This window comes from Elgaria multicarinata, chromosome 3, assembly GCF_023053635.1.
Source record: "Elgaria multicarinata webbii isolate HBS135686 ecotype San Diego chromosome 3, rElgMul1.1.pri, whole genome shotgun sequence".
Classification (NCBI taxonomy): domain Eukaryota; kingdom Metazoa; phylum Chordata; class Lepidosauria; order Squamata; family Anguidae; genus Elgaria; species Elgaria multicarinata.
Window position 1 is genome coordinate 102365369 of NC_086173.1, and position 511548 is coordinate 102876916.

Genomic DNA, 511548 nt, shown 5'->3' on the forward strand with positions numbered 1-511548 from the left:
TCGTGGAGCGGAAGCACTGCGACGAGAAATTGCAAATCAGACTGAGGAAGATGCAAGGCTCTTAAATTTAACGGAGAAACAAAAGGAATGTGTTGCGCTGCTGGAAAAATTAAACTGCCTCAACTTGGAGAACCACCAGAGCCATTACAAACTTTGCTTGCCGGATATACCGCAGAATCAAAGCAAATCAGACTGAGGAAGAACGGGCTTAAGCAAACGAGAAAAAAAGAAAAAGAATGCCTCAAATACGTGCCAAGGAACCAGCCAAGCAACGTTCAGCCAGACTTGAGGATGCATGGTTGCGAGCACAGCAATCGCATTCTACAGCTTCAGATCTGCTTTGTTCTCAACAGAATGAACGCGACAGGCTGAGAGTGGCTGAAAGACGTCAACGAGAAACAGCAGCACATCAGCGTCAAACATGACTCCGTGGTAAACAATCACATGATTACAATCGCCTTGCATTCCGGTACAACCCAGCTGATGATTATAGTTTGAGGTGGCACTATGACTGAAGTGTGTCCTTATTGCAAGGCTCTTAAATTTAATGGAGAAACAAAAGGAATATGTTGCGCTGCTGGAAAAATTAAACTGCCTCAACTTGGAGAACCACCAGAGCCATTACAAACTTTGCTTGCCGGATATACCGCAGAATCAAAGCATTTCCTATCTAACATCAGGAAATACAACTCATGCTTCCAAATGACGTCGTTTGGCGCAGAAATCATCACAGCTCCATTTATGCCAACTTTCAAAGTCAAAGGACAAATTTATCATAAAGCCAGCTCCTTCCTTCCGTTTCAAGATAGTCAACATAAATTCCTACAAATGTATTTCATTGGTGATGGCAATGATGAATTGAATGCACACTGCAGAATTTATACCGGCATAAAAAGGTCCATCGTTTCAAAATTGCAACAGCTACTTCACGAAAAAAACAATTTAGTACATTTGTTCAAAACAGCAATTGACATGATGCCATCTGATACACACAAGATTGTTATTCATGCTGACAAAACGCCTGCTGGAGAACATGTGCGAAGATTCAATGCTCCAACTATAGACGAAGTGGCAATTGTTATAGTCGGAGATCAATCTTGACAGGACCTTTCAAAGGTGAAGATGTCCTCATTCCTCGCATTCCTATGATTCCAACAGATATGCCATTTCAATTTAAGAGATTGCAATTCCCAATTCGATTGGCGTTTGCAATCACCATCAACAAAGCTCAGGGCCAATCTTTAGAATTGTGCGGTTTAGATCTAGACATGGATTGCTTCTCCCATGGACAATTATATATTGCGTGTTCTAGAGTCGGCAAACCAGACAATCTCTATATCTACACAGACAATGGAACAACTAAAAATATTGTATATCCACAAGCATTGTGAAATTAAACATATTAGAAACATCCGCTTTGTCTTTTCTTTCTTTTCAATTTAACCAGACTGAGCCACAGCAACGCGTGGCAGGGTACAGCTATATATATGGATGGGTCTTGGGTCAACGTGTCTGTTCAGCTGCTATAAGTGTTTCTAACAATATTGGAGGATCTGAAGCTGGGAAAACAGCTAGACCAAACCTAGATACCAGTAAGTGTTGCAATTGCAAGTATTGCCATTCAACTGTAGTAAGTAAATTATATTTAACACGTAAATCAGTAAATGACAAAAACTCGTTGTCTGGGCCTATTAATTGATCCAAAGTAAAAATATTCTTATCCATCTATGTCCTCCACAAGAACGCTTTCTTTCCATTTCTTAAGTCTGGATTTCCCCATAAAGTCAATTTTACACAAATCTGTGAATACTACTATTCTGTCTAATTGCGCAAAATGCAGGTTGCTTACCTGTAACTGTAGTTCTTCGAGTGGTCATCTATGCATTCACACATATGGGCTTTGCGCCTGCGCAGAGACCAGACCGGAACCTTCTCTAGCTAAGTGGAACGTTTTTGGCGGGAACCCCTCCCCCACGCTACCGCGCATGTCCATGGGGTTCCCGCCCTTACCTCAGTTTACAGGAGTCCGACGTTGTGCCCCCATAAACATGAGAGTAAATAAAATAAGGTACATTCCACAATAAAACAGTGTCATTTGTAAGTCTCACACCACCAAGTGGGGATGGTGGGTGGGTTGTGTGAATGCATAGATGACCACTCGAAGAACTACAGTTACAGGTAAGCAACCTGCATTTCTTCTTCGTGGTCTCTATGCATCACACATATGGGCGAGTAGCAAGCTGACATACCTTTGGAGGTGGGTTGGTGCATCATCTGAAGATCTCTGAAAGCACTGTCCTCCCAAATGAGCAGTCCTGCCTCGCACGGGTGTCCAAACTGTAGTGCTTGACAAACGTGGATGGAGTGGACCACGTTGCGGCTCTACAGACTTCAGTCAGTGGAACACCTCTGGTGAAAGCCACCGACGTTGAAACAGCTCTGGTAGAATGAGCTGTTACAGGTTTCACTAACTCTAATTTAGCAATAGAGTAGGCCAATTCTATTGTCTCCACTATCCAGCGTGAAAGTCGTTGGCAGGAGACAGGGAGTCCCTTAGAAGGCTCACCATAACAAATAAACAGTTGCTTTGTTTTTCTAAATGTCTCTGTCCTGTCTTTATAAAAAGCAAGAGCCCTTCTTACATCGAGAGTATGCAAGGAAGACTCAAGAGGTGTAGATGGATTGGGAAAGAAAGCAGGCAAAGTAATGTGCTGGGACAGATGAAAAGGTGACACTACCTTAGGTAGGAAGGCTGGGTCCGTGCGTAGCACAACCTTGTCCTTATGAAAAATAGTATACGGGACATCTATCCTAAGAGCTTTAAGCTCACTTGCACGTCTTGCCGATGTAATGGCTACTAAAAAGACAGTCTTTAAAGTAAGCAGCCTAAGGTCTGTCGACACCATGGGCTCGAAGGGCTTGCGTGTCAATGCTTGCAGCACAACTGACAGGCTCCAAGGCGGCACGATAGTCTTCACAGTCGGTATCGTGTTCTTCAGACCTTTCAGAAATTTCTTGGTTGTTGGATGGGTAAAAGGTGTAAAACCATCCACACCCCGGTGAAAAGATGTAATCGCAGCAAGGTGAACCCTGATGGATGCGAGCTTAAGTCCCTGCTGGAAAAGTGTCAATAAATAATTAAGGATGAAGGGTAAGTGGCAAGATTCTGGTGTTTGATCTTGTACTGAAGCAAAGTTCCGAAATCTTTGCCACTTTGCTGCATAAGTTTTCCTAGTGGAAGGCTTTAGTGCTGCCAATATAATGTGATCCACAGTCAAAGTTTTAGTTGCAGAGGAGGAGTGGTTGTTATCCTCCATGCAGTCATCTTGAGGGTCGACAGATCTGCGTGTCGAACCCTGCCCTGGTGTCGAGACAGTAGCTTCGGTGTCGACGGGAGCCTGATGTAATCCCCTCTCGATAACCGAAGAGCGTGTGAGAACCACGTCTGTCGAGGCCACCACGGCGTGATCAGGATGCAATCGGAGTTGTCCATCTGGATCTTGGCTATCACTCTTGTCAAAAGTGGAAAGGGAGGAAACATGTACAGGAGATTCCCTCTCCAAGTCCTGGTGAAAGCGTCTCCTAGAGAGCGCCTTCCTTTTCCTGCCCTGCTGCAAAACTTGGCGCAGACTGCGTTGTCCTCGGTAGCGAAGACATCGACAACAGGGCGGCCCCAGTACCGAAAAAGGCTTTCCCGCACTTCGACGTCGAGCTCCCACTCGTGGTCGACATGGAAGGATCTGCTGAGAGAGTCCGCAGTGACGTTTTCCTTGCCGGCTACATGGATCGCAGTCAGGTAAGTCCTTCTCTTTATGCACCAGTTCCATATCCTGAGTGCAGAACGGTTCAGGGGGTGTGATCTTGTTCCACCCTGCCTGTTGATGTATGCCACTACAGTAGTATTGTCTGTCGCGATCAAGACATTCTTGCCCTCGATCATCTGTGCAAATGCTTTTACTGCATTTTCTACTGCCAGGAGTTCGAGATGGTTGATGTGATGCTCCCTCTGTGATCGAGGCCAACGACCCTGAGAGGTTAAAGAGCTGCAATGGGCTCCCCATCCTTCTAAAGATGCATCCGTCGTGATCGTTACCGAAGGCGCGTCTTGTTGGAATGGAACGCCTTCGAGAAGAGTCGACATCGAGAACCACCATCTCAGGGATGCCCTCACCTGCTTCGGTATCGAAAGGTAAGTTCGTCGAGCATTGTGTCTGAGGTCGAAAGTCCTCAAAAACCAGGCCTGCAAGATCCTCATTCTGAGCCTTGCAAATCTGATGACCGCCGTAGTAGCTGCCATCAATCCTAACAGTCTCTGAATTGTCCATGCCGAAACCTTCCGGCGGCTCTCGGTATCGATGGCTAACTGCTGTAAGGTGTTCGCCCTGGTTGACGGTAAGTATGCCCTCCCGTCTCGAGAGGATAGGGTTACCCCTATGAAGTCCAATCTCTGCTGCGGAGTCAAAATGGACTTTTCGTGGTTGACCCACAGCCCCAACGAGTCCAACAGGTTGAGGGTGGTTAGTATATCCGACTGGAGCGCCTCGCTGCTGTCCGCTACGAGAAGCCAATCGTCCAGGTACGGATACACGTAAATGCCTTTCTGCCTTAGGTGAGCACATACCACCGCCATAACCTTCGTGAAGACCCTCGGCGCCGTGGCCAATCCGAACGGAAGAACGGTGAACTGGTACTGGGACGCTCCGATCGAAAACCGAAGGTAAGCTTGATGCGACTTCCTGATGGAAATGTGGAAGTACGCATCCTTCAGATCCACCACTGCAAACCAAACTCCTTTCTGTAGAAGCTGCAGAATTGAAGTAACCGTTGTCATACGGAACTTCCTCGGGGTGATGAACTTGTTCAGCTGTCTTAAGTCCATGATCGGTCGAAGACCTCCATCTTTCTTCGGGACCGTGAAGTAACGAGAGAAAAATCCCTGATTGAGTTCCTCTGCAGGTACGGGAGAGATGGCTCCCTTCGATAGTAAGGTCTGTACCTCGAGCAGCAGAGGAGGGGATGGAGTCGTTGCTTTCACGCCGGAAAAAGGAGGGAGGGCATCGAGCTCGATGGCATAGCCCGAGTTGATGATAGTGAGCACCCAGGAGTCTGTTGTTATTAACTCCCATTGATGGTAATGGGGTGCTAGGCGGTTCGCAAAAGGGGGTGGATCTGGAGCCGAGGAGTCAAACCCGCTGCTTCTTAGAGAAGTCGGGCTGACGCTTTTCCTGTTGGAAACGGCTCTGATAAGGCCGCTTCCTTTGAAGTTGTTGCTGCTGCTGCCTTGGTTGCTGGTATTGGGGCCGTTGTTGTTGTGGAGGAGGTCTTATCCATCTCTTCTGTCGGTATTGAGTCTGTGGAGGAGGAGCAGTAAACCCCATCTTTTTGGCTGTTGTTCTCGCCTTGTAGATAGAGTCCAGCGTCTCGTCGGTCTTTGTATTAAATAGACCTTCGCCATCGAATGGCATGCTCTCTATCCTCCCTTTCGTTTCTTGAGTAAGATTGGCTGATCTGAGCCAAGCGTGCCTCCTCAAAGAAATGGCCCCCATCATCGACTTTGAGTGGCAATCCACCTGATGTCGAGCGGTAGACAATTGCTGCCTTGCTATGGCTGTCGCTTCATTCTGGAATACTCTTGCGAGCTCCTTCTTATCCTCCGGAAGATGTTCGCATAGAGAACCCATCTTTTCCCAAAGGAAAATCTGATATCTCGCCATAGTTGCCTCGTACACCGATGCTCTGATGCCCAAAGATGAGGACGAGTAAACTCTCCTGCCAGTTTGGTCCAATTTCCTCCCCTCTCTATCGACAGGTGCAGAATGAGTCTCTTGTGACTGTCCCTGTGCCGATTCCACTACAATGGAATTCGGCTTAGGATGTTGAAGCAAAAATTGTGCATCCTCTTCCTTAACTTTATAGAGTGTCTCCAATCTCTTTGATGTTGCCTGTGTCACTGCAGGGGTTTTCCATGACAGTTGAGCCGTTTGTTTCAAGGCTTGAGGAACAGGAATGGCCAAACGTTGGTTCGTTGTCGACTGAAAGACATCATAAATTGGGTCGACTACCGATTCATCTGTTTCCTGTATGTCAAGTCCCAATGCTCTGGACATCCTAAGCATATGGTCCGAAAAACGAACCATATCGTCCGAAGGAGAGGACGGGTCTGTATCATCGATTGCATCGTCAGGTGAAGGGGCAGCTGGAGCAACTGAATGTTCAGATTCAGAATCGGAAGGATAGTTATCCTCTGGTGAGGATAACGTCACCACTTGCAGACCATGTTGTTCATCTTGCGGTAGCACAGTAGCAGATGCAGCAGATGGTATTGCTTGCTGTGCACGGTGTCGAGGCGTCGATACCGTCGACATTAACTGAGCGGATGGAGAAGGCAGAGGCAACTGGCAGACTCTTGTTGTTGGAGGAGGTTGTGCATAATAACCTTCCTGCTGGTAGTAACCTTGATCCCCTTGAAAATATTGTTGAGGACGGTATCTTTCCCAGTCATAATATCTAGGCTGGGAATCAGAGTACTGCGATGCTCTGTCCCAATCTGTTCTTGAGGTCCGTCTTGGGGAAGGCTGTACGAGTTCTTGCGGCCTCATAGGTTGCCGAGCGGACGTTACCGACACTGAATCCCGAATTTCACCCTCTGATAAACTTGGAGGACATGTCGGTATCATGGCCGTCGGTACTGACATAGATCTCGGTACCGAAGGTGACCTCGGTATCGAAGTGGTCGGTACGGCAGGAGGCGTGGAATGGCTCTTGGCCGATTCCCGATGTCGAGGTGACGGTACGGTGGATTTCTCCACATCCCTCTTTTTCTTCTTCTTCTTTTTCTTCTCCGGCTCAGAAGAAGATATCAGAGTTCTGGCTGTTTTAGGGATTGTCTTAGCCATAGAACTCGATAAAGACCGACCAGGCGTGAGGGGTATCTCAGCCCTATTTGCTCTGGTCTGCACTTCAGTGCTATGGTCTGACGGTTTCTCCGCAACAGTCTTTGTAACTGCCGTTTTACGGGCAACAGACTTATGAACCGCCGTTCTTTCCATTGAAGGGGCCTCTGTGGCCTTGAGAGCCTTCTCCCAAAGTACGGAGCGGAGTCGGTCTGCTCGGTGTTTTCTGGTTTGTTTGGTAAAAGACATACAATGGTGGCAGGTCTCTACCACATGTCCCTCTCCCAAACAGATAATGCACAAAGAATGGCCGTCAGACGGAGGGAGCTTAGCTCCACATTTGACGCACTTTCTAAATGGTGCTTTGATTGCCATAAAGGCCTCACACGACCGAAGTCGCTGAGGAGAAATCTAACTACAAAAAACTTTTTTTTTTTTTTTTTTATATAGATAAAGAGAGAAAAAAGGGACGAAAAAGAAGAAAGCTGAAGAAAAGGTAAGCTAGAAAAGTATTTTAAACAGATCTACAGAGAAAACGCTAGAGGTAAAGTTATTCGGTCTAGGCACAACGGCGGACGACGAAGAACTGAGGTAAGGGCGGGAACCCCATGGACATGCGCGGTAGCGTGGGGGAGGGGTTCCCGCCAAAAACGTTCCACTTAGCTAGAGAAGGTTCCGGTCTGGTCTCTGCGCAGGCGCAAAGCCCATATGTGTGATGCATAGAGACCACGAAGAAGAACCACAGGTTCCAAACATAGATCAAATATCAATGGGGAAAGTGAACATCCTTGCCTAGTACCTTGCCCAAGCACAAATAAAGCTGACAACCAACCATTTGACATAACTCCTGCTCTTCAGGTCAAATATAAAATTCTAACCCACTTCAGAAATACCATTAGAAACCCAGAATTATTTAATGTGGCAAGCATAAACTTCCAATGAATTTTGTCAAAGGCCTTCTCAGCGTACAAAGAGACAATGGGCACCTGGTCAGTTGTTTCACTATTTAAAGTTATCAAATCCACAACTAATCTCAAGTTATCGCCTCCCTGACTGTTTTTAATAAATCCCACTTGAGCGCGATTGGTTAGTAATTAGCACAGTTAGTATGATCCTTACCAGGTTTAGGGATGACAATAATATAAACATCATTTAATGATGAAGAAAGTGAACCCGCTTCAAATATATATTTGTAAAGTTGATAAACTTTTGGAGCTAGAAAAGTAGAAAAGGTTTTATACCACTCAATTGGGAACCCAGCTGGACTGGGGATTTCCCACTGTTCATATTCATAATTGCTTTTGTAATATCTTCAAGTCTTATAGGAGCCATAAGATGTTGCATTTGCAGAGAATCTAAGCAAGGGAGCTTAATCTGAGCAAAAAAAGTATTCATATCCTGCTCCGATATCTTGCTACCCTTACTATACAACTCCATATAAAATCTTAAAAATTGTAAATTTATATCCATAGGAGAACTATGTATTGTGTTATTTTCATCTTTAATGGTGGAAATAACATTTCAATGTTTTTGATGTTTAAGATAGTGTGCCAAAATTTTACCGTGATGTTCCCCATTTTCCCAGTATGTCTGTTGCAAGCAAGTTAAGGCAAATTCCGCCTGCTGAGAAAGAATATTGTTTAGCTCACAATTAACTTTTTTTTAACTTTTGATACAGTTGTACTGATGGGGAACTAGCAAACTGGGTTATAAGAGATTTCAACTTTGTATTTAAAAGCACCTGTTGTCCTATTCTAAGCTTTTTCTTATGTAAAGCATAGGCAATGATTTGGCCCCTAATAAAGGCTTTGATGGCCTCCCATTCCATGGCACAGGAACCTGCAGTACCATCGTTGATATTAAAATATTCAGACAATTCAGCGAAGATCTGAGATTTCAACATCTCATCCTTTTATAGAGAAACATTAAAACGCCAAAGACCCAAAGGCCTTGGCAATCATAGTTACTTGTGTTCCATTCTAATGCTACTTACTGCCATTTAAACAGGGTATTTTGTAAAAGTACTACAATAAGAACAAAAGAAGAACATGCTGGATCAGGCCTACATAACCCAAAAACATAGTGGTCAGCCAGATGCTTATGGGAAGCCCACAAGTAGGACATGAGTGCAACAGCTCTCTTCTGCTGTTGTTCCCCAGGAACTGATATTGAGAGGCATACTTATTCTGATACTGGAAGTATCATATAGCCATCATTTTTTCTCTTTTTTAAATTGTGAATATTAACAAAACAGAAAAAAAATTGTGAAAAAGAAAATAAAACATTACATATACAGAAACATCACAATTTTTTCCATACAGTTCTTTTTTTTTAAAAAAAAAGGGAAAGAATTATGCATATGTTTCAAGAAAAGCAGACCATATATCCATGTATTTATCCACTTGCAAGTTGCACCTATATAACACGTGTTCAAACGTTGATGGCAGGTGAGCATTTGTCCTTCCAACATGTTAGTATAAGTCTTTTAGCTGTCATAAGGGGATTTTAATGAGGTCTTACATCCCTCATTGTATAGACATACACCCACCCCTAAGACCCGAACAGTGGTGAGACATACGCTTCAGGCCTATATGGTTGATGTTTGGAGAATACTGCACCCTGATGATAGAGAGTACACCTTTACTTCACCAGTACATCATAACTGTTTTTGATTAGATTATTTCTTGGTTTCTACTTTTTTACTGCAGCAAATAAAGGCTTGCCAGATTGATACATTGGTAATTTCAGACCATGACCTAGTATACTTGGAGTTACAGTTCTCATACATCTTCTGAAATGCAAACTTCTTTGCATTTACAGAAACCTGAAATCAACTCAAAAAGTTGCTTCAAAGTAAACAAACAAAAAACTGCAACCATTCAGAAGAGTGATAATATGTGGTGAGTTAGGCAAAACAAATACTTCATCTTCACTTCTGAACCTTGCTACTTAAATGAAGGAAGGACCCAAACACTAGAAGTTGGACAAACTGTGAAGGCCCTTTATAAAATGGCAGAAAGCCATCCATATCACAAATTGGGTAATAACAAAATATAATTTAAAATATCAGGTTCTTGGAAATGTGGGTTTGATTACAGGAGGAACATATTTAAATAAAGGGGAAATCTACACAAATATAGGACCTTGCATTTTTCTGTAGATCTCTACTAGACTCTATTCCAAATCAAAATATATTAGGGCATCATACAGTCTGGAACTTCAGTAGCACAAAGATTCAGAATAGGTTTCCACAGCAACCTCCCTGAGCTCTGCACTCTTCATTCTGCTTCATTACATAAATACAGAACATATATGCTGTGAAAATAAAAGGCTACATTTATACATCTAACTTTGTCTTATGAAACAACTACTGTGCAAATGTTACTGTATTCAGAATGAAAAAAATAATTACAGAATTCAATAAGAGTAGAAATATAGTTCATATGCAATAAATTAGGGAATGTACTTGTTGAATAATAATGTTATTTAGGTAGCACATTAGATTACTGAAATGCAAATAATATACGATTTCTTATATGTTATAAAGAATTCAAATAGACTGAGGTCAGAGGTTAAATTGAAGTCAGCATTAAAAACTAACATTGGACTTTTCTGTAATTAGCAACTGTTAAACATAGCAGGGGTGCAGAACCTCATGCCCAAGGGCAAAATCTGGCCCTCTGTGGATCCCTGTCTAGTGCTCCAAGGTTCCCAGATGGCCACATCTTCTTCCCTTGACCCCACACTCTTTCCCCCCAATCATCAATCATTTGATTGTTTCCCAGCTTTTGTGCATTTCCCACTGTTCTAAAAGGTTGAAAGGCTTCTCTTAAGGCTTAGTTACTAGCAGTAAGAGCTTTGAAGAGCTGGAATTTTGGCCCCACCCCTTTTAACTTTAGCCCCGCCCACCACTGGAATGTGGCCCTTAAGAACTTCCGAAAATGGAATTCAGTCATCAGGGTGAAAGGGATTCAACACCTCTGGTGTATAGGATTGCAGCTTTCAGATTTAAAGTCCAACATTACAAAACCTTTTCTGTGCACAACCTCAATTAAATGAATGAATGTATCTGCAAACACCTTTGGAATTAGTGCTTTAGGGCAGAGGTCAGAATAGCAAATTAAGAGGATTACATAATTTTCATCCCTGTGTCATATTGCTTAATGATCACTATAGGGAAAAGCCTAATCAAAATTAATGTTTACCTTTTATATGTTTGAAATAATGGGTTGAATCCATAGAGTAGATCCTCAGAACAACAGGACTAGTTAGTTATGACTAATTTAAAACGCATTGATTTCAATGAGTCTACTCTAAGCATAAAAAGGCTTATTGTTATATAACAAGGCTAAAGCTCAGAATGTGCTGAGATTAGCAAGGGATGCTAAAAGCAATAAAAAGGCTTTCTTCAGATAAGTGAGTAGTAAAAGACAGAGGAAAGAAATGGTGGTTCAACTGCTTAATGAGGATGGCAAATTGATAACAGATGACAAAGAAAAGGCTGAAGTGCTCAATTCCTACTTTGCCTCAGTCTTCTCCCAAAAGCGGGTCTATAACCCCCCTGGAAAATGTGAAGCAGAAGTTGAGGGGGCAGAATTGCAGTCTGAGATTGATAAACAAATGGTCAAAGAACACCTAATTTCCTTGAATGAGTTCAAATCTCCAGGGCCCGATGAACTGCATCCTAGAATAATGAAGGAGCTAGCAGAATTCTCAGAACCTTTATCTATTATCTTTGCAAAATCATGGAAGACGGGTGAAGTGCCGGACAACTGGAGGAGGGCTAACGTTGTCCCTATCTTCAAAAAGGGCAAAAAGGAGGAACCTGGGAACTACAGACCAGTCAGTCTGACATCCATCCCTGGGAAAATTCTGGAGCAGATTATAAAGAAGTCAATCTGTAAACACCTTGAAATCAATGCAGTATTACTAGAAGCCAACATGGATTTGTCAGGAACAAGTCCTGTCAGACTAATTTGAACTCATTTTTTGATTGCGTAACCTCCATTGTGGACTGTGGGAATGCTGTGGACGTCATATATCTTGACTTCAGCAAAGCTTTTGACGAAGTGCCCCATGATATTCTGATTAACAAACTAGCTAAAAGTGGGCTAGATGGAACAACTATTAGGTGGATTCACAGTTGGCTACAGAATTGGACTCAAAGAGTACTTATCAATGGAACCTTCTCAAACTGGGGAGAGGCAACGAGTGGGGTACCGCAGGGCTCAGTCCTGGGCCCAGTGCTCTTCAACATTTTTATTAATGATTTGGACGAGGAGGTGCAGGGAACGCTTATCAAATTTGCAGATGACACAGTGATCTTGATAGGCTGGAGTGCTGGGCTGAAAACAACAGAATGAAATTTAACAGGGATAAATGCCAAGTTCTACATTTAGGAAATAGAAACCAAAGGCACAGTTACAAGATGGGGGATACTTGGATCAGCAATACTACAAACGAGAAGGATCTTGGAATTGTTGTAGACTGCAAGCTGAATATGAGCCAACAGTGCGATATGGCTGCAAGAAAGGCAAATGCTATTTTGGGCTGTATTAATAGAAGTATAGCTTCCAAATCACGTGAGGTACTGGTTCCTCTCTATTTGGCCCTGGTTAGGCCTCATCTAGAGTATTGTGTCCAGTTCTGGGCTCCACAATTCAAGAAGGACGCAGACAAGCTGGAGCATGTTCAGAGGAGGGCAACCAGGATGATCAGGGGTCTGGAAACAAAGCCCTATGAAGAGAGACTGAAAGAACTGGGCATGTTGAGCCTGGAGAAGAGAAGTTTGAGGGGAGACATGATAGCACTCTTCAAATACTTAAAAGGTTGTCACACAGAGGAGGGCCAGGATCTCTTCTCGATCCTCCCAGAGTGCAGGACATGGAATAACAGGCTGTTATAAGAAACATTTGTTTCCAATTAGCTGTCAAGGTCTCTTTTCCCTCCCTATAAATCTCACCTCCTTTAGTATGTCAGTCTAGCAGCGTTCTGCAGACAACTTAACGAACTCTGTAAGTAAACTCTGATGTTTGCATTTGTAACGTAGATATTTACTCCTGGTTGGTAGATTTTTGTATATATACTTTAATTAACTGTATGATGATGTATTACACATTTGATTACAATTTGTATGTCTGGATATACATAAGTTTTTTAAAGTATTTTTAAGGTACATAAACTTGTAAAACGCCTCTAATTGTAAATATTATGATTCAAAGGACTTTTTTATTTACTTATTTTTTAGATAACAGCCCTGAGGAAGAGCGCAGTTTGCGTTCGAAACACGTAGGCAGCACCTTGGCACTGTAAATAAACTTTTGCAAATATTCTGTTTTGAAGATTGCCTGGTTCTACCTTTACCTTTGGCTTCTTTTTACTCCCTCAAGTTAAAGGAAGCCAGATTCCAGCTGGACATCAGGAAAAACTTCCTGACTGTTAGAGCAGTACGACAATGGAATCAGTTACCTAGGGAGGTTGTGGGCTCTCCCACGCTAGAGGCTTTCAAGAGGCAGCTGGACAACCATCTGTCAGGGATGCTTTAGGGTGGATTCCTGCATTGAGCAGGGGGTTGGACTCGATGGCCTTGTAGGCCCCTTCCAACTCTGCTATTCTATGATTCTATGAAGCAGAGCACAATGGGTAGACAAAAGATGAGGTAGCATTTCCCCCCTTTTTTCCTATAGAGCTTTAGATACTAATCCTTTTCAGCCCTCAACAATGAGGTGTTTGAAAGTATATTTTCAAACATAATGCTGCCATAAGGCCTTTACATATATATCAGAAAATACAAACATTACAGAAAAATAATACTTTTTAATACAAGTTTTGCAATGCAATTCAAATGTGGGCTTGTTTCATGTCAGTTATTAGCTGCAAATGGAAGAAAACTGAAAGCAAGACTGGCCAAAACATTGTTTGTAAATGGGTCTATCTATATGAATATCTTTATGTGCATAAGCCTGTCAATTCACTATTCTGGATGTTACTGGAGTACAGTTGGAGTATTTTGCAATAGTAGATTTAACTCCATGGATGCAAATAACAACCCTGACAAGGATACATAGAAGGAAGATGTCAAGCTTTTGTTTGAGGTCAAGTTGATCTACCAAGCCTGTGGTATGATTCATTAAATGCTGAAGGAATCTAGGAAAACAGAAGTAGCAGTAAAAAGGCACAGGGAATAATGGTGTCTAGCTGCAATTAGTGATTTCTATACGTAGGATAAGCTCCCAATTCTTTGCCCTCCTTTTTCCAGGAACGGGCACCAAACAAATGCATGCCCGATAACATCCTACCTTGGATTTCACCTGGGACAGGGAGACGACTGGGTGATCGTAAAATCTGAGACAAATCAAAGACAGCTATGCACCTTAGGCAATCCTAAGGCAATCCTCTCCTAACATTTATAAGGAAGTAAATCTCAGTAAACTGTGCTTTTTATATTGTATTTTATATTTGTGCTTTTAACCTGTTGGTTGTCTTACTGTAGTTTAATTTTTGTGAACCACCCAGAGAGCTTCGGCTATTGGGCGGTATAGAAATGTAATAAATAAATAAATAAACAAACAAACTGGCTTGAATCACATGTCTCCAATTTTCTTCATTCCACCAGTAGTACTTAATGGCTGTGGGGTTGTTGTTGTTTTTCTGCTGAGTTAGGACTACAACCTAGCACTACAAAATTAAGACCAAACATGACCACTCTCACTCGCAGAGAAAAAAGAAAAATGGGCACAAAAAGCACTCCATGGGAAGCACTACAACATAATACAGAACCACAAATAAAAAAAGAACAATCATACGATGGCTTAGGAAGGGTGAACTATTTCCAGAAACAGAAGGATTCCTAATAGCTATACAGGAACAAGTTATAGAAACCAAGAACTGCCAAAAATACATCATAAAAGATAACAAAGTAACAACAGACCTATGCAGGAAATGCCATCAATTTCAAGAAACAATAAACCATGTAACAGCAGGATGTAAAATTCTGGCAGGAATGGACTATACAGACAGACACAATACAGCTGCAAAAATAATTCACCAACAACTGTCCATCAAATTCAACCTTACCAAACAACCTACACCATACTATACATACTCACCTGAAACAATATTGGAAAATGCAGATCATAAAATATACTGGGACAGTTTGTTCATACTGTCAAAACAATACCTTGCAACCAACCAGATATAATGGTCATAGACAAAAAAGAAAAAAACACATACCTCATTGACATAGCAATACCGAATGACAAAAACGTTGTTCAAAAGGAAGAGAAAGAGAGAGAGAAATATACACCACTGGCCATGGAAGTCAAAGAACTATGGCAACAGGAAAAGGTCACAATTATTCCATTAGTCACATCAGTCACCGGCATCACATCAAAAAATATACAGAAAACCTTCAGAAACTGGGCCTACCAAAATATATCCACACCAACATCCAGAAAACAGTCATACTTAAAATGTGCTCAATTGTCAGGAAATTCCTGAATCTGTAAAAGAGAGCACAACTTGGCAATGCCCATCATGTCCGTCTAGAAAAACCTCCATGAGTGAAAAAAACATAATAATAATGGCAAAAGGGCTTACTTTTGAGTAATTTCTAGGATCATACTGTGAATCAATTTATATGCTGCTTACCAAATCTAAAGGTATTTCAAAAAGGTTTATAATTTAAAGTTTAAAATACATCATAATAAATACAAAACCCCATTAATTAAAATATTTAAAATCAAAGTTAAAAGCATAATAATTAATAAATAAACTATTATTTAAACAAATTATTATTTAATACAAGTAATAAAATAATTTAATAAATACATAAATAATTACACATTTCCATCCCTGCTATGCCAGGGACACAGGTGAGAGGCAGATCCCATGTCTACCCTTGTATGGGGGTGAGAACCATCCTCAGGAACAATGCTTTTTCCCTTGAACCAGCAGCATGCCATTATGCCTAATGCTCTCATGAAGCTGTGTATGCAGCCTGTGAAAGAATAAAATGAGGCAATATTGTCTCCCCCTCACTTTTGATTTTTCAGTCCCATAATTTAGGCATTAGCATCCTTTATATGTCTTCTTCAGTACACAACATTTCAATTTTTGTTGCTGTTGAAAGATAGCAAAGAAACAGGCAGAAATATTGCTGCTGACCTAGTAAAAATGCACTGCAATTATGAAAGTGAGCTGCCCCAAGATGAGAGCAAACAGATAATAACAGTGATGGTGGTGATTTGATGCCAAACTCTGAGAGCTACTCTGGATCAATTATCAGCACTGTCAGCTCAGACAGTGTTGATAATCTGTAATGGGATGGGAAAACTGAATCTAGGACCCCCTCCCAACAATTGATAAATGCTAGAGGATCTTTGGATTAGGGCCATTATTTCTAAGGCAGAGGATAAGACCAAACTGAATATTAATCTAAGCCAGTGGTGGAGAACCCACAGTCTTCCAGACATTGTTGGACTACAACTCCCAACATCTGTGACCACTGGCTATGCTGGCTGGGGCTTACAGGAGATGGAATCCAATTATTTGGAGGGCAACACATCTCCTTATCCTGATCTAAGCACTGCTTGAATTACAAGGGAATCAGAGGGGGTACAGCTTTTTGTGATGGTTCCCTTAGTTACTGTTTTTAGAAGGCTACAGGTTGGATGAAGGTCATGACTTCAATAGATCCATTTCAATTGGGCTTGGGACCAAGTTTTGGAACAGAAACTGACTTGGTTGCCCTGTGGGATGGACTTTGCCAGGAGAGGGACAGGGAGAGTGCCATCCTGTTGATTCTCTTGGACCTCTCAGCATTTTTCGATAATATCAACCAAAGTATCCTTCTTGATAGGCTGTCTAGGCTGGGAGTTGGAGGTACTGCACTGCAAAGGTTCTGCTCTGATTTCGGAAGGTGCTGATGGGGGTTTATTGCCCTGGTCCTTAGCAGTAATGCTCTGGGGTGCCACAAGGTTCTATTTTATTCCCCATGCTGTTCAGCATTTACATGAAACCACTGGGGGAGATTATCTGGAGATATGGACTGAGGTGTCACCAATATGCAGATGACACCCAGCTCTATCTCTCCTTTTCATCCAATGCAGGTGAGGCAGTGGGAGTTCTGAACCAATGCCTAGGTGTAATAATGGACTGGAGTATGGCCAATAAATAGACTCAATCCAGACAAGATAGGAGTGTTGTTGGTGGATGGCTCATCTGTCTGGCTAAGTGATGTTGAATCTGTTCTGGAAGGGGCTGCATTCCCTCTAAAGTCTAAAGGAACAGGTTTGTAGTTTGTGGGTGCTCTTGGTCTATCACTCGAGGCACAGGTAGACTCGGTGGCATGGCACACTTTTTGTCAGCTTAGGCTGATATATTAACTATGACCTTATCTGGACAAAGATAGCCTAGCTACAGTTATCCATGCTCTAATAAGCTCTTGTTTGAATTACTGTGATGCATTATACATGGGGCTGGCTTTGAAAATGGTTCAGAAACTTCAGCTTGCCCAAAATAGGGCAGCAAGACTGTTAACTAGGACTGGCCAATGTGATCATATTAAGTTAGTACTTCTCCATCGGCGCAGTCCATTCAAAGTGCTGGTACTAACATTCAAAGCCCTAAAAGGATTGGGGTCAGGCTATCTGAAGGATCATTTCCTCCCATATATACCTGCTCGAACCTTAAGATCAGCTTCAGCAGTTCTTCTCTGGGAGCCACCACCAAAGGAAGTGAGGAAGTGGTGTGTACATTGTGCTCATTTCAGAATCAGGTGAATTATTCTTACTATCCCAGACATTTTAGTTTTTCAGTTTTTTAATATATGGTATTTATTTAATTTTTTGCAATACTGCTAGCTTCAGTTTGGTGTTTATTTATTTTTATATTATAGTTTTGAACTTTTAAATTGTTTATTATTGCCTGCATTTTATTGTCTTGTATTTTGTGCTTTTAATTGTTGTGAATTTATGTTTAATCATAATGGCTATGAGGACTGCAGGGCAGGATAGGTTACAAAAAGATGGCATTTCAGCCAAGCTATCTTGGGACATTGTTAACTATAGGAAAGAAGACAGGAGGGAAAGGGGTATCATTGTTATCCATTGTGTTACCATTACTTTATTTTTCATTATGAAATAAAAGTAATCTGTGAAAACCCAGATTACGGATTCCCTGAAACAGAATGCTTAAAGACTACAAGAATAGGGGCCTGTTCAGATGTCATGCTAAGCCACCATGCATCGTTCAAAAATGCTATCCACAGCGGCTTAGTGCACCATGTGGTAGGAATTCCCCCCACGATGGTCCAACTATCCACACCAACTACCCACCTTCTGCAGTGGAGTTAGTGGACGTGCACAGTGGTTCCTGTGTTGTCTGATGGATCCCTATGGTTAGATTGCTCTGTTTTGTGCAAAAAAAGATGGACCACAGAGTCTGCCAGTTTTGATGATGTTGTTCCTGCTGCGTACTTTTTCTGTTTTTTGACACTATGCGACAGATGGAGCGGCTGCTAAGAGCCAAGGCCACAGGGATGTGTGGATAAACTGTGCAGAGAATCACCAGATAACTACAAAGTGGGTGGGTACAGGGACCACATGGCATGGCGTGGTTCCTTGTTACATGACAGGCCCATTTGCAGTAGTTTCCCTCCCCTCAATTGCCATAACCCCCCTCCTCTCTCATGTGAATAGGGCTTATATCTTTAGGTGCCATAATGCTTGTAATTTCACTTATGGATGCAGCTATTATTCCACTGCCAGCCAATTTTGAACCATAGAACTCTACTCTTGATGCCAATGTTTCACAGACATTCCACAGCTGACATTCCACTGTCACACTACACTGGAAATTATCATTCTAATGTTATTCCATTATTTACCCTTTCATTTTGTTAGGATCCCACTTCCGAACTCCTTGATACCGTTATTCCAATGGCACCACTCCAAATCTTATGATTCATCTATAAACTGTCATTCCACCATGTTTTTCCGGACTGCACAGATGCTCCCCTCCAGATTCTACTCAGGCAATCAACATCAATTCCCATAATTCTATTCTAGATTATTCATTCTACTGACGTTTCACTTGACCTTGTCATTTCATTCAAGGTTCATTCCACCCACTTTTGTGCACTCTCTCTTGCATCTGTTATTGCTCTATCAATTCCAGATGCTGTTATTACCATCCACGCTCTATTCATTGTGATACTGCCTAATGCCTTATTCTATACTAGCCACTGATATTCTGTTCAAGTGTCATTCCACTCTAAATACCTTATTTCGCTCTATACTAGTTGGCTAATCAGTAATCAGTTTTCCACCTACTGTTTTTCCACCTAATGTGAAAGAAGAGCTCTGCTGGATCAGACAAAAGGCCATTTAGGATGTAAAGTAATATATCCAAATATTCAATTTTGTTTATCAATAACCTGATTGTTATTTATACAGTTTAAGGATTTATTAAAAGAACATCGTTTATTGGTAATTTTAAATTAGGCACAAGAAGCATATAATGCATATGTAAGTGATCGTGAAAATGTACAATTATTCAAATGTATATTGTATTGTAACAGGCATTGTATTGTATGGTAGGAAAGAAGTTAAGAATTATTGTTCTAGCAGAAGAAAAACATATTTAAAAAACAAAGGCCTATTTAGTCCAGCATTCTGTTCTCACAGTGGCCAACTAGTTCCCTAAAGGGGAACCCTACAAGCAGGATATAAGGACAATGGCACCCTCCCAGATCATGTTCAGAGGCATGATTTTCTGGTCAATAGGATTATCTCATTCCTCTCTTCTGAAGCTACCCTCTCCATTTGATTTTGCAGTCTTGGGGCCAGCTTGGGGATTGAAGTATCAGGTATTATGATGTGTGGTATTTGTTTTAAAATGCATTGGTGTCACGTAGAAAGGCCATTTGACCAACTGCGAGTCTTCCCATCCTCCACCCACCCGAAAATCCCACCAACTTTCTACAGGCGGTTAATTTCTCATGACATTTTACGCTCTGAATTCTTTGAAGCTATTTCTTACGCAAGCCTATGTTTTATCGGCTGATGTTGTCTGAGGAGGAGGAGGAGGAGGAGGAGATGTATTTTGTGTGAAAAACAGATTTTAACGGACCGTCGGGCCCGGCCACTGACTTACCTGGGGCGGGGGATAAAAATACCCTGAAGAACGTTACTAGAAGAAAGGCCCCTGCTGGGGGAAGGCCTCGCGCCTCATTCCCCTCAACCGCCTCGGCACGACGCGTTCCACAACTGGTGGAGGCCGCGCGGGAAGGTTGGCAGAGGAGGCTTCCGCGCATGCGCCTGATTGGCAAGTGGGTGGGCGCGCGAGTCCTTCAGCGGCGACAACAACAGCAGCAGCAGCAGCAGCAGCAGCCGTCGTCGTTGCCGCCGCTGCTGAGGAGGAGGCGGCGGTTGAGGGCTGTCGGTACCCCTTTCTGTTACCAGGAGGGAGGTCCCTTGTGTCTGCTGGATTAAGGCGAAGAACCTGCGGAGCCGTTTTGCCTCGGAGGGTTGAGTCGGGGTGGGGGAGCGCTGGCTGCGCTGCTTCTTGTCGAGCGCTGAGGAATCCGTCGCTGCTCTCCAGGGAAAGCCTCGTCGCTCCTTCGTCTTGCTGCTCCTGCTGCCGTTGCTGCCGCCCAGCGCACCTGCCCGGCCTGTGGAAAAGGAGAAGACGTCGCCGCCGCCACAGCCGCGGTGCCCGGGGGGCTGTACGGAGCAGCGGCCCCGGGCTCATCAGGAGAAGCCGCCTCCGCTCGTCCATGAGCATCGCGGCTCGGCAGCTCCGCTCTGGCAGGGGGGAGCCGGCTGCAGGAGCAGCGGTGGCGGCGGTGGCAGCATGTGGACCCCAACGGAGGAGGAAAAATACGGCGTGGGTAGGTGCCGAGTCTCTTCTCCTTCGGCTCCCCTTGCGCGCTGGGAATGGGATGGCGGAGGGGAGCGGAGCGGAGGTGGTTTTCTTAGGTGGGGAGGGGGGCTGGCGGCGGCGGCGCTGATTCCCTGTTGCGCGCGCGTTGCCTCTGCCTCGTACTTTTCTGGCTCTCCCGGTGAGCCCAACTTGGTTCTTTGTCAGAAAATGGCGTTTTGGGGACGTTGCTTTTCGTGGGAGGGGGGGAGTTGAGGTCGGAGGGATGCGGGGGTTGCTTCTGTTGGATGGTAACTGCGAGCCGCCTCTCTTTCTTTTCGGAAACCGTGGCGTGTGCAACGTTATTCGTATTTCTGCTGCAGCCCAGACTTCCCCCGCCCTCCTCCTTGTTAGGCTTCTTTACTCTCTCCCATCACAAGATGGAAAGAGGCGGAGGAGAAAGGCCCACTTAATTTATGTACTGACTGAACAGGTTGTGTTCCAGCAATGAAAAAGTGGTCATCGTGCGCTTTGTATGGTTCGCTTTTGAAGGGATTCGGTTAGCTTTTCTGATCCAGTGCTCAAGCGCTAGTATGGATTTGAAAACTTGCCGTCTGGTGAGCGCGTGTATTTATGGGGTGAAAAATCCAGCCGTCCGAACTCCATGTGCAGGACCAGCCTACTGAAATAAACAAAAATCCGATCTCACCATTTTAACCTACTTATTTGTACAATGCCTTCCTTGTTATCAGCTGTCTATGATTATCTTGTTATGGTTCGAGATAAGGAATTGTGACTCTGCCGTCGTTAGGGGGCGCCAATTACGCACCTGCTCTGTGTTAATATTCTTTTCAGAAGGATAACCAAAACGCAACTTGGTTAACTGTAGAGAATCGGTACACGTATGGTATACAAATACAGGAATTCAACAGATGCAATTCTAATGGCTTTTCTCATCAGCTAGTTTTCCTTTCCATCTATAACATCATGTAGCTGATTTGTATTAATGTGTATAAATTTTAGGCTTGGGATGTTATTTATTCATAGTTTTGGGGCTCTATATTATACTCCTGTTCCAGGTGAAAGTTTGAAACAAACAAAAAATGGCATTGCTGCTGTGATAGAGGGTGACAAAAGAACCATAATGATGAGATTGCATGCTCCGGTTTCTTTGTACAATCTTGACATTTCCTTTTAAAAAATAATACATTTTGGTTTTGTATTGTTAAATATTGTTTAGATAGGCTATATTTTAGATTATGGTAAAATTGCCATATTATTTCAACTAAATTTTAAAGCATCAGAGCTGTTGGCTCACATATAATGCAGCCTTTTATATTTCAATATCTTATCATTATACTAATAGAAAAATCCAGGATGTAGGTGTTTTATGCAACAGTTCAACTTTGAAAACAGGCATCTGACGATATTCAGAAAGCATAACTCTATCACAAACAATTGCACAGTGTGATAGTCAGCACTGCAATAACTCACTGGGAAAAACTGTTATTGCAGACTTAAAGGCGAAAAATAAAGGGAATACAAATTTACCAATAACTACCAGTAACGGTCATGATAGCTTTAACTTTGCACTGTAAAATAAGGTAGTAAATGATGATGATGATAATAATAATAGACTAAATTTCTTTATATAGCCAGTCCATGTATTATACAGTTAATAAGTTGAACCTTACAACTGAGAATAACAAATGATTAAAGTCATTATTTAAACATACAACTTATTTTCAACCTTCCCTAATAAATATGAATAATTATTTTTGGATATACCAACAGTTTTCTCATGGTTGATGAATAGGTGTTGAGTTTTGGTGAGGTACTCATTCTTTTCACTGTCTCATGTTGCAATGCAGTGTTAAAGCTTTGCTGCTGGCCTTGGAGGCCCAAATACTCATTTTGGTGCTTCTTTCTGATTTTTTAAACAGTTTATAAGAAATAATACCAAGCAATATCCCAAATGAATCCTCACTTCACTTAAATTACCCCTCCTCCTTCCTCAGTAGTAACCCTATCTATTCCCCTTCCTGAACACTAACCCTTCCTTTGTTTCTTACTCTGTTTATAATATAGTAACACCAGCATCCTCTAGTTATCTAAATATCCCTCACAGAAAACTACTGTTGTCTACTTGAGAGTACATGCTTTGAGATAGTGCTTGTGAAAAACAATTTCAATTTTTGAATTGGTACCATGTGCTAGGGAGAATCTAGCAAAGCCATAAAAGTTTCTAGTTTTCTGCTACCTCCTTTTTAGGCTGTAATAAAAGATTAAAAAGATGCTAGGAATATGAATTTTCAGACTATAAGAAAAATGCTCTGGCCTTTATAATTTGGTTGCTGCTGAACAGAATCTTGTTCTTATCATAAAGCCAATGGTGCTGATGTTTATTAGAATCTCATGTCATCTCAGTTTATCAAATTGTTAGTGATGGTTACTGGCTTGGGAATTTAGGGTGTTGCTTTTTTTAAAAAAAACCCCAATAACTTGGATACTATGTTGCTCTTCCATTCACTTAAAGGGTGGAGAAGCAATTTCTGCCCATCCATATCCAGTCCCCTGCACCATAGCCCACAACATTTTCAGTGGTCCCCCAACCCTCAGGAGCAGATTTTCAGGGAGTGCAGGAGGCTGTATTCAGTAAATGTGAACGTTCATGGAAAGGAAGTTAGGATTCAAATTAATAAACTTTTAGCTAAGAAGAGTCTGACTTCAGAAACATAATAGTTTTGACTTTTTCCCTCCTTCCTCCCAATCCCCTTTCCTTTTGTGTCATGTTTTTTAGATTGTAAGCCTGTGGGCAGGGACTGTCAAGAAATATTTTTGTAAGCCACAGTGAGACCCTTTTTTTGCTGAATGGCGGGATAAAAATGCTTAAATGAATAAATAAAGGAAACAAATTTCATCTGCTAAGATCTGAAGTACATAATCAACCAAGTCATATTGTGCAACTCTTGCTGGCATGTTATCACTTAAGACCAGGGCCAGAATAAGCTCTCCCACCACTTGAGGCAGGAGACCATATGCATGTCTCTGCCGCCTCAGCTGGGCCTCCCCCCAACCATATTTTGTCAGCCCTACTTTGGAATCCAACAATAGGAATATTTGAGGTATATTGACCCATTTAGAGTCTGTTCACACAGTTCATAATTATTTAATTCACTGGCACATGATGTGGTGATGACCACTGGTGCAAGGTTTTATTTATTTATATTTATTTGCTTGTTTAATGAATTTTTAGTCACCTTTGTCTTAAAGTTCCAAGGTGACTGACAACAAAATTATTAAAACATAAATAATATAAAATAGCTAAAATCAATTTCCATTAAAATACCAAAACATAATGAAACCACTAAAACATAAATACAAAAGGTGATCTTAAAAGATGATCAAACCAATTCATGAAGTATAGGTCTATTGGTGATTATTAGCCATGCTAGCCAAATGGAACTTCCATGTTTAGAGGCAATATACTATAAGTTGGGAGGGAGGTAAATAGCAAGAGAAGGCTGTTACCTTCTTCATGCCATGCCTCTGGGCTTCCTGGAAACAAATGGCTGGGCACTGTTAGAAACAGATTCAGATTCATTTTATTGTATTTTTTTTTAGCAACCAGCCATCATCCAATTCCAATTCATACAGAACAGTGTTGGAAACAGAATGCTGGACTAGATTAACACTTGGTCTGACCCAATGGGAGTTGTGTGTAAAATCCCATGATTTTCAAGGACTTTGGATATGTTTCACACTATTTTTAAAAAAGTAAAAGACAAAATTGTTGTCTTGTTTGGCTCAAGTTTAATTCTTCTATATGAAGGTGGTAGGCACTCAGGTTTAAGTCTTCTATACGATAACTGGTAAGGGCATGTCATGTGTAGTACTAGTCTATTTGCTGGATGCTCAAATGAACTTAGGCTTTATGTGTTTGCATGTCAGTACACATGCTTAGAACTCTACATTATTGTCATTATACCAGTTTTGACATTTTACTATGGTTTTGTCATGGACCAACACCCTGAATCCTCATTTTCATAGGATCCTGACCTATTGTTCTCTAAGGAGCCTCCAGAGTTATTGGTTTAGGGAGATGACTTGACCACAAAAAAGCATCATAAGGCTTCCACTTCCCTGGCACCCAGTTCACCAGAACAATCCCAGGCGTATACTTGCCTGTGTCAAGAGGAGGTCCCTTTACTGTCCTCAGACTTGGGTCATGAGGATACTAGCGTACGCTAGCCACTCCCATGTAATCACCACGTGAGATTGCTAAAACAGGCCAGGCGCCTTTAAAACTTCAAGCTTCAGCTGGTATGGAGGCAAGGCCAGCCTGCCTAAAGGGCTACATTTGTATTTAAGTTTCAGTCTTGCTCTGATCCTTGTTGGACCAACATATAGGCTGGGTTCAGATGATCATGATGGGGAATGCATGCAGCTACTATTTGCATAATCCCCTATGATGCAGTGTGACTTGTTGAGTCATCTGAACCGGGCATGCTAGCTTCATGCCTACCCTAAAACCCACAATGTGCAGTAGAGGTTGTAGGGTGGTTATGAAGTTGTCATGCTGCATACCCGGTTTGGATGACAGCCAACCTGTGCTGCACTGCAGAGGATCATGCAAATAGCGGTCACATGTGGGGTGGGGGAAGCCACGATAGCTTCTTCCCCTGTTGAGATCATTCAGACACAGCGATAGACAACCCAGTCTGATTCCAGCCCCACTTGGAGCTTTCCATGGTGCTGATCTCTTTTCATCTTGCTTCCTGAGAAACCTGATCTCTGCTCAACGTCTGCTCCATAGCTGAGCCCTGCTACCCAACCTAATCACAGAATTTATTTATTTATTGCATTTCTATACTGCCCAGTAGCCAAAGTTCTCTGGGCGGTTCACAAAAAAGATAATCAGAACTAAATGGTATGAAATGGTACTAGTTCACGTAAGATTAAACTAGAATACCTTATAAAATTGCAAACGTTTTTGATTAAAACAGTGAAATACAAAATCATTCATTAAAACTAAAGTTGCAATCCCATGTACTTTGGGTAAACTCCATTGAATGCAGTGAGACTTTCTTCTTAATAAACTTGTATACTGTGGTGAGAAAAGTTTGTATACCCCTTAGGATTGTCACATATTTCCAGCCTAAAATGTTATTAAATCTCAGTCTAACCCATAATCCTAAATGCAGAACAATAGATAACATAGTTAAACAAATGTTTATTTATCTACAACTTATTCAGTATTCAATATCCATGTGTGGAAAAGTATGTGAACCTTTAGATTCAGTACTTGATTCAGTACCCCTTGAGCAGCAATGACTTCAAGTAAGCATTTCCTGTAACTTTTGGGCCAGTCTCTCACATTGGTTTTGAGGAATTTTGGCCTGTTTCTCCTTCAGAACTGCTTCAATTCAGTGACATTTGAGGACTTCCTTGTATGAAGAACTTGCTTCAGGTCCTGCCACAACATTTTGATAGGATTTAGGTCTGGACTTTGACGCTATTCTAAAACACAGAATTTCTTCTTCTGCAGCCATTCTTTTGTAGATCTGCTTGTATGTTTAGGATCATTGCCTTGACTGCTTCATGACCCACTTTTGGTTCAGCTTCAGCTCTTGGACAGATAGATGGCTTGACATTCTCCTCTAGAATCTTCTGATACATTGCAGAATTCATGGCTGTGTCAATGATGGGAAGCTGTCTAGGTCCTGAGGCAGCAAAGCAGGCCCAAACCATCAGATCCCTACCACCATGCTTGATTGCTGGAATGAGATTATTCTGTTCAAACTCAGTGTTTATTTTTCCAAACGTAACATTTTTGGAAAAATAATTGAGACCCAAAAGTTCTACCTTTGACTCATCTGTCCAGAGAACGTTATTCCACACATCTTGGGGATCATCTATGTTATCTTTGAGCAAACTTCAGACAGGCAACAATTTTCTTTTTAGAGAGCAATGGCTTCTTCCCATGAATGCCATTCTGGTTCAGTCTTTTTTGGATCGTTGTGTCATGAACACTCATATTAGCCAAGGTGAAAGTGGGCTGCAGATCCTTAGAAATTGTTTTGTAACCCTTTCTAGACTGATAACCAACAATAATTGCTTTTCTGAGGCCTTCAGAGATGGGTTTTAATCATGGTATGACATGTTTCCACACAATCTTATGGTGAAGACCAGACTCACAAAATTTCTGAATCTTTTGTGGGGTGGGGCCTTCCAAACTCACCCCTGAAGATCTACTTAATTATTAAGCAACTGATTCTAATTATTCCCTTTAATTGAGCTGATTCAGCCAGGGGTTCACTTACTTTTGCACATACCCTGACAATTAAGTACTCATTGTTAGCCTAATTTATACATCATTTTATTTCACAAAACATGGAATTGGTTAATATAAACCCTATTCAATATTTAGAAAAGGACTGGTTTTGAGTCACAAAGGCTATCATGGTAAAACTATGGAGTTTCCATAATTATCATTAGGATTCATAGACCTTATATCTCACTACTGTTGGATTGCACTATGAAGTTATATACATTAGTATTAATTAATGTTAACTTTTTGTATGGTCAGATTAATATTGTAATTTTAATTTAAGGCCTTGGATAATTAACTCAAATTTAAACTTTTCAATCTGCTGCAATTTGTTGAATTTTAAAGTGATCTAAAAGGTTAATGTTTTGGGGATTGGTTTTCCTGGAATGGTTAAAATATCTATTTAAAGTTAAGAATAACACATCTTTCTTAATACAATGCTAAACCTGAAGCATATGGCTGAAGCTTTTGCAAAGAGGTGGTACCTATAATAAATTCTGTTAAATTTACTGTTAGAACTTCCCAAAAATTGGGTGGTGCTTGTTACATAGAATGATGCCTTTATGAGAGCAAGGCCAGTACTCTATTTCGACTATGTGTTTTACAGTTATTGGATATAGAAGGTCTTGGTCCGAATAATACTCATTCCTTGATAAAGGGAAAACTGCTACTCTCTCAGCCATTGATTCTTCATAAATAAAAATATTACTGTGTGCCCCCCCCCCCTTCTTGAAGACTTGAAGATTTCATGGCAGGATTTTACAAGATTGGCTTCCTTTTGGTAGGTTAGTGGGCAGTTTATCTAGATGAACAATTAAACAGGTTTTATATGGATGTGGAAGGAGGTAGAAGTAATCACAACATTGGCAACCCAAAATTGCTTCTGCCATTCACCTGTAAACTCAAACAACTCCTGCCTTTTCTAACTCTGCCTAGTAATTCTATTAGAACATGCTTAAAAATGATAGTTTGCACAACATAACAACCCGTAGCACGGGTTAGCTTTATGTGCGAACCCAACCACTGTGAGCTTCATTACAGGAGTTTGAAGTATCCAATTCAAGCTTGCAAATAAAGTGTAAACAACTCTCCTTGACTTTATAACATGCCCCACCACCACCGGGTGAGAAGATTTTGGTCCTCAGATTTGCAGCATACTCCTTAAAGAGTAGGTATGCTGGGCTCAGTCAGTTTTCTACCCCTTAGAGAATAGGTATGCTGGCCTCAGACAGTTTTCAAGCTCAGGTGAGTAAATTATGTGCCAATACTTTCTACCAGAATTGAAAGCTTCCTGCCAGAGCACACACACACACACACCACTTTGTTTGTAAGCAATGTATGTTTAATCTTTCCCAACTGAAATCCAGTTAATTGCAACAACATTGGAATAAGCTCTTATCAGATTCCTGCTTGCCCTGAGGCTCAGTCATTAGCAAAGGTTAGTAATGAGTTGTTAATGCATGGAGAATGTCCATCTTCAACTGCAAAGTTCTTTGAGTAGTTCCTAGTAAAATATGAAGAGATTTTAGGGGCAAATAGTGGAAGATTTTATTGTATTTATTATTATTATTATTATTATTATTATTATTATTATTATTATTTATAACCACTTGGTTAATGTGAAGAGGTAGCAGAAATGCAAGCTTTTTACTCAAGTATGTCTAAGATTTTCTGTTGGTGTTTTATCTTTAGTATTTAGAGGTCTGATATTCTTATATGCTCAAAGGCCCTCTAGTTTATTACTTGGGATGTTCTGTGATTGAGCACTGGCAGGAAAAATAACTTTTAGAGGGAAAGTTGTATTAATCCCTTATTCAAATTGTAGATTGGGAAATTATAGATTGGTGTCTGTGTACACTAAAAAATAGTTTTGTCCTTGGTCCATTTGATCATGTGGAAGGATACTACCTTCTTGGATTTCTGTCTTCTTGGCACGCAAAGATCAGAAATATACTATTACTGGTCAAGAAGAAGAGCAGTACAAAAGCAGGGTATGAGGCAGATACCTCAAGTACAGACAAGCAGTCCAAATCAAGCACAGTTCAAGGAACAGGGTCTTATCAGGAGTGTGCAGCATGAGAGATCAATTCAAAGAAGCATGGGTAGGAAAGCTACCTTACTTGGAGTTAAAATAAAATTATCCCTTTATTGAAATAAAGGAGTCTCAACTGAGAGTTTATATAATCACATCTCCCAACTCACACACAGGTACAGCTGCAAGCCATTAATTCTGACTTCAGAGGAGAGCCTTGCTCTTGAGTAGACATTTACTCTCGAGGAGCCTAGGTGCTGCAAGTCTTGAGATGTACACATCGTCTATTACTTGCCCTTTAGATCTTGTCCATCATGGCTTGTGAAATCTGCCAGAGCACCTGGGCACCTGAACCTCCAACATGGTCAGCGATATCCCTGCAGCTTTGAAAGAAGCAGTGGTGAGGCCCTTTATGAATAAAATAAATCTAGGCCACCCGGTATCTAATAATTACTACCTGGTATCAAATTTGCCACTCTTGGGCAACGTGCTGGAGTGTGTGGTGATGATACTGATTATTTAGTACAACCCTCTTGGTTCTTCTGGACCTCTCTGCAGCTTTCAGTACTATCAGCCATGTTATTCTTCTGGATTGGGCTTGGGAGGCACAGTTTGAAAGTGGTTCCAGTCTTTCCTGGAGGAGCGGTCTCAGAAGATGGTGCTGGGGGACTTATTAAAGAGGTACCATTACAAACGTACTGTGGCTTGGGAAACCAAATACTCTGGATGGAGGTTTACAACCTCCAACCAAAGTAGCAGTTCCCCTAAAGATCAAGTAGTCTGGGAGCTCCTGGATTCTGCACTAACTGGGGAAGCCCAGGTGTCCAAGGGTCTGGTATGCCAGCTGCAGCCCTATCTGGAGAGAATGGACCTTCCCTCAGTTATCTAGGCTGGACTACTGTAATGTGCTGTACGTGAGGCTGCCTTTGAAGATGGTTCAGAAACGTCATCTAGTGCAGAATGCTGCCAGCCAAGTAGCAATTGGCAAAGCAATTTGATCATATAATGCTTATACTGTGCCAGCTGCACTGGTTACCAGTGTGTTTCCGAGCCTGATTTAAAGTGCTGGTTTTGACTTTTAAAGCCTTAAATAGTTTGGGACCAACTTACTTGAAAAACCACCTTCACCCATATCAGCCTGCCTGCACTTTCAGCAAGAGAGGTCCTTCTCATTTGCCCACTTGTAAGAGCAATTAGGTGGGTGACCACATGTGAGAGAGGCTTCTCTGCAGTGGCCCCACACCTCTGGAATAAGTTGCCATCGAAGGTTTGCAATGTTCCAACATTGTAGACTTTTAGGAAAGCTTTGAATATTCTCCTAATATTATTGTTTTGTTTGCTGTTTCTATTGTATTGTCTTCTTATTGTTTTTAATACATTTTTATTCTTAATATCATACTGGTTTTATGTGGTTTATTGCTGTATGCTGCCTTAGGATGGTTTCTGCCCTGAAAGGTGGCAGAAAATATTTTAAATAAATATATAATGGTGTCCTGTGCCTCCACCCTCAGGGGTTGGTGTGCTCTAGGGCTGAGCAGATACTTATCTGATGGTTTATCAATGTCCACCATCGCTGAAGAACCCAGTATAGTTTTTCCAAACCTACAGATGGAGTTTGGGAAAGTGGTTCTCCTAGAGTCAGGTGGTCCCACAGGCTCTGCAATGTCAGGTTTTCTTCTAAAGACTCATCCTGGTCTGGGTCAGGCATGACAACTTTGTATCTCAGAATAACATTGCTATTAGAAAATATATGCTCAAGCAGTACTTTTATTAGGACCAACCAAATATGCACAACACTGTAAGCAAGATTTTGAGATCTCTAGGTCTCCATTGGGCAAGATGTTACAAAAAGCAAGGACAAAGAGAGTAGAGAAAAAAAGGTTGACTTGATGTTGAAGTCATGACATTTCTATGACCAGAATCTTAAGATGGAGTGGAAGAGGAGACACAGACTTGTACTATCTTGCCTGATAACGAGATTTGAAGCTGTTGAAAGCTTGCCCATAAAGTTTTGAACCTCCCAGAGAGCTTCAGCTATTGGTTGATAATAGAAATCACTAAATCAATTTTATGTACATTTGGTTGGTCCCAATAAAGTTATTGCCTGACCAGGGATTTTGGAGTTTTATGGACCAGCATGGTTTACTCTTTTTTTATGGCTATAGCATTTTTATTTTATTTTTATTTTTTAGTGTTGAGATCGAAACAAGTAATCTAGAAGGAATATAGAAAGTGTTTATCTGCATAAATGTCTGAGTTGGCCTAGTAAATTTGTGAGGTGGTCTAGTAATGTTTTTAGTGTTCTTGCAGAATGCTTGTTTTTAGCCTCTGAGGTGCAATCTTATATACATATTGAATTCATTGAATTAAGTGGGAATTGCTTCTGAGTAGACAGACATAGAATTTACATGGTAAATAACTCCACACTGACTGCAAGGAGCAGGGGCGGGGAGCTCAAACTCCTCAGTCTGAGGTTAGAATGGTCTCTCTTACCTCAGTTCCTGGAGTTCAAAGTATCCCCAGACTCTGTCTAGGGATTACACCATTGCTGATTTATTGATCTACAAGCAAGATACATAATAAAATCAACATAATACCCTAACACACTAAAATCAAAAGTTGTGATTTCAGTATATCAACTTTGGTGTGAATAATTTAATAAGCATCTAACTATCAAACATATAACTTATAATAGAAACTGATGCCATGAAATATTGAAATAATCAACAAACCTAAATGTGCACATCACCATGGCTCTAAGCCATGGAAACTGCTATAGGGCTTTGTGCCTGAACCCCTAATTACCTGAGCTCCCAGTTCCTTTCATCCACGCATGCTAGTAGCTTTTCTGGGTTTGGGGATTAGTTGTCCATATGGACCCTCAACACCATGTGTTGTTAGAAATATTGCTGACAATTGCAGTTTGAGGATGACTGTGAGTACTTGGTGATGATAAAAATTAGAATTCTTCACCCAGACAAAAGGCTAGCCCTAAGATAAATAGCACTCTGTGTGAGGCCTGTCTTCATTTTCCCACCTCCAGTCAGTTTTATTTTTTGTAATCCTACACTGTGCCTGCATTTTATGTGCAAGAATACTTGTGAGTAAAGCTGTTTTCTTTCTTTGCTACAAAAAAGGTGTGGACTCTTTATTTGTAACCTTTATATACCGCTGAATATAATATCAATCAATCAATCTTTATTATATGGTCACAGACCATTTTAAACACAGGATAATCAACAAAGCAGAATACATACCAACAAACAAAACAAAAGACCAACTAAAGATTCAGCAACCATTTAAAATATTTAGAACCTAAAACTCATCAGCCAATTATTACTTACAAGTCTGAAGAATGGAAAATAAAAAAAATTGCAACAACCTCTGTTACATATTTATTAGTACTGGCCAGTAACTAAGTCACATACCAATTGGAGGACCTTCCAGGGAATTTATTTAAGATAGGTGCAATATGTCTTATTCTCTCATCTCTAGAAAAGTTACTAAAAAGCAATATTTGAGATAGAGACTCTATCGCTTCATCTCCACATGGGCAGAGAAGATTTGCATAATGAATTCTCTGGAAGTGACCATCCTTTACAGCAGAAGCTATTGCATTAAACCTGGCTTTAGAAAAAGTTATCCGATTTTTAGGTATAGTCAAGTTTTCAAGGTATTTTGCACAGCTCTTCATATCAAATGTCAAACCTAATAAGTTGGGGAACAGGTAGTATGGGCAGCAGATAATGAATATTGAATATCAATATCTTTGTTCCAGAGTGCAAGATTAGATTTTACTTGAGAAGTATCTTATGTGCGAATGAAGTTGTCAGAGAAACCCAACATCTCTGTTTATCTCTTATTGCTTTAGACCACTGACTAGTGTAGTAGTCTTCCTGAAGGAGGGACACATATCCTGATTAAGAGTTTGCATAAACAAGTTTTAGCCAATTTCTGAATGCCCAACATCAAGCCATACATTCCATCGATGAAAGCTCAGCCTCCATCCATAGAACTGCTAATTGCACACAATTAGGTGCATGAAAGAGTTGGCACAAAAAAGATGAAAGCATTTGTTCTAAAACAGAAGAAAAACTTAAAATCCACACTGGAATTCCATACAATAATTGTGGCAACACCTTGGCCTTAAAAACTCGGAGTGCAGCAGGGATGCACTCTAGTCTAAAAAAAACAGAACAAAAAACAAAAAAAAGGTCAGCAGCTTTGGCACTATTAGATGCTGATTGTATAGCAGAAGTCTGATGAGTCACTCAAGAACCCGAAGATTGAAAAACAATCCCCAAATACTTGAGCTGTCTAAATTGCTCCATGATCTGACCACCTATAACGCATTTACTCAAAGTAAGTCTCTTGCTGAAAACCATAATCTTGGTTTTACTAAAATTGTAAGTTAGCACATTTTCTTTGCAATAACGTATGATTGCTTTCAACATTTGTTTCAAGCCAACTTTAGTGGAAGAGAGGAGAAGAGCATCATCTGCATGATTAGTACAAGGATGCTAACTAGCCAATTTGGGGGCATGAAAATCTGGTGAAGAATAAATCTTAGATAGGTCATTAAGGTACAGATTAAATAGGCTGGATGCAAGTATACAAACCTGATGTACTCCCTTAGTAGCAGGGATAGGATTAGTTAGGATGCCCTCCATGCCACTTCTCACTTATACAGTAGTATTCTGATTGTTGTTGTTTATTCGTTCAGTCGTTTCCGACTCTTCGTGACTTCATGGACCAGCCCACGCCAGAGCTTTCTGTCACCTGTCGCCACCCTCAGCTTCCCCAAGGTCAAGTCCATCACCTCCAGAATATCATCCATCCATCTTGCCCTTGGTCGGCCCCTCTTCCTTTTGCCTTCCACTTTCCCTAGCATCAGCCTCTTCTCCAGGGTATCCTGTCTTCTCATTATGTGGCCAAAGTACTTCAGTTTTGCCTTTAATACCATTCCCTCAAGTGAGCAGTCTGGCTTTATTTCCTGGAGTATGGACTGGTTTGATCTTCTTGCAGTCCACGGCACTCTCAGAATTTTCCTCCAACACCACAGTTCAAAAGCATCTATCTTCCTTCGCTCAGCCTTCCTTATGGTCCAGCTCTCGCAGCCATAGGTTACTACGGGGAATACCATTGCTTTAACTATGCGACCTTTGTTGTCAGTGTGGTGTCTCTGCTCTTAACTATTTTATCAAGATTTGTCATTGCTCTTCTCCCAAGAACTAAACGTCTTCTGATTTCCTGGCTGCAGTCAGCGTCTGCAGTAATCTTTGCACCCAGAAATACAAAGTCTGTCACTGCCTCCACGTTTTCTCCCTCTATTTGCCAGTTATCAATCAAGCTAGTTGCCATAATCTTGGTTTTTTTGAGGTTTAACTGCAACCCGGCTTTTGCACTTTCTTCTTTCACCTTTGTCATAAGGCTCCTCAGCTCCTCCTCGCTTTCAGCCATCAAAGTGGTGTCATCTGCATATCTGAGGTTGTTAATGTTTCTTCCTGCAATTTTAACTCCAGCCTTGGATTCGTCAAGCCCAGCACGTCGCATGATGTGTTCTGTATACAAGTTAAATAGAAAAGGTGAGAGTATACAACCCTGCCGTACTCCTTTCCCAATCTTAAACCAGTCCGTTGTTCCGTGGTCTGTTCTTACCGTTGCTACTTGTTCGTTATACAGATTCCTCAGGAGGCAGACAAGATGACTTGGTATCCCCATACCACCAAGAACTTGCCACAGTTTGTTATGATCCACACAGTCAAAGGCTTTAGAATAGTCGATAAAACAGAAATAGATGTTTTTCTGGAACTCCCTGGCTTTCTCCATTATCCAGCGGATATTGGCAATTTGGTCTCTAGTTCCTCTGCCTTTTCTAAACCCAGCTTGTACATCTGGCAATTCTCGCTCCATGAATTGCTGGAGTCTACCTTGCAGGATCTTGAGCATTACCTTGCTGGCATGTGAAATAAGTGCCACTGTACGATAGTTGGAACATTCTTTAGTGTTTCCCTTTTTTGGTATGGGGATATAAGTTGATTTTTTCCAGTCTGATGGCCATTCTTGTGTTTTCCAGATTTGCTGGCATATGGCATGCATCACCTTGACAGCATCATCTTGCAATATTTTAAACAGTTCAGCTGGGATACCGTCGTCTCCTGCTGCCTTGTTATTAGCAATGCTTCTTAAGGCCCATTCAACCTCACTCTTCAGGATGTCTGGCTCTAACTCACTGACCACACCGTCTGAGCTATCCCCGATATTATTATCCTTCCTATACAGATCTTCCGTATATTCTTGCCACCTTTTCTTGATCTCTTCTGTTTCTGTTAGGTCCTTGCCATCTTTGTTTTTGATCATACCCATTTTTGCCTGGAATTTACCTCCGATGTTTCTAATTTTCTGGAAGAGGTCTCTTGTCCTTCCTATTCTATTGATAATTAAGTAAAATAATATTTTATCAGTGGAAGAGCAGTAGAGCCTAGCCCATAAATTATCTCTTGGGATTGAATCTAAAACAGATTTTAGATCTATAAAAGCAGCATATAGACCCTTACTGGGAAATCTTGTATATTTTTTCGATAAATGTCTTAAAACCAGGCAGTGGTCAAATGTTCTACTTCTAAAGTCAGTCTACTCATCTCCTAGGATATTTTCATCATCAATCCAGGTAACCAGTTTATTATTAAGGTAGCAGGCATACCATTTACACACTACTGAAAGTAGACTGATTGTCTGATAATTAGAGAGATCATTTCTATCTCCTTTCTTATATATATAGGAATTATAATAGCCTGAGACCAGCTATCAGGCAGTTGAGCAGTCCTATTGATTTGTATAAATAGGGATGCTAATAAAGGTGCCTACCATGTAACATTAACTTTTAAGAGTTTGGGCATAACTAAATCTGGTCCTGGAGCCTTTCCAGTCAGTTTTATAATGTTGCCAAGTTGTGTGACTTTTGCAGAACTGAAAAACATAGCAAAGTAAAAGCTGCTTTACTGATATTGATTTAGAACAAATGTCATTACATTGGAAATGGAAAAAGAAATATACTTTAAAGCTAATTGACAGTTGGTACCAAAAAAACTGTGGAACTTATAGATTCATATTATTTTTACCTGCCAAGCCCCATTATTTGAATTCTCCACCTAATACCACACTGCGATTCTATGGAATTGTGACCTTGTGTGTAAAGGAGGTAGTATAGCCAGTATCAAGTTCACATCACTGGTGTGGGGAACACTTTGACCATTGTTGTTCTCCTTCTCCCTATGCCCATCTTTGTACTCAGAATGTTTTGGGGAAAAGTTGTCGGATGGTGCACATTTGAGTGATGGTAATCTATTGTTCCACCTCCCTTCCTTGTTATCTGTGTTGAGATTCTTGAGATACTTGTTTGGTGTATTGTGTCCAGAAGAATATCCTTTGAGGAAGTCTGAGACCGTGAGGATGCTCTACTTTCTTTTCTATGGGACTATGCCTTTGCCTGTAGGTTGTGCAGAAGAGTTCTTTATCACTATGATGTCCTGGAATTCTCTCCTCTGAAATATCTGCAAATATCTCCCTCTTTAAAATATGTGGTAAAAATCTTTTTGTTCAGTCAGACATTTTGTCATTGATTTCTATGGTTTTATTCTGTCTCCCTTTGGATGCTTTCTCTAATGCTATTGTGGTTTTGTTCTGTTTCTCTTTTTATTTTTATTTTGTAGTCTGCGTTGATTATTTTTTTAAAGTGGAGTATACATTGTTAAATAAAATTTCCCTCTTCTGTATGTCTATTCCATAAGCTTGAGTGCAGAGTGATCTAGCCTGTTGTCACTTGATATAAGAACTGTGTTCCCCTGCTGTGCTATCTAATCCTGCTATTGTGCTGTGATTGTAAGATAGGATTTCAGCTAGTTCACTAACCAACTTGCCAGGCCTGAGGGGAGAGGAATTGATGCCTGAGGAAGTCTTTTGAGTATATTAGATGTCTGTCTGCATTTTTGTGTGTGGATTCTAGTCTGGACAATAGATAGGATTCCAGCTACATTACATGAAGGTGACACAACACAAGAGGACTTTGTAGCACTTAATATTAGCCCCTTGTCATTGATCAAATACAAAAAAATTGCACACAACCGTAGTAATGGGTAGGAATGCAAAACTAACTTCGATTAAAATATTTAGAGGTTTATGCTGCAAGGTAATCCTTTGGAAAAACCATGCTGTAGAGTGAAGGAAGAAGGACACATTGAAGACACAGGTGAAGAAAGCAGCTAATAAAACACATAAGATGGCACATTATTGTTTAAAGTTTTTATTTGAAAATCATGTGTTGGCTAGTTCCAGCTTGCAAGGGGCAGGGGAGGGATTGAGAAACTTTCTGCTGGGAGCTAGCAGAGATAAGCACACCCCAAACACAGAGCAATAGGGGAAAAGCTGCTAAGGGAGCAAGGGATTGTGGGAGGCTGATTTTGCTGTAAATGCCCCTGGGAAACGTGAGTGGATGGAAGGACAAAGACTGAAGCAAGCTATGACAAGGAGAGAGGCTGATCATGGGTGAGCGAGTGAACAACCAACGCACTGAGGGTTATTTGCAGGGGTGGCTTAGTGTGACATGCAAACCCAGCCAATGAATAGAAAAGAGCAGGGAACCACAGTTTAGGAAAGTATGATCTACATGGAGGTCAAGAAGATATAGAAGAGGGTGGGTGTGGTCCAGCTAACATAATGTGGGAGGACAGTATGCAGCAGAGAACAGTAATCACTGTGTGGTACTGATAGCAAACTTAATTCTCTTTAGTGCCAGTCCTTATGTAGCAAAAAAGGAACTGTCCTTGCACAAGAAGGAGGTATCTGCAAGACTGGGAAAACTCCAAAGTTTGCAGAGGTATTCCCCCACCCGCCCAAGAAAGAAAAAAACCTAAGGGAAGGACCAACAACAGCTCAATGAGGATCAGGGTTGATTGGATTTAAATCACGATTTAAATTGCTTTTTTGAAGGACTCAATTTTAATGATTTAAAGCACAGTTTAAATCACTAGTGAAGAAGATTCTATTTAATCATCATTTTTAATAGGAGTACATTGTTTAATATAACCTTAATACATATTGAGAGAAGTAGGGTTCATTAGAAGTTAGGTACACACTAAGCAATTATTCTGAATTGTTTTCAGATTAGTTTTCATAAAAAAAAGTGGGATGATAATTTGGTCATTTTAATACTAAAGCAGAATGAACTTGTGAAGTCATTCAGGAGTTGAACAGCTGTTCAACAAATCATGTTATTTTTGTCACGATGTGCCAGAATCACTGCCACCAAACAGGCTTTAAAATTGTACTGATTGTTTTTTTCTCTTCTGGTTTGTTTTCCTCTTCAGCAAATAAATATATTAACAAAACGCACACATGGATTTTTGAATGGTTAACTATTTCAGTTTTTAGGTAAATGTAAAGTTCTTTTAAAAAAATAAAATTTACGCACTTTCAACCACAGCAGGAACAGAAACAAAATATTCTCAAATTGAGTCTCTTTTATGGCCTGCTGCTGCCATACTATGTGTTTCCCTCTACAGTGGAGGATACATGCAGTAAAAGTTTTCTCAGGAGTCAAGACTGCATGAATATGTTCTGTTCACATTTGGTTTCACTTCCTATTCCCCTCCCCTATCCCCTGCATTTATATCCTGGCTGCCAGTCCAGGTCCGGGCCCGATTCAAAGTGCTGGTATTAACATTTAAAGCCCTAAATGGCTTGGGGCCAGGCTATCTGAAGGAACGCCTCCTCCCATATGTACCTGCCCGGACCCTAAGGTCATCCCCAGGGGTCCTTCTCCGTGAGCCCCTGCCAAAGGAGGTGAGGCAGGTGGCTACCAGGACGAGGGCCTTCTCTGCTGTGGCACCTGGCTGTGGAATGAGCTCCCTAAGGAGGTTCACTTGGCACGTACATTATATGCTTTTAGACGCCAGGTGAAGACCTTTTTATTCCAGCATTTTAACAGTCTATAAATAAATTTTAACTTGGTGTTTTAAATTCGTAATTTTGCATTGCTGCTGTTTTTATCTGATTGAGCTTTTATATTGTATTTTATATTATGGTTTTATACTGTTGTTTTATACTTTGAATGTTTTTAATTTTTGTGAACTGCCCAGAGAGCTCCGGCTATTGGGCGGTATAGAAATCTAATAAATAAATAAATCCAGACTCCTCCTTGTTCAAATCTGCTCCATCTACCCAAATTCTCTATTCATTGACCTTCTCTATATTTGGAGCGGATCTACACAGATATATGAAATGTCATTTTTTGAGTCATTAAACGTATTATTTTATTACGATTTTATACGTCCCTGGGCACATGTATTTATTAATACGTTTCTTACCATTGTGTTGTCCGTAGATATCCGCTGATCTGGGCCACACAATGTATTTTTATCGTTGTTTTCTCAAGTCTCCATCTGCTTATTGTTCCTCCCACTTCCTCTTTTCTTCCATTATCCCTCCTCCAGGCAGGGTTAGGGGATTTACTTTACTCAAAAGTAAATCCCACTGGTTTCAACTGCTAACGTGACCTGCTGCCCCTTGGTCTGTGCTTGGAGGAGAGAGAAATGGAGAGAAGGGGGGCTGGAAAGATTCCCCCTCTTTCTGTGCCCTTTTCCTAAGCACAGACCAAGGGGCAGCATATCATGTTAGCAGTTGAAATCAATGGGATTTACTTTTGAGTAAAGTAAATCCACTAACCCTGCCTGGAGTCTCCCTCCCTGCTTGCTTGCATCTTCAAGTTTATGAACTACAGGTGTGCTGGTTCCCTTACTCAAAAGTAAATCCCATTGATTTCAACTGCTAACATCACTTGCTGGCTTACCTTTGAGGAAAGCCCATTGAACAGAGAGAGTCTTACTTCTGAGTAAACACATATAGAACAATGCCCATACATGGAAAGGGGGAGGTAGGTTGTGGTTCTTCTTCGTGGTCTCTATGCATCACACATATGGGCTCTGCGCCCGCGTGGAAACCGGAACCGGAACCTCAAATAGCTAAATATAACGTTTTAAGCGGGAACCATCCCCAGCGCTACTGCGCATGTGCACGCGGTTCCCGCCTATACCTCAGTTCTTTGTCGTCCACCATTGTGGCTAGACCTAGAAAACCAACCTCTTAGCATTTTTCCTTATAATCCTCTCATACTTACCTTAAATTTACTACTTTCTCTCAGTATCCTTCTTCTTACTTCTCTCTTACTTCTATCTAAAAACAAACAAAAAAACTTTATATATATATATAACATTTCTTACTTTCGTTTTCGCAGCGATCCGCTGGTCGCTGGGGCCTACTGGGCCTATGGCAGTAAAAGCTCCTTTTAGGAAATGTGTTAGCTGCCGGGCAAAACTCCCCCCAACTGACGGTCACTCGCTTTGAATAATCTGTCTGGGCGAGGGCCATAAGGTCGAAACGTGCCACCATTGCATGTCTTTTACAAAGCAGACACGCAAAAACCGGGCTGATCGGCTGAGAGCCATTTTGTGGGAAAAAGCCCTCAAGGCAACTGACGCTCCCAAACAAAGAGTAATGGAGAAGCCTTCGATCCCAAAAAAGACCATAACTCTTACTCAACAGAGTATCAACGATGACCAGAGCTCTGGCGTACAAACGTTCGTCATATCGGAAACGACCATGGCAGAAAAGAGGATGGATATATCCCTCATGCCTGGTCGCTCTTTGGTGAGCTCTGTGGCTAGAAAGATTTCTAAAAAAGCCCGGACCCCAAAGTCTGCTGAATTGCAGAAAAGGAAGAAAAAGAGAAAGGACTCTAACAAATCTTCCTCGCCGCGCAGCTCTACGATACCGACCGCTACGGTATCGAGCCGACCACCATCGGTACCGACCTCGATACCAAGGCCGTTGGAATCAATCTCGGAAGGTGAAATTAGAGACTCGACACCGACACAATCAGTACAGCACACCTCAATGCGAGTAAGCGGCTGTAAATCCCGAAAGGCAACTGCAACAAAGTATGCCTCCGATCTCCTCAGCCAGATCTAGATCGCCTAGACCAACAGCTTATAGAGAGCGATCATACTCTCCCTGTTCTGATTGGGACAGACAATCAGCTTACGTGGACCCCTATAGACGTCTCAAATGGGGTGACTGGGAATACTATCGCCCGCATGCCTATTTACCGGCAGATGACTATTACTATCGATACCGACAACCCGTAGAGAGTCAGTTTGCTCAGCCTCCACCGGTATCGAGAGCCCTCCCGGGCCCCATGGCACCTCCACCACCTACACCGACACCCCATCGGTACCGTGAACAGTCAGCGCCACCAACTCCGGCATCCCGTCGATACCATGAACAATCAGCCACGATACCGAACACGGCAATCGTGCCCGTACTGCCGCCGCAGTCAGATCAAGAAGTTCAACCCTTGCCATCATCACCGCAAGGACAACAGCACTCTATGTCACCTGACGATGATTATCAGTCAGATTCAATTTCCTCTGTATCACCAACGCCATCTATTCCATCACCCGATGATGCGGTTAACTCTAAAGACCCTGCTTCTCCATCCGAGGATATGGGACATTTTTCTGAGCACATTCTAAGAATGACTCAATCATTACGGCTCATCACCCATCAGCCCCTAGAGAGGCTAGACGACCCCATCTACGACATGCTCCACACCGACACCAATGCACCAGTCGTTATACTATTCCCACCTACCTTGCTGCAGACCGCACAAATGTCCTGAAAAGCACCTTCCTCCACGGCACCAACTTCAAAATGGCTTGAGCCGATGTATCACATCCAAGAAAAGGGGGCTGAATTTCTATTTCAGCACCCAAAACCGAATTCAATCATCGTCGAATCCTCACAGGGGAAATCCCAAAAGATTCACTCTGCACCTGTCGATAAAGAAGGAAGGAAATTAGACTTCCTGGGCAGAAAAAATTATGCATCTACTTCTTTAGGGTTGCGGGCTGCCACCTACCAAGTGACCATGGTGCGTTACCAGGTTTTCCTGTGGGAGAAAATCCAATCACTCTGTGACTACCTACCCGACGATAAAAGGGAGTTAGCCAGAGTCTTCCAAGCGGAGGCATCGGCCATTTCAAAACAATAACTCAGTACTGCTAGACACCAAACAGACCGTGACTCTAAAGCCATGATGGGCTCTATAGCTCTGCGTAGACATGCGTGGTTCAGGTCTACTGGTTTAAGCCATGAGACTAGGACACACATCGAGAATTTACCCTTCGATGGCGAAGGACTATTCAACGCCAAAACAGACGAGGCAATGGATTCCATCCATAAAGCTCACACTACAGCAAAAAGGATGGGTTTCTCCACACCAACTGTTCAGTATAGGCCTAGAAGATGGTCCAGACAACCATTTCCCCAACAACAGCGCTTTCAGTATGATAAGCAGCCTAGACAGCAGCAGCAACAGCAACTGCAGAGAAAGCGAAGCTACCCACCCCAGTATCAACAGCCATGCCGCCAACCTGACTTTGGCAAGAAACAGCACCTTTGACTGCCTTTACCCGTACCCACCACCTTTCGGACACCGACTTCAGCAATTCATCCAACAATGGGAGACTATAACCACGGACTCTTGGGTCCTCACCATCATCCACAAGGGATACAGCATCGAGTTCGACACCACCCCTCCTTTTTCGGGAATAAAGATAACGCCACCATCGACTCCGCTCCTCCAAGAGATACAGACTCTCCTCAACAAGGGAGCTATCTCGCATGTACCCATTCCCCAGATCAATCAGGGGTTTTATTCCTCCTACTTTACGGTTCCGAAAAAGGACGGGGGTCTTCGACCGATTTTAGACCTAAGACAACTCGACACCTTCATCACTCCCCCAAAATTCCGTATTTTTACGGTTACATCTGTTCTTCAACTGCTACAGAAGGGCGTCTGGTTTGCAGTAATAGATCTGAAGGACGCGTACTTCCATATCTGCATCAGGGAGTCAAGCCAACCCTTCCTCCGCTTTTTAGTTGGGGACCAGCCCTTCCAATTCACCGTCCTCCCGTTTGGACTCGCAACAGCCCCTCGAGTCTTCACGAAGGTCATGTTGGTGGTCTGCGCATACCTCAGACAACGGGCCATCTCTGTATACCCTTACATCGACAACTGGCTACTGGTAGCAGAAGACAGCGCTACCCTACAAGAGAACGTTGCTATTACCTTGCAGCTCCTCGACAGTCTGGGGCTATGGGTAAACACAGAAAAATCTACCCTAACACCCCGAATGAAGATAGACTTCATAGGTGTCACCCTGTCGTCGATGGAGGGGAGAGCTTACCTCCCGAAATCGAGGGCTGTAAACTTGCGCAAACTGATACTCGTTATCAGGGATCGACGCTTCACTACCGCATGGACGATACAGAGACTACTTGGATTGATGTCTGCAACCACTGCAGTCATCAGGTTTGCGAGACTATGTATGAGGATCCTCCAAAATTGGTTCCTCAGAACCTCCGATCTCCGTGCCAATGCACGACGGACTCGGCTGTCGTTACCACCCTTGGTACGATCATCCCTCCTGTGGTGGGTACTAGACAGGAACCTCCTTGAGGGAGTACCTTTTCAAAGCCCAAGCCCATCAAGGACGGTCGTTACCAACGCCTCTCTAATAGGATGGGGCGCCCACTGTGAATCCCTCCAGGTCCAAGGCCGGTGGTCTGGACCACAGAAGAGCGAGCACATCAACCATCTCGAGCTGCTAGCAGTGGAGAGAGCATTAAAAGCCTTTGCATTGACCCTAGAGGGACGCAGTGTACTTGTCGCTACCGACAATACCACTGTTGTTTGCTACCTCAACAGGCAGGGTGGCACGAGATCTCATCCCCTAACAAGGTCAACCCTATGCATCTGGAACTGGTGCATAAGGAGAAACATCTTCTTTACTGCCATCCATGTTGCAGGGAAGAAAAACACTGTGGCAGACTTCTTAAGCAGATCCTTCCATACCGAACACGAGTGGGAGCTCGATCTCGAGACAAGGCAGGATCTTTTTCAATACCGGGGTTTCCCCATGATCGATGTCTTCGCTTCAGAAACCAATACCGTATGCCCCAAGTTCTGCAGCAGAGCAGGCAGAGGAAGACATTCTTTAGGAGATGCATTCACCAGGACGTGGAGAGGAACACTACTCTACTTGTTTCCACCCTTTCCACTCCTAACGCGCGTTCTGGCCAAGATCCAAACGGACAAATCGGACTGCATCTTAATAGCCCCGTGGTGGCCTCAACAACCGTGGTTCTCCCATGTATTACGACTGTCGAACTGCAATTACATACAGCTCCCATCGATACCGACACTGCTGACTCGGGATCGAGGCTTGATCCGACATCCAGAATTGTCAACACTGAAAATGACGGCATGGAGGATAACTCCCCACAGTCTAGACACAACAACTCACTAACCATCGATGAGATATTGCTAGCGTCTCGTAAACCATCGACCAGAAAATCAGATGGAGGAGATTCTCTATTTTTTCCAGAAACAGGAATTCTCAACCTGACTCTTGCTCTATTAGGCATATCTTGGAGTACCTACTCTCCTTGCACCAACAGGGTTTAAAGCTGTCATCGATAAGGGTCCATCTAGCAGCTATTGCGGTGTCGCATAAGGGCGTTGACAACTGCTCACCCTTCACTCACCCGGTAACGAAAAAGTTTTTACGGGGACTAAAGAACTCGATACCGACAACCAGACACATACTTCCGGCTTGGAGCCTGTCAGTAGTACTGCATGCTTTAACAAAGAAATCCTTCGAGCCATTGGCCACGGTCGACCTAAGACTATTATAATTTAAAGTAGCATTCCTTACAGCAATAACTTCTGCACAGTGTGCAAGCGAAATTAGGGCTTTAAGAGTCGACTCACCTTATTTAACCTTTCACAGAGATAAGGTGATACTCCGTACCGACATAGCCTTCTTACCGAAGGTAGTATCGGCTTTTCATATGATGCAGGACATTGTACTGCCTGCATTCTTCCCTAATCCTACAACCCCAGTGGACCGTACCTTACACCTGTTAGACGTTAGAAGAGCCCTTGCTTTCTATAAGGCAAGGACAGAAAACTTCAGAAAGACAAAACAATTGCTTGTGTGCTATGGGGAACCCCGTAAAGGTCTCCCTATATCCTCCCAACGTCTTTCCCACTGGATAACACAAGCAATCGAGATGGCTTACGCCTTATCTAAACTGCAACTGTCTGACACTGTGACAGCCCATTCCACCAGGTCAATGGCAACTTCAGTGGCTTTTCGTAGGGGTATCCCTCTACAGGATGTATGCAAGGCAGCAACGTGGTCAACTCCATCCACGTTCATTAAGCATTATAACCTTGACGTTCGGGCACGACAGGATTGTTCATTTGGAAGAGCGGTCCTGTCTGAGATATTAAGATGACACACCAACCCGCCTCCAGGTACGTCAGCTTGTTAATCGCCCATATGTGTGATGCATAGAGACCACGAAGAAGAAATGCAGGTTGCTTACCTGTAAATGTAGTTCTTCAACATGAGGCAAGACTGAAAAAACATCTGCAACTTTGGGCGCGGAAAGAAAAGGAACACACCCCTAGGAAGCTGAATGGCTTTAAAAAAAAATAGAAAAAGAAAGAACGCTTAGAAATGATTCAATTGGGCACATAACAGGTCATACAACGACTTATGTATAAGAATAACATCACAAAATAATATAACAGGAAGGGTAAGTGATAAAACGATAAAAGCCAAGTGTCATATGGCGAAATAAGATGGAAACACCATTAAAAACGTTTATAAGTGGTTTATCCACTTACGTGTAGATCCGCTCTTGCACTCAGAGAGAAGTAAGGCCTAGAGAGAGAGAGAGCATGTACACCATGTGCAGTGTAGAATAGGAGTGATCAGGTTATCTCCCATCTACATATACTGCTGTTGACATATTCATAGAATATAGTTAGAAGTTGTATAATTAGTATTCATTATGATATATTTAATCTAGCCTCTTGTTTTTTTTTAATAATTGATTTAAGAAAATTTCAAAAATTAATTTAAATCAAAGAAATCCTATTTAAAGAACACTTTATTTTTTTTAAAAAAAGATTTTTATCAGCTCTGATGAAGACTACTAAGCAAGCTCGGTGGCCATGTCAGCATGCTGGCTGATTGTTGAAACAGGGTGGAAATAAGAACTAGAAAGGAGAGGGACTGGAATTGAGTTGCTGTCTGTCTCTGTCCAGGACCTTTTAAAAGCAGGAAAGAATTTAAGAGCAGGTTACCTTAGGGGAAGAGTAGGCAACCTGTGGCCCTCCTGATGTTTTGGCTTACAACTCCCATCATCCCTCACTATTGATTCTGCTGGCTAGGGCTGAAGGGAATTGTAGTCTAAAACATTTAGAGGGCCACAAGTTGCCCATCTCTGCCTTATGAACTGCTTGCTGTCATGCAGGCGTGTCCAGGAAGATTAGATGGTGTCTTCTCAGGACATTTGGTGAGTAAGCTTGAGAGAGAGGGTCTTTTTTTGAAATTCATCAGGCTTCCCTTTTGTGGGCCTTTTGCCACTAATTAAAGATATATTTATTATAATGGGCTTTTAATGTGTAAAATCTAGTTTTATTGCTATTTGTTTTAATGTATAACATCTTTTACTCCATGTTGATTATATTTTGTTTATAGAAATTATTGTATTTGCATTTTTATCATTTAGGTTATATGTTCTTATGGTTTGTTTGCTCTGGATACTTTTAGGAGAAGAGCAGGATATAAATTATAATAATAAAAATTATTTCTGAATTACTTTGAGGGGGAAGTGAGGGAAGGCACTTCTAACGTAGTTCTTTAGGGAAGTATTGTCTACGGAAAAAGTTACAATTGCTCAATTTTGGGTCCCTCAGTGTTCAGTGACTAAGTTTTTCTTTTCTATAATTTTCTTATTTTTAGCAAATTGTTATATTTCAGGGCTTAACCTCCTAGTAGCTTGGTATAAGAGGGTTAGGCATGAGATAGGCACCAATACTAGAAACCGGATGAACTATTAAACAAGTTAAATTATTAAAGGGATATTTTACGTATAAGGAAATACTAAAATTTACTTCACATTTTTCAAGACTTCCTAGACAGCTTCCTAGCGATTTACTTGGATGATATCCCTGTATATTCCCACAATGCCCATGAACACAAACAACACGTATGAGCTATGTTGCAGTGCCTGCAAGAACACCACCTGTTCACCCAGATAGAGAAGTTCGAATTTTACTTGGTCACCGTCAACTTCCTGGGTCATCGCATCTCCCCCTCCAGATGGACCCAGTGAAGATTGAAACTATCTTAGAGTGGAAGGCGCCCCACTGCATCAAGGACGTGCAGCGTCTTTTGGGCTTTGTTAATTATTATAAATAGTTCATTCTCCACTTCTCTGAGTTGACTGTGCCCATCTCAGACCTCCTCTGAGACAAGGAGAACTTCTGCTGAACCGAGATGGTTTAACAGGTGTTCCAAAGTCTCAAGAAGGCCTTCGCCTCATATCTGATCCTGCAGCAGCCTGACCCGGCAAAGTCTTTCATCATGTAAACCGATGCATCTGACAAGGCCGTGACAGCTGTCTTGTTACAGCCAGTCAGGAAGGGGCCTATCATGTTCCCATGTGCATTCCACTCCAGGAAACTGAACTCCTCAGAGCAGAACTACATTATCTGAGAAAAGGAGTTGTTGGCCATTAAGGAGGCATTCAAGACATGGTGCCATCTATTGGAAGGTGTGTGACATCCAGTGCAAGTGCAAACTGATCATCGGAACTTAGAATACTTATAGCACCAGATCTGGTGGTCCCTTTTCTTTTCCCAGTTTGATTTCAAGGTCACCTACCTCCTTAGTCACCAGAACAAGCTTGTAGATGTCCTCTCCTATAAGCCTGAATGCCAGATCCTCCTCTTCAGCCCATTTCTTCATCCAGAAACTTTGTGGACACCCAGCACCCACAGCACTTGGTGGACCAGATACGTGGATAGCAGCAAGGCAACCCATATGCACAATTGCATCTGCAAACACTCCAGTCAGGAAACCCTGCCACAGACAGCCATTTCTCCATAAATAACGGTACTTTGTATCATCAGCGTCGGTTGTACATTCCCCCAGGTGACCTGCAGGGAGAGGTGCTTCAATTGTGACATGACAGTTGGCCAGCAGGCCACTTCATACATACAAGACACTCCATCTGGTTCTGAGGGAGTTCTGGTGGCCTCAGGTTCATGCAGACATTAAGAGCTATGTGGCAGCTTGTGATACTTGTCAGCAGGCCAAGACTGCCCCAGGGTGACCACCAGGGCTCCTGCTCCCTCTCCCGACTCCCCCGGGCCCATGGCAATCCATCTCCTTGGACTTCATCACTGACCTACCCGAGCGCCCCAGTTCGCAACCCGGTTCTAGCAAACCCTGTTTAACACCCTTGTTGTCTAAATCCATCGGTCCTCAGCCCACCACCCTCAGTTGGACAGCCAGACGGAGTGCGCAAATGCTACACTGGTGCAGTACTTGTGTTGCTATATTCGATATTCTCTAATAAATGGCTGATGTAGACACAGCCATAGTGGATCACAAGCTGAACATGAGCCTGCATTGCAGTGCTGTTAGATCAATGTTCTTTTCACCCAAGGACGAGATCCAAACAGCCCTTAAGCACGACTCCACCATTCCAACGACAGAGGGTTCAAAAGCGCTTTATTGATTAGTAATCAAGGCCTGGTCTCTTCAAAGGGAGCAATCAGACAAAAGACATAGGGAATATGGTACAGTATTAAAGCTTTCAAGGGGCAGGGCCCAGTAGCAGCATTAACCAATCAGAACATAACACTGAGGCATAGCTAATTATGCTAAACAGTCCTGTAAACAATACCTTTGGCCTGACAGTAAGTTACAGAGAGTTAACTTCAACACAGACAGCTGGAGCCAGGACTCTTGTTTATATTAGTAATCAAGGATGCAAGGATGCACACAAGGAGACATTCTCATACAGGGCATTTTGACATTTTGCTTGGAGTGCAATGGAGATTTTACAGTTTCCTGTTAAAAATGGAGGTGGTTCTGCTAACATTTTCCCCCCTTTAAAGCAATTTAAAAATCAAGCTTGCTAACTTCTTTTAGATCATCTGTGGCTAAGGCTTCACAATACAAATACATTTGCTGGTGGATTACAGACTTTGCAAGATTTTTCATAAAAGACAAAATACAGGGAAGGCAAAAAGCAAGGATAAACAAAAATCATTACAATGGAACAAAATACAATGCAAGAAATCCCTCTTTTAACTACTCTATATTGGATAACTAGTGAGCCATCTAAATAGATCATCAGTGGGTGGTTCAACTGCTTAATGAGGAAGGCAAATTGATAACAGACAACAAAGAAAAGGCTGAAGTGCTTAATTCCTATTTTGCCTCGGTCTTCTCCTAAAAGCGGGTCTATGACTCCTTCCTGGAAAAAGTGAAGTTGAGGAGGCAGGATTGCAGTTTGAGATTGATAAAGAAATGGTCAAAGAACACCTAATTTCCCTGAATGAGTTTAAATCTCCAGGGCCCGATGAACTGTATCTAAGAGTAATGAAGGAGCTAGCAGAAGAACTCTCAGAACTCTTGTCTATTATCTTTGTAAAATCATGGAAGATGGGTGAGGTGCCGGACGACTGGAGGAGGGCTAACGTTGTCCTTATCTTCAAAAAGGGCAAAAAGGAACCTGGGAACCTGGGAACTACAGACCAGTCATCTCTGAGAAAATTCTGGAACAGATTATAAAGAAGTCAATCTGTAAACACCTTGAAATCAATGCAGTGATTACTAGAAGCCGAAATGGATTTGTCAGGAGGTGTAGGGAACGCTGATCAAATTTGCAGATGACACAAAATTGGGTAGGATAGCTAATACTCTGGAAGACAGAAACAAACTTCAAAGTGATCTTGATAGACTGGAGTGCTGGGCTGAAAACAACAGAATGAAACTTAATAGGAATAAATGCCAAGTTCTACATTTAGGGAATAGAAACTAAATGCACAGTTACAAGATGGGGGACACTTGGCTCAGCAATACTACAAACGAGAATTGTTTTGGATCACAAGCTGAATATGAGCCAATAGCACAATATGGCTGCAAGAAAGGCAAATGCTATTTTGGGCTGCATTAAGAGAAGTATAGCTTCCAAATCACGTGAGGTACTGGTTCTTCTCTATTCAGTCCTGGTTAGGCCTCACCTAGAGTATTGTGTCTAGTTCTGGGCTCCACAATTCAAGAAGGACGCAAACAAGCTGGAGCGTGTTCAGAAGAGGGCAACCAGGATGATCAGAGGTCTAGAAACAAAGTCCTATGAAGAGAGACTGAAAGAACTGGGCATGTTTAGCCTGGAGAAGAGAAGATTGAGGGGAGACATGATAGCACTCTTCAAATACTTAAAAGGTTGTCACACAGAGGAGGGCCAAGATCTCTTCTCAGAATGCAAGACACGGAATAACAGGCTCAAATTAAAAGAAGCCAGATTCCAGCTGGACATCAGGAAAAACTTCCTAACTGTTAGAGCAGTGCAACAGTGGAATCAGTTACCTAGGGAGGTTGTGGGGTCTCCCACACTAGAGGCATTCAAGAGGCAGCTGGACAAGCATCTGTCAGGGATGCTTTAGGGTGGATTCCTGCATTGAGCAGGGGGTTGGACTTGATGGTCTTGTAGGCCCCTTCCAACTCTGCTATTCTTTGTTAACTTTCATTTACAACTACCGTAGGGCTCTAAAAGTCCTTGGGTAGAATCATAATATGTGTACACAATTCTGATATTTTGGCTTGTGTGGTGATCACAAGCTTTTGCAGGGCAGGAAGATAAGCTTTTGCAAAGAACATTTGGCAGTTGTGGAACGAAGCCAAGTCACTTATGAGTGGTAAAAGGCACAAATCCTTTCTTAAAAACATTTGCTATGACAATTAAAGAAACACTTGGAACCTACTAAAGTAAGAATTATCAAAATTACAACTACACAATCTTCACACACATGTAAGATAACTTTAGTGTCTTTTAAATGTTGGGTTGAGTACCTAGGTTGCTCCGTGCTGGTTTTTTCGCCTATGTTGCTGGTGGCTTCCGGTGCACCAGAAGGCAGATGAACTTTGCTTTGCCTGTGTCTTCTGGCACAGGGGAGGCTTTATTTTAGAACAATGTGTCCATTTATCTGTCTATAATAATTTCACTTACAACTTACAAGTACAAAGCAGCAAGGGCTTTCTCAATCCTGGGGTCCTACTTTAAGCAGGTAGGCTGGAATAGGCAGGGTTCTTCTAACGACAATCTCTGGAAAGGTGCAGGTAACGATGGAGCTGGAAAAGAGAAAACTGCAGGGCAATTACATATTCTTGGAATAAAACATTTCCCAATTCCTATTTAATTCTTTCTTGTTCCCCCACTAAAAACTGAGAGGAAAAGCCAAACATTAGCTCAAAATGAAACAATTTAAGACTTTTTCTGACTTTAATAATGCAATTGGAAATACATCCACCCATTTCAAGGAAATTTCTAATTTAATTTTTGCTAGGGTCTCTTTTCAGGGTCCTATTAACTCTATCTGCCTACCAGACTGGAATCTTCATGAGATGCCAGCCTATTTTTAGGACAAAAGTGCCATGTTCTACACTACCTAAGAAGTAAAATAGCTTTCTAGATCTGATTCTATGGTTTCAGGCCTGAACAAAACAGTAGGTGTTCAAAAAACTTTTACATTTCAACAAAGTCAATCTGGATTCTTAAAAAAAGATAACAAGTCCATGTCTGCAGGGGCTTTTCTTTTGATGCATTTACAAATGAAGCCAGTAAAAACAATTCACTGTGCATTTATATTCTTTGGCTGATTCAGGGAGGTCATGACAGGGAGGTCATGATGATTCTTGGCACATCAGGGGTAACAAATCCCATCTTTCTGGGTTCTCGAAAACTTTGAGTTATTGTGCTAATTCCAAGTCTTCTTTTTCATAAGGTGGATTCAAATATTGAGAAATGGGCTAGCTCCAATTATGGCAGCTCGCTTGTAGACAAATTAGCCAATTCTTTTGGCAACATCAGGGCTTTTAACAGATCAACTGTTAATTCTCCATGGGTCACTGCTCCATGGGCAGTCACAAATCTTCTTTCTTTCCAAATCTGTCCATGTGATATTTTGAATCAGTAAATATAGTCTTTTGCCTGAAACAAGCATCAGGGCTTCTGTGCATACTACGAGTTCAGCTGCTTGTTGTACAATTGTAGCTGGATCCATCAGTAAACAACTCGAGGTCATCTTATAGGTCTGGGCGAGGTTTGGTGCCAAGTTGCAAGACTTCAAGGCATTCATGCTCTGGAACTTCTTTTCTTTGTAGTTCAGGTATCAACGTGGCAGGATTCAATGAGGCAAGCCTTGGGTCCACGAGGAGGTTGATCTCATATCTGGACTGGCAGGCAGGGTTCAGGTGTTAGCTTCTGCCACTGTACTCCACTGGTCTGTGCCACGTTTTTGGCACAGCACACTTGAGGCTGGTAGGGCAAACACAGTGATGCAAGCTGGAGTTTTTAATTGCTTTAATCATTTCACAAATCCATTTTTAAAAAGCAATAGCTGTATTCTTCTTCTGGCTTCTAATTTCAAAGGATACTGATGCAAGAACACAGGGGTGCTTTTAGACTTCAATTGTAGTTGCATTTACGGCTCAGGCTCAGGGCTCAAAGCATTTCAAAAGTTCTATTAGGCCAAAGTTAGAATATCTCTGCCCCCCAAAAAAGGAGCCACTGGGCAATTTTCAGAACACAACGTTCAAAACACACACAAAAATATAGCAATTCAGTATTTCCAATCTTCATCAGCAGAGGATGCAAGATTGTCCATTCACTAACTTTTTCAAGGCAGGGCTTCTTCACCCCCCTTTTCCTTCTGGTCAAAAACCATGCCACGTACACTGACCTTCAAACACTTTCCTTTTTCTTCTTTTTCTACATTTCAACTTCTCATCTTCTTCTATTCACATACACTTTCAAATCAACTTCTTTTCAAAACAACCAAAACAACCTTTTTTCAAACTATCTCTTCTGCACAGCCTTCTCTCTCTCTCTCTTTTTTCAGACATTTCTCTCATCCACTTTTAACAACATACTTTTTCTTTCTCTCATATTGGCAAAACGGTTGGCAAAACTATTTGTACAAGGACTTGAGCTTTTCAACTCAGGCAGTGAATCTTCAAAGCTATGGAAGACTATATCTTCCGTGAAAATGGGGTTCTAATTATCTGAGGTTTGTGAAAGAGAAAATACACAAAGTCTTCAAAATCTAAAACAAAAACTTTTCACTGAAAATAAAACTGCTTATCTCTAGCTGCTAAGCATAGGAGAAGCAAAAAAAACACTAGGGAGGAGAAGGAAAACAAAAACTTCAAATTTCTTTCACTTGGGCCGGGTGGAAAACACAAACTGACAATTTTTTCCTTTCACTTTAACACAACACCAACTTTTCTGTAATTCACATTCCAACACTAAAGGGCGATCCTTTGAGAGGTACATTTACTCAATTACATTTCTATGTTTGCAAATTGATTCCAATGACACAGCTGAAATTAACTTTGGATCAAGTTCAAAAAATCCACAATCTAACATAAAAAAGACATTCATTCACAGTCACAAACATTTTTAACTCATTGTTACACTGTTACAGTTTCAAAATCTCAATTTCAATTTCAATGAAAGCTTTCCCAAAGACAACAACCCCAATGGGCTCGGGGACTCTTTTCCAATACTGACGATAAGCTTCCCATTTCTGAGGTCAATTGTGAACACCCACTCCCTCCATTTCCCGTCAGGGTCCATGGGATTAAAGGTTTCACTCACCAAATAGCCGTCTCCCGTCTTCGCCCTTTCTAATCACGTCTGATTGCAAATTGTTGTTGCCTGTTCCCTTCCATCTGTCGGGTGGAGTCGATTTTGTAACCTTGGCTCGAATGGTCCCGTCAATTCGGTCTCCATGTCTGCACAGTGCATGTTAACCTACTTGAGGCAAGAGAAATCTCTCTTGGCGATCGCTTCTCAATCTAGGCTCCACTGGCAGGCATGAATCCGTCTTGGGGTAGATCCGAGTCAGGCGCCATTTGTTAGATCAATGTTCTTTTCACCCAAGGACGAGATCCAAACAGCCCTTAAGCACGACTCCACCATTCCAACGACAGAGGGTTCAAAAGCGCTTTATTGATTAGTAATCAAGGCCTGGTCTCTTTAAAGGGAGCAATCAGACAAAAGACATAGGGAATATGGTACAGTATTAAAGCTTTCAAGGGGCAGGGCCCAGTAGCAGCATTAACCAATCAGAACATAACACTGAGGCATAGCTAATTATGCTAAACAGTCCTGTAAACAATACCTTTGGCCTGACAGTAAGTTACAGAGAGTTAACTTCAACACAGACAGCTGGAGCCAGGACTCTTGTTTATATTAGTAATCAAGGATGCAAGGACGCACACAAGGCGACATTCTCATACAGGGCATTTTGACATTTTGCTTGGAGTGCAATGGAGATTTTACAGTTTCCTGTTAAAAATGGAGGTGGTTCTGCTAACAGTGCAGCTGCTAAAATGCTGATGCAGTCTTGGCCTGCATTAAAAGAAACATAGTACCCAGGACATAGGAAGTAATAGGTCTACCCTTTTATGCATTAATCAGATTGTATTGGGAGTACTGCGTCTTCTTCTGGATACCACATTTTAAGAAGGATAATGACAAACTGGAGTTATCTAAATAGGCTTAGCCTGGAGAAGAGAGGATTTAGGGAAACATGATAGTGCTCTTTAAATACCTGAAAGGCTGACATGCAAAACTTGGGTCCTAAAAATGCCTATGCATGTCTACTGAAACAGGTAAAAGTGGCTTTCATATAGGATTTCACCTTAATGACAAATAACTTTATCTGAAATGGGGTCAATGTAATATCTGGAATTAGGTCAATATCTTTGTTAAATTACTGTGAGTGAAATTATCACTATGGATTTACTTTAAAGCTGGGGTAGGCAACTTGGTGCCCTCCAGATGTTTTGAACTCTCATTAGCACCAGCCAGCATGGCAAATGTTAAGGAATTATGGGAATTGTAGTCCCAATCATCTGGAAGAAAGCAGGTTCCATACCCTGTCTTGAAGCAAAGCATGATCACAGTCTGGGATTTGACAAAAAATATAATATTCCTTAATTATCCGGAATGGCCAGGGAATGTTTCTTTTTATGGGAACTAAAAGTTAGAAAACAGTTTATTGATACAGAGAATTCTCTGGAATATTTTGAATGGGAAAGCCATCAGTGCTTGGAATGTGGCAAACTTTTTCTCACTCTAGCTGGAGGTGGGGGCACAGTACATATAGAGTGCTTCTAGATAGCAAGGTCCCAGCACTAGCACTCAAAAGGAATTGTGCAAGTACTCCTTCTATTCCTTTTTGATGGATTTTCCATGGGTTTTTTTTTTCTTAAGATAGAGGTGATGAGAGAACATGGGAGGGTGAGAAGTGCCTTGTCTGGAGCTATGTTAGTGAAGAAATAGCAATTTGAGATAGGGAGCAGAGGGAGACAGCTATAAGTTAAATGCTGAAAGCATATTCATTACAGAGTGGCTCTCCCTCTCTATGGGGATCTGATATAGGTAGTAGATATGCTGCCTGGTAGGTGTGCTGCTTATTTGCATTTATGCTCTATTCATAAATTTGTAAATAAACCAAATACTATAAAAATGCAGTGACTCTAGTGCACCCGCCTCCAAATAAAGCCAAACCCTGGTTAACACTGTCCCTGATACCACTTGGATTTCCTAATGATAAATTTGTTAATCATGTTCTTATTCATGCTGACTCTCATGTTTGATAGAGCTTCATAGATTCAGTTGTACGTAAGTCTAATTTAAGTCTTTTGTTTTAACACATTTGCTTTAGATTCAGATTCAGCAAGGCTATTAAAAAAAACCTATAATTTATTTATTTATTTATTGCATTTATATACCGCCCCATAGCCGAAGCTCTCTGGGCGGTTTACAAAGATTAAAAGACTGGACATTAAAAAACAATATACAAAATTTAAAACCATAAAAGTATAGTTGACATTTTAAAAGGAAATAAACATTAAACGAAACTGTTTAATTTAAAAACAATTTCATCCACTCTTACTTTAAACTCTATGAAATGCCTTTTACAGCCTACTTCTGTATCTGTTTACACAGAAATAAATCATTGAATTCAGTGGGTCTTTTCAATTTATTTATTATTTATTTATTTATTTATTTTCAAGTAAATATGCATAGGAAATATGCATATTTCTTTTCAAGTAAATATGCATGGGATTGCCGCTTTAATTTCTTGCTTATGGCATTACAGAATATAGCAATGATATGGATCTAAGTCAACTTCATAGTAGCTTTTGGGTGTGACAGGGAGCTATGCAGAGGAATACAAGTACTGTCTTCAGACTGTTGGGAGATGTATTGTTTTCATGGATTTACAGTGTCTTATTGTGATATTACAGGTTTTGTTTATTTTTATTTAAAGTGCCTAAAGTTTTATCCTTTTACTGGTCAGTCACAACCAGGTCAGACCCCATCTATTCTTTAACTAGCTACCTATCCATTACAGTACCTCTCCTCTTAATCTATGACTACTTCATCCAAGTAAACAATGTTTACTGGATCATTCCTATCCACATGCTTGTTGACATTCTCAAACTGTAAAAGTTTAGTGAGACAAGAGTAGGATCTACACTACTACTTTATAGTGGTATTGAAGTGAACTGACAACTGTTGGGGCCATAGGCCTTAGCTAGACCTAAGGTTTATCCCGGGATCGTCCCAGGGTCGTCCCTGCCTGCTCCTGGGATCCCCTGTGTGTCATTTACATGAACAGGGATGACCCCCAGGATAAACCTTAGGTCTAGCTAAGGCCATAGTCTGCTTTTATACCACTTTCATAGTGCTATATCCTGCTTGGTGTAGATCTGGCCAAGACTTACCTTTGCAGATGCCATGTTCATTTTTTTCAGCATTCATAGGGTGACCATAATGAAAAGGAGGACAGGGCTCCTGTATCTTTAACAGCTGTATTGAAAAGGGAATTTCAGCAGCTGTCATTTGTATATATGAAGAACCTGGTGAAATTCCATCTCCATCATCACAGTTAAAAGCTGCAGGAGCTATACTAGAGTGACCAGATTTAAAAGAGGGCAGGGCACCTGCAGCTTTAACTGTTGTGATGAAGAGGAAATTTCACCAGGTTCTTCATATATGCAAATGACACCTGCTGAAATTCCCTTTTCTATGCAGCTGTTAAAGATACAGGAGCCCTCGTCCTCCTTTTCATATGGTCACCTTAAGCATTCAGCAATTCTTCAATACAGTAAGGCAGCAAAAAACCACCAATTTGTTCCATAACATGTACCAAGTGGAGTGTAACTGTCTAGGCACCTTCAGAAGCAGGATTAGTCTTTGTAGCTGCAGTCTGTCAGAACCTCACCACCCCAGGCGTGATAGCAATGAGCATGTCTTACAGGACTTGCAGCTAAATGGTATCTTGATGTATACATGTATAGAAAATACAGTCCTTTTTTTTTACAAAGTTATCTTCTATGTATGCTTTTTGTTATGATGTACTTTCTTAATTTGTAAATAGGTGAAGCACCCATCTCTCCCCTAAGAAAAGAGATATAGGTTTGGTACAACAACTTGAATACAACAGAATAGGGCTACTGGACAATTTAGAAATGTGGTGGCAGTACTCCTAATTCAGAGTAGTTTTGGGAGATCAAAGCATATTTGTAACTTTAGTTTTATGTTGTGTTTGTAGTAGAGACAAAATATTTATAGAGTTTCTTTTAAAATAAGATTCTGTCAGTTAATGTAATAAAATAAAATCCTGATGCTAATAGTGATGGGTATAATTATAGTGAGATACATGCAGTCATGCATGATTTGGTCTTTTGGATGGTTGCATCTGTTAAGGGATTCTAATGCAGCTGATTGGAGTCTTTGCCTTGGAGCATAGCACTATGTTTTATGGCTGAATAAACCTATCATTATTTCCCTTTCTGTGGGCTCTAGGTATTTTATACCAAGAATTCCTTATAGAGAGATGTTGTATGAACAAAAACAAAAAAAACACAAAAAGTAGGACACCAAACATCTAAGTATGTAACTGCTTTCAATTATTTAGATATGAAGTAGTACAAATTTTCATATTTTATTGAATGTATGTCAATTTTATAGTACATGGCAAAAGATGAATACAGTATGATTCCACCCCATCCCTCCAAATACTTAATTGGGATTTAACCAAAGCAATAAACTTGACGATTGGACTGAAGTAACAAATCATGTATGTTTATTTATTTATTTATTATTTATTTATCATACTTATACCCCGCTCCTCAGCCAAAAAAGGCTCTCGGAGCGGCTTACACTTAGCAAAAAAGACAGTCCCTGCCCTCAGGCTTACAATCTAATAAAGACATGACACACAAGGAAAAGGAGTCAAGGAGGGAGGGAGGGAGGAGAGAGAAAGAGAGAGAGAGAGAGAGAGAGAGAGAGAGAGAGAGAGAGAGAGAGAGAGAGAAAGTCCAGCAGGAGCAGGCCCCGATGTTACTTCTGCCTGCTCCTGTCCCCTCGGTCCTTCTTCTTCCCCACAGGGCCAAGATGGCAGTTTGCCCTGTGAGGGGGGGGGGAAGAGTCCAGCAGGAGCAGGCCCCGATGTTACTTCTGCCTGCTCCTGTCCCCTCGGTCCTTCTTCTTCCCCACAGGGCCAAGATGGCAGTTTGCCCTGTGGGGGGGGGGGAAGAGTCCAGCAGGAGCAGGCTCCGATGTTACTTCTGCCTGCTCCTGTCCCCTCGGTCCTTCTTCTTCCCCACAGGGTCAAGATGGCAGTTTGCCCTGTGGGGGGGGGAAGAGTTCAGCAGGAGCAGGCCCCGATGTTACTTCTGCCTGCTCCTGTCCCCTCGGTCCTTCTTCTTCCCCACAGGGTCAAGATGGCAGTTTGCCGTGTGTGGGGGGGGGAAGAGTCCAGCAGGAGCAGGCCCCGATGTTACTTCTGCCTGCTCCTGTCCCCTCGGTCCTTCTTCTATGTTATTACAACTTTAATAGGATATAACCTCTTACTATGTAGTGTATTTAGAGGTATTTGTCAATTTGTTCTCCTTCCTTTTCTGGATGCTGGGATCTCTTGGAAAATAGGGAATGATTATGAATTGTAGAAATGAGGTTTTTTAATCTTCTAAATTTTAAGTTTCTGTCAGCTTTGGCTGGAAATAGAGCAGTTCTTTAAGCATCAAGCTATTTAAGACAAATCTGTAATTAGCCACTTGGTTGCTTGTATGGAGTAAAAATGTCTCTAGTCCCTATTCTCCCTACTAGCCCTATATAGGCATTGTCACTGAGGTTAGAGTGAGGGCAAAATCACTCGTGGAGCCTGCATAATTCAGCCCTGTCTAATACAAAGTACTATGATGGAGAATGTCTCTCCCAGCCTTACATCTTAACAGTCTGGAAGGAAGACAGAGAACAGTCACTGCTAGTACTGTTCTATAAAATAATAATGTAACACTATTATTTGGTGGAATGCAAGTGAAGCAGGATGGCAGATGCAAAGAAGCCCACAGTGGGGTTTAGTTAGATGGAACCAGAAGCAACAATATCTGGAACCTTTGTTTACAAAATCATTCTAACAGTGCACACTACTTTTCAATAAATGGCTATATTTGGATGTAACACTAACCCATAGTTCAGTGCTCCTCCCAGCTCTCTACCTACAGCATGGCTACAAGGAGAAGATCAGAATAACAACACTTGTATGCTGCCGCATGACATAAAACATTGTTTGATCTTGTCTTGTTTCAACAAACTGTAGTTTAAATGACAAACTGCAGGGTTTTTTAAATGGAGACAGTTGCTTCCAATCTTCTCCTTGCAGTCATGTACAAGAAGGGGTGGGGGGAGAGTGCCTGAACCTGAGAGTTATTCACATACCACTAAATTACATCTGAACACAGTCGTTTTCTTATTTTGCTTCATAGTAATCTTATGAATATGGTACTGTTCCTGGAGAAATGGAAAAACTAAGTTTTGAATTTAGAAACTGAAAGTCAATTATTGTATTCAGTAGATTGATTCTACAGTAAGTTGGACTCGATGGCCTTATAGGCCCCTTCCAACTCTACTATTCTATGATTCATATTCAAATGATCTTCCAAATCGTTGATTTCAAATTCTGGTTAGGAGGATAAGTGCAAAGCATAGTTTGCCAGCATGGATGCCTCAGTGAACTCTGTTAGCACTAAATAGGAAACAGAAAATAAAGCAATGCGATTGGAGAAGAGAAGGAGCCCATAAAGTTCAGCTCATTTCTAATCCTCCAAACCACAGCTTGGAGTATTGTCTCGATAGGGTCTAAAGCAGGGGTAGGCAAACTTTTTAGGCGCATTTGGCAATTTGAGAAACTGTCTTGGGCGTCGCCACAAAGTAGGCATGCTACTGCTGAAAGCATCAGTCTGCAGCCACCTGCCATCTTATTTCCTAAAAATGTTTCTGAACCCCATCAAGAAAGAAGTCCAAGGGCACACTTGTGTCCAAGGGCACCACATTGCCTAACCCTGACCTAAAGAATCCCATGAATTGGGGTTTACTGTTAGTTCTTAATTTAGTAATGCAAAGCAATAGGAAAATTTCAGTTATATATTTTTGTTTGCTTAATTTAAAACTATCAGAAATTTTAAAAAAGTAACTTGAAAACTGTTGACTCTGCATAGAGAGTACCATGAAAGTGAAGCACATTTGTACTTTAACAGTCATCTATTAACACAATTGCCAAATACATTGTTATTGATAAGTTTCAATGGCTTATTTCTCAAAAATCTTCAGTATCATTAACATGCAATATTTTCAGTCTTCTGTCAGGACAGTTGTACAGTTTTCAGTATGAAGAGCTGAAAGTTGAATTCCTCCCAATATTGCTCATATATAATCTAAATAAATTTGTAACATATTTTTAAACTTATGAAGTTTTTGGACTGTGTCCTTTTTCGAAAGGGACATAAACAATAAAATGCCGAGTTGCATCCAACTCTAACAATTTCCAAAAATTACTACTTTTTATAAATAGTTGTTGATAATATTGTTGCTAATTATTCTTCAGGCTTCCTTTCAGATTGCATGCCTATATTTCTGGATTGGGTTACTTATTTGTTTGGAGATCTTTTTCATCTTAAATTAGTGATACCGACTGTGGATTTCTCTCTGCTTTCTTTTCTATACCTACACAACCTGACTCCCAACTTATCTTTGCTTTTTACCTACCCTCGTCTGCCCTCCCACAAAGTTATTGTGAATCACCTGCCTTGTTTTCCCAAATTCTTGAGAAAGATCTTGATAATGTCTCATTTCCTTGTGGCTCCTCTCTTATTCAGTATGAAGGAAGTTGTAATAAAGGTTGAATATTATGCAAAACTTGACAGGAAATAATGTAGCTGCTATATTTATGAAATGAGGGTAATATATTCTTTTAAAGGATTCAACCTCTAACTTTTTAATATATTATTTCCCCCTAGTTATATGCAGCTTCCGAGGGCCTCTGCAACAAGGCTTGGTTCTAGAATTAGGAGAAACTGTCCAAATCCTGGAAAAATGTGAAGGTGAGTTTGATGTATTGAAAATATGTCTGTGCTTGTTTCAATACAGTATTTCTCAAACTTTTTGAACTCACCCCTCTCCTTCACTTACTTCACTTTACCCACTCATCGAACCTAGTGGCATGTATCTTTGGACATTCTAGGATTGTGGGTGCATGTGTAGCAAGTGCTGTAGTAAAAACCTGTATATTCAAGTATGAAGTTTGTAATCCTATGCACACTTACTAGGGATAAACATGCATAGGGTAGATCTGTAAAGATTCTTTGACCAGCAATGCATCTCCCATACACGCAGTGGCTTGATCCAGTTTGCAGGGCCAAGAGAGGAAGGAAAACAAAAGCTGTTGCAACCAGAATTTAGCTGATGTTTTAAAAATCTTTTCCCTGCCCCCACTACTACATTCAGTTGGTAACATAGTAGTGGGGGTTCTTTACTGTTTCTGTACCTCATACATAACTCCCTTAATCCCCAACGTCTATAGAACTTTTCCTTTTCTGAAAACCATTTTGTGCTCCCCCAGTATCACCTTCTTGCTGAGTCTATTCTAATTGACTGAATGGGAAAAGCTGAGAGCTGAGCTGCAATGATGCTCATGAATTCAAAGGCTGACATAAAAGTTCCTGTTTCTCTTGTTTTCCATTCATCTCTCCCTTCTGCCATACAGCCAAATGAAGAAGAAAAAAAGATAAGAGAGGACTGGTTGTGTTTCTGCTTTTTTGCTAGTGGTTGAGCCAGAGGGGCAGGTGTCTCATTCTTGTTGCATGGTCAGATTCAGTAGAATCTTCTTTGCATTTAGCATTGTTCCTTTGCATCATTCTAATGCTGCTTACATGGAAGAAAGAAAATGCCAATCTCTGTAGTTCCTTGTTTTCCAGCAGGCAGAGAAAAGCCAACCATGTTGTGCTCTGCTGATGTCTATCCCTCCCCCAAGAGAGTGTACTCCACAGTTTGAGAACCTATGTTTTAATGAATTATTTGAGGCCCGTGATTATTCAAATGCTTAGTAAAACCTAGACTGACCCACTTTCTCTAAGATTGACTGGAGCATTATTGGTAGTAATCCAGTAAAAAAGGGGCCAGCCAGAAAGGGGGTCAGCATGTTTATTAACCATCTGTCTAGAAATATTTGAACCCTGACATTATTATCTTGTAGTATCAGTGTCTGGTAAAAAATTTTTACATATACCTAGACAAGTTCATGAATTTTGTTATATCAGATATTAATATGGACTCATTCCCAAAAATGAATTTCCATATGTTATGGAGAATATCCTAATGACGTATAATGTTTGCAATAACCAAATACGTTGATATTTACAGCACATTCCTATGCATGTCTGTTCAGAAGTAAATTTCATTGAGCAATAGGACTTAAGTGTATAGGATTGTAACCTAAAGTAGACAGCAAAGCATTCCCTAACCCAACTCCTGTTGCCCTTTTACATCCCTTCCCAATATGTCATTGGAACTCTTTTGATGCTGGACTACATGCATTGCATACTGCTTCCTCTAGGTGGCTACCGCTCAGACTGTTCACTCAAAGATATCCTTATTTTGCCTAATTAGAGATGTAGGTGTTTTTGTTTGTAGAATGTCTGTTTTTATAGAGAAGTATGGGTAAGTAATGAGTAATCTTGTATCTAGGTAGAAATAATGTAGGTTAGATACAAATGATTGTAGTTATTGAGGGCATATAAATTCTAGCCCTGGCACACTGACAGCTTTGGCAAAACATTGACTTCATCTTTTCAAACATACCTCTGCAACTCTGAGGATTAGAAATAGACTCCGAGGCAATAGTGGAAGGTGCTTATGATAGTAAACTCCCTTCAGGAGGAGTGGTTGCATTCTGTTTCCACGAAACCTTTAAACGGTCTTTAAGTTGAGTATAAAATAAAGTGATTCAGAAGTTCTGAAGTTTGCTTGTGTATGAACCAGCTTATCTCTTTCTGGAAGTAAATGGCAAGGAGGGTCAAGCTCTCTTGAGTTTTTACTTCCTTGTCCAAATAGGTTCTTGTAGTGTAGCGTACTTACCATGTTTCCACGTTTGCAATCTACACACAAAGAGCAGCACAATTATTACACATGAATAACGGCCATGCTGAGGTGCTTGTTGATATAGTCCTTGCAAGCAGATCTGCTTTGTGAGGTGGAGGAAGGAGCAGGCTACCCAGCTGTTTTAAGCAGATCCAGTTTTTATTTTATTTCATTTAAAATGATTTTCAGGTTGCCTTCAGGAGGAGTGCAACCCCATCTAAGATCAGATGTATTCCTCTATCCAGATTGGTTTACCTACCTGCAGTACCTCCATCTTGTCTGCATTAAGTCTCAGTCTGTTTGGCCTTATCCATCCCAAAAGAGCCTCCAGACACTGGTTCAGGCATTCAACAGTCTCCCTAGGATCATTAAACTGAAAGGAGAGGTAAAACATAGTGTCATCTGCATATCTATGAGACTTTAGCCCAAAGCTCTGAATGATTTTCCCAGTAGATTCATGTAGATGCTGAAGAGCATAGGGGACAAGATGGAACATTGTGACACACTGTAGGCCAAAGGCCATGGCGTGGAGCACAGGTCTTTCAGTACCACCTTTTGAGACCATTCATTCAGGAGGGACAAGAAACACCCAGACAAATTATCTAGAAGGATACAATTGCTGATGGTATCAAAAGTTACTGAGAGGTCTAGGAGAACCGTTGGTGTTGCATGGCCCGCATCCATTCCCCAGTGTAAGTCATCCACTAGGGTGAAGAAGGCTGTTTCTGTCCCAAAGCCAGGCCTGAACCCTAATTGGAGTGGATCCAAATAACCTGCATCATCCAACATTGCCTCGAAGCCACTGCACGGTACAGCACTTTGCCTAAAAATGATGAAGCACTGCAGTCCATAATGAAGCAGAATATGCCCCCGCTCCCATAGATCTGCTTGAGAGGACAAGGGCCCTAGCTGACTGCTTCATGCAGCAGAAGATAATTGGTTAGAAAGGAAGAGCTGCAGTCTGCTGCCCCTCCTGGTAACAAGACGCTAGTGTGCTGTGTGAAAAAATAGGTGAGGAAAGTTTCTATTCTGCAGATTTAAACATATTGAGTACCCTGCTACTTGATATGGCAAGTTGAAGTCCTCCTATTCACAAGTAGATCTATTTTTGGTTAATGGGTGTATGTTTGTGGATATCTATCCAAACTTCCTAAGAATCATTGGGTACTCACTTTCTTTCCCCTCAAAAGGCCTTAGAGCTCTAATTACAGACACTGCCAAGATACAATTTGAATCTTTTCTAGTGTTAAATAAGAGTAAGGGCTCTTCATTGATAACTATATTTTTATTAACTTTATGAAGAATATACATCTCTTCTTGTTATAATTTATTATGTTGTATTGCAGGATGGTACAGAGGAATTTCATTAAAGAAACCCAATGTAAAGGTGAGTCTGAATTCCCCCTCTTTTTTTTTACAATATCAATATTGAAATTGATACAATTTTGCAAATAAGTCTGTATTACTTATTAATTCACAAAAACATTTTTATACCCTGCCTACCCACACATACCTCTGTCACCTCAGTCTATTTTTTAAAAAGGTGGAGTGGGGGAGGAGCAAAAAAAGAAAGAAAAAGCTTTGTTGCATTTTTCTTCTGGATGTGATTCTTGCTAGCTACTAGCGTGGCAGTTACAGGCCTAGACTGATAGGATGGCTTTGCTATACTGTTAACAATTCTAATAGAATATTTGTCCATTTTCTCCCCATACTTCTGTAAACATTTTTTCTTATGAAGTTAGTTTTATTTTGAGCCTCGTGTGGCGCAGAGTGGTAAGTGGCAGTTACTGCAGCCGAAACTCTCCCCACGGCCTGAGTTCGATCCCAGCAGTAGCTGGTTCTCAGTCAGCCGGCTCAGGTCGACTCAGCTTTCCATCCTTCCAAGGTCGGTAAAATGAGTACCCAGCTAGCTGGGGGAAAGGAAACTGCGACTGGGGAAGGCAATGGCAAACCACCCCGCTACAAAGTCTGCCAAGTAAACGTCAGTGAAAGCAGGTGTCCCTCTAGGAGTCAGCAATGACTCAAGTGCTTGCACAAGAGGTTCCTTTCCTTGTTTTATTGGAAGTGAACACATTTAATCGTGTGAGTTGCAGTAATTGATATTTTTGAAAATCTTACATTTTCTGTTTCCTAGGGCTTTATAAATCCCTTCCATGTAACACAAAGTTGAAATATTCAAAATGTTACTTCAGTATTATAAAAATATTTTATAGTATATTACATATGCAGTGAACAGGATCTTCTAGTGATAGCATAAGTTGTTGCTATGAATGAGTTTTCTAAGCTGCTATTTGTATCATACCCAATCAATCAGTTTGAATGAATTCTCTTGTTACTATTAAATACTAAACCTCTGAAAAAAATCTATATCTTTTAAAAAATGTATTGCAGAAGACTTTAACTATGGAAATGTAGTGGAAAATAATTTGAAAGAAAGAAAATAATTTGAAAAAAATAGTGAAAAACAATTTTAGTGCTTTGATATCTGCCATTTAATTAATTAATTAAATTTCTACAAACAAATGACACTCAATGTGGCTAACAAAAGGCAACGTATAAAATAAAAAACATAAATAAACAATCATAGAACAAATATATTGAAAAAAATTAAAAAACAACAATAAGAATAAAAACAGCTACTAGTGCAACAGACCAGCTTTCACACCAAAGGCCTGCTTGAATAAAAACATCTTTACTTACTGGTGGAAGGGTGTCTGATCATTTAAAATTGATCTCAGGTTTTTCCACGAAACAAATGTATGATGCCAGGACGCCCCATCTGTGCCGAAAGGCAGGGTATAAATAGAATGAATTAATTATATATATGTTTTTGTTGTTTTTGACTTTAATATATTTATAGCCTGGTTTTCATGGTAATGCCCTCACAAAGCAGCATACACTGAAGAAAGATACATTAGGCACATCAGATTTGTATACATTAATGAGACAATCCTTTAAGTTTGTATATCTGAATGATACCATAAAGTAGCCTTCTTCAACTTCCTGCCCTCCAAATGTGGTGGGCTACAATTCCCAACATTCTTGATCATTGGTCTTGTGGGCTGGGAATTATGGACTTGAAGTTCAAAACATCTGGAGAGTACTAGGTTGGGAAAGGCTGCCATAACAATTCCAACAAATAAATTAAATAGCTCAGAATCGCATTAAGCCAGCTGCACAAAAACATTCTTGGGGAAAGCCAGCCTGGAAGAAAGAAGTTCAAATATCAATAAAATAAATGCAACCATCGTGTAAACTATTATTTAAACTTTTTTTTCTTTTGGAAAAATGGTATATAATCTTTTAAAATAAATAATCATAGAAATAAATTGGGATTATTCAAAAAGTTATTGATGCGATCCTTGACAGGTGTTTATACATAGGCTGGGGAATCTGAAACTGCATTTTCATCTTGGAGCTTCCACACAGAAAGAACGTTTTTGTTTGCTCTAGGTGCATTGCACTGGCATGACCAAGGGAAAGTTAAATATGATAAGACCCACTGAAATCTAGGAGACTTAAAACATCTGTGTACTTAGTGATTTCTTAATTGGGTTAATGTATCTAACCCTTTATGAAGAGTACCCAAAATGCCTGTGATCCACATATAGTTGCAATCAGTGATTTGTTCACAGTTGGAGACAGAGGCCTTTGCTAGACCACGGTTTATCCCGGGGTGAACCCCGGGCTCGCCCCTGTGCGTCCAGTTGACACACAGGGGATCCTGGGCTCAGGTAGGGGTAACCTGCAGAGGCCACCAGTGAGGGAGGAAGCAGCAGCCAGGCACCTCTCCACCGTGCCTGGGTCCAGCTCCAGCTGAGAGCCCCCTCCCTCTTGCTACCAACTGTCTCTGCAGAGGCCACCAGTGAGGGAGGAAGCAGCAGCCAGGCACCTCTCCACCGTGCCTGGGTCCAGCTCCAGCTGAGAGCCCCCTCCCTCCTGCTGTCAACTGTAACTGTTGAACTTTGCAACTAAGATTGTAGTGCCTGAATTTGCTTTCCTTTCCCCCCTCCTCCTCCTCCCTCCCAATCCCCTTTCCTTTTGTGTCATGTCTTTTAAATTGTAAGCCTATGGGCAGGGACTGTCAAGAAATACTTTTGTAAGCCGCCGTGAGAGCCTTTTTTGGCTGAATGGCGGCATAAAAATCCTTAAATAAAATAAATAAATAAATAAATAAATAAATAAACCCTCCCTTGGCCTGGGATAATGGGCACATCTTTTGGCCCGGTATTTCCCGTGGTCTCAGGCTGAGCCCGTTCCGCCACTTTTCCCGGCTACCGCAATTACTTGTGAGTAGCCTGGAGAAGCCGTGGACGGGGCGCAGCGCTCCATTGGAGCGTTGGGCCCATTGGGGCAGGGGGAGAGATCGGAACCAGGGTGGGGAGATCGGGGAAGAGAGATCGGGGCCGGGGGGAGAGATCAGGGCCAGGGAGGGGATCGGTAATTTTTTTTTAAAAAAACACACCTTACTTTTTGTGGCCACAGCGCTCCTGCGCTGTGGCCCCTTGAAACACCAAAACAAAATGGTGGGCGCAACAGCTCTCTACTAGGGTCACCTCGCCTGACGTCAAGACGAGGGCGGGATCTCACGTTAGTTACAATGCGAGATCACCCCTCCTCCCACACGGATTTGAAGGTAGGTCTAGCAAAGGCCAGAGATTCAGTTCTCATGACATGCCATCCTTATTATGGATTATTTAAACCCACAGTGAGCCATGTCATGTGTGGGGTGCCATTTTGAACCTGCAACCTGCAATTGGATTGCAACGTGTTGTCTGAAACCAGCTATAGGGGGGTTAAACAACCCTCACTTAACCCTACAACAAACTGAGGATTATGTGAGGATTATGTTAAATCTTGCACAACCCCTGATGACCGGGTTCAGAGAGCACACCACAACCCTATTGGTGGTTCATATTCAAAATGGCACCTGGTACCCACTGTGGCTCTTGTGGATTAAATAATCCACAATAAACCCAGCATGTCATGCAAATTGGGTCATTGGAAGCACAGATTCCCATTTGAATCGCAATGCAGATGGAACTATATTCCCTTATCCATATCCTATCCATATCTCTGCTGTGAAAATGGTACCCTATTAAATTCCTCATTTCTGCATTTCCACATACATAGAGAATCAATGTATCGAAACTGCTAACTTGCTGCATAGGAATATACATGCTTATGGGAAACATTTGCGAATAAGATGAAAATTGCTACCATTTAGTACTAGTGGTAATAAGTATAGCTAGTGTTTCCTCTGGCATGGGCAATTTTATATAAATGTACTTCATAGAATTTGTCTCATATTCTTTTTCTTTCCAATTTTTGTTCTTCAAAGAAACCGTATTAGAGAAAACTGCATATTGAATTAGCTGTTCGAAATGTTTGGACATTGAGCAAAACTGCTTTTGGCAGAGTAAACATATGCAATCATTTTGTAGCTATTTGAAAATACCTGATTGTATTGTGTATGGTTAATGTTTGCTTCAAAGTGATATTCTTTTATGAAAGTGCTTAACAATTGCACATTTTCTTTAGCAAAACTGATGTGTTGATTTCAGAACTTCTGGTCAGTTTCCAGTTAACAAATTATTTCATATGTGTTGTGCTATTTCATTTCTTGTTGAAATTAGTACAATTATTTTATCTTGCAGGGGATCTTTCCTGCTAGTTATATACACTTGAAAAAGGCAGTTGTCAGTAACAGAGGGTGAGTATATCCCTTGATTACCAAAAAATTGAGATATTTGTGTGGATAAAACAAAACACACAATTGCATACAATCCTGACAAATGGGGGTAGTTCCCTTAGCTTTATTAAATATGGTCTGCATTTTAAATAAATTTACTCTTTAATATCCCCATCTTGTCTTGAAATTCTAATATAACTCCAAAGAACAAAATATTGTACCAGCAAATGCTTCCCTGTAAGCATTTCATTTGATTTGCCTCACTACAAAGAATGAGTATTCCTCATTTATTTCTTTTGCTACATGATGACATAGGTCTAGGTAGTAGCAAAAACGTTTTTGAGGGATATTAGTTAATCCATATTCTCAAACGTTTTGCCTGGTAAGGGAGCTTGAAAGAGATGTTATTTTTCATTCTGCTATTTGATGCGGCTATGGAAGTAATTGTGGTGCATGTTGGGCAAACATTCTATATTAAAAGTATTGTAAGAAGAGGAGCTAATTGCCCATATTAATAAGGAGCATGGCTACTTGATTTTATTTAAAATATTATACCACCTTTCAAGGAAAAGTCTTCTCATGTGATTGCAAGATTTTTTAAAAATGTATAAAATACAGTTGGATAGTGATCCTATGGCCCTTCATCAGCATATGAGTGGCCATAGGATACTGCATATCTCCTTAGTTGTTCTATTGGGTTATAAAGATGGAATGTTAAATCAAAGGACAAGGAGATAGTATGGAATCTATTAACAGCAGCCAAGATGATGAAAGCAAGGAGATATGAGAAACTAGACTAGCTTCATTAAGGGAACGCCTAGTGAAAGTATGGAAAGTTCTAGAAATAGTTCTGAATTTGTCTGGTTGAGAAAGAATAGGCAAATGATAGCACTCTTTGAAATGCAATAGAAACCTTTTAAAACATTTATGTAAGTGAGGTATAATTTGGAGATGGATACATATAAGGTATTTCAAATGAATAAAAGTTCAGTAATGTTGAGTGAATGTATAAAACACATAAACATTTTCTCTTTTAAAGGTTTTCTTGATAAAACTGTAAAATTAAAGAGTGGAACTGTTAGATGAATGGATTCTTTGTAGAACTAGCATAAGTTTATTTTTTAAACTGTGGTAATTACTAAGATAGAAGTCATTATAGGGACTTTTGGAGCATTGTGCATTCTATCAATCAATGTATGTATTCAATACGTGTTACATTTCTCTTGCCTTTTCAGTATTTCATCTGTTGAACCAATTTTTTTTAAAGAAATAGATTAAATATTAAAAATAGATTTCACTAAAAGCAGCATAAAATATTTAAAATAACAGCAACAGTAAAAAAAAATCCAGTTAATAAAATAAAGATGAGCACTCATTCATTTAAAAGCGGATTGGAATATTCAGGTCTTTAAAGCTCATTTAAAAACAGGGAGGGAGCCATGTGCACTTCCCATGATAGGGCTTCCCATAAGAATGGGCCGCCACAGAAAAGGCCGTATATCTTGTGCTCACCAACCTAATATATCTTATTGGCAGATGCACAAGTCTATGGCTGATCTTAGGCCCAGGCAGGTTCATGTAGTTCTTTAAATAGCCTGGTCCTAAGTCATCCAGCAGCACTTTAAAGTGGGCCTAGAAACATATTAGTAACCAGATGTTAATTGTTGTTGTGAATTTCTGTAATGAAATACCAGGTTTTCCAAGTAATGGAAGAAAATCGTAATTATTGACAATTTACTCAGGACAGTTTTTTTGCACGCAAACCCATCTACATTGCTGTATATAAGATCGATTTGCATGCAGATTTTCTTGATTTAAATGATCAGATGATGTTGCTCAATATGGGCTAATAAAACAAGTGATTAAGATGGTGCTCATGTGTACCACCAGCTTATGAAAGGAAACTGGAATAACTCTAATGAACACAGCAGCAAGAGTTGAATTATCTTTTCTCCTGAAATATTTCTATAGATCTGATTTTGCTAAACGAGGGTGTGATAATTTTGCTTAAACTTAAATGTTCTACAGAAAAATTCCTTCATGAAATAGTTAAAGATGTTTTACCAAAATTGTATTTAAAGTATTTGTTTATTCCATCTGAGATGTAATATGTAATACCAGTTTGCAATAAATCTAGTTTAGGTAACTAGAGGGAAATTGTTTAGAAAAATTATCTGCCTACTATCTGCATATGTATATATCAGAATTATTACTGTTTATGTGGTAAAATGTTTTTTCATGAGTTTGAACTTTGCTGCAAATATGATTTATTAACTCAAGTCTGTCAGCTTTTTTAAAAAAAACTATGGGCAGTATCTAACACTGCCCCCACTCTAGCCAGAGCTACTGCTGGCACATCAGGAAGCTAAGCCATTCCTGTAGCAATTGGAAACAAGCAAAACACTCCCTTTCCCCTCATCCCTTTGAGGGGTGTAAATTTCTTCCACTGGGCCTAACCATTTAGGCTTAGTGATGTTGCTAAAATTTGGCTTGAAAAACAACTTTGGCTTGAAAAACAAACATTACTGACTCATAATGCTCAGCTTCAGTGATACAGTCGTTCCAGTTGTATCTGCAGAGTTGATTTCAGTAGGTAACATTAGGGATTTTTATTTGACTCAATGGCATTTCTGTCTTATACTTTTTAACAAGTATATGAAGCTTCTGGGAAAGGTCATCTTGGGGATTTGGAGTGCCATCAGCCTATGATGCTAATGATACCAGCTCTATTTCCATTTCTCATCTGAATCAGGTGAGGTTGTGGAGGTTCTGAACCATTGTTTGGACTTACCCTATTTCTTTGATTCTAAGACGCACTTTTTTCCCCATATAAACATCTCTAAAAATGGGGTGCGTCTTAGAATCGCGGGTGTGCCTTAGGTTTTTTTTTCCTGAAAAAAACCTAGTTGGTGGTACTGAAATTAGTGTGCGTCTTACAATCAATGGCGTCTTACAATCGAAGAAATACGGTAGTAATGGGCTGGATGAGGGCCAATAAACTGAACCTGAATCCTGACAACATGGAGACTTTGTGGGCAAGTAGTTTCCCTGTCTGGGACTTAGGTATGCAACCTATTTTGGATGGAGTTGCCCTACACTTTTCTTTCAGAAGTGTAGTTTGGGGGTGTTGCTTGATCCAACATTTTTACTAGAAACTGAAGTGACCTTGGTGGCTGAGAGAACGTTTTACTATTTTGGGTGGTCTACAGGCTGTGGCCTTTACTGGACAAGGATAGCCTGGCTCTGATCATGCATACTCTGGTAACCTCCAGGTTGGATTACTACAATGCATTATAGGTGGGCCTGCCCTTGAAGATAGTTCAGAAATTGCAACTAGTGCAGAATTCTGTTGCTAGAATTCGAACTGGTCTATATGGGTGGTGCCACAGTACAGCTATTATGAAGGGATTGCAGTTGCTGCCTTTTTGTTTCTGAGCCATTTTAAGGTGCTGGTGCTTACCTTTAAATCCCTAAATGGCTTGGTATCCAAATAGCTGATGGAGTGCCTCCTCTCATAAAAAACTGCTTATGTATTAAGATCCTCAGATGAGGTATGTCTCTGTGTTCCATCTGAAGTATAAGTACATTATGCATCTACCAAGAAGAGGGCCTTTTGCTGTTGGTACCCCAACTTTGGAATACCCTCCTAACTGAGGGTACCTACATTATATTATTTTCGGTGCCAGGTCAAAACATTTTTATTCACCCAGACACTTAAAATGTATTGTTTTAGCTGGTTGATTTGTTTTTGTCTATTTATTGTTTTTAGTTTTGTATTCATATTTGGATTTTTTAACGTAAAGTGCTCTGGGATCTATGTCTGGATGAAGGTAGAGTTTATAATTTTTTAAATAAAGAAATAAAGTGTTCTTAACCCTTTCATCTTTGTTGTTGGAGATGCAGATAGATTTTCTTTTGATTCCCTATGAGAACAAATGTTGGTTTCCAAAAGCAGCTTATTAAAGGAATTGGCTGTTGCCAGCATATTAAGAGACTCATCGTTTTAGGTACTCATTCTTGCACAGGACCATATCTTCCTTGGGCATTGTGGAAAAGAGAGGAGAAAGGTCACATTGGTGACTTCCATTATTGTTCCTTGTTGGACAGACTGTAGCATGGTGTAACCCAAATTGAATCATACAATTTGGCAGACTAGCAACTTGTCACTTGGACTTTCTGTGAACTAGAATTTGAAGCCATCAGCATGAGAGGCATATGTCCACTTGTTTATTTATGTGGAGAGAGTTAAGTAGCTACATTTATACTCGTTTGCTCTCAAGGAGCAGTACTGAGCTCAGTGTTCTAGGCCTGCTCCTGAACCTCTGCTCCGTTATAAAATATTAATCAAATAGAGAGGTGATAGCCGCATGATGTGGTCTGCTACATGCTCCAAGACAACATGCTGCATAGGCTTAGATGGGTCTACAGTCAAGAAAAATAAAAGCATATAGCACCGAGTTGTTCTCATTCCATACCTTAGAGCAAATTGAGGCAATAAGAACACAGATTCAAACTGAAAACAAGAACTAAAAGCTTGAATGTGAGTCTCTACCAAGGAAGGCCCCTTGAATGTGTCTATCCTTTGTAAATATAAATAAGAAAACTTGCCTGTTTCTCACTACACATAATTCTGAACCTAAGTGCTTCTAGCTCATTGCCTTTCTATCCTTGATTGGCCACTGTTCATTCACCCTTTGCTCAATATTACCTGTGGCCTTACTGCATGAAGTTCATTTCTTGCCGTTCAACTGAACATTCTTGGATGCCATTGACAGAGGCAGAGCAAAATAATGCTCTTCATAGAACTACAAGGCAAGTCAGCAAGAATGCTATGTTGTCTCACAAGGTGAGATTATCTTGTGATCACATGTTTGCTATTGGCTTCCGGTTGGCTTCTCATCTAGATAATGGCTAGAGATTCCATCCTAGGGTTTTTCTCTTGTTTTAATTTTTCGTCAGCCTTGAACACACTTTGTAATTCTCTCTCCTGCCTCCCCTGTATTAAGGCCCAGTGGTCAGAATCTGGCTGCAGTAATTTAGAATCTTAACAGTGCTCCATGCCATCTCTTATCTTTATATTATTGTTTATTTAATAATAGGTATTTATTGATGCAGTTCAAAAACAAGTAATTATGTGGCTGGAGGAGAGTCACTTCATGTCCTAGACTGGAGTGCACAATTCTCAGCCACTTCCACTGTGTTCCATGGAGCCATAGGGACCCAGAATTTTCATTTTTAGCACCAGAGCTAGCTAGGGAAACCTTGAGATTTCCTTAGCCAGAACTAGGGCCCTTGCCTTATTTCCAACTCTGAGATCAGAGTCCTAAAAATAAGACCTAATAACAAATTCACTGTGAAAAAAAGGAATAAAAACACACACAAGGCACTTCAAGCAGTCCACCCTCAAACAGCAGAAAGAGGCCCTTCTCTCACCAGGGTTCCATATCTTGCGTAAAGAAATGGCGCACTTATCTCTCCTCCTTGCTATCTCTTGGTGGCAGAACACCAGGAAAGGCAAGATGGAGGGTGTGTTGGACAACACTTTAGCCCACTCCTCGGATGGCTATTTCCGGGGTGCCTTTGGGCAACATTGAAGTGCTGTTCCGTGGAGTGGACTATTTCCACACCATGGAGTTGTTGCCTCCCCACCCTCTTCTCTTGGCTCTCCCCACCGAATGGCAGCGCTGGTTACTGCTTACCTTACCAAGGCGCCACCATTCTGTGGGGAGGAACGGAGGGGGGAAGGAGAGACAGACTGTGTGGAGATGTGGTGTGCCCATTGCTAAGCGGTGGCCACAGCAGCATAGGAATCCCACCTCCTGTCAAGAGGAGAGAGGGCTCCGCTGGGGCTTCTTTCTCTGGTGATGGTCACAGCATGACTTTTGAAATGGCCATCACCGGAGAAAGAAGCCTTGGCAGAGCCCTCTCTCTTCTTGACAGGAGGTGGGATTCCCCCCATTCCTTCTCCTTTCCAGGGTTTTGAGGAAGGTGAGAGCATTGAAAGTACAAGTTATTGTGGTGGCTCCTCAATAACTGGCCATGGTTTTCAGATCTCAGGGAGCATAAATCCTCCCAGGAAACTTCCAATGCATCCTGACCTCCTGACACAAGGTCCCCTGTTTCATCTGGGCCTGGAGTGGCTCCACTTCTGCACCTGAACATTGAGCGGCAGCAGGTCCTAGCACAAGGCATCTTGGAAGGCATGATTTCTACCATTCTAGCCTCCAGAAGGTCATCTACCAATAAGATTTAGCAAATGACTTGGAATGTGTTCCAGAGATGGTGTAGGAGAAGGAAAATCTCTCTATTTCAGGCTGAGCTCCCCCATCTTCTGGATTTCCTACAATCTGGACTTGAGCAAGGATTAATGACCAATACCTTAAAGCAGCTTTGGGAACTATTCTGGGGTCTGTTGCTCGCTACCTCCAAGTTAAGCGATTTCTAAAGGGGGCGACTGTTCTATCCCCACCCATACATAGATTCTCAACATGAGATCTCAATTTAGTTCTCACCAAATCACCATTTGAGTCTCTCCATTCCATTTCCCTCAAAGAATTAACTTGGAAGGTGGTGTTCCTTGTAGCAATCACCTCCACTAAGAGGGTTGGAGAAATACATGCCTTTTCTGTCCAAGAAGAGCTGTGTGTTTTTCACCCTGACAGGGTGATTCTCCATACCATTCCAATGTTTATTCCAAAAATTAACTCTGCCTTTTATCGGTCACAAGACATTGTCTTGCCTAATTTTTGTCCCAACCCTTCCCACCCTAGGAAACAGTTATGGCATAACTTGGATGTGTGGAGAGCACTTAAAATATAAATCAGGCGGACAAAGGATATCAGATGCCCTGACAGTCTTTTTGTCTCCTACAAACTGGGCGATCAGGACTGTCAGGTATGCAGGAGTACTATTAGCCGGTGGATCAGAGACTGCATAACTTTGGCAGAGCCTCTGTTTTCAGTGAATGAGTGAGCTCTTGCACAGTGCTGCTGACTGAGAAGTTTCTTAAAGTAATGCTCCTGCTGTATAGCATTTGGGGCCCCTCCTCCTGAGCTGAAGAGTTGGACTTTTGCCCCAAGGTCCAGTGGGAAATGTGTCATTGGCTAAAAGGGCTTTTTCAGTGAAGCCATGTCTATGGAATGCCCTCCTCAGAGAGGCATGCCTGGTGCCTACGTTATGGTCTTTCCAGCACCAGGCATTTTAATAACTGTTTTTAGTGCTTTAAGATCTTTGCTCTGCTTTAAATCTGCTGCTAGTATTACTATGTGCTGCTGTTTGTTTTTTTAAAAAATGCTTTTATCTGACTTTGTTTTATTGCTACTTTGTATTTTATATTTACACACTGCCCAGAAAACTTGTGTTAGCTGCCTTCACTGTCAGTTTTTGCAAAAGCGGAATATACATTTAATAAATAAAGTATTGGTGGTTTAAAAATGTAATAAATAAATATATCGGCTTTTCTACTCACAGTATCTAGGTTTTTTTTTGTCAGGGTTAACCTTCAGTTTCTTCACTCTCATCCATGTCAAAACTCCCACAGCCTCTCTGGTATTAATAGATGGACATGTGAGGTAGAATTGTGTGTCACTTGCCTATTGATGACACTGTAGCCCAAACCATGGATGACTTCCCCACTAGATTCATGTAGATGTTGAAAAGCATGGCTGTGCATAGTAAAAAGACAGAGTTAAAATTGCCATCAAAGTGGCCCTTGTGTAATTAACTACAAATACAAGGCAGGATGGTTATTTAGGAATGGCACACACACCAATTTATGTGTTCTGCATTCAGTGGCATGGCAAATAATTCCATATGAAGTAAAGATTTCTTTGTATAAACGAGTCTTGATTATTTCATTAAAGCCAGGGTAAGATTGAAGTAATGATTTTGTAATACTTCTTTTCAAAGTGTCTTAATAACCATTATAACATTTTCATGGAAGCTTTTGTAAAATTTACAGGCAGTATGAGACAGTGGTTCCTCTTGAAGATTCTGTTATCACTGAAGTTACAGCAACCCTACAGGAATGGTCTGTCCTCTGGAAGCAGTTATATGTGGTAGGTGCCTTGAAAATAAGAACTGCATTACATATAAGTAATAAGCAATGTAATAGTTATGCACAACTTTCTCACATGGGAGGGTTGAAAGTATTTTCAAAGACCAACTCCCAAACATTGAACTTTGTGTGAATGAAAAGCCATGTTATTACATTCAGTTTACTATTTGTTAACAACTTTTATAAAATGGTAATTTTAGTTTCTTCTAATAAATGAAATATCTTTAACATCCTTATGGTTAGTTTTAGCATCTCAGCTTGAGTTACAATTTTAAATACATGACCCCTTTAATATCAATCTCTTTATATTGAAAAGTTAGATATTAATTGAAGGGATTAGAAATAGAATATTTAAGGTAATCATAGATCAGGACTGCATTATAGCTTTCTGCAGTGCTCTCTTGTATAATTATAAAATGCCTGTTAAGATACAAGGTAACTACAGGTTTTACTTAAAGACAGGATCTATATACCACAACCATTAGTACCACAACCATATTCTATGTTCATCATCTGAGACCCTCCTCTAAGTGCCTCCTCCAAGAGAAGCTCGAAAAGTAGCAATAAAGGGAGAGAGCCTTCTCAGTAGTGGCCCCCAAATTGTGGAATGATCTCACCAATGAGATCCGAAGTGCGAGGTTAAAACCTTCCTCTGCTCTCACATATTTGGCAGCATATGATTTTAATCGGGTCCTGGGATTTCTTATTGTTACTTTTTTTAGATACATTTGTATGAATGTGTGTGTGTGTTGTATGTTTATATGTTTGTATGTCATTCGATGTTATATTACGTGTAATATAATATTTTGAAGGTTTAAAATATTTGTAAACTGCCCAGAAAGCTTTGACTATTTGGCAGTATAGAAATGTAATGCATGAACGAATGACTGATTTAAAAGGTTTTATTATCTTTATAGAGTGTAATATTTCACAACTAGAGTACAGGAACAAATAAAAGAGCACTGAAGTTGAGGTTCCCTAAGGTACAGAAGGCAAAATACCCTCAGAATTACCAGTGAAGCTGGCCTGGAGAAAAATCCTTTTCCTGCCCCAAATAGGAAGAGTCCATTGTGATCAATAACAAACATGAACTTGACAGCTTTCTATTCAATAAACAGACGTTATAATTTATTTGTTCGTTTGTCTGTTTGTTTTTAATTTACCCAATTACCAACATTCTGTAGGAGGATTACAAACAGTTAAAAATATAAAATACTATACAAATATGAATACAATACAATACAAACACCACAGGAAAGGATAAAATTGATATAAAAATGTACAACTAGGTTTCTGAAACCCCTAGGAGAAAAGAAAGGTCTTTGCCTGGTGGAAATATAACACTTCAAGAAGGATGCAGACAAGTTGGAGGGAGTTCAGAGGAGGGCAACGAGGATGATCAGGGGTCTGGAAACAAAGCCCTATGAAGAGAGACTGAAAGAATTGGGCATGTTTAGCCTGGAGAAGAGATGATTGAGGGGAGACATGATAGCACTCTTCAGATACTTGAAAGGTTGTCATACAGAGGAGGGCCAGGATCTCTTCTCGATCCTCCCAGAATGCAGGACACGGAAAAATGAGCTGAAGTTACAGGAAGCCAGATTCCGGCTGGAGCAGTACGACAATGGAACCAATGACCTGGGGAGGTCACGGGCTCTCCCACACTAGAGGCATTCAAGAGGCAGCTGGACAGCCATCTGTCAGGTGTACTATAAGGTGGATTCCTACATTGAGCAGGGGGTTGGACTCAGTGGCCTTATAGGCGCGTTCCAATTCTACTATTCTATGATCCTATGATTCTATGACTTTAACAGTTAACACCAACATTTTGAATTAGGCTCCAAAATGTGCTGGAAACCATTACAGCTGACAAAACACTGGTGTCACATGATCATATTGGCCAGGCCCACTTAGTAACGTAGCACTCTGTTTTGAACTAACTGAAGTTTCCAAACCATCTTTGAAGATAGCCCTACAAATCATAGGTTGCAGTAATCCAACTGGTAAGTTACCAGGGTGTGCATAACTGTTGTTGGACTATCACTATCCAAACAGGATTGCAGTAGGTATATCAACCTAAGCTGATGGCTATCTGGATCTCAAGTAACTATGATGGATCTAGGAGCACCCTCAAGCTGTGCACCTGAACACTATTCAACCTGCCAGATAAACCACCTGTTCACAGTACTTCTCTGTTGTCTGAGTTCAGCTTCAGTTTGTTGGTCCTCATCCAGTCCATTATCCTGCTTAGGCACCAATTCAGGACATAACTTATTTTTTGTGTGATGACTTTACAACAGATCTGCTATTTTGGATCACTGCTTTTTATTCATTGTATCATGTATTCATCTCTTTAAGTAGGGTAAGCATCAGTTTTCCATCATACAGAAATAGTACAGTGTAGCATCTAAACTGGTTACATGCACCAACATTTAGGCCAGGTGGTAGTGTACCTTAGACTTTCAAGCTAAATTGCTCTTTTTTTCCAGGCCATTTGCTGTTTCTCTTTATTCTGTCATTGGCCCAGTCATGTTTTTGGTTTGGTAGATTTCTCTGTGCTTTCAAGCAAGTGTGGGAACTCTGGCTTCTTGGGGAAAAGCTGGAACGTAATTGGAAACAGAATTTAGATCGAGAATGTATTTTCAGTACAAAGGCTCATACCTAGCTGTTTTTCTCTTAACATGAAATCAAATTTTAATGAGGGTGAAACGTGAAAAAGGACTGATTGAGATGTAACAGACTGGCCTCAGCTAGACAAGGGTGGTGGTGGAGGGTGATGATCTCACGATTTTATGATCGTGAGATCGTCGCCCTTGTTTACACGCGGCGTGCAACATTGTGGCAGCCATTTTGTTTTTTTCTTTTCAAGGAGACAGAGCATATGAGCGCTTCTGCGCAAAATGTTAGCATTTTTTAAAAATATATATTTTCCCACTCCTCCCACCCCAGATGGGCACAGATCTCCTACGGAGCTCTGTATCCCATGCCCGGCTCCTCATGCTTACTCGCGAGGAGCCGGGACAAACCGCGACGGCAGGTGGTCTCAAGATCATCCCGAGACTGCTGAAAAACCATGAAAAAAGAGTAGGTGATATTCTGGGGAAAGGGAGGGATCATCCCTCCTTGCTCCCAGGATCCCCTGTGCATCATGTGGACACACAGGGACAATCCTAGGACGATCCCTGGGATATCACCCCATCTAGCTATGCCCTTAGTTTTGTTAACTCTCAGGACACAGATGTGATTGGTTTTGTCTTTAGCTTCAAAACAGCTTCCTGGAGGGAAGATAGCATAACTTGAAATGTGAATAACTTGAAATTTTGCAGGTTTAAGAATAGAAAAAACAAAGTTATTGATAATTTGGGCTATGGTCATTCACTTAAGTAAAAAATTTTTTTTTGAAAAATATTGTGAGGTGTTTAAATTGTAGTGGTAACCTTATAAATTCAAGCCCTATATATTAGGGGGGAGTTATTCTTTAATCTTATAAATACTTACTAAAGTATAGAAGCTAAATATGTATAATTAATTATAGAAACTAAATTGCTTAACGGAAATAAAACAAGCTTCTTAAGTTACTGAAATCCAAAACCTTTGTCTGCTGTGATACATTTCACTGCCAACCACCTTCAGTTGACTGTTATTAACATTTTGTGCAACTAAATCTTCCTTTGCCAAACCATTTTTGGCAAGTCTACCCAGGTATATTAATAGTATCAAAACAAGAATTTAGAGCTCAAGGTCTCTTTTTAAAAAGACAAATGGAAATGGAAACTGACACCAAAGGGAAGTTGTATGCTTTGTAGGATTAAAGGACATTCTACGGATTATTTATTTGTATTGTGATGTACCACTGTACGTGTCATAAAGCAAAGCTGATTTTTTCAGCCTTGTTAGTGTTGAGTATCAGAAAATATATTATTGTTTGTCTCAAGAGCTGTAGTAAATTAGATTTATTTATTTTTTACATTTAAGAGACTGGTCATGTTAGCTATTGTGTAATATGTTATTACTTGCTTCATTATCTGCATACTAACTAATGGTGTTCATTTGGGATATTGGGCATAATAGTGTAGTAACAATTGAAGTCCATATGTCAGTTTTAAGGGCAACACATCAACAGAAAAGGGAAACCAAGGCAAATGAGTTCATAGTTAACTTAAATCCAAGGTGTGCAAAGCAGGGGGACGAGGTAGTATATCTGCTCTGAAGAACCAAAGCACTCCCTAGAGTTCTTGTTGCCCTGCTCCACCAGCAACCCATTGCACAAAAAGGAGAAAGCAAAGCATACCAGGCAATTCAACTTTAACACCAGAAGTGCAAAGCACTAAAGATCCAATACCAGTATGGGGGATTTTCTCTCTAGCACTACCACTGCTTATGGGGAAACTGTTCCTTCATTGGGTAATCCCACTTACAGAGTTTCTTATTTTTAGCAAATGCTTATAGATCAGCACCTAAGGATCTCTTTGCTGCTAAGAGTTCCACAAGAAGAGTTCCTTTTCTGCTTCCACCAGTTCTGTTAGAATATTTTAAAGCCTCCTAGTAGCTTGGTATAAGAGGCTTAAGCATTAGATGGGGATCAGCACTAGAGACAAAATGAACTATTAAACAAGATAATTTATAAAGGGATATTTTTCACATAAGGGAATACTAGTATTTAATTTGAGCTCAAGAATTGCTTGCTAACACTTCTTAAAGACTCAAGAAATACTGTTGCTACTACAAAACTGGCTTATTTTACTGTAGACCAAATCCCTAAATTTGCACCCCAGCCAAATATATCCTCAACCAGGTCCAGCTCTTGGTTACAGGCTTCTTCTGACTCCCAAAACTCCTCCTTTTGTATCTCTGGGTGCTTGAACAGTTCATCCGAGTTTTAGTACCTGCTTGTTTAATCTTCTGGCAATATTTTAGGGTAGCGTCCTGTTCCCTACTCCTGATCTTCACCAGCCATGTATGGTTAACCCACAGAGATGGAATAGGTTAGTATTCAAGTCTTAGTTACTCATTTTCTCCTAATCTTTCTTCTAGTCCTCCTATAACACTACCCACCTAACAGCAGACCTTCTCTTTCTCTCTACCCACAAACTCACTCGAATCCTGTCATTTCTCAATTGCTATTTTCCACCTACCTAGAACCCTTAGCCAATCAGAATTGAATTTACCTGATCTGGGCCCCTATCTGAAAATATTACCAGCAACTGCCGCTCTCTCCTTCAGAATGTCACCAAGCAGCTACTACTAACCAGGCCTCCAATGCAGCAACAACACTAGGCTATATAGCCGCTATATAGCCTCTCAGAGACCACACAAGAGTATTTACAGAACAGCAACAGTTATGTACATGGCATTTCTTTGAAACACTAAAGATCCAGCAGCAGCAATCCCATTGCATACACAAAAACCATGTCCACAGAATATCCTGAAAACTATCTCTTTGCATGTCTACTTAGAAGAAATCATGAAAAGTAGCACAGTATGAAAATCCAGTTTATGTACATCTACTCAAAAGAAAGGACTGTAGTATTCAGAAGTAAGTAGAGTAGCAAGTCCTGAGTAAGGATGGACAGACTCATCTATGTCCGGCTCTGTCAGGCACCTGCCAAGCTGGAACTGCCTAACCCTGCTTGCTCTGCTGCATGAGCTTCTTCGCAGCCCAGCAAACACCCAACAAAGATGCGGGGCTGCCTGCCCTTGCCCAGCCCTGTGGCTTCATCAGGTGCTCACGGGGCGGCAAAAATTCTTGTGCAGGGTGCTCAAAGAATGGGCTGGTGAATGTGCCACTGCTCAGTGAGCTGGGTCCAGGGGGCGGGGTGCCAGGGAATCTGCTGGACTCCAGGACCCATTCAGGCTCTCATGACATCTCTAGTTCTGAGAGCATCCAAAAACCACCCTTTGTATGTGGTCATATGATGATTATTTCCTCAGAGCAACAGAGAGCAGCTTTTGTATCTAGCAGCAACCTATTGCAAAAGGTGGCACTGTGACCTTTGCATGCCTGGAAAGCTGAGTGCATGGGATAATAGTGAAGTGTTTGAGGTGAATTCACCCAAAGGCAAAAAATAAAATCCTAAACAAGTTTACAAAGATTAAAAAACCCCGTGGGGGGAGGGGAGAATAACCAAAAATATTCATAAACCTACTTTCTTCCAGCACCTGTTCTAGATTGAATGAGCTATTGGCTTCTTCTTCTGTTTCACTCACTCACACACACCTCCCCAACTACCCCCACACTCTGTCTCTCTGAGCATCTTTACATTAAAGAAAAAAAAATCGCACCTTTACCATTTTTCTTTTTCTGGGGTCTTTCCACATTGATTATGGCTCCTTTAGATGGTGACCAAGGGCAACCATGTTATTTGTAATTGAAAACTTCCCCTCTTGGCAATGCTCCATAAAGTTGAATGAAACTGTGCCATCTAGTGGCCTAAAATATCCTGTGATAATTTTAAATAATGTATTATCTCTGATCATTTTTAAAGTGAGATTACTGGGGGGAAGGCATGGGAGATGTCCTGGAGGTTAATGGCGCTATGTAAAGGACCTGTAAACTTCTATGAGTGGCCAATCTTGTGTGTGCAATAAATCACTCATGTAGAGAAGTTCTCTTTTCACACACAATTAGCATACAGTTTAGGGATTATAGAGCCACTGTAGTGGCTTTATGCTGAATATGTCAGCTGAATCATATTCCGACATTATAGTCAGAATTCAGGCGGACAGTAGGTTCTATGGCTTATACTGAGAAAATAGATCAACTGACTGATCTGAAACTTGGCAGTGTATGAGAGATGAGTTCGAGGATAGTCTGTGCCAATTATGAGGTAGAAAGGGCAAATAATGGCTTAATTACAAGAGTTTAAAGACTTTGACAGGTATTGTCTACTTTTCCCTCATAGACTTACACTCTATTTACTTCGTAGTAAAAATTCTCTGTTTCTATAGCATCTTAGGGTCTGTGCAGGTATATATGGAAAGAGAATCCTTCAGGTAACCTCGTTCCAATGGCTAATGGATGGTATAGAAATGTAATCAATTAAGTAATGTAAGAAGCCAGATTTGAATGACTAAAACTGCTTATGTAAGGTTACAGGTTTTACATTTTATTCCTATAACACATAGCTATTTTTATATATTTCAAAATACATGCAAAAGATTATAAAATGCTGTGTTTGTAATAGGAAGCCTTCTTTAGAAATAGAACAAGCTTATGTAACTGCTAGCTTCTTTGTTTATTTCCCCCCATAGCTAAAGGAAAGCCTTGTGGCTAAAACGTTGCTTCAAATAAAATTATTAAAAACATTTTGTCATGTTTCTTTTATGAAATCTTTATATTTATATATTGAACTATATGTGGTGGAGTACAGTTGTTTTAATTTTTGTCACTGTACTTTGCTTTCATTTATTACTTGGTTCAAGAAAAAATAAATTCTAAAATAAAAAAGAGCTGTTTTGCTGCATGCTTGTTTCCCTGCTTACTGGCTAGACATACTTGGGTTGAGAGGGAGAGAGATAATTCTGTTCGCCTGAACCAGAATGATCAGGCATTTCAGGAGTCCCATTAGGCCCTCCATTGCCAAGCCATTGAATCTTAGGTTCCTGGGACCTAACATTATTAAAGTTGCTGTAGATCAAGATAGGCAACCTAGTGCCTTCCAGATGCTTTAGACTACAATTCGCATCATCACTTACCATTGGCCATCCTGGGCTGAAACATCTATCCGGAAGGCACCCGGTTGCCCAACCCTGGTTTAGAAATTCCTTTATGTTCTATGATACAGATTTTAATGCTCAATTTTTAAAAAATATTGTATTACAAATGGGACTTGCAAATCTTACATATCCCATGTTACCAGATTTATTTATTTATTTCATTTTTATACCACCCAATAGCCGAAGCTCTCTGGGCAGTTCACAAATGAGTGACAATCTGCATGGCTGCATTGCCATCCCTCCCTTTTCATCGCTGAAAGCATTCGCTGCAGTCTTTACCTACCTACTGTGGCAACCACAGAACAATGCATTATTTTGTCAGCATGTATTGTTGATGGGAGCTGTAAGGTGATAAGTGATGTTCTGTTACTTTCTCTTCTGGTTTTTTTGTCACATGGAGAGCTCAGCAAAATCTATTCCAGCATATCATCAGTGATCCACAGTCAGTTCTCGACAATGACTGTTGCCTCTCACCAGGCTTGTGTGGTAGACCTGTCTTTACTTTGAGATAGCCCCATAATCTAAAGCAGCCACAGAAACACAGAGGCTAGACTTTGCAACAAACAGAGATGCCAGCGCTGACCCTATTTCACTCCAGACAACACTACTATAGAAAATAACATAGCCATAACACCAGAGACTCATTCATTTGCTTCTTTCAATATAATACATGCTGCTACTTGTCAACAATGCCCTTTTGTGTTCTACATGGGGCAAACAAGTTAGTGTCAAAACAAAAGAATAAGTGGGCACAAATCTGACATCAGAAATTGCAACATTCAGAAAACAGCGGGGAACTTAGCAATTTCCCAGGACAATCTACTACTGACCTGAAGGTTAGCATTATCCAATAAAAGAATTTCAAGGAACTTCTCAAGAAGTTTGATTCTGTCTGTTTTAGGTCCCAATAAAGACAGTGCTCCCACGATAGCTGTTAATAGGATGATTGTGCCAATTGTTGCTGTTGCGAATGGTCACTTGCTTATCTTTATGTAGAATTGCCACAGAGTTTTTGCATTTCATTGCCATTTGGCTCCAGTTGTTTTCTAAACCTATGTGTGCATATGTACTACACCAAAGTTAATCATTTCCAGAGGAGTAGACGTATTAGTCTCTTATAGCAAACATATCAACAGATTGGATATGGAGATAGATGAGCAGAACTATGTTTGGAGAATGTGGTTTTCCTGACTTTATCCTGCAGTCCAGCCATAATAGCCACTCCTGAATGTTGTGACAGAGAAATTGGAAGAATTCAGTAAGGCTGCTTTGAGCAAGCAGAAGTACTTTTCCACTCACACAAGACATCCCTTGATCCAGTCCCAAGAGACTTGTAAACTATAAACATAAATGTGTACACACACACACACACACACACACCTGCCAACAGAGTGCATATGAGGAAGTGGTATCTTCCCCATTGTGTAAACCTATTGTGCAAGCAGAATTTCTCTCCATCTCTGGATGCAATCTTCTCTTGTGTTTGCTGCAAGAGGTTAATACAATTACTCCTCTGGAAATGGTTAACTGTGATGCAACATACATGCACTCAAAAGTTTTTTGGGTTTTGTTAAAGTAATATAGTAGTGTTTTGAACAGTGCAATTAAAGCTTTTATTTTCTTATCCTGTTTCTTCCCCATCTCCCCCAAAATCCCTTCACAGAAACATAAAATAGATCTCTTCTACAAACTGCGCCATGTAATGAATGAACTGATTGATCTTCGCAGACAACTACTGTCTGGTCATCTAACCCAGGACCAGGTACGAGAGGTCAAGAGGCACCTGACTGTACGATTAGACTGGGGTAATGAGTAAGTATGGATACCGTTTTGTTTTAACAGCATGTAACTCAATTTGAAAAAAATGGAATGTGCTTGCTTGCAATTGAATATAGATTCATTACCCTTGCCCTATTCTTTATAGGCATATGGAGGAAGAGACTATATAATTAAAACTGATGAAACTTCAGCCTCAGTAAAGAGCCACAGGTTGTGTAGCCCTGCTTTAGGGTCACATTTTGGCACAGTGCATCTAGATTTGGGGAAGAAGATGCATGGATTTAATTGCATCAATTCAAATGTTGTTGCTGTTGTTGTTATAGTCATTATTATTATTATTATTATTATTACTACTATTATGGTGGACAGCTCGATGAAAATGTCATAGAATCGTAGAGTTGGAAGGGACCTATAGGGCTGTCGAGTCCATCCCCCTGCTCAATGCAGGAATCCACCTTAGAGCATCCCTGACAGATGGTTGTCCAGCTGTCTCTTGAATTCCTGTAGCTTGAGAGAATCCAATACCTCTCTAGGTAATTGGTTCCATTGTCATACTGTTCTAACAGTCAGGAAGTTTTTCCTGATGTCCAGCTGGAACCTGGCTTCCTGTAACTTGAGCCCATTAGACCATGTCCTGCATTCTGGAATGATTGAGAAGAGATCCTAGCCCTCCTCTGTGTGACAACCTTTCAAGTATTTGAAGAGTGCTATCATGTCAACTACGTGTGCAGCCACTGTAAAGAAGGCAAAGTCAATGTTAGGCATTATTAGAAAAGGAGTTGATAATAGAACTGCCATTATCATACTGCCTTTATACAAATTTATGGTGCGACCACACTTGGAATACTGTGTATTGTTATGGTCACCACACCTAAAAAAAGGTATTGTAGCGCTGGAAAAAGTGCAGAAAAGGGCAACTAAAATGATCAAGGCACTGGAGCTTCTTCTCTATGAAGGAAGGTTACAAGAGCTGGGATTGTTTAGCTTGGAAAAAAGGAGGCTAAGGGGAGACATGATAGAGGTATACAAAATTATTCATGGTGTGGAGAATGCAGATAGGGAGACATTTTTCTCCCTCTCCCATATTACTAGAAACCGGGGTCATCCCACAAAGCAGATTGGTGGGAGATTCAGGACAAATAAAAGGAAGTCCTTCTTTACACAGCGCATAGTTAAACTATGGAATTCACTACTACAAGATGTGGTGATGGTCACCAATTTGGATGACTTTAAAAGGGGGTTGGATAAATTCCTGGAGGAGAAGGCTATTAATAGCTACTAGTCATGCTGGCTATGTGCTACCTCCATTATCAGAAGCAGCAAGCCTATATACACCAGTTGCTGGGGAACATCAGTGGGAGGGTGCTATTGCACTGTGTCCTGGTCGACAGTTGGTTGGCCACTGTGTGAACCAGAGTGCTGGACTAGATGGAATCTTGGTCTGATCCAGCACAGCTCTTCTTATATTCTTATTATAATATAGAAATTAATGTTATACTGAATAAAGTTCTAGAGCTTCTTATATATATTACAAAACAGGCCTAGAAGAGTAATAGTATCTCTCTTTTGAGACATGAACGGAAGTAGGCTGATAGTGTTCTGGGTAGACTTTTATTAGTATGTCTGCAGAAAAGAGAAACTGTTGTACCTCTATTCAAAACAACAACAGCAAATCAACAGTCTAGAGAATCAAGGCATTTACAACAAGGATTAAGACATACAAAAATGTAAATCAATTTAAAATGGCTAAAACAATTCACAATAAAATAAAATATCTGATTAAATAATCAAAAATTTTAAAGTCCCTTAATATCAAATGCATGGCAGTGGAAGAAAGTTTTAATGTGGTGCTGAAAATATGACAATTTTGGTACCAGTCGAATCTCACTGGAGAGAGCATTCCACAATTGGGGACCATCACAGCAAAGGCCCTCTCCCTAGTTGCCATCCTCTGAGTCAGGATTGAGCCCAGACTCCCTGTAGAGACCATGGAATCAAAGCCAGAGTTTTTTCAAGCAGCTGTGAAAACTCACCACTTCTGAAGCTTTCTGGAAAACTTGCCTGGAATTTGAATCAATCCATCTTGGAGACTATTAAAGATCTGTCAGGGATGCTTTAGGGAGGATTGTAGGCCCCTTCCAACTCTGCTGTTCTATGATTTTATGATTCTATGTTTTGGGGCAGAGGAACAATTTAAGAAAGCTGCGGAGAAACAGGTGCAAAATCCAGAGACCTGTAAAGCCAAATTTTGCTGTGTGCGTTTCTTTTCATTTCAGCATTTCATTACTAAATATATGCAACTGTTTCTGAATGTTTTCACTCTGTTACGAACATATGTAAATTGATGTTACATGTCCTGTTGCAATTTCTTTCATGCTAACATATTACATTAGTGTGTTTACCCCAGTGCTTTGATTGTTATTTATACTTCGTCACGGGACTCCTCCAATGCAAACCCAACCCTCTCCTGGCCTATACTTCGTCAGTTATATGCTGTTTAGCATTTGTCTCTGTTGGTTACTTACAATTGCTGCCTCCGTTTCTGTGCTTTCAGCCAGTTTGTCCCATCACTGGAGGTTTTTTTTGGAAGTACTGAGACAGCCTTTCAAGTTCTGTGTTGCAGAGTAATGTTAGATTTGCAGCAACTTTCTCTCCTACCATAGTGCATCTCTTCAGGGGATCTTTAAGTAGCTAGTTAGAGATGTGACGGCTCAGTCAAAGAACTTAGTTTCAGATTGTCTGGAAGCTAGTTGAGACTGAGATCTGAATTACTGAGAGACTGACTGGCCCTGTTCAGATGACACCCTAAGCCATGGTGGCTAAGCATTTTGAGCTGAACATTATGGCTTAGTGTGTTGTGGGAACCATTCCTAACCATGGTGGCTACATAACCATGGTTTAAAATGCTCACTAATCATTTACTTGCTCACTAATGTGGCCTAACCATGGCTTAGCGTGTTGTCTGAACATGCCAACTGTTTTGCATAATAAATCCTATTGACCTGGAGATAAAGTCTTTGTTTGGTGGCTAGAGGCTGACACTCTGAACCTTGCTTGGAGGAGACCCTCAGGTGTTGATTGTAACGATTTATAAAGGGAGAGGAGCTTTATAAGTCAAAGCCAGCACCTTAAATTGGGCTTCGAAACATGCAAATAGACATCGCAAGTGGTCCAGAATCAGTGCTATACGCTCAAACTGTCTTGTGCCCGTTATCAGACTAGTTGCTACATTATGTACAAACTGCAGTCCGAAACATTTTCAAAGGCAGCCCCAGTGCATTGCAGTAATCTAACCTGAAGGTTACCAAAGCATAGACTATTGAAGCCAGGTTATGACTGTCCAGTTAGGGACGTAGCTGGGCCACCAACGAAAGCTAGTAAAAGGCATTCTATGCTACTGAGACCAACTGACCCTGAAGTGACAAGGATTACTCAAGGAGAAACCCCAAGCAATGAACCTGTTCCTTGAGGGAGAGTGCAACCCCATCCAGTAGGCTGGATGCCCTCCATGTGGCCAGAAGAACCATGCATCAGTCTTTTCTGGATTGAGTTTCAGCTTATTAGCCTCATCCAGTCCATTGTCACAGCCAGGTACCAATCTAGCATGGCCTCAGCCTCCTCGATGAAGATAAAAAGGAGAAATAGAGCTGTATGTCATCAGCATTCTGATGGCAGTGCATTCAAAAACTCCAAATGACCCCACTCAGGGGTTTCATGTAGCTGTTAAATAGCATGACGAACAAAACTGACCTCTGTGGAAGCACATGTTGGAGAATCCATTGGGTAGAGCAATATCTCTTAAGTACCGCATTCTGGAGCTGACCACCCAAGTAGAAGCAAAGCCACTGCAATGTAGTACCCCCTACTTCCAACTCACTATCACCTCAGAATGATGCCATGCTCGATGATATTGAAAGCTACTAAAGATAGCAAGGAGAATCAACTAGGTCACATCCCTCATGTCTCTCCTGACATAGATAATCATACAGGGTGACTGAGGCTGTTTTCATCCCAAAGCCTAGCCTGAACCCCAACTGAAATGGATTTAAATAATTGGTCTCAATCAAGAGCTTCTGGAGCTAGTGACAACCACTTGCTCAAGAACTCTGTTTGCTATTTTAATACTTTTGTATTACACAACCATGGGATCCTTTCTGCATTGAGGGTGGTTTATAAATGTTAATTAAATTTAAAAAAATATGCAAGTTGGAACTTGTACCATGGAAACTGTAGTGCAGATAATTCCATTTAATCACTGCTCCTTCACATACTGTACCAAATTAAACAGATTCCTCATTTTGTTGATAATTATAGCCTACTGAAGAATTGAATGATGTGGTAGCATGCAGGGCTGTGGAGTCAGAAGCAATTCTTGGGTTACTGGAGTTGGAGTCAGAGTCGGTAAAAATGTACCGACTCCGACTCCTAATAAATTTAAATTGTATATAGAGTTGCGATATGTCCCTGAAAACCAAGATTGTCCTGGATTCCAACCAATTCCAAAATATTCTGGCTGGTTGGACAAAAATCCCGGATTCGCAGTCCAGCTGGCCAGAGAAATTCAGACCCCCTCAGCAGATTGGCAGCAGCAGAGAAAAAGACGGATCAATGTGCCGCCTTTTCCAGAGTGCTGCTGCTCCTTCACAGGCAGGCTCAGACGAGTCACCATGACTCAGGTGCTCCAAGCATGTGAGTTCCAAGCACAAGAAGGAGTTTGGTAATCTTGGCTGGTTGCGGAAAGTACTGGGCCCCACTGGGTTGTTTGTGATGGAAGAAAGAGTTTTTTGGGGTGTATGAGGGAGGGAGTGGGGGGAGGAAGGAAAGGAAGCACAAAACCAAACTTTAATTTTTAACTGAATAAAATACAGTTGTTACGAAGTAGCTCTCCTGTGAGTGAGCAGTACAGACTCCATTTTGAGGCAGCTAACAGTCAAGGTGTCTTCATCCCTCCATCTCTAACAGGGATGAGGGAAAAAAACACAGGAATGGGGCTGAGAGCAATCACAAGGCTAGGTTAAGCAATTCATTTAGATAAGAATCAGACGCTCTATGACCAATGTCTAAAGATTCCTTACAAGTGTGTGTGTGTGTGAGTCTCATTAGAACGTGTGCAAGTTCTACACAGGTCTAATGAGAGCATATCACGTAACACAGTAAAGGAGATTTTTATTTGGATTTTAGAAAATATAACCTCATTGTTTTCATTTTTGGGCTTCTTTAATAAATAAAATTAAAAAACCAGAATGTTTTAGCTATAACCTTTAGACCCGGGCTTTAACAGGTTAGGGTTCTAAAAAGATGTAGGAAATATATAGAAAATTTATTTCCTATATCGATATATAATTAAAGGAGTCGGATGTGCCATGAAAAAAAGGAGTCGGAGTCGGAGGTTTTATGTGCCGACAGAAAATAACTTCTTTAGATTTGGGATGCTTTACTCTTAGGTGATGCAGGTAGCAATCCAACAGACAATGGTGGTCCTGCATTGCCCTTATAAGCAATGCCTTCGAAACTCTTCTGGTCAGCTTTCTCTGTTGTTGTTGTTGTTGTTATTGTTGTTGTTGTTATTATTATTATTATTATTAGGCATCAGATGGGCAACAGTCCAACAAGGAACAGCACTCATCAGACAACCAGACCAATGGAGAGATTTGCCTAATCTAATCCATTTCTGTTTGATACATGCCCTCTGCTCTGCACCCATCTTTGTGTTGAACATGGATGCCCTCTTGTGTCATATCCTTGTGGTAGGCAGTTAGCTAGCAATCATCCACATCTTGGCGCATCTTCAGTCATACATGTGGTATCAAGCAAAACAACAATTCCAGGTGGGACTGTGATAATGTGCATGTGGCCCATTAGTGCTCATGCACATATATTATGGGCCAGGAGACTACTCTTAGAAAATAGGCTAGCTTTTTCAAGATACTTATAAATACTGAGCAGATTTTGAATTGAGGCTACAGAGACTCATTCATCACTATTTGGGTAATGCATAAGAAGTGATTTTTTTAAATTACTACATTCGATCTGTTTGTTGCACTCTTTGTTCCTCTAAATAATATTTGTAGTGGTTATAAACAATTCCCAGGTGTAACTGTGATAATGTGTATGTGTATAGGACCATTAATGCTCATGCACAGATATTACGGGCCAGGAGACTACACTTAGGAAATAGTCAGCTTTTTCTAGATATTTGTAAATGCTGAGCAAATATTCAATTGAGACTAGAGAGACTCACCCAAAACTATTTGGGTAATGTGTAAGAAGTCAGTCTGCCACATTCAGTTTGCTTGTTATATTCGTTATCCCTGTAAATAATACTTTTAGTGGTTATAAACATTGCCAGTCAATGAACTGAATGTGAAAAAAGAGATTAATAAAAGAAAGTAATTTTTTTCCTAGGGGAGGCCATAAAGAAGAGATGCGTGATCATATATCCTGAAATAAATAAAAAATGTCTCTCGTTCTACACACACACACACATTACAATAAGAAGAGAAGTATTCTGAATAAGAGGGAACTGATTAATTTATACAAGATTATATTTTAAGATGGAGATAATGGCTGATATTTTATTGAACTATTCATTTTCTGAAAATATTTCAATGAACATTCTGTTAGAGGAAAGAATTTCCTGTGAAATTGAGAGTTGAATTGCAGCAGCAATTTCAGAGTAACAGTTGTTCTTCATGGTCTCTGTCGTTCACACATTTGGGTTCTGTGCCTGCGTGGACCCTCATTCAGGAAAATTTCTATAGCCGAGGCCTTTGGGATGGGAACCCCTCCCCCATTGTGTACTGCGCATGCCTGACAGTGTTCCCACCCATTCCCCTCAGTTCTCTTTTGACCACCCTTGTGGCAGCATCGTTTGGTGACTTTTTGTCAAACCTTTCAAATTCTTGTTAGAGGCCAACTCCTCCTCCTCCTCCTTCTTTTTCTTCTTTTTTTAAAAAAGTGTTATTTTCTGTCTTTCTCTTTTACTTTACTAAATTGGAGCGGGACTTGCGTCAGTGGTCCTGGGATTGTCCAGGCAAGCATATGGCCCTCCGGGCCCCATTCAGAAAACGTTCTAATTGCGGCAGTAAATTGCCCCCTTTCGATGGGCAGTACTTCTGTTTGCTGTGCTTAGGAGAAGGGCACGTTGTGGAATCTTGTCATTTTTGTCAAGCGTTTTCAAAACAGACAAGGAGGCACAGGTCGGACAGGCTTAAGGCTATCCTGTGGAGCAAGGCCTTGCAATCGGTGGACACCCCGGCAAAAGTTCAGTCTTTAGGACAGATGTCTGTAATCAATTCTTCAGAGCATTCCCCTCCCTCGCCTTTGCTTGAGGAGGGCGATATATGCACTCAACCTTCCTCTCTGAGCTGTTCAGTTGCTGTGTCTCTTGCCAAGGAATTGTAAAAAAAAGAAAAAGCAAAGACATCTAAGCAGATCAGCAATATAACAGGAGAAGGGAAGAAAAGAAAAAAGAGGAGACCACAAGTGGGAAACAAGGCTCCTGTACCGAGTAGAGCTGTTTCTCAGTCTCCAGCGCTTGTACAGCCTGTTGAATCAGTTGATGTCAACGTTTCCGCTCCGCACTGTATCAGTTTCGACAACATCGATGTCGACTGGGTTGATGTCGATCCTATACCAGTGTCAATAGACGCTGTTCAGTTGCCACCCCCACTATTATTCTCGCTGATTCTGCTGGTGAGAAACATACCATCTCACTCAGTCTCTGAGGGGGAGATTCAGGTCCCTTCACCGCAGCCTGTGCGTGCAAGGGAGCCTCAGAGAGAGATCGCAGACACGATTCACCTGATTCAATGTTTTCTGCACCTTTGGACAGAGGATCTAGGGATCGATTCAGATCTCCACTGGAGTGGGATGGGCATTCTGATTGGGGTTGACCTGCCTACAGACCCAGATATTGCGAACGTGACCCCAGAGCCGATAATTACTATACCAATAGGCGCTATGTTTCCCCACCAGAGTATAGACATTGTTGACCATCTCCTTCGGTACAGAGAGACGATCAGGGACTCCAGTATGAGAGGTCACACCAACCACCTCAAACTACTCACTCTGAGGTCTGCACGCACTCAGTTCAGCAAGCGGCCCTTCCTCAGGCATTGGGGAAGCAGTCCATTGCCCACATTACTACTCTTAGTGACAGGGCACCTACAGCACAACAACCTAATTTAGACCCACAGGTGGGAACTTCTGCCATATCTGACCCGGAAGATTACTGTTCGGATTCATCTTCTCCAGCATCAGTTCAACCTTCTATCTCATCGCTAGATGCAGAGGTGTTTTTTCATCAACCTTTTGGAGCTCAGGGCAGTCGACAAAGCCCTTCAAGCCCAACGTGGTTGGCCATCTAATACAAGTGGCGTCAGACTTGAACAGACAAGGAGGAACCAAATCAACGCGACTACTCGAATTGACTCTAAAAGTTTTTGAATGGTGCACTTCATAATGGATACAGCTCTCAGCAATGCACATCGCAGGAGTGGACAACACTCTGGCAGGTTGGCTGAGCAGAATGTTGCAGGGTTGCACTAGTGGGAATTGAACAAGGAGACCTTGAGGACTCTCTTCCAGCATGGGGGCAGCCCAACGTTGACCTATTTGCCACCGACACGAACACGATTCTTCCGAATTTTTGCAGCAGGACAGGATGAGGAAAAGACTCAGCAACGCTTTCACCATTCAATGGACTAGGACCCTGTTTTACATGTTCCCTCCATTTCCACTAATCTCCCGAGTGCTAACCAATATCATAGTTGACAGGACCTCATGCATCCTGATAGTAGCGTGGTGGCCTCGACAGATATGGTTGTCATACCTCCTGAGCCTGTTGGCAGACAAATATTACAGATTGCAAAACAACTCCAGTCTTCTGCCCCAACAGCACGGTCTAGTCAGACATCTGGACCTTACGATGCTCAGGATGACGGCATAGAGGATTTACCCTCGCCCATAAAACTCATTCTTAATGCCTCAAAAAAGCCCTCAATGCGTAACTCCTATACAAGGAAGTGGTCTATTTTTTCTAATTTTGCAAAGTTGCATAGTTTCATGCCTAAATCGTCTTCATTACAGAATATTTTGTTATTTCTACATGGCCTAGTTCAAAGGGGACTAGGTCCATCGTCTATAAAAGTTTATCTTTCAGTTGTTTCATCAGTTCACCACCTCATTAAGGGGTTCACAGTTTTTTCACACCCTTTAACAATAGAAGTTTCTTAAAGGACTAAAGAACCTCACTCCACCAGTGCATTCACTTATACCAGCATGGAGTTTATTGGTGGTTTTGATTTATTGGCTCACAGCTCCGCTGTTCAAACCTTTAGCAAAAGTTGATTTCAGGTTATTTTCTTGGAAGACTACAGTTTTAGCCACAATGACTTCTGCACGTTGGTCAAACAAGCTATGCGCTCTTCGTATCGAACCCCACCCCTTATTTTGCTTTCCACAGGGATAAAGCTTTGCTTCGACCTGATGTGGCTTTCCTCCCGAAAGTTATTTCTGGTTTTCACTAAAATCAGGATATAGTACTGCCTGCCTTTTCCCCTAATCCTTCTTCCAAACTGGAAACCACTTTCCACAGTCTGGATGTGTGTAGGGCTTTAGTCTTTTACAAAGACAGAACAAGCTCCTTCCAAAAGTCTATGCATCTCTTTATATGTTATTCTGGACAGCATAAAGGCTTGGCACTCTCTTTGCAGTGCTTGTCGGTATGGATTGTGAGAACAATTACCTTGGCATACAAACTGGCATATCTCCTCCTTATTGGCCAGTTCATGCCCATTCAACCAGAACATTAGCCACCTTGATGGCTTTTGAGAGAGGGATCCATATCCCAGACTTGTGTAGAGTGGCGACCTGGTCGACTCCATCGACATTCATCAAACATTACTGCCTAGATCTACGGGCCCGAGCTGACTGTGCATTTGGGAAAGCACTGTTGTTATCCATTCTGGCATAGACACCATCCCTCCCCAAGCTAAGTCAGCTTGCTAATTGCCCAGTTGTGTGAATGAAAGAGACCACGAAGAAGAAATGCAGTTTGTTTATGTGTAACTGTAGTTCTTCGAATGGTCATCTGTGCATTCCTACAACCCATCTACCATTGGTGTCGATGTCAAGGGACTCTTGGTTCCAGGGCCATGATGTCGGTCTCTAGGAACTGAGGGGAATGGGCAGGAACCCTGTCAGGCATGTGCAGTACACAGCAGGGGAGGGGTTCCCACCCAAAACGCCTCAGTGAGGCTCCACGCAGGCACAGAGCCCAGATGTCTGAATGCACAGATGACCACTCGAAGAAGTGCATTTGCAAGGACTGGGGTAAAAAACGTTCTTGGCTTGTTCATAAGACTATGGATTGCAACATAGCTTCTGGCTGCACTTTTCATCACAGCTTGATAAAGTTCAGGTTGGTTGGCTAATTATCAGTGCATGGACATTGCAACTTAGATTGTGATACAAAAGTAAAGGAGATATAGGCTATTATCCTAGATTTATTGTGCTAACAAAAATTTATGAAAATCCTGATAAGTTGGTATGTCAAGGCTCATAGAAAGAACCTTATATAGAGGGATTTTAAACAGAAAATGCTATTTAATCTTCACCTATATTTCTCTGAAGGACCCCCGCCCCAGCAAGGAAGCTCTAAAATCATGCTTGCAAACATATATAGAAAATGCTTTCACCTGCTCATCGGCTTTGTTGTTACCATCTAATCATCTGTTTTGAAGATGAGTTGCCATCATGTATATTAAGCATCTTGTAGGCTAGTCCTAGAGTAAATAAAATTAATGTAATCAATGTTTATTCAGAGTTAGGACTTTGTTTTACAAGACAACTTCATATGATACAATATGCATCCAAAATTCTTGAATGGGGAGCGGTATATAAATATTGTAAATAAATAAATCTATATTACAATTAGATGGTTTATAAGAAGCTTTAGTAGTCTGATGTAAGGCAGGCTACTCTCTCCCGAAAACGTCTCCTACTTATGTGTGTCTAGCTTTTCCTTGAAAATGTTGAAAGGAGGTTCAGTCTGCTTTTATGGCTGCTGAACATTGAATCATTTGCTCTGACATTATACAGGTAGCTGTATGAACAAGCAGAATGAAGGATTAACATAGCATTAGTGAAAGAGAATCCGTTGAGCTGAAAATCCATGGTGTTAGGGGATTTTAACTAAATTTAGCATATCAGATAAGGTTCAAAGGTAACTGTGACAAAGAGTGTTCATCGTGATTGTGATAAATTATATTAAGCTATCATTTGCTTATTTAACAAACGATCTAGTCCTTGCTTATATTGGTAAACCCAAAAGTCTTTAAACATATGAGAAATGCAACATGATTTTTATAATGAGACTACAGTCATTTTCTCCTCTCCTCTTACTTTTTAGAAACAGAGCATTTGTTCTCTTTTTGTAAGCAGCCCATCCAAAAAAATTCTTAGATATCAAGCGACAAAGGCATGAAAAAACCCCACCTCACCGTTGTTATTCTTTTTGCTTTCTGTGCAAGCATACATGTGGGTATTAGGCTTTCTGTGCAAGCATAGAGCAGTATTAGGAATCTTCTAGAATGTAAGGCTATAAGCTTTTGGCAGCAGGGTTACACACCCTGAATTAAACATGCATGCCCAAGGGGTGGACCCCACATTTTCCCACTCAGTTCTTCTTTGACTGCCACCTCAATGGGATTAAAAGGAAATTTGTCTTGGTTTGTGAACCAAGTGTTTTAAGGCTGTGTGTTTTTCTTCCGTCTTTCAGTGTCTCAGTTTTGCATTTTGATTTCACCCCACATTCGTCATGTTTGTGACTGGGTACCTTCTGGCACAAGTGTACCTCCTTCAAGAAATGTAAAGGGTGTGGCAGTAGACTGCCAACTAAAGAAGTCCATGATTGCTGTATTTCCATATGAACAAATAATACTGTAATTTTCTCTTTTTTAAACAAAAAAGACAAAAAGAGTCCCTGGAGGAACCCCCCCCCCCCAATTTTTCAGTTTACCCCCAGTTTCTTTCCAATTTTTCCTAGCCCTTCACATCTCTAGCTGTGCCCTCCTGCATGATTTTTTCATTGAACTTGTTGCAGTACCCACCGCAGGCTAGAACTGCAAGCCACGCTTCTACAACCTCAGTTGTGGGAATTGTTTGGCTTTTGACCATTGTACATCTTTGAGAACCTTGCTATTGCCTTTTTCAACTCCACTTGTAGCATTGGCACCTCCACAGTCACTTCTGCAACAGCCTTCTGGCCTTCTATTTTATCCTTCAGTATAAAATTTGTACTTTCTGCACAAATTTGGCACTGGTGACCTGTGTTCTATTGGCAACTCTCTATTGGTTTCCTCTTCTAGTATGGCTACTGTTTCTCTATTGGTTTCCTCTTCTAGAATGGCTACAGATTTATCTACTGTGGAACTCTGTATCCTGCACTCCAATTGATTACACAGGGTGGCGTATGTAGTTAAAAACAACAACACACAACCCCAAGTGTTTAAAATACATAAAATAAAGATGCCATAAAATCACATGATGGAAATAATTTTAAAAAAACAAAAAACACTGTTTTGAAGCTTAAACAAATAAAAGACCTGGGAGAGTAAAATGGTTTTTACCTGATGTTGGAATGATATCAACATGGATGCTAGGTAGGCCTTTCTGGGGAGAGTGTTCCAAAGTTGTCACTGCTAAAAAAAGCCCTTTTCCTAGTAACCAGCCAATACACTTTATCTGATGGGGCACTTGGAGAAGACACTTTGGGCCCCCTGAAAATCAGTTTCACAGTTTTTAGCGCATGTGTTATTTTCAGTGCCAAAGTAATTATATGTCAATTTTAGGATGGACAAAGCAAAATATATTTTCTGTATGATTATTGCATTATTTTTTCTTTACAGGCATTTGGGCTTGGATCTTGTCCCACGGAAGGACTTTGAGGTGGTGGATTCAGATCAAATCAGTGTCTCCGATCTATACAAAATGGTAATATTTTATGGGGAAAGAAAGATGATAACAGTATTTGGGGGTAGGGAACTTCAGGTCCAGAAGCCAAATCCAGTTCTCCTGGGATCCCAATTTGGCATTCGAGGGTCCCTCAGAAGGCCATGTCCCCACCCCATTCCCCCACCCCCTTTCCTCCAACCATTAATTGGAGGCAACGAGTGGGGTACCGCAGGGCTTAGTCCTGGGCCCAGTGCTCTTCAACATTTTTATTAATGATTTGGACAAGGAGGTGCAGGGAACGCTTATCAAATTTGCAGATGACACAAAATTTGGTGGGATAGCTAATACCCTGGAAGACAGAAACAAACTTCAAAGTGATCTTGATAGGCTGGAGTGCTGGGCTGAAAAACAACAGAATGAAATTTAATAGGGATAAATGCCAAGTTCTACATTTAGGAAATAGAAACCAAAGGCACAGTTACAAGATGGGGGATACTTGGCTCAGCAATACTACAAACGAGAAGGATCTTGGAATTGTTGTAGATCGCAAGCTGAATATGAGCCAACAGTGTGATATGGCTGCAAGAAAGGCAAATGCTATTTTGGGCTGCATTAATAGAAGTATAGCTTCCAAATCACGTGAGGTACTGGTTCCTCTCTATTCGGCCCTGGTTAGGCCTCATCTAGAGTATTGCGTCCAGTTCTGGGCTCCACAATTCAAGAAGGACGCAGACAAGCTGGAGCGTGTTCATAGGAGGGCAACCAGGATGATCAGGGGTCTGGAAACAAAGCCCTATGAAGAGAGACTGAAAGAACTGGGCATGTTTAGCCTGGAGAAGAGAAAATTGAGGGGAGACATGATAGCACTCTTCAAATACTTGAAAGGTTGTCACACAGAGGAGGGCCAGGATCTCTTCTTGATCCTCCCAGAGTGCAGGACACGGAATAACAGGCTCAAGTTACAGGAAGCCATTTTGTGTGGCTTTGATAATGGGATATAGAAATGTATTCTTAATGTATTTCTAGTGTTGGCAGATTGATAATTTTCTGGATTTCTCTAAAATCTAATAAGAACCATAACAGTATCTAAAATGTAAGATAGACACATATAGGAAGATATGAAAATATGATTAAAGAACACCTTTTAAACCTTTTCCGTTTGGATTACTATTTAAATCTTCCATCTGGAGATTAAAAAGGCACAGTAGGAGACTTGCTGTCCATTATTTGATTGGTAACATTAACCTTTAACATGAAAAAACATTAAAAACAGGATCATCCTCTGATTCAGAATTTGTGGTGTTGCTCTTATTTTAAGAGAATATTTTATATTGTTTTGTTGACTGTAAATTCTTTGTTCAAGGTCATGTTCTGTGTGTAACAGGAATTGGTGTGTGCGGGTGTGTTTGTTAACATTATAGTAAATGCAGCTTAATATCAGAAGGTTACTTCATTATTATTATTATTATTATTATTATTAGAAAACTACTTTTCATTCCCCAGCTTTGTTGCACAGATGTGATTTTGATATTATTATTATTATTATTATTTATTTATTTATTTATTTATATAGCACCATCAATGTACATGGTGCTGTACAGAGTAAAACAATAAATAGCAAGACCCTGCCGCATAAGCTTACATTCTAATAAAATCCTAATAAAACAATAAGGAGGGGAAGAGAATGCACCAAACAGGCAGTATAAAAGTCAGAACAAGATCAAGTTTTAAAAACTTTAGGAAAAAGAAAAGTTATGGTACCTGTATAGCAGTAGATCATTATCCAGATTCAAAGGATCAAGGAAAAAGACAATTTTAACAAAGTTTTATCACATAAATACAATTCAACAACAGTATTAAACAATTAAAGTGCACTGGCATCTACTGTATACATCTGATTGCATTAATGTTATACAAGAATACCAAAAGAGAAATTAAAAAAGCAGGTCAAACGCATTTCGACACCAGGGTGTCTTCTTCAGTGACCCCAGGCTTCACAGAGCTCTTGTAAAATGTATTTGTACAGGCTGACTTAATAGAAAAGCCCTGAATTGGGTAGCCAATGTCACTCCCGTCTATCCAATAGAGCAAGCCGCTACCCAATTCAGGTAGCAAAACACTACCCAATTCAGGGCTTTTCTATTAAGTCAGCCCGTACAAATACATTTTACAAGAGCTCTGTGAAGCCTGGGGTCACTGAAGAAGACACCCTGGTCTTCAGAAAGGGCCTTCAGCGTGGTGGCGCCCCTCCTGTGGAATTCCCTGCCTCTGGAGGTCAGGCAGGCACCAACCTTGTACTCCTTTCAGCACCTCCTGAAAACATCTTTATTCCAAGAAGCCTTTCCTTAATCTTTATTCCAAGAAGCCTTTCCTTAAGAAGGCTTGGATCTCTGTTTTTGCTTCTTTTAAATTTTGTTTTAACTGTTTTATTCTGTTTTTATTTTCATTTTATCTTGTACACTGCTCTGAAATTTTTCAGTGAGGAGTGGTATATAAATATTCTAAATAATAATAATAATAATAATAATAATAATAATAATAATAATAATACACTGCGAAATCTGTTTGAAAAGTAGAGATTTAAAAATAATGAAATTTGCTTAGGTAGGTGGAAAAACAAAACAGTGTCCCTGAACACAACTATTTCTTTCTTTTATTTTCACAGCATTTATCTAGTAGGCATAGTGTACAACAGAGCACATCACAGGTAAGATAAGCTACAGAAGTCTAGTCTCTTTCCTTATTGTGAAGTAACTCATAAGGTATACTGAAAAAATGTATTTATTCATGTTTAGAACTATTTATTCAGCCTTACCAGTGTATGGATTTTGTTTTACTTTTTTCTGTAACGACTTTAATCAAGGGCTTTGAGTTATACCGATTGCTTTATTCTGATAGTGGCGTAGTGAGGAAGCTCGAATGTCTCGATTGTTCTCCGTGGATTTGCATGGAGACAGTGACACATCATGTTTAAAATATTTTAAAGAAATGTTTTATATGAAACAAGACCTGGACAATGTAGTAGGCACTCACCCAGGAGGGAACTATCACTTAATTGTAAATGATGGCCTTAAAGCCCCCCTCCAAATCTACTATTCTATTATTCTATGCCAGCAGAAGTGGGGAATCTTATGTAAGGTAGGAGCAGCTGCATGGCTTCTCAGGACCACACTCATTTCTTCCTTTCTGCATCTTAAGTGTATTAAGCCTTCCCACACAGGATTGTCTTTCCTGTTCTCCTGCCCTTCCTCCCCCCTCCCCCACTAGCATTCCTACAAGCTGCTCTTTCACATCAGGTGCTTGAAGACCAAAACATGCACACACATTTCAAGGACGGGGTGGGAATGCTTTTCCAATAGAATTGATGTAATTTATTTAGAGAAATTGTTCCTCTTTCTGTTTTTTATCTCTACCAAATAGAGGAAGCTAGGTACAGTAAAATCTGCTCCCACCACATACTGCACACCCAACAAAAATGTAAATTTCCCTAGTTTTTATGGAATAATCCTTTCCTGTATCTATCACGTAGTCAAGAATATGTAACGAGTAGTTACTTGCACCTTAAAAACACAGTAACCACACAATGAGTATAGTTATGAGTGGACCTTTCCTACTTTTTCCATGCATTTTTATATGTGCATGGAAAAGTGGTAGTGATAATTTCCATTAATGATTTTTAACATTAAATACAGGTGTTTTCCAATGGATCTGCGAAAGAATGTGGTTTTGTGAAGTTTGTTCATATTCACAGTAATTAGGCATTTTTTAAAGATACGTAATTAAGATAATTTTAATGAGGATTAATTAAAATTAACAATTAATTAATTGTTAACACTGTATGTAATGCTGGGATAAAAGAGTACATGTTGACAGAGCAGACCAGATATGTTGGGCTACAATTTACAGAATCCCCCAGCTGGCATTGGGGAAAGCAGTGATAGAAGTGGGAATTTATCTGCACTGGGGATATATTATATAAAACTAAGGAGTGTTAATTGTTCTAGATAAATCCATGTGGTGTACAAGGGTGTGATCTTGTGCAAATGGTGTTGTTGCTTTTTTTAAAATGTACTCTACTTGGATAATTACCTTCCACATATACAAGTTTTGTTGTTGTTATAATGATTACTAGGAGTTGAAGATAGTGATCCTGTTCAGACCACACTGTTAGCCATGGTGGTTAAGCATTTTGATCTAAACATTATGGCTTAGCATGTCGTGTGAACCATGACTTAGCATATTGTGTGAGCCATTCCTAACCATGGTGACTACATAAGCACAGGCCATGGCTAGACCAGGCCTATATCCTAGGATTGTCCCGGAATCATCCCTGTGCATCCAAATGACACACGGGATCCCGGGAGCAGGCAGGGACAACCCCTCCATTTGCCTGGGATAATCCTTAGGTCTAGCTAAGGCCACAGTTTAAATACACTCACTAACTATTTGCTTCAAAAGCATTAGCAAACTAATCTTGGCTTAGCATGTCATCTGAACAGGCCTAATTACTCCTTTTTCTTGCTTCTCTGGTCACAAAATAAGCTTCAAATAGACCTTGCTATGCATCAAAATATATTTTAACTGTTTCCTTAATCATAAAATTAAATGGGCAAAATGTACTTTGGTCTTGGGTCTCCTTCCACTTAGGTCTCCTTCATTGTAAGTGGCATTCACAAAGTTAATCCATCCATAACAGGGAGAAGATATCGAAATAGTCAGGACATTTTCAAAGCACATGTTGCAAGAGTAATTTAATGAAAACAAACATAACATTTCACTACCCTACACACTTGGGTCTGATTTCTAGCTACTTAAGCAGATACAGAATTTTTCCCTGCTCTTTAATTTTCACCAAGAATGCAAGAATGAAGCCAATCTAATCCTTCACCAACAAAGATGAGCTAGGTTTAAGGGAGCAATTGTCATACCTGTCCGTCTTGTCCACCTTCATATGGTTACTGATCGAATCAAACTTTGGATTAATTGTAGTGTCTATGTTCAATTGGATGCAAGTTACTTTATCAGCAAAATGTCTCCCAAACATATCTCAGTGGTCTGCAGGTGACATGTAGTTGTATCTATTGAGACTCATGTACCACATGGAAGAGTTTTGCTGAACACCAATCCACACACACACACACACACACACACACAGGACCGACCTATAGCATCTGTCACTGCCACCTCCGTAGGTCTTTATGGGATCTATATGATATTTTTCTAAGCTCATCTGCCCTTAGCCATATAGCTGTGGTCTCATTTTAGTTTCTAGTTTCATTCCACAGTTCAGAGCATGAAGAAGGCACTGACTCAGCTGCAATACTCTTCTAAGGAGTAAAGAAAATGGATATGTTCTGTAAGATGTTCCTAGTTATGAGAACCTAAATGTATTTCTAGAATGCAATCTAGAGCAGGCAATTAGAAATGGGCTTTTCATGAAGAAATACTCAACTATTAACAGAGTACCTGTAATAGGGAAAAATCTGCCAGGGTTTCATTGACAAGATATTGTCACAATATATATTGCACTATTCCCAGTGCAGCCTTTTATAAGCAAATACAATTCAATGTGTTGTCTTAAAATATGTGTTTTTTTAAAGTGAATTTTGTTCATCCTTAATTCTGTCCAATACAGAATTGCTGCAAAATAGCTTTAGCTTCTATACAATGGACATGACAGGATTTCCTGATAGTTGAGTGGATTTTGGTGGTATTGCTGAATTTTCAAAACACTCAAATTAAAAATCAGTACACATAATGAAAAATATTTCATTTATTTCTAGAAGAGAGTCTGATATTCTTTAAAGAAGAAAAAACAAACCATCATTTTTAACTGCATTATTGAATGTATTACTATGAAATATTCGATCCAAAAAAAACACCCCTCCTTTAATTTCTTCTTCCAAATTAGGTAGATACAATACGCCCACGTCATGGAGAAGCATGCCGTCTGCCAGTTCCTCACCACTTCTTTCTCAGTCTAAAGAGTTTCACTTATAATACAATTGGAGAAGATGCAGATGTTTTCTTTTTTCTGTATGATGTTCGAGAAGGCAAGCAGATCAGGTAAGTCAAAAGTGCCCCCTTATTCGTTTTTTCAGAATGCATAGAAGATTACCAGTCTTTTGTTCAGAAATCTTTTAACTGATAATGAGCGAGGTAGGCTTTAGAGGCATGGCTTGAATTCTGGGTGAGAAAAGAGAAATGAGTGCCCAGCTTCTCTGCTGAATCTACCCCCTATTTATACCTGCTGCTACTCATGCAGAATTATTTATCACCTCATACCAATTGGGGTTGTGGACTGACATGAAATTGCAATAATCTGTTCTACATTAAATATTTCCTCCCCCACCATCTTTGTTCTTATTAAAACTTTCCAGCTTCTTAACTGGAAGAAGGTAATCTGGGAGGTAATCTGCTAACTTAATTTACCAAGTACGAAGACTTTAATTATACAGAAAGACATAGATATAAACTAACACTATCATTATTGATGTTATCAAAGGCAGCTGAGAGGTCCAAGAGAATCAGTAAGGGTGCACTTCCCTGTCCCTAGCTGCCTTTGATAACAACAATAATTATATCCTTCTGGATAGGCTTTCTGGGCTGGTCTTGGAGAGTCGGTGTTGCAATGGTTGTGCTCCTACTCGGATGGCTGATTCAAAACTGTGGTTCTAAAGGATTATTGCTGTGTACTTTGGCAGTTATGCTGTTGGGTTCCACATGTCAATCTGGGTTTTGACCTGGTTATGGGACTGAATCAGCCTTGGTCGTCCTGATGGATGACCTTTATCAAGAGAGGGAGTGCAACCCTGTTAATTCTGCTCAATGTCTCATCGCCTTTTGATACCATTGACCATGGTATCCTCAATCGACACCATGGGATGGGCATTGGAGGCACTGTGTTATAGTGGTTCCAGTCCTACCTGCAGAGGCAATTTCAGAGGGTAACATTGGGTGATCATTCCTTGGCTCATACCACTGGGCACCATCCTGTCCCCAATGTTGTTTAACATGTATATGAAGCCTCTGGGAGCGGTCATTAGGGGATTTGGAGCAAAATGCCATCAGTATCTCCCTGTGACATCTGAATCAGGAGAGGCTGTGGAAGTCCTAAATCAGTGCCTAAACTCAGTAATGGGCTGGATGAGGGCCAGTAAACTGAAGCTGAATCCTGGCAAGATGGAAGCCCTGTGGGTAAGTGGTTCCCAAGTCCATCATTGTTGCTGGAGGCCCAAGTGGCCACAGCAACTCAGAGTGCCTTTAACCAGCTTTGGCTCACCAGCTATGGCCTCTTCTGGACAGGGGTAGCTTGGCCACAGTGGTACGGGCATTAGTAATCTCAAGACTGGATTACTGCAATGCGCTCTATGTGGGGCTGTCCTTAAGGCTGCTCTGGAAGCTGGAGCTAGTACAGAACGCAGCAGCTCAGCTGTTGTCAGGAGCTGCATCTTTTCAGCATATAACTCCTTTGCTGAGGGAATTGCACTGGCTGCCTATTGGCTGCTGGGCCAGGTTTAAGGTTTTTGTACCAGTAGACAAAGCTCTGAACAACTTGGGAACAGGATACCAGAGAGAGCACCTTCTCCCTTACCAACTTGCCCAGTCACTGAGGTCATTGGAGGGCATGCACCTGGTGGTTCCACATGGACCTATGGCCTGTTTGGAATTCACCAGGAGAAAAGCCTTTAGCCTCTTTAGGAACTTCCTGCCCCTGGAGGTCAGGCAGGCACCAACAGTAGGCTGCTCCCAGCACCTCCTGAAAACAACTCTATTTCAAGAAGCCTTCTTCAACTCACCTGACTAGCCATTATTTTTACTGGTCCTTTGTTTTAAACAATTTTAATTTGCTTTTTAAATCTTCTTTCTTTTTACTGTTTATACCTATGTGCAGCGCTCTGGAATCTATTTTAGATATGGAGCGGTATATAAAAATTGTAAAGCCAGTGTAGTGTAGTGGCTAAAGTGTTGGACTGGAAGTCTGGAGATCTGGGTTCTATTCCTCGCTTGGCCATGGAAACTCACTGGGTGACTTTGGGCCAGTCACAGGCTCTCAGTCCAACCTACCACACAGGGTTGTTGTTGTGAGGATAAAATGGAGAGGAGGAGGATTATGTATGCACCTTGGGTTCCTTGGATGAAAAAAAGTGGGATATAAATGCAATAAATAAATGAAATAAAAATAAATAAATAAAGCTACAGTCTAAGTAACAGTAAAACATGCTTCCTAATAATAGGAGTAGAATCTTCTTTGAAGATGTTAAGATGTTAAGTAAACTTCTGTGCTGAATCCTGATAACCTATGAGTTCCTTTTGATTTCTGATGTTTTGTAATAATAAATAGGTATTCTATCACATTCCTTTACTTTACTACATATTAATATAATATTTATTTAATTCATTGTTAGGATATCTATGGTTAAATCCAGTACTGGATAAATGTTGACCAATTTCTCTGAGAGATTATTTTTCTGATTATTAAATTCTACTTCTGATATAAACAAAACACGCTACAGTGTGTAATTTCAAATTAGAAATTATTCATACACTTTCATTAGATGCACCAAGTAATTCATTCATTTCTACCATACATAACAAGAAGGTATCTGAAAGTATTCTTCAAAATGACCTACCAATTTAGAATCTTTTTCAGATTAAGATGAATCTGGATCTCTGAATTGTTCCATAAATATTTAGGAATTCTGACCAAAGTATGTACAATAGGTAACTCAAAGTGTTCCTTATCTTTTGACTTTCAGTGAACGATTTCTGGTAAGATTAAACAAGAATGGGGGCCCCAAGAATCCAGAGAAGATTGATCGAATGTGTGCACTTTTCACAGTACGTTACATTTCTCAGTTTCTTTATCATCCACTGAGATTTTTTTTTGCAGGCTGTGGCAGGGTTCAGATGTTATACAAAACCATCGTTCGTGCTTATCATAGTTAAGAGCTCATACCATAGTTTGAGTTTCCAGAAATTCAGCAGGCAAAACATGATTTTTAGCTGGTTGTCTGCTTTTGTTTCCTATGTATTGCTCAGGACTCATATTACATTCCTCATACGCATACCAATATAATTTATAATCAGTCTTCTGTATCATCAATATTATATAGCATAAAGTCAAATACTCTAAATATTGTGCTAAGAAAAACAAATACTAAATGGGTATTCTGTCACATTCTTTTGCATTATACATATTCATATAATATTGATTTAATTCATTTTTTGGATATCTATGGTTGCTTACAGCTCTGGTCTATATTGATTCCAGTATTGGATCAGAATTGACCAATTTCTCTGAAGATCTCTATTGAATCGCTTCTCTGGTTTGTTGGTTCCCAATAAACTATGCATTCTGACCAGGCTCAGGTTCAGAGATTGAGACATTTATTTATTTATTTATTTATTTATTTATTTATTTATTTATTACATTTTTATACTGCCCAATAGCCGAAGGTCTCTGGGCAAAACCATGAAAAGCATAAAAACAACCAACAATTTAAAAACACGAATACAAAATATAATATAAAAAGCACAACCAGGATTAAAACCACACAGCAAATATAATTCATTCTATCCAGACAACACACTAAGCCATGGTTAGTGAGCATATTTAAACCATGGTTATGTAGCCACCATGGTTAGGAATGGTTCACAGGACACACTAAGTTGTGGTTTACATGGCATGCTAAGCCATAATGTTTATCTCAAAATGCTTAACCACTGTGGCTTAGCATGTCGTCTGAACAGGGTCATTGGCTGCATTGGCAAGTAATGCTAAGCCAAGATTAATTTGTGATTTGTTTGTACATCTGAACCTGCCCCAACCATGGTTTCATGTTACATATATTTCATGTTACACATTGAGAACCATAATTATATGCTATATTTGAATAAAATGCTAGCATGATTTTTTGAGATTACTTGTAGCATGTATTGTATTAAAGGAGCAATAGTAAATTTAAAATTAACTATAAAAGTACATGTGGAAACAGTCCTTTTAATGCCACATTTGTATTTCATTTGGCATTTGTTTAGCCCAGTGTTTCTCACTAAACATGCAATTAAAATTAGCCTATATTTACTGCAGCCAGTACTGAGAAGAGTTGCATAAATGTGCTTTGATTTAGGACTCCAATAAATGGAAGAGGATTTGCATTTGAATATTTTTATGAAGTTTTTCTCTCTGACATTTCTCTCTGATATTTCTTGCTTCTTCCTATATAAAGAAGTTACCATTATCAGTGTTTTGAGCTTTGGAGCCTTTTGATTACATACTCTGAGGTTGGAAATGTATTAGCATGTGTCCATTATGCTAATTGTTTGCTTGTAAAAGTTTGGGGAGAAGTATGGAAGGGAATTTTGTTTCAATGTGTTGTATATACTTAGGGGTAAATTTGTTATAAGTTCTGATGGAGAAAATTTAAATGATCTGGTTTCTGGTATTAGAATATCAAGACATTTGGTAGTTCTGCTGCTACCCCACCTACCTTGTAGCATGAACCATGGTAAAGGAAGGAGCAAGTGATTTGCCAGGTTGCTATGACAGAAGTTGTGGAGATATATAATGCCTGGAAATGTTAAAACCATATAAAAAGTTATTCCTGTTTTTTCCAGAAGAGATGGAAATTTGTAGGGAAACTAAAAATATTATTTACTGTTATGTTTTCTATGTGGGATTTCTTTTAAAGACATCTGTAAAATGTGCAGCTGGGCCTTTTACTGATGCATGGAAATTTGATCATATAACTCTAATCCTATACCATCTCTGTTGGTTACCTGTCTATTTTTGGGCTCAATTCAAAGTCTTGACATTACTTTTGAAAGACCTTAATGGCCTAGGTCCTGAATATCTAAGCAACCATGTTTCTTATGAGCCAACTTGTGCCTTAAAATGGGCTCTGTACCATGTCTAATAGAGATATGGCAGACAGGGATCAGAGTCAGGGCCTTTTCTATGATGAAATCAAAATTGAGGAGACCAGTTAGACCCCTCCTGTCCCAGCATTCAGGCAGGCACTTAACACATTTTTTAGACAGGCCTTTGATCAGGGGTCCACAAAATCTGCTTGCTTTGGCAAGTGTTTCATTACACTCTGGTGAACCTGACATGATTCATCTGTTTCTTTCTTGATTTCTGTTATGAGTTTTGTAATTTGTATTATTATGTTTTGATTGTGAATGTAGTGACATTGTTGTTCTATGATCTTTTAGTTATACTGTTTGTAAGCTGCTTTGAATATAATTTTCTATAGAAAAGAAGGATACAGATTCATTAAATAAATATGTCCAGTAGTTCTTTATCAAACCTAAACTTACTAATTTAAGAACATGAAATGTGTCATGTGTAACTAACTTGTCATGTAAGATTGTACATTTGACATGTAAAAGTATATAAATGTCTGTAAATTATTGTATTTAGAGTAATTCTTCACAAAGCCCTATGAAGAGAGACTGAAAGAACTGGGCATGTTTAGCCTGGAGAAGAGAAGATTGAGGGGAGACATGATAGCACTCTTCAAATACTTAAAAGGTTGTCACGCAGAGGAGGGCCAGGATCTCTTCTTGATCCTCCCAGAGTGCAGGACATGGAATAATGGGCTCAAGTTAAAGGAAGCCAGATTCCAGCTGGACATCAGGAAAAACTTCCTGACTGTTAGAGTAGTACGACAATGGAATCAGTTACCTAGGGAGGTTGTGGGCTCTCCCACACTAGAGGCCTTCAAGAGGCAGCTGGACAACCATCTGTCAGGGATGCTTTAGGGTGGATTCCTGCATTGAGCTGGGGGTTGGACTCGATGGCCTTGTAGGCCCCTTCCAACTCTGCTATTCTATGATTCTATAATTACAGGTATATTTTCACTCTTCATTCTGAAAGAAAAAAACATTGCATAAGATGCTTATTTTCGAGTTTCTGAAAATTCCCAGTTTTTCACTAGAAAAATAGGGTGTGTGTGGAATCATCATGTAAAAAGAAATCATGTTTACTTTCAATTTTTTCCCTATTGGTAGATTTCTATTTGAAAGTTGTATATACTCTAATATAAATATTGTTGACAATGATTTTACTTTTATATTTCATGAATCTGTTAGGATCTGAGCAGCAAGGATATGAAGAAAGATTTATACATAGTTGCCCATGTAATCCGTATAGGTATAGTATGCTTTATTGAATACATTTTAAGATATTTATTTAGAATCGACATAAAAATTAGCTCTAGTCACATGTTACTCATGTATAGCCCTGGTCCCTGACATAGGATCTCTGTTGTCTAATATCCACATTTTGAGCATAATTGGTTTGCATAGGAATGTCAATGCACAAATAGCTGCTCACATGTAGGGGCTCCAAATGATCAGAATACTGCAGCAATCAGGTATCCCAGTCACTCAGAGTCGCTACATGCGAGCAACAAAAAACCATGCTCTATACAGAGATATCCAACAATAGCGATGCAACGTTGCAGGTGGGGCTAATACTGCAGCCCCACTCCCGCTTTCAACACTGTAAGGCCCTATATATGAGTAAAACGTGAATAGAGGTGTTTTGCATCATATGTTGTGTATGCTGTGATCCTGTGTTTGTACATTAGGAGGCTTCGGTTAAAAGAAAAAAAGAGGTCACGTTGTTGCTTTACTAATTGTAATTGCTAAACGGTTATTTGGATTAGAAAGTGCAACCAAAACCTTTTACATGAAATGAGGCTTGGATATTGTAGAAGGTCTGAGAAATATTTACATTTGTGATGAAATTGTGAATTAAAAACTGATCTGCTGGAGAAGATAACAATATATATGGCTCTATATAATTTGCAGTCCTGAGATGGCCACCTGGCAACCCATGTGTCACATCTGGTCCGCCCTGACCTTTCTTAACCCCCACTATCCCACCGTGAAGCCAATTGGGAGCAGAAGTCATGGCATTGCTGGCATGAGCCCCTCTCATTTTCTTGGAGGGCTGCCTGCATGCAAGAGAGTTGTATACTGCTTTCAACTACGCTAATACTTCTTTATTTAGGAAATCAGGGCTTGCACTAGAGGCTCTGCATCATTACATAGGGAGGAGTCAAAGCTCAGTGCTACAGTATTTGCTTTACATGCATAAGGTTCCAGGTTCAGTCCCTAGCATCTCCTGTTAAAATATCTCAGGTAGCAGGAATGAGAAAGATCTCTGACTGAGACTTTGTAAAGGTACTGTCAATCAGTACAAACAGTACCAGGCACCTTTACCTTGCAAGTGTCCTCCCTGACAATATCTGAATATGAGGCTGGTGTGTGGGTATGGGTGTGCGCTGAAATTCCTCTCCAAGCTGCTGGGGAGAAGAGGTAGCAACATCTGTATGTGACAGTTTCTAGCCAGGGACAATCCACCCCCTACCCCTCAGGCTCAAGAAGTTGGCTGTTCCCACAGTTTGACAATGTAGTTCTAGCTCTATTTAGATCTAGCACTAGGGAACAAAAAGTTCTAAGTAAAATCTACTCATTAGGCAGTAAAATTACACAGGTTTCTATCCTGTTGTGGTTTTTTTATATATATATAAAATGGTCCTGTTATTAGGGGAAAGGAAAAATAGTGGGGGAGGGAAACATCCATCATTGGTTAGGGTTCAGTCTCCCCTAGTGGTTCACACTTGCAGTCTTAGGGAGGTCCTGGGTAAATTCCTGCACCTGGAATTGCAGGTGTTGGTGGCAGCAGCAGTAGCAGCAATATCAAAAAATGCCTTAGATTTAAATGCCATATAGATTATTTCTCCTGATCTAGAAAAACGTGTATAACCTGGACTTGGAAATGGATTTTCTGAAGGAATTACTCATGCCTTCTTCAAGGCTTGCCTCTTGGTTTGAAAACTGCATGTAATGGTTAATCTACTTTCTTATGAAATCTGCAGACTTTAAAAGCTGTAAGTCTTCTCCACAGCAAATATTCGCTGTTCTAGGACTTCAATACTATTTATTCAACACAGTGGGTTATACAATTAAGAATACTAGTTGCAATCATTTCTGTATTCTCCAAGGACTATTGGTAAAAATAAATTTATAGGGACAGTGATTTCTGTTTTGAAGGAAATATTATTTTAATGGATACTAATGGCTCTGTGACCACATAATACAGTAAAATGATGAAGATGATTTTAATGGATAAAATAATGGCATTTTATTCGTTTAGGGTTTTTGTTGTTGTTGTAAATATGTAGATTTTTTAAGGATCAACATCTGAACCTCTATAAAATAATCACTGGAAAATATTTCACAATTCCTCACCAAGGAGTTGGTGGTGTGTTTTTTAAAGAAACATTTCCCTTTATTCATAAAGTTATATTCTTGTATGTTAAAGAATGAAAAATATAAATGTCCCTTAACTTGTAAAATACAAGCTGTCTTGTAGCCATGATACTAAAAGTTGCTGTTTATGTAATATTGCTGCAGCACAGATATAAATCAATGTTTGTGATAGTTAAGTTGATGCAGCTTTTGATATAACTCATTTTAACCACTTATGTACCAGAACAGCAAGATCTGATTATATGATCCTTTCTCAGTTTTATGACCAATATATATGAGATGAAAGTGATAAAATTTATTCACATATTATATGAAAAACAGATGTGTTAGAGTTGAGAATGGAAGCTGAATTATAATGCCTGTAATTCTTTGATTTAGGACGTATGTTGCTAAATGACTCAAGAAAGGGTCCATCTCATCTGCATTACCGGCGCCCATATGGCTGTGCAGTATTGAGTATTATGGATGTAATTCCATCGATTTCTGAACTAAAAGAAGAAAAAGATTTTGTTCTCAAAGTTTACACGTAAGTTATTTATTCCAAAAATAAGTGAAAAAATGTGTTGTTCGTGCTAGGTCAGATATCTGGTATATAAAATATCTGTGCCATGGTCATGACCTAGGATGAGCTCTTTAAAAACATCATTCAAACAGTTAAAGTGTGTTCCTATCTCTGACAGGTTATGCCAACTGCTTTTATACTCAAGTAAGTAGATGAATCTCATTCAGGAGTGTGTATATGCATCCCTTTTACTAACTCTCCTACCTTCTAATTTGTTTGCTTTGGCTTGGCGATGCTAATACACAGTTCTTTAAATAACTATTGTGACTTGACACTTTTCCCATAGGAAAGCAAAGTGCAGAGTAGAAAAAACAACTGTCACTGAATTTTTTCAACAAGCCCTGTTTTGTAATCAGTTCCAATGCTGTGCTTTCCTGCTGATTGTCTGTGAGCCAAGCTATTTTTAAGCTTACTCATTGTAAGTCATCTCCGGTTAAGATTTATAGGCTTCCTTTTTATTACTGATGGCACTGACAGTGACTGCCAAGCTTAGATTTTTAAATGTGAATAAAATACTGTTCCCCGAGCTAGGGTGAGTTCCCTGACAGAGAAGACTTCAAGGCAAAGGAAAGCAGCAGTGGATGTAGAGAAAACTGAATGTCTGCACAAGCACTCTGATTCCAACTCAGTGGTGTAACTGTGGGTGAAACCACCACCTTCATCTATGCTTCTGTGGTTATTCTGTAACGCATTTAGCCATAGAAGCATGGTTGTACGCAGGGTTTAGGCAATACCTGACTGCTCTGAGATTTGTCTATAGTGCAAATTAGAGGTCATGGGTAAACATAAGCCATGAATAGGCCTCAACTAAATGAGTAGTTATATAGATTAAAATCATTGTGGTACAACTAGATGAGATGCCATTCATACAATTAGCAATTATGTGAATGGCGTTTTAAAAATAAATAGGCAGTGTGGGGACCCTGATCCACATTGGGATCTTGGGGTGCGTAGCAGGGGATCTTTAACCTTTTGCCCCCTGCTCTGGTCTACATCTAGATCAGGGTTCTGCACCTGCTATTTGCATTGAAAGAAAAGCTTCCTTGGCATGAAAATCTGAGCTTTTCTTTCAGTGTAAGTAGGAGGTGTGAGGCCCCCACAGCAGGTAGCCATCCCTGCCAGGGGCCTGATCCAGATCTATTTACCATTTTAAGATTCATTTGGCATCTCATCTAGGTTGGCTTGGGAGAACAATCAAGAGTAGAAATTGGTAAAAGACATTTGTATTTAAGCATAAAGAAAAGGGAAGAGAAAAGCATATTAATCCATAGTACAAGATAATGAAAGGCACATGGATGGGGCTCAGTGTAGTTCATACTCTCATGAATTATGTGTCTTCTGTATTGAGCTTTAACACATTAAATTGTATTAAATTCGAATTTTGTTTTAGATCAGGCTATTTAAAAAAAAGAAACAGTATTTTTTTATTAAAATGTAAACAAAAATCCATTAAAAGAGCCCCCCACTTTTACCCATCCCATCTGCTTTTTCCCCTGCAATATGTTCTGGCAACAGCTGGAACAGAGTACACCTCATCCTGGGAGTTATTCCCTGATTAGAACTCCACCTCCAAGTTTTGTTTTTTTAGTAAAATCAGTACCCCATTAAAAGGCATTAACTTTTCCTAGAGATTACAAGAAATGTTCTTTGCAGCAAGCTTGCAGTTTGAAGCAGCAAGTTGGAGCACATATGATTGGGGCACCTTGTCTATATGGATAGACAAGGTGCCACAATCATTCCAGTGATGACCTAGAACACCTATCTGAAAAGATATCTTTTTATGAGGAAGGTTTTTTGTTTCCACTTCATGTAGCACATTGAAGTGCTTACTTGCAAAGTAATTCCTGCATTCCTTGCAACAAGAGATTCTAGATTTCTGCTTGTACTCCAAACAGATTTGTGGTGGGATAGATAGCGTGTACATATTCTTATTTGATAAATGTATGCTTCACTTGAGTTCTCTTCTGTAACAGATCAAATTCTGTATTTATTCCTGCCTCCTGTACCTCTTTCTCCTAGAAGACCAATGATAAATATTGCTTGCATTTTCTTCAGTAAGAGGATTTTATTTCAGTATAATGTGTTTCTCAGAATGATACAAATCAAGAGTTTGTTGCAGCTCCAAGAGGGCAATTCAAATGCAGTGTGTTCAGCTTAGACGTTTGGCACTGCTTTATGGATTTGTTCAATCATAGTTTGAACTGAATATGGTTATGGCAACATTTATTTTATTTTTCTATTTCGGAAAATGCTTATTGTAGCATCTGTTTATGGACTTGTAGGTCAGATGTTCAAACATGGAACTCTGTTGTTAACAAATATTTTTGCAAGCAAATTAGGAAATAACTAACTTAGATGCCACGAGGGCATCTAAAATAGGTTAGAACTATTTTAGATGTTTTTGACAACAAATGCTTTGAGCCTCAGCCAGCATGGTCAGGAATTATAGAAGTTGTAGTCCAAAACATCTGAAGGGCACCACTCTGTGGCCTCTGTAATATTACTATCACTATATTTCCTAATATGAACCGATGCAATATAAGAAAATATTTTAATGCTGCTGCTTACATTCTTAAATAGCAGATTCTTTGAGTGTATATAGTTTCCAAATCTCAAAACATTGTTCTGAAATTTCTGGCAGCTAACCAAAATATGCAATAATTTTCTCAAGCCCATTGTACACATTTGGCTTGGATGTTTCAGAAAGTCTCAGAATTCTTTAATACCACATTGAATCTCATTCTATATTTTCTCAATATGCGCATTCTTGTAATATTAAACCTTTTTTCAATTAAACTATCTTGACCAATCTTTTCTAACTCTGCAATATCACCTCTTATACTAAGAACTGTGTAAAGTTTTATTTTTGCCCAGCATTTTTACCAATCATGAGTCTTAACGCTGCCATGCAATCTACATTAAAATGCCTATGCATTTCAGGTGTGCATGCACACCATCATCTATGGGCTACATGCAAGCATCACAGAGAAATATGTACCATATGTTATATAGATCTTGATGGTTCCAAATCTTCTAATGGAAATAATTTTTCTGGTATTGACAAACAGAATTGAAGGCAGAATTTTCATGAGGGTTGCAAACCAATCCTATTTCATATGCCTGACAGTAACATTTAGAAAATACTAGATAGTTGTTTGGTAAACTCTTTACCACGCTAATCTCCTCCACATATAAACCTATATAATCAAAGTAGAAATGTTTTGGACCTTTCTTTGATCACTATTTGTTGGCAGTTTGTTTAATTTGGTATAGCTTATCCTATTTTGGTGGTGGGTGCGTAACACAGTTGTTCAGCAATGTCACAGTTCTTTGTACTTAAAAGAATTCATAGACTTCTAACCCAGACAAGGTAAAGCAATAGTTGGTTGGCTTTAAAAATACTGAAGACATTTGCCAATAATCCTCTTTAACTCAGAAGCTGCTTTGTTTGAAAATTAAGATAGCTTTACAAAAATAGCCACTGCCTCAGCTAGATGACCAAGTGAGCTTCAGGGTCTAGCAGTTCATCTCCCTTATCATTATTCATAGGCCAGACTTCACTCTGGATGTCTTAAGAAATTGTGCCAGAATACTATTTGGAGCAGCACACAGCTAAATCAACTGGTTAATTCTCTCACTCCCTAGTGATTCAGGTAGGCAAACCATAGCTATGTGGAATATAGTGTTTGTTTAACTAGGCAACATGAGAAAGCACCATGGATTTCAGGAGGAGAAAAGGTTAAGGAAACACGAGAAATAATACTACCAAAATCTTAAAATTCCTTGATTTTGATTAATTGCTCATCCACACCCACAGAAAAAGAAAACAAACACTTGTGTTTCTTCCCCAAAAGTCTTAAGAATATAAGAATTAGCTGCAAGAATATAAGAATAAAGTCATGTACCTACCTTTAATGTATGAATGACCTAAGAGTCAAGTAACATTTTAAAGTGGTATTATGCAGTGATCTGAATCAGATTCCATTGGCATGTTACATTTTGTAGCTTTGCTAAAACTATTTTTAAAAGTACTCATGTGAGCAGAATGTCTATAGTTCCACCACAGAATGATTCTGCTTCCTCAACCCCTATCTCCAGAAAAAAACGTTGTATCTGCCCTTCTCTCCATATAAATGCTAATAAGGAAAATGACAGCTATCAATTCCAGAGAAAAGACCATTAGTGGAATATGCTTGCTCCATCCCAAACCTTGACAATAAAAGGCTGTGGGATAGTGGCTAGTCTGATTCTTCCCTTGATTGCAGATCTTCTCTCCTTCCATAAAATTCAAAGCAGTGAATACTGTTCATGTGTCTGTATATATGGGTATAGAGAAGACATTGCAAACAAAATAAACCAACTTCGTAAATTGTCATGGAGTTCTATATTGTCATGTGTTCTATTTAAAACTTTTTAAGGTAAATTGTACTTTTCAATGGCTATACATACAGTTAGCCTATGAAAGATTAATGTTAGCTGGAGAATAAAACAATCAGGTTCAAGGCTACCTGTATGTATTATTGTATTTTAAAGTAGGTTGATAATTTATCCAGCTTCTTTTTATGTAATTTAAACATTTAATTCCCAGTCTCATTGTAGCTTTGAAGAAGTGAATAGCTTCTGTGCATCTTTAAATGATTGCAGATCTATTTGTCTGAGAAATGTCAGGCTATGTCAGCAGAAACTGAAAGTAAAATTGGTCATTAATTTGCAAAGATTGGTACAGTTGGCAGCATGGTGCTACCATACTGTAATGAACCAGGTTTGGGGTTTGTGTTTGAAGGGAAGGAGATTGCTCGGAGTATAGATTGTTAAGGTAACTGGGAGGGGGGAGTTGGGGGAAGCATAGGATTACAGTTGGGGCAGTAGTAGGAATTTTGTCAGTGGACAGCTGGAAGAGAGAGAGGGAGGAATATGGAAGGCAGAGGGAATTAGGTTGATGGGAGTGGATTTAGGAGTTACTAGCTCTAAACATATTAATCTCAGACTACGGTTTACTGTGAATTTGTTTTCATTGTTCTAAACTACATTTAAAAGGTTTCAGCATGGCTGGCTAATGACAAAACATTTTTAATTTAGTTGCAAGTGAAGTCATTAGGAGATCATTATTCACCATTCACAATGATAAATTGTCACAGTCTTAAACCTGGTTTACATGAAATAACAACCCACAGTATGGGTTGAGTATAGATCAGTGGTTCCCAAAGTGGGCGGTATTGCCCCCTTGGGGGTGGTGGGATTGCATAGGGGGGCGTTAAGAGGCAAAGGGATGGCAGGGGGCGCTAACAGGCAAAGGGGCAGCAGGGGGGCACTCAAGGTGGTCTCTCCAGAAGGTCCTAAAACCCAGGGACCGAGCAGGAAAGAGCGGCAAATTCAGCTGCTCTGCCCACTCTTTTCCTGCCTAAGAGGGCCCAGGGCTTCTTTCCTGCTGGAGCCACAGCCACCCGCTCGCTCCCTCGGCCAGAGCTGCTCCCTCCTACAAGCTGCCCCGGCAGACCTCTCGCAATAGTTGCTGCACAAGGTGGGAGCAGCAGCCGTGTGGCGGAGAGGAAGGAGCATGTGGAGGACAGCGGGTGGCAGAGCAGCTGCCAAGAACAGCAGTCAGCCGGCAGGCTGGGTGGGGAGCAGGACTGCTTGTGCAGCTGCAAGGTATCACCAGGCTCCCTTCCCCTGTCAGGAGTTGCAGATTGGGGCCATCTGCCCTCTGAGCTGCTGCCCTCCTGTCGTAATCAGCCCGGCAGCTATTGTGAGGCTTGGGGGGAGGGGGGGTTGGAGAGAGAGAGAGTGAGGCTTGGGGGGAGGGGGGTTAGAGAGAGAGAGAGATGCTGTGTGCCTGTGTGTGTGCTCCCACCCCCGAAAAAATCTGGACTACAACAGGATTGGGAGAGAAAAGAAAAGTGGGAGGTAGAGAGAATTGCATTTCCCAAGGTCCTTCGTGGCTAAAGAAGATTCAGCAGCATCTTTTTTCAGGATGCTTGCTGAAACAATTCCTATCTGCCCTTGCTTATTTCAGGGTGTCCAACCCCCATTTTTCAAGCATTCTTTTGGTAAACATGGTATGTGTGTATCTTGTGTCACCATAAAAACAGAGCTGCAGCACAATCCTAAGTATGTCTTCTCAGAAGTAAGCCCCACTGAGATCAATAGAACTTACTCTGAGGTAAATGTGCATAGGATTCAGCCTGAAAATGAAGAGGATGAAGAAAAGACAGGAGAAAATTAATTGTAGAAATAGAATAGCAAGGTAACTGTGGGATATTTAACCATATTTAAAGACAATAAGTACAGTAAAATTAGTGCCCCTCTACTTCAGTCCCAGCCAGATTTTCCATAGGAAAACTCTGTACCAGGTGGCAGATAATTATTTTAAAATTTTAATTAAAATACATTATCCTTTCCTATAACAAAATGGTGCTAACTCCTAAGTAAGTGTGTTCCACTGAAGAAGGAAATCCTATTTGATTCCTATATTCATGCTAGTGTGACATGATAAGTTAAAGGCACAATTTTATGCATGTTTAGACAGAAAAAAGTCCTTCAACTCCTAGAATCCCCTCTAAATGGGAAGTACCCACCCCAGGCTTCCTGAGGGAGGGAGGGAAAAGAGAGTGAACGCCTCTGTTTGCAGCCAGTGTGGCAGGGCACACCAATTGGATTTTGAATAAAGTATTCAATTAATTGTTACTGTTTTGAATTTTATTGTTATTACTTTTGTGAACCGCCCAGAGAGCTTCGGCTATTGGGCGGTATAGAAATGTAATAAATAAATAAATAAATAAATAAATTATCTTCCTTGGTGGGTCATTCTGAATAATGATTTTTATAGTGTAGGGTAGGGGGGTGCTGGGCATGAGTTTGTGGAACCAAGGGGGCGGTTAACTGAAAAAGTTTGGGAACCACTGGTATAGATTACCATTGGATTGTTGGTTGTTATTGAATTGTGGGTTGTTGTTACACGTGAACCCTACACTATGGTATAACTGTGGATTGTTAACCACTAACAACCTGGGAAAGAACCCATGATTTGTTTTCAAGTTGTGAATTCTTGGGTTGCCATTACATGCGAACCAGGCCTAAGACTGTGACTATTTATTACTGTGACTTCACTCACAGCTAAATGAAACAAGGGTAGGGGGCCTATTAAAATGGTCCACCCCCAGAGGCTAATGGAATCCAATGGGTGGTCGATTCCAGAAGGTGGTGCTGGGAGGTTATTGCTCTGTGCTGTGGCACTTAGGCCATGGGTTCCACAGGGCTCTATTTTATCCCCTGTGCTGTTCAACATCTACATGACACCACTGGGAGAGGTTCTCCGAAGATGGACTGAGGTGTCATCAATATGTAGATGACACTCAGCTCTACATCTCCTTTTCACCAAACTCAGGTGAAGCAGTGGATGTTCTGAATCAGTGCCTGGGTATGGTAATAGACTGGATGAGGACCAACAAACTGAGACTCAATCCAGACAAGATGGAGGTACTGTTAGCGGATGGTTCATCTGTCCGGCTAGGAGATGTTCAACCTGTCCTGGAGGGGGTTTCACTCCCCCTAAAGGATTGGGTTTGTAGTTTGGGGGTGCTTTGGGATCCAGAACTATCACTTGAAGCACTAGTGGACTCAGTGGCAAGGAGCACCTTCTATCAGCTAAGGCTGATATACTAACTGTGCTCTTATCTGGACAGAGATAGCCTAGCTACAGTTATCCATGGTCTGATCATCTCTTATCTGGATTACTGCAATGCCTTTAGGCTGCCTTTGAAAATGGTCCAGAAACTTTAGCTGGTACAAAATAGGACAGCACGATTGTTAACAGGGACTGGCCAATAAGACCCCATTACGCCAGTCCTTTTCCAGCTGCCAGTCCAGGTCTGGACCCAATTCAGACTGTTGTATTAACATTCAAGGCCCTAAACAGCTTGGGGCCAGGTTATCTGAAGGAACGCCTCATATGTACCTGCCTAGACCCTAAGATCATCTTCAGGGGTCCGTCTCCGTGAGCCCCTGCCAAAGGAAGTCAGGTGGGTGGCTACCAGGAGGAGGGCCTTCTCTGCTGTGGCAGCCCAGCTGTGGAATGAGCTCCCTAGAGAGGTTCACATTGTAAGCCTATGCGGCAGGGTCTTGCTATTTACTGTGTAATCTGTACAGCACCATGTACATTGATGGTGCTATATAAATTAATAATAATAATAATAATAATAATAATAATAATAATAATAATAATAATAATATGCCTTTAGACTCCAGGTGAAGACCTTTTTATTTTCCCAGTATTTTAACATTTTACCATCTTAGTCTTTTAAATTTTGCTATTTTAAATCTGTATTTCAAATCTCTGCATTGCTGCTCTGTTATATCCTGGTTGTAATTTTATATTGTGGTTTAAGTTTTATACTTTAAATTGTACTTTATGGCATTTAAATCTCTGCATTGTGCTAGGTTTTCCTCTGGTTGCAATTTTATACTGCAGTTTTTTAAAGCCATTATATTTTATATTGTATTTCATACTGTATTTTGTGTTTTTTATTTTTGTGAACCACCTGGTTATTGGGCAGTATAGAAATGCAAAAATAAATAAATAAATGTTTTGTCATTAGCCATCAACTATATAAGATCAATAACATAGGACATATCTACACCTAAGGGTGTAGAGGGAGGGAGGGGGGAGGATCACGGACTTACCTGCTTCTGCGATCCTCCCCCAGCATCTTGACAGCCGCACGACATCCTGGAAGAGAAGACGGACGTCGTGGCTGCCATTTTTTTCTCCCCAGAACGGAGATGGATCACAATTGTGCTCCAGCACATGTAAGTTAAAAAAAACACCTTGCAACTGCTCCCCATCCCCGCAGACTGCCCCCACACAGCTCCATGCCCATTTCCAGAACCCCGCTACTTGCAGGGAAGAATGGATGACCCAGGAGCAGCAGCCACAACATCCTCACTTCTCGGGATGGTCCCGGGACCGTGGAAATATCGGGAAATCCACGGTCCCAGATATCCCGGGGAAAGTTCCTGGTTGTCCCAGGTTTCCCCCCGGATCCCCTGTGCATCATGTGGATGCACAGGGATGACCTGGAGACAACCTCGGGATATAGGCATGGTGTAGACATGCCCATATAGACAACCTGATCAGACATATTAGTCAAATATATGGTTATACTAAACAATCATATTTTAAATGTTTAGAACTAGAACTTTTGAATAATCTTTAAATGCAAATGAGTCACAAATGTTTTTGTATTGTTGTTGATCTGATTGACAGGTCATCTTTAAAAAGCTAGACAACACAGATATTTTGTTTTATTTATTTAAAAAACACCTTTTTATACTGCTTTTTGGCCCTAACAAGGACTTCCAAAGTGGATTATGTAGCAGAATAAACCCAAATGAAGGCAAATACCATCAGATAACAAAAATTAAAACAATGACTTAAAATCAAAGGAGCAAAGTTAAAACTTCCATCATATAGTAAAAACCCTGAAAAGCCAAATAGAGTATTTCACTGCCTGCCCTACATACCAGAAATAGATTGCTTCTGTAACCTTCTTTTAAAATCTTGTAGAGAACATATGATGCTACCTTAGGCAGAATCAGATCATTGGCCCATCTAGCATAGTATTGTGTCCTCTGATTGTCTGTGGGTCTCCAAGGTCACAGATAGAAATATTTCCCAGCTCTGCTGTGAAACACAGAAATGCTGGAATGGTATGCCTGCAAAGAATGTGCCATTGACCTATGAACCCTCTGCAGTAAAGGTGGGAGCCCTACATGAGTCATGAAAAGAGGGCACAATGAATGATTAATTATATTTAGTTACATTAAAAATATTAAAAGTAGTACTACAGATATAAATGCTCAACCTTTGGACATACAATGATTTACAACAACAAAAATGCCATCTATCCTTCCTATCTGGGGTCCATTGGCTTGGCTTACTGGGCTCATTTTGTGCTTGCCATTCACCTCCCTGCTATGAAGTACTATGGTGTACCAGAGGTTGGGTCTTCACTCATTTATACTGAGGTCTGGAGAAGATCTGAAGATTTATATTGAGATTTGGAGAAGATAAGAAATAGTGAGAGATTATCTTACTGTTTCTTACTGTCACTAATGGAATGCCTGCTGATGGACATCCTTGCCAGAGGTCATGGGGACATTACTTCTGGTGAGTGGATGAGTTCTTGTTCCCAATCATCTGTGTATATCCAGAGTTTCAGAAGTCAATGAAGCTTTAATTTTATTAGTTTAGATGATGCTGAACTCCAACTTCCATCAGCCCCAGTTAACATGGCTAATAGCCAAGGATACTAGAGTTGTAGTCCAAAACATCTGCAAGACACCAGGTTGGAGAAAACCTTTCCTTCCTTTGGCTGAATGAAATTTGTCAATTTAAAGATTTCCAGATTGCTCTGTCCATATCTTGTCAAGCCATTGATCCAATGTAGGGCTTTGAGCAAATTTCCAACAATGTGCAACCTCAGCTTTTGATGTAGGCAGCCGTGTAATCACACATATATGTGTTGAGATCTGACATTATCCCTTAAGTTCTTAAATAAGAAGACTAAAGTGTAACATTATGTTTAATCAACACAGCACCACCATAAGTTTAAGAAACGATTCACACTTGATGTTGCAGCACAAGTGTACCAGTGATAGCTATGAATGAAATCTTTATTGCTAAAAGCGATAAGCCATCACAATTCGACATAATAAAAACAAAATAAATAAGTTAAAAATGGATAATTGTGATGGCTTATCGCTTTTAGCAATAAAGATTTCATTCATTAAGATAGCTATGTAAAATGTCAAGAGGAGAAGCACAACTCCAAACATACAGTAGACGTGTCAAGGAGCTGCCTGTAATTTTCAGTACCGATACTACTTCAGTGGATTTAAAAGATATGGCTTGGAGGTTCGTAATGAAAAAAGGCCTGTAATATTTTATGTATCATTTTATATTTTACTTCTCTTAAGCAGACTTGCATGGGTTTCTGTTCTTCAACACATTATTGTTTAATAAAGTTATAAATGATTTCTTCACTGTGTAGATTATATCTACATGAAATAAAAGACTGTACTTTTTCAGGTGCAACAATGAAAATGAATGGTATCAGATCCATGAAAACATCATTCGCAAGTCCAGCACCAAATATACAGCACCTAGCTCAAACTATGGTAATTTTTAATTTTATCTCTATTAAACATACTTTGAGACATGAATTATTTAAAAAAAAATTTATGGGAGAGTGTATTTGTGAGTAATGATAAATTATCCATAGCCTTCATCACATGTTTTATAGTTTTACTTTCTGACTTTTCAGACCATTTCAGGTTAATGGCTTATAAATCCTTCTTTGGGTACTCAACAGTTTTTTCCTTTGCTTAATTGGTAGAGTATGTTTCTTTCCCAAGCAATGTCTGTTGAAGCATACAATTGCCCCAGGGTTACCTCCAAATGTAAATATAAGGCACCTCTGCAAAACAAATTCCTGCAGTTACTTTGTTAAAATACTCAGGGTTACTCAGAAGTTGAAGGAATCGTATTTAGCATTCTCCCATGGTGCATCCCCCCCTAAAAAAAAGCTTATGCCAGCAAGACCTAGTGCCCTGTACACTCTTTTGAAATAAAGCCAGAATTGTATTTATTGTGCCTGCTTAAAGTGGCTTTTAAGTGCTACAGCAGATCAGACCACAGGGCTAAGAAAGGAACTCTTTCCCCAACCAGAGAAATCGCTTCTTTAGGAGCAGTCCCAGGTCAGGCATCTACAGGGATGGGCAGGTACGGCAGATCCCACTTCCATCAATCCAGGAAATGCTGCAGCAGTAAACTCAGTAGGTCCTACCTGTCCCGGTCAGCTTCCTATCATAGTAGGCATCACTGTCACTCTCTGGATTAGAAGTGCTCTGAATACTTGGAGGGGAGGGTTCTTTATCTGGAGATTCCCAGTCCAGCTCCCCAACTAACAGGTGCAAGAGAACAAAGGATGATCAGGAAAGATCTCTGGCTAGTCCAACAGCAGAAGTAAATGGGCCTACACCTGAACAGTGTCTGGAATTTTTAAAAATATGTGGGGTTTTTTAAAAAATGATTTAAGTTTTTTGCTGTTTTTAATTTCTTGTCTTTGATGTTGTAATGTTTTATTGTTTTAAATTGTTAACAATTGTTGTAGAGCCACTAAAGGATTTTATTATATTATGCAGTATATAAATATTACTAATAAATGCATAATAAATAAATACACTGCACTGATGTCTTTTTAGCAGATATTAATAATAAATTGAAGAATAATCAGGGCCCCATAGTAAAGTTGGAGTGTTTCTACCTATTACCTCTTTCTTCCCTTCTTCCTTCCTCAAAATTTCTGGAAAAGGGTGGATGGTTGCAGGAAACAGTTTAAATGGACAGGGAATTTTCTTGATTTTTCATGCGACTTCTAAGGTTCTTTGGAAAGGTACTGGGCTAGAAATTGCACCTGTAATGTTGAGAGATGGAAATTGTATATGTGTGTGTTGGAGATGTCAACAACTGTGTGTGTCAGTATTTAGATACAGGGCAGGGATTGTGTAGTTGTTGGTTTTTTTGGTATCAGTTACTCTCTAAAGCAGCTCCCACCCAGTGCAGCATCCACAGTTGCCATAGCACCCACAGGCACTTCCAATGGCACACACAGGCATATCTAATGGCTCCCTCAAAAGGGCCCCCCAACATGGTGCCCATGAGCACCCAAAAATATATATTTTTAATTTATATCCGTGGATTTGCATCACAACAGTTAAAGCTGCAGGAGCCCTGCCCTCTTTTGTTGATTGACCAGATATCCCCGTGTATAAACAAAAGGCAAATGGGGAATCCTGTATGGGTTACTCAAGAGAAAGAACCGTAGTTGTTCTGTCTCTATGAACATAGAGTTCATGGACTCTATGTGCAGCCTATTCCATACCCTTTTAAAGAACAGTTAAGAGTTGCCTACCCTTGCATTCAATTAATCCATATTATGAGATGCCAGTATTCCCATTAAGCTGCAACTGCTTTATGGCGTAAGGACAACTACACAGTCATTCTCTGAAAGTCAAAATTGCCCATCCTTCAACATGAAATTTTCTGACTGCATGCCAATTTTTTAAAAAATTAACTGCTAAAATATTTTAACATTTCTAGTGATAGGTATTAAAGGGAGAAAGTTAATCTATATGCAGATGCACATAATAAATTTATATCACGCCTCCAGGAAACGTCTTTATGACTTTTAATAATTTTACTTTGGGCTTTTTGCAGTATCAGTCTTCAGAAACTGCAGGTGGACGATATGAAATAACTAGCAATTACAGGAGAAGTTAAAAATCCTTTCCCAACCCCCAAGCCCATTGGCACAAGAGCTAATAGTTAGATCCAAAAGATCAGTGAATTTATTGGAAAACCTTAGGAGAATTCAAAGTGGTTCTGTGGTTTGGATCACAGCTTCAATATGCTGAACTATCCGTGTCATTTTATGAGAGGGATATGAATTAATGCTATAGATCCTTCAAGATGCCATAAGGTGTGCCATTCTATGCTTTACAGCTGCTTAAACTAACTTAAATCATAATACCATAATGAATACATGAATAAAATGGACTAAGCACATTTACATGGGACTAAGCACATTTTTGTTGTAGAAAAGGTAATTTACCATGCAAAGTAACAAAGAAACAGTAGATTGATCCCTCACCCCCCAATTCACATTAAACTCTTTTGATCACCAGGCAGCTGGCAACCTTCCCATGTCCCATGCCGAGCACATAATTACAGGTGGCAAAGGCGTTGAGCTTCTCCAAGCAGTCCCTGCCAATAATGTGGACTGGTAAGCACAATTGTAGCTTCAAGGCCCCAAGGCACTACGGTGAACTCAAGGGGTGCACTCTCAAACCCCCCAAAATAGATTCCAGCGTTACTGGTATCATTCTGTAGGTTTTCCATCCCTCACAAGTTAATTAAGTGCTATGCTCTCCCACATCCACCTCCCCTTCCTCTCATTTTAAAAAATTATTATTTTTATTTTAAATTATTTTTAGACCAGGGAAATTATTTTCATTTCCATGAGTGTGTAGGACAGGGTGGGGAGAAATGGCCCAAATAGAAGTAAGCATAAGAACATAAGAAGTGCCCTGATGCTGGATCAGACCGAGGGTCCATCTAGTCCAGCACTCTTTTCGCACAGTGGCCAACCAGCTGTTGACCAGGAACCAATAAAGCAGGACATCGTGCAACAGCACCCTCCCACCTATGTTCCCCAGCAACTGTTGTATATAAGCTTTCTGCCTCTGGTACTGGAGGGAGCATAGAGCCATCATGGCTAGTAGCCATTGATAGCCTTCTCCTCCAGGAATTTATCAATAAGAATATGAAGAGAAAGTGAAAACGTTGAACACAAACTTACAACACAAGGGTTTGCTGTTAGGAGAATGAAGTTTCAACCCCCTCTTGAGAATAAGAGCAGAGTACAATGTTTTTTTGACAGTGCAGAATCTCCCCTAAATATTTAAAAAGAGATTATTGTTCTACCCTTAGAAGTCCCTTAAGAACTCTCTTAATCATGATTGTGCATCCTGTTCCTGATTTTGGTGGACCACATTCTTGTAAAGGTAGCTGGATTCTTTATGTATACTGAAACCAGCCATGTTTTGAACTACCAAAATCAGAAGTTACTTGCCCGACCTGATGCTTGACTAAGGCCATAGCTAGACAGGGCGAAATCCCAGGGCGATCCCCGGGATCGTCTCTGTGCGTCCACATGATGCACAGGGGATCCTAGGAGCAGGGAGGGATCTCGCCCTCCCCCTTGAGCATGCTTTTTCCATGGTCTCGGGCTGATTCCGATACAGCGGAATGTGTGTGCAGGAGTCGCAGTTCGTCCCAGTTCCTCACGGTTCCTTGCATGGAGCCAGGACCTGCGCACGGGAAGGAGTAGGATGGAGGGAGCCAGGAAATTAATTTAAAATAAAGAACCCTACGTTTTGCGCACGACCGTTCGTGTGCTCTTCTTTAAGAAAATAATTATCTAAATAATTGAAACTACATGTTCTGTGTATTTTAAATAAAAGCTTCTTAAAGTGTACCCTTTTTCCACTTCTGCTCTTACAGTAGATAAGCTTGAATTGCCTCTCCAAATCATTAATCTTCATAAGATCATATCTAGCTGAGCTGGAGTCTAGATATACATTGTATATTCTATATATTTCCTCAATTAATTCTCAAAAACCATGTCAAAGGTGCCAAAAGTAGTAAAGGAACAGTATCCAGTTGAAATAGCAGTTCAGGAAGTCAAAGTTTGGAAGTGATTTTGGTATCCAGCTCATTAACAGTCTGACACGGTTTTTGATAATTAATTGAGGAAATATATAGAATATACAATGTGGATCCAGTCTCCAGCTTAGCTAGGTAAGATCTTGTGAAGATTAATAAACTGAGGAGGAATATGACATTAAAAAATATATCTGAAAACTCTATGTATTTCAGCCTTCCCCAACCTGATCATCTCGAAAGGTTTTTGACTATGACCCCTATCTGGTCATGTTGACTGGGCGTTGGGAGTTGTATCCAACACATCTGGAGAGAACCAGCTTGGGGGAGGATACTGTATTTAACAAGAATCGTCTGTTTCTATACTAAAAGGATAAAACAATTGCCAGCATTAGTAAAAATCACATAAATGAGGTGAAAACACCATAGCCAGTAACAACCATCCTTCAATAGAGACAGATAATAAATGATGTTATCATGATGTTTAAAAGGCCCATCAAAATTACATCCATTTACTTTGCCTTTCACATGGCCATGAGCTACCTTCAAATGAGTGTCTATATGATACCAATGCACATTTTTATTTTATTTTTCTAAACTGCTTCAGGATTTGTTCAAATTAGAAGTGGTAAATAAACATTGCCAATAATTCATACATAAATGTATTACAATGTTCTCCTCCAACAAAACAATAAAAGAAAAGCAAATGGGTGAGGTAACAAGACAAAGGTACTGCTTTGAAGCCAGTTTTCTGTTCCAGCAAAACCCGTGTTTTCCAGAAATCATCTCTAAAGAAATTTTTAGAAAATTAATTCGCTCAAATTGATTTCCCATAAATAGGAATATCACCTCCAAATCATTCCCCCCCGACTCACACACACAAAACTACAGCCCACACACTGCCAACACGCACACAAACTACACATACACTCTCAGGATCATCCACCCCAAAACACACTCACTTACACCCATTCATAGATAAACAACCACGCACCCCATTCACCTATCACATAAATACACTCCTGCCCAAGACTACTGCTATGCTTGCTTTCACTGTCTCCCCCTTCCCATTTCTCTGGGCAAATGAAGGGGATTTTTACATTCACCTTGGAAATATTCTTAGCAGCAGCAAGGGGTTGCAGAGAGAGGGGTGGATTAGAAAAGTAATGGTACAGGAAAAGTCCTGGGGGAGGAGAGGTCCAGACAGGTGGTGGGCAATTTTATATTACCTTTGGAAAAATTCTCAGCTCTTTGTAACTGCCAGGATAAAACTGTCTCACCTGCTGTGCCCCTTCCTAATAAATTGATGCAGTTTTTACACCAGTTTATTTCTACAATTTTCCAGATGGCTATTAGATTTTTTGTAAAAAAAAAGAAAGAAACCATTATCAATTTGCTGATATAGCAAGTTAGTAATAGGATTTTTAAAGAAGATGCTGCTTAAGCTTAATGATGAATCTCATTACTACACCAGAACTTACCTTTGTTTATCTGTTATGTCTTCATTAAACACGCCTGTTCTGTATTCTGTACCAGAATTAAAAATCATTCTTCTTTGCTTTTATTGGCTTGTGCTTATGCGGGACCCTGATAAGTACAGCAACAGCAAGGCAATGGGAGGGGCTGGAAGGGCTCTTTCTGGAAACATGGAAAAGAGCCCTCTGAGCCCCTCCCATGCAGCCACCTGGGCCTTTTCTTGCCCAACGCCATTGCGCCAGCCAAGAAGAAGCCTGCATGAGCAGAAGGAGGAGCTCAGAGGGCTATTCCCAAAAGTGCAGAAAAGAGCCCTCCAAGCCCCTCCCACGCAGCAATCTGGGCCTTTTCTTGCCAGACGCCATTGCGCCAGCCAAGAAGAAGCCTAGATGGGCAGTGGGAGGGGCTTGGAGGATGCATTTCTGGAAATGCAGACACGCGCCCTCCAATCCCCTCCCGCGTGGCTATTCAGGCTTCTTCATGGCTATCGCTATTGCATCAGCCAAGAAAAGACCCAGATAACCGCACAGGAGGGGTGTGTGACTTTCCCGGACGTTACAATAAAGAATGAAATTTTCTCCAGGACCCTTGTTTTACCCCCCATTTTCTGGACCTGGCTGGGCAGAGATTAAGTAATTAGTTGCTTCTTATTGGCTAATGAATACAAGTAATAATATGAGAATCAGGCACATTGTTGGTATACTTTTACTTACTGTGTTCTTTTCAGTAATTGTAGTGGATTTTTGAACTGACACTTTGTAAATGTTGTTGCCACATTGATTCCTGAAAGTTTGTTGTTGTTGTTTTAAAAGACAGATACAGTTGTTCCTTTTAAATGGGAACCGTTTCTATTACCAAATGAATGCAAAATTTAGAATTATGAAAAATGTAGTTGAAATTGGTCTTTAGCATATCCAGTGCTACTGGAAATAAAATACATTGTGGAGAAAATGCCTAGCCAAACACTTCTTCCAATACGACTATTTACTCTGTATCTTAGAAATGGAATAACACATTTAAAAGGCATACTCAGCAATTGATACCTTACTGAATCTTTATAAAGGGTTTTGTGTTGTATACCAATCATGGGTTCCTAGGTGGTGCTTCTTTCCTCTACTTCTTTCCTTTTCTCACAACAAGAAAGTGAAAGTGAAAGAAGTATAGTTTTAAGCTCTTTTCCTTCTCTCTCTCTCTCTCTCTCCACTTCCTTTCTCTCCACCAGTGTGCACACATGTGCACACACACACAGCCCCTTGCAATCCCTAAGGAAAGGAGGACCTATAAAAGACCAATAAAAGAAAATGCCAGCATTTTCTGCTTTTGCTGAAGTTCTAGAATTACTTCAAAGGGAATCTCTAACGATTTCTTCTGCAAATTATTCAGACTTTTCTTGTTTCAAAGTTTGAATAGCTTTAGATTTTTCATCTGGACAGTTGCAGAAAGGGTTAGCTGAGTCGCAAGCTGCTTGAAAGAAATCCAGATAATGACAGTTTTACATTCTGTCTTCAGCATAAACCCATTTCCCCGCAGGTAGTTTGTATGTGAGTTGTATACTGGACTGAATTGTGAAGTTCTAGGGTTTGAGAAATTAGTTGTACTTCTTTTTTTCTTCTTTTTTTCTTTTTGCAGGACTTATAATTTCTCTTCAGCTTCTTCGTGGAGAAATGGAGCAGATTCGAAGGGAGTATCCTATGATCTTTAATAGAGGGATGGCTGCTACTAGAAAAATAGGTTTCCCAGATGTCATCATGCCTGGTGAGTGGATACAGTTATTTAGCACATATAATTATCGCTGAAGATAGGACAATAAGATGTTTTTTACATAGCCTGATAATGTTGGAGCAATTTAAATGTGACTTGTGAGAAAGTGCTCATTTTTAGTTATATACTGATACATGCATAGCAGAGCTATTTTAAGTTCAGAACTGTCTTTTTATATTTATTAAACATCCTCTATAGATGTCGTGCAGATTAATGATGCTTGTTGCCAAATTCCTTCCAAAGCAGGAGGAAAGGAGAGCAGGATAAGGAGGGGTAGCATAGTGTATGTGAAGCAAACTGCATGGTGGACTGGTTAGAGACCAACAGATGGTCTTAGGCTGGGGATAGTCTTATGCCACTCATATAGCTTTCGGCTACTATTCTGCTTCTAGTGCATCACTTTTTTCCTCTTTGCTGTTACTTGAAGTTTCCATGCACAAGCACTAGAAACAAGTCTAAAATTAGTAATTATTATGTTTCAATTAGTGAAAGGCTCTTCTGGCTGGTGTTATTGGAGCACATTTCCTCTGGGATCAATAGCAGGAGAGAGCTTATATTAGCTAGAGTTATATTAGTCACGAAAGCAGTTCTCTGCGCCCAAGGGGGCTTTAGACTTGGGGTTTTTTTTAACAGCAGCACCCCATGCTGCATGACAAAATGCTTTTGTAAATCAAGGGGGCAAAAACACTTTGAACAACTGACCCTCATGTCACAGCAAAGTGAAAGTAAAAACATTCTACCAAGCAAATACAAGCATGTTTGTTTAAACATTTTCCCCTTGGCTTTCCTCAGCATTCCAAGGCAGCTTACAAATTCAAATTCAATTAATAAAAAATCTCAAGTAAAAAGTACAACAGCTAACAAATTAAAAAAAATATCAGAATGTGTTATTTGACCCAAGCAGCTCTTTGCCCCCTCTGCCATTGTAGAATTTTTAATACAAATTTAATTTTTTTTCATAAGCAGAACCAAAAGACCTTCTTATTTGTCTAATTTGGGATCTACCATATCATTTTAATTATATTTTATTTATAACATTTCTGTACTGCCCAATTGTCAAAGCTCTATGGGTGGTTCACAAATATTAAAATTCTAAAATGCAACATGATAAAACATAATATAAAATGTTGAAAAGTTTAAAGCAGAATAAAATCAGCAACAGGGAAAGGTCTGAAAACATAACAACAAACATTTAAAAACAAAACTGAAGAACAAACAAGCCTGGGATTTGTTTGATGTTTTATTATATTTTTATTATCTTGTTTTTGTAAACTTCGTTGGTAATTTTAAAATGAAGGACTGTAAAGAATATGGTAACACTGGTGGTGCTCCAGTAACTGCTCAGAAAGTTGGTGAGATACATGAGATATTGCCAACTCTGTACAGCACCATGTACACTGATTGTGCTATATAAATATAATAATAATAATAATAATAATAATAATAATATTTAAGCAGTCCTATAATTAAGGGTGCAATTTTATGCATGTTTAGATTGAAAAAAGTCCCACAAATTGCATCATACCCTAGCCAGCATGGCTAGCTGGGGAATGCTGGGAGTTGTAATTGTAACACTTTTTTCTGTCCTAATATGCATAAGATTGAACCCTAAAATGCCTTAAATGAGGCCTGGACCTATTTATCATCTCTTAAATTTAGAATTGATAATTGAAAATGTGAAACTCTACCGAAATTGATAACCAAACATATGCTTGAGCCTTTAAGCAATTTGCTGCAGTGTGTCTTGCATGAAGTAACATTATTTCAAAATTGTAAGATTTATTTCCTAACGAGCCAATTTTAGTAGAAAGGATTGATATAATAAGCATCTTATTTTTCTGGAAATCATTCCTATTTTTGTGTCATGACAGGTCTAGGGCTGTAGTCCTGCACATAGTTGGGTGATTTAAATCCCATTGAGGTCAAAGGGCATTAAACCATGAAGAGAATTACAACTATTATTTTCATATACAGAGTGCTGCAGAGAAACATCTTAAAAGGAAAACCATAGTTGTCATCCTTAAAATCCTCACACATTGACTTTTTTAATAATGAAGACCAATAATGAGTGTAGTATTCAGTTATTGGGGGCGGACATTACGTATTAAGAATTTGTTTTCTTTTTAAATTCCAACAGCATGTCTATTGTTTTAAACAACAACAAAGAAAGAGCCATGGTGCACACAAGGGTCCCTTTTGACATTCGTTTCTTGAGCTCAAATCATGTTGAAAGCGAAGGGCAATTCAAAAGCTGTTTCTGATTTGGCATAGGAGTCTGCTGCTCGTAGAAAAGAAGCGGGGGAAATCCCACTGGAGTTATCCAAAGTACCTTTTGGTTTCTAATTTGTATCTGTCATATCTAGCCCTGCTCCCCTGGGTTGGAAGAAGGTGTTTCAAGTGATCAATCAGAATCAGACTCTGAAGTAGAAGAGTCTGCACCAGAAGCAGGCTGGCCTGTACAAGTGGGGGAGAAATCTCTCACAGGCTCTTCACAGCTGGCAGTGAACCCTCTCCAGAGCTTATCTCATCAAGGGCAAATAATACACAGTCAGTGAGAAGCCAACATTCTTCTGAGGGGGAGAGTACGGAGAGGTTAGCTGATCCTAGAGTACGCCACAGACTAAAACGGGCAGAGCTGAAGGAAGGTGAGAGAAAGTTGGCCCTGCTGTCGTCCCATGCGAAGCTGCCTCACAACTAGTCTCTCTAAAGTTAATGCATCTTGGGAAAGGGCTTTCCATTCTTCTTGAAAAGACAATTGTCTTGCTTAGTTTGCATAGTTTGCCTGGGGGAAAGTTCCTAGAGATTAGACTCTTCAGGTGGGAAGAGATGTTTATTGCTTGAATAAAACTTTGTAGATTACTTAGCAGCCCTTGTTATTGTCTCCCAAGAAGGCAGGAGGTTTTGAGAAACACTGCAGTATCATTTGTATAAGCACATATTCTGATCAGTCTACATTGCAAGCAAGGTGGTTTCTCCAAGTACATCTCTTCTCTTTACCACTTGTGAAGTATTCGGTCTTTTATTTTGAGTGTCTGATGAAAAGTGCATGCTTTCATCTTTTAACTATCAGTGGTATTTGGTTTTTATTTTTCTTGTCTAAATTTTCCTGGCTCTTTGTTTACTTTCCCTTCATTCTCTCCCCTTTCTTATGGCGCAGAGATGAAGATAGTTGGGTGTAAGTTTTTGCTTTACTGTGTTCTGTCCATTTATTGCTTGCTGTTTTCCCATTTCTACACCATATTTTCTCATTGGATGTTTGAACTTAATAAAGATAATAAATTAACAATTTTGCAGGGGGAGTATGTGTCACAAAATGCTTGCTTGAAAGGTTAGATCACCGCCTTGCACATTTTGACTGAAACTATTCCTCTGAGCTGTGCTCAGAGAGAAGTAGTTGCTCTCACCCATAGACTATTCTGCCCCCAAGTAGGGGGTATTTCTGAAAGGCGTTACCTAGGAAGATAGAATACAAGAGCAGGTTTGTGAATGGGCATCAAAATGGCAACACAGTGTAAGCAAGTGTAAAATGATGCACGTTGGGGCAAAAAAATCTGAACTTTAAGTATAAACTGATGGGATCTGAAATAGCGATAACTGACCAAGGAAGAGATCTTGAGTTTGTGGTGGACAGCTCAATGAAAGTTTCAACCCATTGTGCAGCTGCTGTGAAAAAGGCAAAATCACTATTAGGAATTATTAGGAAAAGAATAGAAAATAAAACTTCCAAGATCATACTCCTCATATACTGTACAAAATGATGGTGCAACCACGCTTAAAATATTGTGTACAGTTCTTGTGGTCACCGCACCTAATAAAAGAATATTGTAAAGTTGGGAAAAGTGCAGAAAAGGACATCTAAAATGATCAAGGGGTTTGAGCATCTCCCCTATGAGGAAAAGATACAGAAACAGCTGGGATTGTTTAAATTAGGGAAATGTCAAGTGAAGGGAGACATGATAGAGATGTACAAAATTATGCATATGCTATGTATACCAGTTGCTGGGGAATATTGGCAGGAGGGGTGCTGTTGCATCCATGTCCTACTTATCAGTTTTCCCTGGGCAGCTGATTGACCATTGTGTGAACAGAATGCTAGACTAGATGGACCTTTGTTTTAATCCAGCGTGGCTCTTCTTATGTTGTTATCCCTGGTCTCCTTGGTGTTAGATCTTTTCAATCTTCCACTCCTCCTAGTTCAGTAACATAGAGAGTATCTAGTATGTAGAGAATCTTTGAGCTTTCAATAAACAATCTAGACTATTTGAACCAGGACATATATTTTGTATTGATAAAACACAGATATAGGTATCCATCAAACAAGCAATTCAGAAAGGAAAATAAATGGGTTAAACATAACTTCTACTGCTCTGCTCTAGCTCTGCATTCATAGTATTGTGTTGAGCTTGTTCTAAATCTTTAAGTGACTAGGCTAGGATTCAGCTACTTGCATACTTATATTGGGTAATACGTCAGACAGCAAATCCCCAGGATGGGTGTTATCTGGCCTCTCCTTTATTTTCAAAGAAGATGCTAAAATAGTTTGGTTTTGGAACTTTTACCCGATTAGGCCCAGGAGGGCCAGGGCTCAAAATCACATACCAAGCTGGGATCTGCTAATGAGATACCTACTTGACTATGGGAAATCAGCAGGAATTTCTTCTTGAGCTTAATTTGTTGGGAACTTAATTTGTTGGGAACAAAGGTTACACAGAATCCCCCAACTTAATTTTCTAACACTTCAAAGAAATGGATAAGCCATCAAAATAGGTAGACGGTGATTGTTTTATACATTTAAAACACCTGTGAGTGTTTTCAACCAAAGTTCTCCCAGATGAAAAGAAGGGTGTTGGAAATCCACATTCCACAGGACTTGTCACTGTAAAGAGCACAGTTATGGGAAATGGCTCTTGTTCAGCTATTGGGCGGTATAAAAATGTAATAAATAAAATAAGTAAAAATAGGAGTTTTCAATAACAGTATGTTTATATGTTTACATAAAAGTATACATACCTCTAAGTTTCATGGTTATGTTTTTCAGAACATTAGGAACATTAGGTTGGAAGTAAAAGAACATAGCAATAGCAATACTTGAAAAAATTCATAGCTTCATAGCAAGAAAATATATTAGAAATTGAAGTTCCAGGGGACATTGTTCCCTAGTTGTAGGTGTGTTGTTTCAGGAATGTCTACAATGTTGAAAGAACACATAGTTTGTCCCTCTCCTGAAGATGTTTTGAGGGTGGTGATGGAAGAGGTAAATGACCTGAATTTGTTTTTAAACCAAGGGAGCTATGTTTTTGTTGACAATGAATAAATAAGAAGAGGCTTAACTTACTTATTAGTCCACATGTTTAAAATGCAAAGATACTTAAATATGAAACTGTTAACAAAATGGAAACTATTTTCAGTGAAGTCTATAGAATGAAAATATTCAGTTTCCATAGTCATGGCAATAATGTTTATTTATTTATTTACAACATTTATTTATTTATTTATTACATTTCTATACTGCCCAATAGCCGGAGCTCTCTGGGCGGTTCACAAAAATTAAAAACATTCAAAATATAAAACAACAGCATAAAACCATAATATAAAATACAATATAAAAGCTCAACATTTGTATCCCGCTCCACATCTAGACATATTCCAGAGCGGTAAACAACATGAGATAAAATGAACAAAAGAGAAAAAGAAGCATGACATTAAAATTATTCTTTAAAAAACAGAGTGCCAATAAAACCAAAGCTGGTCAACCAAGGAAAGCTTCCTGGAAAAGAGCTCTTTTCAGGAGGCACTGAACACAAGGCACTGTTGGCACCTGCCTGGCCTCCAGAGGCAGGGAGTTCCATGGAAAAGGAGCCACCACACTGAAGGCTCCTTTCCAGGTGGAGTCCAGTCGGTCCATGAGACCATGTGAAAGCACCAGGAGCATGATAATAATCTCAGTGATGGGTCAGTTTGGAAAAGGAGAAGGCACTCTCTTGGGTATTCTGGTCCCAAGTTGTTTAGGACTTTATGCACTAATACCAAAACCTTAAACCTGGCCCAGTTGTAAATAGGCAGCCAGTGCAGTTCCCTCAGCAAAGGAGTTGGATGTTGAAAAGGAGCAGCCTAGCTGCTGTGTTCTGCACTAACTTCAGTTTCAGGAGCAGCCTTAAAGGCAGCCCCACATAGAGTACATTGTAGTAATCCAGTCTTGAAGTTACTGGCACCTGTACCATTGAGGCCAAGCTATCCCTATCCAGGAGATGCCATAGCTGGCAAACCAAGCGAAGCTGGTAAAAGGCACTTCGAGCCGCCGTGGCCACTTGGGCCTGCAGCAACAGTGATGGATCTAGGAGTACCTCCAGACTACAAAGGGAGTGCAACCCCATCCAGAACAGGCAGTGAACCTATCTCCTGACCCCAGGAACCACTCACACACTTGGCTTCTGCCTTACCAAGATTCAGTTTCAATTTATTGGCCCTCATCCAGCCCATTCAATCTCAAAGTTGATTTCAGATTTTAAAATATATTGTGTTTATCAATGCAGAAAAAGTGGTTGCATCATCCACTAATCTATTTATTATTATTATTATTATTATTATTTATTTATATAGCACCATCAATGTACATGGTGCTGTACAGAGTAAAACAGTAAATAGCAAGACTCTGCCGCATAGGCTTACAATCTAATAAAATCATAGTAAAACAATAAGGAGGGGAAGAGAATGCCAACAGGTACAGGGAAGGGTAAGCAGGCACAGGGTAGGGAAAAACTAACAGTAGAAAGTAACAGTAGAAGTCTGCACAACATCAAGTTTTAAAAGCTTTAGGAAAAAGAAAAGTTTTTAGTTGAGCTTTAAAAGCTGTGGTTGAACTTGTAGTTCTCAAATGTTCTGGAAGAGCGTTCCAGGCGTAAGGGGCAGCAGACGAAAATGGACGAAGCCGAGCAAGGGAAGTAGAGGCCCTTGGGCAGGCGAGAAACATGGCATCAGAGGAGCGAAGAGCACGAGCGGGGCAATAGTGTGAGATGAGAGAGGAGAGATAGGAAGGAGCTAGACCGTGAAAAGCTTTGAAGGTTAACAGGAGAAGTTTATATTGGATTCTGAAGTGAATTGGAAGCCAATGAAGAGATTTCAGAAGCGGAGTAACATGGTCGGAGCGGCGTGCTAAGAAGATGATCTTTGCGGCAGAGTGGTGAACAGAAACCAACGGGCTGATGTGAGAAGAAGGAAGGCCAGAGAGAAGAAGGTTGCAGTAGTCCAACCGTGAAATAACCAGTGCATGAACAAGCGTCTTGGCAGAAGAGACAGACAAAAATGATCGAATCCTGGCAATATTATACAGGAAAAATCGACAAGATTTAGCTACTGCCTCAATATGAGGAATAAAGGAGAGCGAGGAGTCGAAGATAAAGCCAAGGCTACGAGCTTCCTTGACCGGAGTAAGCGTAACATCATTGACAGTAAGAGAGAATGAGAGATGAGGAGAAGGTTTAGGAGGAAAAACAAGCAATTCAGTCTTTGCCATGTTAAGCTTCAAGCGACGATGAAGCAGCCAAGCTGAGATATCTGAAAGACATGCCGAGATACGATCGTGAACATCAGGAGAAAGTTCCGGAGATGACAGATATAGTTGTGTATCATCGGCGTACAGATGATATTGGAGACCATGAGATTGAATAAGCTTGCCCAAGGGCAACATGTATAAGGAAAACAACAACGGGCCAAGCACCGAGCCTTGCGGAACCCCTACTGAAAGGGGAAAGGAGGAAGACGAGCTGCCATTAGTCAACACGCTGAAAGAGCGACCCGCTAGATAGGAGGCAAACCAGTTATAGACAGAGCCACAAAATCCAAGGTCATGAAGGGAATCTAAGAGAAGATCATGATCAACCGTGTCAAAGGCTGCAGTTAGATCAAGGAGAATAAGAACGGAATAATGGCCTTTAGACTTGGCAGTAAGGAGATCATTGGTGATCTTAGTAAGGGCTGTTTCGGTGGAATGCAGAGGACGGAATCCAGATTGAAATGGATCCAAAGCAGAGTTACTAGAAAGAAAGTCAAGACAGCGAGAGTAGACCGCACGCTCCAGGATCTTTGAAACAAACGGCAACAAAGAGACAGGTCGGTAGTTAGACAGAGATAGCCTATCAAGAGTAGGTTTCTTGAGAATGGGAGAGACTGTAGCATGTTTAAAAGCAGAAGGAAATGAACCAGAGGACAGAGAAAGATTAATAATATGTAGCAAGGAAGGGAGGATAGCAGGAATAAGATTAATAAAGACGCGAGAAGGAATCGGATCACGAGAACAAGTGGAAGGCTTCGAAGAGCGCAGTATTGTAGACAGTTCATCCGCAGAGACCGAAGGAAACGCAGAGAAATTTGCAGGAGGAGCTGACAGATGAGGAACAGGAACTGGAAGAGGAGCAGAGCTGGCCAGATCAGAGCGGATAGTTTGGATTTTAGCATTGAAAAAAGAGGCAAAGTTGTTAGCAGACAGAGAGGCGGGGAGAGATGGCGGATTAGGCTTCAGAAGAGAATTGAAGGACGCAAAGAGCCGCTGAGGATGCCTAGCATTTGACTGGATCAGCGTTGAGTAGTACTGCTGTTTGGCCAGTGAGATGGCAGAAGAGAAAGAGGAAAGTACAAATTTGTAATGGACAAAGTCTGCCCGGTCCCTGGTCTTACGCCAAAGGCGTTCAGCTGCCCGGGAACAAGAGCGAAGGTAGCGGAGGGAAGAGGTGAGCCACGGTTGGGGTTGAGAAGGGCGAACTATCCGAGTTGTAGATGGAGCAAGATTATCAAGAGTTGAAGATAAGGAGGAATTAAAGAAGGAGACAGCTGAGTCCAAGGAGACAGCCAAACAGACAGAAGGAAGGGAGGAGGCTAGGGACTGGGAAAAAGCCTATTTGGACGAGGAGGTGCAGGGAACGCTTATCAAATTTGCAGATGACACAAAATTGGGTGGGATAGCTAATACCCTGGAAGACAGAAACAAACTTCAAAGTGATCTTGATAGGCTGGAGTGCTGGGCTGAAAACAACAGGATGAAATTTAATAGGGATAAATGCCAAGTTCTACATTTAGGAAATAGAAACCAAAGGCACAGTTACAAGATGGGGGATACTTGGCTCAGCAATACTACAAACGGGAAGGATCTTGGAATTGTTGTAGATTGCAAGCTGAATATGAGCCAACAGTGCGATATGGCTGCAAGAAAGGCCAATGCTATTTTGGGCTGCATTAATAGAAGTATAGCTTCCAAATCACGTGAGGTACTGGTTCCTCTCTATTCGGCCCTGGTTAGGCCTCATCTAGAGTATTGCATCCAGTTCTGGGCTCCACAATTCAAGAAGGACGCAGACAAGCTGGAGCGTGTTCAGAGGAGGGCAACCAGGATGATCAGGGGTCTGGAAACAAAGCCCTATGAAGAGAGACTGAAAGAACTGGGCATGTTTAGCCTGGAGAAGAGAAGATTGAGGGGAGACATGATAGCACTCTTCAAATACTTAAAAGGTTGTCACACAGAGGAGGGCCAGGATCTCTTCTCGATCCTCCCAGAGTGCAGGACACGGAATAACGGGCTCAAGTTAAAGGAAGCCAGATTCCAGCTGGACATCAGGAAAAACGTCCTGACTGTTAGAGCAGTGCGACAATGGAATCAGTTCCCTAGGGAGGTTGTGGGCTCTCCCACACTAGAGGCCTTCAAGAGGCAGCTGGACAAGCATCTGTCAGGGATGCTTTAGGGTGGAGTCCTGCATTGAGCTGGGGGTTGGACTCGATGGCCTTGTAGGCCCCTTCCAACTCTGCTATTCTATGATTCTATGATTCTTTTTCCTATCATAAGAACTCTGTTATTCTATTGGCTTGACAAGGGCCTCTTGTTCAAGTGACAACAAGATGAAAGAATGAAATTTTCAAGAATTAAAATGTCAGCCTTCTTCCAGTTTGCATACAGAATTCTTATACTGTGAAACCTGATGCTCAAACAAATATATTCTGTCAGTTTTATAATGTATTTATTTGGTAATAGCACTGTATTACTCCCTTCATATCCATAGTAAACAACTAATTTTAGTAGAGGGCCACTTTGAGTGCTGAGAGGACGAAGTGGTGTCAGTACTCATACTAAAACCTAATATATCAAATAACCAGTTTCCTCTTTCCCGTTTGTGTTGTGTGCAAAAGAAAAGCAACGGGGCTTATGAAAGAAAATACATGAGGATAATACTTTTCCTTCAGCGTCCCACTGCCATTTTCTGTCCCCAATTCCTTTGTGTTTAGTAGCTGGAAAGTGAAACTGAGAAGGTTGGGCTGTGTGTGGGAGACACAAACGGATAACAGATTATTTTTTTTAATGGTAATCTGTGCCTAGAAAAGGAGGCTTCATTCCTTCTTGGGAAATGCTCAGGAGAATTCTTTGCCTTTTTAAAAGCCAGGTCTGTCACTCACAACAGACCTGTTTACATGAAACAAGGTCATGGCCCTTCTCTGGCATGCCCATTGTCCTCCAAACTTGACCACTTCCTTTCCCTGAATATGACTTGCAAAATTGCAATTATGTTCCAGACTCCACCCCTAGAAGGGTCACCAGGTAAATGCTTTCAGCAGCCGGTTAATTTTTACCTTCCTGCTTAAGTCAGAAGGAAGAGGAACTGTTAGTCCCGTTTCCTCCAAACTAACACCTTTGAAGTCATTCAACATCTTGGTTTTGTTGAGCCATTGGTATCAGTGTTCTTGTCATTGTTTGAGTTTTAATAATGAAACTCAGCTTTTGAGGGATAATAAGCATTCAGTGAGCCCAAGAGCTAGGACTCATTGACCCGAAGGAGCCTCATTCTCTCCCACAGGAGGAATCTTGTGGATCTTCTCCCCTGCTCCCTCTCTTTCTCTTTGTGTTGCTGAAGAGGTGCCCCATTGCCCCCACCTTCATCGGACTCAAAACTGCACAGTACAAGTAGGACAGGTATTATAATCCTCCTAATCTCTCCCTGACAAATCCATTAGCTTGCCCCCTCTTCCCTTTCTTGCCCCCACTTTTCTGGGGAACCTAGCCAGCTTTTTGCCGCTCCTTTTTCTATCTCTTCCCCGGGGTTGTGTGGCTCCAGGAAGGTTAGCAGCTTGATGGATGCCTCTCTTGGCACCTAAGTTCAGCTAGATCCATTATCAGTTTCCTTAGCCTCCCATGCTATTCTCCACATCCATCTCCCTTCTTCTCTTTGCTGCTAGCTCTTCTCATTCCTCTACTACATGCTAGTCAATTACATCAAACCATTGCTTTCAAGGTATCTATCTTGATAGTTAGTACTATTAGTTTGTATGTATGAATTTACCCCCATTAGTCTGATCTTTTGAACGCACGTTTTTAGTTCTTTGTCATAAAATAACTCTTGGTTAAGCAACTATGTCTTTAATCTCCAAATCCCATTAATCTTTAAGATGCCGTGCTTTGGGACACTCAGTGCTCAACATCTGACAACACTCAGTGCTAAGCCCTATATGGCTCGGGTCCAGGTTATTTGAAAGAACGTATTCTCCCTTATGAGCCTGCCCGTGCTTTAAGATCTTCTGGAGAAGGCCTTCTTTCATTCCCGCCATCTTCACAGGCGTGCTTGGTAGGAACATGTGAGAGGGCCTTCTCGGTGGCTGCTCCAGTGCTCTGGAACTCTTTTCCCGGGGAAGCTAGGCTGGCTCCCTCCTTGATGGGCTTTCAGAAGCAGGCTAAAACTTTTTTGTTCCAGCAGGCCTTTGGAGAATAATCTGGACCTCCATCTATGTTAATGTCTTATAATTTTGTTGTGTATTTTAAACGTTTATGGTTTTGTTTCCCCCCCCCCCAATGTATGTTTTAAACTTTGTAAGGCCGCCTTGAGGCCCAGCATTGGGCAAAAGGCGGGATACAAATAAATATAATATAAATATAATAATAATAATAATAATAATAATAACAACAACATTTAAAAGATCCCTCCAACAGTGTCAAGTGTGACACTTGGGCATACATCCATATGAAAAGGTCACTTGTACATTGCAATTATGTTCCAGACTCCACCCCTAGAAGGGTCACCAGGTAAATGCTTTCAGCAGCCGGTTAATTTTTACCTTCCTGCTTAAGTACCCCATGTACATTGATGGCGCTATATAAATAAATAAATAAATAAATAAATAAAATAATAATAATAATAATAATAATAATAATACTTGCTAACAGAGAAGAGAGATAGGTACATGATGATGATAATGATGGTGGTGATTTGTTTGTTTTATTACATTTCTATACCACCCAATAGCTGAAGCTCTCTGGGCAGTTCACAAAAATAAAAAACAAAGTACCATTTAAAGTATAAAACTTAAGGAAAGGAAAGGAACCTCTCATGCAAGCACTTGAGTCATTACTGACTCCTAGAGGGACGCATGCTTTCGGTGACGTTTTCTTGGCAGACTTTGTAGCGGGGTGGTTTTCCATTGCCTTCCCCAGTCATGGCTACCTTTCCCCCCAGATAACTGGGTACTCATTTTACCGACCTCAGAAGGATGGAAGGCTGAGTCGACCTGAGCCGGCTGCCTGAGAACCAGCTTCCGCTGGGATCGAACTCAGGCCGTGGGGAGAGTTTCGGCTGCAGTAACTGCTGCTTACCACTCTGCGCCACACAAGGCTTAAACCATAATGTAAAAACACAATATAAAAGTACAACCAGAGTGAAACAGAGCAGCAATACAGAGATTTAAAATACATTTAAAATGATGATTATGTTAACTCAACCTTCACATTTTCTTTTCCACACCCACCCATTGGCTTTTCTGAGCTACTTAAACAGAGTGAAACAGACAAGCATGTAAGCATTCTATCTCCTGGATTTGGAAAGACAAGTGGGAGAGAGTAGTGTTGGGGTGAAAATCCACCTTGACCCATGAGGGCAGCAGACACCTCCGCATCCAGCCCTCACGGGCCCAGACAGACACACCTGGTGGAACTGTTGCGCCCTGACGTGCACCCTTTATCCTTTTCCCCTGCTGTGTTAATGATGGCTGCCATTAACACAGTGTGGGGGTGGGGGTGGGGGTGGGGGAATATGCAATTTCTCCAAGACTGAGGAAATTTCCTATTTTCTCCTTTCACTCTAGTGGTTGAGGAAATTGCTTTTTTCTCTCTCCCCCTAACCCTAACCCTACCCCCACCCCCCGGCTGATAGGAGCTTTAAAGGCCTTTCCTGTGCTGATGGAGGCTTTAAAGGACCTTAAACATCTATGGTATAGATCTGGCCCACGAAATGTATAGTTAATGAGAAGCCTGAAAATGTTTATAATCCAAGAAGAATATGAAAAATGTCTGTGGCATTTTTTTAAAAATGAGTTATATCAGGTGTTCCACCTAGCGTTTGCTCAATGCCTGCTTTGTACACACTTCTGGGAATGAGCACTAGGAGCTATTGCTTGAAAACTGTAAGATGGGGAAAGGGCCAGCCAGGGTGGAAGAGTTAAGAATGGGTGGAGAATATCTGGGGGAACTGTAGATGGCCCTAGCTTCAGCTCAGGATGAGAGAAGTCCTTGAAATGTTACTGTGGTGTTCCTGTCCCTATCCTAGTGAGAATTTCCCTCCGCTAAGGCCTTTCTCACACCAAGCAGGAATCACTTTCTCTCACACTTACAGTACTGGATTTTGCTGCCATCAGGATGTTTAAAGCTCAGGTTCAACCCTTTACTCAGTTCTTGAGCTGTGAGGACACACAGCCTTTATGCTTTAACCTTATATTGTTTCCTTTATTACCTCCCCCTTACATAGTCACAAGCAGGAAGAGTAGGATTTATAAATAAAGCTTTATTACAATAATAAGTTGTTGAATAATAAACAAATAACTCTTAATATTTCTATCAAAATTTGATCTCTCCCACCAAATACTCTATATTACACACTCAAACAATCCTCTTACAACCACTACAGACTTTCACTGAATCCTTAACTCATTCTCTCTCTCCTTCCCTTCCCCCAACTCTACTAGACGATTTCCCTATTTCTGATCTAAACCATTTGTCATCTTGTCCCTGTCTGCCTCCCACAGGCCCAACACTCAGTTTTTATAGCACACACACACTTCACCTCCTCCTTCTCACTCTCTCAGCCAGTCAGCTCACACATGCAAATCCCCCATTCTCACCCTAGAGATATTACCAGCCCATATATCTATAACAAGAATACACAGTTATAAACATAATCTTAGTATGTACAGACAGACATGGGAAATCACAGTCACCCATCAGTAAAAGAGCCAAGAAGATATCTGATGATTCCTCAGATAAAGTCTAGGGGGCTTAGGATTCCTCCTTTCATGGGTATCTGGGTATCTGTTGTGAAAGTAAAACCTGCTATCCCTGTTCCTGGATGACTTGATCCTCACTGATTGGGATCCCACCGGATCATTCTTTAAACTCCTTGCACTTTACATGTGTTCCCTCCATCACCCATTATAATGATAAACTAGATTTTGTTAGAATGGCCATTCTGCCACGCCCGGCATAGCCTGGGCGTGGGGAGGTGTTTGTGGGCGGGGGAGAGAGGAGACGTGCCCAGCCAGCATTGGCTGGGGCTGGTATGGTGCCACATGGGAGGAGGAGTTAGAGGCCTGAAGTAAAGGGCTCTCCCTCCCTTCCCCCTCTTTGCTGCGTGCCTCCCTCCCTTCCTCCCTGTAGGCAGTGTGGGCTTGCTGGTTGCAGTTTGGAGCCGAGTAGGAATTTTTCACTCCTGTTCTGAATTGTGCAGGAGTCTTTTCACCTACTCCACACTGTGAGACAGTTTGGGTGTATTAATTAGGTTAATCTGTTGCTAATTTGGTCACATTTTGCTATTTGGTGCTAGGTATGGGCATCCAGAGTGGAAGTGGGAATGGTGAGCACATGGCACTGTTCACAGTGACTAGTAATACAAATTTTATTTATGGCTACCCTGAATGGGTTTTAGCCGAACACATATTATCACACATTGTTACATAAAAAATTAAAATGAGCCGAACTCTGTACAGCTCTGTACAGACTCCCAGCTTTGAGCCCCACGGCCTGCCTGGGAGATAAGACTTACTTTTGAGGCCGACCCTACTCACCCACTCAGAGCTGTACGGTATGAGATAGGGCGTGACAAAAGAAGGTCCCCAACCCCACAAGGGGCAGGCCCGGGGGAAGGCGAAAGACCCTTTGGGGTCTACCCTTGGGCCACGAATGGCTCGCCCAACTTCAGGGGCCTGGCAACAGGCCATGCTGGATGCCTGGTAGGATTCACCCACTCTTGCAGATCATTTAATAAAATGTGGCCCTGTTTAAATCCAGCTGTTGTTGTCTCATCTTATTTATCGACCTTCGCACCACAAATATATTGGACTCATCCAGAGAGGAGATTCTGGGAGCCAACAGCTTTCAGTCATGAAGTTCTACAATATCTATTTTTTAATTGTGCACTGCCCAGAGCACTTTGGCTGATGGGTAGTATAAAAATGTAATAAATAAATAAATAAAATATTCTGCCCTGTCCTTCATTACCTCAAGGGCATCTAAGCCATAGTAGTCTCACTACTGAAATAGAGAACTTGGTTTAATTCCAGTTTTTATGTTTTCTAGGATACTTCTAGCAAACAGATTTTTTACATTCTTGAATAGCTACATTTGTTTTAATTTCTTCTATGCGATAGCACTCATTTTCTAAATGGTCTATTGCATCTGTACTAGTATTAACGATATCATGACATTTTTGGAACTAATTTGTGCTGGACCCTAATGCTTTTCAGTTTTAATCATTTTGTCTGTTGGAAGCAGTTACACAAATGCTGTTGGTCCAGTATCTAGATATTGTTTCATCCTGTGGTGCACACACAAGCCAAAAGTGGTTGGAATGCACATTTAATCCACACAACACACTACGACATGGTTAGGCCTCAAAGATTTTTGCAGCAAATGGTTAGCAAGCATGTTTAAACTGTGGTTATATAGCCACCATGGTTAGGAATGGTTCACACAACATGCTAATGTTTAGCTCAAAATGCTTAACCACTGTGGCTTAGTGTGTCATATGAACAGGGTCACTGTTACTTGGAGTGGTTTCCATACCTTCTAATGTATATAGGAGCCATATAAAATGCCTATTATCTGAATGTACCTTGTTGTGCAGATGCAAGAGAATCTATGCATTGAGGTTGCTTACATTTGTGTATCTTCCTTGCTGGGTGTCCTTCACATTGGCCTGATTTGTATGTAACACCTAGCTATAGGTTAAACAACTCATAGTCGATGGGATTGTGCATCAGCAAACAGGTGCACTTTCTACTCACTCATCAGATTTCATAAACAACCCAGGAACGCCAGTTCCTGGATTATTTGATGCAATGTCCAAACCAGGAACTATGGGGTGTTGAGGGACAAACAACCCAGAGTTTGAACCTATGGTGTATTGTTGGGTTGCTTCTTCCTCAATGAACAGAGTTCCCAGTTAGCACAGGTGCTCCTGGTTGTTTATGAAAGCTGACGCAAAGCAGAAGTGGTAGTGTATGGGAGACAGTGTGCCCACTCTCTCTGGTGTGGCTCGGCCAGTTCATGGGTTAAACAACCCATGAATTTTAATTATGTGCAAACCAGATCAATATTGTCAAGCTATTTTCCCTTTGTAAAATCTGCTGGAATGTATGTGTGCCATATTGAATTAGAATACAATACAACACATATGTATTTTATGGTGTTTTTATTTGTGTTGTACCCCGCCTCGATCCAGAGGGAGAGGCTGGTAACAATTATTATTATTATTATTATTATTATTATTATTATTATTAGCTGTCTGTCATTGAAACTACATATTGGTTGAATTGACCTCCAAAAAGATAGAGCCATCTAGCAACAAGAAACTAATAGAGCAATCCTAAGTAGGGGTGTGGGGTGAAATGCAGCTGCTTCTGAAGCCCTCCCAGTTTACACCAGTCAGGACAGTAGGTGTGTGGGGGGGAGACTTTGCTGGGGTTTTCAGCCTGGTGGATTTTTTAAAAAAATCTTCCCCATTGAAAGCAACAGAGGAGGGAATTAACTACACCAGCTCCAGGCTGGACTGAAGTAATCTCAAGCCTTCTTGGGGAACAGGAATTTGGCTCCAGAGAGCTTTCAGTAGATGTAAAAGGGTTTCTGGAGAGGATACTGTCCTGGCTGACAGAGATGACACGTTTCCCATCCTAATTCCTTCCAAGGAGGTTAGGATTGCTTTGCCAATTGTTATAGGCAAAACATTGTTTCAGAAATTAGCACTTCATATGTGTAAGTAAATGCTACATACCTTCCTGATGGATCGGGTAAAGGGCGTGATGTAGGTATTTCCTTTGAACAGTTGAACTGATTACAAAGTATAATTATGTTTTTGTGGATTATTGAATATCTATAAATTATGACAAAGAAAGGTTAGATAAATGATCTAAAAGTACAAATCTGTGCATGTTACTTAGATGTTATATCAACAGTATTTAAGATCGCAGCCACTCTTTACCAATTCTTCTTGGGATTTAAAAAAAATCCATTTAACAAGCCTTAGCATTTGTAAGCTCCTACCTGTGACATGCTTTAGGCCAGAGACTTTAAAAGGTGGAATTGAGAGTAGTGGAGCAAAATTCTAATTCAGAATTAACATGTTTTAGCAAAATAAATATATTTATTAATGTATATTATAGAGGACAAAAGGAGTGTACTTATTTTTTAACAAAACAAAATAATTTTACAGCTAGTCAATACAGTCTAAAAACAAATACTGCTGCATGTTTCTAGACACTAAATATTTAAATTCTTAGTTGTTCCTAACATTGAAGTAGCAAAATTACTTCCAAGTAGGGCAAGTAAAAACCATCCTATTTTTTTGTGGTAAATTATTTTTTCAGTAGTATTTCAGTTGACAGGGAACTGACAGAATGCTAGATTCTGCACTTAGCTGATGTTTTTCTTGAATATAGTAATTTCTCTGAATGTCTTGAAAAATAGGTGAGAATTCCCACTTTCTTCTGGCCTGTACAAAAACTGCAAGCTACCCTGAAATCCAGCTTGAAGCTTGTTGATTTTATATTCATTTCTGAATTGACATTTGTATTTTAGACAGGTATATATATTAAGAAAACTTTTGCTTTTGATAAAGTAGTACTAAAACACTGTTTTTATGTTTGAGTAGAAGTTTGAACTCATCAGGTATCAGAACAGTCACCTATGCTCTAGAAGCTTTCTCCAACCTGGTGCCCAACAACCTGGTGTTGTGGACTTCCATTTCCATCACCCCCATCCAGCATGGTCAATGGTCAGGAATCCTGAGTTTTGTCCAAAACATCTGGAGAGCACCAGGTTGGGTAGGCTGCCATAGATCCTTCCTTGCTAGGCTGTTCAGGGGCTGGATCCCTGTTTGCCATGATACCCGCATTAACTATGCACCTGGGATGGGGATGTCCCACCTATCCAGGCTAAAGAATCCTCCCAGTAATAATGCAGATTCCATGTAAGGCATTCTGTGCTAAGAGAGATATTATCCAGGGTAGAAGCTTGGCACTGATCTCTAAGCACAATTCCTTGAGGAGGAGTACTGAGCAGGCGAGCTACTTTGTAGCCCGGACATATTTTATGGGGTGGATGGGGTTGGAGGCTGCTAAAAACCAGAGCATTGGATGTATATCTCCCATAGGTTGTTACTCAGCCATTGCCCTTCAAGTACAGTTGCCATGAGTGTTTTGACATTTATTTCTTAACCAGATAAACTTAGCAAAGCAATATGAAAATCTTACCCTCTCCTTCCTCTTTTTTTCATAAGTGATTCCTCAATTCAGACTTCATATAGCATTACTAACAGCCATCTGATTTAATGCATTGGTGTCAAAATGTTCATTTTTATTAACTGTTTATTTTATTCGTGGAATGAGTTGGATTCCCATCAAAATTGTGAACAAAAACATCACTAGCCTTCACAGAGGTAGCACATCTTCTATGTCTTTTTTAAAATTATTATTATTTTCTCTATGTGTAGGTGATATACGCAATGACTTGTACCTGACTTTAGAGAAAGGTGACTTTGAGAGAGGTGGGAAAAGTGTACAGAAGAACATTGAAGTGACTATGTATGTGCTTTATGCAGATGGAGAAATTCTGAAGGTAAATAGTTATACTTTCTATTAAACATAGCACAAAGTTAGTACTGTTAAAGTTTTTACTCTTTATTTTTTAAAAACAATTTACACATTAAGGAATTGAGTTACTTAATTATGTTTAGCTCTTTAGATTATATTATTACAGTGGTTGCTTTTTATGAATCTGTGAAGTGATAAATGCAAAGCCTAGTTTCTCAATCAGGAAAATCTCTCATTCCACTGACGGATTCTGATTAAAGGTTCTTTCACTGTTAACCAAGCCTGCTTCATTTGTTTTCTATCTAAGAACATCCAGCACTAGTATTTCTTCTAGAATGGGCTACTTAATTTATTATTACATCTTAGCCTCATCCTTCCTCCAAGGAGCGCAGGGCAACATACGTGGTTCTTACCACCACCACTCCCATTTTATCCTCAGGTCACTCAAGGGAGATTCATGGCTGAGTGGGGATTTGCTGATTGTTTTTATTGCTGGGAGATCCCCAATTGTTTTAATAGCAGGGTTGCTTTTTGTGCAGGTGTTCTGCTCTTAGTTTTAACTTACTATTTTTAACCACCATGACTTTTTTAAAGGAAAGGTGGCATATAAATAAAATGACTAAATACTTCACAAATCACCATTTATTGTCAGACCTTCTATTTTAGCTATGTTTTTCATAATATAAAGTATCTTTTGAGCAGCCTTTTTTCATTCTAGCACAGTCTGATGCTTTGGATCTGCTTGACTTCTGTTTTCTGCTAATTTTCTGCTATTCCTCATGGCGATTTCTTGATATGAGAAGTGTTTTGTATTACAGTTAGTACCATAGACCATTCTCCATTTTTGCTAGTGAAGGTTCTGAAATTTATCAAAACCTCTTTGGAAAAGAACATAATGTCAAAAGATTGTTCACTCTCTTCTCAAAAAAGCTTGTTTCTGGCAAAATATGTATCTAACAGAAAAAAATAATGTCGAATCAGAGTGAAGTCATCTCTGTCACATTTGTGCATTTATTTCACACCTTCGTGAAATGGCTAAAAAAAATTAAAACAAGGGGAAATATTACAATTAGACTAGTTAAAATTTTCGGTGAGTCAAAGTGTTTCTGACCTTTTGAAGCTTGTGAATTATTAACTGAGCAATATCTATCTTATTGCTTCCCCATACTGCCCCACTTAGTGGATGTAATGTTAGGATGTTTCCTGTGTTCTAGACAGATAAATGAGAGCATCAATTAATTTAGTAAGTAAATGTATTTGGTCATAAGCATAAGGATATTCAAATATCAATATAAAATAAAAACGAAGAAGAGTGTTTTTGAAGTTATATTATATATTTGTTTGGTTCATAGGATCTGTATGGATATATTTTTTTTGGACAAAAAGCATTATTTGATAATCAAAATTTCTACTGTTATTGTTTTAATGCTCAATCTACCACATGCTAAGCTTAGAGTCAGGAAACTGAACCATCCTATGTCCCCCCGCACACACACACACACACACACACACACACACACACACAACTCTGTCCAGGGGACATAGATTGCCCCCTCCATTTTCTACATATTTTTACTCATAAAAGTTATTCCTGGCTCTTAATTAATCATCTCCTATTAAAAATAAAAATGTATGAACCTTGTATGACAGTTACATATGGTTTCTCTTTGTCTGTAGTTCTTTCCCCCTTATACTTAAGCTAAATATTTGTTGAAAGTTCTGTTTTATAGTAATACAAAGAAGAAAGCTACATGACCTAGTTTGCGCACATTGTTTAAGCTGCGGTGTGTGCTGGACAACATTTGCCTAATTACCTACCTCAGCACAGCTTGTCGTGTTGTCCGAACCCAGGTACCATGGCTTGTTTGAGGGGGAAACAACCCTCAAATAACCTATGGCCTGTTGTTGGGTTATTTGAGGTTGTTTCCCCCTCAAACAAGCCATGCCTCTCTTTAAAGAGCTCACCTTATTCTGAAGTCAAAATACGGATCACATATTACATTCATCTCACCATTAGTTCTCACTCCTTACCTGCTTCACTTAGAAAAATATTTTCAAAATCTCTAGTTTTTGCCGTCAGAGTCTACAGACTTCTGTATTCCAAGGTTTGGATTCTATCCTTGAGTTTGTTTAGTAGTAGACAAGTATGAATTAGACTAATTAAAATATGCTACACTTTCTGCATCCTTAACATAAGACTTCCTTAGCAGTATTGTATCTCATCTGTAGTGCTATAGTCTTTTATTCTTACTTTGTCTTCTTTTTCTTTTTCTCCCTAGGACTGCATCAGCTTAGGCTCAGGAGAGCCAAGTAGGAGTGTATATCATTCCTTTGTCCTCTATCATAGTAACAGCCCTCGTTGGGGAGAAGTCATCAAACTCCCCATTCCTATAGACAGGTTCCGTGGCTCTCACCTCCGATTTGAGTTCAGGCATTGTTCCAGTGAGTGCAACATGCTTTTATCTGGAAGAAACCTAATTTTCATAGATTGGTTTTTTCCTGCAGATCAGTGCTTGCACTAATTTTGCAAAGAAGCAGGAAAACAACAACAAATTGAAAACACATGATAGGGCACATTATCACAACAGTTTCATCTGATAGTAGTTACAGCAGCAATAACAACAACAACAAATCTGCTTTTGCAGGTTTACAGCTGTAACAACCTCTAGCAAGGCAATTTTTTGCGGGGTAGTTTAGGCTATTGTGCCTAAACCAAAACTTGCATATGCAATTGGATAAACCCTCACCAAGGCCAGAGAGGACTGTAATATTTATCAATAAATAGGCAGAATTATTACTGATTACTCATTAAGCAAAAACTTGTACTCTAGGGGCACAAATTTACTGTGTTTTAATTCTTTTTCTGTGCCAGCTACTCATATAAATTTGTCTAGCTGCATCTTTTCCCCGAGATACATCCAGAATTTATGGTCGATTTTGTTTTTTGAATGTTTAAAACTTTGTTTTTGTTAATGTAATGTATCATCCATACTCTTCATTGATGAAAAGATTAAGCCTAACATCATACACTTTGAGTTTAAACTATGAAATTTGGCAGACTTATATACATTTACCCAATGTAAACATTTTTAAGCGATGTCCCCTAGGGAGTAGGAAAATGACAAGTGTGTTCTGTATTTTAGTCATAACCCAGGATAAAAATTCTTAATGGTTTTTAAATTCTTAAAAAACCATATGTGATGAGTAATGCTGAATGTGATTGTTGGCCAAGTCTACATTCCAAGAGATGGGAAATAAGTGATAGACAGTCACATGGTGTTGTGTGTAATTCTAATTAATATAAATCTTATTCAGGTCTGGCCCCTTTCTCAAGCATTCATGCATTTGTAAAGCATTGATGAGGAATTTAGATATTCTGAAAGATATGTATTTGTTAGCATTAGGCATTAGAAAGCAAACTCTTCCATGGGTTCGATAGAAAACACAATCTGAACTGGGACAATGCAAAACATGTATCATGGGAAGTGTTTTTGTACTGGTTATAAGTAACAGTCGAGCTAAGGGGTTTGTCTGCAAGTTTTTCAACAATTTATGCAAACATTTAATTTTCCTATTGCAGCAAAAGATAAAGGAGAAAAGAAGCTTTTTGGCTTTGCATTTACACCATTAATGAGAGACGATGGAACCACACTGTCTGATGATATTCATGAGCTTTATGTTTATAAGGTACTAATTTTAGCCCTGCCATCACTGCCTCATAGTTCACTGTAACTATATATGAGTAAATCTGTAATGGCACAAATTTAAGACATGCTGTGTCAGTAAAATAAGTGCCTGGATGGATCTTGGGTCATCTGCTTATTACAGTGCATCACAAATTGTAAAACACTGCAAGGAGATAGACCAGAAGTGCCTGGCATCATTATTTTAATTTTCTTACTCTTTCTTTAGAATATCCCCTCTTTCTTTTTTCTGATGTATTTAGACTGGTATCCTTCTTTATACTTTGGGTTCAACGTAGATGACTTCTAGATTTACAAGCTTACATTTAATGGGGGCACCTCTGTCCCACAATGGCACAAAATTTAGCTGTTTTATTTAATGTTTGGGGGATGTTTTTTAATATAATGTTAAATTTAATAATTAAACAAAACTCTCACTGGAATGTGTTGTACCCTCTCACCTGTATCACAGCATACTAGGACCATCCTAGCACATCATTGGCACTTAGACTGGAAAAAATAATATTTCCCCCATCTTAGGATGTTTTTTCTCCTTTATTGTGAATAGAGTCAAGTATCCCACTTGACTCTAAACAACATTGCCCTTCAGCAAAAGATTAATATTATGGTATAAATAGTGCTGATGTTTGAGAAGTAGTATTCTAATAAAAGCTCTTGTGCTTGGGGGGGCATATTTAAGCACAGAAGTGAACACTACAAGAGAGGGGGTTTTTTCTTACCAAATATACTTTAATTATTTAAAAGGAGGTTAATTTTAATGGAGGATGCGTGTTACTTGTTAATTATCACAAGAGTATCTAAAGTGATTTCTTGGTAGAAAACTGTTTTCTAAAGTGTACTGAATGAATGAGTACTATACATATTCTATATGCAGAATATCTGCATGCATAGGATCAATACAAAGTGTTATATATTCTGGTTATTTACCTAGGAATGTATGGAGTAAAGTAGCAAATCAATTGGTAAAAATAATTTCATTTTTTGTGTCTCCAGTGTGATGAAAACAGCACATTCAATAACCATGCACTGTATTTGGGTCTTCCATGCTGCAAAGAGGACTATAATGGTTGTCCTAACATCCCTTCAAGCCTGATTTTCCAGCGTAGCACCAAAGAGTCTTTTTCAATCTCTACCCAACTTTCTTCTACCAAACTCACACAGAACGGTACAGTAACTTTCACTTAAAGAATGCAAAAAGGAAGAGGGGTGCTTCAGAAATTCCATTTTAGTGAACAACATATACATGTTGATATGGATTCACATAGAAAGGGGTTCCTGATTTGTTGGGGCTGTCTGCAGCATATACCTGTACTGGAAAGACTTTGTTTCTTAGGAAGTAGCTGTAAAATGCAAGACTGAAGGCAATGTCAGACTAAAAAAAAATACTCTTTTGTTGTGGCTAGCTTCCTGGAGTGGATAAAGTCATGGTTGTAATAAAGCAGATATAAAACATAATTAACTACAAATCTAATTTAAAAAAATAATATCAGATTATTAGAAGAATCAAGTATGCTTAGAGCAAGGTTCATAAAAAGTTGTCTTGATATTTCAGCTGCCAATGCAAAAGAAGCTTCTTTTTGTGATCAGTCTGTTTTGATTTGCCAGTAAAAAAAAAAAAATGCTGTTTGTGAATTGGACCAATAGCAAAAGTTAATAGAAATGGAGGAGAAAAAGCTGAGGTCTGGCCTCTTAATGAGTACCACAATCAAATAGATAATGGTGAATGTTATTCACAAACACAAGTTCACAAATAAATAACCTTTATTATATAGAATGCTTTTATAATGGTCATCAAGAATTGTATATAATCTGTTTTTTTGTATATAATCTGTTTTTATGCTTTTTATGGTTTTAAATTTTGTGTATTTGTTTTTAATGTTCCGTGCTTTAATCTTTGTAAACTGCCCAGAAAGCTTTGGCTATGGGGCAGTATATAAATGTAATAAATAAGAATAAGAATGCCTAAGGGCATTTGCTGCAATTGCAGGTAAACAGAAACATGTCCTTTTGACAAATGGTTAAGATCAGAATTATGTTTCATAATCATTATTAAATTTGAGCATACCAAAACATGGAGCATATTTTCAGCAGAGGAAGAGCCTGCTGATTAGAATACTTTCTCAGATGATTTTTAAATTTGACACTCTTTTTTTCAATTAAGAAAATATTCTAAGGAAAAGCCAAAGGATTTCATCAAACAAGTTGTTTTCTATAGATGGCTTTTACTAGGAAGTAAAAGACGATTGCTACAGTAGATAGTTTAACAGCTTCCCTCCCCCTATATCAAATTTTAATCCAATAACTAAAACTATAAAAATGTAGTTTTATTTCATTTGGCAATTTACTGGAATCAGCTCACAGAAACGCTAGGTGTATAATTAGGAGTGTCCAAAACAATCGCCAGCATTAGATTTTCTACTGTTTTCAAATTAGAATAAGCACTATGACACCATCTTTTTGCACCATATAACAACTGTGAAATTATTTTAACATTCAAGATCTGCATCCCTCTCCTTCCTTCATGCCACCAGGTTTTAATAATACATTGCAGCACCATTAAAGTAAGTAATTGGAAGTTTTCAGACTGGGTAGAAAGACACATTTTTCCTTATAACAAATAAGTAACACTTAAACAACAAATTATAATGAAATTGTTCCTTTTATTGTATTTTTAATTAATCTTCTAATAGACATTTTTCATGATCAAGACTGAGTTTCACACATGCAAAGTGATGAATATATGAAGTGGATGATCACATCTCTTTTCTCCCAGCAAGCTTCTGGTTTATGCACTACAAACAAAGATAGAGAGGAATAAAAATGGACATATAAAGCTGCTGTCAAGGCTTAAAGTTTGCATAATTGTGTCCAGCACAATGTTTCAGAATGTCTCATCAGATAGGTTTTGGGGGGGTTGTGCCCTGTGTTTTGGGCCCAAAGAATTTCCCCCCAGATTGGAATGGTGTTTATACTTCTTTCCTTCAATTGGTAGCTTGGCTTGCTTACATTATTATTATTATTATTATTATTATTATTATTATTATTTATTGCATTTTTATGCCGCCCAATTGTCTTGAGCTATTGCTTGGCAAGCATGTTTAATATATATTTGCTGTCTAGTTCTGGAAGATTGTAATTGGGGTGGTGAATGGATAGTCTGGGCTTTGGGCAGGGAATTGGACTAGAGGACTTTCTGGTCTGAAGCTCTATGATTTGAAATGTGGGTGTTAGTTTTCAGCAACATCTATACATGCTAAAAGACATACACACAGAGAAACATTTTGCATCGCATTCAGTTCTTTAACAAATATTGTTAACCAGGATTTACGCGCTGACATTTTGTTTTGCTTATTGTAGAGAACTAAGCATAGGCAGAGAACAATATTAGCAAACTATTCAAAATGTATTTATTGTGGTAGTACTATTTCTATGTTTATTTATAGATTTGTACAACATAATCCATGCAGGTTTATTCATATGTCTCACTCTGTTGAATGGGATTTACTCCCAAGTAAGTATGCATAGGATTGTAGTCCTTGTTGCTCTTATCTTAACCTACACCTCTGTCTCTGTGAACACCTGACAATAGTTAAAAATATTTCCAGAGTTCTCATAATTCTATTTTATTTTAATCTTTTCCTATAATTGTATGTTTTAGTATATTGTCCATATGCCCATCTTTATTATTTTTTTAAATAATTTTCAGTGGATCTGCTTGCTCTCTTGAAATGGAAGGCTTATCCAGATCGTATAATGGATATCTTAGGAAGACTGAGGCATGTCAGTGGTGAAGAAATTGTTAAGGTACTGAGTCCAGTCTCAGTTGTTATTATTGTGACAATAACTCTCTTTGAGGAAAAAAACCCTGAAAGGATTACTTCCTCTGATTGTCTTCTGTTAGTAGGTAAAATCAGATGTGATTATCTTAAGCACAACCCTAAGAAGTACTGGGCTTACAGTGTATCATCAGTTCATGAGACTAAAGATGGAACTAGATGGGATGAAAGATTTGGGGCTGCCCGCACACCTAAATCTCTTGCTCCCCTTTCTTCTGGTAACATCTACTAATGCAAAATGTGTGGCATGAAAACACCATACTTTGAGTTTCCCTATGCCACTTCTTTGGTTGCAGCTTGCAGAAATAGGAAGCTCAGAACATGATGCATCATTAGGTATTTCCTCAGAAGAGAGGAGGAAGACATGCAATGGGTTGTAGTTTTTGGTGGTGATTAAGAGCTGTATGAAAATAATAAGATTATGTAATAAAATGATACAATATTTTGATTTTTAAATTCTTCTGTAACTTGTGAACTGAGCTGTTGTTGAAAGCAAAACATTTATTTGAGATGTTTATGTTTTAACAGGATATTATTGTACTTAGATTGTGTTGGGAAAATATGTGCTCAGTCATTCCCATTTTAGAATAGTTTACAGTTTTGAGAAAACCTAGAGAATTTTGAAAAGCCATTGTTTATTTTCATTATTTTGGGCACTTCCCAGCCTCCTGTGAATAAGATTTACTATTGAATAGTGGAAATGAGGGTGAAATGGTATCTTTCCTTGAAGGGACGTGGAAATTATGTAGGTTTTCTAATGAATTCTAGACATTTTTGTGTCATTTAACATTTACCTGTATGTGCCACAAAATGTGTGAATTCATATGGCTAAATGACAGAAATGGGGGGAAATGTGATCATTGGCCAAAGGCACTTAGCCATTCTTGACGTTTACTATTAAATGTCAAAGTTCTTTGATTCAAAAAAAAGAAGGCAGAAGGAAGGCAGCAAAAGAAAGGAACAATCTAATGTTTACAGAGTGCTCAAAGCAAACTACTACACGATATACAGGGATAGATAGTGATCATTAACCTTATTTATTCACAAATATACCTGATGCATCAACCTGCACGGTCATAAATGGCAAACTGCTAGTTGCCTAACAAAACTGTGCATGCAATTTACTCCTGAGACAATAATCTTTTTACAATAAATACTTTCTGATACATGATATACATATACCACAGTCACAGTTTTTAGACGCAATACAGTGCTGGTAATGACATCAGTGTAGTTCTTCATGCTGTGGCCAAACACATTCTTTCGCCCTTGTGAGGTGCAACCCATCCCTTGCCAGCAGTCCATCTTCCAAGTAACATAGTCCTTGGTCCCAGAATCCAAATCTCTCATGTCTGCACCACTTTTGTAGCCATTCGTTCACCCGGAGTATTCTTCTTTCTCTTTCTATACACTGGGAGAGGGGATTGAGTGGAAGGGGGTTACACTTCTCTCCTGTGTGAATGGGGATTGAATAGAAAGGGCTAAAAGTTTTCCTGGCAGCATGTGTAGAGCAGCCTCCATCCCATTGTTAAGCACTGATTCTTTGCAAGTTCAGAAGTCTTCAGAGGTCCACCTCCTCAACCCCATGTGCAAACCAGAATTGTTCCTGTAAAAGCAACAGTAACACTTTTCTTGTTTGAGTATACACTGGGAGAGGAGATTAAATAAAAATTGCTCGCATGTGCTTACGTCCGTTGCAACCACCATCTCCCTCCCCATTATCCATCTGCTTAGGCATTCCTGAAATACGGAATCCTCCCAACTGATCCTGACATCAACGCTGCACTGCCCAACACCCACCCACACAAAGCAGAACATAGTGCAATGGAAGGATTACACGGGGAGACGATGGTGGTTTCATCACATGACTGCAAAGATACCGCATTTTGCCCATAGCAATGAAAAAAAAAGAACGGGGGGAGACATGAGACAACAACTGCATGGTGACAGTATCATGTAAAGTGTGCGGGAAAACTCATGACCAAACCATGATGATTGCATAAAACAATGCCCATCTGAAGACTCTCAAAATGAGGACTAGGAACAATTACCATTTACTGAAAATCTCTGGCTTTGTGTTTATGTAGAACAGAGGAGGGCAACTTGTGGCCCTCCAGATATTGTTGGATTGCAGCATCCACCAGACTTAGCCAGGTAAGGATAATGAGGGCTGTAGTCCAAAGTCTGGAGGGCCACAAGTTACCTATACCTGAAAATATTTCAGTTTAGGATAGTAAATTTCCAGATACCGTATTTCTTCGATTGTAAGACGCCATCGATTGTAAGACGCACACTAATTTCAGTACCACCAACAGGAAAAAAAACCCTAAGAAACACCCGTGATTCTAAGACGCACCCCATTTTTAGAGATGTTTATATGGGGGGAAAATGTGTCTTAGAATCGAAGAAATAGGGCAATTAAAGTGAAACAATGCTACATATGGTAATATATGTCTAAATAATTTCCCTTTCCAGTACTAGGGGCAATCTTGAATAGTCTTACACATAACTTGAGAAAGGCTATAATCCTTTATACATTTACCTTTGAGTAAGTGCCATTGAACTCAGTGGCACTTGCTTCTGTCTAGACATCTGTTTTGATAGAATTGGCCTGTTTTGATAGAATTGTTTATAAGATGATATCATATGAATTTTCCAGTTTTTGCAGGATATTCTGGATACATTGTTTGTGATTTTGGATGACAACACAGAAAAATATGGACTACTGGTCTTTCAGTCTCTGGTAAGCACAACACACTTCTGATGGATCAACACTTGCATCTCCCTTGTATCCGTTATTTTCCATGGTATTTACGACTGTAGAGCCCTGGCCCATTCCTAATTTTTGCCATCAGGCCACACCTAATGCAGGGAGATGTAGGGGCAGCTCCCTCCACAGTGGCTTACTGGAATTCAAGTCAGCAATACTTTTCTTCATTGTTTGGTGAAACTTCTAGAGTGTGTATTTCTTCCCCAAGTCCTCCATAAAAATTTGTGAGTCCAGACAGTTGTCATGCTGGCTTGGATACAGGCTGCATTCAACAGCTGATGCCTTCTGCAACTCCCATCATAGGAACATAGTAAGCTGCCTTATACTAAGTCAGACCATTTGTCTATTTATTATTGACAATGTCCACAAAGGTACTGTCCTGCCCACTATATTTATTTATTTATTTATTTAAGTTCATTTCTACACTGCCCAATAGCCAAAGCTCTCTAGGTGATTCACCCACACTATTTATTTATTAGCATTTATCGGCTAAAAAGGCAGTGTAAACCATCAAGGCGGAGTCCAGCAATTTAAAACAGTAGAACCTTAAAACAAAACAAAAAACAGTAAAACTATTATATTATTAAAATTATATATTTTAAAAAGCAAAATTGAAAGTATGCATCTTCACACCCCTTTTAAAGGCCAAGAGAGATCTAACATGCAATTCTAAATATTTTATGGCCTTTTAAAAAACACTTTTTGCTAAGCTGCCCGGCCTTGTTATTTGGCAGAGATTCTTATTTGTCATAGATGATCAAGATTCTTTCAAGTCTGTTCTAAATGTAGTCTTGGCACCAAAAGTATTCACCATTCATGTCAATAGTGGTAGCTCACATGCACTGGAAGATACATGTGGTAGTGTATTTCACATTTTATCTGTGCGCTATGAGGAAGTACTTTTATGAATGCCTTTCCTCAATGGATGAGAAAGAAAAATTGGAGTTTCTGTGAATTCTCATCCTGTCCTAGTGATGGAAAAGCAATGATCCTCGCCCAATGGTTTGTTACTTGCGGACAGGTTTCAGTCTGCTTTCTGAAGCCTACAGGGTGCCCTAGGGTTGTTGTTTTGCTTCCTCCAGGCTGTTTAATTACTTCAAGTCATCCTTGGGATGCCTCTTTTATTCACTTTTTTTCTGTTATTAGTTCCTTCCCACCACCGCCACTTGCACTCATCTCTGGCTATGAGGGGCAAGTTGACAGTTTCTGAAAGAGTTCTACAGGCGTTTGTTTTTAAGTTCCACAGCTTCTAAGATGCTAAAGTTACATATCAATCTGCATTTCCTCCTGATATCTGAATATTTTAAGATCTTCCTTCTGACATAGAAACACAGTAGGTAATCCATTTCTCATTGCCTTTCCACCTCTAGAACACAATGGAAATCCAAAATTCCAGTTTTCTTTTCCAATTCAATTTCCCACTATTTAATGGGCATTTCACATGTATACAAATGTAAGGAACATAACTATAAACTGGAAATTGGAATAAAAACACAACTTCTATCAAGAACATGCACTGACTCAGAATGGAATGGTAAATTACAGTTGTAGATAAAGGCTAATTTAATTTTAATTCTTTCTTACCTTATATGTTTATTAATATATTGCTTTGGTGATCTGTGTCTTTAGGTGTGGTTTTCTCTCTCTCCTTCAGGTGTTCATCATAAATCTACTACGTGATAGCAAATATTTTCATTTTCGACCTGTAATGGACACTTATATTCAAAAGCACTTTGCAGGAGCACTGGCATACAAGTAGGTCCTCCTTTCCCACCATTTTATATAGGGTATCACTTTTGAACTTTATATGGAGTGCAAAAAAACCTAATTTATTGTTTAACAGAGAACATCCAGTAGTATAAATTAAGCTTACTGAATAAATGGTAATTCCACCCACATATAAAAAAATAAATAGTTTATACAGTTTCTTATTCATGTCAGAGAGCTATTCAGATTGTATTCCAAGTTTTACTCTGGGCTAGCAGGATTAAACACTGCTTGCCTGCAGTTATTCTGCTCCATAATGTTTCACACTTGCAGTAAAAAAAAAAAGTTCTCCCCTATTTTCCTAAGGTCATAGCCCTAAACAAGGATGCTTAAAAACAAAAGAGCCATCGTGAGTCAGACCAAATGCCTGTCTACTCCAGGATTTGGGTCTCACAGTGTTCAACCAGATGCCTTTGAGAAGGGCACAATCAAGGAATGAGCCTTCCCCTTTGTGATCCCCCATACCGCCTCTAATATTGAAGGTCATATATAGTTGTCATGACTAGTACACTGATAGTCTTATCCTTAAATTTCTCTAATCCCTTTTAAAGCTGTCCAAGTTGGTGGCCATCACTATATCTTGTGGTAATGAATTCCATGATTTAACTATGTGAAGTACTTCTCTCTGTAAGTCAGATTCAAGGCAAGATGATTATATGGCAAAATGACAATAAAAAGCCTGAGCTTGTTCAACAACCATGTCTAGCTATTACCGTACATACCTATATGGTTCAATCGCAAAGAATTGGTTCTTGTCAGGATAGCCTGATCATATTAATATACTTGTAAAAGCACTCAGTAGATGATAGTGGAGCCCTAGGAGAGGATGTCCCCAAAGAATTATGCAAACCTTCTTTCCTGGATGGAATATATCAAATTCTCTGTTGCACCTCTTTCAGCAGTATGAGAATCCCCTGCCTAAGTCATGGCAGACTTCGATTTGTGTAAAACATTCTTGTTCTGTCTGGAGCAAACACAGAAAATGAGCCATCCTCCCAGTGGTTTGTATAGAGCTTTAGTTTTATGGGCAATATCCTTTTCTAATCCTTCAACATGCACTAGACCAACACTATAGATGTATCCATAGTCTCAGACTGACACTATCTCCAAATGTGAGTGCCCAACTTCAGTTCTAGAACTGATACATGGCAACCAAATAGAGGCTATTTACTTACTCTGAGACCTCCTGCAGAATACCTCTTGTCTATTTCACAACTCTCCCAGATGAACATGCCCATAGGCACTATGACAGAGGAAATGGAAGGAAGCAGAGTGAAGTCAAGCAGGAACTTTTCCTCAGTAGACTATGTATTCTCTGTTGAAGTATCCTTTTTCTTTTCTGTGGTCCAAAAAGATTTTTTCCATGCAATGTCTCCTAGTTATCATTGCATAGCTGTACTCTGGAAGAACCTTACTTACAGGTAGCCAAGCTTTATTTTCTTATAAAGATTTGATTGTTGATTGGAGATTTCCTTCAAGTTTACAAAAACTCTAAAGAAATGTAAAGAATGTTTCATCCTTTCATATTTGTTTTAAATCAAAAATAGTTCTGTGAGTAATATATGTTATTTTAGAGTAATATCTATAATTTCCATAGTTAACTGTTTTGTTTGTCTCCACCAGTGTTAAATATGGAACAATAATTATTCTAAAAAACAGTATATTTCTAGACTCCATTTTATTATACATGCTAAAATTTCAATAAGTTGAATAAGTTCAGAAATGAAAAATAACGATAAACTTGATTTCTTCTTAGCAAAGGAATCTTGCTATTGAAACTATTTCACAAATCTGAAAGTGTGAGATTTTTTGGTGCTTGAACTGTCTATCAGTGCTGGGTTTGTTTTTTTACTCAGAGAACTGATCCGCTGTTTGAAGTGGTACATGGATCGATCAGCTGAACTTGTACGGCAGGACCATATTCAGGAGGCAATGAGGGTATGTCTTCTAGATAAATATTTGTTTAAAATGGCTCTTACATGGATGAGATTTTTATTGGGCAGAGCCCTATCTTGAATGATTTCCATTTCTATTTATCTAGAAAGAATTAAACTTTTTATCATGGAATCTCCAAACTATAATTTTACAGTAACACTTCTTTGCTTTGGACAAGCGTACTTTAGCCTTTTTTATTTTTATTTTTATTACATTTTTACAGTGCCCATCAGCTGAAGCTCTCTGAGCAGTGCACAATTAAAACCATAAAAGACAACAAGTATAGATAAATTTAAAACATTAAAAGTTAAAAAGGCAATATAAAACCAGCTAAGTTAAAATCCAGGGAAAGCCTGTGTGAAAATATATGTTTTCAGGAGGTGTTTAAAAGATGTTACATTTTTTAGCCTCCCAAACTGCACAAGGGAGGTTTTTCCAGAGGGTGGGTGCCTCTACACAGAAGGCTGGCTGCCGAGGTTCTTCATGGCAACATTCTGTTTATTTTGGAATGGCCAGTAGAACCTCCTCTGAGGATCAGAGTTGTCGTCCAGGTGCAGATAAGGGAAGGCGGTATGCTGGTCCCAAGTTGTTTAGAGCTTTGTAGGATAACAGCATAACCTTGTATGTGGCTTGGTAGCAAAAAGGCACCCCATGCAGTTCTTTTAACACCAGTTTTATATGAGCAGAGCTAGGTGTCCCCGTGAGCACCCTAGCTGCTGCGTTTTGCACTAGCTGCAGCTTCCTTCAGAACCGCACACATGGGTAGCCCCACACAGAGCACATTGCAGTAGTCTAATCGTGAGGTTACCAGTGCATGAATGACCGTGACTAGGCTATGGTCATTCCAGGAACAGGCATAGTTGGCGTATCAACCGAAGTTGATAATGGGCGCTCCGGGCCACTGAGGTCACCTGGGCCTCCAGTGACAAAGATGGATCCAGGAGCACCCACAAACTATAGACCTGCTCCTTCAGAGGGAGTGCAACCCCATCCAGAACAGGCAAACACCCCAATTCTTGGACCTTGTATGACTATACAAAGCTATTGCAAAAGAACATTTGAAAAATCAGTGTCTCAAAAATCTGTTGAAACATTTGTGGAAAATAAATACTGTGCATATTTTTATGAGTGCATAGAAGACCATTGTTCGTTCATCAAATTATATTTTCTTCAAATGGCTACTTGTGGTAATTATACTGATATTTATGAAATAACTGGCAAACATTTCTTTGTCCAAGAGGTCAAATATTACTTCATTTTGAAAGCTATTCTTAATGTTACAAAGTTAATATAATCACCAGATGTTGTTGGTCTTCTTATCCTGATCAGCTAACTTGAATCAGCGCAAAAAGAGGAGGAGCCAAAATTACTGGTCTTTCAGCTGAACAGGTGGAGTGCCTCGGCTTCCTATTTCTCCATTCTGATGGAGTGGCTGCTGGATGATAGTTGGGAGGGTTGAAGCCTGGTGAAGCTGGCTTTTCCAGAGTGCTGATGTTGGTCCTGCTTTCCTTCTCTGTCGCTGTTGCACTTTAGATCCCAAGCACTGTCAATCTTGTGTTATGGGACGATTGTGTTGAAGCCTAGGGTTGTGGACAAGGTGCTTGGAAGCATACATCCAATCATATTGTTGCTTGTTCCGTTGCCGTTCATGGATTATAATGTAGAGCAGGAGAGGATTGGCTGTCTGGGTCAAGGAGGTTAAAATATGATATATATTTTCTAAAGCTCCTTTACTTCTCTTTTTCTTTGTTACACTGATTCCTCTCCTACTCCTTAAGGCATTGGAATATCTTTTCAAGTTTATTGTTCAGTCTCGGATCCTTTACTCCAGAGCTACTTGTGGAATGGAGGAGGAGCAGTTTAGAGCCAGTATCCAAGAGCTTTTCCAGTCCATCAGATTTGTGCTCAGCCTGGACAGCAGGAGCTCAGAGACCCTCATCTTTACACAGGTTGGAAATATTCAGTAGTTCAGTTAAATTCTGCATGGAATGGGGCAAATAATTTTGTGTAAGTGAGTGCACAATAGCCTTGCTAATTATATTGAACCATTTATATGTGCATCAACTTACAGACAGAGCTACTAGCCGACAATGAAGGGGGGGCAACTTTGGTTAAAATTCTCTTTTTGCATTTGCTTTAATGTTTCTATTTAATGTCTTGTTCATGAGCATGTTTCAAAACTGGCATTAAGGAAGTGATGACAAAAATGATGAAGCAGGAGTAGTTTAGACTGATGCTCTACATTATAGTAACTGCAATTGGAAAGTTATACTATTACATAATAGTTTTAAACCCATAAAATCACCCTCCATGTAAGCATCACTGTTAAAGTTTGTTACAGACTATTGAGAGTCAGACTATTATAGCCTCACTTTTAAATGGTAGCACTATACACAGTCTGGTTACTTATGTTGTCAAGTACTGTTGAATAGCTGTGATCCAAGCCCATGCTTCTAAACTAAATAGAGTATAACAAGTATGTACATGCTACAGCCAATGTAAATTAAGGTGTTTCCAGAAAATGCTTTTTTTGTGCAATCACTGATGGAATTTTACTGGGAGTCCAGACATCATCATCATCTTCCATTTGTAGGCCTCTCATGTTTTCCCACCATTTATTCCATTTTTTCCTTACCAGAAAATAATCAGTTAAGAATGAAAAGACAGAATAGCTACATAATGCCTTTAGGTTGCTAGCAATAGGAACCTCCATCTGGAAGCATCCCTAGTATGGACCCATTATCAAGACATAGGCTCTTCCAACGGTGGGAGAACGTGTTTTCCACAGGCAGAGCAAGTTGAATAGATAATAGCCAGTGTTTGTAAAAATGCTTTTTTTAAAACAATACAACAAAAATAGTTACAGCAAACGATTGCATTGTTGGTATAATTTTTCATTTCATCGTTGCGTTTATACCTTATATAAACTATATGTGTGTTGTTTAAGCAAGATCTTTTCAGGTGATGACCTACAGAGGAATTAAGAGCTGAATCACATATTTGGTTGAGAGTTTGACAGTTGTTCTCTTAAAAAAAAGTATATATAAAGTTAAGAAATACCTACTTTTGTATTTAGTTTGAAATATTGTGACATCACTAAATTAAAAACTAACTACACTAATTAATGAAACACCTATATCAATACACATTGGCTTGGTTTGCACAATTAAAACCAAAACAGGCCATGGGTTATTTGATGATGTTTCCCCTTCAAACAGGCCATCCTACCGGGTTTGGATGACATAACAAGCCCGACCAGGTGGGTAATTGGGCAGCTGATGGCTGACATGTGCCACATCCAAACACTGTGGCTTCTTTAAGCTGTGTTGATTGTGCAAACCAGGTCATTTAGTACTATCAAATTCTAAGCATCTGGATGCTGGATGTAAACAAAAGGAATGGAGGGCTTTCTTAATAATGTTGAGTTTTCTCTATCTCTTCAACTGTTCACTGTTTGTATTATGTTTTCAGAGACGTACTAGTCGAGATAAACTCTACTACTGTTTGCCTAAAGTAAACATTTAACCATCAAATTGTGATAGTTGTCTCAGAAAAATGATTAAAATGGAAAAAGGCACTCAGGAAGAAAATGCCAAGAAGAATCTAATATTACTACGGATTTGTGCAGGAAATATTTCTGGCATATGTGATAGAACCAAAGGAAAAATAGTGTGTTCTGTAAATGCATTATTTTAAGGTTTTTAGCCCTAGAGAAGGGGAAAACCTTGATGACATTGTTCTCCGACCACTGACTCTGATTTTTTTTACCAGTGAGACTTTGTTACTTGAGGGGATTATATATTCATGAAACATGACCTGCTTTAATACTTCAAAAGTTTGCCTTTTTGTTTCCCACTTGCCACTATGTTGCCCCTTAACCCTAACTGCCCCATAGGCCCCTCAGCCTGGAGGACAGGTGAGCGGAGCTGGGACATGTGCCCCCACAAAATGTGGTGGTACTTCAAGGCCGTCGTTTAATTCTGTAAGTAATTATCCCCATATGCTGCACAACTTTTCATCATGGATGTACCCAGTGACTGTTCTTCCCTACCTAATCCATTTTTCTGCACATAGAATTGAAATACACTGCACCGTTCAATGTTTGCAACCACACGGCATTTTTCAAAGCACTGAAAATTTAAGTATAAGGGCTACTTTCAGTTGTCTGCATGTATCAGCTTGATTATGAGAATCAGTGATTAGAGAGAAGATATGAGATCAGTTATTACTGAGATTGGACATCATCCTGTAGTACAAAGAATGCAGAATAATGGTCACGACAAGCAGTAATTAAAAATGGTTAAATATTTAAAGACCAGAAAGGTTGGGTGTTGGTTATATATCTCACTCTCTGTGATAATTATTTAAATATATATGTAGCAACTCGACCAACAAAAGCCAATTGATTTTGAACTGGATTCCTTTTTTGAACTGGATTCCTTTTCCTTGATTTTGAACTGGATTCCTTTTTTCCTCTCTCTCTCTCTCTCCTTACATTTGGATTTTCCATGGTGATGACACCAAACAGCAATGTGTTCTCTCTAATTACAGATTTTCTGGTACTCCAGTTTCTAAATACATGTATCACTGGAAATAATGCCAATGTTTAGTATCATGAATATATCCGCCAGTATGGACTTAATTTAGTTTAAACAACTAAAAATGTTGAATAGTTAGTTGTTATCCTTTTTCATTATGGCAATTTAAAAAAAAATAGATCATTTTGAAAGTGTAAATGTAATTAGAAATATTCTATCAAGTTACAGAAATATCAACATCTCAGCAGAACTCTTCATTTCTTTCTCAGCTGAGCATCATAGGTCATTTGCCACCTTCAAAGCCCATAAAATAAAACAAAATTTAATTTAATTAATCATTTGATCAAAAAGGTCTCATTGGGGAGATATTTAGAAAGCTGCCGAGCTTTTATATTGTCCATCTTATTCTTAAGCTACTGGTCTCGTTCGGCCCCTCCATTTGCTAATCGTTATTGAGCTTTCCAATTCCTGGAGCAGGAGTGGGTCCAAATCTGACCCTCTCGGGGTCCAAATCCAGCCCTCTGGGGTTCCCCAAACAGCCACACACACTTTCCCCCAACCATTGATTGTTTGGTGATTTCCTATCTTTTGCACAGTCCCCCCCACCCCGATTTTAAAGTTTGAAACACCTTTCCTAAAGCTTAATGGCTGCCAATAAGAACTTTAAGCCAAAATATGGTACTGTTTCTTGTCTTCACGCCTTTTGCCCTGCCCACCTCTAGAATGGAGTCCCTGAGATCTTCTCTGGAATTGAATTCAGCCCTTCGGCTGAAGGGGATTCTACACCTTTGTCCTAGAGTGGCATAATAATAACCCAGGCTGCTAATGACCAGTTGTTAACCACTTACCTGTCATCTATGCAAATATATCATTGAGGTAACAAAAGAATACTGTGATTCACATAGACCTATTCAAATTATAGCATGAATGCACTGGATGTCATTAGGTCTTGTCTTCCTTTTCCCATCTGTAAAATGTGAATAATAGTAATTTACAAGCCTTTATTTTGAAAACAAATCATGATTACAAATCGTTTTAAACTTGCAAAGTTCTCCTTGCCACTCCCAATTTCATCATTGTTGGTACACATTTTAAAGATTTAGGTTTTCCTTGAGGCTCGCTATCTATTTTTTTATTTTTTTTTAGAAATTATTATGCAAAGTTGTATTCAAACAATAAAGAGCAATAATTATGAATACACACTTCCCCTGACATTGGACTTACACATTTATTGCCTCAAAATGTATCTACTTGTTGATTTATTTTAACAATATAATTTGTGGATGTATTGTGCCCTTGTGCATACCAAAGTCAAAAGATAATGGGTTAATGTGGTTATGGAGACAACATAGTGAAGGAGATGGAATGTAAGGTGGAAAAGAATTTTATATTTGAATTTAATTTGATTTAGAATAACTTTATACAATTTTGGGGGTATTGGCACCTGTTTTATTTCTTTGACATAATTACATTCCCATATGTGTAAAATTGAGAAATATCTTATAGATAAAGATGAACATTAAATGGGAATGGTTCACTAGGTGGCCTTGAACAAGTCACTGGGGAACCTTTGGCCCTCCAAATAATGTTAGACTCTCCCTCCCAGGTAGCATGGCCAACTATCTGGCAAGTTGAGAGTGGTACTCCAACAACATCTGGAGGACCATCAGTTCTTCATCCCTACTTTAAGAGAAGAGCTGGGTACACATTACACAAAATTAGGGCTTCCCACTCATTAAAGAACTATTCAGCTACAATCCTATGCCATTTACTCGGAACAAGCCTCTTGATCTCAGTGTGACTTAATTTTGTGTGACTCGCCAGCTCATATTGCACTCCAAATCCCATCAGTCCCAGCCAGCATGGCTAATGGCCTGTGAAGACGGGAATCATAGACCAGCATCATCTGGAGGACCACAATTTCCCTACCCCGGTCTATAGTGTATTCACTTTTTTCACTTTTTTTTCAAACAAGTATATTTGGAATTTTATGGGAAGTACAAAAATTGGCAAAATCTGCTAACAGAGACAATGATGAGATGAGTTAAAGTATCATCAGCAACTATCTTCTGTTGTGCTACTTTCAATTCTGGAAAACCTATGTTTTGACAAGGGAATCACTTTCCACGGATGAGTAGCTTAGTTAAAAAATTGGTCTAAAGAAGATCTAACACAATTCATTGTTATGTATGGCTGAGAAACAATAGGTGACAAAATATAGGTTGGGATGAGCTTGGAAGTACTAGGATAACTAGGATTTACACCATGTGCAATGCAATCCCATATGTGTCTACTCAGCAGTAAGTCCAATTTAATTGAGTGGGACTTACTCCTAGGTAAGTGCGCATAGAATTGCAGCCTTATTCAGCACCTGGGTCCTCAGTTCATTTAAAAGTTGAACCGAGTACAGTAGTTTAAATTAAGTATAGGTTTTTACAGTGGCTGTCTCCTCCTATGATAAGAGGCAGTGCTTAATTTCTACATGAGAAGTACTTGCTTTGGAATGGGTCCTGCAAACTATGCCTTCTGATGTAGAAGTCCTGTCTCAAAGATCCAGCTTCATGAGTATTGCCTATGATAGAAATGGTACATTACCAATGTTCATTCTCCCAGAGTTTCTCTTCTAGTGAAATGACACAAAGGCAAGCATACAGAGGGTGCAGGTGGTAAAACGAAGGCAATGATTTTATTAAATGCCAGATTTTGAACAACTGCAGAATTCTCTTTAGGCTCCTACTGGAAAATATCCTGACAATTTGGCCAATAACTTACAAATCAGAAGAGAAGCTAGAGCTAGTAAGTCATCTTGTAAAGGAGAATAGGATTAAAGAGATAGGCAGAGGGTGGTTTTTGTTTGCAAACAGGGTAAAATATGTATCATAGACATTTGGGGGGAAATACATAAACATTTATCTTGGTAAGTAAAACAGAAAAGGTAGTTACATTTTACTAACTACATTGGAGAATGAAATAGGGAGGATTTTTCAGGACATGTTATATGCAATATAATGGGTTAGATTCAGAGCTGCCCTTCTGCTAATTCGGACTTGTTCTAAGTTCAGTTGGTGTGGAGGTAGGACAAGGAGTGGTATTGCAACCGAGGAGGAGAAGGTTAACTCTCCCCTCTCAAGCTGCAATTTGCCTTGCCTAATGCCAGTGCTACTCACACTCACTTTGGGGCCTATACACTTTGGGTTTTGCTTCAAACCACTTCTAGAATACAACTCCTTACCAGTTCTCACCAAAGAAATGTGGTGCTCAGGCACATTACTTTTTCCCACCGCAACACTAATGAAAGGGTTCCTACCATTTATTGAGGGGATAGCAATCCAGTGGAAGCTCCTAGAAGAGGAAAAAGGGCCACGATTTTTGCAAATTTCCCCTTCACCGCCCCACCCCCCCACCACACACACACACACACACACAGTGGGAACATCCTTTGAGCCCTCACTCATGGAAACTCTGTATTCAAACTATTATTTTGGCTTATTCGGAGATCCCATATCTATTTCAGAGAGAAGAATAGAGTAACTCAGAGCTGTTAAAGAAACTGCATTGCCATAACAATATTTTCAAAGTGTATTATTTGCATGACCTGACACAAGTGTCACATAAACGTACTCTCTTCTCAAACTAAAGGAAAATGCCACATTATAATGTTGCAGCTAAGAGGCAGTCAGTATAAATTTCTATAAACATGTTTTTAGGAAGATAAAAGTTTTTCCCTTTCTGTATCAAGGCAGAAATCTAAGATACGATTAGCAATTCCACAGAATACTCTATCATAATTTGCATTCTAAAAGCAACCAGAACTTGGTGAGCAGTCTGGAAATCTTTTGATTCTATGCTCCAGTATCTGCAAATTGAAGCTACAATGTTTCCTTTATCTTTGTGGGGGATTCTGTAGCGGATCATGCATTACTGTGGCAAGGCTGCCAGAAAAGAGCTTGATTTCATGTGCCGGATATCTTTATGTCCTAGAGACAGCATGATAATATAAATGCAGAACCTTAGTTTGGATTTCAGGTTTTGCCCCTAGGCTTGTACCGCCATTTATTTGTGTTATTTCTGTACATCAATACAGATCTCAAAGGTCTCATATTTCTTCATTTTCTTTTTAGGCTGCTCTGTTGAACTCCTTCCCTGCAATTTTTGATGAGTTATTGCAGATGTTCACAGTACAGGAAGTAGCAGAGTTTGTGCGGGGAACTCTTGGGAGCATGCCCAGTACAGTGCATATTGGACAATCTATGGATGTAGTTAAATTGCAATCTATAGCTCGTACTGTAGACAGTCGCTTGTTTTCTTTCTCAGGTAAGATGGCATTATTCATTGTACTACTTCAGCATCGCATGGTCTGATGATCTAATGATCAGCCTATATCTAAATGCACCAAAATGTGGACAAACTTAGAATATGTTCACATCCTTTAGATGTAAAAAAAAAAAAAGCACTGTAGAAAAGATCACAACTGACATGTCAGTACTAACATACAAATATGCAGATAACAGGACAAACAGATATATCTTATTAATAAGATATATCTACTTATCCAACCTAATTGTGACAGAAGCACAGATATTCAGCTGCAGGAAAGAATTTTTTAAACAAATATTTAGTATACTCTTGCATCTTATTTATCATATTTATTTAATAGATGTATATCCCATGTTTTGTCTAAAGTCCTAAAAGTGATTTGCAGTATTTATAAAAAACATTGCATAAAATCATAGTTGCTAACAGTTGCTTCTCATTCAAATTAATGATCATGTCAGCATCAGCTATATAAGTTGTGCTACATCAGGTGTTCCCGAACTATTGACAGAGCCACAAGAAGGAATATTTTGTGATGCCAGTTGGTGAAGTAGAGAAGTCTACCCTGCAAGCAACAGCCTGAACCATTATCTTGTCCTGGTTGTCACAGACAAGAATTGAGGGATGTGAAGGGACAGGACTGTCCTCCGTTTTTGTTTTTGTTTTTAGTTTGCTTTTTCAATGCTCTGGAGTTAAATCTTTTGTGTTTATATGTGTGTTGCTCAGTATCTGCCAAAAGGTCAAAAGTTTCATTGGATTGGAGGAACCAGGTTGTCTAATTAGGAAGCCAAACGTTTGCAGGTAGCTCAAGTCAAACTTTAGTTAGATATGGAGCCAGGATATCTACAGAGGGAGGGAAAAAAGGGGTTTGCAGGAAGCTTATCTGAAGGTCAGGGGAATTGCTTGGAAAAAGCAATTTAGGGAAAAGGTGATTGGTTGGAGTTGTGCAAGAGGAAATTAACTAATTTTAAAAGGCCTAATACAGAAGCAGAGAAGAACAGAGAGAAAGAGAGAAAAGAAGTGAGAGAAAAGGAAAGAAGGCCAGAGAGAGGCAGAGCTGCTGAAACTGGAAAACTGCATGAGAGAGAGCTGGACTCAAAATATTGCTGAGGAGAGTAGTTCAAATGTGTTGAAGTATAGTCACCTGATGATGATGATGATGATATCAGAGTTAAAGAACTATGGCAACAAGAAAAAGGTCACAAATGTTCTTTTAGTCATGGCATACTTGCAGAAGACAGGTTGTGTGTTTGTGGGGATCCAGTTTTAGAGGACATGGCACATTTACGTATTTGACTGTCCATTATATACAGACATAAGAAAAGTTATTTAGAGCCTCTTTTAAAGAAAGTGAAATAAAGGAGGGTTAAGGGGAAATTGAGATATTTATTATATTCAGCCATCCTGTACATGATACAGAGGGTTGCACTATTTGCAGTGAAAGCTACTAGATGTAGAATAACGTTTTTGGATACTATTGGTGTTATAAAGATTCAGAGATATGAATGCAATGAGGTTGGTTATTAAATGTGTTTGCATAGATAATTAATCATACAATTACTCAGGAAGTTACATACATTAAAACCCTGCACACATGCTTTCCCCCTTGTGTCATGTGTATAAGAATCTGAAGATTGAGGCATTATACTATTGGAATTAGAAGCAGACTAGCACAGGACATCCTAAAGTAAGCTCTCCTAAAACAAGCTATCTAGGACAGGAACATGGGGAGCTGCTGTGGCCGGAAGATCCTATTTCTGTGCGTTTCTGCAGATTCCATTTATTAATTTATTTATTACATTTTTATACCACCCAATAGCTGAAGCTTTCTGGGCGGTTCACAAAAATTAAAACCATAATAAAACAACCAACAGGTTAAAAGCACAATTACAAAATACAGTATAAAAAGCACAACCAGGATAAAACCACGCAGCAAAATTGATATGAGATTAAAATACAGAGTAAGAACAGTAAAATGTAAATTTAAGTTAAAATTAAGTGTTAAAATACTGAGAGAATAAAAAGGTCTTCAGCTGGTGACGAAAGGAGTACAGTGTAGGCGCCAGGCGGACCTCTCTGGGGAGCTCATTCCACAACTGGGGTGCCACAGCGGAGAAAGCCCTCCTTCTAGTAGCCACCCGCCTCACTTCATTTGGCAATGGCTCACGGAGAAGGGCCCCTGTAGATGATCTTAAGGTCCGGGCAGGTACATATGGGAGGAGGCGTTCCTTCAAATAACCTGGCCCCAAACCGTTTAGGGCTTTAAATGTCAATACCAGCACTTTGAATCGGGCCAAGACCTGGACTAGCAGCCAATGAAGTTGTAAAAGGACTGGCGTAATGTGATCTCGCCGGCCAGTCCCTGTTAGTAAACGGGCTGCCCTGTTTTGTACCAGCTGAAGTTTCCGGACCGTTTTCAAAGGCAGCCCCACGTATAACAAATTGCAGTAATCCAAATGAGAGGTTATCAGAGCATGGATAACTGTAGCTAGGCTATCTCTGTCCAGATAAGGGCGTAGTTGGTATATCAACCTAAGCTGATAAAAGGTGATCTTTGCCACTGAGTTCACCTGTGCCTCAAATGACAGTTCTGGATCCAAGAGCACCCCCAAACTACGGACCCGATCCTTTAGGGAGAGTGCAACCCTGTCCAGGACAGGGCAAACATCACCTCGCCGGACAGATGAACCACTCGCTAACAGTACCTCCGTCTTGTCTGGATTGAGTCTCAGTTTGTTAGCCCTCATCCAGTCCATTACCGTGCCCAGGCACTGATTCAGAACAGTCACTGCCTCACCTGGGTTTGATGAAAAGGAAAGGTAGAGCTGGGTATCATCCGCATATTGGTGACACCTCAGTCCACATCTCCGGATAACCTCCCCCAGCGGCTTCATGTATATGTTAAACAGCATAGGGGATAAGATAGAGCCCTGTGGAACCCCATGGCTTAGGAGCCATGACACAGAGCAATAATCCCCCAGCACCACCTTCTGGAATCAGCCATCCAAGTAGGAGCGGAACCACTGCAACACAGTACCTCCAACTCCCAGCTCAGACAACCTATCCAGAAGGATACCATGGTCGATGGTATCGAAGGCCGCTAAGGGGTCCAGGAGAACCAACAGGGTTGCACTCCCCCTGTCTCTCTCCCGATGGAGGTCATCCTACAGGGCGACCAAGGCAGTTTCTGTTCCAAAACCAGGCCTGAAGCCCGATTGAAATGGATCTAGATAATCCGTTTCATTCAAGAGTGCCTGGAGTTGTCCTGCAACCACCCGCTCAAGCACCTTGCCCAGGAAAGGGTTATTAGCCACCAGCCTGTAGTTGTTAATGTCCTCCGGGTCCAGATTAGGCTTCTTCAGGAGTGGTCTAATTACCGCCTCTTTTAAAGAGGCCGGCACCACTCCCTCTCTGAAGGAGGCATTTACAACCTCCTGGACCCAGCTGGCGATCCCCTCCTTATTTTATGTAATGAGCCATGAAGGGCAAGCGTTATTCCATGGTTAGGAATAGTGGTTTTGGTGTGTTCAACAGTAAATCTCTGCTGCTTACAGGAAGGTTTCTGGCTCTGCCTGCTACTTGATATTTTCTCTTCCTGGAACTTTGCATACTCCCTCTCTCCTAAGTATCTTGTGTCCTCACCATCACAGCCACTATTGGGCTGCTACACAATATGAGAAGTATCATATGATACTTCAGAAGTAGAACTGCTCTGGGAAAATAAGGATTTATGAGAGTTAATTTCATTTTTTTTATTTGTAATGTTTCCATTGTTCCTCATGTGAGCCACCAGAGTTATTAGCATGTGCTGTCTTCAAAATATCACTACGAATACTGGATCATTTATATTAATGTGGGTATTACTAACCTGTATGAATTCTCATAGTACCCTTTGATTTCCTGTAGTCTAGTAGACAGTGGCCAGTACCATGATTTTTTATACTGACACATACTGACTCCGATTAGTAAGCTATGTTGAATGAGTATGGCCTTTGGCTTATGCAGCTGCAGCAGCAAGCAAAATTAATTAAACGAAAAGGCAAGCTTGTAAATTACAATTCACACATGTTTTTATTCACTATAATGAAAATTATGCATGCCTTTTCAGTGGACTTTTGGAACACAGTGTAAACCAATTCTTTGTTTAAGATTTGAATATGAATGAGTGAAAATGGATTCCACTCAAAGTTTGTTTCCTGGCAGCCCCTAATTAAGCTGGCATATTGTTTATTAAAGGGCCAATTAAGTGAATTTTATTGTATCTCTGCCTGTTGCTAGCTTTTCAACTTCTGCATGCATGCTTTTAAATAAGAATTAAGCTTCTAATAACAATAGTTTAAATTCTCTTGTAAAACAATACTGAACCTCTGATTTCCCACTCCTAGAATCCCGCCGTATTTTGTTACCTGTGGTTCTTCATCATATTCATCTTCACCTGAGACAGCAAAAAGAGTTACTTATCTGTTCTGGAATTCTCAGCAGTATCTTCTCTATCATCAAAACTAGCTCTGTGGTAATCTATATCTGCCTGTCTATTCCACTCCAAAGAACTTATTGAAACTATGAATTATGTACCTATTGACATATAACATAGCTGTTTGTGACCTAATTGTCATAGGTGAATTTTATGGGATGTGATTATTACATATGAGGGCTTATGCACATAGAACATAGGTAATAGCAGCAAAGTTGTAGATATGTGTGTATTACCACAGATTTATAGGTATCCCTCCTATATAGACGGCTATGTGACCTATGTATTAGTTATTATATTTACTAAGAAAATTTAATACAGTCAAATATTTTCTGAAGATGCAATCCTATGCACACTTACCTGGGAGTAAGGAGTGGGACTGTTGGGTAAATTGTGCTGTATCTTTAGCAGAACCATGAAAATGGCTAGAATTCTATATTCGTGATAACACATAGGCTGCATTCAGACAACATGATAGTCAATAGTCAGGTAATAATCAACTTGACAATTGTTTATCTAGCGGGTGCTCCATACACAACATGAGAATAATAAACTGGTGTGGATTAGGATCAGTGTTGAATTGACTGTTAGTCCATGCTGAGTTGACTCATCCCATGCCCTCTCTTCCCCCTCAGTCCTCCTGCTAGTATCCAATCAGTCATTGCTGCTGAAAATATATCCTGCCAGCTGGACTGGAGCAGCAGCCATTGCTTTGACCACTCTTGCCTTGTGACTCTGTGGCTGATGAAATAACCAATGGTGGCCAAGGAAATAACCAACGGTGCCCTCCACACAACATGATAACCAATGGTGGTTCAAATAGCCAACTCTGCACAGCGTTGGTTATTTGCTTTGGTTATTTTGACCAAATAACAAACTGTTGGTTAAAAAACACACTCCACACAACACGGTAACTCATGGTGGGTTAAATAACCAAGCGTTGGCTGTTTAAACCACCATTGGTTATTGTGTTGCATGAACCTGTCATGGCATTCAGGTTTCTGTATGTTTGTGACAACTCATACCATTCAGGTTACAGGATGTCATAGGCACTCATTCTTAATTAATTATCTGCATTTTTTTCAAAATCTTTCATGAAAAACCATCATGGGTACTCAATTATGCTGGAATAAGCAGATAAAATTTAATGGCAGCAATTAAAGTGAACATTCTAAAATTCTTAATTTAATGTAATTCCAGCTCTTATTAAAAAACAACTCTGCTTTGAGTTGCATATTGAAAATTAGCTAGAGCACAAACTCTTAAGAACTGAAGTATGTGTTTTAAGAAACTTCCACCAATTACCAAATGATCTTGAATAATATTTAAAAATACTGTTTGGCTTTAATAATAATCCAAAACTGAAAGATGTGATCTTAATTTAGGATGCATTGGTTCATATTTCCAGCCCCAAGTTTTGTAACTTAATTAGAGTTTAAATTATTATGATAAAATAACTATGTTAAATATTTAATAGATCATGATGGTGTTATGTTTAGATCCCAAAATATGTGTTTGTGTACATATGAAAGTGCATGTGTAGAGAAAACAATTGTGAGATACTTATATCCCTATTCCTGAACTTGCACATTTCAACAGCTAATTATTTATTTATTTATTTATTTATTTATTACATTTTTATACCGCCCAATAGCCGAAGCTCTCTGGGCGGTTCACAAAAATTAAAACCACAGTAAAACACCCAACAGTTTAAAACACAATTACGAAATACAGTATAAAAAGCGCAACCAGGATAAAACCACACAGCAAAGTTGATATAGGATTAAAATACAGAGTTAAAACAGTAAAATTTAAATTTAAGTTAAAATTAAGTGTTAAAATACTGAGTGAATAAAAAGGTCTTCAGCTGGCGACGAAAGCAGTACAGTGTAGGCGCCAAGCGGACCTCTCTGGGGAGCTCGTTCCACAACCGGGGTGCCACAGCGGAGAAAGCCCTCCTCCTAGTAGCCACCTGCCTCACTTCCTTTGGCAGGGGCTCATGGAGAAGGCCCCCTGTAGATGATCTTAAGGTCCGGGTAGGTACATATGGGAGGAGGCGTTCCTTCAGATAACCTGGCCCCAAACCGTTTAGGGCTTTAAATGTTAATACCAGCACTTTGAATTGGGCCCGGACCTGGACTGGCAGCCAGTGAAGTTGTAAAAGGACTGGCGTAATGTGATCTCGCCGGCCAGTCCCTGTTAATAACCTTGCTGCCCTGTTTTGCACCAGTTGAAGTTTCCGGACCGTTTTCAAAGGCAGCCCCACGTATAACGCATTGCAGTAATCCAAACGAGAGGTTATCAGAGCATGGATAACTGTAGCTAAGCTATCTCTGTCCAGATAAGGGCGCAGCTGGTATATCAGCCTAAGCTGATAAAAGGTGCTCTTTGCCACTGAGTTCACCTGTGCCTCAAGTGACAGTTCTGGATCCAAGAGCACCCCCAAACTACGGACCCGATCCTTTAGGGGGAGTGCAACCCTGTCCAGGACAGGGCAAACATCACCTCGCCGGACAGAAGAACCACCCGCTAACAATACCTCCGTCTTGTCTGGATTGAGTCTCAGTTTATTAGCCCTCATCCAGTCCATTACCGTGCCCAGACACTGGTTCAGAACAGCCACTGCCTCACCTGGGTTTGATGAAAAGGAAAGGTAGAGCTGGGTATCATCCGCATATTGATGACACCTCAGTCCACATCTCCGGATAACCTCCCCCAGCGGCTTCATGTATATGTTAAACAGCATAGGGGATAAGATAGAGCCCTGCGGAACCCCATGGCTTAGGTGCCACGGCACAGAGCAATAATCCCCCAGCACCACCTTCTGGAATCGGCCATCCAAGTAGGAGCGGAACCACTGCAACGCAGTACCTCCAACTCCCAGCTCAGACAACCTATCCAGAAGGATACCATGGTCGATGGTATCGAAGGCCGCTGAGAGGTCCAGGAGAACCAACAGGGTCGCACTCCCCCTGTCTCTCTCCCGACAGAGGTCATCCCACAGGGCGACCAAGGCAGTTTCCGTTCCAAAACCAGGCCTGAAGCCCGATTGAAATGGGTCTAGATAATCCGTTTCATTCAAGAGTGCCTGGAGTTGTCCTGCAACCACCCGCTCAAGCACCTTGCCCAGGAAAGGGATATTAGCCACCGGCCTATAGTTGTTAACATCCTCCGGGTCCAGATTAGGCTTCTTCAGGAGTGGTCTAATTACCGCCTCTTTTAAAGAGGCCGGCACCACTCCCTCTCTCAAGGAGGCATTTACAACCTCCTGGACCCAGCCGGCGATCCCCTCCTTATTTGATGTAATGAGCCATGAGGGGCAAGGGTCAAGCACACAGGTGGTCGACCGGACTTGGCCAAGCACCTTGTCCACATCCTCGGGCCTCACTAACTGAAACTCATCCAATAAAACTGAACCGGACGGCGCTCTGAACACCTCTACTAGTGGAGCTGCATTAAGTGTGGTGTCCAATTCATGACGAATCTGAGCGACTTTATCTTCAAAGTGCCGTGCAAATTTGTCACAGCGTGCTACCGAGGGTTCCACCATCTCTCGCCCTGGCCCAGAGTGTAACAGGCCGCGAACCACCCGGAAAAGCTCCGCCGGACGGCACTGAGAAGACGCAATGCTGGTGGAAAAGAACTGCCTCTTTGCCACCCTCACCGCCACAGAGTAGGCTCGATAGTGAGCTCTAACCCGTGTTCGATCAGACCCAGCACGAGTCTTCCTCCACCTGCGTTCTAGCCGTCTCCCCTCTTGCTTCATCGCCCTCAGCTCAGGTGTATACCAAGGAGCTGACCGGGCTCTGCTCAGAGGGAGAGGACGCTTGGGCGCGATCGTGTCAACCACCCGAGTCATCTCTGCATTCCACAGAGCGACCTGGGCTTCGACAGGAGCACCGGCCATACCAGCAGGAAAATCCCCCAGAGCCCTCTGGAATCCATTAATGCCCTGTTGTCTTTGAATAGGCTACTTCTGAGATACTTGCAACATTTTTTTAAACTTCATTTAGTTTAAAAAAAACCTGTACTCTGCTTTTCTCTCATTATAAGGAACTAAAACAGCTAAAACTAATAAATAGAAATAAGTAATCAGAACAATATCAAAACAACATAATAAAGTACTATAATCATAAAATCAGCATCAGAACAGACAACAGCAGTCAAGAAAATTGAGGTCTTCATTATTTCAACAACAACAACAACAACAACAACACCTCCTTCCAAAGTCTTCCTTAAAGAGCCAAATCTTCACCTGGTGTTGAAAAGTGTATATAATGATGAGACTACATTAGGGTTAGACAGAAAGTAGATCTCCAGAGGTTTTGGTCTTCAGCTGCCAGCATTTCTGACCATTGGCCATGCTGACAGGCTTCTGGGATTTGAAGTCCCAAACATCTGGGGATGTACCTTCTGCCCACCCCTAGACTATATGAGCTTCCTGTGGAGTCTTTCATAGTGTTGGCTCCACTGCTAAAAAAATCTACTCCACAGCCAACCTGCTGAATCTCGATTACCCAGAAGAGCTGGAGGGAGGGTTAATGTGGGAGAAGGCAGTCCTTAAGATACCCAGGTCTCAAGCCATTCAAAGGCTTTAAAGGTAAGAACCAGAACCTTGAACCGGGTCCAAAATTGAACAGGTGGTATTGCAGATCAAATAGGACTGAAATTATATGTTTCAACTGGCCTGTCTCAGATAATAGTCTCGCAGTAGCATCTTGAAACATGTGAAAACAGTTACTTGGCTTCTCATTTTTGTTCTGTAGGTTGCTAACTGTGTTTTAATTGCTTACCTTAGGAGACAGATGTAATTGAGGAGGTAGAGATGATGGTGGAGAGTCTTCTGGATGTACTTTTACAGACTCTGCTTACTATCATGAGTAAATCGCAATCTCAGGAGGCGGTAAGAGGGCAGCGTTGTCCACAGTGCACAGCTGAAATCACTGTTAGTAACTAACAATCAGGTTCTATTTCCTGCTTATCTAACCTGCTCCCTTTCCCCCAACCCCTCATCACCATCTTCACCTTATTACCATCTTTCCCGCATTAACTTTTATCTTCTTTTAAACTGAAAATCACTGTCTTGCATTTCTGGAGTAAAGTTAAGCACAGCAGTCATGCTGCTGCTCATTCACTCAAAGAAGACTACCTTTTCTAGATCATGTTGTTAATGACTTGCAGGGTATTTCTATCATAATTGAAAATTATCAGTGGGTGTCTTAGTTAATGCTTAGTAATTATGAACAGAATGATCCCATTTGCACATTTATCCTTTGAAAGATTCTATTTGCTTCATCCTTTTTCTCACTAAAATGAGAATTCCTTGGTAGAGAAGAAAATTATTTTGCATTGCATGCTGAGAAGGATATAGAAAAAAACCAATACATTAACTTTAGGAGGAATGCTAATATCTTGGAGGCTGAACCATTTTAGTTCTGCCTGAGAAGAAAGAAAATTATATTTCTTCTACATTAAAGGGAAACAAGGCAAATTCTCACCCTAATTTTTCCCCTCTTAAACATATCGGGGGGGTGTTTATTGGGGGGGGGGGTGTTTTAAATTATTTTATTTGATCCAGATTCTAAGTATCTTATCCAGAACAATCCAGTATGAATTTACAAATTAAGTGGACTTGATAAAAAAGACCTGATTATAAATCCATGCATTTGTGCTTTCCTTTCATTAGCATTGGAGCATTTTCAAATCCCACTCCTTTTTTCCTTTACCCTAAAATTCATTTTTATGCAAATTGTGCATGTGATAATTCTGCTAAAATAATTCTTCATTGGGATTGACAGGGAGAATATGTGTCCTGTCTTTTGTCTCTACTTCGTCAGATGTTGGATACTCATTTCCAGCATTTACTGGACAATTTCCAAAGCAAGGATGAGCTAAAGGTAAGACTTATATTTTGCACTTATGTCTCTGATCTGGTGTACATCTTGTTACTATGGGAATACTGAAAAATATCTCCCCCCACAATAGTGAACAATTCCCTAGCTTAAGCATTTGCAAGTACTTTGAGTTTATAGATATCACAGACACAAATTCATCTTATGTTACTTGGGTTAGGCTGCAGTATTATACACCTACCTGAGAGTAAGTCCCATTGAACTCAGTGGGGCTTACCTCTGAGTATGCATGTGTAGAATTGTACTTTAAGTCATGGACATGACATGCAGGAATGTTCCCATTGCTTAAAAATGCTGTGTAGGAAGCTGATGCAGATTTGTATGCCAAAGATAAATCAGTTGACAGTTAGATATTGTGACAGTGCCCTCTGCAACACACATCAAATCCCCAAGCCGTAGAATACTTTAATGTAGTACAATCCATTAATATCCACTTTTCAGCTGGTAGCTAAATGACATAGATTTCAGTAACCAATTAAACATATTGTTTATGTTTGCCCTCTTTTTCTACTGATAGTGTTTTGTATTTTTGTTATAATAGAAGTAATATTACTGCTATCATAATGTTTTAGGTGCTTTCAGATTTGTGGTTTTATGATTTGTAATTACAGTAGGGCTGCACAACCCTCGGATTCAGCCTCAGATCTCCAAAGCCTTGGTGGCCATTTTAGGATGGAACTGCCATTTTAGTGCACGGCTCTAGACCCTGCTGTGTCTGCTAGCATCTACAACTCCCAGCATGCATTGCCTGGGAGGTGTCCTGAAGAAGCCTGTCTGAAACCAGCCACTTTTGCTTATCTCTTTGGGCAGAGTGCCCAGACTGGGAAGCACGCCAAGAAACAGCAAACACAGCAATTAAGGAAGTAACTGATAACGTGTATTGGTCACACAACTGAAACAAAAATACATAGAGCAATCGTTTGTTGCTTACGCAAAACACACAGGCAGTCCATAAAGCATTCCAGATGTCAGTGAGGGTACGAGAGAGTCACGAAAGTCCATAAAGCCAATCCAGGTTCCAAAGGGCAGGAGAGAGTCACGGGGTCCAAGAAGTCCAGAGTCCAAAACAATCCACCAGGAACACGGCACAGTCAAGGGTACACGGTCCAGAGCTTCTCCCAGGCAAACCAGATAAGCTCTGACAAATTTGTTGGTCTGCGAACTGCTACCTAAATACACCAGCTTGGCCTCACAGCTGTTCCTTGTTCAGCTGGCGTTTATTAGCAATCCGCTTAGATCGGCGTAAAGCCTCCTTCTCTGCCCTTTGCTGTTTGAACGAGGGCACGTGTAGCAAGTCTGTTTGCTCCTCTTCTAAGTCTGCACTGGATGAGGCCTCTGCTGGCTGTTGATCAGCCAAGCTGGTACTGGGTCCCGCCTGTGGCTGCTCATCCCCAGAGTCCTCATCCTCAGAAAACTCACCGTTCCTTACACTACTCCCCTCTCCATAATCCCCTCCTGCTGCCCTAGCTGGGCCTGGCTTGGAAGGGTAATTAAGGTGAAAGTCCTGCACCAAGAGAGGAGCATGCACATCCCCAGCATTCTCCCAGGAGCGCTCTTCTGGCCCATAACCCAGCCAGTCAATTAAGTACTGCAAACGCCCTTGATGTTTCCGTGAGTCCAAGACTTGTGCCACTTCATACTCCTCCTCCCCATCCACTAACACTGGGACTGGAGGAGCCTTTGACCCAGCATCCGGCCTCACCCCTGCTGCTGGAACCAATAGAGAGCGGTGAAACACAGGGTGAATCCGGAAAGTCCGAGGCAGCTGTAAGCGGAACGCCACCGGATTAATCTGTGCTGTTACTAAAAATGGGCCCATAAAACGCGCATCCAACTTCCTGCAGGGTCGATGCCGTGGAAGATTCCGTGTTGACAACCACACCCGGTCACCAACCGTGATTGCCGGCCCCTCCTGCCTCCTCCGATCAGCGCCCACCTTGTAGGCCTCTTTGGCCACCTGCAGCTGCTCCTGCACCATGGATTGCACTGCCTGTAATTCCTGCAACCATTGGTCTGCTGCAGGAACCCTGGTAGCGGGCACCACCGCCGGAAACCACCGTGGATGAACACCGCTGGTTGCAAAGAACGGTGTCTGCTGCGTTGAGGCGTGCACAGAATTATTATAGGCGAATTCCGCCAAGGGAAGCAACCCCATCCAATTGTCTTGTTGATAGTTAGAGTAACATCGCAGATATTGCTCTAACGTGCCATTTGTCCGTTCTGTCTGGCCATCTGTCTGCGGATGAAAGGCTGATGACATATGCGCCTTGATGTCCAAAACCTGCATCACCGCCTTCCAAAAACGTGCCGTAAATTGCGCTCCCCGATCCGAGACAATCCCCTCCGGTAGTCCATGTAACCTGAACACATTGTCCACGAACAACCGAGCAGTCTCCTGGGCGGTTGGTAACCCCGGACACGGGACAAAATGCGCCATCTTTGAAAAAAGATCGACCACTACAAATATAGTGGTGTGTCCCGCAGACAATGGCAAGTCTGTAATAAAGTCCATTGAAATCACCCGCCATGGACCCACAGGTGTAGGCAACGGATGTAGCAAGCCTGCCGGTCGCCCCCTTATGTCCTTTGCCCGACGACACACCGGACAGCTCTGGACGTACCGAGCCACATCCGCTTGCACCCTCGGCCACCAAAAGTCTCTAGATAGCAGGTGCAAAGTCTTGTATATGCCAAAATGTCCGGCCGGCCGGCTGTCATGGCACAGCTGTAACACTGAGTCCCTACACACCCCTGCTGGCACATACAAACGACCCCGGTGATATAGGAGCCCGTCTCTCATGTGAAACGGTGCCTTGGCCCCTTCTGCTGCATGTTCCTGCACCAACGCGTCCTGCCCCTGCACCTGGCGAATCTGTTCCCGCAAAGTCGGGGGCACCTGCGTCGCTGCAAAATGTTCGGGTCGCAGGATCGTTGACCGCACCTCCCTCTCCGTCTGCGCTGCATACTCCGGCTTGCGGGACAAGGCATCAGCCTGGCGATTTTGGGCCCGAGGAATATATTTCAACCGAAAGTTGAAACGCCCAAAAAACAAAGCCCATCGCTTCTGCCTTTGTGTCAGCTTCCGGGCCGTTTGCAGATACTCCAGGTTCCGGTGATCGGTTCGAACCTCCACTGGATACTCCGCCCCCTCCAACAGATGACGCCACACCTCGAAGGCCGCCTTTACTGCCAAGAGCTCCTTCTCCCAGATCGTGTAGTTTCTTTCTGGTGGAGTAAGCTGCCTAGAAAAAAACGCACAAGGCAACCACCCAGAGTCTGCTGTACTTGCCTGTAGCAGAACTGCACCTACGGCGACATCTGACGCATCCGTCTCCACTACAAACGGTTTACGTGGATCTGGATGCTGCAAAATTGGGGCTGCCGTAAACCGCTGCTTCAGCTGCTCGAAAGCTACCTGTGCTGCCGGCGTCCACCGAAACCCCGTCTTGCCCCTCAGCAACTGGGTGATGGGTTCCGCCAGAGTCGCGAACTCCGGAATAAAGCGCCGGTAAAAATTCGCGAAACCCAAAAAGCGCTGCACCTCCTTTCGAGTCCTAGGAGACTGCCAGGACAGGACCGCTTCGACCTTGGCGTGATCCATCGCCACTCCTTTTGCAGAGATCTTATAACCTAAAAAGTCCACTTCCGTGAGATCGAACGCACATTTGTCTAATTTGGCGTACAACCTGTGCTCACGAAGTCTCTGCAAGACTGCCTTAACATGAGCATCATGCGCCTCCTGATTGGGGGAATAAATCAAAAAATCATCCAGATAAATAATAACAAAGCGATCCAAGTAGTCCCTGAAAATGTCATTAACAAAATGCTGAAATACGGCTGGGGCGTTGCATAACCCGAACGACATCACCGTATATTCATAGTGCCCATATCTGGTCTGAAAAGCAGTCTTCCACTCGTCCCCTTCCTTGATTCTCACTAAATTATAAGCCCCGCGAAGATCTAGTTTGGTAAAAACCTTCGCATGTCGCAGGCGCTCCAAAAGTTCTGGAATTAATGGTAAGGGGTAGCGGTTACGCACTGTGATGCGGTTCAGGCCTCTATAATCATTACAGAGACGCAAATCCCCTGTCTTTTTGCGTACAAAGAATACGGGTGCGCCTGCAGGCGACTTAGAAGGGCGAATAAACCCCTTCTGTATGTTGGTCTCCAAAAATTCCCGTAAAACCGCCAACTCTGGTTCCGAAAGGGAATAAATGCGCCCTGCTGGTATAGAGGCCCCTGGTAACAAATCAATAGTGCAGTCATATGGCCTATGCGGTGGAAGCCTATCCGCCTCCTTTTTGTCAAAAACATCCGCAAATTCAGCGTACTTTGTTGGAAGATCTGCAGCCGCAGATCTTGGAACCGCTGCCACGGCTGCCTGCACCCGCTCTGGCCAACAATGTTCTTGACAATAGGGTGAAGCAAAAAGTACTTCCCGCCGACCCCATGAGATATGGGGATCATGCTGCGTGAGCCATGGCATCCCCAAAACCACTGCAAAATGTGGCACCGCGGCCACATAGAAACGTAGGTGCTCCACATGTCCCTGGATCTCCAGCTTCAACATCGTAGTCTGATGCGTCACCGGCCCTGATTTTAAAAGACGCCCATCAATTGTCTCCACCTGCCTCGGCTCTGCCAGCGGCTCTAGTGCGAAGTTGTGTTGGGAAGCAAACGCCCAGTCCATAAAATTGCTGGATGCCCCAGAGTCAATCATAACTCCCACTGCACACCCCTGAGCCTGCTCCCCTGACAGAGTTGCTGCGACCAATAGAGGGTCTTTTCTGGGTGCTGTCTGAGGCACACCTGCCTCTGCCCCAAAAATTCCCAGGCTAGCGACCCCTCCTAAGCCTGGGAAGTCCCGTTTCCCGACATAGACCCCTTCTGTCCCTTGGAAGGGCATACTCGAGCAAAATGCCCCCCAAGCCCACAATACAAGCACACGCCAGCCGTTCTCCTTCGCTGCTTCTCTGCCACAGAGAGACGTGCTCGCACAGCTCCCAGCTGCATTGGCTCTTCTCCAGTACAGGGCGAGACCAAGACTGCAGGTGCTGCTGCTGGCTCCACCACTGGCTCCACTTTCCACCCTGTTGCTCCTTTCCGTGCCAAACGACGTGCTGATAACCGAGCATCCATCCGGGTGGCTTGTTCGATAAGCAGAGCCAACGATGTAGATGGTGCTGAGCGTGCCAACTCATCCAACAGCTCCTCTGCGAGGCCATAACGAAACTGGGACTGGAGTGCACTGTCATTCCAGGTCAGATCTTGTGCCAGGAGACGGAACTGTGTAGCATATTCTGCCACCGACCCCTTGCCCTGACGCAGCTCCCTTATGCAATGCTCCGCTGTCTCTGCTTTCACTGAATCTCCCCAGATGGCTGTCATCTCTTTCAGAAACTCAGGCAGATTGTCAAGCAAAGGGCTATCCTGATTGAGATAAGGCGTAATCCATTTGCTTGCAGACCCAGACAACAAGGACACAATAAAAGCTACTTTGTGCCCGTCTGTAGCAAAATCCTCCGGTCGGACCTTGAAATGCAGTCTGCAAGTTGCAATGAAACTGTCCAGCCTTTCCTTTTCTCCTGCAAACCTCTCTGGCATCGCTGCAAAACATTTACTCCTACGTGGGAGCAGCGGCGGAGGCTGAGAAGCCGCAGCCATTGCCTGATTCACTTGCGCTTGGAGCATGGTGATTAATTGCGTGAGCTGGATCACCTGCGCAGCTAACTGCTTCTGCTGCTCCAAAAGGTTTTCCATTCTTATTTTTCTTAACAGAAAAAGTGCTGGTAAAACGTTGGTCAGAGCTTATTCTGTCCTGAAGAAGCCTGTCTGAAACCAGCCACTTTTGCTTATCTCTTTGGGCAGAGTGCCCAGACTGGGAAGCACGCCAAGAAACAGCAAACACAGCAATTAAGGAAGTAACTGATAACGTGTATTGGTCACACAACTGAAACAAAAATACATAGAGCAATCGTTTGTTGCTTACGCAAAACACACAGGCAGTCCATAAAGCATTCCAGATGTCAGTGAGGGTACGAGAGAGTCACGAAAGTCCATAAAGCCAATCCAGGTTCCAAAGGGCAGGAGAGAGTCACGGGGTCCAAGAAGTCCAGAGTCCAAAACAATCCACCAGGAACACGGCACAGTCAAGGGTACACGGTCCAGAGCTTCTCCCAGGCAAACCAGATAAGCTCTGACAAATTTGTTGGTCTGCGAACTGCTACCTAAATACACCAGCTTGGCCTCACAGCTGTTCCTTGTTCAGCTGGCGTTTATTAGCAATCCGCTTAGATCGGCGTAAAGCCTCCTTCTCTGCCCTTTGCTGTTTGAACGAGGGCACGTGTAGCAAGTCTGTTTGCTCCTCTTCTAAGTCTGCACTGGATGAGGCCTCTGCTGGCTGTTGATCAGCCAAGCTGGTACTGGGTCCCGCCTGTGGCTGCTCATCCCCAGAGTCCTCATCCTCAGAAAACTCACCGTTCCTTACAGGAGGGAGGGATTTACTGAGCACAGGAACAGCTGGGACTCGTGGCCTCACCGCTGCTATCTCCCACGCACTGGTACAATCACATACACAGCTGTGTCGTCCGGGATGCACAAGTCCCTGGAGGGGTCACCGTATGTTCCATGAGTGCCCCACAGCCACCTGCTTCCCTTGAGATCTGTCTGCAGAATGAATCCAAGGCTTGCACAGCTCTAAATTATGAATGAATGCTATGTCTTTAATATGTTGTATGAATGAATGCTATTTTTTTAATATGTTGTGAGCTTCCTTGGAAGGGTTTAATGCTGCAAGGTGGCTTACAAATTGCATAGATAAATTGCATCAATAGATCTGATGCAACGTAGAAGCAATATACTATATTACAGGGAAATGAAATAACACGTTTAAGAAAGATTTTCAATATTTATCTATCATATATTCACTTTTAGCGTATACTTGATAGATCCCTTAGTATCCTGCCTCTCTATCAAAGAATAATGCTCAAAGCAGCATTCAGTCTTGACAAATTTTCTATTTGAACAGCATTGCATTGCAATTCTTGTTTCAGCAAACAAGATCTCTTTGGATAGTCACTGATGATTGTTATTTTCTTTATTCATTGCATTTCTATACCGCCCAATAGCTGACGCTCTCTTATTATTACTTTCTTCCTTTTTACTAGGAATTTCTGCTCAAAATTTTCTGTGTGTTTCGGAATCTGATGAAGATGAGTGTTTTTCCTCGAGATTGGATGGTGATGAGGTTGCTTACCAGCAAGTGAGTGCAAACACATTTTAGAACACTGAAAATATTTTTTTCTGAGAATGATATGCTTTTCTTCCTAGATTTCACTTAAGTTCGAAATTCAAGGTTCTAGATTTAACCTTTAAGACCCTAAAATTATTGGGGTTGGGATAGGGAGAATCTACTCCTATATTTACCCCCACAAGTTGAACTCTATAAGTGGGCACCAATGTTGGGTGCCATAGCTATCTGAAGTAAGGTTAGTGCTTTTTCAGCATAGCACCCCTTTTGTAGAACTCCCTTCCCTTCTGTGAGCTCCACTGACCTGTCCAATTCTGGAAATTAGCATTTCCATTTAGTTTCCAGTTGTTTCAGGAACTAACTTCCCTTAGCAATAGGTGCTGCTAGCATGTGGGCAGCATAAGATACTGTCCACTGTGTTAATCCAGTTGTTTTTACCTTTTGAATTGGGATAATCAGTCAGGAAGCAATGGTTATTTCCCTATTACAGGTTCGTAGTTTCGGGTGCTCTTGGATCCAGAGCTGTCACTTGAGGTACAGGTGAACTCAGTGGCAAAGAGCACCTTTTATCAGCTTAGGCTGATATACCAACTGCACCCTTATCTGGACGGAGATAGCCTAGCTACAGTTATCCATGCTCTGATAACCTCTCGTTTGGATTACTGCAATGCATTATATGTGGGGCTGCCTTTGAAAACAGTCCGGAAACTTCAACTGGTACAAAACAAGGCAGCACGGTTACTAACAGGGACTGGTTGACAAGACCACATTACGCCAGTCCTTTTCCAGCTTCATTGGCTGCCAGTCCAGGTCTGGGCTCTATTCAAAGTGCTGGTATTAATATTTAAAGCCCTAAACAGCTTGGGGCCAGGCTATCGGAAGGAACGCCTCCTCCCATATGTAACTGCCCGGACTCTAAGGTCATCCTCAGGGGTCCTTGTCCATGAGCCCCTGCCAAAGGAAGAAAGGCAGGTGGCTACCAGGAGGAGGGCCTTTTCTGCAGTGGCACCCCGGCTGTGGAATGAGCTCCCTAAGGAGATTTGCTTGGCACCTACATTATATTCTTTTAGACGTCAGGTGACGACCTTTTTATTCTCCCAATATTTTAACAGTCTATAAATTAATTTTAACTTTGCTGTTTTAAATTTGTATTTTAAATTTGTATTTTTGCATTGCTGCTGTTTTTATCTTGGTTGTGCTTTTATATTGTATTTTATATTATGGTTTTATACTATTGTTTTGTTTTGAATTGTCTTACATTTGTAAACCGCCCAGAGAGCTTCGGCTATTGGGCGGTATAGAAATGCAATAAATAAATAAACTAATAAGCAATTGTTTTAAACTGTAGTAGAGAAGTTGTATGTTAATGATTAGAAATAATTTTCTAACTATACATGCAGTTCAAAATTTCAACAAGCTGCCTAGGGAAGTTATGGGATCTTTTTCGGTGAATGTGTTTTCAGGAAAACATTGGGAGTAGAATATGTCAGGGCTGATTTAGTTTAAGGATTAGTCTGTTTTAGCACAAGGGGTTAAGGGAACGATATTATGGCCCCTAGAGAGCATCCGAAGGGCCATAGGATAGTTGGATTCTCAGTTCTAAAGTCAGAGACAGCACTCCAACCTTAAAGTTGGGAATTTAATCAGTAAACAGAACGTTGATTAAAAAAGAGTGTGCATTAAGTTCAGAGTCAAATAAACCATACTGCATATGCAACACTTCTGAATGTTGTTTCTTTTGCTGTTTCAGTATAATAGTTACAACAGTTCAGTATCTGTCTCCTGCACTGCATAAGAATTTCACAGAAACCGACTTTGATTTTAAGGTAAGGAATGTCATTAAACCCTTTACAATTTTATTAAACTCTCAAAATTGCATCTGTTTTTAGAAACAGCATGTATTCTTAACTAATATGTATGCTACGTATTAATTTGACAACTAATAAAACATAAGCATCACAGTCCACCCAGGCTGTAAGCAAGTTGAAGATCCGTAGGGAAGGGAACCAAATCACTAAGAAAGAGTGCTAAAGCTAGGTGCGCTATTCCAGCATTCCAGTTGAGAATTTTTCTGTTGGTCTGAAAATGGGTGTAAATTCCTCCATGCCCTGGAGCCCAGGAGGGTCTTCCCCCCCACCCATCACCACCACTTGTAAGCTGCTTTGGTGAGTTACTCTTATAATCTTGTAAGTAAGTGTTTTTTCATTTTATTTTTAAAGCAAATTACTATTCCTGATTTTTGTCTCTGCATGGTTCTTTAATAAAGTTATTGCATTGGAAACTGGGGCCATGGCTACACCGGCCCTATATCCCGAGATCGTCCCGAGATTGTTCCTATGCATCTAAATGCCACACAGGGGATCCCAGGAGCAGGCAGGGATGATCCCTCCATTTTGCTGGAATAACCCTTAGGTATAGAAAGGGCCTGGATTTGATTCTCTTGCCTAGCCTGAAGTTGATATTATCCAGAACTAGACTGCTTGGCAAACTTGCTAACCTGGTTGTTAAGGAGGTTAAAGGGGGCTCTAAAGTTGAGTTCTATCTTTGCAGGGGAGAGGAGAGAGGTAGAAAGTCCAGTGGATTCCCCATTTTCATTTTTACAATTGTGAATTACAAACTTAATTTTCCTTTTTGAAGCTTCTAGTATCCCATGTCTTTCTCATAAGATGTTTAAAGTTGCTGCTATATACTTCCTATCTGTGAGACTGCCATTCTGTGTTCTATATTAAACTGAGCATTATGGTGTCATCATAGAAAATGGTTACCTGCAATCTTGCAAACGACTCTGAAACTATCCAGTAAAAGCACATTTTATCCAAAGTGAAACCAGAATAGAAAAATGGTACACTAACATCCTCTCTTTGAAAGGGGTTTTCAAACTTCTTTCTGAACATGTAGAATTTTTGGTTTTACTTTGTTCTTAGTCTACCTTCTGTTTGCGTCATTTGGTGCTCAGTGCTACTGGGTACTTTGAAGTGCAGATATGTCTTAAGAACATAAGAAGTGCCATGCTGGATCAGACTGAGTGTCCATCTATTATTATTATTGCATTATTATTATTATTATTATTATTATTATTATTATTATTATTTACAATATTTATGTACCGCTCAATTATCTAACACAGATTCCAGAGTGGTGAACATAGGTATAAACAGTAAAAAAAAAAGAAGATTAAAAAAGCAAATTAAAATGGTTCAATTTAAAAACAGCACCCTCCCACCCATGTTCCCCAGCAACTGGTGCATATAGGCTTACTGCCTTGAATACTGGAGGTAGCACATAGCCATCAGGGCTAGTAGCCATTGATAGCCTTCTCCTCCAGGAATTTATCCAACCCCCTTTTAAAGCCATCTAAATTGGTGGCTATCACTACATCTTGCGGTAGTGAATTCTATATTTTAACTATGTGCTGTGTGAAGAAGTACTTCCTCTTATTTGTCTTGAATCTACCACCAATTAGCTTCATGGGATGACCTTGGGTTCTAATATTATGGGAGAAATAGAAAAATGTCATCTGTACTTACAATCCAGCAAGCCCACAATTTAGGCGAGAATATACCATCTTGTAATATGGATGGGAATGTGATACCTTATCTGCTATCAGTGTCCATCACATATGGTTACTGGCCATTTTTTACTATAATCGTCTCTGGATTGGAGCCATCAGAATTATTTTATGATTGTGTGTATTTATTTTCTCCAACCCCTTTAGAATAACCAGCTGATATACTGGGTGTTTGTGGGCAAAGTATTATTTAGTGTGCATATTATTTGTGTTTTATATTTAATTATTTTTTCTAATTTCTAGGTCTGGAACTCCTATTTCAGTTTGTCAGTTTTGTTTATAAATCAGCCCAGTTTACAGTTGGAAACTGTTACTCCAGCCAAGCGTAAAAAGATTCTGGACAAGTAAGAACGTATTCCTCTAATTTCCAATCTCAGTTGTTTGTCTGTTTTGAGAAGAAGGCATCTGTTTCTTTCACTATTTTGTATATATTATAAGAGTGAGAAAAGTAACCAAGAAAAAAGAATATGGAATTGTTTGTTAAATATTTTTCTGAATATCTAACTACATTTTAAAGATTCCCTTGGTATGTTTAATTCTCCTGAAGTCTGTATCTGTGTCTCTCATCCAGATACGGTGATATGCGTGTGATGATGGCATATGAACTATTCAGCATGTGGCAGAATCTTGGTAAGGTGGTCTTCCAATTTTGTCTGAAGTTAGGATTTGCATTTACTGGTAAAATAGCAAGGGGTGGTATTGACATAATGCTGGGCAATCCCTTAATCATGGTTAAGGGATCATCCAAAGTTACATCTGTACTGGCTACAACTAACTTACAAAATTTTGCAGTGTGAGATGGTTCTATTCAGAAGTCCCAAAATCAAAGTCACACACAATCATTTTGCCTCTGTTTGAATACTTTCAACTAAAAGACTGTTAAGGGTAACTGAGACATAAAGGTTAATGTTTAAGGGATAATACACATTTTGGAAAATCTCTCTCTCTCTCTCTGTCTCTCTGTCTCTCTCTCTGTCTCTCTCTCTGGAAACAGAAAACATCTTAGTTGTCAGGAATTACTTTCTGTTGTTTAGATTAACAAATAAATAACTACATGCTGCAGTGAGGTAAAGAGTTAGGAAACCCAATAATGTTTCATAACTGAGAATATGTTTGGAACATCACACTTTTTTTCCATTTGTGTACTATCTAAAAATTCCTATAAAGTCATAACCCAATGGTATATGATGCCAGTGAGAATTCAGAGGATAAACTGAAACTCAGACAATGCTAGGAATGTGGATCAGCTGTTGGGAGCCATTTCCATATCTTGTGGTTGTGTCATAAAGTGAAGGAATATTCCTTCATTTTATCACACAACCACCAGTTATACACAAATCTCTATGAAATCTAAAAATTGAGACCCCCCCTGAGTTACACTAGAAGAAAAAGAGAATGGTCAAAAATGCTGGGGGACCTCCATTGAGGAATAGAAAGCATATCCTGACTGCGGCGCTGCTTTTGAACTCGCCAATACAAATTGAGGATGAACCTCCAGTACTGTCGGGATGAACCCCCAGTACCATCGGTACTGATACCTTCCATCTCTGAGAGAGATATTCATGACTGCACTTCTTCTCGGGACCAAGAACTACCATGCCTTAGAGCTCCGCACCCTCAAGAGAGATCTCTCACTCTTGTTCCTGTTGAAGACCTGATTGTTGACATCGATCTCGACATCGATCCTGATCTTCACATCCTGACTGGGAAAGGGGTTCAGAGTGATCAGTACCAGCAACCAGATATTAAGATTGGGATCCATGGCATTAGAAGAGAGGATATCAAAGGGATTTTCAATAATCCTTGGCTTTCCCTGTGCCACCCCAGAGCTACCATTGCTCTTCACCCTCAGCATCGCTCTCGAGACCACCACCTCCAGAAGCCTTCCTTCTTCCCAAGGAGTACATGTTGCTGCCTATGCCACTGCCCGCAAGAAAAGAACGGCCACCAATACAACCATTGGTATCGAGACATCTAGCTTGACAGCAGATGCAACAATCTGAGCAAGTACATTGCTCAGCACCCAAAGAACTACCGTATTTCTTCAATTGTAAGACGCCATTGATTGTAAGACACACCCTATTTTCAGTACCACCAACAGAAAAAAAAAACCTAAGACACACCCGTGATTCTAAGACGCACCCCATTTTTAGAGATGTTTATATGGGAAAAAAGTGTGTCTTAGAATCGAAGAAATAGGGTATTAGCTTCTACTCTGCTCATTTCAGTCCCACCATCTCCAACAGATTGGGCTGCCTCACAGACTCATGATTCAGCCTGCTTGGTCACTGACGATTATCAATCTGACTCTTTCTCACTCTGTCGCACCTTCTACGGCTTATTCTGAGGGAGCTGTAGGTTCTAATGACCCCTTCTCCATCCAAAGAAATGGGTCACTTCTTGGAACAGGTGAGCTGGATGGCGCAATCCCTTGGACTCGAAACCCAACAATCAGTTGAGAAGGTGAAAGATCCAGTATTTGATGTTCTTCACACAGAGGCATCCACCCCAATCTTCATTCCGTTTTCCATGACTCATGCATCAAAATGTCCAGCAAAAGGATGCAGAGTTCCTTTTCGCACACCCGTTGCCAAATTCTGTGATTGTCGAATCGTCTCAGAGCAAGTCTCACAGAACCCACTCATCACCTTTGAATAAGAAAGGAAGGAGGCTTGATATGTTCAGCAAAAGAATCTATTTGTTATCATCCCTAGGCTTGAAGGTCACCAACTACCAAACAGCAATGGCACAGTACCAACCATTGCTGGGAAAATGGGATTGCTACTTGATGATAACTGGGAGCTTGCCAGAGTTTTTCAGAATGAGGTGACTAAAGTGACGAGGCAACAGATTAATACGGCTCACCACCAGGCAGACTGCAATGCCAATGGGAGCTGGTGCCTTCCGGAGGCACGCTTGGCTGAGATCAGGGCTCTCACAAGAGGCTCACTCATGCATTGAGGACCTCTCGTTTGATGGTCTTGGATTATTATTAATTCCAAGACTGATGAAGTTATGGACTCCATACAAAAGGTGAGGATGACAGCTTGTAAGATTGGGCTTACTCAACTGCAGCAGTACTCCAAACAGAAGCAGTGGTACCGCCAAACTCAATAACAGGAGCTGTAGGTTCTAATGACCCCTTCTCCATCCAGAGAAATGGGTCACTTCTTGGAACAGGTGAGCTGGATGGCGCAATCCCTTGGACTCGAAACCCAACAATCAGTTGAGAAGGTGAAAGATCCAGTATTTGATGTTCTTCACACAGAGGCATCCACCCCAATCTTCATTCCGTTTTCCTGACTCTACTACAGATGGTGTAGTATATACCAATAACAGCAGTACTGACCTCATCAAGATTATCAGAACAGACAAACCTTCCTGCCACACACTAAGTGCTCATTCAGCCAGCCTTCTTGTTTTCAGTCCTCTCAGAGGAAGCCTGAACCACAGAGGAAACAACATCTTTGACTTTATTGACCTGCCTCAACATATTACTTTGATCTCGACAACCCTTGATCATCAGCTGCACACTTTCCTCCCAGCATGGGAAGACATAACCACAGAGTCTTGGGTCCTTGCTATTGTGTGCCAGGGCTACAAAATAGAACTCAACAACCTCCCTCCTTTTTTGGGCATCAAAATCGTGCCACTTTCCCCAGAGCTTATATCAGAAACCAACACCTTGTTGGAACTCTTCCAGTTCCCATAGAAGAGATGCATAATGGGTTTTACTCCCAATATTTTACTATCCTGTAAAAAGATGGTGGCTTGCACCCGATCCTCGACCTCAGGGGAGTCAATGACTTCATCACCCCAAAGAAATTCAGGATGTCCACGACATCATCATTACTTCCCCTATTGAGGAAAAGAGACTGGTTCGCAACCATCAACCTGAAGGACGTATACTTTCATGTCGATATCAAAGAGTTTAGCCAACAATTTCTCAGGTTTGCAGTAGGAAGCCACCCTTTTCAGTTCACAGTCTTCTCATTTGGTTTGGCTATGCCCCCCCCCACCCCGGTTTTCACAAAGTGCATAGTGGTGGTTTGTGCTCATCTCAGGTTGCAGGGTATTCAGATCTACCCCTATATAGACAACTGGTTCATCATAGCAAACTCCATCTCAACTCTGTTGAGCTTTGTTCAAATGTTCGCCAAATGCTGACCCATCTAAAATCACTTGGGTTTTGCGTCAACTTGGAGAAATCAACTTTAACCTTGACTCAATCTATTCAGTTTATTGGGGTGGTCATAGACTCCACTACAATGCAGGCTTACCTTCCCGAGGACAGAGCACCTCTTGACCCTTGCCAGGAAAACAAAGAGCCAGAAAACCATGCAAACATTCTCCATTCAGAGACGATGGTAACACTGTTTGCCAGATTGAGAATGAAACCCCTTCAGAGCTGGTTCATCAGGAACTTTGATACCAACCAGAATGCCAGAAGAAGCTGGCTCCAGCTCTCTCCTCACGTCAGGGCTTCTTTAGCCTGGTACAGACCAACCTTGTTGTGGCATGCCAGTCTGACAGCCAATTCCGAACATCGAGGTAACCACAGACAAAATACAAGAATGGGAAGCAATGATATATGGATATGCAGTGATGGTCAAGCATACAATTTAAATAAGAGTGAAAGAATGGAGAAAAAAATGACATGTTTTTATAATTTATTTCATTTCTATACCACCCAATATTCGAAGCACTCTGGGCGGTTCACAAAAATTAAAGCCACATGGTACAGTATGGAAGCTTAAAACCACAATATAAAAATGCAACCATAATAAAACCTAGCAGCAATGCAGAGATTTAAAATACAGATTTAACAGAGCAGAGCTAAAAGACTAGAATGCTAAAATACTGGGAAAATAAAAAGGCCTTCACCTGGCACCAAAAGGAGAACAACGTAAGTGCCAGGTGAACCTCTTTAGGGAGCCAGGGAGCCACAGCAGAAAATGCCCTCTTCCTGGTAGCCACCCACCTCACTTCCTTTGGCAGGGGCTCATGAAGAAGGACCTCTGAAGATGATCTTAGGGCCTGGGCAGGCGCATATGGGAGGAGGCAATCCTTCAAATAACCTGGCCCCAAGCCACTTAGGGCTTTGAATATTAATACCAGCACTTTGAATCGGGCTTGGACATGGATTGGCAGCCATTGCAGCTGGAAAAGTACTGACGTAATGTGAACTCACCACGCATTGCAGTAATCCAAACGAGAAGTTGTCAGAACATGGATAACTGTAGCTAGCATACTTGGCATATCAGCCTGAGATGATAAAAAGTGCTCCATGCCTGCGAATTCACCTTTATTGGAATATGTTTATGGATTACTGGCATTGTAGAGCACACTGCTCAGGAGATTCAAGATATTATTTGATACATTATAAGAGCAGTACAAGTAGCATGACTGTAACTTTTTATTATTTTTTGTTATAGTGAAGCAGAATTCTATTGTTCAATTTAACAAAATTTAATAAATTAAATTATAATATGTTATTGTTTAAAAATGTAACATATTAACAACAGTCACTTGTTGTGATTGGACATTTTAAATTGGCAGTATTGATCAGTGCAAAAGAGTAGCAAGAAGGGCTGCAAAGGGAATGATACAAATAAATATGTATATTTTTCTGTTACCCAGGTGAACACAAAATACATTTTATTCCTGGAATGATTGGCCCCTTTCTGGGTGTTACGCTGGTCCCTCAGCCAGAGGTCCGCAACATCATGATCCCCATTTTTCATGACATGATGGACTGGGAGCAGAGAAAAAATGGCAACTTTAAACAGGTAAAAGATTCCTCTTCAGCTTTTGCACTATTGATATTCTTTCTCCATTCATTGTTGATTTACAGTCAGAAAGAGCATTTTGCTTTTAAAATATTAGGCATGTGTCAGCCTAATAAAGGCTACAAAATACATGGTTGATTACACAGTCCTCTCTGACAATTTGTGACTCCTTGGAGAAATTCCAAATACCCATTGTTAACTGATGTTTCCCAGGAGGGAGAACAGCAATAGACAATGAGCTGGTTCACATTTAATGCTAAGCCACCCTGAAAATAAGCTACAGTAGGCTGGTTGTTTACTTCCTAACCCACATTACTCAGTCAGAGATGATTGGGTGCGTAGCAGGTTGGCATGGCTCTTTCCCTCAGTCCACCAGCCCACTTCCTGCATGTATCCCAGTGTCCTTTGGGTGGCAACCCCTTTTGTATCCTTGTCCCTATGGCCTGCCCCCCATCCCCTGTTCCAATCACTACACTTTTTTGGAGCACTTAATTCATTCGCCTCTTTTTTGGTGCTTCAGGAGTACGCAAAAGGAAGGAAAGTTAATAGATAGGAGAACAGTGAACGTTATGAGATGCAAAGAGCTATGTGGGATATGGAAGCAGAGGAAAAATGGTCACAAATTTGGGAGTGCAGAGCCAAAATAGAATGCTATGGGATTTTTATTTATTTATTTATTTATTTAAGGATTTTTATGCCGCCATTCAGCCAAAAAAGGCTCTCATGGCGGCTTACAAAAGTATTTCTTGACAGTCCCTGCCCACAGGCTTACAATCTAAAAGACATGACACAAAAGGAAAGGGGATTGGGAGGGAGGAGGAGGAGGGGGAAAAGGAAAGCAAACTCAGGCACTACAATCTTAGTTGGAAAGTTCAGCAGTTACAGGTGACAGCAGGAGGGAGGGGGCTCTCAGCTGGAGCTGGACCCAGGCACGGTGGAGAGGTGCCTGGCTGCTGCTTCCTCCCTCTCTGGTGGCCTCTGCAGTTACAGTTGGTAGCAGGAGGGAGGGGGCTCTCAGCTGGAGCTGGACCCAGGCATGGTGGAGAGGTGCCTGGCTGCTGCTTCCTCCCTCACTGGTGGCCTCTGCAGAGACAGTTGGTAGCAGGAGGGAGGGGGCTCTCAGCTGGAGCTGGACCCAGGCCCGGTGGAGAAGTGCCTGGCTGCTGCTTCCTCCCTCACTGATGGCCTCTGCAGTGTCAGTTGACAGCAGGAGGGAGGGGGCTCTCAGCTGGAGCTGGACCCAGGCCCGGTGGAGAAGTGCCTGGCTGCTGCTTCCTCCCTCACTGGTGGCCTCTGCAGGATGCAGAGTAGCTGTGGGTGGACACCGAAAAAGGGGGGCTGACACTTGGAGTTTTAGATCTTCGTTGATGTGGAGAAAAAGCAGATGCAATAATGAATCAAAGGGCATCATTAGACAAGCGTTTTATTGCACACTCGTTACTGGGCATTCATGGATTTTCGCGGGTCGTATTCATGACATCATCTGCCTCCCACATGCCTCACGCCCCTTCTAGTCTTCTTCACGTGACAAAAAAAATCCCCAGTAAATCTGAATTTTTTTTGAGACAAAACTTGCCACTATCTCCTGTTGTGTACAGGAGAAGCAGCACAATCAAAACGGCCCACTGAATGGGCCACGTGCACACTGTTTACTTTGTCCTTCGAAAGAGGAAGTAATGAGGGACAAAAGAGCGGGTGAAGAAGCGACAGTAAGCAAACACGGTTTCCTCCCATGTGATGACAGTGAAAGTGGGGAAAAAAGGGCTAACAGAGAAACCTATGGTTATATGCTTAGAAAAAAAACAGCCAATGCTATGAGGCATAGAGAGAAAAGAGGAGGCTAGGAGAGAATGAGTAAAAAGAACACAGTGAGCAGATTTGCATGTATTTATTTGTTACATTTAAATCCCACCTTTTTTACATTACCATATAACATACACCAAGTAGTGGTTTGTTGAATTGTGGCTTGTCATTCTCTCCGAACTTATACCGGCAAACAAATCACTACTTGTTCTTGGCTTATGACCTTTGACTTGTTGTTACAATTGAACCCAGAAGCATGGTTTATCCCTGGTTTATTTCACAAGCTTCCTACCAGGAAACAGAAGTGACAGGAACGAACTGCCAGAATACAATCCAGAGCCACGCTTTCACTTGTGCTTTTCCCAAACTAGCTCTCCACAATCTATGTGGCAACTGGAGGCAGTCACCACACTACTACTCTCTCAGATCTGATGATGATTGAGTGGAGGGAGAGTTAAAGTGACAACAATTAATCTAAGAGCTTCTGCAAAACTGCATGTACACAGCACTGTGCCACTTAACTCTCCCAGAAATACCCTGGCCTTAAAACCTCTAGAAGTGCAGCTTTGAGAAGAGCAGTTGCTATTTATCTTCCTGCTCAGGATGCAATTATCTTTCCAAAAATCATTCTGGGAAAGTCCAGATGAACAATGCATAACAATTATCACCTCCTTGACAAAACAGTGACCAAGAAATATCTCCCTGTTCCTATGTGCTCCCATCTCCTCTGCTTTCCCCCAGCAGTGAACCTGGACTAGCTACCTCTAATGCAACACCAATAGTGTTTGCTGGTACACCGAGTTTTCCATGAAAACACATTATGCCACCAATGCTATTAGTAGAGCAGAGGTCCTCAACCTTTTTGGACCCTTGGGCACTTTTGGTAATTGGAGACCATGCTGTGGGCACCAACACAAAATGCCTAATCAGTGAATTGCCACTTTGGCATTTACCTGTCATGTCTACAGATCTTAGGCTGTGTCTTATTCAGCAAAAAATGTTTGTTTCATATCTAGGGAGTAAACTTGTTGTGCATCTCTTTTCTTGAACCTGATGCATAATTACTAGGACGTTGTATGCATTTCATACAATTCCATGTATGCATATTTTAAAAATGAAAAAGGGGTGTGTGTTTTTTAAAAAAATTAAAATTGGGTGTCCACAGGTTCCACATAGGGAGCCATTTCTGGGCCCCATTAGAGGTGCCCATGGGTGTTGGGGACCTCTGAACTAGAGGTACATTAAACTAGCACAACATAATTTATTTTAGCACTAGTGTCAAATAGGGAATGCAAGGAAATGGGGAGAAACTACTTATGGGTCTTGTAGTGATATCACAGGACACTCGGTAGATGCCTGTAAAATTTAAACAAACACTTTTCCCCATAGAAAAATGTGTGTGATTGTCTTGCTTGTTTCCCAGAAACTATAGTTAATTGTTTGATTATAGGAAGCAATAATTTACCAGAAAAAATAGAAAAGTTTACTAGGACAAAACTGTCTGTATAGATATATAATTTCTGCCTAATATACCTAGGAAAAAGTGAGTGTCTAGAAAGGCTCAGAGACTTTGTATAATGCTTTTAATTTGCAGTAGTGTTGAAGGAAGGTGCCTTGAAAACGGTAAATGAAAATCTAGCTAAAAATTATGAGAAGGACTGGATTAGTTTCAGTGCATTTAGATTACTTTTACTGCATTTATCTTCTATTGCGAGCAGATAGTATAATGCAGTAGAATGGTATTCCAGTATACTGCAGTGTGACAGTACTATGGAGACAAATGAGGCAGATTATTTTCCATAAGATGAGCTATTGTTTCATGAAATTTATATTAGGTCAGTGTTGTTTTAGGTACTTTTTATATGAGGGCAGAAATAACCTATTCTTTCATAAAAGCAGGCTTCTTACAGAGCATGAGAAATGAATCATAAAATACATTTTTCACAGCCTTCTTGATGTTTAGAGTTTACAAAGGCAGCTACAGTCTTACAAATTATTTCTTTCTGATCCAGGTGGAAGCAGAATTGATTGATAAATTGGACAGCTTAGTCTCAGAAGGAAAAGGAGATGAGAATTATCGGGAACTCTTCAGTCTGCTGTAAGACTTGCTGTTAATACTACTGAAACTGTTTTACAAGCACATGTAACGGTGCTGGAGTGATGGTCAACATAGAATAATCTCTTTAAGAAAAGAACAATAAAAAGGATACATGACATGGAATTAACGTCAGTTCTGATTGAACTCAGGATGAAAAGGAATTCAGGCCTTTTAATATAAAGTAGCATGCCCATTTTGTTGTATGCAAGCGGTGAAAATCTATTGTTAATGATATATGTGTACAACTGCTAAAGATGTGAGCCAATCAGCACAGTTGTGAGATGACTGAGCAGTTCAATCCTGTTTACATGTTTCTTGGATCTTTTCCTTCCTTGTTTACTGCTTTTTAAATATATTATTTTTCATGATGGCTCAAAAACTGACCTTTAACTTGCATTTAATAACAGCTTGCCAGATTGTGTGAGGGCATAATTTTAAGGTCTTTATCAGGATTCCACAGTTGTGGTTCAGACTTTAAGTAAAACTACACACTTCATAGATGTGCAGAAAAGTTAGGCCAAAACTGTCCCCTATAGCACACAAAAATCTGAAAGGTTCTCCTTAAGGCTAGATTACCACCACAGCTCTAGCTTTTTTTTTTTTAATGAGCACACATAAGTTCTAAACATCCCCTGTTGAAGCAAACCTAGAGTGTTCCAAGATGAAGAAATGGGCTGGAATACCCCATTGGCATTCATCCAGGAACTGTTGGCAAGAAAAGCCAGAGGAGCAAAAGGGACTTCAAAGATACTATTGGGGTGGAAACATTCTACGCACCCACTACCAGGCAGTTAGGCCTGTAAGACAGTTGATTGAAATGAGCTGGAATTATGGACCACTTTGAAAGTGGGTGACCACTTTCACATTGTCTAAAAAGAGGATGTGCACTACCAAAAAAGAAGAGAAAAATTGTATCAAATTTGCATATGCTAATTTGTATGTATAGCTGAAAATTTAGAAATAATTATTGGAATTAAAATTTTACCAAAGGCATGCCTTTGGTAAAATATCTAAATATCTAAATCTTTCCAAATAAATTCAGAAGAATTCATTTTGCAGCTCAAGCTGAGAACAGCCCAGTTCAGTGTCTGTTCCATTAATTTATCCCTATTGCTTCTCCAAATCACCTCTAAATGATATATTTATTTATTTATTTATTTATTACATTTTTATACCGCCCAATAGCCGAAGCTCTCTGGGCGGTTCACATTGATATCTATCTATCTATCATATTGATATAGATAGATAGATAGATAGATAAATAAATATTTAAGTACTCAAAAACAGTCCAATTCCAAATAAAGAAATCTCCAACCCATGGTCTGGATATAGCTACATTAAATTTAAGAAGATGTTGGCTACAGAATAACCTCTAAACATGCACAGGAAACCACTTGTGAACTGCAGTTCTGTACCCACATACTTCGGAGTAAGCCCCATTGAATTCAGTGGGACTTGCTTCTGAGAAGGCATGTATAGGATGGTACTTTTAGTGGTACATTTTGGAGAACGAAGTGCAAAGCCTAAGGCTCACTTAGGCCATAGCTAGACCTAAGGTTTATCCCTGGATCGTCCAGGGGTCAAACCTGTTCATCTAGGTGACACACAGGGGATCCAGTGCTCAGGCAGGGGTGAACCCTGGATAATCCCAGGATAAACCTTAGGTCTAGCTGTGGCCTTAGAAACTGCACCATCTGACCTAGAAACCATTCTAATCTGTTTAAGGGTATGCTGCGATTATGTGAGGAATGCTCTTTGCACATGATCACTTAATAGAATGACCAGATGCAAAAGAGGACAGGGAACTTGCAGGGTCAGTAGTGAAGGAGAGAACTTGCATACAGAAACTGGGATCTTCCTCCTTGTCTGCCACACTGATGCACCTTGCTGCTGAACGCCTTCTTTACACTCCCACCTTCCTTCCACTGATAAGGGCAGAACATCCCAATCATCCTGCAACTATAATTTTGTAAGCTTCCACACTTATTTTTCTATTCATTCTTGCTGTGTGGAATATTTTCCTTTTGAGTGGAGGCATTGGAGAGCTTTGCTATTTGAGCATTTCAGAGGTTCTAACCACTGTGGTAACTGCCCTTGCTGGAGTGTGCATGTTTGCTCATTTCCCTCTCCCCTATCTCCCACACAGGTGCATAAATATGTAGTTGTCAGGTGCCCCCTTTTCAAGGTTTTTTTTTTTTAAATGTTAGATAGACCTGCAATAAAATGTTGCAATATGTTAGGGTGACCATATTAAAAGGAGAATAGGGCTTCTGTATCTTTAACAGTTTTATTGAAAAGGGAATTTCAGCAGTTGTCATTTGTATATGCAGCACTTGGTGAAATTCCCTCTTCATCACAACAGTTAAAGCTGCTAATGTATAGAGTGACCAGATATAAAAGAGGGCAGGGCTCCTGCAACTTTAAATATTGTGGTGAAGAGGGAATTTCACCAGGTGCTACATGCATACAAATGACACCTGCTGAAATTCCCTTTTCAATACAACTGTTAAAGATTCAGAACCCCTGTCCTCCTTTCCATATGGTCACCCTACAATATATTCCCTGCTAAAGCTCTTTGCACTTCTACCAAATTATCCCCAGTTACCTGGCAGTAAGCCCCATTGAACCTAATGGAAGTTACTTCTGAGTAGAGAGATATAGGATTGCACTATAAAGTAAGATGCAGGGAAGTAAAACTTGCAAAAATGGCTGCAACGTATGGGATCTTGCTTCCCAGGAATTTTCTCTGATATGCCACAGCTGCCTCAATGAATGAGGTAATCACTTTGAAATAAGTCCCATTGAACTCAGTGGGCTTACTTCTGAATAAACATAGTAAAGATTGCACTGCATCAATCTTTCTTAAGAATGGCCTGGCAAATTTAACTATGGATGCTTCCAGATGAGGCTTTTCTCATGCCTCAATTATGGAATTTTGCCTCAATTGTGGAATTTTATGGGGGTCTCAACAACATTATCTTCTGCTTGTAACCCTCCGGTGTTTCTCCCTTGACCACTGAGGACATTTCACACAGTTGTGTTTTCAAATCGCTTTTCCTTGGAGGAGATTTTCAAAGCAGCAACTAGATCTTCTGTAGTTATCTTCTTCAGCTACTGCAAAATAGACATCTCTTCAGCAAATGCTGTCTTTGAGATGTGTTTTGCAAAGAGTAGTTGATTCCTAATTTCCAGGTCCCTAGTATCCTGCCCTAAGCTGACACTGCAGTAAGAGTTTGGAATGTCCTCTGTGGTCAAGAAAAAAACGAATTACTTTTTGTGTATTCCTGTTCTCCTTGACCAATGGAGGCCATTTCACCATTCCTGTTTATGCAAAAATTCATTGTAACATTACCCAATTTTAATGGCTGTGGCAATATAGAATCTGAACTAGTAATGCTGTCAAATCCCAATATGAAATTAAGAAAAGCTAAAGGCATGCAGTGCCTTTTATATAAAAACAATGTAAATTAATTCCTTTCACTGAAGACATCTTCATATGCAGAAGATACCAACAGAAGTTCTTTTATTAGTAACCAAATAGTGGGGGCAGAGAAGTTAATCTTCTGTCTCAGATTACAATGTATAAAGAAAGATGTTTGTGCTTATTAAAAATTCTATGAAGAAATAAAAAACATGACTAGAAGCAAAGCATGCAAAGTACTTTCCTATGCACAACTTTGTATTGTTGGATTCTTTGAGGAACTGCATACAAAGAAAGAGAATATACTTTAAGAGAGTGAAGGAATATAATTTATAATTTTAGAAAAGGCCCCAAACAGAAGGAAAAAAAATTCTTTGTGACTTCTTGTGGCTTCTATGACTTTAATTCAAATGTGCCTCTACATGTGTACTACATTAGTAGGAAATCATGCAGCAGAAATAGTCTACTCAAGATTAGAACTAAGTTATTACTTGAGAAATGGAAATGTACATTTGATTTGGATTCCATCCAAAATGTGTTCCCTTTTTTTTAATTAACTAGTACCAGAGTAGGGAACAGCATTTTCTTGATATGAAATGGTGATAATGTTAGTTCAATAATTTCCTTGTCTTTGCTTCATGCAACATGGACCAGAACCCAGCTCTTTGGGCCTTACCCCAGGTAAGATGATGATTGTTCAAGTTTGATGTGGAAGTCTGTTAGGTATTAAAATGGCTCTTAGAACTGTTGGGGCTTTATAATATTTCAAAGAAATATTATAGTTTGTTTAATTTCATGCAGCCTGCTAGAAAAGATTGAACAAGAGACTTGGCGGGAGACTGGTCTTTCTTTTGTTACATCAGTTACTCGTCTGATGGAGCGCCTCCTTGATTACAGGTAATGTGATTCAACTTTCATGGGCATCTGCTATATAGTACCTGTGATTTTGCTGATAATGACAGATACAACGTCCTCCAAATGGCCTATGCCATTTTGTCCTTTTTGTTTGTAAATTAATATTTTATTTAGGATTCTCCCCATTAGCAGCTGAACATATATGTGTTTTGACTATCATATGTTATATCACTCTTTTTAGGGAACAAGCCTATTGTGATTATCATAAGCCTCCTAACTCAGAGGCTTACGGTCGTCCTATTGAGGGCAGGAGGAGTGATGGAGGTGATCTTCACCTTCCTGTCCTGCATTTTCGCTAGACAGGCCCATCTACCTGGGGCATCTCAGGGCGGGAAGGCAGGAGGTTGGAGATGCCTCAGGATAGCTTGTATACTGGCCTCTCCAGTCTCCTCCCCTCCCCACCCACCAAAATGTCCCCTTTCCCCCCTCTCCAAGTTGTGTTCCTGACCTCGAAGAAGCAGCCAGAATTTTTTTTTCTGCACTGGCAGGGAGTGTGCAGAGTTCTGGTTCCCAGCTCCAAGGTCAAGGTGCTGTCTCCAACCTCGGATCTGGGAATCTGAACTATCATATGGCCCCTCAGTACTAGCCAGCATAGCCAATAGTGAGGGATGATGGGAGTTGTAGGCCAAAACAGCTGGAGGGCCACATGTTGCCGACTCCTACTTTAAAGAAAAATCATACACTAGAGATTCAAGCCATCCTTCTGTCTCTCTTGCAGCAATGCCCTGCTATTTCAATTTTTTTTAATAGGGCGGGGTCTGGAGGCACATGATGCTGCAATCTTGCTGATCTAAATAGGCATGGGTCTAATTAGAGCTTGGATGGGTGACCACTTAGGATGCCTGTACTCGTTTGACTTCCATCATGGAAGAAAGGAAGGATATAAATGTAATAATAGTAATACTATTTTTTTTAAGATTGTCTATCCCCAACTCCCTCCCACCTCCATCTTTAACCTTATCTGTTTTTCCCAAACATAAATGTTGAAATCTGAATGTTTCAACAGTTCTCTCTTTTTTTCCAGGGACTGTATGAAAGGAGATGAGACAGAGAACAAGAAAATTGGTTGTACTGTTAATCTGATGGTGAGAATGCTGTGTGTGTGTTCGTGTTTTGTTTTATTTTGGTTTTGGTTGACTTTTCATTTGTGCAGTTTTAAAATAGTAATGCAGAAAATTATTCAGCAGAGAATTGCTGAAAGATTATTAACTCCCTTTCACTTCAACCTGCTTTTGCGTGAAACTACCAGCATAGACTAGGCGATGTGCACTAGACTAGGCAATGTGGTTAGTTGATCTAACCAAAAAATTCATCAACCATAGATACTTTCAGGGGGAAATGAAAATATAATCTCTACAGCATCTATAATATTTGAAATATTTCTTAAAGGGATTATTCAAAGCATTTAAAATGATGGTAATCTCAAGATCAGTAATATTGGGCGCCACCATAATGCCAATAGCCATCACTTTAATTTGAAAGAAAAAATGAGTGCCAAATCAAAAATAATTCTTTTCCAGAATGGTACTTAATAAATCCAATAAAATATTGGTAGGTGGATCAGCTGAGGGTTGGGAATTCGAAATAGCTTCTATAAAAAGAATTGACATCCAATGTGATAAGACACATACCTTACCCTGGCCTTTTTCTTCGTCTGTCACCTTTTACAATTTGAAATTTAAATTGTAAGCTCTTCAGAGCAGTGTCCTCTCTTTTTTCTGTGTGGTTTTATCCTGGTTGTGCTTTTTGTACTGTATTTTGTAATTGTGCTTTTAACCTGTCTGGTTGTTTTATTGTGTTTTTAATTTTTGTGAACTGCCCAGAGAGCTTCAGCTATTTGGCGGTATAAAAATGTAATAAATAAATAAATAAATAAATAAATAATAACAATTTGGTTAGCCACTTAATGTAATAATAATTTGGTGAGATTATAGGAGAACGATTGATTTGCATGAAATAGTGGAAATATTACATGAAAGCAGCTGTCATACCTCTACAGCTGGGTGCTTTCAGACAAGGCTTTTTTTATGCAATCAACCTGCCTCATAAATGGAATTTTACAGACATCATCATCTTCCACAATATCTCTCCTGTGCTTTCTTACTACTACTTCCATCTTTTTTCTTACCACAGAAAATCCATTAATGAGGCAAACACTGAAGAGCTACACAATGTTGTTTGATTAGTCTCAATAGGAGTTGTTTGTCTGGAAGTTCCCTCTGTCTTTCTGGCTATATTCTCTCTGAATTACTCTCCTAGCATGAGCAGGACTAGTATTGCTAAGCGGGAGGAAAGAGAGAGAAAGAGGGAGATCCCCAATTGCCTTCAACTTTTTTTTTTTTTACAAAGAACATAGAAGGATATCATTGATGCTTTCTCCTGGTTTACTGAGCCACCAATGCCTTTTTGACAGCAGCTGCAATTACACCTTCATTTCAGATCTATTTGCATGCCTGACAAAGTCACTTCATTGCTGAAACATAGAAGCTAAATACACATGCTAACACATGTAAGAGCCCAATGCCATTTTAAAAAAACAAGCCAAAGCAGCTTCATGAAAGGGGAGTTTAGAGCACAGAAGCATGAGGAGGAGAAACTGTTTAGCGCTTTTTTTGCATGCAATTCTTTTGCAGAATAGCTTCTATTCAGAATCATGCATCTGAAACCCTGTGGTGGATGGACAGACTCATTATTCAATAAACCACTCATCTCTAGGCCACTTTTTCATGCATATTACCAACATTTAGTGGGCATCTCACAGATAATGGTGAAACAAATGAGTACAATTGATGAGGACTGAAGGGAAGAGGGGAAGGAGGCAGAGCCCAGGGAAAGGACCGAGATTATGGTAGCAGACACACAAGGGTCCTGAGCAGCCTTTCCTAGCCTTTGGTCCCAATATAATGTTGGATTACAACTCCCATCATTCTTGATAATAGGCCATGCAGACTCAAGCTGGTGGGACTTGTAGTCAAACAACATCTGAGCATCCAAGGTTTGGAAAGGCTGGTCCTCAGAAATAAAGAGAGGGACAAAGAAAAAAGTGAGTGGGGTAAAGCTAGCAAGGAAGGAAGGTTGAGGCTGATCCCCAGTCACCCAATAACGGACCATCTTTATGCTCACACCATTTCGTTATCTCACTATAAATACTACCATCATTGAGGGAAGCATAACAAGTGTAATTGTAAAAAAAATAGTATTATTTTATTATCCTTTTTGGCCTATTAAGTGTTTGTTGGACTGCTGATCTCATTGCAAATGGCCCTTCTGACTAGAGCTCAGTAGCAATATAGTTGTTGAGTTTCTGCCTGCCCTCCCCAAGGTCCTGGTTCAGGATATGGTGTGAACTTAACTCCTGAACATTTATAGAGTGGTTTCATATTTTAGAGCATAGAGTATAAATGAGTCTTGTTTCTTGTTTTCATGCTTCTTTTTGCGATGTCACACTTATTCATTTATTATATTTAAATACCACCCAATAGCCAAAGTTCTCTGGGCAGTTTACAAAGCTAAAAGCTTTAAAATACCATATTCTAGAACATATAAAAACTATATAAATAGACAACACACTTGCATATTGTAGGTGTTCACTATTGCATTTGTAAGTATAAGAAAAGGGTGAACTCTACTACTATTTACATTGAGCTAGCATTTAATCCCTTAAAATATGCAATTTTTAGATTTGTATCTAGAGTTCTTTTCACATTTTAAGTACATTTCTATAAATAAGGGCTAAGTTCAAACGTAACACCGAGTCATGGTTTAGCATTACAAGAACCCTCCAAGGTGAGCCTTGAACTTTCATGCTCCCTCCTCCTTCATGTGCAATAGAAAGACATTGAAAGCTTCCAGCTTTGTATAGATAGCAATTTCCTATTACGTCCAAACTTGAGAAATTGGTTTATTCTAGATGGTTAGTTCCATCAAACCTTGATTTCAGATTAAAAGGGGGGCATAGCTCAGTGGTAAAGCACATGCTTTATATGCAGAAGGTCCTGGCTCAGTCCTCGGTATCCCAGGTAGGGCTAGGAAAGCATCCTGCCTGAAACTCTGGAGTGCAGCTTCCAGTCAGTGTCAATAGTGCTGGGCTAGATGGACCATTGGTCTGACTCACTTTAAGACAGCTTACTATGTTCCTATCCTGGTTTGTTAACTAATCACATTTCGAATAAACCTCTTTTCCAAGTGTGAATGTAACAATAAATTGTTGTTCGTGAAATTGTGAAGGATGATGGGGTATGGAGACAGGCATAGTCCAAGGCTTACCATGGCTTATTCTCATAAAGATAAAACATGGTTTAGAGTTACAGCTGAGATCCCTAAATATATCCTGAGCTAGGCAAGTTTTCAGATTATCTTCTGAATTTCATGTTTTCTTTACTTTTCAGAATTTTTATAAATCTGAAATTAACAAGGAGGAAATGTACATCCGCTACATCCACAAGTTATGTGATATGCACTTGCAGGCTGAAAACTACACAGGTAACTAAGAAAAGAATATTTTTCAGAAATTTCCCCGTCAACTTTAAATATGTATTTTAAAACCTTCATAGAATAGATGATTAATCACATCTAGGAAAGACCGTTTTTGTTTTCCATAAAAATTGAATCACTTGATTATGAAATATCGTCTTTTAGAATTGAAGACAAAGTATTTCTATACAACCTTTCCTCCCTAAAAAATGATTTCTAAAATCTATGTAATAAGAACACTTTTATATAAAGACTAGAGATGTAAAATGTCTGAAATAATGAAATTATGGAGAGAGTTTTAGCCTCTGTAAGATTCCCAGTATAGTTATTTCTTTCAATCCTTATTAAAATTATTCATCGAAAGTATATTTTACTGATAGATACTTATGGTCAGTTTCCCAACATGTGAGTAGAGTCTTTGTGCACTCTTGACAGTAAATGTGCATTCTTGACAGTTTGTGTTTTGTTCTTTGGAGTTCTGTATTTCTGATGCTATAGCAGTCATTTAATGTAGTTCTAATCTATTCAGACAATAATTACAAATTTACTGAGTAAATAGTGGTAGCCTTATTATGGAAGCTTCTTGTAGATTTGCTTGTATTTTTCTGTGCTTTGGCATTTTTATTCTATCTTTATCCTTAAATCGTCTCTCTAGTTTTTCATTCTGTCAAATTATTCCTTATTTGATTGGTTTTTGCACACATCTTGTGAGCACCCATGAGGGTATATGGCCCTCAGGACTCCGTTTAGGAAATGTGTGCGGTGCGACAGTAAATTGCCACCCTTTGACCGACACTCCTTATGTCTTTTGTGTTTGGGTGAGGAGCATGTTGTTAAATTGTGCCCCCATTGTCAAGCTTTTTCAAAGTAAACTCGAAGACATCGCTCAGATAGACTAAAAGCCATTCTTTGGCAAAGAACTTTGGAGGCGGGTTGGTGGAGTCACAAAAGGGAATTCCGCTGACCATTCCTGATTCAAAAAGGGAGTGTTTCTGCTCTGTTAGGCAAGTGGTGGGTCCCAATTGCACAACAGAATCGGCTGGAACCATTGTTTATGCAGTCGGCAGGGGTGTAAGTACCCCATTGGATATTGCCCCCAATTTAAAATGCTGGTTTTAACCTTTAACACTTGAAACAGTTTAGGACCAGGTTACCGGAAAGAGCGCTGCCTCACACCCTCAAATCTACTTCAAAGACCTTAATCTGCAGCTCGTGCAAAATGCAGCAGCCAGATTGATTTCAGGAACCAGAAGGTTCGACCATATAACACCTGCTCTGGTCCGCTTGCACTGGCTGCCTGTATGTTTCCGAGCCCAATTCAAGGTGCTGGTTTTGACACATAAAGCCTTACACGGCTTGGGACCACAATAACTGACGGAACGCCTCTCCCGACGTGAATATACCCTGTCACTACATCTAAGGTCCTCCTCCGGGTGCCTACTCTGAGAGAGGCTCGGAGTGTGGCAACGAGAGACAGGGCCTTTTCGGTGGTGGCTCCCAGACTATGGAACAATCTCCCTGACGAGGCTCGCCTGGTGCCAATGCTGCTATCTTTCCGGCACCAGGTTAAGACTTTCCACTTTGCCCAGGCATATAATGGCACATCTTAATTACCCACATGTTTAGTTTTTTAACGGTTTTTAATTGCTTTATGTGTATATGTTCTGTGTTTTAGAAGTTTAAATTTTGTATACTTGTTTATATCTTAATTTTAGAATTTCTGTAAACCGCCCAGAGAGCCCTGGCTATGGGAGCGGTATATAAGTGTAATAAATAAATAAATAAATAAATCCAAGTGTCCCTGTTTAGATGTCACATACCTGGACCACCTTGCCCCAGCTATGCAATTAGGAAATTCAGTAGCCAGATGTCTCCAAGCAAATTCTGGATTAAAATAGAATGATGTGATTCTGAGACCCAATGTTATACACATAGCCTCATTGCAGCAGGAATGAAAAACATGCCTTTTCCCTGAGTTTTTCCAAATGGAGCTAGGGTAAAAGCAATAATTACCTCTCAGTGCTTTTATCTGATAGAAGACGCCAGAGCAGAGGCTGTAAATCTAAACAGCTACAGTGCCATTAAAGCCATAAAATAACCATACAATTTTGAATGTGTTCAGATAAGGGATTGAGCAAGTTTCCTCAGATGGTAAATAGAAGCGATTTGTTTTGGGAGGCACAGAAATACAAATCACATGCAGTGGGAGACAAAAGATACCTGTAACATATTCTAAAATTCAGCAATGTTATTATACATTTGTTTTTCTAGACATGGATCTTATTAAGAGGTCTGGATTTTAGTCATATTGTTTAGGCATAGTTTATTTAGGAATAGATATGTATCTTTAGAAATGTTGTTATGTGTTGTTCTACATCATGGTCATCTATGCATTCACACATATGGGCTCTGCACCTGTGCAGAGCTCGTTCTGGGTACTTCCAATAGCTGAGGAAAACTTTTTGGCGGGAACCCACCCCCTGCTGCAACTGCACATGTCCTAATGGTTCCCACCTAGCCCTCAGTTCGTCAACTGCCATTGTTGCAGCATTGCACAAAGGGTCTTCCAGTAGTTTTGTCTACTTTTCTGAGGAAATTGTTCAATTTTATTCTATCTTTCTCTCTTCTCATTGACTCCTTCTTTACCTTTTTCGTTTTTTATTTATCTCGGTTTGGTTTATCTGATTACAATCATTGGTTGCAGATCGCCCTACTGGCATATGGCCATTGAGGTGCCCTTTAGAAAATGCGTATCTGTGTCCTTGATAGCACTGTCCACCCCATCCCTGGATACAATGGTGGGGTCACAAGACCCATCTTCCCCATCAGAGGATATGGGTCATTTTTCGGAAAACTAAAGGACCCAGTCTTCGATGTGTTAAACACAGAGACGAACACACCAGTGGCGATTCCCTTCCTCCCTACTGCAGACAGTGCAGCAGTCTTGGGAAGCGCCGTCTTCCACCACTCCTACACCTAAAAGATTGGAAGCCATGTACCGCACACAAGAAAAGGAAGCCAAATTCCTATTTCACCACCCTAAACCTTATTCAATTGTGGTAGAGTCGTCACAGGGAAAATCACAAAAGTTCCTTTCAGCACTGGTGGACAAAGAAGGTAGAAGATTAGATCTCATGGATTGTAGAATCTACTCGTCTACCTCGCTCAGTTTAAAAGCCACCAACTATCAAGCCACTATGGCCTTTTATCAGTTGTTTTTATGGGAAAAGATCAGTTTATTTATTTATTTTATTACATTTATATACTGCCCCACAGCCGAAGCTCTCTGGGCGGTTTACAACAATTAAAAATAGTAAACATTAAAAGTATACAAAAATTTAAAAAACATAAAAAACAGTATAAAAACAACAGTATCCATTTAAAAACAACAATTCTGGGGTCCATTAAAAACAAACTTAACGTTGTTAAACGCTGCTTAAAATGCCTGGGAGAAGAGAAAAGTCTTGACCTGGCGCCGAAAAGATAACAATGTTGGTAACAAGTTCCATCTGTGGTCTACTCCTTCCACGTTTATTCAACACTAGCGACTGGATGTCCGGGCGAGACAAGACTGTTCATTCAGTAGAGCAGTTCTGTCAGAGATACTTCGATGAAATACCGACCCTCCTCTAGGTAGGTGAGCTTGGTATTGCCCTATAAGTATGATGCATAGAGACCACGATGAAGAAAGTCAGGTTGCTTACCTGTAACTGAAGTTCTTCATGTGGTCATCTATGCATTCACACAACCCACCCACTGTCCCCTCCATGGTGTTGCTATTAATTATCTTATACTGCTCTTCAGGCCTAGGGCAGTCTCCTTAGGAACTGAGGGCTAGGCGGGAACCATTATTAGGGCATGTGCAGTTGCAGCAGGGGATGGGTTCCCACCAAAAAGTTTTCCTTAGCTACTGGAAGTACCCAGAGCAAGCTCTGCACAGGTGCAGATCCCATATGTATGAATGCATAGATGACCACTCAAAGAACTTCAGTTACAGGTAAGCAACCTGACTTCATGCTGATATTTTAATAGTAAAAGAGAATGTTTGCTCTGCATGTTTATATCTAGGGTTTGAAGCTACCCTGAGATTGACATTTTGTTCTCAGAGGAATTTGAATATGCTCATTTAAATATGCTCAGTTAAACAGGTGATCTGAGGTCACCTATACACAGAAAGCAGATTTTGAAAGAACCTCTGAACAAAGGCCCATATGTCATAGAGACAGGTAACTACCAGGGCTTTGGGGGCATGGCAGCCCAATAGTGGAACAGCCTTCCAACAGGGGTTTTGCTGGTGCCATCCCTGTGGTCTTTTGTGCCAAGTTGAAGACCGTTCTGCTGTATTTTATGTTGTTGTTAGATCAATGTTCTTCACCCAGGGAAGAGATCCAAACAGCCCCTAAGTATGACTCCACACTTCCAGCGACAGAGGGTTCAAAAGCGCTTTATTGATTAGTAATCAAGGTCTGGTCTCTTCAAAAGCGAGCAATCAGACAGAGACATTGGGAATTCAGCACAGCATTTGAGCCTGCAAGGGGCAGGGCCCAGTAGCAGCATAAACCAATCAGAACATAACACTGGAGCATAGCTAATTTTGCTAAACCCCTTTGTTCTATAACCTTGATTACTAATCAATAAAGTGCTTTTGAACCCTCTGTCGCTGGAAGTGTGGAGTCGTACTTAGGGGCTGTTTGGATCTCGTCCCTGGGTGAAGAACATTGATCTAACATTGTTTTTGATTGTATAGTTTTGTGGTCTGTTTTATATTTAAATAGTTTTTATGTTTCTTTATTGCAAGCCATCAAGACATTTTTGTTGTTGTAGGACAGCAGACAAATATTCTGTGCCAGCTTATTTTTCATTTTCTTTCATAATAATGTGATCAATGAATCATTTTTTTTAAAGCAGGGTGGGCCACTGCTGTCACCCTGGTTTCCCCTCCACTTCATTTCCAGATGTGATGGTGGCAAGATTTGCGTGTGGCAATTTTAGAGCTCCATAGTACTTAAAAGAGCCAATTTTAGGTTGTACTTAAGTTATATTTGACTGTATTAGCACCCAGTAGCCTCTACGGAGCAGTAAAGAAGTTACATTTAGTTTGAGAACAAGCTAAATTAAACCCTTTCATTGTTATGGTGTATTTAATGAATTTCAGTGGCAAACCACATATTTTCCACATCAAGTTCTCTGATGTGCTGGAGATTGTAATTTTTTCAGAACTACTTTTCTCACAGTTTGAATGATCATCTGCATGTAGTTATTGTAACTGAGATGTTTTTGAACATTTTTATTTATTGTTTTCTGCTTTGCTGTTTCAATAGAGGCTGCTTTTACTTTGCTCTTGTACTGTGAGCTCCTTCAGTGGGAGGATAGGCCTCTTCGGGAGTTTCTACACTATCCATCTCAGACAGAATGGCAACGTAAAGAAGGTCTTTGTCGGAAGATTATCCACTATTTTAATAAAGGGAAGGTATGCAGAAACATATTGACTAAGCTTACAAGTAGATGCTATAGGAAATACCTTATTACAACAAAAACAGCAGCACGACGTCTTGTTATCCCTGCCATAGTTATTCTTTGTGATATCAGTGCAAGCCCAGCTTTCCTTAGTTAGTAGACACAAAAGAAGGGGGCTTCTAGGCAGTGCCCCCTCCATTGCTGAACTTCTAACTTGCATGGCCCCTACAATGCAGGTCTTTAAATAAGCCTTAAAAATTTACCCTCCTAACAGTACTGCTGTCTTAGGCCCTATTCAGAAGACACCTTAAACCACAGCGGTTAAGCCAGAAAGCCAGGCTGTGTTCAGAAGACACCTTAAACCACGGCTTTAACCACAGCAAATAAGGCTTTTTGCCTCGTTCACCATGATTAAAGCCATGGTTTAAGGTGTCTTCTGAACACGGCCCGGCTTACTGGCTTAAGGTGTCTGCTGAACAGGGCCTTAATGTAATTTATGTAAATCTTTGTAGAATGGTTGAGATTTACATTAGAAGCTGTTTTCTTAAACTATGTATTATGGTCTGATATGATCACTTTAATGTACCTAATACATTTTCTGTATTGTGTATATTTTTATGAAGGCTAAAGAAATAAATATAGGTTCTGTGCTTGTGTAAAACAAATCTCAGAACATTTGGGAGCTTTAGTTAGGGAACTGGCATTCATGCCCCATCCCGCAAGGAGAATGTGAAGCCCATTGTACATGCCTTGAGCAAGGTGAGTATCTTCATGCCCATTTCTCTTCTGAAAATACAAAACATGTGCCGTCATCACAGGATAAGTTGGAGTCATTGTCTAGACCAGATGAGATAAAGGGTCAGATTTTCTTCACTGCAACATCTCAGATGTTCCTTTCAAAGGTCTTCATAGCACTAAAGATAAGAGAACTATTTCACTTTCCAAAGGGTTTTGCTCACCACCAGAAAGTGACAAACTGCCCGGGAATCAGTCTGACAAGATCCTGGTCTTAGAGGTATGCAGAGTTATACATTACGGTACGACCATGGTTTCAAACGCTAGGAGTGCCCTGGCTGAATTGTACCATGGCTGAAGACAGTAGAGGAGAGGGATTTGTTTCAGAATACAAGACCTGCCTTTAATATTTTGCAGCAATCTTTTACGTGGTGGATTTCTTTTCTAAAAATGTGGGAAAACAAACAGGATCAGAGCATCTATCCTTAGGGTCAAGCCAAAATCCTCTTGTCCAAGGCTTCTCTGGGCAGAGGTGAGTTTGGTGAATACTTATTTGGAGAAATATTGAACAAGACAGCGATGCCAACAAGTTGCAACAGTAAGATGGAAGGTTCTTCCATTAGCACAGAAACCTAAAGCTAGATTCCCAATGTCATCACAGAAACTATCATCCTGGATGGTCCACGCTATCAAGCTGCCATATGAACTGGGTGGCATTGATCTTTCTGGTCCAGTCTGAGCTCACTCAGCTCATGTCACGGCCACATCGGTGATGTCTGGGAAAGGAGTCTCCCTTCCTGAGCTCTGCAGAGAGGCCACCTGGTACCTTTTTGAATTCACCAACTATTTGCCACAGAAAAAAAAGATATTACTTTATGGCAGAATGGTAGCTGTTGATTGAATTTTGAAAATCTGCCCATGCCTCATGACTCCTCAAGTATGTAGAAGATTGTATCGTTAGGATATTGTATTTTTTTTAGGTTAGCAGGTTATATTGTGTGTTTAGGTTTGCTGTCAAAGGATTGGGTGGGACTAGGAATTGGGATAGGTTTTGTTTTCTTAACAGTGTATTTCACATGAATTATAGGAATGGCTGTGAATGAGCTTTTCACAAAGAAACCCATATGTATATATTTCAAGCAATGGACTATCCTCTTCTTTGTTTCTGGGATGAAGATAGGGTACCGTTTTGGCAACAGTCTAGACAAGTACTTTCAGCAAGTAAGAGGAACAGATAATTTAGACTCACCTGTGAATTCTTCTTTTAACTCCTTGCAGGGCAGTGATCTTGTACCTGCCCTGCTTTTGGTGTTCCTTTGTTGATCAGTTTGGCTTTGATATGTGAGATAATGTAATATATAATGTAATATATAATGTAGATATTAAATAGTATTAAGTGGCTACTGGTGTATTTATTGCTAAGAAAGGAGTTTCTGGATGGCACCTCTTAGTCAAGCTCAGGTAACATTCAAAAGGCTGCCTCCTATTGGCCAGAGCAGAGAGCACCCAGAGCCTGAACCATTGGATCAGAGAGAACTCACAGGGAAGTCCCTAATTTTCCGTTTATTTTTCTTGTACGTTCATTCCTTGAGGTCATACAGTTAAAAACTATTAAACTTTGTGTGTTTTAACTTTTGCATATATGAAAATCCCATTTCGTCTGAAGTTTTTGTTTCGTTTTTTCAGAGCTGGGAATTTGGAATCCCACTGTGCAGAGAGCTAGCTATTCAATATGAAATCTTATATGATTATCAAAGTCTTAGCTGGATTCGGGTAGGTGAAATAAGTCTTTTCAATTTGTATCTTTGTTTTACAGTATTAGAAATTCTGTCACACAGTGTGTCTTACATATCTGAAATATACTATTCTCATAAAGCAGATGAACAAAGCAATTACTCTATTTCTGAATATTACGATGGTTCCATATTGTTGTCTTCAGAGCTAGGGAACAAAATGCATGTTTCCAGATATGTTATTTCTAAGGTGCTGCAAGTGACATCAAAAATACTGCAGTGTTCTCCTACAGTCTGCCCTGATGACTGAATGGGAGTGACCACCCCCATATCTAAGAACAGGGATGGGCAACCTTTTTGGAGGTTGGGCCCATATTGGTCTCTTCAGAACCCTTCAGGCCTTATGTGTAGCTGCAGCTAGTGGTGAGTGAGGCAGCAATGGGTGGCCCAGTACACACACATAACATGATCTCACATTGATCTTCTCCACATGGGGCTTATTTCATGCAATCAAAATTGCTCACAGAAGTTTGTGGGTCCTTTAAATGATGTTGTCAACTTCCGGTGGCTCTCCCAAAGTTTATGACCTTTATCCTGCTTTCAAAAAGTTGGAGATGACACGATAAGGGACATTAATACAATCTATTGGCTGTGTAAAATGACATGTTGTGGTATGATCACAGCACCACCTAGTGGCTATAAAACAAAACATATAGAACTTGCCGAGAAGGGACTTCCGTTGATTCAAACCACTTGTCCATCTGTGTAAAGGAACTGATCTTAACTCCACAAAGAATCCAGAAGCAGAAAGCTCTGATAAGGATACAGGATTTCAGCCTCATGTGACGAACCCCATTCTCTCACTCCCCTCTCCCCATCTTACACACACACACACTTCCTTTTCACCCCACCCCCACCCACAATCAGCTTTAAACTCATCCCCTCCCAGTGATCCTGATCAAGATTGTGTTTCTCCTGCAATGATCAAGGTCAAGGTTGCTGTTCCTTTGCTGCTATTAGTAGTGAAGAAAGAGCTATCTTGATCAGGATTGCTGGGGTAGAGGCTTTAACGTCTCCCTCCATAATTTTAATTAAGATAGATTTTCTCCTATTGCTAATAACAGCAGGAAACAGCTATCTGTTTCCTGCTGACCAGATGATGGTTGACCAACTGGGCATCAGGAGCACTGGGTGGCATACCCTGGGGTGGGCAGGCCATACAGAGAGGAGCCTGTGACCCATGAATTGCCTAGATGTCTCTTAAAAGAACAAACACTTCCAGGTAAACTAAAAAAAAGGAAAGGCTCTCTCTCTGGCAGGTGTGTCAGTAGCTGTTGCCTCCCTCAGCATATGCCAGACTATTTCTATAGTGTTGTCATTAACAAGCTGGCAGGCACAAGGCCCATAAGCCTGGGCTGGCTCAAAAAACAAAAACAGAAAACCAACAAACACCAAGACGAAAAACAGCAGTTAAAAAATAAGTCATATTTATATGTTATTCACTCCTGGAATCAGGAGTGGCTCTTGTATGTCTCCTCTCCCCTATTTACCTCACTGAACATAGAATGTAATGTTCAAACTAGAGATTCCACATTTATTTGAAACTATGATTTCCCTAACCCTGCCATTCAAATTCCTGTTGGCAGAAATCCACATTTGATTAAAATGAATAGAAGAAATGGTCCCAGGTGACGTTTTGACATTCAGTCCTATACACAGTTACTCACATGGAAATTACATAAATTTGAATTTAATAATGTGCATGTAACTGTAAACAATATTTCACTTTAATGTGTTAGTAATGTGAAATCTTCCCTATCAAAATCACCTTCCAGGGAATAAGTACCGTATGTGTTTCGCAGGACCATAATTCTTCACTTGTTTTGAGAACCTTCCATGAAAGGCACAACATAAAGACAAAATGTTATTTTCAGGTGTGGTATGCTCCAGAGGTCTTTTCTTATAACATGATTTCAAGTCCAATATATATATTTCCCATCCACAGAAAATGGAAGCTACCTATTATGATAATATAATGGAACAGCAACGTCTGGAACCTGAGTTTTTCAGAGTTGGTTTTTATGGAAGGAAATTCCCCTTTTTTCTTCGGGTAAGCTTATTTTAATACCTGCATTAATGTATGAATTACAGATGCACTTTACAATGGTGTTTTGTTTATCTGTGGAGGGTAGGTAATATTAGGTAGGTTTTTGCTCAGTTTAGTGTCAAAATAAAGACTTAGACAAATGATGTTGAACTCCTTTCCACTGGACTGTTTATTGTCCATGTGCGTCATATGTTAATATTTAATGTTATGTTGCTAAGCAGTTATGTTCACCCATTCAAGATGAATAAAGATACATTCCATTTTTCATGCAAATACACCTTAGATACAGCAACCACCGAATTGTAGTGATGAGGTGTCCATGTTGGAGACTGCACATTTTAGGACAGATTTTCTATAGTTTTAACAGCGTTAACTCATATTCCTGGTTTGGATTCATACTTAGTCTTTGAAATCAAAAGTGACAAGTCTCATTAATTTCAATTGGTCTAACTTTTAAGTACAGCTAAGTCTGGATACTCCTTGGTATTTATAGTTGTAATGCCAAGTGCTAGATGAGGTAAAATATATAGCTCCTTTAAAACATTGTTACTTGATAGCAGCAAATTTCCTATACTTAAAACTCAGGCTTGAAATCAAAGAGTATTCATTCATTCATTCATTCATTCATTCATTCACATACATACTTTATTAGTCACCTGATAACTGTTGTTCTTTGAGCAGCTTACAAAATATAACAAAACACTTTAAAATCACAGAATCAACACAAGAACAATTATATAAAAGAACATTAAAATAAATATTAAACAGAAATAAAAACTAAACATTCCGATCAAACTGCAGATAATATAGACACCTGCTCTCGCTGTTTCCTTGGGTAATCCTGCTAGGCTGGGCTCCTCCTTATAACATCCAGAGTAAACCCTTAGCAAGAGGAAGAGGTAGAAGTTGAATTGAGCAGCCTCCAGTTTAATTTGATGGTTGGCAGTCGGCAATAATAATATCATCACTGTTGTAAATTGATATGTGGTTTTAGAAATGAACTTAGAAAGACTTTTTTTCTCTATTTGAAAATGAATTACCTTGCTCATTCTTACCTCCATTTTCCTGGCAGGAAAATTAAATATTTAGTCCTCTATTTTAAAATTGCTGAGTATTGATTGCTTCTAATTGCCTGGAATAATTTTAAAAAGAGTATAAAGTATAAATGTTTGCATCATGAAGAGATTTACCTCTCATATGGAAAACTATACTGGTTGTAAATAACATGGAATTGTGCTTGTTCCACACAAAATTGTTCAGACAGCCATTTATATAATACTTTTCCCAGTCTGTGCGTCTGTGATGACTAATGTATGTCAAGTGTCATAGTCAGCATTGCAATATAGTGATGGAATGCAGTGCCATGGCTATTTAGCTTGCTCAAGGATTTGGGGAGAGATGTTTCCCTGTAAGGACAGCAGTAGAGTGCTGGGGAGGAACATTTTTTTAGTCAATGGTTGTATTCCCTTGAGGGTGATACGTCTGCAGTAGTATGCTAGTGGTGATGGGCCCAGAGCCAAGCATGGGTGAGATCGTCCCCTTTTCTCTTTCTCTCTGGTTTTGACAACTCCTCTTTGTCTCTCTCCTCCTCCCTTTTCCTCAATGCGTAGCAGGCTACTGAGGAAGGGACAGACTGCTTGCAGAGGGCCTCATGGAATTAGGCTGAGGGCTGCAGGTTGCCTGTCCCTGGTTTAACTTCATCTCTGCTGAGCATCTCTCCTGGCCAAGAAATAAGTTCATTAATTACCTTGTATTGAATTGTTATAATGTGCTGTAAGCTACCTTGGGGATCATTTGATTGAAAGGTAGAGTATAAATCTTTAAAACAAATCAATATCTGTGTTCCAAGAACACTAATATGTGCCCTTCTACTTTGTGTTACAGCCTGCATTAAGAGTCCATAAGTATTTCCAAAACACCAAAATCAAAAACAATCTATTAAGCATTGAATAAAATGCCACAATTTTCATTTTTCACAATAAGATAAATAACTGAAGAAACTATATCCTGTAGTAAAGACTGTGTTTTTGTTATAATTTTTCCCCAAATTAAGACCCCAGAACTGTTGTTGTTTAAATGGATACTGTTGTTTTATACTGTTGTTTTATATTTTTGATGGTTTTAAATTTTGTATACTTTTAATGTTCACAGTTTTAAACTTTTGTAAACTGCCCAGAGAGCTTTGGCTATGGGGCGGTATATAAATTTAATAAATAAAGATATAAATATGAGTTACAAAAATGTAGAATTTATTCTTTACTAGTAGGTGAACAGACAGGTATGAGATGGAGTATGGGGACTATTGCCCTCATCTCGTGACAGGCATTTACATTATACTTATGTACTAGTTTTATGTATTTATTTCATGCTTATGACACTGAGTGGAATTCTATTAAGTTCTTCCACTGACAGAACTGCTTCTGTCAGCAGAATTCTCCCTTCTCTTTTTGCTGGACTGAGGGATCCTCCAGAGCAGATTCGTTGTTGTGGGGGAAAAGTCCTTTCATTCACATGACTTTGGATTTCGCACACTGTCTGATCCTCATAAAAGGATGGTGCTTTTGCCCCTTTAATTGCAAGCAAGTTAACTGAGACCCTGATCATATTTCATTCCCAATTTGTAAAAATCTTTTGATGCGTGGGGCATAACTAAATCTTGGATTAAACTCTGTAATCAGTCAAGATACCTGCTGCTTCCCTCTCTGAATGCTAATTCCCATACTCTTATACTTGATAGTAATAATAGTATAGATTTCTATATTATCTTTTAACATTTTTTCTGTTCATATAATGTTTTGATTGAACATACTAATATAATGAAGACTTACTTTTAAATCATTTCCTGTTATCTACAGTAGTGAGAAGGTTAAGAGAACATTGTAGGGATTTATTGGCTTTCACACTTCTTTTCTTTGTAGAATAAAGAGTATGTTTGTCGAGGCCATGACTATGAGAGACTCGAGGCCTTCCAACAAAGAATGCTTAGTGAGTTCCCACAAGCCATTGCAATGCAACATCCGAACCATCCAGATGACAGCATCTTGCAATGTGATGCCCAGTGTATCCTTCATTAAAGTTTCACAATAAAGTTAATAAAGCTGCTACAAGATGGAAAGAATTTCAGAGTTAGGATGTATCTATAATGAATTTTATACTTTCCTTTGTCTCCATCTAAAAGGAATATTAACCACAAAAGTGCCTCTTTAGTTGTTGCTTTTTTTATTCTCCCCCCACTTTTGCTCAAAAGTAAAGTGAAGATCAAAGGTGGCGAGCATTGGCAGAGTTGTAAGGGAAAGCTCATGTTTGAGACGATTTCAAACATGAACAAGTGCAAAGAAAAACTACTACAGTGATCACAGGCACAGACATCTTACCTCATGAGCAAAGATTAAAGGAACTTCCACCTACAGTATAAGTATAAGAAAAAAGAGGATGAGAGAGAATAGCACTCTACTGATATGATGTGACAATACAATAAAGGGGATAATATTTATATTTTAAATTCAGAAATACTATGGGCATAGGATCTAATGGCTGCAAGTTGGATGGAAATCAAAAGAAGGGTGGTTTGTAAAGTATGTCTGTGCTAAATGTTAATTTTAATTGGCAGTGACCATTCTGTGTTGAATTGGCATAGTATCAGCCATTCTGACAACATATGTAAGCCGCTCATGACACAGTAATTTCACTTGAGTTAAAGAGGGGCGCTCCTGTACAAAAAAGGGACATCATTCTGTGAATCCAGAATCAGGTCTATTATCTTTATCAACTCTCCTCTAATTCAAAGGAAAAATATGATGAGGATTTTAAAAACTCTTCTAACACGCTTTTCTTTTCTCTTCCTTCATCTGCACAAATGCAACTACAGTATTTCCTGATGAGAAATAGTTGTTGAAAACTGGAAGCACAATGAGGGTTTTGAATGTATACCTGTTGCTGGTGTAATATGTGAGGCTGACCTGAATTCTCTTGTGTGCCTGTGCATTTTTTTCTTTGACTGGACTGTGTTGCAGATTTGCAGATCTATGCGGTGACTCCCATTCCTGATAATATCGATGTTCTACAAATGGACCGTGTCCCTGATCGGATAAAGAGCTTTTATCGAGTTAACAACATCAGGAAATTCCGCTATGACAGGCCTTTCCATAAAGGCCCCAAAGACAAGGAAAATGAATTTAAGGTTGGTATGCCTTATAATACAGTAACATTTTTTTAATTTTACATTGATGTCCTCCAATTGAGTCACATGTAAAAACTCTTTAAATTATTGCTATCTCAAAAAGAGTACTAAGATGCTTGAAGTTGATAAAACAAATAGTATAATCCTAAACATGTCTACTCAGAAGTAAGCCCTATTGAGCTCAATGAAACGCTGGATTTAGCTTTTTCTGTATTTTTCTATATTTTCCTTTGCAGAGCTTGTGGATTGAACGCACCACTCTAACTTTGACTCACAGTTTACCTGGAATCTCTCGGTGGTTTGAAGTGGAAAGAAGAGAATTGGTAACATCTGTTATACTTGTTACTTAAGGAGTGAATGGGTAGCTAAAGGAAAGAATGGACAACTTTCTGCCTATCTGGATCTCACAGTTTAAAATAGCATTTTAAACATACATTTTAACTATCATAAATGTAATTTAATACTAGCTCAGATTACAAGCATAATTAGAAGAGCAATACTGAGTGGTTAAAAGGGGCCTGTCAGCTATTCGCAGTCAGTATGATAGCTGTTGTAACTGGTGACCAAATGGCTGGTAATGAGTGTTAGATGAATGCTTCTCAAGAAACCCTTACAATTAATTTAAGTGGTAGTACAGGAATATGGATGGTATTGAAGTGCAGTCTGTTGTCTTTTAGGTTGAAGTAAGTCCTTTGGAAAATGCCATTCAAGTAGTAGAGAACAAAAACCAGGAGCTAAGGACACTGATAAGCCAGTACCAACACAAACAAATGCATGGGAACATCAATCTACTCAGTATGTGCCTGAATGGAGTTATTGATGCTGCTGTGAATGGCGGCATAGCACGATATCAGGAGGTAAATAGAATCTGCTGCTGCTGCTGCTGCTGATAATGATTTGCAACTCTTCACAGTACCATTTGTCCAGCTGTTTTGAATTTTTAGGTCTAATGCAACGTAAGAAATTGTTTCGAATTTTTGTGATGAGGTTTAGCTATATTACATTTAATATTGGGAGTTTCCACATTCTGTATATTTAAGCAGGCAATCATAGTTTAAATGTCTGCTGTCCCTATAAAATACTGCATTTCATTGGAAAAAGTAGTATTTGCTATTATAGTTGTGAAACAGGAAGCTAATGTAATGCTCCCTAAAAATCCCATTTGCTAATCACATAATGAAACTCATTCCCTTGCTAATGGTGAATGTATGTTCTTAAAATGACTGCCAAGGGAATGATGTTGACAATTGTTAAAGAATTGTCTTTGGCTTCACTAATTTACAATGTAGCCATACCTTTAAAGGGGCATCCATTCTACAGTTTTGTTGGCCTGTTCCTAGTTAAAGATGTATATTGATAGAAGTACATCTATAAAAATTATTGTATTGGTCTACATTCTTATGTAATCTTTTCCCTGCAGAGAATTCCAAGGAACATTCTCTGTCTTTTTTATTCATTTCTGAAGTTGCTCATTCTGAAGATGCTCAAAGCAAATGTACAAGAAAAACTCTCTCTCTCTCTCTCTCTCTCTCTCCCCCTCCCCCTCCCTCTCTAAAATCAGGACATGTTCCAAAAGAGAGGTGCTGTGATAATGCCCAATACTACAGTGGGAGTTTAGATAAAACTTATTATCTCTTTGGTCTTGGAAAGGAGTGCCCAGCATTATTCAACAGCAATTGCTTTGTTTTGTCTAAAAATGAATTGCTTCTGGTCTTTAACTATCGGGTTTTGAACCCACAACTGAATCATGTCCCTAAAGATTGCACCAACAACATCACCACTATTTGATTGTTTTCTCTTTAGGGGTATTTTTAATATAGGAAGAAAGGGGGGATATGTACTGTGGGAAGGAGGGAGATGATCGTATATCGTAAAATATTTAAATGGGCTCCATGTTTTGGCTAGAAGTGAGTCCCAGATCTGCAAATTAATCATCTAAGCAGTTAAAGCTATCGTGGCGTAACTGTACATATATTCCAGTGTACTATAAGTGATTAAGTAAATGGTGTTTTCATGTTTTCTCCTGCAGGAACAAGGCAATTAGAGTCCTTTATGTCTTCTTTCATACGATCATTAAGAAATATTTCATTGTCTTCCTTTCTCCAGGCCTTTTTTGATAGAGATTATATCACTACTCACCCTGGAGATGGAGAAAAAATCACACAGCTGAAAGAACTAATGCATGAGCAGGTATCTGGTGGATTTTCAATACATTGATTTTCATGTAAAATATGTACCATGATTCATAGACTTTTTAAGTTTCAAGAATGGCATAATCAATTTGCTGCTAGTTTGTACAGAATGCTTATAAAACCTAATTGTATTTATCATGTCTACATTCTTATGACTATCTCACTTTCTTTAAAATCGTAACGTTGTGATGGCCTTTTGTAATGCTTTTCACTAGCACAAACACACACAAAATGTCCAAATCAATGGATTGGATCCAGACCAAGTTAGTTGAATGGGCAAAAGAATCCTAATGTGGAGCAGAAGGGGAGATCTGTTGCAGAGTCACTGCGACATCCAGAGCCCTAACGGCACATTAGCAGCCAGGGCAGGAGGTGGGGTGAGGGGGAGCAGTTTCCAGCTGTTTTTCCTCTGGATGGTTCTCCTTCCTCCCCCCCTTTAAATCAATGGGTTGGAAAGTGCTTATGCCAGTGGATCCAAAGCCACCTCTTAACCTGTCCCTGGAATGGCCTATTTGGAGATGTTCTACTTACCATACCCCAGCCAGCAGAGCTCCTTTCCTTTGGCAGAGGGCTGTCTCCACCTTATCCTAACCTCTCTCAGATGGGTCTGGCCTCATCCTCTACAGTGCCTGTGATGGTAGCCGCATCAGACTCAGTCGCTATGTCGTTATTGGTGGCCTTGGTTCCAGTACCATCTGAGCATCTCTTTTATGCCACTTCCTCCTGCTGGTACTCCTTAACAGGATGGACAGGTATTACCATTGTCCTTGACCATGGGCAAGTCTCTTGACCCGACAGTCTCAAAAGGTCTTGCCTTTCCCCTGCAAGAAAGAAGAAAAGGTAGGAAAGGTCAAAGGATCATAAGGTTGCTTCCTTTGCTTCCATCCAACTGCCTCTGATGCTCCACAGCATCTGAGCTTATTGTTGGCTCTCGGTGTCCTAATTCACTTGGCGTCAACAAAAACGTTGGGCCAGCCAGCTCTCTTCTCTTTATTGCCATCCCCTCCAGTACTGAAGAAGATAAAAAAAATATTTTCCCTGCATTCCCCTGTCTCTTTGGCTCAGGCTAAGTAGGAGAAATCTACAAATTCTCCCCATTGGTACATTTACCACATCAAAGCTCTGCATCTCATAGTCACTCTCAGTCCCCTCAAGCTAGGAGTCACCATACATCCCATAGATGCTCCCCTCACTGCTATCTGTCCTAACCATTGCTACCATTCCAGGTTTTTGGTATTGACTCAGGCAACACAATCTGCGCCCATGTCAGTGTGACAATGATATTACGCTCAGACTAACTGTTCTGATCATTCATCCAGACCCTTCAGACTCCTTTGTTCTTCCCCCACCTTCTTGTGGGCCACTGTTGTTCCTGACTAATCAGACTCCCATGACATTGGGCTTGGCTTTGGTGCTCTCATCAGAGACCTCCTTAGTATGCTCTTTGGATCACAACTCTCTCAAATATGACTCACAGTGTTCCTGTTCAGCTATCATCTTCTCCCCAAATCCATTGGTTGGGAATCATGGCTTTTCCTCCCCAATGGAGGGCACTCAGTTGTTTGGATGGCTATCTGCCTTGGGCTGGAAATTAACCAGCTCCAACCACCAATTAAGGACCCAGCATTCTAACTTGTACAGTTGAAACTTCCCTTCCAGTTACCAGCCCGATGCTACCCACATTATTACAGGCAGCTAAGGATTCATCTTCTATTCATTCTATGGCTAAGCACTGAAGAACCTATACAGGGTTCAAGAGGAGGACTGCCCATTGCTCATCCATGACTTAGAGACAAACTCAATGGAGGCAACACAAAGCAAGGCCATTCATATCTCCCCAGTGGATCATGAGGGATGCAAGCTCAACTTCACGGCATGCAAGTACTCCTCCAATGCAGGCCTCCTCTTGCATATGGCAAATTATCATGCTTGTATGTCCACCTCTTTTTTTCAACTACTTCCCTGAAGATAAGAGGAAATACCTGTGTGTTTCAAAGCAAGGCCTGCAAGATAGCTTGTCAGCAGATAAACATAGCTCACCATGCTGGAGATTGTGGCTCGAAGACTATGGCACCAGAAGCACATGTTGCTTCCGTCCTCTGGATTTATGACACAAGTGTGTTCCCAAATTGAGGAACTCCCCTTCAATAGTGAGGACCTCTTCCATGCAAAAATTGAAGATTCGTTGGACAGGGTGCATACTTCCACATTGAGGTCTGCAAACAACATTCACCCTACGCCCCCACCTGGATCAATGTACAGAGGCTTCCTTAGTGGCCAATCCTCAAGATCCCCTGGGAGTTGCAAGACCAATAGATCGCTTAATGAATTATTCAGAAATATTGTCTGAATATTCTAGAAATGTCCAATATCTAGAAAGTCTCTGGTTTTTATCTTGCTCAAGATATCACTGTACCATCCTTTATTTCTTTGCCATCCCTGCCTTTGAAAGTATCCCTCCATGCTCTTGATGTCAGTAACTGGAGTGCATGTTACCAGACCCACCTGATCCAACAATTGCTGCCCTGTCTGGAGAAAGCAGACTTTACCATAGTGACACCTGCTCTGGTTATATCCAGGCTGGAGAATTGTAATTGTTTCATTTATTTCCTTTGTTAACAAGAATCCAAGCTTCCCGTGCCCATCTTTGTCTCCTTTATTATTTTGGGGAAATTACCTTATTCAATGTATCATCTGAATTGTTTTGGATGTACTGTTTTCTTAAATTTGTTTTTTACTCACCTGATGTGTTGTTTTCAGTTTAACTGTAAGTTGCAGTAATTTTGAAAAACGCTAAATGAACCAAACACCGTTCACTCAGGTCTTCAAGTTCACTCTCTTTCCAGCCACATCCTTGCTACCAAGAGGCCTAGTTCAGGAAGAGGTAGCAAGGAAGCATGTATGGGGTTGCTAGGCTACCAACCACATGCTCTCTAATGTTTCCTGATACAATATGGAAATCAGATTTAGTAACCATGAATGATTTAGCAAACTGAACTACAAATAGTTAAGAGACTGGTATAGAGTGGTATAGAGAACATTATTTTGTACCTTTTTAAAAGCCAATTGATTTTATTTTTATCAGGTACATATCCTAGGAGTAGGTCTGGCAGTACATGAGAAGTTTGTACATCCAGAGATGCGTCCCCTGCATAAGAAACTGATTGACCAGTTCCAGATGATGCGATCTAGTTTGTACCATGTAAGCTGATAACCGTTCTTCTTTTTCTTCTTCTTTTAACATTTCATACCAGTATTTTGAATTCTAATGATGGCATAGACATGGAAATGGGGAAAAGCATGAATATGCAGTTAATGACTGCTTCAGATAATAGAAATCAGGTATCTAGAAAATTCTGAGGAAATGGACAAGTTGTTTTTCCTTTTGTTTGGGCCCTGTTCATGTAATTTGCATCACAACCATTCTAGAAAGAAGGAAAAAAAGATGATGAATTCTCAAGAGTAGTACTACACATTACATGTAGTTTTGTGATTCATTGTGGGAATTTTAAAAAACAGAATATACCAATTAGAGGCTGCCGTTTGAAGAGAAAGACCAACTTTCCTACCAGTCTCTAGGGAAAAGTTGCTTGAAGGAGGTAATTTTCAATGGGAAAATTCCACAAGGTCTAAGAAGTCACTCTTCCCCTGAGCTAGTCTTTCTCTTCAAATTGCAGCCTTAGTACGTATATTCTGTTTTGTTTACTTTAATCCCCCAAAAGAATAACAGAACAGTACATAATATGTAGTTTTACCCTCAGCCAGTATGTTGTATAAAACATGATATAAAGAAATATGTGCTTTTAATCTTGGGGCAGAATGTACAGTGAAAGTAAAGATAAATAATGTAGTAATGGAAATTGATTTTGTATAAAAGCCTGCATCCAGGCTACCCACAAGTATTTAACATCTGCCTAAATTGGGAATTATTCACAACTAATTATTTTGCATGTTCTTTTCTGTATATTATTGGGTCATTATTAATGATGATCAATGTGCTAGCAATACTGGCAATGATAATATATGAAACAAATTCTTTTCCATGACTCATAGTGAATGGAACTGGTAAACTACATTCTACTGTCTTTCAAAATATAAAACAGAAAATAGAGGAATGAAAGTTTCTCTGCATCATCTTTCTCTCTTAATTCTAATCCTCTGAAATTTGGCATTGAAAAAGCAATATCCATTCAGAAGGAATGGGGAGAATAATTTCTCGTTTTAAAAGAGAATTTAACTCCAGTAAATATCTCTTCCTTGTCAGTAGCTCATGTGGAGCCAGCGATACTGGAACAAGGTGAAATCTTGCTGCTTCTCACTCAGAAAAGTTGCCAAACGTCGAGGAATTATGGATTCATGGTCTGCTTGCACAGAGAGGACAATGACTCTTCTTAAGAATAATTCTAAAATATACTTTTTTGAAATATCCTGCTTCATAAAGTAGTTATACTCTTCCTCCACCCCAATAAACACTAACATTTAATGTCCTTTATAGGAATTGCCTGCTTTGGATAAACTGAGTCCAGCTTGCTCAGGTACCAGCACACCACGTAGCAGTATGCTTGTATCACATAGTCCTATGAGTCCAGAGAGCATCAAACTAGTGCATCGCCACAGGTATTTTTGTTGTTGTTGTACACTCAACATAATTGAATGCGTTTTTCTACTGTGATCTAAAATGCAATAACTCAAATAGCTGCTTTGTTGAGATGCTTAGAGAGACTTCTAGACTAGTCAAAGTTAAAGGAATAGTGAAGCCCAATATTTTTCATTACCTGGAATTATTATTTGAACAATTCTTTGTAAAAAGAGTGGTTGTTTTGCATTAGTCTTCGCTGAATACTTGAGGACAATGAGTTTGTATTCTGAAATTTCATTGTTCCTATTTTTTTATAGACTAACCTACAATCTAACAAGTTTTGGCACACAGTTATGATCATGGTCATTGACTTCATGATCGTTGACTTCTTTGTTAAAACGAAGCATTTTTCATAGTCAGAACAGAAGTTTCACAGGTACTCTGGAGCACAGTTACAGAAACAAAGGACGTCAAGACAGCGTTACCTAAAACTATCACACAATTTCTAGCGTTTTGAGCATGATCCCTTCCTATCTTGTTATTGAGAACTATATTATCAATAAAAAGCTGAGTACCAAGGCAAACTCTCATGAATTTACTCAGTCACAATGACAAACTATAATGATGAAGAGGCAGGAGGAGAAGATCTCCAACTAAGGAGACCTCACTGCAGTTCTTCCTACTAGTTGAACAGATGAAGGCCACACAAATTGGCTGGGATCTCACCCAAATATAGGTTAAAATTAGACTGAATTGCAACACACTCAAACAATAGCCAGTAGGAAAGAGGAGACAACAATGAGGTGTTGGGTTATTTGAGGGTTGTTTCTCCTTCCAACAAGCCATTCTGTCCAAGTTTGGATGGCACAACAAGCTGTGCCCAGGCAAAGGGTTCCTGGCACACTCCATGGCTTAAACAAGCCACAGTGGCTTGTTTAAGCCAGTGAGATCATGCGAACAGGGTCAATGTGTGTCAGGACTCTCATAACAATGACATAGAGGCTAGGGGAAGATTCTCAGGTTGCAGCAATACCCATTCCAAGCTGAAAACAAAAGGTTGGGGATACTGTCAATCTGAGTAATTTAGAATGTGAAAGGATGACTTCGGATGGGGAAATCTAATCAAGGGAGTGCTGAGCCTGAAAAGCTATATCAAATTGTGTTGTTTTCCCAAAGTTGGGATATTCCTAGTCTTGCAACTGGAGCGGTGATTTAATCATATCTGGGGAGATCACTCCAAGGCAGATATAAGCTTGAATATTTAAATCAGCCTTTGCCTGAACCAGAGATTCTGTTTATGTGCAATTTTGCTGGATCAGTGCGATTAAATTTTTAAATACATTCTAGCATTTAAGTTTCTGGTAAGTGACTAACATGATCTCCAGCTGGGCAAAATTTGAATGGGCATGTCTAGATGAGGCTTTTAACCCACCATTGCTGCTTCTGCTTCCAGATTCCATTGCAGGATTAAGATCAGATATCTCTGGGTTTTTTCAAGAGGTTTCTTCTCTGCTTTTTTGTACATTCTTCTGCATAACCTCTCGGTGGTGCTGTGGTATAGCATTAACGAACAATTACACTAACGTTTTATTACACCATCCCCACAAATGCCACATTTTCCCCAGTATAACAACCCCATAATAATGCTTGAAAAGCACAGGGGAGGCCCTGGAGGATTATACCATCTTCTAAAGCACCTGCAAACTACAGTGAGTGAGAAATGGCAAGCTCAATAAAAACCTTGTCTAGAAATGCTCACTGTCTTTGTTTAATATAGTGTGTGTGGGGGGGGTTGTGTTTAACTGAAAATATACAACACAGAAATATTTGTCTGTTATGATGAGTTGTTCTGAAGTTCTAGAACTGCAGATTTCAGCAAATGGGATGCAATTCTATATTTTTAAAAGTGAAAATTCCTTGATTAAAACAAGATTAAGAAAAATATTATTTGATCTTTTTACTCTCTGTTCTCTTTAGCCCATTGAATATGCTGGGTACTGTCCGGCACTCGTCATCTTCTCTTTCTTCCCACACATCAAGTGAAACAGGAAATCTGGTTATCTTAACAGACAGTTCTGTTGGAGAAACTGCAGAGGACATGTACCACATGCAGGTACAGATGTAATACATCAGGAATCCATTGCAAGGAATATTATTTATTATTTTATTTACAATATTTATATACTGCTCCCCATTGAAAATTTTGGAGTGGTATACAAGATAAAATAAAATGAAAACAGAATAAAACACTTTAAAATAGATTTTAAAGTGTTTAGAACATGAAAATAGAACATGATAAGACCTCAGTCAGTACATGACTAGTGAACACCTGTATAAGTTGCTATAATAGCATTGTGCTTAAGGGCACAATCGTATGCATGCTTAGACAGAAAAAAAGTCCTATAACTCCTTAGCTCAAGCCACCTTCTCTCTGGTCCAGACTTCTGCAAGTGATTCTGTTTAGGGGCTTCCCACCAAGAGTTCCCCACAAAAGCACTACTATCCTTTTTTTCTCCTCTGCAAGGCTTTCAGGTCCCCTGTTTGTACTGAGGCAAAACAGATGAATATTATCCAGTTTCCACAGCTACAAGATCTTCATCCTTTCTTCTAATTCCTTCCTCTTATTTCTCTTCCCTTTTTACCTTCCATTGATTTCCTGCGGATGTATCTGCTGCTTCTCCAGGGGCATGGGCAGAACTCCTTATTCTCTGTGATTCTATATAAATGGAAGATTGAAGGTTTCATGCTGGGACCCAAATGTGTGCAATCCTATATGCCCAAATGTACAAATAATAATTTGAAGAATAACGTGACAGGAATGCAACTTCTTTTAGAGTGGAAAAATAGCTTTCAGTTAGTGATTGTAGCTTGCAGGCTATGATACAAAGTACATGAATTATGCAAATAATTTATGATGTGAAGCAAACAAATGTGTAAAGCTGAGGCCCTCCCAATCTTTGCTCTTGCTAATTTCTGTTATCTGTATTTCGTGCTCCTTAACACCAAATATAAGAAAATAATCGCCAATGTCTGTTTTGCCTTCTCAGGCCAGTCCTTCCACCTCAAGCCTGAGTTCTACCCATTCTGCACCATCCCAGATGATTAATTCTGCACCTCCTAGTGCCCGAGGTAAGAGTGAGGCACTTTAAATAGAGCTGCGTAAGGTTCTACAAATGGCTGAGATATTTGCCCTTTAATATTTTAAATGGTAATGTGAAGTGCTTCCTTGCTTGGAATAAGCAATAGCTTCATTACTACAGTGATGAATTCTTCTAAAATATCTTCTAGGCAGTCCCTAAATGGTGTACAGTTTGGCATATTCACTGGTATAAAATCTCTTCTAAGGCTATTTTACTGTGTTTCCAATGTTCATCCCCCATGTTGAGCCTATCCACTTACACCATGAAAATAGAAGAATGATTTTGTTTCCGTTCTAAGACAAACAGTCTGAGTGATGGTACTAAAAAACAACAACCATAGAGGACAAAGGTAAATAACAGGCATGTATCAAAAGAAAGTAAATCAGAATCAAGGAGGTGAGAGAGTGTTCAGTGTGAAAGGTGAGGATTTGGAATAACGTGTACAAGATTAGCCTTTTTATCTGCATTATTTCCCAGTCTTTCCTTTCTATAAAGGTAACCCTATACTAAGTTGGTGGTTTCTGCTCTTCACAAGTCTTGGGTTTTTTCTGCAATGATCTTTCTAGGATTGGTTGGCCAGTTTTTGCCTAGAGACTCTAGAAGTGGATTTGTATTAATAGTGTATGCTACAAAGCAATGAGACACACTTATCCAAAAGAAGCACATGTTTTGCATGCTAGAAGGTACATTTCCAGTTAAAAAATGGATGTCAGGCTGTAAGACTAAAAAATTCCTCTGTCTGAGACCTTGGAGAGCTCCCACTCAGTACAGACAATACTGGGCTACATGGAACAATGATCTGCCTTGATATAAAGTAGTTTCATGGGCATCAAAATAGACAGCACTGATGGACATACGGCACTAAGACAGCATGGCAGCTTCATCTGTTCACTGACCAAGTCATCTGACACAATATTTGTGAAGCACTGCACACTAGAAGTACAGTCAAGATCAGATGCTACAGTGGCAAATGTGTTCTTCAAAATATTTTTCATAACTGAGAACTTCCTATACCCACCTCCAGGTAAGGCAGCTAATCAGTCTGCCATATGTGGAACTGTACAGGCACGCTGATGAGCCCCTGCCAATGCCACGCACCATGCCTGCTCCCTCACTTGGCAGCCAAAGCACGCACACACACACACACACACACACACTCCATACACACACTCATGCCTGCCAGCTGCCACCACGACTGAAGCCTGCCTAACTCCTTCCATCCCATTTTTTTCCCTGGTGGCAGTGTTGGTGGTGGCAACTCCTCCTCCTCCATCAAGCACCATGGTACTCAGCCCATCAACCCTGGCCCAACATGCGATTTTAAAAGTTTTTTTTGGTTTTTAATTATGTTTTGAGCCGCAGTGATCTGAACCATGCGGCACTACCTGGGCAGGGTAGGGGAAGGGAACAGGGTCAATGAGGGCACAGGGAAGTTTTTATCTCACTCCTATACCCTCATTGGCTGAGTTCCCCTCCCCCAAAGGCAGTGTCTGATTGGTTCACATTGCTGCTACTCAAAATGCAAGTTTAAAAAGTTGTTTCTTTTAAAATGGGGTGCCACAGGGCCTGCAAGTTCAGCCAAAAGATGCTACCTTTTGCCAGCAGGGCTGGCCAGGTGGTTGAGCAAGGAGGAGGAGAATGGTGTCTGGGGCAGACAAGGGCCCACCCATGCTGACCAGTGATGCCAAGCCTGGCCTTCCCCCAAGCTTATTTTCTCCCCAAGAAGGAAGGACCTGTATCTTTTATTTCTTTATTTTGAGCAGACAGATATCTGGGAAGAAAAAGGTTGAACATCCCCTTCCTCTTCCCACTTATCCTCTGCTTGATCTGAAATTACACTACAGCTGCATTACCTGCTAAAAGATAGCACTTTGGGGAAAGGATTCAAAGAACTACACATATTTGTAGGTCTACACTTACTTATAACCATTGTTCTCTGAGCCTACTATGCACACCCTGCCTGTGTTTTTGATGTAATAGAGAGGGTGGATTCTCCTAGAAGGCACTTCTCTCTGGCATATGCACAGTAGCTGCTTGCCAGACAGGGACAGAGGAAAGAAAACAATATTAAAAGTCATAACATTTGGAAGTGCACATGTGCAAACTGCACAATCTACACTCAGAAAACCATAGTTGCAGGCAAGCAGCTCTGTTATACCACCATTTCATAATAAAATTTCTCCCTTCTAGATTAATGCCTCTTTGCTTGATCATGCAATAAAAGATCATTTTTTTCTTTTGTCATGTGATATATGTAGCACTTTGTCATGCATCTGGTGGACTGAGGTGAAGATCACTGTATATAAGTACAAGTAGTTCTACTAATTATCAAGAGATTATGGGAAACCAGCTGTGATCTAGGCTGAGTAAATTGGATAAAGGAGGGGAAAATGGGAATGGGAATAACTTTAGGAACAACTGTATTGGTTAATTGTATCAGTCTATGAAGTCTATGCACTTTGGGGAAGGATAGTATGGTATGCTGGTGCTTGTAACATTTCATAGCCATGAGATGTCCATCTTTCTGAGTTGTCATTTGACTTCCCAGTACCTTTTCCTACATCTGTTATCTTCATTGATGCATAGAGACCAATGAGGTAATTATTTTAAAGGACACCAATATATAAAAGAGCACTTCCCATTGACAATAATGAGATAACTCACAGAATATGAAATGGTAAAAAAAAATAGAAGTGTGTTTGAACAAGCACTGCTATATTTACTTATATTTTATTCTGATAGTTTCTGATAAATTTCAAAACATGATTGTTTATTCTGGGACAGTTTTCTCAAATTAACTGAGAAACGATGTGAAATTCTATGAAGATTAAACTAGAAAGAAAATCCCAAATCTTTACTATGTGCAAAGTATTAATATAATTATTGTGAAACTTTCACCTGGGATGAAATTGCTTAACAGAAATTAAGTCTCATGGTATTTAAAATAGCATGGTTTTTGTTTGCCTGTTTGTATATTTTTCACTTTAATGACTTCTGTAGTACAAAAATGAGAGATTGATAAGCGTTGGCGCTAAAGCCAGGTGTGGTGTAAAATTCACATGCCTGGCTCTGCCAATATGCCTCAGTCCTTTTATATTTATTTATATTCTTTTTAATTTAGTGCTGATGAAAGGTGCTGGATTGACAACACTGGAGGCTGAAGCCCTCTATTTATCCACAGAACAGATACAGCATGGGCGGCAGCAGTGCAAGCTTCCCCACACTGCCCCCACCAATGTGCCTCATCTCTGTCCTGGAGGGACCACCTCTAGAGGTGAGAGGATAGATTGGTCACCATGACACATTCAGTCCTTGGCCTTTCTGTTGAGATTGCCAACCAAGTTAGCAGCTTGGGTTGGCATACCGAAACACCCGTTAGTCAGGAAGTGTGTTGTGTATGTTCCGTGTCAAGCCTCTAGGGGGCTTCTGCTGTCTCTGTGTAAACCAGTGCAGAACAAAGCAAGCCAAGCAGGCAAGGAAGCAACATGTTAGCCTAATACAGACGGTACTACAGTATTGTGTCCAGGACTTACCAATGGAACACACAGACATACAGTGGTGACATAGGTGGGATTGACCCACACTCTTGCTGTATTACTGTAACTCCATTAAGAGATACCAGAAAAGGAGCTGGCAAGTGTGAGAGACTGGGTTGGTTGAATTGTAGTAGGTCTAGAGGCCTTGTTCTAAAGGCAGGCCTCAAGTAGGAGGGCTGGGGAGGTATGTCAGATAACCAGATAACCTCACGAAGATCACATTTTTAAAATGGGATCCTAGAGAGTGTATATGAAGCCCTTTGGTAATATTGTAGAAGACTGGACTACTTATATTGAACACCTTATATTTTGCACTCCATAATGTCCTAGACGAAAAGTGCCTGCATAGCTGAACTATAGGGAGGGGGGGGCAGTGAGACATACCACTTGCTTCATAGCTTAACATAGCCAGGGAAGCCACGCTCAAATTCTTTGTTGAAATTCTGGCTCTGCCACAGGAACATTTTGCACTTAAAACCCTTGAGATTGCAAAGAGATTTAGATTTCACAAGGCTTATCCAGCAGAAAGAGAGAACAGTTAAGGCTTATGAAGCTGGACTCCAAAGGCTGGTAAAACTCTGAAATTTTGGGAACACCTTGCAAATGGCTCTGAGGGATCAACTGGTGTGTGTCTCTGAGATGAAACTATTGAGAAATGCCTCCTGGCATAATGTACTCTAACCTTTAAGAAGGCATGAATAGGCAACACCTATAACTCCTGTTGTGGAAATAAATGAATTGGTTTGGAGTTACAGTGACTTCAAGATGACTACTAATCTAATTCTTCTTGCCTTGAATTTTGAGGATATTTTCTTATTGTTAGTTAGAGAGAGTCACCACACGGGGAAATTGCATTTGCTTACTGTCACTTCTCGGCCCATGCATTTGCTGCTCATTACTTCCTATTTTGAAAGACATGCATGTGGCCCATTCAATGGCCCATTTTGATCCTGTTGCTTCTCCTGCACACAGCAGAAGATAGCAGCAATTTCCATCTTTAAAAATAAGTCGGACTTACTGGGATGTGTGTTTTTTTTGTCGCATGAAGAAGGCTAGAAGGGGCGGGAGGAGCATGGGAGGCAGATGACATCATGAGAGGAGCCTGCAAAAATCCATGAGTAATGAGTGTGCAATAAAACATTTGTCTGATGGAGCTCAGAGGGGAACAAATTGGCAAACTGGATCTGGCACAGGCATATCTCCAAATGGAAGTAGAGGAGCAGTCAAAGACATTTCTGACTATCAACAATGAACAACAAGTTCCAGATTGGTATTTGGAGTGGCATCTGCACTTGAAATTTGGCAAAGGGCCATGGACCAGGTATCACAAACTATACATTGTTGTAGGTGCTAGCCAGATAACAAAATTGTTACAGGATCCAGTAATCAGGATTATTTGAAGAATCTGGTAAAAGTTCTCAAGAGACTGGAAGAATATGGATTATGTATGAACTGTGGATTAAGTGTAAACTAAATGTGAGTTCTTCAAATAATTATATATTGTAGGCATACTATAGATGCCAAAGGATTAACAAGTGACCTGGAAAAAAAATAGAACTCACCCTTACCTAAGTCTCTCTGATGTAGGGATGTCATGTGATAATCTGTGAGAAGCTGTCAGCCATAATTTTGGAAGAATAGCATGTAGGACTCCTTGGGATAGTGGTCAGGGGGTACATATGGTGGCCAGGTATAGATGTACAGATTGAATAATTAGCCAAGAATTGACTTGGATGTCAACAGGTAAAAAATATTGCTATACTATGATTTTATTAGAATGTAAGCCTATGCGGCAGGGTCTTGCTATTTACTGTTTTACTCTGTACAGCACCATGTACATTGATGGTGCTATATAAATGAAGAAGAAGAAGAAGAAGAAGAAGAAGAAGAAGAAGAAGCTTGGCACTACTTTGTCTAAGAAATAGGCCAATGGCTCCCTGGGAATGCATACACCTGGATTTTGCAAATCCATTCTTGAGCACAAATGTAGTAGTAATAGCTGATGGATATTTCAAATGGCCAGAAACATTCTGCAATTGCAGTGGGCAGCATACATACTCTCAGAAGATGTAACTTTAGCCCCTGCTTTCCCAATTATATGGATGCTTTTCAGTTTGTACAGCCCCAGAATGTGGACATGATGCTATCACTGGTGTGCTGGATCCTTGCCCTTCCTGACTTTAAAAAGGCTGTCAAGGGGGTACTTGTTGAGTGTGATTCTGTCTTCCCTAAAAGAGAGTGGTGGTAAGACTTCTGTTTAAAAACACACACACAAGAACCCACCAAAAAACATCTGAACCCCACTGTCTGCTGGCCTCCTGCAGACCCTCCATTGAAAGGTGTATTCCAGTACTTGAAAGGCTTTCCTGTTATGCTGTGAGGGAAAACAGGATCCTGTAAAATGGAAGGTTCAAGATGTTCTGGGTTTTTTTGCAGGCTAGCTTGGCCAAGGGCTTGAACACTGATTAACTGAAAAGATGTTGTGACTTTGAATAGCATTCAAGATTGCTGGGGTGGGTCTGGTCCTTCAGCTCATCCTCATGTACACAGGCTCCTAATGGGGCAGCACTCCTGAATCATCCTATTGTTGTTGTTGTTGTTGTTGTTATTATTATTATTATTATTATTATTATTATTATTATTATTTATGTAGCGCCATCAATGTACATGGTGCTGTACAGAGTAAAACAATAAAATAGCAAAACCCTGCCGCATAGGCTTACATTCTAATAAAATCATAATAAAACTATAAGAAGGGGAAGAGAATGCACCAAACAGGCACAGGGTAGAGTAAAACTAACAGTATAAAAGTCAGAACAAAATCAAGTTTTAAAAGCTTTAGGAAAAAGAAACGTTTTTAGCTGAGCTTTAAAAGCTGCGATTGAACTTGTAGTTCTCAAATGTTCTGGAAGAGCGTTCCAGGCGTAAGGGGCAGCAGAAGAAAATGGACGAAGCCGAGCAAGGGAAGTAGAGACCCTTGGGCAGGTGAGAAACATGGCATTAGAGGAGAGAAGAGCCGAGCGGGGCAATAGTGTGAGATGAGAGAGGAAAGATAGGAAGGAGCTAGACAGTGAAAAGCTTTGTAGCTCAACAGGAGAAGTTTATATTGGATTCTGAAGTGAATTGGAAGCCAATGAAGAGATTTCAGAAGTGGAGTAACATGGTCAGAGCGGCGAGCCAAGAAGATGATCTTAGCAGCAGAGTGGTGAACAGAAACCAATGAACTGATGTGAGAAGAAGGAAGGCCAGTGAGAAGAAGGTTGCAGTAGTCCAACCGAGAAATAACCAATGCATGAACAAGAGTCTTGGCAGACGAGACAGACAAAAATGATCGAATCCTGGCAATATTATACAGGAAAAAACGACAGGATTTAGCTACTGCCTCAATATGAGGAATAAAGGAGAGCGAGGAATCAAATATAAAGCCTACAATTCATAGGTTTCTTTCTTGGAATTTAAACTGGACCCTTACAGTGCTTATGATCCCAACCTTTGAGCCCAGGGAGAAGATATCTCTAAAAAGCCTCATATTGTAAACTGTGTTCTTAGTGGTGGTGATTTCAGCATGCAGGCTGTCTGACCTGGGAGCCTTGTCTTCCAACACATTACTTTGTGTGTTTCACAAGGAAAAAGTAGTTCTCTGCCCATATGCTACCTTGAGGAAGCAGCCTCCCAACAGAGTGATGGCACATTTAATTAGTGGCATCCTATAATGCCACTTTGGCTGCATTATAGGCAAGTTCCTCTCTGGAGGAAATATATAGAGTAGCCCATGGGCTTCTGCCCACACATTTACATGACATTATAAGTTGGAAAGTCTCCTCTATTGATGAAGCCTTTGGCAGGAGGGTGCTGCCATCATCAGGTGAGGTTTACTGGACTCCCACCCAGGAATGGCACTGCTGTTACACATTCTGAAGGACCGACTAGTCTGCATGCCCTCATGGAGTCCTGGGAAAAAAAGGAAATTCTTACCATGAATTTCTTTTTCCAGGACTCCCGAAGGGCATCTTCCCATCTTTTCAGTCCAGTGTATTAGTGATTCAGGAGAGGTAATAGGGGTTCTCAGTTATTGGCTATTTTCCCAGTAGTTGACAGTGTAAGTGTTACAGTTGTTATCATTAATACCTTTGGTTTGTGGGAAGAAGGGTTTTCTGCTTTTGTAGTTTCATTCTGGAGATCCTGGGTAGCCCTTCCACTGGAGGAGATGAGCCCTTTCTACTGACTCGAGGAGGAGGAGAGGCTATTCTGAAGAATAAATTCATCTGCCTGCTCTCCGGGAGTCAGGAAACAAAAAGTAATACATGGTCATACATACATTATCTCATACATGGTCAGACACATGTGCATCACAGTGGAGTTTAGAGCACAGATCTGATGAGTCCTTATAAGAGCGCCTACAACCACTTTCTGCATCAGTAACTATGATATAGTACCAATCCTGTTCCTGAAAAAATCATCTTTTTAATTACATATGTAAATACACAAATTAGCTGTAGCCTTTAGTCACATTATATATAAATGCAGAACACACTGTCCACCTCTAGACTCTATTGTTAATATGAAGTTCACACTTCATGCAGTTGGCATGTTGGCTGCACGACTATAATAACGTGTAAAGGGGAGACAAGTTTCTCTCCCCAAGAATTTAATCTGTGGACCCATGCTAAAGAGTCACTAGCCACCATATCCTCAGATTTCTCAACCTGGAATTAGAATACAAAAGCCTCACAAGCAAACATACTTGGAAAGAACATTTTAAGGCAATATTTTTAGATGTCTTTAGAGCATTTAGAAGAACACTCCCTGCTGTGTACTCACAGTAGGAGCTGTCAGGTCATTCTTGCTATTCTGTTCAGACTTCTATTTTTCTCTGCCTGGGCAGCAAGTCACATCTGTTTAATCAGAACTGTGTAGTAGCATTTAAACACCTGACTGTATTTAAAATAAGTCTTAGAAGGTTTCAGCAAAGCTGAATGAAGCAGTTTGTGTTTGGGCTAATGGCAAAATATTTAGAAATACCAGGGATAAGAATATCTGTATACTTATTGAGAACTCCCACTATGTTCAATGGTGCTGAGTCCTAAGTGTACACTGGATTGCAACCTTATAGTATTTATAGTATATAACAGTATTTATAAGGTGCCACAACATTGCAAGATTGTGGATTTAAATGAAATATGTTGCTAAAAATCAGTATTTTTAGTAATTTGTATTACATTACTTTATCAAAAGCACTTAAGTATTGTGATACCTGCTAGTTCTTCACACGATTTGTTTCCCTGTCTTAAAAATTAATTTCAACATCTATAATGTGTACTGAAAAGATTATTATGGATTACAAATGAAAAGCATAGATGTCCCTTGTGCAAGTTATATGGCTTTACAGACCAAGCCAGTGAAGTGCTATTCTGAATGGTAATCCCACAACAGATATTGTTTCTGTGAAATATTTATTTTTATTCTTCTGCAAGACTTTAGATTGCTCATAATGTTCTCTTATAAAGGAAAATTTAATAGGTTTTTATCCAGCTGTGTCCTTCTGTTCACAGAAGGTTCTTTGATCCAACAGAACTTTCTGTGAACAAAAGGAGGGGAGGCCATTTTTGCTCATTCTCCTTTGCCTGTGCAGTTCCCTATGAACTCCTGTGTCTGCTGGAGAGGATTGGGGAGCCCGCCAGAACAGTGTAAGAAGAATAAATATGAGAGGGATGTTCTTTTCAAAGTCCTGTTTGTGATCTTTCTAGGGAATCTGGTGAACCATTGATTTGATCCAGCAGGGCACATTTCCACATGAAAGGGAAATATCTTCATACAATTGCAGAGTCTTAAAAATAAACTCATATAATGGTTTAGGGTTTCTTGTTTTTAGATATTCTAATAATTATTGCGGACCAGGATTCAAGAATAATAAACCTAGCAAGCTTTACAGTTTCAGACAACATAATACACTGTACTTGGCTGTCCATGACACTGGTCCAAATTGAGGAGTATCGATAGCACCATCCAGTGCATGCATATTCTCAGAGCCAATTATCCTTTTTCAAACATTAGGAACTATAGATCAGATTCCATTTTCTCTATTTTCAGTAACTAGCAATCATAAAATTTCAGTACATTCGGAATACTCAAAATATTCCATGCAAAGAGTTAATTCAACATCAGCTACAAAAAAGACATCTTCTCCATGCACTTTCATCTACAGAGGTATACATTCCAGGATAGAAAAAAGCTTCCTCAAAAACACTGATGGTGCAGACCAAATAACACTTCTTATCTATCATGTTGGGAGAATCGCAAAAATTACAGAATTAGCCAGACCAATTCAACTGAAAACAGCAAGACTGATTCCACTTCACACTATGGCCTAAGCTACACCTACCATTTAACCCGCAACAGAGGAGGGAAGATCCTGCAATGTGTTTATCGTGAGATCCCTCCTCTGTCTACACGTGACATGCGACGACCTCAGCAGGAGAGGTGTCATGTCCGCCATTTTTAAAAAACAAATTATAGGGGCAGCAGCACATGAACACTCAAGCACTAAAGGTAAGCGGGTTTTTAAAATTTAAATTAGTTTCCCCACTCCCCCCAACCTACCCCCAATGGGTGCAACACTCCTGAGGAGCGTTGCACCCCGTGCGCAGCTCCCGGCTCCTCGCGAGGAATTGCGCTGAGCCGGGTCAACCCGCAGCACCTGGCCCCACGTGCAGGCCAAAGGGGAGGGCGAGATCCCAGGGCAAGAGAGGGATCATCCCTCCCTGATCCTCGGATTCCCTGTGCGTCATATGGACGCACAGGGACGATTCCGGGGATCACCCTGGGATTTCGCGTGGTCTAGCTATGGCCTATGACTTCAGATTCAGCTAAATAAATGGAGGCCTCAAAAGGAAACACTGACTATGTGGAAGAAACCACCTCAGGCTCTGACTTTTGCACCATCTCAAACCCAGTATTTCATTACTGAGAAAACTATCCCTCCACTAATGCATCCATTATAATAGTAAGAACTATGTAGAATGTGGTTAAGCAAGGGCGCTATAGGCATCTACTGAATAATGCCTCTGACGTCACTGTTCATGAGTCATACGACCCTGTTTCCCTGAATCTTGATTTCCCATACTTGTGACATGTTACCTGAAATAGGCAGTTTAGATGTGCATGCACATATATGCATTGTGTGAAGATACAGATAGTAAGCTTTCACTTGTAAAGTTTTAAAATTTATTTTATTTGTAACGTTTATATAATAGAATCTCTCAGCAGTCCACAACATTAAAACACAGCCTAAAACACCTCCAACTACGATAAAGGAGCAGTAAAATGAAGTGGCATAATTAGTTTACTTACACCCTAGGGAAAGTCTGGGTGAAAAAGTATATCTTAAAGAGGCATTTAAAAGATGCCACATTTTGCTCATAAGCACCTGAAACAACAAGCAACTGCATCCTTAGATAATCTTCTCTGCAGAAAGATAAACACCTTAATAAAAAGGTGTGGACATGTATGTTTTTCTCTGCCAGGAGAATATTTATAAAAGCTTGAATGAAAAGGTAGAAATTACAGAGTTACAAATTAAGTGATATGTATTTCAAACCTTTTTTTCTTTATTTTTCTCTTAAATGAACTTTTGACAAATACTGCCCTCTGTTGATTACTTGCAGTCACAGAATGAATGCACAGAAAGCAAATCTTTTTTAAAAAAACAAACAAAAAACCTACGGCCAACCACGTCATCAAAAGCAGCACAGGTCTTGTTTACAGATCATGCGAAGGCCGTCGTCTCTTAGAAGCCATGTGTTTTCCTCATAACTACATCTGTGTTCCTAAAACAATATGAGGAATACATTATAAAGTGGAGAAATGTGCTTTGTGCCATAATACAATTTCTGGTGCTCCTAAAAGATCAGTATTTTATATTTTGTCATGCAGAAATAGGACTATCTATGATGTGTATGTGAGTAAAAGAGCCAGCACAAAATATTCATGTTTAAATGAATATTGTGAATGACAAGGTGTTCAGACTATTTGTGTTCTGTGTCGTGGTGAACCTGTAATAGGAATGAGGAAACAACATCTAATCATACAGTGGAGTTTATATTTATTTGAGCCTAATAACATGAGAATCTGCAACAAGTGTGGGCTTTCACCTGCACTGCTAACCACATTGTTCCTTTCCCCTTCTGCTATATCTCAATCTGTAACCTGCATGCTATGCTTCTGTTGATGTAAAATCCATATCAACTAGAAATAACAGCTATGTTGGAGTGGTTCAGATATTATTTATGTGGTCATGGAAAGTTTGCCAAGGGGAGCATGTCAACCCCAATAGTAGGCATGGCTGTACAATATGTTGTTTGCACCTGTCTGTGAAGAACATGTTCGTGGCATAGATAAGTGACAAGTTAAAGCTCATATCAGTATCAAAATGTGCATCCAGTTCTGCACATTAAATGAACTTAGAAGGGACATTTTAGGGTGTTATTCTTTATTCTTGGATAAGGATTTAGACAGCTGTACAATTGGATTTTGGCAGCTGTACACTTCAGTAAGTACCTTGTTGTGTGGGATTTTCCCCACAAGAGATGATTGTGCACTGGTAAGCTATGTAATGTTCCAATCAATATCTATCCAAATAGCAACTAAATGTCAACAGATATATCGACAAATTCCATGTTCTCACATTATCAGATAGGCTTGTTAACTGCTTAATTCAGTCTTCTCCAACCTGGTGCCCTCTAGATGTTTGGAACTACAATTCCAATCAACCCCAGTCAGCATGACCAATGGTCAGGTATGATGGGGGTTGTGTTCCAAAACATCTGGATGATGTCAGGTTGGGGAAGGCAGCTTAATTGCTTATTTATTACACAGTATCTAGAAGCATAAAAATCTATGTGAATGCTTTTAGTTAATAAAGTATGGGATGTGAAGCTACATTTTGATCATATATCTGTCCATGCCTTATTTTGTTGCACGGAGCAGATAAAGGTGTGATAAACCTGGATGGGTTATGATCCTTTCCTATGCAGACAAACACATTGATGCATTGCTCACCCTCCCAACTTAGAGGGAGAGCAGCATGCAATGGAATTTCCACTGTTACCTCAGATCAATGATCTAAGATAACAGCAGGGATTCCTCTTGCAGCTTGCCCTGGAGGAACAGGGTTTGGGAACGGCCTTGGTCACGGTCCTATAGGCCAGATGGGGTGGCCTGGTGGGACAAAGATCCCCATTCCTGATGTAGTATATACCCATGGTGGTTTAGCAAGTAAAAAATAGTGTACATGTGGAAAGAATACCACTGCTTGGTGGATCTATCAGGTGCAGTTTTATTTTTGTAAGAACTGGCTTGCAAAATGCTTTCATTGACTTGCTAAGCTGTATGCTATAAGCCCAGCAATTTGTCTGTGTTGTTGTTTTTGTTATGGGCTGAACACTAGAGCAATGATTTCTATGAACCATTATCTGCTAATTAAATTCATTGCCATCTTACATTGGAATTTTATATATGTTTCACATTTGCAACTCATGCATCTCAAAAAGACTAGGTGACTGGGCCAAAGAGAATCTCTGTTGTGTTTTGTCATTTGTACGTGATTGTTCTCACTTGTTTACAGGCTCTCCCTCTCTACCAGATAAGTACCGTCATAATCGGGAGCTGATGATGCTACTACCAACACACCGGGACCGACCTAGCAGTGCCATGTATCCTGCAGCTATCATGGAAAATGGACAGGCAAGGATTTCAGTGATTGATTTATTTTTTAAGTATGCAAGATCTAACATGGAATTAGCATACAGATACATTTTCTGGACATAAAAAGACACGCTTTGGAAACGGGGACTAATGGGAGGGAGGAAATTGAAATTGGCTTTACCAGAGGAGATACTTTCTGCTCCCCAGCCTTCCCTTTCTTTGAGTTAGGGACAACAGGTGCAGTACTCAGCAGGCAATTCCTTATCCTGTCTTTTGACTCACCCTTCTTGTATGCCTTCCATTCTTAAAAGAGAGAGAGCAGGAGAGAGAGGAGGGAAAGGGAAAGAAAGTGGTTCTGAATCCCTTAACGTGAGGGATTCACGTTAAGCAGGCTGTATACAAGCAGGCTGTGCTGCTGCGCATCCTTCCACAATGAGAGAGGCATTGCTTCCCTCCTGGAAAGCCATGCTTAACAGTAGGAGCTACTGGGAATGTTTGTGCCACAATTAATGTTGCTTCTTTTCTTATCCATCTTGAACAAGGTGCTTAGCTATTCTCTCTTCCTTTATTTGGCATCTTATTATAACCAGCCACAATAGCTTAGAAGAGAGACCAGCTTTGCAATATTAATTGAATGTCAAAAATCGGATATCTAGTGAATGTTGATGGAAGAAGCAAATTTCATAGTTAAATGCTTGTGAGAGAAAAGCCAGAATTCTATAATGAAACAAATGGCATGACCTTATCCCATGCATAGTTGAGAATTTACATGTAGTTAGATGATGATTTAAGAATTACACATTCTACTTGCTTGTATGCAAAAAATGGACTCTTACTGCTTGTTAATTTTATTATTGTTTGGACACTAAGAGGCCTAAATAAATCTATGCATGCTGCAAGGGTCTCATTGGGTTTTGATTGTCCTGAACGAGCCTTTCCTAAACTGGTGCTTCCATTTATTTTAGAGTGCAGCTCTCATAATGCCCTAGGCAGCATGGCTAATGGTCAAGGATGATGGGCACCAGGTTGGGGAAGTCTGTCTGAACAAATAAAATGGTCACATTCTCCAAGAAACTTACACTATAACTAAAAAGCGAGTTGGTTGATAGCAATATGCTGCCATTCCTGTGAGTGAGATATGCCTTTGCAGAAAATAAATTCAACCATCCTAGGGTTCTATATTGGCAAATACGTAGTAGTTTGTTCTCAATGTGATGTCTTTCCTCTTTTTTAGCACCCAAATTTCCAGCGAGCCTTGCTCCAGCAAGTGATTGGACCGTGCAAACCCTGCAGTGATCCCAATCTGTCTGTTGCTGAAAAAGGTACTGCTTGCTCTATTTATATTTGATTTATGACATTTAAATCAAATACTGCTTTTTGTTACAGTAGTTTGACATTAGTAGTATCTCATTTTATGTTTATGAAAAATGGCCTTATTACTAATCTCTTTTTGTAAACCACCCAGAGAGCTTCGGCTATGGGGCAGTATATAAATTTAATAAAGAAAGAAAGAAAAAGATGAGTTCATATGTGACATTTTTTCTATACTGAGATAATCTAATAAAACCAAACATATATCTCATAACATTTGAAATATACCAAAATTGTTTATTTTGTTATGAGCATGTGGAACAAGTAGGTGATGCATGCAGGAGATGCCCAAACTGTATACTCTCAGCAGAATATACAGTTTTGTGCCACACCTCAAACTGTTAAGTGTCCATGAAGGGAAAACATCACTTATAAAGCAGCCTGTAGAATCATTGAAGATACTGCTTGTTTTATTTCTGGTTTTCATGTGTATTCTGTTCTAAAATTAATCACAAGATTGCCCAAACTAAAGAAAATAAATAAGTTTTAGATAATGTGGGTTAAGATCCAACTGTTGAACACAAGGATATGAATATCAATTTTTATTCCATCTGTAGGGCATTTATATTGATTGGCAGCACATTTGAGATGTTCCTTGTGTTCCCAAATAGTAATGGTATTTAGTAAATATTCTGTGAAATGGTGGAATTTCATTCATCATTCTAAATTAGTATTTAAAAGAAATTGTCCAGGAGCAAAGAGCAGACACCTGCTTGATCAGATGAACAAGCCAGCAAAGAAGCTGTTTACTAGTAACCAGCATCACTCAGATGGGATTCACTTGGCGCTAAATGAAGGCTATAAGAAGGACCTTGTCCTGATTCCAATAAAGAGGTCTGCTGTGCAATGCACAAAGCTTTATTCAGTAAATAGATGTCTCTTCACACCTGAAGGGAATATAAAGACTTGGGGCTATCCTCTAAGCTTAATTAGGTTAACAAAGCAAGGTAGTTGCCTATCAGCTAAATGAACAGTTTCTCCACAGTGCCCAACAAGCTTTTACTGAATCGCTCCTTCAGTAAACAAGACCTCAGAAGTAAGCATAGGGCTGCAGAGAACTTCTTTCCAATTTGCTGTTTAGGCTTTTTAAAAAAGCTTCTGAGTGACCATACTATTAAAAGTCAGTTCTACATGTGTTTACTCAGAAGTAAATCTCTTTCTGTTCAATGGGGATTTCTCAAAGGTAGGCAAGTATCGGATTTTAGTATGTGTTGGATGTAAAAGCAATTCAAATCAATGGGATTTACTCTTGAGTAAGAGAACCAGCAGATCTCTATTTTATGAAATGGAGATGCACAGCTTCACATTATCAAAGTAAAGGAAATTAGATCCTTCACAAATACAAACAGGTGGAATTTCACATTGGTGAAGTATCAGGAAAATGGTTTAAGGGGGGAATTTTTTTAAAATCCTTTAAAAATCAAGGGATGAACCGATCTGATTCAAACTTGGCAAGCCTAAAGCTCTACGTAAGAGCTCTTAAGGTCCCAAGTTTCATCTCTTTATCTTTAAAAATGAGGGAGGTGCAGGCAAGGACAGTGGGGTTGGAGCAGTAAAAAGTCCATTAATTTGAATGCGGATTACTGGAGGAGAACCGCACCGCCCTCCCCCTTCATCAGCAAGACTCCATTCAAAGCACACACACCCAACAAAGGAAAAAGTGAGGGGACAGCACTACACAGAACTTAAGAGTGCATTAAAGTCACTTGGGGAAAATAATCCAGTCTTTCCCCACACCAAAATAATTTGCAAAACAGGAAAAGAGGTGAAATGGGTGCAGGACAGGGACAATGTCATGTGATTACTGTGCTGCAAAACCAGATACAAGGTGTGGCGAGAGTGCGCTAAACTGCTGGTGTGATGGAACTCTGAGAGCCCAATTGAGACTCTGAAAGCCCACCCCCCACACTAGAGAGAATGATCCTGATTCTGACAGACCCCTTGCTTTTATCCTCACCCCACCCCAAGGAGTCGGTCTTTCTTCGATACTGATGCAAAGTACACATCAGTGACTACAATAGACATCAGCTGCTACTCATATTCTACACAAAACATATCTCAAACAAGTCCAAACTGAGATCCTAGCTTCTCCTTCACTCTTGGGCTATTTATAGGCCACATAAGTGATTGTAGCATTGTTGCTCTTGACAACATCACTGGCAGTGGTGACACATTTCATTACAATGTCAACAGCAGTGAAGTAGCATGCTGTGCTAAATTTATTATTTTTATTTCTATCCCGCTTTTCAATCTAGAAGGATCTTCAAGGCAGCTTACATAAAATAATACAATTCAATAACTTTGGGACTGCTTCTACCCCTTTCAATGCATTGCTCTGGGGTTTCATAGTTTCATTCCTGTTGGAATCATATGCCATCACAGGACATAGCTACTTGTTTTGGGCTCTTCTAGTCATAGTCATCATTTTCTGGTCAGGGTTAGTATTGCGGCTACTATCCACCCCTGCAGGGGTGGTGGACCTATTAGGATGGTCCACCCTCGAAGGCTGATGGATCCTCTTGGATTCCAGAAAGCCTTAGAGGGTTCTATGGCAGGTATCATCGACGATCCTATTGAAGCCCTGGTTTACAGATGGAATCAAGACCTAACTAGGGCTATTGACACGATCGCCCCCAAATGTCCTTTCCAGCTCGTTTCTAACCAGGCACCCTGGTATACAGAAGAACTCAGGAAGCTGAAGCGGGAAGGAGGACGACTAGAGCGCAGATGGCAGAAAACTCGACTTGTATCCGACAAGACATGACAGAGAGAACATCTTCATTCCTATGGGGTGGCAATATGTGCAGTGAAGAAAGCTTTCTTCTCTGCCTGCATTGTGTTTGCAAATTCACATCCAGCTGAACTGTTCAGGGTGGTGAGTGGTCTAATGCAGACACCTTCCCCCCTGAACCCAACTTTAGAGCCTTCGGTAGTTTGCTGTGATGCCTTTATTGATCATTTCACAGATAAAATCTCTTGGATAAGAGCCGACTTAGACTTAGACGGCTCTTATAGCAGAAGCTGACAATGGAGTGTCCAGCAACTCAACGAGTAGGATTACACTGGATCAGTTTCAGTTGGTGAGTACCAAGGACGTGGACAAGCTGATTGCAAGAGTGAGGAAGACGACTTGCCCTCTCGATCCCTGTCCTTCTTGGTTGGTCGCCCAGGGAGGAGATGCTGTTAGATTACAACTACAAAGTATTATTAATGCATCTCTCAGGGAGGGGAGTTTTCCATCATGTTTAAAAGAAGCGGTGGTATGGCCACTTCTAAAAAAGCCCTCCCGAGACCCTCTGGATCTTAACAACTATCAACCAGTATCAAATCTTCCATTTCTAGGCAAGGTGATCAAGAGGGCGGTTGCTCACCAACTCCAAGCAGTTTTGGATGACACAGATTTTCTAAACCCATTTCAAACCAGCTTTAGAGCAGGATACGGAGTTGAGACTGCTATGGTCACCTTAGCGGATGATCTACGCCTGAGTATTGACAGGTGGAGTGTGTCCCTGCTGGTACTCTTGGACCTCTCAACGGCTTTTGATACCATTGACCATGGTATCCTTCTGGATCGCCTGAGGGGATTGGGAATCGGGGGCACTGTGCTTCGGTGGTTCCGGTCCTACCTCTCTGGCAGGTTCCAGATGGTGATGCTTGGAGATAGCTGCTCCTCAAAAAAGGAGCTGCTGTGCGGCGTGCTGCAAGGTGCCATCATTTCCCTAATGCGATTTAATATTTACATGAAACCGCTGGGAGAGATCATCCAGAGACATGGGGCGGAGTGCTATCAGTATGCTGATGACACCCAAATATATTTCTCTGTGCCTTCGACTACAGCGTCAGCTAAGGATAGTGTGTCTCCTCTGAATGAATGCTTGGAGGCGGTAATGGGCTGGATGAGGAAAAACAAACTGAAGCTGATTCCAGACAAGATGGAAGTGCTCGCTGTCAAAGGCCACAACCTGAGTTTGGAGGTGTGTCAACCAGTTCTGGATGGGGCTACACTCCCCCTGAAAGACTGTGTTTGCAGCTTGGGGGTGCTTCTGGATCCGTCGCTCCAAATGACAGCCCAGATAAATGCGACGGCCAGGAGTGCCTACTATCAGCTTCGGCTGATACGCCAGCTGCGCCCCTTCCTAGAGTTGGAAGACCTAAAGACTGTAGTGCACGCACTGGTAACTTCGAGGCTTGACTTCTGCAATGCGCTCTACATGGGGCTACCTCTGTGCCTAGTCCGGAAACTTCAATTAGTCCAAAATATGGCAGCCAGGCTGGTCACTGGTACACCTAGGGTTGACCACATTACACCAGTTTTAAAATCTCTTCACTGGCTGCCGATTAGTTTCCGGGCAAAGTACAAAGTGTTGGTTATTACCTTTAAAGCCCTACATGGTTTGGGTCCCGGCTACCTGTGGGATCGCCTTCTCCCGGACAATCTGCCCCACACACTCAGGTCCTCTGGGAAGAATCCACTTCAACTAGCGAAAACTAAATTAACAACTGTTACCCAGAGGACCTTTTCTTCTGCTGCTCCCAGACTGTGGAATGGCCTGCCGGATGAGATTCGTCAACTTGACAGTCTTTTAGAATTTAAAAAAACAATAAAGACTGATCTATTCCGGCAGGCCTATCCAGTGAAATTTTAGAATGTTTTCAGGATGTTTTAATCATGTATGGTATGTTTTAATCTGTTTTAATGTGTATTTTATATCATGTTTTTATACTGTTTGTTTTATACTTTGAATTGTTTTAGTTTTGGTGAACCGCCCAGGGAGCTTCAGCTATTGGGCGGTATAAAAATGCAAATAATAATAATAATAATAATAATAATAGACAGAAAAGACAGGGGCTGTATCTCTCCACAGGTCATTTCAGCCTGACACTGCTTCCCATGTCCAATTTTTCATCCTAATATTCCTTCCTGTCTGATATCCATTTCTCTTCATGTTTATTTAAATTACTCCATGTTCCACAGGCTACCTGTAAGCCATAAATCCCAAGAGCACTGCTAACATTGGAGCAATTTTGTGCCCTGGGTAATGATGGGCTTTTACTAAGACATTTCTTTTTAAGTACTTTGTTAGTTTATTCAAAAGATTTATATCTTGCCTTAGGATTAAATAATATTGAAGGCAGCTTACATAAAAGATTTAAAAAGGTAATTCAAAGACAATATAATTAAAACTAACAGAAAATACCTGAGAAATCAGAAGAATAAGCAGTATTATTTAAAAAAAACATCCGGAGTTATAGCTTACTGAAGCTTGAGTAAAGCATATTAAAAACATGACTAAGAAAAAAGCTTATAGAGTTGCTGAAGAATAAAGTCATTACAGTCACCTATGAAAACTGCTATTCACTTCCTTTGTTTATACATCATCATTAATCACGATCATGACTCCAAACTGGGGCTCAGCTAGTGCTGTATTCTGACTAAAATGAGAAGAAAATTACTTCCATTATAATCTTGGCTTTACCATTGTCTGTGAAAATTGGGTGCACTTCAAGACTGCAACTTGTCTGCTCCTTCCTCTTCCAACCACAATACTCTCTTCCACTACTAAGGCTGATATGTGACCTCTGGCCAAGACCTGTGCCTGAATTTCCCTATTGATTAGATTATGGTTGATGTTTGACAGTGAGAGCGATTTCTTAAGAAAGGATCTGTGCAAATCTTGGTAAGAGTTATTAAAACTGTCAAAATTTTTAGAAAGCATCTCGTTTTTTGTATGATTGCTACCATGGGTTATGTAAGGGCCTTGTCTTTATGAGGTGTATATTTATACAGTTCTCCTTTTGTTTGATTTCATGATGTGTCAGAAATGTGTGTTTTTAAAAAATGGTTTGGAACTGGGGCAACCTATTTACTTCATCTTGGTCATCGCGGCACAGTAACAGGCTCTGTTCTGCATACTGAAATTTCTTAGTTACTCCTTTCTTTATTTTGCTTTTTAAAAATAAAAAAAAATCTAAAAGATCTGTTCTTGGTCTTTTGATCATGTTAATTCCTGGAAGCTGTTCTGTTATTGCGATAATATTCAAAGTTCCCTATCACTCACTACCTTCACAACAGAATATACCTAACAGCATGGGACCAGTCCCAAAATACTCCAGAGAGTTTGAAAGAAAGAAAATGTCAGCCTTCAGTGCCACCAAGTCCCAGTGAAATTTGTATTACATTACCCAAATTCCATCTGTTTCCATCCTTCAGCTGTTCCAGCAGCACCAAGCAGCTGGAGTCTGGACAGCGGAACCAGAGAGGCCTTGCCATTCCTGTCTGCTCATGTTGGGAGCATCCTGGCCCCACCAGTGCCTCCCCGAAGCCTACCCCATGGTAAGGAAATGGCCAGTAGGTCTGCAGGGAAAGGCCTGCATTAATGTGCAGATGAACCATGTGAAGGCCCACACTGACATCTTATTTTCCTTCTGTAAAAAGAAAAATGGAAGAGATTTCCTGATTCTCTTGGCTGACAGTTACAGAAATATTTAAAGTTTCAGCAGTACTATGAATATGCTTTGGGACTGGAATTAAGCTTGTGAGTGGTATAAACTAACCTGATGTCTTGCTAAAAGCTTTAGCCTACAAATGAATATTTATTGAGCTGCAGTTATTGAAGAAAAATTGAGGTTTCACATATTTAATGCTAAAGAGCCTGTTGTCTTGCCACGGGAGCCTTGATATTATATCAGCTGTGGGTGAAATTCTATAGATACTATTGTATTTTTGCTTGTTCTTTCTGTTAATATGGACATTGGATTCCATGTAAAAGGACTGGATTCTTGGAAAACAGCACTGGGCTATGGGGATTAACATTTGTCTTAACTAACATCACAGAAAACGTAAGGAGTATGATCAGAAACACCAACTGACATATTGCTCTTTGATTTATCTCATTTAAGGTCACTATTCGCTACATTTTGATGCCTTCCATCACCACCTTAACGATGCCCCCCCAGCACTGCCTGCACGGACACTGCGCAAGGTAAAAAAAGATCTCTCCAACTACAGAAATCCATCTAATCTAGTCGATGTACTGGAAGCAATTTCCCGCCAGTTAGTTATTCATATTGATTCACTCCAATGTTTGCCATGAGAGTTCAGTAGATCACCATCCTGTTATTTAGACTAGTGCTTGAAGACATGTCTGTTGCCACCTAGACCAAGGATGGGGAAGTGTGGCTCTCCAGATGTTGTTGGACTGCAACTCCCATCATCCCCCATCATTACATATGCCGACTAGGGCTGGTGGGAGTTGCAGTCCCACTCCTGACCTAGACATTCATGAAATTTCTGCCTTACTGCTTCTGAGAGCAACCAGTTCATAAAAGTAGAGCAATTTGTAAGTAGTAAATGTGTGCTCAACTAGAAGGGACGTGGGAGATCTGTGATCAAAATCTATTGCGCTGGGAGTGGGGGGATTTAACTCCTTTCTCCTGCACCAGTTTCCCAGTCTAAATCCTCCCTGCAAGCTGCCATATGTTCCATGGGGGAAAACATACAAGTATAATATGGTAGCAGAGAGAAAATACGTTGTTGGAAAGAAAAGAACTGCCTTTTGTTCTTTTACATAAACTATTTGCCCTGATGATCAGCATTATCAAAGATTAATGACTGGAAGCCGTAATTTGGCTCGACATGATTTTCTGTAGCCCTCTGACATTCATGAATGGCGGAGCCTATGCCATCATTCCAATTTACACTAGATTGTCCTTGCAGTTGTGCTGGCCTTCCATAATTCTTGGAGCACTTCCAAGGTGCAGCACAACTACAGAAAAGGCTGGAGGACAGATTGGGGGAATGACCTCATACCCTCTTACTTACTTACACACCTATATAGCAATAAAGCAATCAAGGTCAGGGCTGGCAGCTAGCCCCTACCCTGAGTCCTTTAGCACTCTAACCCAGCAGGGGAAGTTTCAGGAAGATGCAGGGGCAGGAAGAGGTAGTTCCTGAGAACCTCAATCACTGCAACAAGTTAAAAGTGTCCTGGCAAGGGGGTACCTGTAAAATCTGTTGCTATATATGTACATGTACCATATATAAAAAAATCCCCTTTCTTACTCTGTGTTATTGTAACGATAGAGAAATAAGCATGCCACTGTGTGTGAGACTTGATGTAAGATGAACAACCTCAGTAAAAGTATTCTAAGTATTAAATTTTTAAAAAAATTAAATTAACACTGGTAATATATACCTATTCTTACTAAACATTTTGATTTTGAATTATCCAAGCATACACTTGTAAAGACAGTCATCCTAGGTAGAGAAGTAGACCATTGTTGGGTAGGATAATAAATGCAAAGGAAAACAAGACTTCTGTATCTTGCGTTATAATTGTGAATAAAAGGAAATGTTGATGGATTCTGCTTGTCAAACAAAAAGCACTGCACCTGCTGAAATTTGCTACACTTTGTACAGTTAGATGAATCAAGGTTTTCTTTCTCTCTGGTCACTCTACTGGATGTAAATGCTAAGAACTGAGATAGGAGTTAGCTACACCACAGTCATAATTATTTATATTTGGAACAACCAAAATGTCACAAAATGTTTATACAACTTTTATTTTTCCTCCCCCCTATTTTTTTTTTTTTTTTGTGCCACCTAGCCTCATGAACACTTGCACATTTCATGATATTTTGGTTGGTCCTAATAAAGGTATTGTCTAATTGGTATGGACCAATACAGCTACCTTTGCTTTTTATGATTACTTTTTGTTCAGCCTAATGACCCGACACTGGTATTGTGCTGCTGTCAGAAACAGGAACTTGTATTTGGAAACCTAGGATGTTTGGCATGCTTTAAAAAAAATGAGCACAAAATCTATACCAGCCTTCTCCAACCTGGTGACCTCCAGATATTTTGGCCTGTATCTCCCAACATTCCTTTCTATTGGCTATGATTGCTGGGGCTGATGAACATTAAAGTCCAAAACATCTGGAAGGCACCATGGGGGGAAATGATTCATACAATAGTAATTAACATTCTGTAATCAGGGTAGAATGAATCCATGGAGGTGCAGAAATATCCCTCTGGGTAGTATCCAACTATACCCCAGCACTAGTGCTAATGACCTTGTGCTAACATAAACCAACGCTTGCACACTGTAACAAGTGTTTGCTATGGCAATGGAAAAAAGTGTTAATTTGCCCATTTTCAGTGGCAAATCACTTTTTCTCGTTGCCCTAGCAAGCTGGTTTGTGCTAGCATTAACATCATTTGCACTAGTGCTGGGGCACAACTAGATACTACCCGTTGTACATTTTAACATGTGTTTATCTATTCTCTATTGTTTTTCTTTTAAATAGTCACCTCTTCACCCGATTCCTGCATCACCCACAAGTCCCCAGTCTGGCCTGGATGGAAGCAACTCCACTCTCTCAGGCAGTGCTAGCAGTGGAGTGTCCTCATTAAGCGAAAGTAACTTTGGGCATTCATCTGAACCCCCTCCTCGAACTGATACTATGGATTCTGTCCCTAGCCAGGCCTGGAATACCGATGAAGACTTAGAGACACCATACCTCCCTGTCAGGTACAGTCTCTCGGAGCCTGATGTTCTGGAAACTCTCAAATCCCAGCCATGCCGAAGCCACTCTGCTCCATCTGGAGTCATTCCTCAGGATGCTGTGGACCCTCCAGCTCTTCCCCCTAAACCATATCACTCCCGTCTCCCAAACATGGATAATGAGGAGGGGATGATTTTGGAAGAGGAAGAAAAACACCGGGCACTGCATCGCAAAATCTCCCAGCCAACTAGTGGTGCAAAAGAGGAACAGGCCAGGGTAGCATGGGAGCATGGCATCAGTGAGCAGTAGGCAAAACTATGAGTAAGAATAGTTTGCATGAGCATTCCAGGTCTAAGAAACCAGAAGAGCAAGAGTTTATATGAGGCTTCAGAGAAGAGGAAAAACTGCATTGGTTTATTCTCTGCTGCTGTGAGAAAGACTGGAGCTAGAGACTGGGCCAGCATGTGCAGTTGCTGCTTTCCTTTTTATTTAATTTTATACTTTTCAGATTTTTAGTGGTTTGGGGTTTTGTCTATTTTTTGCAGTGGGTGCTTCATTCCTTCTACAGTTTATCAGACGGCAGGAAGTGATATATATGTTAGCTGTAGACACTTGCAGAAACTGAGAAGTATTTGGATTTTGAGGAGGGATGTGGCATGGAGTTTTTACAAGCTTTCTTCCCAGTTTTGAGATGCGCACAAGTTGAAGCAGTTGCACTAGGAATGTGTTTATTTGCTGTAGTAAGTGAATGCTCATTTTGAATTCAGGGATTCCATGAAGTGTCAAGCCAGAAGATCTTCAGTTTAGAGGCACTTTGACTGAAACGTATTTAAGAAGAAACTGGATCTTCCAGACTTGAGGTGTATAAACTACTTTGCAGTGGTCTCTCTGCATTGCCTCAGGTGTGGTGAATGGCTACCATGTCAATTTTAAGGCATCATTTCAAACATGCTCTTCCTAGTTTGTCACAGACTTTTTGATTTCCTGCTTTTTTCATTGTCGCTGCCATCAGTATTTACCAGTGCTACAGTATGAGGGAAATACCTAGTCATGAGACTTGTAGTCCAGTCTTAGCCTTTCTGTTGCTAGAGAGGTTGTTACCACTAGCATTGTTATTCCAGTTTAGGAATTCGGGGAGTAGTAACTTGTCCCACAGCAACTAGATAACTGAGCTAGAATAAAAGGAAGCGTTGAGCACATGCTTAACCTTTGCATGAAGGCTAAGCATTTGCATATTCCAAACTATTATCTGTCATTATACCATCTCCCCAAACGCCTCTCACTGTTCATAGACAACAGCACTTCCATCTGTGCCAGTATCATAGAAATACCTTGATCTTCAAATACTATGTAAACACAATAAAGACCGGGATTTTAAAGGTTGCCCGCAGAGCAAACAAAACAAAAAATGTTTTGCTTCTTTTTTTTATTAAAAAGACTGATGATGAGGAATGTGGGAGTGAAAAAGGAACCACTGTTTGTATTTATACTCAAGAACTAGAGCAGTAAATTAACTTAACATGCCATAATTGTACATTTTAACCAAAGGAACTGTGGAACATGGTGCCATAAGCTAGTAATGTAACTATGTTTGGCCTAGAAAATATTTGAAGAAAAGGAATATTAACACACAGTAAGCACTGTAGCAAAGTTTAGCTGATTTAAACAAAGAATGCAAGATAATTATACATTGAGAGCTGAAGGATTTTAGTCAGTGTCTATCACTTGTTTCATTCCAGCACCTTAAAAGTGGCCCATAAAATTATCTCTGTTCGAGATCCATTTGTATTGTCCTTCCCCCTGGGGGTTAAGCAAATCCATTTATTTAACTTTTCATAGTGATACCCAAAAGCACATTATGAATTTTATATATATACTAAAGGAGAATAGGAGCACAGAAAATGTAAAGGACTGAACCAGTGTCCACAATAGCCAGTGATTAAGGGTGAAATCCAACGGTGTGTGTCTGCCAACAGAATAGTCATGGTTGGCAGAACGGATTTTCTGTCTCCCTGCAGCCTCCTGCACATACTCAAAATTGTTCCAAAAGGGTTGGTGACCCTTTGAAGCAGATTTGGGGGTATTGAGGAGTGGAGCAGGAGGAGATGAAGGGGAAGGCCTGCTTCATATAGCTGAAGTCCATTTGTACAACAATGGATGGAACCCAGAAACAGAGAAAGAACAAAGTCCTGATTCCCCTGTTCAATCAGTCATTATATACATTATAAAAATGTGTGCTCTGTGTATGGCTGAAATTGTGTTAGTGTGAGGTAAGATACTAAGAGACTTTGCTCAAGCTCTCTCCAGTGCAAAACACATAGTTCTGTCCTTACATTTCAACTAAGCACCAATGGCATGAAAAGGGTATCTGATTTTGTTTTGTTCTCAGCATGTACCAGATTGGAAAAAAAGTTGCATTCACTCTGACCTTTACCCAATAAGCACTATTTTTCCCACTAGGAGAGGTGGCTTTCCAGTGCCACCAGAAATATCTCCTGGCAAGCACAATTTAAATGCAGTAGATGTACTTCAAGTTAATACTGGAATATCAAACATCCAATCAGTATAAATGTTACCCACCTAGAACTCCAGGGGGATTCTTAAGGCATATCACCTTTTGGGAGTTTAAGAAATTAGCAGCACAATCCTAAGCAAGTTTACATAGAAGAGAGACTCATCTGAGTTCTATCTCCTTGATGTGTACTTAGAGGATTGCAGCCTAGGTGTAGCTAGGAGAAGCTTTTGATGTGAATATTGTTCTGAAGGCTTTTTTCTACAGATCATGTAATGAGTTGGCAGATGTAAACAAATATCAACTATTTTCATAATATTCCCATAACCATGAAGTTCCACAGAGAGAAGCAAGTTTAGATATAAGTTAACAAGGATTTGGGGGGAACTGTTGTTTTCTATGTGTGGATTTTAGTTGCTTTTTAAAGGGGGGGGGAATATGCGTGTTAAGTGTAAACTGAAATTTCCAGTATATTTCATTTGCTGAATGTGGAAATTAACCATCATAAACATCAGGAGCCACAAAGTATAATGTAACTCCAGTTGGTGACTGGGTATCCTATGCTGTTTTTCTTAAGCTCATTACTAGATTTTCAGGCCATCAGCACAAGACCCTGTGCATGGGTTTGTACTAACATGGCTTTGAAAGCTAAAGTTTCTATAAAAAGCATAGTAATAATTTCTTTGGACACTAATACCAAAATGGAAAATAATTGTTTTATATTTTTGGACAGCAGAATAGCACACACAATCATGGTGCCTTGGAAGAGGTATAAATTACTCCAAAATATGTTGTTCTTGCCCTTTTTCTGGAGGAGACAATGTCAAAGCAGGAAGAACTCATTCCATCTGCATTAGTAGTAGGAAATATAATTGGATTTTGTTACCAAAGCAAAAGTATAGAGATACCTTCCTCAACAAACATCCCCACACTCACTTTTCCCCCTTCACCTTATAAGAGGGAACTAAACCATATCCTACATGAGGAAGAATGAGATAGCAGGAGCATTGGCGAGGGGATATCATGTTGCTTAATTCCCCTCTATCACAGCCCCCATCATGTTTCTGTGTAAATATCCCACTTGAATGCTGTGTATTTGTACAGGAAATTGAGCAAAAAATGTATAGATTGTGATGTCTGACTGGTACTCCGCCCTGTAAATGTGTTTTTAACCTATGGCAATCTGTTATTTAAAAAAACAAAAACAAAAAAAAATCCTTTAACCAGTTCTTTTTTTGTGTGTCTTCATGTTCAGAAAACCTATATTAACTGTAAGGAACAACAGATCTAAAGGAAAACAAACAAAAAATGTACCAGAGTCCAAAAGATATTTCATTGTATATATTGTGATAGCATGTTTCTTGAAGCAACAAATAAGTGATGTGAATTTTAGGTGTAAATATCTGATGTTTTGTTTTGGGATTTTTCCTTCCCCATTCACTCAACTACTGTGATGTGGAATTAAAGATTAATACCTGATATTAAAAAGTACTGAGCAGATGTACTTGAGGTACCAATGAGATATTTATTGAGATGCCCCCAATACATCTTACCCCATATGTTTTAGCTAAACCAGAGGATGCACTTTATATTATGTTGATCTCCTTTTACATTTACTATTTAGGTTATGGGATGGGAAACTACTGAAGGAACAGGGAAATGGGAAGATTGCTGCAGTCTACTTCAAAGGGAAACATTTGATCATTACTTCCAAGTGTCCCTGTTTTACTCAGTAGTGTTAACCCATATTAAAAATGCTTTCAAGATTTGTGGGTATCATTTTCATATTTTAAAAACTAACTGTAAACAGGCATCACTAGAGGAAGATTAAAGCTTGTTGTAATGGGGAAAGGCTACAGATTCACTGCTGACTAGAACAAGTTTGTCTGGCTCTGTGGGACCCAAAGAAAGGTAGAAAAACCTCTTGCTTGGGGAATACTATACCTGAAAATTCATGTGGATTCTCAATGTTTCTGACTAGTTTCTGTAATGCTATAGTACTCTCTGGCAGCCAATTACCACTGTGAGTCCAAGTTCATGAAGCAGCTTGGCACTGCCCCCATTTGTTGCCAGTCATGAGATTTTAATTATTTGTTTACAACATTTATATACTATTCCATGTGTAAACAGATTCTGGAGCAATGAACAATAAAAGATAAGAATAAAACACCATATTAAAAGTTTAAAAAGCAAAGCAAAACATGATTCCAGTAAAAATTGTGCCTGGTCAATTAAGGAAGGCTTGAAATACAGATGTTGTCAGCGGCTACAATGGTGGTGCCTGACTGATCTCTAGAGGCAGGGAGTTCTACAGAAAGGGAGCCACCACACTGAAGGCTCTTCTTTGGGTGAACTATAATTGGGCCAGAGGAACATGCAAGGCCACCAGGAGCATGCCATCTGATGACCTTAGCGACCAGGCAGGTAAATAAGGGAGAAAGTGCTCTCTCAGGTATCCCGATCCCAAGTTATTTAGGACTTTATACGCTAGTATTTGGCCTGGTAGCAAATAGGCAGCCAGTGCAGCTCCCTCACAAAAGAATTGCATGCTGAAAGGGGGCAGCTCCTGACAACAGCTGATCTCTTGCATTCTACGTTATCTCCAGCTTCCTGAGCAGCCTTAAAGACAGCCCCACATAGAGCACATTTCAGTAAACCAGCCTTGATGTTACAAGTGCATGTACCACTGTGACCATGCTGTCCCTGTCCAGAAGATGCCACAGCTGGTGAACCAGTTGAAACTGGTAAAAGATACTCTTGAGCCACTATGGCCACTTGAGATTTCCAGTGATAATGATGGATCTAGGAGTACCCCCCATGCTATGGACCTTATCTTTTCAAGGGTGCGCAATCCCATCTAGAACAGACAATGACTCAGGGACCACTCACCCACAGGATTTCCAGCTTGCCAGGATTCAGCTTCAGTTTATTGGCCCTCATCCAGCCCATCACTGAATCCAGCATGTGCACAGTCTCACCTGATTCAGATGTCACAGGGAGAGAGAGCTGTGTGTCATCATACTGATGGTACTTGCCTCTAAATTCCCTAATAATCACTCCCAGTAGCTTCATATAGATGTTGAACAACACTGGGGACAAGATGGTATCCTGCGGAACCCCATCAATTCCCAAGAGGCCAAGGAATGGTCACCCACTGTTACCTAAGGGGTTGATTTCAGAGAGCACAGTGCCTTCCAATACCCAGCCTGTGGAGTTCATCCAGGAGGATACAATTGTTGATGGTATCAAAGGCTGATGAGAAATGGAGCAGAATTAATAGGGCTGCACTCCCCATGTCCCTCTCCTGCTAAAGGTCAGGGTAACCAAGGCTGATTTGGTCCCATAACCAGATTGAAACCCAGACTAGAATGGGTCTACATAATCAGTATCCTCCAAGAGCGCCTGCATTTGCTCCACCATGACCCTCTCAAGTACCTTCCCTAAGAAAGTGTTATTTGTGACTGGGCGGTAGTGATCAAATATCACTGGTTGTTTAGTGAGTTTCTTCCAGAGTCCTCCTTAAGGACAGCAGGACCCACCCCTTCAAAACACAAAAATGCATTTTCCACTCCATAGACCTACCCAGCCGTGCCTCCTCAGTTTGCTTTTATTAGCCAGGAAGAACAAGGATCGAAAGGGCACATAGTTAGTTGCATTGCTTCAAGCATCTTGTCATTTCATCAAGCCACAGCAACTGAAATTGATCCAACAAAATCAGGCAGATAGTGGCATCAGACACCTCATCTGGAGCTCTGCTAACAATCGCATCAAGTTGCTGCAGAGATATGTGATTTTGTCCTCAAAGTGCAATGCAAAAAAGTCACTGCTGGTCCCTAAAAGGATGAGGTTCCATTCACTGGGGAGAAGATTAGCAACCAACAGACCACCCAGACGAGCTCTGCTGGACAGCTACTCAATGACACAATAGAAGCAATTGCTGGAAAATCCCCAAGAGCATTCAAAAATCCATTGGTTTCCATCAGTCTCCTGGGGTGGACCATCCAAATGGGTCCCCCAAACCTGCAGGAGGGAAATAATGTCATGAGTTCACCATCCAGATCTACTTCCACTAGTTTATGCTCACTCCATCTCTCACCCAGAGTGCTGCAAACACTTCTCCACTCTGGTTCTCACCCAGGTGAGTCCCACTTATAGCCACCACAAGCTCCCAACCTGGACAGAAGCAGCAGCTCTAGCACACAAAGTCTCTCTACCCCCTGTCTCTCATCCAGGGTAGACAACAGCTCATAAATCCCAAGGACAGAACACAGATGCAGTTCTATCATCAGGAAATCCCTACTCTTACCCCAGGAATACCTCCCACATACACAACAGGTATTAAACTAGATAGGCAGACAAGAGAGAGAGAAGGAAAGGCGTAAGAATAGCATCCTTGCTCTTGTGGCATCACTGAAGGGGTGTACCAAAGGAGCATGTCCCCTCTGACATCACCTCCTTTAAGGATGCCACTACTGGGGCAGGCCTCCACCCCACAGCGGGGGCTGCTTTTATCTCTTAAGGGGCCTGAAGGTCTCAAATGGCTCAGACTCTGCCTTGGCTTGGTGGTTTCTCCAGCAGCTGTCCTCACTCAGCAACTGATGGTCATACCAACACAAGGCAGGATCACTGCGAGGGGGCAGCTGTAAAGCACTTATCCAGAACACTTGAGAACTACAAACTCAATCACAGCTTTTAAAACTCAGCTAAAAACTTTTCTTTTCCCTATAGCTTTTAAATATTGAGTTTGTTCTGACTCTATACTGTTAGCTTCACCCTACCCGGTGCCTGTTTACACTTCCCTGTGCCTGTTTGCATTCTCTTTCCCTCCTTATTGTTTACTACAACTTTATTAGATTGTAAGCCTATGCGGCAGGGTCTTGCTATTTACTGTGTAATCTGTACAGCACCATGTACATTGATGGTGCTATATAAATAAATAATAATAACAATAAAAGTAGTAAAACAGTCCTCTTCCCCCAACTCCAGCTCTCCTCACCAGTCACTATGTGCAGTGTCCAGTCCAGTGTCCTTCGAAGCCTCATCAATGGGGTTGCTTCTATCTCTGAGCAGCCTGAGGGTCTCAAAAAACAATTATTGCCAGATCTGACATCTCAGACTTCAATCCTGTTCTCTTTTTGCAGGAGCATCTTGGGGTCTATTTACCTTTCTTTTCTTCTGAACCCATTTTCTCTTTGTTGTGGTTTATTTTATTTTCCCACAGCTCTCTGATCATTTGTTAGACTATCTTCATAAACAGCCCAATTTGAATAAGTTATTTGAGTAACCTTATCTTTTTTTATTCCTGTTTTTAATTTCTAATAGCCATTCTGCCCTTTTGGCTCCTTTCACCACCCTTGCAAGTGAAACTTTCATTGGGCAATCTCTTTTTATTAACCGTATTATTCCATACAACCACACCTCCTTAAACCTGGAAAGTGTCAAATCAGACTTCCAATCCTCTCCTAGACACACATTCTGAAACTATTCCTATAACTTGAAATCTTAACAAGTACTCTGCTATTATCTCCTTCTCCTGTTGAGTACTTGTCTCAACAAGTCATGAAATGATTACAAACAGAGCTCAGCATATATTGCACTCTTAATTTGTTCCTTATTTTCCCAGTTATTCCTCCGGTCTTCTCATTCTGCCTGCATCACTTTTTCTATACCTGGGGCACAAACTGGAAACATATCCACAACATGCTGCTCATCCATCTGCATCTGGGGCCTAGAACCTTTCCTGAGACCTTTTTCTCAGATTCTGTAGGATGCCTAAAAACTGTCTGAGCAACTGTCTACTGGTGGGGCTTGAGGAACTTGCACTACAATCTGGGGAGTAATAAGCTCTTCCTCAACCTCAGCTTCTCTTCCTTCTGTCATCTCTGAAAGACCTAGGGTTCTCAACCATTTTTGTCTTCTTAAAAGCTCTGTGTGTGTGTGTGTGTGTGTGTGTGTGTGTGTGTGTGTGTGTGTGTGAGAGAGAGAGAGAGAGAGAGAGAGAGAGAGAGAGAGAGAGAGAGAGAGAGAGAGAGAATGAATGAATGAATGAATGGTAGGTTTCTGGGTTGTAGGTTCCTCCTCATACCTGCCCCCACTAGATAGGATAACATTCACATGCTTAGGATTCTTTTTCCCACACAACCATTCCTTTAATGGTAAGGGAGCTGATAGAACTATTTCCTATTGCTCCTAACAACAACTGTCTTCCATTCCTGTTCATAGCACTTTAAATCAACTACACTGGCATCCAAAGAAGGTCCTCCAACTGCTGAACTTTTGTCTTTTGTGCCTGCAGGGCTCCTTTCAACTATCAGAGCCACGCATAAAGCATGATTCTCTTCACATTTCTGTGCAGTCGGCTTTTTCGATAGCACTTTCCAAGTCTGCATTCTTTGTACTGAATAGTTCTAGTTGAGGCTCCAACTGGAATGCAATAGATCTACATATTCCTTCAGACCCTCTCTTTCAACTTCTAAAATACTGCTCACTTAAAGTCATAGAATCTTAGAATAGTAGAGTGGAAAGGGACCTATAAGGCCATTGAGTCCAATCCCCTGCTGAATGCAGGAATCCACCTTAAAGCATCCTGGAAAGATGGCTGTCTTTCTTGAAGCTGCATCTTGAAGGCCTCTAGGGTAGGAGAGCCCACGACCTCCCTAGGTAATTGGTTCCATTGTTGTACTGCAAATTCAAACCTATTAAATGCTTTATTTTTTAAAAGTACAAAAATTAAGAAAAATAGCATGGTAGTTATGTGAGCATTAAAATCTTTTCCTCTGATTACATTCTTGGCAGTGAAAGAAAATGTAACAAATATAAGATTAACTAAAAGAATTCCAATTGAGCGAGCTAGATAACAAACTGAGCATCTAACATCATTGTTTGAATAATATGACTCCTACTCAACACTGTTCTGCATTCCACTTGTGGTTTAAAGCTAAATTGAAACATGCTAAAATTGCTAACTCTTCCTTTTTTACTTCCTGAAAGGGTTAATGAAGTTTGGTTCTTACTTAAAATAGCTTCAGGTTTGGAAATGATTCCAAGTCCCATTTTTAGAAAATAAGACAAAGTCCCAAATTCAGGGGGAAAACCTCTCAAGTTCTAACTTCAGAAAGTAGAGAATTAAAATTATTTGCAAGTTCAAAAGGCTATAAATCAAAGGATCCCGACCAGGGAGTATATCTCTTCAGATTCTGTATATCTCACTGATTCTGTGACTCACCAACTCTATTTGCCCCCACAGCAACTAGCCCTGCACTCTCTATTCAACCTTATCTTTCATTGCTACCACCATTTAACACTGAATCCTACTTCAGGTTCTCTAAGAATCCAATTAGTTTATAAAACAGAATAACTTTTATTAAACAATAAGTAATGTTATGCAGTGTACAAAGCTTATGGTTTTATAAGTTTCAATACTTGTTGGTTTCAATACAGTTTCATATGTAACTCTGCCTACTCTACCCCCTAGACTACACTCTCTCCTCCCTCACTCTTTCCCCCAAAATAATAAAACATGTTGTTCTTACACTTGCTCTAGCCTCTGCACAAACCCCAGACTGTCTTTTCCCCCACATCCCAACTGCTTCCTTCCCTCTGACTCCACCCTCTCGCTGCTAACTGCCAATACAAACCTTTGTACCACCAGCCAATCAGCATTCACCTCACACATTCTATTCATTCACTGCACCGCTCAACAGCATTAACCACTTACTATCCGACGTCTACACCACTTACATCTTAAACAGCAATAAACAGTAAAACATTGCAAATACTTACATCATAACATTGGCAACAAACAGTAAAATATCACAATCTGTAGTTCCTCAAATCTTTGGATCCAGTAGTCCAGAGATCAGTAGCAAAGCAGAGAGAGTAAAGCATAAGAAGACAGGAGCTCTTGCTTCCTCTGCTTTTACACACTTGTTCTGTCCAAAGGTGGGGGAGGGCAATAAGTGATGAGATAACCATCTTCCAACTAATAGTAAGGTGCATGGGTGATTAAACTATCCATTCATCAATCAGAAGTGATGTGTCTATCTGTCCCCTCCAACAATATGAAGTCCATGTGGTTTAGGAACATTTCAGGCACTATCATTAAAGGGTTAATCTGAGACGTATTTAATTCTTCTAGTGCCAAATTAACAAGAGATACTTATCTGCCTCAGTTTGGCGTTTCTCACTCTTCTTGCACCACAAAAGAGGCGAACCAAAGGAGTGATGCCCCCTTTGGTGTCACCCTGTTCAGGGACATCACTACTGGGGCAGCCCTCCACCACACAGCGGGGGCTGCTTATTTGTTTATTTACATCCTGCCTTCTTTTCTCCAAAGAACCCAAAGTGGCATACATAATCCTCCTCCTCTCCATTTTATCCTCACAACAACAATCCTGTGAGGTAGGCTGGACTGAGAGTCTGTGACTAGCCCAAAGTCACCCAGTGAACTTCCATGGCCAAGTGGGAACTAGAACCTGAATCACCTGACTCTGAGGCCAACACCCTAGCCACTACACCACACTGGCTTATATCTTTAAAGCCATGAGAAAGTTTCAAATGGCTCAGAGACAGCACTCTGCCTTGGCTTGGTGGTTTCTCCAGCAGGTGTTCCCACTCAGCAATTGATGTCACACCAACACAAGGAAGGATCGCTGGGAGTGGGCAACTGTAAAGCACTTGTTTAAAGCAGTAAAACAGTCCTCTTCCCTCAGCTCCAGCTCTCCTGACCAGTCACAAAGTGCAGCATCTTTCCCTTGATGCATAAATTCTTCTGTCAGTCCAGAAACATGCTCTTCATTTGAGCTTATAGAATTGTGGTAGCAGAAACATTTTTCCACCCATGGCAGAGCACAGTGTCCCATGCATACATAGCTAGGACCAGGACAGGGGAAGTTCTCCCATCACAGTCATGGCAAATGATTAAGTACTTATGAGAATTATTGTAGATAAATGCAGAGGCAAAAACTACACACAAAGCACAGTCACTACATGGAAATATACAATAATTTGCAATTATTTGCGGGGGTGCTGGTGTCAGATTGAATGGATTAATGTTAGGAACTGAACAATAACACTACAGTGCAACCTATAAAGGGCAAATATGATGGCATATTATGGGGTTAACTTGGGGTTTTTTTTGGTCTCAGCTCATATATTTTTTAGTATTGAATCTATAAGATCCTGGTGCAAATGTCTGATCTCCCATGAAACTCATGGGTGGTCTTGAGCAAGTCACACATTCTACCTAATCTAATCAGGTTCATTGTGAGGACTGATCATTGTATTGCCCAATAAATAGCCCTCAGAATTTGTTGCTGGACTAATCCTCAGCATGAAACACTCTTCCCATGGAGCTATGATCCTATTTTAAACTGGTTTATTAAGCTGGTTAGGTAAACTGTATATATTGCTGTAGTTTATATTACTTGCTTTTACTGTATGCTATACTAAGATTTTTAAAATTATATTTGTATAATTGGTATCGTAAGCTAAAGAGCAGTTTTATTGTTTATAACTAGGTCATCACAATATAACAAGGCAGAAAATATCCAGTATATTTCAAAATCATAAATGGACAAATTAAACATAAATAAAAGAAAATTACTAATAATTCAGAATAAACTAACATTAATAAAAAAAATTCAATAATACTAATTTCCAACATTTGTAAGGGCATAATCCTGCCCTCAGTGATCAGAAGGCCCTGAACTTTGAGGCATCAAATCATCCAAAGCAGAGCAGCAGGAATGCCATAGGCGATCTTGCCTCCCAGTCCTCCCACTCTTCTTATTTCACTAGACAGGGTTTTTTTAGCTTGTCTAACTAGGGTGTTTCAAAGGGGGCAGGAAGGAGGCTGGCATAAGCTCAGGGTATGCTGGCCTCTCAAGTCTCCTCTCCTCCTCTTCCTTGCCCAGCGGAACGCCCCCTTTCCCTGCTCTCTGAGGTTGACTTTCTGACCTCGGAAAGGCAGCTGCCATGGTTCTTTCTGCACCGGCTGTGCGGGGTTGGGAGAGGGGATCATATGCCTGATCCCCCTTCTGAGGTCAGAGGGCTGTCTCTGACCTTGGAGGGGGGAATCCAACCTATCCTGTGGTCCCTGAGATGCTCGCCCATGGACCATAGGATTGCTCTCTAAAAGTGTCTGTTGACCAACACAGAAATAAAATATAAATTTATGCAGTACAACCTTTTTCATCTGCCTTATTAAATCTAGCATGGACCTTCATTAATGCCATTAGGAAGGTGGCAACTCTTCTCATAATCTTTATGACCTTATTGTAAAGCAAGAAGTCTATCTTCTGGCAAGCTGACCAGTTTGTTCCAATTTTTAGCAAGTGAGCTAGGTATTTTTTCCCTTAATATATTGTGTCAAAGAACAATAAACAAATAATGAGGGTGATCTTCAAGTTCAGCTCAGTTGAATCCACATAACATAATTTTGCTAAGTATGCTCTATCATTCCCTTAACCTTTTAACCAAAAATTAAGTGTCAGTTGGCATATTGTCATGGTGCAAGGGTGAGATCCCGTTTCTAACCATAGGTACTGTGTTGTGGGAGGGGGTATCTGGGGGGTCCCCAAGAATACAATCTAACCCATCTGAAACACTGAGAGATGGTGTACGTCTGTATACATGCTTAGCATTTCCCCCAAAATGTATTTGTAAAATAACCTGTTTAAACATATGGATTACATAAATTAGATACTCGGTAATTGATCTAACTAATGGATTTTACAGTTTAAAGAACAGTTTCTTGGTTTTAAATCATAAGTTCCATGCTAAATAATACTTACTCTTGATTATGATTTGCGTGAATTCTCATCACTCTCAACAAAGATGTGGCTATTCGCTAACATGCTCTTTACTATTCAATAGCTACCTGTTATACCATACTTTTGCAAACAGTCTTGTGGTGAATGGGATGGGATGGGACACTTTTTCTTCTTCCCAATTTGGCTCTCCTGCCCTATGAACCAACTCAGTAGTAACCATTCCAAGACAGTTCTGCTAAGGTTCACAAGAGGGAGCTACTTTCCATTCTTGACAAAAATGGGGAAGATAAAAGGTTGATGTTATGCTGGATTCCTTCCAGTGGGCATAACCTTGTCTTCAGCACCTGTTACTGAGTGAGCAAAAAAAAGTGTGACATCTACCCTAGTCAGTGAATATGAAAAATTGAGAGAATATAAAAACAATAAACATTTGTGCCCATTTTATAACCTCATGCTGCTGCAATTATCTGCCAGTGTAGTATGATATTATTCTATTTCTGTGGGGAGTAGCAAGAAATATGGGTGGATCAATCTAGATCATGATCTAACTAAAAGGAGAGTCCAGGCTGTGTGTTGCAAAGAAATATTTGCATAGTGTCAATGTGCTTTTGAAAATTTGGGGTCTAGCTCCTTAACCATGCACCAATGATTCCAAATGGGATTTTACTTAGCAGCTCCCATTTTTTGTATTTCTGATATTTGGGGTTTATAAGTTGTTAGAAATTTTGCCTTTTGAGGATTTGGCTCTAGTTTGTGTGTTTTTTATCTCCCACCCTGACTTGTCTGCAGCATCAGACAAAAAAAGCCTGTCTAGCCCAGCATTCTGTTACCACAGTAGCCAACCAGATGGCTATGTGAAGCCCACAAGCAAAACATGAGCATAATAGCACACTCCCATTCATGCTCATCAGTAACTGGTATTGAGGCATATTACTTCTGATATTGAAGGTAGCATATAGCAATCAGAAGTAGTAGCCATTAGTAGCCCTATACCCCATGAATTTGTCTAATCCCCTTTTAAAGTCAGCCAAGTTGGTGGCTGTCACTACATCTTGTGGAAGTAAACCATGTACTCTATGTGAAGAAGTACTTTTTAGCTGCCTAGAATCTCCCACCATTCAGCTTCACTGAATAACTTCAGGTTCTAGAATTACATGAGGGAGAAATCTTCCCTATTCACTTCCTCCACTCCATGCATAATTTTATACACCTCTATCATGTCCTCCCTTACCCTTTTTCTAATCTTAAAAAAGCCATGAATGTAACCTTTCTATGATCCAGCCCCTTAACCATTTCAGTTGCCCTTTCTGCACCACTCTTGCTGCCACAAAAAACAAAATAAATCCTGGAGTGAGCACAGGTTTCAAGCATATGTGTCTCATCCCATTTTTAGACCAGTATTCCTGGCGGTTGCTGGAAATCCCCCTTCTGCCTATCACAGCAGTGCTTGAATTCCTTCTTTCCATACCACATACCTCAGTAGACACCTATAGAGCGTGTCCTCCCCTCCCCCTTCATAAATCCTGGAGCTGGCACTGGTCTCAGGTACATGCGATGGTTTGTCTCATTTTCGGATTGTTCGCCCATGGTGACTTTTGCAACTCCCCCTTTCCCTAATTAGAGGCTGCTTTTTAATTCCTGCAGTCGAGTATTTGACCCCAGCTTCGTCTTCAAGCACCCATTTACCTCAGAGTTCCAATACTTTCAAGAGTAATTACTGAACAATTATTATTTATGCTCCTTGACTTTTTTGAGGGGAGAATTCCTGAAGAGGAAGACCGATTTGTAGTTCTGTACTTGGCTTCCAGGCTGTGGAGCCTCCTACTGGCGGCCTTCTCGGGTCGAGCGCGGTTTCGTCGTCTTGTTGGGTCCTTCCCCGTCAGTGCTGAGAGCACGGATGCGGCCCTCCAGGTGTGGTTGGACTCCAACTCCCATAATTCCTCCACCATTCGCTATGCTGCATGGGAGTTGCAGTCCACCACCATTTGGTGAGCCACACGCTCCCCAACCCGTCCTACGCGTGCCGCCGCATATTGTCGGGACTATTTTAGGATTGGCAAAACGCCAGGCCGGACGTCCGCGGCTCTTCCGTTCGCGTCACGCAGTCTGTCTACCCGTCCTCCGCCTCAGACTCCGACGTAGGGATATGCCCCAAACAAAGATGGCGGCGCCTCCTTCCTACGAGGAGTTCACCTTTGCCCTAAATAAATATGTCTCCCGCCATTGGACATGGCTTCTGGAAATTGCGCGTCTCTCTCGTTTCATTCTGCGGCCGTTTATCCAATCGGCGGCCGCCAACTCTCCTGTCCCGAAAGCCGCTTCGCCAACCAGTAAAGGCAGCGTGGAGACTTGGCACGGAGTGGCCAATAGGAACCTCAGGCGTCAGGGTAAGGAATAAAGGACAGCCAATGGGAGCTGCGAGTGGGCGGTGAGTGTGTCGTCAAGGTGCCGGCTCCGAAGGGGTTTAGTGAGAACCGAGCGAGCGGTCGAGGCGGGTTCTGAGAGGGAGGATGCGGGCGGCCAACGGGCTCTGGGCGGCGCTGGCCTTGATCCTGCTCCCCGGGGAAAACCACGCTCTGCGGCCCGGAGAGTGCGAAGGTGAGTCCGGGATCGGTGGTGGAGGCCCCAACGCGGGCGTGGAAGTCGAGGGTCTCCCCTGAGAGTGGTGGCGGTGGCGGCGGGAGGGGCAGGCCAGCGCGGCTCCCCGGCTCGAAATTGAGTAATAAGTCCTCCCTCAGCTTCTGGTTCTCCTCCTCTCTGCGCCCCTTCCCGTCGTGGGAATAGTACTGGGCCACCTCGCAGGGTTGTTGTGAGGAAGAAAATGGCCATGCAGCGTGTAAATTTCACTAGAGAAAGCCTCACGCTAGTGTCCGTGATGTCTCTGAGGATGGAGAAGGAGCTGTATTCTGTGTGATCTGCCGCTGACCGTCCCATTGGAAAGATGCCTGTTGCCAAGGGGGTGGCAAAAAGTTCTTTTAAAAAGTAGATTTAAGGCAGCTGCCCCAACCTGGTAGTCATGTTATCTGGCGGTGATGGGTGTTACACACCAAAATATCTGGAGGTCACCTGTGTGGGGGAGGCTGATATAAGGCATGTGGCAGACCCACTAGTTTGGAAGGAAATTGAGGTTTACGTTTCTGCAGAGGGACAAATGTGTGGGAAATAGATTGTAACTCCCTGATCAATAATGGGCTCTACTCCCATGATCATGAAAAGAGGCTGTTCAGTTTCTTGTCGTCACTACTAGTGAAGAAAGGATGATGGAACTTGTATAGCTTTCTTTTCTGACTCTTAGGTCATCGTGGCCCTGAGCTTGATGCTGCCAAGTGTAAGCAGTGGAGTATCATACACTCACTGTAATTGCAGTTGACACACACATGGTCTTCCCTTGTACTTATTTTTGCAAGTGAATACTCCTACAGACTGAATGGCTTTTCCCATGTACTTTTGTTTCTGGTCACATACTAAAGCAGCGGTAGTGTGAGTGAACTGCATACTCTTGTAAGAGGACCGTTTCCTAATTGTCCAGTCCTCACTGTATGAACAGCAACTTATTAACAGCAATTTGAGTAGCTGCTTTTATTCATGCATATTTTGTTCCAAGACTTAATTTTGAGCTAGTGTTTATGAAAGTTTATTTCAGGGCTAAGACTCATTCCTAGAATATGTAAAATAACAGTGTTCAAACATGTGAAGAGTGCTGCTGTTTCACCACTGATACATTTTATTTATTATTTATCTGCCCATACCTGGGATTTCCATTAGGGGTTTCTGGGAAAGTGTGTGTCATTTGCTTTAGCACCTTTTTCAATTTAGAAACTGAGTACCTCTTGGCTGCAGACTTTCTGAATAGAGGAACAGCAAGAGATGGTACAGTCAAGGCAAAAGCATCTTATAGGGAATTTGCTAAGGACAGCCATTGTTCTGCCATATTTTATGGAACTTCCCCCACTAGCAGATTTACTTATTACATGTCCCACCTGTCCTCCAATGAGTTCATCATGGCATACATCGCCCCTCCTTTCACCTGCCATTACATCCCCTTAACAACCCTGTGAGGTAGATTAAGCTAAGTGATTGGCCCAAGGCCACCCAGAGAGGTTCATAGCTTAGTAGGGATTGAAAGGTTTCTTCAGTCCTAGTCAAACACTCTAACCACTACATCAGTCTGTGTTGACATAATGTTTTATCTTGACCTGTAATTATGTAGTGATGGTTTCACTTTGTCATGGCTTAGCCAAGATTATCAGAAATCATTTAGCAAGTGATGACCATAGCTAAGCAGGTTAGTCTTGTTAAAAAAATTAAAGTAAGTAATATTGAATACCACTAGAGGAATACATATTTCCCTCTTGCATGAAAGCTTTAAGAACAACATATAGTATAACAAAGTGTGGAACATCCTCCTCTTTTAAAGAATACACAGTTGGTCTTAACTTGCTTTGTCTCTGGTAAATATACCAGCCAGGAGAAGGAAGATGCCCACTGAGAAGAGACAGGGAGTAGTATGTTTCTGACTAGGAAATACTATCTTGTACTATGAGACAATTAGGGAATGAGCATTGAGAAAGAAAAATGTTCTCAATTATCTATAAACTGCTTAAGTTTAATACTGAAGATGCATAAATACAAGGTTACCAACTTAACTAACTTGTGCATTGGAGCCATGTTTTCTTTGTACTTCAATTCGTAATTATTCAATTTGTATGCATCATACTTCATTGATGATAAGAACACAATGTGAAGTATCAAACCTCTTTCTCACATTACATTGGCAATATTGGAGCCGCTGCTGCTGCATGGCTCCTTCCAGAACTGCCTGGGTGAGGTGACAGAGCCCATGATGAGGCTTCTCTGGAAATTTGAGTGATACTGTTGTGAGCTCCTCCCATGTAGCCAGGCTCTTCTTGCATTATGCTGTGGCTCCCATGGTGCCAGTGCTTTCTAATATCTCTAAGCCCCAGTCTGCATCAAAGGTTTGCTCTCTGCCACTGTGTAACTGCTGCTTCTGGTGACAAGGGAAAGACCAATCTTAAAATGTAAATCCAGACTCTGATTTAAGAAAAAGCAAATATTAGGAGGATTTCTGTTGTCTCTACTTGAATTAAAAGAAACAAACTACGCTTATTACAAAATAATAAACACAACGTCCACTTTCTTACTTGGTAAGTGGGAGGTATATAGTGTTCTACATACATGCTTTGTCATAGTATTCTAGCAACTTAAACCTATATAATTAGCTTACCATGAATTCAGCTAATGCTTGCATTGTATGATGTCTTTCTCCCTTTTTCCCTTCATTGTGATGTTCATTCATGTTGCCTGGATCTTTAAGAAAGGCACACTTCAGATAACAGGTTAGTTTGAATGTTGTATGTCTTTGTTTCTCTTTACAGTGTGTTTGACATTTCTGGGAAGATTCTATCAGAGCCTACAAGACAAGAATGTTGAGTTCACACCAAACAGTATTGAAAAAGAAATTTTGAAATCCTGCAAAGAGGCAAAAGGAAAAGAGAATCGTCTGGTAAGAAGTAGTGATCAGATTAAAATTCTGGCGATGATCTGATGCAAAAATGTAGTAAACAGATTAAACTTCTTACAAGATAAAGCTGGATAAAGTATTGAGCTCTGACAATCACTACTCAAAGTTGCATGGAGGGGAGGGGGGTTCTTATTTATTTAAAGGATTTCTGTCCCACATTTTGTCCCAGCAACAAGTTCTTCAAGGTGACTAATGTATTCAATTTAAACAATACAACTGTAATGAAAGCAGTGTAGCAGTAACAATATGAGACAAAACAAGATTCAGATCTCTGTACTAAAAGCCTGGCAAATGAGAGATATTTTTGTTTTGAAACACTTAGTGATGTTAAGTGTTAGCCAGGTGTCCTGGGCAGAGAGCTCAAGAGCCTGGGCACCACAACAGAGATGGGCCTGTTCTGTGCACTCACCATCTCAGTCACTTCCTGTAGTGGGAATCTGAGCACAGTCTCCCTTGAGTGAGTGGGCAGTATCCTGTCAGGAGAGAAGTACCCTGGTCTCAAACCTGGTCTAACCAGCACTATGAATTGGGCTCAGAAATGAACTATGAACTAGTGCGGCTGGTACAACTGGAGTTGCATGATATTAAAAACAAAAAAGCAGCACTAGTTATAACTTCTTCTGTTGCATTTTGTGTGTTGTGAAACAACAAGGTGTAATTGTTCAAGAGCCAGTAGCTCACTCCCCAGGCCTAATACATTTTAATGTGATATGTAAGGACTAGAAAACCTAGTTGTATCTGCTGCACCTTGTCTCCTTCACAGGCTCCCCCAAAGATCTCCACTTCAGCAATCCAGTCTGTCAGCAAAGTGGAGGAAAAGCCAGATAGCCACATTGATCTGTTAGTGTGTTGTGCCTCACCTTAGACAAAGCCCTATATCTAAGTAGTAAAGGCTCTGAATGATGCATTTAATCTTCATTGTTTCATATAATGGGAAATGGACAACTCTTTGGAGTACCAAGAGCTTCATAACTGTTTTCTTTTAGAATATGAAAATTTCTTTTAAGCTGACAACTAGCATCTTCGTATATGAGACAGATTTGAGAAGACTGCTGAAAAGAAGGTGCAAGAAATGACTTTTTTTAAAAAAAAAACCTGATTACTACTTATCGATCAATCAAAGTTTATTGAATAAGTCTTCAGACCATCAGAAGACTAACCTGTTATCTGAAGTATTTATTGAATCAGTCTTCAGCTTACTAACTTTCTGTTTCCCCTCTAGTGCTATTACATTGGAGCAACCAGTGATGCAGCCACTAAAATGATTAATGAGGTGTCCAAACCCCTAAGTAATCACATCCCTGTTGAGAAAGTTTGTGAGAAGCTGAAGAAGAAAGACAGTCAGATCTGTGAGCTGAAGTATGGTGAGTACAAGAAGACATTGCTTACAGAGTTGATTAAGAACTTCAGAGAAGCCCTGCTGGATCAGACAAAAGGCTCATCCATACCAGTATTCTTTTCCCATAGATTTCTGCTTGGCCATGGTGGGAAGCCTACAAGCAGGACATGAGTGCAATAGCACCCCCTCTCACTCATGTTTCCCAGCAACTGGTTGTGAGAGACATACTGCCTCTGATACTGGAGATAATGTATATCCATCATGACGATACGTAGCAAGTGAGAGCCTTTATTCTCCATCAATGTGTCTAATTCCCTTTTAAAGCCACCACTACATATTGTAGGAGATTTGCTATGTACTTTTGAGAAATATTCCACTTGACTATGACTTCATGCAACACGTGGGACTTGCTGATACATAATGGTGAAACAGTGGTTTAGTTGTTGGTTCCACATCTCCAAACTCATATGCTCAGTTTCTGTCTCTGATTTCCTGGTTTAGAGCTAACCATAGTCTGCAATTTCATCCTAGCTAGGCAAGTTATGGTTTGTCGTAAATTAAGAAGTTAGGGAGGAAATCAGGGTGAACAAGGGGAGGACAGAGCACGTGAGCTTAAGAATTGGACCTAATGGCCAAACAAAGGTCTGTCCATTACATGTGTACCTGGACATTGTGTCCCTTTGGACTTGTACTGTAATCATGGTGGCTATCCTTGAAGTGATGTAAATAGCCTAGTTTTTGGAGGAAAATAATGGAAGAAATTAGGCATGGTAACTTCTATGCAGAAGGATCCCATATAATGTGATGCCATAGCAACACAGAGTGGGAATTAATCTCTTTCAGTGTTGTGGGAAAGATAAGAGATTGCAATAATCCTTTTCAGAATTATGGAGCAGAATAGTCATTGCATCTCCAATCTTTGAATTGTTTAAATACTCATTACTGTGAATAATATCTTCCAACATGAAGTTTCAGTTCTGTCTTCCTGAGAGTAACTGGAGATGGCAAGAGAGCTTTCTCTTATTTTCCTACAAGGGTGATATTTGAATTTTCATTATATTTCTTTGTGGACATGGTGCTGCTTTTGAAAGCTAATCACTGAAAATTGAAGTTTTTCACCTACAAATCTTTCTGTTGCAGAATTTTCTAACGATGTTTATGGCTTTTTATTGATGTTGAAGGAGGTTTGAATGCACTAATGACAGACATAAATAATTTAAAATGATTTAGTTTGGAGGTGGTTAGTTTCCCTTTGAATCCTCAAGTCCATGTCCCATCCTAATATTAAATCACCCATCATAAGCTTACTGGCAAAAGGATACCATAGTTTTAATACAGTCTGTATCTGTCCCGCTGGCCTCATTGAGCTGTAATGCTGTACTATGGTTTAACACAGCCTTTCCAGCCTAATGCCCTCAGATATTTTTGACTTCAGCTCCCATCATCCCCAGCCGGCATGGCAAATGGTCAGGAGTGGTTGGAGTTGTAATCCAAAATGTCTTAAAGACACCAGGCTGGAAAAGGTTGGCTGTGACTGGAACTCATGAACTTCCTCCCCTCTCCTCATGGCCATGCCCTGAGCAAACTGTGCCTAGTCTTAACTATAACTTAGGGAGACAAGCCAACTTCAAACCACTCTTTACAACTCTAGTTTATTTCCTAAAATCATAGTTGAGCGTAACCTCAATTCCATGCTTAGTCACAAAAAACTAGTAGAAAATAGAAGCAAAACTTGCACCTTTTGGGGGATTATACAAACCTAAAACTTAGTTTAGCATTTCATCTGAGCCAGATCACTATTTTCCCTGTTCTTGTTTGCAATATTAGAAATACAACAGAAGCAATTCATGTTTTGTTAGTGGTTTTGCTCCCAGGTCTCTGGTATAGATCCGGTCTATGAAAGTTGATGCTCTCTGTAAAATGTTAGTGTCTAAGTGTGGTCTTACATATATTTCCAGTTACATAGTTCATGTATTTTGTAGCCAGACTCTTCTAATGAGTATGATGCCTTGGTTCCAGTAAAACAAACACCAAGAACAAAGAAGTATTTGACAAATAAGCAGAGAAGTTCACTTTTAGGGCCACATTTTTGTGCAGTCTTAACTGAGAACATGTCCCACTGAAATTTGTGAATCTTAATTCTGAGTAATCATCCATGGTGGGTTCAGGCTACAAATCTGAAAACAGTCCTCCATTAATTTGTGGATAATTAATGCTCCATACATTAACACGCCCTTCTTCTTCCTCAGATAAACAGATTGACCTGAGCACTGTGGACCTAAAGAAGCTGAGAGTCAAAGAATTGAAGAAGATTCTAGATGACTGGGGTGAAACATGCAAAGGATGCGCAGAAAAATCAGACTATATTCGGAAAATCAATGAACTGATGCCTAAATATGCACCCAAAGCAGCCAGTTCGCGGACAGACCTCTGACCACCATAGTGGCCTCTAGCACATTAGCAAGTCTCAGACAAACTATGTTAATCTTTCTATTTTCTTTCCTGGAAAGCTGTTTTTGTAACTTATTTAACTGAGTTTCAAGTGTCAAATTGGAGCGGTTCTTGCAATGCTGATTCAACTGCCTCATCACATCTCAAGTTTTTATTTCTCTTGCCTCTGATTTATGTTAAGACATTGTCATGTATGGGGTTTTTAAAATAAAAGTTATGAAATCTAGTGTCATTTGAATTAATGAGTGGTATGAGTTTAGTGTAAAAAATGGCCTTACTTGTGCTTGATGAATTTGTCTAACACTTTGAGTCAGTGAGCAACTTGGAAGCTCTCAAGATGTTTTGCCCTATAACTCCCATGATTCCTCACTATTGGCTATGCTTACAGGCTGGTGGGAGTTGTGGCTTTCTAGATGTTTTGGCCTTGGCTGTGTTTCAAAGACAGTTCATGAGGTAATGTACCTCAATATCTGTCCTGGCTGTGATGGCTTATCACTTTGTACACAATTAGCTTTTTACATTTTGAAAAGGGAGTGGGTATCAATGAGCTAAGCAGTGGTATCCATTCATACAAGAGAAGTGTGTTCTACCTCTATGATAGAATGTGTTGTACTCACTCTAGTATGGTGAAACCCTCTTCACTACCATAACTTACTGGGCAGGATGGACTTAAATTTGTACACCACCTTTGGTGGGGGAGGGGAAACAAAATGTGATTGAACTAAAACTTGAGCCTATTCTGTCCTATGTACACTAAGAAAAAAATGGTCAACTATTTATTTATTTATTACATTTTTATACCGCCCAATAGCTGAAGCTCTCTGGGCGGTTCACAAAAATTAAAACCATCATAAAACAACCCAACAGGTTAAAAACACAAATACAAAATACAGTATAAAAAGCACAACCAGGATAAAACCATGCAGCAAAATTGATATAAGGTTAAAATACAGAGTTAAAACAGTATAATTTAAATTTAAGTTAAAATTAAGTCTTAAAATACTGAGTGAATAAAAAGGTCTTCAGCTGGCAACGAAAGGAGTACAGTGTAGGCACCAGGCGGACCTCTCTGGGGAGCTCATTCCACAACCGGGGTGCCACAGCGGAGAAAGCCCTCCTCCTAGTAGCCACCTGCCTCACTTCCTTTGGCAGGGGCTCACGGAGAAGGGCCCCTGTAGATGATCTTAAGGTCCGGGTAGGTACATATGGGAGGAGGCGTTCCTTCAAATACCTGGCCCCAAACCGTTTAGGGCTTTAAATGTCAATACCAGCACTTTGAATCGGGCCCGGACCTGGACTGGCAGCCAATGAAGTTGTAAAAGGACTGGCGTAATGTGATCTCGCCAGCCAGTCCCTGTTAGTAAACGGGCTGCCCTGTTTTGTACCAGCTGAAGCTTCCGGACCGTTTTCAAAGGCAGCCCCACGTATAACACATTGCAGTAATCCAAACAAGAGGTTATCAGAGCATGGATAACTGTAGCTAGGCTATCACTGTCCAGATAAGGGCGCAGTTGGTATATCAGCCTAAGCTGATAAAAGGTGCTCTTTGCCACTGAGTTCACCTGTGCTTCAAGAGACAGTTCTGGATCGAAGAGGACCCCCAAACTACGGACCCGATCCTTTAGGGAGAGTGCAACCCCGTCCAGGACAGGGCAAACATCTATTTGTGATGTTAACTATTAACTATTAACAAATTAACTATTGTGAAGTACTAGATGTTGTATTCATTCAATTGTTACCAGTTAAATGTACAATCCTTCAATAATGGCTCTGGTATACAGAGTTGTATCCAATGTCTGTCCACTAGTGCAACAGATTCTTCCACATGCCCCCAAATCTGCTGCAGTTGGTAATCCTGTGAAGAAGATTTTGGGAGAGGAGACAGTGTTTGAGATCTCTCAGAATATTTCAAAGATGTAGTCTGGTAACCTGAGAGCAGGGACTGTTTTAGTTTTATTGATCTTCAAACTCTTCTGAGTGTGGGGTATGAATGTTTGAATGGAATTAACACGGACAGGCAATGGCATACACCACTCCTGTGGATTGACAAGGAAATCCTTTATCTCTATATGTTGTTTATCGGGAAGAAATGCATTTTTTTTTTGGTGTACCTGCAATACACACAATGTCCACATGGGAAACCAATATATCTGAGGTTTCTTCTAGTCTTCTTAAAAGTCACTTTGTCCATGTTCAAAAATTTACATAGGAAAGACAAATGAAGACCAGAATAGGGGAGCATCCCCATAATCTGTGACATAACAAAATTGGAGCCCCGCTAGTAAAACATTTTCAATAAAAAAGAACATTCTTCGGAATCTATTAGGTTCTGGGCTATTGAAAAAAATCAGAGGAAGTGAAGCTGTGCTTAACAGGAGAGAACTCTATTGGATCTTATCACTAAAGTCTCTTGTCCCAGGAGGGCTCAACGATCCCTTAGAATTGCACACAATCAATTAGAGCTAACAAATGGGCAATCATAAGCCCTGACTGCTGACCTTTTAATCCTCAATCAGGGTGTAATCACATCAACATGAGTTAACCGAATACTATAAAATTAACCAGTGTGTGCTTTAAGAAAGTACAGCCTGTGCAAAGTAAAAGAATTTTCAGTACAGACAGCAGAATGTACAGCAATCGTTGAAGCTTCTTTGATTAAGCAAATTGCCTTTGTATGAGTGCGGTTTGCCACTCAAGTTTCCTCCCTTTTTGTTCATTACAGGTTGGTTTAAATATATGTGTATGGCAATTTAAGTTTTTAATTAAGAACTAACTCAGTAGGAGTTAGGGTAGTGAGATATGCATAAAAATTGGCTGTTAGAACAAGAAATTGCATTGTATTGTTTTATCCTGAATTTATTATTATTATTATTATTATTATTATTATTATTATTATTATTTATTTATATAGCACCATCAGTGTACATGGTGCTGTACAGAGTAAAACAGTAAATAGCAAGACCCTGCCGCATAGGCTTACAATCTAATAAAATCATAGTAAAACAATAAGGAGGGGAAGAGAATGCAAACAGGTACAGGGTAGGGTAAGCAGGCACAGGGTAGGGTAAAACTAACAGTAGAAAGTAACAGTAGAAGTCTGCACAACATCAAGTTTTAAAAGCTTTAGGAAAAATAAAAGTTTTTAGTTGAGCTTTAAAAGCTGCGGTTGAACTTGTAGTTCTTAAATGTTCTGGAAGAGCGTTCCAGGCGTAAGGGGCAGCAGAAGAGAATGGACGAAGCCGAGCAAGGGAAGTAGAGGCCCTTGGGCAGGCGAGAAACATGGCATCAGAGGAGCAAAGAGCACAAGCGGGGCAATAGTGTGAGATGAGAGAGGAGAGATAGGAAGGAGCTAGACCGTGAAAAGCTTTGAAGGTTAACAGGAGAAGTTTATATTGGATTCTGTAGTGAATTGGAAGCCAATGAAGAGATTTCAGAAGCGGAGTAACATGGTCGGAGCGGCGAGCCAAGAAGATGATCTTTGCGGCAGAGTGGTGAACAGAAACCAACGGACTGATGTGAGAAGAAGGAAGGCCAGAGAGAAGAAGGTTGCAGTAGTCCAACCGTGAAATAACCAGCGCATGAACAAGCGTTTTGGCAGAAGAGACAGACAAAAATGATTGAATCCTGGCAATATTATACAGGAAAAATCGACAAGATTTAGCTACTGCCTCAATATGAGGAATAAAGGAGAGCGAGGAGTCGAATATAAAGCCAAGGCTACGAGCTTCCTTGACTGGAGTAAGCGTAACATCATTGACAGTAAGAGAGAATGAGAGATGAGGAGAAGGTTTAGGAGGAAAAACAAGCAATTCAGTCTTTGCCATGTTAAGTTTCAAGCGACGATGAAGCAGCCAAGCTGAGATATCTGAAAGACATGCCGAGATACGATCGTGAACATCAGGAGAAAGTTCCGGAGATGACAGATATAGTTGTGTATCATCGGCGTACAGATGATATTGGAGGCCATGAGATTGAATAAGCTTGCCCAAGGGCAACATGTATAAGGAAAACAACAACGGGCCAAGCACCGAGCCTTGCGGAACCCCTACTGAAAGGGGAAAGGAGGAAGACGAGCTGCCATTAGTCAACACGCTGAAAGAGCGACCCGCTAGATAGGAGGCAAACCAGTTATAGACAGAGCCACAAAATCCAAGGTCATGAATGGAATCTAAGAGAAGATCATGATCAACCGTGTCAAAAGCTGCAGTTAGATCAAGGAGAATAAGAACGGAATAATGGCCTTTAGACTTGGCAGTAAGGAGATCATTGGTGATCTTAGTAAGGGCTGTTTCGGTGGAATGCAGAGGACGGAATCCAGATTGAAATGGATCCAAAGCAGAGTTACTAGAAAGAAAGTCAAGACAGCGAGAGTAGACCGCACGCTCCAGGATCTTTGAAACAAACGGCAACAAAGAGACAGGTCGGTAGTTAGACAGAGATAGCCTATCAAGAGTAGGTTTCTTGAGAATGGGAGAGACTGTAGCATGTTTAAAAGCAGAAGGAAATGAACCAGAGGACAGAGAGAGATTAATAATATGTAGCAAGGAAGGGAGGATAGCAGGAGTAAGATTAATAAAGACGCGAGAAGGAATTGGATCACAAGAACAAGTGGAAGGCTTCGAAGAGCGCAGTATTGTAGACAGTTCATCCGCAGAGACCGAAGGAAACGCAGAGAAATTTGCAGGAGGAGCTGACAAATGAGGAACAGGAACTGGAAGAGGAGCAGAGCTGGCCAGATCAGAGCGGATAGTTTGGATTTTAGCATTGAAAAAAGAGGCAAAGTTATTAGCAGACAGAGAGGCGGGGAGAGATGGTATTCGATCGTATTTGTTGTTGTTATTATTATTATTATTATTATTTATTTATTTATTTATATAGCACCATCAATGTACATGGTGCTGTACAGAGTAAAACAGTAAATAGCAAGACCCTGCCGCATAGGCTTACATTCTAATAAAATCATAATAAAACAATAAGGAGGGGAAGAGAATGCAAACAGGCACAGGGTAGGGTAAACAGGCACTGGGTAGGGTAAAACTAACAGTATAAAGTCAGAACAAAATCAAGTTTTAAAAGCTTTAGGAAAAAGAAAAGTTTTTAGCTGAGCTTTAAAAGCTGCGGTTGAACTTGTAGTTCTCAAATGTTCTGGAAGAGCGTTCCAGGCGTAAGGGGCAGCAGAAGAAAATGGACGAAGCCGAGCAAGAGAAGTAGAGACCCTTGGGCAGGCGAGAAACATGGCATCAGAGGAGCGAAGAGCACGAGCGGGGCAATAGTGTGAGATGAGAGAGGAGAGATAGGAAGGAGCTAGACAGTGAAAAGCTTTGTAGGTCAGCAGGAGAAGTTTATATTGGATTCTGAAGTGAATTGGAAGCCAATGAAGAGATTTCAGAAGTGGAGTTACATGGTCAGAGCGGCGAGCCAAGAAGATGATCTTAGCAGCAGAGTGGTGAACAGAAACCAACGGACTGATGTGAGAAGAAGGAAGGTCAGTGAGAAGAAGGTTGCAGTAGTCCAACCGAGAAATAACCAATGCATGAACAAGAGTCTTGGCAGAAGAGACAGACAAAAATGATTGAATCCTGGCAATTTTATACAGGAAAAAACGACAGGATTTAGCTACTGCCTCAATATGAGGAATAAAGGAGAGCGAGGAATCAAATATAAAGCCAAGACTACGAGCTTCCTCGACTGGAGTAAGTGTAACATCATTGACAGTAAGAGAGAATGAGAGATGAGGAGAAGGTTTAGGAGGAAAAACAAGCAATTCAGTCTTTGCCATATTAAGTTTCAAACGACGATGAGGCAACCAAGCTGAGATATCTGAAAGACATGCCGAGATACGATCGTGAACATCAGGAGAAAGATCCGGAGATTTGTATGGGTGTTGTCCTCATTCTTTTATACTAAATAATGGTTTTGCAATTTGTTTGTTTTAGCTCCTGAGGAAGGATTCCTTTGAATCCGAAACGTTGAGCCATTTTAAATTTGGAAACAATAAAACATTCATTGTATATCAACCACAGCACCAGAGCTTGTCTCTCCTTTCTCTCCAACTTCCATTGGTGCTATTCCCTCTCACCCTACCGAATACTTAACAGCACCATAGGGAAAATATATATCAGAGTATCATGGTTGTTAATGGATGTAGGTTCCTATAATACTAAAATATGTATATTAAACTAATACAAAATGGAAAGGAAAACACTTTTGACTAATTTTCTAACAAGCTCACCTCATTAAGTAGTAAAGTATAACATTCAAAGTAGGACTGGGGAAACCATGGCCTTCAAGAAGCTGTTAGAGTACAACTCGTGTAATTCCTGACCATTGGCCATTGGTGTTGGGGCTAATAGGAGTTGGAGTTAAACATCTGGAGGGACTTCCCTACCCCTGCTTTAAACAATGTCTTTATACTCAAATGATTCCCAAGTTAATATTTGCACAATGTCTACTTTTCATATACAAAATATGGGTGGGGGACTGTTAAAGCAGTGTACAATTTGCCTTTTCTGACAACAGATTTTATTTCAAAAGGATTTAACGCAAGTTGCGTTCATCGCAGTAAAAGTCATTATCAAGACGGCACAATGCACACGTGCCACTTGCAGCAGCCTGGTTCCTGGGCTTCCCACGTCTCCATGCTCGTCAAGAGATGCAAGCAATTCCGTTTCGGGTGGCCCGCTTTCTAAAAAGCCCTGGTCCTTTAATGCCATCCTGAGACTAAGGCTGCAAACCTATACACACTTACCTGGAAGTAAGCCCCATTGAACTCGGTCGGGCTTACGTCTGAGTAAGCATGACTAGAATTGCACTGTAAGTAATGAAGCCGATTCATGCCGGCTTGTTTTGACAGGCAGATGGCGTCTAGGTAAAGCTTCGCCTACTGCGTGTCGGTCTGCGAGGCCGACTATGAGAGCGGCTGGGGGCAAGGAGTTTGCACCTTGCCTCCAAGCGCTCGCCTTCCTGCTCACTCTGCACACAGGCAGCTAACCCGCGCCCCTCCTTCCGCCTCCTCGTCAGCTCTGTGAGCCTGGAGGACGGCGGGAAAAGCGACGGAGGCAGCGCCCAGCTGGGCCTCGCCTCGCCGTCACCAGGGCCGTGCGGAGAACAAGCAGAGCCAGGTCCACGGGCGGGCCTGTGCTGCCCCCGCTCCCCGTCCTGGGCGGGGGCGAGGAGGGACTTCGCACTGAGGTGGCGGCTGGCCGGAGCCATTATGCGGCGGCCCGTCGCTTCCCTCGCCCGCTCGGGGCGGGGACGCGGGATGATGACGTCGGAGGCGCGCACGGCGCGGCAACTGGGCAGAGCCGCCTTCGTTCGTTCCCTTTTGTCCAAGATGGCAGCTGCCGCCGGAGGCGCCTCCTGAATCGCGGGCCCCGGAGCCATGAAGCGGGCGAGCGAGCGGGATTCCAGTCCGGCCGGGTCCGGGGGGACGCGGGGCGCTTCCTCCGCCAAGAGGCCTCGTGAGAGGGAGCGCGAGAGCAGCACCAGTGGCGGCGGCGGCGGCGGCAGCAGCAGCCGGCGGGGCCCACACCGGAGCTCGGGCGCCTCCTCCTCGTCGTCCGCCTCCACCTCGCGGAGCAGCCGGGACAAGTCTGCGGCGGGCGGCTCCGGCTCGCGCAGCCACCGCGGAGAGGATCGGCCTGGAGGCGGCGCCGATTCCAACCACCGCGCAGCCTCCTCAAGCGCCAGGAGCAGCAGCAGCAGCCAGACCGCCGCCGCCGCGGCTCCGCCGCCACCCTCGTCATCGTCTTCGCGGGCGCTGGGTGCCGCCAAGGCCAAGGTGCCACCCGCGGCCGTGGTCGCCCCCTCGTTGCTGCTGAGCGGGCCTCCACCGGTTGCAGCCCCGTCGCTGCTCCTGACGCCAGGACTTGGCTTGTCGGCTGGGGTGGGGCTGGTCGGGGAGCCCCCCGGCTCCAGTGAGTACAAGACCCTGCTGGTGAGTGGCCTGGGCCCGGCCCTACCTGACCAGCTGCTGGAGGATGGGCTCTTCCGCCAGTTCCAGAGATTTGCCAGTGGCGCTGCCAGCGACATTAGCGTCAAACTCTCCCACACTCCTGAGCTTGGCCGTGTCGCTTACGTTAACTTCAGGCACCCAGCGGATGCCCGTGATGCTCGACGGTATGCTAAAGCCCGGCAGCTTCTCCTTTATGATCGCCCACTCAAAGTAGAGCCTGTGTACCTTCGAGGGGGGCGACGAAGCCGCACGCCGCCTCCTACCCCGTCCCCTGAACCATTGGCATTTCTGCCTCCCATTCATGGTGTTTATCCATATAAGCAACGGTCCCTCTCTCCAGTTGCCAGCCCTTTGCTGAGGGAACCCAGACCAAGACATGCTCAAGCTGCTGCTGCAGCCTTTGCCTTGGAAGCTGTTGCCTTGGGGCTCTCGCGGGAGCGGGAGCGGGTGCTGGATTACTATGGGCTCTATGATGAGCGTGGCCGCCCCTATGGCTACCCTATAGTGGCTGAGGAAGATCTCATGCCAGAGGATGATCAGAGAGCTACTCGGAACCTCTTTATTGGCAATCTGGACCACAACGTCTCTGAGGTAGAACTGAGACGTGCCTTTGAAAAATATGGCATGATTGAGGAAGTGGTGATCAAGCGCCCCGCACGGGGCCAAGGCGGAGCCTATGCCTTCCTTAAGTTCCAGAACCTCGACATGGCACATCGAGCCAAGGTTGCCATGTCTGGCCGGGTCGTTGGCAGGAACCCTATCAAAATTGGCTACGGGAAAGCCAACCCCAGTACCCGACTTTGGGTAGGTGGTCTTGGTCCAAGTACTTCATTGGCTGCCCTTGCTAGGGAATTTGATCGTTTTGGTAGCATTAGGACTATTGACTATGTGAAGGGGGACAGTTTTGCCTATATTCAATATGAGAGTTTGGATGCTGCCCAGGCTGCCTGTGCACAGATGAGGGGCTTCCCGTTGGGTGGGCCAGATAGGAGACTACGAGTGGATTTTGCCAAAGCTGAGGAGACACGCTACCCTCAGCAGTACCAACCTGCACCACTGCCTGTCCATTATGAATTGCTACCTGAAAGCTACAGCAGACACAGGAGTCTAGAGCAAGACTTAAGGGTAAGAGACAGGACTCCTCCCCATCTCCTCTACTCAGACAGGGAGAGGGGCTTTCTAGAGGCAGATTGGGCGAGCCCTGTCAAAAATGCAGAGCGCAGAAATAATTTGGAGACCTATAGTCGGTCAGCACGCAGCCGGAGTGGAGAACGTTGGGGCAGCGATAGTGACCGCAGTGTGCTCAAGTCTTGGGAGGAAAGGCGCAAACGTCGGAGCCTTTCCAATGACCGTGGGAGGACTGCCCATTCACCATATGAGGACAGAGGCAGGACAAAGACTGGTGGGCCAGCTTTAGATCATAGCCCAGATCGGGCTCGGAAAGAGAACCACACCACAGAGTCTACCACCGAGAAAGAACAGAATAATTCCCTCCAGAACAATCGGCATGCATCAGAGGAGAAACCTCACCGTGAAGTATCTGATCCTCCTCAGCCTAAAAAAAGGGACAGCGAACGCAATCATCGAACTGGTGAGTCTGAATCAAAGACTCATGAAGAGTCTAAATCTGAAACAAAGAAATTAAAAAGCTTGTCAGATTATGCCCATACGCTACAGCTTGCCTGGAATGGGCTACTTGTCCTGAAAAACAGCTGCTTCCCTACATCTATGCACATCCTTGAAGGGGAGTTGGGGGTCATCAATGGGCTTCTGAAAGACCACTTGTCTGGTGGAAAGCTAACACAGCTCAAGATTGCTCAGAGACTTCGGCTTGACCAGCCCAAGCTGGATGAAGTAACTCGGCGTATCAAGCAAGGGAGCCCTAATGGCTATGCTGTGCTGTTGGCTACCCAGGCTGCTCAAGGAGCAAGTGCTGAAGGGACCTTCCCTACGGTGGAGCCTGGCTTGCAAAGACGGCTTCTCAGGAATCTGGTCTCTTACTTGAAACAAAAACAGGCTGCTGGGGTGATCAGCCTTCCTGTGGGAGGGGCAAAGGGGAGAGACAGCACAGGCATGCTTTATGCTTTCCCTCCTTGTGAATTCTCTCAGCAGTACCTCCAGTCCGCACTAAGAACATTGGGAAAGTTAGAAGAAGAACATATGGTGATAGTGATAGTCAAAGACACTGCCTAGTATTTACTCTCTCTGTCTCCTCTCTTTTCTCCCTCTTTGCTCTGATTCCATATTTCTTTGTGTCTCACGCAGCCTGGTTGCTTTTTAGGCCAATTATTTTGAGTGAGGCCCCAAAAGTCCTCCAACAAAATTCTACAATTTTATTAGTTTCTAATTAATTTTAATACCATTTTAATGAATCCCATTTTATTTGTTTTTAATACGTGACACTGTCTGCTGTGTTATTTTTTTAAATGTATGGAAAGTTGTCAGTAAAGCCTTGTTCACTGATGGATTTTTAACTTTGTGCAGTGTCCTGGTTTCTATAGTCTGCCAGTGGCTGGCTCTGTGTTCCAGTAGATACAGCAAATAACTTCACTTATTTCAGTTTGTGATGGCTCTTCCTTCTACTGCTGTTCAACACTATTATATACTAGTTTTGTGTTCTTTTGATTTCTTTGATAGTTGAAGCCTGGTTGCTTCTTTCCTCAGTGGTTAGCTAATCCCAGAATTAAAAAAGAAAGAAAAGGCAATGTATCCTGTATTAGATCGTCCTTTTCCTTGTGGATGAAAGCTTTTGAATTGGTTTTAACCAAAGAACAGCTCTGTGAAGCTTAAAAATTCAGTCTTCAGCAGCCATTGGTGCAATAAAATGTGAGGCACCTCGAGTTTTCCCCTCCTCCCTTAATTGTGATTATAATAATGCAAATTCAAAGCTGTTCTTAGATTTCCTGTTTAATAATAACTATGGGCTTCTCAGGAAGACAAATAACCAGGCACTTGAATAGGACCTGATAACAAAATCTGAATGATTATGTTGCTCAGCTCCTTTATCAGTTATAATAGCAAAAATAAACGAGAAATCCTGACAAAGTTGCTTCCTTACAGTGTGCATACTATATTATAGTAAAGATCCTCTAATTCAGATTGTTTCCTTCCTCATACACCGTGGGTCAAGCAGGTAAATGTACTTCTTAGAAGTACTGTGGGCTAGGAAAAAAGCTTTCTTGCAGATTATGTGAGCACTCTCGCTGCTCTGGGATTAGCACAGAATATGAAGATGTCCACCCAGTAATTAGGCATCATGTCTACTGGTGGGCCTTGCTCCATAACTACTTCAGTATTAAAAGCTTAAATAGTCATGTGTAACAAATACACATCTATTTTAACACATAGTGGAAATCACAACTGCCATTGAATTCACACCACAGGTTCATGCAGGAGACTATACTTCTGTCACATTATGATGTACATAGGACAATTGTTTTATGTGAAGTCCTCGGGTAAAAAGGATGAAGTGTGGATTGTAAGATATATTATGAGGAGGAGTGTGTGCGCTGTGTTAAAATATTCCCACATTTTACACCAGGGTAACCCCACTTGTGTCTAAATTATGCAATTAATAAATAGACTTATGCACATTTACTTAGCTTGCATAATTCTCTTTTTAAAAGTTCATTTTCAAAGAATTTGGAACTTTTTGCAAAGAATGGGGAAGAATAGATGGTAGGTAAGTTTGGAGATAGGTAAGCTGATATGTTTACACTGTAGTAAGGAGGCTTGATTTAAATCAGCAAGAAAAAGAAGTCAACTTAATCACTGATTTAAATCCTGTTTCCCTCTGAAGCTTTTTAATGTATATTTCCTGAACAGTGCTGCAAATCTGATCACTAAGCCACATTAATTTACTATAAAATAATTACATTGTTTCACTCTTACAAGTAGGCTTTGCATCTGCCTCACTATATATTTTGCATGCTTTTCTTTAATTTTCTTTTTTTTGCTATAGAGGGAATGCCTTTAAAATATTCCCATATAATGTCTTTTTTATGACCAGCATCCGTAACAGTTTAGGTTAACAGCACAATCCTATACATGTCTCCTCAGAAATACATCCCATTCAGTTCAATGGAGCTTATTGGCAGGTAAGTGGGCATAGATAGGATTGCAGCCTTAGTATGGGACTACTGGACAATTTTGTCTTCCCTTTTTCTTTCGTCTTCACATTGACATGGGTCGCACGATCAAAATTAGCCATGGTGGCTTGAGCCAGAGCGTGTTGGGCACAATTTTCATTATCACTGCCTGGCTGTGGCTTAACATGTCATTCAAACCTTGGCAGCGTGGCTTACTGGAAGGTTAAGCCACCCTCAGATACTCCCTACAAATGTACATGTGAGGGTTGTTTAACCCTGCAAACAAGCCATGCCACCCAGATTCCACTCACACAATATGCTGTGGCCTGGCAGTGATTATGCAAACCAAGTTTGGCATGTGCCACAGCTGACAACAAGGCGCTGCGGCTTGTTTTCATCTTGTGAACTGTCCCTCTGTCTTGGCCCAACCTTTTATTCAGGAAAAAACCCCAATTGTTTAAAAGCTGATTTAATTTTTTTACGCAATTTTTATCCTAATTTTTATTGTCTATTTTAACTTCTCTGCCTTGTTTGGCCCAAATCCACCAGGACAAATTCTGTCTAGACTGTGTCTTTGCACATGTGAATTTAGTCAGACTTTGGTTTGGTCCAGCCTGATAATTAAAGCTGGACAGAACCATTTTCATGAGATGAAAAACAAATATCCATGTCTGATTGGTAGGTAACATGTTGGTTTAGCATGTTGATGAGATTTAATTATGCTATTTTGGGGGGAGAAATTTAATATTTTATTTGCATGATTTTTGAATTTAAAATGTTTGTTAAGTAACTCACGCTGGAGTAACATGAGCTGTACAGAGTGCTGTTTCTCTCACTGCTATCAACCCTGTCCAATTCCATTGTAAGCTTCTGAAATTTTAGCATACCTTCTCCCATGTTCTCCAACTCTTCTCAATGGCAGTTAAGGCTAATTTTTAGTAAGAGTTCAAAATGTGACATCCAATAATTTTAGGAAACCAAATTCTGTTCTTGCACAGTGAAATTAAGGAAGCACAGATAAACAGTCTTGCTCATTAGCAAATTACTATTTCTAAGGGAGAAAATCAAGCAATTTCAATGCTTACTCCATGTCCTAAATGAAGTAAAGGCATAATCATATACATGTTTAAGTAAAGGCACAATCCTATACATGTTTAGACAGAAAAAAGTCCTGTTAACTCCAATTAAGCCCCAGCCAGACATATTGGATGGGGCATGCTGGGAATTGCAGGGCTTTTTTTCCTGTCTAAATATGCGTAGTGTCCCAAGAGTTAAATCTCACCTCTGAAAGGCATAGGTGAGTATCTAGTTTAGGAGTTAGGTGTTGCTCACAGGTAATCACTTGCAAGATTCTTTCATTAGCCACTCCACTTCATTTGTCTCTACAGTGCTAGTAATGCATAATCTTTGGGGTGGGTGGGTAAATAAGTCTTATCAGAACACCCATTTCCAGTGATGACACTGACAAATGTTTCAAGTAGTTAGAGCAGTTTATTGTAGTGAAGAAGGTATTAATTACTAAGTTTCATTGGATGTTAGTCTTCCATCCAAACTGCTGTAAGAATGGAACAACTTAGTGTATTGCAGAGGGTAAGTCACACTGTTGTATGATGTTTGGTCTACAGCACGCCAAAGAAATCATGGAAGATAGTTTTGAATGGCTCCAGTATGTTCCAATACCTTTTAAACTGGTGGGCTTTTGTTTGCTTGGTTCTAAATAGCTTTTGATCACTTTCCCAAAAAGATACAATATGATAATGATGAGAAGTGTATACATCAACAACTTAAGAGGTCGCATTGCTCAACACTTTTTCTAGATTTTGATCTTTTCTGAAGAACATTCACCTTACAAAAGCTATGAATTTAGCCAACTTTTAAACACACACATCTGCGTTTGGATGTCACTTTAAGCCATGATGTGTTAATAAGCTACTGTTATCCCACGCAATCAGGCAAATAAGATACTATGCGTATCTTAATAAGCTCAAACCCCACCACCCAGAACCAGCCTGCTGCAGTCCTCCCGTCCAAAGAGTGGTGCTGTTTCACCTCTGAAGCGCTGGAGGTTAGGATTGAGACAAAACTCATTCACAGCCTCCCCGAGTCAGGAGGCACCCAATCCACTATCAAATCCCTGCACAATAACTCACCAAGGGGGGGGGGGGGGAAATACCAACTCCCTCAAAAAGGAGGAATAGCTAGAAAATCTTTGGGGGGTGGGTGGGGGAGTGCAGGAGCAGAACCAAACTCCACACACTGCCTCTCCTAACCAGGAGGTACCCAATCCTGCACATTTACTCCAGAGGAGCAAAAATCCCAAGTGCCCTCAAATGGAAGTGGCTAGAAAACTTTAGAGGTTTGCAGGATCATGACCAAACCTCATAGCCTGCCTCTTCTACACAGCTGGATTGGTCCCTTTAATATGTTCCTAATCAGTAAACCAGCAAACAGCAGAATGGCGGCTGTTTTGACTGCTCTGGCTGCATAGCTTTGTAGCCAGCCAAAATAACCCAGTGACTACCGCACGACACAATAACCCGTGATGGGCTAAATAACCCACTCTGCAGACCGTGGGTTATCGGAGAGGATTATTTTGGCCAAATAAGCCATCATGGGTTAAAAAACTCCGACCAGATGACATGATAACACATGATGGTATAGTTACTTACCCAAGAATCTTATGTACCTCATTTGAACAGGGATCCTTGCCATGTATGCATTCCAAGGCCCACAAGCATGAATAAGACTGAATTCTTACAAAGTGGGGGGCGGAGGGAGATAGAAGGCGATTAAAGTGTCCATGGTTAGCCTGCAAGCAAGTCTTTTAAAAAACACCATCTGAAGATATTATTTTGTAGTTGTGAGAGGGAGAAACTTGCATCCTTGCAGGCAGCTCTGTATTCCACAGAAGTCCCCATTGCACATAGGTTGCCAGCATTTTAATTGGCACACAATCCGTGCATATATTGACATCGAAATCCCATTGTAGGTATAGTATAGCCAGACCTACACCAAGCAAGATACTTTGAAAGCAGTTTGGAAAGTGTATATAGAAATGTGTCATTGGCCCCAGCAGTTGTGAATACGGATATAAACTGCTACAAAGCCGTAGCGTAGATTCTGCCTATGATAACATTGCAAATGTATCTGCATGCAACAAATATTTAAGATCATCCCATTGTCTCTTAAACAATGGGATGTGTGAGGAGAAATCTGAAGCAGTTGGTTCGATAAAGGAGCAGCAACGCGCAGAATCTATCATTACTAGGAACCTTATATATCAATTCTATGGGACATACACAGATCAGGACCAGTTTGCCCTCCCGATGTGATAAATCCTCCGTCTTAATTTTTATTACGTCTTAACTAATTTTATAAGCAGCATGCTGATCATGAGAGCAATCTAAAGTTTATGGTGGACATTAAGTCTATGTAGCTCAGGTTGAAGTATCATCAACAAAAATGAGAGGGAGGAAAGGCACTAGTTGAGCAAACATTTTAAGGAGACAGTCCATTCAAGTGCATCCAGCTAAATAAACAGCTTTGCCCACCTCTGTCCCACCCAAAACTAGTTCTCTGGTTCTGATACTATTCAACAGAGCTGAGGTGTTCATTATTAAAGTCTACTGGAAAACACATTGGTATGTGAGAAGTTGATAACGGAATAATTATGTTTACATAATTGATAAATGTAGAAAATTTTGTATTTAAAACATTAAAATATATAAATGGATTAAGGCCTCAAACTCATACTAAGTTTGGAAATTTTTATTCCATAAAGCTGGTGTGGGGTAGTGGCCTAGAGTATGAACTGTAAGCAAAGAGGTCCCCATGTTATATTTCATTGCCTGCACAAACTCACAAGGTGGCCTTACAGATGCTGCTCTTCTCAGCCTGTGTCCCACATTTGAAAGGGAGATGGGGGAGATAGTGACCTACACTACATGGCTGTTGTATTTTATTTATTTATTTATTTATTTATTTATTTATTACATTTTTATACCGCCCAATAGCCGAAGCTCTCTGGGTGGTTCACAACTCTGTGTAAATGTTATTCCAAATATAAATATGGAGTGGGGTGGAGCCAGCAAGCTCCATCAATCTCTAGGCACATTTATTTTACATTGCTGTAACATCTGCACAGGCCTGTTTGGGTGCTATGGCTAAATTTTAAGAAGCATCCTTAAAGCAAGTTAGAGTACATGCTGCAACTCCTGAACTTTGTTCATATAAACTTTATAGGAGATGGGTCCTCTTTGCCTCCAGATGATCCCTAATCGTTGCATTGAGCAGTGTAGGAACAAGATCCACACCATCCCCTTGAATGATCCTCTTACAAAACTACTTAATGCTGTTCAGTTACACTCATGTTAATGGAGTTGTAGTTCCTGTATGAATAATCCTGCCTTTGTATGTCATTCTGGGGAAAAGTAGCATGGAAAAGAGCTTGAAAGGGCTTCAGACCTAGCAAAGGCAACAAATGTATGCTACAGCAGCTCAGAGCTATGAACAGACATGACCTGAATTTTATTTAATTTTTTTAATAAATACAATTTACATTAAAGAAAAAGGCCTTCAATTCGTAGTTTTCACACAGAGGGCAGAAGGGGGATGGGGGAGATTAAAAATTTCAATCACAAAAAAAGGTGGGATGGAGTGAGGAGGAGTTTATAGACAAGAGTCCTTCATCTCCAGCAATAGCAGATTCTGAACAGGAGCAAACCGGACCTTCAGTCTTGCACCACGGCTACTACAGCAGGAACTCTCATAGGGCTTTTGACAGGACAAAAAGGCATCTGACCCCAAAAAGGACATTTCACAACAGGTAGCAACACCTCCATTTAAAAAATTATATTCAAAATAAAAACCACTCATCCACAGTTTTATAATCCATGATTCATTTTTCCCCACTCTTTTCAGTAAAAATGCCATTTTTGTTATTTTTAAACTTTTTTTCCTCCCCCAGAAATTCATTCACGGTGGCTAAATATTAGGATACAAATTCATACCCTCTTTATAACACCTGCCTGGTTTTTTTGTTTTTTTTTAATCCTTTTTTGTTTGTGTGTTTCATATAAAACTATTTCTGTTCTTTAGGAAAGAACTTTATACAAAGAAAATATACTGTGAAATATCTTCAAACGTCTCCATGGAGAGGAGAGTCACGTCTCAGCCTAAAAACCCAAAATAAAAAGGCAGAGAAAATAAAGGCCCAAACCCTGGTCTCTTTGTAAGGAGGCTCTGGACATGTCAGGAGCCTGCATTTGTCCACTGCAAGATCAGAAGGGCCATAGTTCTGTAGATGTTCTCCCAAGATTTACACTCTGAGAGGGTGCTCAATATCGCGTCCCAATTTGGTCTCCTGGCTTCTGAGACGGGAGCTTTCCTGCTGCCAACATCCTGTGGCGTGGCCACTCCTCACTCATTCAGAGACAAGATTATGTCATCTTCCAAATCCAAATTATCTGAGCTGTCAGCTGGAAAGGGGACAAATGGGTTATTTGAACAACACAATGATTCAAATGTCAAAAAGATACCAAGCAGGGTAACCTGTTCAAATCAAAGACCATAACTTTTAGCAGTAGCAACGAAAGTCAAAGCCATCCCTTTTAGCGGTATTTCAGCTAGGAACCCGAGGCAAACGAACACCAAAGTCTTGGTTGTTGAAATAAACAGGACAGACAGGTTTCCTCCATCACAAGCCAAGTGCAACTTTCCAACATAAACAAGATCACTTACCACCAGAGCAAGATGCCTTCATGACTTACTGAAAACACACCAGGGAAATAATAGGGCAGCTCCAAAATCCTCTGTATTGGGAATAAAAGATGCCACCGGCACTAATACAGGGTGAGTTTCCACAGACAGAGCATGGAGATTTTGTTCTTATTAAGCTAAAGCATGTGGTAAGTATTTATGGGGAAAAGGCGGTAGGACTGGCTGCAAAGGGAGGGAGAGCATGCTCTTTTCTTGATACTCTCAAAGCTTCTGCACTACTGCAGATTTCCCTTATCCCATCAGATTTCTTAAACTTGAGCTACTGAGCATGCTCAAGTGCCATGGAGCACGCTCAGTACTTACAAAATGCAGCTTGGTTCTCTTTCTTCCCATTATGTCATTGTCCTATTCAAAAGGTGGACAACACACATCTAAAGCCTATAACAAAAAAAAGAGAACAGATTCTGTTCCACGTGCTACTGAGCACCCAAATAAGTCTAAAATAAAAAGACAGAAAGGCTACAGTGGTGTTTATTAAGAGAAAACTGCAGTAGTGCAAAAGCTTTGCAGGGCTGGCAAGAAAACAGCATAAGCTTTGTGTCTCCCTTTGCAGCCAGGGCCCTTCCCTTGTCCATACTTCTACCAGAAAAAGCGATCTTTAAGCCAGCAACAGGAGTCAGGCTATGTCATGGATGTGACTGGACTGTTATTGAACTCACCTGAAGAGAGGGGAACACAACTTTTTACACCCCTATTTCAAGAAAGTGTCGTAGCTGAGGTTAATACTGCGGTTCAGGGTGTAGAGTTGTTCTTTGCTTTTGGTACTTGATATATATGCTGTAGTTTGGAGGGTTAGCTGCTACAGGAGAGGTTGGTACGTAAGTGTACTTAACTCATCAGAATTGTTTAAGTAAGCCCAGCCTAACAGTAAATGCAGGAAAGGTGGGTAATGAATTCTGACAGACACAAGAATTTGTTGGCCTTTGCCATCAATGAACACTATCCCAGTCAGAATTGTTTGCATGTGTCCAACCTAATGAATTCCATCAAAAAAAAATTTTTTTAATCAAAAATCAAAATCTGACAGCCTGAACATCAGAAATGAAGTTACACTTGCCCAGGATTCAACTTACTGGACCAACATCATCAGAAAATTACTACCAGATCAAGACTAGATCAAGGTATGCTTAATACCAGCTGTCCCTGGCACTCACAAACACCATGCTGAAGTTAAACCCAGAGGACTGCCTATTTCTATTATATATTACAACAAGTTTTTGGACTGTTTTTAATATCCAATAGAAGTCTGAACGACTTTCCGAATGAGGGCTTCCCTTTCCTCTCATGAGATTTTCACCTAAGGAGGAATGATCAAGCTTGGGATCAATGAGTTTTGGGCATGAGGCTTTAGAAAATTGTCTTTTCTCTAAAGGGAGATCATCACTGATCTGCAAATTAACCTTCAAATTGAGGGTCACAATAGATGGGAGGGGGAAAAAGCACCGAATCCCTGCGTGCACTCTAAATATCGCTTTAATTTATTTTCATTTAAAAGGTCTCTTCCCAAAGTGTCAATATTTGAACCTATTTTTGCATGCTACCTACCCCTGCTTCCACACACTCCTCTCCTCCCCAAATGCTCAGTCAATGTCACATTTTTTCACACACTCCTCCCTCCATGTACTGTTTTTTCTAGATGCTTCATAGCACTGTTCTTACATGAGAAGGCACTCAAAAGGGCAAAGATGGACAAAAGATTCCATTTTGCAGGCAGAAGCAAGCGGCCCCTGCCTTGTTGAGATCAGCAAGGTTAGTGATAAAGGACAGGCAGCTACAGAGTCTCATTTTTCTTATCAGAGCAGACAACAGGAGGTTGGAACTAGGTCTTTTTAAAATTTCAATATTGTGATATTATGGAAGGAAGCTGCCTGTGAGTGGAGTTAAGATGGTCTTGCAATAAAAAATATTGCTAACAAATAGCTTCAGACATTTCTCACCCTGACATCACTGGCCTCTACTGCAAGCACAGGGTAATTTTTTTTATCTGCAACCTAGAGCCCTGGCATGAGCTTCTCTCCCCCAGTAATACAAAACAACAATTACATAGCGACTTTTAAGGTACAATTAATCTTTTAATTAGAACTATGCAAGATGTCGTGGCAGGATCTGGACAAAATACCTATCACCATAAAGAACATAAAGTGGACTGACAGACAAATATACAAGCAAACTGCTGGACACCTGACAGGGTATTGCCCCCAGGTTCATGAGCCTGATTGCAGAGAAGCAGGGCTGCACTACAACAAAACAAGAGAAGAACACAGGTGAGTCTGCTAGCAAGACACTTGCAGCTCAGAAAGAAAATGAAAAGGGCTGGGCTGGAGCTAGGTAATATGCCAACTCCAGGCAGCCTACCAAGGCTGGCTCTACCATTAGGTAAAGGTAGGCAGCCACCACAGACTGGGAGGCAATGAGGAGCTGTTGGGGGAGAAGAGCTGCTGTGTGTGCCATGTGCACCACCGAAGCTGCCTTGCTGCTGTTAAGCACGGCAGAGGATTCAGTCCCATGGCCTGTGTTGAAGTAAGGTTCAGGTGCCAGTCTGGATGACTTCCTCCCCCCTCTTCCTTCCCTCCACCTATTTCTAAACTTACTCCACCTTCTAGGAGCTCCTCATCTCTAAAATGTAAGGATTTTACTTTATCATAATGTAATAATAAACTATTTTTGTTTATTATAACCCATCTCTGAGCATGTGCAGAGATAACCCATCTCTGAGCATGTGCAGACTGCCTTTTCCATAGCACCGAGCAACAGCTAACTGCCCCCGCCGACAAGCAAACACTTAAGAGGAGGGGGGAAAGGTTTTCAGGGTAATTAGCATGGCTCCCGTGGAGACTGAAATTCCACTTCTCTTGCCTGCATGTTGTACAGCTGGAACAAAGTCCATTCCCGATAGCAGGGGTATGTCACTTTTCCCCCTCCCCCCAATGTTGTGGGCAAGGGGGACACACAGGAGTGCACATGTGCAGGCATACACATACACACACACACACACACACACACACCCTAATCTCAGAGCTCAAGGATGGGGAAGAATACCCTGCCTTCCTGCCCAGTGAGATCAATTGGTGCCTCCACCCGCAATTTAAACAGAGAAGACGGCATGTGGGTCTGGCTCCCCCATGCGCCCTCTTCCTCGTTGAAATTACACTCATGACAGCTGTTTGGCAGGCTGCTAGGATAGCAACTGGGCAAGGGAACAGGACATGCAGGGATGACTCTCCTGGCATGTCCTCTTCCACTCCCAACAGTCTGCCCATGCAGCCTCCTCTCCAGCACTAGCTCAGCAGCACGGTGGCACGGGGGGAACTCGGGACAGAGGGACAATGGGCACCTGCGGTGTGGGGGTATTGGAAGCCCTGAAGGACCACAGGTTGCCCCATATGTGCCCCCTCTAGCACAAAAACCCACCCCAGGATTTTCTCCACCCAGCCAGTTTTCAAACAAAACTTTCCCACAACTTTGCTCTCCCTTCCCAGCCCTTCTTCTAACCTTCAATAAGGCAGAGTTTTCAGAGAGACAGAGCTATAGCTTGGACGGAGACATTTGACGAGGCAAGAGTTGCAAAAGGAGGGGGCTCCAGCACAGAGCAGTTGTAGCAACAACTAGATCCCCAAACGTAACTTTGGGAATTGTCCAAATTTGGGGAGGGTGAGGCAATATAGCTATGAGTTTGCCATGTGCGTTGCTTGAGTAAGTTGCTCTCATGCACCTAAAGTGAGTAACTTCTTACATTCATGCATCTGCATGCCTAACTCTGCAAAGCCAATGAAAGGCAGGCAAGAATAGGGATCACGTTGGCTTAATCCAACTTTCTACTACAATGCCGAGGACAGGCTGGCATGCCGGATTACTGCATTTGAGCCCATGGCATGTATGCTTGAAAACAAGTCCCACTAACCTATTCACAATTACTGAGAGTTTGAAAAACTATGGCAGCCTTTCCCAAGCTGGGTCTCGCCAGAAGTTTTCAACTCACATCAGCCTCAGCCAGCATGGCCAATAGTCAGAGATGATGGGTGTTGTTGTCCAAAACATCTGGAGCTCAGGTTGAGGAAGGCTGATGTAGGCTCACTTATCAATCCATTATTCCAGTATCTCAGCAATTCTCATCCACCAATGATTTAACCTTGATACTCTCAAGATTATACGAACAGCCCAGTGGCCAACCAGCTGTTGACCAGGAACCCACAAGCAGGACATGTGCAACAACACCTTCCCGCACATGTTCCCCAGCTACTGACGTACATAGGCTTACTGCTTCTGATACTGGAGACAAGGATCAATCAGTATTACTGCTTTGTGATTGGGAAACTATGGGCTTTATCCAATATTAAGTTTACTTAGAGTAGAACTACTGAAATGAATGGAACTCAGTTTAGTTAGGACTAACCTGTGCAGTGCTTTCACCACTGTTCATTGGATGGGACTACAGAATGTTAGGGAACCTCTTTTTTAAAAAACAAAAACAGTGGTTCTCCAAAACTAAATGAGGCTGAAACATAACCCTGTGCCTTCAGAGATGGGTTAGTATCACCAGTGCCCATGGAAAGAAGATTGCTAGCTCAGAATAATCCCATATAAGTGTGAGCTGAAAACTGAAGCAAAGGCTCAGCATCCAAACCACCCAGAAGGGAAATTGCTTCTTATTAGGCAGTCAAAAGGGCAGGGGACAGAAGAAAAGCTGGCACACTCGAATCTACAAAGAGCCCCACACCAAAGTACACATTTGTAACACTGGTGGAGGCTTAAGCATTATTTGCATCCTGGATTGATCCAAGTGTTACTTTCCAGAGGTCATATATATATACTTACTATCACCAAGGATCAGCTCAACTTCCTCATCTGCATCAGAGTCTTCATCCTCTCCTTCATCCCCCTCTTCAAGCAGATTGGCCAATTCCTCATCATCAGAAGGTGAGAAGTCATTTTCTCCATCTTCACCTGCATTCTCATTGTTCTCCTCTTCCTCCAAATCAGCCTCCAGCAGCTGGTCAGTGTCCAGCTCATCAAGGTCATCTGTGTCATCTTCATCCTCATCATCATCTTCTTCCTGTTCCTCTTCCTCCTGAAGAGATATTACAAAAGCTCTATTAGAACTAACAAAACCGGAATGGGCAATGTAACACAGATAAATGTGCTGCTTATTCACACCTTCCAAGCAATGTATGTTCAGATTAGCAGCCCTGCAGATGGAGTTCTTAGCCATACAGGTAATACTGCAAAAGGCCAAATCATCATATACTGCCAAAGACATGGGCTGGATCCAGGCTAATAGGTCTCATGAAATCAAAGAGACTTAAGTTCAACTAACTTAGTTTGGATCCAAACCCCTATCATTGGCTCCACTGTTTGTGGTTAGCCACCCACAGAATTCTACAGGATCTACTAAATAGGCAACTGATAACTTGGTCAAACAGTCCATCAGTAACTGACTTTGGTCATTGGCTAGCATCAGAAGGCCTGTAAGGAGTTTCTCTGTTTAGTATCACCTTGAACTAGTTAGGTTATTTGCAACACAGTGAAATACAATACAGAAGATATTTAACAACAAACGTAACAATCGTAAACAGGTTTTCAATTCCATTCAAGCCAAAACAGTAGAGACAGGTAGGCTTTGTGAATGGGAGGGTTATCAGAGTGCGGATTTTGTGAAGATCTCAATTATATCCTAATAAGGTAAGTAAGATTCCCATAAACATCATTCAAGATATGCTTACACATTCCTCCGGCTTCCCATTCCAAGTACAGAGTTGCTATTGATAAGAAAAACAACACGCATGTGTGCGTACACAACTGAATTCCACACTTGGCTAAGATAAATTGCTAATAGAGAATAGAGCTCCACTATCTAGGTTCTCATTAGCACTTCTTCTGAAGATAATCACTGCTTTTTAGAATATCTATAGAGAAATCAACTGAAATTTCATTTCTCCCGTTCACCACACTGCACATTCTCAAAGCCTGCATATAGACCATACACACACAACATCAGTAAAATGAGTGCCAAGTCATAATATTCTATTAGTCCTTTTAGACTTATTTATGACATGTTTCCAAATCTCACAGGCTTTTGACAAATTTACATAGTTTACAAATTACTCAGCAAAACACTTCTTGGTCTAGTTAAGAATTTTTGAGATATGCTTTGTGGGGGTTCAACTAGCCCAGATTTTCATGCGTTTTCATAGGATTTTCACAGAAAAACAAGCTTGAGTCAAGAACTTCCCATTGAGTAATATCCTGCCCTGAGCCTTCAAGAACACAAGAATCAGAAATTGCTTTTGCAAAGAAAATCATGTGGGAAATGCTTGTCTCCTAATATTACTACATTCCTGTATTTTGCTTCTCTACAACTGACCTTATCACAATGCACAAAATGTTTTAGTCCTTGTATCCCTGGGTAGGGTAAGGAGGACACCTATCTGGGAGAGAAACTGATGTCACAGTTTCACTTGCAGGTCACTTCAAACTGTAACTCAGAGGGAGGAAAACAGCAGCTTTGGATCAACCAGCAACAAATAATACTCCGTAACTTAGTGTACCTCCTAAGCCCTCAGAGCACTTCATATAGCCATACACAGTTTCAGAACGTAGTGAAATAAGTTCACAGCACACACATCTAGGAATGTCAATACTACTTCCACAAAAAAACATTTGGAAAACCCATGTAAAACCTTAGAAATCAAATCTGAAGAGCCAGAAATAATGTATTTGGTCTCCAGATTCTGTACCCTTCACTGAACCCCCCCCCTTGCATTTTAGAATCCATTTCTTCAGACCACGTTTGTGGGTCTGCCCCACATTTGTTACCTCTCTATTGTTTAACACCTGCACTATGTGCTTAAGTGGCAGTCTAGACAGCCACCAATAGAAATTTAATTTTCCAACTCACTTTCAAAGCTCTTTCAAACTAGAGAATTTCCAGCGCTCATCTAGGATGTTTTTTTTTAACAATGAAGAATTGCCCAGTCATATTAATTCTATAGCTCTGATGATTTGACATAGTAAGTATTAAGTCAGCTAAAGAATTTCTCTGCCCAAATAGTTCCTCCATAGTAGCAAGCTGGCTTTCAGGAATGGGTTTTTCCATTGCAAATCATTATAGCACCTCACAGAAATGCTGAGGGAAATTTGGCAGCCCAAAATAACACGTGTACATGAAAATATCATAATTAAATGTGCTGGGTGAACTGACCACTAACAAGTGAATCGATTACTTGGTCTACCTGCACAAAGGAACAACAAGTGAGGAAGTACCTGAACATTAGGTATTACCTAAATATTTGGCCACCAATTAACTGCTCTCTTGCTAATTTCAGCACACAGTTCTCTACACTTGGAAAGAGACCCTGGGTTTCAAAATCAGCCCTTAGCAACTGTTTAAAATAGAGCACATATCATTCTATGGCACACATACAAAACAGAAAATACACATTTTACAAGAAATGAGACCTTGATTAAAAAAAATGGAGAGGCATGGCTCAGCTCCTGGTGATAGCAACGTCAAACATTTTAGGCTGTAGATACATTTTACATGTAGTACGGCTCTGCAAAATTTTCAGAAAAAGTCTATGAAATCCTTAGGTGCCAAATTTTGTTGATTTGGTGTGGAAGGACCTAAATATCAACTCTGTCGCTATCCTAATTATAAAATAACTCCCTCCCCTGTCCATCAAGTTCTTAAATTATTCTCTAAAGTCTGAAACCATACCCCTTTTACTAGCTATTCTTTGCCTCAGACAAGTTAAACTATCTTTCTGACAATGTGACTTTTGTTCTAGCTATAAAGCATCTTTCCAACTCTTTAGCAGTGGAGTCTCAGGGGAACACTGCATTTTTATATCCCAGGACATTTCTGACCTCACTACACTCTAGCTAAAAAAAAAAACTTTATTTCCTAAACGCATACAAACAATCACGCTCTCACATGCAGTTGTTGTGAAAACCGAGATCCAGCCTGCAAGTGCCTGGGCCAATTAATATCAAATCTCATTTACTTCTTTTGACTGACTCGTGCTTTCAGGATGTATTCAGCGATTCTGAGAGCCATTTCACATATTATGCAGGAAAAAACCCAGATTTGCTACTAAACGTACAACTTTGCAGTGAGCTGCAACTAAAAATCCTGCTAAGCGACACATGTATTTTGCACCTCATAAATATTCATTCACTCATGAAATCTCATACCACAATACATTTGTTAGCCAAAGATTCCTTTGTGAATTTTGCTGTAACAGAGCACCACAGCTACTCCTCTAGAATTTTAGTTTCAGTTGCCAGTGCTTCTAATAAGGTTTTCCATGCCCAGCACTTCCTTAGCACTGGAGTGGACACAGCAAAGTCTGCAGCAAAGTTTAAGAACTTACATGATCAAGAATGTTTTCATATCTAGTTTAGACCAGAGCTTGAAAGTCTTGAGGAAGGAAGAATATTTTGGTTCCTACCTGACACAGTGCATTGTCTATTATTTATGGATATATTAACCTGAAAAAAATAATATATGGATATTCCATATATTTAGCTTTATTCCTACCCACTTTTGCAAATGGATTTTTGAAATCCAAGTTCTGTAAGCATGGATTGTAATAGACTCTCATTGCTTACATGCAATGCACAATGGGGAACACAAGGTCACCTGCCACTGAGTCACACAATACCTGGATACTCCCCTGCCACACATACTCCGCCCCTTCCCGTGGCACAGCTGTGAAGAGAAGATGCAAACTTCTCTTTTGCTTCCATGTTTAACTAACCGCAGTTTAGCATAATGTCCATACTCAGACAAACTGCAGATAGTCTTAATTACGGTTACTGAAACAAACAAACCTCAGACCTTGGTTTATAACACTTGCTTCTTTCAACAAATCTGTTAAGACAAACCAAAGTTTATGGTTCACGTATCATGCTAAACTGCAGTTAATTGAAAACTAAAGCAAAAGCTTCTGATCTCTTTGTGGCCACAATGGTGGAGAGTGGAGTTGGAGGGCATGAGTGGAGGCTCATGCATATAATGATAAGCCAGAGTTTACTATGGCCAAACGCCGCCATTTTCTGCAGCCACTTCTCAGTAAACCCCAACCTTCCCCATTTCCTACTTTACATACATATATATCCACGTGTGTATGTATTCATATGTGTGTGTGTATATACATGGGTGTATACACACACAATATTATATTATATATATATAGGAGTTCTCTTAAATTTTTTAAAAATGATTTTTTACTGAATAACTCATATATTCTAATCTACAGTAAATGAATTCACTCCTCTGAAAATTCGTCTTTTTGCTTAATGATAGTTTATCTTCATTTTAACTGCTCCTAGCCAAATGTTTAACTGTTCCCTCTGTGAACTGTATGACTCTTAATTGCCTAGTATTGGGAAAGCATTCTTGTTACTTTTCTTCCTGCATATTTCCATTCCAAACCTTATTCCTAATCCCTGCCTTCTCTCAATCCTCATTTGCTTCTTTCGTAGTCCAGGTTCGGATGATCAGCAGGGGGAAAACCATTGGTTATTTGCCCCACCCCTGGGCATCACGTGACCAGATTACCCAAATTACCCATGCAACATCATGGGTCGCCATGACGCCTGAACCTAGCTTGCAGCGTGGGCGTAGCAATTTTTCACCCACCCCAATGGCTTGCAGTAGGGGCTATAGGATGGATGAAATGTCACCACACCTGCACCGCGTGCCACATTCAGGTGACGCAGCATGAGTAATTAGGGTAATCCTGGCCATGTGACTGGGATGCAGGGAAGGGGAACAACCAATACTGCTTTGTTTCCCCTGCTGATCGTTTGAACACCCCTATAGTATGGATGCTAGGCAAAAATCCTCTGTAGCAGACAGTTTGCTCTTACCTTCAGAGTTCAACCTCCAAGTACATGCAAATTCCTCATGGGTCATCCAAGATATGATACAGAACTGACTAGGCATATTAGCACATAGAAGGCAAGATTCTTACCATAGGCTTCTATGCAGACCCAGAAGACATGGACAGATGGAATACACGTAACACAGCAAACAATTTGTCATAGATGCCAAATTGGAGTGAAGAGATAAAACATAGTTATTGCCATTCTACAGCTTTAGCCAGCTAAAACAATAATTACTTATGATCTACAGTAACTACAAAGGTTTCAACAACACCCCCTAAATTATGCTTTACATATAGTCTGTTTGGATTCAGTATGTCACGGGTTGCCTTTTTTCTGCACAAGAGTTTTAGAGAGTGAAATAGCTCAGTGCACAGGCATTGCACGCAGACGGTCCCAGGTTCAAATCCCTGCTATCTCCAGCTAAGAGAATTAGACAACAGGTGATAAGAAAGGCATCTTTCTGCTTGACACCCTTGGGAGTCTCTGCCAGGTAATACTGGGCTAGATGGGCCAAGAGGCTGCTCTGGTATAAGGCAGCTTCCTATCTTCCTGGATAAGACCATGTTTTCTTGAAGTCTAAGCTTTTATCGCAAAATAAAATGCTATGAACATCACTAATAATAAATAAATAAGTAACAAAGCAATTGGTGAAAATTACCACTTTTATCAGAACTAATAATTTCAATTATGAGAAATGTATTGGGTATGCCTTTATACTGAATTCTTGCTACAAAGTAAATCTGTACAATTTTAAAACAATAATAATTATTTGCATGTACAAAGTACACCACAAAGATCTAGTCCTTAAAGATTAATATTTTGACTTCAGTGCTTAATTGTGATTTTCCTGCCTGGCCACTTTCACTGGTCTCTAGAAACTAAACAGGTGGAGAGAAAAACTGGAACTCAGCTGAACATTTCTCACATATAAAATCAATATGTTGAGGCACTTCTTTTAGAGGTGTTGTACAGATATCCTTTCAGGAAGGACAAAGTCCAAAAGTTCAGAGAAAAAGTCATCACTTTGAAAAAATATATATTCATGAACGCAGTTCATGTCCACAAACATGCAGTTCAGAGTACAAGATGGCTAACAAAACCCCATCATGGTGCCCCTGACACAATGTACCAACTGTCTCAGTGTTAACTATTTGTGTGAAACAAAGCAGCCTTGAATGACTGTGCACTGAAAAAAGTCTTTTGGGCTAGAACAGTTTGCTGTAAGTGAGTAAATCCTTTGCTCAAGATGACCACCTGGTCTTTGTCCTAAAAGGGAACAGATTCACCTGTAGTCTTTTACATCAAGTTCATCAAATATTTTCATTTACAAGTAATCTGACTCTCTCTACATAGCTTAGGATGAGCTAGTTTTCAATTCTTCCCCATAAAACAAGCCTGAACATCAAATTTTACAACAACAGGTATGGCTATTCAACACCCTTTAGAAAATATCATGCTGTTTTGGTCAAGGCAGTAGGGGGCTGGAGAAGACCAGCTAGTTGTTGGCTTTCTTCATGATTATTGCTCCCAATGAAGCTTTGAAATGGATCCATGTCATGCTGCACATTAAGGACTTAATGACAGACGTGGGAGACGCCCCGTCATCTCTTTACGCCAGTAACCCTCTCACTCATTGAAGTCACTACATTGTGCACGCTGAGTGGGGCTGTTGGGCTACAACTGTGTGGCCCCTACCAACTTTTGACAGTATGGAGGCAACAACACATAAAGGGCTTAGTCTCAGAATCAGCTGGATGCTAGGATTCAGCTCTGGGAGAAGTGAAATATTGAGTACCCTTGAACACTGGCTGCCTTTCCAGCACCACTGGGTAGCCAGCTATCCCACGCATATTCAGGGTTAGGGAGAAGGCAGAGTGCTGCTTCCAGTTGTGCACAGTTGCCTGATGTAGTCCTATCCAAGATCCACTTCCCTATATACCTTTGCATTTTGGCTTCCAAAAGCTCATTTATCTAGAGGAGGACTCTGAAGGCCTTATAGAGCAACAATGGGGGGCTACCAGAGCACACAGGGGCCAAAACAAGGATCACTAAAGCCTAAAGAAGAAAAAAGCTTACACAATACCCATCTGCACACAGACATCTAGTTTCATTTAAGGAACAAAACGTTACTTTGTCCTTTTCATGTTTTTGGCACTACCCTCCAGCTGGAGGCTTTTATACAGATGGGCAGGTGAGAGATCTCCTTCCAGGTCTGACTATTTGTTACATCTGGCAGCTCTTTTTGCCCATTCCTTCTGCAGCAAGCAAAGGTGAAGGTACAAGGATAGCTACAGAGACACAGCTCCCACCAGCCCTCCCATTAGGACAGCCAGCATAACCCCACACCTCATCTTTCCATTTCCTGTGCAACCAGGGCTATTAGGAACAGTGTACAGAGGATGAGTTAAGGGAGCTGTACAACAGGAGTGAGGAACATGTGGCCCTCCAACTGTTGTTGCACCAACTCCCATCAGCCCAAGGCAGCAGGATCAGTGGTCAAGGAAGATGGGTGTTGCTATCCATCATCATCTGTAAGGCCAGAGGTGGCTCACCCCAAAGGCATTTGGTCTGGAAAACCAAGAACTGAACATATTAGAGAAAGGGGCCTGCTGCCTGAGAAAAACATTCAGCCTCATTACAAATAAAATAGGTAAAAAATTAGGAGTGAGGTCTTGGGGGCTTCTGATGGGCTTGTATCACAAGGAGCATGTACTTCAACGCATTATGTGGTGATAGGCAAGGGCAATTTTTATTTTTTTTAAATAGTGACACGCTGCTCAAAGGGAATGTTTCATGCAATCTAATCTAAGACACATTTGAAAACCAAAACAGCAGTTCTATTCTGAGTTAAGTAAAAGGCAAAAATTCCAATATGCCACAATCTCCTAAAGATTCTTTTGCCATTAACTTTGTTTCTATGGTATTTCTATCCTGAAATAAACAAGCAAATACAATTCAACTACCAACCCTACAAAAACTCAACAGTAAAGTGCAGATCATTTGGTAGAAAATTTAGCACGAAAATGTACCATAAGCTTCAAAAGTTGCCAAATTCAGAAATGCAGCTGAAATTTAGGCAGTTTCTGCAACCCTAAGCAGCAACAGCAGCAACCAATTTTAGTTATTCTAAAGTTAACTAAAGGAGAAGCCTGCCAGTGAAACAATGGGCTAAGCCAGATGCTATCACAGAAGGAAACAGCACACTCTGTAAAAAGGTGGGCATTCTTTCCCAGGATAAGCAATGACCAATTTCATAGCCAAGTCTATCCATTTCACACCTCACTGTTGGAAGTAAAGACACTGAATGGATACCATGGAAATCCATAAATCATCATAATTTATCTGTCTCTTTTCTCATTTACATCCCGATTCGAGTTATCCGGTTGGCTGTCTATTTAGATGTATTATCACCAATCAATTTAATCACACATCCACATCGTTAAATGATTAATAGGGAAAAAATACAAAACTAATATTACTGTAAAAAAATATGGAGTTTCTACTAATATGTCAATAAATAGAAACAACTTCAAGCAGTAACTAGAACTCAACTCAAAAATAGCTTTTCAGTGTACTATCTGTTAAAATAAATGGAAAACATACATACAGATGGTGTGATAAAGACATCAAAGCAGTTTTCAAAACATTTTCTAAAAGGTTCAGCTAAAGAGTCAGCCTGTAACAATCAAGAGGAGATTGAGCTTCTCACCTGGTCTTCCTCCTCATCTTCTGCCAAACGCTGCCTGCCCACCTCATAGAGCCTGCACACAGTATCCATGTTCATGGCATCCATGCTTCCTTGATTCTAAAACAGGAACCACACACCCAACACCGTAAGTTAGCTTACAGCCCAACATGTTACACTGACCTCTACACAACAACACCATCTGCCTAACCATCTCCATCCCAGCTAGACACACAAGGTTACAATTGAAAAGCTGTTTAATAACCTTATTTGATTAAGGGACATCACATAACAAATGCTAACACATTTCTTGTTATTACGAACGTTTACCTCAATAACAGCTAAGTAACAGTCCTTTGTATCTGTACACAGGTCAAAGATGTTCCTTTTTACATCAATGGTAGCTGGAAAAGAACACAAAAGAATCAACAGGAGCCTTTGGGGATCTATTTTTAAACACACAGAGATGAGCAAACTTCAGGCTTCTGGGGTCTTTTCCATATTTTTTAATTTTACTAGAAACCTGAGGTCCACCTACTGCCAGAAACAGGGTGGGGGGAGGGTGTCTTTCAGTCCCCTTGGTGCAGCTCTTTCTTTTTCCTGCTGTTCACAAGAAAACCTTTTTGGCAATGCTTAACCAAACTTGAGCTCTGAAAATGAGGTGTAATGAGATCCGTAGGTCTTTCCCCAGAAAGTTACATAGCAATTTTTTTTTAGCAGAGAATAGCAACATAATCTACTTTTGCCCAACATAATTGCAGGGAATTGCAACCACCGTCTTTACCAATGGGTTTGTAGTCTGTTGCATTGAATGTCCTGAAAGATGACCCAAAGGGGCTTCGCATCCTCTCCTCCAGCAGGTCGTCTTCATCATCAGCCTGCAACATAGCTGATTGAGGGAGAAAAGAGATATAAATAAATAGTTGCTTGTGGTCTAAAATAGATTTTAGGCGACACAATAGTTTTAGGCCACTTGTAACACTGAAACTTAAACATGTTTAAATGTTGCTGAACATTTTTAAACACACACTTGCTTTTAGAGTGGAACAGAAGAGACCACAGAGGTCCATATTCAGAAAATGAAAAATGTTATGCAATCTTACACCGAATATATAGATTGTGATAAATTGAAGAACTTGTGTTTATCTGCTGAATAATTCTGGACTGGGTTTGTCCTCAAGACCCCCCCCCCCCTCCCACAAAGGACACTGAGTAGAACAGAAGGGATGGATTGGCAGAAAATGCCACCAGACTGAGCGTGGAGGGCAGAGAGGAAGAATGGGGGAAAGAATGAAGGTAAAGCAACATTTTGGAAGAAGGAGAAGGACATCAGGGAATGATATCAGGAGGCAGACGGATATGAAAAATCAGAGCAACCAAACAGAACATGGAAGCATATCCCACAGGAGCCAGTTGCTATCCTTGCTGTATTTCTGCAAGGTGAGAGACAAGTAACTAAACAACCAATTCTCTGCATAGATTCACTCCACACAGCGACTTTGCAGACCCTTCTGGCACCCAGCCTGCAACTGTCCCAGGAGCCTTTTCTTTTTGGTGTCACAAGATGTAACTTTGCAAACATTGGCTATATACATTTTTGCTGTTCCGTGCCATAAAGTTATGGTGTGGTGGCTGCTGCCAACCCAAGCGAGCGAAGAAACAGGCATCTTACTTAAAGGCATCTTACCTCCATACATAACTGTTCCTGTGTGGTTGAAGACTACACGGCACTGATCCAAGGCTGGCACTGTATGCAGCAAGTGGAAAGTTCGCAGGTCCCACTGAACAGTGCATTAAGGAAGACCTCATACAACCATCTATCACTACATTTATTATACAGCAACCAACAGATTAGTAATTCCCAATCTACTGTTATTGGTAAATGTTGCAGAAAATGCCTGAGACAAAGCTTCCAGCACTGATTCAGCAACTACAACCAAATTCAAGGGCACTTCCTAAGGTCTAGAGACTATCTCTAGCTGGAGAGCAGAAAAGAAGCGCAGTCTGGTTTCTGCCATCAGCCAGGAGACCAAGGGCCACTGGGAGGCTGCACCCCCTTGCTTTCCAGCAATTACATTGAGCCAAGGAGGAGGCCGACCTGGCCCATCTGTCGGCCAGAGGAGGAGCAGTCGCAGGGAGCTCACTTCCTCCTCCCTGCCTGCCAGCCAGCCAGCCAGCCAGGGAGAACCCTCGTCCCCACCCAACAGTTGCCTCCTGGCCCTGGGAATGCAGGAGGAAAGGGGGGATGCTCCGGCCCCTTCCATCAGCCAAAGGATCAAGAGCCACCAATTACTTTTCATACAGGAATACCAGCAAGGGAATTCCTGTATGAATTCCCAAAGGGCATTTAAGCTCTCGCTTATTGCATATAGTTCTGGCCTTGAAATATAATCTCCTCCTCTTCCTTTTTCCTCTACTCTGGGAACCAGAGACCAGGTTTTCCTGCATATGGACTTTTCGGAGTTAGGGAAGCCCTGTGAACCCAGTGAGGCAGAGCTGGCCAGGGCCCTGTCCCTCCTCAGAGAAGAAGTCTTGGCCGGCTTTGCCTGCTGCACCTCCTTCCCATCATTTGCTACAATGATTGGCTCGTCACACCAACTTCTTTTAAGATGATCATGCAAGTCACACTTAAGAAAAAAAGGATACAATTTCTGTGTTGACTATGACTTCCAGCCCGTTTGGATGGAAAACACCACTGATGGTCATATTGAATTTATCAAACTTATGTATAGCCTGTGCAGAGCGGACATCCCAAAGGACACCATCATTTAAGACAAGGTCATCGGTGGGGTTAAAGGTGGCACAATTCTTCTTGTAGTTGTTTGCAAGATCTGGGTTAAACAGAGTCAATAGCTTGTTGCCAGTCTGAATATCATAGATCTTTTAGATTAAAAAAGAAAATGAAAATAAATTAATCAAGATTTGAGGAAGTACTGAAATAGAAACAAATACACACAGTCATTTCCTAATCTTCAAAAAGTGTTTACTAGCTCATGCTCAGCCTCCCTGGGAGCTCTCAGTTATCCATTCTGTACTACAACCAAGCCCAGAAATCATTACAGTGTTAGGAACTGTGAGGTATCTGATGATGAGGAGTCTGGGGATGAAGAGCCGCAGGCTGGACCCAGTACCAGCATGGCTGGGCAGCAGCCAGCAGAGGCTCCCTCCAGCTCAGCCTTAGAGGAAGAGCAAACAAACATCTTACCGGTGCCATCGTTCAAACAACAAAGGGCGGAGAAGGAGGCGTTATGCAGATCCAAGCGTATTGCTACTAAACGCCAGATAAACAGGGAACAGCTGTGATTCTGGGCTTGGGTATTTAAGTAACAGTGCGCAGGCCAGGATCTTGTCAGACTTAATCTGGTTTGCCTGAGAAAGCTCTGGACCTTGAAACCTTGGCCTTGTCGTGTTTCTGCTATACCGGTTGGACTACGGACTTCTTGGACTCTGTGACTCTCTCCTGCCCTTTGGAACTCGGACTGGCTTTGTGGACTTTCGTGACCCTCTCTCCCGGACCCTTTATGACAACTGGATGGATTTATGAACTGGCTTTGACTTCGGCGTAAGCACAGAAAGACTGTTCTGTTTCTTTATGTTTTGAACTGTGTGAGAAATACCAATTAAGTGTTATCTCTTCATTTGGTGTGTTTGCTGGTACCTGGCGGTCTTCCCAGTCTGGGCACACAGCCCATGAAGATAAGTTAAAAAGTGGCTGGTTGCAAAGCCGCTTCCTCAGGACAGAATTAAGCCTGACCAATGATAACCAGCACTTTTTGCTGTTAAGTAGAGTAATAATGGAAAACCTTCTTGAACAGCAGAATCAATTAGCTGCCCAAGTGACCCAACTCACCCAATTAGTAATCATGCTCCAAGCTCAAGTGAATCAGGCAACTACTGCGGCTTCTCAGCCTCTGCCGCTGCCTCCTCGTAGGAGTAAATGTTTTGCAGCAATGCCAGAGAGATTTTCAGGAGAAAGGGGAATGCTGGACAGTTTCATTGCAACCTGCAAGTTGCATTTCAAAGTCAGACCTGAAGATTTTGCTACAGATGGGCATAAAGTAGCCTTTATTGTTTCCTTGCTGTCTGGGTCTGCGAGCAAATGGGTTACGCCTTATCTCAACCAGGATAGCCCTTTGCTTAGCAATTTAGACGATTTTCTTAAGGAAATGGCAGCCATCTGGGGAGACCCTGTGAAAGCAGAGACAGCTGAGCACTGCATTAGAGAGTTGCGTCAGGGAAAGGGGTCTGTGGCAGAATATGCTACTCACTTTCGTCTCCTTGCGCAAGACCTGACCTGGAACGACAGTGCGCTCCAGTCCCAGTTTCGTTATGGCCTCGCTGAGGAGCTATTGGATGAATTGGCTCGCTCAGCACCACCTACGTCGCTTGCTTTGCTCATAGAACAGGCTACCCGGATGGACGCTCGGCTGTCGGCTCGTCATTTGGTGCGGAGAGGAGCAACAGGGTGGAAGGTGGAGCCAGTGGTGGAGTCATCATCAGCACCTGCGGTCGTGGTCTTTCCCTGTACTGAAGAGGAGCCCATGCAGCTGGGAGCTGTGCGAGCACATCTCTCTGTGGTAGAAAAGCAGCGAAGGAGAGCAGCAGGCTTGTGTTTATATTGTGGGCTTGGGGGGCATTTTGCTCGAGTATGCCCTGCCAAAGGACAGAAGGGGTCTATGTCAGGAAACGGGACTCCCCAGGCTTAGGAGGGGTCGCTAGCCTGGGAATTTTTGGGGCAGAGGCAGGTTTGCCTCATGCGGAATCCAGAAAAGACCCTCTCTTGGTCTCAGCAACTCTGTCATGGGAGCATGCTCAGGGGTGTTCAGTTGGAGTTATGATTGACTCTGGAGCATCCAGCAATTTTATGGACTGGGCATTTGCTTGTCAACACAACATCTCGCTAGAGCCGTTTGCAGAGCCAAGGCAGGTGGAGACAATTGATGGGCGGCTTTTGAAATCAGGTCCCGTGACTCATCAGACTACTGTGTTGAGGTTGGAGATCCAGGGGCATGTGGAACAACTACGTTTTTATGTGGCAGCTGTTCCGCATTTTGCAGTAGTCTTGGGGATGCCCTGGCTAACTCAGCATGATCCCCATATCTCTTGGGGTCGGTGGGAAGTACTTTTTGCCTCTCCCTACTGTCAGGAATATTGTTGGCCGGAGCATGTGCAGGCAGCCGTGGCATCGTCTCCAATATCTGCGGCTGTAGCTCTCCCAGCTAAGTACACAGACTTTGCAGATGTTTTTGACAAGAAGGAGGCGGATAGGCTTCCACCGCATAGACCATATGATTGTACTATTGACTTGTTACCAGGGGCCTCTATACCAGCGGGGTGCCTTTATTCTCTTTCAGAACCGGAGTTGGCGGTTTTGCGGGAATTTTTGGAAACCAACCTACAGAAGGGGTTTATTCGCCCTTCTATGTCTCCTGTGGGCGCTCCAGTGTTCTTTGTACGCAAGAAGACAGGAGATTTGCGTCTCTGTAATGATTATAGAGGCTTGAACCGCATCACGGTGCGTAACCGCTACCCCTTACCTTTGATTCCGGAACTTTTGGAGCGTCTGCGACATGTGAAGATTTTTACCAAATTAGATCTTCGCAGGGCCTATAATTTGGTGAGAATAAAGGAAGGGGACGAGTGGAAGACTGCTTTCCAGACCAGATATGGTCACTATGAATATACTGTGATGTCGTTCGGGTTGTGTAATGCTCCAGCCGTGTTCCAGCATTTTGTCAACGACGTTTTCAGGGACTACCTGGATTGTTTTGTGATTATTTATCTAGATGACTTTTTGATCTATTCCCCTAATCAGGCGGTGCATGATGCTCATGTCAAGGCTGTTTTGCAGAGACTTCGTGAGCACAGATTATATGCAAAATTGGACAAATGTGCGTTTGATCTCACAGAAGTGGACTTCTTGGGGTATACGATCTCTGCAAAGGGGGTGGCGATGAATCACTCCAAGGTCGAGGCGGTTCTGTCCTGGCAGCCTCCTAGGACTCAAAAGGAGGTGCAGCGCTTTCTGGGGTTCGCGAACTTCTACCGTCGCTTTATTCCAGAGTTCGCGACTCTGGCGGAACCAATCACGCAGTTGCTGAGGGGCAAGCTGGTTTTTCAGTGGACGCCAGCGGCGCAGTCCGCTTTTGAGCAGCTGAAGCAGCGTTTTACGGCAGCCCCAATTTTGCAGCATCCAGATCCGCGTAAACCTTTTGTGGTGGAGACTGATGCTTCTGATGTCGCCGTGGGTGCAGTTCTTCTGCAGGCAAGTACAGCAGGCTCTTTTTGGTTGCCTTGTGCTTTTTTTTCCAGGCAGCTTACTCCTCCAGAATGGAACTACACTATCTGGGAGAAGGAACTCTTGGCAGTTAAGACAGCCTTCGAGGTTTGGCGACATCTGTTGGAGGGGGCGGCTTATCCTGTGGTAGTTCGTACCGATCATCGGAACCTGGAACACCTGCAGACGGCCCGGAAGCTGACACAACAGCAGAAGCGTTGGTCTTTGTTTTTTGGGCGCTTCAACTTTCAGTTGAAGTACATTCCTCGTGCTCAAAATTGCCAGGCAGACGCCTTGTCCCGCAAGCCTGAGTATGCAGCGCAGACAGAGGGGGAGGTTCTTTCAACGATTCTGCGACCTGAACATTTTGCTGCGGCGCAGGTGTCCCTGACGTTGCGGGAGCAGATTCGCCAGTTGCAGGGGCAGGACGCTTTTGTGCGGGACCACGCAGCAGAGGAGGCAACTTCACCTTTCCGCATGAGAGAGGGGCTCCTATATCACCGTGGCCGGTTGTATGTGCCAGCAGGTGTATGTAGGGACTCTGTGTTACAGCTGTGCCATGACAGCCGGCCAGCCGGACATTTTGGCCTGTACAAGACTTTGCACCTGCTTTCTAGAGACTTTTGGTGGCCTAGGGTACAAGCGGATGTTGCTCGGTCCGTCCAGAGCTGTCCGGTGTGCGACCGGGCAAAGGATACAAGGGGGCGGCCTGCAGGTTTGCTGCATCCGTTGCCTACTCCTGATGGACCGTGGCGGGTGATTTCGATGGACTTTATTACGGACTTGCCACTTTCTGCGGGACACACCACTATATTTGTGGTGGTCGATCTTTTCTCTAAGATGGCACATTTTGTCCCGTGTCCAGGTTTGCCTACCGCTCAGGAGACTGCTCGTTTGTTTGTAAATAATGTCTTTCGTTTGCATGGACTGCCTGAGGGGATTGTTTCTGATAGGGGAGCACAGTTTACGGCACGTTTTTGGAAGGCTGTGATGCAGGTTTTGGATATCAAGGCACACATGTCTTCAGCCTTTCATCCGCAGACAGATGGCCAGACAGAGCGGACAAATGGCACGCTGGAGCAATACCTGCACTGCTACTCTAATTACCAACAGGACAATTGGGCAGGGTTGCTTCCCTTGGCGGAGTTCGCCTATAATAACTCGGTGCACACCTCGACACAGCGAACACCTTTCTTTGCAACAGGTGGTTTCCATCCACGTTGGTTCCCTGCAGTGGTGCCCTCCACCAAAGTTCCTGCGGCAGACCAGTGGTTGCAGGAATTACAGGCGGTGCAATCTATTGTGCAGGAGCAGCTGCAGGTTGCCAAGGAAGCCTACAAGGTGGGGGCAGATCGGAAAAGGCAGAAGGGTCCGGCAATCGCGGTTGATCGGGCGTGGTTGTCGACACGGAATCTTCCACGGCATCGACCTTGCAGGAAGTTGGACGCCCGCTTCATCGGCCCTTTTTTAGTGACAGCACAGGTCAAACCAGTGGCTTTCCGATTGCAGCTGCCTCGGACTTTCCATATTCACCCAGTGTTTCATCGCTCCCTATTGGTCCCAGCAGCAGGGGTGAGGCCGGATGCTGGCTCAAAGGCTCCTCCAGTCCCGGTTTCAGTGGATGGGGAGGAGGAGTATGAAGTTGCACAGGTCCTAGACTCTCGGAGACATCAGGGGCGGTTGCAGTATTTGATAGACTGGCTGGGGTATGGGCCGGAGGAGCGCTCCTGGGAGAATGCTGGGGATGTTCATGCTCCTCTCTTGGTGCAGGTCTTTCACAATAACTACCCTTCAAAGCCTGGCCCGGCTAGGGTGGCAGGAGGGGATTATGGAGAGGGGAGTAGTGTTAGGAACTGTGAGGTATCTGATGATGAGGAGTCTGGGGATGAAGAGCCGCAGGCTGGACCCAGTACCAGCATGGCTGGGCAGCAGCCAGCAGAGGCTCCCTCCAGCTCAGCCTTAGAGGAAGAGCAAACAAACATCTTACCGGTGCCATCGTTCAAACAACAAAGGGCGGAGAAGGAGGCGTTATGCAGATCCAAGCGTATTGCTACTAAACGCCAGATAAACAGGGAACAGCTGTGATTCTGGGCTTGGGTATTTAAGTAACAGTGCGCAGGCCAGGATCTTGTCAGACTTAATCTGGTTTGCCTGAGAAAGCTCTGGACCTTGAAACCTTGGCCTTGTCGTGTTTCTGCTATACCGGTTGGACTACGGACTTCTTGGACTCTGTGACTCTCTCCTGCCCTTTGGAACTCGGACTGGCTTTGTGGACTTTCGTGACCCTCTCTCCCGGACCCTTTATGACAACTGGATGGATTTATGAACTGGCTTTGACTTCGGCGTAAGCACAGAAAGACTGTTCTGTTTCTTTATGTTTTGAACTGTGTGAGAAATACCAATTAAGTGTTATCTCTTCATTTGGTGTGTTTGCTGGTACCTGGCGGTCTTCCCAGTCTGGGCACACAGCCCATGAAGATAAGTTAAAAAGTGGCTGGTTGCAAAGCCGCTTCCTCAGGACATACAGACACTACAATGGTAGTGAAACACCAAATCCTCATTACTGAATGAAATTTATTCTTAGTAAGGGAGCAACCCTATGGCCCCTGGACAGACTCTGGAGGGTCGTCGGGTATGCCGCTGGATTCCTGGATCTGAGGTCGGACGCAGGAATCTGAACTGCCTGCCTCCTCCCCCTTGCAGCCAATGTCAGCTGCCTCTCTGAAATCAAAAAAGCAACCTTAGGGAGGAGTTAAAGGGAGTGTTCCCATGGGTGGGTGGGGGGCTCTCTAGCCTCCTTCCCTCCTCTTCCATGATGTCTCAACTAGACAGGCAAAAATACCCATCTCATTGAAATACAGAGCAGGACACACAGTGAAGACAAGGATCACCTCCACTCACCTCCCATTCTGCACTGGATACTCGTAGCCTCTGATTTCAGAGCCTTACGAGTATCAAGGGTGGATCCCATAGAACTGCGCCCTAAGCCAGTCATTCAGGAATTTTCCTGTAAGGCTAAGAGACAAGCAGACTTCCTTTGCTAGCTTATGAATGAGTAGGTGAATTATTTAACTTGCTACCTGCTTCCCTTTCAGAATACTATATTTAAGAGTTTTAACAAGGGCTTCCTATTTCTATATCCTCACACTGTCAGCATTTGAGAAAAGCAAAGGGAAGGAATTTCACAAGTTTAAAATAGTTCCCTTCCTTTCCTAACATTTGATGAAATTATTTTCACTATACCTGGATTACTCTCATTACCTCAATCTTCCCTAAATTTACATAATCCTCTACAAGAAGAACTGCAGCATAATAATGTACATTCAGCAGAAATAACAAGTAGCCATGGTTAAATGACCAACTACACTACATTTTTTTGGCAACACTAAGGCTGCAAAAGCCTGTTGGACGAAGACTGTGCTGCTTGTAGAGTGCAGCTATGAATATATTTATTTGATTGATTGATTGATTGATTGATTGCATTTTTATACTGCTCAATAGCCGAAGCTCCCTGGGTGGTTTATGACAGTATAAGCTTTTGTGGACAAGAGCCCTCTTCATCAAATGAACTCATGTCCATGAAAGCGTATTCCATAATAAAAGAGTTAGTCTTTAAGATGCAGCTAACCCTAAATAGGAACATTTACAGGTTGCACAGTCTGCTTCTATGCAGGAATGTTTCTTGTGATTCCTTCAGTCTTTAAACCAAGCAACCAAGGAAGACTCTACACAAGTGAGGCTTGTGGAAACAGAACACCCTAGACATACCATGTAGGCTCTTCAAACTGAGCAAGCAATGAGCCTCCTAGATCAGTGGAACATCAGGAACACACCCACGGTTCCTCCTTTCTCATGGGGTCATTTTTCTAACGGCCGAAGAATATCCTACAAGTTCACAAGCTGGGCAAGTTGCTATGCTGAAAAATGTGCTGGGGTGTCTCAAAAATGGCTCCAACTGATATTGGGGGTAGCGGATTATTGTAATAAAGAGCTTACCATAAAAGGATTCTATGCAATGAAAAAAGCTTCATAAAATGAAAAGTTAGCATTCTGACATGTATGCTAAAAAGCATTTTACAGACTCATTCCTTTAAAACTGTTCTTATACAGATGCTAAACTGGGAAGAGGGTTAGTCATTCATAATCCGAGCATTTGGCTTTGTTTCTCTTCTGCTTTTCTCAGATACATTATAGATTCCCTTTGGTCAAGCTAAGAATAAATGATTTTAGCCTGCTGTGCTGCACAAATTACCAGATCACAAGAGGAGATCAAATTTCCCTTGAAGGCTAATAGAACAGCAAGGCAATATAGAAACATACTTTGTTTAAATGCAAATGTATAGGGAAATCAACAAATGGGCCAGGAAAATTACAAAGAATTTGATAGGTTTATGCTTTATGACATTTGCTTGCTCAAAGTGAGAAAGTCCTTGACATTAACTCTATCTGACACTGCCACCTTCAGATTGCTTCTCACTCTTCATGATTTTTTTACGGGTGAAACAGAAACATTCTCTAAAAATTGCTGGGTTGGATCCATAGCATCCTTTGAGCAAACAAATGGCCTCCTTCTGTTTATTGAGAAACCCAGATCTAGCAGAGGCTATCAATGGGTGCTAGTCCTGATGGCTATGGGTTACCTCCAATATCCGAGGCAGGAAGCCTATCTTCACCAGTTGCTGGTGAACATGGGCAGGAGGGTGCCGTTGCACCTGTGTTCTGCTTGTGGGTCCCTGGTAAACACCTGGTCAGCCAGTGTGTGAAAAGAGTGCTAGACTACATGGACCCTTGGTCTGAACCAGCAGGGCTCTTCTTATATACTTATCTCACATTTGAGCTCATTTCTAGACCTCTTCCAAGCAATGCCAAAGGCCAGTCAGCCCTCCTCAATGCATTTTTCACTGACCCAACACTTCCTTTTCTGTTATATAATATTGTCATTTTGTTGGTAACAGTCCCACATTTCAATCTGTCCAACTCTTTCAGCATTAACCTCGCCCTCTACACCTGCCTTCCCAGCCTGGTGCCCTCTAGATAAGGGAATGGCCATGCTGGCTGGGGATGACAGGAGTTGTAGTCCAACACATCTGGAGGACACTGGGATGGGGAAAGGTCCTCTACAAGCAATACTTACATGGGCAATGTCCCCCTTTGTGCCAATGACTCTGTCCTGTGAATGTTTGCTGAACTCCACATAGTGGTCATCTGTGAAGGAATGCCTGCACGGGAGAATCAAATACTCAACAAACAGCAAAATTTTAAACCAAAGCTTTTTCTCAAGAGTCCTCTCTGTGCACTTGTATTCAGAACCATTTAATGCATTACATTGCATCACACAATACATAATACTTAATTCCTGAACTAACAATAAGAGGTGGCCACTTCCCTGCTACTATAAATACCCTGCAATCTCCACTTCTCAGGCAATCTTGACCTATCAATCCATTATGCACTTAAATAAATTTCTATAATGCACTCAAGCCCGTAAGATTATAGAAACTTTAAAGCTTGCTCCTTTAATGGCCTGATTTATTTAGGGTAGAAAAAAAACAGTAAATAATGTACGTACTTGGTTTCAAAGACAGACTTCATTCCCCATAATGCAGAAAGAGGCTGGCTCCATGAAGCGGATGTCAGCAATAAAGAGCCGTCCTGCGGTTTAGGGGAGAGAACACAAGAGAAGCAAAAGTGTGCTGCTGTTATACATATGGTGTCACTCATTAGTAGCATGGCAATAGCACAGTTCACTGACTGGGTTTGGATGACACGCTGCAGCTCATCATGACTTAATTAGCCCATGGGCATCGCGTTGCATATGCAACCCCCCTCGGGTTGCCGTGTCATGCATGCCCAATGAGTTTGGGTTCTGCAAGGGTTAAACAACACTCACATAACCCTAAAGCAGACCATGGTTTTGGCAAGGGTTGTTCAACCCTCACATAACCCATGCTCGTCAGGTTTGCACAACATGACAACGCTCAAGTGGGGACTGCATAATCAAAATGGCGGCCACATGCACCCCACACGTGCTGCAGGGTCACCATAGGTTAAATAATCCATGGTGGGCTGTCATGTCATGTGAACAAGTCCTCTCTCACACATTTTGTTTTTTCTATGAGGAAAACCCATCAGCACAGATAACTGTTCCACGTCACAAGTAGCATTTTTTGTAGCTAACAATATTGCCAATCTAAGGGCCAATATGGTCACTTTCATCACAAAGGTAAATCCAACTACCATATGGTTTGGTCAAGAGGCTATTACAAATCAGTTGCCCTGTGAAAAGCTTCATCATGCACATTGGCATGGGCGAGTAGCTTTTTTCATGATCAACTTAGGATCAGTTGATCCTAACAGCCAAAGTGCTAAGACCCCATGACATATTTGACAGTGGAATATGGAAAATATTCCCTGCAAACAGGGATTGGTACTTGGAAACCTCAAACTCTTGCGCTTTCAGATGGCAGGAACAATATTTTTTTGTTTCCTTCTGCTGCTAAGAAATAATGTAAGGTTAAAACCGACAATTACACTCTATAACAGCCTTCTTCAACCTGTTGAACTACAACTCCCATCATCCCATGGCCAGATAAAACATATCTGGAGGGCACCAGATTGGAGAAGGCTACACTATACTTTCATATTACTCACAGTTGCTTATACTGGAAATTTGAAGACCTATGACAAATTACAGAAACCAATTACTATAAATGGCCATGATACCAATACATTCACACCACAACATCCAATCTAAGAGTATGCTGTAAGACCACTCTGTTTTATCTCATGGTAAAATATGCCTAGATGAGAAGACGACATTAAGCAGGTCTGGTTTGTACACAAGCCTGAATACGGAAGAGATTAGGTCGCTTTTAGTCCTGATTCTGCCTTTGTTCCTGGGTACGCCCTCCTTGCTGATTCCTCAGAGCGTTGACCAAGCTTCCAATCATTCATGATGATCAGAAGCCACAAAGTTATTATGGCAGAGGCACTCACAGGGCCACCTTAACACTCTTGGTGCTTCCCTTACCCTGGATGGCTCAAGGTGCGTGAAGGCAGAGTTATGGCACTTATAGCTGGCCTCCTCCTGCCCACTAAAGACGTTGTAGAGTTTCAGGTGCCCCGTACAGGTGCCCAACATCAGGAATCGTTCCCGAGCAGAGAATGCACAACATGTAAAACCACTTTCATCTTCATTTGCTTCCCGGAACACAGAAATTGGACGAAACCTGGAAATGAAAGAGCAACGGAATGAGAATGGGAACTTGTAAGTGACAGGAAAGAGAGGAGAATAAGCAGTGACCAAACGCCGTTGAAGCTCAAAAATGGTGCCTGACAACTTGCTAGGATGGAAATCACAGCTTCAGCTTTCTTCTTAAGGGAAGACAAGTTTTGGCAATTGCTCCCAATGTGGAAGGTGCTGCAGATAGCTATCAGTAGAGAAAAGTGAGAAATGGCCTATGGAAGTCTTCCTAGTCGTCACTATGAGATCACGGATTTTGTGCAACCCACAGCCTGGAACCAGAGTCCACTTTTAGACGGCTTGGTCAAAAGAACCACAGGAATTCAGAAAAGCGTCTTCCTTACCTGCTGAATATAAGGTGTCTATCAAAGCATCCACCATCCACCCCGCCATACTTTGGAAAGGCTGCCCTGCGGGTCAGCCGCGAGGTAAAGTTAGTTGGCGCTTGGCGCCTCTGTTTTGGCTCAGGACACTGGTGGGGTGTAAAAAGAGAGAAGGGGGGGCAAGTGGCCACAGGGTTCTTGCAGCGAGCGTGCTGCTCCCTAAGATACTCTGTGATTATACTGTCCAGCGTGGGAGGGGAAGGGAGGTGCCTGTCCAGCTGTTTTTTGATAGCTGGGCTCTGGCTGTAGGCGCCATGGTCTGACTTTTGCCGAAGCACTCTGATTTTCCTGCCATTGCAGGGAGATGGCCTCTCTCGGACGAAGCTAATCCTGCCAATCACAGGCGAGCTGGTTGCATGAGATGGCCCCGGGAGTGCCAGTGAGCCCTGGCAGGCAGTCGGCCTTGGCTGGGCATGGACCGAGGGAGCACCGGAACCTACAGGAGGATGGTTAGTCAACCGGGCTGAAATGCCATTTGCTATACGAGGGGTACGAGGCAGCGACACAGGAGAGGCAGCGGCAGGAACAGGGGTGAAGGCAGAGGAATGAGACGCTGCCGTCATGGGTAGATCCGCTTCCTTTGTAAGGACGGTAGCCGTTTCTCCTAGCCCTTTGGAGATGAGATGGTTCCTGATCAAAAGGAGCAGCTCCTTCTCAGGGAACGAAATCCTCGACTGAGCCACCACGTCTGCTTTCTGCAGTCGAGCCAGGGAGACATCTGTCCCGATCAGCAAGGGCTTTCCCGAGACGCGCTCTATCAGCTCAGCCGCATACTTGCAGAACTTCACATGCTCACTGCGCTTATCCTGGAGCACGGGCTCCTTCATCAGCTGCTGGATCTGGCAGCTGCTGAAGAGGGGCAGCTTGCTGATGATCTGCCGGACTGTACTGCTGCGTGACAACCCAACCAAGGCTTTGCAGGCCAGCGCTCGGATCTGGTCCGCATCCGTAATGGGCATTTTGACGGACAGCAGTGACAACAGTACTTTGATGCCGTTGTTGGACTGTACCACGTTCCACATCTTGGCCAAAGTGTGCTCGCTGCTCCTTGGTGCCTGAGGAAGCATCCGTCGAGGGGTACCAGAGATGAATTTACCAATACTGGAGATGCGATTATCTGGGCCACACACACAGTTTATGATTATCTGAAGGGCTGATTTCTGGATCTCTGCATCGTGAATAAAGTATTCGCCTTCAGCAAGTCCCAGGATGATGCTGATACCTAACCAAAAGGAAGCATTTCACTGAGTCATTAGTCTATCAAAGTATGACAAAGAATAGTATAAGAGGCAGGATGACTCTGTTTTTATATTATAGGAGTGGCATAATTGTTGCTCTCCTGTGGTTCCGTCCCATACTGGTCCAATATAGAATGAAGAAAACATGGGACAGGCTAACAACATTAGTATTTTTCATGTCAGCATACCAAACACAGACAAGTAGGCAGGTACCAATGAGAAGTTAACCACACTGACAGCTTTCACATACGATCTCCCTCATTTTAATGCGACTCGGAATGCCTTCTACCAGCTTGGGTTGGTGGCCCAACTACGTTCCTATCTGAGATAACCTGGTTTCAGTAATCTATGCCCTGGTAATCTCCAAATTAGAGTACTGCAATGCACCCTACGTGGGGCTGCCCTTGAAGACTGTTCAGAAGCTGCGGCTTGTGCAAAATGCTGCAGACGGATTAATAATTGGCTCTGAGCACATTAGACCAATTCTGGCCCACTTGCATTGACTGACTGTATGTTTCCGAGCTTGTTTCAAGGTGTTGTGTTTAACCTATCAAACCTTACATGGCTCAGGACCGCAATGCTGACAGAATGCCTCTCCTGACCTAAACATACCTGGACACTATGATCAACATCTGGGGCTCCCGTTCAAGTGCTTCCTCTGAGGGAGGCTCAGACCGTGGTGACAAGAGAGAGAGGGCCTTCTCAGCAGCGCTCCCCTTGACTATGGAATGAACTCCCCACTCAGGCACCATCACCATTTTGGCACCAGGTTAAGACTGTCTTCTACTCTCAGGCTTAAACAGGTCTACTATTTTATTGAAACTGTTTTTAGCTATCTAATTTCTTTGAAATTTTGTATATGTAAATTTTTATGCTGTATTTTTATGTTGTATTTTATTTTATTTTATGAATTGTTGTAAATTGCCCAGAGAGCTTCAGCTGTTGGGCAGTATAGAAATGAAATGAAATGAAATAAATAAAGTTACTAGCATACAATGAAGCTGTGGGAAAGTAACAACCACACTACCATGTTAATGTAAGAACTGGCCCATAGAGCAGCCAAAAAGACTACACCAGTCAGAGGTTCATTCGGATGTCTCATTCCCTCATACGCCTCTTATTCATGGATGGGGAACATGTGCCCCTCAACCCAGATCTTGTTGGACTGTAACTTCCATGATCCCTCACCATTGGTTGTGGGCTGAACTGAGTTGCAGTCTAATAACATCAGGAGGACCACACAGTCCCCCACCCCACCGCTCTTAATGGTGACCATGTCTCATAGTACTAGATATCCCACTGTACTGATTCATTGATGCAGAGGCAAGCTAAGCAGAGTTTACTGTACATTGTTGATTTACAGCCAAGAAATTTAGAAGAATGTAGGTACTTCAAGGGGGCTGAAAGAGCGATTCATCAGGTGTCACCGTTATGGAAATCAGATATTACATGAAGGTTGGACAGAAAAAGGAATGGGGTGGGTGGGTGGTCTGTGTGCATGGACGTATGAAGGTGATAAAACAATGAATAAGGTTTCCATTTCTGCTTAAAATGAAACACTAAGATGTGCAAAGAAGGCCTGCCCTGATTCAGCAGAATTGAAAAGTTTAGAACTGATATGTTTGACATTGTGCTTATTATCAATTAAGTATAATTATTACTGCCTCTTGATAGGGTGAGCCACTTTGAGCTGTTTTTTGTAGAGAAGTGACATATAAACGAAAATCTAATCCTTCTGGCTCCCCTCCGCCCAAATGCTTGGCATTTGCCTTGTCCTGATACTCACAGCACAGAAGACGGAGAGAGATCATTAATCTGCAAGTTATGAATGCAAGGTAAAGCCAGCTGGGGAAATTAGGATCAAGAACATCTGCAAGTATCACAACAGTGCCTCCTCAGGATCTGAAATTGCTAGCTTTATATGCACTTTTATAGAGCATGTGCAAGACAGAAAGTCACGGAGAAAATCACCCAGTACTGACTTTAGTCAGTCATTGACCTGTATCCCAGTCATGCGCAGTTCGTGAAGCCTAACCAGTTACTGCAGTTACTAGCGAAGTGATTCATACAGGAAAGACGTAAAAAAATGAGGCCAGGTTCTACCTACCCACAATGGAAATAGAAGTTCCTCCCTCATCCACCGTATCCACTGCCTCTGCTAACTGTAATTGGATTTTCGGAACCACAGTAAGGATGGCCAGAACATCCAGGGCATAACGCACTGTATCATTTCTGTAAACAAAAGCATATAACTCAAAGTGCTATGGAACACTTTAAAACAAACATTAGCTATAATAAAATGTTTTATACACCAGCAACCCTTTCAGGCAAGGAAGGAGTGCACCATGCACCAGATGGCTACCTGAGGCAATGGTCAGCCCTGGACAAGCAGCAACTTACAAGGTTAGGTTAAACTGTATCATCCTCTCACCTAGCATAGTAGGTCTTCCAGTTGCACGCTATTGAGATAAGCTGGAGCATGAGCTGCACACAAGACAGCTTGAGGAAGACCTCTGCTGGATCCCAATATAGCTGTCCGGGACCATATTCTATTAGAAACTCCATCATCTCTACAATCTGCTCGTGTGTGTAGGAACAAGCCTGCAAGGAGAAGGAAGCAGACTTATCATTATCAACGCCGTAAAGTAGTGCACCTGCAAATATTTTTATTTATTTATTTTTAAATCTGATCTGCCTTTTCAGAAAAGCACCGAAGCTGGTGCACAAAAGGTACAAATGCAAATGTTAAAGCCACAAATTAAAAGCAGAAGCACACATAAAAACACCACTAATGACCCAAACCAAAGGTACTGGATCATTCAATTTGTGGTTCTCCAGATGTTTTGGCCTACAACTCTCCTCATCTGTCACCATTTATTTATTCATTTAAAATATTTCTAAGGCTGCCTTTCAAGCCAAGAGCCCTCCCAAGTGGCTTACCGCCATTACATTCATTATAATAAAAAAAGTGTTTTGGTAATAAAACAGCAAACAGTAAAAAAACACAAAACAACAACCATACACACACACACATCTGGCCTAGACAGTACTAAAAGCCTACAGTACAATTGCAGCTACAACCCAGAACAGTCTAGTAAAGCATGATCCAGATAAGGACAAGAGTTCCCAGTGCTTCTTATGAATAAACTTATTTTGAATAAGCCTCATCTCTAAATGCCTGACAAAATAAAAAGGACATAACCTAGTATAAGATTATGAAATATTAAGGCTTGGGAGCCCTCTGGGAAGGGAGATCCATAATTGTGGTGCCACCACACAAAATGTCCTGCCCCATTCATAGACTCTACTGAACAAAGGATCTAACTTCCCACAGGACGTAGAGCAAAACCTCATCTCCTGATCTCCGGGCTCCCGTAGGAGCTAACAACTCTGAAGATACGTTAAATGTGCAATCCTATTCAAGTTTAGACAGAAAAAAGTCCTACAACTCCCTGCCTGGGGGATGCTGGGAGTTGTAAGACTATTTTCGATCTAAACTTACGTAGAACTGCACCCTTAGCCAACATGTGGAGCTTTAGGATTAATAACCAACAATTTAAATATTTAAATATTTGAGATGATTTGCATCCCACTTTTCTGCTAAAAAATATAGCACAAGGCGGTTAACAAGACTTCGTAAAAACAACTCCAAATACAAACACTTTAAAATCAAAGCATAACAAATGATAGATTAAAAGACAGAGTTAACTTTAAAAACAAACAAGCTGCTGAAAATTAACGTAAATAATACTGTCTAAGCCGGAGAGCAGCAAGTCAGAAAGGAAAGGGCCCCACAAAACTCTCTTGTGAAAGAGAATTCCACAAATGGAAGAGAGCCCTGAAGCAAACTGAAAGGCAATGCAAAAGAGCGAGAACAGGCATAATAGGCTCCCTACATGCAGCTCCCATCAGGAGCAGCTCCAGAGAGGACATAATGGAAATCAGTATTTGAGATCTGCAAGGCACAAACAAAAGTCCTTGGGGTGCAGCTGGTGTATTAGATGTCACTGATAAAAAGGCATCTGAGATTATTAATAGGGATAAATGCCAAGTTCTACATTTAGGAAATAGAAACCAAAGGCACAGTTACAAGATGGGGGACACTTGGCTCATCAATACTACAAACGAGAAAGATCTTGGAATTGTTGTAGATCGCAAGCTGAATATGAGCCAACAGTGCGATATGGCTGCAAGAAAGGCAAATGCTATTTTGGGCTGCATTAATAGAAGTATAGCTTCCAAATCACGTGAGGTACTGGTTCCTCTCTATTCAGCCCTGGTTAGGCCTCATCTAGAGTATTGTGTCCAGTTCTGGGCTCCACAATTCAAGAAGGATGCAGACAAGCTGGAGCGTGTTCAGAAGAGGGCAACCAGGATGATCAGAGGTCTGGAAACAAAGCCCTATGAAGAGAGACTGAAAGAACTGGGCATGTTTAGCCTGGAGAAGAGAAGATTGAGGGGAGACATGATAGCACTCTTCAAATACTTAAAAGGTTGTCACACAGAGGAGGGCCAGGATCTCTTCTCGATCCTTCCAGAGTGCAGGACACGGAATAACGGGCCCAAGTTAAAGGAAGCCAGATTCCGGCTGGACATCAGGAAAAACTTCCTGACTGTTAGAGCAGTGCGACGGTGGAATCAGTTACCTAGGGAGGTTGTGGGCTCTCCCACGCTAGAGGCATTCAAGAGGCAGCTGGACAACCATCTGTCAGGGATGCTTTAGGGTGGATTCCTGCATTGAGCAGGGGGTTGGGCTCGATGGCCTTGTAGGCCCCTTCCAACTCTGCTATTCTATGATTCTATTATTTTTTACTTTATTGAGAAAATATCTCAAGAGTGATGGGTGAAAGAAATTTCTCTCCTTTACAAAACACACTACTTACCTTATACGGAGGCTGTGGATGGATCAGAATTCCACCTTCTGTGCGCTGGAGTGACTGCTTCACCTGTTCCACTTTGATGGCAAGGTGAGCTTCAAAATACCTGCGCATGGCCATGCAAGTGTGTTTCCCAGTCTGGCGGCTAGCGAAGATCTCATCATCACTCAGCAGCGCACCTTGAGTTTGCAGGTTTAAGATATCTAGCGTGCTAATCTAGAAGGAGAAAGAAACATCTTTGCCATCATTTTATTCCTAATGCCTAAAGGTTCTTTACCTTCCTTTTAAATTCAAAGAAAAGGCTTCTTGAGTCAAAGGAAACCTCTGTGCCAAGAAGCTTTGCTAACAGTATTGTTAGAACTTCCAAATACGCAAGCAAGCTGACCAAGTAATTCTCAAAAACTAACCATGGCTTATTCATTTACAGTGAAAGTGGATCAATATCCATTTTAAAAAGCTGTTATGCAACACACCCAGAAGGACAGAAAAAGGGAGAATAACAGGGAAAGGGATATTACGTTACTGTAGGTGACTTCGTCCTCTCTAGCCTTATTGCAATAACAAAACTCTCTAGTCTATGAAAAGGAAAGAAGTCACCTCATTAAACTGTTCATCTTGTTAGCAAAGAGGACCTAGGTTCTCTCTCTAACAGTACTCTCTAAGAATATGTCAGCATAAAACTACTACTAGTTTTATCAGTAGTATCAATTCACTCCCTGAGAATCTTTGAAATGTAACATTGATGAAGCATGAATAGAAGGGAGAGTGAGCATAGGGGAAATTAAATGTCCCAAAATGCACTGGTGCCCAAAAACAACCAAATAAAATGTGTGGTGCTCCTGCTGCTTCCTCTGTCTATTCCACCTTAGAAAAGCAGAGTACCTAGAAAATGGTTTAAAAGGCAAATACTTTGCACGATGTGGGGCCAACTGAGACATGACCTCTGCCAGTGGCACGGAACACCCAACTCTACTTCCACCTCTCAAGAAAAGGGAAGGTAGCAATTCTGAGAAAATATGGAACTAAACTGCAATAATACTTACCAAGTTAACTAGGCGCCGTAAGCCATCGTGCCTATCAAAGAGCTCCAAGACTGCACGGAATGAGAAGCAAATAGAGAAGAACATCGTAGCATGACAGCAGCCTGAGGCATGAGAGCACTCCATCAACCACAAGGTGTAGTTGACAACATCTGATAACACATGGGGATGCATGCATACCTGTAGAACAAGAAAAGGCAACGGCAATCCTCATTTCCATGCATGAAACAACACGCTGGTGGCTTCTGCTTTACCCCTTAGCTAAACCCCACAGTAACTGCTTCAACAAGTGGGCTATCTAGTCATTTGGACACTGGCAAGTCTCAGCTACATCTTGAAGCCTTTTGGATGCTTGTATCTGAACAAGCTCCTTGGGGGATGATTGGGATACAAATGTAATGATGAATAAAGAAGTCAAAATTAGAAAAGAAAGCAGCAGAAATGAAGGAAACAAACCCAGGCATTTAACATGGGCAATCTGCACTGGAGAGCTAAGAACAGAGAAAACAGTTACAACAAAGTCCAGAAAGACACGCAATCCCTGCTCAGGCATTTAAAACCTGTAAGCATGGAGGGGTAGCAGCCCTGACCCGGCTCCCTCTTCTTGTGACCTCTCCACGTTGATAAGGAAGGTCTGCAGCAGAAATGTTAGCGCATTCAAAGTGAAAGCTCCATGTGATTGGGAAACCTGCCTTACTAGAGTTCCCAATTGTGTAGAGCGAACATGTAAACACCAGGAGGTTGCAAGTGAAAGGGGTGGGGGGCTGCAGCGCATGTCACCCATTCCCCTCCGTGCTTCCAAGTTTCAAATGCCTGAACAGGGCTACCATTAGGATGCAAACTGAGAGGCATCACAAAGATGTTTTTGTGGGTTTCCCCACCCCCATCCCTCACATATTCCCTCAAAATCCTGAATATATCCATCTCAAAAAGAGATAGCCCATTATCAACTCATAGATGAGTTATACTGTATGCATCTTATCATGATTGTTCTCTTTTAGAGTTTGGTTTATGTGTGAACTCTGGATGGACTTCTATGTTCACGTGACTTGTCACTTTTATTTCAATGTCATGTCAAGCTTCATACATACAATGGGAAGGAACATGTGAAACTCACATCACTGAGGTTCTCTGCGCACATCAGAGCCACAGTGAGGTTTCAGTCAAGTTATACATTTTTCACTGCTGTAACTGAAATCAGATCACCACTTTGGCTGAACTCAGACAACCTACTGATAGTGATGGACAAACTATTTTCCCATTTTGAATGAGAATAGCATGAGGAAATGATTAGGTCACATGGTTCCCCAAGCTTTTTGGGACGGGGGGGGCATATTTAGAATTTTGAGAGCATTTTTGTAGACACACTCACAAAAAGGTTGCCATGAAGGAAGCTTGCCCATTCATAAAATGGCTGCCATGGTAGGCATGCTCAGTTATGGAACACCCCTTTCCCATAAGGCAAACTGACGAGGCTAAAAGGAAAGTAACTTGCCCAAGCACCTAAATACAAGGCAGAGGTGGGGTCTGAGTTCAAAGATACAAAACCACTTTTTTCAATTGAGAGTTTTTTTGCTCCAACTTCTATTTCACACAAGGCAAACTGATGGGGGCCAGAAATGTATTTTTTTGCCAAGTTACAAGGCAGAGGAGAAGTATGAGCTGCAAATACAAAATCGGGTATTTCCTTCCCCCCACTCTGCCTCCAAATACAACAAAATACCCATTTCACAGAACACAAACTGATGATGCTCAGAGAAACACACACAAACATATTTTAGGAAAAATCATCAGGAAGGGCAGGAAGCCTCCCAGGCACTGAGAGCTATATCCATGAGTACACTAGTGCCCACCAACACCATGCTGGAGCCCCTAGGATAAGGATAGCATGAAATAATTCCAGTCCCCATATGGAAAAAATGGTTGTACCCAACAAGGAACCTACTGTAAGCAGAACTTCCAAACATTCAGAAATATTTGCAACCCCTGCTGGCAGGATGAGATCTTACCCTTTCCATGGCATCCTGATTGTAAGACAAATAATATAAGCACATGGAGACACCTGTAGCCGCCATGGACGGACGGGGAATCTCTAGTAGCTTCTGTACACCTCCATGAGCAACAAACTCTGTTGCAAACTTGTTGTGGAGCAGCAGTGATGCTAAATACTGTGGATGGAAACACAAAGTCAGTGTGAAAATTAGGGATGTGCTCTGCTTCTCCTCAGACCGGAGAAGGAGCGGATCGGGGCGGAGGCGAAGAGGATCGGGGGAGCAGCGGAGCGGATTGAGGTGAAGGCGGATCCTTCACCTCGATCCGGAGCTCCGCAAAAAAGGTAAGGGGGGGTTACTTGGTGCTGTCGCTGCTGCCCATGCGGCGATGGTGGCAGAGCCAGGTAAGGGGGCAAGGGGGAGGGGGATCTTACCTGCATCCATCCGCGGTCCCGTGGCTGCTTCAACTGAGCCCGAGGACTCAAACAGGAAGACTAGGCCGCAACTGCGGCCTGGTCTTCCTGGTTGAGGCCTCGGGCTCAGCTGAAGCAGCAGCAGGTCCACAGACAGACGCAGGTAAGGGAGAGGAGGGAGGGGGGGTTACCTGGCCCTGTCGCCGCCTGTGCGGCGACGGCAGCAGAGCCAGGTAAGGGGGCAAGGGGGAGGGGGATCTTACCTGCATCTGTCCGCAGTCCCGCGGCTGCTTCAACAGAGCCCGAGGCCTCAAACAGGAAGACTAGGCTGGTCTTCCTGGTTGAGGCCTCGGGCTCCGTTGAAGCAGCTGTGGATCCGCAGACGGACGCAGGTAAGGGAGAGGAGGGAGGGGGCCCCTCGGCGGATAGAGGCAGGGTGAATCGGGCGCGAAGAGGATCGGGGGGGGTCCGTGCACATCCCTAGTGAAAATCACTAGCCCCCTCTCAGCGGTCAGCAAATACAAGTGAAATGCTCTTTTGTGTGATTTGTATAGTGTGGCAAAGTAATAATGAGATTGTCTTCTTTGCCTGCATCTTTCCCCTTATGCCAAACAGTACCCTAGGTACATAAGAACACCTTCCAACTCCTGCACCTGTAAAGCTCTATCAAGTTTATAAAGCTCTATCTCCAAATAATGCACAACAATTAGAAATTTACCTATATTTAAAAACACAGATTTTGCTTAGGATATTCATATATTGCCATGATAAAACTCAAAAAGATTCTGAGCATGGGGCGGTCAATCCTCTCTCTCTTGAAGAGCTTTCTAAGTGTGAAAGCAGCCACCATGTTCTGCAATTTCATCTCAAGGCAAGCAGCAACATCAGAACTTTGGAGAAAACAATTTTACGTTCCATTAACTTCAAAGGAGAGAGAGACAATTTTACAGCTGGACAGAATAATATAATATGAAGCTCTTTCAATGTAGTAGCATGGAAATGAAGGATTCAAGGTACCTCAACAGCACATTTCTCTTGAACCACATCAGTTAAATATGAAACCTTTCCTGGCCCACAAAGCAGCTCCCGAAAGGAATATTAACAATGCAAAATTATTTTGCCCTAAAGGAGCACTTTTCATGACCGAGGCTGGAGATCTGGAGCTTAGAGAAGCTACAAAATGTATTCAACTAATCAGAGCAAAGCCAGGATTAGAAAGAAATGATCAAACCACAGTTCACCTGTTCCAGAACATTAGGCCTTTTGTTATATATCCGTGGGCCTTGCATAGTGGAACTTTGGTGAATGGCAGGGCCAGCCAAGCAACTGGGGGAAAATATTTTGTGAGAAAGGTACTCCCTGATACTATGACAAAATGGCCGAGAGGAAGGATGGATTTATCAAACTCACAGAGCAAAACCACATGCTCAAAGTTGATTACTTCTTCTGCACCAGTTAGTCTACTAGAGATACAGGCCCAAAATTATTCCTTTCATTGACTGACACAGAACAAATAACTGGCACAGCGTCACCACTGGTTAATAAGCAGCTCACTAGGCTGTCCTTTACCTTTAGGGCTTCAAAAGTGAGCAGCACATCGTTGGTCCGTTTCAAATCAATATAGAACATCATCAGATCTCGTGATCCAAGTTGCATGAAAATGGGAAGCAGCTGATGGGAGAAGTAAAAGATTTGCTCATTGCACAAAAAAATAAAACAAAGCTCAGGGGCCAATTTTCAATGTCAATCTTTCCCCTACCCCAAACTGTAACTGCAAACGCATACTGCAGACAATCAAGAGCCCTACTGAGTAACCACTGCCTTGTATTTCTTACTGTTCAGCTATTTCCTTTCTGACATTTTTAGATGAAGATGGTGAGCCAAGAAATGAAGACAAGAGTAGTTCCCTGTTTAGTTTCTTCATACTTCTTTTTAATTTATGGGTGCACAACCTGCAGCCCCAAGGACCTTTACTGTAGCCCCACAAGGGTGCCTTGGCCCTCCCACCACTCCTGAATTTCTTCTCACTTGTACTTCTCACTCCCTTTCCCAGAGGTCCTTGTACAGATCGCTTTTCCCTTGCCGCTGCTGGCAGCGATGAAAGAGCCATCAGGACCACTACTCTGTGTGTGTGTGTGTGTGTGTGTGTGTGTGTGTGTGTGTGTGAGAGAGAGAGAGAGAGAGAGATGTGTGCATGTACATGTATGTGTATGATGTGTCTGTCTGCATGTGCATGCACATCTCCTCCCCCACCCATCCTCCCATCCTCACATGTGGCACACAGAGCTGAAAAGGTTATACAATTGTTTTTTAAATAGTCAACTTTCATTAATACGTTCAATTTATTATAGAACTTGTGTCAACGTGAACAAGTTACAAAGGACATTAAGGGTGCAGTCCCACCCAAATAGTTGGCAGCCTCCAAACTCAGAGGCTGCTGAGTATCCAATGCAGGGCAGAATGAGGGTCTCGGCTCTGCCCTCCAGCTGCCCTGCATTTTTGCTAAACTGGCAATTTCGCCCCTGCAGCAGGGGCACCTCAGAGGGGGAGGAAAGGTGGCTGGGGCGGCCATTGGAAATGGAGTAATGCAGCCCCCATGGCCTCCTCCCCTCCCTGCCCCCACGTACACTCCCTTTTCCCCGTCTCTACGCTCCGTTTTCTAAGCAGAGAGAGGTAGCCGGTGCGGTTCTCTCTGAGCCGACTACAAGGGGGACAGGGGGAGGTGGGGAGTGTGGTTTCCTGCCTCTGGGTCCAGAACCCTGACTCCGAGCTCGGAGACCGCAAACCGACCTATGCTATGCCTCGCCCCCAGACAGTATTGCTCTCTAAATTAAGAAAACTAATTTCCATCCTAGATTTTCTCATTTACATGGTCTTATGATGCTCAGGACACATCTTGAAATGATTATTATGTTTTTTCTAGCACAATTAAAATTCTTCATAAAAGGAACCCAGAGATCACCTCCCCATATTTTAAATGCCTACCTCTTGATACTCCCCTAAGGGAGTCAGGTACTGCAGAATTAGTCTTTGCTCTATAGCGGGGGTCAAAGGGTATAAGTTATAGTTTGTGCCAATCACCCATGGAGACATCTCAGACCAGCTGCTATTGGACAGTTCAACAAACATCTTTTCTGTCTCTGAAGAGAAGCCGAGTTTTTGTTTTGCTTTCCGGAAATTTTCTCTTTCGTGCTGCTTCCCTGATTTTTTTATGGCTGAGTTCACCCGACTACTAGTCTTGTGATTTGAGTCAAGATTGAACGAGATTTCCATGTCCCCCGCCACTTCCTCCTGCTCGCCATCCACAGCCATCTCCCCATAATCCATGTCCACAGCCTCTTCATCTAGAGGCAGCAGAGGGTCTGATGGCACTTTTCGAGGGCTGGGCCGCTTATTTTCATGTTTTGTGTTCATTTCATGGACTTGCAGCTCTCGCAAGCGCTGAAGCACAAATGCCACCTGTTAACGAAAAGATGAGTACACATCACTGTCACATAAATCCAGTCCATTCAAGTCAAACTGCTGACTGATTGGACAGCAACACCTGTGTGCCCTTAACTCAATGCCCACCAAAAGAAGGAACAAAGGCAAAAGGGGGAGGGAATGGATACTATTTAAAAATGTTAAATATCTACAACGGTTTTAGTAATTTATTTGTGATATTGATATAACACTAAATATAATAAAATCCCTAAGAAGTTAACACATAACCAATTGCACTGCAAACCCAAATAGTGCCCATTGTAATTAACCCATCAATTGAAGAGGGCAGGGGAAACTGGGGCTGCGGGAGAGAGGCTTATATAGGGCTGATCTGCACAATCAAACAGCTCATCATAGCTAATTTAAGCCATGGTTGGGTTGCAGCACGTGCCAGCGGCCATTCTGAATATTCAAGCTGAGACCACTGCTTGTCATGTCATCTGAACCCAAGGACCATGGGCTATGGAGGGTCAAACAATAACCCTAAGCAGGCCATGAATTCTGTGAGCTTTGTTTAACTCTTGCATAACCCACAGTGGCCATGTTCAGAAGACACTTTAAACCACGGCTTTATCCACGGTGGTTAAGCCAGAAAGCCTTATTCACTGTGGTTAAATCCGTGGTTTAAGGTGTCTTCTGAACATGGCCTGGCTTTCTGGCTTAACCACCATGGTTAAAGCTGTGGTTTAAGGTGTCTTCTGAATGGGGCCAGTCCCTGGGTTCAGACAACAAGACAAGCTGCGGACTGAATATTCAGGATGGCGCCCGTGGGTATCACAGCTCATCGTCAAATAGGCCTTAATGAGCCATGGTGATCGTGCAAACCCAGCCACAGAGAGCCTCTTCTCTGGTGGCCTTCTACCAACATACAGGTCTTTAGCCTGCTCAGCTGATCGATTTTATTGGATATTTCAATTTAAGTGGCTGCTATTCAATAGATATAGTTATGTTATTGATTCCACCCCCCGGTATAATAGTTTTTATGTAGTTTTGTTTTTTAAACTGCTATTGCTAAGCACCATTTTGTAGCCAGGCAAGATATAAATTTGTATTTTGAAATGAACAAACCACACTGATCACACTTCCAGCTATACAAAAGGTAATCTGAGACGTCCAATCAATAGTAAAACTGCAAGAACCAATACACTGATATGAAGCTACTTTTTCCATTTGCAAAGTAGTATGAAAATATCTCTATATGGTAGTAATGCCCAACTTTCTTGCAGGAGCCAAATAAAAGTCTGGGGTCTTCAGTCCTATCACATTTTTCAAGTATTTGTTTTGCAAAAGGTGTTCGCCATGGGTATTACCAATTGAGAATTCTCATCTCTGTAGTTGGCAGCAATATCTTGGTTCTCCATGGCACCTCCTAGCAATCCAGTTGCATACGTTCTCAGCGGCTGATCAGCTTCTTGGGCCCATTTGAACAGATTTTCGACTATGCCTTCCTAGAATTGCAAGAGGGAGGACAAATTATTTTCTCTACAGTCTATACAAATCACAATTCAAACTACCCTTAATAAAATAAAAATGATTTCTTTTACCAAGAATTTTCCTTATATTTTTTAAGGTGCAAGTCAACATTTCCTAGCTAGAACAACTAATGCTGCCTACTGTGGATTACTTTCCACAGTAAGCTTGAACCACTTATGTTAACTCCATGAAAGTCAGACTATATTTATATTAGTGTACTAGCAGCAATGTGCTTTGTTCCTTCAAGTTTTCAGATTTAGCAGTAGGACCTCTAGGGTCTATGGAGCAAATGGAACTGGTAATACAGTCAGACTCTGAAGTAGAGATATGCATATAACAGGGAAATGGCATCCTCAGCCATAGCGTTCTGTGATATTTTTTGCTGTAGGAGGCTCCTACTGGTCAAGGATATCACTTTTTAAACTGAGCAGTAATATGCCTCTTCATCAAGTGGAAACTGCTGCAGAAAAACATCAAAGAAAGCTGTGGCTCTGCACAGGTCCCGTCTCTAAATTCTTTGGATCATGGCCATATATAGTTCTGGAGTTCAGTGCAAAAAACATTTCACTTCCAGTTACTAGCTACTTATTGCAGTTGGAAATTGCATGCATATGAAAGTTTGCAGATCACCCGGGAAACACACTGGCCATGTTTGGACATCACGTTAAGCCAGAAATCCTGGCTTATTAAACCACAACGTTAATTAGCAGCATGCTACTGCACGTAGACCATTGGCTCCTGCTTTGCGCCCCTCTTCATGCAAGCAGGTAAACAAACCAGTTTTGCATTACACCCCAATCCACAATCATGATTCAATGCACCCAAACAAGTGAATCCTGGCTCATTTGGATGCATTTAACTATAATTACAGGTTCAGACATAATACATATCACTTCCTGGTTTGTTTACTCCTTTTGTACAAAATGAGCAGCGAAGTGGAAGCAAATGGGCTGCATGATCCAGCATGCTGCTTGTTCATATTGTGGTTTATGAAGCTAAAATTCCTGGCTCAACATGATGTCCGAAGGCAGCCATTCTCAAACAGGCCATTCTAAGTTGCCCCGTGGTCAATGGGCTGCTTATAAGTAAATTTACAAAGTTGTATTGTTATGGGGAAACATATTTTCCCAACAAATCTTTGCAGAAGGTCCAGCATATTTAAGGGAAAATACTCCCAAAACTACTTTTGTTTGGAGTTACGCAACATGGCTTATGGTTACTGAGCAGGTGGAAAATGGACATTACTAACGCTCAGAGTCCATCTATTACTTCATATATTCTTAGGCTGGACTTTTGTGTTTTTAAGGTCTGAAATTACTATTATTATCTAGCAACCTCTGTGATCTTATTTTCCAGGCTGCCATAATGACTACAAGGTGCCCTGATGAGTAAACTTTGGCTTCTCAGCCAAGCTTCTCTGTAACATAGCTGTTGTCTGTCTTTCTCGGTGTCTAGAATACCAAACTGGTAACTACAAAAAATATAAATATAAAAGCTTAACTACACTGACTGCACCGAAAAAGAAAGTAGAGAAGGGAATGTGGGGGCAACTAAAATATTCAACATGATGACTTGATGTGTATCTTCCTATATCTGATACCTTCTCCTGAAAGACAACAGCAGTTTCCAGCCCCGGCATGATGTCCAAAAGGAGTCGGCAGGCAGCGGTATTCAATGGTGGTTCTCTGCTTGTCATCACATAAGCATTCACTAGCTGAGAAGACATCAGGAATAGGATTAACCAAGTCCTCTTTCTTTTTAAAAAACATTGGTACATATAAGGGAAAAAAACAAGTTGCTTAAAAATGCAATCTTGGATTGCAAGAAATACTATAGATTTTATTCCTTATTCCAAACAAATAGTTTATTATGGCTGGATCCTTAGTGGCTCTTCTGTTCACAAAAAGGCTCCTGTTCATAGAGGAGACCCTGATCCAGCGGAAGCTCCCATTTGCGGAAGGGGAGACGGGAGTTGATTTTTGCCAATTCCTCGTTCCCCAGCAGCCCTTGGTGTCATTTTGTACACTGCTCCAGAGGGCTCCCCACCCTTCCAGAGCAAAGATTTGAAGGCTGCAGGAGGCAAAGGGAATTGTTGAAAATCACTTCTATCCCTCCTTCCCATCAGCAGGAGTATCCCATTAGGAGAATTCCACTCACAAGAACGTAAGATCCAAGCTTATGGCCTGATTCAGACAACACGCTAAACCATGCTGCTTAACCACAAATGATTAACGGAATGCATTGACCTTAATGCATTCCATTAACCATTTTGTGGTTAAGCAGCATGGTTTAGCATGTTGTATGAACCAGGCCATTGTGTTGCTGTTGTAGTAGTAACACTTAATAAAAACTTTTCAAAAGTGGGATTGCTCTGGCATTCAACTTTACTATAAGCATTGCAACAAAGGTGTTAATGATTCTTATAATAAAGAAATGCAGAAACAGAGGATAAGACACTTATAATGAAATTCTATGCCAACTTACTTGAAAGTAAGCCCCACTGAAATCAACTGAAATCAACACTGGGCTGCAGATAGGTATATAAAGCTACTTAGTCATGCAATCTCTCTAATGTGTCAGGGTTTTTTTTATTCTCAGCAAAAGTAAAATATCTAAACTAGAGCTTAAATAAAATAGAGCTTAAACATATTTATCATTGTCTACAAATCCTTTCAGGCTACAAAGCCTGCAGTAACTTCAATAACAAAATTTAATCTGCACTTTCCTGGAAAAGACCGATCAGGGCAAAGGGCCATTTTTATAAGATGATACTTCAGATACTTATTAAGTTAACAAACAGAAGACTCTCTTATGCTGCTCTCATTATGATTTATAAAAGTTAGGCTTAGGCAGATTTTAGATCAGTTGATGGAAGTTACATTCCTGATTCAGCTCAGAGTGAACCTAAGAGGAAAAAAATACTTTGCCACCTCTGCTCAAGGCAAAAAGATGACTGAGTAATAGAAATGGTAATGGTTTCAAGCTGCCAAATACAAATCCCTGGATAAATGTAAAGGGCAAACCCACTGCATTCATGAAATCATCGTTCTTGAAGAGTATTCTCAGCAAGTGACCAAGCATACATTTTGGATCTGCCCGACCTGGAAAGAGACAGACAAAAATGTCAGCTTGCCATCCATACTTGGTAAGAAAGAAAGAAAAGTAGCATCAATACAAAGAAAGTAGCTATCTAGCCAATACTAAGGTTGTTTCTTTACTAAAAATGAAAAGATGTTTCATATTAAACTTTTCCCTAAATGCATTCTGTATCACATTTTTTAAAGAAAAGATTATACAGTACAACAAACAAACACAAATCAGACGCAACCATGCTTATGTATGACATGAAGTATCTAATTCACAGAACAATAAACAACCAAGAGTTGGAAAGAAAGGGAGACATAACATATTATGAACATTTTCAAAAATGCAGTAGATACATTGTTATTGAACTAGGTATCATTCTCCTCATTAAACTATCCAGGAAACTGAATGTTTAGAGTTAATTAAAAAACACACCACTCAACGTAGTAATTCCAAATGGCCAGCTAAGTACTTTATATGCATTACTAGCTGATATACCCGGTGTTGTTCGGGGCCAAGATATATGTCTGCGAGGTAATCATCTTAAAATAGTAGGCCGGCACTAGGCTGTGAGTTATCTTGCAACACTAACTTAATCCATCTCATAATATTGACCCCAAAGCGAGACACAGCTAGATAGTCCCCTATCGTATGGTATATTATGCCTAGACTTGTGAGATATCTCAAGCATAAAGAAGAATCGCTCATGTTTCTATCAAGTTATCTTCATGGCTTCCAGTATGCATGCATCAATATTTTTTGTTGAGTTAACCTTAACTTAAGATATAGGTTGGTTTTTTTTAATAAGTCAGAGAACTGCCTTGCATTTGCTCAGTGATAGCAAGCTTTCTTCTTTATTCCATGCCTCTTGCAATGTATTTTAAGTCCAGCTTTGCTTTATTTCTAATTTGATTAAAGAAACCTCACTGGCTAAAAATCCTGCTACACTACAACTAGACTGGACAGCAAAAGAGGTTCCAGAAGTTCCACAAGAAACAGGGCCAAAGAAATGGCTAAGTAAGCTGCATGCATTGCCACCATGCTGACTTAGGCATCTCACCCACAGAACTGAGGGCTTCAAAGTTGAAGGGGTTCATCATCCGGTCCAATTAATTGGTCCACTTCCAGCCAGGAGCACCAGAGAAAGGGTTTGCTACAATCTTCACCCAAGTGTATACTTAAAAAGCATGTTAGGGAACTTTCTCTAAAGCAGCTGTTGCAATGTGTGTAGGGCTAAATGGAAGCCTGAGCTGCAGGAATAGCAGATATATTTTGTGGAGCTATGACTTTGTGGTCTATCTTCTGTGGTCCCTTTTTCTTTCTTTTTAAATACAAATGAAAATGAAATCACACTGAATTTGCATATACTTTCATCACATCTTACCAGGGTGCCTATCATCAAATGGATCTGGATCTCGCTTGCGGTACTCTTCTGTCTCCTTCTCAATCAATTCCGACATTCTAGAAAGGGATTTGGGGCGGGGGAATGAGTCATTTGAACTCTAGAAAGGGCTGCTCCATAACATTTAAGTTGCTTAATAATTACAAAACCCACCCAGGTTCCAGCTGTACTCCAGACGATAGCAAAGGAAAGCAATGGGAGAATGAAGGGCTAGATCCTGCTGAAACTGCCGAGAACCACACAACCTTGCTAAGTATGGTCAAATGCTGCCCTAAAGAGGCATCCACCAATACAGATGTACAAGAGACAGTAGAAAAGCATTTGTGTTAAGGACTGTCCAGCTTTGCTACTTGTTAAGACTTCTACACTGAGAAGAATCATCTAACTGCTATACTCAATTACGAGCAGCAAAATGAATTCTCAAGTCAATTTTGCTCACTGATTTTATTATGCTTTGCCCTCCTTGTTTGTCAAAGCCTTGATATTCAGTACTAAGGTTATAAGGAGGATTATGTATATCTAGAGTATCCAACGCGGTGCTCATCAGCACCAATGTGCTTGAAGACACCTCTCTCAGTGCCCAGGAGACTCCCTAGCTCCCCCTATTTTAATTTTATTTCTTATTTATTTACAAAATTTGTATACCACTCCATATCTGAAACAGATTCTGGAGTGGTGAATATAAGAATTAAAACAGTAAAAGATAAAAATTAAAGCACATTATACTAAAAAACACAGAATGCCAATAAAAACTATGGCTGTCAGTCAAGGAATGCTTCCTGAAATAAGACTGTTTTCGGAAGGCGCTGAAAACAACACAGTGTTGGTGCCTGCCTGACCTCCAGGGCCAGGGAGTTCCACAGAAAGGGGACCACCACGCTGAAGGCTCTTCTCCTGGTGGATTCCAAATGCTACCATTCCATATCATATTTATTTGAGTTCAACAGAGTGGTTTTGTGTTTTAGAGCTCAGACTCCATCTCTGCCTTGTACTTAGGTTCTTCAGCAAGTTAACTTTTCTTTTAGTCTCACCAGTTTGTCTCCTGGGAAATGAGTGTTTTATAACTGGACATGCTCATCATATTTATTTATTTATTGTATTTATATACCGCCCTATAGCCGAAGCTCTCTGGGAGGTTCACATAAGATCATGGCAGCTATGTTATGAATGAGCAAGCCCATCCCAAGGTAGCCATTTTGTGAGAGTGCCCACCAACCCCCAAAATGCTGCAGTAATGTGTACTTTTGAATAAACATATTTACCGAGTAAGGATAGGAACTATGTCTTGTCCACTGCCATGCTCTTTCTCCCACTGCTCAAGCAAAGCAGTAAGCTCAGCCTTGGAATCCACAAGCTCAGAACATGAAGTCATGACTCACCCTAAAGGCAAGAGAGAAGAAATCAAGATAGATTGGAAAGCAGTTCAACTGTTTTTGAATTACTTTTCAAAAGAAAATTAAAAAAACTGACTTTTCAAAATCCACCCACCTTACATTTTATATATACATTGTATAAATGATGTATGAACTGGAGTTGAAGGTTCAAGATGCATGTGCTGAGTGTGTGTGTGTGTGTGTGTGTGTGTAATTATGCACCTTGAGCCTGCTGTGTTTCTGGGGCAGTGTTTCCTCTTCTCCTATAGGGGGCAGCCCTGGAAATCTACTGTGACAGGGGGCTGTGCGAAGAACCCCATTACTTTCCCCCCACCTTCACAATTATCATCTGCATTTCCCCATCAACAGCAGAACTCAGCCCCGCCCACAGCAGAGCATGTTGTTGTTTATTCGTTCAGTCACTTCCAACTCTTCGTGACTTCATGGACCAGCCCACGCCAGAGCTTTCTGTCAGCTGTCGCCACCCCTAGCTCCCCCAAGGTCAAGTCTGTCACCTCCAGAATATCATCCATCCATCTTGCCCTTGGTCGGCCCCTCTTCCTTTTGCCTTCCACTTTCCCTAGCATCAGCCTCTTCTCCAGGGTATCCTGTCTTCTCATTATGTAGCCAAAGTACTTCAGTTTTGCCTTTAATACCATTCCCTCAAGTGAGCAGTCTGGCTTTATTTCCTGGAGTATGGACTGGTTTGATCTTCTTGCAGTCCAAGGCACTCTCAGAATTTTCCTCCAACACCACAGTTCAAAAGCATCTACCTTCCTTCGCTCAGCTTTCCTTATGGTCCAGCTCTCACAGCCATAGGTTACTATGGGGAATACCATTGCTTTAACTATGTGGACCTTTGTTGTCAGTGTGGTGTCTCTGCTCTTAACTATTTTATCAAGATTTGTCATTGCTCTCCTCCCAAGAAGTCAACGTCTTCTGATTTCCTGGCTGCAGTCAGCATCTGCAGTAATCTTTGCGCCCAGAAATAAAAAGTCTGTCACTGCCTCCACGTTTTCTCCCTCTATTTGCCAGTTATCAATCAAGCTGGTTGCCATAATCTTGGTTTTTCTGAGGTTTAACTGCAACCCAGCTTTTGCACTTTTTTCTTTCACCTTTGTCACAAGGCTCCTCAGCTCCTCCTCGCTTTCAGCCATCAATGTGGTGTCATCTGCATATCTGAGATTGTTAATGTTTCTTCCTGCGATTTTAACTCCAGCCTTGGATTCGTCAAGCCCAGCACGTCGCATGATGTGTTCTGCATACGTTGAATAGGTAAGGTGAGAGTATACAACCCTGCCGTACTCCTTTCCCAATCTTAAGCCAGTCCGTTGTTCCGTGGTCTGTTCTTACCGTTGCTACTTGTTCGTTATACAGATTTCTCAGGAGGCAGACAAGATGACTTGGTATCCCCATACCACCAAGAACTTGCCACAGTTTGTTATGATCCACACAGTCAAAGGCTTTAGAATAGCCAATAAAACAGAAATAGGTGTTTTTCTGGAACTCCCTGGCTTTCTCCATTATCCAGCGGATATTGGCAATTTGGTCTCTAGTTCCTCTGCCTTTTCTAAACCCAGCTTGTACATCTGGCAATTCTCGCTCCATGAATTGCTGGAGTCTACCTTGCAGGATCTTGAGCGTTACCTTGCTGGCATGTGAAATAAGTGCCACTGTACAATAGTTGGAACATTCTTTAGTGTTTCCCTTTTTTGGTATGGGGATATAAGTTGATTTTTTCCAGTCTGATGGCCATTCTTGTGTTTTCCAAATTTGCTGGCATATGGCATGCATCACCTTGACAGCATCATCTTGCAATATTTTAAACAGTTCAGCTGGGATACCGTCGTCTCCTGCTGCCTTGTTATTAGCAATGCTTCTTAAGGCCCATTCAACCTCACTCTTCAGGATGTCTGGCTCTAACTCACTGACCACACCATCTGAGCTATCCCCAATATTATTATCCTTCCTATACAGATCTTCCATATATTCTTGCCACCTTTTCTTGATCTCTTCTGTTTCTGTTAGGTCCTTGCCATCTTTGTTTTTGAGCATACCCATTTTTGCCTGGAATTTACCTCCGATGTTTCTAACTTTCTGGAAGAGGTCTCTTGTCCTTCCTATTCTATGTCTTCTTCCACTTCCGCACATTGCTTGTTTAAAAATAATTCCTTATCTCTTCTGGCTAACCTCTGGAATTTTGCATTTAATTGGGCATATCTCCGCCTATCACTGTTGCCTTTTGCTTTCCTTCTTTCTTGGGCTACTTCCAGTGTCTCAGCAGACAGCCATCTTGCCTTCTTGGTTTTCTTTTTCTTTGGGACGTTTTTTGTTGCCACCTCTTGGACAATGTTGCGAACTTCTGTCCATAGTTCTTTCGGGACCCTATCTACTAAATCTAGTCCCTTAAATCTATTCTTCACTTCCACTGCATATTCATTAGGAATATTAGTGAGCTCATATCTAACTGATCTGTGGGTCTTCCCTATTCTCTTTAGTTTGATTCTAAATTGTGCAATAAGAAGTTCGTGATCTGAACTACAGCCAGCTCCAGGTCTTGTTTTTACTGTCTGTATAGATGTCCGCCTCCTTTGGCTGCAAAGGATGTAGTCAATCTGATTTCGGTGTCGGCCATCTGGTGAAGTCCATGTATAAAGCCGTCTTTTCGGTTGTTGGAAGAGAGTGTTTGTTATGCACAGTGAGTTGTCCTGGCAAAATTCTATCAGCCTATGTCCCGCTTCATTTTGTTCTCCTAGACCATGCTTACCTGTAATTCCAGATGTCATCTGACTGCCCACCTTAGCGTTCCAGTCTCCTGTAATGAAAATAACATCTCTTTTTGGTGTATTAACCAGTAGGTGCTGCAGATCCTCATAGAACTGATCTACTTCTGCTTCTTCAGCATCTGTGGTTGGGGCATATATTTGGATCACTGTGGTGTTAAATGGCTTACCGTGAATTCGAATTGAGATCATTCTATCATTTTTTGGATTGTATCCAAGCACTGCTTTAGCCACTTTATTATTAATTATGAAGGCTACTCCATTTCTTCTGTGATCCTCTTGTCCACAGTAGTAGATCTGGTGGTGATCTGATGTGAAGTAGCCCATTCCAGTCCGTTTCAGTTCACTGACACCCAATATATCTATATTTAACCTTGACATCTCCCCAATAACCACATCCAATTTGCCCTGGCTCATAGATCTTACATTCCAGGTTCCTATGGTGTGTTGATCTTTAGAACATCGAATTCGTCATTCACCACCAGCACCGTCGGCCGCTAGCCGTCCTTTCGGCTTTGAGCTAGCTGCGTCATCACATCTGGGGCTAGTTGAACTTATCCTCTGTTCCTCCCCAGTAGCATTTTGAACATCTTCCGACCTGGGGGGTCCCATCTTCCGATGGTATACCGACATATCTCTTACTGATCCATTTAGTTTTCACGGCAAGAATACTGGGGTGGGTTGCCATTACCTTCCCCAGGGATCGTATTTAGTCTGACCTCTCTACCATGACCTTCCTGTCTTGGGTGTCCCTTCACGGTTTAGCTCATGGCATCCTTGAGGTGCTCAAGCTCCAGCACCATGACAAGGTAACGACAAGGCTCTTTTTCTGAGAGCATGAAATGAACCACTGATGAAAGACCATTATATCCTGGAGCTACCCAGCTGCTGCTGCTCATCTCTCAAAATCCCAGGTGAAGAAAAAAAAAGCCACTGCAACAGCAGTGCTGGAGAATTAAGCAGCAAGGCTTGGGCAGATCACATGGTGGCTTGCCTTCAGAGCCAGCTCTGATTCCCCCATACCCCAAAGCAAGCCCATTCCCCTTTCATCTCTCTCTCAATACTCTGTGAGCCCCTGAAAGTCAATACAGCTTGCCTTATTAATGCTCACTTTGTTAACAATGATGAATTTTCAGCCCACAGTAAATATCTCCACCATGAAGGTATTTGTGCTATGGAGTACAAGTAATTTGCATGGCACATGGAGGGAGGACTAGATGAAGATACGGGAGGGATACACAGACCTTCCATTCCTTGCAATGTGCCTTCACACTGGCAGGGGTAGGTTGGAGAGAAGGCTCTATTGCAACCTCTGGTGCCATCCAGATGTTTTGGACTACAACTCCCAGCATTCCTGACCTTTGGCCATGCTTGCTGGGGCTGATGGGAATGTCCAAAACCTCAAAGTGGCACCAGGTTCGAAAAGGCTGCTCTACTGAATCCTCTGGGATTGCTCCACATTTAGTTTAAAGGCAAAATAGAAATTTTATTTTTTTTAAAAAAAAATGAAACAAAAGGAGCAAAACATACCCTTCAAAAGAAGAACAAGGCAAGTAATAAAGGTAACACCCCCATCCTTCCAGAAGAACTTGAAATTCCACCCCATAAGAGCCCCAAATTAAGAAACTAGGGGACAAGAATAACTAAGCCTACATTCCATGCACTTAATTCTTGGCCATTCAACAAGACATACAACCTAATTGATTTAGCAGTGTTTCTTTGTCACAATTCAAACCACCCTCCATGTCAGAGAAAAATCTACTAAGCAAAGCTAACACAAAATGCAGTACAAAGTGGTCAGTGATCTTATGCTAATTGTGAAAGCTTCGTTAGAACAGAATTTCTCCCCCTGAAGCAGCACCTCCCAACCTTCAGCTCCAGCCTTGCTTTTAAAGACTCCAGGTGGGGCGAGGAGGGGAGCAGGCGGAATAGCTCACCCTTGATGGTACAGCATTTCTCCCCCTGAAGCAGCACCTCCAGATTGTTATGTGAACGACTTTGATCATTGCCAACAAAAGTGTTTACAAACTTACATCTAAAGCAACACCAATAAAATCTCTAACAACGCTGAGGACCTCACCTCCAAAATCTTGAACCAAGGGGCACAAATCCTGTGTTTATCTATGTCAAAATGTCAATAAAGGCACCAGAAGTATGGAAATAATTGTAGGAGTGGACACCACTTTAACTAAACTATGCTAAATTGCTATCATCGATTTTCAAGCAGTCTCTGCTCAAAAATTTCACAAAAAGCAGCCTAGTAAAATGGATGTTTATCCTCAAACATACATCCTCTTCTGATACATTGCCATGCATCTTATCCACCAGCATATGATTAGTAGGTATCAATCTTCAAGCCCAGCACAAACACAGTGACTACTCATATGCATTACTTTGGGACCAATTCAATAAGCCCGATCTCATGCAAATGTTGAGAGATGAATAGGTTTGCATAAAAATCACAGCCTGCCTCCAAAACACTGATAAAGACTTTTCTTCCTTATTTTGCCTGCCCAACTCACCCTTTTCCCACACACAGTTCTTCAGAGTTCATTCCTATATTACAGGGCTAGGCAATCTGGTGCCCTCCAGAAGTTTTTAGACTACAACATATGATCCAGCTAGCATAGCCAATGCTCAGGGATTATCGGAGTTGTAGTCTTAAACATCTGGAGGGCACCAGGTTGCCTAGGCCTGTTATATTACAACATAACAAGGCATTTTTTTAAAAAGCATTGCTAGGTTACACTCTGGTCTGCTAGCATGTGGTGAACAAAGTGTACAGAAAGAACTGCCACAAAGCATGGTCTTTGAGCATGAAAGGGTAGGAGGGGAAAAGCAAGAGCAAAAGACACTTTCTGCTTGAGTTTTTTTTTTTTTAATGGACTACAGTTTCCCAAGTTTAAATGTTTGAACAGCCTTCCCCAATCTGGTGCTCTCCTGGCAACTGGTCATGTTGGTTGAGGCTGATGGGAATTGAAGTCTCAAACAACTGGAGGGCACCAAGTTGGAGAAAGCTGGGTTAAAATCAGCAAGATAGGCCAAAACAGGACATGACCTATATTATATGACTAATATAGATACACATTCCAGTTATTGTATAAGAACATACAGCATCCAATCCATTCTCTAAAAAGAGAGGACATTCCAGAGATATTCTAGATGTGTGCATGTGTAGTTTGGTTTAAAATAAACTTAAGGCATACATATGGCCAGTTCACATCAAACAAGCCGTGATGGATTTTTAAAATTCCTGGTGCATACCAAATGTCATTTCCCTAATTACCCAATCGAGTGTAGTTTGTCATGTCATCCAAACCCGGGCAGCATGGCTTGATTGAGTGGGAAAGCCTTTTTAAAAAACCATAGATTGTTTTCCCCTCAAACTATGCTTTAACCAAATCAACAACCCACGGTTGCTGGGTTTGGATGACACAAGAAGCCACGCTCACCCGCTCCCAGGTCCAAGGATGAGAACTGTGATGCTCACCAAGGGACGGCGGTCCACTCACCACAATGAGAATAACAAGTGAAACTAAGGATCCCTAGAGCAGGATATGTGTAAAATAATTTATCACAAACAGAGTAAATATTTTGAGTGGTCAGATACTTAAATCAGTTGCTTCAACTATTTTTGTACCCCCAAAATTAAAAAAACTAAATATTAAAAATTAAATAAGCTTCCATATTAGGCTTGCATTTATCCATGACTGAAATGAAAAACTCTCAAACGGACTAGGCCTAGTACAATTGCAGGCCAGCTCCATAGCTAAGGGTAATTTGTGCGGTCCCACATCACCCATCATTCAGCTACCAAATTTCTGAAGAAAACAGCACAGTAAGGGCAATCAGATGCTAACTGTACAAAAGCTTTATTACAGCTGTCCTCTGCCCTTACTAACAGATGGCATTGATAATCCAGACAAGGGGAAAGTACTATTCGATGAAGGTTCTAGGGGTGTGGAACCTCCAGCCCTGGGGAATCCCAATCCAGTTCATACCACCTTTTGGATTTCCTCCAGGGGGTGGGATCTAGTTGCCAAGCAGCATCCCCTGGGTGAGGTCCAATGTCTGCTGCCCCGCATACCTGCTGCTATCTCAGATCTCAGGGGCTGTCTTTAAAAAGTATTCAGAAGCTTCAACTAGTTCAAACACCATAGTCAGACTGATATCTGGGGGTGAGGCCTTCAACTGGATGTGTTTTTAATTGATGAAATTTAATGTTTTAATTCTAACATTTTTTTCCCCTGTATTTTTTTCGTAGCCAACTTGAGAACTATTTTCAATGTAAAGGCAGGATTTTTTAAAATAAACAAACAAGTTTGAAGGCAGTGTTTCCAGTTTGCTTCCCTGTCCAATTCAAAGTACTTTACCTTTAAGATCTTAAACAGCCTGAGACCAGAATATTTTATGGACCACCTCCTCCCAAAAGAACCTATCCAGACGCTTCATTCAACCAAGACCCTGCTGATTTCCCTGCCTGCTTGAAGTACAGTGGATGGGAATGTATGATAGGGCCTTTTCAATTGCACGTCCTAGGTTATGGAACGCCCTCCCCAAAGAAGTTTGCACATCTAACTCGTTGCTGGCCTTTTGGTATATGACCAAAACCTGGCTTTTCAGGGGAAAGCCTTTGGGTTGATTCAGTGTGGCTTGAGAAACATATTTCTTCCCACTGTGACTTTTCTTGTTTGTTTCTCTGTTAATGTTTGTTTTGATTTTACTGATTATATCGTTTTAAATTATGTTATCATAAGGTGCCTTGAGCATTTTATGGAAAGGTGGGATATAAATATTTTAATAGATATAGTGCGAGATATACCACTGCCTAAAATCAGGCAAGATTTAATAATATTTTCCTAGTCTGCTGGAGTATCCAACATTGCAATACAATGTGTGTTTACTTGGCAAATCACAAAGTCAACTGGCCACTTTCCCAAACCAATCCAGAGCCCAGAAAGAAAACAACTGTAAAACAGAGAGAGTGAAACGGAGTGAATAATTCTGGGGCCTATGTTTAGGATTGTTCCCTTCCTGTTTTCAAATCTCCTATTGCTGACCTTTTCATATTTAATAAGCATTCATGCTTCCATGTAAAGATATCCAGGACAAGTCATCATTACTACCAAGTACTCACCATATTGACCGGACTCACCAGCTGTACATGCTAGCTGATACTAAGTACACAGCAAGGCGAATAAAAACTGATAAACAATCATATTTCCACATGGATTTAGGGAAATCCAGGGCTTTTTCCAGGGTCTCAGCAATTCTCACTGAGAGCCAAATTAAATGTGATACTGGAGGTCCATAATGTCATATACTTCACACATATATTCAGTAACAGCTGTCAGGGAGGTGAAAACCGGATAAGGACCACAGCATCAGGAGAGGGAAAGGATAACCTATGATGGGGAAAACTTTTTAAAGTTGAGGGTCACACCCCTTCAAGGGAAGATGCCAAGGGCCACATAGCAGCAGTGGGTGTGGCCCAAACCACAACTGGGCAGGGCCACTGATTTTCTTTCTCTTCCTCTGCTACTCTTCTCTCCTTCTTTTCATACATCCAACTACACATCTGGACATGCCCTTGCCTCCCTAGTCACCCCCTCCATTAAGACTTGATAAAAGCTCCCAATGGGAGGTTTTCCCCCTAAACCTAGTTGTCATTCAGGGCAGGGCAATTCTGGAATCACAGCACATGAGGATTTTAGCACTACCATCTGAAATTCACCTGCTCGCAGTTCTCATTTTCCAATGGGCTGGACAGAGGAATAACAACAACAAAAAAAGACAGCTGGCAACAGGTATGCGCATGAGGTCAGAGGCCAGAGGCCCAATCACAGAATGCATCAGCAAGTGCACCTTTCACAAAGACACTCTCACCACCACACTCTATAATTGGGCTTCCAACCTCACGCATGTTCCTGCTGCAGCTTCCTATCTCTTCTATCTGTCTTTCTCATAATCTTCATGGCTGCAGCTGGATCTCAGTGAGAATGAGAGAGGTGCAGAGATAGGCTCAGTTCAGACAACATTTCTCAATGGTAGATTTAGAACTCCACAGTGCAATTTTTACACCACAGTTGAGAAATGTGTCTGGTGGAAAAGCACCACACAACGATGGAGGGTTTATTTTTGGAAAACACTCCACGCAGAATATCTAAGCTGTGCAGAGGAGAGTTCCTGCAAAACCATTGTGTGGCAGGATCCGTGGAGTTTTCCATTATGTTGAGTTGACTTTTCCCACTGGCTACAAAATACCCTGGCAACAGTGGCAAAAGGAGGGAGTGCTGCCCTAGGAGAGCTGCCGAGATTGGTTGTTTTTGCAGCAATGGCTGATGGGATACCATCAGCAGGTCCAGGGGAGGAGAGAGGGCAATGGACCTGTCAATCAAATGTCACGATGGATTTTACTCAACTCCACAGTAACCCACAGTCACACAACAGTGGAGTTAGAACATGTTGTGTGAGGAGTACCCCCTAAAAACTCAACTGTTGAGTGGAGTTTTCACACTGCGTTGACTAACGTGTTGTCTGAACTGAGCCCCAGAGACACCAGGGCCAACCAGAGGGGAGCTGTGGGTTAAACAGAGGCTCTGTGGGCTGGGTTTGTCTTACAGGCCTTTTGCTCCCCACTCATTATCTAACTGAGGTTTCCCCAATCTGGTGCTCTCCTGATGTTATGGATACAACTCTCAGCTTTTCTGACCACTGGCCATGCTGGTAGAGGCTGAGTTGAGGTCCAAAACATCTGGAGGGCACCAAACTGGAGAAGGCTTGACTAAGCCTTCTGCTCCCAATGCTATTTCCTCAATTAAAATAATACACACAGCTACTATTGTCATATGAGGAAAACATAAAGGTACTACCTGTATGCTCTCTACTGTGGAGCAAGTACAGGGCAAGTAATTGGGGAAAGAATGGTGTGTGGGGGGGAATTAACCATGCCCAATCCGATTCACTCCCCCCTCCAACAGCTACTACTTTTGTTTTTAAACCATGAGTACTTACCTTCCATGTGTAATTAATGGCTGTCATTCATTTGCATGGAAAAATGTAAAGCCCTGAATGGTATCAAGCTGTGCTGAAGGCAAAACCTGCCCACCTCCTCTGACAATTTGTTACCCAACCATTATAGACAGGGATGGGGTGGGAGCGTTTATGTTTGCCTTCTATACCACAACCTGACAGGTGTGTATATAGAGTTATGCACATAAAGGTTGTCATGTCAGTTCCCAATAGTTGGCATTGAGTTTATGGAACAGAGCAAAGGATATAATTAAGCATAAAGGGACATGGTCTAGATACTAGAATCACCACAGGCAGATAGCAGATTTAGCCACATCCTACACTAAAAATAGGGTTCCCAAACACATATTTTTACCTCCTCCTGTATAAATGAAAGGCTGCAATTCCCTCCAATGGGATAAGTATACAAATATTATTTATTTACAATATTTGTATCCTGCTCCCCATTCAAATTTCGGAGTGGTGTACAAGATAAAATATAATAAAAACACCTTAAAATCGATACTTAAAAGCAACAAGAAAGGTGAACTGTGAACCGTGGCTGGTTGTTAAGGGAAGGCTTCCTGGAACAATGACATTTTCAGGAGGCGCCAAAAGGAATACAAAGTTGGCGTCTGCCTGACCTTCAGAAGCAGGGAATTCCACAGGAGGGGGGCCACCACACTGAAGGCTCTTTCCCTGGTGGACTCCAATCAGAGGATAGGTCTATGTGAAACCACCAGGAGCATGTCCTCGGATGACCTCAGTGACCAGGCAGTTTGGTAGGGGAGAAGGCACTCTCTGAGGTATCCTGGTCCCAAGTTGTTTAATGCCCGGTAGTAAATAGGCAGCCAGTGCAGTTCCCTCAGCAGAAGAGTTACATGCTGGAAAGGGGCAGCTCTAGACAACAGCCGAGCTGCAGCATTCTGCACTAGCTCCAGCTTCCAGAGCAGCTTTAATGGCAGCCCCACATAAAGTGCATTGCAGTAATCCAATCTTGAGGTTACCAGTGCCTGTACCACCGTGGCCAAGCTATCCCTTGTCCAGGCGAGGCAGTAGTTGACGAACCAGCCAAAGCTGGTAAAAGGCACTCCGAGCCACCGTCGCCACTTGAGCTTCCAGCAACAGAGATGGATCTAAGAGTACCCCCAAACTATGAAACTGATCTTTCAGAGAGCGTGCAACCCCATCCAAAATATCCTATGAGTAACAAGACTGCAAAGGGACAAAACCTCCCCACTATGCCTGGCACTGGATGGCCTGACCTCTAGCAAAAGAGACCCAAAGGCAGAAGACTGTAACTACCTCTGCACTCACTGCATCCTCTACGAGGTCCTTGCCATATATAAGCCCTCATTCCACACACACACATCCTGCCTACGATAATGGCTGGCATATCAATAATAAGTAACTATATTCCTAAGGAGACGCATCACATATGCATCTTCTGCCAAGAAAAGCTAAAAGTGAGAAAAGGGGAAGTCTGGGATAGGTCGCTTTTTTCTAGTGTTGCTTATCAGGATTTGCTTTCTAAAATTACAGTCCTAGGACTCAAGTCCTAAATTCCTGCTTCCAGTTCCTGATGAAAAGGGTGGGGGGTGTTTGACAACAGCTATTCAGTGCTTGGCAAGGGAAAAGAATTTTGCACATGCTCAAAGACATTACCTCTCAGTTTATTTCACCTTTCACAGCTGAATTTTGTTATCAAAAACAGTTTCCGGGGCTATGTCCTAGCTCAAATTGAGCTCTACCACTAATGGTGCAAAAGAGAAAACGGTACACGTGCTGAAAAGGCAGACAAAACTTCCCCGGATAGTTTACATAAAACCCGCCTCGCACCACTACTACTATCCCTTCCCTCAATTTGAAGGATGGCAGCTGGGGGCCAACCCACCCACCCCACCCCAAAACAGGAAATGTTAGGGGGAGGGGGGAAGTAAGATATAAAACAGAAAGGTACATTAGTACCGGGTTCAGAAAGGCCAAGCCACCAAGGCAAGCCACAAAATGAGAGGGGAGAAACTTATCTGCTTTCCAAAGTGTGGTGGCCTTTGACCTCCCCCCCCTCCTTACCCGACTCCAGCACTTCGGGGCGCGGGGGAGACAGAGCGACCCGCTACTCCGCGCGCGGAGGGAAGCAGAGAGAACCGCGAATTCGACGAGTTTCAGCGCAAGCCAACACATGCTTACTCAGAATTAAGTCCCCTTGTGGTCAACGAAGCTTACTCACAGGTAAATGTGAATAGGGTCGTAGCCACAGTTTACGTCTTATATCTATTTCTCTCTCTCACACACACACACACCGTCCCCTTCTTTCTAACGAGCAGCAATGCTTTAAAGCGGGAGAAGGAAGCAAGTGGACCAGCCGCGTCCCGGAGTGGAGAAGGGCCGGCTCCCCGGTCGCCCTCTGCCTCCCCGCCCCCCGCCCCGTCCTCGTCCTCGTCTTGCGACTGCTGAGGGAGGCTGAGAAACACATGGGGACCTCGCTCGGACTGGGAGCAGCCTCCGCGCCGTCCGCCAGACGAGCTGGGCAAGGGGAGCCCGGCGGCCTGCGCCTGTCACCGGCCTTGGCTGGCCGGCCTGCGCTTTCCCCTCGCCATACCTGTGCGGTTCCTGCCCCGCCGCCGCTTCTCTTGCCGTCCTCTCGGCCTTTTCCCGGCCCCACGCACCGCGGCCCGGCGGCTGCTATCACTATGGCGGGCACACACTTTGCTCGTCACCGCGCTAGAGCTCCGTCACCTTCCCCCCCCCCCCCCGCCGCCACACACACATTAGGTGAGACGGCGAGCGCTCTGACTCTAGGGAAATGTAGTTCGGACAGTAGGCATGCGTCCTTACTGCCCACCCCCGCCATCGCTATTCCGCGGAGCACTTTGGGAATTGTAGTCTTCGCTCGCCATACCAGTTATATATTTCCCCCCGCCCCATGGTGGTCAAGTGCTTTCCTCTGTGTAGAGAGGACGACAGCGGAATAGTGCTTTGATCGAGGCGTTAAGCGCAAACCCCAGTATCTTCGGAGATACTGGCATGCCGTCAAAACTAATTTTGAAACTAACAGGGAAGTTGGAAAACTTATTTTAAAAATTGCTCATACGATAGTTCTAAACAGTACATGGAGCAAATAAAAGCTTGACGAAAAGCTCAAGTGCTAGGAACACAAGTGCAACATCTCCATGTTTATAAAGCAAATAAACAATTTGGTCTTATAAATTAGAAAAGATCTCGAGAGAGGAAGGTAAAAAAAGATGAGAACTGGATCAACAATTCTTGCTTAGAATGTGGGGTAGTAGCAGGCATCAACAGAAAATCCAAGTTTATACTTCTTATGAGCTCAGTACAGAACATGATGTATTATTATTATTTATTTATTTATATAGCACCATCTATGTACATGGTGCTGTACAGAGTAAAACAGTAAATAGCAAGACCCTGCCGCATAGGCTTACATTCTATTAGAATCATAGTAAAGCGATGAGGGGAAGAGAATGCAAACAGGCACTGGGTAGGGTAAACAGGCACAGGGTAGGGTAAAACTAACAGTATAAAGTCCAAACAGCATCAGGTTTTAAAAGCTTTAGGAAAAAGAAAAGTTTTTAGCTGAGCTTTAAAAGCTGCGATTGAACTTGTGGATCTCAGATGTTCTGGAAGAGCGTTCCAGGCGTAAGGGGCAGCAGAAGAAAATGGACGAAGCCGAGCAAGGGAAGTAGAGACTCTTGGGCAGGCGAGAAACATGGCATCAGAGGAGCGAAGAGCACGAGCGGGGCAATAGTGTGAGATGAGAGAGGAGAGATAGGAAGGAGCTAGACCGTGAAAAGCTTTGAAGGTCAACAGGAGAAGTTTATATTGGATTCTGAAGTGAATTGGAAGCCAATGAAGAGATTTCAGAAGTGGAGTAACATGGTCAGAGCGGCGAGCCAAGAAGATGATCTTAGCGGCAGAGTGGTGGACAGAAACCAACGGACTGATGTGAGAAGAAGGAAGGCCAGAGAGAAGAAGGTTGCAGTAGTCCAGCCAAGAAATAACCAGTGCACGAACAAGCATCTTGGCAGAAGAGACAGACAAAAATGATCGAATCCTGGCAATATTATACAGGAAAAAACGACAGGATTTAGCTACTGCCTCAATATGAGGAATAAAGGAGAGCAAGGAATCAAATGTAGGGAAAATGTAGGGAAAATGGTAGGCACATCTTAAATGTGTTTATGTGGAGGTCCAACTAAGGCTTTGTGGGAGTTGCATCTTGGTAAAATATGTTTCCAAACCCAACTGCACAATTCTTTTACACTGGGACTTCAGTTTACTTGTTCACTGATAGCACTAATGGCTTTTTTGCTTAAGCACCGTGGTTAAAGCCATGGTTTAAGGTGTCTTCTGAACAGCGCCAATATCTGTACTGTATGAGAACAGGTTCACTCTTGTTCTACCTGCCTGCCCACCCCCCACCCCCATGGCTAATGTAGGTTCTAACACAGAGAACTACTACTTGTTTCAAATAATAGCCCAATCCTATGTAGATGTCAGTGTGCCTGCCCTAAACCTAAACAGAAGTGTGTATATGATTGCAGCCTGCTAACTTCCATAACAGATATGATTCTCTCTTATGGAAGATAACCATGCCCTTTATTTCTCAAATATGAACACATCCTTTTTAAAGAGAATAGTGCTGCTGCATTCAAAACCTTGCAATCATTCTTCCTGGAACTATCCAAATTAAAATTAGGGGGAGCAAATTGTTATTCAGATATTTATATATAATATATTGTACATCTGAGTAATGTTTTAAGTTTCTGCTCAAGCTTCAAATTGGCTTACAATACACAAAAAAAGGTGTGAGTGGGAGGGCCTTCAGCAATGAATTTCAATACATATCAATAATACAATGATTCAGAGAGGTAGCCATGTTAGTCTGTTGTGGCAAAAATAATAAAGGGGGTTGTGACTTACAAATGTACTATGGCATAAGTTTTCATGGACTGCAGTCCACTCCATCAGATGCATGAAGTGTTGTCTGACTTACAGTTATATATAGTTGATTGTGTATGGGGGCAGGGCTGGCCTTACCAATAGGCAGAGTGAAGCAGTTGCCTCAGGCGGCAGATGCTGGGAGATGGCAGCAAGGTGTTGGAGCAATCTTATGCATGTTCAGACAGGAAAAAAAGTCCTGCAACTCTCAGCATTTCTCAGTCAGTATGCATAGGCTTGCGCCCCAAGAGGACTTAATAATTCCATACGTAGCATCAGGGGTACATCCATCTGCTCATCCAATGTAATATATGCCATCATCAGCGAGCAATACCCTTCTGCATTATACATAGGACAAATAGCCCAGTCTCTATGCAAATAAATAAATGGACAGAAATCTGACATCCGAAATGTCAGAATTAAAAACAATCAAAAAAATGTTAGTGGAATATTTCAACCTTCCAGGATACTCTTGTCACTGACTTTAAATTGGCCTTGAACAAAAGAACTTCAAAGGGAGATTGCAGTGTGAAAATGCTGAATTGCAGTTCCATGACCTGTGATTTAAATTGTAATAAAGGTTTCTTTCTTATCACATTACATGTGTTAACTACGTAGAGTCAGAGTTAGAAGGGGCCATTGAGTCCAAACCTCTGCTCAGTGCAGGAATCCAATAACACTGAGAGATGGCTGCCCAACAACTATTTTTATTTATTCATTTGTTTGTTTGTTTATTAAGACATTTGTATCCCACCCTATATCACAAGGTTCTCAGGGCAGTGTACAGATAAAATCATACAAACAATAAATATATGCAGTTAAAACAAATTAAACTATTAATAAGCTAAAACTAGTACAGAATTTAAAAACCTTAAAACCAATTAATACAATTAAAACAATGTACAATTTTGTGAATGGTCACTGTTAATAACGTTGTTAAGGAAGCTGTCCCTGAATGACCAGCTGCAGTTTTATCAGAAGGTTGTTCTTTTAAAAATGTAATTTTTAATATGGTGTTTTTATTGTTTATTCTGTTTAGTATGTTGTCTTTGTATATACTGTCTGTTGTATGTTTTTATGGTTTTAAATGTTGTATATTGTTTTTATTGTTTTAATCTATGTAAACTTCCCAGAGAGCTATCGGGTGGTATAGAAGTGTAATAAATAATAATAATAATTTTTATTCTTTTATTCTATTCGTTGTTCACCATTCCACAATTTTTGGATGAAGAGCAGTATATAAGTATTGTAAATAAATAAATAAAACATATTTATTTCTTTACTTTCTGCATTCCATTTCCCTCTGACCTTTATTGTTTGTAGTTCTGCCACCACCACTACCACCGTGTTTCTCTCTGTGTGTAAATACCTGTAACTCTCAACAACACTTCATGCATCTGATGAAGTGGACTGCAGTCCACAAATACTTATGCCATGATACATGTATCGATCTTTAAGGCAGGAATGGGGAACTGTTTTGGGTCTTGGACCTCCCAAACTATGAAGCTGATCCTTCAGAGGGAGTGTAACCCCCTCCAGAACAGGTTGAACATTACTTAGGACACAACTTATCAGCATAGACAGACAAACCACCCACCAACAATATCATTGTCTTCTCGGGACTGAGTCTCAGTTTATTGGCTGTAATCCAGTCCATTACTGTGCTCAGGCAGTGATTTTGAACACTCACTGCCTCACCTGAATTTGATGACAAGGACTGCTAGAGGTGGGTTTCACTCGAATATTGGTGACACCTCCGACTACACCTCTGGATATCCTCCCCCACTAGTTTCTTGTAGGAGTTGAACAACTTGGAGGATATGATAGAGCCCCATGGACCCCTATAGCATAGTTGCCAAGGCATGGAGCAATAATTCCCCAGCACTACCTTCTGAAATTGGCCATCCAAGTAGGAGTGGAACCACTGTAGTGCAGTATCTCCAACAACCAGCTCAGACAGCTTCTCATGAGGGATATAATGGTTGATAGTATTGAAAGCCACTGAAAGCATGCTGGCTAACTTTGGGGGGGGGTGGAATGGAAGGAGGAGAAATGGAATGGAGTATCCTAGAAGCAAACATGGCTGACTGGCAGGCAGGCATACTTAACAGGAATAAGTGGGCCAATATTCTTTAAAGCTGGTGTAGTGTAGTGTATGTGTAGTGCCTAAAAGTACAAGCTGTGAACTCCCTGGATCAATGACCAGATCATTCATGAAACTAAGTAAGCCAAGAAGATTTAGGCAAGCCTTCAAGCTTCTCTACATTAAAAAAAACAAAACACAGGTTGCTTTACTGGGAGCTTTCTGCTTCTGCTTTCATTCTGGAATTGCGATCGCCTCTTACAAGGGTGGAATGGAATGGAATACTTCCTCTCTCTGCGTTCTCCATTCACTCAAATGAAACAGCACCATCTAGTGGTGGAATTACATGGGGCGATTTTGCGGGGTGTGTGGTTTCCTGATTATCTCTGTGTTTTTTGGAAGCGGGATAACTGGGGAAAAACACATGAGACGTACTAGATGTGGACGGCATCATGTAACGGACCCACAAACTTCCATGAGTGGCCAATCATGAGCGTGCAATACATTGCTCGTTTAGAGAAGCTCTCAGACTCCCCTTCCCAGGCACAGTAACACTTATTGTTTTAAGCATCACAGGGATTAGTGATATGAAGCACTCCGAAGAATCAAGTAAGTGCTATATAAATGCAAAGCATCATTATTACTTCCTGTTAGCTGGCAAGTAGTAATAAAAGCCTACCTCTCAACTTGTTTATATTGTGCAGCTGCTTTTGGGATTGCTTCGGTATAGTTCTTCCCACTCTGCAAAATGTTCTTCAACCCATATGTCATATCTAGCTCTGCTCCCCCTGGGTTGGAAGAAGGTGTTTCAGGTGATCAATCAGAATCAGACTCTGAAGTAGAGGAGTTGGCGCCAGAAACACACCAGCCTGTACCAGTGGGGGAGAAAGCTCTCACGAGCTCTTCACCAGCTGGTGGTGAACTCTCTCCAGAGTTTATCTCGTCAAGGGCAAATAATACACAGTCAGTGAGAAGCCAACATTCTTCCGAAGGAGAGAGCACCAACAGGTTAGCCGATCCTAGAGTACGCTGCTGACTAAAATGGGCGTAGCGAAAGGAAGGCAAGAGAAAGTCGGCCCAGTTCGCGTTGCATTAGAAGCCGCCACAGAACTAGTCTCTCTGAAGTTAATGCATCTTAGGAAAAGGCTTTCCATTCTTCTTAAAATGACAATTGTCTCGCTTTATTTGCATAGTTTTGCCTAGGGGAAAGTTCCAAGAGATTAGACTCTCTTCAAGTGGGAAGAGATATTTATTGCTTAAATAAAGCTTTGTAAATTACTTAGCAGGCCTCGTTATTGTCTCCTAAGGCAGGAAATTTTGAAAAACACGACACCATTATTTCCCCCAAGCTGCTCTAGAAGTCACTAGCACTTTCATAGATGGACCTTAATCCTTGATCAGTCATTTCCAGTGGCAAGAAGCAAGAAACCTCAGAGCCTCTTTCTCTCACTCACCCCACTGATTGAAGCCTTCAAACAGCAGATTATATATAAGCAGCAATTTCAAATGGCCTTTTTAGTTGAGATGACATACATCTTCACCACGAAGCTGATGAACAAAAGATATGCCAAAGTTTGATTTTATATGGCAATTATACACAGCTTCATTTTGATCTTTGGTTTCTTTTGGGATGGGGTTGCCATTATGAACCACGCTTAGTTTAAATTTTAAACTTTAAAGGCATGACATTGTGTCAGCTTTGGCTGTTGGGTGGTATAGAAATGCAATAAATAAATAAATAGTACAGCAAAGCAATGCATATATCACTAGTGACATCATTACCTGCCAAATGGCTAATATTCCAGATGTCTGTTCAAGTTCTCCACCCCCACCCCCAAATCTCTATCCCCTTTCCCTTGCACATCCTGCATCTTTCTTCTTCTTTTTGACACAGGACTTCATACAGGTGCAAGATCAAATGGGAAAGGTGCAAGATCAAATGGGAAAGCCATTTCCATTGCTGCAATACTAAGCACATTACTAGTGAGTAAGCCCTATTGAACACAGTTGGACTTTCTTCTGACTTATTGGCTTGCATGTTGCAACACTATATGTATTTTAAAGCTATCTCATTAAGTTATTTTCTATTATCCTTCTTAAGTATCATAAGTTTTGCCTGGGATTCTAAGGGATTTCTCTTTATTCAGCTTGTGTGAATAGACTGATAATTTCTGTAATGGGAATCTGGAGAACAAAGTCTCTCGTGCCTTACAAAACAGAAGTGAATTCAGAATCATTTTTAATATAAACTCTGCTTCTGATATGTGTTAATACTACAAATAAACAGAACTTTGTTCAATCATTTTTGCCCAAGTCCTTTTAGCTTCACCTTCCAATAAGGTGCCCATCTTTGAATAAACATCTGAAAATGTTTGACTATTATCTCTCATTTTAAAAAATATATATCAAATTTTCTGTTATAGAATATTGCATATATATTTGGGGCCTCCTTGTTGGAATCATATTTACAAAACAACATTTTAGTTGGCTAGTCAGAACAACTTCACAGACTTCGATTTTTTAAACCATGGACTCAAACTCTGGTTTGTTCATCCTCCAAAAATCCGGAGTTCCGGGTTTGGATGTCATGTAAACAACTCAGGGGCAGGGTGCCTCTGGTTGTTGTTTATCTCAGTGGGAGCAGCCAGGAAATAGTACACATACTTGCTTCCACCGGGTTGTTGGCAAACAGGCATTGAAAACACATTATTGATTTACATTCATCGGAGAAACGGGGTGGCTGTGGCTCCTTCTTGGGAATACATGCACTAGAAAACACAGGGTGTATTCAGCTGTATTTCGCAGTGAGGTTCTCCTTCAGAAAGGGCTGTATTTCATGAAACATTTTCAATTTACCTTTATAAAAATATCTGGTGATTGAAGCTCAATGCTGAATGACTGGGCCAACACGTTTTCTTCTGGTGGTAGATGACTTTGTTTCACTTGATGATTCTTCTGCTACAACAACCTTGCCATCTTCAAAGATGTGTTTTATCACCAGATTCCATTGTGATGTCACAAAGCAGGCATATATTCTTGCCCACCCCACCCCCTTGGTCAAGTAACTGGTAGAAATTAAGGACAATGCTATTTTCGATGGACTGATATAGATTGCAATAGATTTTTTAAAGAGTTATGTTGGATGTGAAATTACATTTGTGAGAGCTGTCTGTACTGAAATGTTCCTTATGGATTTCCCCACTAGTGCCACAAAAACATTTGACAAAGAAGGAAAGGAGGAGGAAACATTCTCAACATATCACAACATACTGTATTCAAAACACACTTTTGTTAACTGTTCTATTGTAATATATATGCCAAGATGGTAAATTATGGGGAATAAGTAATTGTATCTGAATTTTTCCTGGATTTTTTTTAACTCAGTAAGCTGTACCAATCATTGCCAGGACAGTGTCAGACTTTGATGATTAGCTGGCAAATCTTGGACACTCTTGGTACTAGTCTATTCCATTTCAATCCAGGATATAGGATTGTATCCAATGGTTCCCTTCTACCAGCAGAATGGACACCAGTTATGGATCAAATTCCTCCTTTACCCTGCATTTCCCTTTGCACCCCCCCCCCAAATGTGCTCTGGTGGATTGGGGGACTCCCTGGAGAGAAAAATTGGGGATGTGGTGGCACTGCACAGGTGGGGGAGAAGGAAAACTGTTGCACAAAGGGAAGTCCATACACATAACAATAAAAAGCAGGGAATAACGCTAGAACAGTGGTATACAGAATATGCAATGTGCCCCAACAGTTATCAGTGCACCAATAAAAAGCACTAATGTAGAACTAGCCTCAGTTTCAGTTTACCCAAGAGTACTACTAACATTCATACTAATGTACCAATGCTCTCTTTCCGGAATATTTTCTCTACCAGTGACTTGGCATTTTCTACCATCATCCAACATTTGTTCTAAGGGAATGCCATTTCAGGACTGGATGGCATTATCGAACATGGCAAAATCTCTATTTCATGTCTCGTGAGCCCAATATAAATACTAAGGCTGCAATTCCTAAAGTATCAACTTAGAATGAAATCACACCAAAATCAAGGGGATTTAGGATTAGCTTGCAAGACACTGATCCACTGTGGGGAGCAATTTTAACTGTGTAAAAATGGACTTCTACTGCAGAAGAAAAATGGCCATACATGTGAAGAAAGGATCGCTTATACTGAAAGGGACAGAGGACCATAGGGAGCTGCCATATACTGAGTCAGACCATTGGTCCATCTCACCTAGTATTGTTGACACTGACTGGCAGTAGCTCTCCAGGGTTTCAGGTGGGATTACTTTCTTTGCCCTACCTGGAGAAGCTGGGGATCAAACCTGAGACCTTCTGCATGCAAAGCAGGTTCTCCTTCACACTGAGCTATGGCCCCTGATATGAGTTTTACCCTCTGATGTGAGTGAAGATGGACACAATGAACTGACCATGGAATGCAGTTTTTCTAATGCAGGCATTTCCATTGCCTTTAAAACAAAACAAAAACCAACACAGGACTCTTATTCTCTTTTCTGTCATTTGTTTTAGCTATTCTAAAATGAATCCTACTAACACCTTACGTTAGTATCTTACTTATAGCATTTTAATCCACAGCTTAACCATGCAAAATATCATTAAAAGTTCCCTTTTTCATTTCCAACATGGTAGGTTTTTAATGCACCTTATGCTCTTGATTGATGTGAAGGTTAAATGAAGGAGGAGAAGTCAATTTGTCTTTTCTATGCGATTCATTTATTATCTGCTATGTCTGCTCTTCTTGATGTCTTTTTTTGAATTAAATAGCTTGAATCTTTCAGTCTCTACATATAAAAGCAACCCAAGCCTTTCACTCATTTTCCTATTCTCTCAGCCTTTTCTGTCCTATTATGTTCTCTTTGGTGGTTGAATGAAGGAACTTAAATATGCCTGTGTGAATGTGAGTTTCACACTGATTTTATATAACAACTTAATCCTTGATGTTATTTTTAGTGCTGCCATAGTTTACAATGCCCAGTTCTTCACCAGTGGTTTTCAGCAATCACTCCATCTTGACATCTAGCTCTCTTTCTGGACCATATGTCTACTCAGACGTAGGCACCATTGAGGTCAATGGGAGTTATTCTCAGTAAGTGTATATAATATTCCCGCCTTAGAGACCTGCTGGGTGAATGAAATGTTTATTTTATTTATTTAGTGAAACGCATGGGCTACAGGCCACATGCACCTCCCTGACCTCTAGTGTGGCCCCTGCTGCCTTCACTACCATATAGGTAGCAAAATAAAAATAAAAATGTAGCTAAGCCAATTTAGCTTGAAAACAAGTTACATTTGCCCCTTTTCAGCCTTTGTTGTGATTCACTGCCAACATATTAGCCCCCAGTCCCCTGGAACTTGCCCATCCCTGATTTAGTGCAGTTTCTCTTATTTTAAAATCATGCTCTACCCCCTTCTCTGTACTGAAATTGACTTGATCAGCCTTCCTCAGTGTGGCATTATCCAGATATGTTGGGCTGCAAGTTTCACCCTCCCCAGCCAGCAACCTATTATATTGGTGCACCTACAGAAGCTAATAGATCCTGAAGGGGTGTTTGGCCATTACAGCTGGCAATCTGGTTTACACCCTGGATAAATGGGTTGGAGGGAGAAGCACCAAAAGTATGTGTGAAAGGAGGGAGACGCTGGCTCTGGTGCTGGTGAGAAGAGTCTTTATTTTTTTATTTTTCAAGTTTTTTTTTAAAAAAACTTCACAAATAGCTCAATGTTTCAGATGGTGACAATCCTTCTTCAGGGGCTGCTTAGAAAGGTTGGCTGATAAGCGTCCACAGTGAAGTATTCTGCCACAAAACTATGCTGGCGATTTCTTTCAAGGGAGTTGCCTCTACAAGCTGCAATGTCGAAAATCGCAGATTGCTCCTGTTCGACATTGCAGCTTGTAGAGGCAACTCCCTTGAAAGAAATCGCCAGCAAAGTTTTGTGGCAGAATACTTCACTGTGGACGCTTATCAGCCAACTTTTCTAAACAGCCCCTGAAGAAGGATTGTCACCATCCGAAACGTTGGGCTATTTGTGAAGTTTTTAAAAAAACCTTTTTAACAAGAAAAATAAAAAATACTCTTCTCACCAGCACCAGAGCCAGCGTCTCCCTCCTTTCGCACTTACACCCTGGATAATCAGCGGAATGGGGAGATCACACCAGGAACATTTAACAATCCCTTCCAAGCATTCTCCGCTGGAGCACAAAGCATGGGTTCCTTGGTTTCCAAGGAGTTTAAGACAATGCTCTAGATGGTTAGAGCAATGGTAGAAAAAAACTCTGACTGAACCCAGATTAAGACCTCTTCCGTGTCACTGAGGAAAATGAAAAAGTCTTTCTTCTCTGACTCCATTGTACCAATACCATCAACTGTGGTATCCTCCTGGGATGCTTGGTTGATATGGGACTTGGAGACACCGTTCTATGGTGGTTCTGGTCCTGTTTGGCTAAGTATTTTAAGAAGGTATTGCTCAGCTCTATTACCTATGGAGTTACTCAGGGCTCTGTTTTGTCCTCCATGCTCTTTAACGTCTACATGAAAATGCTAGAGGAGGTTATTAAGAGTTTTGGGACTAATACTAATGACATCCATCTTTCATTTTCAACTGGTGGCAAAGAGGCTATGCAAGTCCTCAAACAAGCTGAGGTTCAATCCAGACAAGACAGAGGCCCTGTTAGTCAATACATATGCCAATTTCAGACTGGGAATACAATCTGTTCTGGATGGGGCAGAATTCCGACTAAAGGAACAGATACACAGTTTTGGGGTACTTTTGGATCCAGTGCTGCTGCTGGACAGACATGTGGTGGTGGTGATAAGGAGTACCAATTTCAGTTGCTGCACCAGCTGCGCCTCTCTAGGGGGAAAGTAGATCTGGCCAAAGTGATCCATGCCATAATCGCTTCATTTGGATTACTGGAACATGCTCTACATGTGCCTGTCCTTGAAAAGCGTTCAGAAACTACAGTTAGTGCAAAACATGGCAACATAATTGTTGCAATTCTCACTCATTTAAATGGGGCTTGCACAGGAGACCTCCTAAGTCAGCCTTCTCTAATATGGTGTCCTCCTAATATTTTGGACTAGAGACTGCATCATTGACCACCAGCTATGCTGGCTGTGGCTGCTGGGACACATAGTCCAAAATGTCTGGAGGGCACTATGTTTGGGACAACTGTTCTAGGTGGATTGCTTTCTTTGGATATTAGCTGTTTTACAATGGAATTCTGTACATGCCTACTCAGAAGTATGCCCCACAACTAAGGCCATGTCTACACCGGGGGGGGGGGGGGGAGGATCTCACGATATGCCGCTTTTAGAACAGAAAGAGCACAATGTGTTTGCATGCAAGTTAAGCATTGACCATTGGTTGGGGCTTAAGGGGGTAATGGAGGTGGCCATTTGAATTAGATATATTTTTGCTGCAACTGGATTAATGCTTTTTGAGGGATATATTTTTGCTGGAAACCCAGAACAGTTGCCAACACAAAGTGGTTGGGTGAAGACAGGGGATGGAAGATAACTTCCTTTATAGCATTAATGGTTGTTATAAACTACTCTCATATCTTAGGCATCTCCCAACCTGTAATACAGGGATAATAATACTGAACTGCACTGCAGGTTTGATCATAAGTCACTCACTAGTTGCTTCACACACACAGCAGCTGTAATATGGGGATAACAACACTAGATTACATTACATGGTTGTTGAAAGCATTTCCCTCTCTCTCTCTCCCTAACCCCAAACCTTTTGCCCCATCCCTTGTAATATGGATATAATATCTCTCAGCCTCACAATGCAATCTACAATACAAGGATAATAGTATTGTACAATTTATTTATCCTCTTCTAGTTCAGGAAACACTTGGAAAGCAATTTTTAAAATGGGGTAAAAGCTTTTAAAAAGGCACATTTTTCCCTAACCAAAGAGTTATCCTTAAAAGAGCATGGACTTCTGTTTGTACTTCTGTATTCTGTGGGGTAGCCCAATCACTGCAATGATAAGCCCTCAATTCCTACATTATCTCCTATGAGACTCATGAGACAGCCAAAGTGTAATGAAAAATCAGTAAATCCAGATTGCAGACAAAAGAACTGAGGGTCAAGTACTCTCTTACATTTATGCTTCACTGCAGCCTTTCCTTGCAAATTGATCCGTTATCAGGAGGGAGGTAAGCTGCCTGCAGCACTTCTTCACAGGTGGAACAGCAACCTTCCTTGCAAGTATGTCTGTTCATACAGAGGAGGACCTCAGCTTGCTGTTTAACATGGCAGGGTCCAGCCTCCTTTCTTGCAAGTAGATCGGCTCAGAGTTGCTGTTCCTCATAAAGCCTGTAGGGGGTAGTAAGTATCTCTGTAATGGGTTGTTCACTACATTAGGGAGGAGAGCACAGAGATATAGCCCTAAAGAAGGACATTACTAGAATGGGTTAGGTTTGCCAAATTTCACATGAGCCAAATTTTAGCTTTCTAGCTAAATGGAAACATTTTAGCCTGTCCTCTTATTCCACGACTACTAAGTTTATTCAGGAGTCTTTGGTGAGGGACTTTATCAAAAGCCTTTTGGAAATCCAAGTAAACAATGAAATCTGTTTTGTATTTACAGAAAGCTAACCTAGTTACAAATACACAACACTTCTTTCATTCCATTTCAAGATAGTTACGAACTGTAAATCATGGGTGGGGAACAGACCTGAGACATAATTCACTACCACAAGATGTAGTGATGGTGACCAATTTGGATGGCTTTAAAAGGGGGTTGGATAATTATTATTATTATTATTTATTTATATAGCACCATCAATGTACATGGTGCTGTACAGAGTAAAACAGTAAGTAGCAAGACTCTGCCGCATAGGCTTACAATCTAATAAAATCCTAGTAAAACAATAAGGAGGGGAAGAGAATGCAAACAGGTACAGGGTAGGGTAAGCAGGCACAGGGTAGGCTATCAGTGGCTACTAGTCCTGATGGCTATGTGACCCCCCTTCCCAGATATGGTAACACTTTACTGTTTTAAGCATTGCAAAGATTAGTGATGTGAAACACTCTGAAGAATCAAGTAAGTGCTAAATAAATGCTAAGCATCATTATTACTTCCAATTAGCTGGCAGTAGTAATAAAAGCCTATCTCTCAACTTGTTTATATTGTGCAGCTGCTTTTGGGATTGCTTTGGTATAGTTCTTCCCACTTATAGACATCTGCAAAATGTTCTTCATCCCTATGAGGGAAGGTTACAACAGCTGGGATTGTTCAGCTTGGAAAAAAGGAGGATAAGGGGAGATCTGATAGAGGTGTACAAAATTATGCATGGTGTGGAGAATGTAGATAAGGAGACATTTTTCTCCCTCTCCCATAATACTAGAATGTTGGGTCATCCCATGAAGCTGATTGGTGGGAGATTCAGGACAGATAAAAGGAAGTACTTCTTCACACAGCGCATAGTTAAACGATGGAATTCACTACCACAAGATGTTGTGATGGCCGCCAATTTGGGTGGCTTTAAAGAGAGGCTGGATGAATTCCTGGAGGAGGAGATATCAATGGCTACTAGTCGTGATGGCTATGTGCTACCTCCAGTATCAGAGGCAATAAGCCTATATACCCCAATTACTGGGGAACATGTGTGGGAGGGTGCTGTTGAACAGTGTCCTGCTTGTGGATCCCTGGTCAACAGCTGGTAGGCCACTGTGTAACCAGAGTGTGGGACTAGCTGGACCCTTGATCTGACCCAGCAGGGCTCTTCTTAAGTTATTAGTGGGGATGGGGGCCAGACATTTGGGGCCAGAGCCGCCTTTTAATTTTATTATTTATTTTAGTTACAATAATTATCTGCCACTATACAACCAAAATTCTTGGGGCAGCTCACACAATTTGACAAGTTATAAATAGGTTAAAAGCAATAAATACAATAAAAAAATAAAATCACAATAAAAATCTGAATTGCTTGGGAGTAATATCTTTGTCTGGCACTGAAAAGATAATAGTGTGGGTGCCAGGCAAGGCTCCATCAGGCAAGCATTCCATAATGGAGCACCACAACTGAGAATCCCCTCTCCCTTGTAACTACCTGCCTAACATAATGGCTGGGGGGGGGCACTTGGAGAAGGGCCTCCAAGAATAAAAGTCAGATACTTATGGGAGGAGATATTATTTTAGATACTTCCCCCACTCCCTTCTACCCCTGCATGAAATTAGACTATGGGCTTTTTGTAGCCCTCAAGTGGCAGTTTGCCCAGCTCTGCTGTAAACCTTTGGAATTTTGTCATGTGTAGATTCTTCTCTCCGTTCCCACCTTTTTTTCCTTCTTCTTTTGCTTGGCATCTATTTATTTACTAATTTATTAAAATATTTGTATTCTTCTCTGTGTATCGTTGGGATCTTAGGGCAGCATACAGATAAAATCAAACAGTAGAAAACAATGCATAATGCACACAGGTAAAAATGTATTAAACCATTAAGCTAAAAACAGTAGAAAATTTAAAAGCAATAAAAACGATTAAGGTTATGTGCAACTTTAGCTCTCAAAGCCATGTTTTAACTTTGTGCTAAAACAAAGCCAGCTTTGGCACCAGTCAGGCTTCCAAGGGGAGAGCCTACCCAGATGAATTTTGAACCTAAGAATTTTAAAGTTTTGTGATTGTTATTTTAATATTGTATTGGTTTTATATGCTCTTTTAACTAATTTTATGGATTATATTTTATTTAATGTTGTTCCCTGCCTCGATCCAGAAGGAGAGGCAGGTAATAAATAAATACATAAATACATTATTATTCCACAACCAGGGTGCCACAACAGTGAAAGACCTCTCTAATGTCCCACCATAATGTGTGTCTCACATTGGCGGAACACACTGGAGGACTCTTCCAACAGATCTCAACTCTCGGGCAGGCGTATAGAGAGAGACACACTCCCTCAAGTAGAAGAATATGCACATGTAAACTGCTTAAGAGATTTTATTATATTAAGCACCATAGAAGTATTATTTATAAATAAGAAGAATTCTAGGGCACTTCAGAACTTACCACGTTGTGACATGGTGAGTTGGCCTTATTTATATTTGTTTGTTTATGTATTTATACCCCACTGCCACTTTTGTTTGGATTCTTTTCCAATGGACCAACACGGCTGCTTGCCCCTTTCCACGTAAAATAGTTGCCTTGAAGTCAGCGAGGCTGGCGGTAACTGAGGAAACGGAGACGAGGCGTCTTTCCTTGGCCAGAACAAGACAAGAAGGAAGGAGCCGAGGCGGCACATCTTGCGCTTCGTTCCAGGCCTGGTGCTGTTCTGTAACCGCTGTTCTAGCAGGGAAATGCTCTCGTTGTCCTTGGAGAAATAGCAACGGGAGTATTCCTCTGCCTCACCGTCGTGCGCGCCTCGTTTTCTCCTTTAGAGTCCATTCCGTCTGCAGTCCCTACCCTCCCGGGATGTGGGAACCTTTCTGCACCTCTCGGAACCTTTGCTGCGGGAGCGCCTGTTGCTGCCCGGGGGATCCTCCGGGTGGCTCCGGCTGGGGGGACGCTTTACTGTTGCGGACCCCAGTGGAGGGAGAGAAGAGCGAGGAGAAGGAGGCGGAGGCGGTGACAACGACGCGGGTAAACGGGGGCCGGCGCGCCACCAAGAGCGCGCGGAGCGCCTAAGCCCCCGCTCCCTCCGCGGCCTGGCCCGCAGCCCTACCAGGAGGTGAGAGTCGGCCTCCGGCTGGAGTCGCAGCGAGGAATGTGTGGAAGGAAGGAGGGACCGCGCTCCAATGGAGGCGCCGGGGGAGCGGATGGGCCCAGGGGTGGGAGGCAGAGACATCCGAGCCCCTCCCCCCCGTGGCAGAGCCAGGCTCGAGGGAAAGGAAGGCCGGGCGCCGTCCTGGGGATGTATGGCTACTGCGCTGGCTGAGCCTGGCTTTGGGGTAGGCACCCGGGGGGCGGGGAGGCCGGCATGGGGACGCGTGCGGGGAGGGGATCTGGTGGCTGAGATTAGCACCGAAGGGGGGCATCTGGACAAAAGCGCAGGAGTTCGTACACGGGAAGAATGTTTTCCCTGAACAATGAAGTGGGTTTCCCTCGCTTCAGTCTGATGCAGGCAGCGATGTATGGAGACTTTAGGGGGTCCGGAGTTGAGGGAAGTGGCCTTAGATACTGTACGGGGGCAAAGGAGGTTTGGTTGGGTCTGGTTATCCCAAGGGATGAAGTTATTAAAGCTAGGAGTGCGATGTATTTATTATGCGTGAGGTTAGTTCAAATATATAGTGAACTCTTAGAAAGGTGTTTGGAATTCTTTTTTAAAAAGTGCTACGGTATGAATGAAGATATACGAGTACTGGTGCAAAAAATAGCCTGGGGATGCTTTTGGGGAAGGACTTGGCTATAACAATATAACTTTGAATCTTGTCATCCATTTCCCATTTTTATCAGCTTTTACCAGCTGTTCATTAACTGAACAAAAGATAACTGCTGCTATTAGAAACATGTACAGATAGGTGCTGTACAAAAGATTGCAGTTGCATGTTTTCTGGTTCTAGGGTTGCAACTTACACAGAGGTGTAGGGAAGGGGCATCATTTGAAAAAGTAGTGAGGATATATCAGGAAAGGTTAATAGAAAATGTCACAGAAACAGTGAAGTCCTGGTGACTTAAGAGAAGAAATTGGTTTGATGAACAGGAAAGGGGAGGATTTCCCAAGCATAATGAACAATATGACAGGAGTGTGAAAAAGAAGCAAAGGAAGCTTCTAGAAAAAAAATAGACAAAGATTGCGAGAAAAGGAAACAATCGACGTGCTTCTTGTTCTTCCATATTTCTGTCTTATTTGAAATAGAATTTCTTGAATCTCCTACACAGTTGATACACTAGCTCTTGGTGCAGGAAAAGCTTTTTACAACTTTTTCTGTGAGATGAAGATGTGAAAGCTCTTTTTGGACAAGGCAGAGATACAGAGGAACAAGAATCATGAGAAACTTCTTCCCTCTCTGCAGAAGCAGCATATCAGAAGATGCTGTGAGAAGGTTGGACAGAGTAAAGAAATAGGAGGTTGAACTAGATGTAGAGATGTGAATGGCCTGCCGGTCAACTTAACAGTCTACTAGCATTCAAGAAAGCTGTAAAGACTGATCTCTTCCGGCAGGCCTATCCAGTGGAATTTTAAGATGTTTTAAAAATGTTTTTAGGATGTTTTTTAGGATGTTTTTAACAATGTATGTTATGTTTTAATTGAGTATTATGTATTTTATCGTTTATTGTTGTTCCCCGGCTCGATCAAAATGGAGAGGTGGGCAAGAATATATATATATTTTAATTATTATTATTATTATTAGAGAAGGACAGGACCCGAGAGGAATTACCCAATCATAGTGATGTGATAGTAAGATGTGTTTAGTATAACTAGCCTACATTGAATTGGGAAAAGATGAGAAAACTTCCATTGTTTGACTAGGGTTGAGATTTCTAGCAGTAGATTCAAAGCTGTATCTTAGAAATGATGAAATATCAGGACCTGGCACTGCAGTAGCCTGAGTGTGGCTGGAAAAAACAAACGAGTAAGTTTAAGTGGACCCTAAATGCATTATGTGGATGTGATGATTGTCTTTGACAGAGGCAGAGAAGTATACCTTTGGAAAGGAAAAAAAAGAATCTCCATCTTTAATGTCACTGAGATAGTTAAAGGTGAGAAAAAATGCCAAAGGATACTGAGTGATTTTTTTAAAAAGTCCAGAAAGTGGAGAAACTTTTCACAAACACCAGTTAGACACCAAAGAAGACACCCAAATATAAGCTCAGTGTATGTATCACTTCTTATAGAAATGAGGTTAAGATCTCATTTTTCCCTAGAGCTCTACCACTTGAGCTACAGGAACAATTGATTTGTCTTTTAATTCAGTCACTAGTTAATTAAAACAAAGGCTAATAACAAATGAACCGCCTGCTGCTTGTGTGTGTGTGCATGTGTGTGTGAGAGGAGAGGGAGAGATTTATGAAAGAGAACTTAAGGGGAGTGAATTTGCCAATTCTGTCTCATATGAACTTATTGTAAGGCTGTTTATATTTTCTGTGTATCTACATCTTGCATAAGGCATATGGACAACCATACTTTTACAAATTCTTTTGCTTAATAAGAACTTCAGGTTACAGGTAAGAGGATAGATATGTATGTATATAGTGGCATCAGTGTACATGGTGCTTTACAAGGTAGACAAGGACGGGTCTATTCCTGAAGGAGTTTACAATCTAAGATTTGACATAGGGAAAACAGCAGAGGAAGGGAAGGTGTGTGGAGGCAAAGGTAAAGAGGGAAGGAGTATGTGGTTGTTTCAGTCAGACATGCATAGTTACAGGCTAAGTTAGGTAGATCATGGAGCCAGGGGGCTGAGCCAAAGATACTCTTATTTCTTAATCACATAATATTTCTCTGCAGAGTTAATAGGTAGGAAGTTTTAAGCCAACTCAGTCCTATGTCTCTGAACGGAAAGAATCCCATTTGCGTGGCCTTCTAAAATTTGGTGGTGTTGCTTAGGAATTTAACATTTCCATCTAGCTCTCCAATGTTATTGGGCACTAAAAGTTAAGAATTTAAAATAATTTGCTAGATGTGATCATCTCCCCTTGTACCTCAGGTTTCCTTATTTTATCTAGATTGATTTTCTCCATGTGGGTGACTGTGGTGAACCAAGTTCTTTTTTGGGTGATAAAGTGGCTTCTTCATGTTTGCTGTGATGTAGAGGCTCTGCATGTCTAACTCATGGACTGACACATTGACAAGGGCTAGGAGTAAAGAAATTGCAACTCACAGTTAAGGTGCTATGCAACAAAGGTTAGGCTAAGTTGATGAGTGTCTCTAGTCTCTTATTAGCGGAGTTCACAAAAAACCCTCCACTCATTCAGTTGGCTGGTTCGAATGTTATGGCAGCAATTCCTGGTTTATTTAACCCAGAAACTGCAGGTACAAGCGGAGTGCACGAGCCACACGCACATAGTTTTCACTTTAACAACCTCGGAAACGCCCCATTCTTGGGCTGTTTTATAATGTGTGAACCCAGAAACTCTAGGTTGTTTAATCCATAAACAATCCAAAGTTAATCCAACAGCAAACCAAGGGAGTTGTTGGTTTCCTGGGTGTTGATTAAAAGCAGAAACGAGTCTGTGTCTCATGTTGTGTTTGTCCCTGTAATTCCTCAGTTAAGCAAACTAGGAATTGGTGACATGACATGTAAACTGGGTCAGCGACCACATGGAAGAGTGCTTAGGGCCATGCAAGCTCCCCTACCCACTGCCAGAACTGTGTACCACTTCGCCTGCCATGGAGAATTCATTCTCATGAACATCCACTGAATATTCATTGGGGGGATGACGACATGGTTCTGCTGGTGGGAAGGGCTAGTTTGCATGACCCTGGTCCCCTTTATGCATTTTTTTCAAAGTGAGGAAGACAGGGTGGCTTTTCAGTTGGACTCCGGTCTTACTTGAAAGACACTATCTTCAGACTTGAAAACCGTTAACTGCAATCCAACAGGCAAGAATTTAACTGGTAAAGGGCCAAATGAATCTCTATTATAGGGTGACACCAAGTTAGTTCCATATTTTTAGGATAGTGGTAAAGACTCAGGAGCAGGAGTGGTAAAAATGTTGGCAACTGCCAAACTTGAATTACAGGAATGACTGCTGTCTTTATTACTGTAACCAACCAATTAACTTTGTATAGGCAGGTGAACATTGCATTTCTAATTGAAAGTGCATCATTTGGGAACAAGTGTCACATCTCCCAAAAGTTTAATAGAAATAAAGCAATCTGATGAAATGATGTCTGTCGTTTGTGTTTAGTTGCTTTGTAATTGCATTTTGGATTTATGCACTGCTGTCAGGTAAGGCTTACGCCTGCTTGGAAATTACACCCTCTGACTTAGTGTGAAGAGCTGGTATGGACCCTGGCATTTAAAGCCCTGGTCAATCCAGTCCAAAGGAAGCACTGCCCATTCTTCAGTTCCCTTTACCCCTCTGAGTTATCAGGCCCTTAGGAGAAGCATTCATCTTTAGCAGTGGGATTCATTGCTGATCCATTTGTCTTGAGTAGACTAATGCTGTTGTTACCTGACAAGCGTGTTTCTCCATTATCTCCTTGCCAAATACCACCTTAATTTAAGTTTTAAAAATAGTAATTCTTAAAATACTACTCCCAGAATGTTGACAGTGCAGGAAATGATTGGACATCTAGTATGGCCAGCTGCATGTTGAGCATTCAATGTCTTTGGCACAGAAGAGAGTTTTTATTTATTTGTTACACTTATATGCTGCCTTTTCTTCCAAGGAGCCCAAGGCAGTGTGCATGATCTTCCTCCCCTCCATTTGATCCCCACAACAAACCCTGTGAGGTAGGTTAGACTGAGAGTCAGTGACAGCTTCATGGCGAAGAAGGGACTTGAACCGGGGTCTCCCCAGTCCTAGTCCAACGCTGTTAACTGCACCGCTACACTGGTTCTCTTGACAAGTACAGCTTTTCAGGTCCCCCTCTGCTCCAGCACTGTAACAGGAAGGGCTTAAAGACTTCAACCTGAAACATGTCTACATGCAAGTTAGTCTTATTGAGCTCTGTGGGACTTGTTTCTGAGTAAACCTATTTAGGCTCAGCCATTGAACTAAGTTTCTCATTGACAAGGTAGTGCACACTGTTGATCTGATTATCTTATACATATAATTCAAAGTCAGAAGTTAGATGGTCATCCCTTTGACTTCCTTTGCATTGATGGTTTCTTGTGAAACATACTTCATTAGAAAGCTCTTGACACTCAGATTCCACAAATGGCAACGGTTTTCACTATAATTCTAAGCCAGGCATTTATGTCCATACAGCTTCTTTCTTTCTTTCTTTCTTTCTTTCTTTTTCTTTTTCTTTTTCTTTTTCTTTTTCTTTTTCAGAATTAGGCTATCTTCTATAACAGTGTACTATAAAACATATTTTTAATATCAAAAAGTATGATTAATTGCAAATTTGATCAAAATGAAATATGAACACACAAAAAGTCTCTGTACACCTTCAGAAACAGAGGTGCAAGCCAAAGTACAATGATATGCCAGTAATATACAGCCTGTAAACCAATCATGAAGGGATTTAGAGACACCCTCAGTTAAAAGTAACATTTAGTTTTTGCTCAAAAAGTCTCCAGCTGTTAAATTTAACAAAATAAAATTTAAAAGTTTCTGTACACTTTCAGTAAGTTAAACTTTTCGTTAGGGGAACGAACTGATTTTAGTTATTATTTTAGTTACTTTTTCATATCAACAGTGATGTGATTTTTCTTGAAAATTTTGATTTCGAAAATTTTGATTTGGAAAATAGTAGCTATTGATAGCCTTCTCCAGGAATTTATCCAACCTCCTTTTAAAGCCATCCAAATTGGTGGCCATCACTACATCTTGTGGTAGTGAATTCCATAATTTAACTATGTGCTGTGTGAAGAAGTGCTTCCTTTTATTTGTCCTGAATCTCCCACCAATCAGCTTCATGGGATGACCCTGAAGGCAGAGGAAAAATGTTTCCCTATCCACATTCTCCACACCATGCCTAATCGGTGCCTGGCTGTGACAATGGACTGGATGAGGGCTAATAAACTGAGACTCAATCCAGACAAGACTGAGATGCTGTTAGTAGGTGATTCCGCTGACAGGATGGGGGGTGTTCTACCGGTTCTGGATGGGATTGCACTCACCCTGAAGGAGCAGGTTCATAGCTTGGGGGTTCTTTTAGACCCATCATTGTCACTTGAGGCTCAGGTGACCTCAGTGGCATGGAGTGCCTTCTACAAACTCCGGTTGGTGGCCCAGCTACGCCCCTATCTAGACAGGGATAACCTGGCTTCAGTTGGCCATGCTCTGGTAACCTCCAAGTTAGATTACTGCAATGCGCTCTACGTAGGGCTGCCTTTGAAGACGGTTCGGAAGCTGCAGCTCAGGCAAAATGCAGCGGCCAGATTGATTTCGGGAACCAGAAGGTTTGACCATATAACACCTGCTCTGGTCCGCTTGCACTGGCTGCCTGTATGTTTCCGAGCCCAATTCAAGGTGCTGGTTTTGACCTATAAAGCCTTATATGGCTTGGGACCACAATACCTGATGGAACGCCTCTCCCGACGTGAATATACCCGGTCACTACGTTCAACATCTAAGGTTCTCCTCCGGGTGCCTACTCCGAGAGAGGCTCGGAGTGTGGCAACGAGGGATAGGGCCTTTTCAGTGGTGGCCCCCAGACTGTGGAATGATCTCCCTGATGAGGCTCGCCTGGCACCAACGCTGCTATCTTTCCGGTGCCAGGTTAAGACTTTCCTCTTTGCCCAGGCATATGGCGGCACATCCCAGCAGATCTCATGATAGCAGATCTAATTACCCACATGTTTAGTTTTTAATCGGTTTTTAATGCTTTATGTGTGTACTGTGTTTTAGAGTTTTAAATTCTGTATACTTGTTTTTACCTCAATTTTAGAATTTCTGTAAACCGCCCAGAGAGCCCTGGCTATGGGAGCCGTATATAAGTGTAATAAATAAATAAATAAATAAAAAATTTGTACACCTCTATCATGTCTCCCCTTAGCCTCCCTTTTCCAGCTAAACAATCTCAGCAGTTGTAACCTTCCCTCATAGGGGAGATGCTCCAGCCCCTTCATCATTTTAATTGCCCTTTTCTGCACTTTTTCCAGCTCTATAATATCCTTTTTAGGTGTGGTGACCAGAACTGTACACAGTATTCTAAGTGTGGTTGCACCATAGTTTTGTATAAAGGCAGTATGATACTGGCCGTTTTATTCTCAATTCCTTTTCTTATAATGCCTAACATGGAGTTTGCCTTCTGTACAGCTGCCATACACTGGGTGGACATTTTCATTGAGTTGTCCACCACAACCCCAAGATCTCTTTCTCGTTTGATCACTGCCAGCTCAGATCCCATCTGTTTATATTTGAACTTGAGTTTTCCCCCCCAATGTGCATCACCTTACACTTGCTTACATTGAACCGCATCTGCCATTTGGATGCCCACTCTCCCAGCTTGGAGAGATGCCTTTGGAGCTCTTCACAATCCCTTTGTGTTTTAACAACCTTAAATAATTTGGTGTCATTGGCAAACTTGGCCACTTCACTGCTCACTCCTAATTCCAGATAATTTATGAACGAGTTGAAAAGCATTGGTCCCAATACGGATCCCTGTGGAACCCCACTATTTACTTCCCTCCATTGGGAGAATTTACCATTTATTCCTACTCTCTGCTTTCTGTTCTTTAACCAGTTACTGATCCATAAGAGGACCTCACCTCTTATTCCATGACTGCTAAATTTGTTCAGGAGTCTTTGGTGAAGGACTTTATTAAAAGCCTTTTGGGGTCATTTGCATAGGAAAAATACCAGTTTGTATCAGAAAATGACAGCGGGCAGCTTATGGCCTTCCAGAAGTTTTGGCCTACAGTTCCCATCAGCCCTCACCGTTGCCTGTGCTGGTTAGATCTGATGGGAGCTGTAGACCAAAAAAAGGACTATAAGTTGCTCACTTCTGCCTTAGAGGGATCTAATTTACCATGTTAACTATACCAGTATTAGTAAACAAAGCTAAAAAGTTCTGTGCCTTCAAATTTGCTTTGACTTATGGCGACCCTATGAATCAGCGACCTCCATTCTCATCTGTTGTTAACCACACTATTCAGATCTTGTAACTTCAGGTCCATATCTTCCTTCATGGAGTCAATTTATCTCTTGTTTGGTCTTCTTCTTTTTCTTCTACCTTCTGTTTTCCCCAGCATTATTGCCTTTTCTAATGAGTCGTTTATTCTCATTATATGTCCAAAGTATGATATCCTCTCCACAAGTATTTGACCTGAGATATTTGAGGGTTTTGATTCAGCAGAGGATTTCTGCTGGCAGGATGGGTGAAGAGGCACTGATTCCCTTCTCCCCTGAAATCCCTTATGCTTTCCGACAATTTGCTCCAGAGGGATAGTGTAGGAGGTGGTACTGAGGCTGCAGAGGGAAAAGTAATTGGCAAAGATTACCTCCTCCCATTCCTACTAATTGGAGTGTTGTGAGTGGAACTCCAGTCAGGGAGGAGTAAATGGGAGGGAGGGAAGTCGATGCTGTACCCAACCCATTAAAATTGATGATTTTGTTTTAAAATGTTAGTAAATTGCATGCAGTATAGTCCAGTGAAATGACTGAATTTTACTTATCAGATGATGCCAGCAAGAAGGGCAGGGAATGAAAAGTTAGCCATCTTAAAATGAAAGCAATATGATGAGAAATATTGGATGATGAGAAATATTGGATTCCAAAATTCATATATAAAATATGGGTGGCAGATAACTTCAAAAAAGTGCCAGTTTTGCATCCCTGTAAGCCCCAACCCCACTACACCACTGGGTAAATGCACTTACATGTACCTCGGCGATGTTTCAATCAGAGTTGACGACTTAGGGGTTAAGCCACAGGCTTTACAAGAAAGTGAGCTTTTAAAAAAGGAAATATGTGTAGTGCATTGCTCTTCTGTTCTGTGTTGGGAGTTCCAGACCTAGAGGACAGCAAGGAAGAATAGTTTGGTGTTTTTTTTAAAAAAGAGCAAGAGGCTTTTGGACAGCTCAGGGTGGCAAAAATCATAGTTATTCCAGGAAATAAAAAATAATAATTATAAGATGCGATAGCACAGTGGAGAGTTTTAAAGGATGCAGCAAGAGATTTGTGCATAATAGGAACAGAATGATTTGGTGAATGACTTGGGGAGTAAAATTCTATTGTGATGAAAGGATTTTATCTTTCTTTTAGCACCATTTGATTAATCACAACTTGTCTGGATTCAGCAGTATGTAATAGAGAATGATCTAAACCTTACCACTAGGTCTCTTCTTAAAAAATATAGATGGTTGGTTCTTGTTACTCATGTAAAACGTTAATTTTGTTTCCAAAAGAAAGGAGGAGTGCCAGATGCATCTCTTGTAGGTTTATGAAACTGCTGGTATATTTTATGAGAATAAAATTTAAAATCCTGTTGCTGAATGTGCCCATTCAAAATGTTCTGTGCTTCGTGGGCTACTATAAAAGAGCATTGTTGTCAAATTTGTTGACAGGAAGGCAGTAGTTATTACAGAAGGGGTAGGGCAAAGCCTAAGTATGTGTGCTACACTATTTAGAGAGAACACAAAACAGGACAGATGGCTATGAGTCAGGATTATTTGAAAAACTGCAAAAGTTTTTCTCTGGAGCTTTTGTCAATCTGTTTGGAAGTTCTACATCACATAGTAGATATGTTTGATTTGTAGTTCTAAATAGTGACTTTCGTTCCTTTGCTGATGTAGAAATGCATATCCTTAGGGGGGAAAGTAGTAGCAACTTGATTTTTTTTTACTTTATTTTAATGTTTTACCCAAATGATTTATCTATCATGAGAGTACTTTCATGACTACTACACTTTAGTAACACACTCTGTTTCACCATGTGACTTGATTAAATCTCCTTAAACATTGAATTGTACCTGATTTTGAACTTCAGCCTTCCCTTCTGTGTTATCTTTGCTTAAGCTTTCACTAGGGGTACATCTTAAAAGTGTGAGTATTAAAACTCTCTTCCCAGAAATCAAAGGACCAGTTTGGATGCTCAATACCCATCTTGCCAAACTGTAGTTTATCAGTCATGTATGAACAACTGGGCTGCACAGCCTGTGCATTCCCTCTATTATCTTCTCGGCACCTACATCCTGGTTTAATTAAACCACAGTTGCCATGGTTTGAAGTTTGCCTAATATCCTGGGTTTTTCCAGAGAAGTTAGCCATAGTTTCCCAGTTCAGACAAAACGAGAGAAATTGAAGAGTTCCTTGTTTGTATGTTTGTTTGCTGGTTGAGTGTGCAGGCTCATTCAAATTTCAGTTTATTAAGCTGAGATATGATAGTCTGAATTATTCTGTTGAAAAGGACTGAATAATTTGTAGATGGTCAGCTCTCTGGGTGAAGATGGTTTTCTTACCAGATTTGTATGTATGCATAAATTAGAGTTCAGTCTGTTTGTGTCATGTGAACCTTAGTTATCGGGTAGATTAGATACGTAATAAATAAATGTGTCTACTCTCATTGTGGTGGAGTCTCCCGATACATTTATTACTAATTGTGCTAGTCAGGAAAGTTACTTGTTCTCTCAAATGTTTCCAGTTGCTTATATTAATCATTTGACTTTTCTGATCAATTAAGTATCTAATAAAATAAATATAACAATATCTCTGTAAAGATGTGTTGAATATATTTCATTGAAACAACAATTCCATGAAAGCTCATTATTTGGGAAGTAACTTAAAATAGTTCACTGTCTGAATAATGAGAAGTTTATAACAATGAGCAAGCATCCTTTCATTAAAACAGGTTTGATTAAGTCCAACTTTTTTAGTCTGTGGCCATTGATGTATTCAAGTAACCACTATTTTTTTATGGATCTTTTAAGCCATCAGTTCTTATTTCTGCATAGATAATCATATTTAATAAGGTGGGGTTTTTTTTGCAGAAGTATGCCTGTAAAACTATCCTGTGGCTTTGAAGGACTCATCTTAATTAAAAGGGATATGTAATAGTTGTTTTTTAATGTTTTGTTTTTGTAACTGAATTTTTCTTAACCTGTTCCCAAAGTGTAGAAAAAAAGAGGGGGGAATCATTAGGCAATTAAGGGCCCAATCCTATACATGTTTAGATGGAAAAAGTCCGCCAACTCCCAACATTCCCTTTCCAGTCATGCTGGCTGGGGAAAGATGGGAGTTGTAAGTTGTTCTTTCTTACCAATCATGCAGAGAATTGCACCATAACTCTTAGAAAGTTATAGACCAGGAATGGGTAACCTCTAGCCCACGGGTAAGATATAACCCATGGGGGTTCCCTACTTGGTTTGCTAGCTTTTCCCCCGGGCCCAACTCCCTCCCCCAGCAGGGAAAAGCTCTTTTTTCTCTGATCAGCTTTTTCTTACTGCACAGTGAGAAAGGGAGCCTTTGTTACTATGCAATTGGGGGGAAACTCACATCTCGGATCAGGTGCTGAGAGCTTTTTCCTTCAAGGGAGAGGTGGTGGGATCTGGGAAGAAGCTGCTGAATGATTGAATCATGTGTACTTCTGAGGTTTGTCCAGCGGAGTTGTGTCCTTCATTGTGAGTAGACACACATTTATATCCTAAATACACTGCCTGGCATTCTGCTACATTATACTGGAGATGCAGGAGTGATGGGGATGGAGGAAAAGGATGAGGAATAGTGACAAATATTTCTGCTTGGCAAATTAGTCATCTGGTTCACACAAAGCACTAACCGATGATTTATTTAAACCATGATTTGTTGGTTTATCTAGAGATTAACATAGTTCACACAATAGGCTGGGCCCACTGCAGCTGCCATTATGAATGTGCAACTCCTGATGGGGTTGTGGCATGTCTTCTGAATTTGGCTATTATGGGATATTCAAAGGGTAAACAATCCTTGCATGATATTTAGTTTGTAGTAGCTTAATGAGGATTGTTTAACCCTCCACTGTAACTGAATTCAGACAACACACTGCAACCCCATTGAGAGCTGTATATTCATAATGGTGGCCACAAGTGCCACAGCTCACCATGGTTAATCCATGGTGTGTCATGTGAACCTGCCATTTGCCTGGCAGATGATCAAACAAACCATAGTTTGTTTTCTCAGTCCTTGCATTTTTTATTCCAGCTGCCTCTTGAATGCCTCTAGTGTGGGAGAGCCCTTCACCTACTCTATTCCTGTATCCCAACTGCAGTACTTGCACATAAAGAGGCTGTTATTGTTGTTTTTTATTACTCTTGCCCACTGCCTCTGTAGCCTGGTGAAACAGCTCATGTACTACCTACAATTCTGGGTTCGCATGTAATGACAACCCATGGTTTAAACAACCCACAGTTCTCAACCCAAGTAGTAAACCATGAGTTCTTTTTGTGGGTTGTTCATGGTTAACAACCCATAGCTAAGACATATGTTCCAGGTTTGTATATAATGATATAATTAAAACGTGGATTGTTGCAAACCAGGTCAATATGTATGGAGATGTCCTTTCCTGACTGGTTAGGAGACTTGCACCTTCCACTGTTTGCATGACGGTGCCTGGTTTTTTTACTCTACAGCAAAATATTGTCTAAAAGAACTAGTTTCTTCCACATAACTACTATCCTAATCAGACATAGAGGAATGATAAGAAACATTCTCAATTCTTTGTATGTCCAATATGTTTTATTGCCATTGCATAGCCATTGCTTTTCTAGACTGTTTCATTCCTGTAGCATTTATACAAAATTGCTCTTTTCAGCGTACTTGCTCCTGTCTATAAGGCAGAGGTTTAAATAGCCACTCACCTTGTGTGAAGCAACCAAGAACTGCCTCCAGCTAAGCAGGGACGGAAGCTTTACAAAAAAATAGTTCTCTTAATTTTAGCCTGCAAAGGAAAAATCAGCATATGTAGGTAGTTGGCCTAGTAGCTTCTGTGAACTTATTTGCAAGACTGTTATAAGTACTGCATGGTATATTTATAAGTCTTTCAGGAACTCAACTCCTATGTTTTGCTCTCCTGCATTGGTTTAATCAGTTCCTTTCTGCAGGAGTTGGATTAAACTTTGTTCCCTGAAGGAAAAATTCAACACACTCTTTCAACACACTGTAGGGACAATGTTTATATTAAGTTCCAATATGTTGAATCTATGAAGAGTTACAACCTTAATACTTTATATATTTTGTACCTTTGTATAGAAGAGAAAATAGTGTTTATTTGAGGTGGGGTTTTTTTAACACTAAATCTTCCACATCTTTTGATGATTTTGGTTTAATATACTCTGAAGGTTTACATTTGTTTCAAACAGGTGGAAATGGAGTGTGCAGGGATGTTCAAATCTGTCAATTTCAGTTTTGCTAAGTTTCTTTTTTTTTCTAGCCTTAAGTTTGTTTTGTCTCATCTCCACATCAGTTTGCGATTTTTTTTAAGAAGTCAGCACAAAAGTAATATTCATGTTGTGTGCATTTCTCCTAGGATACATGGTTTTGTGCACACTTTTTTCCCTAAAAACATACTTTTTGCATGCAATTTTCTCTTGTATAATGCATGTTGTACATTATTTCCATTAATACACACATTTTTTTGTGGGAGGGTAAAGAAGAGAATGGAAAGTGAACAGTTCTATCTCTCTCTATTCATTAATATGTCTTATTCAGAGAAATGAGCAAAAGAGGACAGAGGAAGAGACACATAGATATAAAAAGAGCAGAAACAACCATCTCCTTGTCTGGGGAGATAATTGAGGAAATTACCTACCAGGATAAGGTAATATACCAGGGATGCACTAATATTTAGTTGAGAGGCCCTGGCTTTAATGTTTTCTATCCAAATATTGTATAGGGGCTAAAATATGTATTAGACTATGGTATGTATTGGCTTTTTATGAACTGCACAGGTATATGTTATTGGGAACTGAGTGTGTCATGTAACATTTGATCAGTACCATGTTCTGTTACCATCAATATCTGTTGTAGGATCTATAGCTCATTATACCATAGGCATATATTTTGGCTAGAATCACAATGGAAACTGACCATTATGTAACACTTGCCTGCCATTCCAGTGCAGTGTTGCTGGTGAAAGGATTCACCTATCTTTTCTCACCCCAACCACACAATATTTTTTTTTAAAAAAAAATAAAACACTTTCTGATCTCCGAACAGGTAGGGATGTTAGTTTCTTGGATGCAGTTGGATCTTATTGTTCCTTTAAACTTTTACTGGATTCATTATTTTAAACTGAAGAAGAAACTATTACTTGAATTGCTTTTGTCAATGTCAGCTCTCTTTCCTAATGATAAGCCACAGTGCACTTGAAAGACCATAAGGATTACCATCCCTGATAAATGCTTAGTCAGTCTTGTCTTAGAAACCTAGAAAATAGATTCCTAGGTCAGATTTTATTTCCTAGCACTTTATATTTTGAAAAGTTTTGATAGGCAAGCATTTTTTTTTTAAAAAAATACAGTGTTAGCCTAACCTTACTCTCCCTTTATTAGTTTCTTTTTAGTAGAATTTAGGCACACACAATGTCCCCTCTTAATCTTTTCTCAGAGATACCCATATTGGTTGCTTATCTTTCAGTGTTATCTTCCAAATCCTTTAAAACAGACTTCCCTAACCTGGCACCCTCCAAATGGTCGTTAATGAAGGCATTGGCTCTCCTCATAGTTGTTTCCAAAGAGAGCACTGAGAATACCAAATCCTAATGGTTGCAAGCTAAGTAGATTGATTATCTTAAGGGACTGTGCAGTCTGATTCTCTGCAGAATTTGGCATGACTAAACCCATTGAAATCAATGGGTTTAGGTGTGCCTAATTCAATTTATTAGATTACAGGCTAACATAGGTGTGGGATAGAAGTACAACATGACTTACACGTCGATCATGCAGCTCAGTGTCTGTCTGCTTGGAAGCGGGACCATGGTATAAAATGAACTTCGCCAAGCCTGAAGAAATTCGCATCATAATCCGAAGCATGTTTATGCAGAAGTAAATACTAGTAAGTTCAATGGAATTTACTCCCTGGTAAATAGGTTTAAGAATGCAGCATGGGATTGTGGACATAGTATTTCACAGTCCACTTACTCTTTTGTTATATGACATCATGGTGGCATTTTGAACCCCTGCAAGTAGAAAGTTAAGGACTTATGTGTGTATGAATACAGGGAGAGTCTGGTGTATCCAGGTTTGTAAGCCTGTTTCCATAATGTGCTTTTGATGGACACTGTGGTAAGTTACTTCTGAGTAAATATTATATTTATTTGTATCCCACCTTTTGCTCAATACTGGGCCTCAGTCTGTATTCATCCCTTTGATGGGATAAATGGGGCTATATCTATATTTATTGGTCCTAATCTTGGTAGCACTGCTACCTAAGATTGTGCAGTTCTATTGCACGATAGGAAAGGTCATAGATCAGTGGTAGATCACATGCCTTGCATGCAAAAGGTCCCAGAGTCTATCCCTGGCAGGATAGAGCTGAGGAAAGACTCCTGTTTGAAACCCTGGAGAACCACTGTCGGTCAGCATAGACAATATTAAGCTAGATAGACCAGTGAGCTGACTTGGAATAAGGCAGCTTGCTAAATTCCTGTGCATATTGGATTTTAGAGGTGAGGTGCACAGGGTTGTAGTGGTGGATATGGCTATATCCATTTATGTTAGTAGATTCACTTATGCTTTGCATAGAAGATGTGTGTGTGTTTGTATGTATGTATGTGCATGTTGTACAGGGCAGCACTTGGGGAAAACCTGGGGCACCCAGAACTATAATTTTGATGGCCCCTTTTGAATTCTACCCCCTGCACGCCTTCTGATTAGGTTGAGTTGCTTCTCTGATGATGTCTGTGATAATTTGCAATGAGGAATTACTAAGGAAATTTTACTTTGTGAAATTGAGTAGGTTAAAACATGGAAAGACAATTTTGTGTAAATCAGTACTACACACTGTTTTCTAGGATTTTGTGGATTGTCTGGTTTTGAGCTCTGTTGCTTTAGGGTAAGAGGAACTGAGATGATAAACTGAGACCATTGCCCCGCAATGTGAATAGTTTACCAATGTGGACTGTGTTCATCTCCCTGTGGGAGCAGTAGCAGCCACCTACAATGGTCAGAGTTGCTTGCAGCCACAACTAATAACACTGTGCCAATACAGTGATTGATCAAACGTACTTATAAGCTGCTTTTCAGGTAGCGTAGCTGATATTTATACAATAGATTTTATTGCATACATTCCAACAGTAAGAGAAAAAAAAGTTTCCCTCATTTTCCTGTGTAAGCAAGCAGAATTTGTCAACTTCTTCTTTACTTTGTACCTTGCTGTTTGCTCCCATAACCTCATCTTTTCTAGCTGTTATTCCAGGTCACTTTTTTTTTATCACACAATCCTGATACTTTGGGAGGTGTTGCTTAATTCTGTGTGTGTGTGTGTGTGTGTGTGTGCGCGCGCATGTGTATAAACTCCTCCCTTTGTGATGAAAAATGCCAGGTTGTGCATTGCCTGCTGTGTTAGGGTAATACCAATATGATTTTATGAAGAGAGTTGGGAAGTCCAAACAAATTATAACTAATCATTTGAAGGTAATCTTTTCATCTATTTGAGAAGAGCTCTACCTCCAGTGATGAAATGCTGAATGTGTTTTAGTATGGGATAGGGGTAAGTTGGAATAACCTATCCAGAAAACCAGAGAGGTGGGTGTTGGCTGGGTATATTATATAATTCTTCTCAGTGGATTGATCTGAACTGGGTCAGAGTTGTGTGAGAAATGAGGGCAGGCTAATGCCTATAATTCTTACCTGCCTGTGGTGAAGTATTAATGTTGTATATCAGAAGTTTGCCATGCTGGCTGGAAGCCCTCTAGAGAAGTTACGCTTATGTAACTTAAAACAGGGCAGCTACTAGGAACTCCTACTGTCATAGTTTTATGACATGATAAAACCTGCAAAGGAGTTTACCCTCTTTGTTTCAACCAGGGTCTTTGAAGGGTTACTTAACCTTTTAGAAAGAACTTTTATTTAACCCTGTAGCTACAGAGTTAGTTGTGAGAGCATTTTAATAAGCTGTGAACTAGTCCAGTAAGCAGTACATCAGGATAAGCTGATATAAGATGTGACTGCCATTAAAATTGATGGGATCTATTTTTTATAATGTTTTTGTGTGTGTTAAGAATAACAAAATATATTCCTTTCAACTATGCAATAGTGTTAAATTCATTTGTTGAATATTTCCTTATTTTCAGCAATTGTGACATTTATTAGGATTAAATTAGTAAGCTTATTACATCAAGAACAGTTTGTTATCACTCTGTCTTTGCTACATGGTTAGGTAGCTTGATGTGTTTTTCAGTAGTGTTTTTCACTCAAACTGTCCAACAGTGCAGGGTTAGGGTGGCTTTTGGGGGAGTGGGTATGTGTTTGCACTTTTTGAAAAGGTGCTTAACTTTGGGTGGGTTGTTTGATTCAGTTTTGCTGACCTTTAAATGGATTTTTTAGGAGATGTCATCTCCACAATTGAAGGTCTGAAACCAACCTAGTTATTTGAGTTTAAAAAATAGACACATATTCTAATCTTGTATTCACTTGGAAGGCAGATTTTTGGCTAATTTAAAACAACAACAAAATAAACTGTTTTTGAGAAACATAAACATCAGAATTTAGAACTGTATTTATTTTAAAGGAGTTGTTTTGTAACAGGCTCCTTTGCTCTCTCTGTCTTGTCCTCCCCTCGTTTTCTTTCTCTTTCTGTACTTATTCTGTTTATTTTATGACATCAAAGGACTGGAGAAATGGCAAGCAATCAGTACATGTTTATGGACTCCCAGATCTTGGTTCACTTGTATGTTGTGCTCCTCACTTTGCTCCCAGTGTGGTCATTAGCTGTTATAATTGGGGAAATGTTTTGAAGTTTATAGACTAAGGGCATTATCCAATGCTACATGAGTGTTAATGTTAGTGCTCGTGTCACATGGGATACTGCCCTAAAATTGTTAAGGAATGTAATAAAAAAATTGTATTTATTTATTTATTGCATTTCTATACCGCCCCATAGCCAAAGCTCTACGGACACTTTACAAAGATTAAAACATGAAAAACAATATGCATATTTTAAAAACACACAGCAGGTATACACAGAGACAACATACATCTAAAAACAACTTTGAGCAATCAACCAAACAAGAAAAAGAAATCCAAGATAGATGAAAACTCATCACATGCTGCTAAATGCCTGGGAAAAGAGAAAAGTCTTGACAGGTGCTAAAAAGATAGCAGTGTTGGCATGGGGGTGGGGTTCGTTGGGGAGATCATTCAATAATTGGAGAGCCACCATCAAGAAGCCCCTCTCTCTTTTTCCCGTCTTCCAAGCCTCCCTCAAAGTAGGCACCCAGAGGAGGACCTTAGATGTTGAGTGTAGTGTATGGGTATGTTCAAGCCAGTAAAGGCACTTCATCAGGTATTGTGGTCTCAAGCCACGTAAGGCTTTATAGGTTAAAACCAGCACCTTGAATTGGGCTCGGAAACATACAGGCAGCCAATGCAAGCGGGCCAAAGTCGGTCTTATATGTTTGAACCTTCTGGTCCCTATTATCAATCTGGCTGCAGCATTTTGCACAAGTTGCAGTTTTTGAACTTTCAAAAGTAGCCCCACATAGAGTGCATTGCAGTAATCTAACTTTGAGTTTACCAGAGTATAGACAACTGTAGGCAGTTTATCCCTGTCCAGCTAGGACCACCAACTGAATTTGGTAGAAGGCACAAAATAGTAGTTCTACATAAGTTGTTTGTTTATAATGTTAAAAATTTCGCCTAGTTTACCATCAGAGATATTTTGCTCCCAAGCTACCCACAAAACTCTTGATTCCACTGTATTCTCTTCCAGTGAAGAGAATACAGTCTTTGAGTTACTGAGGAAGGACCAATGAGGCTAGGTCCCTTTGCTACTGTTGAACTCCCTTGAGTTTTTTCTTCTAAGTGGTGGGAGAAGATCCACAGTTGTACAATATTTCCTATATACAGCCATTATTCAAGCAAGGGTTGTAAAGTACGTTGCTAATAGTGTATGATGAATTCAAATGGGCTCTTCAGAAGAAACAATCACTGTGTAATTTACTTTAAATTTAATTTTTCTGTATGTGCAGGCCCATGCACTTGTCTCCTTGAATACTTCCTACTATTGAATTGTACACTGCAGCTCTCGATGGGGAGAATGCTTGCACACAGATTGGAGAAAACAGTGGTGCTCAAGGTGGTAGTGACGTCTTGTTTGCAGCAGATTTGGGGAGGGGTGTTAGGGAAACAAGAGTACGCTTAATCTGGCCATCGACTGTGTAGTTAACAGAATACACTAGCTAGGGAATGAAAAACTTACGGGGTGTCTCCACCTCAGGAATTCGCCAAGCACTTCATGAAGTCAGCCTAGTCAAGCACTCACTGATCCGCCCCAACTTGCGCCTGCTTTGTCCTGCAGCCAGCAATGGCACGGAAATCCACCGGGTGCATCCGTTAGGATGTGTTGCAGGCCCAGGCGTATTTTCACCCCATTGCTAGCACTAGCATAATGTCTTCCTGGTTTAAAGCAAGTTAATTCTGTTTCAGATGTGGGTGGTGGTAATTTAACCTGGAGTTATTTGATGAGAAGATTGGTAAAGAAGATTGATAATGGTAGACAAACTACCCAAAAGACAGCTTCCCTGCCATTATTGATATCCCTTCCTGCAGTGTGCTGCCATGGGTGAGTGTTGGTTGCATTCTAGAGCTCATTCTCAATTTGCATTAGATAATGGCTAGATCCAACAAGTCCGGTCTGTGTCCTCTGTCCATTAGAAGATCACCCTGGAATGCACCCCAGAGTCCTGTGCAATGCACCGGAGTTCTGTGACAGATGTGCAAGGCTTCTTTGGAAGAACTGCTCAGTGAGGAAAGAGAATTTCCTTTCCTCAGGTGTAGAAAGTTGAAAACTGGCTGAACTAAGAGACTACAGTGGAGTACTAGATAGGGGTTTTAAACATAAGAATTTTAAGAAGCTGTAATTGTTATTTTAATATTGTATTTGTTTTATATGCTCTTTTAACTCATTTTATGTATTATATTGTGTTTTGTGTTGTTCCCTACCTCGATCCAGAGGGAGAGGTGGGTAACAAATAAATAAATAAAATTATTATTATTATTATTATTTTAGGATATAGAGATATAGATAATGGCTAGATCCAACAAGTCTGGTCTGTGTCCTATGTCAATTAGATCACCCTTCAGATAATTAGGCCACTAACCCTTTTGCGAGCAATTGGTTAATGAGTGTGATTAAACTGTGGATATGTAGCTACCATGGTTAGGAATGATTCACACAACACACTTATTCATGGTTCAACAGCGTCCTCCCACACGTGTTCCCCAGCAACTGGTGCACACAGGCTTATTGCCTGGAATACTGGAGATAGCACACAACCATCAGGGCTAGTAGCCATTGATAGCCTTTGCCTCCAGGAATTTATCCAACCCCCCTTTGAAGCCATCCAGATTGGTGTCCAGCACTACATCTTGTGGTAGTGAGTTCCATAATTTAACTATGCACTGTGTGAAGAAGTACTTCCTTTTATTTGTCCTGGATCACCCACCAATCAGTTTAATGGGATGACCCCGGGTTCTAGTATTTTGAGAGAGGTAGAAAAATGTCTCCCTGTCCACATTCTCCATACCTTGCATAATTTTGTACACCTCTATCATGTCTCCTCTTAGTCTCCTTTTTTCCAAGCTAAACAATCCCAGTTGATGTTACCAAGTGGTGTGCATATAACAGATGGGGAGCTGATCATCTGTATCATCTACCCACGTTCAAGATTAATGTGTGTGGATGCTACAGACAACTAGTTCCCTCCATGGCTGCCATTGTGTCTACAATAAGCTGCCACTAGTAAATGGTTGTCTTTATTCATCCATTGTAGACTCACTATAATGTGGTGTGGGAGAGAGGTACATTACAGACAGTAAGAATGAATTTTTGAGATAGTGAGACAAAAAGAGAGAGAGGCAAATATGTAAAGAAAAAGCGGCAAAGGCATGTACGGAGCTTGGCTTTTATACTGCATTCAATGGGGGGGAAATGAACTAGCGGACATTCAAATACAATACAAAATAATTGGCTTGATTTAGTTCTGGAGAGATTGATTTTGTGTCAATTTGTAAATGAGTCCATCATGGAGATACACAGGTGTGCAGATTGCTCTTGGGGGCTGGTTATATTTTGTTCCTGGCTGTAAACTAGAAAATTTGGATGGAGACATTGCATTCCTCATTCACCTGTAATGCTTTATTTATTAATATTTATTGCATTAAATATTATATTGCATTAAATATTTCTATACCGCCCCATAGAAAAGGCTATCGGAGGCCTTTGCTAGACCTACCAGTAAATCCGCGATGGACGAGGGGAGACCCCGCGATGCAAGTATCGTGGGATGTCGCCCTCGTTTACATGTAAGGCGAGGCAACTTCACAAAGAGAGCCGTCGTGCCCGCCATTTTAAAAAACTTTTAAAGGGGATGACGCGAACGAACGATTGTGCGCAAATGTAAGTGGTTTTTGTTTTGTTTTTTTAAAAAAAGGGTTTTCCCCGCTCCCCCACCCTGCCCCTGATGGGCGAAGCGCTCCTACGGAGCGCTGTGCCCCGTGCGTGGCTCCCAGCTCCACGCAAGTAATCGTGCGGAACCAGGAAAAGCTGCGAAAACGGGCCACATGCTTGCGATCTCGAAGTCAACCCGAGACCGTGGGAAAAAGCGGACCCAAAGGCTATATCTCGGGGCCAGGGAGGGTTGATCCCTGCCTGAGCCCGGGATCCCCTGTGCGTCATCTGGACGCACAGGGACGATCCCGGGTATCACCCCGGGATATAGCCTGGTCTAGCAAAGGCTGGAGTGGTTTACAAAGTTTAGGTGGTTTACAAAGATTAATCAAAGTGTAAGCAAAGTGGTTGTCACTACACTAAGAAATGATGTACTCATAAGAAATCCTAGTGAGCAACTGTGGGATCTGGAAAGCTTGCATCAAACGGGTAATAAGGCTGTATCTCTTGAGAGTTTTGCTTGATTTTATTCCCTCCTTTTTTTGTCTTGCAGGGCTGCCTTAACACAGATCATGAGCAGGTAATGCACAAGGAGTGCTATTGGGAATCATGTCGGACGAGTCAATCTCAGGGAGTGATCCGGATGTGGACCCGGACTTGGAGCAGGAGGATATGGAAGAGGAGGAGGAGGAGGAAGACGAGGAGGAAGCGATGGAGGAAGACAATGATGGGGATGATGAGGAAGATTTACTTGATGAGAATGGTGAGTAATGAGTATGAGAGCCAATGAGTGCTTTATTTATATCTGTTTATGTGTACTGTTAAAATCTAGCGAATATATTCCTTTGATTTTATGTTAGAGGCAGATTTGTTCACTCTGGAATTTACATATATATCAGTTTTTGAACAGTTTAGTCAGTAGATTGTAATGGGTCAACCTAATCCTGACATGGTGGCTTGGCCCATTGTAGCTAAAACACCATTCCTTCCAAATTTGGTAGGCACAGCAGAGCCATTTAGCTCTACAATAATATCTTGAGAAGAATGCTGTGCTAATGATTGCTACTATCTGAGATTGGTCTATTGCAAGCACACCAGTTACACTTTTCCTGTAAGGCTCTTGGTTTGTCCGTCAGACAGCAGTCTTGAATGAATGAGAAGAACTAAAAGTAGGGCTACGTGTACTCTGTGTGATAAATATTAAAATTGTAAGCCATGAAAAGCTGTCTCCTGTGACTCAAATTATGCAGGTCTGCTAAATTTGCATAATTTCCTCTTATCCTTTATAATTGTGCAACTTTGACTGTTTTGCGTAATCTAATCCAGGTTGGAAATCACAGGGAAGGGAGCTTTGCAGAACACTGAAGCCCCACTCACAACCACTATTCAGGCTTCTTTCAGCAACTGTTGCTCACATATAGAAAGCTGAATTAGAACATAAAGTCACAAGAAGAATCATGCTGGGTTGGACCAAATGTTCTACATTCATTGTTTCCAGTACTGCCCACCAGATGCATCTGAAAAGCTCAAAGTCAGGAAATGAAAGTGATGATCTTCCCGTTTGTTGTCCCCAGCACCCAGTATTTGGAAGTATACTGCCTTCTGGTTTAATTTTAACTACTATGACTAATTATTATTGATAGTCATAGCCTCCATAAATTTGTCCAAATGTTTTTTCCAGGCCTTCACATCTCTAGAGTAGACCCACTAGAATCAATCACATTGATTTCAATAGGTCTACTCTAAGTATGATTAAATCTGACCCAACCCAATGTTTTGGAGAAAGAAAGCAGGAAGCATGTTTTGTTGCTACTGCCCTTTTTTAAAAAAATGTAACCATATCAAAGTAGAACCAAGACAATCGCTGCGTTTGGATTACACAATAATCAGTGGTGGGTTAATAGGCAACTCCACAATTGATTATCAAGGGGGTACTCCCCATACAACATAATTATAATCAACTGTGGTGTGGATAAAGGCCAGCATCGAGTTGACTATAAGTCTGTGGTGTCTTTGATTGACACATCCCCCACCCTCTCTTCCCCCCTCTGTTCTCCCATTTGTATCCCATCAGCCATTGCAAATTCTGCCAGCTGAACTAGAGTGGCAGCCCCCACTTTGGTTGCTCTTGCCAGTGGACTCTGTAGTCGTTGAAAATAACCAACTTTGTGCGACAAAATGATAACCAATGGTTGTTCATATCATCAACTCTGCACAGTGCAGTGTTGGTTATTTGCATTGGTTGTTTGGGCTGAATAACCAAGCGTGGTGTGAAAAAGTCCTGACAGATGACACAGTTACCAACTGTTGACTATTTAACCCACCATTGGTTATTGTGTCATCCGAACCCAGTCAAAGGCTGCATTCAGACAAATACGGTGGGGTAATAATCCACTCGACAGTTGTTTATCTAGGGGGTACTCCCCACACAACATGGTAATAATCAACCATAGTGTGGATTAGGGTCAGCGTTGAGTTCACTATTAGTCCATGCTGAGTTGACCCACTCATCCCCCACCCTCTCAGTCTTCCCACTGGTATCCCATTGCTGCTGAAAATCTGTCTGCCAGCTGGACTAGAGCGGCAGCCAACGCTTTGACCGCTCTTGCCTTGCGACTCAGTGGCTGAGGAAATAACCAACGGTGGCTGAGGAAATAACCAACGGTGCCCTCCACACAACACAATAACCCATGGTGGGTTAAATAACCATCATAGTAAAAAGCAGTAAAAAAAAGTATTATTTATTTTTTTCCATTTCCCCCAACATTTCTGTCCCTCCCCCCCACAGGCTTCAATTTTTAAAAAATATTTACACCCATTGTCTGTTCCAAGTATGACTAAATCTGGATCTAACCTTGTGTCATAATATAGACTGCGTTCACATGTAATAGTAATTTAATGTTATAAGAATGAGCTTCAGTGATGTTTCCATGCTCTTGGGCTTGTATGCGCCCCCCCCCCCCCCCAGTGCAGATGCAAGGAGAAGTTTGGATATTATTGCTTTTCTTTTAGATTAACCATAGTCTAGGCAACTTCAGGTGGTCTGGGAGTCGATCCTGTGTCCAAGCTATGACTGGTTGGACTCAATGGCCTTATAGGCCCCTTCCATCTCTACTATTCTATGGTTCTATGATACTACATGTTCACATTGAAGATAGAGGGGCCAGAACAATCTGTTTCTATTTTTCTTATAATGTTGCATTACCAGACCAGAATAAGAAGAAATGATGACATTGATGTTGTTATTTGTTCATTATCATTATTTTATTCAAGGAACATTTGCCTGGATAAGTAGAAAAGGGCCCTGTTTATTTATTTATTTATTTATTTATTTATTTAATATATGTATACCCCAACTTTCCTTTTAAAACTTCAGGGTGGCTCATGAACAAGAAACATCAGCATCTGTTGTTGTTTGTTAGAAGGTTTTAAAATGTGTTTTATATTCACTGTTGTTCCCCGCCTCGATCCAAGTGGAGAGGCGGGTAAGTAATAAAATAATAATAATAATAATGTAAAATGTATTCGTTTTCTTTTATTTTTTGGTGGAAATGTTTGATATGGTGCTTTTTTAGTTAAGTTTGGATTTGTCTTGTTTTAACTGGTTCGTTCTTAAATTTGTTTAAAATTGATTTATGATTTTATGAACTTGTTCTGTTGATATGGAATTGTATGTTCTATATTTTAAGCCACTTTGGGAAGACACTAATTTTGAAAGGCAGCTAAGAAATGGATTAAAGGTGCAAGTCTGTGTATGTTTAGACAGAAAATAGTCCTACAATTCCCAGCATTCCCCAGCCAGCCATGTTGGAAGCTGTAGGACTTTTTTCTGTCAACATGCTTAGGATTATTATTATTATTATTATTATTATTATTATTATTATTATTATTATTTATTTATTTATATAGCACCATTAATGTACATGGTGCTATATAAATTGCACCCTAAGTAAACAAAGTACAATAAAATAAGAAGCTGAAATTACCAGAGTAGCAGACCAACATGTAAAACCAGTTAAGACAGCAGCAATAAAATATAATTTTCAAAAAACCATTAAAAGCTCCCCCCTACTCACCTGAGAACAATGTAGGCCAGGTGGTAAACTCAGGCTTTTCTAAACAGATGGGTGTTAACATCACAGCGGAACGGCAGTCAGGAGGGGATAAGGCATCTCTCCTTGGGGAGGAAATTCCAAGGACTGTGTGGCAACAGAAAAGCTCTTCTCCCTTGTTTCCATCAAACGTGTGTTTGAAAAGGGCTTCTGTAGCTAATGTTAACGTGTAGACAGGCTCATATGGGAGGCCGTGGTCCCTTGGATACACTGGTCCTGAACCATTCAGTACTTAATGTTCAAAACAAGCAATTTCATTTGGGCCCAGAAACAAATAGGGAATGAAGTGGGATGGAAATGCAGCCGTTCCTGGTATATTAATGACAAGACTCTTTAGCAGTATGCAGTGACTGTCATACCTTTTTCTGTCCTCTTTTAATAAGGCCTGATATTCATAAACCGTCAGTAGTAGTTTAACCTCTTCTACTTCAGTCTCTTATATGATCAAAATGATTCGTCCATTTTCGAACAGGAGTGGGCAGAGTTACACATTCTTTTCCATGCTGTTCCCTGCACCCTTGGGAATTATCCCTACTTTCCTGATGGGTATCAGGAATTACTCTTTGGATAATGTTATAAAAGAATATTTAAGGAATGTATAGACACCTGGAGTATATCCAGAGGAGGGAGATCAAGATGGTGAGGAATCTGGAAATATAGTTCTCCAAGGAATGGTTGAAAGAGCTGGATATGTTTAGCTTGGAGGAGAAGATTAAAAGATGATAGCACTCTTCAGATATCTGAAGGTCTGTCATGTAGTAGATGGAGCAGACTTTTTTCCTGTTGCTCCAGGGGCTAGTCTCAAAGCAATGGGTGATTTCAGCTAAGTGTTAGGAGGAAACTGCTAATTGTAAGAGCTGTTTGACAGTGGAAAAGATTGCCCCAGGAAGTGGTGGTTTCTTTGCTGGAGGTATTTAAGCAAAGGCTGGACAGCTATCTGTCAGGGATGTTGTAGTTGAAAGATTTCTGCATTAAGCAGGGGGTTGCCTGGAGCCAGTTTGCCCCCCAGGCCAAAAAGAAGTTCCCCATTCTTGCAATAGAAGATGACCTCCAAGGTTCCTTCCAACTCTATCCTATGATTCATGCCAGACTTTGTGGCTGCTTACATCCTGTACTAAGTCATTGCATTAAGAAATGTGAGTAGTTTACATGTTTTTAGTGCTTAAATGGAAACCAGAGAAAGCAACAGCATAAAAATGTAACCTTGCAATCTATTATTTTAAAATGATTGATAGATAGATAGATAGATAGATAGATAGATAGATAGATAGATAGATATTAGAACAGAATGAAGATTTATCTATACTCTGGTAGACTTCTAAAACTTGCCTTTGTTAATGTGAATGCATCCAGTCTGTATCATAGTAAGGATGGTACATGTATGTGCTTTAGGTATGGATTAATTATGTATCTTGTGAAATAAAATAAAACATTTCTAGCATTTAAACTGTGCAGTTGTGTTAAATTATCACAAGAAAAAAGCGATTGAGAGAGAAACAAGAAGTACATGAGCATAGTAGTTATATGTGAGTGACAGTAAATTCCACTGTAGGCTCCTGGCTCTTTTGGACTGGCTGTTCTGTACCAGCATAGTGATGACATTTTTTAAAAGCCTTTCTCTGTATTTTGAGAAGAACAGTTTGTACTTGGGGTGTGTTTGTTTTTTTAATTCTGTCTAGCATGGATGAGCTTGTGGACTTGCTTTCCTCTCTATCTAGATTTTATTATAGTAGGAATATGTGGGAAGAAGGCATTGGAGACCTTAGTTAAACTTGCAGGAATATAAGGAGTATAATTTGAGCTAAAGGAGGAGCTTTCCTTACTAATTCTAGAATTTTAACCAGCTGCATGAACTGTGTTACCTGTTGTTACCTAAGAGCTTGTGGCTTGTGGGAAGAGAGGACAAGAATCTCCCCCTCTGCCCTCTTAGGTTCTCACAGACTTACAATGTTTTGGGCCAGGTTTCTTTTAAAGGTCTGCAAGGCTTTAATCTAGATTTTCATTGAGGATGATGGTCTTACAAATCACAATCAAATCACGATCGTAGTGTTGCTTCTTCTCACTCGTCTTCTTATGCTGCCTGGCATGCATTTTCCTTTCTGAGAAAGTGGCACAACTTTTGGCAGAGTCAGAAAACATTATATAACCTGGAGAAATGACTTGCACTTACATTTTAAAAAGGAGGTAATGATGCCAAAGATCTCTTTGCCTCATATCTGCTGGGTTCTGCTTACTGCACTGCTAGAATGGTGTGACCAACCAACTGTTTGCATTTCCATTTTAGTTGCCCTGTATAATGGATTTTAAAGTAAAAAATGCTTTGTTATTCTGGACCACTGATAAGTCTCCTCACTCCTTTTGCTGATTATTGTCCTTGAACAGCTTTCCCCCAATCTGATGCCCTCCAGATGTGCTCATGCTAGCTGGGGATGATGGAAGATGCAATCCAACACCTTGTGGAGGGAACCAGATTGGGGAAGGCTGATATAGATTGTAATATACATACAGAATGTAGAAGCCTGAATGAATTTAAGATGAATAAAGAAATGCACTGTGTTCCTCCCTCACAACCACTGTTTCTAATTACACAAAACAGGAAAGTGTGAACACCTTACTTTTTAGGAAGGCCTTTAGTCATTAGTGATTTTAGTGACCTTCAGTTGATAGATTTTTACTGCTGTTTTTAACATTTTTTTTGCTTTTGCTGCTCTGTTGTTTTATGTGTTTAATGTACCTCAATCTAGGTATCGCATTTCTTTTTCTTTGTTTGCCACCTTGAACATCTTTGAAAGGTGGGGTATAAATATTTTGCATAAATAAGGAATACTCAAGGCTGGAGAAGGAATACCAGAATGTAATGGTGTTCCGGTTTTAGTAAAAAGTTTCAGGTGAAATAAGAGCTACAATGTGCATATTTCATACATTTGTTTTGGGTAGATTTTATAATAAAACCAAGAGGCAGATGTGGTTTTTAATCATACTTTTAAGACAACTTTTTCTCCCGTATTACCTGAAACCTTCATTTTAATGCTGAAGGTTGTAATCTAAAACGATATATAGTTACCAATTGTAGTAAGTGCTCTCTGGCTTAAAGAAAGGAATCAATAAATCTTGTTGACTCAATGTAGCCTTCCTCCCACTAAACCTATTATGTACTCCTCAATTTATTATTCTTGGGTTGCTCATGGATACTGCCTTCAAGCATCTAGGAGAGCTGCAGACTGAAGGATTCAACTTGGGAAATGAAATGTAAACGAATGTAGCTGAGGAAAATCATCAGACCAGATAGGATGGGTTGTATCCAATGGTGTCCTTCTGTTCATGGAAGGTTCTGCTGGATCAGTGAACGTTACGTAAACAGAAGGACAATATTGGTTACAACCCAATGAGCCAATTCACATGTAATGACATCCTATGGGTTAAGCAGCTGTTATGCATGTGCAGGAGAGTGTGGGTACGCTGCCTCTGATGCACCTGCCACTTCTGCTTTTAATTAACAACCTACAATCAGCCTGTTTGTAGGTTAAGTGTGACATGCAAACCCAAAGCACTGGATAGTTAAGGGACTAAACAGCCCAGGTAATCTTACAGTAAACTAGGATAACTACTGAGTTGTTTAGCCCCTAGGTTTGCATGACATGCTCATCAACCTACAAATGAGGTGATTGTAGGTTGTTGAGTAAAAGCAGAAGTGGCAGGTGCACAGGAGGCAGCATGCATTTTCCCTCTTGCTTGTCCCCACAGCCCATGGGTTGTTTAACCCATGGGCTATCATTACAAGCAAACACATTACAGTCTATGTGTTTATTGGGTTTGATCTAAAATATACTGAAGTCAATAAACTTCCTTATATTTCTTCTGGACACATCGATATTTGGTTGTCCCCAAAAGTGTGATCCAGCTAATGTTCAGAGGTTTTAGTCCCATTGATACAATTTAAAGTTTGAGTCCTTGCTGACTTTCAGTTGGAGAACTTGTTGAAAAGAAGCTGCATGTGCAAGAAACTGCTGTTATAAGTGGAGGAACTGGAGAAAAAGTAGTGGAGAAAAGAAGGAACAGCCCAGTTAGTTCAGAACACTTGTGGTGAGAAAAGGATGGTTTGGTTTATGGAGTACAGCTATTGGTAACTGGATAGCATGGCAGATGATGGTAGGAAGGAACATAATCATATTTGGTAAGTAACAGTGAGGGATCAAGCATAAATGGAGAGCGCTATTGGGAGAACAGATAGACCTGGCCAAGAAAATATGAGGGGCAAACAAATCTTGTGTAGAATAGGGAAAAAACTAGATAATCATGGGACAGCATTGGTGAGGGGGCCATGACCTGCAAAGAGTGAGGGATGACAACTATATCCCAACTCAGCAGACACATAAGACAGTTATTTTTGATTGGACTCCACATTTAATTGTCAAAAATCAAGCTGTCTTGTTTATAAGTTTATAAAACTTTTCTCTTCTCCCAGGCATTTAACAGCATATGCTGAGGGTTTTTTTAACTGACCCCAGAATAGTTGTTTTTAAATGGATATTGTCTGTTTTTGTTTGTATTTTATGCTTTTTATGCTTTTAAATTTTGTATATTTCTTTTTAATGTTCACTGTTTTCAACTTTTGTAAACCGCCCAGAGAGCTTCAGCTATGGGGCGGTATATAAATGTTAATAATAATAATAATAGGCTAGAAATAGAAATTTTCCACAAAACCGTTGGACCACAGAAGTCTCAGGAATTTCCCCCCCAGTACTGATTAGTTGTTTCAAGCAATATGTTGATTTCAAAGTAGATGGTGAGCTAATAGATAATGTCAAAAATCATTCTGTGATGGTTTTGTTATACTTTACTGCCACTTTTAGTTAGTTTCGTGTTTTCTGCTTTTAGTTGCTAGTGAAGATGGAAAATGCCATTTTCAGTACCCCTTCTGCTCACTGATTGCAAAGAGAAAATGTATCCCTCCTTTAGGTATTCTGAAAACAACAGATCTTACTTAGCATCATGTCAAAAGTGGTTACTGTGCATTGTATTACACAGTCATTAAAACAGGTTTGGGTAGCAGAGATATCACTGCACTTAGCATCCACAGGTGTGTTGTTTTCTGCAATAAGGTTAGAATAGAGTTTATATGGGAATATTCTAAAACATATTGAATAACTGCTTAAGTTACTAAAACAGGGGTGGGCAACTTCAGGAGAACCAGGGGGACTGCAGTCCACAGGGTATTCTGAAAAGAAACAGGGTTTGCTATTAAAATTCAGCACCAAAATCTCTGTAACACTGAAAGGGTTAGATTTAGCTTCAGGACATGCTAAATTTGACTCATTTAGTGCTCTGTAGCACAACAAGTGCCATTTTGGGATGGGTTGCCACTGCTGAATTCAGTGCTGCAGTGGGTGGAGAGACTACTTCTGTCTGATAGTAATCTCAATAATATAGCCTACCATGGCTTATTTAAGCCATGGTGAGTTGCTGCACATGTGTGTGACCCTTTTGAATGTTCCTAGAACAGGCCATGAGTCATGCGAAGATTGGCTAAGCCTCGCACAAATCATGCCGCTCAGGGTTCATGCTACACAACAAAAGCTGTGACTAGGCGGTGAATATTCAAAATGGCTGCCCACACATGCCGGTAAACACTGCAGCCCACCGTGGCTTAATAAGAGCTGTTTGATCATGCAGACTGGTCCATTGCATGACATGACAACAAGCAGGAGTTGCATATCCCAGTTGGTGTTTGCAGGTGCCTCAACCTCACCATGGGTTAAATAACCCATAGCGGGCTATGATGTCATGCAAACAGCCCCAGTGACTGTATCCAATAAAATTTCAACTCCTCACGGTTCTTGGATCATAGTAAAGCCAGCAGATTAGTGTTGCCTGCCACAGTGTGAATTATTAAGTTCTGATGTGACTGTAAAAGTTGTAGGTTTCATTCACACACAGAACTATAGTGGGTTTGCCAAAAACCTTGTGTGTGCTATTAACACAATTAAAGCTGCCAAGGTACTATTTTGAATAGCATGGAACATGCTTCTGTGCTAAGTTATCTCCTCCTCGCTCCACCCCTGTGAGTTTCTGGAGTTTTTGCTGTTTGTTTCTGTTGCCTGTTGGAATTCCCCTTGTATGGGGCCCCAGTTGAGTTTGAATAGTTATGTAAGGATTTTGTTTTATTCCTGCTCTCTGCCACTAGTTCAAATGGATCGCGGGCTGCTTAAATGATATCAGATGAAAATGCATGCAACTTTGTTGCAACAGCCAACTGGAGAGAAGAGACCTCCCAGATATAAACACAGTTTCATTTTGTTTAATGAACTGTACTCTTTCTCAGGAGTGGTGTTTGATACTTCTTCTAATTTAGAATATATGCCAGTTTTAGTCAACAGTACAGAATAGCTTGTGTCTGATCCTGAGTTATTGCTGGCTTTTTTAAACTAATGGCATTGACTACCTGAGCAGGGAAGGAAGATAAGTGCCACTGCTATATAAGGAAAAGAAAAAAAAGGGCATATTTAAGTAGTTATGTAAGTGACCCTTTTCAGCCACAGCCAAGTTACAGGATATATATTCATTGGAGGTGCTCAAGGCAGGTTTGTAGGATATAGTGCTAAGTGCTGTGTATTAGACTTTCTGAATGCAGTGAATTAATTTAGTATTTAGTATTTCCACCCACCCACCCACACAACACTTTGGACTACTTTAACAAGAGGAATATTATATTTTGTGATTATGGTACTCCAACAAGAGGTGGTAAATGAGTTGGAGTAATTTCAGATGTTTGGTCTGGGACTAGAATAGCTTATACTAGCTGACAGCTTCCTATACTGTCTTCCGCTGAAGTTACTGAACCAACTTTTAAAGAAACCTGTGTTGTCATCAGCTGTGTACCACTGGGAAAAAATGCTCCTCTTGGATGAGTCACAGCAATTTCCAGGTAAGATGTGGGGCTTGTGCATGGGTGTCTATCTTCCTTTTCATCTGCCCCTCTTCTGTTGCCCTGACAAGCGATTCATTGTAATAGGAATCCGAGATGTGATAGGTGATTTTTGAGAGTGCCTGTTGATATTCCCACTGTGAAATGTGGTTTGTTTGGAACAGAATATTTTGTGACATAAACATTTGTGGCTCATAATTTATTCAGCTGTCAATAATTTGGTGAAAGTTGTGCTTAATTTGCATGGGGTTTTGACTGCATAATCTTGAATATAGGGTTTTGAGCTTTTTAAATCTGCAGATTCTAGTAAAATAGCAAATGATATTTTATAGCAGTTCTGTAGCCCCTTTTGCACTTATTGAGCAAAGATGTGATATATTTTGCATTTGTTACTTAACAAGTTTCCCCCTTTTCTGATATACTCCTTGTTTTTTACCGGATGTAGTTCTGGTTGTTCTCACTGGTCCTATGTTTCCTGCAATGGGGTACATGATGTGTATGTACGCACATCAATGTATCATTAGGGTATACTAGTTGAGACATTTCCCTTTAAATATTTGATAATCAGGTCTACACACACCAATGTTGACAAACAGCTTTTTGTTCATCCCTGGCATGCTGAGAATTCCTCCAGTGGGAAGATCCCATCAGCAGAGTTAAATGATATGGTGAACTCTGGATATATTTAAGTTGTCTGCGCAATTTAGTTTGGTTAGCCTGACTGCGAAAGTTATATTGAAAGACATGCGTTTTAGCTGATTTAGCCCTCTTGAAGTCAATATGACTAAAATAGCTTTAATGGAAGCAGGCCAGTTTAACTAGTTTATGGGTCAATTTAAAACGGTCAGTGAAAAGGGATTGTGCATTTAGTATCAGGTTCTGGTAAACTACAAAATTTATTAATGGAAAAGGCCCACAATTTCTGGGAATGACCCATTTAATTAATTAGATTGCCCCAAATCATAAAACTAGAGCCATTCATAGGTGTAGTGATAATACAGAAAACTGCAAGAGAAATTACTGCATTTTCATTTTTATGTAACTTGACTATCTAACAGACCATGCTGTCAAATATGTCCATGCATTTAGACTGTGTTATAAACAGTATTGCTTTTATAGCTATTTTCTTTAGGGGGATCTTCTAATATCTTATATGACTGTACTTTACAGAGCATTAATTGTCTTCATTTTATCACATGGGACCTGCTGTACAGATAGACCGGGTAATTTGCAGAATGTCATATAAGTCAGTGGTAGAGCTGAAGTCAGATTAAAAAGTCTATCCCTTGCCATGCTCAATGCTTCAAGTACATCTTTCCTCATCTCTTGATTTTAATGGCCATTATTGATCAGTCAGGTTCACTGTATAGCTTTTATTAAATATAATCAAAATGTTAGGTACCTCAGATAATACAGTATCCTGTGCTATTATTTTCCTTTTTTAAAATGGGTTACCTACTATGCTGTGGCAATCGTGAACAGTGTATTTTGTAACTTGTTTTTGGACCTGCAAATTAGATTCTAAACTTTTGTTGTTTCACCATGTGGTGAAATTGTGAATTGCCACTTTAGATGATACTTTGCTGGATTATTGTGAAATTGCACACTGTATAAGAAAAGCTCATTAATAACTTTAAATGTGGGCTGCTTCAGATACTATGTGGTCTTTTTACACAGAGAAAATCTTAATCTAGGAAAATATTTAGTAATGTTTGAAGAGTGGAGTGCATTTGTTTTTCTGCCATTAGTATATGGATTAGGAAGCCTAAGTGTGTTTATTAACTTCCTCCAAAGTGTTAGCTTACATAATTTCTCAGAGAGATTCTCACTGACATTGAAGTAGAAAATGGCAATTAAGTTGAAAAGAATTTCTCTTCTCCCCCACCCCCCAATTACTGGGAAATAATATACAAAGAAAACAAGCTTAATTTGTAATTCTAAATATAAAGCAGAGCGGGATGGGGGGGAAGTGAGCTCATGTCTTTTCATGACTTATACTGGCTCTGTGATTTTAAAGCCAGCCTTTATTTTCCAAGCTGTAACAGGAATATAAAATGGTAATAGCTTTGCATGACTGATGCAGTCCTGTAGATAACTACAAATAGTTTACCTACCCATAATAACCGGTCTATTTTCTTATGTTTATGGGCTATTGTTTCTACTATCAAATGTACGTATTGAAAGGCCATTTACACACGTTATGGCTGCCACATGCAAGTTATTTGAAATCGCTCCACTTGGCAACTCATTCATTTGCACTGTCTCCCTTGTGCAGATTAGGCAGTTTTCTCTACCTACCATCACAAAGCTTATTTCTTGGCTAAAATTTCCTAATCTGCATATTGACCTGCTTCACACAAGTGGCTGTAATGTACACACTGGTTGACAATATTGCAGTGTCCCTTAAGTGGCGTGTCTTGAAAGCTATGCAAATGACTAACTGCAAAGCTAGGCTATTGTCCATGTACATTGATGGTGCTATATAAATAAATAAATAAATAAATAATAATAATCATTCTTATTACAAATACCTTGGTTCAAAGGCTATATAATAATGTTTGGATTTACTGAATCCAAAGCCACAATAGCCTATTTGCTCATTATGAAAATATGAAAAGGGGCACATCATACAATATGAAAACTGAGGGGCTTCCATATGATAAGTTGTCTTTCATGCAGCTCTTTCAGTGGTTAAGATTCCTTGGTTACAGAGTTCTTTGGTAGAGTATGCAACAGAGAGTAGTTTTTTGGTTTTTTGCTATCTTGGTGGCTTTGGAAATGCGTAACAGTAATAGGCCTCTTTATCTTTCACTAAGCTAATATGTCTCAGAACAACTGCCAACAGTAAATGAATGCTTATGTAATCATTGCATAATGCAAATACTTGCCCCATCTCAATTTAGTTTCCTTTCCCCAGACCCTGAAAAATCATGATAGTATCTACACTGACACAGCAAAGGAGGCATGTACAAAAATAAGGTTTGTGTGTGGCTATAGGAGCCAGAACATTTTTAGTTTAGGTGCCCAACATTTAAGTATGTAGAAAAAAATGTCTATTTGTAAAGGGCAATAGGCTGCAATATTAATGCTTGTGACTTCAACAAAGTAGATGTTCTTATTGCATTCTGGCATTTTGTTGGAAAACTACCTGGGTAACTGGAAAACTGGTTAATATGAGTTAGCCAGAAATGTAGTTTTTTTTATTCTTCCTGTGTACTTCATAAAAGCAGTAGCTTGCTGAATCACTCAAGCAGAGAAAGCTGAAAAACACTGTGGGTCACTGTGACCCTGTTTCTGCTGATGGAAGAGTGAGATGACTGAAAGCAGAAATGTCAGTTTGCAAATGAATTCCTACAAAATTAAAAATGTAAATTTCCAGGCTTCTAATATTTATCTGATGGCCTAATTACTGTGTTAAGACATGTGTGTGTGAGAGGGTATTTTGGGGGACTGAGTTTACATTTCAAATAGTAGATGGAAAGGTCATAGTTAGGGTTAAGAGTGTTGGACTGGGAGTCGGGGTTCCCCACTCGGCCATGGAATCTCAGTGGATGACTTTGGGCCAGTCACTGATTCTCAGCCTAACCTACCTTGCAGAGTTGTTGTTGTGAGGATAAAATTAAAAGGAGGTGGATTATGTACACCACCTTGAGTTCCCTGATGGAAAGAAGACGTGATATAGATGTAATAAAATAGTGTTCTAATTTTTAGTAGCATAACAGAACAGAGTCGTTTCTATCTTTCCTTCTCTTTCTACATGAGGCTTTCAGATCACTTTACAGACAAGCAATTATACCTGTTGTACCTTTTATATCACAGTATGTTTGCGCCATAGCTGAGAATAAAAATTAGACAGTGAAATGTGCTTCCTAGTGCTGAACGGAAAAGATGCAGTGTTAGATGAAAACTATCAAGATAATGTTGTCTTCTGTTGTCTAGATCTGTGCTGTGTGTATATGGTTATACTTCATATAATCAGCTACCTGGTTTCTTCTTTTGGTTTGTGGGTGTTGATACTGGGATACACAATAATAAAAGGTTATATAAGTGCTCTTTAATGTTTATGTAATTCAGTCCTCTTTACTATGTGCAGCAGTGAGGCCAAAAAAGCTCTTGAGTATCTGAGGCCTTGGTTTGCTTGCATAATTTTGGAGTGAGAAGATAAATGGCCTGTCACTGAAGTTGGCCTTTAGATGTTCCAGATTTTTGGTGTGTGCTTGTGCTGCTTCCCCTGTCCCTTTGCCATCCTGCTCTCCCCGCCCCCTTTTTGGGTGTGTGTTTACCCTCTCTCCTCATTGCTCCATACACTCCTCCTTGTCCATATAAGGTTCAAGACAGTACTAAAGAATATCTCTAAAACAAGTTAGCCAAGAAATACTGGCAATTGAATTTAGGGATTAATGCCCTTGCAATTGTGGGTCACAGAGGCCCCACAATCTGGTGCCTAGCACACGACCAATTTTCCTGTGGGCCGTACTTTGCTGTAATAAAGTTAGTGATATTTCTATATAGATAAATCTATATATCAGTTAGGCATTCAAGAAACATGGGGAAAGGAAACATTTGAAAGAGCTGCAGTTGAATTTGATCCTTTGCCTTTCTCCATCTTTAGATTTACTCACAAAATAGAATAAAGGTTTGGCACTGTTGATGTCTGGCATAGTCACACACCTATGTACTAGTGTCACAGGCCAGATAAAATGTTGTTTACCAGTAGACCAACAAAGTGCCTATCCATATGACAGGCTGCATTTCCATTTTAATTTTTTCTGGATAAAAGAGTACAACTTCTTTTAAGTACAGTGAGAGGAAGTAAAGGGGCTGCAATCGGTGACCCTACAAAACCTTTAGAAACCAATGATTCCCCATTTCAATAGTGTTGCCAATTGCTATTCTTTTACTTACTTACATAGGAGTGGGTTGAAGCCATCATTTTCTATAGGAGAAAATAAGTCCACTCCATTACCTCTTTCCAACACCCTCGCAGCCCCTGCAGGAGCCCTTTTGTGCTTTATTTGCAGTGCATGACTTGGTTTTCACAACACAGCTTGTCATGAAGTGTTTAATTCAGCATGAGCCGTGGTGTCCACGGGCACCATTTTGTATATCCAACTCCTACTTGGGGGTTGTCATGTCATATAACACAACCCTCATATAACCCATGGTCTGTTCTAGGGTTATGCAATGATTGCATAACCCATGCTGGCTGGGTTTGCACCACACAACAAACTCCATGTGGAGGCTGGATATGCAAACTATGGTGGGTTGTTGTGTTGTGAAAACCAGATTTTAAGTGTGCACTGTCCTACAGAAAAGTGTGATGCAATGCCTTGGAAGCCCAGTGAAACCAAGAAACACAGACTGAGTTGTTAGATTATAAGTGTGATTTCAGCAACTAAGGGTTTTTATTTTGCTCTTTACAGATGTGGTACAACTGAGATTTATAGCTGGATACCAGCTCTTGCAGTTTATGTAATGCAGAAAGACTAGAAATTAGCTTGTGCTCCCTCAAATAGCTCTTGTGTAGCATTCCATTTTTTTTGTTTCACTAAGGGTGTGTATACCATATAGGAACTGTACCTGGTGTGTTGCCTTATTTATGGTTAAGACTTGATTTGAAAAGTGTTATGTTGTGCTGTGTTTGATTTTACACATGGGAGGGACACATTTGTAGCTGGAGTAGAATGAGGTTGCTATGCTTTTATTAGCTGAGATTTTCGGGATGTCACAATAGAGGAGCAAGTTGAGGTAGAGCAAATGAAGTGACTTAATCTTTAGTTAACCTGTGTGCTCTAGTATCACAATGGAACAATATATTCTATGGGTTCCACTGTGAGTAGGAATTGTTTGACACCTTTATAAGTCAAAGTTTTACATCACTGTGCCTTGGCTGACTCTTGAGAGAATCATTCACAGCTGCTCTTGTGTATAGAAATATGAGACATAAAAATAGCTTTGACCCTAAATGTCTTGCTTTAGCATTATGAACAGCTTTGGAAACCAGTGCAAATCTGACAATAGAGTGGAAGTGAAAATTCTGAAACAACTGCTGAAAAGAAAATTAGGTGTCAGTGAGATGACGAATGTAGGCAAAAGCAGCTTACTTGTTGTATAGATCCTGATACTCCTTCCTGTAGCAGAAGTTGTTAAGGATAGCGCTCTGTTCCGTGAGCAGAGGAGGAATACATTTGGTCTTGTTAGCTTCTAGGGTACTCTGAAAGAGTAGCTCTGTAAGCATGTTTGGAATAGGTAGGTGTGTCATCTTATGTAATCATTACATAATTAGTTCTTTGTTAGGCCTTGCCAGGGTGGGAGGGACCTAATGCTGCTGAGCTGCCTGAAGGGCGAGACTTTAATTAGCTGGCCTGATAAAAGCTGCAGAGGTTTTTCAAAGACCTGGCAGAGAAACTGTCTCCTTTCCCATCCTTAGTGGGAGTTAAATGTATTTTTTGTTTGTTTGGGCAGTCAGAACCTAGAAGAGTCATGCGGGTTTTTTGTTTTTATTTGTTTTTGTCTTTTCTTCTTTCCACATCTTTTGGTGGCAGTTTTTTTCTTCTTGTTTTTGGAAAGTAAGGACTTAAAACATTGGGGAAATTCCAGGTCTTTTTATTACGCTTTTCCCTTTTGTCTTACACATAACCTCTCTAAGAAAGATTGTTGTGTGTGTCCATATTTTTAGATGACACTGTAAGAAATGCATTTCCTTCTCTAGTAGTCCCACCTTCACATCATGTAGAGCAATTTTTCTTCCTTTCTTAGAGTAAATTATATTCCTATAGCAACTAGAATACCTCCTTGCATAGACACCGGAGAATTATCATTTGCAGCTTCTTTTAAACCTGAAGTTCTCAAACAGTGAGGTGAGCAGTCGCTCGAGGGAGCTCAATTTTTCTCTGCCTCTTCCCCTCCTGCCACCATAACATACATAGTTTCTTGAATGTGCAGGAGAATGCAATATGGACAATCTCCTTGCCTGACATCTGTCAATATAATACAAAGTATATAATACTTTGCACTATTGGTGATGATAATTATGTATCAATCAATTTATTGAAGTCAACCCAATACAGGTTTTAGCCAATTACATAAACAAAAGTTATACACAGAGTATAAAAGTGTGTCATATAAAAAAGAATAGATAAAATGTTATAAAATAATAAAACATTCATGCGCATACAACTAAAACCTTACATCTCAAGGCAGGCCACAATAAATTGATTGATAATTATGTAGCCCCTTGCAGTAATTCCTACTTTTGGATAGGATTCCCCTTCCCCTAGAATTTCACTCTTGGTTATTTTAACCCAGGCTTCCCCAAGCTGACATTTTGAACCACAACACTCATAATCGCTGACCATTAATCATGAAGTCTGGTGCTGATGGGAGCTGTAGTCCAGAACATCTGGAGGGCACCAGGTTAGGAAAGGCAGTCTTAACACTTTATTTATTTATTTATTTAGCACCATCAGTGTTCATGGTGTTGTACAGAACAAAATAAAACAGAATACAAAACACCCTGCCATATGGCTTACATTCTAAAATCACAATAACAAACAAACATGGAGAGGAAAAGCCAACCAGCATGGAGGACAATACAACTAATAATAAAAACTAGTATCGTCACACATGCCACAGTCACCTCTGCTCTTGCTTCTCTCCTTTTCCCAGTGATGCATATTTGGTTCCATATCCAAGGATGTGGGGAGACCTAAGCAGGAATGGATTTGGGGGTGTGAATTAGTTAAGTGGCTGCTCCTTGGTTAGGTTGAAGCCACAGAAGATCTCCCCCATCTCATACCAGGATGAAAATTGGTTGGGAGAGCCACTTAGAGGATTGTGCAGAAGAAATGAGGTGTGTATGTGGGAAGTCGGTGGATTAAGAGTAGTTACTGCCTGTCTTATTTTTTGACACAGTGGAGGAAAGTTGATCAGAACAACTAGGTCCAATATTCTGTTTAGTCTCAGTGAGTGCTTTGCTTATTTCTTTTGCTGAAAAGATGCGTAAAAGCAACAGGAAGTTGTATTTAAGGAAATGTGTTAGCTTCGGCTGTATTATCACTAGCATATGATTTTTCAGCCATTCAGTGTTCTGCATGAACTATGGCTTTGTTTTTGACTCTGGGAAAGGTTTAATGACTCATTCTGCAGAATGTGATCACGTGTCCTGCTATTGCTGCTTCCTATTGCCCTATTTTATCCAATCTTTTGATCTAGTTATATAATTGTGAATGAAGGGGAAAAGTCATGGGTGTAAAATTGCTGCGTCTAATATTACCAAACCTTGGTTAACTTGATGTGCTGGAGAAACATGACTTAACATGGATGGCAGAGTTGTAGTCTGAGAAAATTCAAGAAGCTAGATTTCCCCCCCAGTAAATGAGTGTAATAGTTACTCTGTGGGCTTGTTTGTTGTGACATCTTTCTTTCCACATGCTTCCCTAAAGGCCCTGTCTGGACTAGAAAATGTATCAAGCTCACAGTGTGACCCAGCTTGTGCTTCTAGTGAAAAGGCGAAAGAAAGAGAGGGGTCAGCTTTGGTTCAGCTGCACTTGTTGCTTATGGGAATGTATAATAATAGAGCAACTATCTATTTGCACTTCGTTTGTTGTTTTAAAAAATGCTTTGCCGTAACATAGAGGGTGGTTTAAGTCTGTAAATTGGGTCTCAGTCCAAAGCAGTCAGATCATTGGGTTATGAAAGGTGGGGTGTGGTTTTTTTTGGCATACAGTGACATTTTGACAGATACCAAATGACTTTGCTTTGTTCTTCTTCTACATCTGGACTTGCACAAATAAATGTAACATTTGTGAAGCAGGAGCTGCTTCCACATAGTATAATCCCATGCCATACCAGTAGTGCAATTGTTTAAAAAAAGAAAGAAAAAGAACTGGGCAGGCAGGATGTTGTGGTCATTTAGGAGGTAACAGTGGCATGGTAAGTAACCGTGTCATCCACCCATGTGGTTCTTATTTATACATATTGCTAGAGTGGCATTTGACAGTATGGAAGCTATCCCTGTGCTGTAATGCTGCTGTTTGAGTAGGAATAAAGAAGGCCTAAGTTGAAACAGCACGGCTTTGCTAATTATATTGGGTGGTACCATTGAAATGAATGGGACTTAAGTTACACTAACACTGAGTACAACTCATTAATTGGAGTGAGCGCTTTCCCCATGCACCCCTGTATAGCATATCACTGAAAGAAAATGGACTAGGTAAGAAATCTATGTGTAAGAGGCTGTGTCCACACTGGTGTGCCTTGTTTCTTTTCTGCCACAAAGGATTCCTGTGCTGCAGTTTGTGCATTTGGAGAAAAACTTTCAACACAGGAATTATTTGGTATAAGTGGTCCTCTTTGTTGTGTCAAAGAACAGGCTGTTACACTCACAAGTATGTTTCTCTGCGTTGTTTGACAAGTTACCAGAACTTTTGTGGTTATGTGTGTGAGGGAGTCTACAAAAGATGTTTGGTAACTTTGGTTCTTAGAACAGGGGTTGGCAAGATGGTGCCTGCAGCTGCAGTGGTGCCTGCCAAAATCTCCAGTTGGCTTGCAAGAACCCATGTGTCCCAAATAGCACACTTTCCCCTATCTCTATTCACGTCAATGGAGAGAGAGAGAGATCCGTCCATTCAATAGAGGTGGGAAAAGGAGCCCTGCTGAAAAATGGCTTGAGGAGGAAGCCTGACCCCCTCCCCCGCTCTCAACAATGGCAAAAGGGTCCTTGGCTGTGGGTAGGCTTCCCCTCCCCTCCAGCCTTTTTTTTTTTTTTTGGCAGCGGACCAGTTTCCCCACCTTTATTAAGTAGAGCAATATCTGTCCATTGACTTGAAAAGTTCCCTGCCACGAAAATGACTGGGAGACAAGAAATACGAGAATCCAGTGTGGGAGGCAACAAAAGCGAGAATTCAGCAAAGTTGGGTTTTCCTAGCCTTTTACCCTTCATGGCAATTTGCTTTGGTTCCAGGAAACTTTTTCAAAATGTCAAATGGAGTGATGGGCCCAGAAAAGTTGCCTACCCCTGTTCTCGAATATGTAAATCAGTTTGGAGTATGTAGTCAACTGAACAGGAAGTCAATTGGTCTTTGTGTTTTTATATAAAACTTAGTGCCTTTGTAAAAAAAGAAAGAAAGAGAAGGACAAATCGTTGATTTTGTACAACTTATTCTAACTTTGTCATTTCAGACCAGTCCCATGACGCAGTGTTCGGCAGCGATCTCGTTCAACATGGTGAAGATGGGGAATGGCAGCGCTCTACTTCAACTACCTCATCTCAGAGTGAACAGGCAGAGAAACTATTGCAGAACCAGCACAAGAGCCTGGCCTCTGAGGACACCAAAAAGAAGAGGGCTCAGAAGCCTTCTCACATGAGGAGGAACATAAGGTGAACAATAATTTTTAATTTAAAAAAAAAAAAGATTTGAGAGAGTATGGGATTTGAATAGTTATTGTCAGGTTGTTAACAACACACGTTGCAATGGTGCCCATCAACCATGAACGCAGATTTATGATGATGTCTTCAAGAGTTCTAGACAAATGCCAAAATAGACATGAAACCACGCTGGTGAGATCCTGAAGAGGAAGATTGCACGTATCTCTGGGGTTATCAAAAGGAAATCCTTCCATGGCTTCAGAAGAATATTAAAAGAAAAATGTAGAAGAGATACTGATTTATTTTTATACTGATTGATAAAAGATTCCATTAAAACGTTTATGCAGTATCTCGTCAAAGAGTAGAGCTAGCCTGATGCTCCTTCCTCCAAACCAACACCCCCCCTTTTTGAGCTGTAATAATTCAAACGTCAAACATAGCAATTTTATTTTGAGATTTTTCTCCATGGCAAGTGTTCAGTGTACAAAGGTGGAATATTGTAGACGGGGCCATATCTGTTATGCTAAAGTTTCCCCTCTGTCTTTTTTTCTGAATGACTGGCTCATAGATGATTTGCCAACCAGCAGCAGTGTGAGGCTGTCTGGACCAGTTTCTCATCCTCTTAGACAGGCAATGCCTGTTCTAGAGAACTTGAACTATGGGGAGGGAATTTTAACCCTTCTCTCAGCTGTGTCTCAGAGCGGAGCACTTTGCTGCTCATTTCCATGTTACTACAACTTGAAGGTGTGTGTGTATGCAAGGCACTGCCCTATATATCAACATGCATACACACCTTGCTTCGAGCCATTACAGTACAGGCCCATATTTACCAGCAACTCATTGTTGTTTTCTCCTGCTCTTCAACTAAACAGTTCCTGAATCATGATGACTTTTTAGCCCCTTTCACACAAGTCTCCCCTCCTAACAATAACGCTTGCTTTGCAGCTACAAGAGTGAATTGAAATTCCATCTGTAGTGTTCTTGGACCTTCCTGAATCTTGTAACTGAACCAGTTTTTATTTCCAGCTGGTAAAACTAAACTATCAAAGCTGCATGGATACATTTATTTGGGGGTTCGTGTGTAACATATTTTCTGTTTGTGCCTTCAGAAAGCTGCTGAGGGAGGACCAGTTGGAGGCTGTGACAAAAGCAGCCCAGCAGGAGGAGTTGGAAAGAAGGAAACGGCTCGAGCAGCAAAGGAAGGAATATCAAGCCAGCATCCCTACAGTTCCCCTAGAGTTTCTCCCAGGTAAACAGTGCACAAAGTACTGAGCCAAGAGTCAAACTGAAGATAGGGGAAGCAGATCATAATAGTACTCCTTTCAATCCTGTTAACATACTAAACTTACGCCATCATTCCTCTTCACAAAGAGGATCTAATATTTCTTTATTACATTTATATCCCACCTTGTTTACAAGAGCTCCACCCATGTATATTGTTGGTGCCTTATTTTTCGGTTGTAGAGTGTGTGAGTTTTGCCCACAATAAGTTGTCATGTCATCCGAACCTGACAGACCGATTTTATTGTGAGTTATGGCAATCAGCTACAGAGACAGTTGGCAAGAGCAGCAAAAAAGCCCACGCCGCTTCCCCCCCCACACACAATCTTGCCATTTTGGAAGGACCATCATTCATTCCCTGACATTTTTTAATAATAATAATAATTTAAAAAATATTTTTGGCGCCTCAAAATATGCAATCGGGGTCATCATTTTTTTATTTCTATTTTTTTTGCCCGTCTTTTGGAAGTATGCAAATGCATTCTTACAGCTGTCCAGTATGTGTAGTCTTGGCCTGGTCAATTTCCTTGTCTGTTTCAGCTGTCAAAAGGAGCTGCAAAGGGAAGTAAGTAACATACAAGGAAATTTGCAAGGCAAGGTTGCATAGGTTAATTTGCACACAGTTGCAAATTAACTGTGCAAATTTCAGGGGAGAAATAATACTATGGGGAGGGAGTGCAGTTCAGAAGCACCAGAAATGGGGGAGGGAGTCAAAGGAGTAGGTGCACCAAAATAGGGAGGGACGACGACAATATTTTCCTCTTGGTATTGTGATCCTCTCACTTGTAAGTGTTTGACGGACACTTCTCAGTGTCCCCCCACCTTTTCAACACTCCCCAAGTCTCCAGCTGCTTTGGAAAGGGAAGGTATTTAAAAAAACAACCACACACACACTATGGCTTTTTTCGGAACATTTACTGCTATGGGTACTGTGGTTCCATGATAGTTCTAAAAAAAACAAACCCTGAGAAGAAGGCTGCATGAGACAGAATGAATGGGGTCCTATTGGGGGGGGGGGGGCTGGTGTAAGTACTGTTGGTGCTAGGGCCCCATTTGTTCCTACCATCTTCTGTGTGTGTGTGTGTGTGTGTGTGTGTGTGTGTTCCATGTCTGTAAAATTTGCACATTTTTGGAGACTGGGATGTAAAGAAAGGGAAATTTAAGGACTGGTAAGTAAATGGAGGGGAAATTTGCACACAGCAGTTCATGCAGGTGCACAGATTTCCTCTCCATGTACTCCCCCAGCTGTTAAATATGTACACATTTCTTTGTTGTTGTTGTTTTTTTAAAAAAACACCTGTCAGGGAACCACAGCAACTTGTGTTTTGCAACAAGTATTTTAGCATCTGACATGTTTCCTACAAGCATTTTCTGATATAACAGGAAACTGTCTTCTCGCTACATGACCAAGCTGCAGTGAGCCTCCTTGCTTTTGCGCTCACCGTCTCCCCTTACTTCTGAGCTCTACTCACAGAAGGTACCTCTGACTTTTGGTGAAACACCTTCCCGCTCAGTGTCCTGTGCTGCATTCCGTCTAATTTGGACCAGCTTTTGGTGCGGCTGCCAGGAAGAGAAATGGATGGGAAGGTCAACTTCCCCCACTTCCCTTTCTACTGGTGCTGCTGAGGTGTATATAATTGCTTCATTGAGAAATATTGTTGGCCTTGACCTGCAAATACAATTCCATTACTTACCTGATCTACTTATCTGAACATTAGTTAAAATAGTGTTCATTTTGAGAACACATTGGTTAAAATTGTTACAGAACAATTATGAATATAAAAACTAATTTGTGGTATCAAATTTAGATAAGGCTAAAACTAGTTGGTCTGGTGGTATAAGTATGGATTATTAACGTTTAGTATTATTTAATATTTAGTATTATTAATGTTTACTGTTTTGGTTTAGAGGAGATTGCTTTAAGAACTGCAGAGGTTGCTCAGCTTCCCCCTCAAGTGTTAGCTGAAGAAGTCATCTGCTTAGACAGCACCAGCAGTGGTAGTGAGGATGATTCTAAAGGAAGACTCCATAGCATTAAAGATGGTAAGAATGGATGGTAATCTCCAAGCACTCCCTGATTATGGTCTACGACACTCCTATTATCTCCACTGGGAAGTTTTAATAGTAAAATATAACGATAAACACCTTTTGTTTTGTTTTCATTACAGTGTATATTTGAAATATGTAAATCTATATATGCCAAAGCTGAGAGTGCAGCTTTGATGCAAAGTCTGTATTGACTTTGGGCCCATTTTGCATCTATAATGCAGGCAAAGGCATAAAATTAGTGAATTTTTTAAAAAAGGACTTTCTGACTTCTATTCACATTGCTCCAATATCCTGATGTTTAGGAGATTGTTCAAACTCATTTCCCCCCCATATTTTATATGCAGTGATTTCATGAAACTGGTGCCCATGTCTTCCTTTTCTTTTTTCTTGTTCTTGTTCCTCTCACTGTCCTCTGTAGTAGAAAATTGAGCATATTGAAGATGAAAGTGTTGCAAGATATTATACGGACATATTCAGTAACTGAGTATGCTAGTGTGATCACTTGCAAGTATTTTTTTTCCTTTCAGCATATTTTACCTTGCTCAGTTTTCTACTAAAGATAGAAGAGAAAACGAAGACTCATAATGCAATGTTTACATTTGTTGAGATAAAGCATGATGGATATACTAATCACCCACATCTGGTTGTCTTGTAGAAGTCATAGAACTAAGTTCAGGAGAAGATGAAGCCCTCCAGATTGTAGACAGCAGTGATTCTGGCAATGAAGGGGATGAAGACGGTAATGAAGAGAGCAGCGGTGCTCATGTGAATGATGCTCTAAATCAGTTAGATGCTTCGGGGCAAGTAATTATAAACATCAACCATCCGCCAAATGAAGAGGACATTTACCTGGCTCCTCAACTTGCGCGGGCAGTGAAGCCCCACCAGGTACTGGAGATTTTGGGTCTGGACATACAAGGACTTCAGCAACTTTCCAAAAGGAAGCTATGCTTTGGTGTAACATTCATTCATAAATCTTTGTGCTTCTTGCCTTTATGATGTTGTATATATGTTTGTGACTAGGCGCATATCCAGAATAGTAATTTGTTGAATTCCTACCCATAATCTCTTTGGCAATTTTGTACCTCTTTCTAGATTGGTGGTATCCGATTCCTGTATGATAATCTGGTGGAGTCCTTGGACAGATTTAAAACCAGCAGTGGGTTTGGCTGCATCTTAGCTCATAGCATGGGGCTGGGCAAGACCCTCCAGGTCATCTCTTTTTTGGATGTACTTTTCCGGCACATTGAGGCGAAGACTGTCCTGGCCATTGTACCCGTAAGTAGGCTGGGGAAATGTGTGTGTTTGGTCTGTTCATGTAGCATTGGAGATGTTAGAGAGAGAGAGGCCCTACAGAACCTGGAGCAAACTCAAATTTTTCTAATTGAGTTCTTCCCATTCTTGGGATTGCATAGAGTAGCAGGAGGAAATGTGGTGCCTGCATGCATCAGTAAACTCTCAGATACTTTTTGTGGTCCCTGCCAAGATGCCCTACCCCTCCCACTTGTGTGTGTGTGTGTGTGTGTGTGTGTGTGTGTGTGTGTGTATATGTGGTGTAGTGGCTAAAGTGTTGGACTGGGAGTCGGGAGATACGGGTTCTAGTCCCCCTTGGCCATGGAAGCCCACTGGGTGACTTTGGGCCAGTCACAGACTCTCAGCCCAGCCTACCTCACAAGGTTGTTGTGAGGATAAAGTGGAGAGGAGGATTATGTATGCTGCCTTGGGTTCCTTGGAGGGAAAAAAGGGTGAGATATAAATGCAATAAATAAATAAATAATTTTCTTATCAGGAGCTAGGATCACAGTAAAATAGTTTTTTGTTTGTGCTGAAAGCTGTGGGTTCAAAGGAGTTATTTAGTGTGTTGGGGCTCCAACCCTAACCCTAACCCAACCCCACCTCTGCCTTGTACTCATACAGTCTTTTGTGCAGGTTACTTGTCCTTTGCCACACCTCCCATGCAGCCATTTTGTAGTGGTGCCCAGCACATTTTCTCATATTCATCCACAGGCCCACCAAGATTGCTTAGCCTGGTATAGAGGGCCCTAGTTTGTGTTACTGAGGTGCAGATGCATGAGATACCCTGTGATCTTCCTTAATATTCCCTCCTAGTTTACTTGAGAAGTAGGTAAGAACATAAGAACAGAAAAAGAGCCATGCTAGATCAGACCAGGGGTCCATCTAGTCCAGCACTCTGTTCACACAGTGGCCAACCAGCTACCCACGGAAAACCCACAAGCAGGACATGAGTGCAACAGCACCCTCACACTCAAGTTACCCACCAACTGGTGTACATAGGCTTACTGCCTCTTAATAATGGAGGTAACACATAGCCATCAGGACTAGTCGCCATTGATAGAACTTCAGTCAGTCTCTGAGGCCAATGCAGTGCAAAATGTAGAACTGATGTAACCTGCTACTCTTCCTCTTCCTCTTTTTTAACAGGTAAATACTCTTCAGAACTGGTTAGCAGAATTTAACATGTGGCTTCCAGCACCAGAATCCCTTCCTGCTGACTGTGACCCGAAAGAGATTCAGCCTCGCTCCTTTAAAGTCCATATATTGAATGATGAACACAAGTAAGTGCAAGTAATATCTTTACAGAAGTGTCTCTTTGGTGCAGTGCTGGGTCAGGAGCCACCTGTGTATGCACACATATGCAGAATGCAGATTAGCTCGGTGGTGGGGGCAGTGGGCAGGGCACCCTGTGCACCATGAGTTGTCCATATGTGGCAACTTCAATAAACTTCTGCATTGAAACTATTTGGGTCAAATTAATCTAATGATAAAACATCAGGCAAAATCAGCAAAACAGCATTTATAAAATAGTCTTCTGAAATTGCCCTGTCTTCACTTATCTCCTAAGATAAGTGGTTTAGTGTGTTGTCTGAACTGTGGCTTAGTGTGTCATCTGAACAGGGTCAGTGAAGAAGACTGCCAGGTGGGCCTTCTTGATGTGCGTTAATTATATTTCAGGATGCTTGAGCTGTTGAGCTGGGAGCCTCTTTACATTGTTTTAGGAGACATTGGTTGAGCTTGGTTTACCTGCTTCAGAAGCACTTGTTTCATTTGTGTATTTCATTCTGGTTTGCTTCTTTGCAGGACCACAGCAGCACGTGCCAAAGTGGTCACTGATTGGGTGACAGACGGTGGTGTCTTGCTTATGGGCTATGAGATGTACCGTCTCCTTTCACTGAAGAAATCCTTTGCCACAGGCAGAAAGAAAAAAAGCAAAAAACAGACTGGCCCTGTCATTATTGATTTGGATGAAGAGGATCGTCAGCAAGAACTCTTAAAAGGTAAGACATCAGCACATTCCTTCTAATGGCCAGTTTTCTGTTCCATTTAAGAGATTAAGTTTTTAGATGACTATTTTTACTAATATTTGGGCATGGGCAGAGAGACATTCTAGAGATGGGGAAGTCCCCTCAGGAATGTGTCTCAACCCATGCTGAAAAGCTGATTCACTAGGTAAGACAAAATATCTATTGATTAACCAAAGAATGTTTAGAAAAAAGAGGACCTATGATATTAGAATTGAATGGCAACTGTTTCTGGATAGAGCTTATATTGATTATTATTCCGGTTTCCATGCTGTACTCCATTGCATTAAGAAGACTGTTTTGTTGCAAAGAGCTATATTACTATACTAATAAGTACCAGTTTTGCTTATCAGTATGTTCTGTACATGTTCCACTGGAGATTTTAAAGTAGTTATATAATAACCCTCACCTAAAGCACCAAAAGAGAGTTGGTCTCATTCTGTCACCAGTGACCCCTGTCAGATGGGAAAGGTTATTTGTGAAATCCATTCACAATTTTTGAGCTGTCCATTTCCTTTTTCCAAAATGTTTTATTGGATTCCACCCCACAAAAGAATTCATTATTATTTTGTTAAATCCAGAATAGCAGACAGCAGGTTCCTATGGTGGTGTTTTTTCTTTCTCCTTCAGGAATTGAGAAGGCTTTATCCCGTCCTGGGCCAGATGTGGTCATCTGTGATGAGGGACACCGGATAAAGAATTGTCATGCTAGCACCTCTCAGGCCTTGAAGAACATTCGATCTCGGCGGCGGGTTGTACTGACTGGCTACCCTCTGCAAAACAACCTAATTGAGTACTGGTGTATGGTGGACTTTGTCCGTCCTGACTTCCTGGGTACCCGGCAGGAGTTCAGTAACATGTTTGAACGCCCCATCCTTAATGGACAGTGTATTGACAGTACTCCTCAGGATGTTCGTCTTATGAGGTATCGCAGTCATGTCTTGCATAGCCTGCTGGAGGGCTTTGTACAAAGGTGAGGCCTCATCAGATTCCCAGCACCTTAGTCTTTTCAGCAAATGCTTTGAGTCATGGGTTGAGTTACCTGTCTTTGGAGAGCAAGTGCTTGGCTGATCAAGTCAGTGAATTGGACTTCTGGGTCTGAAAACTGTGGGATGTGTCATGACTAGCTAAAAAGCAGTGCCAGCTGGTTGGAAGCTACAATCTTCACAGAAATGAGGCGGTGTCAGGATTACAAAACAAATTATCAAGGTTAACCGCGAGTTTTTCCATTTCTACTTTACCATCAAAGCTCTGCAAATAAGCACAAGAAGCCTTAAAGGCACAACAACTCTTCCTTTAGGTTTCCTGACAAACTGTTCAGTTTGTCTTGTGAGGTGAGACGTGAATCTTCAGAATTCCATTTCAAGCCTTGCATAATAAAGTGCAGTGTCCGGCACATGAGATTCATGTCTAGCAATACTTATGTGCTTTATGTATGTGCCATTGAATCTACTGCCATACCATGAATAGCAGTATGTCTTTGTAGCACTTTCCATCTGGGGCTATGAAAATAGTTTACAAAGGCTTGATAATGTAAGCATTGCAAATTCAGCTGGAATTATATGAATACATGGTTTTATCCAATGTCAGGCTAATTTAAATCTCATTCATTTCAGTGGGTGTACTCTAAGTAGGACTAACATTGGATACCAGCCACTATCTCATCCCAGACTGGAAAATTAAGACGTAAATGTTCTGGGTTTGTATCCAAATGAATGGGACTTGTTGGATACAATCCTCTATCAAGAAGTTACACTTGGGTTAGTGGCAAATCAAGAGCTTGAGTCTTGCAAGCAATCTGCCAAAGGAAACCATTGTCCACTTACATGAACGTGTTTGTCATGCTTGTCAGTAGTTGTGCCATACTTCCTAATAACCAGACTTCAGGTGAACTGTGATTCCTCCATTGTTAACAGAGGGATAACCAAGAGATACGTGAAGTCCACTATAGAGATTCTAGGCCGTCTCATGACCTTGTTTTTCTCTGTTGCTTCTACAGGCGAGGGCACAATGTGTTGAAAGTTCAGCTTCCCTATAAAGAAGAGCATGTCATCTTAGTGCGTTTGTCAAAGATCCAGCGGGCTCTTTACACTGAGTTCATGAACCGGTTTCGTGATGCAGGGAACAGTGGCTGGCTGGGACTGAACCCGCTCAAGGCTTTCTGTGTCTGTTGTAAGGTATGTATGAATGGGTTCTGTGCAGATTACATGGAAAGGTCAGGAATCCCTTATGAAGGTATTCCTCACATAATTTTGATGCCTCTTTTTCCCCTTGTGTATCCTGAGTAGTATGTGTTTTGTTTTTGACACCATGATGATAATAAAGAACACAACCACAATATTTTAAGACTGTGGGTCCTGCAGAGAACATTTGCTGAATGCTAGTGTTCTGACTATCGGGCCGGAGAATTATTGTAACATGAGAACATGTTACATATATGCCTCCTCCAAAGTCCTGCAGTGGAAGAGATTTCAATTTGTAAAAAATCGGTAAATTCTAGAAATTAAATAGTTATAACTCTGCTTTTTCTTCTTTTTGCCTTCATTTGTTTCCCCCACCCCTGTATATTTATTAAATAGACTTTAAGCCATTTTGCAGCATTGATTCATCTATAGAATTTGGTGACATTACTATGAATGTTGTGGCACCTTAAAAATGTACAAATGTGTAGTGGCATATGCTTTTGATGACTAGAGTCAATTTTATCTGTTAGTCTTTAAGGGGCTACAAGAGTCTTCATTGGTTTTTGCTGCAAGAGCTTAACATAGTTACCCCTCTGGAAACTGGTGAAATTGCTGCCACCTATACTCAGCTTCATGGATAAGATACAACAGCCACCAGTCTCAAGAGAGAAAACTACCTAAAAATTAATAACATGAATTTCTGAATTATTTGAGACCAAAGAGTTGCAAAGTAACCTACCATCCTCTTTCAGATCTGGAATCACCCTGATGTGCTATATGAAGCATTGCAAAAAGAGAATTTGGCAAATGAGCAGGACCTGGATGTGGATGACCTTGGCACAGCTGGTACCAATTCACGCTGCCAGTCACAGGGAATGAAAGTGAAAACTGAGAGCAATGCTTTGGCATCACCAATTGGGGAGGCTACCAACAGCAAATACATTCAAGGCATTGGCTTCAATCCCTTCCAGGAGAGAGCCAATCAGGTTGTAACGTATGAATGGGTGAGTACCAAAATGAAAACTCCAGGTGTGGTGGATTCCTCCTTCCCCTTTCTTTTGGCATAAGTAAAGGATTCCTTACAATGGAGCAGCCCCTTTCAAGGTGCTGTGTACCATTGGGTCTATTAATTTTGCTAAGAGTTCACTCTGCTCATCAGATGCTTTGGGTTGTATCCAATGTTAGTCCAACTTGAAGTAGACCCATTGAAATGAATGAGACTAAAGATGGACCAACATTGGATAGAACCCTCAGTCCACGTGCCTGCACTGAAATAAGCACTTGTGCCTGAGATCACACTTGGCAATGTACATGCTTGTTCCTACATAGAGTACTTCCATGTAAGAAAATTGAAACAGTTGTACCTAGCAGAGGCATTATTCTTACCATTGGTCATTTTTTCATTTGTTGTGAAGGGTCTCTTATACTAAATACCCTGTTTGTTTGTTGTGGCTTCCAGAGGGATTGCAGCATTTTGTGCTCACGGCTCTGGACAGTGATCACAAAATGCCAGTAGTATCCAATGCCAATAGCATTAGCTGGTGCGCCATTTTTCCCAGGCAACAGAATTTGCGTTAGCTGTTGCATTCCATTGGATACTGCCCTCTGTTGGAAACTCTATGATTTTTATACAGCCTGGGGGATCCTGTGTCTGTGCTTTCTGCAAAGTGTGGCTGACATCTTAGTGGTTGTTTGAAGCGTGGTCTGAGTAAGATGAGGATATAGGTAATGAGCTAAGAGTAACACGGGGTATTTTAGAGAAAGTTTCAGATAAGAGCAACATTTGCATGGGTTTACAAAGCTGCTTTTACACTGCTTTTCTCTATCAGTAGCCCTTATAGTTGAGGTTTTTCATGCTAATAATCCCCAAGCATGAAAAGATGGATAATAAAGGAGATAGGTTATAAAGGTTTGTAGATATTTGATGATGTCTGTTTTGAAAAGGTTCTAGCATAATTTTCTGTGAAAGGTCTGTTTCGGAATGAAAATAACGTTGTGTGTGTGATATACTGAATTGGTTCAATTGGCCATTAAACCTATTGTCCTGACTCTGATCATGTTCGAGAGGAACACAGGCAAAAAAGCTAGGAAATGACTGAGTAGTAAATTAGTGAGTTGGAGCACAGCAACAAGCACTTCCATTGTGGTACTGAGTGTCTTGTTTTACTCACAGGCTAAAGACATCCTTTGTGATTATCAGACAGGAGTCTTGCAAAATTCACCTAAAATGGTTTTGCTTTTTCATCTTGTGGAGGAAAGTGTGAAACTCGGAGACAAAATATTGGTCTTCAGGTAAGACGCAATTGCAATTCCTTAGATATCGATCCTGAAACAGCTTAAATACATTATTAAAAAATGTGGATAAATAAATGCAAACAAACTATTCATGAAGTCACACCTTCAAGAAAGGAGATTCCTAACTATCTTTCCATTGCTGAATTGCTCTTCTAATATGTTCCTATGCTTTGATATCATCTCAGGAGGCCCTGTTATAATTGCCCTCGATGTCTGAAGGGCAGCAGGCCTTCTCTGTAGTGGCATCCAATCTGTAGAACTCTATCAGTGCATGGCCATTTAACCTTCCATAAAATCATGAAGGCTTTCTTCCAGAGAGCATCTACCCTTCAGGAGTTAAGCCAATCTTTTAGGCTATTTCAGAAATGTTTATTGTTCTTCCAGATGATGGTAATGTTGTTGATTTTACTGTAAGCTTTGTTTGAGGGCTTTGACTGAAAATGTATAAATCTAAGAAGAAAATATTAAACTAAACCTACTTCTCTGTAGTGTAAATCCATTGTTTGGTGCATTAATCCTCAGTTGATAGCATGGAAGTTGTTCCCTCTCCTATTTCCATCATTCTTTTAAATATGCGATGATGATAATAATAATCATGGAAGGAAATCCTTCAGTTTGGAATAATTGCTTAGTAACTGAGAATTCTCTCTGATTCCTGCCAGGGCCTCATGCTGCAGAAGAGAGGCATGTTAAATGATATGAAATTGAATATTGTGTGTAGCAAGGCATCAGTGCAGACTAGCTCTCTTACAGTGTGAGAAAGGTCTAGAATTTTGTGTTGTTCACATTATACTGTGGGTTTTTATCTTTGACAATCTGAGTGCCTTTTGCAGCCAAAGCCTCTCCACGTTGTCTGTCATTGAGGATTTCTTGGCAAAGAGACCAGTGCCTTCTCCCCCAGACTTGGACGCACAAGGAATCCATAACTGGCTCCGAAATGTCAATTATTATCGTAAGTGCAGTGTGTCCTGACATGATCTAAGATATTAATTCTTTGCTGCTGGGCTGATCTTCCTGAAATGTATACATTTTCTCCAGTTTCTCTGCAAATTTTCTTTTCTTCTTCATTTCCAGACTGATTGCTTTCAGGCATTTATTTGGTTTTGGCCAGAAATAGGCAGCATCTTGATGATTAGATGCTTTTTCTTTCTTTCTTTTTGTCCCATTTGAATGTTGCATGAATATTATCATAGAAGCAAAAAAAAGTAATGTTACACATAATTGGTTTATTTTGATGGATGTTTTGGAAAAGTTTTTGTTTGTTTTTAAACAACTTACATGCATTTCCCATTGGGTAGGACTGGACGGCAGCACTTCAGCCTCGGAAAGAGAGAGACTGATTAACCAGTTCAATGATCCTAGCAACACTTCTGTTTGTCTCTTCCTTCTTTCCACACGGTAAGTTGACCACCTGCTAAAACAGGAAATTGGGATGAACAGGGCCTGTGATGCTCTGTGATGGATAGTGAGGTACTCATCACAGAGAATCGTTGCCATCTGACTCATTTGAAAGAACTTTTAGAAGCTTATGATGGTCTGAGCTAACCATTCCATTCTGGTTAACTTCAGAAGATACATCAGATTAATTCATACTAGTTGAGCCGAAACAGCAGTCCCCAAACAATATATGATTCACAGATGTAGTAGAACAGCCAAAATACAAGGATTTGGCAAACTTTTGTAAGAATAGTTGTGTTTGACTTTGTTTTGTTTTGTCTTTTGTTTAGGGCTGGGTGTTTGGGCGTGAACCTGATTGGTGCGAACAGAGTGATAGTATTTGATGCTTCGTGGAATCCATGCCATGATGCTCAGGCAGTATGCCGGGTATATCGTTATGGACAGAAGAAGCCTTGCCACATCTATCGATTAGTTTCTGATTTCACCTTGGAGAAGAAAATCTATGACCGCCAGATCTCCAAGCAAGGGATGTCAGGTAGGCCAAATCCTCCCATGCCTCCACCAGGTCACCCCTGTGTCTTAGTCTCTGAAAGTGGCACTTTATGCTTCAGCCTGGAATTTCTGGTTCTGCTCCCACTCAGTCTTTTTGTTTTGTTTTGTTTTTACATGTTATGCATAAATGCAATCACTTGCTAATACCCCAATTCGAGAAATATCATTGGAGGTTCAGTTGCAGAAAGAACAGCAGTTAATGTTCTCTTCTGACCAATATATATTTTCTTTAGACCGTGTTGTGGATGACTTGAATCCGGTGTTGAACTTTACCCGGAGAGAGGTGGAGAACTTGTTGCACTTTGTGGAAGAGGAACCCGAACCTGCCCAGCTTTCGATCAGCCCCGGGAAGATCAAGGAATCTGTTTTGCAGCTGGCCTGTCTCAAGTACCCTCACCTCATCACCAAGGTTAGGAAGGAAAAAGAAAGGAAAAAAAACCATCCATGTTGTTTTGCAAACTGACCGTAAAGTGCACATATGGACATAATAAAGTATGTTATGAGTATATGATGTCTGCAGCATACATCATTAACATTGCTCTCAACTGTTGTAACCAAAGGTTTTGGGATAACTTGTCTTCTCAGGTTTATTTATTGATTTATTCAGATTTTGCACCAGTCACAGCTTCTGGACCAAGCCCAAAGGGAACCCCCACATAAAATGCCTAATACCTCTTGCTTATTGCCTTGGTATGAAATGCTGCCCCTGTTTAGCAGAAGCAGATTATTCAGACAGTCTGAAGGAATTAAGGCCTTAAATATGGCAAGAAGAACTTTAGGGTTACCTGTAGGACGTTCTGTACTTCATAATTTATTTATTACATTTATATCCCACCTCCTTTCCTCCAAGGAACCCAAGGTGGCATACATAATCCTCCTCCTCTCCATTTTAACCTCACAATAACAATCTTGAGAGTCTGTGAGCTTCCATGGCTGAATGGGGACTAGAACTTACATCTCCCAACTCCCAGTCCAACACTCTAACCACTACACCACAGTTGTTCTCGTATATTTGTGTTACCAAATGCAGTGCAATGGAAGGCTCTTTGTGTGCATTTTGCTTCACAAACCTTCTAATGTTTATAAAGGAAAGAGTATGTACCTGGGATAGTCTGTGTTTGAGTATCCTCTGAAGATAGTTGACAAGAACAGTCACTGCGGGTTTGTGCTGCTGTGAGAAATCACTTCATTAAGAATATAGTCCATGTCCTTCAGGGTTCCTTTATTTATTTATTTATTTATTTATTTATTTATTTATTTATTTTCCATTGGACGCAAATACATGTCTGTGACCTCTTTGTATTTCAAGGTCTCTGGCCATCTGTTTGTCAATAGCCACAAGGTGTCAAAGCCACATTGTTCTCCTCCTCCAGTTATGAAACTTTAGCTTAAAAATATGCTGCTGGCATAAATCTGAACGTAATTTTCCAGGGTCTCTGAAAGAAACCATTGAATGCTTCTGATAGGGAGGGTTAAATGCTCAATATGTAAAATGATACCTACGGCCTTGTGTGAGCAGGAATGGATTACTACTGGTATCCCATAAAGGAAGGGAGAGGTTGTGGCCATGATGTTTCACCTCCTGCTGTCTTTATGGAACGTTTGATATAAGACTGTTTAAAATAATACTGCCTTGTGCTCTGACCACAGGAGCCTTTCCAGCATGAGTCACTGCTGATTGACCGTAAGGAGCACAAGCTCACCAAGGCTGAGAAGAAAGCAGCCAAGAAGAGCTATGAGGAAGAGAAACGTGCATCAGTCCCTTACACCCGTCCGTCCTATGCTCAGTATTACCCAGCCACTGACCAGAGTCTGACAAGCATACCGGCCTTCAGCCAGAGAAACTGGTGCGTACCTTATTTCTCTGATGCTGAAGAGTGGCAAGTCTTGATCTACCACTTTCCTCCCTCTCAGTAATATTTTCCTGGCTCCTAGACCATTGGACAGACAAAGACAAAAAAGGACATTTGTACTCCGTGGTAGCCCTGAATAGTTGGAAAAGACAGGAGAAATCCAAGTTACACAAATGGATTTTGTGCATTGTATGGAACCTTGTGATGTGTGAACCAGCCCTCAAAGTACAGATCAGCACACACAGGTTCACAGCATGTAGATTACGTAGTAATGTGCCCCTCCTGAGATTTCCAGACTTATTTTTAATTACTGTAACAATGATTTCTTTGAAGGAATTGACAAGAGTTTCTATTCAGCATGTAGTGTAGAACAGATCCTTATGCGACTGCCTATTAAGCTGCACAGAAATGGTGTAATTAAATCTGTGATTAATGCCTCAGCATATGTCGTAAACCCTCAAAAGAACTTCGTAATTTGGAGTTACTTGCCTTGTAGGCATCTTTTTGTGGAATGCCAGAGCCAGGATATGAGTTGTGGACATGGAGGCTGGATGGCCATCTGTCAGGGTTGCTGTAGTTGTGTTCTGCATGGTCGATCCTGCGTTGGATAGGGGGGTTGGACTACATGTCCTCCAAAATCCTTTCCAGCTCTAAAATTCTGTGATATGGTTTTGTGGTGTGGAGGTTGGGCGGGGGGTAATGGACACTGCCTTGTGGTAAGAGGCTGTTCGAGTCCCTTCCAGTTCTGTGGTCCTAATCAGTGCTGGCTCTTTCCACAGGCGACCAAGCCTCAAAGGTGAGGACAGGCCAGTGGCAAGCGTACGTCCTGTTCAGTCCACCCCCATTCCTATGATGCCTCGCCATGTCCCCTTGGGCAGTATGGGATCAGCTTCAGTTTCCAATCCTGCTATCAACTTCCCCATCAATTACCTGCAGCGAGCTGGTGTTCTCGTGCAGAAGATTGTCACCACAACAGGTCAGTTGCTTTTTGTGGGTTAAGGAAGGGACAAGGAACTGCACTCTGTACTTCCTTGGGAAAGACTTTTGCACCAGAAGTGAATAGTGCAACTGAAATTTGTCACCAGTCCTTTGGGGCTGATCTTCATATCAAACTTTCATCCCGGTTGTCACTGCTACTTATAAAGAACAGCAGTCTTCATAATTTGGGACTCAGGACCCATCTTTAACATGCCTACAGCATGAGACCCACTTCTAATTAGCATAACTCTACATGTCCATCTTCCTGATTTTTTACACTAGGGAAGACAGGAATCCAGTTCCTTTAATAGCTGCACAGAAGAGAGAATTTTGGCAGATGCTCATGCAGGGGTGATACAAGCTGTTAAAGGTACAAGAGGCCCATTCACCTTTGCACCAGTTCATCCTCTTTCTGTCTTTCTCTTTAAATACAAATAAGGAAAATAAAATGGTGGTGATGCCACTGCTGTGACCACCTTAGATCAGGGAATGATCCACTTGTGGATCTTGGCCCACCAGTTGAAGACCATGGATATAGGATATGAATACTCTTTCCCAATAGATTTTTTTTTCTCTTCCACTTTTTTTTTTTTAATCAAGTAATTCAACGTTGGGTCCACATTTAGCAGAATGTACTGGATAATGCAGCTAATTGCTTGGAAATTTTTATTTACTGGTTTTCTAGTTGAATCCTGTGTGAATGCATGGAGTATGTCACATACATACTGTTCTTTTTCGTGGTCTCTGTGAATCACACTATGGGCTCTGCGCTGGCGCTGAGCTCTGCTTCGGAAAGTCTTCTCTAGCTGAGAACCATTAATTTTGTACGGGAACCCTCCCCCACCATCCACTGCGCATGCCCGCGCACGTTCCCGCCTTCCCTTCAGTTCCTTTGCGACCACCTTAGCTGGTGCTTCATAGAGAGAGTTCTTCTCATTTTACCTTGAAAACTTGAGTAGCTTGAGCTGTTTTTTCTCCTGTTTCCGGTCTGTCTTCTATTTTTCCTCCTCTTCGTCTTTCCTAATAATAATAATAATAATAATAATAATAATAATAATAATAATAATAATTTAAACTTATTTTTCTACACTTCCTTTACTATATATATAGATATTTGTATGGCCCTTAAGGCACTGTTCCGCAAGTGCATCCGCTGTGGCAGCAAACTCCCTGCAGCGGATGGTCTTTCACTCTGCCTGTTGTGCCTTGATGAAGCACACGTAGTAGAGACTTGCCACCACTGCCAGTCATTTTCTAGGCAGACGAGACGACATAGAGCTGATCGACTCAAAGCTGAGCTCTGGAAGCAGACACTTCCAACAAGTTGATAAGCCTAAAACCATGGCCTCCATACCGACGATTCTGCAACCATCGACTCTGACAGATCCATCGGCATTGGCATGCCGTCCCGATCCCTCGACATCGATCCAATCGCTGACAGTATCGACAGCAAAGAGAATTACCAAAAAGGCGAAGAAGGTCAAATCGCCTTCCGAAACCCTTACTAAGAAAAAGAAGAAGAGACCAAAGACTTTAGAAAAATTACCGCCTGTACCAATGGCCACCATAGAGAGTTCTAACCCGGCAGATATCCCGGCGGTTGAACTTATCTCCACAACGTCGGAAGGCGAAATCCGAGATCCCCTAACTCCGACTCAATTGTCAGGGACATCCCTAACTCAAAGGGGCCCTATTGATGCCATTGATCCTGAGCATGGCCTACCGGTACCACCATCTTGACCCAGCTCTCAACCGAGATCAAGGGAGCATGACATACCTTATTCGCAGCGTGGGGATTTTGAATGAGACAGACACTCTCCCAGGTTGCGATCCCGATACCGATCCCCCTCGGTTTATGGAGAAAGCAGGACCATCATTCCTACCATAGTAGATCTAAATCTCCTACGTAGTAGATTAAATAACGGCGACGGGTTATTTAATGCTGCAACAGACGAGAGAATGGACACTGTTCAGAAGGCTAGAAAAATGCCAAAAAGATGGGAATTGGTCAACAAAACCAACAATTCCAATCCCAGAAACCCCGTAAATGGTTCCGCCAATACCAGACGTACCCTCAAAAATCTTCAATGGACCAGACACCGAGGTTTCAATCAGCACAACCATTCCAAAGGAAACCATATGCCCCAACCAACTGCTTCCGCCCCCATCAAAAAACGGACAACCTGCCTAAACGTCGTCTTTGACTTTCACCACCAGGATGTAGGATACCATGCATTCAGCGACTGCCTGTCCAATTTTTACCATGCCTGGGACAGCATCACCACAGACTCTTGGGTTCTGGACATAATTATTCGAGGATACCGGATCGAGTTTGAGACCCTCCCCCCCCCCCAGTACCGTGAAGATCACAGCCCCTTCCACTGTCCTGGTTCAGGAAGCTCTCCTCCTGTCTTTCAAGGGAGCAATAGAACAAATTCCAAATCTGAGCCACGACGGGGTTTTTTCAAGGTACTTCACCATACCGAAAAAGGACGGAGGTCTCAGACCCATCCTGAATGTCAGAAACCTGAATGAATTCATCTGCCCCAAGAAGTTCAAGATGACGACGTTGCACAACATCCTTCAATTTCTAAGAAAAAAATGCATGGTTTGCGGTCATAGATTTAAAAGACGCCTATTTTCATATATCTATCAGCGAGTCACACAGTCATTTCCTTCGCTTCACCATCGGGGACACCTTTTATCAATTCCGCGTGCTACCATTCGGATAAGCACAGCTCCACAAGTCTTCACCAAGTGTATGGCCATCATCTGTGCAAACCTCCGCCTTTTGAACGTCAAGATATACCCGTATCTTGACGACTGGTTGTTAATAGCAGACCCCAGGGATGTCCTGTCCCACAACATTTCCTTGACTCTAGACCTCCTAAGCACACTAGGACTTTGCGTAAATCACGAGAAGTCTATTCTTTGTCCGACCCAATCTGTGAAATTCATAGGAGCAAAACTAGACTCCGCTACAGGGAAGGCATACTTATCTTGAGATCGAGCGCAACACCTAGTACGCAAAGCCAGGGCTTTGATTGCGGAGCCCCGTACCTCGGCCCACAGGATACAGTGCCTCCTAGGCTATATGGCATCTACTGTGGCAGTCGTCCAATGGGCCAGGTTTCACATGCGCCCATTACAGCTCTGGTTCCTCCAATACTATGATGAGGATCGCGATGCCAGACACCACCTCCTGACTGTTCCACGCGAAGTTACCAACACTCTTTGATGGTGGACACATATACAGCATCTTCTAAGAGGAATCCCCTTTCAGCAACCGCCTCCATCCCGCATCCTCACAACCGATGTGTCGACGGCAGGATGGGGAGCCCACTGCGGTATCCTGCAAATTCAAGGCCAGTGGTCAACACGTGAAGCCACGAACCACATCAACTTTTTGGAACTAGAGGCTGTCAGGAAAGCCCTCAAGGCATTCGAGCCCTTCCTCTTGAATTGCCATGTACAAGTGCTTACAGACAACACTACGGTTTTATGGCACATCAACAAACAAGGGGGAACGAGATCCCCAAAGTTAGTTCACCTCACTCTCCGTATACTCAGTTGGACTATACCCAGAAAGATATACTTGACAGCTCTCCACATTGTGGGAACTGACAACGTTCTGGCAGACTCTCTCAGCCGCAGATCTCTCCTCCATCACGATGGGCAGCTGTCACCGGAGATACTCGGCCAAATCTTCCATACCTGGGGTCAGCCGACGGTAGATTTATTTGCCACAGCGGAAAACACTATTTGCAAAACGTTCTGTTCGAGAGCAGGTGTAGGACGCAGATCCATGGGGGATGCATTCCTCCACACTTGGAAGGAGATGCTATTCTACGTTTTCCCACCATTCCCTCTCCTACACAAAGTGGTGGCAAAAATCATACAGGACAAGACGACTTGCATCCTAATTGCCCCTTTGTGGCCCAGGCAAGCATGGTTCTCACCCCTACTTCGCCTTGCGAGAGGGCACATTTACCGTTTTCCTCCGAACCCGGCACTACTCTCATGCAACTAAGGTCTGATTCTTCACCCCGACCTTCAGAGACTGAAACTAACGGCGTGGAGAATTTCCCAGGACAGCAATTAAATAATGACGCACCTCATCCTGACTTGCCATTGGGGGTTCAATATGTCCTCTCAGCGTCCATAAAGAACTCGACTAGGATATCCTACGCCAGAAAGTGGACGTCCTTTCGCACCTTTTCAATTGTACACTCCTTTGAGCCAGACTTTTGCTCTGCTACAGACATTCTCACCTTTTTACACCACCTCCATGAGAAAGGCCTTAAGTATGCATCTATTAAGGTGTATTTGGCAGCGATATCATCGTATCGGGGAGAAATTCAGCACAGGACCCTTTTCTCCACACCGATAATAAAGATTTTTTTTCGTGGACTCAAGAATCTAGTGCCTCCTGTAAGACCTATTGCTGCTGACTGGAGCCTGTCAGTAATCTTAAATGCGCTGACCACAAAACCATTTGAACCTCTTGCCACCACTTCTACGCATCTCCTTTCATGGAAAGTTGTGTTTCTAGTGGCAATAACGTCAGGGAGACGAGCAAGTGAATTATCTGCATTACGCATTGATTCTCCATTCACTATTTTTCATAAAGATAAAGTGGTTATGAGGCCAGACATTACCTTTCTACCAAAAGTTGTATCAGACTTTCATATTAACCAGCTTATTGTTTTACCTGCATTCTTTCCATCTCCATCTACGGAGCTAGAGAAAAGGCTACACTGTTTGGATGTCAGGAGGGCATTGGCTTTTTACAAAGACAGGACACAGAATTTTCGTACAACTCAGAAACTGTTTATTTCTTATGGGGGCAAACAAAGAGGCCAATCACTTTCCACTCAGCGACTTGCCGCATGGATAGTACACAACATCAAGCTAGCTTACTGTCTAGCAACGTTACAACTTCCCCAAAGAGTTAAGGCACATTCCACTCAGAGCATAGCCACTTCAACGGCTTTTGCTAGAGGGACTTTGCTGGAGGACATTTGCAAAGTAGCAACTTGATTACACCCTCTGACTTTTGCTAAACGTTATAACATCGACACCCGTTCTCAGAGAGACTCCTCCTTTGGCAGAGCTGTGTTGTCTGCAGTGCTTCAATGACACCGACCCTCCACTGGTGAGTACTTAGCTTGGTAATAGCCCATAGTGTGATGTACAGAGACCACGAAAAAGAAATGCAGGTTGCTTACCTGTAACTGTAGTTCTTTGAGTGGTCATCTGTGCAGTCATACAACCCACCCACCATCCCCTCTTCGGTGTCCTTGATCCTGAAGGGATGTTGTGCAGACTTCTACTGTTACTTTCTACTGTTAGTTTTTCCCTACCCAGTGCCTGCTTACCCTACCCTGTACCTGTTTGCATTCTCTTCCCCTCCTTATTGTTTTACTATGATTTTATTAGATTGTAAGCCTATGCGGCAGGGTCTTGCTATTTACTGTTTTACTCTGTACAGCACCATGTACATTGATGGTGCTATATAAATAAATAATAATAATAATAATAATAATAATATTCCTCTCGGTACCGAGATTGAGCAGTCGGTCACAAAGGAACTGAGGGGAAGGCGGGAACATGCGTGGGCATGCGCAGTGGACAGTGGGGGAGGGTTCCTGCCAAAATTAACGGTTCTCAGCTAGAGAAGACTTTCCGAAGCAGAGCTCAGCGCCAGCGCAGAGCCCATAGTGTGACTGCACAGATGACCACTCAAAGAACTACAATTACAGGTAAGCAACCTGCATTTTTATCCCTTACAGATATAGTGATTCCAGGTACAAATACTTCCACTGATGTGCAGGCAAGAATCAGTGCTGGAGAGAGCATCCATATTATTCGTGGGACTAAAGGTAATTGAGCTGGCCTTCCGCTTATGGGCAGAGAAAACATGTATCTGTTCCTCAGTTCTTTTTTTAAGATTTGAGATGGGAGAGGGAGGTGGGAGCTGAATTTTGTAGTTATAAACAAGAAGAGGAAGCAAACTGTTTCAGTAGGGAGGTGTTAGCAATATTACTTATTCTGTCTTTATAAATAGCTTTCAAGCCTAGTTCAGAAAGTGCCATTGGGAACATTTCCATAAGGTAAAGAGAACGACAGGCTGTACAGTATAATATTGTTTGATCCTCTAAGATGTTTGTTCATCATTGACTATTAGTCTTCTGTTACAATTCATGGTAATAGATAGATTGGCATCAGACAGAAGGCTTTGAGTGTCATCAGCTTCACGGCACCAAATCCAGCAACAGCTACTTGGGCTTCTTTTATTATTTATTGAATGCTTACAAGCTATTAAGCACTTTACAAAGACAGATATGCCCATACCCTCCCAAAAGGCCTATGTTGAAGCATATTTGTAGATTTATACACTACCAAGGAACACTAAAAGATAATGGCACCAGATGGAAAACCTTCAGGATTGTGCTCAATTGTTACAATCCTTGATAAGAACATAAGAAGTGCCCTGATGCTGGATCAGACCAAGGGTCCATCTAGTCCAGCACTCTCTTCATACAGTGGCCAACCAGCCACTGGCCAGGGACCAATAAGGCAGGACATGGTGCAACAGCACCCTCCTACCCATGTTCCCCAGCAACTGGTGCACACAGCCTTACTGCCTTGAATACTAAAGATAGCACACAACCATCAGGGCTAGTAGCCATTGATAGCCTTCGCCTCCAGGAATCTATCCAACCCCCTTTTAAAGCCATCCAAATGGGTGGCCATCACTACATCTTGTGATAGTGAGTTCCATAATTTAACTGTGTGCTGTGTGAAGAAGTGCTTCCTTTTATTTGTCCTGGATCTCCCACCAATCAGCTTCATGGGATGACCCCGGGTTCTAGTATTTTGAGAGAGAGAGAAATGTCTCTCTATCCACATTCTTCATGTTAATTTTTGCTGTTTTTCTAGTAAGCAGAGCACTTGAAGGACTTTAACTCAGTCATCCTTACAATAACCTCATGAGGTGCACCATTACTCTTGATGTGTAAATGGGGAGCTGAGGCCACACATTCCCTTCCCCTCCAGCCATGAACTTACTTTTGACAAGGGTCTACGTTCTAGCCACATAGTTTATTAACCATGAGAGGAAGAAATGCATAGGAAATGCAAGCATTGGAGTCTTGGAACCTTGGTCTTTCAGTTGTTTTAGAAATTGGTGTGATGACATTGTCAGGGTTAACACAACACGATAACCCACGCTCAGCATTGTTGCTGAACCACGGGTTGTTAGTTGAACCATGGATTGTTTTGTTGTGTCAATCTGGCTGTGCTAACAAACCATGGTTTGTTAACCACAAACAACCCACAAAGACAACCCATGATTTGTTGTTGGGTTGTAAACTGTGGAAACTATGGTTAGTTAGTTTCGCAGGTTCACTCAACCCAACAACCCACTATTCAATAAGCCACACTCAATCTTGTGTGAACCTAGTCATTTTGTCCTTGGGATGTTTTGCTCTAATGGGTGATGTTTTACTCTCATGACTTTGCATGTAATACGTCTACAACCTCTGACACGTGAGACACCAGTGGGCAATATGGAAGTGGAGATGATCCACTGTAATATTAAACATAAGGAGCTCCTACTTTGTTGGGTTGATGTTTTCCTCAATCTGTCAACAGAGATGGCTTAACTATTGTCTCTTCCACCAATCTCCCTTCAGGGACATACATCCGTACCAGTGATGGACGGATCTTTGCTATCCGAACCACGGGCAAACCAAAGGGCAGCGACGATCATCGCATGGTTGCCTCAGGTGAGGGGCTTATGCTCTGAAAAGTTGCTTATTAGGTTTTTCTTTAGCATTGTATGTATGTATGTATGTATGTATGTATGTATTTATTTATTTATTATTGCATTTATATCCTGCCTTTTTTCCTCCAAGAAACCCAAGGCGGCATACATAATCCTCCTCCTCTCCGTTTTTATCCTCAGAACAACAACCCTGTGAAGTAGGTTGGGCTAAGAATCTGTGACTGGCCCAAAGTCACCCATTGGGTTTCCATGGCTGAGTGAGGACTAGAACCCTGATCTCCTGACTCCCAGTCCAACTTTTTAGCCACTACATTGGGGGATAACTATTAGTTACTTTTAACTCTTCCCTGTGTGTGTTTTTAAAAAATCTTAAAGTGGCTTACAGATGTTTTAAAAAATCAGAAATTAGTAATACTGAGCAATAATAAAATATGGACATTGAAACAGGAGAATGCAGCAAATTAGGGAATTAAAAATCAACACATTAAAAGCAAGCCGAAACAACCAAAAGCATTTAACAGATCTCTTTAAAACCTGGAGGGAAGGAGCTTAAAAGGTCTTCAGGGTATTTCACTATCTTGGTGCTGGCACCAAAAGGGCTGTCTCATTTATACCCTTGGAAAGGAGAGACAGAAAGTAGGGATGACCCTAAGTAGTAGGCAGATCATGGGGGGGGCAGACAGTTCCTGAAGTGGAACCCCGGGCAGTTTTGGATTTTGACGGCTTAAAACCAGCGCTTTAAACTGGACGCAGAAATGAATAGGTAGCCAGTGAAGGTGACATAAGATTGCAGCAATGTACTCTGATCTTTAGAATCCAGAGAATAGTTTGGCTGCCACATTTTCAATCTGTTGAAGTTTCTTGGTTGCTCCATGAAAAGAGTGTTGCAGTGATCCAGTCCAGAAGTAAGCTGCGTTCTGATAACTAAGGACTGGCATGACCTCTCTAGAAAAGGCTACAGCTGGCAGACCGGCCAAAGTTGTAAAAGGCACTCCTTGTCATCTCTGCCCCCTAAATATTCAAGGAAAGATTGGGTGAAGGAGCACCCCCTAGCTGCGTGCATGCTCCTTCAAGGGGAGTGCATCACCTTCTAGAACAGGCTTTATAATCTCTCCCAGAAAGTCAGAATTCCTAGCCAACAGCACCTCCATTTTACCCTGATTAAGTTGCAGCTTGTTCACTCCCATCTGCTCCTGAACTGAAACCAGAAGCCAGTTTGCCATCTCTACTACCACCCTGGGATCAGATGTTGGAAAAGAGATGGAAGAGCTGAATGTATCAATATCCTGGTGTGACTTCAGCCCAGACCTCTGGATGATTTCATGTAGCAGCTTCACATAGATCTTGAAAAGCATGGGAAACAAAGGCTACCAGGTAGAATAGTAGTCTCCCAGCATCACCTTCTGAGACTCATCCTGCAGGAATGAGTGGGACCACTGGAGCTCGGTGCCTCAAGCCTCAACTCTTTCAGACTTCTCAGAAGGATATCGTGACAGAGATGGTATCGAAAGCTGCTGAGAGGTCAAGAGGAATCAACAGGGTCACACTCACCCCATCTATGCCCCAGCATAGGACATCCCTACCATTCAGTGTGTTTTAAATCTCTTCCCTGCACTGCTCATAGTAATTTAAATGTCACTTTCCCACCTCCTGGAATAGGTGAACAACTGGCAGCAAAGCTTCCTACATCCTGTTATGGCGGGCTGACTTTTCTCAGTGGGAGAACCTTCCTCAGGGGCACTATAAAGATATAAACAGCATACCCCAAAAATAGGATGATAGAATACATTCTCATAATCTAATACTAATGAAATACCAAACAACAACTTATCAAAAAATGTGAAATATTTTACAGAATTCCAACCATACACATTTAAAAGATATCTAACAAAACAAATTGAAAACAGAACACCTGAAAATGACAAAAGTTGCTTTAAAAGCTCATATGTACTAAGATATTTAAATGTCAGCATGCTGATAAATAAAATTGAACTATCCATTTCCAGCAGCAATTCTCAAATACAAGGGACAGTCCATCGAAACCTTTCATATTAACTAGAACCAATTGCCTGTGCAATCAGGTGCTACCAATGAGACCCAGTGCTCAAGAGGAGGACTTCTGCTATGTACCTGATCATGCCTCTGTTGCTCCCAGGATCCCAAGGAAGCCACCTTACTCGTCAGTTAGCTTTGCCCCAGTACTTCCTCTGGGGCTACGGTGTTGCTGCACTGTACTTCTGCTATATACCTGATCATGTCTCTGTTGTTCACAGGATCCCAAGGACCGTCTCTTGAATCCACAAGCAACGGCAGGCACAACGCCTCATCGCCCAAGCTTCCCAACACGGAGGAGCTCACTCGGCCTATCTCCCCCGACAGCCCTGAAATCATCAGCGAGCTCCAGCAGTACGCAGAGGCGGCGGCGGCCCGCGAGTCCAGACACAACTCTCCTAGCACCAACACTGCCCCCGGACACCCCACCCGGAAAGACAGTGCAGCCTCCTCAGCAGCTCGTGGAACTGAGCAACGAGCAGGGACCCACGGCTTGGCGTCCTCCTCCTCCTCCTCCTCCTCCTCCTCCTCGGCCCTGCCAGCCACCAGCCAGCACGTCGGCACCCACTCAGTGCTGGACTTACGAGGCAACAAGCGCAAGTCCACGTCGCCCTCTGGCCCGGAGGAGCAAGCTCATCGACAGCAGAAGAAGCGCTCGCTGCCAGCCACAGTGCAACCGTATGAAAGTGGGTACCCTGTCTCTGGTGGGTTCACCCTGCCCTCTGTCCCTTTAAACCACAACCTAACCCATCCATTTGCTCCCCAAGCAGGCAACTCCTTGTACATGGGCACAGGCTCCTCCTATTACCAGCTGCCTAGCTTGCTCCCAGACCCTCATCTGGTGTTCCCTGTGACTACTGACCCTCTGCTGACAGCCGGCACCGCTAGCTCTTCTGCTGCTACCTCAGCCACCGCCAGCGTCCCCTCTTTCATGTTAAACCCCTCCATGACGGGGATGCTATCCAACTACTCGCTGCCCTTCACGCAGTCACTCCTGCCTGAGCCCAGGATGTTTGCTCCTTTTCCAGCCCCTGTCCTGCCCAGCAGCCTTCCCCGGAGCATGGCCTCTGCCTACCCTGGCTTCATGTCCCCTCATTCGGGATATCCGGCTGGGGGCCTCCTTCGGTCCCAGGTGCCTCCATTTGACACCCATGAGGTCTCTGAGGTGGGCTGCAGTTCCAACGAGGATGAGGACAAAGACGATGATGTAATAGAGATCACAGGGAAATAATGGGCTAGTCTCTCTTAGATCTCGACTCAGCCAGGAGGCAACAAATCCTCACTGGACCTTTCTGGGGCCAGGATTTTACATCCAGGACACACAGCAGAGGAGGAGGTTGGGAAGGAAGTGGCATCTTTAGCTGTCAAAGATCTTTGTTATGGGGAACGGTATTGAATGGACACCCCTCCCCAGCAGTGGGAGAACAAGGGGGTTGGGTGGGGGGAGAGATCACTCCAGATCACAGGAGTGCCTCCTGGACTTCCCCTCCCATGCTGTATTATCTGAAAGGGAGACCTGCCATTATGTTTCAGTGCCCTTCGTTGGCTGGAGACACTGGGTTGAACTTTTTTTTTGGTCTGTGGAATAACTCACACACGAACTGCCTTATCTGTGAAAGTACACCACCCCATGATAAGTAGGGGGTGATTTTGTGCCCTAGGAGACATGATGATGAATAGCGTTATTAATGGAGGGAGGGAGGGAGGCGGGGTTGGAAAGAGCAGGCCATGTGTCATGCCGAGGTGGGAGGGGTGGGGGTGGGGCAGGGTCTATGTGAAAACCAATTTTTGTCTTTTATCCTTCTGGAAACTCAGACAGATTAGTGTGGTAGCCTTCACCAGGCCCTTGTTGAGCGGTGACAGGTGTTGGGGAGAACCGGCACTGGTATGTGGCTCTCTGGCCTTCCCCGAGAGATCCATCTGAAGGCAGGGACCTCTGTAGGTTCGGTTTCATGCTGGCTTCTTCAGCAGGGTTGGGTTAGGAGTTGTATCGAGTCTTTTAGTGAGGTAGTGCTTGGTGAGGGAATTGTGAGGGTTTTCCCGGTTCCCCCTCCAGCTTTTTGTAGTGATTACTCTCCCTCTGCCCCCCTCCCCCGGCACTGCTGAGGGGTCCGTCCACAGGTTCAGCAGGATGCGTTTTAGCTGTCAGGCTCCTGTTAACCACAGTGAGTTGAACCTCTTACAGAAGGGATGCTCATAAGAGTCCTGCCACTGCCTGTGTGTTTATTGACACTGTGATTGGACTGGCCTTCTTCCTCTCTCTCTCTCTCTCTCTCTCTCTCCACAGAACTGCTTTGTTAATTTATTTCATGAAATCCAAGTATTTATTTGGGGATTCTTTACTCTTTTCTGCTCCTTCCTGGCTGAAAACAATGCCCTCTACTGAAAGCAGTGACAGTGCACAGGATGGTCTGTTTGGGGTAGAAGTGGGGAGACAAGTAGACTGCTTGAGCAAAGCAGAGTGCAGGGCCAAACTGGAACACCCCTCCCCTTTGAAGTCTGATTCCACATTTCTTCAGCTGATAAGGCATCAAGCAGTCGCCTCTTCGGAGAAACATGTGGCGTTATTACAGGGGGTTACTTTTCAGGGTTGGATGGAGTTGTGCTTGCTCAGTAGCTATTTCTCTTGCAGTTGTTCGGATACTAGACAACCGTAAGGCTGGTGTTACACTGGCTCTCACCGTCTGTTGAAGAGGTGGGTTACTGAAGCAGGTCCCCAGCATTCCAGTGTCCAAACATAGGAAAGATAAGCCTTTGGGGAGGAACGTCCTCTCCGCCCTGTGGCTGGGCTCTGGTCCAAGCTTGCTCCATTATGTGTCGTCATGTGTGTAAGGAGGAGCCGTTTATTCTCACATAAGGTTTAAAGAAGTAAGTAAGTTGCATGGGATAGACAGAGAACTCCGTGTCTGCCTTGCTCTCTGCTGCCAGGAGGGATACATCGGGATGGTAGGGTGACACCCCAGAGCTTGTCTTAAGAGGTAGCACCAGGTAAATCAGTCTCCATTATTTCAGACTTCTGAAGTACTACCATGCCAGAGAAAGAGGGGGAGGTGCTGCACACTCATGGCAGGTTACCCATGATGACAAGGGATCCGTGAGAGCAGCTACCAGAAACTCTTGCTAAGCAAGTCTTTCCGGGATACTGCTTCTGACCCTGTTCTCACATTATCGTTGTGATGTGTTTGCTGCAAAGAAACGACTGGGGTTCCACTAATATGATTAAACGTGTCCCACCCCACATGGAAACCGCGTCTCTCACATTGACTCACTCATTCTCTCTCTTTCTTTCTCACTCTCACACACTCTTTCTTCACCCCCCTGGCTTTCACACATGCATCTTTCCCTACAAAGTTTGTATCCCACATGAATTGACAAAGGTAATGTGAGAATTGAGTCTTTGTCCATGCTGTTGGAGGTCTACCAAGCCTCACAGTTAAAGAGATAGTAGCTAAGTGTTCTACATATTGTTTGTCAGAGATGGTTCCGAAAGAAAGCTCTGTGTGTGTGTGTGTGTGTGTGTGTGTGTGTGTGTGTGTGTGTGTGTGTGAGAGAGAGAGAGAGAGAGAGAGAGAGAGAGAGAGAGAGTCTGTGTGCACACGTACACTTGTATGAATCATTAAAAGCATGTAATGTTGGGCTTTCTGACTGTCTTTCTCTGTTTATTGGACACTGTCTGTCAAACCTAACTTCACCATTCATAGAAGCCTTAGATTTACAGTTAGCTATGCAAATTACTTTAATTATTTTAAAATAAAAACATTAAAATAGTGCTTTCTTCTTTAACATATCCTAGGAGTTGAAAACCGAGGGGTTCTGAGCAAACTTCTGGACAACTTGTCTTTGGATGCACCATGGGAATAAAAAAACAAACAAACACAAACCCCCACAAAAATAACAAAGCCAATTAACTGATGGTGTCCATTCGCCTTTCTCCAAAGACTTGGCCATGGTACGTCTGTGAATCATGCCCTTCTGTGATTTGTATGTGTCCACCTCATGCAAAATATGATGACACTGATTGTACTGTAAAATCACTCAGATGTCTTTTGCAACCCTTTAAGTGGACTTGGGGACTGGATGTAGGCAAGTGGGGGGGTTCTTGCTGGAGCAGCAAGGATTCAGGGCTTCTGAAGCTGAAGCAGTTTTTGGAGAAGGATATTGTTCCGTTAGGTTTCAGGCAGATCCCTCCATCTTCAGTGTGCATTGTTTTTGGCAGCATAGCTGATAACAAACTGAGACATCTTACTAGCTCCTGTTTTGACTTCAGTGGAGTAGTGAAGTTCACAAGGCAGGCTAACATATTCTGGATGCCATGTTTGTGACTTCAACCAGTGCTTTTTTCTGATTCTCTTGATCCTTTTGAAGAATGTACAAGGGCTCCAAAGGAGTCACTGGGCGAGGCAGGCTTTTAGCACATCCTCACTATAATGGGAAGGATGTTCAATTAGGGGAATAGATACATTTGGGATTAAGTAAATCAGGCTCTGTACACACCTTTAAAATAGGAATGCAAGATAAGATAGCTATTAGCACTAAGAAATGGTGTACACCTGTAACTTACTACTCTGGCCACTGGATGGCAGCGTTGCATCACATGGATTATTTAGGTTGAAAAATACCTTATTTTGAAAAACTGGCTTTTGTACTTCGTTAAAAAAAAACTATGAAAATGTTAAGTCTGTCTGTGCACATCTCTCTCTGCCTCTCTCTCTCTGTCCCCCTCTTTGTCTGTTTGTCTGTGTTTTTTAACTAACCTTCTTATGTTAGCGGAATGCTTGATAACGTATTTGTACCACTGACAAACTCCACTCCACCTCCCTCCCTCTCTCTCTCTCTCTCTCTCTCTCTCGTACCTTCAGTTAGACTAACCACTTTCTGTAAACTTTGGAGAGAAGTACATTTGTTGGGACAGATGCCTCTATTTCAGCAAGTGCCTGAGCTGGGTCTCTTTCCACCCATAGGGATTTAAACTAACTTGTCCCCCAGAGATTGAAATCATCCTTCCCCAGCACTTGCCAAGAGAGACTCCCATTAGCATTGGGAATGAAGATGACATTCTTCTTCTCCTCTGCACCCTTGTTGTTCCCCAAGGGCACAAAAAATACCCTCCTTCTCAAAACACTCCAACTCTCCCAGGTGTTCAACATCCCCTCAGAAGCTGTGGCTTCTAGCAACAAAGGGGTAGCTGCTGTGCCTTGTTTGTGAAGGGTAGAGAGTGCTTGACAAGGGAGCTGGGTCAGAAAGGCATAGTGATGTGCATAGTAGAAGGTCAGAAGGTTCCCTTCCTTGATGCAGCTATAACCCCCAGGAATGTAGTAGCCACTCAGAAACAGCACATATGGTTTGTGTTGTGGGTAGATCGCTGGATCTAACCATAGCCACTGGGCATCCCTGTTTCCTTTATCTCCAGTACCATTTCTTTCTCTTGCTGTCTCTTAGTTAAATTCCTGGGGCTAACTATGATGGGCTCTGCTTGGGCCTGTGTGACTTGCAATTCTAAATTTCAGACTAAAAATAATTAAAGAGGGTAACTTGTGGTATTCAGGTTTTTGCAGATGCTAACATGGAGCAGAGACATCTCGGTGCCCTTGGCTAAGGCCTTGGGATGTTTGGGGACAGTCTTGCATACCCCCGAGAGCCTTGGAGATTTGTGTAATCTCTGGGGCATCCTTCTCGGAAAATATTATTCCTTGAAAAGTAATTCCCATATAGTGTAATATTTATCCAGCATCCTTAGAGCAACCTAACCAAGTCCAAGTGGTGCAGAATGAAACTTGACCCCCCCCCCCATCCTTACTAACTGTTTCGGGGAAAGAGGTGACCTTAAACTGTGACATTTTCTGGACCTTGATAGTACGCTCTCAGTTCTGCTCAGCTTTGGGCAGTTTACAAATGAAAACTGACCAAGATTTTGTGTGGACATACATTGCCTATGATGGAGTAGCTTTCACTCATTTGGTGGACTGGGCAACCTCTCCCCCAGCCATGGTAAGAATTACATGTGTACATGCATGTATGCTAATTTCCGGGCTCTGTCTCTTTGTCACTCTCACGACCATGATATGGAAACTAGGATGGTCTCTGTGAGATGAAAGTAGGTTTGGTACTCAGTGGGTCCTATGGAGTTCTATGGGACAAAGTAAACTGGGCTGCAATCTGGGAAGCAGTTTGAGGAGCTGAAATCTGATAACAGTCCCAGACAATGCTGCCAGGTGTCCCTGTAATTTACAGGCATTCCTCTCTAATGATGGACGTTTTGCTAGTTTCGAAGAAAGCTGCCTCATATTTTGCTATCTAAATTATGGGATCGAATGACAGTAATGCATAAGTCAGCAACATTCTACATGTGTTTGCACTGAAATCTTGGTTTAGGCACTGTAGGTGTAATTACTAAACTGGAGGATTTTTTAAAATCTGTGGACCCACTAAACAGGGAAATATACATCAATAGATTCAAAAAATATCTTCCCTCCCCCCCCCCTTTTAACACCCAAACCATATTAAGCCAAGGCTGCTGATTTACAAGTGAAAAGACGTATAGCCCTTGTGGGAATGTCTGCTCTTTGTAAGGCACACAAGAAAGCAGATTCTCTGGAAAGCAGGAGGATGCTGCAAGTTCAGGGAGGATCAGCAAAGAATGGAAGAAGCGGGCTGAGGAGCTGCCAGAGAAGGGGGATCTTTTCTTCTCCTTGAGCTCTTTATTGAAACAAGACCACTAACAGCTGCCCACAGCTGCATTGCTTGTTAGGTCTTATATTATTAGCTTCCCAGCTTGTGTTCTCTGTCCCTCCATTAAATCCATTTGTACAGGGGAGCTGAGTGAATCCAATGGTTTTCTTGGTTTGTTTTTGTTCTGCCTTTAGTTTGTGGCCTGTCTTTTGTGACCGAAAAAAAGGCATTTCTGTAGCAGGGTCAGTTGGTCGGCTGGTTGCACGCATGGGTCATGTGCTTCCCTCATCTCTCTGTCTAATGGGATGTGCTCACCTGATCTCCCAGAACAGAGACATTGAACAATTTTGTTGTTTATATGATGTATTTATTTTTACTTGTGTTTCATGTCATTTTTTTTTTAAAAAAATAATAAATTGTAAGTTGGTATAATGCCTATCAATTCTCTCTCCTTTTTTAAAAAATAAACTTCAAATGTAACAAATAGCCCATTGATTTTGGTCTGGAATGCATTTGGCCTTTTTTTTCTGAGCAAATATACTCTGGATGTAATCCAACTAAACTTAGTTGTGAATAGGTCCCATTTAAAGCAATGTTACACACAGCTTACTTGTTATATTGGTTTCAATGGTACTTAAACGACAACCAGCTTTAGTCAGATAGGGGCCTCTGTCTCTACAAAAGATGAGTTTGTTTAATATTTGAAGTGGGAAGGTTTAATTCTGTGATAATCAACCTCTGGATCAGCTAACCACTTAAGAGTGAAGGATGGGTAAGACTGCCTGTCAAGGAGTAGATATTTGCCATCACCCAATTTCAGTCCAACTTCTCTACGAGTGAACTAACAATTTTTTCTACAGTTTGCCCCTTGAGTTCTTGCTGAAACAGGCTTTTACCAAAGAAGCCTTAAAGCACAGCTCAGGTTAGCTTGACAAGCTTAACGCTCATAAGAATATCCAAGCCACAAAATAATATTTGCCACAAAGTACAAATGCGTTTTTGTGGTCGGTTCTGTTCAGGAAGCAACTCTACTTTCTAGAAGGAGCAGCAAGTTGAAGTCTCTCTGCCCTTTCATCACAAACACCAGCCACTAAATGATTCCCATTTGATCTCTTAGACCATAGAGAGATTAGTAGAACAGTCCTACTATTTGCTGCTAGGATGGTCTGTTGGAGGCTGTTGGGTGTCACTGAGGCAGGTGCTAGAGATTACTAGTCATTTTCTCTTTCTGTATCACTCTCAATGTGACTGATTTCCAAGATGGCAACAGAGGAAGGATTTCTGAAGATTTATTTCAAGTGACTCCAGTTCTGACTAGAAGCTGCCTGAAGCAGAATCTATGATAAATATCCTTGTACTTCTGCTGTTCTAATGGTCATTGTAAGTGACTGGGAACAGGTAGTAACCATGACTCCTTTCCTACACATGAAGTGATAAAGTTCTAGCCTAGGGGAATCTGAAGAACCACTTTCTCATGTTTAAACACCCCATACTGAAGCCTATACAGTGACATTCATACATGTGTACCTGCCCAGATAACTTTTTAAAAGGACAGTTGTAAGTAATCAACCCCATTTTCCACAACTGATTCAGGCATTGATGGTAGACATTGCTAACCAGGAAGTTCATATTCTGCTGAATGAACTCAAAATGTGATTGGCTGAGGAATTCGAGTATTTGGAAAGTCAAACTTTCTATTTAATGCAGCTCCGGCTGTGTGATATTACTAAATGGCTGTCAGTTACTTTGATTTTTGCACCTCCAATTATCCAGAGATATCTCAGTCTCTTAACATCAGCAATCCAACCAAAAGCTCTTGAATTCTGACAAAATCTGATATTATGTTTTGTTGCATTCTTTTAAGTTTGGGCTCAGTTTCTTCTGGCAGATACTGAAAAGGGCTTCACTTGATGCATCAAAATGAGAGGTGAGTAGAAAAGTGCAAAAATTCAACACTGCAGCAATGTTTCAATGGAACCTAAACTGTATTTTCAACACAGGTTAGCCATAATTATGCCGAGGTAGATATATTTGAATTCTGTAAATTTAATGCTCTGTAACTGGTGCTAAAAGTTAGGTGGGATGAGGTCAAATGACATCCCAGTTCTTTTCAAATAGAATTAAAACCCATCCTACTTCTTTTCAACAGAAGTAATGGAGTCTGGCCTAATTTGAGATGAAACACTCCCACTTAAGCACCATTCAGTAGATTATGTTTAATATAATCTGTTTGGTAATTACCTCGCATGCTAAAAGTGGATGACTCCTTTTGAAAATCTTTGAATAAAATACTAAAGCAGATAATAAAGGGAGATAGCACAAACTCGCTACCATGTGGAAATGCCAAAGATGGAGGTGGTCACCTCCTCCTCTATGCCCTTCTCTTGACCTTCAGTCTGGTCACCACATTAGTTCCAGTCAAAGGTGCACATGAACTAAGGGGTTATCTCATCATGATTTCAGACCCATGGCCCTCCATGACCCATTTTTAAGTTGGCAGTGCTCGTAGTTGAACCCAAGTTCTTTTACATGCATAGTATTTTCTGTCAATGCGCTATGATGCCCTGCCTCCACAAGAATTAGAAGGGAGGCAGGAGCAAAGGTAGGATGTTAAAAAAATGATACTAGAATGAAGAAGATCATGGTTGTCCTTGGTTAGAGCACACTTGAACATAATCTGATGTGCCTACTGTCAGATTGAAAGCTGCTTCACATACTAATACATATACATGAGACAAGTATACAATTGCAACTATATGTATGATAGAGGTACCTGCACCAGTGACTTGGTGTTGGCCAATATTGGGAAATCTATTTGCCACTACATAAGTGTTGAAGCACCCAATAATCTTTAGGGAAAAACCCAACTCCATTCCCACCATTCCACCGTCCTCCAGACTAACAGTGGCCTGGCATATAAGGGGCTCATTTCGCACAATTCTGTATACTCTCATAACAGAGAGCACCACCACCTCCCCATTTAGACTGACCTGCAAGTGTCAGGACTACAAAAAGACTGGTCTGAAACTGGTATTGCCATTCTCTGTAATGGTCACCATTTATTAGGAAATCGAAAGTAAAGAGAACTGTCCAAATAGGTGTTACAGGGTGTGTAAAGAGCTTAAAGCTCTCTCCTTTCCAGTCTGTACTGAGGAGTGGTCTTGCCAGTAGTCAACCCAGGCTAATCAAGAGATCCCACTGTGTTCTCAGGAAGCCACATTTGGTTCTTATGTGCTCTTTGCAAGTGTATAATTTCCTCAGCTTCCTTGAAGAAGGTTAAAAACCAACTTGACAGCTTGAGGAAGGACAGACTGGAGCTGCTTGGCCTTTGTAATGGAGGCCCCAATACTGCAGGCTTTTCTGGATAGGGCTGAGTCGCTAACAGGTCAGAGCCTGGGCCTAGTGAATCCATCTGCTAGCTCAACATCACTTACAGAGGCTCAGGCTGCCGACGCACTCGGCCTTTCTTGCTTTCTGAGGGATGCTGCTGCCACTTTGGGTTCCAGACCTTTTGCCTTCGCCTCTTCCTTTGCTGGAGAGCATTGCAGAACTCATCCAAATTGGTTCCAGGCGCTCCCAAGGCCCATGAGTAGCCTTTGTAATGAAGCTGTAGCTCTGACATTGGGATAATGCTGTGGTGACTTCCGGCTTCTTCTGCACTTTTGCTGAGCCTGGAGGTTAAAGCTTCCATGGCCTGGTGCCCGATGACGCGCAGGCTGTAGTAAGTGAGGATCTGGGAAAAAGCGTGCTCCATCCCTTGGCACTGGTAGATCCCAGCATCCTCTCGTGCCAGCTGACTAATCAGCAGCCCTTGCTGTAGGACTGAGAAGCGGCTGGAGCTCTCAATCTGTAAGGAACACAGAGGGTATCTGTTCGTTGAATATTCTAACCAGCTGTAACCAGAGGGAAAGCAGTGGGGCCTGCAATGGCAACCTGCTATTCAGATTTCTGCTTATCCCCCTCTCCCTTTGCACAGCAAAAGAGGCTGATGTCCCCCATTGCTCCCCAGGTCCAAGGAAGCCACCCTGCTCCTCAGTGAGCTTTTCCCCAGTACCTCCTCCGGGGCTACTGTGTTGCTGCGCTGCACAAGCCAACGAATAGAGGTCTGGGGGGAATGTGGAAGGCACTCGAGAAACGTTGAGTTGTTCTGCACACCAAATACCACTTTTTCTTCAGCCACGGGGATTCCTTGCATGAAAAGAACAGGAACAAGAGTACGTGACTGGAGGGAAGGAAACATTTTCCAATTCTTTTCCCCCCTACAGAAACTGTTAGAGCACTCTCAACCAAAAACCCTCTGTGCCTATAGGGAAAAAAGGCACACACTTTTCTCTACTCCTCCAAAGTATTAACATCTCTCAGCCCTGACATAACACCGCAATTCTGTATTGCGCACCCTTAGAATGGCTATTTGATAGAGCCAACATACGGATTCCATATAATGGATAGCATTTCTTTAGCTTGGCTTAGCAAAGGTGTGCAGAATCACAGGTCTGGGGTCCCAATCTGGCTGTCTGGGGTCCCCTAGAGGGCCACACACCCTTTCCCCTGCTCTCCCTCCCCACAACTTTGTTCAATTTTCCCCAGCTTTTTGGGGGGCAGTTTTCCCTTATTCTAAACAGATTGATATGCCTCTCCTAAGGCTTAGTTACTGGTGGTAAGAAATTTAAGCTAAAGCATTGGTGGTATTTTTTTTTTTTTTTTTTTTGTATGTTTGGCCTTACCCCCTTTTTGCCTTTGGCCCTTCCCACCTCTGGGATGTGGTCCCCGAAAGCTTCTCCAAAATGGAATTCAGCCCCCGAGCTGAAAGAGGTTCATCGCTCTTGACGTAGTGGGAGAGCCAGAGCTCAGTAGTAAAGCTCATGCTGTGCATTGGGCATTTGCATTCGCTTTGGACAAATCCCAAACTGAATCAGACCAGACCAATCAGCAGGTTTCCAATCAGGCGTAATGAGCAGGGCTCCTCCAAATCTGTCCAAACTTAATCTGGCTCCTTCTGCAGCCTTATAAGCAATTCAAAGGGGCACAGAGACCAAGGGTGAGAAAGATGCCTACCTGAAACCATGGAGAGCAGCTGCCAGACCGTGTGGACAGTACTGAGTCAGATGGATAAAGGTCTGATGGATATGGTGGCTTCCTGTGTAACCTATACCATATATAGCACGCACGTGTGCGCGCGCGCACACACACACCATGCCTTTATGCTCCTTTGCTGGGGAAAGCTACACCTGATTCCGTTCTTCCTCTCATGCAACTGCATATACTATAAGGCATATTTTTTAAAAAATAGAATTGTAGGGGAAGTATTGGATCCAGCCTGACAAACAGGTCTATGTGAACATTGAGCTTGATTAGCCCTCAAAATAATGCATTTCTTTGTGGCAGGAGGAGTCTGAAGGGCCCAATATTGCAGAGTTGTCTGGACAGGAACGCGGAACTAAAAGGGCTCAGGAGTGTGTGCCTGGTGAGTCCAGCTGGGCATCTTCCATCCCTTTGCAGCTTAGATGAACGAGCTTGCCTCTGATTAGGGAGTCGTAAGAGATTATGAAAATAGCCTACCCACAGGTGTGGAGGTTCAGATATTTGTGGTATACTGGCTGGACAATTTCTTGACTGCTAGTATTCAGCATTATCAGGATATTGTTTCATGTCACTTAAATAATGCAGTATCTGGAACTCCGTTCTTTAGATGTTGCCAGACTCAGAATCCTAAAGGGGCTTGAGGGGTCAACTCTGCAATAGCACTCCATACAGACGCCTCATATTGTGGTAGGGGATAACCAGGGCCCTTAACCCCTGTGTTGGGTTAATACTATTTCAGCTATGCAGATGGAACACTAATTGGGGTAAGGAGGGTGTTCTGCTACTACTGTGGGCGTCCTTCACATTTAATTTTCTCCAACAGAATGGGTTGTTCACTCTGGTAAGGAATGCAATCAGTCTTCCTACCCCCTACCATTGGTGTTGGAAACTAGTACTTGATTTAAATGTTTCAGCTCCAGTAATTGTTTAATGCTTTCCATTACCATATCAAAGAGTTGACTAATTGTTCACTGGCAGCTCCTCCCTGTCAGAGGTGAGAGGGTTATGAGGGGGGGGGAGAGAGAGAGAGAGAGGCAGGCTATGAAGTGCCTTCCTGCACTTTAGGAGAGCATGTATGTGCTTTCCAGAGTTTAAACATCTGTCAAAACAAGTAAGGTTGTGTGTGTGTCCTCTCCCAATGAATTAACATTCATTGGCTTAGATCCTAAGACCTGCCAGAAGAGTTCAGCTCACAGAATGGGGCTTTCCCACCCACCCCCAAAAGATGCCTCTGGGGGCTGGGGGACCCTTGAAAATCACAGGGAAGGGCCGCAGCTTGGGTGGGGAAAAGAATTGGATACCCCCTCTTCCACTTTCATTAGGGCTTTTAGATCCGGTCCACTGCTCTTCGCTATCCCTGGAAGGTACATGCAGACGTCATGGCTGCACTTGGGGATAAAGGATCAAGAAGATATTCCTTGCTTTTCCCACAATATACAAAAATGCCAAATACAGCAAGGGAAACGCATCCTGGCACATTATATGTGTGCGCGCACAAATGTGCGTGTTTCAGATGCAAGGTACCATTTTAAATTGCATTTGAATAATTAATTTTAACTACTACCTCATCAGAGATCTCAACAAAAGAAAAGTCAATGGTGAGTAAGGAGAACACAGTAGGGGAGTTTATCTGCCGTTTTTGCAGGTAAGCAATTTAGAGTGCAGTACTATCCAGGCCAAAGTGGGGATCACCATAATGGAAGCGCACAATGATAAATGCATAATGCAACTATTTCACCCCAAGCTAGGTTGAGATTGAGGCCCTACGGTACAGGTGCAGAGTACGAGCACCTTACAAACCAACATAAATCCCATCTAGAGGAGTCTGCACAAACCAGAACCAATGCTGGGTTTACATTAACATCTGTGACTAAATCCCAGACTGACAGTGTTTATGGAAACTCAGGTGAGCACCTCAATTTATCCAGCTTTTGTACAGCTGTGGCTAGATTAGTAACAAATGGCCCTTGACAACTCCCACCCTCAATGTAAATCAATGTGCACTTTAAACAAGATGAATGTCGTTTTCGAGGTGGTCTTTGTGTGTGTTTAACCCTTTTCCATTTAAGCAACTGTTCTGTTTGTTAATCTCTCTGGCAGCACTACGTGATAAAGAGGACAAGCTTCTGGCAAAGATGATTTTGAGGTATACTGAAGCCTGCTTTGGTGCAAAGGGCCGAGTCTCCACCTCTGAACTGCTGTGTGAAGTACTCCTCTTACTAATCACCCAAGCTGCTCACTGGTGTGCCCCTTTGACTCACCCTTTGCAGCATCCTGGCACTGACTCATCCGGTTGGCCTTCAGTATGTTTTGGCATTGCGCTCGCCTGCAAGGGAGACGGTTGAAGCATAAGCTTAGCAAGGTTGACGTTTCAGAGTTGTGCAGCCACACCAATGCTCTCAAGGAGGCTGGTGGGCCAAGCGAATGAGCTAAGAGGCAGTGCATACCAGAGCTCTGTGTCTGTGCAGCAACAGGGTGGCTCAGCCCTTGGAAAGAAAATGTAGTGGATGGTGGGTGCACCCAATGCTCAGTTCCAAACAAGTTAATCTCATCTTGGGTTGTTGTGCTCTGCACTGAAGACAGTGCATCTTCCCCATTCCTTCTCCCAGCCAGAAGAAGTGATGCACGCCTCACCTCGTATGAGGAGCATTCCTTTCTCCAGCCTCTTTCCCTCTGCAGTGGGCCTGTAATCTTGTGTAATGAAAAAGAGAAATACTGGGCTGAGAGTGAGTGCCCATTGCTTTACCTTCCTCGGGGCCAGCAGGTGCGTAGGTAAACAAGAGGCTGGGGTTGATGTTCTGAGCAGAGGCTTGTGGAGAAATAAGCACGGGACCTGGAGTTGGGTGCCCTTGCTGAAGTGGGAAGCTGGCCAGATCAGGCAAGGTCAGAGACAGTCCAATTTATCAGGTTTATGCTTGTCCTATGGTCCAAGGAGAACCCTAGACTGGCAGTCTAGAATACCCATTCAATGCACTTTTTCATGTGTAGATTGCAATCCCCACCCCTAAACCAAGGGTATTAAGTGTTTGAAGGACAAGGAGGCACCCTCGCAAAGGGGGAGAGGGAAAAGTTAAGGCCTCACCTTTTTTTAGTGAGCAGGTAGGGCCTGCATGACTTGCCATCCCAGGTGCAGTAGGGATCTCTAGCAAGGCAGCAGTCGGCACAGGCTTTGCCATAAAGTTCACAGCGATGTAGGGAGAGCTGGACCAGGCTGTTGGTGCTGCTCACAAACACCTCCTGCTGCTCACAAAACCAAGAAGGCCAAGAAGAAACGTCAATTTATTTATGGTTGGAGGAAGCCTGCTCTGAGAGAGGAGCTGCTGATAGACTGATGAAAACAGACTTACCCTCTTTAGTGAAAACTGCATGTCTAGGATGGCTGAAGGCATCTACAAGAAACAGAGGGCAGCAGACACTTCAGTGGACTTTGAAAACTCCCAGCCAGAATTCAGTGTGTGCATCCCTAAAGTACCACCCCCAACTATAGTTTCGGGTGTCCATGAACCTAGCCTGCCTGCTTCCCCAAATGCTTGTATGACAACCAGTGCCGGCTTCAGGTCTTTGAAGGCTTGTGGGAAAGACATTCTTAATGGGGGGGGGGGGGTCCTTCAGTGAGTCGACCTTCTCACCACCATTGTCACCATCTTGCTATGTCTCTTCATCCTCTTTCTTATAATTGCTACCACTTGTTTGCTTGACAGATAGGGAGCCAGTGAGCAACTTGTGGCATCTATTGTTCTTCCTTCTCACCCCCACTATTGTCTGGGCCAGAGCAAGAGGCAGGCGAGCAAGCAGGTTGTAAGGGTGAAGAGGAGGAGCAAGTCCAGGGGGCCCTTGCTAGGGTGGGAGCCTTTGGCAGGGGCCCAACCATGCTGACCCTTGACATCGGCCCTGATGACAACCTTAGTCCTAAAGGGCCAGTTCAGGAGCAGGTTAGCATTAGAAATGTGTTCCTCACGCTTTGCCAGCACTAAAATGTCACAGGGGTGGGGGGCTTCCATTCTCATCAGTAATCATGTGTATGCAACCATGTGTATATCATCATTATCATCATCATTTCATTGTTTATTAATTTATACCTGCATTATTTCAAAGGTTCACAAGGTAGATCAACCACCCACATTGTCAGTATGCAGTTCGGCTGTCTGCCCAGACACCAACGCAGGGAGGCAGAGATCGCTCTTTTCCACAGTGGGCAGTTCGCCATTGCTGCCCTTCCATTTTGTGGGCTGACACAGCACTGTGCAGCACGGAGGGGCAGCAAACTATTCATGGGGTAAGAGAGCTCTCTCTCCTGCCACGGGAAGTTTGCTGCCTTTCTATGCTGCTTGGTGAGAAAGGGAGTGCCTTGCTCACCCTGAAGCATGGGAAAGCTGTTTTTCCCCAATCAGCAGAGTGGGAAAGGGGATCTGGGCGAGAGGTTGGCAGGCCACATGGGAAGACTGAAGGTTCCCAATATGCATTCTCAATCTAGGTTACTAGAGAAGGAGCTGCTGCTACTTGCCTGAATGTGGAATGGTGGAAACCACCCTATCCCCCACCCCATCTCCCTAGAAAAGATAAAACTGCCAATTTCAATACTACAACACAATGGATTTCTAAAGCCTGGGGATTTCTCGATGGAGCTGTGCCCATAAAGGCTTTAAGGCTGAAGGAGGTTACCTTTGAAACACTGATCTCTTCCAGGCTAATCTCCTGAGGGTCTTGTCCTCCGATGCCAGCAATCCCCACCTTCAGCACTTTGCCTTCATCTGTGGGGAGCAGAATGCAAGGACATGTCAAGGGCAAAGGGACTCTGTCAGCTCTTGCTGCACAGAATGACTAAGATCTGTGAATAATCCATAGGTTTGGCCTGCAGCGGGACGGTTGACTACACGTGGACGTTGTCTGCTATGGATTATTCACATATCATAACAGTCAAGGTGTGTCAAAGCCGTTGATCACAATGTCCAGCAAACCATCTCTGAGTGATCCTTGTGTCACATATGCCATAGTATTAAATGGAGGCTGATAAACATTTATTCATCTGTCGACTCTGGATAGTTCTCAACATGCAGCATAAGCTTCAAAACATCCTGAGAGCAATGCTACATCTCTTGATCTCTTGACTTACAATGAGGGTCACATACACTGAATCAGCCAGAGAGGGATGGTACCAATTCTGATTCTATTTGCCCCTAGTCCGAATGATCTCTCATGACAAAACACTGTAGGACTGGCAACCAATTAAAAACAAACAAAATGCCATTCCATAACGTGTGTGGACCTCTGTACCAGTTGAGATACTTTTGTGTATAAAACCTGTAACATTGAGCTTGTTTCCAAAATGCTTTGAGTAAAAAGCAGCATAATTATTATTTTCACATAATGTACTTGCTTGAGGTATATAACCCCACATATGTGCATGAAGGAACCTACTTCAGTTCACCATTTATTTATACACACACATACACTTTGGGCCACCTTTTGGGGAATAGCCCAACATCCAACCGGAGATTTCACTGTGTCATCCAAACACACCCACTCATGGTGTGTTATTCAAGCTTTAAACAAGACTTGCTTAATCCATGACTTAGGATACAGTTTAAGCAAGGGTTGTTTAACCCTTGAATAACTCACAATGACCAGATTCAGATGACATGTCACACGCCTTGATTAAAATGGTGGCCACATTCACCCGACACATGCCAAAGCTCATTGTGGGTTAAATAACCCACAATGAACTGGCTATGTCATGCAAATTGGCCCTTTAAGTTGAGGAAGAGAACCTATAGTTTGTTGTTGGGTTGTGAACTCTGGGTTGTTTGTGGTTGACAACCCATAGTTAAACCGTAGTGCACTGTTCACATGTAATGATGGCCCACGATTCAATGGCCAATTGTTACTCTGGGTTGTCATGATGTATGTGCTTCTTTTGTAGTGCCCTCGCCCCCATCCTGCCTGCAAAACAAAAGCAGGCAGGATGGGTAGGGGCAGAGCAGTGTCGCTACTTGGCAAGTTGCGGCTTTGGGGATTTCTCTCACAACCACTTCCCTTTATCCTACACTAGAATGCAAGCACAGGTTCAATCTACCATGTCCACCAGCATGAAGTACAAAAGCAGAAAGCTTTTCTTATGATCACTAGAGCCTGTCAAGTCCTTGACCTGTACCTAGGCCTGCCGCCTAACTATTGATACAAATTTGTAATGTAAAATATGCCCTATATCTGAAAAGGAAGAAAACCCTCAGAGTTTTGGCTCTCTACAACAACTGTTTTAGGTTATCGAATATGGAGTTCTCAAAAATCAAGCACTCAGCACTGCTTGGATAATTGTTTTGTGGCTCAGTATTATTTTTTTCTGCATTCAACTTATATGGAGGTTATTCCATAACCATAATTTTTTTGACCATTTCCATACCTTTTTCCAGCTGTGATAGATCTTTCCCGGGATGGAACAATCAGAAGAACTGCCTGCTGTGCTCAAGATGTGGACTTATGAAGGATATTTATACAGAACTGTTATGATATTTTCTTTGTTATATTTCATCTCTTTGCTAAGAGTTTCTAACTTTGTTTTGATAGCTGCAATGCACTGATGTTTTCAGTGATCCCTATCCAAAATGACAGCCTATCATTTCAGTAATCCTGCTTTACATTTTTATATATTTTTAAATCTACATCTTCCCATTTTCTGCAGAGAATCTGGTTTTTAGTGGCAGGATAAATGTCTCAATTGGTTGTTTGAAGGGTCACTTCTTAGTCCCAATTTTACTCAATCAATAGAATGGTAGTGTACAAACAATGCACACTAATGGGTTGACACTCTAAGAGATCCATCAGACGAGTGTTTTACTGCACGCTTATTACTGGGCACTCATGGATTTTCGCAGGCCCCTCTCATGATGTTGTCTGCTTCCCATGCGCTTCCCGTCCCTTCTAGCCTTCTTCACGCCACAAAAAAAACCCCACCCCAGTAAGTCCGACTTATTTTTTTGAGATGGAAGTTGCCGCTATCTCCTGCTGTGTGCAGGAGAAGCAGCGTGATCAAAATGGCCCACATGCACACTGAATGGGCCACGTGCACATTTGCTTCCTTTTGCAAAAGAGGAGGTAATGAGGGACAAACGCGCAGGTGGAGAAGTGATGGTAAGCAAACGTGATTTCCCCCTGTGTGATGATGCTTTTAGCCAAGCTAGAGTGGCAGACTAGTCAGTCAGAATTGTCTTGCTGCTTTTTCCCTATGAAAACAAAGTGTGGCATGGATGGGAATGGGGCAGCTAGATGCCTCCCCTTGCCATTGCTTTTCCCCAGCTGTTTTCTCCTGGTGGGGCTCTTTGACTGGAAGTGCCCTCCATGGGGAGAGAAATGGCTGAGGAAAAGAGGGTTCAAGAAGAACTTTGTAGAGATTTTAAATTTCCCCTGTTTGGATTATACCACCATCACATCTAACAGCAAGCCAAGTCTCAGCTGCAGAAATGTGTTTTCAGCAGGAATGATAAGAATTAGCAAACTCTGCCCTCCAGTTATTTGGCAAGACATTCTTAAACGTCTTTGCTCAGAAGTAGACTTACTGGGGATTTACTTCCTAACCAGCATAGTTAGGACCACAGGGCATTTTGACTGGGGAAGCTCTTACATTTCCTGCTATAGCCTACGTCTTCCTTTTCCATGCTGCCATAGTGCTGTGACACTTTACCAACCCTCACCTCCCTTTGCTTACTGAGCTGGAAAGACCAGAGGAACACATGAAAAGAGGTACATTTTAACGCACAAAGATAATGGGGCATCTTTGCCTAGGGCCCCACTACCTGTTCCAAGGAAGAGGACGTCGACATGTCCAGCTTCTGTCTCCACCCTGTCCACCAACAGGTGCTGGATCTGGAAGGGCACATTGACTCTCATCAGAATGGGTTTCCCATGGAGTGGATAGATAGGCTCCCACATCAGGTGGTGGGTGCGCATGAAGCTGATCACTTCATCGGGAAAGTCCTTTGTTGACTGGAGGAGTGGGTCATATGTTTCACTGGGACACTGACAGAGAGAAAACATTGAAAAGGAGAATGTTAGTAGACCATCAATGTTCATGTTTGACAAACAGTAGCTTTGAGGTTCTGTAGCAAGTAGCAGTGGAGTACCTTAGGGATGACTAATTTTGTACACTCATCTATGGGAAAGCATGGCATGATAAATCAACTTTGTCCTGATGTGACTGTCTCACACTTCTCTACAACCTTCCTGGGAAAAGCTGTCAAGAGCAACCTGTTGAATTTGACACATCTTCTGTGTCAAATTCAACAGGTGGGGTGTTTTGGGTTTTTTATTTGACATGCAGAGAGGATCTAGGGATCTCCAGGTAGGGATAGGAAAGGATCCTGTCTGAAACCCTGGAGATCTACTGCCAGTCAGTGTCAACAATATTGGGCTAGATGGACCAAGAGTCTGACAGTTTCCTCTTTTCCTTTGTGTAGATGTGGATCTGGGCTCACACACTGTTCTGGGGATACTGATGCGGGCAAACTGAAGGGACGCTCGGGTGCAGCTATTGCTGTTAATGGTTAAAAAGAGCTATATATCATTAGGGCAGAAGCGTGGGCTGCATTAACTCTGCGCCATTGTTAAAGTGTCTATGCAACAGCCAAAGAAAAGAAGAACTGCGACCTTTGTGCCTTACATACATACCATTCCAGGACGGGGATAAGGGATGCGTCCCTTATATTCCACCCACTGGTAGTCCAAGCCTTCCTTATGTGCAAAGGGCCCACTGAAAGCAGCCCGAATGGCTGCCAGGGAGTAAACACATACCGCAGAGCCAGTAAAAATGCCACTGGAGAAAAAAAGAATTGTGATGGTGGCAGGATTGACTGGCAAACTCTAGAATCATACTCTGCTGGCACTGTGGATCATGCATTGTGCGTTTCTGCAAAGCAGTGACTTTGTAAGATTTCTATCTTAGAAAAGAGACACATTGCACACTATAGAGCCTAAGGAACTTGACTCAGAATATCCATTAGATCAGGTGTGGGCAACCCTTTTGGGGTCAAGGCTCACATTCCCTTGGAGGAAAGAGGTCAGGACCACATCCTGGTAGTGGTGGTCAGGGCCAAAGGCAAAAGTGGGTGAGAAATCAATGTCAAAACTGGGTGGAAACACCCTGTTTCTCTTGCCTTCATTTATCCATTGTATAATCACACAACCATTTGCTCTTCCATTCATATTAACGCTCTCTTTCTCTCTTTATTCAGTCACACACAAACATATGTACCTACTGTATATATAATCTCAGACAGATAGAGCAACACATCCTCAAACATCCTGTTTCCTCTCAATCTCCCCCCCCATTCTTTATTTCTTACACACACACACACACACCTACTCCCATTCTCATTTTATTATTTATTACATATATCTCGCCTTTTTTCCTCCAAGGAGGCATACACAGTCCTCCTCCTCCTCTCCATGTTATCCTCACAACAACAACCCTGTGAGGTGGGTTGGGCTGAGAGTATGTGGCTGGTCCAAAGTCACCCAGTGGTAGGGTGACCATATGAAAAGGAGGACAGGGCTCCTGAATCTTTAACAGTTGTATTGAAAAGGAAATTTCAGCAGGTGTTATTTGTATATATGGGGAACCTGGTGAAATTTCCTCTTCATCACAACAGTTAAATCTGATCACTCTAATATAGCTCCTGCACCTTTAATTGTTGTGATGGAGGGAATTTTTTTGTATGTTTGGCCTTACCCCCTTTTTGCCTTTGGCCCTTCCCACCTCTGGGATGTGGTCCCCGAAAGCTTCTCCAAAATGGAATTCAGCCCCCGAGCTGAAAGAGGTTCATCGCTCTTGACGTAGTGGGAGAGCCAGAGCTCAGTAGTAAAGCTCATGCTGTGCATTGGGCATTTGCATTCGCTTTGGACAAATCCCAAACTGAATCAGACCAGACCAATCAGCAGGTTTCCAATCAGGCGTAATGAGCAGGGCTCCTCCAAATCTGTCCAAACTTAATCTGGCTCCTTCTGCAGCCTTATAAGCAATTCAAAGGGGCACAGAGACCAAGGGTGAGAAAGATGCCTACCTGAAACCATGGAGAGCAGCTGCCAGACCGTGTGGACAGTACTGAGTCAGATGGATAAAGGTCTGATGGATATGGTGGCTTCCTGTGTAACCTATACCATATATAGCACGCACGTGTGCGCGCGCGCACACACACACCATGCCTTTATGCTCCTTTGCTGGGGAAAGCTACACCTGATTCCGTTCTTCCTCTCATGCAACTGCATATACTATAAGGCATATTTTTTAAAAAATAGAATTGTAGGGGAAGTATTGGATCCAGCCTGACAAACAGGTCTATGTGAACATTGAGCTTGATTAGCCCTCAAAATAATGCATTTCTTTGTGGCAGGAGGAGTCTGAAGGGCCCAATATTGCAGAGTTGTCTGGACAGGAACGCGGAACTAAAAGGGCTCAGGAGTGTGTGCCTGGTGAGTCCAGCTGGGCATCTTCCATCCCTTTGCAGCTTAGATGAACGAGCTTGCCTCTGATTAGGGAGTCGTAAGAGATTATGAAAATAGCCTACCCACAGGTGTGGAGGTTCAGATATTTGTGGTATACTGGCTGGACAATTTCTTGACTGCTAGTATTCAGCATTATCAGGATATTGTTTCATGTCACTTAAATAATGCAGTATCTGGAACTCCGTTCTTTAGATGTTGCCAGACTCAGAATCCTAAAGGGGCTTGAGGGGTCAACTCTGCAATAGCACTCCATACAGACGCCTCATATTGTGGTAGGGGATAACCAGGGCCCTTAACCCCTGTGTTGGGTTAATACTATTTCAGCTATGCAGATGGAACACTAATTGGGGTAAGGAGGGTGTTCTGCTACTACTGTGGGCGTCCTTCACATTTAATTTTCTCCAACAGAATGGGTTGTTCACTCTGGTAAGGAATGCAATCAGTCTTCCTACCCCCTACCATTGGTGTTGGAAACTAGTACTTGATTTAAATGTTTCAGCTCCAGTAATTGTTTAATGCTTTCCATTACCATATCAAAGAGTTGACTAATTGTTCACTGGCAGCTCCTCCCTGTCAGAGGTGAGAGGGTTATGAGGGGGGGGGAGAGAGAGAGAGAGAGGCAGGCTATGAAGTGCCTTCCTGCACTTTAGGAGAGCATGTATGTGCTTTCCAGAGTTTAAACATCTGTCAAAACAAGTAAGGTTGTGTGTGTGTCCTCTCCCAATGAATTAACATTCATTGGCTTAGATCCTAAGACCTGCCAGAAGAGTTCAGCTCACAGAATGGGGCTTTCCCACCCACCCCCAAAAGATGCCTCTGGGGGCTGGGGGACCCTTGAAAATCACAGGGAAGGGCCGCAGCTTGGGTGGGGAAAAGAATTGGATACCCCCTCTTCCACTTTCATTAGGGCTTTTAGATCCGGTCCACTGCTCTTCGCTATCCCTGGAAGGTACATGCAGACGTCATGGCTGCACTTGGGGATAAAGGATCAAGAAGATATTCCTTGCTTTTCCCACAATATACAAAAATGCCAAATACAGCAAGGGAAACGCATCCTGGCACATTATATGTGTGCGCGCACAAATGTGCGTGTTTCAGATGCAAGGTACCATTTTAAATTGCATTTGAATAATTAATTTTAACTACTACCTCATCAGAGATCTCAACAAAAGAAAAGTCAATGGTGAGTAAGGAGAACACAGTAGGGGAGTTTATCTGCCGTTTTTGCAGGTAAGCAATTTAGAGTGCAGTACTATCCAGGCCAAAGTGGGGATCACCATAATGGAAGCGCACAATGATAAATGCATAATGCAACTATTTCACCCCAAGCTAGGTTGAGATTGAGGCCCTACGGTACAGGTGCAGAGTACGAGCACCTTACAAACCAACATAAATCCCATCTAGAGGAGTCTGCACAAACCAGAACCAATGCTGGGTTTACATTAACATCTGTGACTAAATCCCAGACTGACAGTGTTTATGGAAACTCAGGTGAGCACCTCAATTTATCCAGCTTTTGTACAGCTGTGGCTAGATTAGTAACAAATGGCCCTTGACAACTCCCACCCTCAATGTAAATCAATGTGCACTTTAAACAAGATGAATGTCGTTTTCGAGGTGGTCTTTGTGTGTGTTTAACCCTTTTCCATTTAAGCAACTGTTCTGTTTGTTAATCTCTCTGGCAGCACTACGTGATAAAGAGGACAAGCTTCTGGCAAAGATGATTTTGAGGTATACTGAAGCCTGCTTTGGTGCAAAGGGCCGAGTCTCCACCTCTGAACTGCTGTGTGAAGTACTCCTCTTACTAATCACCCAAGCTGCTCACTGGTGTGCCCCTTTGACTCACCCTTTGCAGCATCCTGGCACTGACTCATCCGGTTGGCCTTCAGTATGTTTTGGCATTGCGCTCGCCTGCAAGGGAGACGGTTGAAGCATAAGCTTAGCAAGGTTGACGTTTCAGAGTTGTGCAGCCACACCAATGCTCTCAAGGAGGCTGGTGGGCCAAGCGAATGAGCTAAGAGGCAGTGCATACCAGAGCTCTGTGTCTGTGCAGCAACAGGGTGGCTCAGCCCTTGGAAAGAAAATGTAGTGGATGGTGGGTGCACCCAATGCTCAGTTCCAAACAAGTTAATCTCATCTTGGGTTGTTGTGCTCTGCACTGAAGACAGTGCATCTTCCCCATTCCTTCTCCCAGCCAGAAGAAGTGATGCACGCCTCACCTCGTATGAGGAGCATTCCTTTCTCCAGCCTCTTTCCCTCTGCAGTGGGCCTGTAATCTTGTGTAATGAAAAAGAGAAATACTGGGCTGAGAGTGAGTGCCCATTGCTTTACCTTCCTCGGGGCCAGCAGGTGCGTAGGTAAACAAGAGGCTGGGGTTGATGTTCTGAGCAGAGGCTTGTGGAGAAATAAGCACGGGACCTGGAGTTGGGTGCCCTTGCTGAAGTGGGAAGCTGGCCAGATCAGGCAAGGTCAGAGACAGTCCAATTTATCAGGTTTATGCTTGTCCTATGGTCCAAGGAGAACCCTAGACTGGCAGTCTAGAATACCCATTCAATGCACTTTTTCATGTGTAGATTGCAATCCCCACCCCTAAACCAAGGGTATTAAGTGTTTGAAGGACAAGGAGGCACCCTCGCAAAGGGGGAGAGGGAAAAGTTAAGGCCTCACCTTTTTTTAGTGAGCAGGTAGGGCCTGCATGACTTGCCATCCCAGGTGCAGTAGGGATCTCTAGCAAGGCAGCAGTCGGCACAGGCTTTGCCATAAAGTTCACAGCGATGTAGGGAGAGCTGGACCAGGCTGTTGGTGCTGCTCACAAACACCTCCTGCTGCTCACAAAACCAAGAAGGCCAAGAAGAAACGTCAATTTATTTATGGTTGGAGGAAGCCTGCTCTGAGAGAGGAGCTGCTGATAGACTGATGAAAACAGACTTACCCTCTTTAGTGAAAACTGCATGTCTAGGATGGCTGAAGGCATCTACAAGAAACAGAGGGCAGCAGACACTTCAGTGGACTTTGAAAACTCCCAGCCAGAATTCAGTGTGTGCATCCCTAAAGTACCACCCCCAACTATAGTTTCGGGTGTCCATGAACCTAGCCTGCCTGCTTCCCCAAATGCTTGTATGACAACCAGTGCCGGCTTCAGGTCTTTGAAGGCTTGTGGGAAAGACATTCTTAATGGGGGGGGGGGGGTCCTTCAGTGAGTCGACCTTCTCACCACCATTGTCACCATCTTGCTATGTCTCTTCATCCTCTTTCTTATAATTGCTACCACTTGTTTGCTTGACAGATAGGGAGCCAGTGAGCAACTTGTGGCATCTATTGTTCTTCCTTCTCACCCCCACTATTGTCTGGGCCAGAGCAAGAGGCAGGCGAGCAAGCAGGTTGTAAGGGTGAAGAGGAGGAGCAAGTCCAGGGGGCCCTTGCTAGGGTGGGAGCCTTTGGCAGGGGCCCAACCATGCTGACCCTTGACATCGGCCCTGATGACAACCTTAGTCCTAAAGGGCCAGTTCAGGAGCAGGTTAGCATTAGAAATGTGTTCCTCACGCTTTGCCAGCACTAAAATGTCACAGGGGTGGGGGGCTTCCATTCTCATCAGTAATCATGTGTATGCAACCATGTGTATATCATCATTATCATCATCATTTCATTGTTTATTAATTTATACCTGCATTATTTCAAAGGTTCACAAGGTAGATCAACCACCCACATTGTCAGTATGCAGTTCGGCTGTCTGCCCAGACACCAACGCAGGGAGGCAGAGATCGCTCTTTTCCACAGTGGGCAGTTCGCCATTGCTGCCCTTCCATTTTGTGGGCTGACACAGCACTGTGCAGCACGGAGGGGCAGCAAACTATTCATGGGGTAAGAGAGCTCTCTCTCCTGCCACGGGAAGTTTGCTGCCTTTCTATGCTGCTTGGTGAGAAAGGGAGTGCCTTGCTCACCCTGAAGCATGGGAAAGCTGTTTTTCCCCAATCAGCAGAGTGGGAAAGGGGATCTGGGCGAGAGGTTGGCAGGCCACATGGGAAGACTGAAGGTTCCCAATATGCATTCTCAATCTAGGTTACTAGAGAAGGAGCTGCTGCTACTTGCCTGAATGTGGAATGGTGGAAACCACCCTATCCCCCACCCCATCTCCCTAGAAAAGATAAAACTGCCAATTTCAATACTACAACACAATGGATTTCTAAAGCCTGGGGATTTCTCGATGGAGCTGTGCCCATAAAGGCTTTAAGGCTGAAGGAGGTTACCTTTGAAACACTGATCTCTTCCAGGCTAATCTCCTGAGGGTCTTGTCCTCCGATGCCAGCAATCCCCACCTTCAGCACTTTGCCTTCATCTGTGGGGAGCAGAATGCAAGGACATGTCAAGGGCAAAGGGACTCTGTCAGCTCTTGCTGCACAGAATGACTAAGATCTGTGAATAATCCATAGGTTTGGCCTGCAGCGGGACGGTTGACTACACGTGGACGTTGTCTGCTATGGATTATTCACATATCATAACAGTCAAGGTGTGTCAAAGCCGTTGATCACAATGTCCAGCAAACCATCTCTGAGTGATCCTTGTGTCACATATGCCATAGTATTAAATGGAGGCTGATAAACATTTATTCATCTGTCGACTCTGGATAGTTCTCAACATGCAGCATAAGCTTCAAAACATCCTGAGAGCAATGCTACATCTCTTGATCTCTTGACTTACAATGAGGGTCACATACACTGAATCAGCCAGAGAGGGATGGTACCAATTCTGATTCTATTTGCCCCTAGTCCGAATGATCTCTCATGACAAAACACTGTAGGACTGGCAACCAATTAAAAACAAACAAAATGCCATTCCATAACGTGTGTGGACCTCTGTACCAGTTGAGATACTTTTGTGTATAAAACCTGTAACATTGAGCTTGTTTCCAAAATGCTTTGAGTAAAAAGCAGCATAATTATTATTTTCACATAATGTACTTGCTTGAGGTATATAACCCCACATATGTGCATGAAGGAACCTACTTCAGTTCACCATTTATTTATACACACACATACACTTTGGGCCACCTTTTGGGGAATAGCCCAACATCCAACCGGAGATTTCACTGTGTCATCCAAACACACCCACTCATGGTGTGTTATTCAAGCTTTAAACAAGACTTGCTTAATCCATGACTTAGGATACAGTTTAAGCAAGGGTTGTTTAACCCTTGAATAACTCACAATGACCAGATTCAGATGACATGTCACACGCCTTGATTAAAATGGTGGCCACATTCACCCGACACATGCCAAAGCTCATTGTGGGTTAAATAACCCACAATGAACTGGCTATGTCATGCAAATTGGCCCTTTAAGTTGAGGAAGAGAACCTATAGTTTGTTGTTGGGTTGTGAACTCTGGGTTGTTTGTGGTTGACAACCCATAGTTAAACCGTAGTGCACTGTTCACATGTAATGATGGCCCACGATTCAATGGCCAATTGTTACTCTGGGTTGTCATGATGTATGTGCTTCTTTTGTAGTGCCCTCGCCCCCATCCTGCCTGCAAAACAAAAGCAGGCAGGATGGGTAGGGGCAGAGCAGTGTCGCTACTTGGCAAGTTGCGGCTTTGGGGATTTCTCTCACAACCACTTCCCTTTATCCTACACTAGAATGCAAGCACAGGTTCAATCTACCATGTCCACCAGCATGAAGTACAAAAGCAGAAAGCTTTTCTTATGATCACTAGAGCCTGTCAAGTCCTTGACCTGTACCTAGGCCTGCCGCCTAACTATTGATACAAATTTGTAATGTAAAATATGCCCTATATCTGAAAAGGAAGAAAACCCTCAGAGTTTTGGCTCTCTACAACAACTGTTTTAGGTTATCGAATATGGAGTTCTCAAAAATCAAGCACTCAGCACTGCTTGGATAATTGTTTTGTGGCTCAGTATTATTTTTTTCTGCATTCAACTTATATGGAGGTTATTCCATAACCATAATTTTTTTGACCATTTCCATACCTTTTTCCAGCTGTGATAGATCTTTCCCGGGATGGAACAATCAGAAGAACTGCCTGCTGTGCTCAAGATGTGGACTTATGAAGGATATTTATACAGAACTGTTATGATATTTTCTTTGTTATATTTCATCTCTTTGCTAAGAGTTTCTAACTTTGTTTTGATAGCTGCAATGCACTGATGTTTTCAGTGATCCCTATCCAAAATGACAGCCTATCATTTCAGTAATCCTGCTTTACATTTTTATATATTTTTAAATCTACATCTTCCCATTTTCTGCAGAGAATCTGGTTTTTAGTGGCAGGATAAATGTCTCAATTGGTTGTTTGAAGGGTCACTTCTTAGTCCCAATTTTACTCAATCAATAGAATGGTAGTGTACAAACAATGCACACTAATGGGTTGACACTCTAAGAGATCCATCAGACGAGTGTTTTACTGCACGCTTATTACTGGGCACTCATGGATTTTCGCAGGCCCCTCTCATGATGTTGTCTGCTTCCCATGCGCTTCCCGTCCCTTCTAGCCTTCTTCACGCCACAAAAAAAACCCCACCCCAGTAAGTCCGACTTATTTTTTTGAGATGGAAGTTGCCGCTATCTCCTGCTGTGTGCAGGAGAAGCAGCGTGATCAAAATGGCCCACATGCACACTGAATGGGCCACGTGCACATTTGCTTCCTTTTGCAAAAGAGGAGGTAATGAGGGACAAACGCGCAGGTGGAGAAGTGATGGTAAGCAAACGTGATTTCCCCCTGTGTGATGATGCTTTTAGCCAAGCTAGAGTGGCAGACTAGTCAGTCAGAATTGTCTTGCTGCTTTTTCCCTATGAAAACAAAGTGTGGCATGGATGGGAATGGGGCAGCTAGATGCCTCCCCTTGCCATTGCTTTTCCCCAGCTGTTTTCTCCTGGTGGGGCTCTTTGACTGGAAGTGCCCTCCATGGGGAGAGAAATGGCTGAGGAAAAGAGGGTTCAAGAAGAACTTTGTAGAGATTTTAAATTTCCCCTGTTTGGATTATACCACCATCACATCTAACAGCAAGCCAAGTCTCAGCTGCAGAAATGTGTTTTCAGCAGGAATGATAAGAATTAGCAAACTCTGCCCTCCAGTTATTTGGCAAGACATTCTTAAACGTCTTTGCTCAGAAGTAGACTTACTGGGGATTTACTTCCTAACCAGCATAGTTAGGACCACAGGGCATTTTGACTGGGGAAGCTCTTACATTTCCTGCTATAGCCTACGTCTTCCTTTTCCATGCTGCCATAGTGCTGTGACACTTTACCAACCCTCACCTCCCTTTGCTTACTGAGCTGGAAAGACCAGAGGAACACATGAAAAGAGGTACATTTTAACGCACAAAGATAATGGGGCATCTTTGCCTAGGGCCCCACTACCTGTTCCAAGGAAGAGGACGTCGACATGTCCAGCTTCTGTCTCCACCCTGTCCACCAACAGGTGCTGGATCTGGAAGGGCACATTGACTCTCATCAGAATGGGTTTCCCATGGAGTGGATAGATAGGCTCCCACATCAGGTGGTGGGTGCGCATGAAGCTGATCACTTCATCGGGAAAGTCCTTTGTTGACTGGAGGAGTGGGTCATATGTTTCACTGGGACACTGACAGAGAGAAAACATTGAAAAGGAGAATGTTAGTAGACCATCAATGTTCATGTTTGACAAACAGTAGCTTTGAGGTTCTGTAGCAAGTAGCAGTGGAGTACCTTAGGGATGACTAATTTTGTACACTCATCTATGGGAAAGCATGGCATGATAAATCAACTTTGTCCTGATGTGACTGTCTCACACTTCTCTACAACCTTCCTGGGAAAAGCTGTCAAGAGCAACCTGTTGAATTTGACACATCTTCTGTGTCAAATTCAACAGGTGGGGTGTTTTGGGTTTTTTATTTGACATGCAGAGAGGATCTAGGGATCTCCAGGTAGGGATAGGAAAGGATCCTGTCTGAAACCCTGGAGATCTACTGCCAGTCAGTGTCAACAATATTGGGCTAGATGGACCAAGAGTCTGACAGTTTCCTCTTTTCCTTTGTGTAGATGTGGATCTGGGCTCACACACTGTTCTGGGGATACTGATGCGGGCAAACTGAAGGGACGCTCGGGTGCAGCTATTGCTGTTAATGGTTAAAAAGAGCTATATATCATTAGGGCAGAAGCGTGGGCTGCATTAACTCTGCGCCATTGTTAAAGTGTCTATGCAACAGCCAAAGAAAAGAAGAACTGCGACCTTTGTGCCTTACATACATACCATTCCAGGACGGGGATAAGGGATGCGTCCCTTATATTCCACCCACTGGTAGTCCAAGCCTTCCTTATGTGCAAAGGGCCCACTGAAAGCAGCCCGAATGGCTGCCAGGGAGTAAACACATACCGCAGAGCCAGTAAAAATGCCACTGGAGAAAAAAAGAATTGTGATGGTGGCAGGATTGACTGGCAAACTCTAGAATCATACTCTGCTGGCACTGTGGATCATGCATTGTGCGTTTCTGCAAAGCAGTGACTTTGTAAGATTTCTATCTTAGAAAAGAGACACATTGCACACTATAGAGCCTAAGGAACTTGACTCAGAATATCCATTAGATCAGGTGTGGGCAACCCTTTTGGGGTCAAGGCTCACATTCCCTTGGAGGAAAGAGGTCAGGACCACATCCTGGTAGTGGTGGTCAGGGCCAAAGGCAAAAGTGGGTGAGAAATCAATGTCAAAACTGGGTGGAAACACCCTGTTTCTCTTGCCTTCATTTATCCATTGTATAATCACACAACCATTTGCTCTTCCATTCATATTAACGCTCTCTTTCTCTCTTTATTCAGTCACACACAAACATATGTACCTACTGTATATATAATCTCAGACAGATAGAGCAACACATCCTCAAACATCCTGTTTCCTCTCAATCTCCCCCCCCATTCTTTATTTCTTACACACACACACACACACCTACTCCCATTCTCATTTTATTATTTATTACATATATCTCGCCTTTTTTCCTCCAAGGAGGCATACACAGTCCTCCTCCTCCTCTCCATGTTATCCTCACAACAACAACCCTGTGAGGTGGGTTGGGCTGAGAGTATGTGGCTGGTCCAAAGTCACCCAGTGGTAGGGTGACCATATGAAAAGGAGGACAGGGCTCCTGAATCTTTAACAGTTGTATTGAAAAGGAAATTTCAGCAGGTGTTATTTGTATATATGGGGAACCTGGTGAAATTTCCTCTTCATCACAACAGTTAAATCTGATCACTCTAATATAGCTCCTGCACCTTTAATTGTTGTGATGGAGGGAATTTCACCAGGTTCTCCATATATACAAGTGACACCTGCTGAAATTCCTTTTTCTATGCAACTGTTAAAGATACAGGAGTCCTGTCCTCCTTTTCATAAGGTCACCCTATCCAGTGGGTTTCCATGGCCAAATGGGGACTAGAACCCAGATCTCCTGACTCCCAGTTCAACCTTAGCTACTACACTAGCTCTCTTTTCCTTCTGTTCACACTTTCCCCCCCCCATACACAAAGCTTCCCTCCCATATTTTCTCCCATTCACACACTTCTATTCAGCTTTCCTTCCCTGCTGGGTCTGGAAGAAGAGAATTCTCTTTATCCCAGTGAAACAGGGAAAGGAAAGCAGTGAGGAGGCAGCAATATTCAACAATAGGTGGGGGAAGTTGGCAGAATGGTGGCTTCTTGGGCCTCCATTTTGTGCCTCTGTTGCAGGTCTCTCTGAAGGCCTCCAAGGGCTGTATGCGACCGTGCATTGACCATGTCTGACGTAGGCCCTTTCTACACCTAAGGGCCTTTGGGGAGGGAGGGGGGACAATCCCGGACTTACCTGCTTCCGGGATTGTCCCTGGGTGTCTAAACAGAAGTGTGACGTGTCCCAGAAGGAAAGAAGGACATCGCGCCTGGCATTTTAAAAAACAAACAGGAAGCAGAGCGCAATTGCGCTCCAGCAAAAAAGTAAGTAAAACAAACAAAAAAGCCCCAAACCCTCTCCCCACCCCATGCCCGATGTCCCTGGACGTGCCCCGGCCTGGCTCCTTCCATCTGCTGACCCCTGCTACTCACAGGGAGGAGAGAAGAAGCCAGGATGAGAGCCCACACCACCCGCGGTCTCGGGATCATCCCAGGACTGCAGGTAAAACCGGGATAACCGACATTTTGGTTATCCTGGGGAAATGGAGGGATCATCCCTGCCTGCTCCTGGGATCCCCTGTGTGTCATTTGGATGCACAGGGATGATTCCGGGGGGAAAGGCAGGTGTAGAGAGGGCCTCAGATTATCATAAAGAGGTCTCAATCTTTGGAGGGCTATTTTGCGTCAAAAGTTGTTCTCTTTTCACTAGTCCCGCATTGTCTACTGCTTTACAGGATTGCTTTGTCTTCTTTCCAGGACTGCTTTGTCTCCCCATGTTGTTCCTTAGCTCTTCCCAATTTGCTTTGTAGTGGAATACTGCATGAAACCTTGTCACCATCTCCGTCATGCAAGATGTGGCTCAGCACAGGCTGACCCTGTGCTGGCAAGTACTCAAAAGTATTTGGATTTGTGGAAAGCAGTGGTATTGAAGTACTGTTTCTCCTAATCCAAGCCATAGCTATTGGTCCCATAAGGTAGCAGTGTATTGATGCACAAGCACTGTCTTTAAATGATGTCCTCAGTCATGCTGAATCACAGCTCACCCATGCACAAGCAAAGATTTGTTTCCCTTAGTCATGTGCATTTTCATATATACTCTCACCTGGACACTGTAAAGAGGCCATATACAAGAGGATTCTGTACATTACGGGTATTTAGAAGGAAGACATCCTCTGGAAAATAAAGGGAAGAAAACCAAGATCAGGAGGAACATGCCTGCCATGCCAAGACAATCTCAGAGAGATAACTTGCCGTGACAAGCTGAATTCTGTAATGCAAACTAAGCAAACCTTCTTACATTTGTTTATCTTGGGGAGCAATGCAGAGCACTCAAGTCCCAAATCCAAACCACTCCCAACTTTGCTCAACCTCCCTGCCTGCTTCCACCAGCTTTTGCAGTTTGCCCAGCCTTTGCTTGCCCACTTTTGAGCCTATGTTCACATCCTTTTAAGGGCTAATATTTTATTCTCTTTATTTGTTTGTTTATATCCCGCCTTCCCGATAAGCATCTGTCAGGGATGCTTTAGGGTGGATTCCTGCATTGAGCAGGGGGTTGGACTCGATGGCCTTGTAGGCCCCTTCCAACTCTGCTATTCTATGATTCTATGACTCTTTCCTCCAAGGAACCCAAGGTGGCGTACATAATCCTCCTCCTCCTCTCCATGTTATCCTCACAACAACAACCCTATGAGTTAGGTTGTCCTGAGAGTTTGTGACTGGCCCAAAGTCGCCCAGTGGGTTTCCATGGCCGAGTGGGGACTAGAACCCAGATCTTCCGGCTCCCAGTCCAACACTTTAGCCACTACACCACACTGACTTTAGTAAGTCTATTAATGGCTCCCCAAAAACCAAGGCCCATATGTTCACACTTGTTTCTGCTGAATTGCAGAAGCCTGCAATTTATTTTAGCTTTGTGCTTGTTGGGCACAAGCAGAGAACCAAAACAGAGAACCAACTGCTGGGCAGTTGGAGCTACATGTGACCAGAAAGTCTGTGTGCCTCTGGTGCCCCTCGCTGGTTCTGAGCTGGAGGGGAATAGCATAGGCACTGACTCTGTCCTGCGCATCAAAGTTGCAGCAGGAGATCAGAAGAAAGACCTTTGGGGACAAGGGCATGTTGTGGTGACGCCACATTTTGGGTTGACCATTGACCACCTACAGCAGGGGCAGTATCATCAGGGAAGAGGCACCTCCCTGGTTATACCACAGGAGAGGTTAAAAGCTGTGCAAAGTTATAGGCCAGAATCAAATGGCCGGCTGCCATAGGAAGGAATTAGAGATCAATGCAAACTCACCCAGCTGATCAAAGTGTGTTTCAATGCCCTGCGGCCCTGGGATAGAGCAGACCAGCCGGGCTTTAAGGAATGTGCTCCAACGGTTAATGAGGCTGTGCTTTCCACCGACATCATTCTGCCAATACAAACAGTAATAGGTCAGGTGTCATCTTCAAGCTTCATCCCACATACCTGTTTCCCTCGAATTATCCCCTACAGTGCTAAGCTGTTGCCGTTGTTGTTAACTAAATCACACCCTGGGCGGCAGCACTCCTAAGATTCTTTGCATACCAGGAAATGGGTTTAAAGGGCAAAGTGTAAAAAATCATTAAAACTCAACGGATGACCCAATCTGATTCAAATTTGGAATGCTTAAAGCTCTCCTTAATATCTATTACTGTGCCAATTTTGACGTCTTTATCTTTAAAACTTACGCAGATGTAAGCATTTGTTTAATTTTTCTTTAAACATATCAAATCCTGCTCCTCCACCCCCAGTGGCCGCTTGGAGAACAACAAATGATTCGCTAGAAAACTAGGACCAAAAAACCTCAATTCTTTTCCCTTTATAGCACAATTAAAGCAGGATGCATGGGAGTACTTCACAGTCAAAGCAGATTATAAACTGGAAGCCTTCAGTTCAGAGTACTTCACAATAAAAGCTGATTATAAACTGGAAATCTTCGGAGTCCATTGCCTGCAATTTGCAGTGACTGCACAGTATAACGCTGGTGTGATAAAGCTCTTCATGTCCCTTGTGGCCTCTTTGGAACCCTAAACTACTGCTTTGATAGGAATCAGTCCTATCATGGTCACATTCAGAAAAGGCCTTTCTTGAAACTCAAGATGGTCAGGGGTGTCCATCCCTTCAGATAAGTGCTTTGGGCTATTTTCCTCTTCTTTCATGCACACTGTTCCAATGCATGCTTACTCAGAACTAAATCCCACAGATTTGGATATATTTCTAAATAAATATATGTAGGGATGCAGCAATCAGGCTGTTAGTACATAGTAAAAAGGAGGATTTTTTAAAATTAGAATGTGCCAGTAGTTCTATATGATGGAAGAACTATTTACAATGGGTCTGTTCAGAAGACACCTTAATCCATGGCTTTAACCATGGTGGTTAAGCCAGAAAGCCAGGCTGTGTTCAGTAGACACCTTAAACCATAGCTTTAACCACGGTGAATAAGGCTTTTTGCTTTATTCACCATGGCTAAAGCCATGGTTTAAAGTGTCTTCTGAACACAGTCTGGTTTTCTGGCTTAACCACTGTGTTAGGAAGGCAGCCACAAGCGGTATCTGCTTTTAAGAGTTTTATTAGGCAATTCCCATTAGCCGGCTAATAAATATCTTAGCCAGTACAACAATGAGATAAGCGAATAGCAGGGTCAGGTTTCAGAGTCTCGGTGTGTGAGAGCTCAGGTCAGCAGCATCTGGAACAGGAGCTTAGTAAGGGTTGTCAAGTCTGAGTCCAAGATAACCAACTGGATCAGAAGCCAGGAAGTGTGGTCAGCCGGTCCGGGGTCACAGGGAGGCAGGAGCGGGACGGAGAAGCAATGTCAGTACAGTCCGAAGTCGAGGGCAGGAGCGAAACAGAGAAGCGCTGTAAATCAGGCCAAAGTCAAGAGCTGGATCCACACGGAAGAAGCAAGGTCCAGTGACGCAGAGTCAGAGCATGGAACAGGCTGGCTACTAGAAATTATCCCAGGTATCTGCCAGGAAGCGCAAGGCATCCCGCTTCCTTCTTTTCTAATCCAGGCAGATGACCTCCGCCCTCTCCCCCAGCTGTGCCTTATCACATCAGCCTGCTATTTAAGGATCACATTCCTCTCCTGCCGACTGTGCACGCGCACACTCCTTCTGACTGACTGCAACTGTACTGGTCGCTTGTGCCGTCGGCGTTCCCGAGGACTGGGCGGTTCTACCTCCACCTCCCTAGGAACTTCAGGTAAGGCTAGGTCTTGGTCAACCTGTGCCTCTGGCACCTCCTCTGTTCTGGGATCTTCCTCCCTCTGCGAGCCCATCTCTGGCTCGACTGTGGGAGCAGACACTCCCTCTCCTGCAGGAGTGCTTTCCTCCTCATCCTCATCTGAGGAGGCCTCCCCGAGTGCATTCCTAACACACTGTGGTTAAAGCCATGGTTTACGGTGTCTTCTGAACAGAGTCATTGAAAGCCACAGAAAGGGGAAAGGAGATGTATTTTAACTTTAGCTTAAAATTTTCTAGCATTGGTCTTCCATCTGCAATGTAGAGATAATGCTGGTCTGCCTTACAGGAGTGTTGTAACACTGAATAGGTGGTGTGCTTTGAGCACAGGAAATATGCTAAGATGTTAAATTTAAGTTGAAATATTAAATACACTTGCTGGGAAGTAAGTCCATTGAACACAGTGGGATTTAATTCCAAGGAAACATGCCTAGTTTGTAGTTAATCATTAATCAAACAGAACTGGACACTAATGTCTCCCGACTCCCAGAAGCAGACTCCCTCAGAGATATAGATAAGCCCTTTAGCGTTTAGTAAGGAATGATCATCTTGGCAAAGACCATGGCTAAATTTTCAGGTCACTAAGCAACAGTGTTTATAGGCTGAGCTGAAAAGGTACATCCTTTGCACCTAAGCCGTATTATAAGGGAGACACCTATAGCTGACCTTGCAGACACGCGCCACCCGGGCATGGATGCGCCTTTTCTCCCATTGTCCAGCTTCCACTGCAGTCTCCCGGAAAAAGAAGTACACCTTATCATCTTCGTGGCTGTAGGTGTCGGGAATGGCATAGGCATCAATAAAGACAGGCTCTGCAAGGAAGGAAAGTGAGATTGAAACAGCAGCTTTCTTCTATATTATAGAACTTATATGGCACTATACTTTCTTTTATTAGGAATGTTTTTTTTAAAATCAAAATAACAACAGGAAGAAAACTATAGTCACAAAATAAACAAAACAAAAGGGCAGTCGGAATCCTGAAACTTGTCTATTCTAGTACATTAAAAAATAAAACCTGATGATGGCTTATTACGATTCCTGTCCATTTTCTCAAAAATGATTCTGAAATGGACGGTGCAATGACTCTTTTCCAGTTGCCCCAAATGCACGTTCTTGCAGTAGTTCCTAAGTTAATGATCATTTCTAAATCAATATCAAGCACAATCATAAGATAGCATATTGCTGTAGGATCCTCACCTGAAATGGAGTACAGTCCACCAAAGCTTATGCCATAACAAAGGCCTTAGGTTTTAATGTGGTACGGGACTCTGTTGTTAAGGGTCCTCGTGTAAAGAACAACCGTTTATCTTGTTAATCTGATAAGTAATTGATTTCTAAAAATCTTGAATAATTGGACGTGTCGAAAATATGTGTTTGAAAATTGCTTGAATTGCTGAATGTGTCAAGGACAGTCCATATGGAAGACAGCAAATATGGCTTAATTTATGAAGAATCAAATACCACTGAAACTGCATTTTAAAGAAATTATATTTAAAAACAGACATTCTGAGTCACTTCCAGTTGTTTTGGTCATGATTTCACTTGGCTGTTATAAGTTTATTAACTATATTGTAGGAGCAAACCTAGAATGCCATTCTGGACTATTTTGGAACATATAGTTAGTTGCCTGCCTCTTTTTAATAATGTATTAGTTTTATATGTTTTAATCAATTATATATATATATATATTATGGTGTTTTGTATTTCTGTTGTACCCTGCCTCGATCCAGAGGGAGAGGTGGGTAAGAAATAAAATTATTATTATTATTATTATTATTATTATTATTATTATTATTATTATTATTTCAACTTTTGGAAACCACCAAGAATTCAGAGTATTATATCTGCATGATCGTCTATGCTGAAGGAACTGGTGTCTGGGGTATCCTCCTTTACTTGGCTGCTGAATTGGCTCTTGCTTGTGCTTCTGGTGCTATCCCAAAGCAAACTAATTCCCTCTCTCTTGCCTTCAAAGTTAGTTTTTCATTTGCAATACAATGTGATACAGAACTCCATCACACCAGCGTTATACCCCGCTGTCATGGTGAGATGACGCTGTCCATGTCCTGCCCTGATCTCACCTCTTCCCCACCCCCTCTTTGCGAGGTTTCCAAGTGCAGGGAAGGAACGTTTTTTCCAGCAATGCGCTCGACTCTCTACGTGAATTTTTATCCCATCATACTCAATCCAATGTTCTGAGGGTGGGCGGCATTGCTGATGAAAGGGAGGGGGCGTGCCAGAGCAAGGTGTCACTGCGAACAACCAATAGATTGTAAGGAGAGGTACAAATGAGATCTGCGGGGTGGGGGGAAATGGCGATTCCGAGGAGAGGTGTGGAGATGAAATGTGAGGCTTTCAAACTCTAAGTAAATAGAGGGGGATAATAGGGTTGGGGAACCTGTAGCCCTCTAGATCAGGGGTGGATTACCTCAGGCCCAGGGCCCAAATCTGACTCTGTGGTATGGTAAAAGGTATCAAATGCCACCAAGAGGTCCAGCAAACCAACACGGACATATTCCCCTTGTCCATTTCCCAGTGTAGACATAACTGAAGCAGCAGTCTCTGCTTCATAACCAGATCTAAAACAAAACTGAAATGGATCTAGATAATCTGCATCATCCAGAAATCCCTGGAGCTAAGAAGCCACCAGCACTTTGTCCAGGAATCAAGGCAAGACAGAAACGCTGCAAATAGGCATTTACTCCTACCCTTACCCACTCAGACAATGTCTCCCTGGCTAAGCCAGGAAGTGGGCAGGTGCAGTACAAAAGTAAATAATACTCCCAAGGATCCTGTCCAGATCCTTGGGCTGTAGAAATCGAAAAGCATCCATTGTAACTAGTCAATCTGAGCCCAGAGTGACATCCACCGGTCCTGTTTCAACTATGGCATCCAAGTCAGCATCGATACAATTGATTTTACCTGCAAAGTGTTGAACAAATTGGTCACAGCAGGCTATTGAGTGGTGCACTGGAGCTTTTAATGTCAGTTGTTTTTATCATGTCTCAGTATCTTATTATAACTGGTTATGGTTGTTTTAAATTGTTTTATATTTTCTATGTGAAAGATTTTACACTATAATTTTATTAGGTTGTAGTTTGGGTTGTAGTTTTTGTGAAGCGCCCACAGAGCTTTGGATATTGGACGATATAGAAACAGAACAAATAAAATGAAATAAGGCCCTAGACATTCTTGCTGTCACAGATAATTGGCTTAAGAGCTACATGCATGACAATGGCAGGCTCATCACCTAATGGGGATCATCTTCTTGGCAACTTATTTCATCATCATCCACTTACCATTTAACCAATAATCTTGGTTCTGTTCTGTCCGGATATAGTTCTGGTCAGCTCTGTCAAGCTGTGTCCGGAAGAAGGCAGCACTGCTCCCCATGAAGTCAATGGAAGTGCCTGAATAAAACTCTCCATCTGTGAAACCCGAAAGAAAAGTATATTGGTATCTACACTCTATGGGCTACATCCAATGTACTGTCAAGCAGAATAAATTACTGCACTGCCAGAGCTCCACGGCCTTTTCCCAATGCGCAAATGGTTGCACAAACACTAGTGGACCACTTTGTCAATCTAAGATCTCCAAGAACTGTCACTTGAGGCACAGGTGAACTCAGTGGCAAAGAGCACCTTTTATCAGCTTAGGCTGATATACCAACTGCGCCCTTATCTGGACGGAGATAGCCTAGCTACAGTTATCCATGCTCTTATAATCTCTCGTTTGGATTACTGCAATGCGTTATACATGGGGCTGCCTTTGAAAAAGGTCCGGAAATTTCAACTGGTACAAAACAGGGCAGCACGGTTACTAACAGGGACTGGCCGACGAGACCACATCACGCCAGTCCTTTTCCAGCTTCATTGGCTGCCAGTCCAGGTCTGAACCCGATTCAAAGTGCTGGTATTAACATTTAAAGCCTTAAACGGCTTGGGGCCAGGCTATCTGAAGGAACGCCTCCTTCCATATGTACCTGCCCAGACCCTAAGGTCATCCTCAGGGGTCTGTCTCCATGAGGCCCTGCCAAAGGAAGTGAGGCAAGTGGCTACCAGGAGGAGGGCCTTTGCTGCTGTGGCACCCTGGCTATGGAATGAGCTCCCTAAGGAGGTTTGCTTGGCACCTATACTATACTCTTTTAGATGCCAGGTGAAGACCTTTTTATTTTTTCAGCATTTTAACAGTTAAGCAATTTAATTTTAACTTGGCTGTTTTAACTTTGTATTTTAAATCTGTATAAATTTCTGCATTGCTGCTTGATTTTATCTTGTTTGTGTCTTTATATTGTATTTTATATTATGCTTTTATATTGTTTTATATTTTGAATGTTTTTTATGGTTTTGATTTTTGTAAACCACCCAGACAGCTTTGGTTATTGCTTGATATAAAAATGCAATACATAATAAATAAATTGGTTGTGCAACCAGTTGTGTAAGTAGAGCTATAGTTGGATTCTTCCTTTGCACGTAGTTCAGAATTTGGTTTCCGCTAGTGCAATGTGATTTGCACTAGCAGAACGGCATTGTTGGATACAACCATTAACTTCTGTACATTTCTTTAAGGATGTTCCTTCTCTTTCATGCCCACATTCTGTAAATTTTGAGTCAGGAAATTAAAATTGGACAAGGAATTTATGTTAGGTTGCCATCTTTCTTTTGGATTACAATAGGTGAGGCCCTTCGTGGCAAAGAAATATAGTAATGGGAAAATGGATTACTATAGCAGGAACCACAGCTGAATGGATGCACACAGAGATACAGATCATAAAAGTGTATGTGTGTGTGTGCCACACACACTGTTTTGAATGTTTTTATCACAGCACTGCCTACTTTTCTGTCACTGCTTTCTGGCCACCCTCTTACCTATGAGCAGCCCTATGAAAGGCTCGTGGGGGCTGTATGGACACTTGCCTCTCCCAGATTCTATGGAGGAGGTCACCAGCTGCATAGCAGGCATCCCAGGTTCCTGCAGAGGGCCAAAGAAGACATTTCAGCTCAAGTAAACCTAATGCTGGAAGCATCACCATAAACAGAAAAGACATTGTTGCATAGGATGCCATTTTACACTCCAAAGCAATGGGCTCGGCTGTCCTGGTTCCCTGCTCCCTGGGTCCTCCTAAACCGGATTGATGAAGTTGCTGGGCCAAGATACCCACTCACACTTGATCTTAGCCAAAAGGCCGAGAAGCGATGCTGGGCCAAGATACAATAGGAGTTTTAATCACCATCTAGTCCCACTCTCTTCACTCATGCTCAAGTTATTTGCCCTGTGATCACCTTTTTGCAGTGTACTTGTTCTCTGTATGTGGTACACGCTGGTCTGGATTTGTAAATTGATCTATAGCAGCTTGAATGGATGGATGGTCCTGCCCTGTGGCATGAGGTTGGACAAGATGACCTCTATGATTTATGACTCAAATAGTCAGCATTTCCTATCTTACCCGATCTTATTGTGTTGCCTGATTGCAGTGCGTTTTCCTCAGAGATACTCGTTAACTATGTGGTGTAGGTTATTAACCATCTGAACAACCTAACAACAAGCCATGGGTTCTCAAGGTGGCTTGTTCAAGAAAAATAAATCCCATTACATAGTTAACAAATCATCTTGTGGAAAACATGTTGCGTTCAGACATCACGACAACAAACAATGCGGAAAACACACTGCATTTGGACAACACAATAACCCATGCTGGGTTAGCATGTTATATGAACTCAGCCATTGAGTTGCAACCTGATGTCTTGAGACTCAGAGTTTTATTTATTTGTTTATTTATTTGCAGTGAATGAGTACAGTGTTGGGGGGTGGCCACAATCTGGGATGGTTTAGCCTCCCCTATACAATAAAATAAATTAGTCTTACAAGAACTGCAGTCCTCTAAGGGGACTAGGAATCATTAGGAATGTACTGTTTTCCTTAGGAGAGATCATAACAGGCTTACTGAGATAATGTATGTGAAGCATTTTGAAGTCTTGAAATATGGTATATAAATGCTAAGTGTGGTGTCCCATTATTACTTGTATTTTTATTTTTTCTTATCCAAAGAGTAAAGATGGACCTTAAACTTGTGTCTAGGTATTTATGCAAAAGCCTGATGGAAGTTAATGGGACAGACTGAAACAAAACAGATTACAAGATTGTATTGAATGGTAGGAAGATTATTATGGAATTATTAGAGAAGGCAGAATCCTGGTGAGGAAATTAATAATATTAGAAGATAATAAGAACTTGTCTCCCAAAATCCCTCACTGCTCGTGCATCCCAGGAATCTTCACAGAGTGTTTTTGTACAACTTGCAGAAAAGACAAATGCATGGGATATCTTCTTAGTCAGGCAGAAAGAGTGGGCAGATGTTGTCCCCTTCCTTACTATGAAAAGGATCAGCTAGCTTTTCAATGAATTGGGTGACATTTTGCTTCTGGGTTTTACGACATTCTGGCTTTTTTACCTGAAGTGAAAACTCAACATGACTATCACTCTTGTACTCTTAAAAGAAAAAAGTAAAGAAAAAAAAGTAAACAGAGATAGAGGTTGGATACAGAAAGAGCAGCATCCCATCTGGAATTTTGTGCCTGGAATGATTGCTTCATGTTACTTCACAGTAATGCCATTCCTATGGGTGCAACTCACCTTACTGAGTTGTATGAAGGTACACATGGGCTGGTAGGAGCCAGTTCCACAGGCAAACACATGACTGCTATTGAAACGCTGGAGAAAGCGGATGAAGTTGGCACATTCTGTCTGGTAAGGAGTCAAAGATGGGAGGGTTTTATTTTCCAGCATTCACAACATGAACTAAAGTCATTGATTCTCAGGCTATCATCAAAACCTGTATCTAATGGTATTTACCAACTCTGTAGCATCTCATTTTGAATTTTCTGCATGTTAGATACTGCCCAACTAATCATTTCAAATTCCATCTTGACTAAAGGGAAACATTCTTTGCATTAACTGCCTACCATTCTCCACTTGTCCAGTGCTGCTTAGAAGCAAATGATGTTCATATTAATATTATATCAAACCAGTTGGTTCCCTGCAAACACAGTTCGTGGAGAAAAATCAAATCTAATGAAAAGTTTAACTTAACTAAATGTATACAGAGACTTGGAAATGTTATTTTGCTAAATTTAACAGCCAGAGACTTCCTTTCTGAGCAATAGTTAAACTTTGACTAGGTTACTTAAGTTAGGTGTCTCTTAATGCTTTCATGATTTGTTTACAGGCTGTATGTTTCTGGCATATCATTGTACTTTGGCCTGCACCTATGTTTATAAATGTGCACAGAGACTTTTGTATGTGTTCATATTTCATTCTGCCCCAATTTGCAATTAATTATATTTGTTTAATTATACTTGACATTTTTTGATATTAAAAATAAAACTTTAAAGTACATTGTTATAAAAAATAGCCTAACTTTTTTTTTTTAAAACGCTTTGTGGACATAAATAAACTGCCCAGAGAGCTGCGAACCGCCCAGAGAGCTCAGGCTATTGGGCAGTATAGAAATGTAATAAAAAAATAAATTTCTGACTTTGAATTATAGTGAAAATCATTGTTATTTGTGGAATCTGCAGGTCAAGAACTTTCCAATAAAGTATGTTTCATGAGAAACAGTCCAAGGGCAAGGCAGTCAAAAAGGGATGACCAACTAAATCCTGACTTTGATTATATAAGATAACTGTGACAATGGCCGACAACAAAGCCATACATGAATTTAACCCACACAATTTATCAACCGTATTAGCACAATGCACATGGTTAAGTTAGGTGAAGTCCAGCAATTTCAAAGGGAGGATCCTGAACAATCTGTTCTCCTGTTGTTGTAGCACATTTTTATGTGATCTGCTTTTTGATAATGTCATAGAGGCTTTGAATGGAACCCATACATAGAACTGTCATTACCTGTGGCAAACCTGTTCTTGTTTGTTTGTTTCTTTTCCTGCCATGGCCTCAGAAGTCAAAAGGGTTTAGTAGGGCTTTACTAGCTTTGCACTCAGCTGCTTGGAAAAGCCAAAGCTAGCACCAAAAGTGTAAGCAGCTCTTTTGAATGCCCCCCCCCCCAATAACAAATAACACAGGTTCCTTTCTCCCCATTTCAGGACTCTTTTTAAAGGCTTAAAAAAGGGACAGGGTCATATCCATCCTCACCCTCTCAGCAATGTCCTATTACCGAAGACACCATTTCCCCCTAACCTTCAGGAGCAAAACGGACTAATGCGATTCTACTCCCACCAACCCTTCACATGAACTGAGAAGTTTTGTCCATTGTTCCATGGAAATAAATGTCCGTACATGTCTGCAGATAGCAAAGTTATTAGTACTGATCACCGAACTCTCAGTAGGCACCTCAGCCTAAACCATGGAGCCTAAGAGAGCATCATGTTTACCTCAGGATTCTTCCCAGCCAATCGGCAGTGTTCCATCTGTTCTCTAGGAGCTGGCCAGAAAATCTGGAAGAGAAAACACAACCAATGTTTTGCTCTTCCAAGGTTGATGATGACTGACATATCTGTGAACATCAGCCAGTGCAAGGCTTTGGCTGCAGAGTGAGTTCTCTCTGCTCCACCTTGCCTGTATCTTTGCTCCTGTGTGACCTGTGGAGGGAATCCTGATTTCCACTTGCACTTTGCCATTCCCCATTTGTTTCAGGCAGGCTTCCATTTTGGCTTGGTTTCTTCAAGTACTTGGCATGTTTATCTGCTTGAACATCCACTTGCCACTTGACCCCCCCACCCCACCCCACCCCTACCTGCTGTTGGATTTGTGATTGACACAAGAATTGGCTAATCAGTGTTGTGCACAGCTCTGCTCTGAAAAGGGGGAAGGTAGCTTCATGACTGACATGAGGGCTTGGCCAATCAATACTGTGCAAATTTGTTTTCTGCTGAAAACCAGAAGAAGAGGTTTCCCTATAGCCCATTCCAGGTGAGAAGGGTGTACACCTGTGTAAATAGTGGTGAGTTCACTTCCACAGTAGGCTCACTGTAAAAACTATGCACAACCATCTCCTCTCTTATCTTAGCTCCTCCTTGCATTAGCCAGGCAGTGCAATAGAAAGCAGGTACACAGCTCTCTCTGGTGAATGAAGCAAGCTGTTTCTGTTGGGATTGCGTGACCAGACCTGCTCACTGTCATGAGGGGTGCTGCATAGCTAGATTTGAACTCACACCTCCCAGTGTTTTGATAAATCAGTGCTAGCAGTGAGCAGTTGTAAGCTGACACATATGCAAATTAGTATTGAAGCATGAGTGAGGTTGCATAATTAATAATCTTAATGTCTGCCAAGATAAATGAATTAGCTAGACATTTAATTCTTTATTGTCACAACCCTTATGGTATATGTGTGACCATGGAATATTATAGAATTTTTAATATATGAAAAATCAAAGCTACTTTTTTTGCTGTAAATGTAATGCACAGATGATATATAATTATAAAGCAACACGTTTGTTGAGAAAAACTGCACAAAGTGAGACATTTTATTATAAAGCACATATTTGCTATAAAAACACTATACAGAGTGAAAAGACTATTCCGGATTGTATTCACGTTTCATTGCTTCATCAGTCACTCTGTAACTGGACACTTTAGTTTGTGTACCGTGCTTCATATCTTACTCACTTTCCTCTCCCTGAGTGTTGTAGATACAGCTACAAACGCAAGAGTGATAATTAATGAGCAAATACTCATTCCTGCAAAACTTACAGAAAGGTTTCTTAACTCTTTTGATAAGGTATTCTGTAAAATGGTACCTTCCTACATTAGGACTTTTGAATTAACCAAACTTCAGTAATGTTCTGCAGGATCTCACCTACAGGCAAAATTAAAAGGTGAGACAATTGTAAATTTAACCCTAGTTAATCAACCCTTCTCAGGTCCAAGCTAGAAATGACATTAACTTTGCCTTTGCATCAAAATGCATACTTTAAAAAAAAATGCAAATAGCCTCTGGGGTATTTTATCCCCAATGCAAATAGCAGCTTCAGAGAAGGAATTTTCCTCAGGGAAGGAAAGGGTTAAATTCCCACTCCTCATCTGCTGTGATCACAACAATCATCATCCCCTCCCCTAAACTGATACTTATCTGCACTTTTTGAAAGCTGAATGTTAAGTGCCTAGACTCATTTAACATCAGGTCTAGTTCTTCATTTGATCAGGACCACATTAGATCCAGAACGTGGGGTAAGTCTGGCCTAACCTGTTTATGCAGGTTGTTCTGGATGGCAGTCAGAGATCAACCCATGTTCTTGCCTCTGCAGTCAGAAAGGAGTTTCAGGGTAAAAGAGGAAGGAGGAGGAAGGCCAAAGGTGATCCTTTCCTTCTAGGGTTATCACTTTTTATTCTAGAAGGGATCCTGTACCTCTCACACAATATATTACTCAAGCCATTGTACAGGCAGAAGGACCCACTCATCACACAATGTTTTACATAGGTTATTATACTGACTATTCCTTAACATCTAATGATCAAAATCAAGCCCTATCATCTTATATACTGGGTAAAATAGCAATCCCTTCTGGAACTCTGACCTTCTGAGGCTCTTTCTTGGGGTTGTCAAGATGCAACAAAAATATGTGGTCCTTAGCACCTGCCATCAGCCATGACCTCTTTTCATCCACAAGCAGTGACTGGAATGCCAGGTCATCCTCAGAGTCCAACAGCAGGCAGGAACTGTTTGATTTGAGCAGGTCTATAAGGTGGAACGTGGAAACAGAGAAATTAAGACATTATCGTTGTACTGGAGAAGGTAGTTTCTGATCTTCTCATTCTCTTTGCTCTGCGCTGTTCAGATGCTACACTGCATGCATAAACAGAGCAACACAACTCTTTTTGCTGCAATCTTACAGCCATTCTAAGCCTCATTCTTGCTGCAATTCTATGCACGTTTACCTAGGCGTAAGCCCCACTGAATACAACTGATAAACCTACAAAGGATTGTACTGTTAGACACACTTTCTAGAGGTGACATAACTCCTTCCAATCCCATGAGCAGGCTCTCTAACTTGCCTGAAGCCATAATACCCTGTTCAGACCATCATTAAAAAAACCACCCTTTTCTATGATAATTATTATCAATAGGGATGTGCTCCGCTTCTAATCGGACCGGCGAATTAGAAGCGGAGCGGGGTGCTTCGTCTTCCCTTAAGGCAGAGGCGAAGAGGATTGGGGGGCCAGCGGAGCGTGGTGAAGAGGATCGAGGTGAAGGCGGATCCTTTGCCTCGATCCGGAGCTCCGCTGGAAAGGTAAGTGGGTTTACCGGGCCCTGCCGCTGTCGCTGTCGCCTATGCGGCGACAGCGGCAGGGCCCGGTAAACCCTCCCCTTCTCTCCCTTACCTGCCTCCGTCCGCGGTCCCTCAGCTTCTTCAATTGAGCCCGCAGTTCAACCAGGAAGTCTAGGCCGTGGCCCAGACTTCCTGGCTGAACCGCGGGCTCAATTGAAGAAGCTGAGGGACCGCGGATGGAGGCAGGTAAGGCCCCCCTCCCCCTTGGTCCCTTACCGGGCTCTGCCGCCGTCGCCGCCCGTGCGGCGACGGCAGCAGGGCCCAGTAACCCCCCCCCGCCCTCCTCTCCCAGCCTTACCTGGCACCACTCCCCTCCACTGCGGAGCTCCAATTCGGAGCCGGAGCTCTGCGGCAAAGAGGAGCGGAGTATGGGCGGAGCGGCGCAGAGCGTAGCGGGCCGATCCGAAATTTTCGGATCAGCCTGCGGGGCGGAGCGGGGGGTCCGTGCACACCCCTAATTATCAAGATGTTCTCGTTGAGGCAGGCAGTTTTATCGCAACTTTGTAGCTTCATCTCTCAGAAGAGTAAGATTCTGTTAGTCCTGCCTGCCTCACCAGACGTTAATACTTTAGACTGGCCTGATGAAGCAAAATTCAATATTTTTCAAAAATACACTATAAAACTCCCCAAAGGTTTCTGATCACAGTCCCCACATTAAAGCAGAGTCTGCTTTTCCTCTCCTTTTCCCTCTCCTTTCCCTAGAATTCTCTCCTGTCTCTGAAGGTTGTTTCTTAAAGGGGTAGTGACATTAGCAGTCAAAACACAATATGTAGTAAATAAAGACAACACTTTAAGTAGGTGTCACATATGCACTAAGAGCTTGCTCAACTCTTTCTCTGCTGTTAAAATGCCCCCGGCTCTCCTGACATCTCTTTTTCATAAGGGTCAACTATAGGCCAAGCCCACTGAGAATGCCATTTTTGGGTCAGGGGGCTCTGCAGTTCAGGGGTCAAACAAAGACATAATAACCAGTTCATGGCCCCCCCATCCTGTGTAATTAACAAGATTACAGCAGCCAGCAATATTCCCTAGGGCTAAACTGTGCTTAAGGTGCTTAATGTCACACAATATGGAAATCCCATTACACATTTCTTTACATTCTATCTTTCCTTCATGTCTTGAAGGTGGGAAGATGAGCATGGGTGGGCACCTGCTGAGTGCCTGCATTTCATTAGGGGCCCACTGACAACAGTCTCCTGGACTTGCTCCTCCTCTTCATCTTTGAAATCTGCTTGTTCACCTGCCTCTCACTCTGGTCCAGAGAACAGTGGTGCTGATAAGGAGCAGTAGATGCCACAGCCTACCACCAGCTCCCTGGTTCTATGCCTGTCAAGGAAGCAAGTGGTAGCACTGATGAGATTCGTAAAATTAACTCTGTGTGTGATTTTAAGGCAGCTTTAAAGACTAGCCTTTTCCGGCAGGCCTATCCAGATCAATGTAAAATCAAGAATTTTTAAGATGTATTGATTCTTGTACTAATATTGTTCCCTGCCTTGATCCAAAGGAAGAGGCGGGTAAGAAATAAATATATTATGCTTATGATTATGAGAAGGAGGAGGAGGAGGAACAGCAACAGCTGGTGACAATGGTGGTGAGAAGGTAGGCTCCCTGAGGAAAGGGCTCCACTGAGGATGTCTTACCCAAGGGCCTTCCAAAACCTGGAACCAGCATTGACTACACTACTGTTGAGATTGCATTTTGCATTTTGTGATTTACTTTGCCTGACAAAGCAGAAGCTGGGTTTGCGTCCTATTCCATCTAATTTTGTTGCATGATTGTCCTAATACTAAACTTCACACATCCCTCACTTCTATGCACACTTTTCTTCCAGACTTACCAGATTGGACTTTGATTTTCCTATAAAATAATGCTGAGTTTGCATAACTGCTCCTTTAAATTCAACAGAGTGTGCCAAAAAGTGTTATAAAAGGAATGGATTAAGGTTCTCATGAAGTACCTGGATTTAGTGACATAAGTTAGCAAGATGTGTGGGTGCAATGATGCAGATATAGTATAAGAAAAACAAAGGCTGGGCTTTGAGAATGGTTTATGGTGAAGAAGAGGTATAAAGAAGTGCGAAAACTGGGTGCCCTCTCATCGGCTTTGAAGAGCAGAGACTTGCCTTGTTTTACCTGTGTGCTTTCTGTGTGCATGGTGTGAAGTAAATAGACAGGGATACATTCCCCCTCCCCCTCTCTGATAATACTAAACCCAGGGTCATCCCACGAAGCTGAATGGTGGCTTAGGTTATGCCCAAGTTATCTAAAGGACCATTTTCTCCTGTATTGGCCTGCCTACACTCTAAGGTCATCAGCAGAGGCCCTTCTCACTTGTCCACCACGAAGAGTGGTTATGCTGGTGAGTTCAATGAAGAGGGCCTTTTTAGTGGTGGTTCTGCACTTCTGGAATCAGCTTCTATGGAAGGTTCATCAGTCTCCTTCTTTGCAGGACAAGGAAAGCTCCAAAGGCCCACCTGTTTTTTGCTGGCCTTTCCATTCTTGTTGGGCTTCTGGATTTATTGGTAACTTCTGTTTTTATTGAAATTTTATTAGTATTCTTAATCAATTTTTATTGTATTTGTTTTGTATGGATATTTTTTTAAAAAATATACTCTGCCTTGGGAGGGTTCCATCTTTACAGGTGGCCTAAAAATATTACATAAATAAATAAATAAAAGGTGGGAGACTTAGGACTGATTAAAGGAAGTCCTTTTTCACACAGTGCGTAGTTGTTAATTGGATTTTCTACCATACAGTGTAGCATTGACCACCAACTTGAATGGCTTTAAAAGGGGAAGGCTTATGGAAGAGAAGATATCAATGACCACAGCATGGGAGGCAGTATACCTCTGTATACCTACTGTTGGGGAAAACAAGTGGGAAGGGGCTCTTGCATTCATGTCTAGTTGTCCACTGTGGGAACAGACTACTGGATTATATAGGGCTTTGGTCAGATCCAGCATGGCTCTTCATGTATTCTTAACTATAGGGAGGTTTGTGTCTCTTCAAAGAGGTACAGATGTGTTTGAGAGAGAAGAAGAGGTAATAGTAGAACTCTACACAGGAGCAATGACTGCCCCATCAAGGGATGTAATGTGGACTTTGCAATCTCCATATACAGTTGTTGATAGTAGAGGGCTGGATGTCCCATTGGAAACAGCTGGCTCTTTAGTTCAAGCCACATCATAAAAATAATTTTATACCAGGGTAAGACCAAGAACAGTGTCTGACAGTGGCTTTGTTGCTGGGTATGTTTTCTTTCTGGCTTCTTTCATTGCTTCTGGCCAGATCTACACAACTGCTTTAAAGCACTTTATAACAGTTTTGACGATGGTATATGGAGTGTGTGCTGGGCCCCAACAGTTGTCAAAACTGTTATAAAGCACTTTAAAGCAGTAGTGTAGATCCTGCCTCTATTTTCATTGTGCAGTGTGGGAAGGGGAAGAGCCATGACATAGAAACCACCAGGCATATGATCTTGTCCTATCGAAAGGCAGAGTCTGACTGTTGAGCCATGGCCACCAACTTTGCAGCAGCTGAATGGCAATGAAAGCAATCTTTTGAGTCATATAGAATCTTTTTAAAAAGTACACAAAACTCCAAATCAAGAAGCAAACAAAGAGAGGAAACACTTCACGTCATGCTCAAGGTCCATGTTTCCCTAGCCATAGCTGCTGTCTTTCAGAACAGAGAAAGGGTGTCACTCCTCCTTGTTCTCCTGCCTCCGTATGTGAATTGCTGCACGTGTGTCCCATAGCCCTGACACTCCCCAGTGACGATCACTAGGAAAGCAATTGTCTTGTTGCTGTGGTGTGCTATTGTTCTTGGCTTTATTCTGTCAAGCACATCTTTCCTTTGCACTCCCTGTCTTGGGTTTTATCATTTCCTTTTGGCTGGCCCATCTGTTTCTCTCTCCCTCTCCCATTTCTATTCTACTCCCAGGGCGGAGGGCGTCTCTGAGGGCTTTCCTAATGTAAACCTCCGTCATCCCTTGTGCCCTTGAACTTGGCTTGATATCTGTGAGTCACGCCTCCTGCCATTGTCTACATTGCCCCTTGGTCCTCTTCCGGCTGGGAATTTCCTTTTAGTTGAGACCTAAGATTCAGAATTTTTAGCATGTCTGGCCCTAGAGTATGCACACACATACACACTTTATAGAAGGGGTCCCCTACTTTGTTCCTGTCTTCTAAAGGCTCTCAGCTGCTTGCTTTTCAAAGAAAGCCAGAAAAAAGTTCATTTTATTTTTGTGGACTATTATCATTGCTGGCAAAGTATCTGAAACAAATGCTTTGGAAATGTTTGGCCCCATTGCAGGCAACATTAATTAGACGGTCTTCTCTTTCTATCGTGTGTCCGATTCAACCTCTTCTACTACCCCACCCAAAAAACAACATCTGTGTCTTCAAGTGCTTTCAGCTCTTCTTACTAAACTCTTCCTAGTATTACAGTGAGCATCATAGCCTAGTGCATCTACAGGCTTTCACCACTATCTGTACTTCCTTTGTAAATAAAATCCACTGCATTGTCTGGCATTTCATAGAATGGTAGTGTTGGAAGGGGCCTAGAAGGCCATCGAGTCCAACCCCCTTTCCCCCCATTTCTCTTATTAGTCCTGCCTCTGTTAGGGTTAGCTGGCACTTTTTAATGTTTCATCCTGACAAACATTCTGTGCCTTGAATAGCCATGACAAGCAGGTGATCGGCAGTTGTATTTCTTTTCGTTCTTTTCATAGCTGCATCCCTGTGCCAGAAAGGGCAGTGCATATGGCATTATGGCATGTTATACCTTTGTTAAATAATAATTCTTTCAAGAATAAAGGGCCAAACCTAGACAATATCTAGAGGTTTTCAAAAACTCCCTTGTGAGATTTCACCTTATCAATGTATCCTAAAGAGAAGAGGTAGACATAGCCTTTCTAGAGTTGAAAGATGGGTGGGAAGAACAGTTTATGAAGGCATGGGGATGGCATTGCTGCAAGAAGCAGGGATTGCCTTGTTAATATTCACTGCTGAATGGAAGGCTAGAAGGTTTTTGAAGAGTTGGATATATGTTACCTCTTGGTTTGCTAACTCTCGAAAGAATACATTTTAGTACTTCAGATGAGCATTTTATTGCATACTCGTTACTGGCCACTCATGGTTTTTCATGGGTCCTTTTGATGATAATATCTGTCTCCTGTGTGCCTTCCACTCCTTTTCTCCGTTTCAGAGCATCATCACATGGAGGAAAATCATGTTTCCCTACCATCGCTTCTCCGCCCCTACTTCTGACCCTCATTACTTCCTCTTTTGTCCCAGAAGGGGAAGAGAAAGTAAACAAAGACCACATAGCACATTCAGGGGCTGTTTTTTTATCATGCCACTTTTCCTGCACACAGCAGGAGATCGTGACACATTCCATTAAAAAAAAAGTCAGATTTTTGGTGGGTCTATTTTGCAATGGAAAAACGAGTGGAAGGAGGGTGGGGCGTGCAGAAAGTGGACGTCATCTAAAGGATGTGCTACTGTAAGTGCACAGTAGCGAGTGTGCAATAAAATACTCATCTGATGAACCTCTTCGGAGCTCATCAGAGTGATAAAAAAAACCCTGTTTTAATCCGACTCTTCTGAGGTTGCGCTATAAATTGCCCACTAGAGGGTGATGTCCCTATTGAAATCCCCTGAAGTCTACAGGCCTCGTGGTCACTGGTCTCTTCTCCATGAGAAGTGCTCATTTTGAAAGTAGAAGAGAACCAGCAATAGATCCGGAGGCAAGGAAACATGATCCCCCCTAGCCCTGTCTGATGAGCCCCCTTGAGCAGTGGCAGGACCAGCAGGCCGAGCTATCTGTGTTCAGGAAAAGAACCCAGGGCAATCCTGGGGAGGAAGCCAATCACCCTGGACTTCTAGGGGGTTCTGGGGACACTGTCCAAGGGTGTTGGGTGGCGTCCAGTGCCAAAGCTTTCTGTTCAATTAACTAAAAAAAAATTAATCGAAGAAAATCGCCTTGCTCCTTGCTGTTCTGGCAAGTGGCTTGAAAACAAACAACAACAGCAAGGGCAGCTTTTGTTTAGTCAGCTTACCACTCTAAACACCCACACCCACAACCTCCAGAAATCGCCTTATATTGGGTTTGTCTATCTGACTCCCTGCTATGATGAGGAATGGCTCTCCAGAGTCTCAGGGCGAGGTTTTTCTCATCACCTACTAACAGGGCTTAACATGGGATGTTCTGCAAGCCAAGTCAGAGGTGGCTCTATGTTTGAGGCGCATGGGGCGGCACACCCTACCACTTCTCCACTGTGTTATGGCAGAGAAATCCCACCACATCCAGGTATGTTTGCTCCAATGCACGGCACGCAGCTGCTGATAGCCATGCATGATCTACTGCCCTCCTCCAACAATCTCAGTAGAATATTATGTATCTGCCCTGTCCTCTGCCCCACCAGCCCCTATGGGGACCTGCTCTATCACTGAGCTCTGCCCTCTTTCCATAGAGAAAGGAAACTTTCAGCCTCTAAATGCATTTTTTTTAAAAATAAATAAATAAATTAAAACCTAGCTACAGTTCACAAAATGGTGTAGAGATGTGTTGTATTTTTTGGCACTAGTAATATCATAAGCACGGCTATCAAATATATGTCTGCGATGCTTGTACAGCCACATTCCACAGAAGAGCCACTAACATTATCAACATGACAGCTGGGTTGTGGTGCTGGTGGAATAATATTTTTTTCCCAGTGATGGAAGATAATCATTGGGGGGGGGGGGTGGATTGAAAAATTCCTGCCACAGAAGCACTCCTTGTAAAACATCTGGATCATAACAAAGTGAGTAACAACTGTGCATCTGTTGTGCTCACCTGGGCAGGCCCAAGAGTTCACCTGCAAGTCAGAGAAGATTAGAACATTTAATAGAGCTGAACAAAAAGACTCGGATCTACAGTTCAGCCTTTATGAATGTGACCTGAATGAAAGCATATATTCAAATGCCTGAAGTAGTTTGAGAGGCTTAACTCTCAGCAAGGGTCACAGGATGAAGACTTGGGATTAGTGAATGTGACAAAGGGAGAGGTGTAGGGGGCTGGGACTTCTAGGTCAGATAAACAGCCTGCGTCTACCTTGTTCTTGCCCTCCAGTGGGGATTATATGTGTATTGGCTCTGAGCCTCCATGCTAGGAAGTAACCTGAAAGACTGACCTACCAAGCCCTACCTTGATATGAGAGGCGGAGACGGGGGATCCACTGCTTCCAGGAAGTACCATTCTCAACTGTCAGCAAAACAAACCAAGCCACCAGGGCTGTGTTGGTGGTGAAGCAGCAGCCCACGCAGGAAGACAAGCTGACCATCCCCTCTCTGCAGCCAAAAACTCCTGTGTCAGTAAGAAAGGCTCATTCATAGATGCATTTTCTTCTCAGAGAAAATCACCTGCCACCTACAAGAGAAATAGAAAAGAGTCTTTACTAGAGTTGAAAAATGGGAGCTAGGAGATCTGGTAAATGTGGTTCAGTCATACATTGCTCCAGTCCCCATGTGAACTTTACTGGACTGGATCAGACCATTTCCGATGTAGAGTGTTGATGGCAACTAGCACATGTGAAGAATGGAATACTCAGAAAAGAAGTTAAAATTACTATCCTAGCCTCTTTGAGCATGGACCCATGCTCTCCTTTACCGTAGAGATTTGACCTTCTTCTGAATATGATCTCTGTATATATCGGCTGCCTTCTTTGTGACCTCCCTCCCTTCTTGAGCACTGGCTCAGCCTTGATAAGCTGCTATAACCTATCCATACAGAACTTTCTGGTGGAGTGTAGGTAGTTAGACAAGCATCCATTTGTCCTTGCCGCTCTTGCAACCCATTCCTATACATATCATTTTGGATGTAGGGGTCTAATGAGATGTGGTAGTGCCGCAACCCACATATTAGAACATGGTTTGTGCTGCAAAGAATCAAGTGGGGGCTGCAGTTGATTTGAAGTAGACACGTGGTAGGTAAAAGGATGATACCGAACCCTTTCCTTAGCTGCATCTTTCTGCCTGAAGTGTTCCATGCAGGAGCATAGCTGGGAGAAAAGTCACTGTGGGCATGGTGTTGTGGGGAATGGGGAGAAGGAACCCCCTGCCCAATCTCTATATGAGATTGCCCTCCTTTATACCCTCCTATTCAGTGGTGACCTTTGCTTTCCAACATGGATTTTTCTAACATCACATTTTGTTAGACTCAAAAGTTCTACTGGATACAATGGAGTAAGGACTTCCGAGAAAGTATGCATAAGATTTCAGCCATACAGTTCTATATTTCTATGAACCAAGATGGTTTTCGGAAGCAGAAAGGGTGTTCACTTTAAAGGTTTGTTCGGTTGGGCTTATGTTGGAGATGGCTCTGAGTGACAGTAAATTCTGATCAGTGTCTCTAAAAAAAGCTTAGACATAAACAATGAGGCTCCAAAAGGGGCAGAGGAAACAGGAAGGACAGGTACAAACATGCTGCTTCCATGACTTGTGTGCTATTGAATGATGTTATGATCAGTGCATCATTTAATATAAACACTTTTCCTTGTAGCACCGAAAACAGTGAATATCCAGGAGTTTAGGCTAGGAACTTAAAATGTAATCCATAAGCCAGTTTAAGCAGGTGTAAATAACTGCATTAATCTGTTTTAAAACATGTTGAGCACAATCCTATAGTCCCTAGATAATCTGTTAGGGGCCATAGGATTGTTTAGGAAAAAACCATCCTGGCGAGAGCTCCTACCTGAGCTCCCCTCCTGGCTCCACTCAGCCACCACAGAGGTTCTCACAGTGGCTCCTTCTATGAAGTTGGAACCAATGGTCTCTCAGCCCCTGACCACACCCCGATCCTCAGGAAGCATGTCAACTCACTCAAGAGCACATCTAAATGTTTTCCTTGCATTGCCAGAAATGGAATGGATTGATTTTTCCTCCATTTGTGGATGGAGGAAACATACAGAAAGCCCTGCCTCCCTCTGACTTCTGCTGCACCAACAGCACATAGAGTGGAGCGCAGTTGCCCATTTCGGAGGCTCTGCTCTGAGAGCATAGACCTGCCGTCCTATTCACACTTACCTGGGAGGAAGTCCCATTGAACTCAGTGGGATGTATTTCTGAGCAGACATGCATAGATATACTGTTACTCATGTATACCTGACCGTAGTATTATGATAGCATTCTGCAATATTTGCAGAACATCAGTATTTGTGTTTCTTCTCTGCCATCACAGTACATTTTCATCCATCCCATCATATGCAGAAATGATGCAACATTTCTCAAGATTTGAATTCTGTGGTGAGTTCAGGGCAGTGCTACACATTCTGATTGCTGTGGGAAACAACAGTGTTACCCCAACATTTCCCAAAGCAAATGCATAAAGTAAAGTAAGCATGTATAGGCATCTTTAAATACCTGTGTACACCTCTGGAAACCTCAGCTGTTTCACTGTTTCAACACTGTTTCAACAGTTCCACAGCCTCCCTAGGATGTGTAGATGGAAATGAGACATAGAGTTCAGTATCATCCTCATATTGATGGCACTTCTGCCCAAACTTTCAAATGACTTCCCCCAGCAGTTTTATGTACATATTAGAGCATAGGGAACAAGATGGAACTTTGCAGAACTCCACAGGCCAATGACCATGGGGTGGAGCAGAAGTTCCCGAACACCACCTTCTGAGATGGTTCATCCAGGAAGGACCAGATCGCCATAGCATTGTGCGTCTTATGCTCAACACAGATAAATGATCCAGAAGGATACTATGTTTGATAGTATTGAAAGCCACAGAGAGGTCGAGGAGAAACAACAGGGTTGCACTCCCCCCATCCATTCCCCCAGTGAAAGGCATCTCCAAAGGCAACCAGATCTGTTTCTGTTCCAAAACTGGGCTAGAACCCAGACTGGAATGGATCCAAATAGTCAATTTCATCCAACACTACCTGGAGTTAAAAAGACACCACACATTCCAAGACCATGCCCCCAAATGGCAGATTTGACACTGGGTGTTAATTATCAGAAATCAATGAATCTAAGCTATGTTTCTTCAACAGTGTTTCCTTTAAGCTAGCAGGTACCACCACTTCTCTCAAGGAGGCATTGATCACCTCTGAGGACCAAATATCCAGCGTAGTTCTGAGGGGTGTCTCAGAAGATTGCCTGCATCCCAGGCAATCTCCTGGGACATCTCCCACAATGCCTGGCTCTGAGAAAGGATGATCTCAGAGCCAAGTTATATGGGCCTTGCCAGCTCTCTGAAAAGCTGTGCCAGCCACTTTCTCCAGCTCTTCAATGGGGCAGGTGGTAGCAATGGGATGGAGTGGCAATGGCAAGGAGGGTGTGTGCATGATGCCAAGGGGGCAGAGTGGGGGCATGACAACTGCATGGGTCAAGCGGCAACAGAGTTTGCACTGGTGTAGACTGCAGGCAAACCCCCAACATTAGTGAGGCTGGAAAGCAAGTTGGAAAGAAAGACGGTGCACAGATGTCTAAAAAAAAAAAAAGTCTCAAGTTGTCAACCTTGAGATGTCTGACCTGGCCATGGTGACACATGCCTTAGTTACATCCTGTTTGGATTACTGCAGCGCACACTATGTCAGGCTGCTTTTGAAGAGTGTTCAGAAACTTCAGCTGGTTCAAAGAGTTGCAGCCAGCTTGTGGACCAAGGCTGGTTACAGGGAGCATACAACTCCCCTGTTAAAACAGCTCCACTGGCTTCTGGTCTGTTTCTGGGCACAATTCAAAGTGCTGGTCATCACCTATAAAGCCCTATACGGCTTGGGTCCAGGTTAACTGAAAGACCATATTCTCCCATATGAGCCTGCCCATGCTCTGAGATCTTCTGGAGAGGCCCTTCTCTCAGTCCCACCAACATCACAGGAATGCCTGATGGGTATACGGGAGAGGGCCTTCTCGGTGGCTGCTCCAAGGCTCTGGAACTCTCTTCCCTAGACTGGCTCCCTCTGTGTTACACTTTCAGACGCAAGCAAAAACTTTTTTGTTCTGGCAGGCTTTTGTTAATGCGTTAATGTATTGGATTGTGTTAATGTATTGGATTTTTATTTTATTTTAAATTGTTACAGCTTTTTAATTAAAAAATGTTTTTAATTTTACTGTGGGTTTAATTCTATTTTAACTTTTGTAAATTTATATTTATATGTTTTAATTGTATATGTTTTAATCTTGTAAACCACCTTGAGTCCCAGTGCTGGGGAAAAGGTGGGAAAATCCTCCTCCTCCTCCTCCTCCTCCTCCTCCTCCTCCTCCTCCTCCCCCAGCAGCATTGCCTCCCATAGCCATAACATCTACCACACCCTGTACTTATAGTGCCCTCAAATTCCTCACCTCTGGAACACATAGCATGCCTCAGTCAGCTCCAAGATTCTCAAACTTCAGTAACTAATACCACAGACAAATTCTTGGTTGTACCTTGTACACACCAGTGTGGAAATGTGCCCCCCCTGAACAGCCCCACAATTAATATTTTTTCAGCTGGCAGCCCATTCTAGACCAGCTCATTAATCTAACCTTCATTTTGTTCCCCCAGCCCTATGATCTCAGCCCTATCTTAACTCAGACTTCAAGAAGTATCATCCAGAGCAAATGTATTTGAATTGGATTGTTTGGCTCACTGCAATAAAATGACTGTGGTTAAGTGAAAGGTTTTGGGCTTCAGAAACGGCCAGGATGCTATTGTCATTTACCAACCACTAATACAGTGCTCTCCTTGAGCCCAATGGATTCTGGCATGTCTTTTTACAAAAGATTCTGGCAATCTTTTTACTTCTTGATTGTTTCCTAAATGATTCACAGGCTTGTGTGATCCCATTGCAGTTTGCGGGGAGGTGGCAGCCGGATGAGCTAAAGCTTGGAATTCAATACTGGAGTCAACTATTCCAGGAAGCAGTCACTGCAGATAGTAATGAGCAATGGGCATATGTACAAGACATAAAATGTATGCTCCATGAACTTTGCAAACAAAGGTGAAATAATCCTTGCATGAGAAAAAGGAGTCCCAGTTGGATCATGTATTGGCTTGTCCAACTATTAGACTGTCAGAGATAGAGCCAAGGAACTCTCTGATAGCTCCTCCGTTCTTTCAAAAGCTATTAACTGAATTGGTTTGGTGTCATACAGCCATGTCAAGGGTGTGATAGTGAATAAAACTAGAAGTTTAAAACCATACATCTTTAAATATTTAGGTCATTATATCTAGGAGTTCTACTGGCAGAAAGGCCAATGTTTTGAGCAGTGGCAGTCCCAGAAAGTTGGCAAGGGGACATATATGATCCACTTTATGATGCTTGCCAAAGGGTTAACCTAGCAACTGTTTCAGGAATGAAACTGAGAGGGGCAAGTCAATCACTGAAAGTTATGAGGATTCATGGACTAGTACCCAGAAAAAATACTCGCAGCAATCTTTTTAAATAATAGGATCTTGCTCTTTCACATTTAACAGCAAAACAACTTTCTTTCTCCAGTGCCTTTTCAGTGGGGATTAAGCTACCGATGCTCAGCTTTCTATTGCCCCTATGTTGAGAATGAAATACTCCCATGCCCAGAGGAAGGAAAAATACTGCTTTTGACAAGCATGTTCAACCTATTTCTTCCAAGAGATCAGCAGCTGCTACTCTCCGTTACAGAACTGTCTCTTTTATCATGCGTTCATTCATTGGATTTGTAGTCTGCCCCACAAACCTATTACTTCCCTTGGAATGCTTGGAACCACTGCCGAGTTTTCCACAAATTAATCTGACACCAAACTATTGCTGGTTAAGCACAAACCCTACAACAGAAGGAGGTGTGGGTGTGGGTGGGGTGGCATCCAGCAGTCGTTACAGTAGTAATTTGTTAGTAAGTATCACTGAGTGAGAAGAAGAAGGACTTGTCCAAAGCAAAAGGATATGCAAAATGTCAGGAATTGATACTTGTGTGAGTGACAGCTGTCTCACACCTGCTTGCTATCAAGGCATGTACTGAGGCTTCAGGAAGAATTTCTGCTCCTCTGTCACTAAGAACAGTTGTCTTTGGGCTGTGTCTGCATACAGGTCTGTTTCAGCACGTCTATTCTTATTGCTCCATTACTCTGAATGGTTCTATTGCCGTGATTCCCCCCCCCCCCCAAAGTGACTCTGGTTAGAGGTTAGGGACAAAGAACCTTAATGTTCCTCTAATGCAGCCTTGTTCAACCTGGGTCTCCCCAGATATTTTGGACTACAATTCCCATCAGCACCAGCCACCATCATCCATGGTCATGTAAGATAGGAGTAACTAAATTATCTGGAGGGAACCATGTTGGGAAAAGCTGCATTAATGATTCTGGAAGCTCCTGAATAGGCAATTCACCTCCTGGTGTGGGATCTCAGACCAGGGCTCCTCTGTGTGTGTGTGTGTGTGTGTGTGTGTGTGTGTGTGTGTGTGTGTGTAAGAAACAGTAGTTTTTGGGAGAGACAGAGAGAGATGTGGGTTGAAGGTGAATTACCTTGGAGTGCAGGTTTTGCTGCTGCTACAGGGGCCTTTTTGCTTCCACTATGCTTTGCTTGCCTATATGTAATAAAACAAATAGGATAAAATGGAGAGGAGGATTCTGTATGCTGCCTTGGAGGAAAAAAGGCAGAAAATAAGTAAATATTGCAAATGCACTGAAGTCTCTAGCAAACTTTCACCCAAATGAAGCTAAATAATAAAATAAAACCTGTAGAGCTTTCCCTGGAACTTCTTGCCACTTAGGGAAGTGGTGAGCATGTAGCAACATTCTTAGGACTGGGCTGAGTGAAATGTTTTGATGTTTAATGAAGTAGAGCAGCTGGTTTATCAAAATTGATGTAGATGTACATACAGTCACATCTATCATCTATGTGTTTTTCTGACTCTTGTGTACAGTTAATTCACACGACTGTGTCTCCAGAGGCACATTGCATGTGTGTTTGATTTGCCCCTGTAACTAGATCAAAGCTCCAAACACACAGGCATTGTCATGCCATGAGGTCTGCAATATGCTGTGGTATTTCCTTTCTCTGATATAAGAAGTACTCATCATACGCTCTCTCTCTCTCGCTCTCTCTCTTTTATGCTATGGATTAAGGTGCAATCCTTTAAAGTTAGAATCATCTGACAGCCTTACATGGCACTGAAGTGATCATATTTTTCTCTCCAATAGACAGTGAAAGGGGAATGGTACAGCAGCTGCCCTCTAGGTTGAGTCAAGAAAAAGCAGCTGTCACTTTTCTCCAAATGAGATGGCAAAAATGAAAGGAAACGAATTCCTCTCCTTCCCTAGGCCCCTTTCCTTTACTCATCTATTTCCTCTGAAGCCGATTTCTTAGAAGCCTTTTTCTAGTGTGCCAGGCTTCTTCTGTGGACAGCAATCAGAGACCTCTGCATTCATTAGCTTCTCCTCCATTGTGTGAACGATGGTGGGAAGGCAGGAGCACAAACATGTGGCAATTACTCAGTGACTAGCCCAAAACTTGCTGTCAAAAAGTGGCCTCTTTAATAGACCAGTTGTTCTGGGGTTAACTGATAATCAACGGGTTGTGCTTGGACATAAATGGCAATTTTTACAGAAATGTGTGAATATTAATCACTGTCAAGAAAAACAGCAGAACATTTAGCTAAATGACTCAGCCTTCCCCAATCTAGTGCCCCCAGATGTGGACTACAACCCCCATACTAGCCAGCATTGCCATTGGCATAGCCCATGCTGGTTGGGGATGATCATAGTTGTAGTTTGACACATGGGGAAGGCACCAGGTTGGGGAAGTCTGAAATAACTGCTATAAAATGACTCACTGGAAAGCAACTGCTGTAGTATTCATTCAAGATCACATCACCATGAACAGATACTGTAGCTCAAAGGTACAGAATCAAGATGTTAGACTGCCACTTCTGTCATTCTTGACAGTTGACCATGGTGTCTGGGGCTGATGGCAATTGAAGTCTGACATCTGAAAGGGCACCAGCTCTGCACCCGCTGTAGCATTAGTGTGATAGTTGGATAAGAGCATGTGCTTTTGTCATCAAATAGTGTTGTGATGCAATATAATTCGTCCATTCAAATATTGGAGATTTGGGAGCAAGTCACTTGGAAGAGAAGGTTTAACAGTAGGTCAGATTATAACAACCACTTTCACTGATATCTCCCCATTACTTGATCTTCCAGACTTGGACTTTCCTCCTTACACCTATTACGAAAGATTAAGAAAGCAACTTTAAGGTCTGCTACAAAATATCATAGACCAGGAGTGTTGAACCTCTTTTAGACAGAGGGCTGAATTCTATCTATCTCAGAGAAGCCCTTGAGTCTGCATTTCAGTGGTGGAATGCTAGCATATTTTAGCTTAAAGCTCTTATTGATAGTAGCCAGGCCTTAGGAGAGACCATTGTTCTTTTAGAATGGGAGAAAGAATTGTACAAAAGCTGGGAAACCATCAAACAATTGGTGG

At 41.6% G+C, this 511548-nt stretch overlaps 6 protein-coding genes across 8 annotated transcripts; 4 read left to right on the top strand and 2 right to left on the bottom strand.

Moving 5' to 3' along the window:
• Positions 1–20474: 20474 nt before the first annotated feature.
• Positions 20475–264393, top strand: DOCK3 (dedicator of cytokinesis 3). The gene is made up of 55 exons (XM_063121109.1): positions 20475–20784; positions 61705–61788; positions 65170–65210; positions 69481–69536; positions 77476–77572; positions 86951–87099; positions 99978–100062; positions 102689–102730; positions 105935–106089; positions 108783–108864; positions 112120–112180; positions 114688–114835; positions 125958–126046; positions 133254–133379; positions 152387–152511; positions 154766–154928; positions 156067–156173; positions 157184–157355; positions 159897–159994; positions 162686–162769; positions 164451–164551; positions 166420–166501; positions 168277–168447; positions 175158–175350; positions 179736–179863; positions 184623–184769; positions 185623–185721; positions 192903–192997; positions 194736–194811; positions 196797–196897; positions 197125–197183; positions 202194–202342; positions 206158–206243; positions 210319–210345; positions 210466–210561; positions 211604–211664; positions 214968–215061; positions 220374–220522; positions 222931–223017; positions 224983–225087; positions 228003–228144; positions 229098–229264; positions 229501–229587; positions 229942–230121; positions 231371–231454; positions 234542–234658; positions 235952–236073; positions 238013–238148; positions 239083–239164; positions 242297–242449; positions 252334–252452; positions 253648–253735; positions 259996–260118; positions 260685–260767; positions 263091–264393. Exons 1-55 carry the CDS (start codon positions 20748–20750, stop codon positions 263595–263597), a joined length of 6297 nt encoding a protein of 2098 aa, XP_062977179.1. The 5' UTR covers positions 20475–20747; the 3' UTR covers positions 263598–264393.
• Positions 264394–279037: 14644 nt separating this feature from the next.
• MANF (mesencephalic astrocyte derived neurotrophic factor) lies at positions 279038–286130 on the top strand. Its single transcript, XM_063123372.1, has 4 exons — positions 279038–279170; positions 281969–282096; positions 283337–283478; positions 285703–286130. The coding sequence occupies exons 1-4, from the start codon at positions 279083–279085 to the stop codon at positions 285885–285887; spliced, it is 543 nt and encodes a 180-aa protein (XP_062979442.1). The 5' UTR covers positions 279038–279082; the 3' UTR covers positions 285888–286130.
• Positions 286131–293140: 7010 nt separating this feature from the next.
• On the top strand, positions 293141–296903 carry RBM15B (RNA binding motif protein 15B). The gene has a single exon (XM_063121110.1). The coding sequence runs from the start codon at positions 293286–293288 to the stop codon at positions 296049–296051; it is 2766 nt and encodes a 921-aa protein (XP_062977180.1). The 5' UTR covers positions 293141–293285; the 3' UTR covers positions 296052–296903.
• Positions 296904–302471: 5568 nt separating this feature from the next.
• DCAF1 (DDB1 and CUL4 associated factor 1) lies at positions 302472–364095 on the bottom strand. Of its 2 annotated transcripts, none has more exons than XM_063121112.1 (24): positions 363971–364095; positions 351464–351581; positions 350184–350260; positions 348743–348816; positions 347316–347429; positions 345553–345690; positions 343745–344218; positions 342329–342430; positions 340365–340523; positions 338359–338535; positions 337322–337531; positions 334870–335039; positions 334546–334670; positions 331162–332422; positions 330605–330803; positions 329144–329226; positions 328709–328793; positions 319944–320177; positions 318985–319078; positions 318082–318186; positions 317628–317701; positions 317322–317417; positions 308540–308792; positions 302472–303423 (listed from the first exon to the last, which is right to left on the bottom strand). In XM_063121112.1, the coding sequence occupies exons 2-24, from the start codon at positions 351571–351573 to the stop codon at positions 303365–303367; spliced, it is 4473 nt and encodes a 1490-aa protein (XP_062977182.1). In that variant the 5' UTR covers positions 351574–351581; positions 363971–364095; the 3' UTR covers positions 302472–303364. The 2 variants fall into 2 exon arrangements, with proteins under 2 accessions (XP_062977182.1, XP_062977181.1); XM_063121111.1 differs by lacking the exon at positions 302472–303423 and adding an exon at positions 303443–305961 and having other exon boundaries at positions 347316–347425; positions 348739–348816.
• Positions 364096–380037: 15942 nt separating this feature from the next.
• Positions 380038–450389, top strand: RAD54L2 (RAD54 like 2). 2 transcript variants are annotated; one of them, XM_063121113.1, is made up of 22 exons: positions 380038–380126; positions 402092–402301; positions 422758–422956; positions 424054–424193; positions 426134–426268; positions 426930–427162; positions 427370–427552; positions 428717–428850; positions 429374–429570; positions 430225–430567; positions 431594–431771; positions 432530–432781; positions 433951–434069; positions 434906–435024; positions 435371–435470; positions 435800–436005; positions 436256–436431; positions 437673–437869; positions 438655–438851; positions 444646–444735; positions 446551–446643; positions 448916–450389. In XM_063121113.1, exons 2-22 carry the CDS (start codon positions 402148–402150, stop codon positions 449923–449925), a joined length of 4455 nt encoding a protein of 1484 aa, XP_062977183.1. In that variant the 5' UTR covers positions 380038–380126; positions 402092–402147; the 3' UTR covers positions 449926–450389. The 2 variants fall into 2 exon arrangements, with proteins under 2 accessions (XP_062977183.1, XP_062977185.1); XM_063121115.1 differs by lacking the exons at positions 380038–380126; positions 402092–402301 and adding an exon at positions 412528–412575.
• An 8381-nt stretch (positions 450390–458770) lies between these two features.
• Positions 458771–503521, bottom strand: LOC134395109 (semaphorin-3D-like). The gene is made up of 17 exons (XM_063121116.1): positions 503306–503521; positions 495363–495523; positions 493221–493283; positions 491464–491574; positions 489699–489801; positions 488130–488258; positions 485497–485642; positions 482864–482978; positions 481673–481742; positions 479186–479330; positions 478315–478537; positions 475187–475275; positions 473872–473913; positions 473607–473764; positions 472786–472850; positions 459418–459551; positions 458771–459210 (listed from the first exon to the last, which is right to left on the bottom strand). Exons 1-17 carry the CDS (start codon positions 503439–503441, stop codon positions 458794–458796), a joined length of 2307 nt encoding a protein of 768 aa, XP_062977186.1. The 5' UTR covers positions 503442–503521; the 3' UTR covers positions 458771–458793.
• Positions 503522–511548: the final 8027 nt, after the last annotated feature.

Coding starts and splice junctions, on each gene's coding strand:
- DOCK3 (XM_063121109.1), top strand. CDS start 20,748: ATGTGGACCCCAACGGAGGAGGAAAAATACGGCGTGG. Junction 114,836..125,957: donor TTTGTTCTCAAAGTTTACAC/GTAAGTTATTTA, acceptor GTACTTTTTCAG/GTGCAACAATGAAAATGAAT. Junction 184,770..185,622: donor AGTGCACAGCTGAAATCACT/GTTAGTAACTAA, acceptor TGGGATTGACAG/GGAGAATATGTGTCCTGTCT.
- MANF (XM_063123372.1), top strand. CDS start 279,083: ATGCGGGCGGCCAACGGGCTCTGGGCGGCGCTGGCCTTGATCCTGCTC. Junction 279,171..281,968: donor GCGGCCCGGAGAGTGCGAAG/GTGAGTCCGGGA, acceptor TTCTCTTTACAG/TGTGTTTGACATTTCTGGGA. Junction 282,097..283,336: donor AAGGAAAAGAGAATCGTCTG/GTAAGAAGTAGT, acceptor TTTCCCCTCTAG/TGCTATTACATTGGAGCAAC.
- RBM15B (XM_063121110.1), top strand. CDS start 293,286: ATGAAGCGGGCGAGCGAGCGGGATTCCAGTCCGGCCGGGTCCGGGGGG.
- DCAF1 (XM_063121111.1), bottom strand. CDS start 351,573: ATGACTTCATGTTCTGAGCTTGTGGATTCCAAGGCTGAGCTTACTGCT. Junction 318,187..318,984: donor AGGAACAGTTATGTATGGAG/GTAAGATGCCTT, acceptor TCCCTCAATCAG/CTATGTTGCAGGCTGATGAT. Junction 317,418..317,627: donor GTTACTTAGCTGTTATTGAG/GTAAACGTTCGT, acceptor TTCCTGTTTTAG/AATCAAGGAAGCATGGATGC.
- RAD54L2 (XM_063121113.1), top strand. CDS start 402,148: ATGTCGGACGAGTCAATCTCAGGGAGTGATCCGGATGTGGACCCGGAC. Junction 431,772..432,529: donor CTTTCTGTGTCTGTTGTAAG/GTATGTATGAAT, acceptor ATCCTCTTTCAG/ATCTGGAATCACCCTGATGT. Junction 434,070..434,905: donor GACAAAATATTGGTCTTCAG/GTAAGACGCAAT, acceptor TGCCTTTTGCAG/CCAAAGCCTCTCCACGTTGT.
- LOC134395109 (XM_063121116.1), bottom strand. CDS start 503,441: ATGGTCAGCTTGTCTTCCTGCGTGGGCTGCTGCTTCACCACCAACACA. Junction 479,331..481,672: donor GGCCTCTTTACAGTGTCCAG/GTGAGAGTATAT, acceptor TTTTTTCTCCAG/TGGCATTTTTACTGGCTCTG. Junction 473,765..473,871: donor TGCAGTTTTCACTAAAGAGG/GTAAGTCTGTTT, acceptor TTTTGTGAGCAG/CAGGAGGTGTTTGTGAGCAG.